Source organism: Pholcus phalangioides, unplaced genomic scaffold (genome assembly GCF_987345545.1).
Source record: "Pholcus phalangioides strain wild (caught in Gottingen) unplaced genomic scaffold, Ppha-v1.0 ptg000012l_1, whole genome shotgun sequence".
NCBI lineage: Eukaryota > Metazoa > Arthropoda > Arachnida > Araneae > Pholcidae > Pholcus > Pholcus phalangioides.
Genome location: NW_028301605.1, coordinates 19,497,689 through 20,074,404, shown reverse-complemented (window position 1 = coordinate 20,074,404; position 576,716 = coordinate 19,497,689). Strand labels below are relative to the sequence as shown.

The 576,716-nt window shown below is 36.4% G+C and overlaps 1 protein-coding gene and 1 long non-coding RNA gene across 4 annotated transcripts; one reads left to right on the top strand and one right to left on the bottom strand.

The window, feature by feature from the left end:
• Window positions 1-20,806: 20,806 nt before the first annotated feature.
• On the bottom strand, window positions 20,807-53,396 carry LOC149079840 (uncharacterized). Of its 2 annotated transcripts, none has more exons than XR_016193647.1 (2): window positions 53,344-53,396; window positions 20,807-21,197 (listed from the first exon to the last, which is right to left on the bottom strand). It is a non-coding gene; the product is annotated as an uncharacterized LOC149079840 (long non-coding RNA). The 2 variants fall into 2 exon arrangements; XR_016193648.1 differs by lacking the exon at window positions 53,344-53,396 and adding an exon at window positions 47,464-47,782.
• Window positions 53,397-107,245: 53,849 nt separating this feature from the next.
• LOC149079839 (uncharacterized) lies at window positions 107,246-460,624 on the top strand. Of its 2 annotated transcripts, none has more exons than XM_089240339.1 (4): window positions 107,246-107,734; window positions 287,029-287,082; window positions 390,746-390,930; window positions 445,039-460,624. In XM_089240339.1, the coding sequence occupies exon 4, from the start codon at window positions 445,042-445,044 to the stop codon at window positions 445,984-445,986; it is 945 nt and encodes a 314-aa protein (XP_089096465.1). In that variant the 5' UTR covers window positions 107,246-107,734; window positions 287,029-287,082; window positions 390,746-390,930; window positions 445,039-445,041; the 3' UTR covers window positions 445,987-460,624. The 2 variants fall into 2 exon arrangements, with proteins under 2 accessions (XP_089096465.1, XP_089096464.1); XM_089240338.1 differs by lacking the exon at window positions 107,246-107,734 and adding an exon at window positions 217,069-217,386.
• The last annotated feature ends 116,092 nt before the right edge of the window (window positions 460,625-576,716 follow it).

Sequence of the window (576,716 nt, the reverse complement as noted above, 5' to 3'; positions counted from 1 at the left end):
GGTGGCATTGCAGAGTCTCGGTGTGTCCAAATTTCTTAAAAGCATTATAGGTGCTCCGACTTTGAGGGCCAAATTGTGTGGTAGCACACCCGGAATATCCAAAGGAGTTCAGAAATTCTGCAGGATACAGAACTAAATGTCTGTGCCGTGTCTGTGACAGTGCCAACCGATTTGTAAGATGTGGAGTCTCCTGGAATAATTTTTAGGATTTTTTCGTTGATTTTGTTCACACTGTCATTTTTCGGTGCCAGAATCGCTCTCAGAAAGCCACTCATGGTTTTATTCATTTTGTTGAATGTTTGGGAAGACTTTGTCTGCAAGTTCTTGAACTGAGTTTAACAACTGGCAAAATCCATTTGGGAACGTAATCGGTCCAGTGCTTGGGTCTACTGGTTGGTCAACTGATGTGAAAATGATAGCAGTGCTGAGTCATTTTGCAGTTGAACTCGCATGTTGGTGGATAATGATACTTTTTTAACTTCGTGCCAGAGTGTTGATGATTTGAGGCAAGCATTGAGTTCATCAGTTGGCATTGAACATTTTTATTCCCATTTTTGTCAGCGTAGTTGTTGTTCTCTGTTGTTATCGACGTCATACGTCCAGCTAATATTATTCCAATATTATATTCCACCGAATATTATTCAAACGCCTTTTACGCATTTTTTAAATTGAAACTATACCTATCCGATGGGCGGTTGATGAGATAAAGGCCACATTAGCACTTACAGGACACCCTGTATACAGGCAAGCAAAAATACCCGGTGCTTCCCGGGTTTTCTTCAATTACTGGGAGCATTGGAAATGTGGCAAACCGTTATAAATGAATAAACTGTTATAATAACAGAATTAAAGGTGTGACAAACCATTGTAAAGGCATATATACACGTCTGAAACGCATTGTTGGAAACCACGGTAACCGAAGTAAACGTTCCGAAAGTGATTGTTGAGGCCCCAAAACCATTGTTGCCCGACAGTTTTTCACCCATTTCGGGCATTTGCCCAGCTCTGACGAACTTTTAAAGTAGCCTACGGTTCAATCCCGGTTCTGTTTGGTATATATGCAAAATCTGGCGACGATCGGTCTAAAACTGTAGATTTGTATAAAGAGCATACATACATACATACATACATACATACTTTCACATTTATATATAAGATGGTAATTGGTTACTGGAATAACATATTTAAGAAGTTTAAAAAAATTGACCATTTTAATTCAGTATGTTTTCCTTCGTAAATGCATGCAAATTTCCAATTAATTAACTTTTTATTAACATAAATTAATTATAATTATATAATTAAAATCGTTAGCATTAATATTAATAATAATATAACTATTATTTATATACTTATTATTAATTAATCATTACTAATCTAATAATTAGTAATGACTTTAAGAAATCTCATATTCCATGTTAATTCCAAGTTAATTGAAGAAAGAAAAATTAAACAAAGCGTCGCGCAAATGCAACGCCAGCCAAAAATGGCTTAGGTTTACCGCACAGCACTTTCATGTACTGCACAAAAAGTAGCTTCGTGGCAACTTCACTATCGGAAGGTAGATAGTGCAAAATATTGCTGTTATTGAAAACCCCTGAAAGAACAAACACTGGTGAGAAATTTTAGAAGCCATATTGAAGGTGATTTTGAGCAAGATGTCAGAAAGAGAATACCGTTATAGAGGGATTTATCCTATAAAATATATCGCTGTATCGAGAGGGGTTTAACATAAAGCTACAGAGCGATTTCAAAAAATATCTCTGTAGAGGGATTTATCCTTATATCGAGTGTCGTTTTAGTGAGGTTTCACCGTACTTGACATTAAAGGGCATACGCGGGAACGGGTTGTTGCCTCGCACTATACTACAGTCGAATTCCGTTTTAACAAATACCGTTATAGCGAAATTCTCGTTTTATATATATATATATATATATATAACAAACACTTTTCTAATCCTCCAAATAAGTTTACATAAGAAAAATGCAGACCTGGAATTCCTTTATAACGAAGTGATTTCTCTGGTTTCTTGGAGTTCGTTATAATGGGATTCGACTGTATAATCATGAATTATTGGGAGGGCAAAGTACAAATTTTCTATAGCCCGGATTCGAACTCATGGTAACCTTCACAGTGGTAGACGAGCATCTTACCACTGCGCCACTCAGACGGTAGTGCAGATGACCGGATACCAAGCGAAGATAATTGGAAGGAAAAGTCACTGATCTGTGGGGAATCGAACCACCGACCTCGCACTTTCCGGACGCGTGCTCTACCATTAAACTACACAGGACAGAGCCATTTTCTTTCCTAAGAACACTTATAGCAGATACATCATATGTGTGCAAAAGAAATCACTAACAGGAATATAAAAAGAAAGCAGGGAAAAGAAAAGCAACTTAAGAGTTGATAGGATTAGTATAAAGCAGTGGTTCCCAAAGTGGGCGATATCGACCCCTAGGGGGCGATGGAATAGTGCAAGGGGGACAGTAGAAGCTATGGGTTTAGTATAGGACCCTATGGGCTGACTTGAGTTGGGGGCGATGGGAATAAAAATTTTGACAGACTATAGTATAAAGCTTTGCGATGGAGAAGAGAGAGGAAAGAAAACACAGAGAACCTGTTTGAATTTATTCCACTGGCGGGACGCAATATTACGTTCTTGATCGCAAAAGGGTTGAAAAATAAAGAACCTGTGACCCTTTTTCTCTTAGACCTGTGTCAAGTGACCTTCTGAGAAACATTTCAAGTGATTTTTACAGATCTGTTTCAAGTGACATTTCCAGACCCATTTCAAGGTACGGCGCGGTAGCCCAGGTCGATAAGATACTCGCCTGAAGTACCAAACGATGTCTAGAAGTGTCGCGAGTTCGATAACCGATTCGTCCTTGTCGGAAAACTTTCCCGACACAGGGGTACAACAGAAACGGCGACATGACCACAGAAAAAGATTGCTACCGCAGGGAGCCCAACATCGAGGGGTTAGCGCACCAACCTCTCGGTGAGCATAAAAACAGGCTGCAGTTCGAAATCGGCAATAAATTGTACGGCCCAGTCAAATTAGCCCTCGTATGCAGAAAATGACCGTGGTGCGACAAAAATGATCAAATGATCATTTCCAAGACTAATTCAAGTGACCATATCAGTCCAATTTTGATAACCATGTTCGTTTTAAAGGGACGCAAAAAAAAAAAATTGAATTTGAAATTTTTCTCTCTTCACTCATGAATTTCGTTTTGTGATCAATTCAGAATAATATTCTAATTTATCAATTATCAATTTTTTTTTGGTGAATCGAAAACAATCAAGTCAGGGGGTTGTGAAAGTGTGAGGATTAAGGTTTTTGATAATTTTTGTCGCACCGCGGTCATTTTCCGCTCACGAGGGCTAATTAGACAGGGGGAAACTGCAATTTTTTTGCCGATTCCGAACGGCAGGCTTGTTTTATACTCACCGAGAGGTTTGAGCACTAACCCCTCGAGGGGGGGGGGGACTCCCTGCGGTGGCAAATTTTTTTCTGCGGTCATATCGCCGTCTCTGTTGCACCCCTGTGTCAGGAACCTTTTCTGACAAGGACGAACCGGGTATCGAACTCCCGACACTTCTAAACATGCTTTGGTGCTTTAGGCGAGTATCTTATCGACCTGGGCTACCGTGCCCATTGAGGTATTTTTTTCCTGGGTGGGGGGGACGTAGTTCAGAATTTTAAAGCTCTTCACCTATAAACCCCTTTCCTTAAGTCTTAATCTTGATTAGATGCAGGGCGCGATGGATTTTAGAAGCTCGGGGAAGTTTCTACACCGAACTATTTGAAAAAAAAAAAGAAGTTATTATTTCAATATATTCGTGAAATACATCATTGTACTGTCAAATCACGGCTCGAAATATCCGCTAATTACAGATGCGTGTATTCAGTTCGCAATCTTGCTAGGTACATTTACATCCGACAGTAGCAACATACATGATTGCCTTTCGTAATAACAAAGCGGCGTGATTATGTCGTTCAGAAAAATAGATCCTGATCGCAAAAGAAAAAAAAAGACGGACGGCCAAACACCATGATCTTATCCCATACCACCTCTTGATATATACTTTCCATACATATATCGGCTTTTGTCATCTGCATACTAATTCTATTATATTCCTGCAACGAACGAAAAAAAGAAAACCAGTCAATGAACGTCAGGCGTCATTTGATGACAAAAGAAGCGAAAATATCGAATGACGGACGCCAATGCGGACGGAAGCTATTATTTTACGCTCTAATCGCTTTACTTAATCCCGTAAGAGTCGATTAGCTTCACTGATAGCCGCCGCTCGTCACCGAATCCATTTTCGTTTTTTAACAGAATAAGCCATTCTTTTTAAGAGCACGAGAAAAAGCTATGCAAGCGATAGGCGTATTTGGGAATTCTCTCTCGAGGCATTTCGTAAATCCTATATTGCCGAAAAAAAGATGGCGATTCTTCTTGTTTTTTTTGCTGTTGATAATCTCCCGTTGGGATCAGTGGAAATATCTTTTCTCCTAGATTATGAAGCGGCTCTCTGTTTGATGCTTTTCCAGTTCCCTTTTCTTCAATGCCTGAACATGTAAGTTCATTATAGACCGGTGTTTTTATTTTGTTTCTATTTTCTCGAACAATCAATGAGCAATCGAAACGATCAATCATTCTGTATCCTACTGGTGATGACATTAGTTTGTATGGCTGCGAGATCCGTTCACCAAAAAGGAGATAGTTTTGATGTAGTGGTGGTGACGACATTCAATTGACTGGGATAGTCAATGTAATTAATATTAGCCGATATAATTGTTTTTTTTTTTTGTTTCTTCAGAAGTTCACGTATCGTCGAATCCTGACAGTTTTCCAGCAAGGTCAACTATAATAGACATAATTGACCTGGTATGTGCCACTGGACTTAATTGCAACTTCTGAAATGATATTAAAATGATATTAAATGGCTTTATGACGTTTGACCAGGACGTAAACACTCGATGTAATTGTAAGCTGAGTATTTATAAGGGAGGGGAAGGGAGTATATAGAATTGGAATTCTTGGTTCTATAGTGGTTTCCCAAAAGGTTGTCCGTGGGCTAGTGAGTGTGGGGGAAAGGAAAAAAAAAAGAAATAAGAATTTATACCGGCCAGGTTCTTTTTTTTGCTGTGGTCATCCAATAATTTCTGACGTTATATTCGTAGTTGTGATGGGTATCTTCAGAGGTGATAATTACTGCCGAGTGTCGACGAGGTGCTTCGAAATTATTTCTTTCTCGAATTCTGAATTTTCCTTAGTTGTAGAATTATTTTTATGTATGTTCATGAATTCTAGAATTATTTTCTGAATTTTCATAAATACTAGAATTATTCCTATCATTATTTCCGAATGTTTAAATCCTTGAATTATTTCCGAATGTTTAAATGCTTGAATTATTTCCGAATGTTTAAATCCTTGAATTATTTCCGCATGTGAATTCTAGAGTTATTTCTCACATTATTTCCGGATGTTCATAAACTCTAGAATTACCTCTTTCATTAGATTATTTCTATCATTAATTCCAGAAATATTTCTTCCATTAATTCCAAAATTATTTCTTTCATTAATTTAAAAAAATTATTTCTTTCATTAATTTCAAAAAATTATTTCTTTCATTAATTCCAGAATTATTTCTGAATATTCATGAATTCTAGAGTTATTTTTTTCATTATTTGTGGAATCATTTCTTTCATAATTTCTGAATGTTAACGATTTTAATGTTCTGAATGTAATGAATGTTTGCTTATGAAGCCATTTACTTTAATTAATTCTGAATTTTAATTGAAATTAAATTTTTGTTAATTCTGAATTTTTATTACTTTTGTATTTTTTTCTTCCATAAAATCCGAATTTTGACTAGTCCTGCAATTTCGTTAATTTCTAATTTTCATTAATATTTTCTTTATGTGTTCGGATTTTTGTTTCTACTTTTCATCCCTCCGAAAAAGAAAATTAATTAGGGCTCTCAAGGGTGCTCCTGCCCGAAAAAGAAAAAAAAAAAATTGAGACCGGAGCTCCCAAATCCCTTGAAGCCCTGGCTGTGTGCCTTTTTAATCCTTTATCATTATGAAAAATTTAACAAGGAAATCATAATGAAATAAAAAAAATTAACTTCCAACTAAAAAACGAAGAAAAAAAAAGCCACAAAAAACTATTGTTTTTAAACAATCAGTTAGTACAGGGTGTCCCATAAATTCCGGAGTAGTTTAAAAATTCATAAATATTGAAGGAATTGGTATAATTGAATCCTGCTTGTGAAAAATTTATTCTCAAAAAAGGGGGATTTTTTTGTGAAAATTTTATCGATTGAGGGCGCTGAATACAAGTCTGGCAGGAGTGGTTGGATCTAAACCGGTCTTCAACCTCTTCTGTGCTGGAAGTACGAAACTCTTTTGGGATTTTCATTGTGATCCTGACATTAGTGGATAAAGTACTGTTGGTGAAATTGTTCTACCTCAGCCAAGAATCGTCGGCTGGAGCTTTACAAACGTGTCGGGCACAGAAGAGAATGAAGAACATTAGGGTCCAATCACTACTGTTTGACTTCTGTGCAATGCTCTCTAGCGACAGATATTTAAACTAATTTTTTTTCGTGCAAAATAAAAAAAACCCTTTTTGAGAATAATTTTTCACAATCAGCATTTACAAATAACAATTCTTTTAATTTTCATAAATTTTTAAACTATTTACGAATTTATGAGATACTCTAAGCTAACGTCAGTAGATAAGTGGTATCGATAATATTATTTTAAAGTAAAAATACTGACAATTTTTGCTTTTTAACAATATATATTACAATTTAAACTGCATTAATTACATAATATGGTACAATATGCTTTATATATTGTAGTATTGAGAACGTATGTTTCAATTTCTGAAAATTGTTGAGAATGTAAATCAATATACTAATATTGTATTGTAGTAGTGAGAATATTTTACGTTTAATTTATATAATATAAAAAAAAATCACCGATGGTTGTTTTTAAGCAATCATTTTGCCATTGACTGATCAATATCTTTATCTAAGTAGAGAAACCAAGACGGGAAGAAGACGAGAGCTCAGTGCTCGGTACTTCTCATCAAGTGGCAACGGCAAAAAACGGCATACCTTATACTGAATCTGAATATCACGGTTTGTCGGTGGCGCCGAAGAAGACTCCATTACCACGCTTAGGAAGTGCCAGTAAATGGCTGTGAAGGGTAAAAATTGTGGTTAGAGAAGTGTGTGTGTGCGGGTAAGAAGAAAAAGACAGAATATTATAAAGTCCGGGAAAAACAGACGATTATATTTTCAGTAAGCTCTTTGTACATAGTCAACATGGCCATTACAACAAAAGCAATCCTCCAAACACACGAGCCCAAGTGATATTCAGATTTAGATGCCTTATACTGTTTTAAAAATAATATTAATTCAGACGGAAGTGAGAAATTCTCATTCTAATTTATGGATACATTAAGAAAAAAATTGATTCTAGTTACCGTTGCAGATAGCTAATTTAAATTTCAGACAACCTGTAGATAAGTCCCTTTTGACACTGCAAATGTGAGGGCAGAGCGGATTAAATCTCGGTGCTTCAGATCTCATTAGTATTCCCCATAAATAAATAAAAAAATACTTCCTTATAACTGAATCCAATTATAACAACCACTTGCGCACATCTCCTCGGGATTTTGGATGAAATAACACACACTCTAAATTTCTCTCTAATGAGTCTTTTTTTTTGTTTTTTGAATATTCCGATAACGTACAGAGAACGAAATCGAAGTCTCTACTCACAGAATAGACAGAGATTAGAGAGAGAAAGCCACGAAATTATTCTTTTCGGTGTAGTTTGTATTTCAGTGAGCACTTCAATAACACATTGTAAAAACAAAAAAAGGAATAGAAATATTTCTCGGCGTATTAACATGCATGGTTTATAGCGTGACTAATCCGTCTAGATGCGTTTGCTACTATCGTAAGAAAATATCTCATTCCACATTTTCATTCCAATTTCAGGTTTCCTTTCGCGTATATTGTGTCTTTTTCTTTTAAAAGAAGACCTGCCGTATCTAAGCGAGAAAAAAAAAAATTTTCGAATCGAAGTCATCGTCATCGTCCTCCGATTGAACCGTTTTCGTAGACTCGATAAAATGGGTTCACGGAGTACGTACGTACGCATGTGACACTTCCTGTCTATCAGGCCTTCGGCTATCGTCTATTTTTTTTTACTATTTACATACATAAATAGTTGAATTATTGCTGGAATGACGGTATGTTATTCATGATTCCTCAAATAATAAAAAGGTATTTTCTCTGATGATTTCGGAGCGTATGCGCCCATGGAATCGAATCACTGCGTATGCAAATGAATTCCTTTCCATTCTGCCTCATGTTACGGTTGGATTGGGAAATTTACTGATTTGTTTGTGGTACTGGAAATAAGGTAATATGGCGAGAGATGATTATGCTAATGAGAGATTATGCAAGAGATAGGGGATTTTTTATCCCCTGTGTATATTCATAGAGAATACGCAAGCGCATCTCCTCGTTAGGCAAACATTAATCCCCCTACACCCGGTTCGTGTGAAAAATTGACTTAGCCGTGACGAGATGCCAGTCATTCGTCATGTAAATTCCACTGAGAAACTTCGGATAAAGAAGATTATGGATAGCAAGAGGTAAATTTTTGTAGAAGCCTTCGGGAACTCTTGAAGCCTTGAAATTCCTCTATTTATTATTCAAAGTATATTTGTCCTACCAACCACATATGAGAAGCAAATACTTTCTGAGAAGATAATTTGAATATTCAGAATAAATCTCATGCTTAGAAATGAGTTATAGTATTCTTGTGTGTATGTAATAAAAAAAAAATTGATTCGATTTGATTGTTTGAATGAAGTACAAACACATCACATTCATGAATTATATAATTTGATAAATTTATATGTAGTAAACGGATTATAACGACCTTATGAACGAGCTTTTTTTGACCTTCAGCGTAACAGGTCCCATACCTTTTATAACATTCTCGAAAAAGCCTAAAAAAAAAAGTCTGGTAGATAGATAGATAGAACAGCTCACAACCCCGGACTGATGCAAAGCACCTTACTTCCGTTACCTCAAAAGAGGTAGAGTTGCGTCGGAAAAGTTGTATACGGAAAGATTTATAGTGATGGTTCTCCTTGCCCCGTGCTCGCAAATATCGAATCACTCGCGTCGTTCTCCCCAATGAAGACAGTCATCAACTCGATGCAACGTACAAGCCATTTGATTAAAATGTATAGCTGAACCCAATGATAGGGAGAAAAATTGCACGTGTGCCCAGTGGCACACCGAATGGACCGTGTTCTGTGAGGAACATTACTTTTTCTCTCGGCATGACTTCTTTCATTTTACTCACTTTTGGTATTACACGGGGACCGTATAAATATTTGCATTTTTTATTTTGTGTCACACTGTATTTCCACTCTCAAAACTGCTACATGGGAATTTTTGAACGCCTGTTGTGCATTCTATAAATTGGAATCATACCTCTACGACGGACGGTTGATGAGATAGAGGCCGCTCTAGCACTTATAGGACACCCTGTATAATATGTTGACATTGCATGGCTTATACCAGTTATAGGCATTTTTTTTTGGAGCTGGCCGAAAAACGAAAAGAAAAAAAAATTGGGTGCCGGACATATTTGGGGGCGGAATTCGTAAGTTTAGGAATGAAATGGCGCAATGTATGCTTTTTGAAGACTGCTAGGGTTTTATTGTAAATCGTTTCAAGACAATGATTTATCCTTTGCAACTACGAATAAGTAAATACAGTAGAGTCTCGCTTATCCGACATAAACAGGCCGGCAGAACGTTGGATAAGCAAAAATGACGGATAATAAGGTGTTAAGAAAAAAATGCGAGCTTATTAAACGCAGAACTATGTCATAATTTTGCACACATTACAAACCTAATTATCATGTTTTGCAACACACTTTGTTTTTGTCACCATACTTGCGTAAATTTCAACTTTTAAGCAATACGTTTGTCAAATTAATACACACACAGACATATCCTCTCCACTTGTTAATACAAGATTCATTGAAAGAGTGGTTATTTGTGAAGATGAAGATTACAAGGAAGAAAATCCATCGCTGTCCTCATGGGGACTCGAACTCCGGACTCTCGTTGCCGGACGAGGGCGCTATCATCTAAGCTGTGGAAGCAGATAGGACACTGTAATTTGGAGCGTATACATATGTTGAAAGGCTCCGTACATGGACGGAGAGGCAGCAGTCAACTAATAGCTCGTGAACGACAGGCCACCAGATGGTCACATGCATATAGAAATGCCCTCTCCACTTGTTAATACAAGATTCACTAAAGACTGGTTATATGTGAGTAGTAGTGAAATGTGCGTTTCTAGGCCGTAGAAGCTCCTACTACTTATGTGGACAACATATATATAGTCGAATCCCGTTATAACGAACTCTAAGAGACCGGAGAAATCACTTCGTTATAACGAAATTTCGTTATAAACGAATTCCAGTTTTTTTCTATTGTTCCTACGTAAACCTATTTGGGGGATTAGAAACGTGTTCGTTAAAACGAAATTTCCGCTACATCGTATTAAAAACCGGGACAAAACACGTAATCAATTAATCAAAACCGGTACATTTTAGAAACTCTGTTTCGGGGAACATTACAGTATAAAACTGCAAACTTACAATGTATTACAAAAATATTATCACACGTACAACTGGAAGGGGAGGATTTCATTGAATCCGATACTTTTTTTAGTTGCACAAACGAAAATCCTTTATTTTCGCGATTATTTTTCTTGATTTCAAAGTATTTCATGAAGGTGTGGCATTTGTGCAGATATTTTGATTTTTACTTTTATTGGAAATGTTTGCGCCCTCTATTGAGTCTAGAGGGAACAAAAATAAGATAAAGTACGTATATGTAACGTACTGAAGACAGTTTAGACCAGTGATTCCCACCGTGGGCGTTACCGTCCCCTTGGGGGCGATGGAAAGTTCCGGGGGGGGGCGGTAGAAGCTACGGGTATAACATAGGATACCATGGGTTAGATTGCGTTGGGGGGGGGACGATGGGACAAAAAAGGTTGGGAAACTATGGTTTAGACCAGTGATTCTCAACCTGAGGCCATATGCCCCCCTTGCGGTCCTGGGATATTCTGGGGGGGGGGGAACACGGGAGAAAATCAGAAAGGTGATCTACGACAGGTGGTGAAGGGAGTCATAGAGAGCTGTGAAGCGAAAAGCTTTAAAAGTGAAACATGGTTAAAAAGTATTACTACTTTCAGGATCCATCAGATCCGTCCATAGACCCAGGGACATCTTAACCCTTGGGTCTATGTGGACATGACCTGGGTCTTCACGTCTATAATGGAGGGAGGGGACTGCACTATATGGGATCTGGTACTATTATTTTCATACCTAAGCTGTTATTTCCAGCTAAGTATGGAGGGCAGCCAGAGCAACGGTTGATGTGTTGGGAGGGTCGATTTATCATGCAGGTTCATTGGATCGTTCCATATTTTACACAGACCGTTTTTTACCATATAGTTTGACTCCTAGGAGAGATGATTTGAATCCGTGCCTAGCCAGGATTCCAGAGATTGATCTGATTTATTAAAATTTCATTCATAATAAAAAAATAGAAAGTATCTCTCCATTGGATGAGGGGTAGGGGGGGGGGGCGGGCACGAGAAAAAAATGTGATCCATAGGGTGGGGGGGCCATGAGCTGAAAAAGTTTAAGAAACACTGGTTTAGACTCTAGAATCCTATATTATACCCGTAACTTCTACAGCCTCCCTGGACCATTCCATCGCCCCCCAGGGGGCCGTTAATGCTCACGTTGGAAATCACCGGTTTAGACTCCTCGAGCCATTTAGTCTAGGTTTTCCTTTAAATCTCAACTGGCAATGTATTTTCTCATAATCTGAAAAAAAAACATGGTATGCACATAGTAGTTCATATACATTTACAACTGCCGTGAGAGTCGTGATATTCGATTAAGAAGAGGAAAAGTTCATATTCCACCTTAACATTGTCTCTGGGGAAGAAATTTTGGGGTTCCAGAGGATCCATTTATATAGGGGGGGGGGAGGAGGTTATCCCCGTTTTTTCATTACCCAATCACGCGGGACGGACTGTATTTGAAAAATTATTCTGTTTCATGTAATCTTTGATTGCGCAAAGAAATACCGGGACAACTATGCGTCCCGAAAGACTTCATCGGGACAGTAAATTTTATAGCGGAAAACCGGGACTTCTGGCCACCCTACCCCGAACTCCTCATCAAGAATGTCCTCATTAGGATCACTGATTTTTGGCTACAGAGAACCGAAAAAATCGGGGATCTATCACCATAGTTTTCTTTAACGTACACGTTACCCAAGATTAATAAATAATATTAGGTTTAGCTTCGTGACTGAATCAGTCCCGCGGCCACGGGTTGAGCACGTATGGGATAGGTTAGTATGAAAAAACATAATCAGCACTAAAACTATTTACATTTTTTAATCGTACACATAAAAAAAAATTGATAACATCGACCAAATATTTTTTCATAGGACGTACGTCAATCATATTCTGAAATCTTTATTAAAAAATACCTTTTCCAATACTGTATATATACACACACACACATACTTTACCGAACTGACAGATAAGACTCACGCCTACTCGCACAACATACAAGTGAGCGAGAGAGAGAGAGAGAGAGAGAGACCATAATTAACTCGCAGCCCATATAAAAATGGGCAGCACTGGGCCGCACCCTCCATCACATCAGATTCTGATGTAAAATGTTCTACATACTAATTCAAATAGATGCACACACAGAGATGCTAAATATGAAAAAAAAACAAAAAAATTCTTATTACCGAAATTCAAATATTGGCGACGGACATGTATATATTCCAAGCCAAAATTCCATCGATACCATCATTTTGTGGGAGGATTGGCATCACTCATATATTCTCTATATAGAAAACTAGAATTTTTTATATATTTTTTTACATCTTAAAAATGCCTATGGGATGTTGGAAGACACCCTCTTTTAATCTCGTAACCATTATCAAAAATATATATAACCCTTTACATTTTTTTTAACATTAAGGCCATTCAACCTGATAGAGATGAATTGGGGATATAACGGGTGCGGCAATCAAAACGAGGTCGTGTATTCAAAGTGTTAGGTGATCAGTCAATCCCCTCTTTTAAAACGTAATTTTCTTGTTGGTGAATTCCCTAACGCCAAAAGTTTATTACCTGAGGTCCAGATAAAGATTATATAAGAACCCCTTCGCCACAATCTTTTCCCTACCATTTCTTTTGTTACCCAATGATATATTCAAATCTATTCCGCGGTGTATTTGCCTCTTAAGTGTTATTTCCTGAGTTTGTTGTTTATTTATTTATTTTCTATGTCTGTCAGGACATTGAGAAGATATCCATTTCCATCCTTGCATGCAGCTTTTTTTATTCTAACGCCAAATTGCCACTTACGGGAGGGGAGGGGAAATGATAATACTATGGCAATTATTAATGTTGCCGCATTTCTCTGAGTCCTTTTTTTTTCTTTTTTGATATGACCTTTGTGGTTATTTTGAGTCGTTGGAATTTGTGTTTTGTTTCTTTTTCGGGCATGGGAAGTGGAAATAGCCAGAATGGTGTGCATCTGGTACTATTATTATTTTTTTTTTGCGAAATAGATACGGATGTAGATTAGAGCAATAGATAAGATTGATTCCGACTTGTCGAATTTTTGGAGGGAAAAGTAATTTTTTGAATCATAGGAATTATTCGTACGGATCATTTATGCTCAACCCGTGGTCCACGACCGACCTCAAACATAATTTTGTGAAAATGAACTAAGCGGTACATTTCCAGATTAATTAAGCGACGCTCCAGAACACTTAAGTGTCCCGCGACACATTCTCGGATCATTTAAGTGTCCCGCGGCACGTTCCCAGGTCATTTAAGTGGCCCGCGGCATATTTGCAGATCGCCGCCGACACATTCTCGGAGATCATTTAAGTGTCCCGCGGCACGTTCCCAGGCCATTTAAGTGGCCCGTGGCATATTTGCAGATCGCCGCGACACAATTACAGAACACTTGAGTGACGCGCGGTGCAGTTCCAGAACCCTTAAGTGTCCCAGGACATATTCCCGAAATCATTGAAGTGACCCAGGACATATTCCCGAAATCATTGAAGTGACCCAGGACACATTTCCGGATCATTTAAGTGTCCCGCGACACATTCCCGGATCATTTAAGTGTCCCGCGGCACGTTCCCAGATCATATAAGTGACCCGCTGCATATTTGCAGATCACCGCGGCACAATTACAGAACACTTGAGTGACGCGCGATGCAGTTCCAGAACACTTGAGTGACGCGCGGTGCAATTCCAGAACATTTGAGTGACGCGCGGTGCAATTCCAGAACACTTAAGTGTCCCAGGACATATTCCCGAAATCATTGAAGTGTCCCGCGACATATTCCCTGATCATTTAAGTCACCCGCGGCATATTTACATATCACCGCGACGCAATTACGGAACACTTAAGTGAACCAGGCGCAGTTCCAGACCACTTAATTGTCATAGAGTACATTCCCAGATTATGCCATATTCACATTTTCAATGAGTAGGTCCAGAAAACCATTGCGAAAATTGCGATCCCTCTCTTTTTCCGACCATTTCTTTTGTTGCTCAGGGATATATCCTAATCTATTCCGCGGGCTTATTTGCCTCTTAAGTGCTATTTCCTGAGTTTGTTGTTTATTTATTTATTTTCTATGTCTGACAGGACATTGAAAAGATTTCCATCCTTGAATGAAGCTTTTTATTCTGACACCAAATTGCCACTTACGGGAGGGGAGGGAAATGATAATGCTATGGCAATTATTAATGTTGCCGCATTTCTCTGAGTCCTTTTGTTTTTTGATATCACCTTTGTTGTTATTTTGAGTTGTTGGAATTCGTTTTGTTTCTTTTCGGACATGGGAGCGAAAATAACCAGAAAATGATGTGCGTCTGTTATTGTTATTATTTCTTTTTCGCGAAATAGATGCGGATGTAGATTAGTGCAATAGATAAGATTGATTCCGACTTGTCGAATTTTGAAGGGAACAGTAATAGGTGCTACATGCTCAATCCATGGCCAGCGCGCCTAATGCCGCCCTCGGAGTCATCTGATGTAGCCCATGATTTCAAACCTAATTCTTTTTAACATGAAATAAGCGTCACATTTCTCCAGATTAATTAAGGTGAGTTCTCTCGGTGCAGTTCCATATCACTTAAGTGTCTCGTGACACATTCCCAGACCACTTTAGTGACCCGCGACACATTCCCAGACCCCTTTAGTGACCCGCGACACATTCACAGATCACTCAAGTCACACGCGACACATTCTCAGATCAATTAAGTTATCGGCGACGCATTCCCAGATCACTTAAGTGACCCGCGACACATTCCTAGATCACTCAAGTGACCCGCGACACATTCACAGATCACTTAAGTCACATGCGACACATTCCCAGATCACTTAACGCGATTTACGTGACACGCGACACATTCCCAGATCACGTAAGTCATCGGCTAAGCATTCCCAGATCAATTAAGTGACTTAAGTGTCACTTAAGGCACACGCGACACATTCCAGATCACTTCTTGTCACCCGCGGTGCAGATCTATATCACTTAAGTGACTCGCCGCATATTTATTTTTCACCGCCGAACGGTGCCAGAGCATTTAAGTGACCCGCGGCACAGTTTCAGATCATTTGTCGTTTTATGAACTGATCAATTTCCATTATTTTGAATTGACTTTTATTCCATTACATTGGTTTGAACATAACTTATCACGCACGCAAGCTGTTAATAATTTATTTTGGTTTTTAATTTGTAAAAAACTAAGCGTTATATATACACGTACCGGCATAGCTAGCATATACAATCGAAAATATGTGTACTAAATTTCAAACAAATTAATGTTGAATTAATATTTCCAATGGTATTTCTACTAGAATATAGATTTCTATTATGCTAAAAAATAGGAGACTCACTCCTTCAATTCTAAGCAATTCGAAATGAATTGCCTCTTATTTACATTTATTTCAGTACCAATTTGCAATCAATTTCACTGTTTTTCCCCGTTAAATTCATTTCTTCCGGAATAAATTTCGAAAGTATCAGGATTTCATTTCGCGCAGATTAAGATGGATAGCAGTGGGGAAATAGTAATGGATGACTCTGGAAGTCATGTTCACATGGTTCGTGCGACCATCTTTTTTAGGCATCAACAACATGTCCGAGGAATATCGAGGATTGATTATGATCGGAATATAATTCCAGGACGAATACACGGATGTGACATATGAATGACTGCATTTTTGACGCTACTGTGATCAAGCATGAGAATTTATAAATCTTATGTAAAGGTAGATATTACAATCGGGTTGGGGTTCACTATCCACTATAAAATTCAACACTATGTCATATGAATAACCTCCATGCATGAAAACAAAAAGAAAAGCAGAAATATTCCTTTTTACTACTTCCTGGAATGTATCTAACGCCATTCAATTTTATTCTCACTTTTTATCTCTCCTATATCATCTCCATATGATTTTATGTCTTTCCACGAGAGGATATCTTAACGTCAATGTGTCATGTCGATATTGATGAGCCAAGTTATTCCAGGAACTGAAACGATCCAAAAAGAATAAAAATCGATTCTATCGTTTATGGTCGATGAATCAATTGTAATGGTCAATTCAATTTTCATTTTGGTTGTAGTGATAGTTATGTGTCAACGACAGTTATGAATGTGATGGATATTGATGTGTGTTCCAGTGATTTTTTTGACTCGTAGACATCTTTACTCCGTTTGCGATTTGATGATTCTGTAGCTTTCAAGGGATTTAAATCCTGAAACTGGTTTATGGAGGAATTTTAATGCTGACAAAGGAGGAATTTGAATGTTGGGAAAAGTAACCATGGACTTGATCTGGAATACAGGTCAAAGTCTGTCTACTTTTTCTAAACCTTGAAATAATATATCTATACAGGCTGTGTCCAATTGTTTGCACAGCGGATGTCGCTGCAACCGCTGACTTTAGAAACATGCACTATATAACAAAAAGTTTGTATTCACTATGTTTCATGTATAGAGTCGTTTTTTTGTAAATTTCGTGAAAATTGGTTGAATACTCCGTATGTTATAAGCAAAAACAAACGAAAGAATTGGCATTTTTATGGGGGGAAACATTTATATTTTCGTGAATATACGTGCTATTCTCAGAAACGTTTTCTTTATGAAAATGCACAGAAACATTGCTCAAAGTTAGTACAATGATTTGTTGAAGTTACAAGTCATTTGCAGCTTTTTCTGATACAGGGTGGATCAAAAACATTTTTTTAAATTCAGTTTTTTGTCGGTCCCCTTGTCACACAAAGTGACTAAGTTTTCACTGGAAATGGCGAGTACCAACATATGGTATATATAAACTGAAGAGCCAAAAAAACTGGTGAGGCATGCGTATGCAAATAAAGAGATATGGAACCGATCCGAGTACGGCGCTGCCGTCGGCAACGCCTATATAACACAACAAGTGTCTGGCATAGTAGTTATACAAATACAAATACAAATACAACGCCACAACAGGCAAATTGCCCAACGAGGTGGCTGACTTAAGAACATCATGGATCCCCGAGCCATTTTTTGGAGGCCCTACCTACTACTGCTACCCCACACATGCACCCCACCCACACCCCCCCTACCCTGTGGAATCCCGAACGAATCGGTACATGCGGCGAATGCGGGAATGTGCGTGTACGTGTAATGAAACCTGACGTGAAGTTTTTTTTGTTTCTCTGTAATACTTGTTATGTGTTATGTGTCCGCTGTATGCCTCTAGGGGCGGGACAGCAATATATATGATTGATGTGTTATGTGTAATGCCGCTGTGGTGGTCGAGTGGTTATAGTGCCGGACTCGTGATGCGAGGATCCGGGTTCGAACCCCACAGTGGTGGTCGGCTGAAGTTGGTTTTCTGTGGTTCCCAACTTCAAGGCGCAAATGCGAGCCGATCTCCCCGTTAAAAAGTCTCGCCACAGAGAGCAACAGTCCTACAACGGTAAATCATTCAACCATAACACTTCACTCATAGTTAGTAAAACTGGGGGCAGATGACAGCACTACACATAACAAGCATTACACAGAAAACAAAAAAACTTTACGTCAGGTTGCACTACACGTACACGCACATTCCCGCATGTACCGATTCATTGGGGGGTTCCGCGGGGGGGGGGTGCATGTGTGGTGTAGCAGTAGTAGGTAGGGGCTCGGGGATCCATGATGCAGCCACCTCGTTGGGCAATTTGCCTGTTGTGGCGTTGTATTTGTATTTGTATTTGTAATGCTTGTTAGATCGGTTACTGCTGCTACAATGGCAGGTTATCGAGATTTAAGTGAGTTTGAACGTGGTGTTATAGTCGGCGCACGAGAGATGGGACATAGCATCTCCGAGGTAGCGATGAAATTCCGATTTTCACGTACGACCATTTCACGAGTGTACCGTGAATATCGGGAATCCGGTAAAAAATTAAATCTACGACATCGCTGCGGCCGGAAAAAGATCATGCAAGAACGGGACTGACGAGAATCATTAAACGTGACAGACGTGCAACCCTTCCGCAAATTGCTGCAGATTTCAATGCTGGGCCATCAACGAGTGTCAGCGTGTGAACCATTCAACGAAACATCATCGATATGGGCTTTCGGAGCCGAAGGCTCACTCATGTACCCTTGATGACTGCACGACACAAAGCTTTACGCCTCGCCTGGGCCCGACAACACCGACATTGGACTGTTGAGGACTGGAAACACGTTGCCTGGTCTGACGAGTCTCGGTTCCAATTGCTTCGAGCTGATGGACGTGTACGGTTATGGAGACAATCTCATGAATCCATGGACCCTACATGTCAACAGGGGACTGTTCAAGCTGGTGGAGGCTCTGTGATGGTATGGGGCGTGTGCAGTTGTCGTGATATGGGACCCCTGATACGTCTAGATATGACTCTGACAGGTGACAGGTATCCTGTCTGATCACCTGCACCCATTCATGTCCATTGTGCATTCCGACGGAGTTGGACAATTTCAGCAGGACAATGCGACACCCCACACGTCCAGAATTGCTACAAAGTGGCTCCAGGAACACTCTTCTGACTTTAGACACTTCCGCTGGCAACCTAAATCCCCAGACATGAACATTATTGAACATATCTGGGATGCCTTGCAACGTACTGTTCAGAAGAGATCTTCACCCCCTCTTACTCCTACGGATTTATGGACAGCCCTGCAGGATTCATGGTGTCAATTACCTCCAGCACTACTTCAGACATTAGTCGTGTCCATGCCACGTCGTGTTGCGGCACTTCTGCGTGCTCGCGGGGGCCCTACACGATATTAGGCAGGTGAATCAGTTTTTTTGGCTCTTCAGTGTACTTTCAACTACCAAAAAATTTTCAAATGACGCGCGTTTACTCAAATAATCTTAAATTTTCTAAGGGGTGGTGGGTTTGTAAGGGAAACTTTTTTACCTTGACGACATAACAGCCTCCCCTATCAGTTAGAAATGTCTCGGAATATGGACTGGGTCACTGTTTGGTTAGTGAGTAAGTATTATAGTCGTGGAATGTCTAAGGTCGCACGCAAACATTATGCGCATTTCTGAGATTATACGCACACCTTTAACGCGTTTTTGTATATATTACGCAAATCTTTCAAGTATCTAAAGATACGCACGCGCTCGAGCACACACCCACACACGCACACATACACACACACACCTTCAACGCATTTCTAGGATTACGCACACTCCATCACATTTCTAAGAATGCTCAAGCACCTTACACACACACATATTATACATATATATGTGTGTGTATGTAAGGTGCTTTATATATATATATATATATTTCCAGGATTATACGAATACATTCAACATATTTCAAAGGGTGCGCAAGCGTCCTACGCATTTCTAGGATTACGTACATCCTAACACATTTCTGAAAGTGCACACATCTCCAACGCATTTCTGGGATTAGCACACATTTTCAACTCATTTCTAGGATTACGCACATATTTTCAACTCATTTATACGATTACGCACACAGTTTCAGCGCATTTCTAGGATTACGTACACATTCAACGCATTTCAAAAAGTGCGCAAACGTCCTAAGCATGTCTAGGGTTATGTACACTCAACACATTTCTAAAGGTGGACTCACCTCTAACGTATTTCTAGGATTACGCATAACCTTTAAAGTATTTCGAAGCATACGCACGGACGTCTCCTGTGCATATTGCAAGTCTGTTGCGTATTTCCAATCATTTTACCAGGCCTCCTCTATGCATGAATAAGGGTTATTTGAAGCATGAAAAATTGGAAAACATCATTCTACACTATATAGAGCAGTTTTGCAGAACATTTTGACCGCTAGTATTACTGGTTTACTATATCGCGAAAGCCCTATATCGAGGTCTCACGAAGCTACAAGTTTTTCGCAAAGCCCAAGTTCAGAAAATCTAACCCTTCGATATGGCTCAAATTTCACTGGCTTCAAAATAACAGTTCAGCTAAAGGTGCATTTCTGTCGTTATTCACCTTCCAGGTTGCGCATCAATTTTTCGAACACCCTGTATATGACCACTGAAAATGTGCCTGGACAAGTTGTACCGCGTTGATTTCCAGAGATAATAACAGACCAATATTATTGAATGTATATTTTATTATGAATTTGATAAATTATTTTTAACTTTATGGTTTGATATGTAACTGATTTAGATACATGTTTTTTAATGATGATGGTGATGACCATGGTGGTCATGATGATGATGATCGTGGTGCTCGTGATGATCATGATGCTCATGATGATGATGATCATGATGATGGTGGTGATCGTGGTGCTCATGGTGGTGGTGATCGTGGTGGTGGTCGTGATGATGGTGATCATGATGGTCGTGGTGGTGATGGTCATCGTGATGGTGATGATGTTTCATGTCGTTCAAAACTCCTGCGTAGGTTCCTCCGAGGAGAGCGACGATGGATAGAACAGCGAAGAGAATAATGCTTGCTTTCATGTTGAAATTGGTGTAAATTCTATATATAAATGGTATAAAAAAACGCAATAAATTTTCTACATTTACTTAATGCTTAGTATGTGAATACGGTAGCATTATTTAGTAACAAGAAAATTAACAACAAGAAATAGAAAAAAATTGTCTGAAATCAGCAATTTTTGGCAAGGAAGAATCATTAATGATATTACGATGATCGAAAATTTTACTTGCAAGCGTCTTTCAATTTTACTCGACTTAGATTACAGAAACTTTCACGAATGTTAGAGATTACCAAGATTTACCAAGTTGAACGCAGACCTAAGGCGATAAACCAAGATAAAGACCAATATATTTTACCGAGCTAAAAACGAAGATAATTTATCTGGTTAGAGATTGAAGATAGTTAACAAATGATAAACCAGGTTTTACCAAGAAAATTACCAAAGATAGTTAACGAAAGATAAGCCAAGATTTATGGAGAAAAATGCAAAAAATAATTTAAAAAAAGGTAAACCAAGATTAAAAAGAATAATTATAATAATTATTTACAAAAGATAAACCAAGATCTACCCAAAAAAAAAGATTTTTTATAAAAGTTGATCAAAGATTTGCAATGAAAATACTGATGATAGTTTACGAAAGATAAACCAAGATTTACGAAAGAAAATGCAAAAAAAAAAGAAAAAAGTAAACCAGAATTTACTAAGAACAATTCTAAAGATGGTGTACAAAAGATAAACCAGGGTTTATATACACTCAGGTGTACCTGTTTTATCAGGTGAACCAGGGTTTATCAAGAGTAATTCTAAAGATGGTTTAAAAAGATAAACCAAGATTTACAACGAAAAGTATTAATAATGGTTTACAAAACGTCAGAGGCCACCAAAAACCAGATAAAAAAAAGATTTAACTGGTTACAGACTAATCATAATTTGCTACAGGTTAAAGACTCCAAAAATGCACCTAGTTGAAGACTAAAAGAAAAAATCTACATCAAAGTTTTGACTAACAATGTTTAATGTTGAGTTAATACTAAAGATAACTCAACAAAGGAGAAAGATAATCAAAATTTACCAAGTTAGAGACTAAAAATGACGTACAGAAAGTCAAAAACTCCAAAAATACGCTGAGTTAAAAATTAGAGAAGATTTAGTGAGAGAGAGAGAGAGAGAGAGAGAGAAGACTTCCAATACTTACCCATTTAAAAACTTCAAAGGATTTACTAAGTGGAAGACCAAAAAGAAATTACCAAGTTAAAGATCAAAGAGGATTTACTAGGTTAAAAAAATAAGATAATTCTACAAAGTAAACAGTCTGACGATAATAAAGACTGAAGTTAAGAAGGTAATTAAAAAAATATTAAAGATTAACAAAATCTCCTAAGTAAGAAAGTGGAAATGATTTACCAAAAGGGGAAAACACCACAAAAAATACACCAATTAAAGATTACAGCAGATAAAGAAACTAAAATGATGACCTAAGAAAAAAATGAAATGTTACCAATTCTTATCGAGTTAAATACAAAATTAAATTTAAGAAATATTTTTAAGTTAATATCAAGATTTACCATTTTAGAGACTAAAAATGATTCATCAAAGGCTGTGCAGACAAAAAAAGGCTTCTAAACTACCAAAAAAATTTAATTAATAAGCTCCACAACAGTTGCCAAGTTCAAAACCAAAGATGATACACCAAACAAGCCTACTTTGATTTAAAACGTTAAAAACCACACCTCGCAACAGAACAATAGATAACATTCTATTAAATTCAAATAAATTCAAGTTAAATACTAAAGAGAATTTACCAAAAGTTGCAATTCTATTTCAACCTTACGAACCTTTCAAGGTACCAAAATTGGTGATGTAAGAAAATCTGTTGTTCCTTGAGACGGGCCGGAAAGCCTTTTATAGTCGAAATACATTTTTCTCGTAAAATAAATTGCTCTAATTGATGCACGTTTTTTTGATATTAGAGAAATCGAAGCGTGAAGGTATAATTGAGGTTCGATATTTTTTTTTCAAATATTTAAGTTCAAGGCACGTTTTTTTTGGCACTTCATGACCAGCATTGAAATTGCTGGAAAGCATTTTTTGTTTGTTTCCGCATCATTTCTGCCACGCGCCGTCTAACCTTTTCAAAAAACGTTAAGATTATTCTATGCAAATAAAATAAAAAAAAACTATTGTAATAAAATATTTTTTATACATTTGGATTTTTTTTGATAGATTAAATAAATATAGTTAATTTAATTCCAATATTGAATCATTTTTTCTTTGAATAACTTTTTTTTTCGATTATCTCCTTTTTATATACGATATCAAAAGAAAAATTTAAGCAAAACATTTCTTTGGCTTTTAATTTTCATTTTTTTATCATTTATAAAGCAAATTCTTAGTATTATATTTTTCATTTATACAACGATAACGCGTAAGAAATATATTTTTTTGTAGTATATTTTTCGTCTATGATAATGGCGAACGGACATGTGAGATACATTTGCAAAATTAAATTTTGTTAAAATAAAAATGTTTCTTATAATATGGATTTTATTTATTTATTTATTTTTTCAAATTAGGAAATGCTAAAAAATCAGAAGTTTCAAATTTTTGAAGTTACTCAGTCGCAGGGCCGGTCCTGAATATTCGGCCGCCTTAGGTAAATAATATTTTGCTGCCCTTAAGATACGACTGTCTGAAGAGTTTTCTTTCTTCACCTCTATGTTACCTTGATACAGTGGTTCCCAAAGTGTTTGTCATGGCCCCTTGGGGGGAAGGGGGTAACGTTCATGATTTAAGATGTCGCGAGAGAATTAACAAAATAAATAAAAACCTAAATAAAAACTTCTTGATGGAGTACATATATATCAAATCAATATAAAATGATTCCTCTTTGAAGGGGTTGGAGGAGATGGTCCCATAGTAGTCGCACTTTTTTAAATTTTTTTGCTATGGGTTTAGGAAAAATGTCTGCACTACAAAGGCTTATTTGAGGCATACGCTGAGCTATTTAGCACATATATATCATATAACGCATTAAAATTCTACGTAAAATTTTTACTAAAAATAATTTGAAGAAACTTTTTCTTCAATCAAGTATCACAAATGTGTTTTTTGAGCATTTTTAACAGAAAACATGAAAATTAATAAATTAATATATTTATTCTGATTCCAAAGACAAAATGCATTTATTGAAATTCCAAGAAATGCTCTCCTCATTCCTTACTTTTTAAAATCGTGATTCTCCGCGTTATGTTGCTTACATGTTGTTAGGTTGCGTAGCATAAAAATTTTCCTACCTTTTTATTATACGTTGCAGCGAAATATTGCAGCATATAAGTAACAGCCCTGAGTTCATATGTTTGGGATCAGAGGAGAAAACATAGCAGGAGAGAACACAGGGGGCCCATGCCCAAGACGATTAAAAATATTTCCAAATATTTCAGTAAAAAATTAAAATATCGAAAGAAAATACCTTTATACCGTATGTTATCTTTATCAATTTCTGTAAATTGATTTGATTGTAAATTGATAAATGGGTTTAAGGAAGCTTTTTGCAGGTTAGTAGCTCAAAATTTGTCTGGGAGAGATTCCTTGAGCTCCCTGAACTAATGCCCCTCCTCTAAAAGTGGATCTTGCGTGCGCCAATGCTTGTGACCAGGGCGCAGGGTATTGTGATGTGGTAGGTCTTCTCATGGTGCAACCTGGTATTATACCGATTGATCCATTGTTTGGCGCAGCATAGCCTTGATGATACTTGCAGCTGTAAAAAAACAAACTCCAATCCAATCCGAAGGTGCATATGTAGGCTACCCTAGAATGAATGATAGCACGTATCGCAGCAAATGCGTCGGAAAGAATCAGCAAATCGTTCTCCATAAACACCCTCTACCGCCTTTGCTATTGTGATTGGACAGCGCATTCTATGATCAAAATTGCTTGTTTAGGTGTCTTATATCACCTCCCAATTTTGTCCCATGAATTTTGAATCGCAGAGAGCTACACTTTGCAAGTTTTACTAAACTTGTAAAGTGTAGTTCCGTAGGTTTTCTGTAATTAAAATAAAAAAAACAATATGAAAGCCAAGGACAGTTAGAATTTGCAAGTTTAATTAACAATGTTTTACCGCTGACGAAGAAAAGCTGTTATAATTTCGAAGCAAACTTGATAATTTAACTAAAATTATTACTTACAAAATATTACCTAATATCATGTCGTAATGTTTTTTTCACGCGATACATTAATCAAAATCCGGTTACCAATTTCAAACGAAGAATTGTAATAGTTTTGTTTGATAGTATAGTATAGTATAGAACCGAGCACGCCCAGGCTCTGTCGCTTTTGCGATATAAGCTCATTGATCGTGAGATCGTGGGCGTGCCGGAAAAAAAAACTCAAACCGGCAAGCCGGCCGGGAAAGCACACCCGGCAGTGACCAACATCCCACCAACCCCCAAGCAGCACAAACACACTCCCCACACATAAACCCCCAATCCCAGGGCACATCACCGCTCGACAAGCCAGGACAGCACCGCGGGCGCAATCCCCCCTCAGCCCCGCCGACGCGGCTCACAACGCCCCAACACGCCCCCCCCCCACCCGAGGAGCCACATGCGGGCGCGACAGTCAAAGCCGCAGTTTGCCAAAAGACATGTGCCACATCATCAAAAAAAAAAAAAAAAAAGATTTGTTTGATAGGTGGCGGATGGGGTTCTAGTTCATTGATACGTTTCTCAGCTGTAAAAAAATAATGTGTAACTCACATGTAAATATAATCCTGTACTGTGTAATTATTTTCAATATTTACTGGAAGCCCTATTTTTGCTGATGGAATTTAATTTTTACCCAATTATTGGCTATGGAAAAAAGTGCCTAAGAAAGGCGCCATTCTCTCATGGTGAATAAGTTTACAAAATATGGTCCTTTAGTGTCTGAAAATGCTTCCATGTGCTCAGAGTAATTTTTGGCTGCGCATTGTATAAGACAGCATGTTATTTTACCATTTCGAACAGATATCGAAATTCTATGAGCAAAGAAACAGGTCTGTGCAGGTTTAATAAAAGGCAATGTGTGTCCCCTATCTGGAAAAAAAAAAATTTAAAGGGAACGTTTCATGTAATAACATTTTTCTTTTTTTATTGCGAGCATCTCGGTACCCATCATTCCCCCTACCATCATCCTGGAGCTGAGCGTCCCCCCCCCCTTCCGAAGACTGAAATCTGTATAGTGAATTTATAGTGTACAAAAATAGAAAGCGCCTGTGATTTTTTTCACAAACCAGCTTCTCTAGTGACACTTTTTGGAAGTGCAAGAAAGGAGGTGTGTTGACATGAATTAAGCATTGAATAGCAAAGGGTTGAATAGAGCATTTAAATACTGAAAAGTATTATATTTACCTGCGCTTATTTATCCACTCGCGCTTTCCCTTCAAAATTATTTCGATGTGTAAACATCTCTGAGAGTGAAAACATCGTCATAATAAATCTTTCATAGAGAATGCCGCCCCTGTAATCATGCCGCCTCGTCCCCTCATGCCTGGCGCCGGCTTTGTACTCAGTAATGAACTTCAGGCACACGGTAATAAAATTGTATATCGCATAATATTTCATCAGCTGAGATTGTAACTGCCTGGTTGTGCCCAAAATGTTAAAAAAACGACATAATTGAAATATTTGCCACACCTTTTTCACACTAAATCTTCGATTTCCAGTCAATTTTCATAATTTTTTTTAAAGATTATTTTCTGTTATGACTGCAAATAATATGAATCTGAAAGATAATATCGAGATAAGTATATCATTTGTGCAATGTACAATGAATTTTTACGATATCAGAGCGTGTTTTCCCATAGTGTCAAAGCAAATTACAATGTCATTTTGCGTTCATTGAAATGTTCTCTTTTTGCGTTCGTATATAATGTTAAGATTAAACTATTTTAGATTAAGGTAAGACCAGTTGGGTTAAAACCAGGTAAGACATAGAACACTTTATCGATCAAGTTCATGTTCAAATGCATGAAAATATTCACGTGTAATATTTTTTTGAAGGAGATAAAGTATTTTAAATTTTTTGTGAGACATTCAACCAACTTCAGAACTTTCTAGCACCGATTTATTCAAAAAGAACCTCTTATAGAACAGTGGTTCTCAACCTTTTTATCCCATGGTCCCCTTTCAACCATTTCTCATTTCTATGACCCCCTTGCGACCATGATTAATTTCCTACTCCGACCCCCCCCCCCCCCCGTTTTCCCGTTAAAAGACAATTATTCAAATATTGTTTAAAGCATATAGTTTTTAAAGTATTAAAGTATGGGTTTGAATTTAATTAATTTTTAATTTATGAAAATAACGGAAAAGCAAAAATAAACATATAATACAACACAGTAATGAAAAATACCTAATAAATTGTTTTCAATCAATGTAAACTTTGTGCTTGAAGACGGCATAATGTCATCAGGTTACTGTACAAGATGAAGTTTGATTTATTCACAAATTAGTTTTTCTTTGGTAAATTTGAATTTGGGTAAATCGGAATTTCGAACTAGTCAGAAATGATAACTAATCATATTTCGAGTAAGAAAATTATTGGTTTATTGATTATAATTTCGATACGGTGAGATTTACATTCATCCTGAAAATCTGATGTCTCGTTGGATGACAAGCTATCTCCAAGTGGCTTTTTGGTTCATAATGTGGCCTCCACCTCGCTGGCGAACTAAGCAACGTGTGAGTTTTGGCGTACACAATATTTCACATAACACACTACTACATGTAATGTACAGGGTGCATAGGTAACAAGACGTATGGTATTTTACTGGCAAACCGCGTTCACCCTACAGGAATATCTTCCTTTAAACGTATATAGGAAACGTTTTATAGGAAGAAACGTAGTTGCTATAGTTCGTTTCAGGTTAACTTTGCAGTGAAAGGGAAGCTACGAGGGAACCGCATCACACGTTGCTATGACAACGAAAGCCTTTCAACCAATGTATCGATGCGCAGTCGCAGTAAGGTATAGCTGATTCTCGCCAATCTCACTGAGAAAAATCTTTCCTTTATGCATAATGGTGATCATTTTTTTTTCTATTTTAAAATTCTTAAACGAATAAAGATCGATTCAGAACACTATTTTTTCAGTATTCATTTTCAATCATTCAAAAAATTGAAATATTCTGCATAAATTATCATCGTAAGCCTCCGATATATGGGAACTATATTTTGCGGCGAAGGAATACACTCTCTACCTTTCTCTGCACTGCAAAGTTAACCTGAAACGGACTATAGTAACTTATTAGCAACGATGTTTCATCTTTAGGTCATAAAAATCAGAGCCCTACTTATGAGAGATTGGATGAACACAAACCCAAAAAAAAGTCATTTTGCTTGTTTTCGTGAAACTCTTAAAATTTTTGATACTTCAAGTGCTAAATTTCATCTTTCAACTACTCAGATCCATATGCTCGGTGTTGAAATACCCTGCTGATCAATCAAAAATCAATCAAATCTTTATATTAATGTTACTTAAATAGGGGAAAAATGGTGAAAAAAATATTCTATGCATTTTGCTTGAAATTAAATTTTTTTGGTCACTCTTTTAATAAATTTCTTCATGGCGTGCTTATTAACAGCCGTGGCTCCCCTTTTGCGTTTTTTTCCTCCATCGCCCCCTGGAATATCCTTGGGCCCCCGGTTGTGAACCACTGTTATAGAGGATCTCAATGGAAATTTCAGTTACTATATGCATTTCGCAATCTGCGCATAAGTATAAAATCCAGATGCCGTCGCACGTCCGTAAGTGGGTATTAAGTAAGAGTATAAATCGGTCAAAAATATAGATAATTTTGTTTTGGTCCCGCGCCTATTACCATTAATGTAAGGAAATTCAGATAAGTTGATAGCTCTTCGTGGCAATGGCTGAAATTGCCAATGAAGCCTGTTCCTTGTTCGGTTTGAAAGGATAAGTTGATACCGTTACAGTGGTTAAAACAGCTTAAATGAATTCTCTGTTTTTTTAGTTCCCTTTTATCACATAAAAAACTTTTATGTTTGCACAGAACTTGAAAAAAGGCGTTTTCGAAAGAATGTAAAAGAACAAAAAACAACTGTTTGCGTAATTTTTGTTGCAGATGGTTTAGAAACAAATTTAATGATTTGTTTTTTACAGTGTGTTTTACATGACTGGATCAGTGAAAATCGTATCTTTGGTCCGAAAGGTATCCATTCAGAGAAAGCCGAAATTTAAATTCGATAAAAAATAAATACATGAGTATCTTCATCGGAACCAGTTATAATAATGGTGTATCGAATCACCTGAAATAGGTCTATACTTTGGAAAAAGTTATAAAAATTCCAGAAGGTTAGGGAAAAATGATAATAATTCTAGAAAGTTGAGAAAAAATTTAAAAGATTCTGATAATTAGGAAAAAGAATGTGACAAAAATTCTGAAGAGTCAAGAAAAAGTTATAAAAATTTCAGAAAAATGAGGGAAGAATTATAAAAATTCCGGAAAAAAGGTTTATCATCAAAAAATTCTAGAAAGTTAAGAAATAAATTATAAAAAAAATTCCAGAATATTAGAAAAAAAATATTTTTTTCAGAAAATTAAGGAAACATGTTACAATAACATGAGATGCATAAAACAAAATAGCATTATAAAAAATTCAAAAAAATTTAAGAAAAATATAAAAAAATTCAGGAAAATTGGGAAATAAGTATGTGGGGGGGGGGGGGGGGGAATGCCGAAAAATTAGGGAAAAACAACAAATTTTCAAATAATCAATTTCTTTTCGAAAACTGAAAAAAATTAGGAAAAAAAAATTACTTATCAGAAATTTAGGAAAATAAGATTATTTTCCACTTGAGCTGCGTAACGAGTGACCATAACAAGTAAAAAAAAAAACACCCAATACTGAATAAGTTCGAACTGGATTACGTGAACACTCATACGTAACCATTATCCAACTACAATTGTATATACGTATAGTATCCATTTTTTACAATTGTTATGTATGTAATATTCATTTCTTCCTCTTTCTTAAATAAACGAGCTGTCTAAAAATGTTTGCTTTTGTAAGAAGATCGGAGAGTAGTAACTGTAGGCCTATATAATCTCCAAAAAAGAAAAATTGTGAAGGATATCTTCGGGTAAGTAGCTCACGGCACTCACACATAGACGTGACTCTAAACCTTTGTGTGTGTGTGTTTTTCCTGTATAAACTATAATTTCTGCCATGCTATATTATCCACGCCATGGAGCGATGAGAGAAATTCCCAATTACCATACTTCACGCTTTACGCATTTGCCAACTGACACTAGGCCGTAAATGTTATATATACACACACACAATATAAACCCTACTACTACTAGTAGACATTCGTACTACCACCGATCACTATTGTCAGATTCGGCAACGAAGGTCATGATTTTTTAGCCCACTTTGGAACACGTCGTGATTCTTCAACCATTATCTGGTGAAAAATCACGTTCGCAAAAAACAAATACGGATGGAAAACACGCGCCTACATTCCCATCCGCTACTGGAAGCCATTTTGTAGATCTTGTTATTATTGTTATTTTTTTATATAGGGTTATAAAATAACTATTATATTATTCCGAATATATGGGATGAAAAATTTGGCAATAGAAATCGAATCGTTTCAAGATGGGGGGAAAAAAGAAATATATTGTTTTACCTCATTTCGAAAATTCTGGAAGCAATGAAAAAGCCATTATTCGTATGTAATTATGGATACCGACTGGGTACGACATCTTAAAGATTAGTAATGTTTGTGTGTGTGTTTTTAATAGTGTTTCTAGTTGCATTCATTCAAAAATATGAACGTGATATCCTTGATCATCCAGTCGGCAACCTTTGTTGATTCATTTCCAAATGAATAAATAACCATTTGGATTTTTTTCTTTCTTTCTGCGGAATCAACTAAGTGTGGAAGATCTTATATGATCATTTATAATTCACAAGGCAAGGTCACTTTCTACGGATAATGTCTTAACTATTTGTCTGCGGGTATATGGTATATGACATACTAACCACGTATACATTGCTTGGGGGGGGGGGTCATTCTAGTATTACGGCAGCAGATTTTTCTTACCCATTTTTGACGCCCTCTCGTCAGCAAAACTCTGAACACCCCCCCCCCCCTTCCCGTGAGAAAAATTTCGTCAGCTCTGTGCCCCACCTTCTAACTCACATTGGGATTCAGAGACGTACGCGGGGAGAGGGGCAAAATTTTTTTTGATGCAATAAAGAAAAATTAAAATATCGGAAGAAAATAACCTTTGTATGTTATCATAATACATTTCTGTTGATTTAAATGCTATTTGAAGGCTAAGAACTCGAAATTTATCTTCAAGAAATTCATTACGACCCATCCTTTAAGCTATATATGCTAATGACCCGCGGGCCGAATGTGTCCAGCCATCTCAAATCTAATTCTGTAAAAAGGAAGATTTAAGTGGTACATGCTTATGTGACCCGTGGCACAATTCTAGAGCAAAATAAGCGGCCCGTGGTGCATTTTCCGATTACTCAAGTAGACCCGTGTCACATTCACAAATCACTTAATTGGCCAGCCTCAAAGTTCCAGAATACTTAAGCGGTCCGTGGAACATTTTCAGTTCCTTTAAGTGATATGAGGCATAGTTTTAGAGCACTTATGCGGCTCGCAGTGCAGTTCTATATCACTAAAGTTACCCGTGGCACATTCCTAAAGGACTTAAGTGGCCGGGACACGTTTCCAGATCATTTAAAGGATCCGAGGAACATTTATAGATCACTAAAGTGGCTCTATAGAGGATGACTTATCAATGGGGGAATATATTTCAGGTGCCCACAAACTAAGGAAAGGGTTTTCTCGTTTTTGGCACAGTCAGTAAAGATGCAATTAAGATTATTTCATATTTTTATAAAGGGTGGTTGATGACGTAAGCCTCATTTAATCCCCCACTCCCGCCCTCGCCATCAAAAGTCAGCAAATCCAACCCCCCCCCCCCCCCACTGATGATGACGTACTACTTGAATGATCCCCTATACAGGATGTTTGAAGTTTAGTCCGCATCCCTTATCTTTCAAACCATTGGTTATAGAAATGTACGTTTTATTCGAAAAAAGTACCCAAATAACGCACCTGTATTTTACATACGTCATTATTTCGGGAATAAATATCTACCGGGATACAAATCTAATTTTTCTTATGGTTCTCTTACTTCCAATGAAAAGAATAATTGTCCTGTCTTTACTGAAACTAATAACTAAAAGTCACGTTTCCAAGTGCAATATTAGCCGAGTGTATATTGCTCACTGAAAGTTAAAGAGGATTCTGTATGCAAATTCCAATACCATTCCAAAGGAGGGGTAAAAAAGGTTTTTTTCGGAAAAAACACCATCTCTCTCCTGTTATCAAAATAAGAACGAAAGCTGGCTCCACCTACTATCTGTTGATTGGTATGTTGGGAGGGAGGGGCGTTGGAAAACATATCACAACGTGGTGTCTGGGCTCGTTATTGCCGAAATAACAGAACTTTGGGGAGGCGCGAGATGTCTCGGAATTTCCGAATATTTTACAAAGCTTTTAAAAACCCATGGTAAGTGTAACGCTGCAGAAGGAAGACGAGGGTGAGTGATTGGCCATTCACTAAGCTACGAGAAATAATTAGCGGTTTCGAAGGAAGGGAGGAAAGTGACAGAAAAAGTGTAAAAAAGTTACATATACAAAGGGGACACGTATCACTGAGTGTACAAATACAAATACAACGCCACAACAGGCAAATTGCCCAACGAGGTGGCTGACTTAAGAACATCATGGATCCCCGAGCCATTTTTTTAGAGGCCCTACCTACTACTACTGCTACACCACACCACACATGAAGAAACGAAAAAAGGATGCTGTGTTTCAAAATGTGGCGAACTTTCTAGGTAGTCTGAGTGACGTTTAATGGAAAACACTACAGAGGCCCTCTATCTCTAGGAGGTGCTGTACTGATTCAGCAGTTGGTTAGAGCTTCAGTACACTCTGAATAAGACAACTCATTTCATATCCGCCTTGTACATATACGAGATAAATATTACTAAAAAATACCGTATATACTCGTGTAAAAGCCGAGTTTTTTTGTGGAAAAATTCGTTCATCAAGTTGGGGGGGTCGACCGGCTTATACTTGGGTCAGTTTCTGATGAGAAAAAAAAGACCCCCACAATCAGTAGTCATTTTTGCAGCAGCGTTCGAGAAACCGGCATTATTGGTATGTGGGATATGTTCAAACCCCACATGGAACGGATTATGTCAAAGCCGAGGCAAAGAAATCGAAAACATCATTGGTTTCGATATTAGGTGGGATAACGTCGATTGTACAGCCCTTAGATGTGAGCATCAACAAGCCTTTCAAAGACTATTTGAAGAATTTGTAGATCGAATAGATGAGTTCCGATGATAAAGAAACTACAAAAAAGTGGTGCCTTGAAGAAACCTGACATTGGCCTAGTGTGCCAATGGGTACATGAGGCGTGGAATTCTGTTTCCGCCGAACCTTCAAAAAGTGTTGCATCAGCAATGCGATGTACGGAACTGAAGACGATATCCTCTTTGAAAGTGACAATGGCGATGACAGCCCCGATGAGGATAAAAACGAAGATGCCCCGCCCCCTATGATAATCTCATGGATTACGACGAGCTTGGAGATTTATAAGAAACGGATTAAAAAGTTTGAATCATTTTCTATTGTAAATTTACGTAAGCTGTTGATTTTGCATAAAAATATAAGAATTTTTTTTCTCTGAAATGCACGGATTTTTGGGGGTCGGGTGGTACACGGATTTTCAATTTATTACGATTTTGGTGGCCCTGAAGTGGGGGGGGGGGAGGGGTCGGCTTATATACGAGTATATATGGTAATTCCCAAGAACGTTAAGAGCGAAAAGCAGCCAAAAATTGTCCATTTGTCCATTCCAAGCAACGAACAGACGGCAGCAGTTCCTGCTATAAAAAGGAAAGCGAGCGAGAGAAGCAACAACTTAGAGAAAAAAACTATAATCACACAATAACGGTCTTGACTATCATTATTTTGTGGCAATAACAATAATTTCCTCCGCGCCACTAGATCATTCCGAAATTAGCATATTGCCGGGGTAGGTACCGAAAAATATAATGGAAAAGAAAAAGGATGGCAAAAATTATTATTTTTCCTCTCTCCTTATTCTTCAAATATTTATATAGTACATAACTGTGGGCGGCCCTGGTTCGATGCATTTGCGTAATGTGTGGTTTCGGTAATTTTTTTCTGTTATTATTATTATTATTATTGTTATTACATTCAACATCGGTGTGTAGAGTTTCGGATTTTTATTTCCTGGTTCGTTTTCATATTAAATGATATATATTTTATTTCTTCTGTGAATATGATCACGATTTAATGCCAATTTATATTCCAATGCTTATGGAAAGTCTTCGGGCGATGGGAATAGACAATGCATATTTGAGATCGATTTGATACGCCTTTTGTTTTGTTTGTTTAGTTTGAGGGCAAGATAATTTCGCGTTGTGTGTGATATATAAGGCCACCACTAAGATGGATTTCGCTTCTTAGGTGTTATTCATTATTAATCGGTGTAGGTTTTTTTTTTTGCTATTTATGGAGATGGTCATTTCGAGATGAGTCATCGTTGTTTAAATCAGTGGTTCTCAACCGGGGGCCATATGGGCCCATAGTAGTACTGGGATACTTCAAGAATGCCACGAAAGCAAATGTAGAAAGGGGCCGTGGCAGGTGGTTTGGAGGGCTGCAGAGAGCTGAGAAGAAAAATTAAGGTGTGAAGAAATAAAGCTTTTATATTAGTGACTATACACTTAACAGAACCAAACAAAACCAGAGCCGTCTTAGGGCATGGATCCACCCGGGCCTCACCGCCTACATTTTTCAGCAGGTTCCCTAGGATGGAGGTTTTTCGCAGGCCCTCCGGCTAAATTTTTCACAGACCTCTCCTCTATATTAAATTTATAGTGTGAAAAATAAAAAAAAATGATGAAAACCACATCAGGTCCCGGGCTGCAGCTCTGTCAATCCCACTCTTGTGAGGACCCATGCCCGGGAGGTCTCATGTCCATAAATGACCCAACATTGTGATATTTTCTATAGTATAATCAATTTTGAAAATAAGTAGGAAATATGTAGGCTGTTTATTTCCGGCTAAATATGGGACTACCGTAGCCTAGGGGGCCCATGATGTTGAGACGGTCCTCAATAGAACTCGGATTAGCGGGGAGCTCAATAAATTCTAGGCCAGTGGTCTGGAGACCAATCTTATTTGCAAAATTTTCATTCAGTATGAATTCACTGAAAAAAATCAATTCAATACGTATAAAGAATCTTGCTTCTAGATGAGGGTCGAAGACACTGGGTAGGACAGGGGAGCCACGAGCTTTAAAGCTAAAAATATGCTTTAAAGTGGGCCACTGGCAAAAAAAAGGTTAAGAAACGCTGGTTTAAATGGAGAAAAGTCTATATGAGTTACAATAAAACCTCGAGAGATTAACCGTCACTCGTTTAACCCTCAGTTTCTGTTATACTCCATCAGCTAAGAAAACAATGCGTGAGTATCAACAAACAAACAGACATCTTCAAAATTGTCCACGGATTACTTTTACACCCTACGTTACAAAGCTGGAAGTGACAGTACTGTATGATGGCGGAAGAGATTAATCGTCGATGCGGAGGAGTTGAGATTGATCTGTCGTGCCACAAACCCATCACTAACTATTCGTTATTGTGTTATACATACTGGTCTCAGTCGTGACAAAGTAACCTATTTGTTGGAATGAATGTTTCGTTTTATAGTGAATAACTTTTTCAGCATAAAAACGATAATGCTACTGTTCTGTATTTTTAAGCTGTGTTTCGATTTCGTCTCTTATATGTAGGCCTAAAAATGTAATTTTCGGCCCAAGTCCGCAGTCACGTTATTGTACATATGTATTAGGAGATTTCTCTTAACCCTATTCGGTTATCCGTCACAGCCCTGGTCTGGACGGTGATTCGATTAATCGAAGTTTTACTGTAGTGTGATAGTTTTGTTTTGGACGAAACAGCGTCCATATCACTTGGCCAAGAAGCGTTCCCGACGAAAAGTCAATCTCCGCTGAACCAAGCAATGTCTTTCAAAAAAAAAGAAAATTCTATACAGTCCGTGCGGTAATTTCCTTTCTGTTCCACACAACACCATTTGAAAAAAGGTCAATAAAATTACTATGATTTTTTTTCCGTTAAGAAAACAGTGAAAGCAGCTCGTGCCCGGTTCGTTTAGTTTAGTTTAGTTTAGTGTTCTTAAACAGGAAGAGTCTATGAAGTTGGCTTCATTGTTTTCTTGTGCCAAGAAGTCTTAAATATTATTCGTCTTATTTTTTTTCCCGGACCAAGCAGGTCCCTTAAAAAAGTACTAAAAAATAAGATTTTTTCCCTGAACAAAGCAAAACGTCCTTGATGATAGATCCATGAAGTTAGCCTAAATGTGCCAAGAAGCATCCTTAAGGAAAAAAAAAATCGATGAAACTCTTAGAATTATCTATTTTTTCTCCTGAAACGACTAGCGTAATTGAAAAATGGTATATAATGAAGGTGGGGGGGGGGGGTTTTCCCGGGCCAAGAAGCATCCGTATAACTTGGTTAAGAAGCGTCTATTTTCCGAAGCTCAACTTTATTCGAATTTGAGAGTTTTTTTTTTTATATTACGTCAATGCAATATGCAATTTTCCGGACGAGCTAAATTGTATGAAATATATAAACGCTCGTTATAACGACCTCCCAATTTAACGTCCACTTCCCGTGGAACGAAGGTGATCGTTATAGCGAGCGTCGACGACTGTATTTATCACTTGAAGACGTTGATTCCATGTGGTATTATTGAATACAAAATCGCTATCTCTCCGTAGAAATCAATTCACAAAGGTCAAAAACATCTTTAAAAAATAATTCTACTTTTTTTCACCCCTCACAACTCCACAAATCACACGATAAAGAACAGTAAAAAAAGTGAAAGCAATGTTAAGGAGATTACAGGAGTTCAACGCGAAAGTGAAGGTCAAATTGTTTTTTTTTTCTTCCCGTATCCTTACCTAAGCAAATGTATTTCAACGTATAAGAACTTTTCCACCATTTCGTAGAGAAAGCTTCAAGCTATTGCTTAATGAATAGGATTACTATTATTGTTGTTATTACTGCTTTCCAATAGCAGCTGTTTCCGTGACAAGAAATTGCAGATTATAATTGATCATCATTCGAGAAAATTGATTTTTAATAATTTCACTAAAAAAAAATGAAATATAATCACTTTTTCCTTTTCGATATATTGGTTTATTTTTCTTCTCACCTTAAAAGAGCGTGTTGATCATAAATAATATTGTCACGATACTGTAAGTGGTCATAAATTATTCGTTGCTTCTCGATGAATTTTAAACTGCTTGAATTTATTGTGTGTACATGAAAAATGTGAGGAGTAATGCTCTCGAATATTTATTGGCTAGATGTTACTATCGATGATTGTCCGACCTTCTGGGTAATATTTTGAAGAATATTTGATGGGACATAGCCACGAAAGGTAGAGGGGCGCGGTAGCCCAGGTCGATAAGATACTCGCATATAATAAACTGTTCAATAGATAGACAGATAGACAGAACCACTCACAACCCCGGACTGACGGAAAGCAACTTACTTCCGTTACCTCAAAAGAGTTAGCGAAGATTTATAGCAGTGGCCCCTGCCCCGTGCTCGCAAGTATTGAATCGCTCGCGTTGCTCTCTCTCTCCATGAAGACAGCTATCAGCTCTATAACGTTCAAGCCATTTGACTAAATTGTTCAATAGAGTTTTTTTTATCAAAACTAAAGCACAAGAAAAAGCAATAAAGAGCTTAATAGGTCGGTATTCTATAACACAGACAGGAAGTCCTCGACCTTTTGAGGAGCGCGGGTCACTTGATGGGTTTATAGCCATTCACTGGCCACGAGTCATTTTTTTCAAACGTCCGCCATCCACAATGGAATTAATAATGAGCACAACGATGAAAATTTCCGGGGCGCGGTAGCCCAGGTCGATAAGGTGCTCGCCTAAAATACCAAAGGATGTTTAGAGGTGTCGCGAGTTCGATACCCGGCTCGCCCTTGTCAGAAAACTTCCCTGACACAGGGGTACAACGGAAACGACGACATGACCGCAGAAAAAATTGCTACAGCAGGGAGGGAATCTACCATCGCGGGGTTAGCGAACCAACCTTTCGATGAGTGTGAAAAAACAAGTCTGCCGTTCGGCAATAAATTGTAGGTCCTGGTCTAAAATTAGCCCTCGTGTGCAGAAAATGACCGTGGTGCGACAAAAATGATCAAACAAAAGGTGGACCGATCATGGATTTAGTTTGAATATCTGTAGTAAGACTGCTTTTGAAATCGCGTGCTTCAAAGATTCTTAAAGTTGAATTCAGTGAACCTTACTGGCGTCACAGTGGTGGTCGGCTGAAGCTGGTTTTCTGTGGTTCCCAACTTCGAGGCGCAGGAACGAGCCATTCTCCCCGTTGAAAATTTTCGCCGCCGACAGCAACAGGCATACAAACGGTGCAAATGTGTTCACTCATTACACTTCACTTCTGTAATATACATGTCAGCATAGAAGAGAGAATTGATTTTTTTTTGAAAATGTTTACATTGGAAAAGCGCAGATGTCGGGGTGATATGATTGAAGTTTTTAAAATTTTCAACGGGATGAATAAAATGGACCATGAGTTAATACATCGTCAATGAAATGCTTCGACAAGGGGACACCAGTATCGATTGTTAAGAGACAATTTTAAGTTGTGGTGTCGCAGGGAGTTTCCCCCCCCCCCCAATATTGTAGTGAATAAATGGAATAGCTTATCTCCGGGAGTCGTGAATTCTAACACAGTTGACACGTTTAAAAAGAAGTGCGTTAAACATATTGGGACAAATCTAGAAACTAACAATACTTAGATGAGACAACCATAACCTTTTTATGAGCAGTATGTATATTTATCCTAGGAGGATGTCACTCTCCGCTATCCAAAGATTTTTAACAACTGGCTGATGCGAAGATATATTTTGGAACGATAGCTTCGTTGCCGCTGTAGTCAAGTGGTCAAGGGTGTTCACCAGGAAAGGGAAAGGACGTGGGTTCGATACACCACAAGGGCAGTTGAATTTTCTCTCTTTCCAAAATATAGATATCTTCGCATCTGTTGGCTGTTAAAAACCTTTGTATGGATAGCGGAGAGTGACAATATATTAGTCGCCATCTGGTGGCATTGCCAGCAATTGTGAGCTTTGGCAGGGCGGCTTAAGCGAGGGTGCAAGGGGTGCGGTGCACCCGGGCGGCAGGTTATCAAATTCGGCAGCGTAGACTTGTGTTTAGACTAAAATTTCACATCCTTAAAGTTCACATGACAGTTTTGAGCCATATCTCGATAACAGAGATGTTGAGAAAACTTGAGGGAATAAACAGGGAATGTGACCGTGATACCAGATACAAGAAAGTAATCTATCAGGGGTGGTTCGGGACAAAATCTCTACCCGTGCGGGACTTATTTTTCGCACTTCTTGCTTATCCCCCTCCCCATATCCCACACATCTTGCGTCAGGGACCCCTAGGCTGGAATTTTTTGCGGGCCTCAAAACCAGATTTTTTATGGGGAATCCATCTACAGTTGATTCGTAGTTCGAAAAAATGATAGAAAATAGTCCCGGGCTGGATCCCTGTCAGCTCCACCCTCACAACCTAACAATTACTAACAAAAATTTTTTAGTTATGAAAACGCTGCCCCGCGTGGCGTAACAGCCACACATTGTACTCTATCACAAGGATCCAGGTGTGCATTTTGACTCCCTTCCCTAGTATTTTTTCCAGAATGGTCAAAGGAAGGCAAAGGCAAAATTTGACTTCTCATTGTCTGGTCCAAGGAGCACTAGATATCCTTTAAAAATAAATTTCTTAAACAAATCAACCTCGTTATTTATCATTTTTAAAGGATAAGTGCTCGTTTGAGGATTACGTTATCTGTCATCATTAAGATCGATAAAATAATACTGGAACAGTAAACAGAAAAATCTGCTTTAATATATGGTCACGAACATTTGCACGATAAACAATGGTGTGCGGCTTTCTTCTGGAAAAAAATGGTTTATCTCGAGGTTCCCAATACTGGAGTCCTGTCAGCCTCCCACCAGGATCACCTCTAGGGGCGGCACACGAGGCTTCGCACCCGGGTGGCAGGTAAGCTCGAGCCGCCCCTGAGTTTTGGCTTCAGTTAGGTCTGACCGTTCATGTACGGTCCCGTTCAGTGCACACGATTTCCTAGAAAACTTTTTTTTTGATAAGAACGGTTTTAAAGCTATTTTTTTCATAACTATGAAAAGGGATATTTCTTTTGATAACAATTGGTTGAAACAATTTCTTTTGATAACAATTGGTTTGAAACAATGGGTTTGAAACAATGGGTTTGAAACAATTCCTTTTGATAACAATTGGTTTGAAACAATAGGTTTGAAACAATTTCTTTTGATAACAATTGGTTTGAAACAATTTATTTTGATAACAATTGGTTTGAAACAATTTATTTTGATAACAATTGCTTTTAACAACAATTTGTTTGAAACAATTCCTTTTGGTAACAATTGGTTTGAAACAATTCCTTTTGATAACAATTGGTTTGAAAGAACTTCTTCTGTGTTGAAATTATTATTAACAACATTAATAACAAGGAGTTGAAATTATTTTTTCATAACATTGCGTTGAAAACTTTTTTTGGTAAGAACGAGTTTAAAACTATTTTTTTCATAACAATGAAAAGGGATATTTCTTTTGATAACAATTAGTTTGAAACTATTTCTTTTGATAAAATAGGTTTGAAAAATGTTTTTTTTTATAACAGCGGATTTGAAAACATTTCTTTGATAACAGCGGGTTTGAAACAATTTCTCTTATAATAGCAGGTTTGAAATTCTTCTATGGCACAATGGCATTTTAACAATTTGCTCAGACAACAATGATGATCAAACGATTCATAAAAAATAATAGTTTTCAGTAGTAATTAAATTCTGCTCATCAAAATTTCAGCCCCTTTCTTCATCCTAAATTTTAGAAAAATAGAAATTCCAACAAAAAAAATATTTTGAAGATTTTTCTTATTTATGGTAATCGTAATATTTCAAATTTATTACGACGGAGAAAATTAGCATAAATTACGGGGAAGAAATTATTACATGCAATAAGATTATTAATTACACTCAAATATTCGGGATACAAGTTCCAGTATAATTACTCTACAGAGACCTATCTTCCAAGTTTTCCGTGAGAAATAATGACCTTTAGAGTGAGAAGAAGAGAAAATGACCATCTCTAAATCATGGCCAGAGTAATTTTCGGTGTTGAAATTCCATTTCTTGCGCCATAAAGAAAAAAAACCTCTCCCCATACATTTTTTTTATTGTTACTATTATTATTATGATTATGCAAGTCTCACGAACTTGTTCGTCGTGTGCCGCTTTCGGCGCTTGTTACAAGCCTCACGGCACAAACATATATATATCCGCTACTTTATGCCACTGTGGGTTAAGTGGCAATACCAACACATCTATTACAGACATACTATTTTACTCGGATCATATATGATTATAATTTGTACTACAAAAAATTTCATAAGGTCAAAAACATTCATACCCGTGTGTGTAGGAGATACATCATAACATTAGATGTTCGGAATATAAATTTATAATATTATTTTCTTGCAAAATTCCGATAAAAAGACTTCGTGCGGTATCGGTACAGCCCGAAGCTGCTGTAACTGGCATTTATTTTCATATATATGTGAAATATGGTTTTTTATTCGGTCACGATTACGATACGAAATAAAATCTTACACATTTGAATAAAAATTCCATAAAATAAATATATATTCGGTATTTATTTATTTTTGTTTTATACCTCATGTAAAACATTTATCATAGGAATTCGCGTTTAAGTGAATGAAATCATCATGCACTGCTTTGATTTATAATGATTTTATTCGTTAGAATTTGTATTTTGTCTAGGAATAATTACACGTATATATTTCATGGGGGAATGACGGCTGTAATTTCTGGGATGTTTGGAATTAGCATTATAAAAACGTTAATGAATGGGGAGGTTTCAACATAAATCTTGCGATTATTTATAGCATTTTTTTGAAAGGCAAATCAGGAAATGTTTTACATTGAAGTTGAAGAATAATACAGTTTTTTTTAAATGTTATATGTGTGTTTATCATAGATTTTTAGTAAAAGAATTAAGGATTTATAAGAATTTTGATCCGTGAAAACGTCCTGATCTTCCTCTTAAATCTATGAGAGTGTCTAGTTTTATTATTTTAGTCTCAAAAATCGGGTTTTTCATTGCTTTGGTAGTTAAAAATTGTTTTAAGTACAGTATATTATTGTGGCAATGCGATCAATAGAATCAATAGTTAGGAATACTCATTTCATATTCATAATAATTAGCGTATTTTAAGCAAATTCGCTCTCAATATCGTATTTAAAAAAAAAAAGATTAGTCAACAATGAACTTGTTAATCAATATAATTAATAAAAAAAGGATTTTTGAAAATGGTTTCTTCATATTTTATTTAAAATTTTTTTCCTCTTAAACATCGTTTTTTTTCTACAAAAGTTGATACAGATTTATCCTAAAAAACCAATTTTTGCCATAAATTTTTCCCCAAAATTAATTTCTTGAAATTTTGTCTTCAAGAAAAACTTTTTTTACATCAATTTCCTCTCAAAAAATTTTCTTTCAAAAATCGTGTTTTAAACAATAGTTCGGAACAGTGAAATTACATATATGTGTATATATATATATATATATATATATATATATATATATATATATATATATATATAAAGTTTCAATAATGAAGTTTTTGGATTTATGGTCTCAACAATCAATTTGAAAAACGATAACCCTGAACAATGAATTTTTGAAAATGATGGTTTCAACTATGAATTTGAATCAAAATGATGGTTTCAACTATGAATTTGAATCAAAATGATGGTTTCAACTATGAATTTGAATCAAAATGATCGTCCTGACAATAAATTTTGAAAATTTCTTAACAAAAATTACCAAAAACTCTCAATACTAAGATTTCCAGAAATTCCCAACAATAAATTTCCAAAAATTCTCAACAATAAATTTCCAAAAATTCTCAACAATGAATTTTAAAAAGTGATGGTCTCAACAATGAATTTTAAAAAGTGAGGGTCTCAAAAATGAATTTTTAAAAGTGATGGTCTCAACAATGAATTTTAAAAAGTGATGGTCTCAACAATGAATTTTAAAAAGGTATAGTCTCAACAATAAATTAAAAAAAGTAATAGTTTCAACTATGAATTTTAGATAACGGTGATCCCAATAATTGTTATGAACTGGATGAATTGGTTTCATACACAACTTCATTTATATCCTAACAAAAGTTTAGATACCAAATAATCAGCAAGAAAAATTGACAACCAATTTACAATGTGGAGATCAATTACTGCATTTTTAGTTGGAGCTCATCCACTACATGAAAGGGTTAACAACAAACATTTTTGAGAGGAGAAATCTTTCAAACTCATGAAGACGGGAAGGAAAAACACAACCCCTATTAAAAAAATTAATTAAAATCTACGAAAACCGATCAGATATAGTTTAATTATGATGATTTATAACAAGTTTAAGTAAACTTAAGATAAAATCCTCAGATTACAAGGATTTTGAATTCCATAATTAAAAAAATACCGAGCATTAATGGGGAAAAGAAATCGTATCTCTCCATATGCTTTATAATATAACTTTCTTAACCAATCTTATAAAATCTGACTTGAACGTGTGTATTATCAGATCAACAATGAATCCCCAACTAGGCTTAATGACTGGAATTAAGGGAGAAAAATCATTTGTTAAATTTCGGAAAATACGTCAATTTTTTTCTCTCTATATGTTATAGGTATAGACTGATAGATCAGGTTGATCCTAAGGCTATTTCTATAGCTTCAGGGCCTATTAGGTGTCCTGGCCTCTTATTGGTTAATAGTATTAATAAATCATTATTCTTTGCGTTGCCTTTTTTTTCCCTATTGATGAACCGACAGCGTCACTTTAATTAGCAGCTAATAATTAACACTATTTTTTTGGTCTTGGTGCTGAGATAGTATGTGTTGCTTCTCTCTGGTTTTTAAGACCTTGACGAAGTGTCTTGAGGTCATTTTTCTCTTCAAGTCACTGAAAGCTTATTCTTTTTGTTTTTCCCGCTTAACTGATAAAAATTCAGTTATTAGCATCTAAAATATTTAGGTTAGATGCATATAATTTTTTATCTACGTTCTTGAGAGATTCATGATTGGATGCATCATGAAAATGTGAAAAATTGACATGGGGAGGGGGGGAAAAGAAATCCAACTCATCTAAATTCCTTGTAATTTTTTCTGAGATAACCGAGATGAGCAGAAAAATTTCTGATCGTATCGTTGTATATCAAACTCTTTCATGTATGCGAATCGGTTCTGAAAACCCTATGAAAATATTGTTGGGGGCATTAGAATGGATGACCGGAGACGTCACCCAATTTTGCTCTGAGGTGCTGTTCGCTGGACCTCCAGGCGGGCTATTGAAACTGTTTATGATGTGTGTTCAATAGACGCTTAATAGGAGGCTAGACGGAAAATTCAACGCGCAAGGAGCGGGGAATTGAATAATTAAGCGAATTTTTCAATAGCAGTTTTTCTCTCAATCGTAAAAAAAAGTATTCAATCATATAATGATGCCATTTTTTAAAATAATAAATTGATTATTAATTATTAATTAAAAAATTAATTCTGTCACAACGCTTGAAGAAATGAGATTAATCAAATGTCAACGATTCCAGCAAAAAATAACCGATTAAGCGGGTTGTCTGATTATGCGGGGAACAATTCAATTGCCATTTTTTTAAAGGCAATTGAAGACGTTAGCAGTGCAAATTGCTTACGTTAGCAGTATAGCTTGTATGTTGAAAACCGATGAATGATCAATATTAATAAAGCTTCTTGAATAAATCAGACATCAAAAATGAAATGAAATTTACATAATATTGAATCACAAAATGATCACAATATCCAAGATTTTTACTTTTAATTCGGAAAGTTACTGCCCTCTATTGGCTTAACGGAGAACAAAAGTAAAATAATTAAACGTACATATTTAAGACAACTTGAATGCTTGGAGGCCAGTACATACTCTCAAATGTATTTATATTTACTTATAATAACATATTTCTCATTAATTTCAAATGTTTCGTTCAATAAAAACATTTTGTGTGTAGTAGTTGATGTCTAATAACAGTTGACGTGTGAAGTGCAACATTCGACTAAGCGGGGAAGAGTCGTTGAAATTATCATATTAAGAGCGGAACTTCAAGTTTAGGGGAAATTTTGGTGCCGGAGGATTTCAACCGTTTAAGCGGGGTATCCGTTAAGCGGGGCCGACTATAAATCTTATTAGAGTTATTCTCTCTTAAAGAAATACACAGTAAGAAATCGAATTCTTCTCCGCTAAGAACATTTTCAGAGAAACTAGCAGAATTCCGATTGTATGTATCCGCCCCGCTTTTTACATATTTTCTTTACATGTTTCTTTCTCCCACCGTAACCTTTCATTTCTTCCATGAGTCTGTGGCTTGGCCTTAACATGTACAGCGTAAGAAAAAAAAAGAAAACTAAAATAATAATAATAAATAAAATAAGAAGGGATGGATACAAAGGTGTGGCAAAAAAGCAACTCTATTATTCTTTCCTTTTGTTCTTTTCGCGTCCGTAGTCCGGTCATTGACGCTGTTTGCTGCTGTTGCAACCCCGAGCAAATGCTGGGGTAGCTTCTCCTGATAGACAGCATTCGCCATCCCCACCATCCACATCATGCACCACACCCACAACAACTGCATCTGACCAAAAGGACGTGCATATAACATACTTGTTATGTGTGTGTGTGCGTGTGCTACTTCCTCTTCTCTTCGGAGATTGTACTTTTATTCTTTCTTATTACTCGCCCAGAGAGTGTTTTATTTATGCATTTGTGGAATTCCTCGGGCGGTATGTAAATATTATACAATGGGAATGAAGGTCTAACTCGTTTTGGTTACCTAAACAATTTTTTGTTGATCATTGTTATTCCTTTGCGTCCCAATTATTTGAATCAGTACCTAGGGACTAATTTTTCTTTTTTTGTACTGTTTTTATCTTTTGGAGAATGAATTTTTAATTAGGAATGAGAGAGAGAGAGAGAGAGAGAGAGAGAGAGAGAGAGAGAGAGAGAGAGAGAGAGAGAGAGAGAGGCGAGCGAGACAGCTTATATATAATAATGAATTGGAGATTCTTGTACATGAAAAGTTTAAGAGCTGAGAATTCAGTCTTCAGAGCTAAGAATTTAATCTTTAGAGCTAAGAATTTAATCTTTAGAGCTAAGAATTTAATCTTTAGAGCTAAGAATTTAATCTTTAGAGCTAAGAATTTAATCTTTAGAGCTAAGAATTTAATCTTTAGAGCTAAGAATTTAATCTTTAGAGCTAAGAATTTAATCTTTAGATCTGAGAATTAGGCTATCAGAGCTGAAAATTTAATCCTTAGATCTGAGAGTTAGGCTATCAGAGCTGAAAATTTAAACCACCCGACCTGGGAATTTAATCTTCTCTCTCATGGTTGAGAATAAGCTGAGAATTTAAACCTCGTGACGTGGGAATTTAATCTCCATGGCCGAGAATAAGCTGAGAATTTTATCTTGAAAGGTGAGAGTTCAATCATAAGAGGTAAGAATTTTATCTCGAAAGCTGAGAGTTCAATCATAAGAGCTAAGAATTTTATCTTGAAAGCTGAGAGTTCAATCATAAGAGCAGAGAATAAGATGAGAATTTTATCTTGAAAGCTGAGAGTTCAATCATCAGAGCTGAGAATAAGATGAGAATTTTATCTTGAAAGCTGAGAGTTCAATCATCAGAGCTGAGAATAAGCTGAGAATTTTTTCCTGAAAGCTGGGAGTTCAATCATCTGGGCTGAGAATTAAACCTTCTGAGCTGAGGATTAAATATCCCGAGCTGAGAATTTAGTCTTTACAGCAAAGAAATTAATCTTTAGAGCTGAGAATGAGCATAGAATTTAATCTTCAGAGCCGAGAATGTGCTGAGAATTTAATCTTCAGAGCCGAGAATGTGCTGAGAATTTAACATTCAAAGCCAAGAATAAACTGAGAATTTTACCTTCAGGGCTGAGAATTAGGTCTGCAGAACTGAGAATCCAATCTTCTGAGCTGAGAATCCAATCTTCTGAGCTGAGAATCCAATCTTCTGAGCTGAGAATCCAATCTTCTGAGCTGAGAATCCAATCTTCTGAGCTGAGAATTCAATCTTCTGAGCTGAGAATTCAATCTTCGGAACTGTGATTTTAATCTTCGGAGGTAAGAGTTCAAACCTCCGAATTGAGAATTTAATCTTCTTGGATAAGAATGAGCTGGGATTTTAATCTTCACAGTTGACACACAATTTGATCTCCAGAGCTGTATTTATGATGTGTATCCTACAAATTAACCGGAGGCACCTCAGCAAGCATGACTGGAAACGCCAGCCTATGGAGGTATGACATTTTAAAGAATTGGCACAATACACAGGGTGCAAAGCTAAGATCTCGCACCGCATTCTATTGGCTAACGTTGATCTTGGGGACACGCTTCCAATTAGAAAACAGTATCCAAATAACGTGTAAAATTTAGATAAAGTCATTCATTTTACAAAGGATTGTAAAGTTATTAAAAAAAAAAACATTTTACACAGACACCCAGTGCTCAAAAACCCAGTTAGAAAGTTGCTACCCTGTCTCTCTTGATGGCAACAAAATAAACTCCACGTTTTCAAGTGCAATATTCACTGGGATAATTGAATTTCAAAATGGTAGGAACGTTGGGAAAGAACAGAATATCTCAGAGAAAAAGAAGCTTTGTCCGTTAGTTTTTATGCTGCTTTTTCCCAACTTTCCTCTGATTTTTGAATTCAGGTCAAAAGGTTTTTGAGGACGGTGTCCGTATAAAAAAGAAATTTCTTTATTTTAATAACTATACAACCCCTTGCAACATGAATGGCGTATCTGAGTTCCGCACGTTATTTGGGTAATTTTTATAATTTAAACTACACCTGTGGGATCAACGGTTCGCCAGTAAAATGCGGCAAGGGGGAATTATGGAACCACCCTGTGTAAAGCCAGTGGAAACACTGCACACAACATAAATACACATTTATATAAAAAACAAAAAAAAAAAGCCAGATGGCAGCACCTACTTCACATGCATGATACCAGAGATCGGAAGCACAACACATCCTGAGGTTTCTTAATCTAATAAAGTAACTTATATAATACGGTAGGGCGTGCTGCACCCGCAATTGAATCTACCACAGTTTTCGATTTCCTTCTAATGACTTTAGTGCCAGAAGCATGGAATTGAGGTAGGAAAAAATTACTGAAATTAACATTTATTCAACATCTTTTTTCTTTCGGTTAATCATGTTTTCACACTGACATGTTGTTATCAATAGAAAAAAAACACCATTCATTGAATTTTTTTTCCGTTATTGAAAATAATGTTTTCACGCAAAGATGGCATGTACAGACGTCAAACGTGGAATAGGGATTGGAACTCTCATACGTCAATCAGGTTTTCTTTTATATGTAATATGATATTGAATCTATTCAATTTTTTTGACATGGGCGTGGATCGCATTGAAATTTAATTTACTTGGCCATGTTATCCGTTTCCGTAAACTGAAAAATAAAAACTGTATTTTTCTCTCTATTTACCGTATGACATGTTTATCGATAGCCATTTCGATTTTACAATACTGCAGGTTACAAATTGGAAAAATAGTGATTTATACAGTATATTCGTGTATGGTATAGTTGGTGTATAATTAGAAATTTAAATGAGTAAATTTTTGAAAGACTCAAATTATTTCGAAAATATTCTGATAGGATCTATCTGATCGGAAATTTAGATTTGCAAATAGTACAGACAACGCACACAAAGGTACTTTAACACGTTCACGAACCCCTTGAAGGCTACAGACCTTCTTCATAATACAATAAACAGGAATTTCGCAACCCATGGGTCTATGTTTCGAATTTTTACATATAAAAATGCTAATTTAATATTACTGAATTACAAAGTGCTTGATTTTAATAGTTTGTGAAACCAGTCAGGGTGGCATCTTTGTGTGTAGGCGAATGGGACCCGAGCCTAGGCCGCCGAATCGAACGAAATCGCCAAATTAAGGAAAGCTTTCACTATTTCCGAAATCATTTCATTCACGAATTTTGAAATTATTTCATTCATGAATTTTGAAATTATTTCATTCACAAATTCTGAAAATTATTTCATTCACAAATTCTGAAAATTATTTCATTCACAAATTCTGAAAATTTATATTCATTCACAAATTCTGAAAACTATATCATTCATAGATTTAAAGCAATTATTTAATTCCACAAATTCTGAGAATTTTCAATGATTTCTTTCATAAACCCAGTGTTATATAACTGTATGTTTCCATCAATATTTCAGTGGGTCCATTTTTTTTGCCTGGATTTTTTTAGAAGCGGGACATCGCGTAGCCCTGGCTTAGGGATGTTTGCGGATTATCCCTAAAATTTAGAACAATGTTTGTAATTTCCATCTGTGACACGAAAAATTAACCGCTAAACTTCTACGGCGGAACTAAAAAATATAGCTGTGGCTCTTTTATGACATTTTTTAAATACAGTATTATTTCATTCAGTATAAACTTAATTTTATGTGGTGCACGGATGGGGAAATCCGGTCAACAAATAACCTTAGAGAGAATCTTAACATGTAGTTCTGTTTCTACTCTATACAGCACTGGTATTTCTTATTAATAACTACTGGTATAATATGAATCATAATACGATACGATACAGTATGCAGAGATCAATATCATGTCACTACAATGCGTCAGAAGGAAAGGAAGATATCCGTGACCGTTATACGGAGCACCGAGCTCAGAACACAAAACAAAATTAAATTGAATATTTGTATTTATAGATTAATATAAAGTATTCGTATATAGTTGCTTATAACTTTTATATCTCATTAAATTTCGCAGCATAACTAAGAATGTAGTCTATATTTCACTGTTTCATGCCGACATATACATCATTAATTTCATGCTGCACACCTGTTGAAAAAATCGATTATCAAATAATCTCAACATATAGTTTTGACGTTATCTGATTGATGGCAGCAGGGATCCTAGTTTTGGGCTGCTTCTTTTAGATACGGTAAAAGTCCGTTATAAGAAGATTATGGCTTTTAACAGGAATGACCAACTCCTGACTATTGAAGGGCCACCATGGTGGTCAGCTGCAGCGTCGCGGGCTACACTCCGGTGTATAAGCCGCACCAGTAGAATGACCTAGAAAACTCGCAGTTTTATGTTCGCCACAAGTAATATGGTGAAAACGGGCAATTTTGCCATCTAAACTTCACCTTGCGCTCCATTTCTTCATAAAGTGATACATACAGGTTTTCTTCGATTTGAAAATTGGGCATATATTCACGAAGATACAAATGTGTTTTTTATAAAAATTCCAATTTTTATCCCATTTTTTTGGCTGTTAACATGCGAAATTTTCAACCAATTGATACGGAACTAACAGGAAATTTTACATCATGCATGAGACATACTGAAAAGAAATTTGAAATGCAACAATCTAGTATATGATATATGAGCTATTGGAGTAAATGATTTTTAATTACGCATGCGCAGGAAGTATCAATTTTATTTTTTAAAAGAAATTGGTTGTCGTAATTCGGTTGTCAGATATATTGCAAACTCTACATAAAAATTCCAGTTAAATGTGAAAAAAATTTCAAAAAATTGAGAAAGATGTCGGCGCTACAGTGAGCTGTAATTTCAGTTACGTGCTGAAAGTAGCTGGATGATAAGGGATTTCCCCCAAACTGGTATTTCGATTACACTGTCATTTGATTATTTGAATAAGGGGTTATTCAAGGATTACGCAGCATCGATTTGGGGGGGGGGTTGGATGATGCTCAAGTCATTAACCACCCTTTATACAAATATGAAATATTCTTAATGGCATCTTACTCGGTGCTCCAAAAACGAGAAAAACGTTTTGCTAGCTTGTGGGCACCTGAACTGACATTCTCACTATTGATAAGTTCCCCACAGAGCCACTTTAGTGATCTCTAAATATTTCGCTGATCCAAGTGCTCTGGAACTGTGCCATGCATCACTCAAGTGATCCGTAATTATGCCGAGGATTATTTAAGTGATCCGGGAATGTGCCGCGGGTGACTTGATTGATGCAGAACTGCACTGGGGCCATTTGAGTGCTTTAAAACTGTGCCACGGATCGCTTAAGTGTCCTGGAATTGTGCCACGGGTCACTTGAGCGATCTGTAAATGTGCCACTTAGTTAATTTTTAGGAAATGAGGTTTGAGGAGGCAGGCCACATCAGATAACCCCCAGGGCCATATTTGGTCCGCGGTCCAAGGCTTTACCATGTATGGCTTAGGCGTTGGGTCGCAAGAAATTTCTTGAAAAGAAATTGAGTTCTTAGCCTTTACATAGCATTGGAATTAACAATTAAGTTGTATTAACATATACAGGAATTTTCTTTCGAAATTTTATTTTTTAAAATATTTTTTGCATATTAAAAAAAAAAGTTTTTTGATCGTTTGAGGGGAGCATGAGACCCCCTGCGCCCCGGGTACGTCTCTAATCACACCAATATGTGTTAGGAGGTACGGGGCTCATCTGACGAAATTTTGCTGACGGGAGGGGGGGGGGGCAAAAATGGCTAAAAATTTGCTGACGTAATACTTGAACTGCCCGTAATAAGCTCCAGTAATATGCAAATGAGGTAAGACACGTGTCTGATACTTTATGAGAGAACGCGTGTATGATGTCAAAGTGGAAAAACCTCAAAGCGATAGTTATCATTATCGTGCGTTGTGATTTTTAAGAGACTTTACTCTAATTCTACAGTTAAAATAATCCAATTACGCTGGTGCCATTCCAAAGAATCTATCAATTGTTATCAGGGCCGGTTTAGACCCTTAAGCAAAATAAACACGTGCTTAGGGTATCAAGAGAAAAGGGACACCGCAAAAAATGATCAAAGGGTACCTTTTTTTTTAATTCAATAAATTTTTTTTCGCAGCATCAACCATCCGGTAGAAAATCCTAAAATTTCAAGAGCACTTGATTATACACAGTTGAAGATATTTATGGAAAGGTTGGCCAGAGCTTCAACTATGGGAGGGCGGGGAGGGGTCTGGTGCCCAGGCTGCGGACCAGAAAGGGTGCTGAGTTTACTCTGTTTTCGTTAAAAATTTTGGGCAGAGGGCGCTATAATAGACACAGATCCCCAAGTAATCCCCAAGTAACAGAGTAAATTTTAGTTTCTAAGTTTCGGCCCTGGGCGTGACACAAAAGTAGAGAAACTAAGTCAATTGCGAACAAGAACTTGTTTGTGTCAATGCTCAGTTTTTAGATTGAAATTTCACTCTATTTCCATAAAGTAAGCTCAGAGCTGTCTCAACAGTATCATAGGCTCCCACTTAAAAAAAAAATTCTGACCCTCCCCTAGTTATAAATATCCACCTACCAATTTGCATACTTACTCTCTTTCAAATATTAACCAGATCAAATTGACATGAAGCCTCCTACGCAAGCCAGGCTCCCGAACTGTGGGATCATAGGCCTCGAATGAAATGATTTTTTTGAATTTTCCTCTCCCCCCACCACTAAAGAATACCTGTTTACCAATTTACACTCTTATTCTTGAAAATTGTAAATAGATCTGATTGTCATGCTTAAAGGTTAAAGTAAACGGGATTGGGGGGGGGGGCATCAAAGTCATTTATGCGCTTAGGTCATTCATAAGGGTTATTCCGGCCCTGATTGTTATGTATAATATTGTCTCATTCCGGATGATAATATCTTTCCGAAACTTTCAAAAACCATCCGTCTTTAAAACTTCCGAAAATGGAGGCCCTGGAAGCAGGATTATAGATAAGATTGAAATTAGTGGAAAAATTTGTACTCACAGATTTTTCACTCAACTCTCAAGTCAGGTTTCTAACAAAGATAAAAAAGAAAAGAAACATAGTTAGCGGTATATAACACATAAACTATGCGAGTTCAACGAAGCTAAACTAATTACAGGACAATATTTTCAGCGGATTCCTATTGGCCTGAATCTTCCATGAAGTTATTGTTCTTCTCGTCATATGCGAATCATCGGTCGTTGACGAACAGTTTATCGAGAACCACAAACGATAAAACTTTCCCCACGAGTGGATTTAACTTGCTCGGCTCCAAATTCGGGTAGATTACGATTGATTAGTCTCATTCTATGACATTTATCAGCTCCGACGTAAAAAATCCTGTACCTTCAACCCTTTATAAGCCAGAGGTTCTTAAGCTTTCTTTTCAGCCGCGACCCAAAATGCACAATAAAATTAGCTTCGCGACCCATGGGGGACGTTTCTTTTCCGAAATTAGTGAAACCAGTGCACAATAAGCGCATTTACAACAGGACTAAGTAAATTTGTACGCGACACACACATGGGAAGCTCCTGCGAATCAAGTTTGGGTCGTGACCCATAGCTCAGGAATCCCTGGCTGTAATTGTTTTTGCGCGACCCATCTCGGAAGCCTCTGAAAATCAATTTCGAACCGTGACCAATAGCTCAAGAATCCCTGGCTGTAATTGTTTTTGTGCGACCCATCTCGAAAGCCTCTGCAAATCAATTTTGAACAGTGACCAATAGCTCAAGAATCCCTATCTGCATATGGATTTTGTACAACCTATCTCGGATGCCCGGATTTGGGTCGTGACCCATGGCTCAAGAATCCAACCTGGGTCGGTCAAAAGCTCCGAAATATGGCGGCAAAATCTCAACCAAGCGCTGAGGGACCAACTGGGAGCCCACAACAGAAAGTCCCTTTGACCGGCACCTGGGGTGGGCGGAATCTCCAAAATAAGGCGGTTAAAGCTCATCCGAGGGCTAGGGGCTCAACTGGGAGCCCGCAATGCAAAGTACCTTTGACCGGTCGGCAACCTCGACAAATGGCCGAAAGGCTCAACCTATCGCTGGGGGGGGGGGGGGGCGCAATACAACAAATCCTTTCAGCCGGGGCAATGGCCGGCACCGTCGAGGCATGGCTGAAAAGCGTGAAACTGCCGAATGAAGAATCTGTTCACGTGGCGGCGATATTTGAGAGCTGTTCTGGTAAATGTTTTGCAAATTTCTTGCTATTGTAATTTTTTTTTTTTTGCTATTTGTATTTTTTCTGTTTTTTATGAAAGAAATTTGTTTTATTGTCGTGCTTGTGCACATATGTAATTTATACATGCATAATAGAGCACTCGAGACGGTCCAGCCTTTCACCCGGGGCAATGGCTAAAACTGATAATTGTCGATAGAGCCTGGGCGGCGTACGGTATGAAATGACCTCAAGAACCCCCCCCCCCCCCCCCGGCTACAAGAGGATTTGTGCGACCCATCTTGGAAGCCCTTGGGAGCAAATTTGAGTCGCGACCCGTAGGTTAAGAACAGCAGACTCCGCCCACTGGCGGTTGATCTGACAGGTTGAGTGGAGAATGGGAAACGTGTTTGCGAACAAAGCCCTCTTTACAGAGATAGCATTACCGAAATGAGGGGGGGGGGGTTTAAGGAGGCGAGATATATCTCGTAAAAATACCGAAATCAAAGGCATCAAGTTAGACGAGATATCTCATCTAATGAGAATTTGTGAAAATCCTTCAACAATCATTTCCCGGGGCTCCCAAAAGCTGAAAATGATGTGCCGCTTTGCCTACTGGCCAATCTGTGTATATCCTTTCGGTTTTCCGCATTCCAAATATCAAATTTCTCCATACAAAATGTAATAATAGTCTTCTCCAGCTGATCCAGAGATTCATTGTTCCGGAAAGCCGGAAAAAAAAATTATTGTTTCTCCAGAGGTGGTTTTTGAGATCGCCTATAGGGCGCGGTAGCCCGGTCGATAAGGTGCTCGCCTAAAGTACCAAAGGATGTTCAGAGGTGTCGCGAGTTCGATACCCAGTTCGTCCTTGTCAGAAAACTTTCCTGACACAGGGGTACAACAAAAAACGGCGACTTGACCGCAGCAAAAATTGCTACCGCAGGGAGTCCCCCATCGAGGGGTTAGCGCACCAACCTCTCGATGAGTATGAAAAACAAGTCTGCCGTTCGGAATCGGCAATAAATTGTAGGTCCCGGTCTAATTAGCCCTCGTGTGCAGAAAATGACCGTGGTGCGACAAAAATGATCAATGATCAGATCGCCTATACTTTTTTCTCATGATCGCTTCAAACTGTTCTATACAATTCCCAGCTTCACATCTTATATCTGAATACCGACGACAGCTGAGCATTTCAGTTACGGATTTCAGCCTATCCAGCCGATTCTCTAGTCCAAGGGTCTTCAGCGAGAGGCCCCGAAGTTTTTTTTTTTTGCTGTGGTCCACCGACAATTTTTAAATTAATGGCTGAAAAGTACAGGATCATTACACAGTGAAACCTGTACGAGCCGGAACGTCAAGGGACTGAAATAATATTCCGTTTTAGAGAGATGTCCGTTTTTATAAAGGTGCAAATCAAGGTACTAATCATTGAACACGTTCGAACGCGAACAACGATGCCCCTACATATATATGTATATGTTCATGCCAAAGCCCGAAGTTGGCCACTTCGCGAGGTGGCCAACTTCAAGCTTTCGCAGTAACATATATAGATACATTGAATATGGTGTTCTTCGCCTCCTCCTCCCCCGGAAAAAGTTGAAATGAAGGGCCTGTGGTCATTGAAACTAAATATGATTTTCATTTCATTTTTGATGCCTAATTTATTCGAGAAGCTTTATTAATATTGATACTTCATCAGTGTTCGATACACAAACTATACTACTAACGCTTTAAAATGTCAATTAAATTGTTCCCCGCATAATCGGACATTATGTGCTGGAATCGTTGATATCCGATCTAGCGGAGAAGACTGTACTAGCAGAATGAATTAATAATTTGCGAATTCATGTGAATTTACTTCTAATAAGACATCATCACCGATTCATGAAAAGGATGACGACAAATGTACTGTTTACGTGGAGCAGCAAAAATATTTTATAAGAAATATCCAGAGACGGAACTCAATTCATCACGGATACATTTATTCAATTTATTCGATGTAAGAAATGCATAAAGAGAGGAAAAATGAAAGAGAATGAAAAAAGAAATGAAAAAGAGAATGAAGAAGTAATTTTTTGTGTGTTATTTTTTTCATTCTTCATGCACCGGTGACCTGCCAAATTGATGGACTAATATGAAGGAAAAATTGAAGGTTATGAATGATGTTCATACAATTACGATGTTTAAATAATGTTTTATTTTTTAGGACATTGTTGCAGTTTTATGCTATCAAATAAACCAGAAAATTAGTTCCATTTTTTTTTTGGTTACTTAATTATTTCACTTAAAGTTTCTGTTTATTATTATTATATATATTTTCTTTCTTCCTGGCCATGCATTTTGCGTTTCGATTCGGCATGTAGTAAAGTATTACGAGTGAATAAATATTGAATGTTTCTTAAGAATCAAATATCGGATTATGGAAAATGTTAAGGTCTGTATTGCAGGGTGTTTGGAAATCATGTATATACAGTTGCATAAAAATTATTTTTCGTATTTTTTTCCATGTTTGCTGTGAAGTTGAATTTTTCTTTGATAGGGTGAAATATACAGGGTGGGTAAAAATTCCGTAGAAACTTTAAAAATTCATGTAAAAACCGGAAAAATAACCGAAATGAAAAATGGTTCACGGGGTAGCAGCTAGGTAACGGGAATTTTTTTAAGACATGGGGGAAAAATACTCAAAACAGCCGATAGGTGGCACTGACGTACACAAGTCAACGAAAAGATAAGACCAGAATGTCTCCAAATCGTTTATTACAGACGTATGCGTTCCACATGACCACCACCACATGGTGTAACACATTGCAGTCGAGTCACAAATCCAGGTGCAGCAGGTCCACATACACAGTTTAAAACGGTGAACTGATTGTGGATTAGGAGCGCAAGTTCTTATTTGCATATTTCCACCGAAGTCGCTCGTACCAGCGCCATCTATCGGCTCTTTTTTAGTTTTTTTTATCCCTGTCTTGAAAAATTCCCGTGACCCCAGCGATGCTAACCCTGCAAACCGTTTTTTATATCGGTTATTTTCCCGGTTTTTATTCATTTTCATTCATTTTTAAAGTTTCTACGGACTTTTTGCCGACTCAGGAGTTAAAATACACCGAATTATCAGGCCGACGAGGAGAAAGACTATAGTGATGAGCATCTTTAAGTTGCCGACGGATTAAATTAAGACAAGTGTGATAGGAACTAGTGTTGACGACGGATTAACAATAGAACAACCTGAGCGGCTTTTGACCAGTATTGCAAAAATATATGGTACAGCCGTAAATGTTGATCTATTTTTGGATTAAAACAAGTGGATAGGAACTAGTGTTGCCTTTGTTGTTCTTTCTCAGGGGTTTCGATAACGCAATACAAAGGAGGGTTACTAGAGGTGTCAGACATCTGGCATATAAAGGGATTGAATAAAGCACGCGGGGAGGGTACGTGCATTGCTTTGTGCGTTAATGAATTATTGAGGGCACGCTTCACAACAATTCTTGTCGGGTGGGGGCGGGGGGAAGCTCAAGTGACCTGAATCGTAGGGTACCGCCACTTATGCCCCGACACCCATCTCAGCTGGAACAAGCAAGAAATTTTACGTTTGCAGCTAATAGGCCTATATTATACTCGATATTCAGGGTGTTCTGTTAATGGACCGACAAACTCAGAGGGTTGTTAGTAGGCATCAAGAGGAACAAAAATTGCAATGAGACATGGTGTCGCAAACCACGTTGAGAAAGTGAGAATCGCGAAAAACGAATGCAGGTTTCGACGTCACGCTGGAACGACAAAATGTACAATAATAACTACAAAAAGATTTATTTGATTAATTATTACAAGAGTTGTTGGAAGTGGCGTCATTGCAAACAGTCTACAACGACGTAAAAATGATTCCCGGACGCGCTCGAAGATACCAGGTAGGCTTTCGATGTCCGCCGCAGCGCGTTATCCTACCCCAGCACATGCATTTCGCGACGCTGCTTACGTCAGATATGTTGAGCGAATCCACGAACGCATTCAGCGATCAACTGACATCCACCTTTCGTCTCCTAAGGACTCAGAGCCTGCATGCGTTTTTCGCGATTTTCACCCTCTCAACGTGGTTTGCGACACCATGTACCATTGCAATTTCTGCTCCTCTTGATGCCTACTAACAATCCTCTGAGTTTGTTAGTCCACTAACAGAATACTCGAATGATACTGATATACTAGCTATATATAATACTAAATTTATTAACGAAAAGACCGTGAGGTGTTGTCGTAACAAGTTTGTCGCTTTTGTTTTCAAGTTGTTGCAACAGGCAAAACATTTTATCATTTGCATAATGATGTAAAAATAGTTGCGTTGTATACATGTAAACGATGAACATACGCGTTCAGAGTATGTCTTCAGTATGTTCTCTTTTACGCTGATTTTTATAAAGGGGATCTATAAATGTACAGAATACTCAATTGAGGGTGTTTTACAGAAATTTTGTATTCAGCATTCTTGGCTGTGCGTGGTCACGCACGTGCAAAACTCAGAGGAAACGCTGTTTCCAACTATGTTCACGTGTGAATACCTTTGCGTTCGATTTTCCCACCACGTATTTGTAAGACATTCAAATACATTCTACCGTCTTTTAGAAATCCACTCATTTGTGAGTTTGTTACTTATGAATCAACACGTAGATGGCGGCACTTCTGTTTGACGATAGGCCGAAGTTAAGATCTCACGTAAATGTCCGTCACCGAACACAGCACTTTCAGGCATGTTCCGTTATTCACTTGGGGTTTCTCAGATGGATTTTTACGGGTACATATGCGGGTTAAGCAACAGCAGCAGCATTAGCCCCGATCTATTCCTGAAAACAAATTTTTTGTCATTTAATAGAAGGGTATTATACTGTGGTACCGAGGGATATCGGACACCCCTATAAGACGGACAATTTTGTCCGCTAACTGGGGGTGGCCATTAATAGGCGAAAAGCGAAAAACCGAATCCCCATGATCTAAAAAAAAAATTCGTCCATCAACGGAGAGTTTTGTTAGGGTGGATTCACATCTACAGACACTCACGGTGTCGTGTCAGACACCCTTCACAGGCAAACCTTCTTTAACATAAAACCAATGAACGTACTCATATCTATCGTACCGTGGCTTCGCAGGCGCGAACAGACATTTTTATGCTATAAAATGCTTACCGTGTCTGTAGATGTAAATCCACCCTAAAAGGCGGAAAATTTTGTGCGGTAACTGGGAGTGGACATTGATAGGTAAAAAACTGAAGCCATATGTACAGGTCTCAAAAAAAAAAAAAATTCGTCCATCAACGGAGAGATTTGCTACACTGTGTCAATTAGTGCTGCCATCTGTTTTTCGAATCAATTGGGAATAAGTGTAATAATGAATGTGTATAAGTATTGTGGGAATAAGGAAAGACTTGTGTAAGGACTTTCGAATCTGAAAAGCGGACATGGTTGCAATTAGTTCTATTGCATACTGAACATGCGCAAGACCGCATTTGAATTACGTTCCACAACATTTCGTCAATAGGAATACAACGGGAGCAAATATTTTCATGACGTCATCGCTCGTTCATTTCGAAACCACGGGACTGCAATGTGACGAGTCATTCGAAAAATATTTACCTACAAAACATGCCAGGTTATTACAACAGCTGAAAAATTCTGTCGTATTCGAATACAGTTTCATTCTCCAGTGTAATCAAAAATCTCTTCATCGATGCAATCGATAATAAATTGATCTCTGATTGAGGGCCGAATTCTTCCGGATCGTACCGATTATACCTAACAATCTACGGTAAAGCATCATTCCAGACCTAAAGTTCAGTATTTTGAGAATAGATTTTTTTTTCCTTTTTAATAGCACTTCATTTAAAAGCAATCATATCGAACTATTAGCGGTTGGAACTCGAGGTCAAGAAGATTTTTAGCTCGTGCTGTTGTTGAAAAAAACCCCGTTTTTTGTTGTTTTTTTTTATTATAAGAATCAACTCCAGAAGCTGACGAGTTATATACATATATGCTATATATATATACACATATATAAATTGCACAGGATCATTAAACTCAATCATGATTTATTGCGAAGAAAATCTTAATAAGATTCTCGTGAGTTGAAAACACGGTAGTCCAACAGGAAGAATAAGAAAGGGTGGAACACACTGCTTTTGTTGTTGCTCTTTCTTCTGATAATATGGCTCTTCCATGTATTCTTATATATATTTTTTTATTTTTTTCGTGATGAGTCGAGGTGGTCAGTCTCTTAGAGAGAAGCTCCATGATTTATACCTCCTTTAACATTCCACTTTTTTTCTTTCTTTTTCCCGTCCGGCAATTTCCCAGTCCACCATCACGAAGCTCAATACGCAGCAAGACAGGTGTTTTCGGTGTACAGTGTATATAAAACATAAATGAATTTTTTAAGGCAACTGACTACTTTCAGTTCACTACGAATTTTTTGAAAATTGTCAAAAATGATTGATTTTCCTTCATTCCGACACACATTTCCCTTCTTATATTCACATGCACACAAGAGTACAACAAAAGATGGCGACAAGACCGCAAAAAACATTGCTACCCCATAGAGGGGTTAGCACAGCAACCTGTCGATGAGTATAAAAAAAAGCAAGCCTGCCGTTCGGAACCGGCAATAAATTGTAGGTCCCGGTCTAATTAGCCCTCGTGTGCAGAAAATGACCGTGATGCGACGAAAATGATCAAATGATCATGCACAACTTATTATTCTGTAAATAGTTGATAAGGTTTTCGCGGCCACCACTTGTTCGAAATTGTTTGTTCGGATTCGAAGGCCGTCGTCCGTTTGAGTTAGTTCTCAACGTTTCCCCCAACACTAGTGGTTAGAATCATCAGGGGAATTGATAAAACTGGATCAAACTTTTGATCCAGTTTTATAAAAAAGTTAATTTTTTATTTAAATAACTATAAAAACCCCTTGAAATTTGAATGACATGTGAGTACTACACGTTATTTAGAAACTTCTTTCTGACTGAAAGTGTACCTCTATAACAGTGTTTCCCAAACTGGGCAATATCGCTACCCTGGTGAGCGATGGAATGGTCCAAGGGGGCAGTAGAACCTACTGATGTAACATAGGATCCTATGGGTTTACGTGAGTTGGGAAGCGATCGTGATGCGACTATGCTCTATAACATCAACGGTTCGCCAATAAAATGCCATATCCACTGTTTGCTATGCACCCTGTATAATACTAAAACAACGTTTAAAAAGTAAAATTTATTTGTCTAGGAATTTTTTTCTAGGAATCTGTATTTGTATTTGTATTTGAAAAAGAAAATCAAGTTCCTCTAGTCAATTTTTTTGTTTAAAGCTAATGCTGTGGAGTTCATCAAACTTTCATGCATACACTCTCAAAATTATTTCTTGGACAACCAACCAATAATCGATCACAGTGCTGCTGGACAATCAAGTGATGATCATAATGGAAGTCGCCTATTACAGAGGTGAACAACGAGGATAATAGCTGCATTTACGAATTGGAAGGGAGATAAAACTAAGAGATAGAGCGTTGAAAAAAAAAATAAATTTAGAATATTAGAGTTAAGCAGAAGAGACAAAACTTATCGGGGAAAATATGTGTAGTTTGAAGAAAAGTTCAGTTGACAGAAATTGGTTCAGGAAGAAGCTTGTGGCATCCATATCTACTCACAGCTTAAGCAGTTTATTTTCTTCCGTTTAATAGCGCAACATACTCGTATCGATATCATCTTCAGATGTTGAGTTTCCTCTTTGAAACGACCATCATTGCTGTTCCAACAGAATTAGTTACAACTGTTAATAAATAAACTGAAATTCTGGACACATTAATTGCTGTCGATTCTTGGGGGAGGGGAGAGTGGCCCACTTTTTGCCTGTGATTAGGGGTCATTCAAGTATTACGTCAGCATTGATGGGGGATTTCCCGATTTGCCGACTTTTGATGACGGGTGGGGGGGGGGGGTTGGATGATGCTTATACTTCATCAACCACCCTTTATGAAGATATGAAATATTCCTGATGGCATCTTATTCGGTGCTCCAAAAACGGGGAAAAAAAAACCCCTTTCGATAGTTATTGGGCACCAGAACTAACATTCTCCCTGTTGATGAGTCCCTTACAGAGCCACTTTAGTGATATCTAAATGTTTCACGGATCCTTCAAGTGCTCAGGAAATGTGTCCGAGCTGCTAAAGTGCTATGGAAATGTTTCCGGGCCACTTTTAAGTGCTCTGGCGCCACGCATTACTCAAGTGATCCGTAATCATGCCACGGATCATCAAAGTAATCTGGGAATGTTCCGTGGTGTAACTTGAGCGATGTAGAACCGCACTGGGGCCTCTTAAGTGCTCTAAAACTGTGCCACGTGTAACTCAAGGGATCTCTAAATGTGCCACGGATCGTTTAAGTGTTCTGGAACTGAGTCGCGGGTTACTTAAGAGATCTTTGAATATAAAAGTGATCTTTGGTGCCTACTTCAGTATGCATTTAAGGGTATGCACGCCACATACGCATTTCTAGGAATGCGAGTCTTGTACCTATTTCTAGAATTTCCCACGTCTTCTACGAATTACAAGGGAAATATATGCCTACGCATTACCAGTAGGAGGGATACGCATGCCTTATAATCATTTCTGAGAATTCTCATGCCTTGAACATCACTTGGAAGTACGCTCGGCATATACGCATTTCTAGGAATACGAGTTCCATACAATTTCTGAACACTCTTTCCACATATAAGACTAGAAAATCCATGCCTTTTGCGCATGATTACGCGTGTTCGTTCAATTTACTATGTTAAGTAGACCTGTTTATTCAAAATGTGTTTGATTGGGGGAATCGGGGTTAGGTTTAGACCACAAGTGCAATATTCGCTGATATACCCGAATTTGAAAAGCAGAGGAAAGTTGGGAATCAACGAATATTGCGCTTACAAACGCGGATGTTTTTTTGTTGGCCTCAGGAGAGACAGGGCAACAACTTTCTAACTGGGTTTTTAGACACAGAGTGCCAGTATAAAAAAATAATTTTTTCATTTTAATAACTTGCAACATTCAACCCTTTGCAACATGAATTCCATATCTGAGCTCTTCACGTTATTTGGATACTTTTTTCCTAACTGGAAGTACATTCTAGGATCAACGGTTCATCATTAAAATGCTGTACGTGCTGTTACTTATGCACTCTGTATATATGTCACTGCCAAAGCCCGAAATTGGCCATTTCTCGACATAACACATAATCACTTTAAATATTACACGAAATCAACGTATTTTCAGTGGGAATTTTTATATTGAAAACAATACATAATGTTTTCGACAGAGTCTTTGACGTGGCAGTTTAAACCACGGTATAAGCCGTCAAAAACTGCCATTTGGCAAAAACATGCGAACCGTGCGAATAGCTACTTGATTGGTTTGGAAACTCTTACACATTTTCACTTTTTCTCCTCAATATTCACACTTATGAAATATGTGATGAAATAGTACTTAAAATATACTTTATATACTCAAGACAGAAAAAACTCAATAAATAATTATAGTGAAATAATAAACTTATGAAGAGTAAACACTGATATTTCGAACGTTTTAAACCCATACTAACACTCAAAAAGCCCCAACTGTAAATAAATGTAAAAAAAAAATAGGAATGTATAACACTTCCTATATATAAATTAGAACGTGCTCAAGGTATAGAAACTGTTCAAAATAGCAGATGATGGGAGAATAATAAAAAAAGGAGTAAAAATGAATGATGGGAAATAAATCGATCTCTCTCACATTTTCTCCCTTGAACGAGAAATGTTTCGGGCAATTTTGTGATATTATTTTGTTTCCATGACCCTCCGCCATCTTCATTTGCAATAAGTGTTGACAAGAACAACAGGTTAAAAAAAAAAACAACAAAGAGATGATTGGCGCAAGTTTCAAGAAAACAAAATGAAAATGCCCTTGTTTCGTGACTATTTAGGGAGAAAATATGAAGAAACGCATCATCAACAACAACAACGATGGAGAAAACAACAACAAAAAGCAATTGTTTTGTTAGGACTTTTTTTCGTAGTTGTTGCGCAGCCTTTTCTCGTAGTTATTATTAGGACTTCCCCCCAAAAAAAAGCCACATTTCCTTCCGTTTAACAACTCTTCTGTACTACCGTTTACGATTGTTATCATCCCATCAAAAAAAATGAGGAAAGAGAAGAAGAAAGCAATTGGAAACCACGATAACTTTAAAAATTGAGTTTTCTGTTCTCTTCTGTGTAAGACAAGATGATGATTTTTCATTGAGATAGCAATTTTAAGAAAGCAAAAAACTATTCTCTTCTCGTAGAAAACAATCGCGAGATTTTCCAAAACTAACCATGATAATTTTCTCATTGTTGAAAATGCGATTATTATTGATTCTTTTTACTGAATTCATGTAATACGGTTACGTATTCATTTTTTTCCCCTCTTGTGAGTGAATAACATCTCTGAGAGATTTTTCCCATGGCTTATTAAATAGTGGATTTCGGTCAGCAGGTTCTGCAACTGACTTTCTTCAGTCAGTTACGTTTCGTATTCAAATTGAGCATTTTTTGAATTTTTTTGAACAAATCGTAAAAAAATTTAGAGGCACCAGAAAAAAATTTTTAGTCTCCAAAAATTTTTTAACATGCCAAAAAGTTGTTTTTAGGCGCCAAAAAAATTTTTATCCGAAGAAAAAAGTTAAAATAATGATTCTCTTTTTGACTTTTTCAGTGCGCATTGATCTTCTTACTTGTTTCGCACATAAGCTGCGATGAATTCCAAACATTCAGCCTGTCATTCGGTAATCACACTATGAAAATTTTAAACGCCAATGCCAATTTTTTAGTCGCCATGGCGACCTAGCGCCTGGGATATGTCTATCCATAAATAATATTTTGGACCGGAATCTCTTCAGTTTGTTATTCTTATAATTTTGAGTGGACTATTTGATTTTTTCTAAACTTTAAATCACACTGTTTGGTTATTCTTAGAATTTAAAGTACATTCTCTCCGGTTTTTGTTATTCCTAGAATTTAGAGTGATTTCTTTTACGTTTGTTATTTTTAGTGTTAAGAGCGGACTCTCTTTAGATTATTACTCTTAGGAGTGGACCATTTAGTTCTTTCTAAAATTCAAAAAGGATTATTCTTGGTGAGTTCAAGAATTTAGAGATTGAATTCTCTCCCGATTCTTATTTTTAGAGTTGAGAGTGGACTCTATCTCTGTCTGTCGTTTTAGTACGGACTCTTTATAGTTTGATATGCTTTGGATTTAGAGCGAGCTCTATCTTCGATTTGCTATTTTCAGAATTCAGAGCAGACTCCCTCTCTCGTTGGTTTTTAGAATTCAGAGTTAACTGTTCCAGGTTTTGTTAAACGGAGAATTCAATAGCGGGCGTTCTAAAGTCAGTTCTTGAGATTCAGAGTGAACTCTCACCGGATTATCATTGAGATTTCAGAGCGGACTCACTCCAATTAGTTGTTCTTTAGAACTCTTTCTCCCCAGTTAGTTAGTTTTAGGATTCAGAGTGAACTCTCTCCGATTTGTTATTTTTAGAATTAAGAGCGGACTCTCTCTCCAGTTTGTTGTTCTTAAGATTTAGAGCGAGAATAGAAATAGAGATTTAAAATAGTTCCAGTTTGTTATTTTCAGAAGTCTGAGCGGACTCTTGGCTACCGGGCCTAAATAGCCTACTTGGCTATTTTTAGAATTCAGGGTGGACTGACTCTCTCTCTAGGTGGCTACTTTAGAATTCAAATCTCTCTCAATCAATTTTGATTCTTAGAAAGTGGGGTGAGTGATACCAAGCTTATAAGAATTCCATTTTTGATCCTAAAATAGGATCCAGAGCGGACATTCTGGAGTTCATTTTTCGAATTCAGTGGACTCTGGACAGTCAGTTACTCTTTAGATTTAGAGGGAATTCTTTCCCGCTCGCTATTTTTAGAGTTAAGAGTGGACTCTCTCTCTCTAACCGGCCTGTTAATCTGATATTTCAGCGCGGACTCTCTCCAGCTTGTTATACTTAAGATTTAGCATGAACTCTATTTCCGGTTTATTATTTTAAGAATTCAGAGAGAATTCTCTCTCTAGTTGGTTATTTTTAGAAATAAGATTTTTTGGACTTTTTTCGGTTTGTTACTTAGGGGCCGTTCAAGTATTACGTCATCATCGATGGGGGGGGGTTTCAGATTTGCTGACTTCTGATGACAAGTGTGGGGGGGGGGGTGTTTGGATAATGCTTACATAAGCAACCACCCTTTATGAAAATATGAGTTAGGATTCAGAGGGACAGAGCTGATGACGAAATTTTGCTGACAAGGGGGGGGGGAGGGAAGGGGGTCAAAAATGGCTAAAAATTTGCTTACGTAATACTTGAACGGCCCCTTATAGAATTCATAGCGGACTCCCTTTAGTTAGTTATTTTTAGGATGAGGGTGAACTCTCTTCGGTTTTTTTATTTCCAGAATTTAAAGCGGACTCTTTTGCAGTTGGTTATTCTTAGAATTAAGAAAAGAAAAGCACTCAACAACATTCAATCGATATTGATTCTTGGAAAGTGGTTCGAAGCACAAAAATTCTTCTTTTCGATACTGAAGTAGCAGTCACAGAGAGTGGACATTTTGGAGTTTATTCTGTAGAGTTGACTCTGTTCAATTTGTTATTCTTAAGATTCTGAGTGATATTTCTCCTCGGTTTGTTTATTTCAGAGTGGACTCTTAAGTTTATAACTTATATAACTCTGAGTGAATCACTTGGTTATTCCTAGAAATCGAAATAGACTCTCTCCAGTTTGTTGTTTTTTGTATTCAGAGCGGACTCTCTTCGGTTATCTATTTTTTGATTAAGAGCGAACTCTCTCTGATTTGTTATTCTATGGAGATGAAATGCTCAGCAGGGAAATGCTCAAGTTCATTACAGAAAAGGGCATTTTTAAAGAGGGAATACGATAAATGATAATACAGATTCAGTGCCGGATGGAAATAATGTCAAAAAAAGCAGACAAATTGCTTATGGCGTGTCCGTTGAATGACCGCGTAATTCCAAATGACAAGAGAGAGATATCGTTCAACCATCTAGAAGGCAATGCTAAGAACTGGTGACATCCTGTTAATCCTTAGGTTGAAACATAGTTGCCTATTCACATGTTGGTATACTGCGATAGCTGAGCCTCACACCATGAGACTTGCCAGTTTTTTTAAGAGTATGAAGTCTATGGGCAAGAGATGTCAGACTGTCAGATCTGAATCAGAGATTCCGTTCTTCGGAAAAAAATGGGGTTTCACGAATAATTATTATTATTTGGTTTTGTTTTGGATAAAATGAATATTGCTATACGCAATATTGATCATTCTGTTATTCCGATTTTTATGCTGGCATTACAAAAAATTATGTAAAAAGGGGTAAGTTTAAAACACCCTCTGATAAATTAATATACCCAGAATAATGCCAATGAAGCGAGTTGAATATGCAGCTAGATAAATCTATCTGACCCTGAGGGTCCTCCGTTCCCCTTGGTGTTTGACCAAGCGGTTCTCTGGTGATGCTAATTGAGAAAAAACACCACTCAAAGGCAGATAGTATTTGTCAATGCAGGTTTTGCTAAGTCCTATGGATATCGAAACCTGATTCAAAGCGAGAAATGATAACGAATAGTAAGAGCTTCCAGTGATGTTCTAGGGCAGAGATCTTCAACCTTTTTCGAGTCGCGAGCACTGCCTGTACCCGCTATCAAAAGAAGAGCACCCTTATGGCAAGTTTAACATACGAATGAATGAAATCACGATGATTTTAATCCTTGACTGCAATTTTCATAAGGTGTTTTAACTGGAACATTGATCAAGTGCTCGCGAGCACGAAATCGGACACAAGCATCGAGCACTCTGGGTACTTCAGGAAGCACCGTGGTGCTCGTGAGTAACGGATTGAAGATGCCTGTTCTAGGGCAGTGGTTCTCAAACTTTTGCACCAGCGGTTTCCTTGCCCAATTCATTTGCGTCTCCCCAAAAAACTTTGGTAGGTATTTTGTCCTATAAATGAACCATTTTAAAGCATGAATAAGCACACGAATCAACATCTCCAGCTCGTCGCGACACCCTCGACAAAGGTTGGCGATGCCCCTGGAAAACATGACGCACACTTTGAGAAACAGTGTTCTAGGATAAAGTTTCTCAACCGGTGTTTCACAGAACCATGGGGATCTGCAAGAGCATTCTAGGGGGGTTTACGGAAAATTCACCGCCAACAATTCACCGCCGGAAAATTCACCGACAACAATTCACCGCCATGCAATTCACCGCTAGGAAAATTCACCGACCAACAATTCACCGCCATGCTATTCACCGCTAGGAAAATTCACCGACCAACAATTCACCGCCATGCAATTCACCACTAGGAAAATTCACCGACCAACAATTCACCGCCATTCAATTCACCGCTAGGAAAATTCACCGACCAACAATTCACCGATATGCAATTCACCGACGACAGTTCGATGCGAGTCAGTTAGCGAGGGAATGAGCGATTGAGTTACTGAGTGAGTGAGTGACCCAGTGAGTGACTGAGTGACCGAGTGAGTAAGTGATTCAGTGAGCGAGTGGGTTACTGATTCAATGAGCGAGTAAGTCAGTCCGTGAGTGAGTGAGCGAGCTGCTAAGTGAGTGAGTGATCTATTGAGTGAGTAAGTGCCATGTCCTAAAGATATGGCGGAAAGTTTAAATAATGACTTTATGAGAAGAAATTCAGATGATACGGATTCGGGTTGCTGTATTTTTGAATTATATGACATCCATATTTATTGTGGGCATCTTTTTCTCAGCCACCTCGCTGGGCATTTTGCATGTTGTGGCCTTGTATTTGTATAAATTACAAATTCCTGTTGCCCAATACAAGATAGTATATTCAGCAAAATTCCATTAACTCTGTTTTACTCAGAAACTTCGAATGAAATGTTGAAAGGGATAATAACAGAATTAAAAGATAATAAAGTAAGTGGATACGCGATGAATTAACTTCCTAAAAATGCTTAAAATCATCTCCTGTTATCACTTTGATGTTATAAAAAACATCGCTGATCATCAGTAACGAATGGATGATGAACTAGCTGTTACCCGCGATTTCACGTGATGAACTTTCAGAAATCCCGCCTTAGTGCGTATCTATTATATGTACTCTATATTTACTATATACGTATATATATACTTCCTATGCAACGGAAATTAGTGACGATTTTTTTTATTACGGGAGTCGGTGACTTTTTTTGAGTGATGGAAATCTGTTACGTTTTTGTGTTACGGAAGTCGGTTACGATTTTGGGGTCAAGTTTTCATTTAACTCTTGCATATATCGGGACCCATTTGACACATCGGGACCAAGTAATGTGCATGTACCCAGAGTTTCCCACATCCTACAGCAGGTCCCCAAACCAGCTTTTTCACGGGCTCCTCTGTGCTTAATTTATAGTGTGAAAATATCAAAAAGCGATAAGAAACGTTCCGGCCCCTGTCAGCCCTGCCCTCGTGGGGGTCATGCCGAGAGGTATGTATACGTAAAATATACATATGTCACCAGTGCTCCCAACATACAGGGTCGGGGTACCCGGGGATCGCACATATACCTTCATGGGGAAGTTAAAAGGTTTCATTTCCAGGGGTCCTTGCGATAGTGGAAGCCCAAGGTATATCCAGTCTGCCCATAAAATTTGCGAATTCGGTCAAGGGTAATTGCGTGGGGGGGGGGGGGGGCTGGATTTTATTCGTTGGTAAAATGAATATTTGCAGTGGCCCTCACAGGGGGATGCCCGATTGGCTTCCGAGTCAGTGGTCTCGTTTCATTTTGGGGGCACTGGATGAATCTCATTCTTTTCTGTCGTTTAACATTGTAGAATTTTCAACAGCGGAAGCCCGAGATAAATCCAGTGTCTGGGTGCCCCACTAAATATCTGCGTATTGGGTCCCCGTTACTGGATGTGGGCCCTGGATTTATTTGTTTTAAAATTGATAAAAATTAAAAATTTTCGTGGCCACTCACAGGGGGTATGTCCGACAAGCCTTCAGGTCGGGGCCCCATGGGAAAAGTTGACAGGTTTCATTTCGGGTGTCCCTGGATGAATCTCATTGATTTTTGTTGTTTAACATTGTAAAATTTGCAACACATCGGTAGCCCGAGATAAACCCAGTCAGGGCCCCCACTACAATTCAACGAATTGGAGTTTGGGGACCCCCATGGGGAAGTTTTCTGGGGTTACTTGATGAATCACATTTGTTTTTTGTTGCTTTATTATTATAAAATTCGCTTCTTCTGTAAGCTGGTGCTTTCACGTGTCCCTTTCCATAGCACTCTTATGAAGTGAAACGAAATAAACAAGATATGTTATGAAGAGAAAAGGGGGGGGGGGTTGGCCGCCAAAGGTGGTAGGGGGGGCAGAGCCCCCTAGTACTGTATATAAAATAACATGTCCTGACTGATTCATCATCGCCGAGCCAAAACCGCTGAAGCTGTAAATATCAAATTTTGTGAATAATTTTTTTCACGACGTAAAGACTCACTACTCACTTAGAAATGGTTTTTCCATATTCGACAACCTAAGGGCGTCATAAGAGGGGAGGGAGGGTCAACGTTGAAATCATGCCGAGCCGAAACAGCTGAAGCTATAAATATGATATTAGATCAATATTGTAATATAGACTCATTGAGAAGGGATTTTTCCAAATTCAACCCCCTAAGGGGGGTTTCAAAAGTTATATGGAGCAATCAGCACTGAGCCGAAGTCGCTTAAGCCATAAATATGAAATTTAGTTAGTATTATATTTTATAACGTACATACACACTAAGACAGGATTTCTGAAAGTTCATCACCCATGGGGGTTATGAGGTGAGAGTAATTTTGAGATCACAAAAACACACGAGAGCGAAGCCGCGGATAACAACTGGTAATAAAATATAATGCTTACTAAATTTTATATTTATGGCTTCAGGGATTTCGGCTCAGTGATGATTACTCCATATAACCTTTGAACCCCCCCCCTCTTTATTAGGGGGGATTGAATTTTGACATTTGACTTACAGTCTTAGACTTAAAACGAACATTCGATTATGTTGATTTAAATATTCTAACAAATAAAAACACTTCTCAGCAGGCAAATGAGGTAATGTACTATATTGGTTTAAAACATATTACTACAATAGGAAACAAGCTGCCATAATAAATGGTAAAATCAGCACATTTGAAATATAATGAAAAGAGTCCCACAAGGATCGGCCCTTGGGTCATAATTATTTCTAGTTTATATTAATGATTTATGTAAAATTAAGTAGAACGGTAAAATAATTTCATTCGCAGATGACACAAGCCTATATGTTGAAGACGGGGGTAGATTTAGAGCTCGCTATTGGTAGGGGTGATTTTACAAATCTTTAAAAATCTAGTCTAAGCATCGGTGACCACATGTCCTGCATTTTGTCTCGTATTTTCCGTGACAGTCCGGTTTTTCTGTTTTTTCTTCTCCATCCAGACTTTTTGAAAAATGTCACGGTTTTACTCGTTTATAGTCGAAGTTTTCTTGAATTTGTTGTTTAATTTTTTGTTGCAATATTACCATATAGAAGTTCCGAAAATTTCATAAAATATCGCATTTCGTTTGAGGGGAAATCTAAGGAGAACACCTACATCCAGCAGTGGATTGAAATTGGTTGTTGATGATGCCACACCTATTAAAACCAGTATTTTAAATACAGTTAAACTCGGTTATAACGACATCGAAGATTTCGCGGGATTTCGGCGTTATAACCGAGTCTGGCTGTATGGCTTTCACTTTTAGAATATTGTTCTAGAGTTCTTTTAGTTATTTTCTAACATTTACCGGTGATTATGTATGATCCCCACCTCATATTAGTTCGCTACGACGCAGTTCGTTTTGTAGAGGCCATATAATTATGTCCTACCACTGATGCTGGAAAACAAATTAATGAAATAAAGTGAATATAAAGATAAGTTTAATTTTCTCAATCAGCAAAACTGGTAAAAGAAAGCCATAGCCTCATATTGTTTAAAATTATATGCGTGAGTTCAAAAATCGTATGAAATTATCTCGTTTTAAACATCCAATTCTTGGACATAAAACCTCTTGGGTGACAAATAACATTTTCGAAAACTGAAACTCACGGAACTACAGCTTCAAAAAACGATATAAAACATGGCATTCTTTTTGGGCAATGTTAGAGGAGTATTTTAGAAGGGTAATTTTCACACAGTTTTCATTACATACATATTTAATTGGTAATTTTCAATCAAAACCTACAACATTTAATTAGTAATATCTGACATAATTTTCATACAAAACATACAGTATTTATTTAACAATTTTCGACATGATTTCCTTCCTTACATATTTATAATTAAAGGGTTCCAATCTACTAATCTAGAAAAACAGATAACACACAAATGTAAGGAAAAACGGGAGAAAAATATTCATTTCTCACAAATATTGATATCATAATTAAAATGATACATTATGAGCTCTCAAATAGTCTTTAATGTCACATCCTTGATGATACTTATCAACTAAATTCTTTAATCTCTGCGCAGAGTCCCGGTATTTCTTTCTCCTAATCAATGTGATGGTTTTGTCCACTTACAATTTGCTCCATCCGAACTTCATTCAAACTCTGTTCTCTTTTTATGGCACCGATGAACTTCCATATATCTGGGTGGTGAGCAGATAATTGCTGTTGGAACGCTCGATGCCATCCTTCTATAGAATTGTTGGTAAATCGTTACGCGTTCCTTGAAAGCAGTTCCAAATGTCGATGTCAAAGCGCGACGACCACCACGGCGAAGAGGACGCCCGATCCAAGTGTCTTCAAATCTACACTTCATCATAAATACGTTTTCGGAACAATCGGATTTTTTAATCATTTGTGACACTACTAGGTTAAGAACTAACTAACTAACCAATTCACTCACTCCCTCACTCACTTACTGACCATTCACTCACTCCCTCACTTACCAATTCACTCACTCCCTCACTCACTAACCAATTTACTCGCTCGCTCAATCACTGACTCGGTCACTCAGTCACTCACTGGGTCACTCACTCAGTCGGTCACTCAATCACTTACTTACTCGGTCACTCAGTCACTCACTGGGTCACTCAATCACTTACTCGGTCACTCTATCACTTACTTACTCGGTCACTCAATCACTTACTTACTCGGTCACTCAATCACTTACTTACTCGGTCACTCAGTCACTCACTGGGTCACTCAATCACTTACTTACTCGGTCACTCAGTCACTCACTGGGTCACTCAATCACTTACTTACTCGGTCACTCAGTCACTTACTTACGCGGTCAATCACTCGGTCACTCAATCACTCGGTCACTCAATCACTTACTTACTCGGTCACTCAGTCACTCACTGGGTCACTCAATCACTTACTTACTCGGTCACTCAGTCACTCACTGGGTCACTCAATCACTTACTTACTCGGTCACTCAGTCACTTACTTACGCGGTCAATCACTCGGTCACTCAATCACTCGGTCACTCAATCACTTACTTACTCGGTCACTCAGTCACTCACTGGGTCACTCGGTCACTCAATCACTCACTGGGTCACTCACTCACTCGGTCACTCAGTCACTCACTGGTCACTCAGTCACTCACTGGTCACTCACTCACTCGGTCACTCAATCACTGACTCGGCCACTCAGTCACTCACTGGGTCACTCACTCACTCAGTAACTCAATCGCTCACTCCCTCGCATTGAACTGTTGTCGGTGAATTGCTAGTCGGTGAATTTTCCTAGTGGTGAATTGCATGGCGGTGAATTGTCGGTCGGTGAATTTTCCTAGCGGTGAATTTTCCTAGTGGTGAATTGCATGGCGATGAATTGTTGGTCGGTGAATTTTCCTAGCGGTGAATTGCGTGGCGGTGAATTGTTGGTCGGTGAATTTTCCTAGCGGTGAATTGTTGGTCGGTGAATTTTCCTAGCGGTGAATTGTTGGTCGGTGAATTTTCCGGCGGTGAATTGTTGTCGGTGAATTGCTGGCGGTGAATTTTCCGGACACGTTCTAGGGGTACTCTGGTATCGAAAGGATTACTCTCTTCAACGACAATTTACAATAGAAATATTTGATAAATATACAGGCTTTTCTTCATCAAGGGTTCCACGGGAATTGAACCGTTGGAAACAAGGGTTGCTTTAAGCGGGTGGTCCAAGGAGAGTCTAGGCCCGATTCAAACAGGAGCTCGTAAATTATTAGACATATTGATTCTGAAAATTTTCATTTATTCTGAAAATTTTCATTTATTCTGAAATTATTTCTTAGAATAGTTCTTAAATCATTTCCCAAACCAGCTCTGAAATTATTTCTTGGATCTTAAACCAGGGCTGGACAAATATATTTGTCCGACATACCCAGGGCGTGTAAAAATTTCGACCGCGCATGTTATTTCCCCCCTACAGTATACCCGAAGGCCGAATACCCTGTTATAACGAACAGCCCTACGGAACGTACAAATATTGAAACATTACACTTCATTCAGATTTTGTAATATAGATGGCACCACTGAAAGTTCACACACTACACTGTATACGCGCTCAGACTGTTAGGTACACAAATTCACACTTCCGGCATACCTGAATCGGTAGTAAATTGTCCATAGATGGCGATAGACCAGAGTCGTGCTTGGTTTGAAAGAAAAAATCAAAGAAAGTTGTTTCCTCCGGTTTTTTCTCCGCTAATCGAAGATTCAATTAAATCAAATTATTTTCAAGGAATAAAAAATTAAGATTGATTTTTGTACGAAAGAGAACTGTATATTAATGTTATTTGGACGCAGGGACCCCCTTTCTGTCATCTAATCGGAAAATACGAAACTCTCTGTTACAATTTTTTTAAATGAAACAGTTGTTGGTTTTGAAAATGAACAAAATTTATCATGAAATATAAGGTTTTTATTTTTATGCTGAATATTGATGTAAATTTTATGCGCTAAAATATCAGTTACTATGCATCTATGTTAGCTATGTAGAGCAACAGGCCTACACACACAATGATACAATTTTTCAATCATTACACTTCTCTCATAGTTAGGAAACTGGTGGCAGATGGCGCAACTACACATGACAAGCATTACACATAAACAAACTTCACATTTAGGTTCATAACAGGTCACTTCTGAAATCGCTTATTGCAGTAGCTTCGAAATCTTTTCTTGCAATAATTCTGAAATTATTTCTCACGTTAATTCTGAAATTATTTCTTGCGTTTATTCTGAAATTACTTCTTGCATTAATTCTGAAATAAGTTTTGGCAGTATTCTGAAATTATTTCTTATACTAATTTTCTGAATGCAACTTCTCGTAAAAATTCCCTGAATGTAACTTTTACATTAAATCACTTGTTCCACTAATTCTAAATTTCTATTAACTACTACATTATTTCTTTCGCTTCTCCTGATTTTACATCTATATGTATAAAATTGATTTTCTGCGTGTGTGTGTGTGTGTGTTCTCTACACAAATCTACAATTTTAGATCGATCATCACCAAATTTCGCATATATACCAAATGGGACCGGACTTGAACGATAGGCTACTTTAAAATTTCGTCAGAGCAAGGCAAGTGCCCCAAATGGGCAAAAAACTGTCGGGCAACAATGGTTTTTGGGCCTCAACAATCACTTTCGGAACGTTTACTTTGGTTACCATGGTTCCCTAGCAATGCGTTTCAGACGTGTATATGACTTTACAATGGTTTGTCACTTCTCTAATCCTGTTTGTATATATGTATAATAGTTTATGCCTTTGTAATGGTTTGTAAATTTTTCAGTTCTCTCAGTAATTAGGCTTTTTGAATAGATGCCATAATCATCATCATCATCACTGAGGGTCAGGCTAAGGATGATCCCCATAGAAATCAGTGTGAAAATTGCCGATTTTACTGTAGAAATGCGGAAATTTAGTGGATTTTCCCACCATATCAATAATTTTAAAAATTGATTTGAATTCCCGATTTTTAAAATGTTGAGTTCGCTTAGAGATATACGAAGCCCAGGAGATTAAATATGAAGTGATTAGCCAGACCTACTTTTGAGTTGGATATTCATGCAATAACATTGATTTCAACTTTTTATTCATATCTTCTCAAGTATGAAAATTAATGTCTCCTTATTGTCTAACTGCATAAATTCATATAGTTTAGATTGTTTTAAAATTAATTATGGGCTCATAAAGTACATCGAAGAAATTCCACAGTTTTAATATTTTTGAAGCAGAAACCGGCAGATGAATAACTAGAATTTCAGGAGGGGGGGGGATCGAAATACTTGGCACCCCTTGAAAAAGAAAAAAAAAATAATCATTTCTCCGTTTCTTTAAATCTAGATTTGTTTATTTCATGAGTCGCGCAGTAAGTCGCCATATTGGTTCAACTTGGACACGGTTTGTATGTCCCTCAAAGAAAGAGGAAGATATCACGTGATCCAAAAAACCTCATTGAAGAAAACCCGGGCAACGCCGGGTACCATAGCTAGTTAGTTATATAATTAATGCAAGGATTGGATGTAAAGATTAGATCAATGATTGGATGTAAGGATTAGATTAATGATTGAAGGTAAGGATTCGTTGGATGTGAGGACGATTCTATGATTGGATGTAAGGACTGTATTAATGATTGAACATAAGGATTGAATTATGATGTGATCTAAGGATTGGGTTAATTATTGAATGCAAGGATTAAACGTATAAGGACTGGTGGTTTTAGAAAAAAATCTCTTATGATGATATCCGACACAACTCTGCCTCTTTTGAGGTAACGGAAGTAAGGTGCTTTGCATCAGTCCGGGCTTTGAGCGGTTCTATCTATCTATCTTATGATGATATGCGTATTAGCTACGAATTGGTTGGATGAATAGAGATTATTTTTAGCCGCGATTTTAGAATCAATGAAAAAGTAATTAATCAAGTAAAAGTTGATTCTTAAATCGAAGCTTCAAAAAAAAAAAAAAAATCTTTATTTATCGTACCAATTTGTAGATAATGCAAATTATTAGAATGAGTTTTTTATTTAAACTTAAAAAATCATTAATCCAAAATCCTTTCATTATAATACTTTAATCTTCTCCGACAACATTTCTTTATTGTATTTTAACAACACAAACAATTTTTTTTTGAAAAACAAAACAAAAAAAAACAACTTTCTTTTGACTCTTTGGCTTTTTTTCTTGTTCTTCTTCTTGCTCAATCTAATCTCATTGTCCTTAATTGATAGCTTTCAAGCAAGTTGAAGTTAATTAAATTAATAGTTTTGCCGCATCCGTTTTGTGAAGGTCCGGTGAGCAGCAGTGATTATTACTACAAGCAGTCATTATAAAAAAAAAAGAAAATAAATTGTGATGGAAATAATCTTCACAAAAATCCCTTGTAATACACTAAAAAAAAAACAACAACTTCTAATACTTGGTAGGAATAATTACCTCAAGTTATTTCTTTTATTATATAATCTCACGGTTTAGGTTCCAAACTACCAACTAGTCCATACTAGACTGATGATAATAGGGTGGTAAAGAAGAGTATGTATGCATTATAGAGAGGTGAATAGTTACCGCTATGCCAGCGATAATTGGCGAGTTGTCAAGATAGGATCAAGCCGGTGATCCTGCCAGATATATCCAAGTGGGTGTGTGAAAATATTCGCTTCAATTAACTCCATAGCGTTTAGCTACCTTAAACTATTAATCTTTTTCTCCCTAAGAAATGAATAATAATGAAAAAATAAATGGTAAAAAACCATTGAAAAAAAAAATTATGAAGTAATGAGAAGCATATAAAGGTTTTTTTTTTAAAGATGAGATTTGATAGTGCTAGAACAATGGCTCGAACAATCGGTTAAAGCTGCGAAAAAATTTCAGTTTTTATTCATTATATACATTCTATTCAAGTTTTTAGAGTTTTTGTTTTTAAATTGTGTGGTTATTATTATTATTTTTGAGTTATTATTCATGTTTTTGGAGTTTGATGACCCTTCCGAATTTTTTAAAAATAATTTTTTTTTTTTTAGATCGTGTGAGAATGAAGATTTATATCCGATTGGTTCGATAAGTGATTGAGCGATTCAAATTTCATTTTCTGATTGTTATCTCGTTATGGCTGTGAATTTTTTTCGAATGTGGTCGTGGAATTGTGATTCCATGTGTGGAAGATAAGAATCGTGCACTTATTACATATTTATTGAAGTGATGAAAAAGATTTGCTGAATATTTCTTATATATATTTATTTTAAAAATATTGAAATTATGAATTTAAAGATTTTTCATGTTTATTTGGCTTTATTTTACTGTGGAATTTAAAATTTTCAATTCTATAATTTACGTGTTTTGCATATTTTTTTAAATCTTTCTTTTAGCTTCAATATTTTAATCCGAGGACGATGTCACTCTCCGCTTATCCATACAAAGGTTTCTAACAGCCGGCTGATGTGAAGATATATTTTGGAAAGGGAGGAAATTCAACTGTGCCCCTGTAGGGATTTCAACCCAGTACTTTCACTTTCCGGGTGAACGCAGTAGACTACAGAGGCAACGAACATCTCAATCTTTCCATGGAGCTCGTGTGCACTGAACGGGACCGTACATGGACGGTCGGACCAAACTCAGGGCAAAGTTCACAATTGCTGACAATGCCACCAGATGGCGACTTATTCGAGGATGATGTCACTCTCCGCTACCCATACAGTTTTTTAACAGCTGGCTGATACGAAGATATCTTTTAGGAAAGAGAGAAAAAATTCAACTGGCCCCGTGGGGAATCCAACCCACGTCCTTTGGCTTTCCGGGTGAATGTCCTAGACCACTGGCCTACACGTGGGTTCGATTCCACGCAGGGGCAGTCGAATTTTCTCTCTTTCTGAAATATATCTTCGTATCAGGGAGCTGTTAAAATACACATTGCATTCAATATTTTAGTTTCTTCGTTTTGCGATTTTATTTTTATTTCCATACAAAAAATATTCAATTTTAGTTTCAAATATCATGTGCTTCGTATTTTTAAATTATTATTTCTTAACGATCTGTTTTTAAATTTAATTCCGAGAAATTTGTTTAATTTTTTAAAAATGTATTTCATGATTTTTTACATTACTTTTTTAAACTTTTTTCAAAAAATTATGAATTTAGTTATTTTTAAAATTTCTTTAAAATATTCAAATTGGCAAATTGAAAAATGTTATTAAATTCCAAATTTTCATGGTTTTTTTATTAATACAGTTTTCAAAATATTTAACAATTCTGATTTATACTTTAAAATCTTTTAGACATACTAATTTAGATTTTTAATAAAAACATGATTATAATATTATAATTATAATATTATAACATGATTAATAATTACATAAAATTTTGAAAATTTTAACAATTTTCTTATAAAGTTTTTATTTCTCGGTATATGTCATTTATTTCATTCAGTTAATTCTTTTCAATTTATTTATTTTTTATGTAACATTCCTTTCATTTTGTTTGTTATTTCTCATTTACTTTTTTGTTTTTTCCATTGTTTTCTATTTTATTAAAAAAAATTCATTCTAATTATTAATTCTTCTTCACTACATTGAATAATATTTAAAATTTTATCTACGTATTAATTTTTTTAAAATTAAAACTCTTCCTTTTTTAATAACAATTTTACTTTTATCAATGCATCACTAAAAATTAGAATGTATTTTTTCGACTGAGAAACTTATCCGAATATGTATATGATTACAGATTTCCCAATACACATCACGGAAAACAAATATTAACACAAATAAAGCGAAATAAAACATTGCAAAAAATATATATATTTCGTGCTTCATACCTGTTATTGTGTGATTAATTTATTTAATAAAAATAATTAAATGAATTGCAAAAAACTATTAAATGAACTGCAAAAAACTATTAAATGAACTGCAAAAAAATTATTAAATGAATTGCAAAAAATTACTAAAAGAATTGAAAAAAATATTAAAAAATATATTGAAAAATTTATTAAATGAATTGCAAAAAATTATGAAATGAATTGAAAAATTTATTAAATGAATTGAAAAATTTTAAATAAATTGCAAAAAAACTATTAAATAAATTGCAAAAAAACTATTAAATGAAATGTCAAAAATTTGCAAATAAAATGTAAAGAACATTAAAGTTCTATACCAAATACTCTCAGGAAAATTATGGTTTTTCTTAGGTTTCTGACATTTCCATTGAAATATAAAACTATTCATGCACCGTATATCATAGTTATAAAATAAACTCATTTAATTTTGATGAGAAATTTCATTTTGCTAAATTTATGTCCAAATAGAATCGAGAGTCTACCGTAATATATTCATAAAAATAGTCTTAACTTCCACTTGAAGCCAACGATAGATTACGATTTCAAATAGTTTCGGAATCGAATTTCCGAATATATGAGAGCACATTCGGATTCACTGACCGCATGTCCGGATGAGATTTGATGCTATCCGCAGGTGCGTCAATAATTCAGTTATTTCTCTCCGAGTGGTTCGAGGCCGGAAATTATATCAAACCACTTGACACCAGTCTCATTATTTTGCGCAAGTTTCACGAGATTTCTATCAATATCCACCTGGGCATGCGATTCAGGGCATCATCATCACGGGGCCATTGTCAGTACAATTTCTTTTTTGTGAATACCCCGATACCACCAATGAAGAAGAAGGGAATGTATATATTTCAAGAAAATATTAATATATTTTCAAAAAAAACTATCAATACCAAGCAAATTTTGCGTTGGTTCTTATTGCAGAAATTTCTCGCATATAATTCACGATGCTCTTACGTATTGATCGATACTTTTTGACTCAAGCATTCAAAGACTTTGTTTGGTAGGTCTGGTCTGGTAAATTAATTCTCATATTTATATTTATGTTTTCCTATAAGCAAGCTATTCCTCCAATTTTTTTCCCGGTCCATTGACTGACATATTTGCGCACAACTTTGTTGACAATTTCTTTTCCAATCAATTTCATATAAATTTTTTTTATGAAACGACCATTTTTTTGGAAATTTAAAGGTCTCATCAGTGTTATCCGAAAATATAATTTTGAAGAGCAATTTCAATCCTCCCCAAACTTTTAAGGGGTATTTTTTTATCAGTGAGAAATATAACTCTATTTAAAGAAAATATCTAAAATGAAATTTGGAGGAGTAAAATGAAATTTTGATGCGTGAATCACGCGTATAGATGTATTGGCGAACACTGCTGAGTGCTACAGACAGACAGACAGACATGACCGCTGACCGCCCAAAGAAACCATGTTCATACGGTTGTCTGTCAAAAAGCTTCAAAAGCTATTTTCTCGTATAAATATCATCTAAAATATCATAAAACCATTTGTTTATTTCAATTTTTTTACACATATTTTCGATTGTTTATTTATTTTGCAAATTTTTGGACATTAAAAAAAAACATTATTAACACTGCAAGAATGTTAAAATATGACATGAATTTTGAAATTTTTCCATAAACTTTGAAATTATTTTGTCCATTAAATATGAAAATTTCCATTAATTTCAAAAATATTACTTTCATTAATTTCAAAAATATTACTTTCATTAATTTCAAAAATATTACTTTCATTAATTTCAAAAATATTACTTTCATTAATTTCAAAAATATTACTTTCATTAATTTCAAAAATATTTCTTTCATTAATTTCAAAAATATTTCTTTCATTAATTTCAAAAATATTTCTTTCATTAATTTCAAAAATATTTCTTTCAGAAATTCTGATCATTATCTAGCTAAATTATTATTTTTACTACTACTAATCATTGCGAATTAATTCTAGAATTATTTCTCATTAATTGTAAAATTAATTCTCATTAATTCTAAACTTATTTCTGTCATTAGTTCTGAAATGTTTTCTAAAAAGTACTTTTGAAATTACTTCTTTCACTAATTCTGGAACATATTTCTTCATTAGAGATATTTTTTCAACATTTCCAGGAATTCTGTGATCAGTAAACTTTTTCGTCAGCTGGTCAATACAAAAACTTCGAGGGTCACATGCGGCCCACAGGCCTTGCATCGAAGTCCCCTGCTGCACTGAACCTATCAACACCTAGCGCGATGTTAAATCGTGACATGTATGGCATTCATCTTCGATGAATTCTATTCTCAAATGAATACCGGCAACTATTGCAGAGCTCCAGGTGCTGGACGGCGAGTGCAACATTTGAAATTCATGAGGAATATTCCATTTCTCATCCCTTCAATCACAATCAAAGATAATCCCGTGTAATTACGACGTCATCCATCATTTTAAGTACAGGCCGTTCTATGGGCTGATGATGGTGGGAATCATCATTTGAATTACAATATTTATACCTACAAATGTTATTATTAGGGGGGGGTCTATGGGTTTTGCAATCAACGCACTATGGTGGTGCAACTATGTACATAATATCAACTAGTCTCGTCCCTCTCATTGACTATTTATTATACTCTCTGACGGATATAATCGTTAACATTGATGGATAACCGGATAACCATCAAGTCGAGGTTAACCAGCCGAAAACGCAATTTGGAAAAGAGCGACTCTCTCGAAAATGAATAAAAAGAATAGATCGATTAATAGTGTTTTTTCGGATTCTCACTGGAACTCGTTTCGGTACTCTGTTGGGTTTTTGATGGCTACTAGATGGCAGCATGTGCTCATACCACTCAAATTTGACTTTTTAAATACACGTGAATTCAGATTCTTAGAAAAGTCATGCCCATGGCCCCCCACAAGGGTAGGGCTGACTGGACGGGAGCACTGGGGAGTTCGGAACAAATACCACCATTTCTTTGTAATTTCAAGCTTAAAACTCATTGTTGAAGGGCCTGTGAAAAGTCTGGCTTTGGGGCTCGCCAAAGATCCCAGACTACGGACCTTGCCCCACGATGTGGGGACCATGCATAGGAGGAGATAGACTTGGAAGTCTGGGGGGCATACCGTTATAACGAACTCCAAGAAACTGGAGAAATCACTTCGTTATAACGAAATTTCGTTACAAAGGAATTTTAGTTTTTTGCATTGTTCCTATGTAAACTTGTCTAGGGGATTAGAAACGTGTTCATTAAAACGAGATTTTCGCTATAGGGACCATTCAAGTATTACTTAAGCAGATTTTCGGCCATTTTTGACCCCCCCCCCCCCCCCCCGTCAGCCAAATTTCGTCAGCAGCTTAGAATATTTCATATCTTCGAAAATGGGTGGTTGTTGACGTAAGCAATCTTCAAACCCCCTCTCCCCCCCCCCCCCGTCATCAAAAGTCAGCAAATCCAAAACCGGATCTCCCCCTCGATGCTGACGTAATACTTGAATGACCCCATATCGGTATTCGTTGAAACGGGGTTCGACTGTATTTTTATGTATCTTAGTGTACTAAATGTATACCACTATGCAATGTCTTTATACATATCATACTTTTGGATACAATATATATATATCTAGACCGCAGATTTTTAATTTCATTCATCAATAATGAAATCTTAACATTTCTATTCGTTACATTGTTAATACAAGAATTCATCACTTTTATGTGCATCACAATGCGTACATAATATTTTTACACATCCAAATTTATCACATTTCAAGCATCAGAATGCATATTATTTTTACATCAGAATTCATTACATTTTTATTGGTTAGTATTCATCATATATCAATCACATTACTACTTGCGATGATATACTATATACATATATATATATATTGTAATATATACCCCCCAGAATTCATTACTTTTTTGTGCATCAAGATAGGCACGTAAAACATTTTTGTACATCGGAATTTATCATATTTTCATGCATTATAGGATAGATATTTTTTTAACATTGGAATTTATCACATTTCTATGCATTAGGATAGATATTATTTTTACATCGGAATTTATCACATTTCTATGTATTTTAGGATAGATATTATTTTTACATCGGAATTTATCACATTTCTCTGCATTAGGATAGATATTTTTACATCGGAATTTATCAAATTTTTATGCATTAGGATAGATACTTTTTTAACATCGGAATTTATCACATTTCTATGCATTAGGATAGATATTATTTTTACATCGGAATTCATCACATTTCTATGCATTAGGATAAATATTATTCTTACATCGGAATTTATCACGTTTTTATGTATTAGGATAGATATTATTTTTACTTCGAAATTTATTACAATTTTATTCCTTACGACAGTATTCATAATATTAGATACATTACTATTTGTGACATTGTTACACAAAGGAATTCACCACTTTTCTGACATAAGTATACATGATATTTTTATATCCGAATTTATCACATTTCTGCGCACGTATGTCATGATAAAATGTTATACATAATATTTTTAGATCATGCATATTAATTCAGAGACCAGTATTATTAATCGTATTCTCGACACGAACTGCCTTCACGTAGCAATTAATATGAAAATAAAGTTAATGACTGAAACTTCGGAGAAGTTAATTGGTCTCTAACGGCGGACATCCTTGAGAAAAAAAGACGAGTTCTGCCTAAACAGCAAAGTCATATTCATGAGCTATCATGTCCTGACTGTTCATTTGGAAAATATTTCGTCAGGGAAATGAGTCATGGTGACAATGGGATATTTACCATAGCACTTTCAACATCGAATCGCATACTCTCTTCATGTTATTCTCATATCGGTATTTTGAAAATCATTGTAATTTTGGAATTGAGTAACGATTTCCATAGTTTAAAAAGCCCTTACATCGCGGTACTTACGATGAATTTCGTAAGATTAGCATTTTTCAAAGTTCTAGCACCGATTAAATCTTTAAAACACTGCGTAGAGTTGGTAATTCATTTAGGTATAACTTTCTGTTTTAATCTATACAGGATGTCCCAGCAGATAGCTGGGAGCAACACTATTTGCTCAGCTGATAGTTTTGCAACTGTTGGCATATATTTAATTGGAAAACGTTTTCCAAATGACGTCCAGTTGCTTGAAATGTCAAATTTTGTTTAATGGGACGTAGACATAAGAAATAATAATAATAAAGGAATTAAATTTTTCATGCTGTCCCCATGCGCTAAAAAACTTCCATATTATTGAAATGTAGATGCGCTTTAAAAAGTCATTTGCAAAAAGTTGCGTATTTTTGAATGCAATATTTAACGAGTAATTAAATGTATAAGATCACCAAGCTTTGGCAACATATCACTGCGCTGGCAAGTTTTAACTTAAAAATTATTATTTTTAGGGACTGTACAAAAATTGAATGAAGATAATAATTTCATCCTTTTTATTCGCAATGAATAGCAATATTACATTTTTCGAGAATACTTTTGAAAAATACAGAATTTTCCTAACTTTGAATTGAATTTATGTTTATCAATTTGTGAGCATGTTTTAAAAACATGCAATTTGTTTATGCAAATTATTTCTCAAAGCCGCGTTTACATTTCATCTCTATTGGAAGTTTTAGCACACAGCACTTACATAAAAAGTTAATTCTTCTATTTTTTTTATTTATAAAATCCTTTGGAAAATTCAAGACATTTTGAGTAACCGCGCCTTATTTGAAAACTTTTTGTAATTCAATGTGTGTTTCTAAGGTCAACAGTTGCAGAGAGAGATAACCGCTTGCAAACAATTAGGAACAGCCAGTTATATGTATATGAATGACATTTTTGACATACGTGTGACATGGCATGGTACTAAGAGTACCGCGCAAAAGCCACAAAATTCTCGAACACTGTGAAAAATGTTGAATCCTGTGAAAATGAATTGAAATCAATGTGTGAAAATGAATTGAAATCAATGTGTGAAAATGAATTGAAATCAATGTGTGAAAATGAATTGAAATCAATGTGTGAAAATGAATTGAAATCAATGTGTGAAAATGAATTGAAATCAATGTGTGAAAATGAATTGAAATCAATGTGTGAAAATGAATTGAAATCAATGTGTGAAAATGAATTGAAATCAATGTGTGAAAATGAATTGAAATCAATGTGTGAAAATGAATTGAAATCAATGTGTGAAAATGAATTGAAATCAATGTGTGAAAATGAATTGAAATCAATGTGTGAAAAAGACTAAAATATTATGCCCGTCATTACCGAATTATCATCCGCTTTGGAACTTCCTTGGTACTCAACGCATTTCCGAATCACTGGAAAGAAAGCAATATTTTTTGTTCACAACATACTTCGTTGCATTAATTATTTTTGGTTCATGATTAGGAGATAACGTACATTTTTTATGCACCGGCATCCATCGAAATTATTAGCTTTTGTTTTCATCACATTTTTACATCAATTTGTCATATTTTCACATCAGTTTACATAATATTTTTACATCAGCTTATATCATATTTTTACATTAATTTACATGACATTTTCGTGACATTTTTACATCGGTTTACGGCATATTTTCAATTCGGTTTACATAAACTTTGTGTTCGTGTACAGCAGTATAAAGTCACATTTGTGTGCACCAATATACGATGTATTGTGATCGCATCAGCATTTACTGCATTTGCATGCATCAGTTTTAGTATTTTCGCATTTCTCAGTGTTTTAACTAAAGCATCCCTTTTAACGAAATCCTCGCAATACACATCAAATTTGTATACGTGCGTCATCTTTAACCTTTTGCTGCTGAGCATCATTATGCTTCCCCTAAAGCTCCAAGAGTGCTCAATGCTCGTGTCCGATTTTGTACCCGCGAGCACATATCAACGCTTCAATTAAACACCCTGGAAAAATTGCATTTAAGAATTAGTTATGCAGATTTCAGGTACACGTAAATCAACTTGTCCGTAAGGGTGCTCTTCGTTTGATGATAAGCCTAGGCACACACACACACACACAATACTCGCAACTCAAGAAAGGCTGAAGACTCCTGGTATACACCATAATACACAATAATTCATCATGTTTGGATACATCAGTGTGCGTCAATTCTTTTTCTATCGAAAAAACCTAGAAGGGGTTCCCTTAAAGCACGAGCTCTATCTCAAGGGTTCCTTAGGACATAAATATCGATTCAATGGTTCCCTTCAACGTGTATATCATTTCTAGATATTTTGCTGACTATTTTCTTGGTACCACTGAATCACTCGTCACTGACCCGCACAGGCACGTGTACAACAGGTTGAGAACTACTGTTCATCGCAGCCAATGTTCTTATATGTACATACTGCCGATAAAAAGTCCCTACAACATGGATGCGAGTTAATTCAAGAGTTTCCTACGCCATGTCCGCAACATTTAGGGGTTTTCTACGACATGGACGTTGAATTCAAGAAAGATGACATTCAAGGGCTTCCTATGAGCCGAAGTCCATGGGCAGAGTCCTGACGTTGATTTCGGGCTTTCTATGGCATTGACGCGACATTCAGAGGTTTTTACGATATGGACGCTACATTGCAGGGATCTCTTCGACATGGAAGCTACATTCAAAAGTCTTCTAAGGCATTAATGTTACATTCAAAAGTTTTCCTATGAAGTAAATACTACATATCCAAGGGTTTTTAAGACCTATGGACGCTTCGTTCAGGAGTTTTTTAAAACGCTTGTGCTATTTATTATGCTATTTCAAGTGCTTTACAAGGACAGAAAAGGTTGAGAAGCGCAGTTGCTACTTTATAGAGGCAAAACCAGTGATGCCAAGATTCGCATAAAAGCCCTCGTTCATAAAACGACTGTTAAATAACAATAATGATGCCATCCCCAAATTTGATCCAAATGGCAGCTGTGGTGGTCCGGTGGTCATGGTGTCAGACTCTCATCGTGAAGATCCAGGTTCGAACCTCACCACAGTGGTGGTAGGCTGAAGTTCCTTTTTTCTGTGATTCCTAATTCCTTCCTTGATTTAATTGTGATTTCCCGTTAAAAAACTCTCGCCACAGAGAGCAACAGGCCCTACAACACAACAAATGTTCAATCATTACTCTTCGCTCACAGTTTAAAATATAGATGGCAGCGCTAATTCACTCACAACACCATACATATGCACTCAGACTGTTAGGTACTGACACTTCCGGCACAACTCAATCGGCAGTAACTATCCCACGGCGATACACCAGAACTGTGCTCGGTTTGAAAGGTGGGGGGGGGGGGAGATCAAGTGGCCGGGCCGTTGTGGTGGTCATAGTGACGGACCCAGTTTCGAACCCCACCGTCACCACAGTGGTGGTCGGCTGAAGTTGGTTTTCTGTGGCTCCCAACTTCGAGGCGCAAATGTGTCCCGATCTCCTCGTTAAAAGGTCTCGCCACAGAGAGAGCAACAGGCCTACAACCAGGGCCGCAACTAAATGTTTGGTCAGCCGGGGCATTTTGGCGCACCCATGTAATGTTGAAGGAGGGGGTTGATTGGTGAAATCTACGCCCCCCCCCCTCCGATTCGGATTGCAACTTTTCTTAAGGGACAAATTATATGGGAATAATAGGTACGTGCGAAATGCTGGACCATCCAATGAACCTACACAATAAATCGCCCCTACCAACACATCATTATGGGTATGCATCTTACCGTGGGCTTGGAAGTGAACTTCCTTCTTTTGGGAGGTTCTATGCATGGCCGTCTCATTATCATGGTTCCTCGGGCAAAATTCTGGGTGCCCCTTTACGTAATCGAAACAGGTTATACATATTTACACTCAAAAATTATAGTACCATATGTGACCATGAAGGGCCTCCACGAGCACCCCAAGCCATGCCCACATAAGGTTAGATGGCTCCTGCTTCATGGACAGCTCCGCTGGATTCTGAAAATTTAGTCACACTTTTCGCCCCAACGTATTTCACTTGAAAACTTGATTTCTTCATATCTCTGTGCGGGACCCCCTTCACCACTTGTCATGACTCCCCTTTCATCTGATTTTCACTCGTGGGCCCCCCTTAGAATATCCCAGGGGCCGCAAGGGAGCCATATGAACCCCAGGTTGAAAACACTGGTTTAGTAGACCCAAATTTAACTCCAGGAATAACGCGGAAATGCCCCTATATATCGTAGTCTTTTTCCCAAGAAGTTACTCCCACTCTTAGAAGACAATAAATCGAGTTATATGATCTACGAGGGAGTAAAAAATGAAAATTTATCAGGGAAAATGTAAAAATTTCTTGGTCAGAGAAGCTTCTCTCAACACAGATTCTTACAATTCTCATTTCCAGTTTCCCTAAAGGTAATAAAAAAAAACTAAAAAGAAAAAAAATTATCGAAGTATGAGATAAATGGTAAAAAAAAAAAAAAAATGAATAAAACGAAATAGAGTGAGATTCAATGCGTTGCACATCACGTTACGGTGCATTGAAATTTAGGAAACGTACGTATTTCTTAACCTCAGGCCTTGAGGCGAGGTCGTCGGTCGTCGTCGTCGTGGAAAGTAACTCAAAGGGCGGAGCCCACACGTTGATATTGGGATGCCATGGCTTATATATAAGTTACGGAGCGAATGAGGAGAAACCCACCTTCGCTGCCGGCAAATTTAACGATGTTCCGCCCGTGCCATCATCAAAATAATGAATAACAAAACGTATATCAAGGAGGGAAGGGGGGGGGGGAAATAATGATTTTTTTGTGCATAATGATGTGGCGGCTTAAGCGGCCCCCCCCCTTTTCCCTCTTTATCAATTTCAACGTACGCATGAGTCATTCATTTTTTTAAATGGCCCATTTTTTTTAATGTATCACGTATGTTCTGATTTTTATAAAGGAATATTGTGGCTTCTGACGCTCATTTCTGATGGAAATTTTTCGCACAGTTGAGACAAACAATTGAGTCTTGGTACTTGGGTCAGTGTTTAGGATCCCTTACAACTTCTGCGCAGTCAAATATTTCATGTCAAGCAGTAGAAGGGAGGGAGGGAGGGGGGGGGGTGTGAAATCACACATTATATACGTTTATTTATTATGATGATATATCTTCCAGTAAATATGAATTTATATTGATTCTGAAACCATTTCTTTCATTAAGTATGAGTTTGTATCGATTCCCTGAAGACATTTCTTTCATTAAGTATGAATTTGTCGATTTTCTGAAGCCATTTATTTCATTAAGTATGAATTTGTCGATTCTCTGAAGCCATTTCTATCATTAAATATGGAATGAAATTCATTCTGACACTATTTCTTTCATTGAGTATGAAGTGATATTGATTCTGTGACAATATTTTTTTCATTAAATATTAATTTGTATTGAATCTGAATCTATTTCTGTCATTAAATATGAGTTTATATTGATTCTAAAACCATTTATTTCATTAAATATTAATTTTGACTGTCTCTGAAACCATTTATTCCTTCAACATGAATTTCGAATTATATATTTCAAATATTTTGAAGTTATATATTTCGCCGATTCTGAAAGAATTCTGATCGATTATTATTATTTTTCAATTATTCTGAAATTATTTCACTGGAAAAATTAAAAAAAATTTTTTTTCATTAATTGTGAATTTTCATTAATTGTGAATTTTCATCAACTTCAAAATTTTGTAATTCACTTCGCTCATTATGTGAAATTGTTTTTTCATTTAATTGTGAAACTATTTCCTCATCAATTTTAGAGTGACTTATCTAATTAATTTCTAAATTGTTTTTAAATTATTTATGAAATTACTTTTTCACTGAGTATATAATTAATTTCAATTTTATTTAATTTGATTCATTGACTTGTTTATTTTTAGTTATTAAGTTATTTTTTTAATAAAATTATTATGAACACGAATTTTTTCATTAATTGTGAGTTTTTTTCCTTGATTAAAAAAATTTTCCCTTCACAAACGTGAAAATTTTCTCTCCTCAATTTTAAAATTTTTCCTTTCATATTGAGGCATTTTTCAGCATTTCTATAAAAAATTTGTAGTTACATAATCCTCTTCTATAGAGGTGCCGACTTTTTTCTCTCAAATCCAGGAGCTCCAAAAAACAGTTTTTTCCCCTTTGAACTAGTTAAGACTGCCCTGGTAATGTATCAAATGCATAGCGTAACTGTTGAATCCAGAAAGCACCTGACAACTTTAAATATTCCACAATATAGATCACATTGGTATGAGAGTTTTTATCTAATTTTATTCACATTTTTTAATCGTTCTCCAAAGTCAATTAGTCATTTTGACAAATTTACTGCGAAAAAACTCCCCAGGCCATTTGTTGAAGAGACACTCATACTCTAGTCCAGTGGTTCTCAACCTTTGGAAGCCTGCGGCCCGGTTGTTTTCTTCTATGTGAGTGGAAGGCCCCGGTCAGACGCACGCCTAATGGGGTATAAATGGGTAAAAATGAATCAGTCAGCTATTCACGGCCTTGCTTGACTGGTGTCAGGGCCCGGCGTTTGAGAAACGCTGCTCTAGTCCATTTAGCTGCTCACCAAAAGTCAATATTCCGGATATTAGCTGGTCACATAAATGCAACTTTACTCTGTATACAGTATGTACTATTCTATATGAATGATAGCTGATTGAAGACAAGAGCACTGGAAATATATGATGATTAATATTGTTGTTATTAATCAGCTCTTTTGTGGATGATTTCGTGACCGAATAAAACGGATTTATCCGAATAAACGCTTCATACGAAATTGATGGTTTTGATCGATGATTTCGATAAAATAAAAATATTAAAAATTGATCATTTTCAAAAAGTCATAGAAACAATCACAAAAAATGATAATAACCTGTTCCGTCATGGCAACATGTCTTGCTCATTACATGAATCATACGAACACTCATAAGTTTTTTCAGGTCACAGGAAAATATTATTATGAATATAGAGATGAAAAGTAATATGTATCATGATCAAATTAAGAGATATTTTAGCATTTCTCATACATAAATGTAATTTTCGCAATAGTTTTATTTTTTGTGACCTTGCAAAGATGATGCTGATGCTGTGCATAGTCATGTTCCGCAACTTCGGCATCTACCTGAAAAAAAAAGAAGTTTTAAAACCAGACACCACACATAATCACATTTTGGTAATCATTCGACAATTGCGATTTGCTGCTGAGTCAGCCAAACCCTTAGCGGAGATGATTGAGAGAAGCCATAGAGAAAGGGACGCGACACTTTGTTTTCTACTGACGTGACACTTTTTTTGTTGTGTTTGTATTTGTTTTCCTCTCTCTGTAAGAATCGGCGCGTGAAGCTATCTTTAATTATTTGCATTTAAAAAATTCAGCATTCTTTTTTTCGATGTTTGCAGTGGAGTGTCTTCGCGAAACGATTTTTCCATTACTAAGGGCTTTTATGAAGTATTACAGTGTTTTAAGGACGGGAATCGTATGAAATTGACTCTCGGATGGTTATTCAGGCTGCATTCGCATATTTATTGAATATTAAGCATTTTTGCTTTTGATCTATGAGTTTTTTTTTTGTATAACCTAACGCTTTAGATAAGCCGTGAATTAGCACCGAAAATTGTTGTATTGTTCGAACACCTATTCTGGTGTTTATACAGTAATTCCAATCCCACAGGGCTCTGGAAATTGGTTGTAACTGTGAAATGACACGAAATTTGGACAACAGAAACTTCAGATATTGCGCTCAAGATTTGAATTTAGTAAAAGTACGCAAGATAGTCATTTAGTAAGTCACAAAAGGTAATTAAAAAAAATAACTTAAAGCGACAATCACTTCAAAACTATTTCTATTTCTCAACACATAATCTCCACCAATATTTATGCACTTATTCCCATGGTTTTTTCAGTGCTCCAATAAAAGCTTCATAACATTCTTTGGGGTACTGTGCCTTCGCCTTAGCACTTCTTATTGAACCTCTTCATCATCTGCAAACTGTCGGCCTCCGAGATGTTTTTTTTAGTGGACTAAACACATGAAAATCGCTTGGGGCTAAATTGGATGGGCTGTAAGGTGGATGTTGAAGAAGTTTCCAACCAAATCTTTGAATTGTCTCCTGTGTTAGGTGAGTTGTATGTCGAATCAGTTCTACACCCGCTGCACAGTTGGTTCTGTCTCAATCAGAATGGGACACCCACTTCGATCGTTGTCACGAATTTTTGAGCGGCCTTGAGGAAATTCCTCGATCCAATTGTTCACTGCTTTATGCGATAAACACTTCTCTCAATAAACAGGAAACATTTCTCTTTTGAATATTTTTTGCATGGAGTTCTTTTTTCTTCATGGAGCCAATTTGAAACTGAATCACGCATGTATATGAATGCTACAAGTTCATATAAAATGAATATCATAAAGCTGGATAATGCTGTCATCTACTAACATTCTTTGAAAGTATTTGCTACTACTCTAAGACATCATACTAGCCACAATACCCGGCAATGCACGGATTTTCTTCAATTCCTGGAAAGATTGAAAAAGTGGCAAACCATTATAAAGGAATAATTTGTTAAACATAATACTGGCAGTATTAAACAAGAGACAAATCGTTGTAAAGGAATATGCATGCCTGAAACGCATTGTTTGGAAACCACATTAACCGAAGTAAACATTCCGAAAGTGATTGTTGAGGCCCAGGAACCATTGTTGCCCGACAGTTTTTTTTTTTGCCCGTTTCAGCCCAGCTCTGACGAACTTTTAAAGTAGCCTATCGTTCATTCCCGGTCCTGTTCGGCATATATGCAAAATTTGGCGACGATCGGTCTAAAATTGTAGATTTTTATAAAGGACAAGCATACAAACATACATACTTTCACATTTATATATAAGATCAATTTGTGACTTACATAATAGCTCATCCTTGTATAAGAAACATCCGATAGTTGGCGTCACTGTTGCCCAGATCAGCTAAAGATCGGTTATTAAGAGAAACAATGACACACTCTCTGTTAAAAGAAAAAGAATCATATCCCCAAATAAATGCTTATGGCTTCAGGATATACTAGGGCTGCTGATTTTAAAACTAGTGTTGTGTGTGGTTTTGCGGAATTGTCTCTAGTTTTTTTGAGATATTTCATCTCCAAACATTTCAATATAGTCTGCGGCCATTAATACCTTTCCCTTCAATAATACATTTATATCATAATCAGACATCAATGGTTATATATCTGTTGATATTAAGTTTGTTAGTTATGCGCATTTCAAATACTTCGAATGTGTTTTGTATTGCTGCTTATGTATTACTATTGAAATTTAATTTTACACGTTATTTTACCTGTAGCCAATCTGACGAAACCAATGAGATTCCGAATCAGCACCCCAAAACCACTGAGAAAAATCTTCAGGAACATCTTAGTGGTTATAGTGCCGGACTCGTGATGCGAGGATCCGGGTTCGAACCCCACAGTGGTGGTCGGCTGAAGTTGGTTTTCTGTGGTTCCCAACTTCAAGGCGCAAATGCGAGCCGATCTCCCCGTTAAAAAGTCTCGCCACAGAGAGCAACAGTCCTACAACGGTAAATCATTCAACCATAACACTTCACTCATAGTTAGAAAAACTGGGGGCAGATGACAGTACTACACATAACAAGTATTACACAGAAACAAACTTTACGTCAGGTTGCACTACACGTACACGCACATTCCCGCATGTACCGATTCGTTGGGGGGTTCCGCGGGGGGGGGGGGTGGTGCATGTGTGATGTAGCAGTAGTAGGTAGGGCCTCCAAAAAATGGCTCGGGGATCCATGATGTTCTTAAGTCAGCCACCTCGTTGGGCAATTTGCCTGTTGTGGCGTTGTATTTGTATTTGTATAAAATCATCGTTCAGCAGCGTAGTTTTCCAACCAAAAACCACTCATAGCTTAATCTCATCGGGGCCAAATTTATTTTCTCTCGCCATCCCGAGCAAAGGGTCGTATTAACGCTCGGAACCAGCTGGGAAACGCCAAAGGGAAACGTCAAAAACTCTCCACAGGTGCTTTGGGGATCCATAATAATGAGGTCTGGTTCCTATAACTTTCTAGTGAATGCTATTTGACACGCTGGTAATTCCAACAAAAAGAGGGGGGTGGGGCAACCCAAGATGCTATTAAGACGGCCCCGGTGCCCTGGAAAAGCCTTCCGAGATTGGAAAGTTTAATTTCTATAAACCTGTACGTTATATTTTAGTAATTGGATACTATTCCCGCAAAAAAGCAGGATTATACCACTCAGCATCGAGCATATTTTCTCATCTACCACCTCCTATTTAAAAAAAAAAAAAAAATGCTCTGCTTACTGAATATATACAGGGTTCCCATAATTGAATTCTCTTTGTTTGAGCTGTCGACAGCAAGGCTTTATGTACAGGCTTTAAGGGAATACGCCGGGGGGGGGGGGGCGTAGCTATAAATTTATTTTGGAGGGGTCGACCGGTATCTTGGGCGGGGGAACAAAGTGATAGAATAATACATTTAACCATGTTATTCTACATTTATCAGTCATTTTTTCACATTTTGGGAGAAGGGGAACCTCAACTCTCCCCACTCTCGCTACAGGCTACCGCCTTAAAAAAAAACCCCATCGCTTGCCAGTTAATTAACAAATACAAATACAACGCCACAACAGGCAAATTGCCCAACGAGGTGGCTGACTTAAGAACATCATGGATCCCTGAGCCATTTTTTGGAGGCCCTACCTACTACTGCTACACCACACATGCACCCCCCCCCCCCCCGCGGAACCCCGAACGAATCAGTACATGCGGGAATGTGCATGTACGTGTAGTGTAACCTCACGTAAAGTTTGTTTCTGTGTAATGCTTGTTATGTGTAGTGCTGCCAATTAAGCGATCTGTAAACGTGTCGCGGGCAATCAAGTGCTTTGGAACTTCACCGCAGCTCACTCAAGTGATTTGGAAATATGTCTCCTTAATAAGTGATCTTTAACTTAGCCGCAGCAGGTCGATCGAGGCTGTAAATGACCTACACGTCCCTAAAGTGATATGGAACCCGGGCCGTCTAAGTGATGTGGAAACGTGTCACTTAGTTCATTTCCACAAAATTAGGTTTGATCTCGCGAGCCACATCAGACGACTTCAAGGGCCACGTTTGACCCGCGGTTGAGCATGTATATAGTGTACAACCATCAAAAAAGTTATGAGACTTCAGGAAAATCTCAGTGAAGGCTGGGGGAGAATTTACAAGGATAACTTTTCGTGGTCACTACGTTACAAATAAAACATATTGGACACCAGCAATTAAACAATTTTCTAACGGGTTAAATTCCCTTCACGCGCAAGAAATAGGTCTCGTATTATTGCCGATGCAGCTGAACATTTGAACGCTGCCACTGCCGGAAACAATTAGCAAATGCCATGCGAAACTAGTATCAAAGCGAACAAAGATACCGCACTTACGACAGAAACCTTGAAAACACGCAACGCGTACGCGAATGGGTATGGGCTGATATTGGTAGTTGTTGTTTTGGCTCGTACCAGGAACTTGGGCCACTTGTTGAGCTTCTGGAGCAGGAAGTTTGGGCCGTGAATAAATTTCCTGCTCAGTGTGTGTCCGCAAATAGATCTTTTTTTCTTTTCTACTTTATTTCCACACGCTGTTCTTCCTTTCTCTCTACTCTTCCTACATTTTTCTCTCTCTTTTTATTTAAATGTCAAAACGATTCTTATTCTGAATTTAATTTCCTCGTTCCAGTCATCTGCTAACGTTTCTGTGTTTTCCTTTCTATTGTATGTTTTGTACATTAAATGCATGTAAAAAGAGTATCTGGCTGGTTTTTATTATTGTCGGTTCTTATATTTTATTGTTAACGTGACAATATCAATGTCAAATGATCATGCATATGCTTTTTTTTGTATTGGATTCGGACTGAATCACAAACGACAAATGAAAGTGCTGGGGTTTTGTTTATAACTATTTCTTGCTAGTTTTTCTAATAAAAGTTGCTCAGTTCAGAGAAGATTCTCTGCAAAATGCTATTTATTACCTAAATTCTGTATTCCATTCTATAGATTCGGGTATTTAGGGATTTAAGGTGCGTTTGGACAACATCTGCAGAACTGTCATTGTGGAACATGAATGCTTTTCGAGACCAAAATTATGTCCATTCTGAATGTCTGAGTTGAAAGGTGGGTTGTTAGATTTGTTTGGTGTAAAAAAAACTACAGTGCAGCTAAATTACGGGGGGACTTCAATGATTGCCTTAAGAAGTGTCACGATTCCTGAAGTTGATTTTTCAAAAATTCTTTGCACAACATTTTTCATTCAATTGCAAATCAAGTCCATGAAAATTTCGTGTGATTCGGTTAATTTGTCCTTTCAAAATAGGAAAGAGAAGTAATGAATTATAATGTAAAAATCACAGGGATCTTCAACGCATGGTCAGCACTTGATTTTTCTCGTAACCCTGTTGTAATTTTCATAAAATGGTTGGAAACATTGAAAAAGAATTAATTCTAGAACAAATGAAAGAAATAATTTCGGAATCAATGAAAGAAGTAATTTCAGAATAAATGAAAGAAATAATTTCAAACCAATTAAAATCGGGTCTAATGAAAGAAACTGTCTGAGAACTGTGATAAAAATTCAGAATCGATGAATGAAAAATTAAAAAAGAATTATCAGAGATAATTCCAGCACCCATGAAAATTCAGAATAAATGAAAGAAATGATTCCAGACCTGATGAACATTCAGAATAAACAGAAAAAAATGAAAGAAAACTTCATTTTTAATGAAGAAAATGTTTAATAGACTGGTGTTAGTGAAATGCACATCGAACTTGAATGCCTGATTATTCGTTAGAGGTTCATGTATTTTAAAAAGTTTTAAAAATATATAAATTTGCGTAAAAGTGGTAAACACTGTTAATAGGGGAAATGTTGGGAAATCGCAAAAAAACTTGTTTTTGCAGCCCGTAAGGACGTTCACATTTGCAACCTCTTTCAACGCTATTTCGAACGACTTAGAGGGCTACCAGGCACTTTTCATGTTGACAATATCACAAAGCATTGCTCATTTGACACTTTGACGTGATAAACGGTGCTTGTATTTTTTTCCCTTTTGTGGTATTTATACAGTGCGTTTACTATTTTTACCCTTCAATTATTCAAAGAAATATTTTCTGAAATATTTAAAGAAAAACCGGATGATAATAATTAAAGTTCCCGTATTCTTAGTAGTTTTTCCCTCAAATACTACTCATCCGAATACATCCAAAATGTCAGAATATCTTAATGAGACCATTGGAGAGAGATGTATGCAATATAGTTCAATTTTTTACTACCACGTGAATAAGTGGCGCTCTTTTATTGATCTATGTAGCGTGTATACCAAGTTTCAATGGAAAACGTCCTCCAGAACAGGTGCTATATAGGTCTGAGCAGTGAGATACCATCAATGAATAAAAAAATAAAAACCTGCTTTTGTGGCATAAATTTGCGAATTTTTCATAATTTTCAACTTTTATTTTGCTAAAATTGTCATAAAAATAAAATGGATGCTACAGATCATCAATGTGTATACCTACAGAACAAAATAATAATAATAAAAAAATTGATGCTTTTCAATGGAATTTTTTTTTAGGCAAAAGATGACAGTTTCAGTTTGGAGCCCCTTGGTGTCTAAATAAGGCAACAAGCTTGTTGAAACTTATTTCTCAAACTAAGAGAACTGAAATTGTGATTAAGGTGATACTGAAATGTCATTAAAACATTTTTTAGCAAGAAATGGACAATAATAGGAAATTTTTATTTCAACGTCGTGTGTCCTCTTAATATTAAGAATTTATTAAACGGTTGTTTAACACGTGCAAACATACAGGGTGGGCAAAAAGTCCGTAAAAACTGGGAAAAATAACCAAAATAAAGAACGGTTTGCAGGGTCCGCATCTCTAACTCACGGGAATTTTTTTAAGACAGGAAAAAAAAAAAAAAACTACTATAACAGCCGATAGTTGGTGCTGGTACGATTGACTTCGGTGTAAATATGCAAATGAGACGGTTATAAGAACTTGCGCGCGCTCCTAATCCACAATTAGTTCACCGTTGTAAACCGCGTATGTGGACCTGCCGTTGCTGGATTTGTGACTCGCCTGTAATGTGTTATTCCCTGTGGTAGTGGTCACGTGGAACACATACTGCTGTAATAAACGATTTGGAGGCATTCTGTTCGTTAAGGGTCGTTCAAGTATTACGTCATCATCGATGGGGGGGGGGGTTCCGATTTGCTGACTTTTGATGACAAGGGGGGGGGGTGTTTGGATAATGCTTAGGTCATCAACCACCCTTTATGAAAATATCAGTTTGGATTCAGAGGGGCAGAGCTGATGACGAAATTCTGCTGACAAGGGTGGGGGGTCAGCGTTTTGCTTACTTTCGCTGACAGGAAGGGGGAGGGGGGGGGTCGAAATTGGCAAAAAATTTGCTTACGTAATACTTGAACGACCCCTTATTTGCGTTTCTTTTCTTTGACTTGTGTACATCAGCGCCACCTACCCACTGTTTTTTGAGTTCTCCCCCCCCCCCCCCAGTCTTAAAAAAATTCCCGTGACCTAGCAATGCTAACCCTGCAAACCGTTTTTTTATTTCGGTTATTTTTCCTATTTTTATGAATTTTTAAAATTTCTACGGACTTTTTGCCCACCCTGTATATTTTGTTCGGATACGAGAATTAATACCTCAATAGTGTTTTCTACAAAAAAAAAACTAGGAAAGAGAACGCGAATATGCAATCCGCGAATACCGAGCACCGACTGGACTTGCGCGTTCGTGACACTTCACACGATGAAAGTTTTTTCCATCGATTCTCAGTTGACCATTTAAATGAAAAAAATGAAAAAAATCAGTAAAAAAAAAAGCCCCATTTATTCAACCTTAAAGCCTTTTGTTATTATTTTCCCCTTCGAATATATAAACTTGCTAAACCGGCCAAAAAACCGTGTTAATTTCAATCGCCTCACGATCCGCGCGCACAAACGAGCGTTTCCATTTCAATGGACAGATTTCTGATACTGGCCATAGATATGGCCCAATTTCGGCAAACATTTTTTTTTCCCCCTCTTAATATTTTCATTTTTATATTCTCTATCGAGTCCAGTTCTTGATTCCCCTGGCGTATTTTTTTTTTCTTTTATTATTATTCAGCATCTAATGCGTTATTATTATCATTATTATTATTATTTGTTTTGTCCGATTGCTCAGCTTGTAGAATAATAATAATAAAAGTATTTAAAATGCGGCTTTTGTGTGAAATGATAACGCATCAGTGATGAAAGAAAAGTAACGAGAGGCCTAATCGGCCTGGTTTTTAGCAGTTGTAAATCTGATTGAGACTCTCTCTCTTGAGTCACTGAATGGCTCACTAAATCACTTTTTTTTGGCTGATGTTTTTTGTAACTGATGGTAATGGTATTGTTTGAAGAATTGTGTCCGACTTTAAATAGCGAATCTATGTGTGTGTGTGTGTGTTTTTTTTCTTGGAGCTATTTATAGACTGGTTTGATTTCTAGCCTCTCGAGAAGAAACTGGCAATCTAATGCTGGGAATGTTGTGAAACAATTGATTTTTATCTATGGATGTATAGAGGAAGTAATGCTTTTCGAAGATAGATAAGTGTTTCCTTGACAGTCGTCTTCGCGGGGCATTGAAACATTGAAATGTGTGCGTTTTTGAGATGGAAGATTTGCTGGAAAGTTTTGGAAGAGAATAGTTGTACGTGTGATTATGAGTAGCAACAATAGATTTTGATTATGGTTTGATGGTTTTCTGGAGAAACTAAGACAAACATAAACACCGGCAGCGCTTATTTCTCTTGTGTTGCGCGTGATTCGCCGACAACAGTTAGCCACCGAAAAATTAAGTGACTCACCGAGTTGAAATGGGCAATTATGGGAGCGGGTGACCGAGAAAGTGGGAGGCTGCGTGAGCGAGCAGGTGAGCCAGCAAATGACCGAGTAAAGGAAGCAAGTCAATCAGCTATTGAGATAGTAGGTACCTATAACTATTACTTAACCGTACATGCACCTCGTACATATTCCTCTGCGGTATTTCTGACGAATTGACACGTGCCGGAATGCGTGTTCTGAGTGTATGTGTACGTTCCTGACGTATTTATGTTGTTGAGTTGCGCTTGTTTAGTGTTCACGCTGACGTCTTCCATTTTCTTAGATAAAGATGGAAATGTTTGTATTTTCATGTTATGTCAGTATCGTGTTGTAGGTCTGTCTGCTCTCTGCGGAGAGACTTTTTCAAATGGAAGACAGGATTGCATTCGTACCTCGAAGCTGGAAAACCACAGAAAACCAACTTCAGCCGACCACCATCGTGCTGTCAACGGGATTCGAACCTGAATCTTTAGGATGAGAGTTCAGAACGATTTCCACACGACCGCACAGCAGCTGAGACAGTAGGTAAGCGAGCTGGTGACTAAAAAAAGAAAGTGAGTGAACAGATGACTGGGTTAGTAAGTGAGTGGGAAAGAGATTGAGTGAGCGAGTGAGTGGGAAAGTGATTGAGTGAGCGACCAAGCCTGTGGGCAAGTGAAAGAGTAGGTAATTGAAAGGATGACCAAAGAAGTGAGTAACGGAATGAACGAATAAGCATGTCAGTGAGCAAGTACTGGAGAGTGAATAAGCTAGACATTCAGCGAGCGAACGAGTGAGTGATCGAGAGACTAACAATTGATTGAGCGAAGGATTGAGTGGCAGGGCCAACACCAGCTATATAGTAGATAATATAGTCTACTACAGCTGGTGCTGTTAAAATGTCTCGCCACAGAAAGCAACACGCCTAAAACGGTACAAATATTCGATCATTACATTTCACCTATAGTTCAAAAAATAGATGACAGATGACAGCACTGTAACATGCATTACACAGAAACACATTTCACGCAAAGATCACAACACGTACACGCACATTCCAACATTTACCAATTCGTTAGAAGTTCTGCAGAGGAATATGGACGCGTGTATGTTTGGTTTAGTAGTAACTGGTGTTGGCAGGGCAGTGGACAAGTGACCTCTGTGAATAATTGAGTGAGCAAGACACTCATCCACTCACTAATTCCTTTACTCATTCATTTGCTTTCTCGATCATTTAATTTTAATTGCTCATTCACTTGCCCTCTATCTACGTTGCTCAATTACTCACAATACCCTTACTCGCGAATTCAGTTACTTTCTCGGTCACCAGCTCACTTGACCATTCTCTCACTGACTCACTAATCTTCGATGGCGAACTATTGTCGGTGAAATATCATGCCGACGTATTTTTCTTCACTTTTTGCGAAATTGTGCCGTTGAAAATTGTCAAATTTGGATGGATGACCCATCACCGACAATCAAAGTTGACCACTCGAAATTTATATGCAGTTCCTACGGGAACAATTGATGAATTTAATTGTATAAATTAGGTAACACATAAGTCTTGATTACACAGTAATCAGTATTATTAACAAGCATTCAACAACACTGAAAACAGTAATATAAAAAAATTTCCAAGGGTCAAAACGAAAACAAAAAAAAGGCTACTAATAATTTCCAAATTCATGCAAATCCCAAACGATACCCAATTGTTGAACATTACTCGTGAATTTTGAAATTTGAGAACTATTCCATCACTCATGACGCACGATTTTTTCAACTATTACGGGACAAAAAACTCATTACAGAATTTCAAAATACAAATAAATACAGGAAAAAAGATCCAAATTCCTTTTTCCCATACGAATATAAGGAAAATTATCTACAAAACAGCTGTGTGTGACGCTTTTTACCCAACATCTACACATCTCCCTGCTGCAGCAATTATTTCACACCAAATAAATACGAAAAAAGTACATAATTTTCCCATGGGGATTTTCCTAATGAAACCATTGTATTTCCACCTGCAAGAAGTGATATTTATATAGCGATATATATATATTTTTCTTATAGCGTAATTTCAGCGTATTTTGGAAATTTTCCCAGAAAAACCCGACTTTAATTTATTTCTTAAAAAATGCAAATTCAAATACATTTTTGAATATTCATTTATTTAATCCAGATCATGGAACATATAAACTTTTTTTTTTGGTTTACTCGTACCAGAGAGTAACGAGTGAGTGGCCTTTTTTTTTGTCGTTGAAGTTGATTGTATGTATGCCTTGTGTGTGCCTGGAGGCAGTGAGGCTAGGCAAGGCAGGCAGACACCCCAGTTAACGGCACAAGAAACATTCGAGTTATTTCCTTCTTCTTCTTGAGAAGGTCAAATTTCTATCAGATTATATTCGCCGACAGCAAAAAGAAACCCGTTAAAACCAACGGTGAGAGTTTCATTTTAACAACTGGAAAAAAAATATGAAAAAATACATTAAAATCCACGATAATAATGAAAAAAAAAATGGAATTGGAATTAATGATAACTGATGATGCGTCTTTACTTATTTTTTTTAAGGAAAAACAAAATTGGTTTGTAAATTAGTTTCTGCATTTTCTGCATCCGTAAGCATAAATTTTTTGGGGAAAAAAAGTTATTTTGTTTAATTAAAAATTTTCTGGAATGAAAAAAGAAAAAAAATGCAGATTCCGGTTTTCTTTTAAAAATTTATTTTCTCGTGTTTTTGAGATTAGCTGGAAAATTTTTTTTGTTTTAAATTTCGGTAATATTCATAGATGCATTAGTAAGAATCCGTGTATTAAAGTACTTTATGCGGAAGAAAAATATTTTTAAATTTTTTTTTTAAATTATGCTTAAAATAATATTTTCAGAAATATTGAAAAAAAAATTAATGATCATACAGTAGTTCAATGGGTATTTATAGACTATTTTTTGGGTTATTTATTAATTCGTTTAAACCAACGTGGGCGTCAACGCCCCCTGAGGGTGACGGAATGTACCAGGGGAGCGGTAAAATCTACGGGTATAACATAGAATCCTATGGCTTAGATTGCGTTGGGGGCGATGGGACAAAAAAAAAGGTTTTGAAACTATGGTTTAAACTTTCAAGGATAATTCAGTACGTTTTTGATTTGTAAATTCTATATTTTGAGTACCTGCATAAATTGAGTTTGTGAATTCATTTATTCATTGTTATTGTTTATTGTACGTGTGTATATGTGTACATATGTTTCATTGTTTGTTTATTCATTAAGTCTCAGGATATGAAGTGTAATTTCGTTATTTTCGCAGTGATAATTCGTTATCTGGGATATACTATTCTATTGAGTTTTATTTTTCAATTTCTTTTGTAATTATTGATTCGTGAAATTGAAGCAGTTAACGCCACAAGAAACATTCGAGCTATTTTTAAAAAAAATTAAGAAAATTGATTTTCCATAATTTACTGATTGTTTCCTTATGTAATTATTTATATATTTTTTTTTCTTCAAAAATCTAATAATGGCATAACTTAAAAGCGAATCAAATGAGAATGTTCAAAAAATACGTTAGCTATAGATGAAGTGAGAGACTCACTTTGTGGGTGTAAAATAACTATTTAAATTTGCTAAAAATAATCTAAATGTTTAGAAACGGAGTATTTCTAATGATTGAGAACGAAATTATACTGGAAATTAAACGTTAGAAACAAATTAATCAAACTGTAGCACTTTTTAAAAAATTCAAATGAAAATTTTGTTTCAGTAACGAAGTTTAATTACTAAAACAATTTCGATATATACAACGAACTGTGATGCATAAAATAAGTAATTGAAGTGAAAGATAAAAAATTGGAATTTATATAATAAACTAAAAATATTTCTAAAAATTAAAAACAAAATTAGAAGGAAAATTGAACATTCGAAATTGTTTTTTGAAATGCAACTCTATTTAAAATGAAAGTAATAAATTTTAAATAATAAAAAATTTTAAAACACCTAAATGGGATACAGTAAAATGTATCAAGAGTCATAAAATAGATTTTGACCAAAGGGGAAATTAATTCCAATTTATAAAAAAAAAAAACCTGAAATGTTTCTAAATATTGAAAACAAAAATATAAAAAAATTGAACACTAAAAATTAATTGATTCATTCTAAAACTCTTTTAAAAAATCAATTCAATTGCATGACTTTTTAGAAAAACTGTTTCATAATTTAATTGAAGTAAAGTTTAATCACAATGAGATTAATTTTGAAATTAAGTTGCACCATGATATAAAAAATAAATAATTAAAAAAGTGCTAAAATTGATATTTAGAAGAACCGAAGATATTTCTTAAAATTGAAAACATAACTAGAATGGAAGAAAAACCTGAATAGTATATATTTATTAACTGCATCACTCTTAAAAAACTGTATTTAGAAATTAAATTGAAGTAACCAAGTTTCGTAAGTAAAATAAATTTTTAAATGCGGGATTATAAAATAAATATTTAAAACGAAAAAAAATTGTAATTAATAGGAAAAAATGCTTGTATTCATTAATTGTCAAAAAAATTAGAATAACGATCGCACAAAAGAAAAACTTAGCACTCATTGAAAAACTTAGTTCAAAATTCAATCGAAGTAACGATTTTTGACTAAAAAGTTTAATTTTAAAAAATAACATGAGCCATAGGGGTATATGAAATAAATATTTAAAATAAAGGCGAAAGATATATAGAAGAACCTAAAGTATTTCCATGAATTGAAAACAAAATTTTAATTAGAACTGAACGTTGGAGATTAATTAATTAAAATTTAATACTCCAAAAAGAATGAGTTCAAAACTTAATTGTAGTAACGAGTTTTAATTGATAAGGTTAATTTTTAAATATAAGATGAACCATGTACTGTAAAATAAATATTTAAAATAAAGAACTAAAGTGTGCAGTAGAACAACTTAAAATATTTCTAATAATTAAAAATATAATTAGAATGGAAATTGGAAATTTGAAATTCACTTATTTAAATATTTATTGATTATTTCTGAGAATAACGGTTATTTTTTTTTGAATTACCTAGAGAGAGATTTGGAAATATGAATTTGGAATTACTCATTAAGAATTCTTTGGAAACATTGACTTTTGTTCAAAGTTTTGATTTCTGAATTTTTAATTAATAAAATTAATTTAAAAATGTAAGATGAATGAATGGTGGCATATAATGTAAATATTTAAAACATAAAATAAAAAAAATAAATTGAAAATACGTTCTTTAGGAAAAACTTTTATAATAAGAAATTACGACAAGATGGTTCTAGTATCTTAGTGTCTTTTACATACAGTAATAATAACAAGTAAAATGAAGTAAGCAAAGAAGAAAGACTCATAATTATGCAAAAATAAATATTTGACCAGAAAATAGAAAAAAATGAAAATACATTTTCCAGAAAAATGTTTAGACTAAGAAATTACGATCAAATGGTTCTACTGTCTTTTCCATGCAGTAATTAACATTAATTAATTTAGAGGCAGTGTTTAATAATAAGTGAAATAAAGAAAGCGAAGAAAAAAGAACTGTACAAAAACAAGTATTTAAACAGAGAAAAATTGAAAATTCGTTTTTCAGAAAAACTTCTACAATAAGAAATTACTATCAAATCGTTTTAGTTTCTCAAACATGCAGTAATAACAACAAGTAAAGTGAAATCAACAAACAAGAAAGAGACATACAAAAACAAATATTTGAACAGAAAAATTAATATATGTTTTTTTCAGAAAGAAACATTTTATAATAAGGAATTACGATAAAATGGTTCTTGTGTCTTTTACATGCAGTAATAATAACAAGTGAAATGAAGTTAAGTGAAGAAGAAACTGACATACAAATAATAGAAATGAGCCAAAAGAAGTCGCCAAGAAAGACAATCATCCTATTTTTGCAACAAGTTGATAGCGGCGTTATTACGCAAAACCGTTATTCGCCAGCTAACCATCGAGTTTGAAACAGGTGCGGGCGCTTGCGCATTCTATCTTCATCATAATCATCATCATCATCATCACCACCAACCACACTGTGGGAATATTGCGTCACAGATGCACCGTTAACGTCCCGTTACCTGAACACGTGGATGATTTATATTTGCGTTTAAATGAACGCGTTATTTGCGAAGCCGCGTCTACAAAGAAAGAATCCATTCCTCTCGTGGAAAGAAGAAAAACAAAACAAAATCAGCGAAACAGTGAATCCAAATCATTAAGAGTGATTTTTTTTTTTTCGCCAAGGATTATAGTGGTTTTTTCTTTTTTTTTAACGGCCGACATTTTGTGAGTTTTCGGTGTTTTTATTGATTATTTTCTTCGGAAATACCTGGTTATTTTACTGGATTACTTTTGTGTGTGTGGTTATTATTATTATTTTTTTATTGAATCATCAGTGAATGTTATGGAAGCCTAAAGATCGAGAATTATTTTCAGTGATGCCAACCGAGGTATGTTAAAAATAATTATTTGATATATTTCTTCTGGGTATTGATGATACATTTGAATGAAATATTCTGACATTATTTAATCCTAACTTATTTTATACTTGAGCACAAATTATATATTTTTTAAATTCGATAAAATTGCTATGGATGATGAACTAACGAAAATTTTTTGGTGCAAACAAAAAATGTGAATGATTATAATGATGAAGTGTTATTATATATAATTATATAAAAATTAATATTAATTTTATTCCGTTATGAGAAACATCTCGGAAAAATATTATTTCATGATATTTTCCAAGTGCTTCTGTCATAAAAATTACAGATGAGTGAATTTGTAAAATTTTATTTTTACAGCTAGAAAGTTTTAAATCAAATCACGGGATTACAATTAAGGCCGGGATTACATTGTAAAAGTTTGATAAAACCCCTTTTATAAAACTTGAAAAATCCAACATATAAAGCTCATAAGTTACATTAGAGCAAATGCAACCGATAATCTTATTGGGTGAATTTTTCAAATTTTATAAAAAAGAACTTTTAGAGAACTTTTATAATGCAATCCCGGCCTAAGAGCCAGATTCGAAGAGAATGAATTAAGAAAATATAGGAAAGAATGAATAAATATTGAAATAGATATGGATAACATTTGAAAAAAAAAAAGAAAAGCAAAAAAATATGATAAATTGGTTACGTGATTAATACGTGATCAATCAATTTTTATACATAATAACCGGTTATTATGTATACTAACCAAACGTCTTGGTAAGTATGATGAATTTATCGTTTTTGCCGGTGAATAGGCATTATACCCAAGCGGCGTCGGTAAATTTGATAAATACTTGAAGTTTATTGCTTTTATTTATGATTATGATAATACCCTGGTGTAATTGGCGAATTTGACAAATATGAAAAAAAAAAATCCAAATGAGTCTAGTTCGTATGATGAATATAGTCAAACTCCTATATAATGATAACAAAATTTACGATCGTACCCCGATATAATGATAACAAATTTTACGATCGTACCCCGATATAATGATAACAAATTTACGATCGTACCCCGATATAATGATACAATACATGTGCATGAATTGTCATGCATGATATAGTACGATTTATTATGTTTACCAACGACGCGACGTTTGGATGTTATGCATAAGCGCCGGTAAAAGTGATGAATTTAGAGACATTTATCAAACTTTCCAAAATGCACGGCGATTACGCATAATAATCGGATTTATCATATTTACCGTAATATCATTCATAAAATAAAGATATATCTTACACGTGGAAAAATTCAAGAATGATTTGCATTCAAAATTAAAAAATCACTTACGTGCGTTGTATTAAAATCACTTATGGAATCGAAAATTTTGTTTGGGATTTGAATAAAACCATTTACGGAGCCAAAATAATTTTTTCGGGGATTTCGAATAGAATCGTTGAATTAAATGATTTTTTTGGATCTGGAATAAAATCATTTGTGGAATCAAAAAGCTCTTCAAGGATTTTGAATAAAATATCTTATGGAGTGAAAACAGTTTTTTCTCGTGGAATTTAAAATATTTTTTTTGGGATATGGAATAAAATAGTTTTTTGAATTTTCACATTTGAACTTGGAATAAAATCACTTTCATAGAAAAATCATCAAGATCAAGAACATGGATTTGAACCAAAATTTTACTACTTTTACCAAAATTGAAAGTAAATTCACTCCTTTCAAAATTTTAAATCAAATTCATTTCTTTCAAAATTTTGAATGAAATTGATTTCTATCAAAACTTGGAATGAAATCTCTTTTCGAGACTCAGAATACACTCGCTCCTTTATGAATTTTAAGGCTTGGGATGAACTAAGTTCTGTGAGTAGAAGAGTAGAAGTGGAATCTCTTTTGCAGCTTAAATTAAAGTCATGCAATAGACCAACCATACTTTTCACTTGTAATTTCGAGCTTAGAATCAATTTGGTTTTAAGCGAGGAATAAAATTTTGGACGGAAAGGATTTGACAATATTTATTTAGTTGTAATTAGTAAACTTTCTTGCCCTTGGCAAATTTTTTTAGCTGTAGTTGTCGACGTTACTTACCTTAGACTTTTTTTCTTGGCTGAAATCAGCATTTTTACATGCCTTCGACAACATTTTCGGTTGTATAATCGGCAACCAACTTTAAATTGCCTTTGACAATTTTTTTGGTGATAATCGGCAACTTTAGACAATTTTTTTTCCCCGGTAAATGGTGATATCGCCTTATGGATTCCTATTTCCCGTATTTTAATGAAAGAAATATGGTCAGCTTGGGCTTTTATCGTTTTTTTTTGTGTATTAATACACTGCTACTTTTCTACCGGAACACGTTCCGCGGTCCTTATGAAACCCGTTGGCGGGACAGAGATTGGCACCCCTGGTTTACAAAATTTACTGTAGTTCTTTAAAAATGTATTAAAATTCTAAAAAAACCCCTATTTTTACTCATTTATTTAAAAAAGGACTCAACTTCATTTACACGAAAGAATGATAACAAATTTCTCTGTATTCACTTTGGAACGAACATGTTTCGCAAGAAATTCCGATCTTTCCCAATCACGGGCATTAAATAAGTATAAATACTTGAATAATTAAAACAATGAATATTTCATGAAAAAGCAGGTAATAATTTTAGAAAGCACTGACGTAAACAAATAGCCTTATTTTAAGTAATTCCGTTTCTATTTTTTTTTTACGAGGAAAAATAAAAGTCGAGAAGTTTGTGAATCAAAAAGTCAAAGATGAGATTGATTGCGTAATTATGCAAAAGACAAAAAAACAAGCGGAAAAAAAAAATAAAACTAGAACTAAAAGCAAAAAAAAAAAAAAAATCTATAGTATAATACTGTACACAGCATCGTGAGCGTAGTGTCAAGCAACGTGATTTACGGTCCAACGCATGTGTAAGTATGGAAATAAGACCCCTCTGTGAGATTCAGGAAAGTGTGAAAGTTATAAATTTCAACGATAGAAGGCATTTGTTCCACAGATTCTGGGCACGTTGCTTAGTAATTTTTTACGACGAAAAATTATGGCCTCCAGAGCCATTTTTCTTTTTCTGTTTTGTTTTGGCAGCCGTTTTTGCCATTTTTTTATTTGGCATGGAAGAAGAAAAAACGGATTTAAATTCAACGCTTTATTTTATTTTTTTTTGAAGATAACGGATAGCAAGCATTTCACCACACCAACTAGATGTCCGAATCCGTCTGAAAACGTTGATAACAATGATAACAATTTTAAAATTTTAAATAATTTTTCTATAGTTTATATGAGCTAGTTATCCTCGATTTGTATTTTAATGCGTTAATTATGCATGAAATGGACTATATTAGAGAAAGGGGGTGCACCATAATTACCGAGTTTTAAATTGACCTAACTTGAACGAGATGTAGCCCGCTGTATAATCAAGGATGTTTTTTTCCGAGACGGTGATAATTATTGTTATCGACTTATTATGCAGCAATTATTGCACGACTCTTTATCATTATGATGACTTTTTATTCTTTAAATATTTTAAAAGAAATTGGGGTTGGCTGTGTCATACACGCTGCCACAACTTCTGATGCCAATACGTTCTTTGTGCCTTGAATCGCGTGGTAGTTAATGGCGTAATTGAACTGGTATAATCAAATTTGTCTTTGCTAACAGACGATGTCGTTTGTATGGGTTGCGAACGTATCGGGATATAGCGAAGAACGATTTCGTTACGAAAGCGGGCCGAGAGTCCGGTGTCCGGACCGGAAGAGTTATCAAAACCGAAGTGGTATTATTGAATTTCTCTTAAAAATACCTATCAGATGCCACCATAGGTTTTTCATTGGTGTTGCGATCCCGTCGAGATATAACATAAAACAATTTCGTTACAAAAGCGGGCCTCAAGGCTAATGCTCAGTGACTGTGGCCATAGTGGCGGTTGGCTGGAGTTGGTTTTCGTGGTTCCCGCTTTCGACGCGCGAATGCGAACCGATATCACCGGTAAAAATCCTCGCCACCGAGAGAAACAGCCCTACACTGGTACAAACCTTCAATCTTTACACTTTAGTCATAGTTCGAAATGTAGATGGCGGATGTCAGCAATATAACAAGCATTGCAATGAAACAAACTTCACGTTAGGTCAGCAACACGTACACGCACATTCCAACATGCACCAATCCGTTATATGGCCAAGGTGCGTGTGTGGTTCAGTAGTAATCGTAGACCAGAAGAGGTATTAAAACCGATGTGGTAACATTGTATATGCTCAAAAATGCTTATCAGACGATACCATTGGATATTAATTTACGTTACGAGCCTGTTGAGACATAGCGTATAAAAGTTTCGTTACGAAAGCGGGGAGAAGAGGCAGTCTCGTCATTTGGGGGGAAGGGGGTGAGGGACCGTCGGCCCCTGGCTTTAGAAAATACGCTAGAAATGTTATATACATATACATACATTGAGTACATGTCCTTTGCTCCCTCCCCTGCAAAAGTTGAAATTACGGCTCGGAGGAGAGGTGTTAAAACCAGAAGGGTATCATTGGATTAGCTTTAAAATTGCCTATCAGATGGCATCATTGGATTTTATCTGCGTTGCGAACCTCTTGAGATACGTATAGCGTAAAACAATGTCGTTACGGAAGCGGGCCGCAAGCCTCGCGCCCAGACCAGAAGAGGTATTAAAACCAATGGGGGAATCATTGGCTTTGTCTTAAAAATGCCTACCAGATGACGTCATTGATGTTTATTTGCGTTGCGAAACTCTCGAGATATAGCGTAGAGCAGGGGTTCTCAAACTGTGCGCCTCCAACCTTCGTCAGAGGCGCCGCGGTGCAGTCACCCTGACAAAGGTTTTTAGTAAATATTCTTGTTAAGGTTTCCGACTACTTTTCTTGTCACTTTTCTTTAAAATGGTACTGGAATGACCTTTAATAAAATGTTTTGATACAAAGTGTCTCGAAATGGTGAAAACAGTGAGAAATTTTGGTCTACCTTCTATGACATTTTCTATGAAAAAGTCATTTTCAGGTCACATTTTAGGCAAAAATTCACATGATATTCGAAACACGACTGTAAAACATTTTGTGAATATTTTGTTTTATGATGTTCACGATACAATTAAATAGTAATGTTGCAGCAGGTTATGAACCAAAAAGGATTTCACGACATGCTCATAAGTTATACCCAAATATCTTAATGTACACGCGAATTTTTTGAAATTTCATCCTACATTTCGTCTATAAAACACTATAATTCAAAAAAATATACGTGATACACCTTAGATTTCGGTTCATAACCTCAATAATGTATAGCAAAATATCATATTAAAATGTCGTAATGATGTAATGAATAGATTTTTACAAATCATGTCACAAACTCAAGTAAAATGTCAAAAAAATAGCATTCTTCGTAAAACACGTTTAAAGTATTTATTCTCGTATAATTTCTATGTAAAAACGCAACACTAAAGTGGACGTAACTTTGATTCTATGCGTCATAAAAACAAAACAAGGCCTGTTTTGGAATCACCAACAAATAGGGTTTTTATATTAAAAAAAAAAATCTACATTTTCTCACACAATTACGTTTTCAACGTAGTCGGACACCTTAAACAGCTCTGGGGGGCTGGTGGAGCTCGCGGGCGAAGCGGGTAGAGAAAGTTTTAGATAACCCCTGGCGTAGAACAATTTCGTTACGAAAGCGGGCCGCAAGCCTAGTGACCAGACCAGAGGAGTATCGTTGGATTTGACTAAACGAAATCTACCCTCAGACATCAAGAAGCATGGATATATTACTGAATACTTCATGAGATATGTATCGAAATATCTTTTAAACGCTCATAACTTTTCGCGAATGAGCCCAGTATCGTCAAATGATTATTAAGACGTATTTATACGTAAAAAAAAAATTGTATTTTAGTCAAAAACACCAACTACGACAGATTATGACGGAATATGCATTTGCTTCCCCTGAAGTTCAACGACATCCGCAAATCATTTTGGAACGTAAGAAGATTAAAAATCGTCATAAATAAATCCGCACTATCGAGATAACGAGGAGTCGAGAGTTTAAGTTCAAGGGGAAATTGTTGAAATAAGAACAGATATTAGTTTCTGTTTTCATTTCCGCATCGCGTGAGAAAGACATTTTGAAATGAAACGGATTTCTTTTGTAGAGAGACGTTAAATCTCTCTTTTTTTTTTTGAATGGACTGAAATTATGCAAATGAAAATAACGCGATTATGTAAGTGTGTCAGTAGTTATACGATCGATAACATTATCGACTATTATCATGTCTAGGAAGGAAAGTCAAGACAAGACATTCACGTGGTGGAGACTGGGAGGAAAATGAAATGACTTCTTTTTTTTTTCCAAAGAAAAAAAGAAATTAGTTTAATGCCAGGTAATGAAAGTAATGACTTTTTTTTTGTTGTTTTTTGCATTTCCTTGGAAGAGTCTGATTACATTATTGGCAGCTAGGCTTAACTTGGAATGAACGGGACGGGGGTTTAAGGACCTGGATGAAAGTAATTCAATCACGTCGTGGAGGAAATGGAGTTAGTATTGAGAGATGGGATTTTTTTTTTTTTCTTCTGGATGTTATGTCGAAACGAATCTTTGGAAAGAAAATTGATTTGTCTCCGCAGGGAATCGAACCAAGGCTCCTTTGCATACCGGGCGATTGTGCTGCGGTATTGATTCCTTGATGGAAGGCAGATGAGAAATCACCAGGTGTGTCTCCATTATCAAACTCGGAATTAGGTGCCAAAATAATACCGAGGTTAGGTTAGTCTTAAAAATTCCGGGGCACCAAAAATATTTACGTCCCTCTCACCCGAGTTTTATATATTTTGTGGGGAAAGTGGAGGGGGGGGGGAAATCGGCGTCTGTTGCTATTTCAGAATACACATTGAACATTGAAGGACCGGACACACCTCGCTTCCCATCTCAGAGAGATATCGAAGCTTTCCCGGGGGATGGGTGTATCCGGAAACTTATTAATTTATGTGAAAATAACAAACAACTATATACATATATACAATAAAGAATCTGGAGTAAAAATTGTGATCATGGCATCATCCACAGATAATCAGTCCGTAATCGTAATAGTCCTTATATAAATAATCAAAGAATAATTTTTGTCTTGTATGTGATAGAATCTGGAAGTGAGTTTATCCAATCTAGAATATACCAATCTCATCCATCTCATCTATTTCAGAATATACAGGAATGTTTTGGAATATCAATACAAAAAAAATTTAAAAACGCATTTAAATGTAAATTAACACACAAAAACTGATGAAGACTTTAGAATTGATGAATTCGAATTAATTCGACGAAATAATTCCAGCACCAATGAAACTGCGGAATTAATTAAAGGAATAATCCCCCCCCCCCCCAGAGTTGATTAAAATTCAGAATTAACGGAGGAAAAGTTTTAGAATTGGTGAAAATTCACAATTAACAGAAGAAATAATTCTTGGATTGGTAAAAATTTAAGATAACGGAAGAAAAAAATTTTAGAATGGATGCGTGGAAACTCAGAATTGACAGAAAAATAATTATAGAATTAATGAATATTCAGAATAAATGAAAAAATAATTGCAGAATTAATGAATATACTCAGAATCAATGAAAGAAATAACTACAGAATTAATGGATACTCAGAATCAATGAAAAAAATAATTACAGATTTAATGAATACTCAGAATAAATGGAAAAAATAATTACAAATTAATTTATACTCAGAATCAATGAAAGAAATAATTACAGAATTAATGAATATACTCAGAATCAGTGAAAGAAATAATTACAGAATTATTGAATATTCAGAATCAATGAAAGGAATAATTCCAAGAATTATAGAGCTACAGGTACGCTATTCAGGTTTTTTTTATACTGATCATTTTTCGATCTATAAAAGTGCGTGTTGCCATTCGAATTTTTCCAAATTTTTTCGTTGCGGCCATGACCGCAAGAGCCAGTGTTTAATTTTTTTGTCTCACATTCTCGAACGCACCCTTTGAAACATCAATATTTCGAATTTCATCCACATTCGTTAATTTTTGCGGCAGCTAGGGGCTCGTTACATATCGGCAAAGTTACTCGTATTTTATGACCACCCTGTATGATAGACATCAAAGAAAATTTACAACAGAAATATAGATCAACTAAAATCCAAAGAGAGATACTTCTTAATTAAGAATCCTTCGCTAAAACGAGTTTCTTATGAATCAAGACTTATAAAATATCAATAATTACATATCTATAACACTCTGTCGGATAATATTTTACTGAAACAGTGAATAAACCTTTTCTTGAATTTTCTTTCTCACTATAAGTAATTTGTTTTTTCCCGGAAAAACTTTAGTAATCACTGTTTTATATATTTTTAGGGGTTTCTGATTTATATTTTTTCCTAATACTGTAGCATTTACCTTTTTTTTTGTGGTAGACTTATGCACAATCCATTTCAAGTAGACATGTTGGTAGACGACGACTCGGTGAAATCATAGGGTTTAGAAATTTTTCATCCAGAAGCAAATTTCCAGACTACGACCGCTCGCACTCTCCTCACGTGCTCTCCCTGTTAAGTTCTCTTACTGCTCGTTTTTCCTTAGACCAGAGATAGACTTATATGTAGTTTGGATGTACGATCAATCATACCACTTGTATGCTCATCAATCACGGTACATCGTGGGAGAACGAAAACAAAACAAAAATGGTATCACGGAATACTCTCATGCTTTTTATTTTTATTTTTCGTATTCATGTTATGATAGTTCGGTCGGACATTAAGAAAATCAACTCCTTCAGAGAGAGAGAGAGAGAGAAGAGCTGGACGCTCATTTTCTTAAGAAGAGCATCGCTCAAAAAGTTTTCTGATAGTTTCAGGAATGTAGAGCGTCTTGTCGCTCGTTAATGGCCGTGTTTTGACACTTTCTTCGAGTTATGGGCGATTCTTCGACCGAGCCGACAATGGATGCGTCGGGAGAAAACTCGTCCTTGTGAAATAAAGTTTATACGAAACTCCATTTATTCATTATTTGAAAGTGTATTATTTTGAATAGAACTGGTATTCATCAAAAGGCCATGCATTCACACAGACATAATGAATATGGACTGTATTTTGAACTTTCCTGTGATGACAAAGGTATTCAGACACTCCCAAATACAGTCGGAGCTCGTTTCTTACGAACTCGAACGGACATGAATAATTAGTTCCTAAAATCGTTTTAATTATATTCGTTAAAATTCGTATCAATAAAATTTTAGTGTATGAGTGTGAATACTTCAGCCAATATCTCTTAAAGTTACTCATGAAAATTCATTAATTACAAGGGGAAAAATATTAAAATACAGTGAAACCTCGCTACAGCGATAAATCCTTCTACAACGATTTTTCTCACATTCCGTTGGGAAAAATTTGGATATCTCTCTGCATATGCAACTAATCTACAATCCTCTCGAAACAACGATATCCTTTTCTACGAAAAATCCTCAATAACGGTAACTTTTCAGGAGATTTTGCAACTTCTACACAAAGCTATCTTATATACACTCATGTCCATAAATTGAGGATAAACCCAGCTCCGGCAAATAAAGGTTCAGAAACAAAACAAACGTTACTTATTCATAAAGCCCATTTATTAAACAATAGATAAAGAACAAAAACGATGGTGTATGTATGATGCCATTCATAAAAACTACGATTTTTGCTTCCTGGAGCAATTGTAAAAAATATCTCCTTTACAAAAACTTACTATTACATGGTTGGTATGATGGTTAATACATTGTATGTCTCCCATGCGATGAAATACAGTCCGTACAACGCCTAGGCATGCCGAGTATCAAATTATCGATCTGATCTTGGGGGAAGATCACTCCACTCAGCAAGCAATGCTCTCCGAAGTTCCGGTACGCATGTAGGAGGTGGTTGACGGGCTGCAACTCGTCGGCCAAGCATGTCCCACACATACTCTATCGGATTCAAGTCAGGCGAGAATGCTGGCCATTCCATACGGGTTATATCCTCAGATTCGAGGCATTCGTTTACGATGTTTGCTCGGTGAGGAAGGGCGTTGTCATCCATAAACACAAATTCTGCGCACATGGCACCTCTATACAAACTTACATGTTGTTCCAGAATGATGTCCCGATAAATTTGGGCTTTCGTGGTTCCGGTTTGAACATGCAGATCTGTTCTGGAACCCAGTATAATTCCACCCCAAACGAGCAATGCTGCACCACCGTAACGGTATCGTTCAATGATGTTCTCCATATAAAAGTCCGACGTGAATCAGACTGCAAGCTAAACCTGGACTCGTCGGAAAACATCACACAAGCCCACTGTGACGATGTCCACATTGCATGTTCTCTACTCCAGGCTTATCACTGCCGACAGTGAGTTGGCGTGAGCGGGACACATCTGACAGGCCTGCGAGGATATAGACCAAACGTCTGTACACGGTTTGCCTTGAAACTGTGGTACCCGTGGCTGCAGATAGCTGACGAGACAGGTCGGATGCTGTGATCCGCCTGCTTCTTTTGGCAGTTACTGCCAAATACCGGTCTTCATTCGGCGTTGTAACTCGGGGCGACCTGTACTGTAACGTCTACTGACATTTCCGTTATCTTGGAATCGTTGCCAAAGCCTAGAGATGACACTTTGGGCAATTCCAAGTTCCTCGGATACTTCCATCTGAGTACGCCCACATTCCAGACGGCCGATAATTCTACCACGTGAAAAATCATCCACATGCGTCCTCTGTGTCATAACTATTCGCTTATGGCACTGAGCGCCTTACAGAACTCTTGTGAACAATTTCACTTCTTTGCCACCATTCCTTATATACCCCCCCCCCCTTACACTCTCATCATTGTGACGTACTATCGGCATCATCTGGTGGCTTCCTGAAATTTGCATATCATTCTTGCAGATGTGTGTACTAATTCTACAGGTGAAATTTTTACTTTAGATTTCGATTTCCGTGTGATTCTGAATTATCCTTAATTTATGGACATGAGTGTATTTCACTCAAAATCACCTTCAATTTTTTTTTTCAAATTACTCATTAGTTTTTGTTCTTTTAAGGCTGGTTAATAACATTGATATTTTGCACCTTTTGCGGTCCGAAAGTGTCAACCCATTTTTGTCCGCTCCTCCATTTAATGACTAAATTACACAATTTTCATATATATAAGTAGTTATTTAAATGACATATTTTGGAAGTTTCAAAAAAATTGCGCAATAATTTAGCGTATTTTCCTTTGTTAATTAATGTAAATTTCCAGCTAATTAAATTTTTAATTAAAATAAATAAATTAATTTAATTAAGATAATTGGTTAGAATGATTTTGGGAAATCTCATGTATCACGTGACAAAAGGAATTAAGAAAAACATATATTTTTAAACTATTTATTGAAAAACAATTGCTTCTGTTCACGGCATCTGTTCTTCACATGGACATTTTTTTTTCATTATTATAACCCCAGAATTAGCAGCCACTTGCCTCATGGGTAGTGTAATTTTTTTGAGAATGTAACTGTTATTTAATAAAATAAAATGAAATTTAAAAAAAAATACTATGAACACTCATTCAATCTTTTATTTCCCAAAAATGTTTGTTTCATACAAAAATTTGTATGGAAAATGAATTGAAAAAAAAAATGTTTTAACAAAGCATTGCGCTACGTCAGTAAAAAATAGAAATGAAGTTCCCGTGATGCTGCTCTTTCAGGGTAGCACATAAAAGCAACATAAGCCTACAAGTATTCTATAAAGAACACACCAACGAATAAGGCAAATACCCGAAAATACAAAAGTCCTAATGCATTTCAACACGAATGGGTACCGTCTTCAGAGGAAAATTTAACCACTAGTCACGCTGACTGAGTTTCCCACTTGGGTTTAATACCAAATCTTAACGCTCGGTTGCTCAGCGGAAAAATACGTCTATTCACTTCAAACGTCGTGGTCAGAATGAAGCTGTGAGCCTGCGTGAGATACTAATGCAGTGTCCTGATTGGACGCTTACGGAATAGTGCTATCCGATTGGTCTATTCGTATTTTCTTATAATTCCCGCTCGAAATGAATTTAAGCATGGTTTTTGTCATTTCGAGCGGGTTTGATCATTTTTGTCGCACCACGGTCATTTTCTGCACACGAGGGCTAATTAGACCGGGACCTACAATTTTTTGCCGATTCCGAACGGCAGGCTTGTTTTTTATACTCATCAAGAGGTTGGTGCGCTAACCCCTCGATGGGGGGGGACTCCCTGCGGTAGCAATTTTTGCTGCGGTCAAGTCGCCGTTTTTTGTTGCACCCCTGTGTCAGGAAAGTTTTCTGACAAGGACGAACTGGGTATCGAACTCGCGACACCTCTAAACATCCTTTGGTACTTTAGGCGAGCATCTTATCGACCGGGCTACTGCACCCCTATTTCGAGCGGGAATTATAAGAAAATACGACTTTCTTTAGCACTATTCCGCAAGTGTCCAATCAGGATGCTGCATTGGTATCTCACGCAGGCTTACAGCTCCATTCTGACCATGACGTTTGAAGTGAACAAACGTATTCTTCCGCTGAGCAACCGAGCGTTAAGATTTGGTATTCAACCCAAATGGGAAACTCGGTCAGCGTGACTAGTGGTTAAATTTTCCTCTAAAGACGGGGGCACCCATTGGTGTTGAAAAGCATTAGGATTTTTGTATTTTCGGGTATTTGCCTTATTCGTTGGTGTCTTCTTTATATTCTTGGGCAAAGTTGATCCACACAAGTATTCTAGATTAGTACCCCGTGGTGTTAGGCGTCCGAGAAGGCGTCCCCACGCAAGATGGATCGACGAGATCAGGAAAGTGGCTGGAGTCAACTGGACGGCTAATGCATCAGGCAGAGCACAAAATGGAAAAATTTAGAGGATACCTCCTCACATCCAGCAGTGGATTGGAAATGGTTGTTGATGATGACGACATAAAAGAGTATTGTGCTCTGAGCTGTTTTACAGTGTGAAACAACTAAATGAAATTTATCAATCGATTGATCAATTAGAATTTTTTATTGCGAATAAATACTTTTTTTTTTCATAATAAAAGACATTTTATGGTATACTAGCTGTGTTGCACGCGGCTTCGTTCGCGTGGATTCGGTATTCTCAAAATTACTCGGCGAGGATTCTCCCATCTAGCATTTGAACCTATCATGATCTTCTTCTTGGGGGGGGGGGGGTAGAATTTGTAGAAATCTCGTCTTAGTGGGTGCCTACACTATAAAGAATATAATACTGGCCAAATTTCACATTTATAGTTTCAGCGGTATCGGCTCTGCGTGCTGGCTATGTATAACATTTAAACCCCTTTAGGAGGGGGGGGGGGTGAAAATTCGAAAAACCCTTCTTTAGGGAGTCTTTTCATCATGAAATGAAACTACCCACCAGATTTAATATTTGTAGCTTCGGAGGTTTCGACTCATCCTGAGTTCTCTACGTAACCTTGGAACAACCTCATGACCACCTTAGAGGTCCAATTTCAGAATGAAAAAAAACCCTTATTAGCGTGAGTCTTTACGTAATGAAATAAAACTACTGACCACATTTCATATTTGCAGCTTTAGCGATTTCGGCACAGCGTGATTTTTCCATGAAACATTTGAACCCCCTTATAACCCCTGTTAGATGTCGGATTTCGGAAAACCTTTTCTTAGCGAGTCTTTACGTCATGAAGTAAAATCACTGACCGAATTTCATGTTTATAGCTTCAGCGGTTAAGGCTTGGCGATGACGAATCAGTCAGCCAGGACATATTATTTCGTTTGTATAGATAACAACGCTGATTCAGATGATATGACAACTGACTATACTATTGGGCTGTGAATGATGATACTGCTACCTCTCGATACAACGATTAATTTTTCTGGTCTGCAGAGTACTGTTATACCGATGTTTCACTGTATTATTTAATTTTATGGTTATAGATTGGGATTCAGAATGAAAAATTATTACATCATTCACAATTATTTCTTAACATGATATATATATATATATCCGTAAATTACGATCATATATATCGCAAAAAAGGCGAGATTTTCTTTTCTTTTGTACGTCTTACGTCATTGACGAGCAGAAAATTCTGAAGGAATGAAATCGGTGGGAATAAAAGAAAAGATAACGAAGTGTCTGAATGGACAGCGCCAGAACTGTGTCCGATGTTCTTGATAACAAGCGCCCGTAACTACTATGTCACGCTTCTCAGAGGATACTAAACGTTGGTTATCGTAGAAGTAGTAGCTGTGCAACAACACTCGTATACATCACGAACCAAGTTTCTGAGCTTTTTCCTCTATTTTTCTTATTGTCACTATCATTTTGCCATCGCATTCTCGTATTGGCTGTTGAAACTTCAGCTTGGATATCACACATCAAATGTAGGACTTATTTTAATACCGAAAAGAGCACGCTAGTTAAGAAACGTGGATAATTTCAATCTACTTTTATTACAAAATCAAACATTTTTTTTTTTGAGGTGATAATATTTCCATTGTTAATGACACGTATTGGAAGCCATTATTTCCAATTGTGCTGCTTATAAAGGGCTTTATTGAAGACGCGAGCAGAACCTCGAAAATCGCAATTAAAATGAATACATTGAAGTACCACTTTCCAAATGAAGAGCTTATTTCCAAAAAAAGAACATTTCCAGTTTTGCTAAATTTATAGTTGAAAAGAACAAAGAAAACTTTACAAAAAATAGTAAATAGCTCAAAAAATTAGCATGTAGGAATGCTAAAGAATATTTAAAGGGTTGGGGGTGCGCGATCTTAGCTCCCCATGCTTTCCTACGTGAAAATTCTCTTTCCTTTAGGGAACATTTAAGAAATTTTCTATTCACTTTGGGAACTCAATTTTTTCTCTCAAATACTATGGATATTTTTGCACAACTTAACATAAGCATTTGGGATATTAATAGCTTGTTATTTTTTTCTCGAATACTAACTTCAACAACGTACAACCTTTTCAAAATTTACCCCTATTTCTTCTCCAGGACCCCTAAATCTTCTGGTTTATGTAGTACGTAACACCACAGTGTTGAGACACACACAAAGTTTCAAGACATTTGAACGAGTGCTGTTTGGAAAAATGTTCGTTTATCTCACAAAAAAAAACTCAGTTTTGAGCAAAGAGCATTTTAATGGAAAACATTAGCAAACATTACGCCTTCTAGCAGTGTATATTAAAATATGTTAAAAATGCTTTTAGTGCAGGTAGAACAAAAACTATAACATATGGCGTGTGTGTGACGCGTAAGAAATGCTATAGTATTTGTAAATTGAAAAATTCGAAAATGTGTTGTTTTTTTTAAAATTTTCATGCACCAACCCCGCCTTAAATACTATGTTTCTTGATCAGTATTCAAGGGAGTTATAAGAATTTGAATTTCGGGAATGTTCCGTTTTGAAAGAGAATTAATGGAAATGTTGTTACCTTTAGATCAAAATTTCAGCTGGCCGTGCCTGAAAAATTGGAAATTTCTTCTTTCACCTTCTGATTCCGGAATGTTTTACCTTAGCACAGGAAGGCACCCCTTACACTCGCCTCTCGTGATTAACATGAGAAACACGATAACTCTACAGTAGAGCCTCACATAACGGACACTCCCGTTAGCGGACACCTCCACTGACGGACACAATAATTTCGAATTACATCGATGGGACTCAATATGCATCTCATTATACATTAACGGACACTCCTCGTTAGTTGACAAAATTTTCGATCGTACAGGTGTCCGTTATCGAGAAATGAAAAATATCGAAGAGAGTGCATGAAAAAGGTGGATATGTTCCCTTTTGATAGAAAATCAACTAACTTTATATAAATTGCAGTTTCTACCAAAAATATTCCTGTTTAAATAACCTGACAGAGCTTATCCCAAAGATTCATAAACCGTTAAAAAGTTTTTCCGGGAAAAAAAAGTGGAAATGTTTCCTTTTTTGAAAATAACCTTCTCAAATATACAGCGGCGATTCCTTAACTCTCCTTTCCTGATTTTACTGGCGAACCGTTGATCTCAGAAGCATGTATACTTTCCAATTTTATCCAGTTTTATTCCAGTTCAAGATATGTCTTAAATTACAATATTATATTCGAATTAGGGAAAATGTACAGAAATAACGTGTAGAACTCAGATACGCCATTCATGTTGCAAAGGGTTGTATAGTTAGAAAAATATAAAAATTAACGTTTCATACGCACACTCACTCCTCAAAAACCTGATTATAAACTTGTTGCCCTTTCTTTCGTGAGACCAACGAAAAAAAATCTATCTAGTGCAATATTTGCTGAGATATTTGAATTCGAAATTCGGAGAATTTTGGGAAAGAACAGCATAAACTATCCGTTAGTTTATGCTGTTCTTTCCCAATTTTTCTCCTGATTCCGAATGATGATGTCGGTTTCGTTTGCCGATGTTGATAAGCGTGAAGAAAGCTAGCATAAATAACTGATAACGTTGTTATGAACGTTTATTTATTCTTCACACTTATTACTTAATTTAATTTAATGCAAATTGCAATTTGTTGCGAAATATATGTAATACCGCAGCGAATATTGCACTAGCATTTTTTTTGTTGGTCCTAGAAAAGACAGGGCAACAACTTTATAATCAAGGCGTTTGAGGACAGAGACAACCCTTCCTTCAAACCATAAGATGCTATATTATACAGTAGAACCTCCCTTAACAGACACTCTCCGTTAGCGGGCACGCCCCGTTAATGGACATTTTTCGGATTCCCAGTCCCGTGGAATAGGGCTTTAATGTATTTCATTCCCCGTTAGCGGACACCCTCGATAGCGGACAGTAAAATTAGACAAACTAATTTTTTTTTAAACTCCAATTTGTGAATTTTTGTTCATAAATCGAGTGATTATGTATAATCCCAAGCTTGTATAAGTAAATATGATAATCCATAGATTACTTGATTAACTGAACATAACTATGGTCCAGGATGCTGATTCCAAATGGTAATGTCGATTTTATTTGCTCATGTTGCTATGTGTGAAGAAAGCCAACATAACTGATAATATGTTGTTATGACCGTTTATTTATTATTCACACTTATTACTTAATTTAGTTTTTGTTGCAAAATATGTGTAGTACACGTACCATGTACGGGTAAAAATAACTAATGGATTTAATGAAAAGAAGAAAGGTCACGAATTTTTCCATATTTATCAGACTTTATTTGAGAATCATACATAATCACCGGCAAAAGTGCTAAATGTAGTGAAATTTAATCAAATTTTTTCCTTATCGAGACGATTGATAGTTATGCATAACCACCGGTGTATTGCTTTTACACACACACAGTAACATATAGGAACCAATGGCGACCGAATCTAAACGTCGTATAAATGTGGAAGTCGTATAAACGAGGTTGTATTGTATATCGTACTTCTCCAATAGCGGACAATAGTTTTGGTCCCATGAGTGTCCGTTGGCGAGAGGTTCTACTGTGCCAATAGCTCCAATCACCTCCTTGGATTATTCCATCGGCCCCAGGGGGCAATATTGTCTACTTCGGGGAAACACTGGTATACACAGAGAAACCAGACAGAAAATAGTGATTCCAAACAAAAATTTTCGATCATTTAATAAAATTGAAATTAAAAAAAAAAGAACCATAAAAGAAATTCCAAAATGTCCTCCTCTCCTCATTATTAAAACAAAACATGTTCCGTTGATTAAAATCCTTGTTGATCGAGATGATTAAAAACGCAATTATCAACAATTATCATAATCCTTACGGCAAGAGCAAAAAAAAAATAATCAATATTATATGTGAATCAAATTTTGTAACATAATAAATGACAAAAAAAATAAATTTCTTGCAGTAAAAATTCATTCTGTTCTTCAATTAGAGTTGTAGTTGAAAAAAAAATATTATATGGATTATAGAGTGAAAAGTTATTTTTTTAATCATTTGACTTGAAAGAAATTATTAATAATTAGTTTTATAAATGTAGGCAAAAAAAGTTAATGAAATTAATCTTGGATAATTAAGAAAAATGAGAGAAATTAGTTTTTTTTTAAGCGAAATGAGATTATTCTAATTGAAAAATATATTAATTTTTAATGAACTTTTTTTTTACTTATAGTGCAATAATATTCTAATAATAATTCTCGAGGCTGCAAGTGGAAAATTGGGAGTGTCTTAATATATTCATGGGCCCCGGGACAAGTGATTTTCCTGGGGTCCCTAAGGGTATCTACAACGTAAACGGTAAACCGGCTGCATGAAGAGATATTGACGTTGCAGGAAAGAAAAATTCATGAATGTATATAGAATTGATTTTCTGTGTGTGTGTGTGTATTCTCTATACCAGTGTTTCTCACTGGTACCGGGCCCTGACTTCAGTCAAATCGGGCATTGAATGATTCACTGTTTAATTTTTCCCCATTTATTCCCTATTAGTCGTGTGTATGGCAGGGCCTTCCCCCCACAAAAAAAGAAATCAACCGAGCTGCTGGCTTCCAAAGGTTGAGGACCACTCTCTATACAAATCTACAACTTTAGTTTCATCGTAGGCAAATTTTGCATATGTACCGAATGGGACCCGACTTAAACGATAGGCTACTTTTGTCAGAGAGAAGAGCTGGACAAGTTTATTTATTTTATTCATCCATTTTATTTATTTTATTCATCCATTTATTTATTTTATTCATCCATTTATTTATTTTATTCATTTATTTAATTAATTTATTTATTTTAACAAAAATTACGTGAAATAAAAAAATTCTATACAAAGATATATACAATGCAATCACAACAATGCTCGAAATGGGCAAAAAGCTGTAGGGCAACAATGCTTTCTGGCCCTCAACAATCACTTTCGGAATGTTTACTTTGGTTGTAGACATGTAAATGTGTATGCCTTTAAAATGGTTTTGTCATTTCTTTAATCCCGTTAGTATAGTTTATATATGCCTTTATTAATGATTTTGTCCCTTTTTCAACCCTACCAGTAACTGACGGAAACCCGGGCAGGCCGAGTATTATATAGCTAGTCATTTATAATATTCTATATGTTTTTTATAATGATTATATGATTATTCTTCCTAAGATGCTTGAATATACTGATAACGGGTGCAATTAATTAGCATGCGCGTAATTAGCTTTCGCTAGACAAACCACCGTCTGGTGATGAAGGGTGTTGTGAATAATTTTTTATTTGCTCTCAAAACTTTTTCGACGCTCTCAAAACTCTGTGTTAAGGTTATAAACAGTTCACAGAGAAGAGAAAACTTTATTATAGACACCTTGTACACATAAAATAAACATCAGTTGAGAGAGAGACAATCGGAGGAAACAAATGGCTGATACAGTATTGCTCGCGTTCAAAACTATCAAGTCTCTGAGTACGGCTGACCACATAAATAAAACGGGACATCTAGTGAATAACCGCTAATCGGCGTCTATTTAATACAAAGTTGCACCAAGTGAAATATCACAAAAACCGGACAAAGTCATTTTTTTCCCTAAATTCAAAGCTCACATTTGCTTTCTGTCATAAAATATTATAATTTATAATTCATAATAAAATAAAAGTTTCACATCGTTTTCAAAAAATACAGTCTGCTTATTTTGTAGAATTGATATACGTACAGTACATCTCATTTAAAATACGGAGGCCAGGTAACCCTAATTAAAACGGCAGTACCGACTTCGAAATTTCGAGATGAAAGAGAAAGAGTTGCGTAATATTCTTTCCTATTCATTTCTGCTGATACATGTACATTATGTAAAACCAAAAATCGCGAATGTTCAAACGAGAAATAACATATGCATAACATGTAATAACAAATAGCGTTAGCAGATGTGTAATGTCATTTCTTTGATAATATTGCGATTGATAACAATGCGTTTGTTCTGGAACAACCCGAAATAAATGCATTCTTTGCGTAATATGTATATTTTTTCCTGGTTCCTATTTTTTTGGCGGCGTATCCGCTAGCACAGCTGTCACTTGTTAAAATAAAAATCAGAATTTCTTTCAAATTGGCAAAAAAACGTGTTTATTTTACGAAATAAGCCACATTTATGAGCAATTGCGAAGTTTTAAACATCTTCCTACAGGGTATTGCTTTTCAAGGTACGTATACTGGGTGCCCCAGAAATCTATGAAATAAGACGGGGTGTACGTGAAGACAAACAATTGCTATGGGACACATGGTTCGCAACCCACGTATTCGGGTGATTTGTGCATTACTCCATTTTAGAAGTCGCCAAAATATGACAACCTTGCTCACATCATAAGGAGCGGCAAAGAAGTTATTTCCTTCGAGTCATAGGCAATTGCCGAGGAAAATAATATCGTCCAGTTTTTCTCTCTAACGGTATTAAATTTGTGTGGAGAAAATATTATCTTTTATCACTCGCAGGCTTTCTTAGGAACTTTTTATTTTATCGTTGGTCATCATTGACCGATGATAGTATCGATGACCACGAGAGCAAGACATTGATAGCTGAGCACTAGAGTAAGAAGGCCATTGATGAATGACCACTAGAGCCAGAAAGCTATTGATAAATAACCACTAGAACATGAAAAATTTTGCTGAATAGGGAAATGAATAAAATAGGCAAAAGAAACATGGATAATTCACCACAAAAGGAAGAAATCTATTGACAAATGACCACTAGGGTGAGGAAGACATTGATACATGACCATTTGAGCAAGAAAGCTATTGATAAATGACCACTAAAGCGAAAAGGCATTACAAATGACCACTAAAGCGAAAAGTCATTGACAAATGACCAATAAATCGAAAAGCCATTAACAAATGACCACGCCATTACAAAATGACTACTAAAGCGAAAAGTCATTAACAAATGACCACTAAAGCGAAAAACCATTAACAAATGACCACTAAAGCAAAAAACCATTAACAAATGACCACTAAAGTGAAAAGCTACTGATGAATGATCACTAGGCTCAGAATGTCATTTATAAAGGACAAGTAGAGCAAGGGAGTCATTGATAAGTGACCACAAGGGAAAGGGAATCATTTATAAATGACCACGAGAACAAGTAAAGCCCCTGTTAAATGACCACTAGCGCAAGAAAGTCATTGTTAAATAACCACTGAGGGAGCTATTGGTAAATGACTACTAGAGCAAGAAAACCACTGATAAAGTAATAAAGAAGTAAGAAAGTCAAGAATAAATGGCCAATAGGACAAGAGATCCATTGATAAATGGCCAATAGGGCAAGAGACCCATTGATGTTTGATCCATTGATCACAAGAGCAAGAAATTCATTCATGAATGACCACTAGAGCAAGCAAGCAGCAGGTAACGGGAGGAACATTTGAGTATAGTTTGATTCGAACCCACCACGTGCGACATCAATATTCTCGGTTCGTTACGACGCCTAAGACAAAGTTTGGCTACGCCCCTTAGAGTCACCATACACACTTTGCAAAAGAAAAAGATCACTGGGTGAGTTGGTTGGATGGAAATGAGCGCAACCCTTGAGCGAACTGCATGTTTAGCACTTCACTGACATCATTCTCATGATAACCACCTTTTAGGCTGGTATTACACTATAAAACTTTGATAAAAAGTATTTTACAAAACTTGAAAAATGTAACCAATAAACACATCTGTTACATTCGAGCGAACTTAACAGGCCCTTATACCTTCAAATAAGGTAGCAACGGATCCATAGTACTAACAAAATGAAGGCCACGGACTTCTTGTTCCGACAAAATAAAGGCCGCGGACCCCTTTTCAGAGAGAATAACATTCAGTATATCTATACATATAAAATTGATTTTCTGTCGGTATGTGTGTGTCGCCAAATTTTGCATATAAACACCAAACAGGACCCGGATTAAATGATAGGCTGCTTTAAAAGTTTGTTAGAGCCGGGAAATGCCGAAAAGCAAAAAACTGTCGGGCAACAATGGTTCCTGGACCTCAACAATCACTTTCGGAATGTTTACTTTGGTTACCGTGGTTCCCTAGCAAATGCGTTTGAGGCACGGATATGCCTTTACAATGGTTTGCCACTGCTTTGATGCTGCGAGTATTATGTTTATTAATTTAGAATGGTTCGACAGTTTTTCAATCCTCCCAGTAATTGAAGAAAACCCGGGCAGCGCCTTGTATTATAGCCAGTATTAAATGAAATTACGAGTTCATCATTTTCTCATCACAGTTCACGGACTTCCTGACGGGTACCCAGGGAGTACCGAGAACTACGTGGACCTTTGATTAAGAACCCTCCACTCCCCGATATAGGTGATCGCAGTCTGTGAATAAGGGCAATTCCAACCACGACACACATTTATCATAAAAAATATTTATATTTCAATTTCTTTGCTGAAAAAGAAACTATTTTCCTTTCTTATCCATTCATAGTTTTTCTTTCCACCATTTTTCCTTTTGTTCCCGTTCTAAGTTATGCGGTCATTATACCGTATTGGATTCCTGCAGCAGTGGGTGTGAATGTGATGCTGTGCCTAGATGTACCAATTTATCAACCGACGCAAGGAAAAAAAAAAGCAGCAGCAGCAGCAACAAAAAACACATTTTGGGCGAGCAATTATAATTCCACACATGCTGATGGAATGATTTATGATTGGTGTTGCTGTTATAAATGGTTGACACCTACTTTCCGAAACACTTATTCTCTAGAGACGTTCACCCCCTTGAATTATGTTACACGTGCACACAATTCCTCTTGCAAGAAACGGAAAGAAACACCTCAACAGTGAAACATTTTTTATAATTTAGATTTTTTTAAAATTTTTTTATGAGTAATACGTTCAAAAAGTACTAATCACGACGTTCTATTTTTCTTAGTTTCGATACTTCTCGCTGGACACTGTGGCGGATTCGAGCACAACCGTCGCCACGATAGTGGTCGGCTGAATTTGGTTTCTGCTGTTCCCAACATTGGAGTGCAAATACTAACTGATTTCCCCTTTAATCAGTCTCGCCACAGAGAGCAACCGGCCTAGAAAAATTAATGGCAGATGACAGCACATTACACATGACAAGCATTGCACAGAAACAACCTTCGTGTCAGATTCACAACGCGTAGACGCACATTCCGTAAAGGAATGTGTACGAGGTGCATGTACGGTTAAGTTGTACTAGTATTACTCTTCTCTCTCCCCCTCTCTCTAGCATATCAACAAATAAAAATATTGCAACATAATTTGAAAAAAAGTGCAAAATTTCGAAACCGATTTTCACATATTTTTAAAAAATATCTCTAAATTTCGATTTTGACAATATCAAAAAGAAAAAAAATACAAAAATGCAAACAAAACGATTGACATGATGATGCCAACGAAAAAAAAATTCACGTTTCCAAGTACAATATTCACAGAAATATTTGAATTTGTGTTGGAAAAATAACAGCAAAAACTAACGAATAACGTATCTTTGCCAACTTTTAGCCGATTTTTGAATTCAGATACCTGTGCGGATATTGCGCTCAGAAACATGAAAATTTTTTGTTGGCATCAGGAAACGCAGAGCAACAGCTTTCAAATTTCCCCGTATAAAAAGCTAATTTTTTGTTTTAATAACTGTACAACCCCCTTGCAACCTGAATGATGTATCTGAAATCCCTGACTACACATTTATGCGTAACCGTTTTCCTGCTTTTAACATTTTCAAAACCGTCAGTCGATTGTTGGACAATCTGTATCATTCATGTACAGGGTGCGTAGTAAACAAGACAGTATGACATTTTACTGGTGAACTGTTGATCCTAGAGGTATACTTGCAATTAGGAAAAGTTTCCAAATAACGTGTAGTATACAGATATGCCATTCATGTTTCAAGTTATTAAAATATAAAAAATATTTTTCCTACAGTCCCCCTGTGCACAAAACCCAGTTATAACGTTATTACGCTGTCTCTACTGATGCCAGCAAAAATTTTTTTCGTGTTCCTAAATGCAATATTAACTGAGGCATTCGAATTCAAAAAAACCGGAGGAAATTTTTGGGAAAAAAACAGCGTTAAGTGCGTGTAAAACGGGTTTTCCGTTTTACATTTGATTAGATCACATCACTTCCGTATAAGGAGGAACAAAATTCTAGGTTGCTTTAATTTCGTTATCTCCGGATTTAACTACAACCAACTATAATAACATGAGTAGCATATTTATAAGCAAAAATAAAATAACAATACTCGTTCAGTCAAACCCCGTTGTTACGAACTTGAAGCGAGCAAAGATTTGGTTCGCTATATTTGATCTTATAAAGGCCGACAATTTCTTACATTAAATTCAGTGGTTCGTTATAGTGGGTTTTGACTATAATACAAATTTAAGAATAAACTGTAATGATTTTTTTTCTCCATATTATACCGGACTTTATCAACAATCCTTTTACGCGACAGTATTGTAGGGAAGGTGCGTCAGATAATTGGGGTTGAATAATTGGGAATGTCTAACACAGGGGTTTAACTATGGGTCGGGACCCAAACTTAGGTCACAAGAGCTTTCAAGACGGCCGTATATCAAACCAAACAGTTTTGTTAATAGGTAATGTTTATTAAGCATTTTTATGTCCGAAATAGAGCCATGGGCCGCGAAATTGGTCGTGTTGGTGATTTTGGGTCGCGGCTGAAAAAAGGTTAAGACCATTGGTCTAACAGTCTTGGTGATTAGTAGTGTTGTGAATCGGCGATATTTTGGCGAGATATTGACTAGATGTCATATTGGAACCATAATCTCGTCATTTTCCAATGTATTTTTATTCTTTTTGAATTTGGATTTCTTCAGTAAAGCGTGCTGATGTTCCATTAAGCAAATGTGGATGGAATGGGATTACTTGTTAAATCTTGGCACGATCCTCTATTGCGTAACAGCATGCAAACGGTCCGCAATGATGCCTATCGGCGGAAACTGGGTCGCTGCGTACTTTCATATGTCACACACCCGATCACGTCATATTCCTGATTTCGGCGAAGTCCATCCAACCATTTAGATGCCACTTGATGCATCGGCCCTAAGGATCGACGAGCAGACAAATGTATTTTCTCAGCAATTTTTGCCTTTTTTTTTTGTTTCTATATTCCTGTCACACCAACTTCCCATAGAGTGTGGCCTATATTTGAGAATGGAAGAGATTATGGATTAGTCTAAACGACCATTTTACAGTTAATGCAAAACTCCAAATTGTAATTATTTCGTCTAATTTTTACATTTCGGGAAGTTTTAATAAAAAAATTTCGGGGGCAACTCTCTAATTTGTGAGATCCAGTGGCGGGAGGAGGGCAAAATCACTTTTCATTCTGATTTGTTACAAATACTTCATATTACTTTCCATATATTCTGATTTATCACACACTAATATACAAATTACTTTCTCATTCTGATTTACCACTAGTTACTTGAAATTATTTTTTCTTAATGCTGAAATCTTTTCCATGATATCTGACATCTTATATATAAATGTGGAAGTATGTTTTTTCCCTTTATATAAATCTAGAATTTTAGACCGATCGTCGCCAAATGTTACATATATACCAAACAGGAACGGGATTGAATGATTGGCTATTTTAAAAGTTCGTAAGAGTTGGGCAAACAAACCGTCGGGCAACAATCGCTCCTGGGCCCCAACAGTCACTTTCGGAACGTTTTCTTTCGTTACCGTGGTTCTCAAACAATGCGTTTCAGACATGCCTATGCCTTTACAATGGTTTGTCACTTTTTCAATCCTCCCAAAATTGAAGAAAACCCGGGCAACGCCGGGTATTATAGCTAGTTTTTTCCGTAAAATCAGATATTTTTTCCATTATATTTGAAATTATTTTCATTATATTTGAAATTATTTTCATTATATTTGAAATTATTTTCATTATATCTGAAATTATTTTTCTTTGATATTTGGAATTATTTTTCTTTGATATTTGGAATTATTTTTCTTTGATATTTGGAATTATTTTTCTTTGATATTTGGAATTATTTTTCTTTGATATTTGGAATTATTTTTCTTTGATATTTGGAATTATTTTTCTTTGATATTTGGAATTATTTTTGGAACTATTTTTCTTTGATATTTGGATTCAAAATAATAATCATGTTAGGTACATTGAGAAGCTATCCGCACTTAGAATAAGACAGCCATAAACATTTTTTATGGCCATTGCATAATATTTTATCATGTTATACATGGTTTTTAGTTTCCATAATTGCATTTTTAATTGGGTCACTGTATTTAGAAATATGTGACATCCATACTTGTTATGGGCATCTTTTTCTCAGACACCTAGATGGGTTGATTGGTCGATTATTTTCGATGGGGTCGATGATTTTGGCGGTTGTGGCCTAGTATTCGTATTTATCACTAATGCTTCTAATTATTTTTTCTTTATTTCTCATTACATCTGAAACGACTTTTCCTGAATCCTCAATTATTTTCCCTTAATTTTGAGGTATTTTTAGTCTTATCTGAAATATTTTTTATTATGAAATTATTTTCCACTTACTCTTTTCCATCTGCAATGCTTATGATTACTGAAATATTTTTTGTTACATCTAAAAATACTTTTAATTTATTCTGATTCATCACTAATATTTCAAAGAGCTTTTCCTTAATTCTGAATTATTTTTTCTAATTTTTAGTACTTTTCATTATACAGGGCGTGCAAAAAGTCCGTAGAAACGTAAAAAATGAATAAAAACTGGAAAAAGGACCGAAATCAAAAATTGTTTGCAGGGTTAGCATCGCTAGGTCACGGGGGATTTTTTTGACAGGAAAAAAAAAACTCAAACAGCCGATAGGTGGCACTGGTACGAGCGAATTTGATAGAAATATGCAAATGAGATGTTTGTAAGAACTTGCGCGCTCCTAATCCACAATCAGTTCACCGTTGTAAACCGTGTATGTGGACCTGCTGAACTCTGCCGTTGCGGGATTTTTGACTCGCCTGCGATGTGTTATCCCCTGTGGATGGTGGTGGTCATGTGGAACACATACTGCTGTAATAAACGATTTGGAGGCATTCTGTTCGTAATTTCCGCTTCTTTTCTCTGACTTGTGTACGTCAGTGTCACCTATCGGCTGTTTTTTGAGTTATTTTTTTCTCAAAAAAAAAAAAAAAAAAAATCCCGTGACCTAGCAATGCTAACCCTGCAAACCGTTTTTCATTTCGATTATTTTTAAGGTTTTTACGAATAATTAAAATTCCTACGGACTTTTTGCCCACCTTGTACGTGAAAATATTATTTTTTTCCATTTCATTGTATACAAAGAACAGATATGCCTGTTCTCCCTTCTGAAATTATTTCTTGTTATTTCTGAAGTTATTTTGACATATTTGAAATTACGTGGTGCTTCACTTATTCCGAATCTTTATTTATTCCGAAATTATTCTCCACGAATCTTCAGAGCGTCACATAAATATTGAGAATTTCACTTCTTCAAGGTAAATAATTCTCAAAATATATGCAATGAATGCACCGTTATAGATTTTAAAAGGACTTGGGTGAGGAATAAAAAATACTTTTTAATATTATTATAATATCCCCAATTTCTATTCCTTGTGAATCGCTATTCAGTAAGAAAAACCACGGAAAACCTTTTTTACCTCTAAGAAATCATTTAAAATGGAGATGATACACAGCTTCTCTACATGGAAATTTCTGGACCGACCTTGCACACAGACTTGCATAGTTTCGCAAATAATCATCTTACATTGAAATGAATGCATCTAGAGCTGTTTATGTTAAGGACTCTTTAAATCGAGAATAATAATGATAATAAATTACCGTGTCATCCAAATCGATATTAACCGGAAAAATAGTTGTTAATTTTTCAAATTATTTTTTCATTAGTTTGATTTATCGCTAATGTTTCAAATTATTTTTTTTTCCAGTTTATTATTGTATAAAATATTGTATAAAATATTTTGCTTGAATTTTGAAATTTTTTTCAATATATCTCAACTCATTTTTATTTCATTATGATTAATCGTCAAATTACTTTTCATTGGTGTTTGATAAATTATTAATGCTTCAAATAATTTTTTCCCCTTAATTCTCTGATTCAACGCTAATTGATTTGAATTATTATTTTTTCATTCATTCTGATTTATTCGTAATGCTTCAAATTATTATTCTGAATTCTGATTTATCAATAATGCTTCAAATTATTTTTTTCTAAATAAACGATACTTCAAATTAATTTTTGTGAATTTTGTGATTTATCAATAATGCCCCAATTTTTTTTTCTGAATTGTGCAATATTCATTGATTCTGCAATCATTTTCCTCCAATCTTTTGAGCTAGACGCAATTACGCAGGATTCGACTTCTTCAAGGATAGCTCTCAAAATATATTCTATGAACATGTCGTTACAGATTTTAAAAGTAATCTTGGGGGTGGGAGTAAGTTTCCAATATTAAAAATATAACAATACGTTAAATTATTTTTCTGAATTCAGATTTATCAATTAATTGCTTCATTTTTTTTCTGGATTTGGATTTATCCGATTAATGCTTAAAATTATTTTCTGGATTCTGATTTATCAATAATGCTTCACAATATTTTTCTGAATTCTGATTTATCAATAGTGCTTCACAATATTTTTCTGAATTCTGATTTATCAATAGTGCTTCACAATATTTTTCTGAATTCTGATTTATCAATAGTGCTTCACAATATTTTTCTGAATTCTGATTTATCAATAGTGCTTCACAATATTTTTCTGAATTCTGATTTATCAATAGTGCTTCACATTATTTTTCTGAATTCTGATTTATCAATAGTGCTTCACAATATTTTTCTGAATTCTGATTTATCAATAGTGCTTCACAATATTTTTCTGAATTCTGATTTATCAATAGTGCTTCACAATATTTTTCTGAATTCTGATTTATCAATAGTGCTTCACATTATTTTTCTGAATTCTGATTTATCAATAGTGCTTCACAATATTTTTCTGAATTCTGATTTATCAATAGTGCTTCACAATATTTTTCTGAATTCTGATTTATCAATAGTGCTTCACATTATTTTTCTGAATTCTGATTTATCAATAGTGCTTCACAATATTTTTCTGAATTCTGATTTATCAATAGTGCTTCACAATATTTTTCTGAATTCTGATTTATCAATAGTGCTCCACAATATTTTTCTGAATTCTGATTTATCAATAGTGCTTCACAATATTTTTCTGAATTCTGATTTATCAATAGTGCTTCACAATATTTTTCTGAATTCTGATTTATCAATAGTGCTTCACATTATTTTTCTGAATTCTGATTTATCAATAGTGCTTCACAATATTTTTCTGAATTCTGATTTATCAATAGTGCTTCACAATATTTTTCTGAATTCTGATTTATCAATAATGCTCCACATTATTTTTCTGAATTCTGATTTATCAATAATGCTCCACATTATTTTTCTGAATTCTGATTTATCAATAGTGCTTCACAATATTTTTCTGAATTCTGATTTATCAATAGTGCTTCACAATATTTTTCTGAATTCTGATTTATCAATAGTGCTTCACAATATTTTTCTGAATTCTGATTTATCAATAATGCTTCACATTATTTTTCTGAATTCTGATTTATCAATAATGCTTCACATTATTTTTCTGCATTTTGATTTATCAATAATGCTTCACATTATTTTTCTGAATTCTGATTTATCACTAATGCTTCACAATATTTTCTGGATTCTGATTTATTAATAATGCTTCACATTATTTTTCTGAATTCTGATTTATCAATAATGCTTCACAATTTTTTCTGAATTCTGATTTATCAATAATGCTTCACATTATTTTCTGAATTCTGATTTATCAATAATGCTTCACATTATTTTTCTGAATTCTGATTTATCAATAATGCTTCACATTATTTTTCTGAATTCTGATTTATCAATAATGCTTCACATTATTTTTCTGAATTCTGATTTATCAATAATGCTTCACATTACTTTATGGATTCTGATTTATCAATAATGCTTCCCATTATTTTTCTGAATTCTGATTTATCAATAATGCTTCACATTACTTTATGGATTCTGATTTATCAATAATGCTTCACATTATTTTCTGAATTCTGATTTATCAATAATGCTTCACATTACTTTCTGGATTCTGATTTATCAATAATGCTTCACATTACTTTCTGGATTCTGATTTATCAATAATGCTTCAAACTTATTTTCTGGATTCTGATTTATAAATAATGCTTCACATCATTTTTCTTGATTCTGATTTATCAATATAATGCTTCACATTATTTTCTGGATCCTGATTCATCAATAATGCTTCAAACTTGTTTTCTGGATTCTGATTCATCAATAATGCTTCAAATTCATTTTCTGGATTCTGATTTATAAATAATGCTTCAAATTATTTTTTCTTAACTCAGAAACATTTTCCATTTATTCAGAAATATTTTTTATTCATTCTGAAATATTTTTCATTCATTCTGAAATATTTTTCATTCATTCTGAAATATTTTTCATTCATTCTGAAATATTTTTCATTCATTCTGAAATGTTTTTCATTCATTCTGATATATTTTTCATTCATTCCGCAATATTTTTCATTTATTCTAAAACATATTTCGTTACATCTGAAAAATCAAGCCTTTTACATATTCTTCATTGATTCTGAAATTATTCTCCTCTAATCTTTCGAGCTCGAGACAATCACGCAGGATTCCACTTCTTCAAGGATAACTCTCAAAATATATTCTATGAATATGCCGTTACAGATTTTAAAAGCAATCAGGTGGGAAAGAAAGCTTTCAAAATTATATAATACACTCAATTTTTACTCTTTGTAAATCGATATCAACAAAAAAAAAAATCGCCATTTCTACCTCTTACTAACAAATCATCAAAAACGGAGATGACACAGCTTCTACATGGAAATTTCCAGACCGACCTTGCACACCTGCGTAGTTCCGCAAAATCATCATTACGTTGAAATGAATGCATCTAGAGCTCTCTATGTTAAGGACTCTTTAAATCGAAAATAATAATAACAATAATAATAAATAATCGTCGATTTCCTTGCCGGTATAGTCTCGAAGACAACCATCGTGACTTTCCAATGAACTAATTTCAACAAAGATCCGGCATCTCAAATGAGAGGAAAGGAAAAGAAATTCACACACAAAAAAAAAAAAACTCGTCTCTCCTTCTCTCTCTCTACGACACATGTTGAACATGCGTTGAATAATAATAATATAGTGATGGTAGTGTAAGAAGAAGAAGAAAAAAAAAAATAGTGACGTTAATGACATTCTCTCTTTTGCAAATCCTGCTTTAAATACGTCGCGCTTTATTACGTAGAGCGAAATGGTTGGTGTGTTCTCTCTCTCTCTCTCTCTCTCTGTAGGTAATTCGCTTTGGGAATAAAAGAGGTGGAAAGAAAAGGATATGCAGGATTCTTTTTTGGTTATTTTATTCTAGGATATATATTTTTTTTCAAGGTCATGGAATATAGGTCATGTTACGGAGATGGCAGCGACAGGTATTTTTCGCGAATTTATTATTATTATTATTATTATATTGTAAGGTGCGCCGCTGGTTTCGTCTGGAATTTTATGCTTTTCTGGTTTTTTTTTTTTTGCTCGAATTTTCGTTGAGATCTTTTCTTTGTTTTTTTGGCTAATGTGTTAATTTCACTAGTTTTTTTTTTGCGGTTTTTTTTACGGTCAAGTGAACGTTCAATAACCGTATATTGTCTTATTTTTTGTATTTTTGTGGAAAAGGTGGATTTTTCCTTCTAAATACGATGTTTTGTTTTTTCTCGAGTCTAGAATTTTCTGAATTGTTTCCTGTTCTTTGTTACATATTTTCCTGAAATCGATGATGTTGTTGTCTTTTTTTTTTTTCTCCAATTTCTCCATATTTTTTGTTTTTAATCGTGTGGGAACGTAAAGAAAATGAGATGTCGCTGTGAAAAAATGTTTTCTATAATTTTTTCATTTGATTTGTTTATTTATTTATTAAAAAAAAACACAAACTAAACCCAACTAGAATTTGCAGTAATAATGTACGTCGTATGTGTTACGGTAAATGTGATAATAACGATTATTATGCATAATAACCTGATTTATGTTAATATATATAACTTAGGATATTAATTGCATACTTCCAAGCATTTTGGTAAGTTTGAGGTTCCCCTAAATTTACGACTTTTACCGGTGATTTATTATGCATGGTACGCAAGCGTCGTTGGTAAATTTGATAACTACTAAAAAATTATCACTTTTACAATATACAATATGCGACTATTGAGTATATTGCATAACCCAAGATTCGCAGAAGTTTTTGAGATGGGTCGTAAGAACCCGCTTACAGTCCTGTTATGAATGCATTTATTGCGTCATTGGTTTCGCTGATTTCGAAAACAAACAATCCCATGGGTCGCGAAGCTGCTTCTTTTGTTGATTTTAGGTCATTACTGACAAAGGTTAAGAACCCCTGACATAGGCCTGAAAAACTGTTTTGGGTCCTTTCCTCACATTCATGCTGTCCTTCCCCAACTTTTCTCAGAGATTTTTAAATTCAAATATCTCTGCGAATATTGTAGTTAAAAACAACGGGATCTGTTTTGTTGACCTCAAGAGAGACAGGGCAACAACTTCTTAATTGGAAATTAGAGGACGAGGGTAGTATAAAAATTTAGATTTTTTTCTTTTGTTACACACTGTATTTTCACTCTCAAAACTAGTATAGGGTAATTTTTGAACAGCTTTCGATCATTTCCTTTTAATTTAATCTATACCGCTTAGTCGGACGGCTAACGAGATAAAGGTCGCATTAGCACTTGCAGGACACCCTGTACATTCGGATTAATTCGTTGAAGATCGAGTACATTCATATCGACTCGTACGAGAGCAAATACCTACTAAAAAATTAAGTGCAAAATTGAAGCATTTGTATCCATAAATAAGAGATATTTCATGCATTCCTCTCTGATTATAGCAGGTATCTTATAGGTAGGATATGGAATACATTCACACTCATTCACAGTACTGATGAAGCTTTTGAGGGTATTATAATCATGCTAAGCTTGTGATTCTTCCTGAACCCGGTTTGAGAATTTTTTTTCCATAAAGGGTAATGTGAAAACATATTTTAAACTGTTCTAAAGTTAATTAAAATATCATCTAGGGTCTATCTCAACGGGTAATATTAATAACAATTTTTTTTGCTGAACCAGTACATTTTGTGCTCGGTTTGAAAGAAAAGAAGAAAGCCAAAACGTACTCGTTTTGAAAAGAAACAAAATAATTAATATTATCCGTTGAGACAGACCCTAGATAAAATTTTAATCAGCTTCAGAGCAACTTAAAATGTTTTTAAATTTTTTTTGAAGAAAATTCTGAAGCCGACTTCGTGAAGAATCACAAGTTAGCATGATCATAATACCCTCAAAACTTCATCAGCGCTGTGAATGTATCCCGTATCCTATAAGAGATCTCTTACACGATCTCTGATTATAATCAGAGGGGAATTTAGTGAATATATATATTATAGGATATCTGATTATATATAATATCAGAGGATCTTATAGGATATCTGATTATATATAATATCAGAGGATCTTATAGGATATCTGATTATATATAATATCAGAGGATCTTATAGGATATCTGATTATATATAATATCAGAGGATCTTATAGGATCTCTGATTATAATCTGAGAGGATTTTGTGAATATATATATTATAGGATATCTGATTATATATAATATCAGAGGATCTTATAGGATCTCTGATTATAATCTGAGAGGATTTTGTGAATATATATATTATAGGATATCTGATTACATATACTATCAGAGGATCTTATAGGATCTCTGATTATAATCTGAGAGGAATTTTGTGAATGTATTCCATGTCCAATAAGTTATCTCTTATAGGATATCTGATTATAATCAGATGATCTTATAAGATCTCTGAGAGGAATTTTGTGTGAATGTATTTATAATATTAGTATAGTAATATTAATTAATTAAATAGTGATATACTCTATATGTAATGTATATATCTCTTATAAGATATCTTATATCTCTTATAGGATATGGATATATCTGATTATAATCAGAGGATCTCATAGGATCCCTGATTACAATCCGAGAGGAATTTCGTGAATTTATTCCATATCCTATAATAGGATATCTGATATATATCAGTCTTGTGATTTGAGATTACCGATATTGTATGTATGAGACTGCTTATATCAGGGGACTTCGACCTATGGCACACGGGCCAAATGTGGTCTTCCGAACTTTTTGCTGGACCCGTAGACCATTTCTAGATAATGACTACTTCACATAGAAAGACGATTGAATTTCAAAACAAAAAAAATCGAAAAGAGGTCTGAACCACTGAAATATGTAATGACGTATTTAGACGTGTTTGTTAGTTTTTATCTGCTGTTCCTTCATAATTTTTCTCTCCGGTTTTTTGAATTCAAATGTCTTAGCGAATATTGCACTTGGAAAAACGTGGAAGTTTTTTTGTTGGCCTCAGGAGAGATAGGGTAACAACTTTCTGATTGAAAGTTAGAAGTCAAGGGTACCATGTAAAAATTTAGGTTTTTTTATAATTTTCTTGCACACTATATTTTCACTCTTGAAACTGGCACATAGTGATTTCTGAAGACATTTTGAGCATTTTTTAAATTAAAACCCATAATTCTACGACGAACGGTTTATGACATAAAGGCCGCATCGGCACTTTGAGGACAGCTTGTATATTCGACATAAACGATTGTGTAAGTTTTGTGTTAGAAATATGGCGAACATGAACTTTGCAAGCTTTCATCAGAGGGCGGCACTTAAAGTAGGACTTTCATGGGTATTTTGAGATGGCTTCTAAGAGAAGTGCGTTTGGAAAAAGCGTGATTTATTATACAAATACAAGGCCACGGCAGGCAAAATGCTCTACGAGGTGGCTGAGGAAAAAGGATGACCATAACAAATTTGGATGTTTGTATTACATAAAACTTTGCAATAAAATTCTAAAAAAAATTTGCACGTGAAGATGAATATACCATGCATGATCTTGCAAAAAAAATTAACGAAATGAATTATTTCTTCAAAAAAAAAATTGAACATGAAAAAACAATTGATGACATTTATGTTTTTAAGGCATTTTTGCCAGTATCAGAAATGCAAAAATATCTCGAAAATTCCAAAAAATGAATGGTTTGATTCCGAAAGGGTTAATTGTCCGAATTTGATGAAATATTCGATAACGTTGTAACGGAGTTTCACTGTATATTTATTGTAGACATCAATGGAATCATTGTAGGGATAATAATTCGCAGACTATTATGTAATGTAAAAACGACGATATAAAACGAGGGTATAGAAATATCCTCTCCACTTGTTAATACAAGATTCATTGAGACTGGTTATTTGTGATTACAAGAAAACTCATCACTGCCCCCACGGGGACTCGAACCCCGGTCACTTATTCTATCTGCTTCCATAGCTTAGATCGTAGTTTTACAAACTTTTTGTTCCATCGCCCCCTTCTTCAGAATTTTTTTTCTATCTCATCGCCCCCCTACTCAAGCGAACTCATAGGATCCTATGTTAAACCTGAAGCTTTTATCGCCCCCCTGGACCATTCAATCGCCCACCAGGGGGGCGATATTGCCCACTTTGGGAAACACTGGCTTAGATGGTAGAGCACTCGTCCGGCAAGCGAGAGACCGGGGTTCGAGTCCCCGTGGGGGCAGTGATGAGTTTTCTTGTAATCTCCACAAATAACCAGTCTTTCAATGAATCTTGTAAAACGAGGGTGCCCAAACTTTCAGAGAATGCGGGGCCATTTTTTTTTTTTACTTAATTAGTTTGAAACGTGTCGCGTGCTACTTGAGTTACTGCAGATGGGGCCCCATGCCTCTAAGGTGATCTGGAGATGTGCCACTGGTGATTTAAGCGATCTGGAAATATACCAATAGCCACTTAAGTGATCTATAAAAATGTCGTGGTCCGCTTAAGTGAGTGTAAGTAGTCGGCGTACCGCCTGCTACTGGAGTTATCAGGAAATCTGCCGCCAGCCACTCAAGTAATCTGTAAATGTACCACGAGCCACTTAAGTGAGCTGGAGGTGTGTGTCATAGGGTCACTCGTTATTCTGCAAAATTGAGAAAGTTCTCTGGATATATAACGTTGGCAGCTTAAATTATCTGGAAAAATGCAGCGAACCAATCTATAAAAGTGGAATGGCCACTTGAGTGGTTTGGTTATTTGTCGCGGGCCACATCAGACAACTCCGAGGACCACAATTGGCCCGCGATTCATGATATGAACGGTGGGAGTTTTTTTCAGTTGATGAATGTCGAGAGAGAGAGTTCTACTCAGATAAGAGGGGTCATTCAAGTATTACGTCAGCATCGATGGTGGGAGTTTCCGATTTTCTGACTTTAACTTTTGATGACGGGGGGGGGGGGAGGGGGGGGGGTTTGCATGATGCTTACTTCATCAACCACCCTTTATGAAGATATGAAATATTCTCAATGGCATCCTGAACTAACAATTTCCCTATTGATAAGTCTCCTAGAAAGCGAGTTTAGTGATCTCTTAATGTTTCGTGGATCCTTCAAGTTATCTAGAAATGCGTTCGGGCCACTTAAGTGCTCTGGGACTGTACCACGCATCACTCAAGCGATCCGTAATTATGCTACGGGGGGGGGGGGTCAAAAATTGCTGACAAGGGAGCGGGTCAGAGTTTTGCTGACGGAGGGGAGGGGGTCAAAAATGGCTGAAAAATTGCTGACAAGGTAGCGGGTCAGACTTTTACTGACGAGTGAGAGGGGGTCAAAAATGGCTGAAAAATTGCTGAGAAGGGAGCGGGTCAGACTTTTGCTGACGGGGGAGGGGGTCAAAAATGGCTGAAAAATTGCTGACAAGGTAGCGGGTCAGACTTTTGCTGACGGGGGGAGGGGTTGTAAAAAATGACTGAAAAATTGCTGACGTAATACTTGAACGGCCCCAGAAGGAATATATATTTTTTTGCGAAACATTTTTGCATGAGACATGTCAAGTATTCATGTATCAAAAACCATTCACTATATACACCAAAAAAAGGAAGAACAAAAGACATACATCAAGTAGTACTTCCGTATCACATTATTTCTACCACATGAAGACATAAAACTCTTTTGTTCTTCACTATGTCATCTCCGGAGCTGTCCCATTGTTAAAAGCGGCGACAACATGGGAAAAAACAACAACAAGAACAACCAAATCTTGACAGTCAAGTGTTTTATTATATGCATAAGAAGATAATACATTAAATTATAAATATACATGTCCAAAGAGAAACATTACGAGGTGTTGCCCAGAATATCTGATGTTCAAAGAGATCTTAAAAACAGATTATTACAGGGTGGGCTGTAGTTCCTCAAAGCATTAATTGCTCTAGTCGCGTCACATTTATTTGTTCCTGAGCTTTTAGTTTTTGTGTTCCCGTCTCGCGTAATCTCGCGATATTTTTTCAATAAAAGGTGATTCTTTTTTTGTTTTCTTCCTTGTCATTGGAGACATTTACAATTGTAGGAATTGTTGTAACCTTGAACGGAAAAAAATTACGTGTTTCTTAATATTCAGAATATGTTTTATCTATAGTATTTTATTATTCACCAGTGAGGAGAACAGAACCAGCTCCGTCATGCATAAATTTTTGCGTGACTTTTAGCTTTTATTTTAAGTTAATTTGAATTTTTGCTTTTATTTTATGGCGTAAGGCTTACTTGACTATGCTCTGTCTCTTCCTCTGCATGAAGGTTAAAGGGGGATAATTTGAATGCGGATGGGAGTGTGTTCAAATTTAATTTTAAAAAATTACTTAAATGTGACATTATTAGATTATAATCATTATATGACGTCAATTGAATGCATAGATTCATAATAGTTTTGATTCAATTAAAAAGACCAGACGCCTCGGTTTGAAAGACTTCTTTGACAAACGAAGTCTTTCAAGACAGACTATCTTTTGTTGTCGTATTTGGACTTGATGGTCACCATAATAAAGCTCAGTGCTCTTGCCTTAATTGGCAATATTTGAATTCGATATTTGGAAATTATCTTTATTTGAAAAACATCTACAATATTTGGCGAAAATTGCCTAGAAGTACTTGTTTAGTTGAGAGGCATGGGAAGCACAGGAATTAAAAATAAATAAAAGAGTAAAAATTAATGAGCTTTCCAAATAATGGATTCCAAGTAATTCCATGGGAATGGGCTTGCAGATTTTAGCAGCTCAAGGAAGGCGACTTTGGAAAGTTCAAAGGGAGGCGTACAGAATTTGAGAGCCCGGGAAAACGCTGCAGCAAAAAGTCAGAAATATTCTAGAAAGTTAACCATTTATCAAGTTTCCAACTGACTAATTGACACGCTTCGGTGTATATTCCGTGTGCAACAGAAATACCAGAGAAACTGGTTCGGGGATTCCTTGACTTACGGGTGTTTCTTGCAAGTTACCCACGTTACGAGCAAATAATATTCGCTATTAATATTCCATCTCGCAAAAAATAGTTGGAATCAGTTTGGATTCAGAAAGGTGAAAATTACAGAGAAGACGCTAAAGCTTTTGATACCGTGAATCATAGTATTATCTTAACTAAATTTGAATGAGCAGGAGTTCGTAGTTTAACATTTGAATTGTTCAAATAATGTCCTTCTAACAGAGTTAAAAGTTCGAGAGTAAATTTCGTTTTTAGTTCCAAAAGAAAAACTACATTTGGTGTACTTCAAGGATCGGTACTTTGACCGGTTTTATTCCTAACATACAAATAAATGACCAATATAAATTTAATTTGTAAGGAAAATCAGTTTTTTGCTGATGATTTAGCTCTTTGTAACTCTGAAAGGTCTTGCAGAACGATCCTAACTTTATAATTATCTGGTTATAAAATAATAAATTTAACTTAAATGTAGATAAACAAAATTTATTTTATTTAGTTCCAGTACTATTAGCGATTTCGGTGTCTTAAAATACCTTAGTATGACAGATGGTTGTATGTGCTAAGTTGGTCATTAGAGTAGGCACCTTAGAATATTTGGGTATTTTTCAGAGTGAATTTTTAGAGTCCATTTTGAAAAACTCGTATTGAGTTTCCAAAAATTCCCCTCTACAACATTTGAATGTTTATAAGTGTTTAAAAATGCTTTATAAAAGAAGTGGCCTGGCCATCTGAATCCGAAGTTACTTAAATCTGAAATACAATTTAGACGTCATATTATATAGGTACCAAAGCGAAATAAAAATTGTTTCCAAAACTTCTTGCTGCCCAGTGGAAGCGATTTCCCATTATAACGAACTCCAAGAGACCGGAGAAAAACATTTTGTTATAAAGGAATTCAGGGTTATTGCATTGCTCCTATGTAAACTTATCTAGAGGCTTAGAAAAGTGTTCGTTAAAATGAGATTTTCACTATAACGCTATTCGTTAAAACGGGATTCGACTGTATCTAGCTTCCAAAATATTCGATTTACTTCTGCAGTTAACAATCGAACATACATATTTTTTTTTTATAAATTTAAAATCATGGTTGCCAACTCAAGAAGATTTAAATTTTGAATTTGACATTGTAATGCAATCTTCTTTGATCTTGCATACTCCGCTAAATGCTGATTTTTTTTAACGTCTATCAACTCCATTCCTGTTGCCACTTATTTCCTTATACAGGATGTTTCAAAAAGAATCACCCGATTTATAATGCGTATATTACGAAAAATATTGAACATGGACGTTTTTAAGATTAATTTTATATTACATGGATAATCATAAAGGTTTTTTACAAACTAAATTAAAGGTGCTCAATATGGATGCACCTTAGGATGCACGGCATATGTCTATACGGTAGTCATGATGTAGCTGGAAGGGGAGGCACATAAACGTAGTCTTTTATAAACCTCCACAACAAGAAATCGCACACTGTGAGGTCTGGCGATCTTGGAGGCCAGTGACGTTTAACTGAATCGTCAGGTCCCGTACGGCCGATCCATCGTTTAAGAATGCGATTGTTGGAAAATTCTTGAATGCCCAAGCTCCAGTGTTGTGGCGCCCTGTCCTGCTGGAACATGAAGTCATCCGAATCGGTTTCCAACTGTGGGAAAAGGCTATCCTGACAAACACTGAAGTGGTGGCCGAAGGAAGAGAGCGAGAGCGCTATCTGCCAGCAACTGCGTGAAACTCGAGATTTTCCCTCTTTCTACCTAGACATTATTCGATCAAAACTGATCAAAAGCTGAATAGTTATGATTTTTTTAAAACATTAGTGATTCTTTTTGAAACACCCTGTATATTATATAATTTATATATGACTACTTCTTTTTTCCTTCTTTTTCTCTCTCGTTATTATTTATACCGATAAACATTATTAATTATTATTAAAGTCCGAATTATATGAAAATGCATATGTGCATATGAATTTGCATATAATGACCTTCTTTAGCATTAATGCATATAAATTCATAAAATCAAAGGATTTCCAGCATATGTGCATATTTTTGAAGGTTTATTTAAGCCAACTCATTTTTTTTTATAATTTTTCAAATAAATACTGTTCATAATATTTTCATAACATCGGTTTTTCCCTGCAGGTGAAATTTAGTGAATTAATACATATTTATAAAGTATTTTACGAATATTAACCGTTTTATTGTAAGGCTATCTCTAGAGATATGTCAAAATATTAAATTTTTTTTAGAAATAGTGCCAAAATTCATTCTGCTATTTCGCTATTTCCGTTATTGAGCAACTACAACAAACTGAAAATTAAAAAATGCCTGAATAGAAAATATGTAGAAGTTATTTGCATATGTGGTATATATATATGAGGGGATATTTATTTTTTGTAAATGAAATACATATGCACTAAGAAATAGAAAATATGCATTTTAAAAACACATTTGCTTTTTTTTTGTGGTGATTTTTTTAATGCATATTTTCTCATTTTTTATACATATTTCGGAATTTTTGACTTTTCACGATTTCTACTGCATATTCTGAAGTGTTTAATGCACATTTTCTAATTTCAAGTGCATTTTCAAGTGCATATTTTTATAGCATATTTTACTACTTTTTTAGTGCATATAATCCGGGCTCTAATTATTATAATATTGGTTATTAAACATAACAATTATTTTTTCAGGCTCACGAGCTAGCTTAGCCCCGAAATGCTTGGTGTCGGTGTTTTAATTGATTAAATGAAATTATCTTATCCTAATATTCGTCAAATTTCGACTACGATCATATCTCGCAAAGAGAAAGATCCCAAAAAAATTAATTCTCTGCAATTCCCGTAAACGATTTCATCAGAAACATCTGAGCTTTTGATATGAGTTTTCCCTGAAAAGAGGAAAGTGAATGAGATAGAGATAGATTCTTTCGGCCATGCCCTTGACCTCTTTGGTTTCGCGAAAATTACAAGAAACATTAATTACTCGGGGAAAAAAAAAACCATGCTTTCTATAATGCGCTTTACACACAGAGAAGTTTTAACAACATTCATTTTCGGACTTGAAAACAGATGCGAATAGAAAGTACTATCAGGGCTAGAATCACTGCGTAATTGATATTTAAGGAAATAATCAATAATCGAAAAGTTCGCTTTGCTGAAGTAGAGGTTTCGCAAATCTTGCCAATGAAAGTTGTGCACATGGGGTCTTGCGAACAACTTTTCGCTGTAACGTTTGAACTTTCAAAAACCTGCTCGAGCTTTTTCTCAGCTTCCAAAATGCTTCCCTATGCCATATCTATACTGAATCAGTACTCAAGGAAAAGTTAGTTACTTAGTAGCTGAACAATTTCGGGAGTTCTCACGCGCCTTTTTTTTTTTGGAAAATTTTGGTACCCCTCAGGGAGGTGGGCCTCCCAGTATGGGAACATCCGGCCAATGGTTGCTGTTATCAGACTATTAGAAAGGTCTTAATGGAGGAATTGTATGCTTCTATCCATATTTTATATATAAATGAACAATTCAAAACCCTCAGGAAAGTGTTTATGAGATATCTTTTTTGAATATATATTGGAATTGTTATTTTTTTCAAACTGTGATGTTTGTTGCCTCAGGGAAATGAGAGAACTTCCGAATTTCTGAAACTATTCCATAATAGGCTTTTTCCTGAAGCACGAAATTAATGGAAATAAGGCTCAGAGAGATCAGAAACGAATTTCCGAAGCTCAAGAAGATTTCGGAGCTCACGAAGAGCGACTGCGGCAAAAGATTTTAATACCAGTAACCTCTTGGACGAAATATGCCAGAACTTGACTACAATATCCCAGAACTAGGACTACAATATCCTCGCATAATTAATCAAATCTCAAACAATTAATAATGTCACTTATTTAATTAAATTTTTACAGATGTGTTTTGATTTCAAAAATTGGAGTTAGAGGATCTGTGATTTATTGCGATTCGAATAATTCCAATTTTCCACTCCTCCACATCAGTGGTTCCCAAAGCGTGGGTCACGAATCCCTGGAGAATAATGTTCATAAGATGGGGGAGGAGGGTTTAACGAACAATTTTCAAAAGGAAAACGCCTTTTCATTTCCGCAAAGTAGATAGGAACATATGAAATCACAAATGGCTATATATCAAACCAACGTAAACAGAAATATATATCAAAATGTATTCACTTTTCAACTGAGTTGTTTAATCTCTTCAAAAGGGCAAAAACTGGATATTAAATTTTTTTTGTGATTGATTTGTGCTTATTGCATGTCAAAATGCTCTTGAAAAACATTTTTTAATTGATTAACTAATCAATTAATTTTTTGTCGATATATTTACTAAAGCCATTTGAGTGTGGGTACCTCTGAAGCAAAGAGGTTATCATAGATTTAATATTTTAATGTTTGAAACTATACTGCATTAAAAGAAACCATTTGGTAGCAGATGCCAGTGCAGTCCCCGTTTTATTTTGAATGAAGTTTATTATGGCATGGAGGAGGGAGGTCATTCATAAAATTTTCTCCAAAAAAGGATCTGGATTGTTTCTGTATAAATTCTGGTCGGAAAAAATAGGAAGAATTACCAATAGAATTCTTGTTTGAAAAAAGGGGGATAACGATGGAATTCTTATGGAAAAATAAAAGGGGGATAACGATAAAATTCTTATGGAAAAATGAAGGGGGGGGGGCAACGATAAAATTCTTATGGAAAAATGAAGGAGGGGGGATAACGATAAAGTTCTTGTCGGAAAAACGGGGGCACCGATAAAATTCTTACGAAAAATTGAGAGGGGGAGAATAACAGTAGAATTCTTACAAAAAGAGTTTTTTTTTCTGATAGAATTCTTAGAAAAAAAAGTTGCTGATAGAATTCTCATCAGAAAAGGTTTGGGAGGCGATTAAATTCCTACAAAAAAAGTAGAAAGGGTTACTGATAAAATTCTGTTCCAGAGAAAAGGAGAGGGGTACCAATAACATTTTTACTAAAATGGGGGGGGGATTGCCAATATAATTCTTAAAAATAGTGTGGGAGGATTGTCGATAGAGTTCTCATCAAAAAGAGTAAAATAACCTCATAAAAAGGAGGAGAGATTGCCGATAACATTCCCACCAATAAACCTTGGGGATGCTATATAAATTGTTGTCGGAGAAAAGGGGGGTTGCTACAGTAAAGGGGGATTGCTGATGCAGCTCTCGTCAAAAAAAAAGGGCGGTTGCGGGTAAAATTTCTACAAAAAATGGAGGGAGATCACCGATAAATTCTCACCAAAGATACTCTGGGGGTCTGCTTTATAAATTCTCGCTACAGAAAAAAAGGGGTGCCGATAGAATTCTCGTCAGAAAAAAAAAGAGCGCCGATAAAATTTTTATATAAATGGAAGGGATTGTCGATAGAATTCTTGCAGAAAAGGGTTTCTCTTATACAAAAAAGAGTATAGACCTCTAAAAAAGAGGGCGGTTGCGGGTAAAATTCTTATCGAAAAGAGGTCGAGCCTCAAAAATGTTTTGGAAACGTTTTGGTCTTTATCATATCTGCCATATCTCATAGCGAGTATAGAAAACAAAGACTAGGATATTGTCATCATTACGTTAGTGCCGTTCCTGATGTGATTATGCTGATCAATGATTGAAAATGTCAGAACTTATAGTAATGGTTTTGAAATATCGATTACAAAATTTTATTGGAACTACCATTTCAATACATTTAAAACTGACTTCATAGTACATCTTCCAAGAATAGCACATGCATTATAATGGTCGAAAGTGCTTGACTTCTTCGTCAAGCTCATTTACTGGGAAACGGGGCACGTTCATTGCCTCAACAAAAAAGAGCTACCGAGTGATTTGTAAGATATGAGGGAGGGTGGAAGAAAAGAAAACATTTTTGACGTAAATTGAGCAATCAAGTTCTCTCAGAAGCCATCAAACAAAGTGGAAAGCTGCTGATAGCCATGCAAGATGGAAGATGATTATGTGGGCTATGAGAACCGGATATAGTAGCCAGATTTTTACGTGCAAAAAATAGCTTCTTTTTTCTGGTTTTTGCTCCATAATAGCCAGTCGATTTAAATTGGTGGCATTGATAAATCAAAACCTTGGCTATTATTATGGTATTGGGAATGTATAGAATAATGCGCAATGGAAATATAGGGTTTTTATGTTTATCTTCTTTTTTTTACAGAACGGATGATTTTTACGGAAATAAATTCGATGTAGAGGAAAAATTGTGGTTAGAAAAAAATAATAAAATAAATAATAAAAGAGAAAAACAATGAAAAAATCAAAAACGATAGAGAAAATGAAAAATAGAGCTGATGAAAGAGAAAAAATTACAAAAATTAAAATTGAGAGAAAAATTTAAGAAATCGATAAAAATTGAAAAAAATGAAAAAAAATTTATACAAATTTTAGAAAAAAAAAGTTGATACAGAAATATAAAAACAATAAAGAAAAGTAAAATGAAAAAATAAAGGAAGAAAAAAAAATGAAAAAAAAGTAAAACTAATAGACAAAAAAAATTAGCACAATGAAACTGAAAGGTGTAGATTGGATAGGAAAAAAAATTAAAATAAAATTGAATTTTAGAAAAAAATTTGATTGAGCAAAAAAATTTTAACAGATTAAAAAAAAATTCAAAATAGATTTTATCTAAATTCTAAAAGTTTTCTACATTGGAATTATTATCAAAAATGTAGAAAAAAAAAATGCTAATTTTAAAGATAAAAATTTCCACATAAACTCCCATAAAGACACATTCAAATATTTTCAAAAAGATTTAAAAACTAAAAAACTCGGTAACCAATTCTAATTTCTTATATTAATGAAAACACTGATATCGTATTTGTTACTTAATATATTATGTATTATCATTGCATATTCAATTTTATTTCCTATCCAGTGGAATATGGGAATGAAAATAATCTGCAACCAATTTTTGAAATAAAATCACCTTTAGAATAATTTTAATACGACCTCCGCATAGATTTCAATAAAATTTTCATTACTTATAACGAAAATTAAATTTTCTTTATTTTATTTCCTCTGAGAGATTCCTCCGCGTATATAGCATGTCTATTAATATTCAGAGAGGAATAAAAAATAACGATAATGAGCATTTCAACGTTACAGAGGTGTTTAACCACCATCACCATCTTAAGTGTCGATTCGAATTGCGTGACAACGGCCATTTGATATCGGTAATTATGGCCAATAATCCTCTTTGAAGATTCTGGTCATTCCGAAAAATTTGGAATCAACGTGTTTTAAATGCGAAAATGAATATAGCATAGGGGAAAAAGGACTTCCTAATTTGCATGAGAGACACATTAATTTTGATTTTTAACCCTAACTCGCAGGAAAACGAAGGACGAACTTCAGGTTTAGTTCTTTTTTAGACTGGAACTTTTTTACGTCTACTTTTTACTTCTGCACATGATCCATTATCTTATCAGAGTAAGAAATCATTCTTCAGGTTACGTATTGCCTGACCCTAGAATGACGTGTAAAACTCATCAAAATGTGCTAAAGTGTAATCATTATTATCTCCCGAAGGTTTAAAAAGGCTATGTTTTAACTCAGGCTATGTTTTGGTTAATCAACTCAAATTGTTTAGTACTTATTACAAATTTTCTTCACCGAAAATTAAAAAAAAAAAAAAAATTACAGCACTGAGACAATTTTTCTGTCCCTAAGTTTACAACCTGAGCAGTAGTTGGATAGAAAAATGTTTGCTTTCAAGGATTCCATCACTTTTTTTTGGTGGAAAAGCGCACAAAAATGAACCGTAGGGTGGATTTGTGTGCGGAAAATTCATAGACAATATAATAATTCACTGATGATTAACATAAAATAATTCACTGATGTAAAAATTCGGCCGACAATAATTCACCGTCACAAAATTCACTGCCAAATGACGAAGTGACATAGTGAGTGAGTCGATGAACAAGGGAGCAAGTCACCAAATGAGTGAGTAAGTTACCAAATGAATGAGTAAGTGAGTGACCAAGTGAATGAGTAAGTAGGTGAGTGAGTGGTTGATCAATTAAGTCATGAGTTAGTGAGCAGTTTGGGAAAATGAGAGAAATGATCGAGTGATTGAGCAGGTGGGCAAATGTGGGAAATGATCGAGTGAGGGAGCAGGTAAGGAAATGAGAGAAATGATGGAGTGAGGGAGCAGGCGAGCAAATGATAGTGAGAGTGAGCGAGGTACTCAAGTGTTCACTGAGTCAAGTGATTGTATACAAGTGAATACAAATTACATTCACTTTGGAATGCAATTTGTACAAGGTGTTTAATTAGAACGTTGATCAAGAGTGCTCGCGAGCACCAAATCGGACACAAGCATCGAGCACTCTGGGCGTTTCAGGGAGCATCATGGTGCTCGCGAGCAACGGGATGGAGATGCCTGCCCTAGGAGGCATGCATACCTCTTGGGAAACGTGGGAGTCTTGTTTGTCCTTTAGAAATTCGTAGAAAAGGTTTGCTTTCCCTTTAAAATTTCATAGAATGATTCCTTTTCTTTTTCACAGAAGTACGTAGAATGCGTGCTTTCCCTTTCATAGACGATTTACTCCCTAGGTCACTCTTTCGGTCACTCCTATGCTCAAAAAATCTCACTCAAAAACCTACTCTTTTGATAACTCGCTGACTTGGTTTCTCGCTCTTTAGGTCACGGTCGCTTCGATGCTTTCACACTCTATAGATCAGTGATTCCCAACGTGGGCATTAACGCCCCTTGGGAGGCGGTGGAATGTTCCGGGGGCGGTAGAAGCTACGGGTATAACATATGATCTTATGCGTTAGATTGCGTTGGGGGGCGATGGGAGAAAAAAAATGTCTGAAGAAGGGGGGCGATGGCACAAAAAAGGTCGGAAAACTATTCTCTAGATCAGCGGTTCTCAACCTTTTTTGACTCGCGGAGCCCTTTTTATTAAAAGAATTCTCTGGCGGAGCCCCGTAGGCCAATTTTTTTAATTATTCAAAGTTACTGATGTATTTTTACTATTTAAAAATATTTAGTTATTTTTTTTTTAAATTTTCCTCGAGCGGCCGTGGAGCCCCTGGAGAGTGCACAAGGAGCACCGGTTGAGAACTGCTGCTCCAGATCATTCCCAAGCTCACACACTTTCTAGGTCACTCTCTTGGTCCCTCGCTTTGTTGAGGTTATACTTTCTGTCATTAACATGCTAGTACCTACTGTGGGTTAATCTTTGTAATTTACACGATTGCGCACAGTGTTTTGGTCACTCACATGTTTGCACCCATTGTAGGTCACTCTTTTGGTCACTCATTGACCTAGTACCTCATCTGACGTAGGCAGAGAGGGATTTATGGTTTTTAGCGCTTGCGGGTTGCGAGCTTTATACAAATTTTGCCACCCTTCTGCTATTCTACTAATTTTCATGAGTACTTAATTCCTCAAATGTGCTTCCCACTCCGAACTCGCCATCCTGGAATATAACCAGCTAAATGACCACCACCCCTACCCCTATAAGTACGCCTCTGCTCGTATACTGGAGGGCACAGGAGTGGCTTCTCCGATTGGACATAATCATAACAATTTTCCGTTAGCACTCTTGGTTCTGATGGAATTCAGCTCGATCGGATATGATACATTCAGAATGCCTGAACAATTTTCGACTAACAGGATGTCATTACTGCCCTATCTTTACCCGTGAGATTCGTTCAAAAAACAACGATAACCCAATCTTTCTTTAGGGTCCGATCATGATATTGCTATGTGTAAAAAAGAAAGTGAAACGAATGTCATGATTCCAAGTCATTGTCGGTTATCAACAAAATGGTGGGAGGTAGAACCATCGCTCGTAATTTCAGACGTGCACTCACGAATCATGATCCAGCGCATCCCGACTGTTAAACTGACAATACAAACGTAATCCTTTCTAGAACACGGAATCGCAATGCAACCCACGTATTATCGTGCATTCATGTTTGTGGCGTTTGAACACTCGTCGTGTGTTCAAGAACTTTTTTTTTTCCCATTTCTTTCCGACATTTACTGAATTATGTTCTGCCTTAATCAGGGAGATAAGACGTTATTCAGTGAAATATACTGCTAGGAGAGCATACTTTATATAAATAAGGGGAAAGTGCCCGAAATTCACCCCCCCCCCCTAATTTGCATGCACAGAGTTGCTATCTTGCGAAAGTTCCAGGAAACTCTTCAGAGCCACTCAGTTGGCCACTCTCTCTTCATTTGCGCTTTAATTTTTCGAAAATAGTTTTAGTTATAACTTGTTAGGCTGGGATTACACTATAAAAGTCGTTGCATAGTCGTCATATAGTCAGGTAGTCGTTTAGTCAGGAGCTGCCACAATTTTTGATCCAGTTGAATTAATTCCTAAATCCGTCCCCGCTGAGTGGCGGAGGGGAAACGCATCATATATATATTATTGTAATACATGTATATACAGGGTGATTCAAAACTCAACGGGCAAACTTTTAGGGGAGGTACAAAACACAAAAAACAGGATCACGCAGGAATGTATGACATTGACTGGAAACCCCAACCTGATCAGCTGAAGGATAAGCGGAGATGCGGAAATGACAAGCCGATAATGAACGGAAAAACTATTTAGAGATACTTTACACGAGGACAGTGCGCGTACACGCTAAGTTTCACAATAAGTGCTAAAAGTTCTTACCATCCACAGTTATGCACGCTCTATCGCTAAATAAAGAGTTTTTCCCCCACCCATTATATTGGTTTGTCACTTCTGCATCTTCGTTTATTCTCCAGCTGATCAGACCGGGGTTCCCGGTCACACATTCTTACGTGATTCTGTTTTGTGTTTTCTATCTCTCCTATAAGTTTGTACATCGAGTTTTGAATCACCCTGTATATATTTTTTCCGGACTACTTAGATTCATTTTCATTGATGTATGATCACTTGCCGACCTTTTCATAATGTGTTTAACACTTCTGTGTCTTATTCAGAAAAAGCTAATTTTATGAATATATAATAAATGAATAAATATAAGAAATATAAATATAACACTAATTATATAAAGGATGTCCCCTGGAAGTGCTAATGCAGCCTTCATCTCATCAACCGTCCGTCGTAGTGGTATGATTCAAATTCAAAGCCATTCAAAAATTACCCTGAACCAGTTTTGAGAGTCCTCCCCCCCACCCCGGTCCTTTAACTTTCAATTAGGAAATTGTTGTCTTGTCTCTCCTAAGGCCAACAAAAACAAATTACAGGTTTCTAAGTGCAATATTCGCTGAGATATTCTCGGATTCGAAAAACGGAGGGAAGTTGGTAAAGGACGGCATAAAAAAGCACGAGGGAAAGGAGTCCGTTAGATTTTTCTGACCTTTCATATCTTTTCTCCGATTACTGAATTCAAATTATATTAGCGAATATTCGAGATAAAAATATGGATTTTTTTCTGTTGACCTTGACAGATACAGGGCAACGAGGGCGCGGTAGCCCAGGTCGATAAGATACTCACCTAAAGTACCAAAGGATGCTTAGAGGTGTCGCGAGTTCGATACCCGGTTCGTCCTTGTCAGAAAACTTTCCTGACACCGGGGTGTAACGGAAACGGCGATATGACCACAGAAAGATTATTGCTACCACAACGAGTCCCCCATTAAGAGGGTTAGTGCACCAACCTGTCGATGAGTATAAAAAACAAGCCTGCCGTTAGGAATCGGCAATAAATTGTAGGTCACGGTCTAATTAGCCCTCGTGTGCGACAGAAATGATCAAACAGGGCAACAACTTTCTATTTGGAAATTAGAGGAGAAGGAAACTATAAAAATTTTGATTTATTATTCCGTGAGAAGTTGTGATTTCACTCTCAGAACTGGTACAGGGTAATTTTTAAACGTCTTTTGAGCATTTTTGAAATTGAAAATTGAAACTACTATATATATATACAGGGTGAGCAAAAAGTACGTAGAAACTTTAAAAATTCATAAAAACCGGAAAATAACCGAAACTAAAACGGTTTGCATGGTTAGCATCGTTAGGTCACGGGAATTTTTCTAAGCCAGGAAAAAAAAAAAAAACTAAAAATACAGCCGATAGGAAGCGCTGACACACACAACTTAATGAAAAGATACGTGAATGACTAACAGAGTGCCTCCAAATCGTTTTTACAGCAGTATGAGTTCCACCACCACCACAGGGGATAACACTTTGCATGCGAGTCACAAATCCAGCAACGACAGAGTGCAGCAGGTCCACATACACGGTTTACAACGGTGAACTGATTGTGGATTTGCAGCGCAAGTTCTTATTACCGTTTCATTATTATATGGAGGAACGGGGACGACGACGATTTAAGTGTTTTGAGTGACAATGCTGAGCAACGCAATAATTTTCGATGAACATGGACGGACAAAATGCGGAAAACTGTCAGCGTGCGTGCACCGATTATCAGAGTTTTTAAATACTCCGTATATCACAACGGTCAGATTGAAGAAACAATTTTGTACAATTATATTCAGATTATAAAATTATTTCATGCACCCATGTTCAGAATTTGTGGCTATAATTTGCTAAATCGTACATTTCTAAAATAATCCGATACGCTGCACATAATAAATCACATTCTTCGAGCTGAGTAATAATAAACCCAGTCGGACAAACCATAAAAAAAAAATGTCATTCACATAGAAATAAACATCATAGATATCATCAATAATAATGTATTTTCCCTTTGTCGTCCGAAAAATTATATTCTAATATATATTTTCTAATTCTTTCTCAATAACAATGGATTTTTTTAAAAGTAATTTTCATCACGGTTACAGGAATTTTCTCATTCATTTATCATAACCGTGACGTTAATCATAATAATTTATTTATTTTATCTCATTTAATACCTATTTTTGGGGTTTTTTTTTTGAGGAGTTTCCAGTCGAGAAAATAAATTAGGCGTGTTGACGGAGGAGAAGAGAAGAAAGAAAAATGTAAGAAAATTCAATTTCTCGATCAGAAGACGTACCAAAATTACGCCTCATCGCCCCCTTAATCTTTCTTGAGAGCGTATATATATATATATATTTTTTTACTTCACTTTTATACGCTCTAGTTCCCATCATGTTGAGCTTCTCTGTATTTGAGCGTATCCGCCCTATTTCTCTCGAGTATTCTCTAGCCCAGGGAAAAAATATAATAATAATAATAATAATAACAATCAAGGAAAAAAAATTGGAATTTTTTTTTTGCTGAAAATATCAATTTCTTTTTGGCAAATGTTTTATTTTTTTGTATATTCATATTTATTTTGTACGGATTTTTCTCAGAGTGCGGTGTTTCCCGTGCATTGCGGCTTTTTTAAAGCATGGTGTTGTTTGATCCGCATGGTCAAATGAGATTCGGATTTTAAAATTTTTAAAAAGATAGATTTATTTGTCTTTTTTGATCCTGTCCGGTTGGTTTGATACGGATCAGTTTTTTTTTTTTTCTGTGGAGTCTTTTTTTGGATATTTTAGGTAAAACTTATTTTTTAATGTTCGGTAGAGAGAGTGTTTAATGATTTGGGGTTTTTCGTTTTACATTGCGGTAGTTTGGATGGATATGGTTTTGTTTGATTCTTTAGAATGTTCAGTGGAAGGTGTTTTTTTTATAATTGTATAGGTGTGAATGCTGGGAGGATTTACCTAAAAATAATTATCCGTGTTATAGTTTTTTTTTTAATTTTTTTATTAGATTTTTCCTGGTGAGAACGTTTTTTTTGCAATCATCAAAGAACTTTTCTGTAATAACTTTGGCAATCTTATGGGATGATTTTACGGATTGTTTCGGCATGATTTTAAGAATATTTTGTGATCGTTTCAGAGATTTTCATGGACTTAAAAATTATTTAAGGATGATTTTAAGAATAATTTTTTGGAGTTGGAAACTATTTTAGAATGATATTAAGGTTTTTTTTTGGATGGATTTAAAAATTATTTTACAGAATTGTTTCAGTGAGTTTTTTTGGTATGGTTTTCAGAATATATTTGAGGATGATTTAGAAAAAAGTTTTTGGGATGATTAGCAAAGTTATTCGGATGATTTTAAGAACTTCTTGTGATTATTATTATTATTATATTTTTTGGACAAGATTTTTTTTTTCATGATTTTAAGAATTTTTGGGTGAGCTTTAATAAATTTTTTCATTTCTCAAATTTGCCACGCCCTGGGCTACAGCTCACCAAGTTACCCTGTAAATACGCCACTGTATATGTGGGAAAAACAAACAAATACACACACACTCACTCACTCACTCACTCTCATACCAATGAATAGAAAATGTTTCAGGGAAAAAAAATAATATTCCGAAAACCTGAAAAGAGGAGGACAAAAGGACGAATTTTCTAAAAGTTAAGAGGACGCTTGAAATGACATAAGAAAAAGGAGGCCGTCTGGTACCCTTAACCAAGGCTGGACTTGGACAGTTGCGAAGTATGTAACCGCACCGGGCCGCAAAATGTTAAGGGCCGTAAAAAAACAACTTTGTAAACTATAACTGCTTCAGAAAGAACTTGAAGGTCTGTCGATCTATTTGTTGATTTACTAGACACACGTAAACCTCTCTCAGTCAATACGTGCCGCCCCCTTCGCCCACATCATGTTTGAATGGGGGCCTTGATTTTTTTTACAGGACCCCAGACATTTAGCTGACTCCTTATTGAGTTTTAAATATTGAAAAAATATGAGGCCAATAGCTAAAGCCCTTTTTAACGCAAGGCCCCACCCGGGCACGTATGGGGGGCCTCACAAAAATTCAGTCTGGTTAAAATTTTCGAGATTTAGTGTGAATTATAGTAGGCCGGGTATTTTTAACTAAGTAGGGCCCAAAAAAAAAATCAATTTTCATGTGCTCCATAACGCCCTTGAGACGGCCCTGGCCCGAGCCTTGTCGGTCCAGGCTGTTAGGGCTCTAGTGCACGACCGTCAATCCGCCAAATTGCCCACCGTCTGTCTCCCAAATCTTGTTAACGGAATGCTCTCTATGCCTTTATCCACCTGAATCAGTCGACCATTCGTTAACAGGGCCCGGCATTATGGTTCTTTGATGGACCCGAATTCCGAGTATTTTAAAGGTCCCCCCCCCCCCCCACCCATAAATTCATTTTCGGTGGATGTTTGTAGAGCAAAAATGAGTAAATCTCTAAGCTTACTGCCTATCATCAGGGCCATCTTAAGAGCATCATGGGTTCCTGGGACAAATGATTTTTCTGAGGCCCTACCAGGCAAATTCTCGAAAATCTCAACCAGATCTCATTTTTGTGGGGCCCTCTTCTCTTGAGGTCCCCAAGCCGTGCCCGGGTAGGCATAAGCCTTAAGACGGCACTGCCTATCATATATCTTGTTCGCAAAGGAAAAAGGCACGCATATAAATACTGAACAGGGCCGCAAAACTGTTCTCGCACCGGGCCGCAAAATGACCAAGCCCGGCCCTGCCCTTAACTTAATGTAACAAATATACGATATGCATAATCTTTTATAATTTCAGATATATATCAAAGTTATATAATCGCCCGATATCGATAGGAAACAGCGTCGCCATCTGTACTTGTTTAAAATAACTTCTGTCATTAAAGCGATGCGCCGAAATTAAAATTGTCGATAAATGTTTTGTATATTGAGTTACATTCAATAGATGGCACTGCTATATATCAAATAATAAATATCAGTAATTTTAATATTTTTCTTTAATTTGAAGATTTTTTTGCCCCTATCAATCAATTTTTTTGGAATAAAATTTGTTCACATGATCTCACACTCAAGTAATTGAATGATAAATTGAATTTTATTTAAATTTATTTCGTGAACTTTAAAAATATATAAATTCCATTCACGCATGATGTAGAATTATTATGAATATCAAGGCCCGGATTTTGTTGCCCTAAAAAAATGTCCTGAAAAATGTTGACTTGGGGGCCCTCCATTTTTCCCTGAGACGATTCGTATATATTTTTTTTTTGTTTTTCCACAAGAGGTTCCGTATTATGAGACTCCCGTGATAAATCTGACAGGAGAGGGGCCCCGTTGCTGGTTGTGGGGAGGGGGCATGACTGGCGTGTTAGGGAGAGGGTTCTTTGCTGAACCCCCCCCCCCCCCCCCAGAAAATCCTATGGTCCTGAAAAAAATTCGATCATATTTTTTTCATAAGCTATCAAAATGCAATTAGTGTATTCATATATTTTTTCAATCAAATTTGACCATGGAAATGTGACATTTTTTGGCATTAATAAATTTTCAGTTCACTTTTTTCATTATTTTTTCAGTTATTCCCTTCATGAATTTTCAGCTCCCCCTTCATGATTTTCAGTTACTCCTTTCATGAGTTTTCAGTTACTCCTTTCATTAATTTTCAGTTACTCCTTTCATTAATTTTCAGTTACTCCTTTCATGAGTTTTCAGTTACTCCTTTCAATAATTTTCAGTTACTCCTTTCATTATATTTTCATTAATTTTCAGTTACTCCTTTCATTATATTTTCATTAATTTTCAGTTACTCCTTTCATTATATTTTCATTAATTTTCAGTTACTCCTTTCATTATATTTTCATTAATTTTCAGTTACTCCTTTCATTATATTTTCATTAATTTTCAGTTACTCCTTTCATTAATTTTCAGTTATTCCTTTCATTAATTTTCAGTTATTTATCATCAGCCATGGAAGTGCTTGCATTTGTCCTGGAGTTATGTTTATTTTTTCATTCATTTCAAATTTCCATGAATTAATGAACTTAAAATTTTAATATTTCTTTAGACTGCATATGTATGTGTAGATATTTTTCAGCATTCTTGTTCATTCTGTAATGCGGTGTTATGCGTTTTGGTATACCGACCGGGCTCCCCCCCCCCCACCCCACACATCAAAAATATATAATATTATGACTGAAAAGGGTCGCGGACATTTTTTGTCGTCAGTCCGGGTCACAATAATCGTTACGACGCCCCTGACACCAGCAGCGCACCAAATGAACACCAAGGATAGATAGGGAGACAGATCCCGGACATTGGCTAGTTTCTTCCCCCCCCCCCCCGCCCGTTTAATTTACAACCGGATGATAAATGTATTTGTGTGACCGATCCTAGGAGCCGTGTGGCACAAGTTCGGGTCGTGACCCATACGTTGATTACAACTGATTTAGACCTACCCCTAAAGTTTCTCCTCCCTCGTAATAACGGCCCCGGTGAGAGTTTCGCAGATATTGCCCGGTGCCGACTCCAGCATTACTCTACTAGAGCAATACGGTCCGAGAATTCTCATTTAGAATCCATTAACAAAGCTTTATTTCGTTCCTGACATGAGTCAACATGATGGGTATTCATCAATATATATATGTACACATCAATTTTCCACGAGTATTCAGAACCAATATACACGTAGACACATTCCGTAGGGGAATTCTCATAGAGACTTTGCCGCCCACCAGTTGCTTCTTGCTTGTGCGTGTGTACTCGATGCACTTCCTTACAAGAGAGAGAGAGAGAAAGCATTTATCACCATTTACCACAACTGACGTCAGTGCCACACAGCCGTCCGACGACGACACGATGGAATGTTGTAACGTCAAGTAAAAAACTAAATAAATAAGTAAAACAATAATAGACGACTGTGGAAAATAGTTCTCTTCTCCCCTTCCCCCGTTAATGCTCCAGACACTGTTTCCACCATTTTCCATCACAATCAATCAGGCGCCTGATTGCTTCCAGGACGCCCGCCGATGGAAAAGAGCCATAGCGGGAGGCGGAGGAGCGCGAGAAACTAGCCAATGTCCGGGATCTATCTATCTATCCTTGGTGTTCATTGTAAATCGGGAAAAAGAGATGGAGGAGAGGGCGAAAAAAAAAGTACCCCGCGGAAAACAGGAGTAAAAGGGCGGGCGGTCAGTCGTCGGAGCTGGTAAAAATAACATCACAGGAAATAAGCCGTGTTCAGACGGACGGACGAAAAAAAAAAACAGTATAAAAATACGGGAAAAATATCCTCTTGTTGTTGTTTTTTGTTATTATACGTCATTGGAATTGGTCAGATGGCTTTTTCTGGACGGCGCCGGGCAAGTTGCCCGGTTCCAGCGACATAAGGGACGAAAACAAATACGGTAGACGATAATTACAACGTGGTCGACGACGCTAAACACTAACTAGATTAACTGTATCTTTTATCTCTTCTCGCATGTCCAGTGTTTGTACCGAGGGCACCCCGACTATATATTTTATATGTGTAACCTACACGGAAGTGTCCAGGATTATTTGACCGTTTCATATTATGACAAAATTAAATAATTATCGTGTAAATTTTTTTGATTGGTTATTTTAGTTCTAATTAAGGCGTAAAAGCAAGAAAAATTATATTTATAATTGTTTCCATAAACTTATTTAGCACGCAACGAATTTATTAACGTGGTACATATGGAAGTTTCGTCAGCCCTGTACCCCTTATAATAGAAAAAAACGAAAAAAAAAGCATTGAAATACACTGCTGGCCACCCAAATTGCAACACCAAGAAAGACAAGAGATATCGCAACAATATTTATTTTGTAGATAACATGTTGACCAAGCATCAAATGATTAAATTTATAGACTTCTGTGAAGTGTGGTTCCTGCCAAAATCAGTAGCCAGAGTAGCCGCCATTGTTGGAGATCACCGCTGCCACACGCCTCGGCATTGATTCAAAGAGACTTTGGATGTGTTCTTGGGGTACAGCAGACCAAGCAGCTTCCACGCGTTGCCAAAGTTGATCTGGTGTGGCAGCTGGGGATGTAATCTGGGTCAATCGTTGAGCAACCATGGACCACATGTTTTCTATCGGCGAAAGATCCGGAGAGCGAGCTGGCCAGGGAAGCAATTCAATCTGGCGATTGACGAAGAACCTTTGGACAATGCGTGCCACGTGTGGTCGCGCATTATCCTGTTGAAATATGGCTGTGGGCAAGCCCTGAAGGTAAGGAAGGACAACTGGCTCCAACACCTCGGAGATGTAGCGCTGGCTTTTTAAAGTACCGGCAATGCGTACTAGAGGAGTGCGAGAGTGATATCCAATACCGCCCCATACCATAATACCCGGTGCAGGACCAGTGTGGCGGTGCATAACGCAGCTGTTCAGCATCCTCTCTCCACGGTGTCTCCAGACTCGAATCCGACCATCGTGGTGTTGCAGACAGAAGCGTGACTCGTCAGTAAAGACAATTTCATTCCATTGTGCCGTCCACATCCTTCTTTCATCGCACCATTGGCGGCGGAGACGTCTGTGGTTCTGCGTCAAGGGTAGACGAAGCAATGGACGTCTTGCGGACAGACCACTCTGCTGTAAACCGCGTCGAATGGTACGCGCAGACATTGGATGATGCGGTACAGACTGAATGTGCTGTGCTATGGTTCGTGATGTGGCTGAGCGATCCATCACTGCCATACGCACAATACGCCTGTCATCACGTGAAGTGGTGCAATGAGGTGGAAGCGATCGAACACGTCGGTCCGTCGTACCCTCCTGCATCCAACGATCACATATCCGCATTACAGTTGTTTGGTTTCGTCCAACACGACTACCGATTTCCCTGACAGATAATCCACAATCTCGGTAGGCCACTATCCTTCCTCTGTCGAACTCGGATACTTGATCAAAAGATGATCGCTGTTTTCTACGAGGCATAATTGATCGTTTTCTTGAAAAAACCACAAGAAAAACACAATTGCCGTACTTCAAATCGTCGAAATCTCCAAGCCTTAAATAGTGCTTTGAAGTGGCGCCACAGGCGCGCGTGATGTGCGCCTGCGCTGAAATTCTAATCATTTGCATATCTCACCTCCGCTAATGCATGTTGTAAATTTCATATTATTTGCATGCTTCCTTCAGGGTGTTGCATTTACGGTGGCCAGCAGTGTATGTTCAATAATACAGGGTGGTCTTAAAATAACTACGCCGATATACGAGCCCCCAGCAGCCGCGAATATCAACGAATGCGAATGAAATTCTGAATATAAGTGTGGTGTGCACCAGGGTTTTTTCCAAAGTAGGCAATATTACCCCCCCCCCCGGGTGACGATTAAGGGGCCCACAGGGGGCGATAGAAGCTTAGGGTTTAGTATGGGATTATATGGGTTGGCTTGAGTTGGGGGCGATGAGAAAGAAAAAAAAAATTGAAAAGGGGTCGACGGAACGAATAGTTTGGGAAACTATGGTGTATATGCTCGAGAATGAGTAGGAAAACAAAAAACTAGTTCTCGCGGTTACGGTCAGGGCAACAAAATTTCGAAAAATTCATACAGAAACATTCACGTTTATGCATCGCGAAGTGATCGGCGCAGTAAAAGACACCTGTAGCCGGCAATAGGCAGAAACACGTAGAAACAATCTATGCAGATCCCATTTTTGCCGCCAGAAGTTCTCATTGAGGGGTAAGTTCACTAAACCAACACCATCTATATCAGAAGGTCTCCGCGCGAAGCTCGTGACGTCACTGAAGAGGTTATTACATCTGTTGTCATTGGATATAGCAGGCGGACGCACGTGATACCTTTACCTTTTTTCCAGTATATCCAATAGTTATAGGTGAAATAACTTCTTCAGTGACGTCACGAGCTTCGCGCGATGGCATTCTGCGATAGATGGTGTTGAATAAACGCCTTGGCGAGATCTTTTTTTGTCTACTCTCTGCGGCAGCGTTTGTGGTGCTACAGGTACCGTTCCAACGCCGTTTATGGTTTTTCGCGCCTATCACCAAGCAATGCAAAAAAGAGAGTATTGTCATTTAAATTTTAATAAATTTTATTGGCGAGACCGTAATCGCGAGAGCTGGGGGAGGGGGTGGGGTTTGTTTTCTCCTGTTAATACTTTTGCATACTTTTGAAACACTTATTTCTCGAAGTTTAGTCGCATTCGTTGATTACAGTGGCCGTTAGGGGCACATGTATCGGCAAAGTTACTTTATTGCCACCCTGTACATAATAATGAATATTTATTTATTTTACCGTAAAGAAAGCCGCAATTTGTATCATACATTTGATGGGGAACGTTTCGCTGTGAATATCTTATATATAAATGTGAAAGTATGTATGTATGTATGTATGTATGCTCTTTATACAAATCTACAGTTTTAGACCGATCGTCGCCAGATTTTGCATATATACCAAACAGGACCGGGATTGAGCCGTAGGCTACTTTAAAAGTTCGTCAGAGCTGGGCAAATGCCCGAAATGGGCGAAAAACTGTCGGGCAACAATGGTTTTGGGGGCCTCAACAATCACTTTCGGGACGTTTACTTTGGTTACCGTGGTTTCCAACAATGCGTTTCAGACGTGAATATATGTCTTTACAATGGTTTGTCACATCTTTAACACTGCCATCATTACAGTTTACTCCTTTATAACGGTTTGTCACTTTTCCAATCCTCCCAGTAATTAAAAAAAAACCCTGGAAGCGCCAGATATTTTTGCTTGCATGTATACAGGGTGTCCTGTAAGTGCTAATGTGGCCTTTATCTCATCAACCACCCATCGTTGAGGTATAGTTTCAATTTAAAAAGTGCTTAAAAGGAGTTTGAATAATATTCGCTGCAGAAGCTGGACATATCGCGTCACTAACAACAGAGAACAACAACTACGGCGATAAAACTGGGAATAAAAATGTTCAACGCCAGCTGATGAACTCAATGCTTGCCTCAAATCATCAGCACTCTACTTCACCAAACACCAACTCTGGCCATATCGCTACATTGCAATTTACTGCCATTAGTGAGATGGGTTGGAAGTGAAGGTGGTGTGCTGTCTATCGGTGGTCGCCTCGAGTTTGTTAGGACATCAACACTCTGGCATGAAGCTAAAAAATTATCATTATCCACCAACATGCGAGCTCAACTGCAAAATGACTCAGCACTGCTATCATTTTCACATCAGTTGATCAAACTTGGCAATGGAAGAATTCCCGTAGACCCAAGCACTAGACTGATAACGTTCCCAACTGGATTTTGCCAGTTATTATATATATAAACTCAGTTCAAGAACTTGCAGACCAACCTTGCAGAGGACCGGGATTGAGCCGTAGGCTACTTTAAAAGTTCGTCACAGCTGGGCAAATGCCCGAAATGGGCAAAAAACTGTCGGGCAACAATGGTTTTGGGGCCTCAACAATCACTTTCGGAACGTTTACTTTGGTTACCGTGGTTCCCAACAATGCGTTTCAGACGTGTATATATGCCTTTACAATGGTTTGTCAAATCTTTAATTCTGCCATTATAATGGTTTGTCACTTTTCCAATCCACCCAGTAATTGAAGAAAACCCGGGAAGCGCCGGTTATTATGGCTAGTTCTATATAAACGGGATAAATTCAATTCATATTTTCATATTCAATTTATCATATACAAGGAAAGATTATTGTTCGACTATTTGCATAAGGACATTGTAGGACATTGTACGATTACGAACTGATTAACTTTCTTTCATTCTTTCAAACCGAGCACAACTCAGGTCTATCACCATCTATATGGGCGATTTACTACATAGTGAGTTGTGCCGGAAGTGTAAGTGTGTGTGTGTACCTAACAGTCTTTGAGTGCGTATGTAGTGTTGTGTTTGACTTTTCAGTGATGCCAGAACTGATTAACTGTGGGCGCTGTTATGATTAAAATTTTTTATTCCAGATTCTTTATTTTTTTTGATCATTTTGGTCGCACTAAGGTTATTTTCTGCACACGAGGGTTAATTGGACTGGGACCTACAATTTGTTGCTGATTCCGAGAACAGCAGCCTTTTTTTTATACTCATCAAGTGGTTGATGCGCTAACCCATCGATATGGAACTCTCTGCGGTAACAATATTTCTCTGTGGTCATGTCGCCGGTATCGAACTCGCGACACCTATATAAACATTCTATGGTACTTTAGGCGAGTACCTCATCGACCTGGGCTACTGAGCCCATTTTTTACTGTAGACATGTATGGAAATATCGTATTTGTTATTTCCACATAAATTAATAAATCTTCAGATGCACTCAACCTTCGGGAACGCTTCGATATGGTTCTGAGATAGCAATCGGGGTGTGTCCAGTCCTTCAATCGTTAATGCGTTACAGTAAACTCTTTCACAGGAGTAAAACATCCAACTGAATTTTATTAATTAACATATTAAAAAACACTAGTCCCAAACTTGTGCTGTCATCTGGTGATCTAACGTATACAGCCTTTATATTTCAAAATAACAACACCCAACAACGTCATGTAACGGATGTTAAAAAATAAGTGGTACTTTCAAAGGGCCGTCAGTAGTGAAAATATTGCCAAAAGTTAACTCCATTCACTCAATGTTGATTTTTCTCATCTTCAACTATTTTTTGATAATTTTATTTTACATTTATTTATTTTTTGAAAGAAAATGCAACTCACACCATATAATTGAAGCGTAATTCATGAAATGATTGAAATGAACCAGTGGAATTTTTATAATGAGCTTGAAATTCACGTTATACGCTTATCTGGATTTTTCTCTAACAAATATGTATTAAATAATTTGCCTAAAATTGATAAAATGACCTTAAAATAATCTTTTAAAAAAAATTAGAGTTCCTTGAATTTTGTTTAAAAGAATATTGAAATAATTTTGTTTTAGATTTTATTATCTATTTTCGTTCTAATTTTGGGGGCAAAAAATGAGTGTCTTCCAGTGGCGCACGATATGCCCGGGTCATGTGAAAATTTCGAGTGGACTTGTATTTTTTCATCAATATGCTAAAATATTAAAAATGATGATTCGTATTAATTTAATTGATATTGAAAATATATATATATTAGTTTGTCATTTAATTTATATTGTTTCTTCTCTCTAATTAATATTAAAACATTCCCGTCTAACTTTGCTGAATCCAGAAGATTTCAATCTACTCTTAATGATTCCTTTCTAACTTCGATGAGACCTAAAATTTAATATTTTCATTTATGAATGCAAAAATTATTAACCAACTATAATCAAATAACCTAACTATATCAAGTTTTCAAGACTTGCTCTAAACAGAGTGATTGATATGGTCAAACGTACGTCATGCCAATTTTATAAATTGGTTATCCAAATTACTGATTTTTTTGTTCTTAACATCCCTACCAAAAAAAAAGAAATCAATTGATTAATTTTTTTCTACACCACTGTGTAAGTCTAATTCTGCAAATTTCGAATGCTAAAAAATAATTATACCCAGACTGTGGAAAGTTGGAAATTATATTATTTAGATCTGATGTCATTATCCCAATAAAAAATAATTTTTCCCTGTTATATAATGGGATTAGAAAGTCTTCAGAAGTGAAGAAATATAAATAAAAATTTCGATTCCTGATAAATTCCACGATTAAAACAAAAAGAATATATATAATTATCTCAATTTCAATTAATCAATAAAAAATATATCCTATAATCTATTAAAATAATTAATCCACCAAACAAAAATGCCAAAATATCTCCACACAAAAGAGAAATAAAATCAATTTCAACAATAACAATACGAAATAATAATAAAAGTACACCTTTTCTCATTTCGCCATTTTCCTTTTTTTTTTCACGCATTATCTCATTTTTCACGAGAAAAAAACTTGATTCTTATCAGATTAAATAAAACTAAAAACTAAATCCTCAAGAACAATAAAGAAATTTAATTAAATCCACATTTCACGATATTATCAATAAAATAATAATAATATTATTTAATAAATTTTTGAAAAGAATTATTTTTCGATGTCAATAATTTTTTTTTTCTCTCGTAAGAAAAGTCATCCCAAGAAATTATTTTTTGAAACATGTATTATTATAAATTTTAATAAAAGATTTTGGTGGTGATGTTCAAGGGAAAAGTGTTTAAACATCTTGATGAATGCTCGGGAAAAGGAAAAAATTGTGGAGAATCTTATTGTTTATTTCTGTTTCTTCAAGAAATAATCAATATCTAAAAATATTAGAAATCTTATTTTCTTTGAATTTGAAAAACGAAAAGCGATTTCGTAATTTCTTAATTTTATTCTTTTTAGGGAAAAAAATGGGAGAGAGATTTTTTTTCTTAAAAGTGTTGTTAATCCTGTGTTTTACATATTTTTATTCAACTTCTTAAAATGTTTAGAAAACAGCGCAACTAATGTCTTTTCTTTTGTTTTTAGTCTGGATAGAAACCATTAAAATAATTAACCGATTGAATTTATACAAATTTTTTAAATGTGTTGAGTGTCTTGCAAATCTAATCTTTTTTAGTTGTGTAGTTACTTTTTTGTTGATTATTCGACACGTTAATTAGAATAATTGAAATGAATTCTGCAATTTGGTTATCAGTAGTTTGTTTGGGTTTGTCATTAGTTTCGGTTTTTCAAAATGAATTATTCTCCAGCTTCAAAAATTATAAAATTTACGAATTTTTTCCAGTAAATTCAAAAATGTTTGATCATTTACACGCATCACTAATTTTAACGAATTTTTCTCTAATTTTAAGATGCTTGAAAATTGGATAATATGATAAATTTCAATAAAAGATTTTGGCGATGATGTTGAAGGGAAAGTGTTTAAACATTTTAATGAATACTCATGGAAAGGAAAAGGTAATAATTGTGAAGAATTATATTGCTTATTTTTTTCCCTCTTCAAGAAATAATCAATATCTAAAAATATTAGAAATCTTATTTTCTTTGAATTTGAAGAACGAAAAGTGATTTCGTAATTTTTTAATTTTATTCTTTTTGGGGGCAAAATGGAAGAGAGGTTTTTTCCTAAAAGTGTTTATAATCCTGTGTTTTACATATTCTTATTCAACTTCTTAAAATATTTAGAAAACAGCGCAGCTAATAATAAGTCTTTCCTTTTGTTTTTAGTCTGGGTAGAAACCATTAAAATAATTAACCGATTCAATTTATACAAATTTTTTAAATGTCTTGAGTGCATATCTAATTTTTTTTTCAGCTGTGTAGTTACTGTTTTTGTTGAGTATCCGACATGTTAATTAAAATAATTGAAATAGATTCTGAAATTTGATTATCAGTAGTTTAGTTTGTCATTAGTTTCGGTTTTCCAAATTGAATAATTCTCCAGTTTCGAAAATGATAAAATTTACGTATTTTTTTAATCAATTCACAGATGCTTGATCACTTACATGCATCACTAATTTCAACGATTTTTTCTTTAATTTTAAGATGCTTGAAAATTGGATATTATGATAAATTTCAATAAAAGATTTTGGCGGTCGGTGATCTTGTGTATGATACATTCTTATTCCTCTTTTTAAGATGTTTAGGAAAGACCGCAGTTAATGAATCTATTCTTTTGTTGTTATATATAGTCTGGATAGAAATTTAAAATAATTAATTTATTGAAAAATGTATACAAATTTTTGTATTGTATACTATTGTACTTTTATGTATTTTTGTATACATTCAAATGTAATTGAATTGTATACAATTAAATGTTTCAAGGGTTTTAAAAACCGAGTTTATCAGCTGTAGTTACTTTTACGTTGAATATTCGATAATTGAAAATAATTGAAATGTGAATTATTAAATTTTTTTATAAGTTGTTTGGTTTGTGATTATTTTGTTTTCCAAAGTGAATGATTTTCCAATATCAAAAATGATAAAATTTACGTATTTTTTTAGTGAAGTTTACAGATTTTCGATCATTTGGTAGCAACACTAATTTCAATTTTTTTTCCCATTTCTTATCCAATTTTTAAGTTTGAACCTTCCAGAGGGTTCTGAAATTCTCCTCAAATTTTGTGAAGACTAAACATTTTTCGCGGATGTTGATAAATTTTCAATATTTTAACCACATCTATGAATTCAATAATTACTTATTTGTCAATAGCGATCTATGTTAAAAACATCCATTACCAACTTGATGAATTTTTAAATTCATCAAAATTTCTGAAATTGAAATGTTCGATGAATTTCAAAATTTATCTCCCATTAATTCCAGAAATTCAAAAATCGATAACAAACTTTGGTAAAATATGAAAATTGCCAGGTTTGATGAATTTTAGAATGCATCACCATACTTACACTACAACTGAAATTAGTTCATAACTTTCATGAATCTTGAAAATCTTTATTAAATTTTGATAAATCTTAAAAATACCTACCCAACAATTATTTGAGTTCCTAAAAAGTTCTTAAAAGATCTATATTTGACGAATTTATTTATCTATATTTCGCAAAACTCCTATCTAATTTGGATGAATTCTAAAATTTCTCATATAAATTTCTAGGAACCTAAAATACTGTATTCATTTTTGATATATCCCAAAAATTTCTATATAAACTTTGATGAATCCCGAAAAAAACTCCTATGAAAGAATGAAGAATATTAAAAATTCCTCTCGAACTTCGATAAATCCTACAAGTTCTTATCCAACTTTGATAAATACTAGATTCTGGTCTAACTTTTATGAAACAAAAATTCCTATGACAATTTGATGAATTCCAAAAACTTCTCTTTTTAACTTTGTTGAATCCGGAAATTCCTCTTGAAGTAACACGAATCCTAAAAATTCCTCTCGAAGTTTAACGAATCCTAACAAATCGAAGTTTGACGAATCCTGAAATTCCTGTGAAAAGTCTCTCTATAAATTTGATGAATTTCAAAAGTCTCTCTGTAAAATTGTTGAATTTCAAAGTCTCTCTGTAAAAGTGTTGAATTTCAAAGTCTCTCTGTAAATTTGGTGAATCCCAAAATCAGTCATTTTCACCTTGGTAAGTCCAATCGATGGCAAACTTTGTGGAATTAAACATTTGATATAGATCCTGAAATTCATCTCTATCATCTCCCATGAATCCAGAAATTTATAACGCCGCTGTAGCATCTTGTTCTATAAGACCGGACGTTCAACTCACCAAATTATTAATGGCATTTAAGATATAACTATATTCAGAATCGTTTATCACAAAAATCAAGTTGATAAAATTGCATTTCAATTTATTATGTAAATTGTGCGCATTTGGTGACTCTGAAGCCCAAAAGATCGAATCCAACACTCTTCAGTATAGAATAAACAGTTTCTGTGAATAGCAAAATCCCTATTCCATCGCTATATTTTGCTTTCTTTCTTTGTTGTATTTATCTATATAGGAAAATAAATTTCACTCTCTTTTCTACGCTATTGTCAACCAAAGAATACGATTGGAATTTATTTTGTATACATATTCTCTAAAATACATATGAGAAGGTTTAGTAAAATCTTAGACTAAATTTTTTCTATGTTAGAGTGAAGGGAAAATAAATATGAGTCATCTTTACATATATTTCACGTATGTATAAAAATGTATTATTTTATATACATATATATATATTTTACTTACTGTTTCGCTGTCTTTCGTAGTTTTATATCTATGTGAAGCATTATATGAAATTTCCGTGTTGGAGAAATGTCCAAAAATTCAATTTTCTACCGTGTGAAGCTGCACTTTTTGTCGGGAAATTTCAGACATTTTTTTTCCAAATTCTTTTTTTTATTATAACATTAGGTTTTCGCCAACAAGAATCGACTCCGAATTTTTTTGGTTCATCCGCTATTTTTCCGAACGTGCTCGGGGTGCTTCATAAGGATTTCTTTTTCTGTATTATTTCCATAAAGAAGTGAATTTTTGTGTGTAACTTACTTAGTGAAAATTTCATTGACTGAGGACATTGGTGATGGATTTTTTCCACGTACATGATATATTTCTTGTGGGAAGATTCTATATAAAACATATTTTCATCTAACATTGATTATAAAGATTGTAAATACAGGCATTCACAGGTGTCCCATAAATTCGCAAATAGTTTAAAAAATTCATAAATTGAAAGAATTGTTAAGTATATTTAATTGCGGTTTGCGGAACGCAGCTATTTTCACAAAGGTTTTTTTTCCTTTGGTGCAGAAGAAGAAAAGTTCAAATTTCTGTGAATAGAAGGCGGTATAGACCTGATTGGACCTTTCTTGAATCTCTTCTGTGACCAAACCGTTCGTAAAGCTCTTCAGCTGGCTGAGATAACTTCACCAATCGCTCTTTATGCAACATGCCACACTGAGAACTATGTAACACCAGTAACAGGAAAATTCAGAAATGAGATAATAATCGTCTACCCCTGAACTTTTAGGGCTCTGATTTGCATATTTGCAGTGATTTGCTTTCATGCAGTGTCTGCCCTCTATCAACAAAATTTCAACTAAATTTGTTCTGTACAAAAAAAAAAATATTTCATGTGAAAATAACTTCTTCGCAAATCAACATTCAAATATAAAAGTTCTTTCAATTTTTTTTAATGAATTTTTAAATTATTTAGTATTTACGAATTTATGAGACACCCTGTATGTAAAAATTAATTGGATTAGACGATGAGCTGATTTTTTTCTTTGAAGTACGCATATGGTGGTAATAAATTTTACTCTGGAAATATATAGAAACTCCTGATCCAAACTACTTGTGACGGAAACTTTGGGATCCGGATCACCACCGCTCGTTTTCTAGATATTACATTTTTTCAGCATTTTGTATCCCTATCCTGTGCTTAAAAACCTAATTAAAAAGATGTTGCCCCTTCTCTCCTGAACCCCACTTTCTTAAGTGCAATATCCTTATAGATATTTGAATTCGATAATTGCTGAACATGAAGTAAAGAAGCGCATAAACTAACGGAAAAAGCTCAATCTACGTTCCATATGCTGTTCTTTCTCACATTTTTAGCGATTTTCAAATTCGTATATCTCGGCGAATTTCACACTAAAAGTTTTTTTTTCTTCCGCTTAGGAGACACAGGGCCAAATATTTTTCTAATTGACAGGGTGATTGAACGAATAGTAATTTTTTTTTATTAAATTAATTACACAACTCTTTCAGATATCATTGACGTATTTGAGGTCAATACGTTGTTTGGATACTTTTTTTATTTTATTGGAAGTGTGCTTCTGTGATGACCGGTTTGCCAGATATTTCAGGGTAAAGGGACTTTTTTATGCACCCTGTATGCAAAGTGATATCCCATAATTCCCCTTGAGGCATTTTATTGGCGAACCGTTGATGCAAGAGGCATATTTCCTATTAGGAACAAAATATCCAAATAACGACAGAACTCAGACACGTTATTCATGGTTGTAGGAATTGTATACAGTCGAATCCCGTTTTAATGGATACCGTTATCGGGAAAATCTCGTTTTAACGAACATTTTCCTAATTTCCCCGATAACTTTACATAGGAGCAATCCAAAAACCTGTAATACCTTTATAACAAAATTTCGTTATAACGAATTGATTTCTCCGGTCTCTGGAGTTCGTTATAATGGGATTTGCGACTGTATTATTAAAAATATATAAAAAAAGTAACTTTTTATACGGACACCCTGTCCTTAAAAAACCCGACTAGAAAGTTATTACGGAAGAGTAGATGATTTTGCCTAATAACACTCAAAAGATCGTCAAAGAATAAGGCAAATATCAGGAAATTTTTTTAATATTTCCTGGTACTTGCCTTATTCGTTGACGATCTTTCGAGAAGAAAGTTATTGCCCTGTCTCTCACTGGGAAAAGAAAAAAACTACCCACGTTTCCAAGCGCAATATTTTTTGAGATATTTGAATTCAAAAATCTCGGGAAAAAATTGGAAAAGAACAGCATAAAAATCGAGGGAAGAGAAAGCATTGTCCGTTAGTTTATGCTGTTCTTCCACAAGTTTTTCTCCGATTCTTGAATTCAAATATCTCAACGAACATTGCACCTGGAAACGTGAAATTTTCTTTCTTGCCCTCGGGAAAGACAGCGCAACAACTTCCCAATTGGGTTTTCGAGCACAGGGTGTGCGTGTGTGCGTACAAGGAGTATGCCTCTAGGATTAATGGTTCTCCATTAAAATGCCGCAAGGATAATTACGGAATCCCCTTTACGTATGCTCTATATTCGCATCAAAACATATGGCACAAAAGAGTTTCGGTTAACGAGCGAGTCGATTTACGAGTAATTCACATAACGAACAAAAGTTTTGGAAAAAAAAAATTGATTCGCTTAACGAGCGACGATTCGCATTACGAGCAAACATTTTGCGCTTTGTTTATTGTCACGTTTACACAACTGAGCGGATGGTTTTTGGCTTTCATCCCCACACGTACTGTGGAATTGTGGGTAATATTCTCCCCTACAGTCTCCAGTCAGCGGGCGCCTCACTCGAAAAAACGAACACCCGTGTACAGGCCTGACTGCTTACGATACCAAACTAGATGTCGCATCGTAACCACGCATATAAGCGCTTGAAGTTATCTTTTTATATAAATTATGCTTGGCTAGAAGGTGATTGTAGACAAACTTATGGACCTCAATTGCCTGCAACAGCCAGCAAGATCTTATGGAGGGTATCTTTTCTGAGGAAGAGAGAAGTGTTTCACTTCGAATAAGGTTAGAGAGATGTCTAAAATGCGGGAATTTGTGCAAAGTTCTGTAGAAAAGAACCTGTGAAATAAAGCTGTAGCAGTGTGCGAGAGATGAATCTGTCCGAGAAAACTGCAAATTCCCCATTTTTGAGAAATCCTAAAGAAGGAGGTGAAAACGAGTATCATTAGATACGTTCTTTTCAAAGTCGGACAAAATAATTTTATTATTATGTTGTATTATTGAATGAAGCCATTTTTATTAGTCTCTTTTATGTGAATTAATAACTGCGAAACGAGATATGCGAATTTACATTATTTCCTATGAGGAAGTATGATTCGAATAATGAGCGATTCGCATAACGAACACGTTGGCGGAACGAATTACCGCTCGTTAACCGAAGTTCCACTGTATATCCAAACTAATCCACCTTGAGAAAGTTATAAATACACCCCATAGAATCATTATTTTTCATTATAAATTAAGAATAAGATAGCGATGCCATTACAGAATGGTTGATAATTTTTGTTCCCCGTAACTTTTAAGATGAAAGTAATTAAGAGACTGGAAATATTTTCCCCCCATTTTTCTAATTTCTTGTTCAAAATCAATAGAATTAGCCTAATTTAAATTATTAACCCCTTGAAAAATAAGCTGAAAAAATGGAAAAAAATTAAGCTCATGGAAAAAATTAATACAGTATATATATATTTTTTCCCCGAAGAAGTAACGTGTTTTCATGGCACCAACTTATTATAAGCAAACGATTGGCTTCATTCTTTTTTGTTATCCCTCCCATCTCTAGATAGTTATTGTATGAGCATAATGCTCTGAATTAATGAATGTCCTTCTTTATAATGAAGAAACCTCTTTATATGAAATGATACCAAAAAGGATGAGAAGAAAAAAAACTCTGGCATCAAAATTTATTAGAATTTAAAAGAAATTCAAATTCAAAATATATTTGGGAGAAGAAATGGAAATCCCTTAAGGGAATGAGACGAGGGAAAAAAATGAAAATATATATTATTCTTATTTTTTAAAGGGAAAAAAGAGAGATTGGTTAAATATATTTTCGTAATTATTTGAAATATTGATCCGTCACGTGTTATTTAAAGTAACGTGATTAAGTTTTTCGGAATGTTCGTAAACGATGGTGTATCTCGAAACCATTGTTCGGAGGTCCGATAACAATAATGTTAATAATGATGGTGGAAAAAATTTATAGACATCGGCTATATGAAATAATGTGTCGAATTCAGTGTTGTTTGTTAGGTTATATTGTAGGGGAGAAATGAATTAAATTATTGGAATTTTCAAATAATGACGAATTCGTGATAAAAAATGGCATCTATCATTTCTTTTGGAAATGGGAAACGAGGAAATATTATATAATTTTTCATTATTTATCAAATTAAAATGCTTCGTTATGATGATTATAGTTGAAATATAAACATATTGACACTATTTTGAAAATATAATACATATAGCATTGATTATGTTAGATTTTGTATATGTTTAGTTAGTATGGACTGAAGAAATTAATTGATAATATCTCATTTTGTACTTCCACTTATAATAAATCAGAGAAATTGATTGATTCTATTTTGTTTTAAATCTCTTTACTTCGTGGCTCCCACATCCTGAAGCAGGGCCTCCTAGGATGGAATCTTTTGTGCCGTCGGTCAGAATTTTCACGGGCCCATTCTATAGATGATTTATAGCATGAAAAATCGAAAAATTATGAGAATTGTCCCGGGCCATAGTTCTGCTAGCCATGCCCTTAGGAAGAGGAGCATGCTTTACTTACTTATTATCAACTAGAAATAATTGATTGATTACATTTTATTTTGTATTTTTCTCGACTTATTATCGACTGAAGAAATCGATTTTTTTAAATTTCATTTTGTATTTTTTCACTTATGATTAACTAATTGATTAGTTATATTTTTTATTGACTGAAATTGATTATTTAAATTCTATTTTTAATCGTTTTACTTAGTTATTATCTACTGGAGATATTTTATTGATTATATTTCATTTTGCATCTCCTTAATTCCTTATTATCGAGTGGAGAAATTGAGTGATTGCATTTTATTTTGCATGTCTATGCTTACTGATCATTAACTAAAGAAAAAAAAATCGATTTTAAACAATTCATTTTCGAAAATGTTTTCAATCTCAGGAAAAAAATCCATGATTGTCTTTCGAGAAAGAGACACTTGATTTATATTTAAAATAAACGTCATTTTCAGAGACATGAATAACGTATTTGATCTAAATTCAAAAACGGAGTTAGAAGATGTATTTAGTAAATGCAAAATTCGAATTATATAACTAATGAACTAGTTTATAATTACTGTGTTTTTAATTATAAGTGATGATGAATAATGAATTTAAATGAGAATAAAACATTCTTTATGAAATAAGGGGTGTAATATAAATTCGTAAATATTTTAAAAATTCATAAAAATTGAAGGGATTGGTATATTTGAATACGATTTGCGCAAAAGTTTTTGATATGATGATTGAATAATTTTTTCCGGTACCGAAAAAAAATTAGTTGAATGTTTTTGTCGATCGAGGGCGCTGCACGCATGAAAAGCACAGAACCTTTCTTCAATCTCTTCTGTGACTGAAACCTTCCTAAAAATATTTTGCCGGTGGTTCGTTTCTGAGGCAACACAATTTCACCATAAGTTGAACTTTATCCACTGATGCCAAACTTCACAATGAAAACCTGATGTAAATGTCATTAATGGGTAAATTCAGAAATGAGCTTCGAATCATACACTCTGCATTTTATAGGCCTCTAATTTACATGTTTCCAGTGATTTGCTTTCATGTACTGCCCCCTCTATCGATGAAAATTGGACTAAATATTGTTTCTAAACGTACGAAAAGAAAGAAAAACATTTTGAGAATAATCTTTTCGTATAAAAACCACATTCAAATATATCAATTCCTTCAATTTTTACGAATTTTTAAACTATTCACGAACTTATAGGACACCCTGTATTCACTACTCAAAAAAAAAAAAAAAAAACTTTTCTGATGCGGATATTTCTATGACTTTTCGATCAGATAAAATACAGAATAGCCATTAATAAATTACATTAAACTACAACATGTCGTTTTTGAAAATTTTTACGCTGAACCACCCCTTGTGTAAAGTCCTTCTAACATTAATTGTTATATCGATGAAAATCATCTTTAAAATATTTTAGGTAAATATGCCTTTTCTATTGAGAAATAACTAGATGAAAACTTTGAATGCCTTAATGAAATCCATGTAACGTAACTATATTATCGGTGTTTAATTACCGACATTTATTTAATCGAAATATCACTTAATACGTAAAATATAAAATTTAACATTTCCATTGTCGAATGAAAACTTCGTCAAATTTTTCTAATTAATTATAATAAATAACGCAATCATTAACATAATAATTGAAGATAATTTAACTGTTTAAAAAATTATTCACACACTTCATAGAACTCATTTTTCGTGAGTTAAACTCACGAGGAATCGGGTAGAATAATAGAATAAAAGAATCAGTATTTAATTTGTTATCAGTTGTTAACGCTAAATATAATTGTTTTTTTTTTCACACGAGTGCAATTTTTAGAGACTTATAAGACAAGAAGATTTACAAAATTTGTTTTCAGCGACTAAATATTTACGTAGTCTCCTATCTACTTATAAACTTTTGATAGCTGATTATAAATTCACATTTTTTTCGGAAGAATTATTTAGTTCTAAAAATATGGATCCGTATACACAAGAAGCGTATTCTATGCAAAGAATTTCATTCTGGTCGTTGTGCATTGTCTTTATCCCTTTCCTCAGGTGATTATTTGCATAATTAACGTACTTATATGCACGTTTATTTATTAATTATTTTTATATTTCCCTCCCTTTTTAATCCATTGTTTTTGTTTTAACAAAATTTTTGAATTACGCTGATAAGGGCTTTTCCCCCCTCCTTTGTATTTTAATTTTATCAATTTTTATTCATAAAGAATTGTGTGTGGGTGATTTTTCTTTAATCTTCTTCGAGAGTATTATGTCCAAATCACACACGGGGGGGGGGGGGGAAATAATTACATGACAATGAAATTTTAAAGCGGTGGTTAAATGAATTATTGAAGGGGGTATAAACAATTATATAGTCCTATTCTCTTACATTGAGCAGAGAGGAGAGGAAAAAAAAATGTTGCTTTGGAATTATTATTATTAATTAATATATTTTGGAAGAAACTTGAGATAAAGTTTCTGTCTAAAGTAAACACTCGTAAAATAACTTTTATATTCATTAGTTTTCTTCTTGGAATGCTTTGGGTTTGTTGGTTTAATAAAGATTTCAATTGAAAGAAATTTATTTATATATATATATTATGAAAAAAATTGTCTCGATATATACACTAAATATATTGAGATAATTTATTATTTTTGTTATTCCTCGAACCTTAATTATTCTGTCTGTATAGAGAAAATGATTATACATTTTACAAATGATTCTTAGGATAGATACGTACATGATTTATACAGAGATTTATACATGAGCGTTAATGATGAAGCTTAGGATTTATAAGAGTTAGTGTGACGAATTTCAAAATTCATAAAAAAACATTGCGTATATAGAAGTGTGTGTTCAGGATTGTAATGAATTCGGGTGATTCTTTAAGTTCATTAAAAAACATTTCATTAAATGAAACATTTCAAAATCTATCAAATGCTAGTGATGAAACTATTTTTCGGAGGAACTACTAAAATTGATGAGAAATTTCAGGATTCTTTTAAACTTTGTGATGAATTATAGGACTGTTAGTGATAAATTGTGAGATTGTTAGTGGAGAATTGTGGGATTGTTAGTGGAGAATTGTGGGATTGTTAGTGGAGAATTGTGGGATTGTTAGTGGAGAATTGTGGGATTGTTAGTGGAGAATTGTGGGATTGTTAGTGGAGAATTGTGGGATTGTTAGTGGAGAATTGTGGGATTGTTAGTGGAGAATTGTGGGATTGTTAGTGGAGAATTGTGGGATTGTTGTTAATGTATTATAAGATTCATCAATTGTAGGATTTTTCAAGAAAAAAAAGTTTGTTGATGAATTAAAGCGTAAAAATGGTAAGTGCCAAAAAAAAAAAAAAAAAAAAAAAAAAAACTAACACTATTTTTCACGTTAAAGTGTCAAATGAGGAATTCTGTATAATGTAGCGTGAAAAATTTCCGGTGGTTCAAAAGAGTGTGCCAAGAGGTCACGAATGTGACCGTCCCTACGTGCAAAAACAATTTTTAAGTGATTTCCCAATATTTTCCGTTTTGGCACTTAATGTGCTCACCATTTTTACCCTTCACTTGAAGGATTGTTGATGAATTGAAGGATTATAGATGGTTTGAAGGATTATAAGGATTTGGATGATTGATGATGAATCGAATGATTCTTGGGGATGAATTGTAGGATTCATTACTTGTAGGGATATTGGTGATGAACCGTAGGATTCATTATACTTTTTTTTTTCTTCACGTATTCCCAAGGGATCAGCATGATCCGTCCAGGGAATTTGTTAGTGTTAGTAGACATCCATGCCCGAACCAGGATTCGAACCTAGACCTGCACAGTGAGAAGCTAGTTCGCTAACCACTCGACTGCCGCCCGGCAGTCGAGTGGTAGTCGACTAGTAGTAGTAGTGGTAGTCGAGTGGTAATATTAGTGATGAATTACAGGATTCATCAATTCTTGGTGGGAAATTCGGGCCATTCTGGGAATTCATCAATTCTTGGTGGTGAATTCAGGTGATTCTTCAATTCTTGGTGGTGAATTCGGGTCATTCTGAGAAGTGGTCAATTCTTGGTGGTGAATTCGGGTGATTATGGGTATTCATCATAGTTGGCGATGAAGTTTTGAATCGATCGAAGTCGGTGATGAACTTTAACATTTATCGTTGTCGGGGTAATGGATTTTGAAATTCTACAACGTTGATAATTATTCTTCAGAATTCCTCAAAAGTAGTGACGAGGTTTCGGATTCGTTAAACCCAGTAATTCTTAGGATTGGTTAAACTTAAATCCAAAGCTCTTAGCATTCGTTAAAGTTGATCTCAGTAATAATTAGAATTGATCAAAGTTGATGACGTCACTTTTTTTTGGATTCATCAAAGAAACGGAAAATTCACAAAAGACATTGATTAATTTAAAGATTCGGCGATTCCATTTTTCCAATGTCTAATCAAAGCCCTATATCTGAATTATATCTCCGAACCGATCCATATATTCGACAAAATGCATAATATTCTGATGACAAGCGTTCATCTTGACAAATTTTTAACTGCCACCTAATTGTCACCGATACTGCTTCTCGACTTCGTGTGGGTTAGGAACTTGACTTTTGTAAACGTCACGCATCTAATTCAATCCGCATATAAAAAGGTGTTGGATAGTGTTCTCCAGTTCCTGTATAAATTAACGAGATCATTTATCATTTATTCCAAGAAGTTCTCTTCAATTGTCTGGACAAGAGAAACTTTTTGGTTCTAAAGTTCACTTGGGCGAGCGTATCTATAATACGTGCACGCAATAATGGGGCGGCCCTTTCATTCAGGGGCTGAGGGGAAGGCAAGGTTTGTTAAACTCCGTACGCAATGTGATGTTTTCCTCGAAAAGATTCTGACACTTAATTTCATATGTCCGAATAAATTTCTCTTAACTTAGAAGGAGTGGGTGAAAGGAGAACAATTTGAGAAGTTCTCCAGATCGGGGGCCCAGAATAAAACTCCACGGTATCATCAATCACGTCACGTGACAAGAATGAACGATGTGTTTCTCTTTCGGGAAAGGTTATCAGCACGAGCTGCTCGCATATGTATCATCATGACATTGGCAAACATTTGGTAACAGCAGCAGCACGTTATTGTCTTCCTACTAGACATACGAGAAGGGCAGAGAGCGACACAAATAAAACATCTAAAGATAATCTACTCCATTGATGACCATTATCTTCAGAAGCAAAAATAATGAAATATTCGATATTGAAACCGAAACCAATTCCACATTTTGAACCTCAACATTAAGATGATGATTTCGCAACAGACTGGTAATGTAATATTCCTCAAATACGTACTGAATACTGGCCATATAATCAAGATATTATACAGTTAATTTTATTAAGGATTCCTAAATATGAATTTTATATACAGATCTTAATACTCTCCACTCATTCTCATTTCATTTAAAATTAAATTTGGGTACATAATTAGCTGGAAAATCTCACACTTATCTAGGAATTACATAATCATTATTAGTATGTTATTCTCCATTTTTTTGAATATGTTTACGTTGGATGAACGCAGGTGTCGGGGAGATATGATCGAAGTGTTCAAAATTTTCAATGAGATGGATAGGATGAATTATTAGTACACCGTCAATCGACTGCTTTTACAAAGGAACACCAGTATCGATTGGAATTGGGAAAGTAGAACTGTACCTTCCAAAAATGGCCAAACATGAAATCAAGGCACAAGAAAAATTTTAAATTTTCACATTTTTCAATACAATAAGTGGCTTAAATTCCATCACAACATGTGTTAAACGAAAAATTTGTTTGAGATTCCAGATTCCATGAGGTATGATGTCTCACAATTACAAGAAAGAATCATTTATTACCAGGTCTGATACGTTTCAACATGGTGAAAAACTATGCTCTAGTAGAAATATCATTAAAAATACTATTTAACGATTGATTTATTTCAATTTTTTTGCACATATTTCTGATGTACATGCCATCATACGTTAATACGAATTTTTACATATCGTTAATACTTAATCTTTTACAAATTTTCAAAATAATGCATTAAAAACATCTTTACGCGCATGATGAAAAATAAAATGTAATTGAACAAAAATTGATTCAAAATATATAGGAAACTATCCGGTTGATAGAATGAAGCAAATAATTGAGATTCGATTGACTCATTCTATTTAAAATTAAATTTTACGTGTCATTTTAAATGAGATTGAGTCAATGGAATCTCTCACTCTTTTGCTTCATTTCATGAACTGAACAGTTTCCTTTATTTTGAATTAATTTCTATTCGATTCCATTAATGCCGTGATATTTTTTCATGCACGCAAGTTGTTTTTAATGCACTTATTTGAAAATTTGCAAAAAATTAAGTATTAAAGAGTTTAATTTAAAATTTTGTGCTGATATAAGATAGTACACTGAAACCCCTCTTTACGGCCAAATTATGATTCCCACCAGTATAATAAAAGTACGCATTTCAAACTCGTGATCAACGGCCACCCTTTTTTACGGATTAATTATTTTGTCCCACCGGTGTCCACAAAAGAGAGGTTTCACTGTAATATCAATGAGTAAGTAGTATTTTTAATGATATTTCTATTAAAGCGTAGTTTTTCACTATGCTAAAAGGTATGAGATTCCCCTTAAGTCATCTACACATACTGATTTCTCACTTTAATTTCTAAAGATAGATGGCAACATGCACTGAAATTCATGCCAACAAAGTTTCTTACAGTCCTGCAGTCTGGTATTTTCTCCGGAAACTCAGGTATAGGGATTATTTGCTTACTATTAGTACTCTAATTTTCAATTCACTTATCTAAAGGCAACAAATTAGTGCCGAAGAAAAGCAATAACAATATTTTAATGGAAAGTAAATATAATTTAAAATATCATACACTACTCCAAGGAGAATATTAGGAGCACGTACTGTGTAAGAATTGCACGGCGTATCGGAACAAATGAGTTTTTGTTAATCCATAGTTACTTATTCTAATTCACCCTGTTTGAATATTCTTACCCAAAACAAAACCAAAAAAAAAAAAAAAAAAATCTTGAAAATAAAGCACGTAGCTTTATTATCAAAACTGACGTTGCGTTAAATCACGACTGATCCGATGATGTTAAGCAGTTACCGAGAGCGGTTATCTGAGTTGAAGGCCTCAGTGGCAAGAAAACAACCAATTATTATTATTATTATTTAACTTTTGTCTTTTTTTTTACTGTAAATAACTCTACGGAAACTGCTGAAAATTGAGATAAATATTACGTTGTTTTTTTGTTAATTATTTATTCTGAGTAAAAAGAGACTGAGCATCATTCAGTTTTGGTTTGGAGAGATAACGATGACTAATAACTTTGGGTAATTGCGAAGCTATAAATCTAAAAATAAGGTAAAAAGGCTATTTCCATCTTCCTTCGGTTGCATCATAACCGATTTTTTTTTTTGGTAGACAATCGTGTAATTCTAGGACTATGTAATTTTTTCTTTCACGTATGAACTTTTTCAACTAAAAAAAATTACAAATCCCGATAAAATAGTATTACTCTTTTTTAACCTTAAAACTTCCATTTGAACTTATTTATCAACTTGTAAAGTTTTAAAAATGATTTTGAAAAACAAATCATATTTGGAAATTCAATGTTTTAGGTAAATATAACAAATGTTTCCCAAATTAAAAATGTTACAAATACAGTATAAGTCTGTTATGACGTGAACGGATCATAACGGGGATCTCATTATTACGAGTAGTTCGCAAGCGATTGTCAAAGAACTAATGTTAAAGTTACAAAAAATACTCTCTTTATAGCGAGTTATTTATGAATGAAAAGGAGCACACATTCGCTTTAACGACAATGGGAATTTTTAAAGCACGCGCGCACGGCATGGAAGTTTGAAAAAAAATCTCATCACCCTATTCGTAGGTGTTATAAACAGGGTATGCCCACAACCTCCCCATAAATAAGACCACATTCTGTATATTATCTTTTTGTTATCTATATAGAAGGTGGAGAAACACAGCATTTTATTGTTGGTTTGGCATGTGGGGCACGACTCTGGTTTTGACATCATTGTTATTTCCCTTGAAAAATTCTTTCCCTCCTCTCTTGCTTTCTTTTCTTGGAATCTTCCATGACTGGACACAGGGTAAATGGGTCTTAAATGTTATTGTACACGTTTCTGAATTACCACAGTTGCAGAAACTGCTGATATCAACAAGTGCAAAGTTTTGTTATACAATAAACAATTGTGTGTGCATAAGCAGCTAACCCTAGATTCCAGCAAAAGTAGTTAAAAATGAAAGGGGAAAAAATTGATCTAGCTCCCCCCCCCCCATTTATATGGGTTTCTACAGTGCGAAAAACTAAAATTCTTTTAAAACGAGAAGTTCGTTATAACGGCAATTTTTTCTCTGATTGTGAGCTGTCGTTATAACCGACTTTTGTCGCGTATATGCATATTCACATATTTTTCTTACATTTTTTCGTGTAATACATGCGACATCGTGTGGTAGCAATAACATACACTATACACTTTAAAACATTTCCATGAATGAGAGAGATAGACGGATTCTTCCTTAGCCCAAGATATCTTGGAAAGAGATATTTTCTGAATTCTGAGGGCATGGGTTCGAGTCCCGGCAGAGACAAGATTACTTTCCTTTCCGAGTTCTCAGCATAATATCCAGAAAATATGTTTCCTTGATTTCCTTTTGAATCATTGCCATATTTTCTTATAAAATTCATTGTAGCTGATGATTTTCTTTTTTGGATTCATCAAAGCTTGTGATAAATTCTGTTGATGATGAGGGGATTTTCCCATTTTTGGGGTAAATATCAGGGTTCATTAGAATGTTTGAGACTGGAAATTCGAGATCACGTGAGTCATCAAACGTGGGTCATCAAACATTTCCGGGTGAATGTTGAGGACTTGTCAAAATAGACGATAAAGAGGTTTTGGAACCATCAAATGTACTGACGAATTCTGATGATTTTATGAAATTATTTTAGTAATGACAAACGTTTGGGCTGAATTTTTTTTCGATGAAGTAGGGATGACGGTAGGACTGGATATTAGATTCAGTTGCTATCAATTAACAACGTTATGGGAAAACTAATTTATTAAATTAAAAAATTATTGAAAACTAATTTTAAGATGTATCTAACTGAGAAAAAATTTGTATTCATCAACGTTTGTGATGAGTTTTTCGATACATCATGATTCTTGATGAATTTTGATGGTTTCAGTATTCGTCACACTTTATTCTGATACTTCCGGGATTCTCCTAAATTTATTTCATGAAAGTCTTATAACGCGAGTAATTTACATAAATCGAAAAAAAACCGCAATTTATTGTCGAATAACAATAGATAAAAACGAAAAATAACTTCGAAGGTAGAGACAGTTTGGGAAAACTTTTATGATCCCAAAAACCAAATTATTCAAAGCAGAAACTTAATTTGTTTTATGATCCAACAATCGGTAGCGAAAAATCTCATTGTACTCCAAATAATATTTACAAATAAAGACAAAAAGCTGATATTGAATAAATATTAAATAACTTTCATCAAAAATATCCTGAAATTTTATATCTCAGATATTTGTGATACAGTTTTATAAGGAAATAATAAATTCTCTCCAATTTGATAGTAAAACGTCAAATGAGTATTTTTCGAAGTCATGAATTCTGTTTTGAGATTTATAATAAAATATTATAATCACGGAAACAGCAAGAGATATGACGAGACGTGGAAGGATAAGGAGAAAAAAAAAATCCTCCATTCTTCTCTTGAAATAAATTTTTATTTGAATTACGAAAAAATAAAATAAAATTTTCAAAAAGATTTCATTTTTTTCCCCTCTCTGACGCGAATAAAATCCTAAAACGCATTCTCAGTCGGATTATTTTCGAAGACTCTGTGTGAATGTGAGGATTTTATGGAGAAAAGGACACCATAAATTTTAATATATAATATATATATATACCCCGCGTGATATTTAATTACGTCAGTTTTGCGGTTTGGTTTGTGTTTACAGAGAGAGAGAGAGATTTTTATTTAATTTTTCTTTCGTGTTTACGCTTCTCTCGACTCGCATTTCCATCAGTCGTAAATATATATATCACATGTGACTTGTGGATATATATATATTTTAAATTTAATTATTAAAACTGGAATCAAGGAATGATAATAATACATGGAATTATTACTATCATTTTTCAGGAAAAAAACTTTCATGTCGTTTCATAAAGTTTTGTCGGTTTAAATTTATATTTTGGATTTGTTTAAATAGCCCGATCATATCAAAACGTGTGTATGTAGTGTTAAATATAGTGTCTTTTATATTCTATGTTTAGAACCGAAACAAAAACCCAAATAGTTTTTGTCTCAAAATGAAATAAAACTCGCTAATTAAAACGCTAAAAACTACTAAAAAAACTAATTAAGTACATACTTTTCGTCACGAAATAAAAACTTGAAGAAACAAGTGAAACCGTATAGTAAAAAAAAACTGACATCGGCTGGTTAAACAGTTTAGTCAAAAACAAAACTAGAAGAAACTAGTGAATCAGTTTTGTTAAACCGAAACTGAATACCGCCAGTGAGCTAGTATAGTAAAAAGACGAAACTAAAATCACAATGAAACAGTTTAGTCACAAAACAAAAGTAATAATCAACTAATGAACTCGTATAGTCAAAAGCCGAAATAAAACTAACAGTGAACCAGTTCAGTGAATATACGAAAGCAAAATCATTAGTAAAACATTTGAGGGGGTTGGTAAACGACCTTGGCTTCCCATGCTTTTTCCTATGGGAAAATTCTCCTTCGTTTAAGGAGCATTTAAAAATTTCCTATACACTTTAGACACTGAATTTTTTTCTCAAATACTATAAAAATATTTTTATGCAATTTAACACGAGCTTTTGGGATTTTAGTTTTACCAAATTTTACCCATATTTTGGGGCATAAAAGTTTTTTATATGATTTTAATAAAAAATCCTCGTGTCAAAATATGTAACACCATAGTTTTGAGGGACACACAAAGTTTCAAGACATACGAATCAGTGGTGTTTGAAGAAATGTTCCTTATCTAACAAAAAACTTAGTTTTGAGAAAAGAGCATTTTGGTGGAAAACAGTAGCATATATAATGCCTACCAGCAGTTTATATTAAAATATTTTTAGTACACGTAGAGAAAAATCTTCAGCATAGTTGGACGCAGAAAATTTTATAGTATTTAAAAATTAAAAAATTTGAAAATGTGTTTTTTTGGAAAATTTGCGTGCAGCAACCTAAAGTCACAAAATGAAACCAAAACTAACTAGTGAAGCCGTTCAGTCAAAAACAGAACCAAAATCAACAGTGAAACAACTTAGTCTTATAGCAAATAGTGAAGTAGCTCTGTAAAAAGACGAAGTTAAAATCAGCGTGAAACAGTTTTTTTTTCTAAAAGAGAACCAAAATCAACAAATGAACCAGCTCAGTTTTAGTTGAAAACTAAATTAACGACAACATTGAACTAGATTTAAAAAAACGAAACTAAAATCAACAATGTGAAAAACTTTAGTCATAAGACCTACTAGTGAACAGTGAACCCGTTTAGTGAAAAACGGAACTGAAACTTGTTAGTGAATAAATTTGGTTTAAAACGAAACTAAAACCAACAATGAAATAGTTTAGTCTCAAAACGAAACTAAAACCTACTAGTGAACCAGTTCAGTCAAAAAAAAAAATTGAAATCGACAGTTAAACAGTTTATTTCGTTAAAAAAACATACAAACTCTAGTGGGCATATATATGTTCGTTCAAAAAACGGAACAAACCCTATCTGGACAAATAAGTTTGGTCACGAAATGAAACACAACATAACCAGTGAATAGTGTAGTCTTAAAACGACCACAAAAAAGACGAATTTGTCAGATAGTTTTGACACAAACAGAAAAAAATAATGATCAAAGCAAATAGTTTTTGTCAGAAGACGAAAACAAAATCAATAAGGCAAATGTTTTTGCTCAAGAAAAAAGAAAAGAAAAGCTGAAGGGCCAAATATTTTTGTACAGAATGAAATCAAAAACAATTTTTTAAATAACTAGTTATATAATTTGGTCCCCTAAACGAAACCTAAACCAACTGATTCAATAGTTTTAACGCTAAATGGTAAAAAATTAACCAAGCAAATATTTTGGTTAAAAAATGAATCTAGCATCAATTAGGTGAATGGTTTAGTCACAAATGGAAATTCTAACTAACTAACCAGTTAGTTATAAAGTTACACAATGCAACCAAAAACACCTAGTTGAATGTTTTATTACAAAACGGAACCTAAATTAAGATATCCGACTACATTTCTTTTCACTTTTTTCTACAACCGTACCGGAGTGAGCTTTGATAAAATTGTTCAATATAAAGTGTCTATATATAGAAACGGTGGAAATAATAATACTCTTTGGACTACCTATTTCATTTTCTAGGAAAAAGACATTTTTATGTCAAACTTTGAGACAAAACTTTTGTAATATTCCTAACACAATTGAAAAAAAAATTATGAATGAAATATTTTGTCATTTTTACTGTACATTATTCAGTGGTGACGCAGGTCATGAATGAAATTTTAAAAGATTGTATGGTATGCTCATAAAATACACCCAAATTTGTTGATGTACGTGTGAATGTTTTGAAATTTTTCATTCTACATATCGTGTATGAAACACTGCAAATCAGGCAGATAAATGTGATGTTAGATGTTGTTCTTAATCTTCAGAATTATATATGGCAGAATATCATATAAATTTTTTCTAATGAATAGATTTTTATTAGAAATCATGTTTCAAACTGAAGTAAAATTTAAAAAATTGTATTCTTCGCTCGCGAAAAGCGTTTGAAGTTTTTATTCATAGATTACTTGTATGTAAAAACGCAACATTGAATTAGACGTACTTTTGATTCTAATCATGATATAAACAAAATATAGTCTGTTTTGGAATTACAAGAACAAGGGCTTTCATTACAAAAATTAAAATCGATATTTTCTTCCAAAAGACGACGTTTTCAACGCAATACCTTAATCGGGTGAAAAGTTCCACCAGGAAAAATCAAAAATAACGTATTGTGTGTTTTTTTAGGCGCGATTATTGGTGAAAACTGATAATAAAATAATGATACTATTATACAGCGGTTCAAAGCTCCACGTAACACTTATTTTTATTATTCTTGACTTCTTTCGCTGACAGACGTATTAATCGAACCTTGTTCAACCAACTCTAGAAATTACTTGAATGTTGACTTGGACTTCATTACGGAACTGACTCACAAATTACACCGAATGAAAACCAGGTGAGAAAAAACGAAACTACTCTACCATAGATTAAACTAAAATTCAAGCCGTGAATCCATTTCAGAAAGCTATTAATTTTAGTTACGTGATTATATGTGCGCATGTAATACTGGTCTTAAAATTAGGTTGCTCTTGTTTATTTTAAATACAGATAAAGTCATTAATAAGACCTTCCTTTTGAAGTAAAGATAAAACTAGGAATTATTCTAATTCCTTAAGAATTTTTTTTTTCATGTATTTCTTTGATCGTCACTTTCAGTTACTAATTAGACGCGTGATGAATATTAAAGGACTCTACGCCAGAAAGTATAAGCTGAAACGTTCCACGACATGATTTATGTGAAAATTTGTGTTCCTATCCCCGACGTTGATGATGATAGAGAAAAATTATTATTTTAACACATTGCATGCCGGAGACGTTTTTTTCTCCCCTTGAACCTGGTCCATTGCAATTCAAGGAAAATTTACTGTTTCAGTAATTTCAGTTTCCGTTCCACGTGAAAATTCACTACAAATAAAATTCATCGAAGGAAAAATGCACCGTATGTAAAATTCATCGGAAATAACGAGGTCCATCGCTATCGAAACAAATTCATTGTTTCTCCTCTGTTTCTCACAAAAATTGAACAGAAAGTAAAATTCATCAAAGATAACCTGGTCCGTCGCCATTGAAGCAAATTCACCGTTACGCATTACGGGAAAATTCACCGAAAATAAAATTCATCGAAGGAATATTTCACCGTAATTAAAATTCATAGAAGAGAACCATTGCTATTGAAGCAAATTCATCGTTTGACCTTGAGAAAATTACCCTAAAGCAAAGTTCATGGGAGGAAAAATTCACCGTAATTAAAATTCATCGAAAGGAAAAACGAATGTAACCATTACGCTTATTGGTTGCATTTTTCAAGTTTTATAAAAGAGTTTTCTGAAACTTTTATAATGTAATACCGGCCTAGTGCATTTTCCGAGTGAAGAAACTTTTTTTTTGCCTTTCTAGGGAATAAGGAATTATCTTATGCATTTCTAGACGTACGCAAGCTTCCTATGCTTTTCGAGGGTGAATATAGCTTCTACGCATTTCTAGACGTACGCAAGCTTCCTATGCTTTTCGAGGGTGAATATAGCTTCTACGCATTTCTAGACGTACGCAAGCTTCCTATGCTTTTCGAGGGTGAATATAGCTTCTACGCATTTCTAGGAGTACGCATACTTCTCAAGCATTTCTAGGAATACGCACACCGCACCCTTCTCGGGAATTTCTGAGTGTATTAAACATCTCCTGTGCATATTTGTAGGGTTAAGCATAATTTATACCTTTTAAGCTTGAACGCACACATGCATTTTTAGGGATAAGCAAGCCTCTTACGCTTATTTGACTGTACGTATCCACCTACAAACACCGATGCCATACCGTGTACAACACATATTCTTGGGATATGAAACCGTAATGCGCATTTAGGGGGAGCACACGCCTTTTGGTGCAATTCACCACTTGCGCATATTGCGTGTTGCAAGATAGCATATTTTAGATTAGCGTATGAAATGTGCTAATCTAAAATATGCTAAGACATTTTTCCGCAGTTGCGTTACATTGCGTGCCTCATTGCGTGGTGCGAGATATCATGTTTCCAAAACATGCTTCCTAGTTCTTTTGCAATTATGTTTCATTGAATACTTGCGTAACATTAGGGTTTGTAAGATAATACATATTTTCACAATGTGCTGTGGAATAATTCTGCAGTTGAATGATTCTGTTCCGTGATTTTGTGTTACATTGTATGATGCAAAAGAAGTATAATTCTACACTAGCGTTACATTGCGTGGTGCGAAACACCACATTTCCTGAATATGCTGCGTGGTTTTTCTGGATTTGCATTGCATCCGATGTGTCACCACTTGCGTTACACTACTATTACTTAACCGAACATGCACCTCGTACACATTCCTTTACGGAATTTCTAACGAATCGAAACATGCCGAAATGTGTGTTCTGAGCGTATACTAGGGCTTAACGTACTTCTGTCATCGAGTTGCGCTTGTTTCGTGTTCATGCTGCTATCTGTCTTCCATTTTGTGAAGTAAAGATGGAAATGTTTTCATTTTTACATGCGTTACAATGCGCGTCGTCACTTGCGTTACGTTGCGTGTTACCATTTGCGATACATTGCGTGTTATCACGGGCGTTACAGTGCATGCCACCTCCCATTGCTTCGAGTTCCACATTTCCTGGCACAAGGAGAAGTAAAATTCAACACTTGCGTTACATTTGTTGTTGTCAGGAACCATCGAGTCGATTCCGACTCCTGGTGATTCTATAAATCATGGCTCTCCAAGTTGGTCTGCCATCCACGGCATGTCTCAATTGTGCTACCTTCATTCTGGTGCTTTGCAACAGCTCCTCTATCCATCTGGTGCTTTGCAACAGCTCCTCTATCCATCTGGTGCTTTGCAACAGCTCCTCTATCCACCTGGTGCTTTGCAACAGCTCCTCTATCCATCTGGTGCTTTGCAACAGCTCCTCTATCCATCTGGTGCTTTGCAACAGCTCCTCTATCCATCTGGTGCTTTGCAACAGCTCCTCTATCCATCTGGTGCTTTGCAACAGCTCCTCTATCCATCTGGTGCTTTGCAACAGCTCCTCTATCCATCTGGTGCTTGGTCTGCCTCTTCCTCTCTTTCCCTCCGTTCTCCCAAGCATTACCATTTTTTCTAGTGAGCCTTTTATACGCATTATATGACCAAAGTAAGCCTTGATTTCTTTGATAACCGATTTGCTTGTCCTTTTATCTGTCCTTGGAATTCTAGGCATCCTTATCCACATCCACACGATTAATGTGACAGAACACAACCAATTTTCGGCGCGATTAAACTTTGGCGATTCACAAGAACGAGCGAACGCATCGGAAAACTAATGCCGCAAAGCAACGGCGATGAAGACGTGCACCAACCTATCAGAATTAAAATTTTTCCTGGGTCCCATCAGAAGGTTGCGTGTTCGAATCACGCCCGGGTCACCACCACTAGCGGTACGGTGAATGACTCCAATTTTGAATATACGAACTTGAAAGGGTTAATAACTAACTATTTATTAAACTATTAATAATTAAACATTCAAGGATTAAACAATTAAGTATTAGGAAATAATTAACATAAAAATTTAGGAATTTAGATCATCAGCACGACCCGTGTGGATGTGACGGCTAGTGACGGAGTGGTAAAGAGCAGCTATTTCCAGGTTGATTCCGGTTTATATGTGTATAGACTGCAGCGCCAGATGTACACGTCACAGCACGGTAATTTGCATACGCCACAGGATACCCCCACCGTTGGACGAGGAACTGTAGTCCTAGACTTTGAATGTCACCTTTTTGCCAGAACGTAAAGTCATTCCGGACGGTTCGTGCTGAACATTTGATTTAGATAGTTCTGGATCTTCGGACGAGTGCTCCAAATATGCAGGCTTCGGCTGGTCCAGCGATACTGTAGACCAGTGGTTCTCAACCGGGGGCCATATGGTCTCTGGGGGACCCCTAGGATATTCCAGGGGGGGGGGGCACGGATGAAAATTTGGCAAAAGGAGAGCCACGGCTACTGATACCTGGTGCCACGAAGAAGTTTGTGGAATTAAATTTTTTTAGTCACTCTGACTAAAAAAAAATTAATTTCAAACAAACAATTCATAGAATATATTTTTCACAATTTTTCCGCTATTCAAGTAACATTAACATGAGGAAGGAAACGCTTTTTTTAGTGGATTTACGACTTGGAGGTGGCAGTAAGCCCTGACACAAACTATAGAAGAGGTTTAAAGCAAAATGGACTAACTGTAAAGACAGAAAGTTGTGTGTGTTCATTCAAAGAGGGCTGCCATGGAGAAAGCAGACAAAGATTTGTTGACCATTCATTGACATTCTTTTGAGTGCTGGTAGTAAATGCAATCCAAGAAGTAGATGGGTGAAGAATGAAAGCTTTTAAAAAAACCCATCGTTTTCATGCAATTACAGACGGATAGCCATCTAGCTAAACACAAAGCTATCTTCAACCGGCACTGAGTGGTCTGATCATTGATCATTTTTTTCGCACCACGGTCATTTTCTGCACACGAGGGCTAATTAGACCAGGACCTACAATTAATTGCCGATTCCGAACGGCAGGCTTGTTTCTTATACTCATCGAGAGGTTGGTGCGCTAACCCCCTCGATGGGAGACTCCCTGCGGTAGCAATTTTTCGCTGAGGTCAAGTCGCCATTTTTAGTTGTACCCTCCTATGTCATTGCATAAATTTGCTGTTGTGTCTCAATCGCAAGTGTTCATATGTCATTCCTTTCAATTTAACAGGAAAAACGTGATTTTAAACATATTTAAGACGATCTTAACGTCATTTGGTTTGTGCTGATTGGTTTCTATATGCAATCCAAGCAGATAATGAATGGGGACTTGGTAGGACTAAGATTGACACCACATCTTTCAAGTTTTTTTAATCTATACTGTAATGCTTCCTATTAACTGCCCTACTACGTAAGCCTGCTGCTGGCCTGCAACATCCCAAATAATTTCACTGCAATTTTCCTATCCTGCAAGAACAATGTTGTGGACATTAGAAAAAAAAAATTCTAAAATGGCGTATGACCACATTTAAAGCAATTTAAATCCGTTTATTTGAGACTCACTGCATCTGCTGATTTCTCAGAAACGTGTACTAAATTCTCATGTAAGTCTTCACTTTGAAGTGTCCATAATTGGCTCAATGCGTATCTTTGTACAATATTTTTTTTCCGTTATAACGGTATTCGTTAAAACAAGAGTCGACTGTACTTCGTCTCAAACTATTTTTTTACGTGCATATGCAGACTGAATGGGTAACAGGGCGTATGGCACTTTACTGGCGAGCCGTTAGTCTTGGAGACATACCCAACTAGGAAAAGTATCCAAATCACGTGTCCAACTCAGATATGTCATTCATGTTGTAAGGGGTCGTCTAGTTATAAAATTAAAAAACAACTTTTATTACCTTCCCCGTGTGCCAAAGAACCCAATTAAGAAGTTGTTGCTCTGTCTTTTCCGATGACAACTAAAATAATTTCACGTTTCTAAGAGCAATATTCACCGAGATATGCGAATTCGCAAAATTGAGGAAATTTTGGGAAAAAAAACAGCAACTTAAATGCGGGTAGAATGGTTTCCTCTCATTTAATGATGTTTTTTTTCCAACCTTCCTCGAATATCTCAGTGAATATTGCACTTGGAAACGATGAATTTCTTTGTTGGAGACCGGGAAACAACTTTCCAATCGGGTTTTGGGGCACAGGGTGTCCACATAAAAAAGTTCACATTTTTATTTGAATAACTATGTAACCCCTGGCAACATGAATCAAATATCTGAGTACTACACATTATTCGAGTACTTTTTCCAACTGGAAGTATGCCTCTAGGACCAATGGTTCGCCAGTAAAATACCATATGCCCCGTTACCTATGCGCCCTGTATATGAACAGAATATTATGTGAAATATTGTGTTGTGTTTAAAAGCCAACTCGCACGTTGCTTCGTTCTCCTGCGAGAGAGCGGCCATATTACGAACCAAAAAGCCGCTTGAATGCAGCTTGTCATCCAACGAAATAACAGATTTTCACCGTATCGAAATTGAAGTCAACAAACTGCTAAGAGGGGGTTTCGGATTTGCTGACTTTTGATGATGGGGGGGGGGGGATTAAAAGGTTGCTTACGTCATCAACCACCCCTTTTTGAAGATATGAAATATTTTAAGCTGCTGACGAAATTTTGCTGACAGGGGAGGGAGGGGGGGGATCAGTGTTTTGCTGACAGAAGGAGGGGGTCAAAAATGTCTGAAAATCTGCTTACGTAATACTTGAATGGCCCCTTATTTATATTTTCCGATGGGCTTGAAATCCTGATAATGAATCATTATTATGTTCACATCACATGAACAGTTTTGTCACTGCGTTATGCAATTACAAAACCCGTATATACTGGGTGACTCGAAATGCTGCCTTGTAGCATTTGCCGTGAATTCACAATGGCACTAACAATTTTAAAAGGGAATTGAAATTAATTTAATACTCAAGAATACTTTAAGAAATTCATTTTTAAAAATATTGTTGGTGCTGCTACCTACTTTCAAAATCAGAAGTGCCTTAAGTGGTGACGACGAAGCTCAGGTATAAAAAACTCAGGTATAAAAATTCTTCATTCAGCTACGCTCCTTATAAACAAAGCTTATAAACTGACCTTAAAGATCAAAATTCCAGTTTAGTAATTTTTTGAAGACCCAAGGACACATCCAAAACAAAGTACATACCTCCACACAAGCAGACCACAGGTAAGATCGTGAAAAGTAAATTTTTCGACGCTCCACTTTATAGTAATGTGCTGCCATCTAATGTGAAATTTAAAAGCGACTCATGTGGTGATGATGAAGTATGAAGTAAAAAAACTATATTCTTTATTCCGCTCAGTTCCTTATAAACAAAGCTCGTGAACTGAACTGGAAATTTAAACTATAAGTTCGGATATTTTATTCGAGCATAAGGAGGCGTCCAAAACGAAAAGCCTCTTAATGAGCAGACGACAGACGATTTGTTCGGTTCCCTCCAAGCTAAGCTCACAAACAGAACTGGAAGTTTGAACTGCCAGTTCAGTTAATTTTTTAGGGCACAAGGAGACGTCCAAAACAAGTAACCAGAAGAGAAGCAGACGACAGAGATTATATATTCCAGGAGGGAGCATCCAGCCGGCGCGACGGCAGCGACATCAAATGTGAGGCGTGACTCGGCGTAAACAAACTTTCCGCCTGGCAATTTTTCCAAAGAAATATACAGTTCGGTCTCTAAATATTAGGTTTTAAAGATTAAAAAAAAGAATTATTAAATTAAATTATTTTCATTTAATACCGGAATAATTTATTTCATAATTTCTTGAATTTTCCTTCATTATTTCTTGAATATTCTTTCATTAATTCTGGAACAATTTCCTTCATTAATTATTTTCTTTCTTTCATTACTTCTGAAATAATTGCTTTCATCAATTCTGGATTTGTTTCATTCATTAATGCTGAAATTATTTCTTTATTAATGCTGAAATTATATCTCATAAATTCTGGAATTTTCCTTCATTAATTATTTTCTTTCTTTCATTACTTCTGAAATAATTGCTTTCATCAATTCTGGATTTGTTTCTTTCATTAATGCTGAAATTATTTATTTTATTAATGCTGGAATTATTTCTGTCATTGATTTTGAAATTATATCTCATTAATTCTGGAATTGTCTCTTTCATTAATTCTGGAATTTTCCTTCATTAATTCTGGAATTTTCCTTCATTATTTCTTGAATATTCTTTCATTAATTCTGGAATTATTTCCTTTATTAATTATTTTCTTTCTTTCATTACTTCTGAAATAATTGCTTTCATCAATTCTGGATTTGTTTCTTTCATTAATGCTGAAATTATTTATTTTATTAATGCTGGAATTATTTATTTTATTAATGCTGGAATTATTTCTGTCATTGATTTTGAAATTATATCTCATTAATTCTGGAATTGTCTCTTTCATTAATTCTGGAATTTTCCTTCATTAATTCTGGAATTTTCCTTCATTAATTCTGGAATTTTCCTTCATTATTTCTTGAATATTCTTTCATTAATTCTGGAATTATTTCCTTTATTAATTATTTTCTTTCTTTCATTACTTCTGAAATAATTGCTTTCATCAATTCTGGATTTGTTTCTTTCATTAATGCTGAAATTATTCATTTTATTAATGCTGGAATTATTTCTGTCATTGATTCTGAAATTATATCTCATTAATTCTGGAATTGCCTCTTTCATAAATTTTGGAATTATCTCTTTTTCATTAATTTGGAATTCTCTTTTCATTAATTTTGGAATTCTCTTTCCCTTATTCTGAAATCATCTTTGATTAATTTCATTATTATCTCTTTCATTAATTATTTCATTAATTTTGGAATTATCACTTTTATCAATGCTGTAATTATCTCTTACATTATTTCTAGAATATTTTCTTCCATTAATGCTGAAATTATCTTTAATGCTGGAATTATAACTTTCATTAATTTTGGAATTATCTCGTCCAAGCTGAAGTTATTTTTTCATTTATTGTTTTAAACTCCTATTTATGCCATAAGAAAATAACAGTGGGGGGGGGGGAAGGGTCGTGTTTGTTTTCGCCGAGTCACGTGATGTTCCGACGAAAGATGTATGGTGGACACAGTTCTCAGGACTGCCAAGGTACAGAACTCCTTAATACGTATATGAAGTCGTCTTATGCCAAGGCGGAGACCGCTGACGTCATACTCTCTCCGGAGGCTTGATTTATATAAGGCTACTGTTGGTGCTGCCATTTAATCTCGAAATTTCAGGCAACTCACGCGATGATGAAAGAGAGATAGAGAGTTCTTTGTCATTTTTTGGCATGAAATTTTTTTATGAGACGAAAATTTCGGTAACAAAATTCGTACATTTGCAACAATCGATTTTTTTTATGTACAAAAAATAATTATTTCTTTCCACAAAAACATTCGGACAATATGGATGATCGAACAAATAAGTGAAAATACGGATTATGTGGTCTTCAGATAGGGTTACCAGATTCAATTTACGAATTTTTCGAGAATTTTTCAGGTAGGGCCTCCAAAAAATCCTTTGGCTCGGGGGTCCATGATGCTATTAAGATGATCCTGCCTGTCAGCCCCACTCTTGTGGGGGTCATGGAATCCCAGTGCTTGATTCCTTTACTTCTATTAATTTACATTAATTAAACAAAAACATCAATAAAAAGTTCGAAAAATGATCAGTTATCGAATTGCAACGTATATTTGATAAAGAGATGACGATGAAACGATTTAAAAGTATGACAAAACTTTTTGTCTGTTCAATATGGATCGAGCCACGATGAAGTGTCAGCAGGTGGACCACGTGCTAATAATTATTAATAATTTACGAATTTTATAAATTTAATTTAGGGGTATTACGTCATCATCGATGGGGGGGGGTTTCCGATTTGCTGACAAGGGCGGATTGGGGGGTTTGGATAATGCTTACGTTAATTTATATTCAAAAAATCTCAGGGTATAAAGCAGTTAAAAACATGTAATTTGTTTGTTAAAGCTCAGAAGAGAAAGAGCAACAACTGTCTAATTGGAAGTTAGAGGACGGGGAGGAGGGTGTGGATATCGTATAAAAATCTTCATTTTTCATTTTGTGTACACTGTATTTTCATCCTCAAAACTCGTACAGGGAAACTTCTGGTCACATTTTGAGAATTTTCAAAATTAGAACCATACCACTACGACGAACGGTTGATGAGATAAAGGCTGTAACAACGCTCCAAGAAGAAACCATTGAATCTTAGAATGGCCATAATATTACTAATAGGCAGGGCCGCAAGTAGTTGCGGGGGGGGGGAGGGAAGAAGCGAGTCTGGTGCCCCGGGCGCATTAAAAAGGGGACGCAGATTTAACCATTCAACCTATCCTTCAGCATTACGTGGGGGGGGGGTGCCTAAATGAGTGGTTTCCCCGGCTAACCAAGTATCCAGTTGCGGCCCTGCCGGTAGGCATCTTATTTCTGACGAATCACCGTTATATATATATATTGGGTATTTTTTATTTTTAGATACATTCTCAAGTTCGTAATTTACTCCCACCTGGTAGCATTTGTTTTACTTCTATAGATCAAACTACACAGTTGATCTACTAATGACCCACAAAAATCATGTCCTTATTCTGTAGAACTTGGTTTACTGCGTGGGCCCACCTGAGCAACTTCTGGCAACCAAGTGGCAATTAGATCTGGTTCCGATTTTCAAGAGTAAATATGCAAATAGGTAGGTAGGAATTTTTAGCTAGGCAGTAGTGCCTCTCTCAGAAAAATCGCTTTGTATGTGGGCGTGTGATAATGTTAAGAGACAGCCCTGGGCGTACTTTATGAAAATTGTGAAAAGCTAATTGAGAAAAACTCAGCAAAATAATGTGGTCTAGTTTTATTAGTTTCTCATCTTTCGTGCCATCCTTGTGATAATGATCTTCAACCATTACAATCAAGTGTTCTTACAATTTTAGGATCTTCATCGGATGATCGATGTTTTTGAAAAAAAAATCGCGCATTAAAAAAAATACCATATGATATCTTTTTGTACTGATGCCCTAAGCACTTGCTCATTTTGCTTAATGTTTAATCCGGCCCTGTGACTGCGCACATGATTTCTCTGGAATGAATGTTTCAAACAAATATTTAAAAAATTTTCACACGTATTTTAGTTCATGTTTTTAAATTTATAGTAGGGCTACAACATGAACCTATATCCTTGATACATTATTGAAAACGATGTGAAAGGTTGAACTTTTCAATTGTGATTCATTTCTGTGTGGCTACTCCCTCATTATATACTAATTTTATCCGCATGAAGAGAATAAAATTAATAAAACTGCTTGCTATCACTTTTTGCGATTTTTATCACTACAAGAATGCGTATTTTGGAAGCTACAACTAACATTTTCTCAACGAAACCATAATCATTTACACAAAAATAAACTAATTTGAAATAATACAAATTTCATCCATGATGAGTTTTCATGTATGTGTAAGCGTAAGAGGGTTCTCATACTAGGGGATTTCAATTAACCAGGTACAGATTGGATGCCCGTTTCATCTGTAGATCAGTATGAAAGAGACTTTCTTAAGTTGGTGCTCGAAAATTTTTTGTATCAGCATGTATCAGAAGCCACTAGGGGTACCGCTATTTTGGATTTAGTTCTTACTAGTTCTGAGGATCTTGTTGAACATGTTTCGGTGGGGGAAGAGTTTTCTTCCAGTGATCATCGTATAGTCAGATTTCACTAACTTTTCCTTGGGTAAGGTTGATAACAAAAGACTGGTTGCTTGTTTTCGAAGAACTAACTTTGATGTTTTGAGAGGAAGTTTTCAAAGACCGGTTGGAATCAGTAGGGGTGGTAAGTCAATGGGAAGAATTTAGTACGAAGCTGTCCTCTGTTTTGCACGACGTCATACCCTTTGTTCGAAAAACGCGTATTTGTACATCGCACCCTCTATGGTTCACGGATAGCGTGCGTAACCTTTATCTTGAAAAGAAAAGAGCATTCAGAGAGTATGAAAGTGCATATAGGGCAAAACTGATATTACAGCACCAGTATCACCCAGAAAACTAGTCCCTGTAATGCAATCACGAACAAAACGGCGATTTTGTTCGGGGCTAACATCGGTGCGTCGCCGCTAACGATGAGCCACTCAGTTTTCCTAGTTTTGTTTATCCGAATTTTGGAGATCGTTAAACTGGCACAAGCCAGTACATTTTTTAGCTTTTGCGCCAAAATTCAAATGATACCAACACAATCGTTTTCCTGAAAATGACCGATTTCTATAACGCTCTCCTGAACAAGATCGTGATCGAGAGCGTGATCATCTATTCTATCACCCATAATAGCTAATTTAGATAAATCTTGATCACTTATAGACAAAACCTGTTGCGTATGGTGGGGTAATCTTTGCAACCACAAATTTTTTAAAACTTCGTCGGTTAAGTTTTTTCCAGCAAGATTTTGCATTTCGATTAATAATATAGAAGGTTTTTTATCACCAAAGATCTAATTCTTGAAGCAATTTACGTAATCGACGAGTTTCAGAATCGGTAAACTGGGCGATGATTCTATTCTTTAGACTGTCGTACATGTGTTCGACAGGTGGGTTTTGCAACAAATCGCTAACCACGTCAAGAAGTTCTGGCTCAAGAGTGGAGACAAGACAATGAAATTTAGTCGAGTCTTTGGTTATACCAGAAACTTCGAACGGAGATTCCAACCGGTAAAAATACAGGCTTGGATTCGCACGCCAAAAGGGCGGTGGTCTAAAAGCCAGTTTTGCCAATTCGGAAGTCTCGTCATTTCCTTTTGCCATCACAATGCATGAAACAAATATTTATGCTATGCATAAATTAAAACGCTAATATATTCAAATATGTTATATGTACACAGTCTAAAAATTCAAATAAAGTCGTGTATAATTATAATGCATTAACGAAAAATATTTTAGAGGGTATAACTATGCAGTAATGGTAACAAAATGAAAATGCACACGTGCACTTACAATCGTCTCAATCGACTATAGCACGGCGGGGCGGAAGCACACGGTTATTGACGACACGATTAATGTGACAGAACACAACCAATTTTTGGCGCGAATAAACTTTGGCGATTCACAAGAACGAGCGAACGCATCGGAAAACTAATGCAGCAAAGCAACGGCGATGAAGACGTGCACCAACCTATCAGAATTAAAATTTTTCCCGGGTCACCATCAGAAGGTTGCGTGTTCGAATCACGCCCGGGTCACCACCTCTAGTGGTGCGGTGAATGACCCCAATTTTGAATATACGAACTTGAAAGGGTTAATAACTAACTATTTATTAAACTATTAATAATTAAACATTCAACAATTAAACAATTAAGTATTAGGAAATAATTGACATAAAAATTTAGGAATTTAGATCATCAGCACGACCCGCGTGGATGTGACGGCTAGTGACGGAGTGGTAAAGAGCAGCTATTCCGGTTTATATGTGTATGGACTGCAGCGCCAGATGTACACGTCACAGCATGGCAATTTGCATACGCCACAAGCTCTGGGCGTGAGCGCTCATCAATCAATCAATCAATCTCACATCCATACATTAAGACAGAAAAGACCAACGCATTTATAATCCTAATTTTTGCTTTCATTGATACATCTTTGTCTTTCATTATTATATTAAGCTTTCTCATAGCTGTTTTACCCAGAACTACTCGTCTTTTTATTTCTTCTGTGCATGTTCCCTCTTTTACAATTCTGGATCCTAGGAAATCAAATCTGTCCACAATCTCAAAACTTACGCCATCTAGTTGAAAACTGTAAATATGTGCTGTAGTCATGATCTTTTTTTTTTGGTATTTAGATAGAGTCCAAGCTTCTCACTTTCTGTTTTTACTCTTGTTATACTGTATAATGTTCGTCAGGTTTTCTTCAGATTCTGCCATCATTGTTGTGTCATCAGCATATCTAAGGTTGTTGATCACTCTTCCTCCAATTGCGTTACATTACGTGGTGCGATAATGATATGTTTTACTTCCGTTGTGCATTGTATGCCATTATTTGAGTTACACTGCTGGCCACATATCATATGCAGAACACATTACCAAAATGCACTGCGCATTTTCCCCCCGAAATCTCCGCCACCTTTATATTTTTATCACGCCAGAAACATCAGCATCCGAAAAATATTCCTCCTTTCCAGATTTCTGCAGATTCCAAAGGGTAAAGGAAAATATTGGGAACGAATCGGATTTCTCTACTAGTTATCGGCACCTGGTTACAAGTATGTCACCCCGTTTCCAATTGGTGAATTCGGAAGAGGAATTTCTTTTTCTTTTTTTTTCTCCTATGGACAAACAACCAATATCTTTCTAAATATAGTTTAGAATTCCGTGCACAGATAAAGCTTCTCTTCTACTTCTTACTTTTCTTATGCCTGCCATTTTTATTCATCTCGCGATAAATTTAAATCAATGTTTTTTTGCACTAAGTCGATAAGGAAATCAGCTTTCATCTGAAGAAAAGGGAAAGGGAACGGTGCGAAAAGGAACAGAGCAGACATAATCTCATTTTACGCTCCATTTTTCTAGATCCTTCCTTTCGCCCAAAAGTTTGCACCTTGTTTGAGTCTCTTTCTTCGTGTTTTTTTATTTCATTTTAATAGTTGGAGAAGTCTTCTTGATTCTTCAAACAAATTCCTTGAACTCTTTAAATTTATCGCCTGCAATTTGGAGGAAAGTTTTTAACGTGAGTTTAGCGCCCATCTTATTATTATTATTTTGAACTTGACTTTAAGCTCTCATGTCTCTAAGTGCTAAGGACTTTTTTTATCGTCGAAATCTCTATATTACGATCGAATGAATTGGTTTTTTTTTATATATATATTATATTTGCATGAACCTTGACCTTTGTAGCTTAAGAATGTGTTTTAAATCTCACTTATCTCTAGTCTATCTCCATGAGGGGGTTTTGAATGTTTACTGCTGTATCTACTTGGGTTCTCAAATCTTTACGTTAAATCCTTCTGCGTTTTTCGGAATATTACTTGAGGCAGTGGTTATTAAACTTTTTTGTTTTCAGTTGCGATCCAAAATCAACAACAAAATCAGCTTCGCGACCCATGGGATAGTGCCGTCTTAATGCATGAGCCCACCCGGGCACGGCCCGGGGGCCTCAAGAGGAGAGGGGCCCCCACAAAAATTAGATCCGGTTGAAATTTTCTAGAATTTACCGAGTAGGGCCTCAGAAAAACCACTTGGTCCAGGGACCCATGATGCTCTTAAGACGGCCCTGCCATGGGACTGTTTTTCCTCCCTGAATTATTGGAACGAGTGACAAAATAAATGCATTGGTAACCGGAATATAAGTGGATTTGTACGACTCACATCTATAGGATGCAACGGTGGATCAAGTTTGGGTCGTGACCCACAGCTCAAGAATCCCTGTTTGTAACTAGCCATTTCGGAAATCCTTGAGAATCAAGTTTGGATCGTGTCCGATCACTCGAGAATTCGTCTCTAAGTGGATATATACGACCCATTTTGGAATCCCCCTGCGAAAACTTTTAGGTCGTGACCAACAGCTCGAGAACTTTTTCATGGGAAATATCATTTGTAGTCCAATTTTTTTAAAATCGTTTTCACTATTCTGAGAGCTTTTCTATCGAAAAATACTTTCAAAGTTCACTCCAGTGCTATTTTATAGATCAGGGGCGAGAAAGGTATTCGGTTATCTTAAAAAATGTTAATATTAAGATATTCGGGAACATTTTTTCACGCTTTTTCCAGGCGATTTCAATGCCTATCAAGTTAGATGTGACTCACAGATTGATAATCATTGCCATAGTAACCATCTTACTACCATTTCATCTTGGAAATGATGGATCGCGTTAGAAATTTTTTAATAAGTTTAGTGAAAATAAAACTCTTTATATGTCACAATAAAATATTGTTTCGGACGAGATTCGGTAACCTTTGGATGTCATTGTGAAAAGTGGGAAACAGTAGGCAAATACCGCCCCCTCCCCACCGAAACCGTCCTGAAATGCATGAATATAGCGTGTATTGCCCTTGAATGTTGTTTTCAACACTTGCAACCAGAAAAAAACCTAAAACCTAGTTCTTAAACTGGGATTCACGGACTCTTGCGGCCCCTGAAAAGATCTCATGAAGTTCACGGTCTCGAATGAGAAAACGATGATTCATCGGTTTTACAATTCCATGCACTGAATTTTGTTTTTTAATCCGCGCCCTTCATTTCATTAGCACAAAGATTACGTGGAACACTAGAAGTCAAGAGTCCTTGACCTTTGACTGCGTGAGTAACATTCAATGTTACAGCAGAACCTTGCTAATCCAAACTAATCAGATGACGGGGGAAGGGGACCTGTTGAAATTTCCGATATTACGTTTTTAAGCAATATTTTTTTTTTTAATGTGAAAGTGAGTAATACATAGTCAGTCCAAAATGAGTGAAACAGGCCTAATGATTATGCTCAACGTGGAATGTTATGATGAAGATGAGGGTGCGAATCGAAAATTGTTTCGGATATCCTTGGAATGGCGCGCAATCACTGCAGATCCGAAGATGTGCTTCAAAATAGTCCTCCAAATGGTATATCTACCACCCGGAGAATCTTTCTTTCAAGACCATGGACAGACGAGCCAATCTACGTAGACATCACTTCCAAATAAGAATACCAACGACCAGAATAGATTGCTTCTTCCACTAGTACAGATGCCGTACAGTGAGACATATGAAATTCTGCCACCAGTACTTGTGTGTGTGCCTCCAACGCAAGATTTGCTTTGAAGATTTCGACCTGGTTTCGTACGCGAAGCGCTTTCCCTACTGACTATTTTTTATTATTATCAATACCATCATTATTTTCATTTATTATTCTTTTCGATTGTAAGTGCATTGGATGCCTTCTGAGGTTGTAAATAAATAATTCATTCAAATTTATTATAATTCACCATTACTTTCTTTTTATAATTCATATTTATTCTTGATAACAGCTGAATTAGTTATTCAATAGTTACAGACCATCAACGGTTTAACCAAGACGAAACCAAAAGTTACCACAAATTTAAGACTCAATTGAAGGCGAAGGGGGAAGGAACCTTCATTAAACCTCTGATCACATCACGAAAGTCATAGACATCAGTGTCCATCTAAATTGGCCCCAAAAAAAAGGAAAAAAAAAAAGGAACAATTTCACGCGCGAAGAGAACGTGTCTCGCCGAAAAGCTTTCTATTTATGACGAGTGACCTCCTTCCTCTTAGTTCTTCGACATTTTCGGGAATCATCATCAAGTTGCGAGAAATTCAGCGCCGATTCCTCCTTCTTATTTCCACTTTTTCTTCTTCTCTTTTTGGCTCGTTGGGAATCTGCTCTGATGGTGATAGATATAAGGACAAATAAAAAGAACCTGGTCATGTGGCAAAAGCAATCAGTCGCAGAGAGTGGCCGGAATTCCCCCGAGTGCAACACCACAACAAGCTCCCAGCCGGCCACTCTCGCACTACTCACTCCCTATACATTTAGTTTCCTCTTTCTTTCCCAGTGTCCAGACTACACCACTGCCCACTGACCGCCACCACTATACCTTTTAATCCTTCTTTCTGTCCATCGGCTTTCCCCAAGAGTGCTCCAAAGATACTGCTACCGCTCCGAGGAGCACCTCGTACACACACATACACACACAGCCAACGTCCATGGAATTTCTGATGTACTCAATGAAGAGGAGATTCAGTTATCAATCGCAATTGTATTGCAACTAGTGGTGGATGGTTTTAATGATATACACTCGTACGGAATTACTTACGATTATTATGGCCTTGTTAATTTCCCATCCATGGTTTTTCACACGCGTGGGGCGTTTTGATAATGGAAAGACCTTCTTAATGTGCCTAGGACGTTCATTGATGAATCATTTATGATCAACCTGTTTATCAGAAACTATTCGTTCAAGAGTTCGTCACTCAGTCATCAGGAGACCAATGGTTAAGCTCACGTTGGAAGAGCAGCAATGCATAATCACACAAATCTCGGTCCATTGTTATTCAACTCTCGCGTGGATGTGATGGTCATGGTGATATAAGAATCGGTTTGCAGGGGACGACGATATGTTTCCACGATGAGAAGTCAATCTCAGTTGCAACCACCCCCCGTCCGGATACTTTCCTCTGAACATTTTGTTTTTCCACAGAAAACAACAGAAAAAACAATTTTCATGCTGCACAGCATGACTCCTAAGATATTTCGATACAAACACGTCGGTCAGTCACTTGCTGTTCAAAACTCCATTTTTACTTTCCATTATGATGAAAAGAAAATCGATTGAAATTTAGGGAGCTTTTCCATGTCAAAAATTCTTAGAAATTTCGTTATTTAACCATTACATACTTGGTGCATCATGAGGTTTATTATTATTATTATTTTCCTGCCTTAATTTTTAATTATTGAAAAAAGTACAGGGTGGGTAAAAAGACACTTATGAAAATTAATAGGAAAACGGGTATTAAAAATATAAATTACTTAAAAGAGCAATTTTGCGCAATGGATGTTTGTTTCCATTGCATAACAAAGTTTGTATAATGATCAAGATTTTTTTTCAGTAAAGTAACGCATGTAATAAAATCCTTCATGTACCGCCAGATATCGATGCGATAATTCAGATGTTATCGAATACTAAATATGAATCTTCAACGTATAGCCCCGTGGATCTTTTTGCCTTAATCCGCCGACCTTTTTCAAGAAATGACAAAAAATCTTTAAAGACGGTTAAATAAATACATAAATTTTGACACATTTCCAAGAGATAATTAATAAGTTGAAGGGGAGGGGGACGGGCAAGCACGCTTTTTTGGGGTCCTAATGTCATTATCTCTAAAGGGAAAAGTCAGCATCCAAAAAACCATAGATAACTGCAGAATTTACAGAAATGGTCGAAATCCCAGTGATGAAAAGAATTACTGAGAGAAATATTTTCAGAATTGATGGAAATTCGTAATTGATAAAAAAAAATAACTTCAGAACAATTGACAAAATTATTTCTGGAGAAATATGGAAGAAATGATCTCAAAAATCAAAATATCATCGATTGTGGAAGACTAATAATCAAAATGACATAGATTGTCATCATTGAATGATTAAAATGATATCCATTATCGTAAGTTAATGATCAAAATACCATCGATTGTAATTGTCGTTAGCTGATGATCAAAATGGCATGGATTGCCATGATTAAATTATTGAAATGGAATGAATTGTCATCATGAAATTAATAAAATATATCGAATTGTCCTAACTTAATGATCGAAATACCATTCATAGTTGCAAGCGAATCATAAAAATATTATTCATAGTTGCAAGCGAATCATCAAAATATCATTGATTGTTGAAAGCCAGTGATGAAGATACCATAGATTTTATGAGAAATGTCAAAACATAATTAATTGCCGATAGTAAATTATTCGACTTGCTGTAAGTAAATTACGAAAATACCATTGACTTTCGTGAATAAATTACGAAACATCTTTGACTGTCTTAAGCGGAATATCATTGACTGTTTAAAATCAATCATCAAACACAATCGATTTTCATTAGTCATTTATCAGAATATCATCGATTTCCGTACGTTAATTATCAATATACCACCAACGATTGTCGTATGCCAATCATCAAGATATCATAGAGTGCTATAAGTGTGTTATCAAGAAATCATCGATTGTCACTTGCAAATGATCAAAATATCACTGACATTCGTTAGTAAACGATCGAAACATCTTTGATTACCGAAAGCAAATTATCTGATTATTGTTAGTGAATTTTCAAAAGGTATCATTCATTTTCGTAAGTAAATGATCAAAATATGATCGATTGTAGTAAATAAACTATCAAAATAATATTGATCGGAAAAATTATCAAAACATCATCGATTATAGAAAGTAAATTACCAGATATCATTTATTTGTCGTAAGTAAATTACCAGATATCATTTATTTGTCGTAAGTAAATTATCAAAATATCATTCATTAACGTGGTACGTATTAATGGTATATATAATAACGTATCCAAATAGCATCGACAGTCATAAGTAAATTATTGAAGCGCTATCCATTGTTGTCAGGGAATTATGAAAATATTGATTATCTATTTGTCTATTGCCAAAACATCACTGATTTTCGTCAAAAAATTCACAAAATATCCTGAACGTCGTACGTAAAAGCTCGAAATACTATTGATTGCCATAAATAAATCATTAAAATACCGGTTTTTGATTGTTTTAGGCGTTATAAGAGAAAAACTTTAAGATTACTACCATTTAAACACACAGATTCCCACGCGAAAATATTCCATAAGGACAGTATAATTTCGTATTTATTCACAAGAAATTCTTGTTCATATATTTTCAATAGCCGTGATTCAAAAATGTATGTTTTTCATCACGTATAATATCTCTCGATACGAAAGGATATGAACAGAAAAATGTAAAGGAACCGGTAAGCAATACGTCCATCTATTCATGGATTTCATTTCGCTACCAATATACCAGCAAATATAGACACGAGGATTTCATCCCGTTCTCTCTCAAAGCATGATTCCCAATAACGCAATTCAAAGATCTCCCGCTAACATATACATATAACATTTTCGCTTTTATATATATATTATACATATATTTCTTATTTTTGGATAGAGAAAAACATGATAACATGGCAGCCGTCCCGATTCGTATCCCACAAAATAGCTCTCAGTGCGTAGGAAAACGACTTGTTGGAGCCAGAATATGTGATAAAATACAAAAAATATATATATTTTTTCTTTGTAAGATACCAGGGGTAAAAAGAAAATTCATTTTCTATTTTTCTATAAAATAATTTCATATATAACTTTCAAATCGAATGATATTGTACATATAGAATTTCTATCTCTATAAAATGTTACGATATACATTTAAGATATGCATGTCTTGCGCTTTTCATAAAGGGAATTGGTTGGAATTGACAGTTTTACGGTGAAAATAAAACTTTATTTACTCAAATTTCAGGTTGATTAGTATTTTCAAAACATAAAGAAGTCTGGAAAAAAGAATAAAACTGATATTTTTAGCTTTTGATTCAATATAAATGGTTCTAGAAGTTTTAATCTTGAGATTGCGTGCCTTTACGTATGTGTGTGTGCTGTTTGAATTCATAAACATTTAAAATCATGTTGGTTTTTTTTTTCAGTTTGAAAATCAATGTTTTACTTTCTGTAAATGTAGCTATCATTATGATCGTACAGGATACGAGATTTATACTTACGAACTGTTCATAAGATTTTATAAATGTTCTTTTTACCAAAAGTTTTTATTTTAGGTATGGAAGTTGAGGTCATTGTGGTTGTTAAACCTCAATTATAATCTCTGATTGTTTACGTCAAATTCTTTCTAGGCTACAAAAGTTACGATTGTTCCAGTCGCAGAAGTCAATTTATATATATTGTTTATGATTAATCTGCCTGCAGAAGTTTCGATATTTACATTTTCTGATTAATCTGCCTGCAGAAGTTTCGATATTTACAGTTTTTCTACATATTTCTTTCTAGCAAGTATATTGGCGAAAATTATTAGGTTTTTTTTTCAATTTTTTGCGATTTCTTGTTACATAGCGTCATTTTAGTATACAAAACAATTCTATGAACAATAATGAATTTATTTCAGATAAATATACTAAAAATATCAAAAATTAATGAGAAACGTCACTTTTCACAAAATAGTTTTGTTATCATCAAGATACTCTAGAACAGTGGTTCTCAATTTGTGCTCCGCGGAGCCCCTGCTCAAAGAAAATGAAATAAATTAGTGAATTTGAAAAAAAAAGACCTGCGGAGCTCTACCATAGAAATTATATACCAAAAAGAGCGCACAGTTACTTTTTTGGTCACTTTTCTGGTCGCTCACCCATGGAGTCTTCGCTCTTTAGGTCACTCCCATGTGATTAAACTATTGACACTATCTAAGTTAATATTTCAATCAATTCACTGCTCACACACTCTTTTGGTCAGTCACATGCTTGCACACTTTCTTGGTCACTCACCGAACTAGTCCCTCTCTCTCTCTAGCTCTGGAACACTCCTTTAGTCATGCTTGCACATTGTTTTCGTCACTCACATGTTTACAAACTCTCTAGGTCAGAAGTTCTCAATTCGGTGTCCCACTTGCTTTTCCAAGGAGATCCGTGGCGACTCCTTATTGAGTAAAAAAGGGCTCCACGAGTCAATAAAGGTTAAAAACCACTGCTGTTTCGGTTACTCACATGCTTGCGCATTTTCTTGATCACTCCTTTGGCTGACCAACTGACCCAGTCCTTCGCTCTTTGGGTGACTCCCATGCTCCCACATTTTATAGATCACCATGGTTGAACTTATCTCGGTCACTTTTTCGGTCGCTTACCCACCGAGTCTTCGCTCATTAGGTCACTCCCATGCTAGTATACTCCCACGGGATTAAAATATTAACACTATCTAAGTCAATATTTCAATCACTCCGCTCCCCACACACTCTTTTGGTCAGTCACGTGCTTGCACACTTTCTTGCTTCACTCACCAAACTAGTCCCTCTCTCTCTCTCTGGAACAGTCCTTTAGTCATCTTTGCACATTGTTTCCGTCACTCACATGCTTACAACCTCTTTAGTTCAGAAGTTCTCAATTCGGGGTCCGCATGCTTTTTCTAGGAGATTCGCGGCAACTCCAGGACTATGAAATAAATCATAGTCCTTCTCATAAATAAATAATAAAAAAAAAAGCTACGGGGCTCTGCCATAGAAATTATTGAGTAGAAAGGTATTCCGTGAGTCAATAAAGGTTGAAAGCCACTGCTGTTTCGGTTATTCACATGTTTGAGCAGTTTCTTCGGCACTCCTTTGGATGACCAATTCACCCAGTCAATCGCCCTTTAGGTGACTCTCGTGTTCACACATTTTATAGATCACTCTTTTGGTCAGTCACATGCTCACTCACTTTCTTAGTCACTCTTTTGGTCGGTCACTGATTTGTTCCCCTGGTCTCTACGTCACACTTTTTTGGCCAGTCACATGCTTGCACACTTTCTTGGTCGCTCGCCCACCGAGTCTTTACTCATTAGGTAGTATATTCCCATGTGATTAAAATATTGACAGTATTTAAATCAATATCTTGACCACTGCTCTGCTCACACACACGCTTTTGGTCAGTCACATGCTTGTACACTTTCTTGATCACTCACCAAACTAGTCCCTTGCTCTATGGAGCACTCGTTCAGTGATCCACATGCTTATGGATTGTATCCGTCACTCACATGCTTGAAAACCCACTAGGTCAGGAGTTCTCAATTCGTGGTCCGCGTGCTTTTCCAAGGTAACTCTAGGACAATAAAACAAATCAGGCTCCGAGAGTAAAAAAAAAAATGGAACCACTGCGCTAAAAGAAAACGAAAACTAAACTATCGTTGTTTATTTGATTTTTTTAGCGTATAAGGAACGTCAAAATCCACAAAAACGGCCACATTTATTTTATTGCCGCTACTGTATTCTTTTCTTTAAGAAAAATAAAAAATGGCTGTATTTCGAAAAGTGTCCTCATTTCTTCATTTTCTTTAAAAAGTGAAATATTTCTCTTTTTTTTGGAATTTTTGCTGTTTGTGTCCCGATTCTTTTCTAGCTCGTAAATCCAAATATGTAAGGCCATATATTTATGGTCCTAAATTTTATAATTCAATGTCCTAAAGTGTCCATATAACCCATGGGAGAGGATTTTCTCCTTCTCGGCAAGGGTACTTGATGTCTTCGGATGAGTTATTCCGATTGCGTCACAACACGTGCTATTTTCCTGCGTTTTCTTTCGAATATACGAATGTACGCAAGCAGAGCCTGTTTTTATTTTTATTTTTACCATGCATGTGTTTGACATGCCGTTCATGGTTAGCCTGTGCGTAGAAGGCGTACGAGCCAGCTGGTCTAACATTTGCTTCGGTCTTGTCGATACAGATGTCGATACATATAGGCAGATCCCATTAGATATAGAGATATCAGTTATAAGAAGAGAATCGTTATCTCGGTTTCTGATCATTGCTGAATTTTATCGTTTTAAGTTGCATATAAATTATGTTATTGGATTTATAAATGATGATTCCGCTTTTACGTTCAGAATACATTTTTCGTTAGATATGTGTTACGGTAAGGGCCGTATTCACCGACGTGGTTTAAACTGTGGTCACACAATTTTTGGATAAGAGATCGACACGGATTGGTTAAATTCAGATTTTTAAATTAAAAATCGGTAGTTTAAAGGAGCCGTAATTAGATAATCGTAGCCTAAAAGAGCCAAAAGCAAACAATCAGCATGGTGAAGGATTCGTAATTAAGCAATCGGCAACATAAGCCGGAATTAAACAATCGGGAAAAGTTCGCAACTACTTCCGTAGCCACTCTCCCTACATTTCAGTTTCTACCTCAGTCAGGAAAAAAAAAACGTCGTGGTCTCATCGGCAACCCCATACACATATCCCAAACAGATCCTCGGACCACCATCCGAAAAAACAACCAATCATTACCTCTCGTGGTTGTTTTTTCCTTGATATCCATAGCTATGCAAAGAAACAACATTAACGCCATGTACACCAATTCAATCGATTTCACGCCACCGAGGAACCGCAACTCCATATGTACCAACATCGGACATTACCCAACTGTGTTTATTGCCTGAAAAAAAAACCACATTCTGATATCTAAAGATAGGAAAAACCTAAAGGAGAAAAGAGCATTTTTTTTCCATTCTCCCCTATGCATTTTTATTATCCAATTGATGTCTATTTCTGGATTTAGCTTTTCCGCAATATCGAAGCCCTATATATAAACATATAAAAAAAATTCGTAAGCCCCCTCCCCCTTTAACCTAAAGTCTCATAGGAGATTCCCCCCCCCCCCATTTCAAACTTGATGGACAAATTCGCCATCCCGTGTCCTGTCCGCGTTCGCTCCTCTCTCTCTCTCTCTCCCTCTACCCGCACACCAATCTTCCCACGCGCTGCGCCCATCAACAAGTGCGCCACAGGTGTGTGACGTCACGGCTCCTTTCTCACCTCCCGATTGGACGAGACGGCGATGAGAGACCTTCCCCCCACCTCCACCCCACCCCGCACCGTGGCGCGCCGTGTTGCGCGCGAGCGAGCGAGCAACAAGCTATTTCAGAGGAGAGAGAGAGATGGATACATAGAGGAGGGATAGAGCATCTTGCGAGCGTGCGTGTGTGTATGTGCGTGTGCATGCGTGCAATGTGTATGTGTATGGTATGGGATTCTCGGGATCGGGAGGTAAATGCACGTGGGTGAAACAGACATTCATCCGCTTTCTCTCGCTGAGAAAGGATCAGTCGAACGCAAGTGAGAGTGATTTCGAGACACTTTTTTTTTTTCTCGTCCGTATCTCGGCGTTGGAAAAACAAAACTGACCATAATTACATCTGAGATGTCCATTCAGTGCGTTGATATCTGAGACCCCCCCTGATATTACATCTTATGTATACGTATAACAAGAATAACGTGGCAAAGGTAAGATTTTCTATAAATTTGTGTAAATTAGACTTATATGTGTGTGTTTATAATCTCGCTCGGGTGATATCTGCATGCGTTTGTTTACAAACTTTCGCGGATGGGAAACAAAATAGAAATTTATAATTTATTTGAAAAAAAAAAATATATTTCTGAATCATATTGTATATATAAGAAATAAAAATTACAAATTTATCGAAATTATAAATAATTTATTTTTTCTTATGTTACCGTGAAATTATAAAAACGGTGCTTCTCTAAATAATTTCTCTGATATGTCTGCGTGAAATTTTACGTTATAAAATTTTTATTTTCATTGCCGTTTTCTTGTATTGAAAAAAATTGTATTTATTGGAGAATGCTTTCCCCGAATGTTCAGAAGAAATTCTGAAGTTTTATGTGTTGTTGAATTTGTTGATATTTGAAATTATATACGATAAAATATTCTTTGTCAATTTCTTCGAGAGATTTTGTTCTTCAGGACCTTAATTAATGCAAGCACAGAAAATATCTCAAATTGTGATTTCAGGACCCCTAAGCACGTAGCCAATAGCCTGAGATGGACCCCCAGAAATATTAGAAAATCCAAAATGACCGTTCTTCAAGAGAAATCACACATTCATTCGCTTTGTCTCGCTGTAAAAGGATCAGTCGAATGCAAGTGTCACTTTTCCAAGACACTTTTTCTGCCCGTCCGTCGTTATCTTGGCCTGGAAGAAACAAAACTGACCGTAATTACATCTGAGATGTCAATTCAGTGCAGAGATTGATATCTAAGACTCTAACATTATACGTCGCATGTATACGTATAACAAAAATAACGTGGTAGAGGTAAGATTTTCTATAAATTTGAGTAAGACTCATATGTGTGTTTATAATGTTGCTCGGGTGATAGTTGCACGTGTTTATTTACAAACTTTCGCGGCTGGGGGAAAAAAATCGAAATTTATATAATTTAATTAGAAAATGCATTTTTCCGGATATTATTGTATAATATAGTAAACTCCTGATGTCTATGCACATTATAAATAATATATTTTTCCTCATGTTGTCAGAAAAACATGAATGATGCTTATCTAAAGTGAAATATATTGCCTTTACCGCGTGCTTTCCAGTAATAAAATTAATTTTAATTGCCGTTTTCTTGTATTGAAAAAATAATTTTCATTATAGAATGAAATGCTCAGCTGAATGTTCAGAATTAATCCTGAATTTTTGAAATATAATTGAATTAGCAGGGCCGCAGCGTGTCTTCTCGGAGGCCCCAGGGTAGAATTTCTCTTGGGCATCTTATAAAGGTTATTATATGTAAAACAAAAGTACGTCTTTTTATGAGGCTCTCATCAACGTGCGGCATTGCCCCCGTTGCCCCAGCCTAGTTACGGACTTGTGAATTTGTCGATATTTGAATAATATACGATATAGTATGCATTGTCAATTTCTCCAAAATTTTGCATCTGTGGAACAATAATTAATATAAGTACCTTAAGAGAGTCTAAAATTGTGTTTATAGAGACCTGAGCAATGGAGCTAATATAGACCTTTATATCAGAAAATTTCAAAATGAGGATTTCAAGAGAACTCGGAAATTGCTTCTTTTTGAATTAATCATGATTTAATTTGATTTGATCACTTTTCGACTAAATTTCAATGAGAGATGTGCTAAAATTCAGCTGAGAGAAGAATTTCAATGAAAGTTTTGAAACTTTTACCCATAAAAATCACTATTATATTCTCAGCATCTTAGCTATAGTGAGGTTTTCATGGTGCGGGGAAATCAATCATATAGTAATGTTCTTTATGATAAATTTTCTATTCAAATTATGGGTGTCCAAGCTTTTGGGTTATTTTTTAGGAAATATTGCATGAAAATTACGTTTCCATTCAATGCGTTTCGTAAATCTAATACCTTATAAATTTTATCTTATCTACGAGTTAAAAAGAAAACCCATGAAATATGCTTCTTTAAAGTTAATTACAGTAAAACCTGATAGATTCGGAACACTTCCCTACATTGGACGGTTTTAGATGGAACCAACCATAATCTTATAACACAGAATGTTCATAATACTGTTCCTCTATAGCTTGGGCACCTCTATAACTTGGCCAAATTTTGATGGAACCTAGCTGTGCAACTTGGACACAGGTTTCATTTTATAATAAAAAAATCAAAACGTAACGAAGACTTTTCCATGGTGAAATTTAATTTTCTTTGTCGGTTTCCTGTATTAAAAAATAAATATTTATTAAAATTAAAATGTCTTTTAAATGTTAATTTTCATTCGGACTGGTTAATTTGGCTTCAAATTGCTCTAAGTCATTCGTTCCCAAACTTTTTGGTCCATCTCGCCCCCATCAAAAATGTTTTCTTCTCTTCACCCCCAACCTACACCCCCCCATAGGATCCTATACTAAACCCAACGCTTCTACCGCCCCCCTGGATCTTCCCATTGCCCACTTTGGGAAACTATTCTGTAAGTTATCGTTCACATTTCGATTGTGTGGACCGAAACTGTTTCCCATTCTTCCGATTCCCAAAATGTTTGGAAGCAATGCTTTGAAGTCAAACTCACTATTTTACATAAGCCGAAAAAGACATTTAAAATCCAGCTGAATCAGTATTTAATCGTAGTAAAATATTTATTTATGTTAATTTAAAAAATTCTTTGTTCGGTTGCATTATAATATCTATTCAAGACTACATGCGGCCTGTCCTGATTTAAACCAAGACGGTATTCTTTTATGGATGGAAAAAGCTAACCTGAGCCGTCTGAGGGTGTTATGGGAATTGAATGTTAATATTATAATGGATGTGTGAGATTTTTAGTGAAAGATTTTAAAATTTGAATTCTACTACATTCTTCTTTTGAAAATTCCCACTACATTCTTCTTTTGAAAATTCCCACTACATTCCGCCTTTTGAATTCTTCGTTGTAGTACTAAGCAATAAATAAAAAGATTAACGTTTTCCGGATGATAAATCGAGGTGCATACGATTATTTGAAGGTAATTTGAAGTTATGTATAAGACAAAACTACCCAAAAATATGAAATAACAGTAAATAAATAAAAATAAAATTGAAGTGCCGAAGTAGTAACAAAGCAAAATTTAAAGGATAAGCACGTCTTCGCATTGTTTTGAAATGCATTGTTAACTAAAGTAAACATCCAGATAGTCATTATTGAGGTCGAAAAAACATTGTTGCCATAGATTTTTTATTGGGGTTAAGGAGTTAGGAGTTTTGTCGAACTCTGGTGAAGTAAACCGGCCACATATAATATCTAAGCACTGACATGAAAAATTCGAATGAAAAACTTTTACGATCGAAATTTCTCTCATCTAACTTTTGTTTTTCTCCGGGCATGATACACATGATTTATTCCAGAGACAATTACTTTTGACAAATTTTATTTACTCATCAAGGGACATCCCCAAAATTCCTCGTATATTATGGAAGCGAAATCTAAAAAAACTACAGTTTTTACGATCGTCTCCGTAGATCTTGGCTGAAATTATACGTTTCCAAATGAGGAATATACCCCAAAATTCAGGAACGCCAATGTTTGACGATTCAGCCAACTATTGTTATTCGTGAACAGAATTCTGTTTTCTTTAGAATTCCACGATTTATTGAACTCATAGACCATATAAACAAAATAAAATTTCGTTATTTTTTAAAAATTATGTTCAGCTTACGTAATTGTTTGTATCTACATTAGATTAAATTTTGGAATTCCATAAAAATAGAATAGTAAGGATTAATTATATCACTTACATAGTAAATGTGATATAAATACGGTTATTATACATAATAACCGGTTATATTTTTCGGCAAAATCGCCGAGTGTTTCGGTGAGTTTGATGATAATTTGATGTGATTGATAATTTTCCTTAACTTTTCTTACTTACACCAGCGATTATGCATAGTAGCCAACCAGTCGTTGGCAAATTTGACCAATTTCTCTAAATTAATCACTTTTATGTATAATATCCAATCCTACAGTTCACAAAAGTGAACACCTTGACTTGTAAATTTCTTAGGCCAAGTTATGGAATAATTTAATACATACGAATGGAAGAAAACACAAAGAAAAATGTATTAGTTTTTGTATTTTCTCGTTATACAAGTCTCATTTGACAGTCATTTTATGAAATGCTTATCAAAAATGGAAATCCGATGATAAATTACAGCCTATGCTAAATATCCTGCCGATCGACGATAGAGCCTGGGCCTTATTCGGTTCAAAAGGTAAAAGGGAAAGCCTATGTTTAATTCTCTACATTTTTCGTCCTTCTTAAAACGTATTGCATCTTTTTCTTCTACGAATACAAATGTATGTGAAGGATATTTTTTGTGTTTCGAGTAAAACACAGCAATTTTATTAATTAGGGAGGATTTTTAATTACTTACAATGACCAATTAAGGGTAAAAATTTTCCTTTATGTTACTGTTTGTTTTGAATAGTCTTTATTTTGAATTTTATTTTAAACTAGAGCGAAAATACCCGGCACAGTGGCAGGGTTTTCTCCGTATAACTGAAAGCATTGAAGAAGTTACAAACCATTGTTAGAGGATAAACATGTCTTTAACGCATTGTTTGAGAGTCATGGCAACTAACGTAAACATTCCAAAAAGCATTGTTGAGGTCGAGAAACCATTGTTGCCGACAGTTTTTCCGCCCATTTTGGGCATTTTCCCAGCTCCGACGAACTTTTAAAAAAGCCTATCATTCAAGCAGGGTCCTGTTTGGTATATATACATACAAAATTTGGCGACGATCGCTCTAAAATTGTAGATTTGTATGGAGAACATACACTCCGGCAGACAGAAAATCAATTTTATATATTATAGATTTCCTGAATTTGGTGCGTTTTTATAAATATCCGAACACGTAAAGTTTTAGCAGCTCTCAAAAAAGAGACACACACACAAAAAAAACCGTGTTGTACTCATATAGCAATAATATATTTTGTACCTTAAAAAGATGTACTTTCTAAAATACCAAAAGAATTGAAAATAGAAATTGGTATACTCGGTTTTTTGACCATGCATTTGTCACGTATATTCGAGCATACACCGGACTATAAAGGATTACTTGTATCTGTTGCAGCAAGTGTGATAAATCCATTTACTCTAACCGGTTACATTTTTCGGCATAATCGCCGAGTGTCTTGGTAAGTATGATAAATTTCCCACTTCCACCAGCGATTATGCATAGTACCCAACCGTCGTTGGCGAATTTGATCAATTCACCTAAATTAAACATTTTTATTCATAATGTCCAAGCGTCTTTGGTAAACGTAATGAATCGTACTATATGATATGCTATGCATAATCATTCGTATATGTATTTCATCATTACATCGTATAATTTGTTACCACTATATCGGGGTTCCACTACATTAATCTCGCACGCTTGACTCATTTGGATTTTTTTTCACATTTATGAAATTCACCAATTACACTAGAGTATCATTCCTTATCACAGATAACCACGATAAATTTCATGTATTTATTAAATTTACCAATAGCACTTTAGTTATTATGCATAATCTCCGGTAAAACGAAATTTTTTTTAATATTTATCAAATTTGTCGTTGACAAATTTGTCTTCGGTAGCATGCATATTCGCCGGTAAAACTGATAAATATATCAAACCTAAAAAGACGATTGGTAAGTATGCATGGAAACCCCTTATTATGCATGATAACCGATTTATCACGTTTACGGTAACATATCCAGCCTAGGCCAGTAAAACCGATGACTAGTGCGCTAACTACTCGACTGCGCCAGGTGGCTAAATAACCCCTCACATCGTTCATTTGCAGCACGTTCGACAGAAAGTGAACAAAAGATCATAAACACTCCAAATTGGGCATCGAGCCTCTTATCACACGTCAGATAAGATAAACAGACCAAGCAAAAATCGATCGTTTAACGATGCGTGCATCGATTTCCGACAAATCGAAACTCGTTCCTTCAAAACGCATATCACACGATTTGCAAACTCCCACACACAATACACGCAAAGGGTTCTTCTTTCCGTACACCAATCTATCTAACATGCCATGTGCATGTTATTTTTGGGTTAAATCTGTACCTTTTTATGCGATTATCATTGCTTGACACGGAGGAGGGGAATACATTAGGCTTTTTTTTGAATTGGTTCCAAAGTTGTGGGGAGACAGTTCATAGGGTGAGGAAGACGTCCACTTTCTCCCTCTCTCGCCTACATAAAAAGTTATTTTTAGATACCGTACAGTTATTATTCAAATTGCAATAATATTCAATTTATTTATTTATTCAATATTGTTTGGCCGAGGCCTATACAAGAGGATGCGGAAGGAAGTTACGTATGACGCGAAAATGACGATTGATGATACAGGAAAATTCGGAAATCGTAGTACAATCTAGGATATTAGGCTGTTCAAGTCGATAACAGTTCTTGGGAAGAAGCTAAATTTGTGACAATCAGAAGAAGTGATGATGGGCTGTAATTTCTGGGAATGGTTGACTCTAGCAGAGAAATTTAAGGGTTCAATTAGAATGTTGGAAGTGTCGATATTAAGAAAAACCCGTAGAGGATTTTGAAAGTTAAACGAGAAATAAGAGAAGAGAGGATATTGAGTTGGTGTTTGAGCTCCGATATGGAGGACAGACGAAGACCAAAAGTTAAAAATGAAGCGAGTGGACTTATTTTGGGTAGATTCTAATTTGTCTATGTTGGTTTGGGTATGGGGGGGGGGGGGGAGGTCCTAGGCCTCACAGGAATAGGAGAGAGCAGGGAGGATATATGTCAGGTAGCACAGGTGACGGACATGGCGGGTGGAGTTTTTCAGGTTACGACGAACGAAAACGAGTTTTTGGAGACATTCATGGATTGAATTTTAATTTGAGTTTCTAGCTTCTGTTGTGATTTAAGTATTATGCGCATAATTTGGTTTTAAATAGATGGGAAATTAATGATGGTGCCGAAATATTTTATAGAGAAATTTTTGAAGGGTGCATGGAATATCATGGTAGTTATTCGACAAATAGAATGAAGGTCATGTACATAGTGCGATTAAGAGGTACGGCAGTGCATAATTAATTCTTGTAACTCGTAGCTCTTCGCTCCACTATGAGCGTAGGCCTAGATGCACGAATTTTCGGCTCACTCAAAAATACAGGATGTCTTACGAGTTCGTAAATAGTATAAAAATTTATAAAAAAATTGAAGGAATCTATGTATTTTTTATTGCGATTAGCAAAAAAAGTTATTCTCTCAAAGAGGGATTTTTTCAGGTACAGAAAAAAAAGAGTACATATTTTGGTCGATAGACGGCGCTCGCGAAAAAAAATTACATAATTCTTTTACGAACCTTTTTTTAGTCTATTATGTATCCGAAACGTTCATAATGCTTTATCCGGCGATTTACATATGACTGAAGTAAAACGACTTCATCAATAGTGAACCTTTATCCTTCAATAATAGCATCACAATGAAAACCTTACTTAAGCAAGCGCCAGTAAAAGGAAAAATTCATAAATTAGCTGTTGATCGTATGCCCTGAACTTAAGTTTTCCTCTAGGACTTAGATTTGCATATTTCCAGTGATTTACGTTGCCGCTGTGGTGGTCGAGTGGTCATAATGACGGACTCGCATCGCGGGGATCCGGTTTCGAACCAAACCGTCACCGCAGTGGTGGTCGGCTGAAGTTGGTTTCCTGTGGTTCCCAACTTCGAGGCGCAAATGCGAGCCGATCTCCCCATTAAAAAGTCTCGCCAAAGAGAGCAACGCGCCTACAACGATAAATTATTCAATCATTACACTTCACTAACAGTTAATAAAACTGGTGGCAGATGGCAGCACGACACATAACAAGCATTACACAGAAACAAATTTCACGTCAGGTTTCACTACACGTACACACACATTCCCGCATGTACCAATTCGTTAGAGGTTCCGCAGAGGAATATGCATGTGTGGTTTAGTAGTAGTAGTGATATACGTTCGTGCAGCACCCACTGCCGACGAAAACTTTAACAAATGATTTTCTGTACCAAAAGAAAATGCCCCGTTTTGTGAGAATAACTTCCACTCCAACCCATTCAAATACGCCAATTTTTACGAATTTGTCAACTATTTACAATTTTTGGAACACCCTGCACTCGAATGTATGGGCATACGATGTGTCTAATGAGATGCTTTGGCAAGACATTCGGAGTATATCACCGAAAGTGTGTGAGAGGAATGAAAATTCTAGGGTTTTATTTTAAATTTCAAGTTAAACTTTGAATTAAAATTCAGCAAAAAGTGAATAACTCTTCTTTTCTTTCATGGCTGAACCTGCAAAAAATAATTATCAGAGAAATTTCGGAAAATAAATAATTTTCCTACAGCCTATTACGATTAATAGAAATTTAGGCCTCTGCCTATAATTAACCGAAAATGTTTTATTCCAAAACGATCAAATGGAAATTTGCCGAGTTATCGGTAATTAAAATTTTAAGATTGCCACCACTTTTGGAAGATTCAAGAAATTATGTAAGAGACTGGGTTATATTACAATTTTTCAATCTTATTTGTCCCATCACAACCTCATCAGGAAGACATATTCCTTAGCATTTAAATCCATAGAATCTCATGTAGTGCCTGTAGCTGCAATCAGTCTCAACCAACATCCTCCTCCCCCACAAAACGCTAGGGGCGATACCGCCCATTTCCAGAAAAGCTGACGTGAATGAATGAGAAAATGCGTGAAGATTAATACTGAATGTAAAAAAAAAAATAATAGATTCAAATGATGGTTCATCAAAATTTGCAGGAATGAATGCATTTTTGTGGTCATTGAAAAGATAAAGAATTTAGAATAGAGAAAGGGAAATATTCTTTCCACTTTCTTTTCTCCGTAATGTGCAGATTTCTATTAATCATTAAAATCCTATTATTCTGTGGCAAAAAAATACTCATTGCGATCAAAATTTCTTAAAAACAACACTTAAAAAACTTTATTCAGTACATTTGTATTAGTCCTAGATATTTGTTTCTCCAAAGTCAGAATTAAAGATTTTAAGGCCTTTCATGAATATTTTGGCAAAAAAAAATTATTGCCAATTTTATATGTAAAATTAGCATATTTTTAGGGTTTACGGAAAATTCACCGCCATGCAATTCACCGCTAGGAAAATTCACCGACAACAGTTGGATGCGAGTCAGAAAGCGAGGGAGTGAGCGATTGAGTGATTGAGTGAGCTACTGAGTCACAAATGAATCAATCATTTGTGACACTACTAGGTTAAAACTAACTAATTCACTCACTCCCTCACTCACATACTCAGTAGGTCACTCCCTCACTCCTCTCTCGCTGACTCAGTAACTCAATCGCTTACTCCCATGCTAACTGATTCGCATCGAACTGTTGTCGGTGAATTTTCCTAGCGATGAATTTTCCGGCGATGAATTTTCCGGCGGTGAATAGTTGTCGGTGAATTGCTGGAGGTTAATTTTCCGGACACGTATTTATAGTGCTTCTACTGGACATTGTGCACTGGAAACCACTGCTTGTATCAACATGTTCTTCACAGATTACACTGCCCAACACTGATTTTATTCTCAAAGATATTTAAGTGATTTTCAGAGGATATTGGGTCACTGATTCCAAAATCTGGCATTGGTTTTTGTCAGATTGACTACAGGTTCTGAGATGAAGTGAAAATTTAATTTCAATGGTGATCCATAAGCAGCATACAAATTACATTGTTGAGTGTATGCATTATCTCAAAAACTAGATCCAATTCGGCTGAACCAGTTTTTAAAGCAGCAGCTCGAATATACCCTAAATCATTAAGCAGTGTCATTGCTATGACATTTTTCTGTGCAAAGTTTTAGAATACGTATGAAAAAATTTTCATATATGATTGTTTACGTGGAAAAAAATGCACAGTTTTCGTTAAAAAGTACTCGATATTCCAAGTTCAAAAATCATGTAAATCAAGAAGTTTCAATCATATCGCTCAGATTTTAGTCCATTGCGCAACCAGGTCTGTTTAAAATATAGTGGGGGAAGGTCTCTTAGAGATATTTTCAAAAATGATTGAGGTATCAAATTTTTCGTGAGGTGAAAAAGCAAAAAACAGATCTTCAGAAAACGCATTCAAAGATTTCATTTTCAGAATAAAAACAATAAATACGCTTCAATTAATTGGCAATAATGTGCTTCTAGTTATGGTGCGTGGATGGAAATGAAACAGCTTTGGATTCCAGAATAACTGCACTTTCAAATGAACACAAAAAAAACGCTTTCAAAAATTTAGTCATTTTTGTCATTTGAAGGTAGGCAGTAGGCTTTAAAACGAATTCACAGTATTTTAAATGTAATTTTTTATCATGTATATATATCCTGCCTTGAAGACATTAATTATACAGTATTTAGCCGCATTCGGATTAATTACAAAAATCCCCTTATAGAGATCTATCTCATGTGTTATTCGCCGTCATTAATTCCTCGAACTTCAAAAAAGTCACGTTATTTTACGAATGGATTATTATTTCCGTCTGTGTTAATCAGATATGAGCTCTTCTGTATGGGCTCAACAACCATTGCTTAATCGCACTTATTCAGCAGTTAAACGAACGATTTGAGAGAGCGTTGCGTTTACTGTAACCACACCGGTTGTTTCCCGTGTCGCGCTTCAAGTAAGCCAAAGAAAAAGCGTAAAAGGATTGCTTACTCCCTAGAAATGCATAGCATGCGTGCGTACACTTCATAAAGCAAAGGAAGTTTGTTTGTCTCTGTAAATTTCGGCTATGCTTGCTCCACTTTGAAATTTTAAGGAGACTTGCTTGTCAATGGAAATGCAGTGAAAGCTTGCTTTCCCCTGGTTATGCTTATGCCCAGAAATGCGTAGTGGGCGTGTTTATTCTTTTTTGGAATATAAAAGAAGTTTGCGTGTCTGTAAAAATGAGTATTGAGCGTACTCATGTATGTATAAGAAGTTAAATGTCATAATATGTAAGAAGTTAAATGCGTGTCTTGTCCATAGATAGCTTGCTACCCCCCCCCCCCCAAATCAAAATGTGAAGTATTCATGAGTACCCTTTTACAAATCAAAGGTAGCTTGCCAATGTCTACAAATGCGTAGAAAGCTCTTTTGCTTCTAGAAATGCAAAATAGATTTGCTTGTTCTTGGAAATGAGGAAAAAGATTTGCTTGTTCTTAGAAATGCGTAGAAGGATTGCTTGTCTCTAGAAACGCGTTTAGGAGGTTTGCTTCCCCTAGACATGCGCTGTGGACGTCGTACCCCCTGGAAATGTGTAAGCAGCTTTTTTTACCCATAGACGTATAGAAATTCGTGTTTATCATTTCCAAAGTAAACGAAGCATGCTAAGCTTGCTAGGGGTCCGTAGATGTGTATTGGACTTGTTCCATTGAAACGCGTAAGGAACTTTACTATTAGAAAGCTTACCTACCCCTAGAGATATGTGACAAGAGGCGCGCGCGCACGTCCACATACAGTTCCTAGAAAAAGTTAGCGCACCCTCTAGTATAAATGTAGTGAAACTTACTAAGTAAACGAAGCTAGGGGTTATTATTGCCTCTTTAGTGCGTTATTATAGTGCCTCTTTTATAAAAGAGCAGAATAACTTTTCTTTCTATTTTCCTTGTACCCCCGAATAGCCTGTCATGTACCTCCTTCTCCAAGGGTTTGAAGTGTCTATAATATAGAAATTTAAAAAAAACAAAAACAAAAAAAAAAACCACAGAGCTAAACACTTGCAGATGATGACTATAACTGTAGTGTGTAGCTTGCCTATCTCTACAAATGCGTAGAAGGCTCTTTTGCCTCTAGAAATTCAAAATAGATTTGCTTGTTCTTGGAAATCTTGGAAATGAGGAAAAAGATTTGCTTGTTCTTAGATATTCGTAGAAGGTTTTTTCATCTCTAGAAACGGGTAGAAGGATTGCTTGTTCTTAGAAATGCGTAGAAGGCTTATTTTCCAGCATGCAATTCCAGTGAATGCATATCAACTTGCTCTTCCTAGCCTTTATTGTTGTATCCATATCAATGTGGAACAAACATGCATAATATTTGACAAAATATTAGCTCGATAGTGTCCCCCACAGGAGAAAATGAAGAACCATTATACTTTAATATTCACAGAAATGTTACAGTAAGTTTGGCTGCACTCGAACCAGGAAAAAAAAATGAATGTTCCTTCATCTTATATTCATGATACGTCATGAATTCGCAAACAGACATCCGTATCAGACTCTGTTGCTACTTCATCTTGATTTTGATGCTTATGTCTTTATTATAACCCGCTTTTACCGTCTTAGAATCTAGTTCCGTATTTCACGCATATTTGCCAGAAAAACTTCAGAAAAGCTCAGGTATTCACATGAAAAGCATAAAATGCAAACCATGTGGCCTGTGTGGTTTACGCGCATTCCGGCATACCTCAGCTCCTACTGTGAACTTGGACATGGTGGAGATTACTAAAGCAATTGAGAGCAGTCGGGCCTAAATCACACCATCAGTAATATTACAGTGCAGTGGTTCCGAAATGCTTTAAGTAGTGGGACTCCCAAAAATCTTGGTGTCTTTCATGGTCTCCCATTTTTATTGTGAACCTCCGAAAATCTTTGTGGCTGCCATCGATCCCCATTTATAACAGCAGAAACCACAGCCATCTAAAGCGAGAATGTTCTCGAACAATGGAGGGTAACGATGGCATATTGGGGGGTAAGAAACAAGTATGGTTGAACTTTAGCTTCGAATTCGCAAAAAGAAAAACTAATAATATAAACAACAGTCCTGATGCCTATAAACGAAATTATTAAGGTGCTTAATAATATAGGCCCATTCCGTGATTCCACTAAGCGACGTCTGTTGTGTTAACGTACATTCCCCGTTAGTGGACAAAACTTCGATCCCATCGTATCCGTCATCGAGAGGTTCCACTGTAGTGTTTTCAATTGTATAAGACCAGGACTGCTTTGGACAAAGTTTATTGAAAAGAAAATGGCCGCGTCGCCATCGTAGGGGCCATCTGTACTGGTGTAACACGATTTTCCTCTTATGTCAGAGTTTCTCAAACTTTTTTCTCCATCGCCCCGCCCCCTTCTTCTGAAATTATTCTTCCCATCGCCCACCCAACCAAAGCCAACCTGTATTGGTTTCCCATGTTATACCCATAACTTCTACCGCACTCTAGACCATTCCATTATTGCATACTCTGGGAAACTATGCCTTATGTAATCAACGATAATTCAAGTTGCCCCCACCCCCCATGTTGTTGTCTAATAGTAGACCTGTCAGGCTCCTTCAAACATGACAGGACACCGTATCTACTTGGTACCATTGACTGAGCACCCGAAATCGATATAATTAATTGGTTTCTAAGCTTCATACATAGCAGTTGACAAGTGTAACCCGGCGTTCTGAAAAGAGGTTCCCTGAGACATCGCTGGGGATTCTCTTGCAATAGTAATGGATAACAATGCAAATAGTTGTAGGATATCACAGTCATAAGATATATGGATATCGCATCGAGATAATTATTGCAATGCGATAGAAAATGCAGAAATTATTTTAAGAGTTCTCTAGACCAGTGTTCCTTCACCCCTTATTTTCACCAATGGCCTTTGAAGCAGGGCCGTAGCTAGCAATTCCTGTGCCCTGTGCAAGAATTTGAAGTTAGGCCACCCTTCTGGCAGCATTTAGGCACATTCTGCCCCCCCCCCTCTAAGTGGGCCCTGTGCGGGTGCACCTGTTGCTTCCGCTTAGTTACGGCCTTGCTTTGAACCATATTTTCTTCTCGTGACCCCTCTTGTTCTTTCCATCTAGGCAGGTGGGGATACAGAGGGAAGATTCGCATAATATATATCAAGCTGGATCCACAACCACAGTGCTACGCAGCTTCAACCCGGATAAACCGGTTTTTACGTGAGGCAAGCAAAGCGCGGGCTATTTTAATGGTCGATTTGCGGGACCAACCCCTCCAAAACCGGTTTTTCGCAACTCAGAATCACGTAGCGCGGCCGATGTGGACCCCCGAGAAATACGGGACGATTCTATAACCTAGGCAGTCAGTCTGAATCCAGGAGCGAGAGTCATTATACTCATTTTGTGAATTGCATTTTTTTCAGTAACAAGTTTTATAAATACCGTCGGTCTCTGGATCTTTCGGCTACAGTTCGGCTAGGCTTCTTTGTTAACCTGGTTTTATGCAAAGCCGTCTCAAAATCATGGGCCCTCGGGCAAAATGATGTTCTGGGACAGCAGTTGTTATCTAGAAGTAATATTTATTGAATATTCATTGCGTTTTCGCTAGAAAATTGAACCAGATCTTGTCGCGTAAGCCACACCCCATGGACGTATCGTCCACACCATGCCAATCCTGAGTCCTGATTCGTGGCCCGTTTTACTCGGTTTTGAAAGTCACGTAAGGTTCTCTAATCTCTCTCTTCAAAAACGGACTCAATTCTTCTTCAATTTTATTTCTTCACATTTGTTTCCACTGCGTTCTGTTGCTCCCTCAACCACCTATTATGGCTCTACCTTCTACTTCATTTCGTTCATATCCGGGTCGATTTAAAATATTCCAGGATCAGATGTGGTCCCCGGGTCGAAAACCTGCTCCAGACTAGGCCGTCTCAAAATTATGGGCCCCCCACGGCAAAGTAATGTTCGGCGAGTCCCGTACAGCTTGAAGTAACAACTGGCATAACATTTATACAATTACTGTCGAAAATCGTAGAACTAGATCTCATCATGTAACTCCCCCATGGATACGAAGTTCCCCCACCAGATCATACTATGATGATCCCTGGTTCTATGGCCTGTTCTGCTGGATTCTGAAAGTCACATAAAGTCCCTAACACACGTTTCTGCTTTAGCTTTATTTCTTCACACTTGTTTTCACAATGCCCCGTGGCCCGACATGTGTGTGTCATGCTACAGTTTATTTTTCGTGACCTCCCCTCAAAATATCCTACAACCAAATGGGAACTATATAGCCCTGGTTGAGAACTACTGCTCTACACTGGCTATTTCCAGGCGATTCCCCATGAAAATGTGTGTATCTTCAAGAGTTTCTTAGGACTTAGACATTAATTCAATAGTTTCTTAGAACTTAGACATTATTTCAATAGTTTCTTAGAACTTAGACATTATTTCAATAGTTTCTTAGAACTTAGACATTATTTCAATAGGTTCTTAGAACTTAGACATTATTTCAATAGTTTCTTAGAACTTAGACATTATTTCAATAGTTTCTTAGAACTTAGACTTTACATCAAGTGTTTCTAAGAATTTAGACATTACATCAAAGGTTTCTAAGAATTTAGACATTACATCAAAGGTTTCTATGAATTTAGACATCACTGCAAGGATTTCTTAGAATTCGACACTATCCTAGAATTTCTAAGAATTTCGACATTATCATAGGATTTCTTAGAATTTCGACATTATCATAGGATTTCTTAGAATTTCGACATTATCATAGGATTTCTTAGAATTTCGACATTATCATAGGATTTCTTAGAATTTCGACATTATCATAGGATTTCTTAGAATTTCGACATTATCATAGGATTTCTTAGAATTTCGACATTATCATAGGATTTCTTAGAATTTCGACATTATCATAGGATTTCTTAGAACTTAGACATCGCTTCAAGGGTTTCTTAGAACTTAGGCATCACTTCAAGAATTGCACTGAGTTTTAAATTTTTCTCAAGACATCCATATCGATATTTTTTCAATCATTTTTAAAATTGGCGATTAAGTTCAATAAACAAAAAAATTGATAATTTTGCAAAATAATAATGCAAAATCATTCAGTCTCTAAATATCGTAATGGGATTTTCCAGCCAAACATAATTCAACATCATCCTAATGCAAACGTATAAGAGTAAGAAAGAATGTAACACTCGAAAAATATTTCTAATATTGAAAAGCAGCGATATAGCAAAATCTATAAAAATATATACGTGAAAAGAAAATTTGTGATGTGAATAAGACGTTTAAATTGTTTCTTACGATCTTACGAGGGCAATAGGAATATATCACGAAGAGAAAATTCGAACTGAAAATCGGTCATTTCTGCTCCCAAGAACATCCGAAAAGCTTTTCAAAGAACATTTTTTTTTCTTATTTTCTTATTCGATTCAAAGTTCTAAAGAAAAGGAAACGTAAAAAACCACTGAAAGATTCACATGATAGGAGTATATATGGGGGGGGGGGGGAAAGGATAACCGGGAGAGTAAAGAGGAATGAATATATACAGGATAACAAAAAAATAACGTTTTCTTTTGTGCGTTGTGTTATCGCGAGAGCTGAATTTACTGCTGCGTCAAGGTAACGATACTGTTGGGACTGATACTACTGCTGCTATGCTGGTACAGCATTTATTCTTGTTTCCCCTTCCGTTTTTGCGATGCTTCCCTCTTTGAGCTAAAGACATCAAGCTTGTGTATCCGGAGAATTTCAAGAATTTATTATTCTTTCTTTTCCCTCTCGAATAGTATCGCGCCAGTGAACTTTGAATTTTCCAGGGTCTAAAGATGGCGATAAAGGAAAAAAAAAGAAAAAGAAATACATTTAAAATCTGATGTGTAAATTGTCTGGTGCTTGTCTGTTTCAGGTTCCGATGCCTCTGATATATGCCTCTTTTTATGTGTATTGATCTGGTGCTTTCACATTTTTTTTCTCTAGTGGGTAGTTGAATTTGGGAAAGCTGAAATTTTGAGGGAGATATACAGCTAAAAATGTTTCTGGAGGTGTGTTTTTTTCCTGCTGGAAAATACATTTCGATTTTTTTATTCAAATAACTTGGAATTTTCGGTATGTTTTCGCTATTTTAATCCTAAATTCCATGTTTCGTAAGAAAGTTTTCTTGTACAGCAGAGGTCTCCAACGTATGGCCACATAGGCCACATTTGGCCCTCGGAGCGATTTGTTCAGGCCAACCAATCATTTTCAGAAAATTAGTTGAAAACAATGGTTGAAAAATGATTAATTGTAGTATTTGCTAAAGAAATAGTTTCGGATTTAATTCAAGAAATAATTCTAGATAAATAAAATAAATAATTCTAGATTAAATAAAAGAAATAATTCTAGAAAAAATAAAAGAAATGATTCCGGAATTGGTGAAAGAAAGTTCTTCTCTCTAGAAATGCAAAAATATTTGCTTGTTCTTAGAAATGCGTAGAAGGATTGCTTGTCTCTAGAAATGAGAGAAAAATTTGATTTTTTTTGGAAATGCGAAAAAGAGATTCATTGTTCTCGAAAATTCGTAGAATGTTTGCTCACTTCTTAGAAATGCGTAGGAGGGTGCTTGTATCTAGAATTTTCATACTTGCCGCAGGGCATCTCCATCATTAATTTTTCAATCATTTTTAAAATTGACGATCGAAATTCCATGGGAAAAAAATTGATGATTTAATTCAAAATCATTCAGATTGTAAATTTCGGAACGTGACTTTCCAACCAAACATAATTAGTAACTTCATCCTACTACAAAAGTATACGAATAAAAAAAAAAAGATAACACTGGAAAGATATTTCTACTGCTGAAAATAAGCAATAGCACCATAAATATATATATATATATATATAAGTAAAAAATTTTGTGATGTGAATAAGACGTTTAAATTGTTTCTTACGAGGGCAATAGGAACATTTCCCGAAGAAAATTCGAACTGAAAATCGGTCATTTCTGCTCCCCGAGAACATCTGAAAAGCCTTTCCCTAAGAATATATATATTTTTCCTATTTTATTATTCGATTCAAAGCTTTAAGGAAAAGAAAACGTAAAAAACCACTGAAAGATTCACATGATAGGAGTATACATAAAGGGGAAAAAAAGGATAACCGGGAGAGCAAAGAGGAATATATACACGATAACAAAAAAAAAATAACGTTTTCTTTTGTGTGTTGTATTATCGCGAGAGCTGAATTTACTGCTGCGTCAAGGTAACGATACTGCTGGGACTGATACTACTGCTGCTATGCTGGTACAGCATTTATTCCTGTTTCCCCTTCCGTTTTTGCTATGCTTCCCTCTTTGAACTAAAGACATCAAGCTTGTATCCGGAGAATTTCAAGAATTTATTATTCTTTCTTTTACCTCTCGAATGGTATCGTGCCAGTGAACTTTGAATTTTCCAGGGTCTAAAGATGGCGATAAAGGAAAAAAAAAGGAATACATTTAAAATCTGATGTGTAAATTGTCTGGTGCTTGTCTGTTTCAGGTTCCGATGTCTCTGATATATGCCTCTTTTTATATGTATTGATCTGGTACATTGATGGTTTCTTTTTTCTGTGTGATATTTTCGTATATTTGAATTCCGGAATAGGTGAATTCTTCAGGGAGACATACAGCTAAAAATGTTTTTGAGGTGCTTTTTTCCTGCTGGAAATGTATTCGGATTTTTTTTATTCAAATAATTTAGAGTTCTGGGGAATTTTTTTGCAAGGTTATATGTATAATCGTGAATTCCAGGCTCCGTGAAAAAGCTTTCTATGTCCAGGGAACGTTCAGGTACAGCTGAACTTGGTTAATTCGATGTCCGAAGGTGCTCGGGAAAAATTCGAATAATCAAATTCATCTACCCTGGATATGCCAAATGGCTGGAAATTGCAATTTAATTAACTTTCATATAAAATAATAATCACACTACTGAACACTAATTTTTTACCTCAAAGATATTTCGGCGATTTTAGGAGGATTATGGGCCGCTGATTCCGAATCTGGGATTGATTTTTTTTTTTGATTGACTCTGCTTTTAAGATAAAGTGAAAAGTAACTTCAATGGTAATACATAAGCAGCATACTAATCACATTATTGGGGTTATGCATTATCTCAAAATCTAGAGCTGATTCGGAAAAACGAGTTTTATAGTCAGCAGCCCCGTTATACCCTAAAACCATTAAAATTCCCTTAAGAACATAATTTGTGTGTGTGTTATATCAATTATTAAAATTTTATCATCAGTTACGAAACTGTTTCCCAAATTTTGATAAGTACTAATTAAATATAACTGATGTATGTCAGCTGCTATATTATTCCACTGTTTTGGAATTAGAATCACTGTAGGATTTCTCGACCGTGTTCAAAGCATGATTTACGGAAACCGTTCATTATCATGCGTTGCGAAACTGTTTCCCAAATTTTACTTTCATTCGTATGCTATCACGGAAATGTACATTCATTACCGTATTACAATCTGAACTTCCCTATAGTTTCCATATTCTTTATGACGACAAAAAGATCCAGATTTTGAGTGTTACACCTTGATCTATAGGTTAAAAAGGGTAATCGGTATAAGGAGGTATAAATTTTTTCATACACAATCTCGGTACACTCCGGAAGAACAATGTTAAAAAAATGGGCATTAAATTATGAAAAAGAAGAGCAGAATTTTCAAACACTTATTTGACTTTAAAAACTTAGTGTTTAGCAACTTCATCGGTGGAAGTGAAATCTGGCTTCTTGTAGAATTTTTCCAAAATAAAATTTTTTCCAAAACTTCGAATTATCAAAAAACAAATTCGAAAAAATTTCGAATTACACAATAAATTTTAACATCAACTTGGATGGAAAAATTAAGGAGAGTTTGTAAAAGTTCGAATTAACCAAGTTCTATTGTATTACTTAAGCAGAATTTCGACCGATTTTGGCCCCTCCCCTTGTCAGCAAAAGTAAGCAAAACTCTGAGCTCCTTTTCAGTAAAAGTGAACAAAAGCTATAACCCCCTTCTCCCAGTAATAATCGTTGAGATATTAGAATTCAAAATTGGAGAAATGTTGGGAATAAACAGCATAAATGCGGGAAACAAGTCGTTGCCCGTTGGTATTCGCTTTCATTTCTCAAACTAATCGAGATTTTTAGGACTAAATTGCATTCTTTTTTGGAGTCCTCCACAGTCCAGTCTGTCCACTCTCTTCGACAGTGCACAGCAAATTATGAAGACATGCAAGTTTCTTTTTAAGAACGACGCTCTTTCAAGACCACTTCCAAAAGCACAGTGCAAAATGTGTAAATTACTAGGTCCAATGTAAGTAAGTTAACGGATGGTTTTACTGCGTTGTCAATCCGTTTTTTAAAGTTATTTGTTTACATTTTACTGTTCAATGCGCGTGTGACCATCTTTGACAAATGAAGCACTTCCATTTCTAGCTGTTTGCCAAGCATTGTAAATATTATTTATGGCTCTGCATGCTTTAAAAATACAGAAGACAAAAGAATCGCAAAACCTATAATAGGCCCATATATCTAACTGCTTTGTTATGCAAACTGCTGTTTCACCTATACACAAAATGCGCACCATAATTTTGAAAGATGAACGTTAGCTATTGATCCTGAAGTAGTAAATGCAAAATTATTTTTTCCATACAGACAGACGTTTTCAATGACTACTTGTTGAACTAAGCAAATGAAAAATTAAAAAACAAAATGGGTCTACACACACCCTCTCTAGATAATCTTAGAAACGATATAATTTCTGCTTTTACAGAATCATTAATTGTAATCTGCAACATTTGTAGTATTTGGCAATATATCAATGATTCCCTCCTGACTTAAAATCAAAACGAATCAAAACATCACACAGAGTTTGTAGATAAGACTTGATGAAAAAGTAGGAAAAATTAGGATAAAAACTAGAAAGAGTAAGACAAAACGGAGAAAGTAGGACATTTTACCAAAATGTAGGAATAGTAGGAGCCGTGCATATCACAAGAAATTCTTTGGGAAAAATAACTCAGATGCGATGTTCTCGTTCTTTTGTCAAAAGACATCGTTCAATGCAATACGCCTTTGGAAATTATTTCACTGCTTATATTGAATATCCGAAAGATATTCACCGAAATCCTGACTCTTCAACTCCCCGTCAGTAGAAAGAATAAAGGAACGCAGATCATGTCAAGCCAGTGTCAAAGTTCAATAATATTCTCTTGTTACTTAACTTAATCTCGAATGTCAGACGCTCTTGAACGCAGTCTAGACGTTGTCATTGCAATTAGCTCGAAACTCTCCATCTCTATCTTAATAGAATGGTCTTGAAGTGGTTCAACATCAAATAAGCCCCCCCCCCGTCCTTCTATATCTGTCGATACATACACATATTTTTAAATTTCAGCTGTTATATCTGAAATATTTTCTGAACTTAAGGATGGGGGGGGGGGGGGCTTAAATAAAATTTCTTAAAACTACAATGGGAGGATTTCCCAAGATATTTGAATAATATATTTGTTTAAAAATATTTATTTATTTTCTAAAATAGGGCGCGCGGTAGCCCAGGTCGATAAAGGTACTCGCCTAAATTAGCAAAGGATGTGTTTAGAGGTGTCGCGAATTCGATAACCAGTTCGTTCTTGTCAGAAACTTTCCCTGATACAGGGGGTTACAACAGAAACGGCGACGTGGCCACAGGAAAAAAAGATTACTACCGAAGGGAGTCGCACGCCGAGGGTTTAGAGCACCGACCTCTCGGTCAGTATAAAAAAAAAGGCTGCCGTTCGGAATCGGCAATATATTATAGGCCCCGGGCTAATTAGCTCTCGTGTGCAGAAAATGACCGTGTTGTGTGACAGAAATGATCAAATGATGATTTTTCTAGAATTATGCAGACATTAAATGCGGGATTGAATGAGAACGGGAAAACCAAGACAGTGATAATTTTTCTGCATATTTTTTGCTTAGGGTTTGGAAATTCACTTGAAAATTTAAGGTGCTCTGATGCCATTGCTCCCCTGTCTTGAATCTCATTTTCTTTGTGAGTATATTTTAACAGCAAAACAGTGAGATCTTACAAAATTTGAACTCCACTCACAGAAATCAATTCATTGCCAGTTTCATGTTTCAAAGATAAGTGGCTAAACCAACATATATATACACACAGTTACATTCCATAATCAATGCCGTCACTTATTACCAGGCCAAATAGCATCTGCGGCGATAGACGAGGATTATGCGTGGTTTCAATAGCCTCCTACGCATTTCGAAGGGGTACGCATGACTTACATGAATTTCTTATAGGAAATAGACTGCCTGCGACAAAGATTCTCAATATTTTGTGTTCCAAGAATCCTTTATGCCAATAAAACGAAGGTAACGGAATCCCGTTGTCAATAAAATCTAGTCCAAGGACTTCTTTACTGAATAATATTTAGCATGTAAATAATGATAAAAACCAATGAGAGTTGAATTCGCGCGCGCGCACACACACACACACACACACACACACACACATATTCATATCTCTTCAACGCCCTGATATCCCTGTGCAAAGACTCCTGCTTAACCATTGCTATATGCATCTCAAGAATGTACCCATATACTTCAATGCATTTCTAGAGCTAAAAAGCTCCCTACACATTGGTTTCACAACTTCTACGATTTCTTTAAGGAACAGAAGGCTCCTACGTACTGCATTTCAAAAGGTAATCAAGTTGGGAACAATAGGTACAGAGTTAGGTATATGTGGTTACGAGGTCCATGTCACCATGTCGGCATTGAAACGTAGCGACATGATTTCCGACACTTCATGTAGCCGAGGAATGTACACTGAACTGCCAGAAGTCATGGGATACGTCTTCATATTGCTGCACTTCTCCTTGTGAAAATAGGTCCCACACGATATCAAGAGGTATCCCATGACTTCAGTGCTGAGGTGCCAGAAATCATGGGATACCTCTTAATATTGCTGCACTTCTCCTTGTAAAAATAGGTCCCACACGTTATTAAGAGGTATCCCATGACTTCAGTGCTGAAGTGCCAAAAGTCATGGGATACCTCTTAATATCGTGTGGGCGCTCTTTTTACTCGGTGAAGTGCATCAATATTAAGAGGTATCCCATGACTTTTGCGGCTTTAGTGTATTTTCCTACCTTGATATAATCGCTCTCACGATGCTTTTCCTACAATTTTAAACCGAGCGTTCTCCGTTAACGGGATATTTCCCGCAACAAAATGCACGGATGTGTTGTGCACCTCACGCACATCGATTACCCCCAGTCTTAAATTCTCGGGGACAGAAATGTTGACTGTTGTGTGGCCAAAATTTTCATGTATCGAATACCCCCAGAATTCCAAATGGTTGGTCACGTTTTCCCTTTAGGGCGGAAGTCAGACAATAATTGAAGATCGAACACGGAAACTGTTTGAACTGGATATACATAATGTCTCAAATACGCATCACGGGTGTACAGGAAATTCAATCTTCAAATTATGAGCCCCCTTAAAACAACTTGATTGTGGAGTCGAGTCATCACCTTGCTCCAATCAAAGCGAATTGATGAATTTTTCCTCGAACAGGAAAATTCGTATCCGAAATATCTAAAGTGAATAGAAACGCTTACAATTGACGGAACGAAATGCTATAAATTGGTTATTATGGGTTTCTGTGAAAATTCTGCGCACTTTTTCGGTGATGCTCAGCTCTTGGTGACTTACTCGGATATAAGAGGTAAATCCGGTTTTGCTGTTTCATCCCTTTCAAACCCTGGTGCAACAGATGTGCGTGTTGCTTTTTCTCACTGTAAACCGTTTTACTAGCATTTAATGCTGTTTTTTTTTTGTAATTCTAATATCTCAGTGAATACAGTCGAATCTCGTTATGACGAACTGCAAGAGACCGGAGAAATCACTTCGTTGTAACGAAATTTCGTTATAAAGGAATTCCAGGTTACTTTGCATTGTTCCAGTGTAAACGTATTTGAGGGAATTAGAAAAGTGTTCGTTGAAACGAGATTTTCGCTGTAACGGTATTCGTTAAAACGGGATTCGACTGTATTACACATGGGATTTTTTTTTGGTTGGCATCAGAAGAGACAGTGCAACAACATTCTAACTGGGTGTTTGGGCACACAGGTGAGAAAAGTTAATGTTCTTATTTAATAACTAAACAACCTCTTGCAACATGAACGACATATCTGAGTACTGCACGTTATTTGGATACTTTATTGAATTGGGAGTATGCCTGTAAGATAAACGGTCCACCAGTAAAATACAGTCGAATCCCGTTATAACGAACGCCAAATGACCGGAGTAACCACTTCGTTATAATGAAATCTCGTTATAAAGGAATTCCAGGTTACCTAGCATTGTTCCTATGTAAATTTATTTGGGGAATTAGAAAAGTGTTCGTCGAAACGAGATATTCACTATAATGGTATTCGTTAAAACGGGATTCGACTGTACCATACGCGCTGTTATCTATGCACCCTGTGCGTATATTTTTATAAAGAACATTTTTCGACAATATTATTTACAAAACACGCTCATTTGTAATTTTGCCCGTGTCTTCCGAATGCCCTACGCACAAAATAGATGCCATTTTGAATCGCGTTAGCGGTGCGTGTGCTCGATGGGAGGTAGGGGCCCATGATGGAGATGAGCAAGAAAATCAAGTGCCCCGTCGTTCTCTGGAATCAGGTCCGTTAATCGATTCCTGACAGTGAAGAATGAAGTGCCACAATTAGCTTTCAGATTGATCACTAGATCTATGCAGTGCGTCGTAGAAACTCCATCAGTTAGCCATAGTGTGCAAATCGATTAGGCCTGGATGAGTAAGAAACTGACCAGACCTTAGCAAACTACCTGCGCTTGAAGAAACTTGAAGATTAACTAGACTAGTAAGTTAGTGATGGCCAAACTACAGCCCGCTTACAGGTTCTATCCGGCCCACCGTGCAGATATCAAAATAATAATGTACAAATTTCCAATTTCAGTGTTTTAAAAAGTTTTTCTCAGTGGGTGTCTAACCATTTTGCACATGCATAATAGTAACGTATGTTATATATGAAACATATATCTATACATAAAATTATTAGAATAGGTTTTTTTTATTTTCACAGTTGTAAATGGTGGAGATGGACCATATTATGTGCATTTGCGATTATACAGGGTGGGCAAAAAGCCCGTGGAAACTTTAAAAATTCATGAAAACCGGAAAAATAACCGAAATAAAAAGCGGTTTGCTGGGTTAGCATCGCAAGGTCACGAGAATTTTTTTTAAGACAGGAAAAAAACAACTCAAAAAACAGACGATTGGTGGCACTGACGTTCACATGTCAAAGAAAAGATACGCAAATAACGAACAAAACGCCTCCAAATTGTTTATTGTAGCAATATGTTTGTCCACGTGACCACCACCATAGGGGATAACACATTGCAGGTGAGTCAAAAATCCAGCAATGGCAGAGTGCAGCAGGTCCACATACACGGATTACAACGGTGAACTGCTTGTGGATTAGGGGAGCAAGTTCTTATAACCGTCTCGTTTGCATATTTCCACCAGCACCACCTATCGACTGTTTGTTTAGTTATTTTTTTCCCTGTCTTAAAAAAATTTCCCGTGACCAAGCGATGCTAACCGTGCAAACCGTTTTAAATTTCAGTTATTTTTTCAGTTTTTATTCATTTTCAAATTTTCTACGGAATTTTTGCCCACCATATATAGGGGTCATTCAAGTACTACGTCAGCATCGATAGGGGAGGGGATTTCCGATTTGCTGCGCCAAAAACGGGGGAAAAAAACCCCTTTCGATAGTTATTGGGCTCCTGAACTAACATTCCACGTATTGATAAGTCCCCCACAGAGCCACTTTAGTGATGTCTGAATGTTTCACGGATCCTTTAAAAGTGCTCTGGAAACGTTTCCGGGCCGCTGAAGTGCTATGGAACTGTGCAACGCATCACTCAAGTGACCCGCAATTATGCCACGGATAACTTAAGTAATCGGGGAATGTTCCGCGGGAAACTTGAGTGATGTAGAACCGCAGCGGGGGGCCACTTAAGAGTGCTCTAGAACTGTGCCACATGTCACTCAAGGGATCTCTAAATGTACCATTGATCGTTTAAGTGTTCTGGAACTGTGTCGCGGGTTACTTAAGTGATCTTTGAATATGAATGTGATCTTTGAATATGAATGTGATCTTTGAATATGAATGTGATCTTTGAATATGAATGTGATCTTTGAATATGAATGTGATCTTTGAATATGAATGTGATCTTTGAATATGAATGTGATCTTTGAGGCTTAGTTCAGTGATCTTAAAATGTGCCACGGGCCACTTAAATGCTCTAGAATTGTACAACGAGTCATTTAAGGGATATTTAAATGTGCCGCTTTGTTCATTTTACAAAATTAGGTTTGAGGGGGCAGGTCACATCAGATAACCTTCAGGGCTACATCTGGTCCGTGGGTCAAGGGTTTACCATGTATGGCTTAAAGGGTGTGGGTCGCAATGAATTTCTTGGAGAAATTTTGAGTTCTTACCCTTCCAATAGCATTGAAATTAACAGAAATTGAAATAACACATAAAGGTATTTTCTTTCGAAATTTTAATTTTTTTTTAACTTTTTGCATTAAAAAAATATTTTTTCTCGTCTTGGGGGGGGGGGATGTACGAGCCTCCTATGCCCCCCTCCCGCGTACGTTTTTGATCCCACCAATATGTGTTAGGAGGTAGTGGGCAGTGCTGACGAAATTTTGCTAACAAGGAGGGAGGGGGGGGGGGTTAAAAATAGCTAAAATTTTGCTGACGTAATACTTGAACGGCCCCTAAACAAACACAAAATGCAAACTAACTAGACACGGGGAAAAACTAACTACACTCGAACAAACTAAAAACTAACTGGCTTTTGAAATACAAAATGTGAGAGACACACCACGGTGCAAAAATCAATGTATGACCTTGAATGTGAGCATCCGGGGCCGTTCAAGTATTACGTCATCATCGATAGGGGGGGGAAGGGGGTTTCCGATTTGCTGACTTTTGATGACAAGATGAAAATATGAGTTAGGATTCAGAGGGGCAGAGGTGATGACGAAATTTTTCTGACAAGGGGGGGGGGGGTGGGGTCAGTGTTTTACTGACTTTTGCTGACAAAGGGGAGGTCAAAAATGGCTAAACATTTGCTTACGTAATACTTTAACGGCCCCTAACTCTGAGACGTCTACTTTTGGTAATTATAATCACAGTCCAATGATTTCAATCATGCATAACTAAACACATATTAGGTAATTAATCCATTAGCGACCTTCGCACTTGATAATATCCCAACGTCTAGAATGTCTGACGCTTAATCCGAGTGTGTACCTACATCGAAAACATTCACTCCCTCGGGAATTTCCCGCTCAGGAATTCCAATAAACTTTTAAGAACACGGTCGGATGTGAATATAGATTACAGAATAAGTATCCGAAAGATCGAATTATTCGTGAAAGATCTTTTTCCTCCCCCCCCCCCCCTTTTAACCCCCGAATGGGTTAAATCATGGACCGGATATTTGATGGCTGAATACAGAATAAAGACAAATACTGACTCTCTTCTCCTTCGTGCTTGTGTATGTGTACAGTATTTCGGAAACTATTCCGTTTCTTCTGTGCAGGGAAAAGCGATTGCCTCAGTAGGTGGCGAAATATGATGCCGTCCTCCATCTAAGTTCCAATGCTTTAAAAGGAATCCATGGGGCGGGTGGGGGTGCAAAAAGGGAGGACGGGAACTAGTATAGAGCCTAGAGAAATTTCGAAATTTAATGCATCTCCCATCTTCGATCGCTTTTTCCCCCCTGTCTCTGTTGCAGGTCTTGTTCCAAGTTTACGTTCCGGAATGAAAATTAGGAGAACGATCGCTCGGGTATAATATGCAATTTCCTATCCGTCTTTTACTCTCGTGATACAACTTCTAATTTCTTGTTTCCGTTTCTGGGATTATCGTCCTGGCCCATTTCCCGGAGATGGCATTGAAGTTGAATACCGCGTGTATGTTGTTTGTGGGAAATGAAATGGGTTAAAAAAAAGAAAGTGTTATTGCGTAACAGCCTGCAGAATGGATTTTTTCTTTTATTCGGAGTTTATATAATGGAAGTTTCAAAAGTTCAAAGTTAGGAGCTTGCGTCCAGTTATAGTTCGGGCCTAGTTAATTTGCAGTTTGCTTAGGTTTGGTAAGTTCATCCAGGTCTAATGTGCTTTCATTTTGTCCAGGTCTAGTTATTTTTCCTGTTTGTTAACCTTCAGCGTGATCCATCATCTCAGAATGATCTGGATTTTTTTCAAAGAAATTTTTTAGCATGAAGTTCTTAAAATGACGTATAGAAGGCGTATATATGCATATATATGTTCTGTTTATTTTAATCATTTCTCCATTTCCTAATAGATTTGCTTATACTATGTGGGGTACTTGTGTATTGTTGAGTGATGGTAAATTTCCTGCCCCCGATCACTGTTTTGTTGGTGATTGTGGGTTCTCGAACCCAGACCCAACAGTCTTTGTATCACACCTTTTCTTTCCGATTATATGATGCAATGAAACCTGCACGAAACGGAAAGTCAAGGGACTGAAATAATATTCCATTTTACACGATTCCGTCGAAGACAGGTTTCCGCCTTAGATAGGGTTCTTTGGCTCAGTGATACCTCAGTTCACGAAGTTTTCGGCTAACGAACGTGTTTCGGGGACGAATCGTCTTCGTTAGCAAAGGTGTCACTGTATTTGCAACGTATGAGTTTGAGTACCATCTATCTTTCACAGAAAGACAACTGAAAAAAGGGATTTTTTTTTTTTTACTCAGCCATTTTGAGAGTGGCATTTTTGTGACTATTCCCGCAGTCTAAGAATCAAAATCTAGTTAATTTTCAGTTTTCTCTAGTGCAGTTGGTTTTCGTCCAGTTAATTCAATGTCTCCGGTTACTTTTGTCCAAGTTAGTTTCTAGTTTGCTCTCGTCTAGTTCATTTTCCCTTTTGTCCAAGTTAGTTTTCAGTTTGTTATCGTCTAGAGACTTTTCCCTTTTCTCCAAGTTTCCAGTCTATCTTTGTCTAGTTCAGGGTTTCTCAACCGCTGCGCCGTGACAATTTTTGAAAATAAATTGACTAAATTATCAGTACAAGCATCATTTAATAATATTTATGATTCTGTTTCAGGAATGTTTTCTTTTTGTTACAATTTAGCAATAAATTGTATTTTCTGGGTTATTAATTAAATCATTAAAGCCCCGTTGACATGGGAAATAGGAGAATCTTCAAGAATCTTCACCAATGACTGCTCTCCATTACTTTCCTTACGAAGGAAAAAAGTCGTCAATCGGGTGCTAGAACTCTCAATGCTACCGCAATATTTGAGCATGTGAACGGGGCTTAAAACTATACTTTTTGAAAATCTCAATTCAAGATGTAGTGCCTCAAATGTTCAACCGCAGCTTCCAGTGTACCGCGAGATAAGAAAGGTGAAAAACATTGGTCTAGTTAGTTTTCAATATTTTTCCTGTCTAGTTAGTTTTCTGTTTGCCAAAATCGAATTTCTAGTTTGCTAAAATGTAGTTACTTTTTCCAAGCCTCAATCGTTTTCGTTTTTTCAGGACTAGTTATTTTCCAGTTTTCCAAATCTGGTTAGTTTTCAGTACGTCCGAGTCTAGTTAGTTTTCCTTTTGTCTAGGTGAAGTTAGTTTTCTGCTTGACAAAATCTAGTAAATCTCCAGTTTGTTCAAGTGGAGTTAGTTTGAGGTCTTTGCTGATCTTTTTCAGAATATCTCTCTTCGTGTATCACGATGCTCTGCATCTCATAACGAAAGAGATGTCTGTGCCTCTGTGTATATTGGTTAGACAGGGGTTCTCAAAATGTTTCCACCCTCGGTGCCCCCTTACCCTAATCAATGCTTATCCATGCCCCCAGAGCAATTTAACAAAGGATCTATTCGAAAAAACCTTTGTCGGGCATTCTCTCCTCGGCGCCCCTGACAAAGAGTGGCGGCGCACAGTTTGAGAACCCCTGGGTTAGAAAATTTACCCGGATTGCAAGTGGTGGACCGGGGTTTTGATTCCTGACAGAGTCAAGCATGCTTTCCTTTCCGAATTTGTGTCTTCGCATTAATATCCAGAAAGACTCTTTCCCTTGACTTTTAACAACTGCGTTTGAGAGCCCTAAATAGTGTGGAAGTAAGACGTGTCATTTTACGTGGATTATTTTCATTAGGTGTCGATGTGTATTTCCCCCAGTACCATACACATGAAGTTCGTATTCTCGGGCGTTTTTCTTTTTGTCTGGTTGAATGTGTGCCTGATTTCGCCGCGAGACCCCACGAGAAGTTGTTTAAGTACTCGCGAGCTACAAAAGCACGTAATTAAATGGGAGAACCGAAAGTGCTCATCTAGGGCTTCGTCGAGTCATTTCCCTTGTGGGTGTACTTCGATATCTATAGTCGTCGTTGGCTTCTTCTTTCTCTCCTTATACTTCTCTTTTTATGTTCATTTCCTTATGGGGGCGACTGACAAAAAAAAAGTTGTTCCAACAGAATTCCCGGTGGAGAATGAAAAAAAAAATCAAACGAGTACGCCATGGCTAATTCGTGGGTGTATATAGGCTACTGAAATGATTTCTTGATTATTTTCGATACCTGTTTATTTTCTATTAATTCAATGATTTTTTTTTCTTGACCACCCGTAATATTATTAAGATAATTTTACTCTAAATTGCAAAATTTCTAATTGAATCTACAGCTAAAAACCGATTCTGAAAAGAGTATGGAGAGACAACCATATGTTCGCGAGGTGGGATTGGAATCTAGGCCTGTTGAATCGAAGATTGATTTGCTAATCACGCGAATGCCACTAGAACATGGCGGACATACACATCGCTCGAATATTATATCATCGTGATTAGATGCTGGTGTCAGGGTCTTAATGTTTGGGAAGACATATTGTCTTTATAGATAGATTATTATAGTGGTTTTCTTCTCAGTCATGTGATTTTCCTCTGTCAGGGAATGTGGTTGAAATCCTTATTGCTGATTGAATTAAAAAAAAGAAAAAGATGGGAAAACACACAATGTTTTTGTTAGTTCTATTATAAACAATGGCTTTTAATGCTGCTAAATTCTGGCGAAGACGTTAAAAATATCTGAATGCTCTCCAATGCTGGTGTAATCAAACTACGGTTCGACGTATTCATAGGTTAGTATAGCCAAATTACGTCTTTCTAGCTGGTAATGAGACTATGTTTCAATGCTCTTAACGGGTGTTACCGTGGCTTTAATGATCATAAAGGTTGCCATAGCCAAACGAGGTTTCAATGACCGCAAAGATTGGCATAGCCAAAGAAGTTTAAATGCACGCAAAGGCTAAACTAATTTAACTAACCAAGCATAGGCGAACAAAGAGCTGCAATGACAAAGGTTGGCAAAACGAAGCTTTATTGCTTTTGAATGTTCGAATGGACAAACAATGCTGCTCTAAGGCAGGGAGTGTTCTACACATGGCCAAGTGGGAGACGTTTAGCATACAGGACTTTTTGCAATGGAGCGTCGATAATTTTCAGAAAATGGTCGAAAACATAAAAACGATCAATTCTAGAATGAATGAAAAAACAATTCTATAATTAATGAAAGAAATAGTTCTGGAATAAATGAAAAAGTAATTCTAGAATAAATGAAAAAGTAATTCTAGAATAAACGAAATTCTAGAGTAAATGAAAGAAATTCTAGAGTAAATGAAAGAAATTCTAGAGTAAATGAAAGAAATTCTAGAGTAAATGAAAGAAATTCTAGAGTAAATGAAAGAAATTCTAGAGTAAATGAAAGAAATTCTAGAGTAAATGAAAGAAATTCTAGAGTAAATGAAAGAAATAATTCTAAAATAAATGAAAGAAATAATTGTAGGCCTTCAAGCTAATCGTAATCCATCAGATCATCATAGGGGGTGCGGCACCTTCGTTTTTATCTTCATCTGGACTGTCTCATCGTCATTGTCACTTTCAAAGAGGATATCACTTTTTGAAAGATCGGATGATAATTTCGGTTGAAATAGAATTCCACGCCTCATGTTCCCATTGGCACACTATGTCAATGTCAGGTTTCTTCAAGGCACCACTTTTTATGGTTTCTTTATCATCTTAAACTAATCCATTCGATCCACAAATTCCTCAAATAGTCTTTGAAAGGCTTGTTAAGGCTCACATCTAAAGGCTATACAATCGACGTTAGTCCACCTGGTATCAAAGCCAATGATGTTTCGATTTCTTTGCGTCGGTTTTGACATTATCGGTTTTGTGCGGTTTGAACACATCCCATACCAATAATGAAATTTTCTCGAACACTGCTACAAAAATTACTACTGATTGTGGGGTCGATATTTTCCCATCGAAAACTGACCCGAGTATCAGCCGATCACCCCACTTGAGGAACGAATTTTTCCACAAAAAAACTCGGCTTATACACGAGTATATACGGTATATACGAAGCCCAGAAACTTAAATATGAACTAATTAGTCGGACGTACTTTTTTATTTATATCTTCTCAAGCATGAAAACTAATGTCTCCGTATTGTCTTTTAATATTCAACTGCATAAATTCATATAGTTGAGATTGTTTTAAAATTAATTTTGGGCCGTAAAGTACATCAAAGAAATTCCACAGCTTTAATTAAGCATTTTTTGAAGCAGAAACAGGCAGACGTATAACTTGAAGTCCAGGGGGGAGGGGATCGAAATACCTAGCACCACTTAAAAAAGGGGAAAAAATATTCATTTCCACGTTTCTTTAAATCTAGATTTGTTTATTTCATGAGTCGCAAAGGAAGTCGCCATATTGGTTAACTTGAACACGGTTTGTATGTCCCTCAAAGGAAGAGGGAGATATCAAGTGATCCAAAAAGCCTCATTAAAGAAAACCTGGGCAGCGCCAGCTCAAATTGGAAAAAATTGAAACATTGCAGGAAGTTTGAAAAAAAAAACAACAACTCAACAGCAGAAAATTGCTATTAAAGTCTTCATTAACCATAATAATCAACGACGAAGACATAATACTAAAGAAAGTACTTACAAAGAATGAATCCGAGGATTTAATTTTTGGAAAATACAAATATAATTTTACATAAGGAGAATAACAAAATTTATATTAAAAAAAATCTCCAAAAAACAGCAACAGCGTGCAAAAATACACCAAAAAAATGCTCACTTAAAAAAAAAAATGGCAAGACGAGAATAATTTCCAAGGAACTCTAATTTAGGAAGCACGGGTTATGAAAAATGGCGAGAATTTTCCATGGACATCGCGAACCGCCGCTTGATTAGCTCGAGCTCCAAAGGTCCGTACAGTAATGAAATACTAGGCAATTATACTAAAAAAGCCGACAGTATTTTTAAAGGGAAGTCATTATATGGCGGTGAAAGCAGTGAAAAAAACTGAAAGAAATATAAAGATGATGAATCTTCCCTTTTACACACAGAAGAGAAGTTCATCGATAAAAAAGAGAAAAGAATAGCAAAACCCCTCCACCATACATACTGTTTTTTTTTACCCTTAAAAACCAATTTGTCCAACGAAATGGCAGTACACACAGACTTTCTGTATCATAAATTTCTACGCGGTGTCAAATACTAGAGTACGAAACACATATTTTGTGACGCTGCTTCTCGAGGAGAAACGATGTCGAGTAAGAACATCAGAAAAAAGTCATGTAAATATTTTTTTGTTGCATGTACCCTGTACTTTTAGATGATGTCACAGAGCTTAAAATTTTTCAAATATTATGTCTGTAAAATCTTATAAAACTATAACTGTAAAATCCAGGACCATGTCTGTAAAATATATTAAAACCTGCATAAGTTGGACATATACGGTTCCATTATAATCTGTTTAAGTTAGATAGAGAGGTGTCCGAGATATAGAGTCACAAAGAAATGTTTTACTTTAGTAATTTTGTAGATGTTTACACTATAAGTCTTCAGTTAGTAGAATTGCTAAAATTTTGACTCTCTCTCTCTCTCTCTTAAAACTCCAAATTCTAAACAAACACCAATATATGGCAGGTATTTTACCAAGTTTGTTTTGTCTCTCTTAGGCCGGGATTACATAATAAAAGTGTTGTAAAAGAGCTTTTATAAAACTTTGCTACCAATAAGCTGATCGGTTGCATTTGCTCGAATATAACCGATCAGTTCATTGGTTGTAGTTTTCAAGTTCTATGAAAGCACTTTTACCAAACTTTTACAGTGTAATGCCGGCCTTATGCTTCACTTCTATGTAAAAAAAAAAAAGAGAAAGAAACACCAATTGGATAAAAATAATAACCATACCTTGCTTGATATATACCTATTGTTTGATCAACTTGTATCATGCTAAGTATTGTATTTTAATAGCATGTGTTTGCCAACGTTGGAATTATTTGTAGTTCGACCCTGGACAGATCACATGTAGATCTCTTGGGTCTATTGTGGATATTTACATTGATTTTATCCCCTCTCCCCACCCCATTGTATTTGTTTTTCCCTAGTCATGTTTTACCCCCTCCCTCCCCTGTTTTGTATGCGTATCAATAAATTAACCTTTTGAATTAGGTGTTAGAAAGTAAAATTGTGTACAAAATATATCTTTAATTAATAACGATATCTTACAATTAAGAAATTTAAATGCAGTAATTAAATATGTCTATGAAATTAATCAATAACTTCTTTTTTCTTTTCAATGATCAACTCCAATGACTTTCGTTTACCCATAATGCAAAGTTAAAATTTCCTTTCACACCTGCAGTAAAATAATAAAACAACACTATTAAGGACTGAATAAAAGTTTGAAATGCAGAGAGAGATAAAAATAGATAAATAAAGAGAGGGAATGGGTATTTCCCCTCAATAATAAAGGGTGAGAACCAAGAGGGTGTCCAATGTCCAAGATATAGAGTATTGTGGACATTCTGCAATGTAGGCTTATAGTTGGTTCCATGAAAAATTGTCCAATATAGGGAGGTGTGCAGGATATAGAGGTGTCCAAAGTGACAGGTTATACTGCAGTTCGAATATATTATACAGGGTGCATAGCAAACGAGGGTATGGCATTATTATTACTTACTCAAGTCTGAAAGTATTTTTTTAATTCTTTTTTCAGTAGTTCTCGACGTATTTTCCCCATTAATTAGAAAGTTCCATCGATTGCGAAATAATTTCAATAATGCTGAAATTGGATTCGAAATTTTCGTTAATTCGTGGAGGTATTTTTCGACTGCTTACATCTCTTCGTTGAGACAGAGCGGCGGGCCATGTTCTAGTTAGTCGGAGGTATTTTTCAGCATTTCTATGAATTCTGTAAACAGGTAGGTACCCTTTTAGACGCAGAAATCAGAGAGCCTCATGCTCCGTCTCTCACTGGCCAGCGGGTATATATAATCAATTTACTTTTAGCTAAACCGTCTTCCAATATTTTTAGCCACTTCCCGAAATCGGCCCGAGTGCCATGCGTTGAAGACCACTGTTCTGATGCAGTCACCCACAGAGTATAACCTTCAGGAACGGATTTTTTTTTTCCCAGAAGCTCGATAAAATTACTAGTTATATTACTATCAGCTATATAACTGTTAATACATATCAACCACTATGTACGTATACAATATTCTTTATTAGATAAAACATTTGAAATTAATGAGAATTATGTTGCTAAATTAACTTGAGGATAGCTTAAAGTACACACATTTAATTATTTTATTTTTACCTTGTGTTGAGCTCATAGATGACATAGATGGCGCTCACTTCCTCATTGAAGAGAGAAAAAATTAGGTATTGCGTGTGGATATCGTTGTATATAAAATTCCATGTATTTTTTTTATTTTATTTAGATTTATGATTTATTCCAGAACTTTTACTAATGTTGATATTTCATTAGTTTTCAATATATAAAATATACAAACGGTGTTTAACAGCAATTGAATTGTTGTCCGTATAATCGAATACTACCAGCTTGATCGGATATTACCGTTTGTATTTCTCCATTTAAGCGGGCTCGTTGAACTTGATATTCCATTATCATGTTTCAGCCCAACTTCATTGTGGTTCAACTAGAAGACTTGAATTTTTTTCCGGCAGAAAATTTGTCGCCCATTTAAAATTACCCAGCGCTGTGGAGCAGCTCAACACTGATTTAAATATGAACATGGTTTTGCAAGTGAATTTTTTTTTTGATAACGCTTCACACTGACATGGAAAATGCCTTAATAATATTCTCTCCGACAATAATATCGCTATTGTTCCTGGAGATTTTCATCCGGATGCGACAGTAGCCGTATATTCGAGATGCAGCTTAGAATGTGATCCATCGTATATAGGAGGCGACTCTCAGTAAGATGTCCCGATTTCGATATTGTTTTCTACATTTTAGTTTCTTGTGACAAAGCAATCACATTGCCATGCTTGTTGCAGCACCTATCTATCTGCTTTCGAGCATCGTACACGAAAATTTTGGTGCGTTAGTATTTTCGACAATACTCTCTTAGCTCCCTAGTTCTTTTCAACAGTGAAAAATGCTCAATTTTAGAACGTCGATCGGCTTTCGCGCAACATCCACCACTCGCATCAGCAACAATTGGTGTTCTTCTGTGTTCATTTCAGTGAAGTTCTCACTGGTGACATTAAGCTAGTTTAAGTGTACCGTAACTAGCCTGATTGCACCAGTGAGAAGTTTACTGAAATGAACACACAGAAGAGCACGCGAATGTTACAGAAAAAAAATGTTCAGTGATGCTTGGCTGGAGAAAACCGACAATCATCCCTTTTCAACCCCCTTCGCTTATAAGGTATTAGCAAAGAAATTCGGTTGACCTGTATTTGACGAATGGGCGATAAATATGGCAATCGTGTCCGAACCTAACCACAAGTTAGAAAAAGGAAAAGAAGGCGCGAAGGAAAAAAAAGTAGAAGAAAAGGAAGAAAAAAAAGACAAATGTGAAAGAAAAACAGTATAATAGATAAGTACAGATAAGATAGAAGATAAAAATAAAACAGTAGGAATGCGAAGTAGATTTCTCTTGTCATCCTCCTCCTACCCTTTCTGTTTCGCTCTTCTATGTGTATACAGTCGAATTCCGTTATAACGAACGCCAAGAGACCGGAAGAATCACTTCGTTAAAATGAAATTTCGTTATACAGGAATTCCAGGTTACCTGCCATTGTTCCTATGTAAACTTATTTGGGGAAATTAGAAAAAGTTTCGTTAAAGCAAGATTTTCGCTATAACGGTATTCGTTAAAACGGGATTCAACTGTAATAGAAAGATACATCATATGTGTAAGAAAAATCCCTAATTATTTTATAGAAATAAAAGGAAGATAAAAACTAACAACTTCGAAAAAGGGTGACAACAAAGCCTCCCGATGATAAGGAGAGAGAGGAAAGAAAACAGAGAGAGCTTGTTTGAATTCATTCCACGGGTGTTAATATGATCCCAAAGTGGTTAAAAGCTGATTTTTAACCTCCAACCGGCAGAGCCGACTTCGATAAACCATGTCATTATCTGTACAATGTCATTATCTTTCTGGAGAAGGCTTTTTTGGATTTTCAGCAGGCGCAAAGTGAGAATTACAGGATGGGGAGTTCCATCGAGAAATCAGCTCTACAAAATATCTGGGATTGTCATTGCTAAAATTAAATGCTTTTAGGAAGCCGAGATATCTCGTCAATGCCGCTTAGAGGGTTAATCTGTGACATCAACGACTGACATATCTTCAAAATGCGTATATTTCCTCTAATATTCGCACTAAATCGGCTCGAGATTCCTTTGCTATTTCATTAGTCACACGCAGTTGATGTAGAAAATAAGAAGTGGTGACAATAATGTGACTCGACTGTGTGAAATGTTGGAAGCGCCTGTTGCAAGTTCTCCTGCAAGGAAAAAACTTTGGAAAACTTTACTCTCGACGCTTGATTCCTAACCTGAATACATTGTAAAATTTTTGGATTAGGAGATGAACTTCTATTTCTATACATTGATGTTTATTAACATGAGAAAATCATTCTCAAATGCTTGATACCACAAGGAAAACCTTCAAATGCCCAGGGGGGTTTTCGGGTATTTCCGGTTGCAGAAAACCACTGAAAAAAAAAATTACACGGAAACCTGGATCTGAAATTGGGAGCATTTTCCCGTCAAGTTTCTCTTTCTCTGTGCGATATTCTCTTATACACCATACAGAGAAGCTCTTTCTTTTCTTCTTCTCTCTTTATCTTCCTTACCTGCTAACATCATCTAACATCGTAGCTGTCACGAGGAGGACCATTATTCCTTTTCATGGCATCCAGATGAGATTGCTTTTCTTTTCTGCTCAACTACTATTCAACAGGCCAAAGGAGTAGGGAGAAACGGAAGTATAAGAGAGGGCGGGGCGAGAAGAGGGCGCCACTTGTACCAGGCTCACACTGAGAAGAGTGAAGAAGAAATCTCTACTTTCACTCTCCATCTATACCTGTCACAAGCTACACAAGTAATGATAAAAAAGAATAAATATGAACCACAAAAAATATATATATAAGAAAGCTTTCACTCTGTCCTTTTAAGTACGAGGAGCTTCTGGAAACGCGTGTATATATATATATATATATATGTGTGTGTGTATTCGTCGTATATGCCACCACTTGTTCGTTGTCATTGGGGTTCTCTTATATTTTGATGAAACTGACAGAGTAATAGTACGTTTGTGGAGGATGGTACAGGTACTAACAGAGGACACCTCTACGATAAACGATCATTCAAACAAAACCGTTCATCATGTCCGAACTTATTCATAAAACGTTTCACCGTATTCATGTGGACGCGTTGTGTGTGGCTCGCTCTCTGAACATTGCCAGTTTCAATGCCTATCTATCTAAATGATGGTACAGGAGATTCTAATCCTTTAAAAATTGAATGTCCCCACGTGTATGTACTTTCTGTATGATTCGTGAACGATAGTATTTTTTCCATTCTTAGAGTGATTTCATATTTACGGGGAGATAGTTCATATTTGTTTTTAAACAATATACATTTTTTTGTGTTTGACGGATAGTGTCGGAATTTTTACGGCTGATTCTGAAATTAAAGTGGAATATGAAGGAACATTTGTGTGCTCAGATGACAAAATGTTATAAATCACTTTTTTTTTTTAATTTCGCGATGGTGAATTTGCAAATAATATTTTGCCAACATGCGATACTGTGGAGTTTTTAACTTATTACAATTCGCCTCCGTTGTTTCCTCATAAACTAAAAGAGAAAGATTAAATTAAATTTTGCCACTTTATATAAAATTTTAAAGAACGGGGGACTGGTTTTCTGGTAATTGAACTGCCTGGACGAACTTCGGGAAAAAAATCGTTTGTCTCTATCGGATCATGCACTAAGTGAAGACACTACCTTCGAAAGTCTCTTTTCTAGATGTGTTGTATTATCTTAGACTTTCAGGGAGACTGCAATGTCTAGATACATCAAAGATAATCATACTCATTAAATACATCAAAGATAATCATACTCATTAAATACATCAAAGATACTCATACTCATTAGATACATCAAATATAATCATACTCATTAGATACATCAAAGATAATCATACTCATTAGATACATCAAAGATAATCATACTCATTAAATACATCAAAGATACATCAAATATAATCATACTCATTAGATACATCAAAGATACATCAAATATAATCATACTCATTAGATACATCAAATATAATCATACTCATTAGATACATCAAATATAATCATACTCATTAGATACATCAAATATAATCATACTCATTAGATACATCAAAGATAATCATACTCATTAAATACATCAAAGATACTCATACTCATTAGATACATCAAATATAATCATACTCATTAGATACATCAAAGATAATCATACTCATTAGATACATCAAAGAGACGTTTCTCTATTCTTTTAAGAGGGTCCTCTATTCTTTTAAGAAGCTCCTCTATTCTTTTAACACGCATGGTAGCGTGATGCACATAGCGAAGACGTTGCAGCCTCCCTGGAAAATCTCTTTCCTTGATACTTTGTAGGCGCAAATAACAAGAATAACAATAACAGAAGAAATAACGTGTCGCCATCTGATGCGTATTTACCGGAATTAAGGGAAGTTGCAATGTCTCTACACAGTGAATCACACTATTATGCGTATTCCAAGGGAAGAAAAATTGTCTCAGTCCGATGTGTTGGTTATATCGCACGTGCCCTATCCAACACATTCTTGATTGTGAACGAACCCGGGTTCGATTTTCCTGGAGGAAGCAAACAAATTTTTCTTTCCGAAGTTCCACAAGGTGCCAGTTCTCTGAAAGTCTGTCTTTCCGTAAAAACTTTAAAAATTCATAAAAACCGGAAAAATAACCAAAATACAGAACGGTTTGCGGGGTTAGCAACGCTAGATCACGGGATTTTTTTAAGACAAGAAAAAATAACAAAAACAGCCGATAGATGGCGCTGACGTACACGTCAAAGAAAATATACGCAAATAACGAACAGAATGCCTCTGAATCGTTTATTACAGCAGTATGTGTTCCACATGACCATCACTTCAGGGATAACACATAGCAGGCGAGTCACAAATCTAGCAACGGCAGAGTGCAGCGGGTCCACATACACGGTTTGCAACGGTGAACTGGTTGTGGGTTAGGAGTGCAAGTTCTTATAACCGTCTCATTTGCATATTTCCACATAAGTCGCTCGTATCAGTGTCACCTATAGGATGTTTTTTGAGTTATTCTTTTTCCTGTCTTAAAAAGAAATTCCCGTGACCCAGCGATGCTAACCCTGCAAACCGTTTGGTTATTTTTCTGGTTTTTATTCATTTTAAATTTTCTACGGACTCTTTGTCCACCCTGTATAATGCTACTGATTAGTACCTTTCTGTGATTGGGTTCAGCACAAAAATTTTAATTTTTAGGTATGAAAATATTATCTTTTCCCTTTCTTTTGATATTCTCATATAAATATTATTCTTATGTTTTAGTTCAAATTTTAAATTAACCATCGGATTTTTATTTCTTTCCGGCTTTCTTGGTGAAATTCTCTGTATATCTCTGCTCAAAAACTTTTCTGGCCTGGGTAGCTGTATCAACATATAACAATGTTCCCCTACTCTCAACTCATAAACCAATACGTGTAAGTTCCTTACAGTTCAAACACTTCTGCGCAAACAGACGTGAGCTCTGGAGCACAATTCCAGTCCTATTCTCATCAACTTACCGTCAGCTCGCCATCTGCCGTTTTCATTGTCCGAGAAGACAATCGCGAGCACGTGTTACTGTCACCTCCAACAGAGTGGCAGGCTTGAGAACCTTGTTATTGTACACATGGGATGTCTTTCATTTGTTAGTTCTTCTGGTATATACTACTACACGTATTTATAACTTTAGTTAGCTCAACGTAAGAAACTTAAGAATTCGAATAAGTAAGATTTGAAACATTTTTTTAAACAGAATTTAGTTCTGAATGATTAAGCATTGATAAAATTTGCATTCGATATGAGCATCAGACTCGAATAATGCGCTGGGGGGGGGGGGGGGGGGAGGGGAGTTCCAAGAAATCCATCACTGCATCGTCCGTAGAAAAAATGTATTAAAGACCATTACAGCGGCAATCCCGAGATATCTCGTCAAACTTGAACAGCTTTATTTTGGTCATCCTGAAATAACTCGCGTTCTTAAGTCGTTTTTATTTCCAATGGGGCAGTTGTAATGCGGATCAGGAAAAATTTAAAAATCGCTTAAAGGGTTCAGCACAATTGAGCAAGTATCTGATGGGAACGGCTCGATGCTACGTGTTCAATCAAATTGTTTCAACCCATGTGCAAATTATACATCACATTTACAAAAAAATTAAAAACTGTTATTTTACATACTGTGAGTGCAGCGTCTACCTACTTCATAACAATCAACGTTGACCGAATTTAACTCAGCCTGCATGAATACTCGGAGATACGTTTTTGCTTCTGAATTAGCGAAAAAACAAATCGGTTTTATTTTGCCAAAAATAGATGCCAATCAAACTTCAGACGTTGCACAGATCGGGAAAAAGGGAGAGAATACAGTACAAACAATTTTTTTAGAGAATAGGGAAAGATGAAATAAATGAATAAAAACTGGAAAATATATTCGTACGCCATCTGTACGTCATTTTAGGAATTTCATCTGGAAATGAAACGCATTCCGAATCATCAAAGGATAATTGAGCAGGTTACTTCGTTCGCGATCAATCCATGACGATTGCAGCAGTTTAAGGGTTAATCAGAAATTATGAGTAATGATCGCAAATACGAAAGAAATACATAACATAACCAATTGTCACCACATATCGACAAAATTGCGAATCACTGCTTAAATTGCTTAAAAATTTCGCCAGTGGGCGGGAAATGAATACTAATGCATCTCTTCAGTAAATCGAAATGCATTTCACCAACTAAAGGCTTTGAAAGCCTCACAAATACGTGCGATGAATATTGATAGTCATAATAATAATAATACGAATTCCAAGTAATGCAAATTATCTTCATCCACGACCCTAGTAAAATATACGAATTTAAGAAAAAAAATAGGAAATTTTTAAGAATAAAAGTTTGGACGGATCGAATACAGAAATGCCACATAAAACACAGGGTGCAGCCTACAGTTACTCTACTTATACTTCGAACATGCTTTGCTTTTTAAGAGTTCAGTTGACCAATGATAAGCCAAGCCTTTCTTCTAACACCATTTCTATCGAGTTCCATGAGTTAAATCCCACCTAGAACAGTCACAATCAAACTATTACTAAGTTTTTGTGACATTAAACTATAAATTTGTTTAAAGTAAACATGGTTAGGAACTGGCTATAAACTGTAAACCTCAACTTATAAATTAGCTCTTTAAATAAAATGATGGCTTAAAAAGAATAAAATGTTTTCTGTCTCGAACCAACTAAGAGTAATCAATATCAATAGCCAGGATTTTTTGTTAGAAACTGATTATAAAACATTTATGCATTGGTTTTCCGATTATTAAACTCGGAAGAAATACCCGTTGACCTTCCAAAATCTATTTAATTCCCTATTGAAGAATCTGAATAATAAAAACTTGCATTAGAAACGATTTCTATTCAGATATAAAAGGGGAGAACTTGGATCATTTCAACACGGAACGGAATGCATTATACGTCTCCTTCAAAAGCATTTAATTCGAAGCGTATGTATTATTTTGGATTCATTTTTACTCCTTCATGATTCTTAGGAGAAATGCTTTTCACTCCCTTTCCTCTCACTCTAATGCCTCCTTCCTCCATCGGTTTAAAACCAATTTTGACGGTAGAGAGAAATGATTTTCCGCGTTTCTTTTTCCCCAAGAATGGAAAAAGCATTGTTTTGTTTTAACCTCTCGCTCACCAACAATGCAACAAATTGTTACGCGTTTGTTTAATTTACGTAATGCAGGAGGTGATTATGAAGTTCTAAAATGGTAGGATTTTCGTGTGAAAAATAACCTGGTATTTTATTTGTTTTTTTTTTTATGTTTTTGATACGCGCTTTGCTTTCCGCAATAAGGGGGATTACGCTATGCCAGTTGAAAAGAGAGGTCTTAATATTTGAATACTTTTATGAGGTACTTTTGTGTTGTATATATATATGTGTGGTTGCTTTTCCCTTGATTCTTGTGTGTACTTTTATTCTTATGCAAATTTTTGTTTTGTTTGAAATGGAATGTGAAAGTTCAGGGGATGATTTCTAATTGGATATTTCAAAGAGCTCTTCGAAGTCAGCCCTAAAACAAAATGTTCGCATATTTTAGTTATCTGAGAGGGGCATTCACCTAACTAAGTGGTCTGAGGATTGAATCCGTGTTTTCCTTTGATCCTTCTGCTACTGGAAATTTTCCACTGGAGAATACTGAAATTATACAGCGTGTCCCAGAAAATAAGAGTGGTGATTTTTCAAATCAACACAAACATTTTTTTCAATAGAACCCAAAATATGCCAACCAATTTATTTAGGGTGGGGGGGATACGAGCACTACCCCAATTTCCCCAAGTCACCACCAAAACATGACAACCTCGTTTACATTATGAGAAGTGATAGAGAAATTTCTTTCCTGTAGTCACAGGAAGTTATGGAATAAAAAATATATGCATACATCTCCTCGTTTTTTTCCGTACATATAGATGGTGTTTTCTCGGTCTACAATATATCAGATAACAGATTATTCTGGATGTTATGTTGATACGAACCTTCCCATACAAAAGTTAGTTGCCTCATCGCAGAGTGCAGGCAGACCTTCAACACGATCCTTACATAAAAATGAAAATTCTAGTGTTTACCATCTTTACTCCGAAATATAGGAGAAAGATGGCAGCATCATCAAGAACATAAAACAGGCACAACAATGAAAACATAAATACGTTAGACGCCACACATCCAACTCAGAAAACACATTCCGGCATGTATTAGCACCGTTTAAGCACGTGAGATTAGTATACAGTATAAGTAGGGTGATCACACGTCCCGTATTTCCCGGGACAGTCCTGGTTTTTTATTTTTCTGGCCGTCCTGACTTTCGGCAAAAGTGTCCCGGTTTTCCCCGTTTTTTACAAGACGCCTACTTGGATTTTTATTGTTTATTTGAAGTCAAAGATTGAAATTATTTTTCAACTCAAAAATTATATTTTATGATAATTTCAACTATAAATAAGAACATTAATCATTTGTCTTTGCCTTTGTGAACGTTTTATTTCGTGGAATTCATTTTAATCCACTGCAATTTGCTGTAATGCTTCCTTTCTCGCCATTGCGCTATTTCCGTAATTTCACCAATATTTGGCGACTTTCTGCCCTTTTGGCGTCATTCTTGGCGATAATTGGCGATGTCCCGTATTTTACCGTATTTGGAATTCTATTTTCTCGTATTTCTCTCGAGGAAATATGGTCAGCTTAAGTATAAGGAAAGTAAAATTTTTTTATGTTGTATCGTTTGGTGAATTTGCCAGAGGACCGGTTTTCAATTGAGGGAAGAACAACTAACTTTTCTTTTTAAAGATTCGTATGGGCATAAAATCCAGAAAAATATCTTTCCCAACTGTTATGTGTATACAGGTATAGGGGTATTTTTTCCTCATTTCTAGGGTTACTTTAGAACCTTGTTTTTTCTTCTTCTCTTTTCGGCGTCAGTGACTGGAATTCCATGTTAATATTTGTTGGCAAAAAAAGTCATTTTGCGACCTTCGAGATTTTACGTTAATTTGGTATGAGCTGCTCCTTGAGACACCAATTAGAGGTTCCGCAAGAAATCGTAATGGGTAGCAGTGGTGAATACTTTAGTAATCTGAGAGGGCAATGTACACATTGTAAGGGTTCCTCATAATATAGAGATGCTTTTTTAAGGTTGAAAACGTTAAGAAACGCTGATGTTGTTGCGATAGTTCAGACACAATCGTATACAGTCTCGGATAGGGAAGAAGGAGTTTCCTCCTCCAACCCTTCCCTTATGTCAATAATACAATGTTTTTAATGAACGGGGGTGGGAGGGCATCGCACTCTGTATGTACTTGTGTACGGTTTGAATGGAGGAATAAACGGCCAACAATTGTGAAGAGCAAATTGCTTCGGTAAAGCAATAAGCTATCTGTTAATGTCCTGACTATAAGCAGTTAAAGCATTTGTTAGTGCCGAAAAATGTACATGGAAGTCCAGGAATAGATATAAAAATAGCGAAAACGTTTAGACTGAGAGCGTGTATTGTGACCAAAACGAGCATTCGATTAAAGGGCCTAAGTTAAAATAACGGTCATTGGTTGAGGGAATGTCCACTTGGATATGGGGGGGGGGGGGAGAAAATTCCAGAAAAAAAAGATACTGTGGGTTGATGTTACATTTTCGTAAAGTGCAACCTACACATACCGAAGCATAATATGCACGAAGCACTATTCATACGTCGTATCGAAAGCTTTTGAAGACGAGCGCCGAGAGCGAAACACCAGCAACGAGGCATGGATGACTGGCTCGTCGTTTCCACTCGTTTATACTGTATGTACAGCAGTTAAACTGTAAACAACGAATCGAGGGTAAAGCGGTTTGTCCAGTCAGCTGCTGACATGGCGTTTTGGTCTTTCTCAGAGACACATGTACAACGCTAATGATGCTCTAGACACAAGTGACCGCTGAATCATAAGCACTCCATTATCCGCCATGTAAACGGTTTCATATCCGCTGAGGAATAATGGTCAAAACATCTCATCACTATGATGTTTTAATACGAATCGTACACGAATATGCATTTGAATAATGTTTCCTATCAACCATCGTTCATGCGCATGTTTTTATTTTCTTCTTCTTCCTAACAGTTTATATCTCTATTTTAGTCTTTTCTGCCCTGTGTATTATACGCTACTCAATGATATCCATGAATGTTTTGTTCCGTTTGCTGTTGCTGCAGCTGAAATAGCTGAGTGTTAGCAGTCTTATATCGGTGTAGCGGTGGAAGAAAAAACGTCCTTGTTTTTTGAAATGATTTCTCATGTGCAGTTGTTGAGAAACGCATCATTGCGAAATAACAAGTTGCTTCGGATTCAAATTGCTCGTTATACCAATCTCAAGATGAATTTTCTACACTATTTAGCACCAAATATCAGAAAATTTTGCATCTGTGTTACGCATTGTTAACTAGAAATTTGTTACTTCAGCTTTATAGTTGTTGGAATCCACCATTGGCGCAGCATCATCATTGTGTTAGTTGAATTACAAACATAGTTGATTTTTTCGTTTCTGTACTGAACTCTGATAATATGGTTTCGATAAAATCTGGTTACGATGGAAAATGCTTCAGAGAAAAGAAGTTCTGGTAGGAAATGGATCTGACAAAAGCAGGGTCTGGTGGAAACTGGTTCTGACGAGAGCATCTTTGAGGGATACAAATTCTGATGATGAAAGGGTAAGGAGTAAGTAAAGGTGGTTCTGTGGTGGGAAATGGTTCGGAATTATAAAGTCAATGCTGATGGAAACTCGTTCTGACAAAAAAGCAGGTTTTGATAGAAAATGGTCCTGATTAAACCAGATTCTGAAGGAAACGAGTTCTGTAGAAAATTGGTTCTAACAAAAGCGAAAAGATCAGGAAAACGAGTTCTGATGGAACTTGTTCTCACAAAAGCATGTTCTGAAAGAAACGCGTTCCGCGTGGACCAGGTAGTACCTCATAAAACAACAACTCCGGCCATATCGATATATTGCAATGTACTGCCATCAACGAGTCAGGTTGGAAATGAAGGTGCTATCTATCGTTGGTGGCATCAAGCTCGTTAAGGGAAAATATCTTGTTTTCCATATTCATTCCCCGGTTCGAACCTGGGACTTGAAGACAACCTTCACGGTGGTAGACGGGCATCATATCACCACGACACTCGGGCGCTTAAACCATGTACTGATTGAAACTGGGTGTGACAAAAGCAGGTTGTGGTGGAAACTAAGACCGTAGTCTGACTTGGTTTGGAAACTGGTCCATTTATTACAATAAAGTATTAAAATTATATGAATTGAAAAATAAATTATATACATCAAATTTTCTGAGAAGTGATTTCAAACCACTAATTATTCCCTGCTATTAATTATGAAAAAATATTTCTAATTATTCAATTAATAATCAACCAAGTATTACCCATTATTTATTTTAACAATTGACTAATTACTGCACTAATTATTTCCCGCTCCCCACCCTAGGGATGCGGGAGAGCATTTTCGGAGGGTGCGAGATGCAAAAAAAATTATATGTTGACTGATTATATTAAGGAAAAGTAAAATAATAAATTGAATTTCCTAAAAGAATATGAATCATACCAATAATTTGACGCCTTATTTTCTGATTTCTCTTTATACAGAAATGTGTTGTACGAATTTTACGTTGTAAAAGTTTATTTTTCGATTAGCGATCCATTTCGGTAGAGAAAAAAAATACCATTATTCACCTAAACTATTTCGTGGTTTGTTTACATTGGTACCTTGGGTTATGTTGTGCTTAGATTTGATACTGTCGTGGACACATATGACTCAGAAAAAACGTCAAAACACTCAGTCAAGTGTGAAAGAAACATTAATTTTATATCAAGGAAACAATTATTTTCCGGATATTATGCTGAGGTAAGCTCGGAAAGAAAAGTCATCACGTCTCCGCCGGGACTCGAACCCAGGCCCTCCTGCATACCGGGCAAGCATGCTACCATCTACACTACTGGAGACACATGACTCTGCCTTCCTAATTTCACGCACTGTGTCGTGAGGCGCTGAAGTAGAGGCATTAGTAGCCTCTCTTAACTTCAGGAAATGGCCCCCGGGTGGGACGGTATAGAGAGATATAGATGGCTTCTTTCTCAGCCTTAATATTATAGTTGTTGCGGCTGGAATTAATGAGTGAAGAACTCTTCAATGAATATTTTCTTACAAATCTCACAAAAAATAAAAATAAATAAATGTTGAAAAATAGTTTTTTTTAGTTTCGTTTTTGAAATAATCTTCAAAAAAATAAACCAAAATTAAATATTAGCCATAACCGAAAATACATTAAACAACAAGGGAAATATTTAATAGAAATTAATTATTGAATACTTAATATAATACATTACAGAAAAAAAAACCCCAAAATTTCTAACTGATAAAAAACGTATTATGCAAGGGAGTGCGGGAAGGTAAAAAGGTTGGGAACCACACACACACTGCTTTTTTAAGACAATTCGTCTCAGTAAGTAATTTGATCATTTTTGTCGCGCCACGGTCATTTTCTGCATACGAGGGCTAATTAGACCGGGACCTACAATTTATTGCCGATTCCGAACGGCAGGCTAGTTTTTATACTCATCGAGAGACTGGTGCGCTGACCCTTCGATGGGGGACTCTCTGCGGTAGCAATTTTTATTGCGGTCATGTCGCCGCCGCTGTGGTGGTCGAGTGGTCATAGTGACGGACTCGCATCGCGGGGATCCGGGTTCGAACCCCACCGCCACCACAGTGGTGGTCGGTTGAAGTTGGTTTTCTGAGGTTCCACAACTTCAAGGCGCGAATGCGAGCCGATCTCCCCCGTTAAAAAGTCTCGCCACAGAGAGCAACAGGCCTAAAACGTTACAAATATTCAATCATTACACTTCACTCATAATTTGAAGTATAGATGGCTGCACTGAAATATCAGACACAACACTAGCTACACACTTAGACTGTTAGGTGCACTCACTTTCTTCCAAACTCCGCCACGAAGCTGGGCTGGAAGAGATCTCGGCAACGAGATAAGTCCGGTGGCAGAGACCCTGGCGTTCATTCATTCATTGCGGTCATGTCGCCGTTTCTGTTGCACGCCTGTGTCAGGAAGTTTTTCTGACAAAGATGAACCGGAACTCGCGACACCTCTAAACATCCTCTGGCACTTTAGGCGAGCATCTTATCGACCTGGGCTACCGCGCCCCCTCAGTAAGTCGAGGTGACTTTTAACATTACCATGTAGTCATTAATTTATTTAAAATATAAAGATATAATTGCTAACAACAGTATAATATTCTTATACAATTTAATATTATTTTTGTTCGGTCTATTCGATCATATATAATCCCCGAGATGTAACTCACAGAGAAATACCATCACGAATTCAAGCGCGAGAAGGAGGTCGCCAGAGTATTCAATACAAAAGTACGAATTTCTAGAATAATTGATGAATAAAAGACAGGATTTTCTTTCTGTCTTAATGTTATTCTTCGAATTAACATTTATTTTGTTCCTTGAGGGAAACACACACACAAAAAAAACTGATCAAAATGTCACTTGACGGAAACTTTTCCGCTTTTTCCCATTCTCTCACGAACAAAACACAATTGTGACAAACCAGACAAAAATTGCAAAATAAAAGGGAACCTCGAAAGTGTTGAACAGAGAGAATTTTTCCCTCTTTTTTTCCCTCCCTTTATCGTCCTTTTCTATCCCAATTATGCATGAACTAATTGGGAGATATTCCGGGGAACGTCCCAATTAGGAAGGATATTTAATTTTGTTTTTTTTGCTTTCTTTTATGCATTATATTCCCTTTTCATCTACCAGAACAGATCACCTAATACATGTATACACATGAAACACGTACCTGAACTCGTGTTTGTTCTTTGTGTGAAGGGATTTTGAATTAATCAATACTATTTAATGAAGCGTTGACGTCTTCGAAATTTAGTAAGTAAAAGATATACGATATTTAAGGACTGTAAAAGCTTTAGTAATAAGTTTTATTTATTTCTTGTAATTTTTTATTTGTTTTTGTTGTTGAAGTAAAGGATTAGAAAAATTGCAGCAAAAAGTCTATTTCCGTTTCTAATCGTTCGATTTCGGAAGTCCACGTGCGTTGCTATTTTCTTCCATTTGCCTGTTTTTTTTTGGTGCATTTTTATTGTGTTTGTTCTTTGGATTGGAATTTTTAGAATTGTAAATGTATTCTCAATTAAGATCAGATGTACAAAATTTTGCTTATTTACTGTACATCATCATCATACAAACCAAGGGAATGCCGCAAGTCTCTTACGGCAGTGGTTCTGATCCTTTGGAAGCCCGAGGTCCGGCTGATTTCTTTTACGTGAGCAAGAGGCCTGGTCATACGCACTCCTAATAGGAAATAGATGGGTAAAAAAATGAACCGGTGACGATTCACGGCCCGGTTTGACTCATGTCGGGAACCGGTACCGGGTCGCGGCCCGGCGGTTGAGAAACACTGCCTTACAGTACTCTCTTGGTTTTGAATTACTGGTGACCCGTTGATCGTGGAGGCATACTTCCAGTCAGAAAAAGTATCCAAAAATGGGTTTTTTAGGACAGGGTGTTCGTTTAAGAATTTTTTTACTTTTATTTTGATAACTGTATAATTCCTTGCAACATGAACGACGTATCTGAGGTCTATGCGTTATTTGGATACTTTTTCTACTTAGCAGTATGTCTCTAGAATCAACGGCTCGCCAGTAATTTGCGGCCAAATGACTTAGAGCGTCGCCCTGTATATCGTAGGTTTTTTTCAGCTAACATAGTTCAATGTATATTTGTATTTCAATTTGATATTTATATTTCAATTTGATATTCATATTTCAATTTGATATTTATATTTCAAAATTAATAATGAAATGCAACAATTATATTTCAAATGAAAACCAAATTCAATGGTTCCTAGGAGAGCGTGTGCGTACCCTTCAATAGCCCGTCGCGTACTCCAGGGCCGAATTGTGAGGAAGGGATCCATTACTTTGGATGGTAATCTTGTAGGAGGGCGTCAGAAAATTTTAATAAAGTTATTGACTTTACAACGGTGTAGGTAATATCACATTTGCTCATTTCTTCTTAGTTCTTTGTTGTGACGGGGGGGGGGGTATGCGAAAAATAATCAGCAAAAATCAGATTAATCCCTCAACCGGCATAGCAGAAATCACCAAACCGCCATGTGAAATGGAGTACCGTTTTATGGTTTTCAGCACCGACAGGAAAATGTCTGCCATTGAGAAATCGGCTTTCAAAATACCCGGGTAAGCAAGCCTCACACGCATCTCTGTAGGGGAGACAAGATTCGTGTGCATTTCAGGGCTTAAACAAGTATCCCACGCATTGCAAGCCGGATACGCTAATGCACTATAGATTTTGAGAGGCGCTTCCACCTTCTACGGATTTCTAGGGGGGTTTCTGCGAATTTCTACGGGTTCGTAACTCTCTCATCTAACGCATTTATCAGGATGTACAAGCTCTCTATGCATTTAAGAGGTAGGCAGGCCTCTGTACATTCAGCTGCTGGTTAATTAAAGGGAATTCATCAATATTTCATACTGAATGAAAATAACTGGCTCCAAGTGTACTGAGTATTCTAGGATCTAGAACATTCAGCACAATCTAGAGTCTGGAACAATATTTTCATATGAAATTTCGGAAAATTTCGATGTATGGCCACTCAAAAAAAAAACAAAATTCACATTTTTCTCCTATTTCCTGAATAGTAGCCTATTCAGTTCATTTACATGATATATCGTCAGCTTTTCTACAGGAACATCATTAATATAATTTCAATGTATATCCTAAATATGCCTCGAACTATGGAAATTGTATGTGAGGGATTTAGAACGGAGATAAATCGTTTTTGTATAGAGCTCAGGTGTGGTTGTTTTTTTCCTCTTTATAGAAGCTGGGAATAGAAAGACTATCATTTGTTACAGCTGGTAAGTCCGTGTTTTTGGAGTAGACCCATCGCCATCGTGGAATTTCGGATTCAAATACGAAACATTATTAATTCTTAACACCATTTGTAATAACGTTGGCGCGCACACGCAGTTATTCATTGGTCTATTTTCAATAATTCTTGTTTGAGTTACCCTTGTGTCAATATAGAATTATATTGTGTTTGGAATTTTTATAAATAATCAGACTTCAAAGGGTGTCAGAAATCTCAATGATCCTAGTTTTAGTGAATTGAATGGGGGTTTTTTTTTCTAAATAATCAGGAACTTCATAATTATCATCTTAATAAGCAGTTAACATCGTAATTCTAGTTTCTACCGCCTATTTTTTGAGCAATTACTTCGAACTATCCGTGTTTATTTTTTAGTCTGGGATGGTTCAGACAGTTACTACAGTAAAACCCCGCATAACAGACACCCCCCCCCCCAGATGCGGCCGTCCCTCTTTTACGGGGAAATGACAATTTCCCCTTGTATAATAAATGTATGTATTTCAAACTCATGATTAACGGTAACTCCCCCTCGCCCCCCACTTCTCGGAAGAATTTTTTTGTGCCGTCGGTGTCCGCAAAAGACAGGTTTTACTGTATTTAGTGGGGAGATGATTGAGATAAGGATTATTAAGTTGAGGGTAATTGAGATAAGGATTATTCAAGATTTTGGATAAAAAGTTATTGAAACAATCGCTATTTTTATTTTGTGATCATTGTATCATAAAATCATAAAATAAACAGTGATTACTGAGGCAACGAGTATATAAGTCACTGTTACTAGGATAAAGTCATAATTTAGTCCGGGATAATTGAGATACGTATCATATCGTAATCCGTGTCTCAATTATCCCATTTACACTACAATAACTATTACTTGCCTCAGTTCTCATAAAATAAATAATCGTCGCCTTAATAATCCTCGTCTAAACAATCCTTATCTCAGTCATCCCATACTACGAAATATTTGCCTGAGTAAAGTACGAAATATTTGCCTGAGTTAAGTACGAAATATTTGCCTGAATTAAGTACGAAATATTTGCCTGAGTTACTCAACACTACTTCACCACGCATCGACCCCGACCGTATCGCTATACCGCAATTTACCGCCATTAACGCGTTGGGTTGGAACTGAAGGCGCCATCTATCGGTGGTCACGTCAAGCTCGTTAGGGGAAAATATCTTGTTCTATATTCTTTCCCCCCCCCCCGGTTCGAAACTGATGACCTGACGGCAACCTTCGCGGTGGTAGACCAGACATCTTACCAATTATTCAACACTGGAAGAACTTTGCCCAGACTAAATAATCCTTTCTTAATAACACTAGAATAAGTACTGGTTGCTTCAATAATCATAGAATAGATACTCGTTGGCTCAGTAACCCTTGTCTTAATAATCTTTATTCCTAATTTTCACGGACTTCATAATCGTTCTATGAATTATTATTACCACACTGAGTATCTTTTGCCTCAGTTATCCCAGACTAAATAATCCTTATCTTGAATAAATGGTGCCTTGGTAAAATAAAATAAATAACCATTGTGTCAAGAACCGACGACTAAATAATTGTTATCTGAATTATCCCAGGTTGGATAATCTTTGCCTGAGTTATCCAATACTAAAAGTCCCTTGTCTCAATTATCCCGGACTAAATTATGACTTTATCCTAGTAACAGTGACTTATATACTCGTTGCCTCAGTAATCACTGTTTATTTTATGATTTTATGATACAATGATCGCAAAATAAATAGCGATTGCTTCAGTAACTTTTTATCCAAAATCTTGAATAATCCTTATCTCAATTACCCTCGACTAAATAATCCTTATCTCAATTACCCTCGACTAAATAATCCTTATCTCAATTACCCTCGACTAAATAATCCTTATCTCAATCATCTCCCCACTAAATACAGTAAAACCTCTCTTTTGCGGACACCGACGGCACAAAAAAATTCTTCCGAGAAGTGGGGGGCGGGGAGGGGGGGGAGTTACCGTTAATCATGAGTTTGAAATACATACATTTATTATACAAGGGGAAATTGTCATTTGCCCGTAAAAGAGGGACGACCGCATCTGAGGAGGTGGGGGGGGGGGTCTGTTATGCGGGGTTTTACTGTAGTAACTGTCTGAACCATCCCAGACTAAAAAATAATTATCTTGATAATACTCATTGCCTCAGTAATCATAAAAAAATAGTGTTCCAATTAATCTCGACTATATAATACTAATCTAAATTACGGGCGCGGAAGCCCAGGTTGATAAGATACTCGCCTAAAGTACCAAAGGATGTGTTCAGAGGTGTCGCAAGTTCGATACCCGGTTCAACCTTGTCAGAAACTTTCCGGACACAGGGGTACAACAGAAACGGAGATAGCTACCGCAGGGTGTCCCGCACCGAAGGGTTAGCACACCAACATCTCGATGAGTATAAAAAAAGGCTGCCCCTTCGGAATCGGTGAAAAATTGTACGTCCTGGTCTGATTAGTCCTCGTGTGAAGAAAATGACCGTGGTGCGACAAAAATAATCGCACCTGAATTTTGTTTGACTAAATAATCCTTATCTCATTCATCTCTCGCTCAAGGCTGCTGCTACACCCTACTCTGACATGACGTGGGCCCACGCCACGTCAACGAGATGCTTCGTGGGAATGTCATTACAACGTAACAGAATTACCACTAATCAGAATTCACCATGCAACTGACACGACGCGGTCTGACACGTCACGTCAGAGTAGTGTGTAGTGGCCTCTTACTCACTTGCACACTCTCTCACTCTTACTCACTTGCACACTCTCTCACTCTTACTCACTTGCACACTCTCTCACGCTTACTCACTTGCACACTCTCTCACTCTTTCTTACTCACTTGCACACTCCCTCACTCTTACTCACCGCGTCACTAAATGCTGCAGGTGAATTTTCTTATCGGGGAGTTATTAACGGTGAATGTTTCCGACACAACGCCCATTACCGTACTTTCTCCGAGAAAATCCGCAAGCGTACCAATAATTGACGTTATAGCCGAGTTAGTATTACAACCGAGGATTTTATAAACGAGATTGACCGAGTTCAAAGTCTGAGCAAACAAGTAATAATGGATTCATAAGCAATAATAATAATATTAACAACAGAAACATCAACAACATCAATAATAATTATCATAATCATAATAATAATTATTATTTAACATTATTTTCCGCAAAAAACCCCCCATAAAATCCCAAATAAAATAAAGTATAAATGGATAGATTGATGGCAACAGCAAAATAAGTTTTTCGGACCAATACTTTCCACGAAAGATAAATTCACTTTCTCTGGGTAAACACCCACCTCTTTCATAAACTAAACATCAGAGATCCCAAGTTATAATTGGAAAACAAACTTTTCCTTTCCTGCCCCTCCCCCCTTTGTTTATTATTAACAGAGGAAATAGGAGCGACAGAGAGAGAGAGAGAGAGAAAACACAGAATAAAATAATAATAATAAATAATAAAAGAAATAAAAGATTATATATATACTCCTCCCGACATTATGAGGAAAGTTTGTCGATTTTAGCGCCTCGTGTTTCATGTTAATTAGATATCTGTGACGTTTTCACGGGAAAACTTAATATCTCGCTAACGTTAAAAAAACAAAAAAAGTACAGAGGAATAACGCGATGCGATAATTGCTCTAATTGACCTGCATCTCGTCTTACTACTTGAAGTTTATTTGAACTGAAAACTTTGCGTTGGGGTGTTCTTGGAAAGTGGACTTGAATACAGTGCGCATAGCAAACAGAAGGGGGGGGGGGTTGCCATTTTACTGGCGAACCGTTGATTCTACAGGCATCCGTGCAATTAGCAATAAGACTTCAAATAACGTGTAGTATAACTCAGATATGACATTCATGATCCAAGGGGGTTGTATCATCTCATCACCCTTAAGCCCACCTGTTTCCATTCGAGGATTTTGTTAGGATGATGGCCCTACAAGTGAAGAAGTTGGATACCCGTGTAGTCAGGCCAATGGGGCCCTGCACGTGAAGGAGAAATAGTCCCGTGTGGACTGGCCACAAGGGCCCTGTGCGTGAAGAAGACGGATAACTGTGTAGCCGTGTAGCCAGGCCATGAGGGCCCTACACGCGATGCAATGAATATCTGAGGAACTGTTGAGAATTGGCATTACAACGAAAACGGATGCGCCGTGAAGCATCCAGATGTCTGCAGATATGTTTTGTGTGCAACTACATATTTATTGTTTTGACTTTCAATGAAGCTCCGGAAGGGGCGGGATGGTTCTGGGGGCGGGGGAATTCGGTCGTGGGGAGTGATGTGGGTTTTTGGGTGGTCGAGTGGCGGTTGTTGTGGGACTTGGCTGAGGATATTTAGTTTCGGTTGGGGGGCGCGAACGCCTGGTGGGGCCAGGCGGTGATGCTGGGCGATGGAGGCAGGGTGACGAGAGAGTTGGAGGGGGGACGTTGGGTTGGCTTGGCTGATACACCAGTAGGTTTTCCCGGTACTTATGACCACTGTGCTTAAATTGCAATAGTGATAGATAGAGCCTGGACGTGCTCAGTTCATTCTGTATTCTGTATCATCATCATCATCATCACCATCAACAACCATTTTTAATCCACTGCTGGATGAAGGTCTCTTCTAAATCGTTTCATTTTACTTTGTCTGATGCTTTTGCCCTCCAGTTGACTCCAAGCCATTTTTCTGACGTCGTCGATCCATCTTGTGTGAGGGACGCCTTCTCGGACGTTTAACACCGCGGTGGTACCAATCCAGAATACTTGTGGTCCATGTGTTGCCCTGTCTTCTTGCAATGTATGCCCAGCCCATTTCTATTTTAAACGTTTAATTCTTTCCATGATATCATATACCTTTTTGTGTGGCTTCTTATCCAAGTGATTCGTTTTCTGTCTCTCCTTGTGATGCCTAGCATATTTCTTTTGTATCAGCCTTTGTATCGTCTTGCTTGTGAGCGTCCATGTTTCAGCTCTATAAGTCAGTGCTGGTAGGACACACTGGTTAAACACTTTTCTTTTCAGGCATAATGGCATGTGGCTCTTTAAAATTACACAGTTTTTGCCAAAAGTGCTCCATCCAATTCTTTCCCTTCTGTTTATTTCATTAATGACTCCGTTGTCCATGGTTAATACTTGTCCCAGGTATACACAGCTTTCTACTACATCTACCTCTGTGTTGTTGAGCAAGATCTCGTCTTCTTCAATGCAAAAGAGCTGAACATAACTTTTGTTTTTGCAGATTCATTTTCAAGCCCACCTGAAAACTTGCCTTCGCCAGTTCTTGTATCATTTCTTCTAGTTCGTCTGGATTACTGTTGATAGCAACAATGTCGTTGGCAAAACACAAACGGTTGAGAAATACTGCATTTATTTCAATTCCATTCTCATTCCAATCCAGTTTTCTTAATACTTCTTCTGAAACAGCGGCAAAGAGTTTTGGTGAGATAATATCACCCTGTCGGACACCTTTCCCGAGTTTACGCTTTGCTTTTACTTTATCCAAACGAATGGTTGTATTTGTTTTTCATATATTTTCTTGACGATGTTGAGTTATGGCATAGTTTCCCAACCTTTTTTGTCCCATCGCCCCCTTCTTCAGAAATATACACGTAGCTTCTGCCGCCCCCCTGGAACATTCCAACGCCTCTCAGGGGGCGTTAACGCCCACGTTGGGAATCACTGATGTATGTCTTCTCTATCTCAATTACTTCTAGAGCCTTAACAACAGCAAATGTGACGACAGAGTCAAACGCTTTCTTAAAATCAATGAAGGTCATGCACAATGGTAATTCGCATTCCTTGTGTCTCTGTATGAGTTCTCTGATTATTTGGATGTGATCCATTGTACTAAAAATCCACTTCGATAGCCTGCTTGTTTTTTTTTATCGTTGATCATTTTTTCGCACCACGGTCATTTTCTGCACACGAGGGCTAATTAGACCGGGACCTATAATTCATTGCCGATTCTGAACGGCAGGCTTGTTTTTTTATACTCATCGAGAGGTTGGTTCGCTAACCCCTCGCTGGGGGACGACTCTCCGTAGTAGCAATTTTTTCTGTGGTCACGTCGCCGTTTCTGTCATACCCCTGTGTCAGGAAAGTTTTCTGACAAGGGAGAACCGGGTATCGAACTTGCGACACCTCTAAACATCCTTTGGTACTTTAATTATCGAGTATTTTATCGACCTGGGCTACCGCGCCCTGCTTGTTCTTTTGATTGGCCTTCTTCCAATGTGGATTCAAGCCTATATGTCAACATTTTGAGGAAGATTTAAGGGCTGTATAAAATATAGAAAATAACTTTCAATACAGTTCCGTGTGCCCCAAAACCCAATCAGAATTCTGTTGTCCTGATGTCAACAAAAAAAAAATCATGTCTCAAACTGCAATCAATATTCCCTGAGATATTATAATTCTAAAAACCGAGGAAGGGTTTGAAAAAAAAAAAACCAGCGTTAAATCAGGGTAAAACGGTTTTTCCGCATTTAGAGCTCCCCCCCCCCCAACTTTCCTCCGAATTTTGAATTCAAATATCTCGGTGAATACAGCACTCAGAAGCATGGAATTGTTTTTGTTGGCATCAGAAGAAACAGGGCAACAATTTTTCTAATTGGGGTTTAGGGTACACGGGGGGACTGTTTAAAATGTTAATTGTTTTATTTTGACAACTATACAACCCCTTGAAATATGAATGATATATCTGAGTTTTGTACGTTATTTGAAAACTTTTTTCTAACTGAAACTATACCTCTAGGATCAACGGTTCGCCAGTAAAATGTCCATGGCCCCTGTTTGCTATGCACCCTGTATTTGATGTAATGATAATTTCTCTTTGTTATGCTATGACTAAATTTCTTTCGATATAATGAATAAACGATGAAAATTTCACTTCTTGACGGGTTCAATCGGTCGCTTCTTAAAAAAATTATGCGTTCTGTTCTTTCTTCAATCATTTTTCTATGGGGGTGAAGCTAAAACATTGATTTCTCCTTATTTTACTGATTATTCATAATATTTTCCCCTCTAGACACTCAAATGTCAAACACATGACATAATCCAGCAGGCATCGTCGAACAGTTACCCTCGAGCACTGTGGTGTTCACTGAAGCACCCCCAAGCATGGTCGATGCTTGTGTTAGATTCCGTGCTCTTGATCGATACCACAATTAAACTATCAAAATTAAGCTTCTTTCTAGAACTGAGTTTGAGCTGGTCTGAGCTTAGGGATACATAGCAGAATTATATAATTATCATATAAGTTATTTTGTTGAAAGATTCATAAACTTATTTGGCGAATTGATTTTTGTAAACTGTGTTACTGGTCTATGTATTTAGTAGCGTCGAAGTATGTACGCGTTTTGTGCAAATTCTTGTATATTACTGTAATTTATTTGTATCTGTATACAGGGTGTCCTGTAAGTGTTCCTGGGGTATTTATCTCATCAACCGTCCGTCGTAGGGTGAGAGAGAGAGAGAATACTCAGAAGGCGTTAAAAAATTACCCTGTACCAGTTTTGAGAGTGAAGATGTGAAGATGCAATATGTAACAAAATTTAAAAAAAATCTAAATTTTTATGCGTTCCCTTTGTTCTCTTAACTTCCAATTATAAAGTTGTTGCCCTGCATCTCTTGAGGCCAATAAAAAAAATTCCAAGTTTCTAAGTGCAATATTCGCTGAAAAATTCGAATTCCAATAGCGGAGTCCATAAAATTCGGGAAAGGACAGCATAAAGGAGGAGAAGGAAGCGTTGTCCTTTAGTTTTTTTGCTGTTCTTCCATAACTTTTCTCTTGCTCTAACTTTAAACTTGCAATTTTCTTGTTGGCCTCAGGAGATACAGGGCAACAACTTTCTAATTGGAAGTTAGAAGACGAGGAAGGGAGGGACCGTATAGAAATTTAGATTTTTTTGTTGTGACACACTGTATTTTCAATCTGAAAACTGATTACTTTTGAATACATTTTGAGCATTTTTTTAAATTGGAACCATACCTCTACGAAGAACGTTTGATGAGATAAAGGTCGCATTAACATTTACAGGACACCCTGTATAATGTGTGTAATACGCGAGATTTATGAATGGGCGGTCGTAAGGGTTTTGACTCATCGTTGTTTCGTCAATAATCTCGGACCAAGAAATGGAGAAGATTCTTAGATATCGGTTCTTTTCCACTGATACTTAGCATAAACTTGGTAAAAGCTTGCAAATCATAAAAGATTTTAGCATTTCCTTTCTAAATGTCTATTTTTGTCTTATTTTCAATTCAATACCACATTATATTTTCTTATTGGCCCTTCGGTGTTTTACAGCTAAAATGTATTACTTACGATAAGTTGAAAAATACGCATAAATAAATTTTGACTTTCTACTCCCAACATAAGCATTGAAAAATATTCTATAGAATACACACATCTTTCCATTCATATGAATAATATTTTATTTCTTACAGTCGTTGATTTCATGAATAATAACATAAACGGCATGTTTATGTTATTATTATGTTATAGCGTGTTTGCCATAAACGTCATTCTGACTACCTAGCCAGTTTGCCACATATTGAAACACAGCATCCTATTCCGTTTTTTCTTATTTTGGCGTAGAATCTTCCTGATTGGCTCACAAATACCACACGGTGATTGGATGTGGGGCATAGAAATCGAAAATTCTGAGCCCGATCATATTTTTCCTCACAACGACGATACTTGTACGAGCAGGGAATTTTTCCACCTTAATATTTTGAGAGAAAATGGACTACTCACTGATGTCACAAGCAGACTGCGGTGTCCTTGTATCTCTGGAGGCTATTTGTCAAGCTTAAGTGTCGATTTCCGGTGACCACTACAAAGAGTCACTGACAATTTCATTCTGCGTTCGCGACATATGTGTTGTGGTATGTGAAAGGTGCACATTTTCAATCGCTTTTGATGTGAATGCAACGAGGGCTACTTGCATCACCCACTGCACAGCCTACTTATGGTATTGTCACCGGCAGCGCCATCTATCAGCGCAATGTGCAACTAAAACTTTGAGGTTTTTGCATCGGATTCTTACGGTTTTTTTTAATAAACATTATATCACTGGATTCATGCTTCTAATCTATCACGTTCACGAGTTATTTATTTTCAAAGTTTGGAGTCCGTGAAACACCCGGTACTTTAACACGATGATTTTGTATCAAAACTTATGGCAGGAAATATGAGTAAATTTTAGTGATTTTCGAAAAAAGTTGCACGTTGTTAAAGTTAAAATTCAAGTGAAAAATATAACCAGCTATTAAAATCCTAAAAGCTCGCGTTAAAGTATGTAACATCATAGTGTTGAAAGACACGGTTTCAAGACATTTGAACGAGTGGTGTTAAAAAAAAATGTTCCTAATCTAACGAAAAACTTAATTTTGAGGAAAAAAAAAAGCATTATATTGGAAAACATTAGCATGCGTATAAACATTATAATGCCTGCCAGCAGTGTATATTAAAATATTTAAAAAAAATTTTTAGTACAGGTAGAAGAAAAACTTGATCGCAGTTATATAGACGCAAAAAATTTCATAGTATTTAAAAATTGAAAAATGTGTTTTTTTTGGACAATTTGCGTGCATCAACCCCCCTTAGTATTTTATATCCAGTAAAATACCGACTGAATAATAAAATACTTAAAAAAATCAATATTTCTCTCTCTTGAAAAATTGATCATGCACGTAAAACGAATGAAAAAATTTTAAATTATGTAGTTAAATCATTCTAAAAATATGTCACCAACACTGGAGCTTGTTTTTTTGTTGTTGTTGTTGTATATGTTAGGGGAAGAATCAATCAATTTCAATTGGACAATCTCTTTGTTATGAAAGGACAAGAGCAATTAAGATAGGCGAGACGAGGAAAAAGATGTGGGGAAAAAAAATGAATATAAAATCCTTCAAATAATAACCAAAGCTAATTATCTCTCCGCATTTGGGGCAGCTTTACCCTTGATAATAAGCTTCAAAAACGGTTTTATTTTATTTTTGTCGTGTTAAGATTCACCTAATCCTTCTCCTGATTCCATGGCTATCTTTTCACTTCCATAATTCAAAAGTTTTTAAATTAAATAAATTTCACACTAACAAAGCTCATGATTTTTTAGCATACGCACAGAAAATTAATTGCTAAAACAATGCTTCGGTTATCTATATATTCCAGAGGTATTTGCTAAGCAGTTTTGGAGCGAAAAACTATGATCTTCAAGCTTTGGAATGATTTTTGTTGTTGTCGTTGTTTTGGAATGAATGTGCTTTCAATTTGTGCGTTTTTTTTAATCATTTAATTTATAATTTTAATAATAAAGAGACCACTATTGTGAATTTTTTTGGATAGGAATTAAATTTTAATCTAGATTTTTAGTGTGTGAAGCGTTTTATAATTATTGAAGTTTTATTAATTCTTTTTTTGATGAGAAAACTTATTTTTAAATTTTTTGTGGCTATTAATTAATTTCCACAAACTTAAAAAATTTCTAAAATATATTTAAATCGGATTTATATTATTATATAGGCCTATATATATTATATTTTAAGTATTTTAATGCAATTTTATACTGGGCGAATGATACTTAAAAATTTTCTGGGACGTATTTTTTTGCGATTCAGAGTAGAGTTCAGGTCCATGAAAAAATTCGCCAACTGTTTTGACTTTATGGTCTACAACTACTACTACTACTAGTACTTAACCGAATATGCATCTCGTACACATCCCTCTACGTAATTTCTACCGAATCGGCACATTCCGGAGAATGTGTGTTCTGAGTGTATGCTTGGTGTTGACGTATATATGTTGTCGAGTTGAGCTTGTTTCGTGTCCATGTTGCCATCTGGCTTCCACACATTATAGTCTGCAGAGTTAACCCTGTAGCAGTTAGGCACGAGATATCTCGTCCAAACACGAATCGAAGAAATTCATTCCAGCATTCGACCTGGTTCTTTTACATCTTTTCTCATCATCGCTAAGCTTCATTGTAATTCTATGAAATAAAGGGGTTTTTTTTTTTCATGTCCCAGTTTTTTTCTAAGCTCAACTGCACTCACATTCGGTGCACCAAAAAGTAATTGCCAAAATTCAGAAGAAAACACAAAAACATATTAATCGCTAATATAGGGGTATGAAATTTACACCGGAGTGCATCATTAAAATGATATATGAATGTTATCCTAACCTTTGTTTCTTTTCCTGATGCACATCAGATTCAAACCAACAAGCAATTTTACTTGAAGAATAAAATAAAATAGTTTTGATTTATGCGATAGGTGGCAGCAGCTTTCTCAGCGCTTTTACTCCTGTGTATAACGTAACGTGACAAGACGGAACATATCAGAGTATTATCTCGTGCTTGGGGAACTACACCCATACTTGCACGTTTTACGCATGACATTCACTCCCTATGAAATGCGCGTTTCTCCTGCTGACATCCTTCTAAAAGACAAAATGATAATTTCCAAGCGGTAGATGAAGATCAATTGAATTTTGCCTTTGTATAACCATGTCTAGTTATTTCAAATGAATAGTAAAATCACATCCATGAAGTTACTTACCTGGCTCAAACTAACGCACCCAACTGCACCGGTAATATACGGCGACGGTATGTTTGTGAATATATTCAATCTGTATGACGTGATTAAAAAAAATCAATACTTTCCCTAATTACATAATCAGCAGTAATTATGTGAAAAAATGTACTACACTAAATCCAGTGTCATCTAATAATAATTCCATTATCTTCCCCGGTAAATATCATGGGAATTTAGACGTTACATACGAGCAAATATTATATCGGGGGCGATATATATCTTTAGACATAATTACATACATACATACTGTTCGATGAAGGCATTCATTAGTGATTGAATGTTCAAGGGAGGGGGGAGGGGGCGGGAGCGGAGAAATAATGCATAAAACAAGAATTGTAAGGCAAATAGGTCCGAAACGGAATCCATGTCGTACAAGGTAAAGAGATTATCATGACGCAGCGAAAGGTCTAAGTCTCTTTTGATGTAAGTTAGTCAGCTTTGCCTTTAGATTAGTATATACAGGCATCTATATCTATCTCATCCTTTTTCTCTTTCTACCAGATGATAGATTGTACTTATACATCTGTATCTACTATTATTTTTGTTTCGCTTAACCTTTTATTGCATTTTCTTTTCCTTTTTTTTTGCTGTGGTGAATGTATGGAAGATATGGGATTGGAGTAATAAAAAAGAAAAGAAAAGAGAATGTAGTAGGAATGGAAAAGCTTTTATTCACTGCGCGATTCTTTTTCACGCTTCTCTTGGCCAGAATTCCATTTACTGAAAATGTTTCAACTTCTCCTCCTCCTCCTCCTCGTCCTCCTACTTCTTATTTAAACCCACGCTAAAAACCGCACAAAAATGAAGTTGTCTTCCAGATCCTAAAATAAATAGTTTGTTGGATTATGTGCTTGGTTTGCATTTGTTTTATTGTTTGGATTTGAAACCGTGTTCAATTCATGCGTGTGTGTGTGTGTGTCTTGAAAGACTGCAGTAAAATTTATTCACTTCTACGGAAAGTGTTTCTATTTGAAAAATTTGATTGAAACCCTTTCTTCGCAATAACGTTGATATAAAGGCTATTTTTTTTTCTTTCTTTTTACTTTATGTTTTACGCTTTTCCTTGCTCGGAAAACTCTGTCTTATTGTACATAAGAAAGTAATTCGAAACGCATGTTGCTTATGAGAAAACGAAACTAAACAAGCGTTATGAAGAAATACTTATTTCGTATGTGATGTAACATTTCTATTCCATTATATATCGATATTTCGTTTGATGATTTTTTTTTTTGTAAAGCTGATTTTCTGAACCAATGTTCTTCAACTTTTTTTAAAACTGTAGACATGTGGAAATGGGAAAAATATATTGCAGACCGGTAAATTAAATTAATAGAAGAAATAAGTTGAGGGCCCAAAGAAATGACACAAACGAGAGAAACGATTTGCGGACCGGTAAAAGAACATAGTACAGATTTGAGTATAATATGCATACACACTGGCAGTGCTTGTAACTAGCCATTCCTGCACGACAGAATTTGCATTTATGCCCATTTTTTGGCCTAGAATGGCCCATTTTCTCCCCCCCCCATTTCCAAGTGGGCCCTTTGCGGGTGCACCTGCTTAGTTACGGCACTGCATATTGGTATGATGCTGACTCTTAGGATTGTTTACCTGAAAATCACGAATAGGATTGTTATCATGTCTTGTGATGAGAAGTCTCTAGTCAAGTCACGTCTTTTTAACACTATGCAAATTCATTTCAATTGTTCTAAAGAATGAAGTACTTACTCCTACACGAGTGTGGGAATAATTTAATGTTCTGGCATTTTTACGCATTTGTGAAACTATTAGTTCAATTGAATTTTAGTATTCTTATTCAACGCTATTTCGAGAGGGGAACCAGCGGGTGATGAACAGAAAAGCAAATTTTTTGATCTATTTAATGATGGAAATCACCTTTTTCGCAAAAAATAATGATATTTTGAATGAAAATGAAAAAAGGAAAATTCAGCGCACACCCCCCTCCCCTCTCCTTGAATGGATATCAACAGTTCCGATTAAGCATAACATCCGATTAAGCGGGGATATTCGATTGCCCGGTCCTATTTTGCAATGGCTTAAAATATCAAATTGTTCCTTTGCTGCCATTTGTGTAACCATTCTTTCGAAGAGTAAAAATCTTCATAGTTTTGAAAACATTTGTAAATTTTCTCTTCTTTCCGCCTAACCATGACCTCGTTGGTTTTTGTCGTTAGTGCTATCGTTAGTGTGTCATTAGTGCTTTCACAGCATGAAACCATAGCAATACAGTTTAATCAACAACGTAGAAATCAGATTTTCCCTTGCATTTTCCCATCAAACTTCCGTTCTTCCGCCCGCCGATCTTCTTCAATTTCATCAGAATTTTTGTTGACGTTTGGCATCTGAGATTAAGAGATCGATCTTTGACAATTCCAGTTTTCTTTTTGTTTTTCATTACATCCAAAACTGTTAACCCTTTTACGGTCCAGAGTATTTTTCTAAGTCTCCCGGATTTTGTGGGAGGCTCCCGAATTTATGCTTCATCTCTCGGACTCCCGAAAAATTCTTATATCTCCCGAATTTCACCCGTAATTGTAAAAAAATCCCTACTTTCGGGGAAAAGGTTATTCCCAAAGAATTTACCAGGAAAAAAAAGACCGTTGCGGTTTCCTTTTTAATCCCCAAAATGGCGTCACAAACGTAACTTAAACTGTCGCCATTGAGTCAAATTACAAAAAAAAATATTGTTTCGGGGGCGAGAATAAAAAAATTTACCAAACAGAGAGCATCTATTCGGCCCTTTGTAGGTAGTCAGACTGACGTTTATGGAAACCGGTGCGGAGGCCTTCTACCTGTAGGAGGTGCTGACCAGACTCGCCTGCTCCTCCTTAGTTGCGGCCCTGACCAAATGTTCCATTCAGTCTGTATGTCTTCTTTCAGGCCCGATGGCGGCATTTGATTCGAGAGTAGTTACGAAAAGTAATTTAACATACTGCTTGGCGACTTTGTGCTCATTGGTGATGGTTTGCACTATGTCATTACTATGAAAGGGGAAAAATCCCTACAATTTTACTTTGACCAATGAGAAGTCCCTAGAGAGAAAGAGAAAGAGAACGTTTTTTTCAAAAACTCTTTTGATATTTATTTTCGCACAAAATTTGGATCAACGCAAAAACCTCCGTCATTCTCAATCTCCAAAGATGGCAGCTATGTGTTTGGCAAAATGTTTGAGAAACACTGTGATATATATATATAAATATATTTATATATATATTTCATATAATTTATGATTTCCGACTTTATGAGAAATTCAACATCAAAAAGATTTCGAAGAATTCGCTTCATCAAAGATTTACCGTTAAAATTTCGTTTTCGCTTTCACTATACCGTATATTAGAATGGATAAATGCATCGGGACTCCTATTATTATCGTTATTACGCTTACATACATTTAGTTAATGGAAGTAACGAATAACTTATCCTTTGGAGAAGCACTAAAAAAAGGTAATAAAGTAAATGCTGGAGATCTCCCAGGAAGAAAATTAAAGGAAATAACTTGAATTTATGTTGCTTGTAGGGGTGGAATATATCGTTAGGTATAAACGGATTGAATTCCCAGATGAGAATATTAGCACGGTAAAGTGTATTTAACTTTTTTGATGGGGGGGGGGGGGGAAAGAAAAACGCAAAAGAAGTGTGCGTTTTTTGTGTTTTTTTGATGTCGTTAGGACACGATGGGTTCCATTTGTTCTGCTATCGTGACTTTCCATAGTAAAACATTTTGTAGTTTCGGTTTATTTCGCCGCAGAAAAGTTTTTTTTTTTATTCGTTGGATAATTTGTTTGCATTCAAAGCAGTTAATTAATTTATTGTAAAATTAAATTCCTTTAAACATAAAAAAAATATATATTAAAACACACGGGGTTTCCCGCATTTTATCACCATAATGATAGTGGGGTTGATAGTACAAGTGAAGATAAAAAAAAAAATTTCCAATGTAACACAGGGTTGCAATATCCATCTTATGCAGGGAATACGAGCAAATGTCGCCAAATTATGGCAACCTTGCTTACATCATGAGACGTGACAGGGAAAATTCCTACTTACAGTCACAGTTGATTAAGGTGGAAATGAGAAATATCGTCCCTTTTTCCTCTTATACAAATACAAATACAACGCCACAACAGAACAGGCAAAATGCCCATCGAGGTGGCTGAGAAAAAGATGCCCATAAAAATATGGATGTCATATATTTCAAAAATATAGCAACCCAATTAAAAATGCAATTAATAAAAATTATAAACACTCTTACTGTATTATGTTTGTGGGACGAAAATATTATTTCTCCCCGCCCCATTACTCCCAGGGCAATACTTCAGTACTATATATTGATGTCAGTGTGTGACCCGAATTCTATGTTAAATGTGCGCGGAACATGAAACTCATGTAGACCCTAGGCTCTACTGCATTTTTTTTTGGCCTGACGTGTACTATCAACCCTCTCATTTAGGCGGCAGCGTTCTGAGACTCCTGCATAGTGATAGGTTCACTCTCAAACAAGCTTCTTTCGTTACGGGATGTATGATCGGATGTGTGTGAAGTGTTGAGGGGGGTGGGACATTGTAATTAGGCCGGCATTACACAATAAAAAGTTTTATAAAAGTGCTTCTACAAAACTTGAAAAATACAACGAATAAGCTGATCGGTTACATTCGAGCAAATGCAACGATCAGTTTATTGGTTGTATTTTTCAAGTTCTATAAAAACACTTTTACAAAACTTTTATAGTGTAATCCCAGCCTAAGACAAATATCGACAACATTCATTTTGTTGACGATGTAATATGGGTCTCAATAGTGGGTTGCAAGAGATTGTCCGATGAAAGAGGCCTACAAAGACCTTTTTAAAGGAGTGGAGCCCTGAAAAATAGGCTTACGAATGTGACGTTAATCAATCAGCCCAATGAGTCATCGTCTTTATTAACTGGACTGACTCCAGGCCACTCTGGTAAATCGGGGCTCTATCTGTGCTGCTGTATAATAAATGTAATTTTAATTTTAATCACTGTATTTTAATGCGTATAAAGGGACCCCCCCCCCCATAATTTTTTAGGCTTAAAATTTATAAAAAAAATTTCATAAAAAAGATATTTCTTTTAAGATATTTATTATAATCTCATTACAAAATCCCTATTAAATTCCTCCTCACTCTCATCTAATTCATCACAATCAGCTACACCAGAGATCTCTTCAACCTTTTTCTCCCTGAGTCGCGAACACTCCATGTATCCATCATCAAATGAAGTGCACCCTCACTAATGCATGAAATCAGGGTTATTTCAATCCTAGAATGCAATTTGTATAAGGTATTTTTCCAATTGGAACTTTGAGCAAGTGCTCGCGAGCACGAAAACGGACACAAGCATCAATCACTCTGGTGTTTCTAGGAGCACCACGGTACTCGTGAGCAACGGGTTGAAGATGCCTGAGCTACACCAACTAGTTCATCATCATCATAAGAGCTATTCTCTTCGCAAAATTGCATCATTCTTTCATTCTCAGTGCCACGCATGTTATTGCTTACTATCCATACATAAGAACCCTCCCCCCCCCCTATTGTTTGGGACCCGTTTTTTGACAAAAAGGGATTGCTTAAGCTGGGATAACAACATAAGAGTTTTATAAATGGTCTTTTACAAAACTTGAAAAGTGTAACCAATAAGCCTGTCGGTTAGAATCAAGCAAATAATATATCCAATAGGCTATTTTTTTTAAAGTTTTGCAAAAGGTCTTTATTCAAACTTTTATAGTGTAATCCCGGCCTTATACACGTTAAAATACGGTAGCTTCGATGAATAGAGCGGGATTACACTTTAAAATTTTGATTAAAGATCTTTTACAAAATGTGAAAGAAAAACCAAGCTATTGCTTACATTAATGTAACTGATACGCTTATCGTTGTCGTTTTTCAAGTTTTATAAAATAACTTTAACAAAACTTTTATAGTGTAATCCCATCCTTGTAGACAAGTTCTCTGTCTGTGTTAAATCAATTCTTATATATGTAAACCCATTTTTATTTGTTTTTTTCCAATTTAGGTTTGTGATTCGGAATTGATTCAAACACAAGTGGAAATAAATTTATTTGTGAAGGTAAGTGGATATATATCCGTATTTCTCTTAAAATTGTAGAGGATGACGAAATTGAAATAACCTTAACATTTGCATCAAAAAACCCTCTTAGTGCTAGGCATTTCTTTCAGCCAATGATGAAAAAAAACAACGACAACAATGATTGTTATTATTATTTTTGTGTGCAAATCTTGACGCGTCTTTTCCTACAATGATGACTGAGAGAGAGAGAGAGAGAGAGAGAATACCAGGCAATAAAATCAATAAAACGCGACAAAATCAGCGACAGATTTATGCCTCGCGGGAGAGAAAGAGAGACATACGTTGTCTCTCTCCATGTCTCCTCGAAAAGGAGAAATGAAATTTGGGATTGGAGAAAACGGAGGAAAAGAGAGGAAAGAGAGGTGTTTGGATCCGGATCCTAACATGGGCGCAGCTTGTGTGTTGCCTTCACTAACGTTATTGATAGGAAATTACGTTTAAGAGAACGAGAGCACCGTGACGGCGCCCCACTCTAAGATCTGACAAGCCGCAAACACTCATTAAAGCGGAATGTCCATCAAAATATTGATAGGTGGTTATTTATCGGCAAAGTGTAATAAGTATGTTCCGCGGTGATATTTGTGTGCGCGCGCGGTGTACGTACATGCATTTCGATATTTTCGCCCAAATGAACTTTTGCGCAATTTCTGTGACGGGGAAACAAAAGAAGGGGAATGAGCCAAACTGCCAAGAGAGAGAGGGTGAAACATATTGTTTTTTGGGGAGTGAAATCGATAAAATTAGCTTTTCGTGTGTTCGGATTGTCGATGGAAATGTTTGGTTTATTTTTACATGCGCTTTTTCGATATCTCTTATTTCCATGGATTAGATACGACATGGATTTGGTCCAATAAATGACAACTTGGATGATGATAATAATTTTTCATTGAGTCTCTCTCGGCTTTCAAATAAGATTCGAAATATGTATTAGGTTTTGTTTTTTTATAATTTTTTGGCGATTATTTAAAAAAAATTTATTTCACAATATTCTGAACACCGATAGCTTTTAACTATGATTTTAATGGATTTATAGTATATGGTAGAGATGTCCGGATTTTTGTTTGAAAGTCTTACCCGCACCGTACTTTTCCAAAATATTCGAAATGCGTCCACATATGTCCAAAATATTGACACATCGAGTTCAAACTAAAATAGAGCTTGTAATTTTAATTCGAATTGCTGTGCAATATTTGTATGGCAGAGAAGAAACATGGAGAGGAATGAGACATAGACGTCTTAACAGCATCATAGGCCTCTAAGTAGATGATACTACTTCTCCAAACACCAACTATGGCCGTATCGCTATATTAAAAATTTACTGCCATTAATGAGATGGGATGGAAATGAATTCGCTGTTTATCGGTGGTCGCCTCAAGTTCGTTAGGGAGATATTGAATTATATTCGTTATATCTTATCTATACCCTCCGTTGGGTTTTTACCTGCGAGAGTAACCTTCACGGTGCTATACGAGCATCTTACCAGCACCTCCCAGAGATAGAAGGCCTCTGCACTGTTAGCCATAAACGTCATTCAGACTACCTGGTGACTTTGCCACATTTTGAAACACAGCATCCTATTTCGTTTCTTCTTATTTTGGCGTAGAAACTGGCACGAGAAGGGAATTTTTCCCCCCTGAATATTCTGAGGCAAAATAGACTATTAACTGACGTCACAAGCAGACTGCGGAGGACTTCTATCTGTAGTAAGTGCTGATCTTACCCGCACGCCACTCAGGCACCAATTAGATGACAGCAGCTGATTAAAAATTTTTATTCTTTCTTTCAAAAATCGTGCACCAAATCTAGTTTTTACGAGGCCTCTCTTACGCACTTGAGGCCCGACCAGGATATGTCGGTCGGGCCCATGAGTTAAGACGGCACTGAGTTATATATACAACCACCTGATTTTGTCATGCGTTGAGTTTTTGGCCCGAAATCAGCGACTCTGGAGCGATTTCTTTCTGGTTGATGCGCTTTCGTTGATGCGTTCAAGATTACAGACATTGTAGCGATTTCGTTTCGGTTGGTACGTCAAGTTTTGGACTGAAATTATCGACCTGCTGCTTGTAGCGTGTATACGTTCAATATTTGGCCCAAATTTAGCAACGTTTAGATTAGAGCGGTTTCATTCTGATAGTGTCGCTGGTTTTCGGTCCAGAATGTTAGCTACCTTTAGCGTGGGAAATTCTTGTTAGAAAGGATACGTTTAGCTTTTGGGCCGAAGTAAGCAAGCTTTAGGGTGAACTCCAATCGTTGATAGATACAATTAGTTTTTTTTGGCCCAAAATCAGTGACCTTAGCCTGAACGATTTCGTTCTGATTGAAGCATCCAGTTTTTGACCCAAAATGAGTTATTGGAACGATTCCATCTTGACGGATAAATGCAGTTTTTAGCCCGAAATTATTGACCCTTAGGTTGAACAAATTTCATTCTAACAATAGATACGTTCAGCTTTTTCACCAGAATTAATAAACATCAGCTTGGAGCGATTTCATCTTGACTTGATATGTTCAGATTTGGCCAAAATGTAGTGACTTTTAACAAGTTCACCAAACACCATCAGTTTCACAAATACAAATACAAATACAACGCTACAACAGGCAAATTGCCCAACGAGGTGGCTGACTTAAGAACATCATGGATCCCCGAGCCATTTTTTGGAGGCCCTACCTACTACTGCTACACCCCGCCCACACACCCCCCACCCCCCGCGGAACCCCCAACGAACCGGTACATGCGGGAATGTGCGTGTAGTGAAACCTGACGTGAAGTTTTTTTGTTTCTCTGTAATGCTTGTTATGTGTAGTGCTGCCATCTGCCACCAGTTTTTCTAACTATGAGTGACGTGTTATGATTGAATGATTTATCGTTGTAGGACTGTTGCTCTCTGTGGCGAGACTTTTTAACGGGGAGATCGGCTCGCATTTTCGCCTTGAAGTTGGGAACCACAGAAAACCAACTTCAGCCGACCACACCAACTTCAGCCGATCCAAGGCCATGTCGCTGTATTGCAATATACTGCCATTGATGTATGGTTGGCGATGAAGGCGCTATCTGTCGTTGGTCTCCTCAAGCTCGTCAGGGTAAAATATCTTGAATATATCCTCTCCTCGGGTCTGAACCTGGGACTGTGACGGCAGTCTTCACAGTGGTAGACTAGCTCGCCAGCCAGCCGACTAGCATGTAGCACCGAGCCACCACGCCACTCGCACGTTACCTTTAGCTGTAACGATTTTGTTCTTATCGATGCGGCCAGTATTTTGGCTGAAAAATTAGCATCCTATAGCAGAGGCCGATATAGATCTGATTGATACGTCAAGTTTTCGGCATTGGCCTATTGTTGGTAGGTGAAGATTGACCGAATTGTCCCGTTTTATTCATGAATAAATATGGTGTGGAGTTTATAAGATGAAACGCTCATCATATTCTTAGTAACAGACACGCCATTGATTTTTACCCCCATTTACATTTTTCATACTAAAATGTAACCTTATCTCGCTTTCTCAAATTACAACAAAAAAAAATCATATAATCATTTCCATAAACAGACATGATATGGAGAAACGGAGTTAAAAATTTTCAATTAATTTAGTTAAATACGAATCAAACTAAACGACAAAACGGAAAATTCAATTCAAAATCTACCAAAATAACTAGTAAACAACATTTCTAAGAACTCCATTCGGAATATTTTCCCCGTCTAAAAAAAAATTCCTTTTGAATTCACACGCTCAATTAATTCAATAATTAAGGAACATTACCTTTATAATTCCGAGTAATTATCACAGATATGAATTGAGTTAAACTGAAATATTATGATACATTAAAAAATTATATTACATCTCACATCTCCGTATTTCTTTCGAAAAATACGAGAAAATGCCAATGTAAGATATTTTCCACCGTGAAATAGACTCGAGGGGGTTTTCTGATAACTGGCTTTTTGAATTTACATAACACGTCCCCGTGGAATGTAAGGATATACACATATTTATGCATATATATATGTGTTTAAATTTATTTTCTTTCTCTTTTATTTTCGTATACACATATCACCGCAATCTGTGAGAATCTCGACTTTCAACCCTATTATGAGATCGAGAGAAAGAAAGAGAGAGAGAGAGAGAGAGAGCAATTTTTGTGAGCCCATTAAAATTGGATAAATCACTGTCTTTCTTGTAAGAGAAATTTATTTTCTTTATTTCTGTTAAAGTCACGGAAAAGAACTAAATTTCCCCAATTTTTTTTCCCCTAAAATGGGGAAAAAGAAAAGTAGAGGGCAAAGAGAAATTCCCAAGACATGAAAATTTTTATTTCTCTTCTACATCTTAAAAATCTTGGAATTTTTTCCTTCTTTCTTCAGAAAGAGAAGATTTCCCAGAAAATATAAAGAATCTTCTCTTAATTTTTCCCGTTAATGTAGTTATCCATAGGGCGGGGGAAAAAAAAGGGAATTCCATCCGACCCCCCCACCACCAAAAAAATACATAAATGAACTAAAATAACGAGGTTAGCTTTGAAAAATCGATCTTCTCGTAACTTGTTCCCTTTTTGGTATTTTATTTTATCGATGAGCGTCTGTGGAACGATTTCGTTGCCCCTTTATTTATTTTTTTTTCATTTTTTTCGTTTTTTTCGTTTTTTTTGAAAAAAAATAAAATAAAATATATTTTTTTTTCACCTGAGGGGGTGCGAAAAATGGAAACGTCAGTTTTCTGGAGGATTATCATATTTTATCGCTATATATCTCTGTCGTGTTATGACAGGATGAATGGCTGAGTAAAAAAAAAAATGCGCTAGAGAGAAATGGCCGCGATGTTGTGAAATGCTTTTTATTCATTTTGACATTTTGAAACTAGAATAATAATAATAATTATTATTGGTGAATTTACGGCGAATAAAACCTATGGATCTTGGAAGGGTGTGAATATCGTTAGGCTTGAATTAGGTAATGTTTAGGTTTGTCTTTTAATAATCATTCTTATTAGAGGGTAATATACAGTGTGCTCTAATTATATTTGTAAAAAAAATTGACAAAACAAAACATTTGACATGAAAAGGTGAGATTTTGCACTAGAATACTTATCATGGCTTAGAGTTTTTATTTTGACAAATTTATAAATGCATGTATATTTCAAAATTTCACCCGAATTTGACGCTTTATCACAAATAAAACGAATGAACAGGTATCGTGGTCCTTTAGGTCACACGCTAGATTCTCGATTTATTTATTTATTTTTGTGTAGTTTGTATTTACAATTATATGAATCTGATATTTTATACAAATACAAATACAACGCCACAACATTAAAAATGCCCAACGAGGTGGCTGAGAAAAAAATGCCCATAAAAATATGGATGTCATATATTTCAAGAATACAGCAACCCAATTAAAAATGCAATTAATAAAAATTATAAGCAATATATACACGTGATAAAATACTATACAATGCCCATAAAGAATACTTACGGTTGTCTTATTCTAAGAATGGATAGCTTCTCGATTTACCCCAACATGTTTATCGTATTTCTTTTTAAACGTCTCAATTGTGTTGCAATTTACTGCCTCCGAGGGTAAGCTATTCCATTTATTAACAACACTATTAGTGAAAAATTCCCTGCGACACCATAACCTTGCATTGTCCCTCACCAATCGATACTGGTGTCCCCTTGTAAAAGCAGTCGATTGGCGGTGTACTAAAAGTTCATGGTCCATCCTATCCATCCCATTGAAAATTTTGAACACTTCGATCATATCTCCTCGACATCTGCGTTCATCCAATGTAAACATATTCAAAAAATGAAGTCTCTCTTCATAATGCATATTTCGCTCTTTTAATGCTTATTGTAAAAGGGGAGGGGGTCCCCGAGCTCCTTGTATAACATGATTATTTCCGTTATGCCTGACGTGGTTTTTGACATTGTATATGAATGAATATGTGTCTCTGGGTCGTTTAGGTCCCACACCAGGGCTCCCCCCAGATTTTATTGTACAGCACATTTGTTCATATATGTATATTCTTGTACGCCATGGTCGGAGATACGGGGGAGTCAAAGGTCGAGTCGACTGATCTAATGTATATATGAATTGACATCATCATCATCGTGCCCTCCCAGCAATAATGACCTTGCGTTCCCAGACTTCCAAGTCAATCTCCGCCTATGTTGTACTGTACACTTCCTTGAATCTAGCATTTGAATACACATTATCGAAGGGTTTTCTAGGCACCCTGAAATGAACCCGTGCTGCTCGACCCGAAGAATGTTGTGCGAGGACAGAAAGATTTCAAGACGAGAGAAGTAGAAGCGTTCGAAAATTTGAGATGTTACTAAGCAAGCTGATAGGTCTAGAATTTTGAGAGAAAATAGGATCAGTAACAGGGCTTGTGGATAGGTTTAACGATTGACAGTTTCTAGACATTAGGGAAGTAGCCCATTAGAAGTATGCAATTAAAGGTATTAGTTTTTCTCATGAAGTAAACTTTTTCTTGTTTGGTGCAGAAAAAATTGAGTACAAATTTTCGTCGACAGATCGCGCTGCACAGACGCAAATAACGAAATACGCAGGTCCTATAAAATGCAGGGTGTATACGATTAACAGTTCATTTCTGAATTTCCCTGTTACTGGCGCTTACATGAGGTTCCCATCGTGATATCGACGTTGGGGGATAAAGCGTTATTGGTGAAGTTGTTTTACTTCAGTAGTGAATCTTTACGAACGTTTCGGACGCGGAAGTGATTGAAGAAAGGGTTTCTCCATAAAACTATGTGATTTAGTTTGCGTGCATCGCCCTGTATCGACAAAAAATTCAAAACTTAGTCTTATTTATGTACCAAAAAAAAAAATTCCCCCTTCGTGAGACTATGGTACGCCCTGCATTTTGTTTTGATTGATCAAAATGTGATTTATGCAACAATACAATATAATACAATGTAATTGTATTGTTGCACACATACAATCTAAACTTACGTAATTATTATGTCATGACAACGGGTAAAAAATACCATGCTCGTGCCTGTAATACAAATTGGCATCATTGCAAAAAGATCGAGGTACAAAAAAAAACCACCAATTTTTATACGTGATCCAACAATTATTTCCTCGATGAATTAAACATGGGGGAAAAAAACCGTGCACATGAGTTTATTGGCGAATTATGTGTGAGCCATTTTTTTTTCTCTCTGATCCTCTTCTACTTAACGATAGAAATTTAAAATTATGTTTCCGATAATTAGCTTTAACTTGCATTTGTCACGTTTAAATACCTCAAAGGAAAACAAAAATTATTAAAAACTATTAAAAAAATATTTTTTTCTTATTTCTCAGATAATTGATTGAGTAAAATTATGACGACGAGGAAACTACGAAGTTTCGTTCGAGACGAAAACATTGGTTATCTAATAAGTAATAATTGGAAATATATCGTAAACATTTGACATTTCAATTCATTTCGTTTATCCTGTTTCAATTAATTAATCGTATAGTCATTAAATTAATGTTATTTCTCTCTTAAGTTCCATGTCATGATGTCTATACTTTTACCAGTTGGTAAATATATTTAATAGATTTTTATCATCGGCTTCGTTAAGCTTTCTTTGTGAAAATCCTGCCATCTATTGACATCCCCGGAAAATTCTTTTGGCATCACTTGATGCTATGCTATGTTCATGAAATATACAGGGTGTCCTTTTTCCGAGTTCTTTAATGGATAAATCCCCGAACGAACGGAAAGTTTAATAAGAAACTGAAGTCGTGTCAAAATAATGTCGCATCAAGCCAGAAGCCATACAAGTCACAAAAATAACTTCTTAAAAAATTACAAAATTCAATTTTGTATACATCTGGGGTCCTATAAACCATGTGCAATGAAACTTTTTCCAAGCGCTGGAATATTAAAAAAAAAAACAACTAAAATTTAATGTTTCCATCAGGAGCACCCTGATAACAACCACTGCTACGTTATTGAGGATGACCTTAAGAAAATCATAGTTTTTAAACAACCGTGGAGAATCTTGGCTGAAATGATGAATTTCCAGAGGAGGAATATGCCTTGAAATTAGCAAAATTCAACGTTTCATATCTCGGTGAATTTCGGTCACAAAAAGATGAAATTTTTTGCTCAGCATGCCAGTGTGTGAAAAATATTTCAGTGATTATGATCAGGGTAGTGCACAAGACAATTAAATGGCCTAACGTTTTTATTAGAAATAGGTTTTCTGCCTTGAACGGCTTCTTGAATGATGTCTGACAACACTTGCAAATGTTTTTGTGAATAAGTTGCTATTGGACAATGGTAATAGAAGGCACCCAGCAATTGAAAGATTGGTTGACTCTCACAGCAGCCATGACGAGATGTCACGCCTAACTTTGTGTCTTTTATTTCGACAATTAAGAGATATTTCGTTTCCTTAAAACCCTCTTATTTCAGCAATGCTGAGCCGAGATATAGATACCGTTGTAAAAAAGTTATCTTTCCCCATATTATATTTTCCAACCTGTCGGATCAACTACCAATAAGTGGAGTCAGCTTTTGTCCACAGTTTTTTGATGAATTGTACTCGAAAATTTGCAGTGCCCGTCATTTTCCACGATCGGCGATTTTTCAGAAATTTTAGCAATAAGTGTCAATTTTTCTTGCGTTTAACAATTTTTTGGCTGTAATTGACAACATCCCTTTCCTTCGGTATACATATATATTGGACATAATTGGCAACTTTATTTGTCCTCGACTGCAACTAGTAACTTTACATGCCTCGACAAGTTTTTTGGCGATATCCCGCAATTTTTATGAATCATATATGGTCAGCTCAAGTATTTATCGTGTTGTGTGTATTGATACTATTTCACAGGGAAAAAGTTTCGAGGGCCGGATGAAATCCCTTTGTGGGCCCAGATGTGGCCCGCGGGCAGGACGTTGCGCAACCCTCGGTCAAATAGTAAATAAATTCCGATCACACAGTGGTTGCTTTCGAATGTAATTTTGTCTCAGGGATCAATTTCACTCACGTTTAATTTCTAGTTATACTTTATTCGTGAAGATTTCGCTTTCACTGAGAGATGTCGCGTCGTTGAATTGGAAAAGTCTGGTTAAGCTTCTGAATGTGTTTCTTTTTTATTTGCTCGTTTGAGCAACAGCGCATCGGCCTCGGTTGGCGGCGAACCGGGTCGATAAAACTGCGAACGAAACACCTCTCCGCGTTCACCTTTAGAGCAATCTGGTTGCTTGGATACAGTGTGTGCCAATTGAGGTTAAGTGCCGCAGACGAATTAACTTTGCTTCAGTTGCTCTTGTGAAACTTTAAAACACCCCACGAGATAGTAATTCCCTCTCCCGCGATTGTGAAAGACATTGTTTTTGTTATTATTATTTCATTTATTTATCATTCTCTCTCCTACTATCTTTTCCTACCAAATTTTACTTGTGGTCTTAAAATAAATAAATAACTAATTTTGTGGAAACAGTTTTCACTTTCAGTATTTTCTGTAATTTTGAACCAAGCCCTGAATATAAATAAAGGATCACAAATGTTATCATCTGTGTGTTGAAATTTCTAAAATTTCATCATGATCAACCATTTTCAATCCACTGTGGGATGTGAAGGTCCCCCCCCCCCTCTACTAATTTTTCTCGTCGATCCGTCTTGTTTGGGGGATGACTATTCAGACGTTTAGCACCACGGGGTAGGTACCAATCCAAATACTTGTGGTCCATCTGTTGTCCTGTATTCTTGCAATATATGTCCAGCCCATTTCCATTTTAAACGTTTAATTCTGTCCATGATATCATATACTTTTGTGTGGATTCTTATCCAAGTGATTCGTTTTCGGTCTTTCCTTGTGACGCCTATGTTCCTTTGTGTTGTCTGTAGCCTTTGTATCGTCTTGCTCATGGTGTCCATGTTTCAGCTTCATAAGGGCCGTATTCACCGACATGGTTCAAACTGTAGTCACAATTTTTCGATAGGAGATCAATATAGATTGGTTAAAAACCTGAATTTAACCAATCCTTGTTGATCTTTTATCAAAAAATTGTGACTAGTTTAAACTATAGTTTCCCAACCTTTTGTGTCCCATCATCCACTTCTTCAAAAAATTTTATCGCCCATCACCCCCAACACAATCTAACCCATAGGATCCTATGTTATGCTCGTAGTTTCTACCGCCACCCGGAACATTCCATCGCCCCCAAGGGGGCGTTAACGCCCACTTTGGGAATCACCGGTTTTAACCATGTCGGCGAATACCACCCTAAGTCAGTGCAGGTAGCACACACTGGTTTAACAATTTTTTTGTAAAGACTATTGAACTGCCCCTTCTAAAATTTAATCGAGGAAAAATGTTCATGTATATTATAATATTCATGGTTGTACAATAGCTGTTTTTTCAGAGTCTACTGATTAGTGAAAACAATAATAAAGTCTTCATCAACTAATAAAAGCTAATCGTTGGAGGAAAGTTTGAGAAGTTTGTTGTGTGAAGAAAATACGATGAACCACAGTGGAGGATTCCAGGATTGAAACAATTCCGAAATTACTCATAAAAGGATATTGTTTTAGAGTCTAATAAAATTCCTTATCCCACAATCTATTATTGAATAGAAAAATTTCACGAAATCATTGCTTTGTTGGATAAATTTTGAAAATCTCGTGTTGAGAGTAAAAAAAGCAACTACATTGTTCATCACAAAATGATAACCAGTTATGTGAATAAATTAGAGAATCTATTGTTGTGTGTGAAAAAAATTATACAAATAATTGATGGTGTTTAGTGAATAATATATTGTCAACGTGAAAACCTTCTAATAGACCATTGTGGGGGTTGCTAATACGTTTCAATGGAGTGTTAAGTGATCGATTTCGAGAAAACTATTTTTATTGGGTAGATAAGCTCGAAAATACGATAATCTTGAATGAAAAACTTTTGACGAATATCGTTTCTTTATCGCAATTTCGGAAACTATTGTTGAGAGAAGAATTTTTTCAAGAATCTATTGTTAGGTGAAGGGTGAAGAACATCCCAGAAGCTATTGCTAAGGAAGAGTTTGACGGTGAAGAACCGTTATAACCAAAAAGCTATTGTTAAGTGAAGAACTTTCAGAAAATCACTAGATAACACAAAAAGCTCAAGAGAAGAACTACTGTTAGGTGCAGAACTTTCAAAAAGCTATTGTTAGGGGGAAGAATTTTGAAATAGTCACTGAATAACATGAAAAGATTCTGAGAGGACACTTTCAGATGAAGAACTTTTGAGAATTAGTGTTGGGTGGAAAAAGTTCGAGGAATCATTGTTAAGTGCAAAACTTTTGGATAAGTTATTGTTAGGTGAATTTCTTTCACAGAACCACTGAAAAAACATGAAAACCTCCGCGAAGCCTGTGTTAGATTAAAAAATTTAGAAAACTGTTAGGTGGAAAAATTAAAATAAACTATTGTTAAGGGAAAATTTTCCAAGCTGTTATTGTTAGGCGAAAATCTTTCAAGGAACAGTCAGGTGAAAAACTTTCAAAAACCATTGAAAAAATAAAGAGATGTCGAAAGGCCATTGTTCAATAAAGAACTTCCTAAAAACCAATAAGATAAGGTGGAACTTTCCTTTCTAATCGTTTTTTAATTGTCGAGAATAAATTGTTGAGTATTCAAAACTTTTGAAAAAATAACATTGATAAATTTTGAACTTTTCATCCTAGTTGAGTAAATTCTATAAACTGCTGTTTGGTGAAGGACTTTCAAGAAGTTATTGTTAGAACTTTGAAAAAAACCATATTGAAAAACAGGAAAAGGTTTCTAGACACCACTGTTAGATGAAGAATTTTTGAGAACTACGGTTAGGCGGAAAAAGCTCGAAAAATTATTGCTAATCGCAGAATTTTCAAGAAGTTATCGCGCGTTAGGTAGTCCGTGATTACACTATGAAAGTTTTTTTAAAATCTGTTTGATAAATCTTGAAAAAAAGATAACCAATAAGCCTATTGCTTACATTCGTTCGATTGTAACAGATGAGCTTATTGGTTGAATTTTCAAGTTTTATAAAATAACTTTTCTAAAGCTTTTATAGTGTAATGCCAGCCGTAGAATAGAACTTTCAAAAACCACTGAAAAAACAGCATGAAAAGATTCCGAGATGCCATTGCTAGATGAAGAACTTTCAAGAACTATAATTAGGTAAGGAACTTTCGAGAACTAAGGTGAAGAACGTTCGAGAACTATAGTTGGGAGAAGAACTTTTAAGAACTAGGTGAAGAACTTTTGAGAACTAGGTGAAGAACTTTTGAGAACTAGGTGAAGAACTTTTGAGAACTAGGTGAAGAACTTTTGAGAACTAGGTGAAAAACTTTTGAGAACTAGGTGAAAAACTTTGAGAACCATAGTTAGGTGAGAAAGATTCAACAAACTATTCTTAGTCACTTTCAAGAAACTGTTGTTAAAAGAAAAACTTACAACCAGTTTTTCATTATCAATTTCCAAAAACTATTGTTAGAAGTTAAAAATTTCCTTTATAATCGTTTTTCGACTTGTACGAATAAATTGTTGTGCCAAAAACTTTCGAAAATTGAAAAAAAAAACCTTTCAACTTTCGAGAAAAACATTGCTAGGTTTTAAATTTTTTGTACCAATAAAGTTATTTCGAGGAAACCATTGTCGGCATCAATAGATTCAAGAAAAGAATGCTTCTCACTTTTACTTCCAAAGTCAACCACCGATAGCGAACGGTTTACATCACTTAAATTCTAAAGCCTATGATATTCTTTCATCAATAACTCCAGTTCCTAAAAGTAATAAGGATCCCAGAATAACATAAAAATGCAATTTCTCTTCGAGCTAAATACAATATCGATATAGTTCTTTATAACGCCTTCGATTTCGTAGTAACCGAATATTGCAGATAAGTATAACAGACACGTCTTTCTATTTTTTTTCGTAGAAAATACTGTCGTTTTTGTGCGTGTGATAGGTGAGGAAAAAAAAAGTATTTTCGTAAATAGTGTTGATTTACTGTTGGATCAAACGAACTAAAAATATATATATATGTGTGTGTGACATTTTCCACGAAAAATCTATTTTTAGAGATTTTTTTCTGAGAAATTTCAGTTGGATGATGACGACGGCGAGCATTTCTGGGGATTCTTTCTCGGAGACGCTATTACTTTCTTGTAGAAGACAGCTCTTTTCATTTTCTTGCCTTTCTATTTGTTGATACGTATTTACACTGTGTTATTTATTTCTTGATGAAGAAGCGATTAAGCCATTTTTAGGAACCATCGGCAGCCATCCGTGTTATTTTTTAATTCTTTCGTGATTTCCTAACATATATATTTTAACCTTGAAGAAGACACAAAATAAAAGAGATGATATTCTGTTATTTTTAGTAATTTCGATCATTTACTACACGTGTTTTATTATTTCAGTAAATTTAGCCGCGTGTGGTTTTCCAGTGTGTGTTTTGCCATGAAAAAGTGTGAAAGAATAAAACTTGAATGAAGTGTGTGTGTGTGAGAGAGAGAGGGAGAAAGAGAGAAAGGGGAGAGAGAGAGAGAGAGAGAAAGAGAGAAAGGGGGAGAGAGAGGAAGAGAGAAAGGTGGAGAGAGAGAAAGAGAGAAAGGGGGAGAGAGAGGAAGAGAGAAAGGTGGAGAGAGAGAAAGAGAAAGAGGGAGGGAGAAAGAGAAAGAGGGAGGGAGAAAGAGAAAGAGAAAGAGGGAGGGAGAGAGAGGGAGAGAGAGAAAGAGGGAGAAAGAGAAAGAGAGAGGGAGGGAGAGAGAGAAAGAGGGAGAAAGAGAAAGATAGAGGGAGGGAGAGAGAGAAAGAGAAAGAGGGAGGGAGAGAGAGAAAGAGGGAGAAAGAGAAAGAGAGAGGGAGGGAGAGAGATAGAGACATTCACATTTTTAAAATTCAAATAAAATATTAAAATTATTAGTGAGAAGAGAAACAGTTTGTTCTGTGATGATTAAACCTTGAGGAAAACGATAACTTCGAGAGTAAAAAGATGAAATTTTTATTCGGTTCCACAAAAGTAGTCAGAATAAAATTTTTTATATGTACTGGGTGATTCAAAACTCAAAGTACAAACTTTTAGGGAAGGTAGAAAACACAAAAACAAAACGGAATCACATAGGGATGTATGACCGGAAACCCCAACCTGATCAGCTTGCGGGTAAATGAAGATGCAGAAATGACAAGGCAATAAAGGGTGGAAAAACTCGCTATCTATTATTCGATATTGTTCCTGTGTCTGTTCGGCGTGCAATGTGATTCCAGCTCTTTTTTTTTCTCTCGGGTCGCACGTAATTACTTGCGCAGTACGTTTACGCTTCGATGGATTGGGTGTGGTGGACCCGTACCCATGGCCACCACGATCGCCTAATTTATCTAGTTTGGATTTTTTCGTGTGCGAGGGCCCTGAAAGCCATGGTCTACGAGACTTTGACACCGACCTCGTCGCAAACGTCCGCGAAATGCCGGGTATTTTTGAAAGGGTTCGACAACCAATCCGTTGTAAAACGTGCATAACTTTGGATGTTCAGGACTTTGAGCACTTAAACATGTAAACGTAGTCTTCGTTTAAAGTATAGCTAAATAAAGAGTTTTTTCCACCCCATTATTGGAGAGTCATTTCTGCATCTTCGTTTATCCTCCAGCTGATCAGGTTGAGATTTCCCGATCATTCTGTCTTGTTTCTGTGTGTTTTCTACCTCCTCTAAGAGTTTGTACGTTGAGTTCTGAATCACCCTGCCTATAACAAATTTCCCTCTCGAAAATTAAATGAAAATTTGTCAAGATATCGGTGGATAAAATTTAATTTTGCCACTTTTCGTGCCTTTTGAAGTCCAGAATTCACAAATTTGTCATTTTTTTTTACTGAACGCCGCATGATTTTCAATTATTGTTTTTATTTATTTTTGTGTGTAGTTCAACTTTCAAAGTACAATTTTTGCGGATAATTTTTCACATTTAATTGAAGTCTAAAATCCACCATATAATTTTCACTTTTCCGACATAATTGGGGGAACACCTAGTATGCCGTTCCAAAGCATGCTATCGATATTTTATCCATAAATCTCATCAAGGAAAATATCCTACTGGAAATTGTCGCAAAAACTGCTGGCAAATATCAGCAAAGTTGTTAATCATCGCCAAACTTTGTAATATAGTGGCGGGAAATAAAAGGCTATTAATGAGTACAGTATGAGTTGAATGTGAGTGCTGTGGTGGTCGAGTGGTTATAGTGACGGACTCTTCGAACCCCACAGTGGTGGTCGGCTGAAGTTGGTTTTCTGTGGTTCCCAACTTCAAGGCGCAAATGTGAGCCGATCTCCCCGTTAAAAAGTCTCGCCACAGAGAGCAACAGTCCTACAACGATAAATCATTCAATCATAACACTTCACTCATAGTTAGAAAAACTGGTGGAAGATGGCAGCACTACACATATCAAGCATTACAGAGAAACAAAAAAAAACTTCACGTCAGGTTTCACTACACACACATTCCCGCATGTACCGATTCGTTGGAAAGTTATCTTCATCAATGATTTCAGTTGAGATTACAAATTCAAGTCACATTTCTTAAAAGGAAAGAAGAAAATGAATAACCGGACATCTTTACTACGTAAAAACGTAAGGATATTTAATCATAAGCGGGTCATATGGTCAACTAATTCACAATTATATATTTTTATCCATCCGTTCGAAATTGGAAAGAAACCCAATCCAAATTTTGGAAGTAAATTGAAATATTTAGGAATGATATATTCAACTTCAAATTGAATGAGTGCTAGAAATTTAATCAAATTCAAAGGTATCACAGTATTAATATTACACAGTCATATAGATCGGTATCGGAATGCTCTCTAGCGATAAATTGGCTCGTTATGGAGCTGAGCGATTGAGTCAACAAGAATGTCTTTGCCTTAGGAGAATTCGCAAGACATCGAAAGCACTAAACATCTCGGAGATTGCCGAAGCCCAGTTCGTAGTATATATATATGCGAGGCAACGGCGGGCATATACGCGTGTATATGCTCGTATATATGCGAATCCGTTCGTAATATGTACGCTCCGCAGTCCAAATAACCACCGAAACGTGTATGCGCAGAGACATAACTGATTTAAACTAATGGAAATGCTCACATACACAAAGTGAAATCTCGCTCTTGAACGTATATAACCTATATTAGAGCGTTCTCTGTCTGTACCCGAGAGGGGACGTTATTTGTTCGTGCCGGTGCACCGGTGCCGCGACAATCCGATCGCTCGGTACAGCGCTAAAAGGTGTTTGAGAGTTTATGCCCGGACTGCTTTGGGACATGAGAGGGCGGAATGATGGCACGCGTTTCAGCGCCCCCCCCCCTCCGCCCATCTCCATTTCTCAAGCAGATGATTTTCCTGGACAGTGGGCTTTGTGTGAACGCGTTCGAAATTAACTCGGCGCTGGAAATGGCGAGCCGGTTTGGCTTTGATCGTGAGTGAGAGAATTCTGAGATTTCCCAAAAACCCCCTTTATTTTGTGATTTTCTGTTATGCTTTTTTCATTAACGCTTAATGGCAGGACAATTAAAAATGGTTCATATACCTAAGGTATAGTAATCTGTATATATAAAATTGATTTTCTGTCAGTGTGTGTGTGTATGTTCTCTATACAAATCTACAATTTTAAACCGATCGTCGCCAAATTATGCATATAAACGCCAAACAGGACCCGCATTAAACGATAGGCTGCTCTAAAAGTTTGTTAGAGCCGGGCGAATTCCCGAAATTGGTGGAAGAACCATCGGGCAACAATGGTCCCTAGGCTTCAACAATCAGTTTTGGGATGTTTCGTTACCGTAGGCTCCCTAGCAATGTGTTTCAGACATGCAACGGTTTGTCACTTCTTTAACCACTTTACGATCAAAGCACGCAATATTGCGTCCAAACGCCAGTGGAATGAATTCAAACAAGAGAGTTCACTCTGTTTTCTTTCCTCTCTCATGATCATCCCGAAGTTTTGTTGCAACCTCACAATTTTTCACCCTTTTGGTTTTATATACCCTAAGAGTGATTGTTTTTACTCACATATGATGTATCTTTCTTATAAGCGTAAGAAAGAACAGGTAAGGTGAGGGTGAAAAGAAATCTTTGTACCTACATTCTTATCACCCTTATCTTTTCTACTTATTTTTTTTATTGGTGTTTTTATTCCACCCTTTGTTTCTAATGTCCGTTTTGGTTAGGACACAAGGTTCCTATATTTATTGCCGATTCGTCAAATAGACAGCATCCGAATTTCTTGCCAATTCGCTTATAAGCGAAGGAGTTAATGCTGACAGTAAATAACAATTTATTCCTTTATAATGGTTTGTCGCTTTTTTCAATCGTCCCAGTAATTGAAGAAGACGGGCTGCGCCGGGTATTATGGCTACTTATCTGCAAAGTAAACCAAGTGAGATTGTTTTGCCATTCATGGTTGTGAATTCCAAATTTAGTTCAGGCATCTTCAACCCGTTGCTCGCGAGCACCACGGTGCTCCCTGAAGCTCCCAGAATGCTCGATGGTCGTGTTCGATTTCGTGCTCGCGGGCACTTGATAAACTTTATACTTAAACACCTTGTACAAATTGCATTCAAAGACTGATTTCATGCATTCGTATTCCAAACCTGCCGTCATGGTGGTCTTCTTTTCATGATGGGTACAAACAGTGCTCGCGAGTCGAAAAAGGGTGAAGATCTCTGATTTAGTTGATCTATAATAACCCTTTCACACCTTGCATGCACAAATGTAATGGTTGCTTTTTCTCAAAGTAATTTTTTTTTTATCCTCAGGGAGCTAAGCCCTGGCTTATGCAATTAAGGATTATGCAATTTTTGAGATAGAAATATGGTAAATATGAAATTTGTGACTTTTCATCAGAGGGCAGCACTTAAAAAGTTGAACTTTCAGTTGAAGATAGGGGGGAAAATCTCCGGGAAAACGCGATTTATTACATAAAATTTAGGAATAAAATTTATATGAAGCTGAATCATCTTGGCAGAAAATAATTTGAGCAAAAACAATAATTAATTCAAAAAAAAGTAAAAATTTGAAAAATAAATTTGTTCAAATTTGTTTTTTATGTACATTTTGAGTGTCAAAAATCCAGAAAACATATTGAAAATTCCAAAGAATGAACGTTCGGGTCTGAAAGAGATAGGAAGATATCATTTTAAGGAAACGAAATATCTCAGAATAATATGAGGGGACATTTTCATTTAAGAAATCATTGTTAAATGAAGAATCATTATACAGTGAATTTTTTAAGGAAGAAACGTATTCTAGGAATTATTGTTAATCCTTTCTGGTTCATCCCCATGATAACGTACTGAATTTTTTCTTTTACAAATACGGATGTAAATTGGTGCTGTTAGCATATTTTTAATTGAAACAATATATCAACACAACAATTTAATTAGTTAGAGTGGATTTTTAATTAGCTGAAATCAGATTTTCAATCATCTAAACTAATTCATAGCAAAATATGCAGTTCGCTTTGATTTTACTGTCATATATAAACCGGTAAAATTTTGCTTAGCAAAGTTGAATAGTTTTTTACCTTGAATTTCATTTCCTCAATTTGGTGCGATTTTATAAATACAGTAGAATCGGGACTGTCCGGCCTAATGTGACGAAAGAGCGGGCCGGATAACAGAAAAGCCGGACAAGCCGGAGCTCTATAAAATGCTCACTTTCTACCCCATCCCATATCATGAAAAAAATATCATTTTAATACCAAAAACCATTCCTGTTCATATTTTGTGACTTCTTGATACATTCATTCATTCAAACCGAGAACAATTCTGGTCTATCGCCATAAAGAACAATTATAGATTAGATTTTTTAAGGGCGAGCGCTTCCTAGAAATTATTATTAAGTAGAGAGATTTTTTGAACATCGGTGAGTGAAACCGATAGTCATAGTCTTCACCACCTAACAAAAGCAATATTGCATGGTTTGAGAATCTATTGCCGCGTGAAGAAACTTGGATTAATCAGTGGCGGTTCTAAAGCCGGGTTTTCCTAGGAGCAGATTTCTACATCGCGAGCAGCGTGAAATCGCTGATTGGTAAAATAAAACCTGAATTTCCGGTTTTTAACCAATCAGCATTTTCACGCTGCACACGGCGCAAAAGTTCTACTCCTAGGAAAACCCGGCTTTAGGAACTCATGAATTCTAGAATTATTCATAAATTGATTATTTTTTTTAAAAATCTAATAAATCCTTAAAGCTCCAAATCTACTTTTGAGTAGAAAAGAAGCAAATACATTGTTGGTCATCCATCTAATGATCATATAAGTTAACCGAAAACAACTGTTAAGTTGAAGTTGAATAGTCTATTCAAGTTTAGTTAAATTAGGCAATTTTTTGCTGTGATAAGGACTTTTTTCGAATCACTGTGGAATAATATTTAAAAATGCATTGTGGGTGAAGAATCAGCAGAAACTACTGCTGATAATACCGTGCATTATAGTAACAATAGTTAGGTGGATAGCTTATGTGAATACATTTTGTATGAAGAAGTTTTGAAAAGTCTATACCAGTGATTCCCAACGAGGGCGTTAACGCTCTCCCACTGGAATGTTCCAGGGGGCAAGAGAAGCTACGGGTATAACATAGGATCGTATGGGTTAGATTGCGTTGGGAGCGGTGGGAAAAAAAAATTCCTGAAGAAGGGGGAGATGGTCCCATCGCCCCCTTCTTCAGGAAAAAAGATTGGGAAACTGTGGTCTACCCGTAGCTTCTACCGTCTCCTGGAACATTCCATCGCCCCCCCCCCCGGGGCGTTAACATCCACGTTGGGAATCACTGGTCTAGACCATAGTTTCCCAACCATTTTTGTCCCATCACCTCCTTCTTCAGAAATTTTTTTCTCCTATTCCCCCCCCCCCCCCAACGCAATCTAACCCATAGGATCTTATGTTGTACCCGTAGCTTGTACCGCCCCCTGGAACATTCCATATCTTCCCAGGAAGCGTTAGTGCCCACGTTGGGAATCACTGGTCTAGACGTTCAACATTTTGTTCTGGTGTTACGTGAGGTTATTTTGAGAAACTATTGTTAGTTGAAGTACCTTTAGGAAACTATTGTTAGTTGAAGCACTCTTTATGAAACTATTGTTAGTTGAAGCACTTTCAGGAAACTATTGTTAGGTGAAGCACTTTCAGGAAACTATTGTTAGGTCAAAAACTTCCTGAAACAATCTTGGATGAAGAAATTTCCGGGAACTCTAATTTTAGGTGAAGAACTCTCAAGAAAATATATTGTTCTTAGGTGAAGAGCTCTCAAAAAAAACTATTGTTAGGTGAAGAACTTTCCGAAATATTATCGTAAATGAAAAAATGTCCGGGAACAAATCTTAGGTGAAGAACTTTCAAGAAACTATTGTCAAGTGAAGAATAATTTAATAAACTATTGTTACCAATTGTTATTTCCCGTCTAATCATTTCGCGATAGGGAGGTGGTGGATTTTCTTTTGTCAAAATAACAATTTTTTAATAGAAATATTATTATTTTTTTCTCCAAAAATACAAGTGAAGTATAAAATATAACAATCCATTGTTGAGGGAAGAATGACTGAAATATTAACTTATTATCAGATACATCCACTATTTTGACAGACTTATACACAGCGCTTACTATTAAAAACCCATTATAGTTTGAATTGTGGGAAGTTTATTACATAGCCAAGACCATTTTTTTTTGGCATATCATTATTCATATTTATTTTAAACTTCAAATACGCAATAACTCAACGTGCCGATTTGTAAATCAATAAATTTTTATAAAAAAAAACATTTTTTTATAACTTTCCATTTTTTCCCATTCACTTTGAAAAATACGATTTTTCCCCCCGCCAACGCATTTGATAGTCTTATTTATTCACTGAATTAGATTTAATTTATTTCGAATTCAAAACAATTGATTCATCTCAAGGTCCAATTTAAATTTCCATTTACAAATATTTCTTCTCGCTTCAAATTTTAAGAGAATGACGGAAAAAGGAAATCAATCTGTGAATGTACCTCTGGCTTTTATTCATTTTTTTCCCCCGATTGAAAGCACAATCCAAGAGAAAAGACTTTAAAATATTATTCAATTTATTTTGGGGTAAATGTGGAATTTCGTAAATAAGGAAATAGAAAGGAAATAATTCTTGAATATATTTTCGCTTGAATCCATTTTCATTCATCCCATTGTCTTTCGGTGGTAGAAATCAATAAATCAATCGTGGGAATAAAATAATTGTTATCTTTGAACTTAATATAGATTTATGAATGAAAATTCGCAGGCAGAAATAGTACAACTTCTATGCTTTAAATTGATAAGCACATCAATTGATAATAATATAATTAAATAGATAGAAGAATGTTTATTTACTGTTTGGATGGCAGTTCTATAATTAACTTGTACTCGTATTCAACTCAATTCAAAACATTTTAAAATACTCGACTATATTTTTGTTTCAGATATCGAATAACAAAAATGTCACGATATCAATAACTAATAGAAATTCGTATATTACAAAATTAATGAATATTTTCTGATGTTTCGAGAACTCAAAATTGATTTTGGAGAATTTTCACGGAAAATTTATAACGTGAAGGAAAATTGAAATTTCCTTTGCTAGATGTGATGCAATGAAAGTGTTGAAAATGTTATTGGATTGAAATTTCATTATTAATCACTGAAGATTAAATTAAAAACCTTCAAGTTTAATTTAATTTTGTTCTTCAAGACATAGCAAGCGACATTTGCATAACTGAATACGAGTTATTAATATAAAAATAAGAAAAGTTGTCAACACAAGGTGAAAACTAATTACTAAAAATGGAACAGCATTGTGTGATTACAATTTAAGTAATTTTAGTTGCAGTGCCAAATTAGTCTATCATTTAATTATTGAAAAAAATAGTAACTGGAATCTATTTCTAGTTATTTACTACGATGTCAAAATCTAAATAAAAATAAAAATCATTATTCAGCAGTATTAATTATTTGATATAAAAATTTGATAACTTCTTCGATTAAATTTGACAGAGTTTATAATCAGAGACCAATCATGAGAAATTGTTATTTAAAGCTTTTTAAAACAATAAATCTGATATATTTCAATTTTGTCAAAAAATATCGGTATATATGACTAAAATAATCTAAAGAATAAATTTCAAACATTTACGGACGTTAAAAGGCCGATTCAAATTTTCATAAAATGGGGAAATACATAATCTTATTAAAAATGCATGCGTAATGAAGCAAAATGTTATCAGCATGCAAATTTGTTTATAAATAAACATAATTATTATTCAACAATCATGGCTTTAACGTTTCCTCATAAAATAGAAGCTTATTAATCGAATGTGTAAATTACTCAAACATTTGTATTATTTTACTCAAAAATCATTACTTTCATTAAAAGAATCGATTTTCATGACTAATATAGGCCTGTAATATGCGTGCATGAATTTTATCTTCTAATATAACTAACATAATTAGTACATGCAAATTTATTGACGGAATAAAAAAGTTAATTAAAGAAAGTTATTTTGTGAATAGTATCAAAATATCTGTAATTTATTCAAGTTTTTCGGAAAATTATATAAAAATTAAATAATATACTGTGTATATCCTTTTTTTATCGTGTGTACAAGCATTGATTTGACTTTAGATGCATTTTTTCCCGTATGAAACTAAGTTGATTTAGATTAATTATAATGAAACGATATATTATGAATTAAATATATTATCATACTATAAAAGTAATATTGTAATTATAACATTTACGGTACATAAAAACATATATTATGAAATTTATAAATATTTTGAATCATATTTATACGTTTCATAATGAATAAATATTATTCAAACTTTATTTTATAACAAAAATATATTGAAAATATATTTTTAAATCTAAATGATTCGATAAATATATAATTTATCTCAATCAGAATTATACATTTGATGCATGATGGTGCTAATTTCAGAAATGTAAACCAAAAAAAAAAGAAAAAAAAAATCAAAACATCGTTATAACGACTACAGTCGAAAAGAAAGTAATTTATTAATATCAGTTTTATAATATATATATTGATTTTATAATATTAATAATAATTCATATCCTTTAAAACGTAACTCAAATTACTTAAATATAAATGTGTTACATGATACTTAATTACTTGAGAATTATTTTACCCGGGAAGGAAGTTTTCATAATGAATTTAGGCCTATACATGCGTTTATAAATTTCATCTTAGTAATACAATACGCAAATTTATTAAAGGAAAACGTTGATTAAAGAAAGTTATTCTGTGAATGATATTATGTAATTTATTGAAGCTTCTCAAAAATTATGTATTATTGAAGTATGAAAATGATTTTTGTGTGTGTTATTTTGTAATAATTGTATAATTAATATTTTTTATTAAAAAAAATTCTTATATAACAATTACATATGCAGTCAAATATGGTTGTAACGACTACTCGGCTATAATGTCAATAACCGGTGGTTGTCCGAATCGATTCCCACAGAGGAATATTATTAACGTACCTTGCGTATAACATCGATAAGAAAGAACGTGGGAAATGTCTTTTGAATGGTTACTCCATGTTACTCTATGGAAGGTATTTTCCTAAAATATTTTGCAACGTCTTTCAATAGGGATACGCATTCGCGTTTCAGGCAAAATGTATATAGCAAAAACGTATCCAACCAGCTGATAAAAAAGAAAGTGAAAAATTTGCACATATTCGTGCTTCTGAAGTGCTGGCGATGTTATGAGAAATATTTGGCAATTTTACCGAAAGTTGGCAGCATTTTTGGCGAGAATCGGTGATGCTCCGTATTTATGATCCCAGTTTCACCGTATTTTTATCAATCGAATTTGATCAGCCTAATCATGATGAAACAACTTCCTATAGAGAATATTTCGCCATCATCTGATTATACTTCTGATTTAGAATGATCTTGAAAACCTTAACCTCAAATGTAACGACACTTCGGTTATACCGACAGAATTTCGCGGATTCTTCGACATCGTTATAACTGAGTTTGAGTATATTTAAAATTACATTTTATCTTATATACATTTAAAAATATTACCAAAAATCTAAAAATATATATATTTTTTAAAATCAGTTATATTGGATGAAGTTTTAATTTATCTCAATGAGAATAGCGTAAAACTATTTAACACACGATGATTTAATGTCGGGAAATGTTGACAAAAAAAATACTCTTATAATGTCGTCGTTATAACGACGACAGTCGAAGGAAAGTAATTACATGAAAGGAGGAGGAGGAGGAGGTTTACTCTCTAAAGTAAACTTAAGCTGGTAAAACATGTTCTTTGCACGTAATTCAGTTGAAGCTCCGACTGAATATTTGATGCCAATTATACATCAAGTTTTTACTTATCTCCAACTGTTAATTGTACAGACATTTTTGTAAACAGCAAGTGCCCGAAATGCGCTTTGTAGGCGCACATGAAAGTCCCATTTATAATTAAATTCTACAGCATCTGAGGGGAAATGCAAAAATATGCATTCACAGAACTTCAATTTGAGTTGCATTTTATTAATGGAAATGTGAACCGTCTCATTATGTATGTGTAAGACGTACAGCTGTTGACTGATGTTGTATGGTCTTAAGATGAGTTGTATACAAGGTGATTACTTAATTCTTCTTGCCGCATTTGACTAGCAAACCGTTGGTCTTAGGATCGTACTCCCAATTAGAAAAATTAATCATAATAAATAACGTGTAGAACTCAGATACGTCATTCATGTTGCAAGGGGTTTTATAGTTTTTAAGGTATCCGGGTACCTTTTTTTTATAACTTTTTCTATAAAACGGTACTGGAGTGATCTCTAAACTAGTTTTTGATAGAAAGTGTCTCAAAATGATAAAATCAATAATAAATTTTGGACTACCTATGTAAGTGTATATGAAAAAAATAATGTATACGTCAATTTTATAAGCAAAGTTCATGTAATATATTCAAAACCCGATCGCGAAGAATGCTATGAATGAAATTTCTTTGTTATTTTAACAGTACGTTTAGCTGGTGATGAAGCAGTTTGTGAACCAAAATTTTAAAGCTTGTATGGTATACTTATAAGTTACACCCAAATCATAATAAATAACGTACATAGGCGTACGCATAATTTTCTCAAGGGGGGTTCAATTTTTTTTCTTCTCAAGCGGGGGGGGGGGGCTTACGTTTTTTCCTGGAAAATAACACTATAATCTCGGCTTGTAACACTATAATCTCGGCTTGTAACACTATAATCTCCCTTGCGTACGCCAATGTACCCAAATATGTTTATGAATATGTGCTTTTTTAAAAATTTCCTTCAAGATATCATGTATAAAACACTGCAATTAGATAAATACGGTGCATATGATAGACCTTAAATTTTGGTTCTTATAACTTTAACAATACATGGCGGGATATCATATCGAAATTTCGTTATAATTCAATTAATCAGTTTTTAGAAATCATATTCCAAACTCAAGTAGAATGTCAAGAATAGTATTCTTCGTAAAACACGTCTGCATTAAGTATTCACTAATTATTTAATGTAAAAACGCAACTTCAAATTGGCGTAACTACAGTTCTAATTGTCACATAAACGAAGCAAGGATTGTTTTAGAATGACAAGAAATGGGAATTTCTTAAAAATGTAAATAAAAAAACTTGAAATGACATTTTGAACATAATCGGTTACCTAAAAAGAAAAAAAAACCTTCCTATACGACCGCCCTGTCTTCTAAAACCAAACTACAAAACCCTGTCTGTCCTGAGGCCAACAACGAAAAAAAATCTTCCACGTTTCCAAGTGCAGTATTCCCTTAGATATTGTGGAATTTAACGAAAGTTACGAAAGAACAGCATAAATATATCATCACACAATCACCACAAGATCCCTGTCCATCTTTCTGCACCAGATTCAGGTCTAACCAAGAATGTTTGATAGGATCGAAATGCATGAAAAGTATTAATAAAATCCGAGAAAAAAATGTAAATACAGTCAAATCTCGTTATAACGAACTCCAAGAGACCGGAGAAATCACTTCGTTTAAACGAAATTTCGTTATAAAGGAATTCCAGGTTTTTGCATTGTTCCTATGTAAACTTATCTGAGAGGATTAGAAAAGTGTTCGTTAAAACGAGATTTTCGCTATAATAGTATTCGTTAAAACGAGATTTTCGCTATAATAGCATTCGTTAAAACGAGATTTTCGCTATAATAGCATTCGTTAAAACGAGATTCGACTGTACTTTGAGGAAGATAACACTTTTAAGACGTCGTTAAAAAAAAAACCTTGTGAAATCGGTGAATTCACTCCAAGTTGGCACGATTTCCACTTCCGAACTATGTTCAGAACGAAAGAAAACTTTCCGTATAACAGGGGGGGGGGGGGGGGGGGATTGCCAGTAATTTGTTAATTCCGTTAATGAAATCGAAAGATTTGAACCCAAAAAATTTTCTTTCATTTCTCTAGTATTGAATTTCACTCCGCTATTCTAGAAATGTGAACTTAAGCCTCTAAGATTCTTGCTTATGAAGCCAAATAACATACTAACACCAATAGAACTTGAACAAATAACAAAGCTTTATTTATTTATTTGTTCATTCAAAGAAGAGGAAAGATAAAAGAAAAAAAAAGAGGGGGGAAAAAAGGAAGAAAGAAGCTGTCTTTATCACAAATAGTTTAGCAATTAGTTTTTAGTTTGTATAAAACTCCACAAAAGAAACTCCGCATGGAATTCAACTTCTACATACAAGGTAAATATGATCTAAATTTGTTCTCAATAAACATGGGAAAAAAGTAAAAGAGAAAATTGTTTCAAGAACTTTTTATGTGTTTGTACAGAAAAAGGAAACTTTGGGAAAAGAAAAAATAAATTAAAGGAACAAAAAAAAAACCGGAAACTAAAGAAAAACTCTTGTTTTCACAAAAGCGTTGTTGAGGAATAAATAAGATAAAAGGAAAAGGACAGAAAATTTCCGAAATCACTAGGGGTAATTATAGTGAGAAAGAAACATCTTATTTCTATACTAAGGTCCTTCACAATAGCATTGTCTAAATCTCTCAAACGAATTCCCAATATCTTTTTTTGTTCCCGAAATAATAATAATAATAATAAACATGTAAAAAATAGGAAATTGTTGAGAGCCTTAACCTTAGTTTTTAATGAAATTTTTTCTTGACGTTGAAGTGACAAAAAAGAAACACCGAATGGTAAAATGAAGTATTGGAGTGAAAATTTCCTTCGAAATTCCTTTGTAATTTTTTATTGGAGGTATAACCTTCAAATGCATTGAAACGATTTCACAGTCTTGTAATTATATAGGATCGCTGCTTATTGGAATAAATTGATTACAAATTAATTCGATTTTGAGATTCAGTCTTGCTTTACTTTTAGGACACACTGTTTACAAAAATTGCACACTATTTGAGGCACATTTATGAAGGTATCACACAACACCTAGTTTAAAAAATGGTTACCTATTTTACTTTAAGCGTATTTTAGAATTTTTCTTATTTTCCAATGTTTTGACCAGTGATGTTCTGATATGCGATGTTTTGACGAGTGATGTTACGTGGTAGAACCAATTATTAATATATATTTTCATATGGAATATTTATGAAGATATCACGTCAAAACAGATGCTTTGTCATATATTTTAGTTATTTGTAATCATCTCACAGTTTTAAAATTTTTCATTTGGCCATATCTTGACAAGCGATGTTTTGATAAACAATGTCTTGAGCTCGATGTTTTGAGTGTGGTTTTTGGCAAACGATGCTTTGACGGAAGATGTTGTAACGTGGAGGAATCATTTATGCATATGCATATTATATGTATATTTTCATATGGAATATTTATGAACGTTTCGCGTCATAACAGAAGTTTTGTCATCTATTTTAATTATTTGTAATCTACGTTATTATTAATAAATTGTTCATTTGGTGTTAATATGACAAGCGATGTTTCGATAAGTGATATTTTGACAGGCGATGTTTTGAGTAAAATGTTTCGACAAGTAACATTTTACCTTACGAATCGAAACATTACATTAATGTTTCGACATTTTCAACGTAAGCAATGCTTTTAGTAAAATAATTCGGCAAAAAAAAGCGATGTTTTCAGATAAAATAATTTATGGAACCATATTTCTAGTGGTTGCAAACGTGCTCGTAGGTCGCGAATCTGAATACAATTGACTGTGAATAATATTGAATATTATATTTACTACACAACATTTTTATGTATAAATTTATTTTAAAAAAATGTTGGCATTGCTCTAAAACTCTCTTAGCCATGTGGTAACATTTTGGTGTGCTTTGAAAAAAAATTATGATAACCTTATTTAGGTCTTAAATTATAAGTTTATTAAAATGTATTCGTTAGTTTTACACAGAAAAAAGCCGATATTATTTATTATATATCCGAATTGTTACATATACGAATATGTTAGGGTAAAACTCATGGTTGCTTTAATTGAATTATCAATCATAATAAATTATATAAACTTTTTTAAAAGAGATCAAATTATATTAAAATAATAATTTACCGTGCAATAAAATAATATATAAATTACAATTTATATAAGATGCAGAACAAATTGGAAAAATATAACTAGTTGGATAGAGTAAACATTATAGAAAAAATATTTAAACATGAAAATAATTCAAGAAATATTTTTATTATTCATAACTATTGATCAGTATTTTTTCCAACATGTCTAACATTGTTCTATCTCCAGGCTTTTTCACTTTTTCTTTTTATACTAATCGCAAAAACACGGAGAATATATTTTTTTTCTCAATTACGTTTTGCAAATAAACAAACAATTAATAAATTATTATGCTTCATTATTTTATTCCGCTCTACCAATTATATAAATTGCTTCAATATTTATTTTTCCCCTTTAGAATAATTTCAATTCATTCGTTTTTTGAGAGATTCGTTGTCATTCATCTAATCCCAATGTAAATATTTTTCCCCCTTATAATTACATTTTATTATTTCATAATTTTTGGAAATTTGTTTTTCTTTGATGAATAATGTTATTTGAAAGTAATTAAAAACGGAGTAATTCCAAACTTCACGTAGGAAAAACTCCTGGCCGCACGATCAGCTTAGAATGACTCTTTTGTATGAGGAGGGGAAACCACACATTTGTAATGAGTTTATATTAGCATCACTGTATTTGAATTAAGATCTGAAGTACCAGACAGTTGAAAAATTCGTGTAATCAGGCATTTTAGTTGACAATATAATTTACCGACGTATATAATTACATAATAAACACCGAATATATCCCAGGATTACCAACATTTTTTGGTGCTGCACTCTTCAGCAGTTATACAGCGACATTCTTGTTATATCATCTAGTGAGTTATATTTTCCCTGCTCAAAGACATTCATGTTTCCTCATCCGACGAGTTGTATTCATAGATGACTGCCAATCTTTTTTCCTCATCCAGCACGTTGTATATCCATAAATCACTGTCAATCTCGTTTCCTCATTCAGCGAGCTGTATCCACAGATGACCGCCACAATCATGTTTCCTCATCCAATGAGTTTTATTCATAGATGACTGCCAATTATGTTTCCTCATTCAGCGTGCTGTATCCATAGATGACTGCCACAATCATGTTTCCTCATCCTATTGAGTTTTATTCATAGATGACTGCCAATTATGTTTCCTCATTCAGCGAGCTGTATCCATAAATGACTGCCACAATCATGTTTCCTCATCCAACAAGTTGTATTCATAGATGACTGTCATCACGTTTCCTTATCTAGCGAGGAATATTCAGAGATCTCGACATTTTCATAAAGTAACACCCAGTGAAATAATTTCGCCGCCAATTTGTACGTTTTTTCTCATCTAGCGAGTTTTATTTGTAGAATATAGACATTTCAGTTATATCATTTAGCGAGGAATACTCGCAGATAACTTTTTCCCGCATCCAGCGAGTTATATTCATAAACCAGTGACATTTATGTTTCCTCACATTAGGGATTTATCTTCATAGATGACTGCCAATTCTGTTTCCTCATTTGTTGTGGAATGTTCATTGATCTTCCGACGTCTGTACTATGTAATCTAGCGAGTTATAGCCACAGACGGCAGACATTCAAATTTTTCATTTATCTAGTTATATTCTTGAATCTTGTATATTTATTATTTGTTATCATATAGCGAGTTTCATGCATGTAGATTACCGACATTTATTTCTTACCATCTAGCGAGTTACATTCGCGTAGATCACCAACATTTTATGGATTTTTTTTCTCTTCCAGCGAGTTACTTTCATTGATATCCACACTTGGCAAATGTTTCTTCATTTAGCAAGGATTACTCATGTATCACCGACATTGCTCATTCGACATGTTTTCTCAACCATCGAAATATAAACATAGATCACCGACATGCATGCTTTCTGATTTAGCGAGTCTCACTGTTATTTGTCTTCTCATCCACCAGTTGTATTCATAGATCACTGACATTTATGCTATATAATATAGCGAGGAATAGATATTATATCGAATTTTCTCGAGGGGGTTTGAGATTTTTTTCCTTCTGAGGGGGGGTTTTTCCTTTTTTTCCTGCGAAATAACACTATAATCTTGGCTCAAGACCCTCTGTTGCGTACGCCATTAATTACCCTTCACTCACTTCACTTCTGAAATACAGATGGCACCACTGAAAAATCAGACACAACGCTAGATACGCATTCAGACTGTTAGGTATTTACACTTCCGCGCAACTCACTAGGTAGTAAAGTGCTCATGAGAAGATAGAGACCTGAGTTGTGCTCGGTTTGAAAGAAGGGATGGGTTTGAGATCAAAGGAAAATTGAATGGAAAATTGTGAAAAATTCACATATCTCTATACAGGGCATTTTGCCTGTTGCGGCCTTGTATTTGTGTTTATACACGTTTGTAAAGCGACTAATCGATATTTTACAGGGTATATTTTATACCCTCTTTAGCTCCGTTTACTTCAAGAATTTTAACAAATGACTGCTCTCCATTTCTTTCCTTACGGAGGAAAAAAAGTCGTCAAGCGGGTGTTAGAACTCCCAATGCTACCGCAATATTGCACATCTAAACGGCTTTTTCGATAGAAAAGGAGGGGCTCAAGTAAGTACTTATCCAAAAACACCGCGAGATGAAGTTTTCGCAACTCACTCACTAGATCAGTTTTCGAAACTTACGAAATCCTCCGCAGAGCGTATGGAAATAAATAAACAGTTATACACAGACCCGGATGACAAACAAAACGAACAAGAATTCCACTGCCACACGAATTCAATTTGCTCTTGATTTTTGTTTCCATTTGTATTGTTTATTATTTTTATTCCGTCGAATTTTTCTTATCTGGGAAATAAGTGTAAACCGATTATTCTTCCGTCTCAAATAAATCTTATTTCTGCCGAAGCATCTTTTATTTATTCCAAATTATTCTATTCCTGTTTTTTCCTTTTTTTTCTTCAAAAAAGAAACAAAACTGACGATTCAATTCGATTCTTGGGAATTTATTTTCTATTTTGTTTTGCATCTCACTGAAGTCTGTGTAAATGCCGTCAGATTCTTATTTTTTTTTTGTAGAAAAGTCAAGCAAATAAATATTACGAAATCAATTTCTTTTTTACATAAAATGTGAAAAAAATATTTCTCTTTTTTTTCATTTTCAAAATGCTGTATAAATCGCTCCTAATTTTTGTAATTTTTTTTTTTTCCTAAATCTTTCAGCAAGCAGAAATATCTAAATTCTGAAGCTTTTCTCTTTGGGAAGGTATTTCGAAAAGATTTGAATTTTCAAACTGTATGTGCTCAAGAGGAAGTGTTCCCCTCCCCCCCCCCCCACAGGAAAATAATAATAAATTTCTATCTTCATTACATTTCTGAACGAAGGATTGAATGGTATTAGCTGTAATAAGTCAGCAAGTGCACTGTCTAACCAATAACATATTTTACTGCACCTACTGTGTAAGCATCAAAAATAGGGCAGTGTGATTTCAGATTGCTTTTGATTGGGGGGGGGGGGGGTCAGTAGTTTGTTGAGTATTTTAGCATGTAAATAGTTACTGTGTTCACCCATTAATGGAGATATTCTGAAGGCAATGGAATTGTTCAGAATGATGATGGCAAAATGAATTGTGAAAAATTGATTGAAAGAGGGAAAAGAAAGGTCGTCATTCTCAGATTTCTGGATTGATATCAACAAAACGGCTTCTATATCGTTCCCTTCATGCCAAATGCACGAATGTGCAGATTTTTAATTTTTTATCTTTTTATCAGCCGATTGAATACCTTACTTTGCTATTTAAGTTGTGCCTGAAACGCAAATGTGTACCGCTGTTGAAACACATGTTACAAGATATTTTAGGTAAGTAACTTCCGTAACTACCTTTCTAGCATGAGGGAGGTGGGGACGATATGTAATCGATAGCCCCAAAAAACCACAATGACTTTTGCAAAAATCCCCCAGCTAACTGCGTTTTCCTCAAAAATACGTATGTGTCTACTCATGTTTACTCAAAAATACAAACTTTACTAGTGTAGTCAAAAAATTTCGCCGAAAAACAAAAGCGTAGACTATGCCATTTTTATAGTAAGAATTGTGAATCAAAACATATTCTTTATTAAGAATAGCGAAATGAGAATAATGCCAATTTTGTGCGACAGACAATTTCTCTATCAACAATGACTAACAGAAGTGACTGTACTAACAACAACGGTCGTTTTAAAACAATTTCACTGATAACAAAGGCATTTTCAATATTCCTGATAGCAATACTGTATCAAAACAATTTCCCTGATAGCAATACTGTATCAAAACAATTTCCCTGATAATAATTGTGTGTTGAAACAATTTCTCTAATATATCAACAAGCAGACACAATTGTACTGATGACGACGGAATGTATGGAAACAATTCACTGACAACAGAAGCTAACTCTGATAACAATTGTGTGCATTCAAACAATTTCTCTGATAACAATTGTGTGCATTCAAACAATTTCTCTGATAACAATTGTGTGCATTCAAACAATTTCTCTGATAACAATTGTGTGCATTCAAACAATTTCTCTGATAACAATGAGAAACAGAAACAATTTTGCACTAATAACAACGTATTTAAACAATTTCACTCATAACAATAGGGTATAATTAGTGTAAGGGCCTGCTCAATCATCCTGTGATGATATGAATTTTTCCATTTTAACATGAAGTTCTTAAAACGAATTATAGATGGCGTTTGCATAATGTATTCCACTTTTTAAATTATTTCTCTAATTTTTAACAGCTTTGTTTGTATTTTGTGAGAAATGTGTACATGGTCGTGTAGTGGTAGCGTTTCTGCCTTCCTATCCTCCACTATTTTGTTGGTGATTGTGGGCTCGAACCCAGATTCGAGCACCTGTTTGTATCACTTTTTTTTTTATTGCGTTATGCAGTGAAACCTGTACGAAACGGAACGTCAAGAGACTGGAATGATATCCCATTATAGACAAGTTTCTGTTTTACAAAGGTGCACTTAAAAGCATTAATCAATGAAGGGACTATTTTTTGATTCGTCGCTGACAGTGCTTTCAGTGTCCTTCTTAGGTAGGCTTCACTGTATTTACAACGTATGAGTTGAGAGCCATCTATTTTTCACGGAAGGAAACTGAAAAAAAAGGGAATTTTTATTACTCTGCCCTTTGAGAGAATCATTTCTCCCAGCAGCCCATGGTTGAATAAGACAGGCAGCAGTTCTCCGGAACCAATACTCTACTTCAGAATTATTCGATTTTATTTTTCCCGTTACTTTTCGACGCTATAATATGTCTTCAGAGCTTTCACCTTCATTTTTATAATTTCATGGTTGTGCAGTAAAAAACATTCCTAAAACTCTTGGTCCGTAAATTCAACTTCGTGAGCGAAGGTAACCCGATCAGTTCTTCAGTCACACTGCAGTTTCAATGCTGTACTTTCCAGCAGTCCTCAAAAAGATCGGGGGCCTCTGATGCTGCACAATAAACTAATCATACTAATTAATAATTACTGAAAAGGCGATCGCTACTTTCGAGCTGATATCAGCACTGCCACTACAATCTTCCATTAGCACCGACGAGCAGCACCAAGTCTGAAAATATCTTTGCCGTTGCGCACATATACACACACACGCTTCAAGAGATCATCCACTTGTCTGCTTCCGTCAAATTTTACCCACCCAACGTGAGACGCAACAGTAATTAAGGTCCGAAATAATAATTTTTGCGAGTAATTAGTTCCTAGCCATCTCGAGCTGCCAGGGATGGGTGCCGGGGAAGATGCCATTTCGAATTTTAACCAAGCCCCCCCCCCCCCACTTACCTCTCCCTTTTCTCCCGGTTTTAAGGGAATAAAAATATTGAGAACTTGCTTTCACGCGTCATTATTTTAAATGAGCCGTTTCAATGTTTAATTTCATCTGCTCCCATCATTTTTCCTCAAGAAATTGTCAACATGTTTGGAGTTTCGAGCATGAATCGAGAACGGGATGGGCCGAGGTGTTGAGGCCGCGGCCTCGAGTGTGTGTCTTGTTTTCTCCTCATCGGTTCACCAAACTCTCGAAATGAACGTCACAATGGAGACGTGTTGCGAAAATTATCATTCTCATAATTATGTCTTGGATCCTAACATTTTTCGGTCGAGCGTAAATGTCAGGGTTGTTTTCGAGAGGAAGCCGATCGAATGCGCTGATAATATTTTCCAGCTCGTCATGATTAATTAGCCCCATGGTGTTGAAAATAAGAGGTGGAAATTATCTTAGTGGAATTATTCTTACAGAGAGAGAGAGACAATCGATTGATTGAATCAAAGTTGTTTGTGTGATCAGAATGGGTATTCGTTGATGGTTTAGGCCGATGACCTCATTGGAAATTTTAACTCATATACGGGCAGCCTGATTGACCCTCACGTAACAGATGAGCATCATTCCACCTGTCTTTTGATTATTATTTCATGAATTTCAGAAAATTATATCAGAGCGAAAACAACCCTGAAACACCCTCTCACAAAACATTCATGCTTCCTGTGGATAATAGTTTTCATAACGTGTGGTAATTTGCATAAAAAGTCACAAAATGTTTCAGGTATCTATGAAATACAGGCAGTCAATATACTGTATATGTCTGTAACTGATATTAGCTTGTCCTCATCTGCCTGAAGTCTTAAATAGCTGGGAGCTGTAAAACACTGTAATACCTTTTTAGTAATTGTAATTGGATGGAAAACAGATTGAGGACAAAAGCACTGGTATTCACCACTAGAGGAGGGGGGGGGGGTTTCTACTTCAAATGGTAGCGTTCCTGAGGATTTTCCGTGAATGTGACCAAACTGGTGAAGCTCCATGGTTCTAAGCATCTTCAAAGCAGAATCATTTTCATTTTCATTTGGTTGCTGAATATGATAATGTTTGACTTAATAAGAACTTGCCTTTCTTTCCGCACCAAAAGCTATGCAGTAATTACTTGTTTTAAAAGGACTTCCAAGACATTTGTAATATATATCATAATTCTTAATGGGGCTATGATTCATCCAACTCATGACGTTTTCATTCACACCTAAACTCTTCATTCACCCCCTCAACTCGTCATTCACCCCTCAACTCATACCATAATCATTACCCCATCATCTCATGTCGTTTTCATTCACCCCTTAATTTATAGCGTTTTCATTTACCCCCCCCCCCACAACCCATGGCGTTTTCATTCACTCCTCAACTTCTCAACTCCTTGGTGGCATTAAAATTCATCTCCTGAGCATTTACATAGGGTTATCATTCACCCCCTCCCAATTCTTAGATGGGTTACAATTCATCCGAAAATTCCTAGATGGATTAAAGTTCACCCCTCAACTCCTAGATAGGTTTCAGTTCACCCCTCAACTCCCAGATGGATTTAAGTTCATCCCCTCAACTCTTAGATGGTTGCAGGTCACACCTCAACTCCTAGATGGGGCTTCAAGTCACCCCTGAAATTTTAGATGGGTTACATATCACCCCCACCCCTCAACTTTTCAAACAACCGAATTCACCAGCTGAATCGCATCAGCTTTACGAGAGTAATGCAGAAAGAATTTAACAACTCTGAAGGGTTGTCGTTTTCCTTCAAGTACCTCAATTCTTGTTTTCTTTCGTCCTACATCTCAATTCTGTTGAGGGCATTACTCAGAACTGGTCACAGCAATATCCGGGGTTCCGCAAAATTGCCGCAACGTGGAAATGACATGATAGTCTGAAATGTCATTGTTATGGGCTGCACGAACATCACCACTGCATCAGCAGAGGTCACGCGCTAGATCAAACCGCTGCTGGTATACCAAGGTGTTCGGTCACAAGAACAAAAATAAATTAACAAAATATACTTTTGACAGTAGGAACAATACAAAGCTTTCGGTCTCGATTTACGAAATCTGTCGTTGTAAAGGATTGGTCGCTATGAAGGGGAGCAGTTATAACGAGCATCGACGTATTATTACATATAATTAGTATCTTTACCCTGGTAACTCCCAGGGTAAATATGTATTTCCACCTACATTTCTTAATTTTTCGCTGCTTGGTGTGAGGTGACTCTTGAATGCTCATCCCATCCCTATTCTTTTATACCAAGCATAGCTTCAATGCAGTGTTTCTGAAACTGTGCACCTCCAACCTTCATCAGGGGTGCCAAGTCCCTGACAAAGGTTTTTCGAAGCGGTTCTCTTTGTTGAACTGCTCTGCTGAGCCGCTGATAAGCGTTTATTAGGGGAAGTTTCACCGCGCGGTTGGAAAAAGTTTCAGAACCATCGCACTACTGCATTTAATTAGTAGATCAATGATGGAGAGGGTATGAGCTGTTGAAAGTCTCATCTACGGCACCCCGATATATGAGTATGATTCAAGATTTGCAAAGCTATTGCACGTAATTTGCGATACATAAAAGTAAAGAAAAACATTAATAGTTATTTTATTTATCCAACATCGCTCATTAGATGGCAGCACTTCCGGAGTACGAAGTGTCTGAAATTAATACTGATGAAAATGAGAGTAAAAAGTTTTTGTGTCTTAGAAATATGCAAGGGTTGTTTCCGCTACTTCTGTGCAGAGTGCAGCATTTAAGAAATTTGTAAGTGAAGGGGGGAAAAAAAACGAACAAAATGGTTCAATAAATTAAAGTCACTGCGTTTAACGGAAGTGCTGCCATCTATTGAGCGATGTTGAAAAAAAAAACGTTGAATGTTTCTTTTCATTTTTATGTATCACAGATTACATGATTCCATTTTTGGAAATATAAAGTTTTAAAATCGTGTCATATATATTTGTGCAAGCCCTGTATATTTATAGTTGCCGTGTGGCTTGGGATATGGTATTAAACGGAAAATATTGTTTATATACGGGAAAATTTTGGCACCAGACGAATTTTATCCGTTCCAGCGGGGTATCTATCCGTTACCCGATTAAGCGTGGCCGACTGCATTTATTTTCGGGATGCCACGCTTATAATGCTAACAAGGTATTGACTTCCGATGAAGAAACAGTTAAAATTTTCCATACGGGATTTAACAACGGGGAGAATCTCCTACTTATGACTATTCACGCAATGCGTAACACTTGATACACTCTATACTTTGTTCCAGAATATATATATATAGTACTTCTTTTTGTGTGATCCGGAAATAGCTCCTTAATCCCACACCGACCAACTACTAGAAGATTAACTTTATCTACCTTCTTCTAGTTGCTGGTAATCCGCATTAATCCCATAAGCCTTGTTGCACCCTGTTTTACACAGTTTTTCTTTCTCCGTTGGATGCAAGAACGTCCAGGGGCAGGGTTTCTTTCTTTTTATGCCTTCAGGAGAAGGACGAGGGAAAATAGAGAAAGTGGTGAAGAAGGAATAGTTATTCTGGATATCTCAGAATATCCTCCTTTTTTCTTTTTGCTCCTTTAAGAAGTCCCGGAGAGGCAACTATCTGATCCCAGATATCTCGTTCGGATGCTCTCAAGGGGGGTAAAGAAAGGTTGAGGAATAAGGAAGATATATACCCTCGTGTGTGTGTGTGGCATGTCTGTCACCGGGAGGAATTCCAGAACATTCGACAACGCCTACAGAATCCTTGATGATAGGCGGTAATTTATTGATGATCTAATCCTTCCTTCTGGTCATGCCCGTCGGTCATTATTAATTCAGATATTAACGATCGCTTATGTTGCCTAGAATGGGATGACCTATCTCCCGCTGGCATAATTTGTTGCATTATGAATTGTGGAAAACAGTGGCAATTTTTTCTCTCCCTAGTTTCCGTTGTTCTTCACTACTTTATTTCACCTTACTAATTGTACACAGCCCTGGTCTATCGTCACGAAGGCAATTTACTACTATTTCATGCTTTCGAAGATGTTGGAGCAGTGTTTCCCCCAACCTTTTTCATGTCTCGGGCCCATTGTAGCGAAGGTCACTGCTCAATGGACCCTCTGTAGCGAAGGTAATTTTCGAGCCATCTTCTCTCCCATGGCTCCACATCCTACAGAAGGGCCCATAGGCTGTCATATCTGATGGGACTGGAGATCTGGAGAGCAGGTTTTTCACGGGCCCTTCTGTAGTGAATTTATTGTGTGAAAAAAAGATAATTAAAAATAATTAAAAGAATCATATCCCTTTTCCCCCATGCTGGAACCCTTGTCAGCCCTACTCCTCGTGGGGACATGCCCATCTCGCATAAAATCCACAGTGTATTGTCTTATATAACTTAGCCATAACGTGAAAACTGAAGTAATAATTACAATTTCATAGCACTTAATGAGTCATTCACATAATGGTAGTAAATGAAAATGAACCCCCCGGAACACCAGTTGAAAATAATTGGCGATTTTTCTTATATTTGGTAATTTTTTAGCGATGGTTGGCGAAACTCCATGTATAGGATTCTACTTCCTCGTTTTTTTTCCTCGAGCATTTATAGTTGGACAACTCAGCGGTGATATTGATTGATATTATTCAATCATTTTCATATAATTACCTTCGTAAGGTATTAGATTTTTGCCAGCCGATATAATAAACCACTATTATTAGTAGCTAAATAAGTTTATACTTTAATACCTGAATACTCTGCAAAATTTATAAACATTTTTTATTAATTTACAATTTTTAATACATTTTCATAAAAGTGAATTTTTAACTATTTTTGGGGTGCTTGGGCCACCAGAAGATGTGAATGGATTTCAATTAAAAAAGTTATGCAAACTAATACATCCAAGACAACTTTCCCACCCCACGCCAAAAAAAAAATTTCAAAAAATATATTTTTTTCCCTATATTTTTCTATCCATTCTAGTATTCAATGCCCGTGAAAACCAAATTCACCCAAAATCATAAAGGTGGAGGCATGAAAATGAAAATTTTTGCCCTTAGTGAATAAATACATTTTGGTTTCTAGTTGTCGCCAAATGGACAATTTGCCCCGACAAAGGACCCCGAAATTATTGAAGGATTTCCGCCAATTCTGAAATGATTTCTTTCATGAATTCTGAAAGATTTTTTTTCTCTCATGAATTCTGAAATGATTTCTTTCATAAACTCAGAAATTATTTCTTTCACAAAAATTCTGAAATTATTTCCCTCATAAATTCTGAAAAACTATTTTTTTTCATAAATTCTGAAAAACTATTTTTTTTCATAAATTCTGAAAAACTATTTTTTTTCATAAATTCTGAAAAACTATTTTTTTTCATAAATTCTGAAATTATTTCTTTCATAAATTCTGAAATTATTTCTTTCATAAATTCTGAAATTATTTCTTTCATAAATTCTGAAACTATTTGTTTTTTTAATTCTGAATTATTTATTTTCTCTCATAAATTTTGAAATTATTTCTTTTCTCTCATGAATTCTGATATTATTTTTTTCATGAATTCTGAAATTACTTCTCTTCTATAAATTCTGAAATTACTTCTCTTCTATAAATTCTGAAATTATTTCTTTCACCAATTCTGAAATTATGACTTTCATTTTTTGCGATTTTTCCATTAATTTAAAATTTTCCTTAGTTCCGTATTTTTCATTAAACTAAATTTTCATACATTCTGGAACCACTGGAATATCACAGTGTATTTCTTTCGTTCTTTTCTCAATTTTCATTAATTCTGAAACCATTTCCTATATATGTATTTTTTGAATTTTCATATGTGCTGGAAGTATATCTTCCATTGTTCTTCTTTTGCTTTTAATCCATCAATTATACATTTTCATTAGTTCTCAAATTATTTCTTTCATTTGGTCTTAATTTCATAAGGAATTTTTTTTTATAATTTCAAAATTTTCTTCAATTTTTGAATTTTCGTTAATTTTTATGTCAATTCTGTTCACGATTTCTTTTTGTACGAATATATATTTCAGCATTCCCGTACATTTTATATTTTTGTATGGATAATCCGTTGTCGATTCTTATCCCCTAACAATATAAAATCAGGCTGAAGGAACCCCAAAAATGTCCAGACTTAGTCTCCGCAATAATTTTCGTACCTAACTCCGATTTCGAGTAAGGACGGCCTTGCATTCACCAGTCCATGGAATCGTATCGAGATTAAGAATCTTTCCTAGCTGTAGGTACCCAGGGTTAGACATACACGTGTTATAACTTTAATGAAATCGGGGTCATGTACCCGTATCGGTCTAGCCTCTTATGTCTGACGGGAACTGTTGGCATCGGGCGTATTTTATAATAAATGCGTCTTAGCAGCCACCAGCATAAAGACATCAAACAAGCAACAGGTGTTTTTACCTGGGATATAAAATACCAGATCATATTAATGAAGAGCGACGGATGTCTCATTTCATATACAGCAACCTAAATGACTTACGAACGGGGTCGAAATATCTGATCGTAAGTCGGAAGTGATAATGATCTCTCAGTAGGTCCAGGGTGATTTTGAATGTTTCTCAGGAAAGCGTCATTTGATTTAGAGGGACATACAGGGTGATCATAATTAATGTTCCCGTACTCTGAATAGTTTCCCCGAAAGCTACGCATCCGAACACCACAAAATTTTCAAGATATCTTAATGAGACCGTGAGAGAGAGATTTATGCAATTAAAAATAGTTCAATTTTCAACTACCAGGTGAAAAAGTGGCGCTTTTTTATTCCACTTTTCTTTTTTTTTTTCCTCAGGTCCATAAAGCATATATACCAAGTTTCAATGGAATGCGTCGCACTAGAACGGACGCAACAGAGGTCTGAAAAGTTTCAGTATACTGACATTACTTAGACCTATGTAGCACCCGTTTTGGTGGACGTATTCCATTGAAACTTGGTATATACGCTATATGGACCATGGAAAAAAAGAAAATGCAATAAAAAGCACCACCTGGTGGTGGAAAATTGAACCACTTTTCTAATGGAATATATCACTCTTCCATGGTCTCATTAAGATATCCTGAAAATCTAGCTGTGCTCACATGAGTAGTTATTGAGAAAAACTATTCTTTCTCTCTCTCTCTCACTCTCACATCTCACACACACACACACACACACACACACACACACACACACACACAATTTTACGGAGCAAAAAATAATTCTACACTTGGTAAGCAGAGAAAATTTCGGTCTTGTGAGTACCGTGCGCACACAAAAAAATTGAAATCACTGACAAAGGTAATGTCTGGGAGAAATTATGAAATTTTATGGCTCTACTAACGAGTCTCGTTGATATTTTCGACAAAATCAACTCATTCAGTACACAATGCGATCGGCATCGGTCTTACGAATGCGTTTTACGTTTCTCAGGATTTGGCGGCTTTTTTTCACGGTCGTTTCATTCCGCAAATGAAATCTCTTCGCAAAATTTCTCAAGCGTATTACATTTCAAACCTTGTCAGTGGACTACCAAGTGAAAATGAAGCCACGAATTATACAATAGCTCAAAAAAACAAGAGCCAAACCTTTTTTCAAAATAACAAAACAGCGCGATTAGTCTCCGTCATAACGAGCCAAAATTCCAAATAAATAAACGAAACGGTAGGCGAAAATTTGTTTATTGCAAAAACGAGTCAAAGAGACTCAGACTAAACACAGATACTGTTTCAAGAAAACTTAGTGAAGAAAAATAATTTGTGTTGATTTTTTTTCCTCTTGTTGCTCTCAAAATGACAGATTCCGTCGTTCTGGTATCAACATGCACTAAACCAGGCGTTGTCAACCTGTGCTTCGCGTAGCCCTTGGGACAGCTCGTGCACTTCCCAGGAGCTCTGTGTACGCTCTAAGGACCTATCAGTGAATTTGATCGATAAGTTTAAAAATGAGGCTATCAAGGGCTTCGCCATTCAAATTATAGAGTAAAAAGGGTTCCGCGAAACACAAAAGAACTGCATTAAACGAAAAAAAACAAAATCATTTGTGACCCCAAGTTCCATTGCAAAAATGTGACGTGTATTATCACTCGTTTCATTTTGATGGCAGACTTCTGGGACACCTTGCATACGCACTGAAACTTTTAAAGTTTATTTCACGTAATTTAGCTGCATGCTGCTGAACAACAGACGCAAATGAAAATCACACGACAGACAAAGAAGAAAAATGTATAGACTTTTATAACGTCATCACTTTTCGTCCGGCCAATAGCACCACTTTATATAGATCTCTTCCCTTCGGGGAACCCCGTATGGCGAACTATGTTTGCTGCGCCGGGGTTAGTATCTCTTATATGAATCTCTCGCAGCATAGTTACTGAATCGGGATTACTCGTTATTAAGTCAACCGGCTAATGGAGTCATTTTTATTCGGTCCAAAGGGATGGTGTTATTACGGACGCCTGACTATATAAAATGCAAAGCTGCACAAAAATGAAATATCTTTTCATTTTATTCTGCAATCACTGTGAGCATGGCCTCCTGAAGGAGAGGGCTGACAACGCTCCAGCCCCGGGGCCCGGGACGATTTCACTATTTATTTTTTATTTTTCAAGCTATAAATTCACCATATAAAAGCCCGTGAAAGTGTGGTCGGGGGTGCGCAAAAGGTCCCAGCCTAGGGGCCCTGCTCCAGGATGTGGGGGGCATGACTGTAGGTCACGACATAAACTGCACTACACACAGTCAGAACCTCGTAATAAATTCACCGCTTTGGCCCAAATAAGAACGAATAAATTGGCTAACTTAATAACGAGTTTTCTTTTGCTATTATACAGGGAGTAAAAAAAAAACTGACGTTATAGGCGGAATGGCATTAAAGTGACCTTAGACTACATATAGAGAAAGACACCATCGCCGATTTTAGCTCTTGCCCCCTCTGTAACGATATAAGCAACACACAGTACGTCTCCCGTACCTGAAATAAGAGCTATACTCATCGTGGAAATCTGATCAATAAATGTTGTTTACCGTGTAAATAGAATAGCACACAATACGTTCTTTGATGATTTGTGTGAACGGTACTCTCGTCATCGTATCGAATGACCTTCGTGATTGACCATTGTGGACATAAAATAAAATCTCATTGGGTCATTTTGTTAAGGTATTTGGTATCATCATTGATATTATATCCAATAAAAAGCGTCAGTATTGCTCGGACGTCTTTTTTTTCACCAAAGATATATCCGTTATAAATAAACAAAATTTTGAATCAAGAGTTTTTAGGGAATCCATTCTCCGATATAATATATATTTTTTCCCCTGATACGCAACCCGTAGTTTTAAATACGAAATAATGTTTTGAGAATATATCGAAATAGTACACTAGATCCTCTCGATAGCGGACACCCATGGGAACCAAAACTTTTGTCCGCTAACGGGAAATGTCCGCTATTGGGGAGGTACGATATAGAGTGGAACCTCGTTTATACGATTTTCCCATTTGTACGACGTTTGCCTTCGGTCGCAATATGTCACTGTGTGTAAAAGCGCTACACCGGCGGTGGTTATGCATAGTCATCAATCGTCTCGATAAACAGAGTTTGGTTAAATTTCACTATATTTATAAGTTTTATCGGCGATTATGCATAATTCTCAAATAAAGTTGGAAAGTGATAAATATGTGGGAAAATTTATAACCTTCTCCTCTCCATTAAACCAATTAATTATTTTTACCCGTACATGATATGTGCACTATGTACTTCGAATTCTGAAGATTAGGATTATTTAAACGCGTCCTAAATTTCGCATTTTGAAAGAAACCGAAAAGTGTCAGTCTCCGTTCGCGACATCCATTGCACGCATCAATTATCAATCGGTGGTTTACTCTATAGCTCCTTGAAATACCAGGCTGACTGACCCACCATCTTTGAGCAAAACTTTGATTGTTAGTATTAGCGCTAGGGCCATTCCCTGTTCCCTGTCATGTGCCTTGTTTTCATTCATATAAACGAAGGGTTCTTCTTAACACTTTTCAGCCGCGAGCAACAACATCGGTTTTGCGACACATTTGTTTTACTTTGTTTCTCGAAATTAATGAAACCAGTGACGCAGTGGGTGTATTTATAACAGGACTGTAACTGGATTTTTTCGTGACTCATCTCGGAAGCTCCTGCGAATCACGTTTGAGCCGTGATCTATAATCTCAAGAGCCTCTGACTGTAATTGAATTTGTATGACCCATCTCGGATGCTCCTGCCAAGCAAGTCCGGTTAGTGATTCGTAGCTCAAGATACCCGGATTTCTATCACTCCGTCTCGGAAGCCCCTGCCAATCAAGTCTGACCCATAGCTCGAGTCCTTGGCTTAATGGATTTTTACGACACAACTCGGAATCCCCCAACGAATGAAGGTTGGGGTCATGATCCATAGCTCAAGAAACCCTGGCTGCAAGTGGATTTGCACGGCCCTTCTCGGAAGCCAATGCGAATCACTTTTGAGTCGGGGTCCCATAGCTCAGAGTCCCTGGCTGCAAGTGGATTTGTACGGCCCTTCTCGGAAGCCAATGCGAATCACTTTTGAGTCGGGGTCCCATAGCTCAGAGTCCCTGGCTGCAAGTGGATTTGTACGGCCCTTCTCGGAAGCCAATGCGAATCACGTTTGAGTAGGGGTCCCATAGCTCAAAGTCCCTGGCTGCAAGTGGATTTGTACGGCCCTTCTCGGAAGCCAATGCGAATCACTTTTGAGTCGGGGTCCCATAGCTCAGAGTCCCTGGCTGCAAGTGGATTTGTACGGCCCTTCTCGGAAGCCAATGCGAATCACTTTTGAGTCGGGACCCCATAGCTCAGAGTCCCTGGTTGTTAGTAGACTTAAATAACGACCCATCTCGGGAGTTCCGGTGATCCAAGTTTGGGTCGCGACTAAGAATCCCTGATATAAACTTTCACTAAAGTCAATGGAAAAAGAAATTTCCCCTTTCAATCTGTTCGTAGGGCTACCTCGAGTTGACGGCCGAAAGAGTGTTGATAAGAGTTTGCTTTTTTTTCCCGTCTAACAGAGAAGGGGGTTAAAAAGCTATATAATATCGAGGGTTTTACTTTCAAGATAATTCCAAATGTGGAAAAAAAAATTCAACATGGTGCTAGGCACTTAGAAAACTAAGAACTATTAGCTTTCAAGAAGATTATTATGATTACATTTATATGAAAACAAAAAAATACTTATATACAGTTTTTTTTTGAGGAAAGAAGACATTTTCTACGGATATCCGAATATCAAAAAATATTTTATTTCATAAAAAAAAAGTGTAAAATTGTCGATAAAGTGTAAAGAAGAGCTCTTTTCATCCTCCTGAAGAAAATTCCTTAATTCTCCTTCACCTGAATGTAATTATTATCGGGGGAATAATTTGGTGAAGCCTATTAATTTCAACATGAGTTAATGACCGACCGCATTTACGTCCGGATTTTTTTTTTCGACATTTAATTACCTGCAAACAATAAAGTCGCAGTTACCTCACGTGGGTTTTTATGGGGAGGTGGAAAAAACCAAAAATTTAGGAGAGGAAACACCCAAAAAAAAAATAATAATAATAATAAACATTATCCGAGGCAAGTGGATAGAAAACTCAATTTCGAACTCAATTAAGAAGTATATATTGCAGATTCTCAATGAATCGCACACGCTGTAAGCCCTTGAGGTGTATCTTGGACAGAGTTTGGAGAACTTTTCTTTTTTCCTGGTATCAGATCTTCTTATATATAGAGAGATAACAACATAAATACTTCGTAGCAGTTAATGGAATGATGTATTGCGTCTTTTAGAAGCACCCACTTACTGATTTTTTGTTACTGACATATTTTAAAATGAACTGGACCTCACGGAATCTGTAAAAGGGGAACAAAACCTGATAATAGAAAACTAACAGATAGAAAAAAAATGATTTTATATATACAGAGTGTGTTCTGTTAATGGACCGACAAACTCGGATGGTTGTTAGTAGGTATCAAGAGGAACAAAAATTGCGATGGAACATGGATGGGGTCGCAAACCACGTTGAGAGTGTGAAGATCGCGAAAAACGCGTGCAGGTTTCGACGTCACGCTGGTACGACAAAAATTACAATAATAACCACAAAATGATTTATTTGATAAATTATTACAAGAGTTGTCGGAAGGGGCGATCGCTGACGTGATTGCGCGGTCTACAGCGACGTAGAAACGATTCCCGGACGAGCTCGAAGATACCAGGTATGCTTTTGATGTCCGTTTCGTCGTCTGCAGCGCGTGATCCTACCCCAGCGCATGCGTTTTGCGACGCTGCTTACGTCGGATATGGTGAGCGAACCGACGAACGCATTCAGCGATTAACTGACATCCACCTTTCGTCTCCTCTGGACTCACAGCCTGCATGCGTTTTTCGCGATTCTCACCCTCTCAACGTGGTTTGCGACACTATCCACGTTCCGTTGCAATGTTTGTTCCTCTTGATGCCTACTAATAACCCTCTGAGTTTTTCAGTCCATTAACAGAACACCATTTATAAGTATGTGGATCTTCAAATGGGTCTTATAATCCTGTAACTACGAAAATAGGTTTAGGTAAGTCACTTCGCGTCGAATGTTGTCCGATGTCACGTTGTTTAGTTTTCTTTCAATAGTCCTGCGCAAAGTTTGGATATTCATTTATGTACACCCTGTAGTTTCATCATTGTCGCAAATACTTCTTGCTAACTAGGAGGCAGGGACGCCGGAAGTCAAAAATGTTTGGTAGTGCTCGAGTAATAAACAATGTTCACTTGGATATGTATGAAGACCATACGACACGCATTCAACAGAAATGTCCCGTTTTTGGTAAATCTCCCATCGCCCGAACTGGGGGGAGGGAGGATGAGCTATATTTGAATGATAATTGGCGTTGCTTTAGCAACGTAAGCATATACGTTCCGGTGTCCCTGCTAGGAGGATAATTGAGCAATCTAGAAATTTCGATAATTAATTCGTTCACATCGGCATTGATCTTGAAAGTATGGAATTTCACTGAAAATGGTCTTCCCGATTATTTTTCGCTGTCGATTTGTTCGAACTGGAGGCAATGAATTCTTTAACACACAGAGAAAATGATTAATTTCCCCCCCCCCCCTACCTTTCTCAGAATCGAGAAACATTGAGAATTCTTCATTTTGTTGAATAACAATAAAAAAAAAAAACAACAATATATATAACAACACAACAGCAGAAATACTTCCAATCTCTGCTTGAAACTGAAGCTGTCAGATACGTTCTTGAGACGAGAGAGACAGCAGCTCGCTCTGAGGCTACGAGAAACTTCTGACAAAATAAAAATGGTTCCTACTGAGAGATAAAAGAGTTTAGTTTTTTTTTTTCCTTCTTCTTTCAGAGAATCCCGTCAATTCTCAGAAAAAAAAAATTGATTTTTTTAAAAGTTTTTTTTTTATTATTATTACTTGTTATCTTTACAAATTGGAACTAAAAAGTCTGATGTATAAGAAGAAGAAAAAAATTATCAAGTAAAATATCTTCAGACAACTCTAACGTATATGCCCTATGAGGATAAAAAAGTATCAGGGTTAAGAGATAACAACTTCACAAATTGTTTGATGGTTGTTTCTTCATCGCGTTGCGTGTGTGTGTTCGGTGTTGTTACGAGAGTATATATATATAGTCCGTGGATATTTTGAAGATCTTTCTAAAAAGAGTATTTTTCATGTTAACATTTTATAATTGGTTTTAAATTTATCATTTTTTTTCAATTTGTTGAAATCGAGATTTTTTTTTTCCCAGTGTGATTTTAGTGATGGGTAGTGTTTTACGGAATAAAGAGTGGCAGCATCACCTATCAGTGAATTTTTATATATTTTTTTATTCGATAAACGGTGAGCATATGTAATGTCTGAAATTGGTGGTATTTGAACGGGTATAACCAGCACCTCCTGGAGATAGAAGGCCTCTGCACTGTTTGCCATGAACGTCATACTTAGCAAGTTTGCCACATTTTGGAACACAACATCCTATTTCGTTTCTTCTCATTTTGGCGGTGAACCTTCCTCATTGGCTCACAAATACCGAATAGTGATTGGATGTGGGGGCATAGAAATCGCCAATTCTGAGCCCGATCATTTCTTTTCTTCACAACGATGATACTGGCATGAGCAGGGAATCTTTTTCCCCTGAATATTCTGAGGGAAAATGGACTACTTACTGACGGCACAAGCAGACTGCGGAGGCCTTCTATCTATAGAAGGTGTTGGTATAACGCCCTTCACAATCCCCTGAGTTTACTGTTTCTGCATCACCTGCTGCAGCATAAGATTTCCAACCGAGAGTTATTTATTAGCAATAATTGGCAACATTTTTCTGAGAGAGTTGTTGATGTACCGTGTTAGTTTATGATGCCAATCTACAGTAGTTTTCTCAATGAAATATGGTCAAACTAATAATAGTGGTGGGAACCGAGAGACACCCATGCTTTGCCATATTAGGTCAGTGTTTCTCAACCTCTCTGAAAATAAGGAGTAGTATAATGTCTGAAGCAATTTGACGGACCAATTGTGTCCCGTATTACGGGACATGACTGTAATTTCCGTTAGCTTAGTTAAGCATTTGTCCCGTTTATTCAACGATACTTATTTGTATTTGTAATTCTTATTAAAGTCGTAATACATACACGCACACATGCAGCGTTTTCATAATAAAATTATATTATGATAAATATGGCAAAAATTACAAATATATTATTCATCTCTAATATTTCTCAGATTTAGCGTTTTGTCTCGCAATTTTTCAGCAATTTTAATTATGATCGGCGATTGTGCCTACTTTTGGCAATGTTTTTTGATTATAATTTGTGATGTCCCGTATTTTACGGATAATTATTTAAGGTCTCAGTTTACCTTATTTTTCTCGATGAAATATGGTCATCAGATCATTTGAATTTTTTTTTTTCCCGTGAGGTATAAATTTTTGTTGATGATAAGATTTGTAGATAACTGCGATATTTAGCAGCCCTGTCTTTCCACACCCTTCTGCAATTTCAGCAGTAATTAACAAATCGCATCTAAAGCAATAAGTTGCAGTTATTTGGCAAAATCCAATGATATACCCTCGTATTTCAGATCGCAATTTTCTGCATTCCCCTCGATGATGTATGGTGAACATGAGTATAAAGGCATAATTTTATTTGAATCATATGGATAATACTAATATCAATTGCAACGGGTGAATAGATTTTTCAAGTCTGTTTGCGGACCCACCTATGCTATCGTCGCGGACTATAGGTTGAGAAACGCTGAGAAACGTACATTGTCTTAGGGGACACGCGTTCCTCCAGGAGACCTACCCATTTATTGCAGCTTGAACAAAATATATAAAGGGTTATTCCATAATTCCCCTAGTAGACGCATTTTACTGCCGAACCGTTGATTCTAGAGGCATACTTCCAATTCTTGGCCAAAGGAGAGACCGGAAAACAACTTTTTTAACTGGGTTTTTGAGCACAGGGTGTCTGTATACAAAATTATTTTATTTTAATAACTATACAACCCCTTGTAAAATGAATGACGTATCTCAGGTCTACATGGTACTTGAAATTTTTTTTATACTTGTAAGAATGCCTATGGGACAAGGATGCTTAACCTTGTGGAGAGTGCGGGCTACTTCATTGGTTTGAAAACGTGTCGTGGGCCATTTACGTGATCTATAAATGGGCCACGGGTTGTGTAAGAGATGTGGAACTATGCTACATGTTAAGTGATCTGTAAACGTGTCGACAACTGCTTAAGCGATCAGGAAATGTGCCACGGGCACTTTATGGATCTGGAACAGCTTCCCATGCCACTTTAAAGATTCTTAGATGTGCCCAGGTTACTTTAGGGGTTTGTAAATGTGGCCAAGTCGCTTGAGTGGTCTGTAAATGCGCTGCGGGTCAGTGAAGGGATATCGGAATATATGCCGGACTCCTCTCAATTGATGTGGAACAACGACGCGGGTATATTAAGGGATCTCGTAATGTGCCCACATAAATTCATTTTCATAAAATCTGATTCGAGGTCGCCTATCACATCAGACCACTCCGAGGACCACATTTGCGCCCCCCGCGCTGGCCCATGGGTTGAGCTCTAGGATCAACGGTTTACTAGTAATTCGCGGTAAGGGGGGAGTTAGCTACGCACCATGTATATTTGACAGCTACAATTTTTATATTGTTTCATTCACACTCTCCATAGTCTTTCTTCCTGGTCTTGACGCTTTGATTCTTCTACCCGAGAGCTTGATACGGGATCCATTAAAGCGAATCGAAACAAAAAAAACCGAACAACTGTCCAAGAAGCGAAAATTTTCCGCTGGTGCTACTACTACTACTGCATACGCTCTCGAAAAAGAAACAGTAAAAATGGGTTTCGGATAAGAGACGAAATAAAATAAATATCAGGAAAAGGAAAGAAAAAACGGACGATATCAAAGATAGATATCAACGTTAAGGGGGACTCACAACTTAAATCCTTAAAGCGATAGGAACAGGATTTCGTCGAGAAGAGTTTCAAATATTAAAAGGGCCGAGGGAGAAAAAACCAAGAAAGAAATAGGGAATGGCACACCATTTATATCTATAGGCCTATATATGTGTTGCGGGTTTTCAGTGTATACTGTTTGCACAAAAGCGTGGAGGCGGCGGAAACTGTAGAGCTTTAGATACCAAAAAAAAGAGTAAAGATAGCCAAGAGATGGACATTGGACAGAAGGCGGAATCTGAATCTGCAATCGATTTGGCTCTTTCTTTGGCCTTTTAATCCTTGCTTAGTCTGGCTGTTTTCTGTTGTTTTTCCTCTTTTTGTTTTTGGCTCGATAAATTCAGTCTTTTTGGTTTTATTCCCACTTAAATTTTATCGCCGGTTATAAAAGTAATGGTTTATTTCTATGGGAACAGATTTTTGTTCGGACAAAATCTGTTCTGGTTCCGAGATTTTTCTTATTTAAAAAAAAAACTGTTAGTAAATGATTGGAATTTTTTGAATTATTAATTGAGAAAAATTTATTTTTTGATGATTCGAATTTAGAATTAGTGTATTTGTTGGTTATAAGGCGCTGCAAGTTGAAATTTTCTTGTAATTTAAATTAGGTGTCGTACGTTTCTAGGATGGAATTTTAACTTCCGTGTTATAGCGGATTTCTTGTGTCTATTATTGTGAGTGACAGGGTTGACAATAATTCCTTGCACCTCTATAAATGCCTGTTGTGGTAGTAATGTTTTGTTCGTGAACCACATGAACTTAGTCTTATCTGCATTCAGTTCAACTGGTTTCGCACACACCAGCGCTCGACCAGTTTCTTGTAAATTTGAAAGGGCCTTTCTAGGGTCCTTATCTGTGCAACAAAGAGCTGTCAAGCTGGACACTGCTATCATTTATTGTTTCACTAAAAATGCTTTCATTTTTTGTCAATGAACTTCGAAATTCAGTTTCGCCAAAATGTCCGCCCTCGTGACGTTTTGTTATCGTTCTTGCTCGTAATAACCAATCCCCGGAGTGTTAATGCCTGTTGTGTTACTAAGAATATAGGGACTGTAATTACCCTACCCGGGCACCCTTGGTCAAACGGCGTGGAAAACACACCCCCCCCCCAGACTATGACATAGGAACTCACCCTAATTTCTGATATAATAATCCCTAATCCCTAACAAATGCATATTAGGGAATCGCAACCTAACATAACATGTTGCCACACATTTCAATTGCAACCAGAACATTTAATGCATTAATGTTATATGCCGTTGCCCGTTCGAGTCCCACAAACTCGGCTGGAGCTTTTTTATTATCCACAATTGATTGGTACAGTGGAATGTTATGTGTTTAACAATAGCGTCATGTCTACAAAAAATGATTTAAGGACACTTTGATTGACGTACATCTGTTCTAGCAATGCAAAAGTAGGTTCTGAGAAATAGTTATTCTCAGGAAGAAGAGATTTTTTTTTTGGTATAGAAAAAAAGTTCAAATATTTGTCGGAGAAGGCACTGCACATATGTCCGCCAGTTGTGACTGGACCTGAGCCTTTCTTCAATCTCTTCTGTTTTCGAAACGCTCGTAAAACTTCCACTGGGGATCCGTGGTTGAGGTAAAATATAACTTCACATATAGTGCTTCATCCACCAATGTCAACATCACCGATGAAAACTTTACAGAAGCAACCATTAACGGGCGAATTCAAAAATTATATGTTAATCGTACAACTTGCATTTTATAGGACTCGGATTTTTTCATATTTCCAGTGGTTTGCTTTCTTGCAGCATCATCTGTCGGCGTTTATTTGAACTAATATTTTCTGTATTGGAAAATAATCGCTCTTCATGAGAATAACTTTTTCGCAAACCGCGTTCAAATTTGATGATATATATTCATTTTAAAACTATTTAAGAATTCATCAGACGAACTGTATTGCTGGTGCTTTTAGCTTTTAATGTTCACCAAACACCGCCAAATCACAAGTCGTCTATTATGCAGTGAAACCTCCCATAACGGTCACCTCTGGAAAAAAAGGTAACCTCTACACAACGGTCACATTTTCTTGGAACAGAACGTACCCCATTGGATTAACATTAAGGTTTACCTCCTAACAACGATTTCCAAATAACGGCCACTTCTGAAAATTAAAATGAAAGAAAAACGAAGCATTTTTTTTTTAGTTTCCCATGAAGGAGTTATTCCTTCCTTGAGGCCTTCGAACATAAAAATATCTATGGGTCTATCTATCTATCTATATCTATCTATCTATCTATCTATCTATCTATATCTATCTATCTATCTATCTATCTATTCCTACGCCAATGGTTTCCAAAATGTGGTCTGCATCAGGGCCGTCTAAAGAGCACCATAGGCTCCCCCCCCCCGGGCTAAGCGATTTTATCTGCGGCCCCACCAGGCAAATTTACATGTATACTCGAAAATTTCAACTCATTTTTGTGAAGGCCCCTGTTCTCTTGAGGCCCCCTCCGGGCACATGCATTAGGACGGCACTGGTCCGCAGAGCTGAGACTCCCTCCCCCTCTAGTAGATGCTAACGGGTGCACTATATACATATATACGCGTTTTAGAAAGAACAAATCAGAAATTAGGGTGAGTGCTATGTCATAGTGGGGGGGGGGGGCTGTTTTCCACGCCGTTTGACCAAGAGCGCCCGGTAGCGTAATTACAGTCCTTATATTCTTAGTAACACAAGAGGCATTAGAACGCCGGGGATTGGTTATTACGAGCAAAGAAAGATAACAAAACGTCACGAGGGCGGACATTTTGGTGAAACTGAATTTCGAAGTTCATTGACGAAAAATGAAAGCATTTTTTTAGTGAAACAATAAATGATAGCAGTGCCCAGCTTGACAATAATGACGTCTCGTGATCATCTTCATTCCCCTGAACAGCATTTGATTAAATTAGAAAAAAAAAATGAAAGAATTTTTTAGTGAATCAATTCAATGATCGCAATGATGAGGGGAAAAAACCGCTTATAGGTTGAGAGGGAATCCAACGCATAACTTTCGGTACGTGTGCCCTGTGCTCGAAGCATTACTGCAACTGGGGATGTCGGGTTCAAGCACAATAAAGTGTAGCTATTTTTAAACGTCACCAGAAAAGATTTCACTGAGTGACGAAATGGTTCATCACTCATTTCGGCCAATCACGATGCGCTAAATTTCTATAATGTAGCTTGGAATGTAGCGTTTGTTTATAAGCACCCGGAGAAAGCACTGATTGAAAATACTGCCTTTTTAGTGAAAAACAAAAATCGCTGATTTCATCGGAGGATGAATCTGATTTGATGAATGCATGTCCCAGGACATACACAAGGATTACTGAGTATCTGTACGCACTTTCCTTTTGAAAATTTTGAATCATATTTAACAATAAATAATCAAGAGTAAAGTCCTTCATGAAAAAAATTACGCATCGCCAGTGCAAAATAGATGGCACGTGCTACAAAACAGCATATTCTGATTCATTACAGTACGGTTTTGTTACAAATCTCCCTACAAGCAATCAGTAAAATTTAATATATGTCTCAGAAATACCGAACCTCTTAACAACGGCAACATTTGCTCGGTCCCGCCGTTAGTGGCCGTTGTTCCGAGGTTGCACCGCGTCTAATAAAAGCTACGGCTTATTCCGATTCCGAAACTAACTATCGGCAACGGTTATATGAACTCCGGATGGGCGTGGGAAATAATAACTACAACACGCGACATATATGAAAGCTTATATCTATATATATATATATATAAACATGAGTAACGCTGACTTCTCTGGATCAGCGGCAAAGGGCTCGTGGGGAATATTTCAAGCCCCCGCCTTACACGCGAATCGTGTAACAAGTCACTAACTCTGAGGATTTTCCAGCAACATAGCGAAATGGACTCCTTCACAGCAGGGACACTAGGAAATGTCGTTATTTTATCCCTAGCTACCAAAATACCTACCGAGATAGTCTCTGTATATATAAAGCAAAAAAAAAAAAAGTAGGAAAAGGCCTTTACTGTACTACTACAACGACAACAACACCACAAAGTGAAGTCAGATGGTGGAAGAGAATAAAGAGTATAAGTAAGAGCCCAAGCTCCACATATCCCCCGCAAAAACATGTGGGTAGTTGATGCATTTCCCGCAGAGAACGACGTTGTCAGCCTTTCTACTAAGTGACAAACTCCCGGGCCTGACTGTTTTTTTTATATATATATATATTCCAGGCAGCACTGCGAAGAACCATAATATCAAGCACGGTGTTAGAGACCATTACATATATGTGGTTATTTTTTTTCTCCCTCCAACCATGGAAACCAACAATCCGGTTCGAGGTTAGAAAAAAGGAAACAAAAAAAGACACGAATTCATACCGTAACTTTGTCATCGTTTTCACGTGAATATACGGAAAATTCGACAGTAGACACCACCTTTAACCTTATAGATACGTGTATTCAAAAGTGTCTGAACACGAATGAAGCTTGAAATCGATTTCTTATAGATAAAATCTTTGTTGGATCACACAGGTCTGGGATGGAAAAGCTTTCTTAAAAGATGAGATGAGAGCGAAAAATATTTTACACACGCACATGATAACATTAAAAAAAGAAAGAAAACAAACGATGTGTATTTTTCCTCTATAATTTGCTGTGTTGACAAATTTGTATTCGCTTGAAAATTTCCATTTTGGGGGGGGGGGCTGCGCCTGGAAGTCAATCAAATGAAATGATTTACCACATTGGTTATTTGACTTCGATTCCTTTACTGTGTATTTTGAAGGTATTGTATGCCTATACTGAGTTGGCCTTTGACCTGGAAGCGCGAAGGGAGGATTCATTTTCCAAGGAGAGGAAACGGGGGGAAAAAACTCACTAAAATAGCGCCAAAGACGCCGACGGAAAATGCCAACCTGATCCTTTTCACCGAAAGAAGATAAACGGGATCGCTCGCCGCGCGTGACGTTTCATGATGTAGCCAGAGGCCAACTCAGCGTGGGTACACAATAAATGTTTTTCGTAACTGCGTCACATTCCTTTCATCCCTCTTAGAATAAATTATAAAAAGTAACTACAATAAAACCTCGTTAAGTCGCCACCCTAATAAATCGTCACTCCGGTCAAGTCACGGGTTTTCTTCAGGTCTCTCCAGCTTTCATAGACATTTCATTTTCATTTCATACCGTGCACCGCCCAAGCTCTATCGACCATTGTCAATTTTATCCATTGCCCCGGATGAGGGGGCTGGGCGATGTCGGGTGTTTTATTATGCACATATAATACATGAATATTAAAACACATTATTTAAAAAAAAGTATATACAGGTTTAAATATTTGTTATACAATTTATTTCGATGAGCTCTTCTGGTGTCTTTGTAGCTCTATTAAGCTTGAGCCCTTTGTTGCTCTCTGTGGCCAAGCGCCAGGTCCTGAACCACGTTTTCCCTCATTGGCGTGTTGGCTCGAGTGAGCCTCCGCCGTGACCAGGCCAGGTTCTGGACCACGCGTCTTCCCTCGTTGGCTTGTTGGCTCAGGTGAGCCCTCCTCCGTGGTCATTAAATCCCCGTTTACTCATCACTAATTTCTTTTAACTCGCCACGATGAAAAAGTTTGAGAGAGAGAGGAACAGTGGCTTCCTTTAAAAAATATAGCTTGTTAACAGCCATTATGTTTAGAAATCACCATAAAAGTATGTACCAAAAAGGAACAGTTCAAGTAACGAGAGTTATGGGGAAGTTCATTTACCGACCAAAGTTTTTGAAACGTTAGGGACTATTCGAGCTAGACCTGATTTCTGAAAGTTTCCCAATAGTTAAGGACTTCTAATTTAAACACATTATCTTTGTTGAAAAATCAGATATTTTTTCTAAAGTTTAGATGTTCTAATGTGTGATTTTCCCTACCCCAGGCTCTGAAAGTGGACCCTGTGTTCGAGGTTACCTTGTACAGTTGAGTCCCGTTTCAACGAATACCGTTATAGCTATATACACTGCTGGCCACCCAAATTGCAACACCAAGAAAGACAAGAGATATCGCAACAATATTTATTTTGTAGATAACATGTTGACCAAGCATCAAATGATTAAATTTATAGACTTCTGTGAAGTGTGGTTCCTGCCAAAATCAGTAGCCAGAGTAGCCGCCATTGTTGGAGATCACCGCTGCCACACGCCTCGGCATTGATTCAAAGAAACTTTGGATGTGTTCTTGGGGTACAGCAGACCAAGCAGCTTCCACGCGTTGCCAAAGTTGATCTGGTGTGGCAGCTGGGGATGTAATCTGGGTCAATCGTTGAGCAACCATGGACCACATGTTTTCTATCGGCGAAAGATCCGGAGAGCGAGCTGGCCAGGGAAGCAATTCAATCTGGCGATTGACGAAGAAACTTTGGACAATGCGTGCCACGTGTGGTCGCGCATTATCCTGTTGAAATATGGCTGTGGGCAAGCCCTGAAGGTAAGGAAGGACCACTGGCTCCAACACCTCGGAGATGTAGCGCTGGCTTTTTAAAGTACCGGCAATGCGTACTAGAGGAGTGCGAGAGTGATATCCAATACCGCCCCATACCATAATACCCGGTGCAGGACCAGTGTGGCGGTGCATAACGCAGCTGTTCAGCATCCTCTCTCCACGGTGTCTACAGACTCGAATCCGACCATCGTGGTGTTGCAGACAGAAGCGTGACTCGTCAGTAAAGACAATTTCATTCCATTGTGCCGTCCACATCCTTCTTTCATCGCACCATTGGCGGCGGAGACGTCTGTGGTTCTGCGTCAAGGGTAGACGAAGCAATGGACGTCTTGCGGACAGACCACTCTGCTGTAAACGGCGTCGAATGGTACGCGCAGACACTGGATGATGCGGTACAGACTGAATGTGCTGTGCTATGGTTCGTGATGTGGCTGAGCGATCCGTCACTGCCATACGCACAATACGCCTGTCATCACGTGAAGTGGTGCACTGAGGTGGATGCGATCGAACACGTCGGTCCGTCGTACCCTCCTGCATCCAACGATCACATATCCGCATTACAGTTGTTTGGTTTCGTCCAACACGACTACCGATTTCCCTGAAAGATAATCCACAATCTCGGTAGGCCACTATCCTTCCTCTGTCGAACTCGGATACTTGATCAAAAGATGATCGCTGTTTTCTACGAGGCATAATTGATCGTTTTTTTGAAAAAACCACAAGAAAAACACAATTGCCGTACTTCAAATCGTCGAAATCTCCAAGCCTTAAATAGCGCTTTGAAGTGGCGCCACAGGCGCGCGTGATGTGCGTCTGCGCTGAAATTCTAATCATTTGCATATCTCACCTCCGCTAATGCATGTTGTAAATTTCATATTATTTGCATGCTTCCTTCAGGGTGTTGCATTTACGGTGGCCAGCAGTGTAGTATATATATATAAATATATAGATATATATATATAACGAACACTTTCCTAATCCTCCAGATAAGTTTACATAGAAAAAAATGCAGAAACCTGGAATTCCGTTATAACGAAATTTCGTTATTACAAACTGATTCCTCCTGTCTCTTGCAGTTCGCTATAACGGGATTCGACTGTAGTTGTATTTTGAACTACTGATAAAGAATTGAAACACAAAAATTAAATTCCATGTATATGTAAAATTAATGTGCAGTAGTTTTGTTGTGCCGCCGTGGTGGTCGAGTGGTCATAGTGACGGACTCGCGTCGCGAGGTCCAGGGTTCGAACACCCACCGTCGCCACAGTGGTGGTCGGCTGAAGTTGGTTGTCTGTGGTTCCCAACTTCAAGAAGCAAATGCGAGCCGATCTTCCCTTTAAAAAGTCTCGCGACAGCGAGCAACAGACCTACAAACAGTTCAAATGTGATTCAATCATAACACATCACTCACTTCACTTCTGAAATATAGATGACATCATTCAAAAATCAAACACAACACTGCATACACACTCAGACTGTTAGGTACACACACAGTTACACTTCCGGCACAAGTCACTAGGTAGTACATCGCCCCTAGATGGTGATAGACCTGAGTTGTGCTCGGTTTGAAAGAAGGAAAAAGAAAGTCGTTTTGTGTTGTAAAGAAAAGTTAACTTTTCTATAACAGTTGCTCTGTGATTAGTCTAAAAATTAAAAACTACTATTATAAATCAAAATGTACCAGAGTATAAGTTTTGCACAATACGTTAAGTAATATGAGCTCTAAAAACATAAAAATTTCAATATTTTTTCTTTTGCAATCTATAAATTTTATTAATATTGTAGTTTTAATTCATATTTCAATAAATGTTATATTACTTTGAATTTATGCGATTTTCACAATAGTGCGCATTGAAACTGATTACACTTCGTATAAGTCGTCGCTCCGCTTAAGCCGTCATAATTTTTCAATAACATGAAGTGGCGACTTATCGAGGTTTTACTGTATTCATATTTTTTGAGGAACAAGAAGTAAAATTAAAAAAAACTAACGTTTTCTTAATGTCTCCTCTGAAGATCACAAATGCATGAAAGTTTGGTGATTAGATGTTTCTCGTTAGTGATTCACTCAACCAAATCCCATCACACAAAACACTTGTCATACGATCGCTTTCTCTCTCTCTCTCTCTCTTCCCCCATAGCAAAACCGTACCGTTACACACAGATTCATTAAAGCAACACTTTTCAGTTTTTCCCCCCGCCAATAATTCTACAACGCATTTTTCTTGTACTGAGATACGTACAAGATTGCGCAACATGAGCATATTTCTCTCAGAATAGAAGTCACGTTTTCATGCATGTGCCTCTGAGCCTTGATAGATATCAGGCGATTGCTTTTAACCGATAGAAGGAGTTTCCATCGACTTGGTGTGAAAACACACGAGGGTTTTTCGGCAGAGAGAGAGAGTGATCATCAGGGTTCGTCGGGTAGTCGCGTTTTCGAACTCTCTCTCGGCATGGGGATGGGGCCGTTACACACTCACTCCAAATATGAAAAATATATGGCTGCATGTTGATATTAAGTGACCCATTCAACGCTGCTTTTTTGCGAAGACAAACTTCCTTACACAAAACTATAACACTCACCAAAATCCCTACGACTAAGGATATACGTCATATCAATGACGGTTAATATTTTCAAAAATATTAACCATGATTAATAAGGATTTTGAAGATCACCCTTCTAAAAATACAGAAGATAAATATTAAATTATATAATAGTTGGAGCATAATTTTTTTTTAGGGATCGGCATGTAATCAAGGATATGAATAGATCAAAAATATTAGAAAAAAAATTTAAATGATTAAATATTTCTTTTTTTCACATAAGTACGTAAAACAGATTTAATATTAAAAATAAAATGCAAGAAAAAAGGGCCATAATCTTATGCTTTTTGGAAAAGACAAAGTGAGGAATTTTAATTAAAAGTCAGAGAGAAAGAGAGAATGCTTTCCATTTAATGAGCTGCTTATGGGAGAAACAAACGCTTCTTATATTTTTTTCTCGTTTCACGTTATAATTCGAATGAAAGCTTAATGAGGAAAAATTGATTAACACGCGTTAGTACGAGGACGTATTCTCGAACAAAAGAAATATTTCATTTTCTTCTTTTTTTTTACCGTCATTAATATCATCGGTATTGTGAGTCAGCGTATTAATACATCCATATAACTCGTAGTATTATCTTTAAAGCGTTTGCGTATTCCGATTCTCACAATGGATCCCTATACCGAGCAGGGAAAAATTCCATGAATGAGTATGGTAATTAGTGTAGTGTACCGTAGGAAAATATTTTTTTTTTCACGCTCTTCTGTGTTTGTACTCATTCACTAAAATTAGGCTATAATTATTTATCGGATATTACTTCAAATGAATGATTGATCATTTTGGGGATGAATGTCAAGCGAAAAAAATCCATCAACAAAAGTTTAAATGTATTTATGAATGTGAGTGCACATACTTTATCTACCAATATATGGATTGGCAATCCTATTGGAAGGAATGTGCGCATGTGTGAAAAACCTATATTTTATACCATGGAAGCTAAGCAATTCTGTGGAGTTTTGGTTGGTGTAGATAAGAAAATCATGTTTATATCCGCGACTATATCAGGGAAAGCCGTGTGCGATTTCTTTCATATGATTGGTACTTCCCACCTTATTTTAGGATGAGGCACTAGGGTGTCCTAAACATCTGTCGCCAGAAGGAAAAGGGTGAAAAAGACGTAACACACGCGTCATAAAACTACTCTCGAAATTTTACTTTAGGTAGCAAATGATTTTCATGTTCATTGCCAGCTGGTATTTCAGGCAATGGCGCTAAAAAAAAGTGAAGGGGAAGAGGAGGTCTTAAAACATAGCTGCCAAGTCCCCCGGATTTTCCGGGAGGTTCCGGAATTTCTACTCTATCTCACTGCCTCCCGAAAAATTATTTTATCTCCCGAATTTTCCCTGTGATTGTAAAAAACTGTTATTTCATAAGCGTTGTGTAAATTGTCGCCATTTCGTCAAATCACAAAGAATATTTCATTTTCGGGGAGAGAACATAAAATTCGCCAATCAACAAGCGTCAATTTGGCCTTTCGAAATCTTAAATTGGCACGATCGCGTTGTATCTGCTTTATCCATATGTCCTGTTTCGGGCCGGAAGGAGATTTTTTGGTTTGCGAGATTTGATTTATGAGAGGAAAATTTAACCTAAGGACTTTAACCTACTTGTGTTGGCCATGGTTGGTGATGGCTTGGACGGTGCCACGGTTTTTGCAACAGAAAAATATCCCTAAAATTTCCCTTTCACTAATGAAAAATCCCTAAAATGTTTTAAAAGATATCTTTTACATTTATTTTTGTACGGAATTTGGATCCGCGCGGATTCTCATTCCCCAAATTTGGTAGTTACGCAAAAGTAGCCCTAGGAATGACAGCGTAAAATACAGTCGAATCGCGTTTTAACGAATGTCGATATAGCGAAAATCTCGTTTTAGCGAAAACTTTTCAAATCCAACAGGTAATTTAACATACGAACAATGTATAAACCTGGGATTCCTTTGTAACGAAATTTCGTTACAGCGAAGTCATTCCTCTGGTCTCTTTGAGCTCGTTATAACGAGATTCGACTGTACTTACGAGTTGTTGGTAACAAATTTTGATATATAGTTGGAATATAAGCGATAAATCTCAAACTTACATCTTTGTACATTTGGGGGGAAAAATGAGTCGATTTTCGCTTCATTATCTGCATACGTCTTACATATAGTTTACTCATTAAACTATAACCTTTTCGTTCTGATACGAGTATCATTTCACAATAATGATTTACACAAGGCTAAAGCTAGATGAGAGAACGAGAGGAAAAAGGGTACTAGACACATAAAAAAAACAAACTTCAAACTTCCATTCATAGGGTTGCCAATGAATCGTCCTTATAACCGTTTCAAACCTTGCATGCACAAATGTGTGTTGTTTATTGCCACTGTCATTTTTCTTTTTCTTTTGTCCTCCAGGGAGTTACGCCCTGGTTTAAAGGATCGAAAAGTATTGAGTTGAGAATATGATGAATATTAACTTCGGTAGGCTTTCCGCCAGAGGGCAGCTCTTAACGTTGAACTTTCAGGGGTTTTTTCAAGATGTCGTTTCCAGGAGAAACTGTCTCCGGGAAAAGTGTGATTTATTGCGTAAAATTTAGCAATAATATTCTGGAAGAAATTGTATGTAAAGATGAAGAATATACTCTGCCATATCTTGGCTGAAAAAAATTTGAAGGAAGTGAATTATTTTTATTCACAAACAAAAATTGAAAAAAATAAAGATTTCATGACATTTATGTTTTTAATGCATTTTCCGAATATCAAAAATGCAAAAAAAAAAACTTGAAAATTACAAAAAAAAAAAAAAGATGCTCGGGTCTGAAAGGGATGAGAGGAAAAGAAACGAGAGGGCGCTGAGATATATTTTTCCCATCTACTCTAAGACGAAATATCTCGCTCTCACAAGGGAAATGAAGTCAATAAAGCATTGATTGTTTTTAGAAGAAAGTTTTTAAGTGTGGTTTAAACTTTTGCCATGTCTCCTTGTCCTATATTTGCTTTAGAATTTTGTTTCTACATTTCTGTCCTGAAATCTCGAGTTTACACACACACACACACAATGCCACAATCAAGACATGTTCTGTGTTTGAGATATCGGCGATAAAACTGGTTACCTTATTCGTATGTTCGAATTAGATGGGGGGGGGAGGAAGAAAGATTAATGTGTATCTTAAAGTACTTCACTTCCGTTCTCACCTTCTTTTTCTCACCATCCCTATTCTTTCTCTTTCTCTCTCTTATATATAGAAAACTAGGAAGATACATTATATTATATATTGGGGGAGGGGGAAATCACTAAACAGGAGTATAGAAAGAACGTAGGGAAGGCAAAAAACAACTTCCGTTCCTAGAGTAACAATGGAGCTTCGCGATGATTGGGGAAAGAGGTAAAAAGAAACAGAAAAAGCTGGAAGGAATTTCTTTTATTTGCGTTTGGACGAGATATCTCGTCTCTGATCGGGAGAACGGTCGTCCCTGATCGTTAAGGGGTTGAAATATGAGGGACGTGTTTTTGAATGCGCAACTCAAGGGTTTCCTAAGCCTGTTTTCCAATTGATGTAGGATGATCAAAAGTCTTTCCATAGGAGAAGTTCGAAGTTATGTGTGCTCCCCCCCCCCCCATCCGATGCCAGAAGCATGAATGTACAAATTTTAACTTTTTTTGGTTTTTCAGCTGGCTGTATCACCTCATTCTCCTATCCAAGTTCTGCTAGAAACTCGAATGTTTAACTCCTATTGAAACGCATGTAATAAATCATTTTAGGGAAATGACACTGATAGAGTAACATTGAAACGTCATTTCCCACGTTTTGGAAATCTGCATAATCATGATTCTCGCATAAAGGGGAACGATGTAAAACTATGAATACTTGATGATAATTGCACTTTTTGGACTTTAGTAATTGTTTTTGTAGAACTGTCCACAATGAACACCAAAATTAAGGAATGCCATGCTCAATTTAATTCGGCATAAACTGATGCAATGAATGAATAAGTGTCTTCTCTCATCGATCGTAATATAATTCTACTGGAATCCATGTTTCTCTGGAAATAGCATGACCACGATCATTTATTGTAGTAGATCATTTAGGGTTAGCAGATAAGGACAAGGAGATGGATCTTTTAATCCTTTGTCCGATCTCCTGTTGATGGAAGAAGAATTCGAGATAAATGCGTCTCTTGTTATCCAGGACCTTCTCGTACGAGTCCACCAAACTCTCCGGGATCTCTAAATCATCCCAATCACCAGGTAGCCTACCCTTGGCTATTAAAAGCTACTAACGATCGCATTACTAATGGTATCCATCAGTTCTTTATCTCCACGGTTCGTTAGCACGTACATGCATTGTTTTTCCCTGCTCGTTTGAACGCCATGATTTCTTCCCCCCTAATGATCATTTTTAGATTCCCTGTCTATGATTAAGATTGAAGGCTCTCTTCTTCGATCCTGCCAGTCATTTTTCAAGTTATGAACAAGGTATGGCCACTTTTTTCTCCTCCATGTATTTCCGTGCTTATATTTTCTGCATAAATGCAAAGTCTGGTTTCCAGTTGCCTCGGGTACGATGATACTAAGTCATAAACTAGCTCGAAGTTGGCAATTTATTCTACAGACGCCGTGACTTCTCTGAAAACTTCAAAACTGCTGCCTGAGAGCACCTTTTTCAAATGGGAGGTGGCTCTAGAAGTTTTAATGGAAGCGATCAAAATGTCCGATGATGTCCAATTTAAATCTCGGTGGTTTTTTTTGACGGTTGACTAGTATTGTTAATTAGTTTAATTAGTTAAGTTAATTATTATTTTCAGTTTGAGCACTTCCCAGAGCGACTATATCGGTGCTGTTCTCTTCTGTTGATGATCGAAGATGGTGCATGCGACTCAGTTGAAGAATTCTCTGCTCTGGTTTACCAGTGTCTAGAAGCAGCAGCCGCTGTGGTGGTCGAATGGTCATAGTGACGGACTCGCATCGAGACCCAACGTCGCCACAGTCGGGGTGGTCGGTTGAAATTGGTTTTTTTTTTGGTTCCCAACTTCGAGGGGCGAACGCACACACAAGCCGATCTCCCGTTTAAAAAAGTCTCGCCAAAGAGGCAGGCCTACCACGTTCAATCACTTTTTTGATCTAACATCAATTTTTCTAACCATGAGTGAAGATCAGTGATTGAATAATTGTACGTGGTAGGCCTGCCTCTTTGGCGATACCTTTTTAAACGGGAGATCGGCTTGTGTGTGTGTGTGCATTCGCACCTCGAAGTTGGGAACCAAAAAAGAAACCAGTGTTAGAAAAATGGTTGAAATAACCAATGGTTAGAAAAATTGATTTCAGATGGCACACTACGCATAAAATGCATTACACAGAAACAAACTTCATGCCAGGTTCACAACACGCACACGTAAATTCCAGCATGTACCAATTCGTTACGAATTCCGCAGTGGAATGTGAACCAGGTGCATGTATGGTTTAGTAGTAGTAGTAGTAGCAGCGCACAGTGTCTAGAAGTATCACTCTGAAGATGTGTCTATTTTCTGTGATACTGTATACTGGGGTGACTTGGGTGCAAAGTTTTGGCATTTTTTGTACTATGCGTTAACATTTTTTACAAAAAAAATGCAACACTAGAGAGAGAGAATCCGAAGATGATGTCACTCTCCGCTATTCATACAAAGGTTTTGTATGAATATATCTTCGCATCATGCGAAGATATATTTAGGGAAGAGGTAAAATTCAACTGCCATGTGCGGGGAATCGAACCCACGTCCTTTAACTGTCTTGGTGAACGCACTAGACTACAAAGGCAACGAATAACCCAATCTTTCGTCGGAGCTCGTGTGCACTGAACGGTGCTCCGCTATACATAGCAGGTTATGGATAGCGGAGTGACATCATCTTCGGATAAGTCGCCATCTGCTGGCATTGTCAGCAATAATGAGCTTTGGCCTGAGTTAGGTCTACACTTATAGAAAACCTGGTTATCTATTGCCTTGATATTTCGCTTTACGAAGCGTATGTTTCCATCTCACCCAAAAAACTGTTTCTATTACAAAAATAAACGCAAGCAGTTATTTTTTTTTAATGTCTGAAACGTGTACATCTCTCTAATCGAAAATGCCTGTTTTGGTGTTAATCTTTAAATTGATTATAAAGTTAATCTGATTATCTCCTGCGTAATCTCTATAAGGCCTGGGGGGCCTAACATTTTGTTATATGTTCGTGGCATTTGTGCATGTGTGTGTGCCTATAGGGAATATAAAATATTGTAGTCACACACAAGAGTCACCACGCAACATTTCACTAAAAACGTAACTTGTATTTTACAAACTAATATAATTATATTAATTACCTTCCAAAATTATAACAATAAGTATACTTATCAAAGATTGTAAGACGTAACCACGCTAAGCACTGTAAAGAAAGTCTTGTAATGTCTTCTCGTGAAACCTTATAATACAGGTTTTGTGTGTATATATATATAGAAAAATGTACATTATATGAAAATTAAATTTTTTGTCAAAACTCACCAATATCAGCGCCATAGGCGGCTGTAATATAATGTATAATGTATATATAGGCCTATGCAGTGTAGTGAAAAAAAATTGTAAAAATTCAATTTTTAAATGAAATACTGCACAAACAAATTAATTATGTAAATTGGAAAGATATAGCAAATATATGAAAAAATTTCACAAAAATCCAATTGAATTCATATTTGTGACATGCAACACAAATGACTACAATCTTAAAATTAGCTTTACATTCTTCGAATTTATTCATAATATTCTCAAAGAAATTGACAACAGCAAATCCGCCATTGTCATAAACAATAATGCCAAAGTTTTGGAACTTCTCAAAACAGATAAAATTTGAATCCATTGAGACATTTGATTTTGAAAATCTTTTCACTAGCATTCCACATAATCAGATTCTTAACATCTGTGAATTTCTCTACAACATCTATGAACAATGTATAAAAATGGAAAAACACGACTGGTTGAATACTGCAAAATTTTGTATAAATGTTCCCTCTGGGGACTTGTTTTTCAAGTGCTTTTGCAAATATTTTCTTGCATTACTTTGAAAAGAAAAATTTGATTTCTCTTAATATATTACTGGTTTCAGATACACATCGATGATTTAATAATCTTCAATTACAACAACTTTCACGAAATCAGCCAGCAAGTTTACCCTAGCACATTTAATCTTTAAAAAAACTAATCACAACAATAATCAAGCTGATTTCCTTGAATTAAAAACAAACATTGCTAACAATATGGTCTTAACTGGTATCCACGACGAAAGAAGAAACTTTAATTCCAAAGTCAATTTTCTTACTAATCACAATTCAAATATCAGTAAAAAGGTTTTCAAAAATATTGTAATTTCTCAAATTTCTCGCATCAAACATATCTGTAATAATGCCAACGATTTTCTCAAAATGCATTAAAATTTCTCAAAAAAATTCTCAAAAAAATCTTAATATGCAACAGGTTTCCTCCTTACAATTTGGACTTACTTCCTCCTCAAACTGTAACTGTTCACTTTGAACACAACCCGTTATACCTAGGACTAGCACATGTTACGTACTTGCACCTTCTGCAGCTATTTTATATAATTTTATATTTTTTATTGATTGCTTTTTTCTTCAACTTGACAAAAGAATTCGTTTTGGTTTCTATTTTGATTTTTGAATTCAGTGGTACTACAGCAGAACGTCGGGGAAGCGATCGAGCATCTATTTAGGCTATGGAGTCCAAGAAATGCTATCAGAAACGCTCGGTGTTAAGCCAATGTAGGGGATGTTCCCCTCTAATAGCCAAAAAGTTATAGTCGATGTCTAGAGTCATAGACATTGGCTATAACTTTTTTCATTTTTGAATTCCTATTTGAATTTTTCATATTTTTGCTATCTCTTTCCAGTTCACAAAATTAATTTGTTTGCAGTATTTCATTTAAAATTGAACTTTTTGAATATATATAAAGCAGGATAAATATGAGTGGTTTGAGCACCATTTTTAATGGTGGAAGCTCACTCTGGCGGCTGGATTTGGATTAGGTATGTATCAATCCGTTGGTTAGCAGTACCAGTCAAATATTGACAGCATTAGCCAGTATCAGCGAAATGTAGCATTATTAGACAGTATTTGCCAATGAGAGCCGATCTCAATTTAAAAAATGTCTCTCCACTGGAGCAATCAGGCTTAAAGCATTTAAATTTCACCCATAATTGAAAAATTCAAATAACCTGCAGTGTAGTTCGCTTCCATATTCAATAAGACAGATGGCTACACTTCTCAGACAATTAACAGCCATCCTCAGACAGAAACTTCGCGTAAGGTACACAATTCAGATGTCGCAGAATTCATTATAAGTTTCTCACACAGGAATATTTACGCGGTGCATGCGCGGTTTAGTAGTATAGCATTTGCATTAGCCGAGTGATGTAAGAGTAGGATGTGTGTGAATTCTTACTGGCTAATGTTGCCAAAATACATGATACGGCAAGTAAAAGAAAGAAGGATTCTCATTCGTTTCCATGCTATTTGATAAGTTATCTTTTTTTTCTGCTGTTTTGATACATCATCTCGTTAAATAATGAAACAAATTATGGCAAAGTACGTCATGATTCACAGCACTTGACGTTATAAGACATTCACCTTCAATGTGGACGAAATTTACTCGCAAAAATTTCGAAAAAATAGATAAGCCGATGAAATGCAGCAAAAATATCAGAATCAAAAAGCAGCAGAAAGCCAGAAAATAAAGACTAATGTGAGTTCTGTGTTTGTGAATTCAATAGTTCGAAAAATATAATTCGATTTCGGAATCTTATGAAACATTAGAATCTCTCAAGATTACTCCATTGTTTTATCCAATTATGTCCAGGAATTCTTCCAAGAACTTCTTTCGGATTCGAGTCCTCCCTTTTGCCCATAATAAGAACAATAAGATCATCCGAAGGCTATAAAGAAATTAAAAGACTTTTCCCCGATAAATACGGCGATGTTATCAATCCAAGTTGACATGCCGCTTTCTACCGTCTTTAATGAGAGGGCATGTTTTTTTTTTTTGTTTTATTGTGAGGGGAAAATAATGATTTAAAATGAAGTTTTCTCGAGAATTTCCTCATGATATATTGAATTAACGAAACAAAGGGAATCGCGGCGCATTTGGTATGTCTGATGAAGACTAATTCTAATGTGCATGTGTTGCGGTCAATGTAAAAGACGTTCTTGGAGAGTAGTTGCGTGTTGTTCATTGTGTTGTAAAATTCCCACACGTGGTGGAACAATATTGAAAAATGATAGTGGTACTTTTTGCCATATATATATATATAGAAACTGAAGAGAGAATTCTTACAATTACAAAGAGGTGCGTTCACATAATTAAATGCAATGGACTCATAACAAGCATGAATTTTATCTATAAGTAGAATAATTGAATTATCAGTTGTTCTTTGGAAAGCATGAGTATCGGAAGACTGTACGTGACTGTTGTCAGTGGAGGAGGAAGCCAAAAATGGGTATGAATATATATACATATATATATATTTTTAAAACAGATATGCTGAAAACTGATTTTCTGGCATGGTTAGAAAATATTATTGTGTGTAGACATTGTTCGAACGTATCGTTCTCGAGATACTGCTTATATTGGACATAATTGAAATATATTATTGAACGGAATAATTATTCAAATTCATCATTGTCGATTCATATTGTTGTGATTGCTTAAGCTTGCTTGGCAACATCATCGTACGGATATTGTTGTGTGTAGATATCGATTGATATGCTTGAATCATCATCCAGATAGTGTTGTGTAGATGCTATTTGACTACGTCGTTTTTAAGGCATTGTTGTGCATATAGCGCTTAAGCCGGGTTTTCCTAGGAATAGAACTTTTGCGCCGTGTGCAGCGTGAAAACGCTGATTGGTTACAAACTTGAAAATCAGGTTTATTTGACCAATCAGCGTTTTTACTCGGCGCGCTGTAGAAACCTGCTCCTAGGAAAACCCGGCTTTAGATACGTCATCGACCAGATACTGTTGTGTAGATGTCGCTTGAAAACACCATCGTCGAGATATTGTTGTGTAGATATGGCTTGAATGCTTTTTTGAAATATTGTTGTGTGGATATGGCTTGAATACTTTTTTGAAATATTGTTGTGTAGATATGGCTTGAATACTTTTTTGAAATATTGTTGTGTAGATATGGCTTGAATACTTTTTTGAAATATTGTTGTGTAGATATGGCTTGAATACTTTTTTGAAATATTGTTGTGTAGATATGGCTTGAATACTTTTTTGAAATATTGTTGTGTAGATATGGCTTGAATACTTTTTTGAAATATTGTTGTGTAGATATGGCTTGAATACTTTTTTGAAATATTGTTGTGTAGATATTGCTTGAATACTTTTTTGAAATATTGTTGTGTAGATATTGCTTGGATATAATGACTGTTGAGATGTTGTTGTGTGGTTTGAATACATCGCTGTTAAGATATTGTTATACACATATCACTTGGTTACGGTTTTGAGATATTTTTGTCGAGATATCGCTTCGATACACCGCGTTGTTAGGATATTGTTGCGTAGATAAGTCTCTTCTAAAGTCATTTTATTCGATTACCCGGGTTGAAGTCATACCGAATTCTAGTTCTCTGGACAAAAAGCAAAAACGAATCCAAATCAAATGATTCAAAGGCTTCTGGCACATTACGTACGGAGAACTGGCTAAATCAGTGATTCCCAACGTGGCCGCTAACGCCCCCTGGGGGGCGGTAGATGTTACGGGTATAACATAGGATCCTATGGGTCAGATTGCGTTGGGGGGCGATGGGAGAAAAAAAATTTCTGAAGAAGGGGGCGTTGGGACCAAAAAAGTTGGAAAACTATGGGCTAAATGAAGAGATATTGATGTTTAAGAAAGTAAAATTCATGTCTGCCTTCACAAAGTCTAATGGTTAATAAATGTTATAAATCTTTTAAAACATAAATTTTACTTTTTTTTCTTTGTACAGTTAGCAGTTTTTGACAGTATGAATACTGCATTCATCCGAATTAAGTCAAAGTTAAAGTGTTGAGAAAGCATCAGCCAATTAAGCGATGCAATATATCCGATATCTGATGGGTGCATTGTAAACAGGGTCGTAAATGGAACACGGAGTGACGAGTGTAACCGCATATCTCTCGGTATTTACGGAAGTCTATTCAACAAGCGGAATATCAAAACTTTGAAGCCAATTCTATTTTTTCACCCCCAATGGTCCGCAATTTACTCAAAAATCCAATTCCATTCAATCTACCGCCCGTACTCCCAAACAGCACCGGATAACCTAGATGGCGCTTTCTTGCTTAATGTTAGAAGACTAGCATCATAAAATTAAGATAGAAGGAAATGATCTCGGCAGACAATAAATTCACCAAAGAGGAAATTACTAACAATATCGCATCCAAGCGCTGCCAGGAGATCAAGCCCATGGTTCAGTCTGAACGCTGGGGGCATTACGTGCCCTCCGAGACTAGCAATATTTTTTGAGCGCGGGGTGGATTTTGAGCCTTCTTATGGCCTTCAGCCGCCTTTAGATTTCTAGATGAGCATTCGCTTATATGAGGATCCATGTATGTATATCCGTATAACGTTCGCAAATACCCCCGGCTTAGGATCGGATCATCAACGGCAGCGCCGCTTTCAACATCATCGAGGTCTTTTGGCGCTTGTGTAAGCGCCGACTATTTTACGACAAGAATTTTAGAACAAATACACAATTTACGGAAGACGTTGGAGAAAGGAATGAATAATGAATTAGGCTCTCATAAATTCCATAGGTATGTGCGTCTCTCTTTGATCCTTTGTGACGAAAATATCAAAGATAATCCAAGCTGCACTTTGATGTGTTACTTATTTACAGGCGGAAAATAAATTTGGATAAATTTACGCGCATTTTTAGTACGATCTATACTGCTTTGTGCGTACCATGGACATCGAGTTTAAGATCCCGATGGAGTGGTAAATTAATTGGAAATTGTTTTTATGAGAATCTCTCTCCATCATGTGTTAGAAATCTGTGCGGGATAGATATTGGATGTGGGAAAAAATTTAGATTGGGGGGAAAAATAGCTGACGTCATTCCATCGTACCTTCGGTTGGAGAGTTGTAGGAATCACGTTTGGTAGGAAATCGGTCGATTCTTATAGCCCGTTGTTCTTATAAGCGGTAGCTACATTAATTCCATTGAAAATCACTTTTCACCAAAAGCGGTATAACCTGCAAAATTTGTGATCATTCCTTAAGGTACGAACATAGTCACGCTGGTTTCCGATTCTGAAAATCGGCGCCGAAACCGATTGGTTAAAAAACTTGAAATTCAGGTTTTCAACCAATCGGCAACAGAGCCAACTTGTTGAATCGGAAACAATTATGCGCTATGTTCGTACCCTTATCACTGAAAGTGGAATAAACTGCTCTCGCCAATCACCATTTTGCCTCAAATGTGAAATATCTGCGATTGTTTATGGAGGTAAATGAGGAAGAAATTTCACGAGGTTCCACTGATGGAGTTCGGCCTTTCCCTTTGCTAAATTCCACTAAAATCAATTCTGTATTGGTACGTAAAAACTAGTTTCGTTACCGTGAGCGTTGAAACGGTCATGAGTTAGTTGAACGCATCCGATTAATTGATTGTGAGCCGTGATGCAAATGACTATAATATAAATGATGATCTATCAACCCATTTTTGACTGACGTTGCATTTGCGCAACGGTTTGTTCAATTTTTTTTTCAATTGATTTTCATATAGGTTTTTTTTTTCACATGTCAAGTCTTGAGAATAATTGACAAGACCATTAATTTTCAATAATTGACAGCTTTCAATAATTCTAGAATAGTGGACGAGACCATTAATTTTCAGTAATAAACATTTTTCAATAATTCTATAATAACTGATAAGACCATTAGTTTTCTATAATTGACAATTTTCAATAATTGACAAGAATTGACCATTTTCAATATTTCTATAATAATTGACATGAATTGACCATTTTCAATAATTCTATAATAATTGACAATTTTCAATAATTGACAAGAATTGACCATTTTCAATAATTGACAAGAATTGACCATTTTCAATATTTCTATAATAATTGACAAGAATTGACCATTTTCAATAATTGACAAGAATTTACTATTTTCAATAATTGACAAGAATTTACTATTTTCAATAATTGACAAGAATTTACTATTTTCAATAATTGACAAGAATTTACTATTTTCAATAATTGACAAGAATTTACCATTTTCAATAATTGACAAGAATTTACTATTTTCAGTAATTGACAAGAATTTACTATTTTCAATAATTGACAAGAATTTACCATTTTCAATAATTCTATAATAATTGGCAATTTTCAATAATTCTATAATAATTGACAATTTTTAATAAGTGACAAGAATTTACTATTTTCAATAATTGACAAGAATTGACCATTTTTAATAACTGACAAGAATTGACCATTTTCAATAATTGACAAGAATTGACAATTTTCAATAATTGACAAGAATTGACAATTTTCAATAATTGACAAGAATTGACAAATTACAATAATTGACAAGAATTGACAAATTACAATAATTGACAAGAATTGACAAATTACAATAATTGACAAGAATTGACAAATTACAATAATTGACAGAAATTAACAGCTTCCAATAATTGACAACTTTCAATAATTTACAATGATTCAACAATTCTACAATAGTAGAATTCTACAATAACTGTAGAACTGTCTAGAATTGTGTAGAAATGCAAGTCTTTCAAATCACAAGTACAAGTTTTCTTAAGAACCCGTCAAGTCTGTACAATGCTCTGCCCAAGCCGACTTATTCAATGCTAAAACAGTAGAAATAATTATCATTACAATTAATTTCCATATTTTCGTATTAAGACGCGTTAATTTAATTTCTCTCATTCCGAATCCACACTTGATTAATTCACCTAAATTTTACGATTTTTTTTTAAATATTCCGTTGATAAATTGAATTCTTTTGGCATAATTTCATGCGCCATCTGGAAAGAAAGATACCCACACACAAAACAAAATAAAGATTTCTTTATTGAAAATATAGTTAATTTCCGGGCAAAAAAATAATTAAAAACATGCCTTAAATATAAATAATATAAAAACAATAATAATTTGATATATTATTCTCAGTTGAAAAAAAAAAAAAAGATTATGGATTTTAGTTTGCTTAGGGGAAAATCAATTAATTAAACTAATTATCTTCCTTCATCGTCTAGAAACTGCCCACTCCTCTGAGATTTTCCTCCTGAAAGAAAATTTTCCTCAATTATGTAATTTTTTTTTTTTTCAATTTTCTTGACCAAAGGAAATTGTTATATAATTCCAGATAGAGTAAAAAAAAATTCCATCATAATTTCATTTTCTTTCCAAGAATTTTCAGGCAAGAAATTACTGAATTAGAAATGAATTATGATGTGGTCGGTCATCACAATACCTTCGGAGTAATGTGATGATTTTCGTCGTTTGTAATTGAAGTTTGATTTTGAATTTATGTTTGAAAAAAAAAAATAGTTGATGATCGACTATATGTAGTATATTCCAGTTAATCAATATCATTTTATGGGAAATGAAATTTATCTAGAAAAAAAATGAATTTATCAAATTACAACACTGAGAATTTGAATTTGAGAATTTTAGAGAATTATTTCTGGTGAGAAAGAATTATTAAATAATAGTCATTTCTCAATTATTTTCGTTGGTATAATAATTTTTTTTCCATGTTGTTTGCATACATGGAGAATTTTAGTGAATTATTGGTATAATACTCCATTTTTTTCCATGTTGTTTGTATACATTTGAGAATTTTAGGGAATTATTTCTGGTGAGAAATAATTATTAAATAATAGTCATTTCTCAATTATTTGCGTTGGTATAATACTCCATGTTTTTTCCATGTTTGTATATTGATTGAAATTTTTTACTTCGATTGGTTAGAAAGTTTTTAGATTATAGGAAAATTGCGTTCATTATGTTTCATGGGATGTTAGTCCCATTTTGGACAACATGGAGACGCTATATGTTTAGTGTAATAGTAATGGGTGCTTGTTCAATATAATGCCATATCCTTCGGCAACTACTACTACTGTAGAAATAGTCTTCGAGTATATGTCGGCGTGTTATTATGACTTTGAATTTATATTAAATGTAGTAAATTCCAAATAATTAAAAGTATTTAATGACGAGTGACTCTATTGGAGGGAAAGTAAAGTTATAACGCCGAGAATGTGAGTTTTCCTAAATTTTAGTAAATTATTTCTCGTGAGATAGGACTATTATCTAATAGTTATTTCTCAGTTATTTGCATCAGTATAATACTTTATTTTTTGTATATGTTATTTGTATATTGATTAAATTTTTGTTTTAGAAGGCTAATTAAAACTTTTAATTAGCCCCTTCTATTAAGATGTCACTGAATTACTTGATTGGTGGCCCACGGGCTTCGTGGGACGTTTCAATTTGGCCCACCGTTTCTGAAAGCTTGAAAACCACTGTTTTATGTTTACTGAGAGATATCCATTTCGATTTGATTTTGATAGTAATTTGATCCATTTTGATAGTAATGGGTGCATCACACTTGATGTTCAACGATTCCAACTTCTAGAAATATTCTAGGAATGTATGGAGTTGATTCTGAATATAAGAGCATGCAAAGTTTTATATAAATCCGAAATTTCGGTCTACATCAGCGGTTCGCAAATCTCAATGCTTCAAGGACCATCTAAAAACGAGTAGGAGGCTTGCGTGCCCCTAGAAATGGCCCCCAAAAAAAGTGGAATGCCCCTTCGAAATGAATAAGAGACTTGAAAAATCTAAATAAATTCCCAACAGGCTTTAGGTCAAAATTTCTAAGAGACTTGCCCAACCCTAAAAAATCGTAGAAGGTGGCAAAAATCCAGATTTTTTTACTATTGATTAGCTGGACGAATTTCTTTTTTTTTAAATATTACGAAGGGTGAATTTCTATCACATTCCTCTGCGGGGAATCGAACCTACAACCTCGCATTTTCCAGGCGCGAGCTCTACTATTAGCCACTTGCCTGCCTTGCGCATGTCAGACACTGGCACTCCCTTCTTCCCGAAATTGACTTGACGGTGCCTAGCGCGGGCATCATAATCTTTGTCCCCTATAGAGGGCACTAACGAAAATTAAACATTTAACTGAATCCGCGCAAACGATATGGCTTCATGCAACAGCAATGAGCACAATCTTTTTTGTAATCTAGTATTTACATAGATACATATAATCTAGTTCTCGCAGTGACATATATAATCCATCTCAAAAATATATTATTTATATTCCATGACAAAAAAAAATTCAAATAAGAGCTTTTCAATTTTTTCTAAATTTCAATAAAAGATAATTGAATCAAAATTTTAGGATCTCTTAAATTAGAGACGACGCGGGTTCCAGAATCAGAAATACGGACGCCCTATGTTTTCACCCTAATGCACTTAAGTCTCCGATACACAACATCTCAGCCAGACTGAGCAGCAAGCGCAAGTCAGAGTTGCATGGGGTTCTTTAGTATTTAATGAGCTTCTGAAAATGTTCTCGCTGCTCAATATTTACATCTCAACCTCCTGCGTCAATAACTATCTCTCCTAACATGTTCCTGAAGTGAAATATTTGCTAAAATCTGAGATGGAATTGGTGTTTTATTAGAGCGAGTGTGTGAGTATCATTGTTTTCACGAGAATGCTAATGGATTGCAACACTCAGGTTTTTTTGTTTTGGATAGACCATCTGAAGTACAGGGCATCGTGTATACATAAATTCCTAGTCAAAAAAATTCATAAAAATTGAAGGAATAATTATGTAATACACAAAAGAATATCGTAATTTATAAAAAAAAAATATGGAAAGTGAGAACGACCAAGAATACAGGAAACTACGGAGAGACCGGACAACAACTTTGTAATTGAGAGTTAGAGCACGGGGGGACCGTATAAAAATTTATATTTTTTTCATTGTTACACACTGTATTTGCCGGAAGTTTTGCTCAAACTTCAGTCTAGGATGATGGATTCTATTAGTGATGTCGATTACTTTCAAGAAATGTTTCTAAACGCACAGAAAGTTAACATTACAAGGATGATAATAATCTATAACATGCTTGTAACAAATACTTTCATTTAATTTAACTTCTATGTTAAGATATGTGTAGTGCACCCATGCGTACGGGAGATACTGATAAGTGATTGAATTTAAGCTATATTTATTTCACGCAGGATTTTTTTTTCTATATTTATCATACAACTTTATCTATGCATAATCACCGGTAAAACTGATAAATGTTGGAAAATTTATCAATCATACTGAGATGATTTGTGACTACGCATAATAACTGGCGATTATGAATAATCATTGATTCAACATTTTTACCGTAACATATGTATGAATAAGAAACAATATTTCCACAGAAACATGACACATAACAGTGTCTAACCCTCAAGATTTTATTGCTGATGAATTAAATTCGCATGTGGGAATCATACGCCACTGCGGGCACGACATGTTTTTCTTTAAAATTAGCACACAATACAGTCGGATCCCGTTAGAACGTACACCAAGAGACCGGAGGAATCATTTCGTTATAAAGGAATTCCAGGTTTTTGCATTGTTCCTATATAAATCAATATCTGGGAGACTAGAAAAGTGTTCGTTAAAACGAGATTTTCACTATTCGTAAAAACGGGATTCGACTGTATTTGCATCTGCGAATAATGAGAAAGGGAAGCCAGGCAATTAGTGAAATACCATAGATGCTTTTTACTCCAATGAATGTTTCTTGCAATGCCATTGCTAATTTATCGACCGCTATATAACTATACGATGCCACAGCCTTGGATCTTGTTGGTCATCACCGAAATAAAAGTCGATGAAAACGACAAGGAAGGAGAGGAATGAAAGTAATGATGTTTAAGGGTTAGGGGGCAATGAACAAATGCTCCATGATCGTTGAAGGGGAAATAGCCCCTATGCAGAGATAAATTACCCACATGCGGGCAGATACTAATATTAATGGATATATTCTCCGCGCAATCCCAAGCATTATATAGTGTGTACGCGAACTATATATTTTTTTATTTATCTCTCTCGTCTCGTCGTCCTCTTATTTCTTTATTGCGATGGCACCATCAACCACACATACGCAAATTCAGGCAGTCATCGTATGTTGCGGCCATTCCGCGCATGAGTAAGATTGACCGACAGTCGGCGACGACGATGACCCTTCGCCCGTTTAAGTGAGACACGGGCAGTAAGCGGAGGACAGAAATAAATTGACCGCGTCTCCTCAAATTACCCCCAGTAGAGGGATTAGGCCAATTCGTCTTTTCAGTTATGTGAGACAGAGAGAGTGAGAGAGCGAACCTGCCTTCTCTAGATTTACGAGGGATAAATGAAGCAAATCGGCTATAAAAGTGATCGGTTGGTGAAAGACGCCGCGATCCCCGGGACACAACCTAAACCAATTTTATATATAAATACAGCCCGGAAGTTCATGCCACAAAATGCCTTTTTTTGCCCATTTTCGAACTTTTTTCTCCGTACAAACGCCTTGTTTAAATTTTTCCTGTCCTAACGGCCTATTTTAACATTGTTTCAAGTTCGTTCGTGGATTTCAGAGGCCTTGGAGTAGAACTTGGATATTTTGAGCAAGGAGAACTTCAAAAGATCTGATTTGTTGTTGTTGTTGTTTTTTTGAATCTCCAACTCTTGCTCTTAATTATTATCCGAGGATGATGTCCACTATCCATACAAAGATTTTAATAGCTAGTGGCTGATGCGAAGATATATATATATATATAAAGTTCACATTTAAAATGTGAAAAAAAATAATTATGCGAACTGTCAAAAAAAATATGAACATTATTCAAAAAGAAATTAATCGTAGAATTCAAAAATGAAAAATTCAAATAGGAATTCAAAATTGAGAAAAATCATAGCCAATGTCTAGGGCTCTCATCGGCGGGGGAACACTTTGACATTGGCTTAACATAGAACGTTTCTGAGAGCATTTCTTAGCCTCCATAGCATAAGTAGATGGTCGATCCCCCGACGTTCTGCTGTAGTATATCATTTAATTCAAAAATCAAAAAATATATATATATATATTTTTTTTTTTTAAATATATATATATATATTTTATATTGACTGAAACTTTGCTATTTTCTTCAACTTGACAAAAAAACATTTGTTTTGACTTTTCATTTGGATTTTTGAATGGTACTACAGCAGAACGTCGGGGATCGAGCATCTATTTAAGCTGTGGAGGCCAAGAAATGCTCTCATCAGAAACGTTCTGTGTGAAGCCAATGTCATGGTGTCCCCCCCCCCCCCCCACTGACGAGAGCCCTATTGAATTTTGAATTTTCGAATTCTTCGATTAATTACTTTTTGAAATTTTCAATGCTCACATTTTTTTTGCTTTCTCCTTCCAGTTCACACAATTGATTTTTTTCACATTTGATAACATGGAACTTCCACAATGTTTTTTCACTACGCTGCATATTGCAGCTGCCTATGGCGCTGGTATTGGTGAGTTTCGAAAAAAATTAAATTTTCATAATGTACTTCACTTTGCGGGTGAACGCACTAGACTACATAGAAAACCGAATATCACAATTTGTTCTTCGAGCTCGTGGGCACTGAAGGGGACCGTACATGGACGGTCGGACCTAAGGCCAGAGCTCACAGTTGCTGACAATGCCACCAGATGGCGACTTATCCTAGTATCCGAAGATGATGTCACTCTCCGTAACCTTTGTATGGAAAAAAATATATATAATATCTTCTCATATCACCAGCCAGTTGTTATGTACCTTTGCATTAATTATTACAACCTTGCAGCCCCATTTAAAGAGAATATGTGCAAATGCCTGAGAAGATAGAAAACTTGATGCTACGCTGGTATATTAACTTTGCTTTAGCCACGTGGTGTTAGACATGAATGCTTTTATTTCAGACAAACTCAGTTCTATGTGTGAGAGAAGCTGACAAATTTGATTTTTCCCCCTTCCTTGTAACATATCTTGCTTATGCATTGAAATAAATTGAAAATGTATAGTAGCTGACCTATTACTGTCCCGAGAGGTCATCAGTTGACGTCTTGGCTCACCCAAGCCGTGCAGGAGTTCAGAGGGCTCTGGCCCTGGAGCCCATGCTGTATTGGAACCCATTTCATTATGTTTTTACATCACAAATGTGACAAGTTATTTTAAGATTTAGTATTCGGTTGAATTGGACATAATCATTTTCTCTTCGTACTCTACGTCTGGTAATGCTGGCTCTGGAATCGATGTAATGAATGGCTGAATGGCAATGATGTAATGAATCGAATGAATCGCATGAATAGCATTTAATGTTGGAAATAATGCAGTTAAAATGAAAACGGAGTAAATGCAACCAATTTTTAGAGCCAGTTTTCGGACTTTTCCTGTCTTCCGTAAATTATGTCTTTTTCTTAGTGCCTATTTTGACCATTTGTAGTGCCTAAACTTCTAGGCTCTATTAATAAATTTGATTCACCCATTGCATTTTCGTGTCCAGTTGGAGTTTATACATGTTACAGCCAAAGACCGGAATTGCCCAGTTCGCGAAGTGGCCGGAGATCCATCGCTTAAGTCCAACGACAAAAGGCGCGATTCTGGGTCTTCGCCAAGTTGGCGTTTTATTTCGTGATATTTCTATCAACGTTAACTATGGTAACCCTTCAAACAGCAGTGACGATATGGTAATGATTCTTTCTTTTTTTTCGAAATTTAACAGAAAAAACTGTGTATGACTATATATATTCATAACTCAGTGAAATTACATTTGATTTACGAAGGTTTTCAACAGCTGTCTGATGCGAAGATGAGTTCAGGAAAGAGAGAAAATTCGACTGCCCTTGCGGGGAACCGAACCCACATCCTCTCACTTTCCGGGTGAGCGCGCATTAGATCACTAGACTACAAATATCCCACTTTTTCCTTAGAGGGCGTGTGCGCTGAACGAGAGACGGTCCGTCTGACCTACTCAGTTAAAAGCTCACAATTGCCAACAAATGGCGACTTATCCGAGGATGACGTCACTCTTCGCTATCCATTTGATTGACACCTAATTATCTAGATTCCATGAAATTTTTGCTAATATAACCGATATGTTGAGGTTTTCAAGATATGCAAAATTTGATTGGACGCAATCAAATACTATACATACCGTTTGATTAATGTGACCATATTTCAGCGAGAAAACACGAGAAATCAGGATCATCTATTTGTGCAGAATATCGTAAACAGTTTAAAAATTCATGAAAATTGCAGGAATTTGTATATTTGAATGCGGTTTTTTGTGAAAATTTTGCTTCCAATCAGCGCCCTCTAGCATCGACAAAATTTTGTACCATCTTATTCTGCACCGAAAAAAAAAATCACCCTTCGTGAGAACAACTTTTTCGCCAACCGCATTCAAATATACCTATTTATTTCATTATTATAAATTTTTATTTTCCCGGGTGTAAATACTAGATGGTTACTTTGTAGAGAGTGGAGAGGGGGAAAAAAGGCCACTCTCTTCTCTCTCTTATGTGATCTATAGTTGTGTTGCGGGCCACTTAAGTTATCTTTAAATGTGCGTGCCACAGGTCATTTAAGTGATATGAAAATGTGTTGCGGACCACTTAATTGGAGTGGGAATGTGTCGCGGGTCTCTTGAGTGATCTGAATGTGCTGCGGGACACTGAATTGATCTAAGAATGCACCGCTTAGTTCATTCTCACAAAATACCGGGTCGAAACTACGGGGCCATATTTGGCTCGCGCGTCATGGGTTGAGTACGTATGGTCTAGTTAATCGTGGGTGGGAACAAAGAACGTATTTGAGGTTGCTGTTACACCATCTCTTGGTCCATCAGTCTTTCTCGCCAAGTCGTTTCTGTTGTGTGAGACTAAATTTTAGGATGCCAAAATAGGGCTGCAGATTGGCGAATTAATCTCTATAATATTGTAAAATGATAATCCGTTCTGAAATTGGTTCCGATAATTACATAATTTGATTATGATAGATGAAAAAGAGAGAGATCGCACAAATTTTTATTTTATTTTCTTTCAGAAATGAAACAGGCATTCCCAATAGCGGCCACATTTCCAGTCCCGTCAGTGGCCGTCGTTTGGAGGTTTTACTGTATTTACAGTCATAATCCATCGTGACAAAATTTGGAAATTATGCTAATTAACTTCCCCCATCCCCCCATTTAGTGAAGGTTGATTGATAATTTAAAAACTTTCCTTGAAGAAACGAGTCATTTTTCACAAAAAAACGTCAGGCAAAATTACTAGAATCCTGTTAAAAATTTCCTTAAAAAAGTTTTCATTATTTTTCCTTTTTTTTCAGTAACAAATTAGGCAAATTGAGAGAAAAAAAATCCCTCAAAGAAAACAAGATATCTTGAGTATGTTAATTGGATACAAATATTGAAATGAATCTTCAAGAGAAATTTCTTAAAATAACTAAATTAAATTAATCACGTGAGAATTTCATCGAAAATTTAAAACACAATTCAATCAAGTTCAAAACTTATATAATATTATGTTTCCTTTCCTCGTACAGTTAAACTCATTGTTTGGAATTTTTAATCATATTTAGAACGTTAAATACGTTACATTCAAAATTCGTGTACAGTATTTTAGATGTAAATGCATGTTTTCTCCCTTTCAGAGAAAACATCATTTTCAAGCATTTATTTTCTTTAACATTTGTATGTCTGAATAACCAATTTGTGTAATTTTATATCCATCCGGATATGCCCTTTGACCTTTGAAAACCAAACACACCCCGCTTCCCATCTCATTGAGATATCGAAGCGTTCCTGGAGGATGGGTGTGTCTGGAAATTTTATTAAATATCTTCAGAATAATAAACAAAATATTACATATAGATTGCACATATAAATTCACTTATAATCAATGTTCATGTTCGTCAATGGACGTATCATAATATACGGAGGACGAACCGGATATGCCCTGCAAATTGTGTAATTTTATATCCATCCCGATATGCCCTGCAAATTGTATAATTTTATATCCATCCCGATATGCCCTGCAAATTGTGTAATTTTATATCCATCCCGATATGCCCTGCAAATTGTGTAGTTTTATATCCATCCCGATATGCCCTGCAAATTGTGTAGTTTTATATCCATCCCGATATGCCCTGCAAATTGTATAATTTTATATCCATCCCGATATGCCCTGCAAATTGTGTAGTTTTATATCCATCCCGATATGCCCTGCAAATTGTGTAATTTTATATCCATCCCGATATGCCCTGCAAATTGTGTAATTTTATATCCATCCCGATATGCCCTGCAAATTGTGTAATTTTATATCCATCCCGATATGCCCTACAAATTGTGTAGTTTTATATCCATCCCGATATGCCCTGCAAATTGTGTAATTTTATATCCATCCCGATATGCCCTGCAAATTGTGTAGTTTTATATCCATCCCGATATGCCCTGCAAATTGTGTAATTTTATATCCATCCCGATATGCCCTGCAAATTGTGTAGTTTTATATCCATCCCGATATGCCCTGCAAATTGTGTAATTTTATATCCATCCCGATATGCCCTGCAAATTGTGTAATTTTATATCCATCCCGATATGCCCTGCAAATTGTGTAGTTTTATATCCATCCCGATATGCCCTGCAAATTGTGTAATTTTATATCCATCCCGATATGCCCTGCAAATTGTGTAATTTTATATCCATCCCGATATGCCCTGCAAATTGTGTAATTTTAAATAAGTCATATAAATGAGTTGACTGAATATCCGTCAAAATATGATGACAAAATATTTGATCATTTTTAGAAATAATTCGACCGCTTTGACATATTATTTGATCCTTTTGACAAAATACCTAAATGACGACTAAATATTTGTTCTTTTTGACAAAATATCTAAATGACTTGACCGAATATTTTATTTACTTAGCCAAACATCTGATTCACTTTATTACTCAACCGAACATGCATCGCGTATGCATGCCTTTGCGAAATTCCTCACGAATAAATTACCTGTAGGAACGGATTTATGTTGCCATAGTTGTGCTTGTTTCGTGTTCTTGATGGTGCTGCTATAATTTTCTTGACCAAGTATCCAAATGAGTAGACCAGTAGCGTATTTACAGGGGAACTTAGCAGGCTATAGCCAGGGCAGCGAATTGAGAAGGGTGGCACATTTGAAGTCTGAGTCAGTGGAATGGGAAGAGGACAGCGAAACTTGTATAAAACTTAATAAATGCGCCTCTGCCCAGACAACAATAGACTTGTTCAGTGATTGATCAGGAGAGTTTGCAAGCACGTGAATGACCTATAGCAGTTCTAAATCTGTACGCCCTGTAACCAACCTTCGTCAGGGGTGCCGAGAAATGGTGATCCTGGCAGACATGTTTTGAAGAGATTCTTTGTTAAACTGCTATGGGGGAGATACGGATAAGCGTTGATTAAGGGAAAGGGGACCGTGGGTGGGAGATATTTGAGAGCCTCTTTCCTAGAGCGTGTGTAAACGTGTAAATGATCAAAAGGGTGCCCCCATAAAATAAGGAACCGAGTCAGTGAGCGACAAAAAGAGGGACCTAGAGCGTGTGCATGAATGTGAGTGACCAAAATAGGTACTTGGAGCGTATGCATGAATGTGAGTGACAAAAACAATGTGCAAGTATGTGAAGGACTAAAAGAGTGACTCAAAAACTGTGTGAGCATAGGGCGACCAAAAGAGGAACTTAGTTCAGGAGGGGCGGGTTTTCTTGAAGGAGCGGTTAATGACCAAATGAGTGCTGAAGCGCAATTGGGAGGAGGCCAAGCGGGTTTTAGCGCAGGGTGGCGAATTCAAGGAAAGAGTTGTCAAGAAAATTTGACTAGAATGGAAGAAAAGTGGCAAAAAACAATAAATGCGCATCTGGAGTCGGCCAAACATATGGTTTCATTTGACAAAATATCCAATCTTTTTGATGAAATCTCTTATCTTTGTGATAAAATAAGTGATTTTCGCGGACCGAATGCCTATCCTGGAGTTACAACATGTATTGAATATACTTACCCTGGATAAAGTATCTATTGTTTTTCCGACATTCCTTAAATAGATCAAAAATTGTATCATTCAGTCAGTTACCACGCGACTCTATCCCATCATTCGATAACTCACAATACCGACTATAAAACGGCTTTACAGTCGGGGAGAAACGCTTTATCTCGGCGCTTGTAACGACACTACAGCGAAAATTTCTTCAAATAACACTAAATAAAATTCTAATTCTTAAGTTGAAACCGCGCAGAATTCGTTTGTAGTGACAAATGTTACTCGAAGGGAAAAACATCAGGCACCGAAGGGTACTAATCGTGAATGAATTGGTACTCCTCGCAAGGAATACCAAGGGCAATTTTTCACAAGAGCTGTTTCTCCCTCAAGTTCTTTACGGAAATTATAAATTGGAAGTGGTATCACACATGAGAGACATTTCCCAGAACACGAATATTACGCACATATTTCGTTCGTGAAATCTCGCATTTATAAATGCTACGAATAACGATTCGAGATATTGCCGGAGCCTAATTTCCATTCTCTAAATGTGGCCAGAGATGTGGGAAATATATATTCAAATGACAATTAAGTAATAAATTTTTTGTTTGACTATCTTTTATTACCAATTATCGTGGGAAAAAATATTTGAAATAAATTTTCAAGTTGGATAAATTTTTACAGCCAGTGAATACCAAGGAAAATACTGAGGAAAAAAGACATATTCTTAGATACTCTTTCTTGACATTTACACATAACGCATTGGTGTGGTGTGTAATAAATTCGTAAATAGTTCAAAAATTCATAAAAATTATAGGAATTAGTATATTCGAATGCTATTGTGGAAAGTTATTTTTAACATGGGGGATTTTTTTCGGTGCAGTAAAAAAAGCAACAAATAGTTCAAATTTTTGTCGATTGAGGGTGCTGCATGAAAGAAAATCCCTGGAAATATGCAAATTAGAGCCCTATAAAGTATAGGGGTGTCAGATCAACAACTCATTTCTGTATTTCTTTGTTGCTAATGTTCACATAAGGTTTTCATTATGATGTCGGCATTGGTTGGTGAAATTGTTAGACGAATTGCAAACGAATAGCCAGCTGAAGCATCGCGAACGTTTCGGAGACACAGAAAATATTGAAGAAAGGCTCAAGATATACAGAATTATGTAATTTGCTTTCGTTTAGTGCCATCTAACATCGACAAAATATTGTATCATTTTTCTCTGTTTCGAAAAAAATCGCATCCAGACAGATGGGAAAATATATTTAGATGAGGAGGAGACGGAGAGCTCCTCTCTCCACACAATGCAGTGTGTGTTAAGAATGTTCTCGAAACACATTTTTCATAAGAACGTTTCATCAGCCGGCAATTCCCCTAATCTATGACCTCCCCGATCCCCGGGCCTTAATCCATGCGATTTTTGGAGTTGGGGGCATTTGAAACGTATGGTAAGTCGTGGCGATCCAAGAACTTTACCTGACCTTAAAGGCAACATTTCACGCCACGTGCTGAACATTTCCCCGCACACACTTCGGTCAGTTCTGGAACATGCCATCTTGCGATTTCACATGGTATCTGAAAATGATGGCCATCATGTGGAACACGTGTTGTTGCAGCAACAACAGTGTAAAAGTGTTTAACAATTATTAAAAAGTTGCAAACGTTTGCCTAAATGTGTCATTTCTTAATAAAATGTCCTCTGGTGGAGACATGTGCAACTAAATTTGCCCCCTGAAGCAAATGGCCATCACTTCACGAAGTCGTCCACAAAATTTCACAATTTTCTGATGACTGGTTTCGCCTGTAGGCTACTTTAAAATAGGGTCTTTTAATTATGGACGCCCTGTATTTTCAGGGAATTGTGTTGGCAGCAGATTTTCAAAGGAATTGCATTAGAAAAAAACAGCTTTTAACGGAAAAATTAAATAAAAATAACTTTCTAGCGACTTTTTTTATCAACATGGATTCATCATCATCATCATAGGGGCAAAAAAAGGATAATGATTTGATTGATATTGATAATCAGGTAAATGATTAAAATATTGATTTAATAAAACTTGTATACAGAGAGATAGAACTCCCTGGAAGAAGCCATTGTTGATTAAAAACTTGCTAAAAAAATCATTGTTAATAAAATTTCCTTAGAAACCTTAGTTGGAAAGCAATTTCTGAAAAAAAAACCATTGTTTGCCAAAAGTTCCTTAAAGCTGTTGATGATTAAAATTTGCTAAAAATCATTGTTAATAAAATTTCTTTAAAACATTGTTGAAAATAATTCTAAAAATTTCATTGTTGAAAAAAATTCTTCAATAAGCTATTGTTGACAAAAAATGTCTTTCAAAAGTATTGTTGAAAATATTTCTTGAAAAAAAACATTTTTGAAAAAAATTCTAAAAATGTCATTGTTGAAAAAATTTCTTTAAAAAACTATTGTTGACAAAAATGTCTTTCAAAAGCATTGTTGGCAAAAATGTCTTTCAAAAGCATTGTTGGCAAAAATGTCTTTCAAAAGCATTGTTGAAAATATTTCTTGAAAAAAAACATTTTTGAAAAAAATTCTAAAAATGTCATTGTTGAAAAAATTTCTTTAAAAAACTATTGTTGAAAATATTTCTTTAAAAAAAACATTTTTGAAAAAAAAAATCCTTAAAAAAACCGTTCTTGAAATTTTCCAGCAATTTTAGTGATAGTTGGCAATTATACTTATCTTTGACAATTTCCTTTCTTTTCTTTTTTTTGGCTTTAATTGGCTACATTAGCTTTGACAATTTTTTAGCGATAATTGGCGATCGCTCGTATGGATCTCGATTTTTCTGTATATTTTATTATACATCATTAACACAACTAATACTTTTCTCGCGGGCCGGGCACTGGCCACCTCTAACTTAAATAATGGTAGTACAGTCGAATCCCGTTTTGACGAATACCGTTATAGCGAAAATTCCGTTTTAACGAACACTTTCCGAATCCCTTCCCCAGATGAGTTTACATAGGAACAATGCTGAACAAAAAACTGGAATTCCTTTATAACGAAATTTCGTTTTAACGAAGTTATTTCTCCGGTCTCTGCAGTTGTTATAACGGGATTCGACTGCATCAGGCACGAGAAAAACATTTCATTCTCGATCCAAACGTTTGTAATATGTGTTTCGATAATTACAAAAAATTCTCTTAATAAATACATCATCAGATTTACTGCCAAATAAATCCAAGACACGCTTTCAATAACATTATCCAACTATTGTCTGCGGTAGAACCAAGTTCCCTTTCTAACTGCCACCAGGACGAAAACCCCCGATAATGGATACAAAGGATCTAGGATTTTTGAATATCGCTATAGCGTGGAAAGGAGTTGCTCCGGTACGCAGTTGCGTCGGCGCGTCTAGACCATTCATATCATAAGCTGCGTGTCTCCTCGTCCCTTAATCCACTTATGGCTCGGCCGCTAAACGCATTAGATAGACGATTTATATACATATTCGCTGCGTAATACTTACGTATGTGTGTAACAAGTGCTCTCCGTCTTCCCGGTGATGTAAAGAGCCTTGCCATCCTGGAACGGTTAATCGCATAAAACTCGGGGCGTAGCTAATTGTATGCTCAAGTGATGAACTGAACTTCGGAGGACTTGTTGGGAAGCTTTCGTACTCTTTCAGACAATAAATATGGGGTATAGGAAAAAATACTCGCTTATAAATACAGGAGCACTCGGCTGATTCGAACTTTGTTAATTCGAATTTCAGGAATCCATCTTGAGTTTTCTACAAGGTCATTCTAAACTCAAGGGACAAACTTTAAGAGATGATATAAGACACACAAACAAGCATTTTTGTTAATAGAATGCGCAGTCGAATCGCAGTAGCAAAGGCGGTAGAGGGTGTTTTTAGAGAGTGCTCAACAGCAGTTCACCAAAAACGAGTGTATGATATTTTCCTGACGGACTTGCTGCGATATGTGCTTTTAACCATTCGAGGGTGCATATGTATCTTCAGATTGGATTGGGATTTGTTTTGTTTTTTTATTGGTGCAACGCCCATCAAGGTTATGACCAAACAAAAAAAACCAAGCGGTTCAATGACTTGTGCTTCCAAGTTGCGCCATGCGAAGGCCCACATTATAATACCCTGCACCCTCGAATGGTTGACTGCACTTATTGCAGTAAATCAGTCAGAAAAATCACCCTCCACTGCCTTTGCTATTGCGATTCGACCACGCATTCTATGCCCAAAAATGCTTGTTTGGGAGTCATATCACCTCTTAAAGTTTGTCCCATGAATTTATAATCACCCTGTACAGTAGATAGATAGATAGATAGAACCGCTCACGACCCCGGACTGATGCAAAGTGGAACGAGAAATTCGCATAATGAGCAAAAAATTTTAAACGAATTTGGACTTGGTTAACGAGCGATTATTCGCATTACGAGCAAAAGTTTTGGCGCTTTGTTCATTAATTTTCACGTTATCACAACTGAGCTGACGATTTTTTGCTTCCGTCCACACATGTGTTATGGAATTCGGATAATATTCTCCCCTAAAGTCTCCGGTAAGCGTGCCTCACTCAGAAAATTAACACACGTGGGAGTGTGAATATTTACGATACGAAACTAGACGTAGCATTGTAGCCATATACGTACGTGCGCTTGAAGGGTTTTTTTTTTTCAAATTCTGCTTGGAGAAAACTGTGGGCTGATTTGAATTATTAAACGTGACTTTGAAGGACTAGCTCATGAACAGGAACTTGTCGAAGAGATTGTGTGATTGGGGAGCACACGAGGCTTGAGCTATGAAGAAAGACTTGTTTTCTTGAATATATGTAAATTGGAAAAACAACAAACACACACACGGGTGTAGGGGGACGGCGGTATATGATCGAAGTGTTCACAATTTCAAATCAATTGCTTCAGCAAGGGGATACTAGTATGGATTGGTAAGGAAACAATTCTTTAAGTTCCTTATTATACTCTTATTATACTATTTTGGTTGTATTTGACATCCATATTTTTTATGGACATCTTTTTTCAGAAACCTCGCTGGACAATGTGCCTGTTGTGAAATTCGCATGCTTTATTCTTTACCTTCAAGATTTTGTACAATGTTTAAGAGCATCTAAAAGAAAACAAATGAAATTTACAAACTTACGAATAGAAAACGAATTTTTCACGTGATCGCTTTAAATATTATACGAACAGTCGTTGCTACAACGAGAAAATTGGCACAGAGAGTGATAGTGATAGCATTTAATTTATTTATAATTATATAAAGATACTGGTATCATTTAGTAAATATATATAAAAATTCCGAGCTGCTTGCAATGACCGTGATTGTATGGGGGTCATGAACTAAAAACTGTTCCATTCTTAGTCAGCTTTGTGGGTTCTGAAATTTTTCTCAGTTGCGCCGTGAAGTTCATAGTGTGTGAGAGAGACAACAAGGCAACTCGAGTCGTCCATTCTTCTGGTATCCAGGCTACAGGGGATCGATTTGAGTATCCCGTGTAAGAAGAGCATATCGCAACTCGAAGACAAAGAGAAATAAGGCTATCTCCTGTAAAAAGTTGGACTGGATATAAATTCCTTCTGAGTATGGAGGGGGGGGGGGTGGCACAAATTTTTTGCGTTACTGGCTGTAACTCATGCCGAATTACTATTCTGGGCCGTACAAAAGTTTAGTAACTTCTTCTAGGCTCGTATTAAATACCAATAGTTTCTTCTGCATCGAAATAGAAATGAAAACAATAAAAATCACTAATAAAATCAATGTAATTGTAAAAAAGTGTTGTTAAAAACGTATATTCAATTTATATATAAAAATTGTATTTCAAAGTTCTTCACGGATTGGATATTTATCTCGAATGGGCCAGATTCGTTTAAGGAGACAAGACTTGATGTAATATTTCAGGTAATGAATTCCACAGTATTAGGTTCGAATATCAACCATTTCTTGACGTCACAGCAAACTCTAGCCGCGTTTTCGCTAACTAAAATGCATCATAACCGTCATCATCATCATCGCACATAAAACAAGCTGCGTTTAATTAACGAAATAAATTAATTATGAAAAAAAAATCCCATTCAAGTCAAGTATTTTTAATGTAAAACCAGGGGGGAATGAAAAAAAAAAGGATAGAAATAACATTTCTTTCCTTATATTCTGGACTGTAGTAGCCGGTACTGGAGGTATTTCTGGCCTCTCCATGATTTCCTATTTTGTGACGGCAATATTTTGCTCGTTCCTATGACGATAAAGGTACGAGGTAAAAAAAAAGAACATAGAAGAAAAAAAAAAAATGGACAGTATATTTTCATTATCCGCAACGAGAAGTGTATACGAGTATACAGAAACTGCGATCCATGTAGAGATGGTGGGCGCAAAACTGTATGTTCCCGGAATTGCCCGGAATTTCTTTTTTCTTGCTGATTTATTGGACTCTTTTCTTCAAGAATAAATCCTCCTCTACCTTTCTACCTGTTCCTCTACTCTTTTTTCCATTTTTCTACTATCTTTGAATGTTTATCGCGGTTTTTAAGGAGCATTTTTAGCCATGCTGAGTATCTTTTTGTTTTTTGCATATCGCTTGAGATATGGAAATTAGTGGAATACCTTGAAAATAAATTCAGTATTTCTTTTTTATAAACTCGGAGAACACTTTTTTTTCTTTAAATTTTATTTTATTTTCGAAATGAAATGCAAACAATGAAATGCAAACAATAATTTACTGGTAGTGACTTATCAAATGAGAAATTATAAAATAGAAATACTTTTTGATAAACACCAAAAAAATATTGGAAAAACCCATTTATACGAATATTTTCTACATCTTTCGTTAAAAGCACTCAATGAATAATACAATTATCGTATCCATGCATCTGAATTCAAATAATCAAAATTCATGCGATACGGTTATTGTATTATTTATTGAGTGCTTTTTACGAAGGATGTAGAAAATATTCGTATAAATGGGTTTTTCCAATATTTTTTGGTGTTTCTCTTATTTGATAAGTCACTGCCAGTAAATTATTGTTTGCATTTCATGGACTGTAATTTACTCTGATAATTTCTTCAGATGTTAATTTACTAACCTGGACTTTCCAAATGGGTATTCATTTCTGTAATGGGTTGTCTTACTTAGAGAATTCCTCCTAACGATGTCTTTTTCAGGATGATTCTAATTAATAATTGGTTTCTTCGGGAATTTTTTATTAACAGTGACTTTTCGAAAAAAATTTCATCGATAAAGAATAAAAGATGTGTTTATTATTAATGGATATTTACATGAACAGTTTCTTTCCGGGGAATTTCATCGTCAAGACATAGCTTTCTAGGAAACTTTTTCTTAGCATATAAAATAGTTTTTCTGGGTATTTCTTTCAAACAACAAATTCTTCCAACTATTTAGCAGAAACAGTTTTTTTTGGGTATTTTTCGTCACCAATAACTACAACGAATAGCTTTCCAATGTATTTTTTTTAGGAATAACCTGTATTTCAGGAATATCTAGTACGTTAGTTTTTAAAAACAAAAAAAACATTTTCAGGGTGTTTTTCTTAAGCAATAAACATTTTTAGGAAAAAACAAACAATATTTTAGGGAAATTTCATTCACTACGAACAGTTTTTCGGATATTTTTCGTAATCAATAAACAGCTTTTTTAGGGTATTTTTTAGATAAGTACTGTAAATAAATAAATATATATATATATATATATAAATTTTTTCAATAAACAGTTTTTTTTTTGAGTAATTTTTTGTTATCAATAAACAGTTTTTCGGATGACTTTCGTTATCAGCAAATGGCTTTGGAAGGTATTTTCTAGAACATTTGAGAAATTTTATTTTAGCGATTAACAATTTTTTGGTAATATTTGTTAACAATAAACAGTTCCTCAGAACATTTTTCTAAAGCAATAAAGAATATTTTATGGAAATGTTATTAACCTATGAACAGTTTTATTGGTAACTTTTTAATAAAAAAAAAACGTTTTTCAAATATTTTCTAAAGCTAGTACAATATTTTAATGATATTTTGTTACCAATGAACAGTATTTTTGTTATTTCGTGTTATCGGTGCACAATTTTCACTATTTTTTGATATCCATAAACAGTTTTCCAGGTTATTATATCAAGCAATAAAATACACTTTAGGATATTTATTGGCAGTGGAAATTGAATGGAATTTTTTTTCTTGGTGAGGGGAATTTCGTTTTCTGGGAATTTTACTTTTCAAGTGAACAATTTTCAATTTCAAATTTATTTTACAATTTGTGTGAATACAGGTTATATGAAATTATTTTCAACCTAGGAGACGGATGTCTCCATACTGGTTGTTACAATGAATAGGTTTATAAAACACAGTACATTGTTATTATTTTCAGATATATGGTGAAAAAAAAAATGCAAAAAAGATAGTTGTTACAAATAAAAATATTTTAATTTACAAAAAATAAATAAAATATGTAAAAAGTCGCAATATAAATAATAAAGGATATTCTCATGCAACCGTTGAGGTGCTATAAAAATTACATATGGATAATATCAACAAGAATTCTTAATATAGACTTAATATTTATCCCAAATATACAAAAGAAAAAAATGATAACAGTAAAAACGTGTTAATGATACACATGATAAATATGGAACCACATGAGTTTGTACAGCATTATGGAAGATAATTTAAAGATACGATTTAATTAAGCATAATGTTAGAGGATGAAATCAGAAATGGGACTCAATGTTACTGAGTTCGAGCAGATATAGTTTGAGGCGTTTTTTTGTGAAGGGAGTAAATGCAGTAATGTCGGTGATTTCTCTGGGTAGATTATGATATAATTTCGGAATCAGAAAGCTGAAGCGCTTTTTAAGAATATTTTTATGAACTAATGGCAGTGAGTAGATGATATTCAGACGAGCAGTAAAAAAAAAAAAAAAAAAAAAAAAAAAAAAAAAAAAAAAAAAAAAAAAAAAAAAAAAAAAAAAAAAACCAACAATGGCTGCAGAACTGTTCAGACGCTTTTTTACGGAGCTCCTCTTCAACTTCCAAAAGGAGGCATTTTCCTGTTTGTTTTAGCAGCGCTCACTAGTTCCCGTTTTCGCCTACATCGTGAGGTCTCCGATGAGACTAGTCTCAAGATTCTAGCAGGAGCAGTTCCTAAAATATTGCCATCATCCCGCCGATGGAAGCTGGACTCCGACAGCGGCCATAGTGTGAATCGGCGAAACGACTTCGAGTGAACTTTGCGCGATCGCAAGTGATTTATATATTAATTTAAATATAATCATGTGTGTGTCGATTTCTGATTTCATATTCCGAATCATCTATGCGCTAAATTGTGCTGATTCATGTGAAACTCTCAAGGGTTTTGCAATTTTTCTGACCGAATTAGGCTTAGTATAGAATCTGTCCCACTTTCTATGGCCGCTTCAACATTGCTACCAAGGCAATGCTTATTCTTTGTTTTCTAAAGGCCATCAGTGTGTTCCTTTGCGTCTCACTGTCGGACTCGAGACATTGCTGCCTTTTATAAGACGTGTGACTTTTTCATTACTAACGCTCTTGGCAATCGGAAAGAACGACGACGTACCTCTATAATGACTGGTATGCGGGATAAGACCATTTAAAATAGGTATCTGAGCACTGTTTTATACATAGGAATGAAGACTTTTAGAGCACTGAAGAGAAGTGTAGTAGCAGACGGTGCTAATCAGCTGCGCACCTTACAATCTTCCATGATGTCGTTAGTAGAGGACTATAGCGGTACTGCAGATCAAACGGAGCAGATGGATATAGGAGCTTTGACACTGTCCAAGACAGATTACGAAGGCGTCTTCTCTAATGAGCATGTGCGAAGAATATGGGAATGGCTAACTGCTCCCCGCAGAAACTCGGTAGGAAAGCACAAGCGATTTGTGCCTTTACACGCCCAGGAAGAATTGCGTATACAATTTCACCAATTGGAACAATCACTCAACTGCCAGGAACAGCATATGAACATCGTCTTACCGAGGGAAGAGCATACTGTGGTATCACCTGTGGCTTCTAAGAAGACCCCGGAAGGACTTGCAACGATGGATCTTGGAATAGTTGCTGAGGAGATAAACCAGGTTGATCACAAATTAAAAATGGAAGAGGCATCTGCAACATCGATTCAGGAAAATGGTGTGGCAATCACTGGTGCTGATTCTCTGAAGAATACACATGTGTTCCTTTCGTTGGAGAACCCAAAGCCGCCCTTAGGATCACAAAGTGGTACTTCTGGGATACAAATGTTAGAGGTGGTCGAAACAGCAGAGTTTTCTTCTGAGGATTCAGCGCTGGCTCAGAAAAACACCGATCAACCCTCCGCCACAACTGACGAAGTAAAGGCAGTGCATGACAGGAACAAGAAAAGATCATCGACGAAAATAACACCAAGAAATTGTCATTCGATTGAACATTATGGGCCTCCAGCTGATATCTTTTCTACAGGGAACTCTGGAAAGAATGCCCCACCATCCTGTGACGCATTTAACTGTGCCTCAAAAAGCGTCAAAAGTCAAGACAACAGTCCAAAATGTAATGATATTAGGAAAATTGCACGAAAAAAGCTAAGGTTCTCAGAAAAGATAAATCCGGTTGTCCTGATGGGAGCAAAGGTGTCTTTACAGCTTCCAGACACTGGAGGGAAATTTGAGGAGGAGCTGAATGAGGAAATCCAGCCAGTTCAGCAACGCCAAAGGAAGCTCGCATCTCCACGCCCATCCTTTCTAATAATTGACACTTGTACAAAGAAGAGCAACACGAACTCTATCAAAGACCAACATAGTGATCAGCTCTTGAATAGTCCATATGGTAAGTTCGACCATGTAACAGAAGTATCGAAGCACAGTACACCCATATCCGACTGGTATGAAAGATCTACCAAAGAGGAGGAGCTAGAGGTACGTACCTTGGACTCGTGGCCACCCCAGATAACACAACAGCAGATTAGAGCCCAGAAAAGTGGAAATAAAATTCCACGGCAATGTAATTCTGAATGGCCGGTTCATCTTCAGGACATTGGAAGGGACAACAACGGTGAGCCAATTGCAAACACCACATATAAGAGCTGCCTCCGAAATACTAAAAAAGTGCAGTGGAGAACGCCTTTGGAAGAACGCCAGTGGCAAGCTAATCCTGAACCGCTGAAGGGTATCGAAGAGATACCTAATGAAAACACTATCTCGAGATACACAGTCCTTGACACTTGGTCACCTTCGAATGATACGTGTGAGTCGAGGGGAAACTCGCACCAAAAGTTCATTGACTCTCCGAGGCCTCAACGATTGCGAAAGATAAAAAGTGAATCCCGATGCTCGAAATTTATGTCGGCCAACCCGCTTCACCCAACATTTCTATTGACAAATCACAAATCCGGTAGCACCGGCGGCTTATTTATGAAGCAGCAAGATTGTGGTAGATGGCGACATCACTTTGACTCAGATCGTCAGCGACGCACGGGAAATATGAAGCATCTTAATGGAAATAGCTATAGTAGTGGCAAAAACTATAGACGGCAGGCAAATTATGATAATGGCAGATCTTGCCAAGAAGCTGATCGTTTCCGATTCGGTGCTCAACTCTATCAATATAACTTCCCGTCGATCCTCGATTTCAGGAGAGAAGGAAAGGACCGATGTGTGGAGTGCTGTTTCCAAAACCTAGCACATGGCACAAATCTCGATGTCTATCACCGTGCCAATGATCGTATGTGCACCAGTTTTCTTCTTATCAAGGGTAGACGAAATATCATGAAATAGATTGTGTAATGGCCAATAATAGTTTACTGAGTAAAGAGCAGGGAATTAGATTACTTCAGATTAACTTAGATCACTCTAAAGCGGCTACTTATCAATTGGAAAAAACTGCCAACGAAATGAACGTGGACATAGTACTGGCCCAAGAGCCCTGGGTCTGGTCCACAGCGCAAGGTCCGGAACTCAAGGGTCTCCCCTTGACTTGGTCACGCTGGACATCAAATAATGGGAAGGCTGCGATCATGATCCGCAACAGAGCACTTCATGGAGCTGTGCTGTCGGTTATGAATAACTCGGTGGCGGTGCAACTGCATGTAGACGGAAGGGAGCTGATCGTGGCTAGCTCATATTCCTCTCCATACAAGGACATAAAAGAAGCCATCCAGGAGATTGAGGAGATCGTGGTAAAGAATGGAAGGCACGGGATCATTATTGCCGTAGACTGGAATGGACACAACTCTCTATGGGGTTATTCCGATAATAATGAAAGAGGTGAAGACATCCTAGACTTCCTTATGTCCAAAGACCTCTTCCTTTTGAATGGCGACAACAGCACACCGACCTATGGACACACTGGATCCTTCGGCTGGCCGGATCTATCTATATGCAATCACGTGTCTCTAGCAAATGCCATACAATGGTCTGTGGGAGAGGAATATTCGGCAAGTAGTCACTCCTATATTCACATGGTGATATGTGACTCATCTCCATCAACTAGAACCCCTTGTTTCAAAACAACGCAGCGTAAGCTCTTCAATTTTATTCGTATCCTCAGAAGTACAACACCAGTCCTGATAAGGCAGATTCGTGAGTGCCGAACGTATGATCAACTTCAGCATATTACAAACACTGTGCATCAAGTAATAGAAGAGGCAGGTAATAGGTCGTTGCTTCCTGGGAGCAACGGATCGCAGATGCCAGTTAAATCCAAAAGCACATGGTGGACAACTGAACTGGAAGTGTCACGCAAGAAGCTCAGAGCTCTGAAAAGACGATATATACGAGCAAAAGATCAGGAGGACAAAATTCGCCTGCGCATGACATTTAATAAATATCAGGCTCAGTACCGTAAAGAGATTCGTAAAACAAAATTATCTGCCTGGCGTGCACTATGTGAAAAAACAGCCTCTGAATTTGGTACCGTATATCGTGCTTCTATGTCCCGCAAAACGAAGCCGCAGCTGACTATGAGCCAATTTGGTGACGAAACAATTTTGCAGGCGGGGGAAAGACACCTTAATGACATTTACCCCGATGTTGACTCCGATGACTATGGTCCTCCTTATATGAGCTCTAGTATGTACTTCGAGCCGGATTTGAATATGACAGCAATATCTAAGCAAGAGATAAAAAGAATCGTTGACCAGCTTAATATGCGGAAAGCCCCGGGTCTAGACCGGGTGAACAACAGGATGGTCAAGGCGATAAATAACGCATTTCCAGATCTTTTACATTCCCTATACAATAAGTGCCTGCAACTGGGATGTTTTCCAAATCATTTCAAAGAAGGTAAGCTACTCCTTTTATTGAAGAAAGGAAGACGTCCAGGAGACCCAAAAGCTTACCGCCCTATCTCTTTACTCTCTGGCTTCGGGAAGGTACTGGAGAAAATTTTGGTACAACGAGTCATGTTTTACACGGAGAGGCAAGGATTCTGGCATGCCAACCAGTACGGATTCCGACAAGGTCGTTCAGCAGAAATGGCGCTTGCAGACATGATGGAAGAGGTTAAGACGCAAAGAAATCGAGGTAATGACGTAGCCATCATATCCCTGGATATAGAAGGGGCGTTCGATAACCTCAGATACTCGTCTATACGCCGCCGTCTAGCAATAGCGCCCATACCACAACAGCTCAGGGTAATTTTATCGGATCTTTTGTACCACCGTCGAGCGGTGTTGGTCACGGATGCGGGAAAAGCTGTGAAAGAGCTTCAAAAGGGTGCACCTCAGGGCTCATGTTCCGGCCCCTTGTTATGGAATCTTGTTCTGGATGAGTTGTTGAAAATTAATTGGCCCTCAAACGTCAAAGTTCAGGCTTATGCTGATGACCTTTTGGTAATTGCATCTGCCCCTACTGTCAAGGGATCAGGTGATCTAGCAGAAGAAGCCCTTAGAACAGTGTCAAATTGGCTGCACATGCATAAGCTCACTCTCTCTATCGCTAAGACAAAATTCTTGTGGATATCAAAGAAAAGACCTCCCACCATCTGGTTCCAAGGGAAAACCATCAAGAAAACGGACGTGCTATGTTATTTAGGCGTTTTTATCGATAAGCAACTTAGCTGGGACGATCACATCAAAGAACAGAAGAGAAAGGCGTCACGTGTTCTTCAGAAGATGCGCCTGATGGCTGGACCACAGTGGGGACTGACACGGGCTCTGAGGAGATCCCTCTACTTGACAGTGGTTGAGCCTATGATAGCTTATGGAGCTTCAATATGGCATTCTCCCAAGGTCCAGATGTTCAGACGGCTCGATTCTATACAAAGACCCTTCCTTCTATATATCTCTGGTGCGTATAGAACTACACCTACGAATGCTCTTCAGGTGATCTTGGGGCTCCCGCCATTATCTCTCAAGATAGAATTCCTGGCACGAGTCACACGTCTTCTAAAGCTTCACAAGCCATGTCCATTGTTAGAGGAAACATTAGTCCCGGAGGCCTTCGAGCAAAAAACTATAGGCTGGACCTCGCATCCTGCAGAATCTCTGCAGGCCAATCAAGTATTCCTAGAATCTTCGGAGGATGATACACCTGAGGAGAAATCCGTCGTATATTACACGGATGGCTCTAAACTGGAATCAGGTACAGGAGCTGCCTGTATAAAAACCGTGGGAACGGAGATCGTGCGTAAATGGGCTGCTAAACTAAAAGAAAATAATTCAGTATATCAAGCTGAGATGCTCGCTATATTTACAGCAGCTCTGGATGCAGCTACAAACAGGAGGCAGACTGTAATAAGATCGGATAGCCGTTCAAGTCTCCAGGCCATTCTAAACCCGCTCTCTGAAAACGCAATGGCGAGAAAGATAAGGAGTATACTTGTATCTCACCCATCAATACGCATCTCCTGGGTAAAAGCCCACAACGGCCAGTGGGGAAACGAGCTTGCGGATGCAGCGGCCAAAGAAGCGACCAATACCGGAGTCTTTTACGACGAACTCTTATACCCAGCTTCTCACGCAAAATCACTCCTCTGGAGGGACATGATAGCAAATTGGCAATTGCATTGGGATATGCCGGAGGCGTCAGGAAGATCAACTCACGAAGTTATAAAGAAAGTAGATACTAGGAGCAGGGGCTGGTCACGAGAGCTCATCTTATTTGTCACCGGTCATGGGCCTTTCCCAGCAACCTTACATCGCTTTAAAGTGATTGCCAGCGATAAATGCTCTTGTCTTGAGCCTGGCACGCCCCTGCACTACGCCACATGCTGTCCAGAAACGATGCCCTTTCACCTCTGTTCACCGGCTGCCCATTTACACAGACCATGGATGCTTGGCATACTACGTCGAGAAGAATCAAAGGAAAAGATAAGAAAAATGGTGAAATTCCTTGAGGAACATCCCGAGAAGATAAGGGATCCGTCTCCTCCAGCTCCTGCAACTCCGGTACCAGCGCCGGTAAGGAGATCGCCGCGTCTTCACCCTGACAGTGCGCTGGTGGCACTGTTTGCGAGCGAGGAGCAGGATGAATCCCAAACCTAATTAATGACGTCTCGGAGAAATTAGACTGACTGTATTGAACTGCCGGAGTGCAATGAGATGCTCTGCCCTTCTTGTCATTTGATTCAATCCTTGATCACTCAAATTTATGATTGCGCCTTTTGCGATACGATTTTTATACAACTTTCCATGACTATTTATTATCCGTGCCCGTTGCACTTTACTTTAACTTGATTAATTTGATTCTTCGATTTACATAATTTTTGATTTCCTTGCACTATATGTAATCTTTGACGAATCAATAAATTTTGGTTTTACCGGAGATGCCCTGTTCCCCCCCTCGGGGGGGGGGGGCAAAGTGCTTGCGTTGCTTCTTGCGACAGAGCCTGGGTGTCTCGCGGTTTCTCCAGTTTCTCCAGACGAGCAGTAGTACGTGATACGTTAAGAGGGAAAGAGTATTGGTGTTTTTCAATTATTAATAAGGATTTATAAAAATAGATGTAACGCACTGGGAGAATTTTTAATCGACGAAATTGATCTAATAGAGGGGTAACATAATCACTAGTGATGCATATGATAGTTTTATTTCGGAGAGAAACAATAGGCTTAGTATTAGTTACATAATCTCCTCCCCAAACTGAGAGACCATACATTAAATATGAATGAAACATTGAATAACAGAATGTTATGAGAAAGTGGTTATTAATGCACGGTTTCAGATGATAGAGCTTATATAAAATGAAACGGAGCAGAATTTGAAGGTATTTAATATTCATTAATCATATTATGGATATTTGTCACCAATCAACAGTTTTCGGATTATTTTTTTTGTTATTATTATAGAGCTTTTTTGGGTAAATTTTCAAGCTACAAATAACATTTTATCGAAGTCTAATTTGCTATGTGAACAGTTTTTAAAAGCTACTTTTATAAGAAATATCACCATAATGCATCCGATTGCTTCGAAGTCATTAATTTCTATTTTGAATCTGAAAAAAAATAATTATAAAAGAAAGACTCCTATTAATTTATATAAAAATTCAACAACTCACAATGCAATAATGATGATAATACCGAAATATTTCTCGTTTCGATGATTCATTCACTAGAGAAAAAAAAACCAATTTTATAGAGAATAAATTATTGTAAAGCTTCATTTCCATGTAAATACGACGGGAGTTCGATTTAAAAGTGAGCAACACAAAAATCTTTCATAATAGTGAAACTAGAGACCTAAATTCTAAAAAGGCTGCATAACAATGACCATGATAACAATAATGATGATGATGATCACCATCGCACGCACAGGTTTGGATTAGCTCCCTCGAGTGCTACATATTGATTTGTTTCCTCTCTTCAGAAAGAGACCATTCTCTCTCTCACTGAAGATACAACTCGATTGAATTCCAAGATCTATTGAAAATATATAGTGCACAGCACGCGTGTCTCTCTCTCTTCAAAAACGGAAACTGATTAAAAACAGCTTCGGAATCCAACTTTCTATTTTCCGCTTATCTTATCTGAAAGAAGAAGGGGGCGAGGAATTCATTTTTGAAATTAGAAATCCTTTTCTCAATATATACACATCTCCGAAACACTCTTTATGTCTCGGTCGAATACTCGAGAACACTTCCAGGCAAGGAATGGACGGTTGTTGGTTGTTGTGTTGATGGTGGAAGAAGTGCTTTTCGAGCGAGGTTGACATGGGAGGCAATCAAAAGAACCTTTTTAGAATGGGAGAGAGTTTATATTTTTCACTTCTCATTCAAATTGTTTTCTCAAGCTTTTATGCTATTGTTTCTTTCCATAAGGAGAGAGATATTTTCGAAATGTTTTGCTATCACAGTTCTGCTTTTATTGTACTTGATTGTGCAGTCTTTTTATTTGATGTCTCTTTTAATCTAGTAAGAGAAATTTATAGCAGTACGTCTGGAAATGGGTATACTTATTGATTTCCTTCATTCTGGTGTTTATTTATTAATCTAGGAAACTGATCCCCTTTGCAATCGACTTTTAGTAATTCTTCTGTCGTCTTCCTGTCGGTTTCTCGTGTTTGTGTGCTGGGATATTCATCATGGCTCAGGGTCTCGAGTGTACTGGTTTGGTGAGAAAGAATTACGGCCAACATTTGGTTTACGGACTTCTCGGTTTGCGAATAATTCGATTTACGAATCAATCTTTGTTTATGAGCACGCGAAACATCTATATCCCGAAGGAAGCATATTTAAGAAGTCTAAAATTACTAGGAAAAAAACTTTCAGACAGAAATTGATTGTAATAATATTACATCAAAGTAAAAAGAATTCCCCCTACCAAATACTACTCCTCTCATTCAGCCCAGAGATCAGCAGGTCATTTCAGAGTTTGAAGATGATGTTTTAAATATGTTTTGCAATAATATCTGCCATAGAAGTAAACATTATTTCCCCATCCTACATTGCGTATATATAGTTCTTACTTCTCACTTACAAAGCATGGTAGCATGGTAGCAAATTTATAGGTTTCACATCGAACCTCCCGATTAACGGAAACTCCCGTTAGAAGACAAAACTTTTTGGTCCCCCATGAGTGTCCGTTATCGAGAGGTTCTACTACACTGACAATAATAAATTCCAAGAAGTTGGTTTCCATTCCACTTGTGGAAGTTCCATATAAATATTAATATTCCATACCGCCATGTTTGCATGTATATAACGTAACTTCTCTATGATTTTTTTCCTATCAAATAATCACACGAGGACAAACTTGATTGACGTACACAGCAGCTCCTTTTCTTGAACGCGTATTATCAAATTCTTTTTTTGGGGGAATCGCCAGCTGCTCAAAAGATAAACGGTATCATGCACAGAAATCCCCGCACATGTTTACATTGAGCGTCTCAGAAGGAAATATACAACCGTCTCCTTTCGGATTTTATTTCACCAAAAAAAGATTTTTACGTTTATTATTTTTACCGGTAAATGTTATTCTTCATGTTCATCTCAGGACATTATCTTGGTCTTTTACAAGACCGAATGACAATTTTTTTTAATGCTATGTGGTTACAGAATTTTTCAAGTATTTTTGACTTAATTCATTATATTTTTTTTTCCCCTGAAGATGTCAGTTTGGCGGATGCCGTCCCCGACGACATCTTAGCCACCAAGATTTCAAGAGATACTTGGATATAAGTGTTTCCGACGGATTCTAAGCACAGGCATTGACGAAGGGTTCATCTTTCGTTTGAAAGCCGGACCACGGAAGAAGGCAAAGTCGACGACGAGGATCGAATCCGATTTGGAGAGGTAGGAAATTATAATCTCTCCTTTTTTTTGATGTTTTTTGGCAATAATTTTAAGCCCCCCCCCCCCTCTTTTTTTCACATAAAAGACTGTTCACATCATCCGTATTTCGAGATTTTGTATTTCTGATGCACCGAATATCATGACAACGGTCGAATGAATGGCGCCCTTTTTCGTAGGGTACAATGTCAAATCGTTAATCGTTGTGACAATATACATATAATCGTTGTGACAATACACATACAATCGTTTTCGCAATAAACATACAACCGTTGTGGCAATATATATGGAATCGTTGTTGCAGCACACACACACACATACATGCAATCGTTGTTGCAGCACACACACACACATACATGCAATCGTTGTTGCAGCACACACACACACACACACACACACATACATACAATCGTTGTTGCAGCACACACACATACATACAATCGTTGTGACAACACACATACATATACATGCAAGCGTTGTGACAACACACATGCATATATACAATCGTTGTGACAACACACATGCATATATACAATCGTTGTGACAACACACATGCATATATACAATCGTTGTGACAACACACATGCATATATACAATCGTTGTGACAACACACATGCATATATACAATCGTTGTGACAATACACATACAATCGTTGTGACAATACACATACAATCGTTGTGACAATATACATACAATCGTTGTGACAGTATACATACAATCGTTATGGCAGTATACATACAATCGTTGTGACACGATCCATCTCGGACAAGGCCGTCATTTCAACTTTTTCCGGGGAGAGAGGGTGCGAAGCACATGTACTCAATGTATGTATATATATACACGGGGTAATTATAAAAAAACTATCCCGACATATGGGCCCCTAACTATCATACCATTCACAGAAACTGAATGAAATTTCGGCATAAGGTATTTTGAGGTATGCGCTCAAGAATGATATGGAAAACAACAGTGTCACTCTAACAGTTACGGTTACAGTGAGAAAATTTCGTAAGTATCAAATGGCAACACCAAGTTTTTTGTATTGGAATGCGATCTCCATACTGAAAAACACTATATAGCGTTGGAATGGCACCTGTAGCACGAAAATCCCCGGAGCTAGGCAAGGAAAAAGTAAAAAGGACTTTGCCGTGCACCAGAGCATTAATGTTCGTTTCATTCGTCACACCGTTTCTTCGGCTGAGATCCCAGCCTGATTAGTCCTCACTCCACAAGGTCATGTGGAAAATTTGTGAAACACAATAAAACGCTTTATTTTATGCTGCTTCTCTGTCCTCACTTTTAGCCTATGTAGTACCGCCGGTGATTTTCATGCTACAGTTGCCGTTCGAACGCTATTTAGGGTTTTTCACAATGGAGATCACATTCCAATACAAAAAACTTGATGTTGCCATTTGATATTTTCGAAATTTTCTCACTGTAACTGTTAGAGTGACACTGTTGTTTTCCATATCATTCTTGAGCGCATACCTCAAAATACCTTATGCCAAAATTTCATTCAGTTTCTGTGAATGGTATGATAGTTAGGGGCCCATATGTCGGGATAGTTTTTTTTTATAATCACCTCGTATATAAGTATATATTTGTATATATACATATACCATATTTTGTGTATTTTCAAAAGCCAGGGAGGCAACGCCTCCCCCCCCCCTAAATGACAGGCCTGATCTCGGAAGCCCCGGTGACCCAAGTTTGGGTCGTGACCAAAGTCTCAAGAGTCCCTGGATGTAAGTCGATTTGTATGACCTCTCTCGGAAGCCCCTTTGAATCAAGAGTTTGTTCGTGACCCATAGCTCAAAAGTCGCTTACTGAAAATGTTTTTGTACGGTACATTTCGGAAGCCATGAGGATCAAGTTTGAATCCGGACCCATAACTTAAGAACCCTCTTGGCTGTTATTCATTTATTTATATTAATAAATAAATGATTATTCATTTATTTATATTAATAAATAAATGATTATTCATTTATTTATATTAATAAATAAATGATTATTCATTTATTTATATTAATAATAATTTATATTATATTCATTATAACCCGAGCAGGCATGGAATGCACATACACTGTGGAAAAAGTAATAATAAAGTTAATTGATGTAAATGACCCATCTCGTAAGCTCCGGTGACCAAAGTTTTTGCTTCGTGACCCATAGGTTAAGGAATCCCGGTTCTAAATCGATTAATTTGCTGTGGAATGAAATAAATGAGATTCATAAACAAACGCATGAAATCAGTTGGCGTAAATTATTCACCAATGGAGCAAATGCAACATCAATATATCCTCTAAGATATACCTCAAAATCATCAATAATGCAACTATTAAAATTACTGCGGCGATATTTCTGCATAATAGATGGCTCTGTGCGTGTGATTGGATTGGCTGTATATTATTCAGTATTTGTCTTGCTGTTTGTCTATAAGGTCGGGATTACATTATATAAACGTTTTCTAAAAGTTCTTTTATAAAATTTGAAAAATTCAACCAGTAAGATTATGGGTTGCATTTGCTCGAATGTAACCTATGAGCTGGATTTTTCAAGTTTTATAAAAGTATTTTTATCAAAGTTTTATAGTGTAATCCCGGACCATACTCGACAGCGATATCTTACTTGACACGAGTATCATATACACTTTTTTATGGATGATTCAAATTACGCCTCTCTGAATTGTTTGCCGGCAGGAGAGTGTGGACATACATTGACCATGGCTTACCCTGGATAGTCGGACCAACCTGATTGCATTCCGCATGAAAACCGAGCATGAATGCTTCGCATTTCATTTCCACCGCTTTCTGTGTAATGGATGCAGATTTTCTATAAAGTCTGCGAAGTCGGGATTATTCTCAAGAGATGTGATCCCTCTAATAAAATTATCAATCAAAAGTTCGTCAATGCTGGTCAATGCAACACAAATTAGCCCCACAAATATGGGTGGACGTTGGTGAATGAATGCATGCAGCTGTGTATTGATTCGGAAGGAATTCCAGTCGGTGATGTGACCCCTCAGTCCAACCACATCCTTCACATATAATTTGATCACGTAATCACTCGATCGCTAACTCACGTGGCTGTTATGGGACATTGCTGTTATATGAGGCGCTCTTTTAATGGCCCAGAGAACACGATGATTTAATAGATAACACAGCCTGGTGTTTCCCATGAGCACGGTAACCAATCGTAATTAACAGTACAAGCTGGTGTTGAGCGGCCAGGAAATTTCAATTTAAAAAAAACAGCTACAAAACGTTTTTTTTTGAAAGGATTGATAAATAAAACTTGATGTAGTACGGACCCTACTATACTCCTTTCAGATCCGAGCATCAATTTTTTTGGAATTTTCAAAATGTTTCAGCATTTTTGATTCTCAAAAAATGCATTAAAAACATTGTCAGCATATTTTCAATTTTTTTCAAATATTCATTTTTTATGAGGAAATAATTTACTTCGTTCGTTGAAATTTTTTTTCAGCCAAGATGATGCTGGAAGTATTCATCTTCACGTGCAAGTTTTTCCAGAATTTTAGTGCTAAATTTTACGTAATAAACGTAAGAACTTTTTCCTGGAAGCCATCTTTAAAAAAACCCTGATAACTCAACTTTAAGTGCTGCCCTCTGACGAAAGCCCCCAACGTCCGTACTCATCATATTTCTAATTCAAAATGTCGGGGCTTAACTCCCTTATATGGAAAGAAGAAAAAAAAACTACGGTGAGAAAAAGGCAACCCACACATTTGTGGTACCAGGGACTGAAAGGGATCCAAAAGATATAGATACAGTAGGGCCCCGATTATGTATCGGAGCTAATATGGACCGGACCTACCTCAAGTAACCATGAAACGGTATAATCCGATCCTAATTACAGTAGAAGTCCGCCATAACGACAACTCACAATCACGAGTGAAATTGCCGTTACAACGGACTTTATCCCCGTTATAAGCGAATGTTTTATGTAACATTAGCTCCTTGACAATGATCCGCAAATCATTCCTTACATCGAGATTAACGTTATAAGCCGTACACGTTATAACGGAATTTTACTGTACATATCAAGATTAAATAAAAGAAATAAAGACGCTATTAATTAAGTTCAAATTACGTTTTCCCAAAGCGTTATTTTAAATCTCTGCACAACGCAGTGTAAAAATTACATGAAGTAACGTGATGTGCTATTTTTTGCAATATTAAACATTTCAAAGATTTACAGTACATATTTTTGAAGATAATCCTCTGTGTACCAAATTTAACCTTAGGATAAGTCAATATGAAGAAGACGTAATCCATTTTTGACCAAATTGCATTCTTCCAATTTATGACCAAATATCAGGGTATATAAAAATATGTAGCAGATATTTCAAATAACAATAATATTTGAGAAGTTTAAAAAAAATTGGTCATTAATTTAAGCACGTTTTTCTTTATAATTAATGCGAATTTCCAATTAATTAATTTTTTAATTAATATAAATTAAATACTTTAATGTAGATGAAATAAGTTGCTGTGCGTGATGTGATTTTCAAAAGCCTCATACAGCAAGTGATAGAGAAATTTAAGAAAAATACTTTCTTAAATTTCTCTATCACTTGCTGTATGAGGCTTTCCTATTTTTGAGAAATTTATTTCTGTTAATGGGAAAATAAATCCAGACTGAAAATTAAGGTAGAATTTCCGAGATTTTCACTTTTGAAAAACCGTAAAAAATCAAATTCATTTTCAAACAAATTTTAAAAATACTATGACACTCATTAAAACGAAACTGAATTTTTTTTAAATATGTACATGAATTTGTAGAATTGAACAAATATAGTGTAATTAAAACTTCTAATTTTCGAATACATTCGTTTAATACAAAAATTTGTACGAAAATTAATTGAAAGAAAATTAGCAAAGCATTGCGCAAATACAACGTCAGTGCAAAATGGGTTGAAAGCTCGAGCCACTGACTTAATAAAAAATGATAGTTATGTAGAAAATTAGCAGCAAATTGCATCTAAATTTTATATACAATAAACTGTAGATTCATTTGTTTCTCTTATACTCAATAAAAAAATATATATTGCAGATTATAGAAATATAAAATTGGTCTCATTACTGAACACTAATGGACTCCAATTTGAAAAAAACAAAAACAAAATCCATCTTTAACATCACCAGTGAATTCAAATTGAATTTCCTACAAAATGAAAACCCCTCTCTATTAAACAGCTAAAAATACATAAAAAAAAACAACAATTTTAATTTTTTTTTACACAATTTTAAAATTTAAAAGAAAAAATTCAATATCTATTCCGCGAAACCTTTTATCTTGTTATTTCTCTAGAGAATCTTAACAAATAAAAATAAAATTTTCCACACATAGATCTATTCCATCCAAAAACAAATAGAACACGCAGAAAAAACTAGAAAATAAAATTGTATCCCGACTCAATTTGTTCAATTCTACAAATTCATATACATATAGAAAAAAAAATTGAGTTTCGTTTTCACTCTGGAAATTACATCTGCAACGTGAAACAATTCAATTGTTCTTTTTTTTTTCTATATAATAATAATAATAATAATAATAAAAAACGAGAAAATCGATTAATTCAATTCTCGTTTACAACCCATAGATTGTTATAAGATGGAGAACACAAGTACGGGGGGAGGGGCGGCGTCTTAGGAGGGCGGTAAAAGTTGATGAGAAAAACATGAAGAGAGAAAAGGCCATTGTTCCCGACAAGAAAAGATATCATAGGGCGATTTCATTTAATGCCGTTTCTCATTCCATCTTTTATCTATTTCGTGTTTTAGTTATTATTATTTTATTATTTTTGTTTTGCTATATCTATCATATTTTTATTATTTCGCTAAAGCTGTAACGAAAGTTATTCCAACCGAGCTTATGGATGGCTCGGCTGTATAGGAAAGAAATAAAATATCTACGAGGTCGGGAGGGATTTAGTATTAAATCCCACTAGAAATTTTCCGGACCGATTTCGATATTGAGCTTTGAGATAAACACCACGTGTTTGTGTCAGGTGAGGTTTTATTTATTTTTCGTTTTTGTTTTTTAAAGGGACGGGAAGTATTTATAGGATTTCTCTAAATCGGGAATTTTTTTTTTTGTATGAGTGTCCGATATAGATTCTCTTAATCATTATTGGATTTAAAAGAGTGGGGGGGGGGGGTGATTGTGTAAGAAATGTGTATTCTGTCTTTCATGCATTCTGAATTTGTGTCGATTTTGGAATTCTGAAATAGCATCAATCCTGTAATTTATTTTCATTCATTAATTTCGAACTTTTACAATTCTGTAATTCTGAATTTTCATTAATTCTGGAATTTTACTCTTTCATCAATTCTAGAATTTTACTCTTTCATCAATTCTAGAATTTTACACTTTCATTGTTTCTAGAATTTTACACTTTCATTGTTTCTAGAATTTTACACTTTCATTGTTTCTAGAATTTTACACTTTCATTGTTTCTAGAATTTTACACTTTTTGATCAATTCAACAATTTTAAAATTCGATCAATTCTACAATTTTACAATTCGATCAATTCAACAATTTTAAAATTCAATCAATTCTACAATTTTACAATTCGATCAATTCTACAATTCGATCAATTCTACAATTCGATCAATTCTACAATTCGATCAATTCCACAATTCGATCAATTCTACAATTTTACAATTCAATGAATTCTACAATTTTACAATTCGATCAATTCTACAATTTTACAATTCGATCAATTCTACAATTTCACAAGTTGATCAATTCTACAATTTTACAATTTTCCACTTTGATCAATTCTACAATTTTCCACTTTGATCAATTCTACAATTTTCCACTTTGATCAATTCTACAATTTTCCACTTTGATCAATTCTACAATTTTACTCTTTGATCAATTCTACAATTTTACTCTTTGATCAATTCTACAATTTTACTCTTTGATCAATTCTAAAATTCTCTCTCCTCTTTCTCTCTGAAATTTCATCAGTTTTGGAATTTCTTTTTCTCTCTATGAGAGGAGAGAGAGAGAGAATTCTAGAATTGATGGAAGTTCAGCATTCAGAACTGATGAAATTTTGAACTAAGCAATTGATGAAGTCTCAGAATTCCACAACTGATGATTTTAGAGAGATAGAAAGGGATAGAGATAAGTATATATATTTCATCAGTTCTGGAATTCTATAAATCATCAGTTCTATAATTCTATAAATCATCAGTTCTGGAATTCTATAAATCATCAGTTCTGGAATTCTATAAATCATCAGTTCTGGAATTCTATAAATCATCAGTTCTGGAATTTTGAGACTTCATCAATTGCTTAGTTCAAAATTTCGTCAGTTCTGAATGCTGAACTTCCATCAATTCTGGAACTTTCATCAAAATATTCGGTACATATAACTACCATCTTTTTATTATTTCGCTAAAGCTGTAACGAAAGTTATTCCAACCGAGCTAATGGGTGGCTCGGCTGTATAGGAAAGAAATAAAATATCTACGAGATGTCGGGGGTATTTAGTATTAAATCAAACTAGAAATTCCCCGGACCGATTTCGATATTGAGCTTTGAGATAAACACCACGTGTTTGTGTCAGGTGAGGTTTTATTTATTTTCGTTTTATTTTAGGAGAGAGTATTTATAGGATTTTCATATCGGTTTTTTTTTTGTATGGGTGACCGATATAGATTCTGTCAGTCATTATTTGATTTCAGAGAGTGGTAATTGAGAAATGTCTTATGCTATGTTATCCAAAAATAAAATTTTAAAGAGCATGTTACGATACTTACGACTGTGCGGCAGGTGGGGGCACACCATCCCCCCTTGCCCGTTATGCGGGCCCCCCCCCCCCGCACATACTAAAAAAATATGTATTAAACCCTTTTTTTCGGCAAACAAGATCACTGAGCTTCAAATATGCTATTCTGGATTTATTTCTTTCACAAATTCTGAATTTCCATCAATTCTGGAATTCTGAAGTTGTATCAATTATGGAATTCTAAACTTTTATCAAGTCGGGAAATTCGGAATTTCGGCAATTCTGGAATGCAAAATTTCATCACTTGTGTAATTTTCTTCTTTAAATAATTACGAACTTCCACAAGTCTGGAATTTTGTTTTTCAGTATGTCTGAATTTTCATCAATTCTGAAATGCTAAAATTTCATCTATTCTTGAATGCCAAAAATAAACCAGTTGTGGAATTCTGAAATTCCATTAATTGCTTGATTTTAAATTTCGTCAATATTTTGATATTCTAAACTATAGAAGCTTTCTATATCGGTCTTTTTTGTATGGGTGTCGATATTCTATCACATGCAACACAAAAATTATTCTCTGATTATTTATATAAAGACTATTACGATTATGGACTGATTATCTGTGGATGATGCCATAATCACAATTTTTACTCCAGATTCTTTATTGTATATATGTATATCGTTGTTTGTTACTTTCACATAAATTAATAAATTTCCGGATACACCCATCCCACGGGAAAGCTTCGATATCTCTCTGAGATGGGAAGCGCGGTGTATCCGGTCCTTCAATGTTCAATGTATAGGTGTCGGATATCGTTTCTGTCAGTCATTACTCGAGGTGGTAATTGAGAAATGTCTTACACGCAGTGTCATTCGCAAATACATTTTTAAAGATTGTGTGTGTGTTACGACTGTGATACAGGTGCATGCACCCCCCCCCCCCACGCCCGTTGTGCGCTTCTACTTCCATATCGGTTTCATTTGTATGGGTGCCCTCTGTCATTCATTACTGCAATTGAAAGAGTTGTGATTGCGGGAATTTCACATGATGTGTCGGGAAGGAAATGGAAGGATTACTGTGTGATGAAATGGTTGTTTTATTATTTTGGTGTCGGGTTTATCTGAATTTGCTTAATTTATTTTTATTATTGCCGAGTAGGATTTTGTCATGTTTATGGTGGCAAATACTTGTAGATTATCGTGGATTATGCGGGAAGTATCATATGTATAGCAATTTCCGAAACAGTGTAGGTCGTCTTGGAAGTCGGCATCTAACAAAGTATTGTTACGTATATGATTTTATGGAAATTCCGGATTAATGAAAATTTTTAGCTAATGAGAGAAGTATTCTATACCTATGGAAAATCCATGATTAATGAGAGAAATCAAACATTTTTGATAAATAATTTTAGCATTGATGCGAGAAATAGTTTCGGAGTTCATAAAAATTCAGAAAATTCAGAATAAAAAGATTTATTTCGGAATTAATGAAAATTAATTAATTTTTAAAAAAATAATTATTTCAGAAATTATAAAATAAATATTTTCAGAAATTATAAAAGAAATATTTTCAGAAATTTTAAAAGAAATATTTCCAGAAATTTTAAAAGAAATATTTTCAGAAATTTTAAGAAACATTTTCAAAATTAATGAGAGAAATAATTTCAGAACTGATGACAGAAACAACGTCAAAATCAAAGAAAAAAGTAATTTGAAAATTAAATAGGGAAATAGTTTGAAAATTAATGAGGCAAATAATTTATGATAGAAATAAATGACAGAATTAAAATTAATGACAGAAATATTTTATAAATTAATGAGAAATAATTTACAAAATTAATGACACAAATAATATCAGAGTTGATGAAAATTCAGAACTTCCGAATTAATGGAAAATCAGAATTTCAGAGCAGATGGCATAAATAATTTCAGAATAAATCAGTCTTCAATAATTTGAGGAGGGCATGTTTCACTTACGGCCCTCAGCGTGGATCTAGTTTTCCTCACCCGTTAAGACACCACGTCTTCAGCGCTATCCTGGCATCTTTTAAGAACGGTTTCTAGTGTCAAGATATGGATGCAAGGAGGGGAAAGCCTATCTCTCCTTTAAAAAAGTCTCGCCATGGACAGCAACATAGCTATACAACGGTGCAATTTTTCAATCATTGCACTTCACTCATAGTTAGAAACGTTTATTCCAGATGGCAGCACTACACAGTAACAAGTTTCACAACACATACACGCACATTCCAACCTGTACCAATCCGTTAGAAAGAATGTGGACGAGGTTCATGTGCGGTTTAGTAGTGGTGTCGAGATATGTTATCCCCCTATCGGAATCTCAAACAAGATGAGTACCGCCCCTTATGCGGCTGGAGCAAAAAAATCTTTGCTGACCGTCAAATACAAAGGAACATGTAACGCGATTCGCCTGACTGTTCACTTTTTGTTAGTCATCTAGGGTCGTTTCACGGCTTATTAACGAACAAATTGCAGAGGGAGGCTGAACTGTTTTTCATACTTGATCGTAAAATGTTTGGAGCCCTTCCCTGATCTCAAGTTTCCAATTAGTTTCTTTGAAGGTTTTTAAATGGCTAGGGTGTGTGTACCATAGTTATGATAGCGTGCTTCGTAAATACGGTCCGTTCAGATTCATTCAGCAATCAATAATAACCGGGCTCGCAATAATAATAGTGCACTGGGTGTGGGCTACCAGAACATAATTTTTTCTTTTCAGCGATGCTATTAAAGTACATAATAATGAATTTGTTTCGCGTTTACTACCGAAAAAATACTTACTTGAGAGAGTATCTTTTTTAAGTTTACTTCGTTTTAATAATTGTATTTTGCACTCTCTTCAGCTTCTCCGTCACTTTCTAAATTGCTTTCCAGTGTTATGGTTGCTGATAAATACGTCATCACTTACTTTGTAGTAGTGACTTCCAAAATCCAGGGTTTCTGTCGACCTGGAAAGTCGGGGAAAGTAAGAAAAATGGACTGCGAAAGTCAGTAAAAATATAAAACATGGCAAAGGTCAGGAAAATCTTCAAATATTTGATAAAAGTCAGGGAATAATTCTGTGAAGGAGGGGGAGAAAATAACACGAAAAACTAAAATTCGAAATTTGAAAGGTAAGAGTTTGGATTATATTCCTTTATTTCAATGTTTTGGTCAGGGAAAGTCACGCAAATCATCAAGCAGATTTTGCTAGGAACCCTGTTATGTTGATAGTAAAAACCAAACATCTGCTACTACTAGGTATTCCTTTTCCCCCTACCCCCCATAAAAAAGGGTTGAGAAACACTGCTCTGCATCATAATTCAGAGTTCCCAGCGACCTGGGAAGTTTTCTGTCAGGGAAAGTCACGGAAATGATCAAGCAGATTTAGCTGGTGAACCCTGTGATGTTGATAGTAAAAACCAAATATCTGCTACCTCTGGACATTCTTTTACCACTATGGCTATAAATAAATATACCGATCCGGTGTTCAAATAATTCATCATCTCTGTCAACCGCTCAATTCGAATTGTGACGTATGTAGGTGCGTACTATGTTTAGAGTCTGTAAGATAGAAAATGGAAAGAGGAAAAGAGGTTGAGGAGGAGGTTTTGATGTATTCCATGGCACATCATCCTCGTGTATCATCGACCGTTATAGCCTTCAGGGACGAGGCGCAAAGGTTTGCCAAGAGAGAGAGAGAGAGAGAACGCGTTACGGATATCCTTTTCCAGAATATCAGATACCTAATTACAGGAGAAGGATATGTGCTCCTTCAACCCCCCCCCCACCCCGATGCTCTGTCTTCGACCAGCTTGTATAACCTCAAATGAAATACACTCTAAGTTGTATGTTTCGTATATATCCAGGAAGAGCGAAATTGAGTAATTAAATATAAAAGTTACCCGGAGGTTATCCCACAGAACCGGCAAAAATTACTGCAATAGCTGGAGAAAACTCACTTGGGAAGGACATTGGGGAATACCAAATACTGTGTTTTCTTAGTTAAAGGCAGTGTAAATAGTTCTGGTTTTCTACGGGCCTCGTGGAAAATTTTAGTCTAACTGTAAAGAACTGTCGTTTTTGAGAGTACGGGGGGGGGGGGGGTCTACAAATGATTGCGTGGTTTCTTTTTATTTTGATATTTTGCTCATGTCGCTGGGAGGCGGTGGTTGGTCTAAAGTCGGTGAGATGGCGTCAAACAACAAGGGAGCATCTGCCCCCCCCCTCCTGTTTTTTCTTCCGCGGAGACCAGCATTTAGACAGACTATGAGGTTGATCGACGGGCATTACTCTTATTACACACGCTTTGCGAAGACCGTTGCAGGACACGTATGAGCATGATGAAAACTTACAGTTTGCACTACTGTTTCCGTTACCATTATTTCGAATCTTGAACTTTAGATTGTTGAACCACTGAATCGCTCAGGTAGGGAATTGAGCTCAGTGATTATTACCAACTGAGGCTTTAAGGCGCCTCTAATTTACCTCACGCAGGCACGGGAAATTTTTAGAAATAATTAAAAACAAATTCTTGTGGGAAAAAGGAAGCGGTTCTTGATCTGCATTCTATGCGGGATACAAGATTCTTTATATACTTGAGGTTTTTTTTTAATTCCAGACTCATTTTACTCATCATTTTAATGGATTGTGTAATAATTTCTCTATCAGTCCGACAACTGGATGTAGATGTGGAACGTTCTATATAAGTCACATTATTGCACAGATTGCCCCAGAACCCTACACCGAACAGTGCCGTCTTAACGCATGGGCCCAAACCCGGGCACGGCCCGGGGGCCTCAAGAGAAGAGGAGCCTCACAAAAATGAGAACTCATTGAAATTTTCGAGAATTTCCACGTAGCGCTTCAGAAAAATCACTTGGACCGGGGGGGGGGGGCCATGATGCTCTTAAGACGGCCCTGTACTATCTCCCCTCTTGTTTTCGGTGTAACAAGAGGGGGGATAGACAAAAGATAAACAGAGACATGAAGACAAAAAAATTTTGCCAATGGAACTAAGTATAGCAAATGACTTTTATTTTTGGCGTTCACAAATCACCGGATAAGAGACATGTGACAGTGGAATATCCACTGGAAAAAATATCTTTCTTGACGTATACAATCACTTTTCACCCATAGTAGCCCGTCGCGTACCCAGGACACTAAGGTACATGGTGTCCCAGAATTCTACTACGAAATTTATAGAGTGATATAGCGCATAGGTTAAGAGGAACAATTCTTTTAATGCAACCTGGGGTCGATGTAATTCTTTCGTCTGCGCATATCAACTTGCACTTGAACCACTAATACCCAACAAAAGGAGTAATTAAAGGATCCTAAAGAAACCCCTCGGAGTCAAAGGAAATCCCCCATACCGATAATATTCTTAGAGAGAAGAGAAATGGACGATATTTTTATTTCTGTATTCGTAATTGCCTGTGACAGGAAATTCCCTTGTTGCTTACCATAATGTGCGCGAGGTTGCCATATTTTTGGCGTTTTCTCAAATAGGGATACATGCATCTTCTGGATAAGTGGGTTGCAACCCTAGTATGCGCAGGGAAAAAAAAAATATTTATCTTGACGTGACAAGTCATTTCGGTGGTTGAGTTCTGGGACATTCTGTGTATTAGGCACCCGTCCTGTATTTAGGAAAATAGCTTCATGATATGCAAAGAGAACGTGTAAAGATTATCCTTTGGGGTGGGAACGGGACGACGACAAAATATAAAATTGCCTCAATATAAGGAATTATACGTGTTTTGCGGAAGTGCCGTGGCTTTGATGTTCACAATTGCGATGCCAGTTTTAGCTTGTTTGCACATGAACAGGCTATTCAGTCCATGAATGGGGTTCCCCCCCCCCCCCAATATTTATCCGCCATACTCACTAACTACAGGATGAAAGAGATTAGTAGAGAGGGAGGAAAATAGATCTTTTCATCATCGCCGGCACATCAGCCCCCGTGCACAACAAACTAAGCAACCAACGCCTCTCTTCGAGTTGAAAACTCTTTATCCGTACCTTTCGCCACTATTTCGGCTCGTTTGAGTTTACGGAGGCGTCGATCTTTCGTGTAATTACGCCACTGAAAAGTGAATGGCGGGAGAAAAAAATAAATAAATGAAAGATAAGAACAAGTAATTGTCGGATCTCACCGTACACATACTCTAATTAAGATCCCTGTGTGTGTTCTGGATGAGTACACGCTGCAGAAGAAAACTTTTGTATCAACTCGTGTGAATTTCCTCCAACCTAACACTAATTATAGGAAATCAATTTTATTCAAATCGAGTTTTCTGAGGCCAGGGATTGTTCGCCCCTCTAAACACCCCCAAAACTTTAAGCAGATTAATGTCTTTCCTCAAAAACTCTCACAGTCTTCTTTGTACTGATTCAGATCCGTTTCGCCAGAATCGTGGTTTAAACAACGGGATGTTGTTACTTGTGCTCTTTCACTAGGTCTATGCTTGCGTAGGTGACGCTCTTCTAAAAGCCTAAAAGGGAATTATACTTATAAGCAAGAAGTCGAGGTTGCCTAATCATTCTTGGATAAGATGTGTTGATTTCTCTCGGGTTTTGGGCTGAGTGGAAGGCAAATTATTGATTGGAAGGCGTCACATTTTCGTCTGTGTTTGCGTGTGTTATGAATGAGAAAGAGTTCTACGGTTAGTTATCTATAACCTTAGAATATCTACAATCGGTCATTTTTCCGTAGCTAGGCTTCATGAAATCGAACCAAAATGATTGTTGTTCCTGAATGTTAAAAGAGATCCAGTTCTTTTGTTGAATTTCCCAAGTATTCCATAATATATTTGCTCTGTTTAAACTCAGTCATCTTCCGCTTTCTAATATGAAAGGCAGAGAAAGCATCCAGTGCCGTCTTAACGCATGGGGCACAGCCCCCGGCCTCAAGCGAATATGGGCCTCACAAAAATGTGGTATAGTTGAAATTTTTGAGGAGTATGTATGTCAATTTGCCTGGTAGGGCCTCGAAAAAAAAAATACTTTTATCCGGGGGAACCTATGGTGCTCTTAATACGGCCCTGATGGCGGCGCTTCTCGAACACGAAGCGTGCACAACTAAGACATAATATCATGTGGTTTCCCAACATCGAGACGCGAATTCAAACCAATCTCCTCCTGAAAAAGTCTCACCACAGACAGCAACAGACCTACAGCGGTTTCAATCATTACACTTCGATCAGAGTTATTATGACAGATGGCAGCTGCTCACGTTACAAACATTCTATATAAATACATAATTGCATAAATTACCTGTTAACATGTGCAAAATGAAAAATGCATTTGCTACCCAGATTCCATCCTAAATATAGTTTGTCTTAACGTGTACCATCACTTTCCTTGTAATGGCGGTAGATTTCTGAAGAATTCTTACGGGTAGAGTAAAGATGTTTAATCGAAAATATGTTTATCCCCTTTCTCAGGGCCCTTTGTGGCTGTATTCTTTGCACATGCAGAAGTCTGGCCCTGAAAATATTCGGGAAATATGAATCAAATGAGAAATAAAGGAGAAAAAAAAAACGAACCCGTGCGCAAATTAGAAATTTCTCATGATTTACTCGAACTTATCACCAACTTCAGGGCTTGGGATTGGGCTTCGGCCTGTCGGTCGAGAAACACTCCCAGAGTACATAACATTTCCGAAACACAACGCATACGTAATTAATTGATTTCTCACTTTTTCCCCCCGTTGATCCGGTTTTCTCTAAAACGGCTGGCCGTCGGGCCCAAAATCGTTATAGCTCCAGAAAGTAGCGAAGCGGGCAGTGGCGTTGATTCCGGGCTCCACTGCGTATCACAACAGCTTTCCCCAGTCAGGGCCATTGAAAAATATCATGGTAATAAATGTGAACATGATACCTTTCTGAAGATGAGAAGAGGAATGTTTGTTATACATTATGTAACGTGTATACAACGGAAAGATAAATGAAATGCCGATTGATACATTCTAGTAGATACATTTTAACGGGGCTTCTCACAACACCGGCGCGTGTTCAGAAGGGTTTCAGTGAAATGCGAGCTTTTCGAGCATCATGTTGTGTTACATGAACTCACCCGTTACAAATAAACCACTTCAGCACCTAATGAAACTCTCAGCTCCACAAGGCTTCAATGCTCCTGATTCCACAGAATTACGAAATGAACGATCCGGGCAGCAAAAAAGTTTACTCTAGCAATATGTTCAGGTTCAAGGGATTCCAAATATAAGCGATTGATTGCTTTATTACACTAAAATATTGCATTTCAAATATGGTATAACGATTACAGCCGTCAAATGATGGTGATTTTTCGTGAGAATTTTTCAAAATTTGATGGTTTGCGGAACAACTGTTTGCCACTAAACTGTATATGGTGTTCATCTAATAACGGGTATCAACAGGTGTATAAGAATACAATGGCTGGGGTTATCTGCTGTGGCAATGATTTATTAGGTTAGCGCAATGGTCTGCAAACTCATTAGTCAACAGAGCCAAATATCAACGGTACAACGATTGAAATTTCTTTCGAGAGCCAAATTTTTTTTTTAACTTAAACTATATAGGTAGGTACATTGTTATTAACTTAATTAGGGTACTCCTAAGCTGGCCTTTGCTAAAAACGTCCTCGATCTGATTGAGGTACGTTCGCTGAGGTAGACCCCTTCAGACTCTCCCATCCACACTCGTCTTGTTGGATGCGGATGGAGAGAGGTGACCAAGGGAGAGTAGTCATGAGAAGTGGTGGCCCAGGAGCGTCGTCCTCTATGATGTGGTCGGGTAGAGGTTGACGTTCCTTTGCTATGGAAAACATTGCATGTCCCCCTCATGTTCCGAGAAGAGTCGTCTTTTGCGTCTATCTGCCCCCCCCCCCCCCGTAACTTGAGAAAAAACCTCGTTTTCGACAACTTTTTCCCAACTTCCTAGTTTCGACCCACCTGATTGGTCGCAGAAGTGTCACATGACAGCAGCGTCAGGCTTTCGGCAAAAGCCCATGAAAAAGATGACTCACTAGGGAAGAGAAAGGAGCGAGAACAAAATGACCAAAATGTGTCTAAACCAGTGCCGTCTAAACGCATGGGGCCCACCCGGGCACGGCCCGGGGGCCCTCAAGGAAAGAGGGGCCTCAAAAAAATTAGAACCGGTTGAAATTTTCGAAAATTTGTCAGGTAGGGCCTCAGAAAAATCACTTGGGCCGGGGCCCCATCATGCTCTTAAGACGGCCCTGGTCTAAACATGATTTTTCAAAAATCTGGAGTTTTTGTTCGCCCGCACGTGGTATTTTGTCGAAGAGACACACTTTAGGGGCTAAAGAGCCGCGGTTTGCCGACCACTGGGTTAGCGGATGGTGTTCTGATAGGTATTTCACACAATGGTTTTCAATTAGTTGAAATAATTCACCGTCTTTCTGACGATAGTCCAAGGTGATGTTTTGCTACATCCTACATGTGTAGGATCTAACAACAGAAACTTTGAGAGGAAGTTATTAACACCGCCTGTGTGCCGATGGTTCTTCATTATTGATACCAAGGTTTTCAACAACTTTCAAGGCTGGCTGATGCGGATATTAATTTAGGAAAGAGAGAAAATTAAACTGTGTGTGCCCTTTGCGGAGAATCAAACCCACGTCTTCTCATGCCGGATTAGCTCCCTAGACCACAAAGGCAACGATTTTAAATCTTTCCTTAGAGCTCGTGGGCCCTTTATTATTGGTTTTACACTGATACCTTGGGTGTACTCGGTTTTAGGGACGGGAGGCGCGGGGTCTGTGAGCTTGAATGAGAAACCAATTAACTTTTATTGCTTTTACATTGTTATTTGCTGAATATTATTCTGTAAAGAGGTCCGTGGTCATCATGTTATTGGGGGGGGGGGGATGTGAGTCAAGTGGAGGGTGTCCTGCCCATCAACACAAAAAGTTAAGGAACCTGGGCTAAGCACTACCTATACAATTCGAAATTGTGCCACAGAGGGAATAGCAACACAACAGGGTCGTAGGGTTTTCGAAAGTTTCATCTACGTCCCGCACTGTTGCAAGCTGGTATCAGAGTCGAATCAAAGACGAGGTTCCAACGATAACATTGAATTCCTAGAAATGCGATTCCGTAAGGGTCAGGCAATCTCTTCTAATGGCGACTTATCGCCAAATCTTCCTCATTAGCGCTTGCTTATGACTCCATTGAATTCCCGACGCCTCTTCACTTTTGATCCAGTAAGTTTTGGTGGTGAGAGTTTTGAGACTGTGGTGAGAGTTTTTGCAGAAACATAGTCCCCGTTAGGCTCACAACATATACACGCACATTCCAGCATTGCCCTCCTAGCATCAAAGGTGGATCCTACTGATCTAATGTATATGCATATATATCAATTGACATCACCATCATCATGCTCCCCCCCCCCCAGACTTTCATGTCTATCTCCACCTGTGAGCACAAGCGCCAGAACCAGGGAGCTGAGGTTATTTCAGCCATCCCCCTCCACATGATTCATGAATATACAATGGAAAGCACCATTCCCCCTCCTTCTTAGGGGCAGTTCAAGTATTACGCAATTAAATTTTTAGCCGTTTTTGACCCCCTCCCCCCCCCCGTCAGCAAAAGTCTGCAAAACTCTAACCCCCCTTCCCCTTTTGTCAGAAAAATTTCGTCATCACTGCCCCCTACCTCCTAACGCATATTGGTGGGATCAGAAACGTACGCGGGAGGGGGCACAGGGGGCTCGTGCGCCTCCCTCCCCCCCCCCAGACGAAAAAAAAATTACAATTTCTCTCTCTCCCTCTCTCGAAAGAAAATACCTTTATATCTTATTATAACCGATTTCTGTTAATTGCTTCTGTTAATCGTCAATGCTATTTGGAGGGTAAGAACTAAAAATGTCTCTTTAAAAAATTCATTGCGACCCACCCTTCAAGCCATATATGGTAAACCCCTGACCCGCGGACCAAATGTGGCCCTGGAGATTATCTAATACAAATACAAATACAAATGCAACGCCCAACGAGGTGGCTGAGAAAAAGATGCCATTAAAAATATGGTTGCTGTATTTCCAAAATACAGCAACCCAATTAAAAATACAATTAACAAAAATCTGATGTGGCTTCTTCCCCTCAAACCTAATTTTGCAAAAATGAACTAAGCGGCACATTTGCAAATCGGTTAAATGACCCGTGGCACAATTCCAGAGCATTTAAGTGGCCCGTGGCACATTTTCAGATCGCTGAGGTAGGCCTCACAGATCACTTTCACATAAAAAGATCACCTATGTAACCCTCGACACAGTTACAGAACACTTAAACGATCCGTGGCTCATTTAGAGATTCCTTGAGTGACATGTGGCACAGTCTTAGAACACTTAAGCGTCCCCCTGTGTGGGGGATGCTTAAGTGTGGGGATCTACATATCGCTCAACTTACCCGCGAAACAATCCCAGATTACTTAACTGATTCGGCATATGTACGGCGGATTACTTGAGCGATGCGTAGCGCAGTTCCACAGCAGTTCAACGGCCCGGAGACATTTCCTGAGCACTTGAAGGATCCGTGCAACATTTAGAGACCGCTGAAGTGGCTCTGTAAGGGATTTATCATTAGGGAAAATGTTAATTCAAGGTGCCCACAAAATAGCGAAAGATTTTTCTGGTCTTTGGCCCACCGATTAAGATGCCATTAAGAATATTTCACGTCTTCACAAAGGGTGGTTGATGACGTAAGCATCATCCAAACCCCCCTCCACCCCTTTGTCATCAAAAGTCAGCAAATCGGAAACCCCCTCTTCCCGTCGATGATGACGTAATGCTTGAATGACCCCCGATCGGTGATGATGAAGATCTCTAGCGAATGATAGCCTTGCATAATGACGTTCGTAAGATCCACACCACTCTTCTAGCCACCTGGCAACGTTCCGATGGGGTGAGGAACTTCCCGACAACTACCACAGTAGACACCCGATAGTGTCATGACAATGCTAACTGTTTGCAAAGTTGTAAGGTCGTCGCGACAGAGCACCCGTAAACGATTCTGTTTGGAGAAATTCGTTTAGATATCTACCTACCTGAAGTCAGGTCTACATTGAGACATTTTTTATGAATATATATAATACAGTCCATACGTTCATTATATATTCAACTGCGAATCAATAGTGGGCATGAAACGGCTAATTTAAGGCAGAAACGTCACTTAAATGGCTTCCGCGATGCGATCGGAACCGAATCGGAAAAGCGCAGATGGTCGCAATCACCGCATAAAACTGTAGGCGGATGAAAGAGGCTTTTTGTTGTATGCTTAAAACTACCTCTATAGCTACCACTACTACTACTACTTCTTGTGGATGTGTTCCGCACATCGAGTGTGTTTACCTGTAAGCGAGTTGATCAACTAAGCAAATAAAGTGTTAAGACTGCGAGAGAGAGAGACGGCGCAACCCTTTATCTGCCTTACACAGCCACCTGGTCAAGCACATTGTGGAAAACGAATACACTGTATATATATACGCACACACATATAAATACTCCGTCTCTCTACATGTGATGAATGACGTCACAACTCTGTGTGAAACAGGCGCAAATATTTAGTTTCCTCGATATAGGCTCTTCGCTATTCCTCCAGAAACGGACGAAATTCGAAAGAGAAGACGCAGGAGGAGGAGGAGGATAATCTCCTATAAAATCAAGTCAGAATTCCCTCTGGATTAAACTCCGACTAGACCTAGAGATCTTCTTAGAAATTCCCATTCCGTTTTCTCATCGGGATTTAGGCTAGGCTGGTTCTCTAATCACGAGCCTGCGTACCGGGACGGATTACCTCTTAGAATAACTTATTATGGTCCAAACGACGCATATCAAAAAAACAGTTTGAGGTGATCGTTATAAACAGGAAAACACAACCGGTTATTAAACTTTCTATACGCGGATAATGGAGCATAAACATTTGTTTAAGTATGAATCACAAATGTGTATTTGAAACTTCCAACGTACGGGGTTTTTCTAAGAATGATTTTGACGGTTTCACACAAGATTTTATTTTGCGCGATTTTGAAATTACGTAGAAAAGTGCGTACATTTTGGAAAGTGCAGAGACGTTCGTACCCCAATATATGTATGGGAGATGTGCATCCAAACAAATGCGCAAGTGTCTGGCATACCCTTAAGGCGGCTACACACCACGCTGACGTGACGTACATCAATCACAGAATTAACATGAATCTGAATTCACTACGTTGAATGTTAAAGTAGCATGTAGGAATCTTTAGAAATGCATCGAAGGTGTGCTTAACTTTGAATACGTCTCGGAGAGACTTACGTACTCTTAATGATGTGCGTACAGTTCAAAATGTACAAGAAATATCCTCCATGTAGTGTCAAGATATGAATGCAAGGGGGAGCCAATCTCCCCTGTAAGAAGTCTCACCACAGTCAGCAATAGACCTGCAACGGTACAATTATTCAATCATTACACTTCACTCATATTTAGAAAAATTGAGGGCAGATGGCAACACTGCACATAACAAGCATTATACAGAAACATAGTCCCCGCGTTAGGTTCACTACATATACACGCACATTCCATCATATACCTCTGGTGGGTTGATGCATTGGCCTCCCAGTATCAAAGGTGGATCCTACTGATCTAATGTATATGCGTATATATCAATTGACATCATCATCATCATGACACCCCCCCCCCCCGCCAGACTTTCACGTCCATCTCCACCTGCGAGCACAAGCGCCAGAACCTGGGAGCTGAGGTTATTTCTCAGCCGTCCCCCTCCACAAAATTCATGAATATACAATGGAAAGCACCATTCACCCTCCTGCTTACGGGCTTGAATGCCGTATATACGGGACTTATGGCTATTTTACGCCCCCTCGATATTTTTTTTTTTTTCATTTCGGTGCTTCTAATGTACAGGTGAGTATGGACTATACACAAAGGACTTTTCTCGTCACCCTGTATATTTAGAAAGACTTGTGTACCCCTTAGGTCGTGTTGGAAGTTCCACATAAAAAGGACTTTTTCCTAGAAAATGGCATAGGTAGACCAAAATATCTTACTGTTTTCACCATTTTGAGACACTTTCTATCAAAAAATTCTACTATAAAGTTCACTCCAGTACCATTTCATACCGTTTTACCAATACCACCAGCTCTCGAACGTAGTCGGGTACCTTAAAATGTATATTATATGACTGTTACGGTAAATGTGATACATGTGGTTATTAAGCATATAATCAACAACATATAATCGACTATCATTTTGGTATGTTTGATAAATTCCACCTACTGTTGATCCGGCTTTTTCGTAGGAGCATGTTTTTTTTGATGAGGCAGCATGAACGGAATAGAACAATTTCCGCGTGGGCGGAAACGTGTAACTTTATCACGCTACGCGTTTGTGTTTTCCTAGCGTGGCGCATCATCCATTCTGGCGTCTGTGTGCATATTGTGCATCCACGTGATTTTGCACAATAAAAGACGGAGACAGAGAGGATAAGGAAAAAAAGAAATCACTCTCAACAAAAGTGAAGAGAAGATCCGCGAAATGTGCGCGGCGCCTGTGTGACACATTTGACTCATTCGGCCAATCACGCCCGACGTAAAGCGCTGTCTTGAGGCGTGTTGCGCTCTGCAGGAAAACAGTCGTGCCACTTTTCCTATTGGCGAGTGGATGGCGTGCCGCGCCTGGGCGATTCACGTTGTGCGCGGCGCAGGAAACGCAGACAATATACGCTCAAGGATATTCCAGAAAGTTAATTAAAACTGTAAAAACTGCAATTGGCATGAATTGGATCAGTGAGAGAAATCACAGAATTTTATTAATCTTTTATTTGTTTTAGTAATAACAAGAAAAAAAATGTATCATTTATAGGATGCACCGATAGGTGGCACTGTGATGCAATACTCGAAACAGATCTGCGCAAATCAGGCCGTCAATAAAATGGGTGGACGCTCGTGGATTTTTCAAGAGATACTCATACCCCCCCTTAATATGCACGAGAGATGTGCGTTCTCCTATAAAAGCATAGGAAGTCTGAAGCGCGTAGGTCTTTAGGAATGCACAGAGGGCCGCAACTGGGGGGGGGGGGGAAGCAGGCTGGTCTCGTGCCCCGGGCGCTGGACCGGAGAGGGCGCAAATTTTATTCTCAAACCTCTCCTTCAACATTACAAGGGGGCGCCAAAATGCACACTTGCCCCGGGTGACCAAGCATCTAGTTTGCGGCCCTGGTACCTCCTGTAAATGCGTCAGAGGCTTGCGTATTCTTGGTAAAATCACTCCACTGGTGCTAAGACTGGATTGAATTGACCACCCTATAAAGGGATAAAAAAAAATGTCGAAAAGTTGTCCTGGGAGATAGAGAGAAAAAATACCCCCCCCCCCACCTTATACGCATTGTTATAGTGAACTGGGGGGGGGGGGAGGGCAATGATTTTTTTTCCTTCGTATTTGCTTAGAAGGAAGAAATTTCACTATCGCTCCTTGTGATTTGAGCAGGGTTACCATATTTCTGTGACTTGTGAAGTCGGGTAATGCACATATCTGCCGAATAAGTGAGTTGTGACCCTGGATTCCATTTAAAAAATTGTTTGTCACATGATGTGTTCCATCATCCCACTCATTTCGGTGGCAAAGTTCGGGGACACACTCTACACATCATCAATGGGTTGAATATGAACTAAAAGCCGACAACGGCCATCCATCCCATTTCCCTTCGGTGTCGTAAATCTCACCCCAGTCGAGTTATTCGGACAGAACACAGTTCACGGATCGAAATTAAGATTCTGCCCAGGGATTTTGAATGTGCAACCATATGAATTATCATCATTATTTATCCGCCAACAAGCGGAGGAATTTTCGCATGGTTTCTGTAAAGTTTTATAGTACTGTACTCTTTTTCCGCGGAACAGTTGTTAAATGGAAAACAGGTTCATCTATAATTTATCTGTCGTGAAATATTTGAATGCGCTAGGAAGTATCAGAATATATTCCGTCGTAAATTGCACACTCAGTCGGGGAAATACTGAATTTGTCCCGGTTCGAGAGGGCTTGACCATATCATAATAATACTGCAAAAAAAACAACAACAAATTTATGTGTTGACCACTGCAGAGCCAAAACAGCATTATCATAATTTTGTTTGAGCTTTCCCATGTCTCACGTAACTTTCGGTGGGAATAGTTTGTTGTTCCCTTTTTCGAAAATAGAAACAACATCACAGGACAGATACACGTAAGTTGTATGTTTCAGTTACTTTTGTTGATGGTCCCAATCTTTTCCAGCGAGTAACAAGATACGCCATGACTTCTGAAACTCCAAAAACAAAAAAAAGATACCATACCATATAGAGTATCTTTCTCTATCTGATGTAGGGATGAACGGAATAGTAAAAAAGACAAAAAAAAAAAAAAGAGGGGGTTCTCCGATTAGATTTGGGAAACGGATTACTTAGTTCCCGTTTCGCTTGTAATTTCCGGAGCAAAAGCAATTCTATTATGAGGAAAGTCTCTTTCTGATAGTTTAAGGTTTCCTTCGGCTCCTCCTTGGCACTGTCCGTCACAACTCTTTATCATGGTCTAATTCCACGCTTCTTTCTTTCGGTTCTGATCTTTTGATGGAATATAACCCCAGGGTCAACCAGAAGGGAAAGTGAGAAATAAAATTAGTTTCCTTCTTTTCTTACTTTTTACTCATTGTTTTGTCCCAATGTTGTTATGCAATTTCGGCAATACGTCATCGGAAGAGGAAAATAAGAGAAGAGCCTCAGTTTTTTTTCTACGGTAATGGTGTGAAGTCTTTAATTTCATTGGGTTGGAACCACGTGATGAAGATGAAACCCATTTATGTGTTTAACGCAATAGTGGGGATGATGGTACTGACTGGATGGGAATGAACTCGAATTCGTTGCGATGTCTTGAGCAGGACAGTGTTTAGAATCACTTGCTCCCTTTATAATCCTCTGAGAGCAGTAAAATTTTTCAAGCTCTTATCCATGTCGAACCAAACTAGAAAAAGGTTCAAGTATAGCGGGCTTAGTAATAATATCCTTCATCCTGTTGTAAGATATTCGAAAATATTATAGCAAAGGAAAGCCGCACCAATTTAGACTACATTAACTTTTTCTTTCCCAACCAACACGACTTCAGACGATCCCTTTCTACTACATCCCAACAGTTCCTTTTCATCTATGACCTTTCTAAAGCCATTTATAAGAAGTCGCGAACCGATATCATCTTCTTGGATTTTACTAAAGCCTTTGATAAAAAGTTCTTCACGATAAACTTCTCCTTAAACTTTCAAATCTTGGTCTGAATGTACAATTGCTCAAATGGTTTGAAGCTTTCCTAAAAACTCGTAAAGAGTTTGTACAATTTAGAGATCGTGACTCACCATTTGCCACTGTAAATTCAGGTACTCCTTAGGGAGCGGTCCTCCCGACTTTACTGTTTTTACTATAACTATAAACGATCGCTCTTTGAAACCCTCAGCTTCATCATTAAGTTTTTTGCTGATGACTGTGTTATTTACCGCATAATTAATCCGATCAAGAAATTCTGCTTCGTAATCTTGTTTCCATCTCAGACTGGTGCTCATTTTGGCATATGCCTATCAACTTATCTGAAACAGTTTACATGGGAGCTTCTCGCAAAACTCTCTCCCTCAAATTCTCATTCTCGATCAATAACGTAACCATATCCCAAGTTTCTCAATTTAAATATCTGGGTGTCATAATCTCGGCTGACATCTATACGTTGGAATAATCATATCGATTATGTCTACCAGAAATATCTCAATAAACTTTTTTTCTTCGCCGCAAACTCAAAAATTCTACTCGTGAGAGACATCCGACTTCTCTGCTACCAAACTTATATTTCCCCCGTTCTTTCTTACGCAGCTGAGGTCTGGGACCCCCACACTTCTAGTAATATCGACAAACTCGAATCTATCCAAAATTAATCCACCCGCTTTATTCACGACTGCTGGTTCTCTATTAGTTTCGTGTCCGATCTTAAACTCGAACGTAATCTCCACCCACTTACTACTCATCGACTTATCTCTCGCTTAGCTACGCTTTATAAGATTGGTCATCTAAATTCCGATACGCCCGGTATTCTGACTAAGCTTTCCCATGCTTCCAATAGACGACCACCCCAAAAAATTAAAACCTATTTTTGCCTCTACGGACTGTTTTATATATAAATACAGTTTCTTTTCCTAATACTATAGTTAAATGGAATAATGGAATAAACTCCCCTCCACTACTGTGAACTCCCCCCCCCCCCCACGATCTCTGATTTCTTGCCAAATTTTACTAAATACTCTTTATGTGTGTAAATCTACCGCGTCCTCTTGTATAGGCCCCTTTGAAGAAGCCAACAATATTGCATAAATATGTTAGGTATGGTTTTATTTTATTTATTTATTTTTTTTTTAAATTTGGAAATTTTCCATCCATTTCAGACTTTGCTTCCCTGTGCAGCTTTACTTGTTACAAATGCATAAATTGGCCTAGTCGTTAATGTTATTCCAAAAACACTGGCAATGAGAATAACCGGTTTAACAAAGCTCTCAATGTGGGCAACCTTTCAATCAATTCTTTCAATGAATATAAACCTCCCAAAAATGCTCTGAATGACCATCCTTGTGAATGCTCCCGATGAAGATAACTTACCTATATAATACTATCAATCAAGATAACTTTCTTAACAATGTCTTCAATGAAAAAAGATATCCATTCCAAAACTGCTTCTATTGATCATCCTTAGAAATGCTTCCCCACCCCCCCCCCCCCACACCCCGCGTCACATGAGTACGCGTACCACTGGTTAAGAAACCACTGCTGTACATTCACGCAAAAAATAATGTCTTTGAAAGCGCAAAAAATTCGAGCATGCAATCAATCCGATTCATGTTCACATTCACGCATGCTTGATCATTTCCGCTCGGCGATTCTAATGAAAGCTCAACCAAACAACGGTGAATAAATAGTTTCGGAAACGATTGCATGAAGGTCATTTGTCTGCCGAATGATGGAAGCGGTGGACATAATAGCACTATCTCCCATGAATTGCACGTTATTATGGCCCTAAGGATTATCCGACGATTGGGGGGTTGGAAAATGCAACGCCATATTGTTTGCCGATGGATCACGGTCGAACGGATTGCATAACATACGTATATATGTGTGTACACCCCTTGTTGTTCCTACTTCATGCATTCCCCCTATGCTCAACATGTCAATCACACTCAAGATTTCGACTGCTCATGCGGATGGAAATGGATCCGGGATGAAAAGGGATGAACGGGGGGTCGGTCACAAATTGTGGTAAGGACATCCTGATGATAAGATTGTCATTAGTGAATATGTGTTTGATTCTACACTTGCGAAGTGTTGAAAATACATGAGGTTGGGATCCATATTACTAGGAATTTATGCTCATCAAGTAGCTTGTCTATCTTTTGATTGGCGCTCTACATCCACATTGCACCAGTTGACCTGTTCTTACGTGACTTGAAGCTTTGGTGTGATTTACGTTTACCCTAAGACTTGGTGGAGCCCCCCTGGATGTTTATGCATGGCTTACATACCGTCTGTAACTTCTTGAATGGCTTATGTAGCCACTAGAATGACTTTGGTTTCTTAAGTATTCACTGAAATTCCTTGTATGATCAACGTACCGGCATTACACTATAGAAATGCAACCAATAAGCTAATTGGCTGTTGTTCTTTTCTTTCCAAGTTTTGTAAAAGATCATTTTGTCAAGCTTTTATAGTGTAATCTCGTCCTTAGATTTGCCTATCCTAGGATTTTCTTGTGGGGCACACGTAGCATCTGGAATTTCTTTCCTGTCTTGAGAATTTCCTGGAAGTTCCTGTGAGGTTTGTATCCCAAGAATTTATTCTAGTTTCTTAAGTATCCGCTGGGAGTCTTGCGTATCTTAGAGTTGAGTGACTTGCGTATCTTAGAGTTGAGTGACTTGCGTATCTTAGAGTTGAGTGACTTGCGTATCCACCTGGGAGTTCTTACGAGTCTTTTGGTGCATAGACTCACTTTTGTAAATTTTTATCTCACTTGCACATCTCCTGGAAGTTCTTGTGTGACTCCTGGACTCCCGTACTCTCTTTTGTATTGCGTATCATATCTGAGTATTTCTATTCTTTACTGGTTCTTCTCCATTCTCTATTGCTTTTTGGCCTAGTTGTGAGTGGCTCATCACTCTTAACCACTAACAAATTACCACTCTTAACCACGCTAAACCACTGAGTACGAGTGCCATATGTTGCGATCCATTAATACTATGTCTCTGCCGCTGTGAAGTCTGCTAAATATCAAAATGCTTTCTCATCGTGGAAATTAATAATAATAATAATAGTTGGGGGAGGGTAGACTGTGTCATAGATACGGCCGCAAGTTTTGACGTAAACGGTACTAACACACTGAAGTTGGTATCATCGGACTTGTATTGACTATAGCTAACAGACGATATCGATGTCACCTATTTGCGTTGCAATCTTCTCGAAATATAGCGTGAAACAATTTCGTTTCGGAAGCGGACCGCATGCCTAGTTTACGAAATACTAACCCCCTCGGTCTGGCAAAATATAATTTGCCATAAAGGGTTTCCTACTTTGCCGCACACAAACTCCGGTCATGAATCGCTATATGCAATTTACAGCCAGTGGTGTTGAGTGGGAAATGAAGGCGCCATCTATCGATGTTCGCCCCAGGCTCGGTAGATATATAAAGAACTTATTTTTTATGTCCTTGCCCCGGATTGGAACCCACCTCCTAGAGATAGAAGCCCTCTGCACCGTTTGCCATAAACGTCATTCACACTACCTAGCAAGTTTGCCACATTTTGAAACACAGCATCCTATTTCGTTTCTTCTTATTTTGGCGTAGAATCTTCCTGATTGGCTCACAAATACTGCGTAGTGATTGGATGTGGGGCATAGGAATCGCCAATTCTGAACCCGATCATTTCTTTTCCTCACAACGATGATACTGGCACGAGCAGGGAATTTTTTTCCCCTAAATATTCTGAGGGAAAATGGACTGCTTACTGACGTCACAAGCTGAGTGCGAAGGCCTTCTATCTCTAAGAGGTGATGGCTTGATTCCCAGACTGGAAGAGGTCTTAAAACCGGTGTGATGCCATTAGATTTGTTTTAACGAGATCCATACACAGACATAACATCTTCGATAGATTCTGAATACTTCCCGAGATATAAGCGTTTAAATTATTTCGTTATGCAACTTTTTGCAAATGCACGCTGTCAGGTGGTTTGCCCGAGTGGCGCAGTGGTAAGATGCTCGTCTTGCACTATGAAGGTTACCGTTAAGGTCCAAGGGTTCGAATCCAGCCGAAGCACGTCCGAAACAAATTCTTTACCTACCGAGTCAGAGGTGACCACCGATAGGCGGCACCTTCATTTCCCACCCAATTCCACTGGTTGGCAATTGCAGTATGGCGATATATGACCAGAGTCGGTGTGTGGTAAAGTAGTCAGATGATTAAAGACACGTATCCACGTCAAAGAAACTGGGCCAATCCAGCACCTCCTAGAGATAGAAAGCCTCCGCACGGACTGCCATAAGCGTCATTCAGACTACCTAGCAAGTTTGCCACATTTTGAAACACAGCATTCTATTTAGTTTCTTCTTATTTTGACGTTAACTCTTCCTGATTTACTCACAAATATCGCATAGTCATTGGATGTGGGGCGTAGAAATCACCAATTCTTTGTCCGATCATTTCTTTTCCGCACAACGATGTTACTGACATGAGCAGCGAATTTTTCTCCCTGAATATTCTGAGGGGAAATGGACTACTTACTGACGTCACAAGCAGCGTGAGGAGGGACTCTATCTCTAGGAGGTGCTGGCCAATCCCTAAATAGTGTGGCAATTTTGGACTACCCCCATTGTGAGTCAGAATTTCAATCATCTATAAGTAGACGAACCCAACGCAGACCGAAGTCTACTCGAATGAAACATGATAACATTATTCGGGAAAAAATATATATTTGCTAGAAACAATTTCCTGGATTAAAGAAACAAAATATACGATTGGTGTATTTGTGGTGAATCAATATGTCTTACTGAGACGAAACAAGAGACATCCCAGAATGTCTCGTAACAGGGGAAAAAAAAGGGAGATGGAAATCAGTTTCGAAATTTTATGATTTTTTGAGCCCACCACATATAGATAGACTCTCTCATAGAGACTGAACGTATAAAACGGAATCCATTTAAAGCAACAAACGTCTCTTTCTCAAAATAAATAAAATAAATGAAAGAAAGAGAGACACACATGCTGGTCGGAGACATATTATCCACTCTATGCACGTGTCGACCGAATATTTACAATAGGCGACGGGTATTTTTTTTTTTTGCTTAGCGGCAGAAAAGTAGTGACGTGTCTGGCATGTCGAAGAGCGTTGGGTGCAGCTTTCTCCGGATACAACATGAGCTTGCTTCCATTTTATTCTGTTCTTATAGCTGCTGTGGATGGTGTGTGAGACTCATATTGATTACTTACATGCTGAGTATATATACGTAAATGGAATCTATTGCAGCATTGCACAGTGTCAGGAATCGATAAACGATGGATCATATTTGTTTTTCAGTTCTGACGTGCGCGAAATGCATCAAAAAATAGCACATGGTACACTTTACATATTGTTAACTATCCTATAATGTGTAGGATGCAATTGTATTCTGGACTTGAGTTCATACGTAGGTGAAAGTCAGAACGATATGCCCTTATGACTAAAGACTGAACATGAATGGAGGGGGGGGGGGCAGAATTTCAGAAAGTACGTGACATAAGCGGATTCAGGCTCTTTAAGCAGGAAGGCTAAAGTTATCTATTAACTATCGAAGTTCGCCGAGGTTGTTTATTGAAAGGAGATTGATCATCTCTATCTTCTCACCTAAACTAATATTACAATTTCTTTTGGTGAACAAAGGACGCAATCGCTACCCCACACCCACTTCCGTATCCGACTTTGGTAGGCCTACATGACAGGTAGGAAGATACAGAAAAGGGCAATGAAGGGGGAAGGGAGCTTCGAAAAAAGCAAGGAGGGAATTCTAAATTCAGAAAAAGAAGGGAAGGTGTAAAAATTCGTAAAAATTCGTAAAAACACCCCTCCCCCCTTTCCATGGGGGAGGGGTGGGGGCTTCCTTCGCTAACCAGCAAAGGACTTGAAGGCAGAAATTCCGAAATGACAGAGAGAACAGAAATTCCGAAATGACAGAGAGAACAGAAATTCCGAAATGACAGAGAGAACAGAAATTCCGAAATGACAGAGAGAACAGAAATTCCGAAATGACAGAGAGAACAGAAATTCCGAAATGACAGAGAGAACAGAAATTCCGAAATGACAGAGAGAACAGAAATTCCGAAATGACAGAGAGAACAGAAATTCCGAAATGACAGAGAGAACAGAAATTCCGAAATGACAGAGAGAACAGAAATTCCGAAATGACAGAGAGAACAGAAATCCATAAAGGACGAGAGACGGAAGTCAAGAAGTGGAGTGTGGAGCAGAAATCAGGGAAAAAAGCATAAGAGAGGAAGAATTTCATCAGCAATGCAATATATCAGGGAAGCGTATTTTCAGAAGAGAAAAGATGGTATCAATTCCGAAAGAGAGCATGAAGCAGGTAGCCAGTGAAGGACTTGTGGGGGGATGGGAAAGACAAACTTCCAGAAAAGAGGAATTAGGGTTGCAGTTCAATAAAGAACATGGGTAAAGAAATCCAGAAAGAAGAGAGAGGACAGAAATCCAGAAAGAAGAGGGAAGACAAAAATCCAGAAAGAAGAGGGAGGACAGAAATCCAAAAAAAGAGGGGAGGGAAAGTACTTCAGGATGGACAGGACGGCCAATTAGGGAAGCATAAATTCAAAATGGGGGTAAGACAATTTTCAAAATGGCTTGGGATAGACTAACCAGCAAATAATTTGGGGACAGACTTCCAGGAAAGGGGCATTTAGGGTTGAAATTCATGGAAGAATTCCTCTTCTTTCCAGCAAGGCACCACCACAACAACAACTCCACGGTGGAGGAGGAATGAGTTTTGGTTTTTTTTCCCCCTTCCAAAATCCAATCTTTGATAATCTGAGAAAAGAGCCATCTTCACACCAAAATAATAGTCCACAGAATGCTCAGCGCAAGGTTTCTTCTATTTTTCGCCCTTAGTTTTCAAGTTGCGGTATTTATTACCAATCCTGGTAAGTCCATCATTACCGAGATTTAAAATGAAGTAATAGATTTTGTGGCTAATTTTTTTACGGCCCCTCTGGAGAAAGGACGCTCATTCGGTGGATCAGCTGAAGGGAAGAAAAGGGGGAAAAAAAGGTGTGCGTGGCGCCGGGCCACGTCACTATTAACGGAAACCGTTATTTTATGCGCCACCTTACATTAAATTATGATCGGTTTCCTCAATGTGCATTGATTCAATGTTGATGAAATTGGACATGGCCCGAGAGGGGAAATTTAAATGCTATTTTACTTGTTTCGTTCAGGGAGGGAATAATAATTCTGGGGTTGGGGAAATTATACTGATTATCGTTAATATAATTGGACCATAGCTGTCGTAATTTAGTGCATCTAGGGGTTCCTTGAATCGACTCTAGGCACCAGAGCCGCTGTGGTGGTCGAGTGGTTATAGTGACGGACTCGCGATGCGAAGATCCGGGTTCGAACCCCACAGCGGTGGTCGGCTGAAATTGGTTTTCTGTGGTTCCCAACTTCAAGGCGCAAATGCGAGCCGATCTCCCCGTTAAAAAGTCTCGCAACAGTCCTACAACGATAAATCATTCAATCATAACACTTCACTCATAGTTAGAAAAACTGGTGGCAGGTGGCAGCACTACACACAACAAGCATTACAGAGAAACAAAAAAACTTCACGTCAGGTTTCACTACACGTACACGCACATTCCCGCATGTACCGATTCGTTGGGGGTTCCGCGGGCTGCATGTGTGGTGTAGCAGTAGTAGGTAGGGCCTCCAAAGAATGGCTCGGGGTTCCATGATGTTCTTAAGTCAGCCACCTCGTTGGGCAATTTTCCTGTTGTGGCGTTGTATTTGTATTAAAGGAATTCAGAAAGGACAAGGAGGACAGAAATCTAGGGAGAGGAAAACAAAAGGGGAGGCAGAACTCCCGAAGACAAAGGAGGGGGATCGTAAATTCTGAAAACGGGGGAGCGTAGCAATTCAGAAGGAAGCATTCAGAAAAGGGACGTAAAAGCGGAAATCCAAGAAAAGACATGAGTGCAGAAATCCTGAAGGAACAGGGAGGACAGGAGAGCAACGACAGGGAGACATTTCTTAGCATTTGTGGGAAATTGTCAGCGTTCATCAAACAAAAGAATTTTTTTTTGAAGAATCAAAGTGAAAAATCAATCTTAATGCAGTTCAATACTTTTCTATTGTAAAATACTTGATTGCGTATTTTGGACCCGTGCGTTAAGACGGCACTTATCTATTATGAAATTACGTGAAAATACGGGATGCATGGTCATCCAAATGATGACGTAAATTAATCGTGGCTGTTTCAAGCCCGGTTTCCAGTTGCGTTTGGGAAAACCTTTTTGGATATTGGCAACACTGCTTCCACCTCCACTTCGCATCTCTGGATTTCTGCTCACCCTTTCGGCTGATGCCGTCTCTGGGGCTTCTTTGCAAGATGGCCCTGGCCACAACAGTTGCTGGGGGGGGGGGGGGGAAATTACTCTATTCTTCTTTATTTTTTTTTAAACTCGGGAGTCACCTTCCATTTTAATCTCAATAAATTTCTCGTATGGATGAAGCAGAAGTAGTGGCTTCGAAAATGGGCCTAACATGGCCAAAAATAGTCAAACCAGAGGAAAAGAATAGACAGGAGTATTTGTTCAGCTTGCAGAGCCACCAAAGTTTGTACAGTATAACATAAATCGATCGGAAGGAAGAGCTTGGGTATAACGATGTCAATAACCTTGAGATGCGATTAGGATGTCAGTGTCAGATAATGTTAACGCTTCGAGAGTTAAGACGTTGTTGCTCCGGAATTTCTGACAAAAATTCGACTGAATAGACTTCGGAAATAAGTTGAAAATTTCCCGTTGTTAAAGGCTTCAGGTACGAGGAAAGTATTTATAATCTTAGATATTGGCTACATATATTGGCGAAATATTCCGAGAAATGCGATCGACGCATCAGATAATGGAATAAACATTCCAGCCGAGAGTTGGGACGGTTGAGATTTCATCGGCTTCTTTTCTACTTTCGGATAAAGTTTAGAAAAAAAATTGTGCTGAGTTTCCAGGAAATGACTATTCAAATTCAAAAAGTGGAAAAGTAATTTTCCTTTTTTTTTTGCATTTTAACACCAATCAATTTCAATAGCATTTTAATGCCAATTCTTTAAATTTTTGTCAATTTATGGGACACCTTGCAGATTGATTACAGATGTATTATGTTGTCATTCAAGTATTACGTCAGCATCGATCAGGGGGAGGGGAATTCGGGTGTGCTGACTTTTGATGACAAGGTGGGGGAGGGGCGGTTGAATGTTGGTTCATTGGATGTTGGTTACTTCATCAGTAACACTTTTTTGCATCTTACTAGGTGGGCCAAAAACGAAGAAAAAGCATTTCCCTAGTTTGTGGGCACCAGAACTAGCATTCTCCCTATTGATATATAAGTCCTCTGTAGACTGACTGAGATAGATGCATTTTACTCAGGGCGAACCGAGTCTATTGACTCTCATAAGCTTCCCTTTTCGATGCGGCTCCGTACGAGCTGGATGAAGAAGTTTAGACATTGTATGTGATAGTTGGGTGTGTGGATGTCCCTGTATAAAATGAGCACTAAAATATATTAATAAAATAAACAGCCCGAGTTATACTCAGAGAGTCAGTATAAATTAAATAAATTGAAATCAATTAAGAAAATATGAATCCGATAAGTTGTGGCTTGTAGAAAAAAATTGGAAGTTGGAGGCTAAGTCCGAAGGAGGTCAAGAAATCTCTACTAGATATTATAATCTGCAGTGGGTTGCATAATGTCATAGACTAAAGATATAATATTAAAGATAATATTATTCTTACTCTGTGGACAATGTTATTGCCCGCGTAGGAACTTGGAAACCCGATGCTTTTGGATTCTTCAGGATAAAATCCCTTAGACTGATGGTGTTATCTAAGAAAAAACCCGGTATGTGATTATCATATTCACTACTGGAGTATCAACTTCGAGACACTGAGTAAACTCACTGCATGTTATTGGCTAGGCCAATGATTTTCGTATGTAATTACAGAATCTGTCAATTATCTGAGCTATTAATTGACAAATATGTGCGAAATTCTCCACCTGATGCTTACAACAGACTATATGTATATTCATTTCAATGAAATGCGGGCATTTTAATAGCTACGTGAGATTAAATGCGATAAATACGAAAAATACGGGTAGTAGTGTTCAGTGTATATACAACACGATAATTTAAAATCAATGAAGTGAAAATTAAAACTATCTACACACTTTTTACACAACCAAACAAATTCTCTGAACCACATCAGGCCAGTATGTTCATAGGTAGAGGAAACCTCAACATCTCTCCCGCAGGATAAAGGCGAGATGTCTCCTATGAGCTGATATTCTGATGATTCAGCCCTGTTGAAATAGCCTCGACAAAGTCATGTGTGAACGCACCAAGGACCTACTTGATCTGAAAAAGTGTCGCGGGTTGGAAACGGAGGCACCCATCTTTCGGTGGTCGCCGCAAGCTCGTAAGGAAGTATTTTATCTGTATTCGCCCCTGGGTTCGAACCTGGGACCGTGACAGCAACCTTCACGGTGGCAGACGAACTTCTTACCCCCCCCCCCCCTCGCACTTATAGACGAAACTGGCAACAATTGATGAGAATTCTTATGAGTGCAATTTAAAATATCTGTAGGAGGTGCTGGTTGGCTACTTTTCTCGCTACTCGCCGGTGTTTTGGTTATCTCTCGGGTGCAATATCGGTGTGGTTACTATTTTTCCCCCTTTCGCTTCGGCTCACAACAAAGGGGTCATTCAAGTATTACGTCAGCATCGAGGGGTTGGGGTGGGGTATCGGATTTGCTGACTTTTGATGACAAGGTGGGGGGGAGGGTTTGAAGGTTGCTTACACCATCAACCACCCTTTTTGAAGATATGAATTATTCTAAGCTGCTGACGAAATTTTTGCTGATAAGGGGGGGAGGGGGGGTCAGTTTTTTGCTGACCGGGGGGGGGGTAAAAAATGGCTAAAAATCTGCTTCCGTAATACTTAAATTTCCCCAAAACAGAAATACGACAATACGCAAAAAAAGAAGGGGGGGGGGGAACGAGTTGCTCACTCATCTAGTGAGCGATTTTACTATATAGTCCGATGTAATTGAAATTCGCTGCGCTAGTTGTAACCGGTTCGCTCGCCAGCTACTTTTACTCGCCGGAAAATAGCTATGAGTAAACTCGCTATAGTAAATATCTATAGTCAAAATAGCTATAAGTAAATAAATAGCTATAGTAAAACTCGCCTAATGTAATCGAGGCTTAAGGGTTTGTTATTCACTGCGGCAAGTGTTTTTGCAAAGATCGAACCGCGATTCCATCACGACAAAGAACGGGTGATTCAGTTAATTTGCAGTCATGTTTCGGGCATACATCCTGTACGAAAAAAAATAATAACTTCCAGTAAATAATTACCCAATTTATTTCGTATCAAGTTCATTAAAAATCATTTTCCTAAAATAAATAAATCATAATAATAATCAGAACAATGATAAAAGCATTTTATGTATGAAACGAATATCTCTGAAGCTAATTATCTTAAATTAATTTTAACCCTAATTATTGTATGTATCTGATTATTATACTCTAATTATTTGAAAAGAATCATTAGAGAGAGTATTTTTAAATATTCGCTCAATAGTAAGTTATATGTGTATGTATATTTATAAAAATTTCAAGAATAATAGTTATAATTGCCAAAAAAAAAAACAAATTTACAATTTTTGTATCTACGCTATTAGTATTTCCAAAAAAATATGGTTTTTATGTGTATGAGTAAATTAGTGATGACAGTTTGCAAAACAATCTAATGACATGATATGACGTTTAGTTAATTAGTTTATAAATCATGGACAAAAAAGTCATTAGTTCCATTTTCGCTGGAATTTAGTGCCATTTTTGAATAAGGTACGGGTTGTTATGGACAACCAATTATAGAATGGTTTTTATATGGACAAGAATTTGTTTGCTTGAGAGCATTGTTAAGAAATTCGTTTTCATCGAGAGCCTTTTTATGAAATTCATTGTTATTAAAAGCAGTGTTAGGAATCGTTAAGAGGGAATCCTTAGATGATCGTTAACAAATATATTCTTGTCGAGATCTTTGAATTCCAATGGACAGTATTGTTAGGAAGGTAATTTCCATGAAGAGTATTGTTAGAAAATTAATTCCTAGGAAATCCATTCTCACCTTGAAAATTTTCAGGAAATAAAATATATATGCCTCCTGAATAAAAACATTGTTTGAAAATTAATTCTTATCGAGAACATTGTAATTAGGACCACTGTTATGCCGGTTATCTCCATCAAGATTATTGTCAGGTCGGTAAACTTAGAGATCATTGTTAGTCCGGTTATTATGAGATCATTGTTAGGCCGGTTATGTAGAACATACTTAGGAAATTCATTCTAATTAAAAGCACTGTTCGAAAATCCATTCACAGCGAAAACAATGTTGGAAAATTTATCTTCGTAGAGATCATCGTTAGGTCGGTTAGCTTGGAAGTCATTGTTAGACCGCCTATGTTCGAGATAATTGTTAGACCAGTTATTTTCGAGCTCATTGTTAGGCCGATTATCTAGAATATTTTTAGAAAATTCATTCAAGTTATAAGCATTGTTGGAAATCCATTTTTATCGTAAAAATTGTTAGAAAATTCATTGTTATCGTAAAAATTGTTAGAAAATTCATTCGTATCGATAACATATTAAGAAACTTCATTATTATCAAGAACATAGCATAAAATATCATTCTTCTTTGAAAGTCGTTTGTAAATTCATTCTTATCGAGAACGTTATTATAGTAAATTCATTCTTTTCGAGAACACTGTCCATTAAGATTACTGTTATGCCGGTTATTTCCATCGAGATCATTGTTTGGCCGGTTATCTTCATCGAGATCATTGTTAGGCCGGTTATCTTCATCGAGATCATTGTTAGGCCGGTTATCTTCATCGAGATCATTGTCGGAGGAAAAAAAATCTGATATTCCGAAAAACTCGCGATTCAGAACAACCATATATTTATGGAGGGGAAAAAAAACCAATAGGTCGATTATCCAGAAAAATCGATATCAACTAAAACCATTGTTGCCGAGTCTGTAATATTGGATGCACCAAAAAACAAAATCCCCGGGACTATTTTCCAGTTCCCAATCGAAACAAAATTCATCAAACCATAAACAAAAAAAACCAAAAAAAAATTCGCAAATAAATTTCACATTTTTCTGATCCTTCCATAGTGTTTTATAGAAAAAAATATGTCTAGCGGAGGAAACAAACACACGGGGGAAGCGTCAAACATTCCCAATGATTTTTCGATTTATAAGCCAGTTGTATGCGGTATTTCGAAATTACACCAAAAAACAGGGCATCCTAGTAATTTTATTTAATAGTAAATTCTTACTTTTTTTTTTTTTGTACCTGTAACGTAATTGCATTCTTATTTTTTCCTTCTTCCTCCCTTACAGAAGCAACACGTACTTTGCTTTTATTCCCGTAAAAAACGAAAGCCCCCCTTCGATAATGCACTTGCTACATTCTTTCCTAAATCATGTCTTCTTATTTTATTTCTAATTTCCACGAAAAGGAGTAAAAATATATATAAAAAAAAAAAAATGGGGACACGGTAAATAGTTTTCGACGAGAGAACACACCATCTTTTTTCCCCCCCAAGATAACCCTTTATAGTCTTCCACATTATAAATCAAATAACACAAAAAGGCTTCGGGAAAAGACCGAAATACAAGAAAGAAGAAGGAACGTTAAGTGAAAGGACACTCGCCAATTCAATCTAAAATGGAATTCTTTCTCCGGATCTTGAGAAAAGAAGGGAGGGGCGAAATGAAATCTTATTGCTAAAATTATTATTTCTCCCCCTCTCTCTCTCTCTCACTCATTTTGTAGGTTTCCTTTCTTTAAAAAAAAAAAAACTACAATAGGAAGATACTTATGGCTTTTTTGGTTTGTTGAAAAGTCCTTGACTATACGTCTTTTTAGTGACCAGAGGTGAGGAGAATCCAAATCAAAAGAGTGATTCCGGAATTTTTTTCCCGAGGAAAATAGTGTTTGAAGTGAATGTTTTTTATATATATTGAAGTTATAGGGGGCCGTTCAAGTATTACGTGAGCAAAGTTTTAGCCATTTTCGACCCCCTTTGTCAGCGAAAATCAGCAAACCTCTGACCCCGATCCCCCTTGTCAGCAAAATTCCGTCATCAGCTCTTCATTATGTATTATTCATATTATTTCATATTATTCTGACTCTGTGGCCCCTCTGAATCCTAACGCATATGGTTGGGATCAGAGACGCACACGGGAGGAGGGGGCACATGGGGCTCGTGCTCCCCCCCCCCACATCCGATGATCAGAAATTTGGTTTTTTTTAAAGCAAAAAAATATTTTTTTTAATTGAAATTTCGAAGAAAACACCTTTTTATATGTTATTATAATCAATTTCTGTTAATTTCAATGCTATTCGAAGGCTGTGAACTCAAAATTTACCTTTAATAAATTCATTGCGACCCACCCTCTAAGCAATATAATAATAAATCGCATAAAGGCCCTTGGCCCGTGGACAAAATATGGAGGTGAGGGTTATCTGACCTTAAACCGAATTTTGTAAAAATGACAGATCTTAAGTAACCCGTGGTACAATTCAGAGAATTTTAGCGGCCCGTGGCACATTTTCAGATCACTGAAATGACCCGTGACACCGTTCCAGAACAATTAAGCGATCCGTGACACATTTAGAGATCCCTTGAGTGACAGGTGGCATAGTTTTAGAGCACTTAAGCGGCTCCCAGTGTGGTTCTACATCATTCTCAGATTATTTAAGTGTTCCGCTGCATAATTACGAATCACTTGAGAGATGGCACAGTTCCAGTGCACTTAAGCGGCCCGGACACATTTCTTCAGCACTTGAAGGATCCGTGAAACATTTAGAGATCGCAGAAGTGGATCTATAAGGGATTTATCATTAAGGAGAATGCTAGTTCAGGTGTCCACAAACTAGCGAAAGATTTTTCTCGTTTTGGGCGCACCAAGTAAGATGCCATTAAAAATATTTCATATTTTCATAAAGGGTGGTTGATGACGTAAGCATCATCAAACCCCCCCCCCCCTCCTTTGTCATCAAAAGTCAGCAAATCGTAAACCCCTCTCCCCCTCCATCGATGCTGACGTAATACTTGATTGACCCTTTATCAGAGATTATCTTAGCCGGAATGTGAAAGTTTTCAGACGCGAACTGAAAATCCTGATCATTTTTTTTTGTATTAAATCTTGGATGAAAACAATACGGAAATGATGATTTTTTTCATGCCGTATTTTCCAAATATTTTTTAAATGTAAATGAATTCACATTTTCATGCCATATAATATTCAAAATATCATTAATTTAATTCTTTTCATTTCCTAAAATATTTTATGAATATGATATTTTAAGAAAATGTCGTAAAAATGGATTTGGCGGAAGATATTCCTTGAAAGAATCTTAACAGAGTAGATAACACGCCTGAATAACAATTACGTGAATTTAAGGGGCCTGAAACCTTTTAAGACAGTGCTTATACCTTTTAAAACTATGCTCTAGTGGAAATATTGAAAATACTAATTAACCGATGATTTATTCAAATTTCTTTACGCATATTTTTGATTACACATGTTACTGCCATAGCCCGAAGTGCGGCCGATTCGCGAAGATAATTAAAAACAATAATGAATTATAGTGTAAACATGCATAAAATAAAAACACTTTGAACGCAATTTTCTGAAATTGACCAGTTTTTGAACGCATCAGTTAAGGTTAGGAAAAAAACTTTGTAGGAATATTTATACTAGATGTGTTACTAAAATAAACTTCGATATATGATCATTCATTTGAATTTCATGAATTTTTATATTTTAAAAAATGTGAATAAATTTCAAAAATCTGAGAGAGAGAGAGAATATTCAACATCTTTCAAAAAATACTTCCCATGGTTAATTGCTATTTTCTAATCTGGGGTTCAATTTAGTAACACATGTGACGAGTAAACATTTCTGCAAAATTTCAGATATTTAAATTTCTTTTTTTTTCTTTTAATCTCACGGATAAATTCGAAAACTGCAATCTGAGAAAATCGTAATAGCAAAATGGCATAAAAATTTGAAAACTGCAACTCACACGAGAACAAAAACTGGTTTCGCTTTCCCGGTTTTTCTTTAGGGTTATTATACCATTGCTTATCAGTTCCAAAAAAGCACCAAGTTATACGTTTGGTGCACGTTCGGTGAATTTATCAGGATTATGAAGTCGCGTCATCAATTTTTAAAGCGTAATAACTCATTAATTATGGGTCAAATCAAAACACTTTTCCTGAGTAGTTTTTCCCAAGGAATAGAGGTGTAATTATTGGGCGGTCGATGGTTACCACCCTGTATATATATATATATATATATAACATAATGTATAAATATAATATATATACAGACGAATCCCGTTATAACGAACGCCAAGAGAGCTAAGGAATCACTCCGTTAAAACGAAATTTCGTTATAAAGGAATTCAATATCACCTAGCATTGTTCCTATGTAAACTTATTTGGGGGATTAGAAAAGTGTTCGTTAAAACGAGATTTTCGCTACAACGGTATTCGTTAAAACAGGATTCGACTGTATATATCTATATGTAATATATAGTATAATAAAGGCACCGTTCATTTCTTGAAATTAAGCGAAAGATCATTGACTTAATCTTATTTTAAATTTAATTTAATTTTTTTTTAATTTCAAAATTTAAAATTTGAAATTTAATTTTAAATAAGATTGAGTCAATGAAATCTCAATATTTTGCTTCATTTCGCGAGCCGAACTTTTCCTTTATATATACAGTCGAATCCCGCTATAACGTACTCCAAGAGACCGAAGAAATTGCTTCGTTATTACGAAATTTCGTTATAAAGGAATTCAAGGTATATGCATTGTTCCTATGTAAACGTATCTTGGGGTTTAGAAAAGTGTTCCTTAAAACAAGATTTTCGCTATAACGGTATTCGTTATAATGGGATTCGACTGTATTTCGAATCAAAAATTCCATCAATGCTATTTTATCATGCACCCAAGCTGTTTTTAACGAATTATTTTGAAAATTTGTAAAGAATTAAGTATTAGAGATATACGTTAAACTTTACACTGGCAAAATGGGATAGCGTAAACAATAAAATACATATGTAAAAAACATTGAATTAAGTCAATGCTTAAAAGCAGTATTTTTAATGATAATTCTACTAGAGAGCCTAGTTTTTCATCATGTTAAAAGGTATGTAACCCCTTAATACAAAAAATTCACAAAACAGTAATTAACATAATATATTAAATAAAATATTTTGCTGACTTAACATAGCACATACACTCAATTATATGTGTAACAAATTTGAAATAAACCAACGGCTACTTAAAATTTTATATATTTTCTACTACAGCGTAGCTTTTGAAGCTTTCTGACCATTTAAAAAAAAATAAAATACCCCTTAAGACAATGAAAGCCCAGTTTATGGAAGTCCAAATTTCCTGGACATCTGATAACTAAATCATAATTTATACTTTTTAAAAAATTACCATCATATGATAACTTAATTTTTTTTAAGAATGTAAAATAACTCTTTTATTACATACACAAATTTAACTAATTATCAATTTTCCACCTAAAACGACTGGATTCATGTTGACATGAGGAATCTATTCCGCGGGAATCCTAAAATTATTTTTTCCCCGCAGAGTTTAAGGATTCCTCTAATTGCATACGCATATATTTGGGACTACAGCGACGTTTTCGAGTTGTTGTTGTTGTTTTTTTTCGGTACCGAGCGATGTTCATAAAAGTTCTTAATAAGTTTCGAGTAACGAACACTAATGTTAAGGTCTCCCGAACCCCACATCTCCATAGAGTCCTGGTGGTCTTTCACTGTCGAAGTTTTTATTTCCTGCTTTTGTAATAAGTCTTGAAGTATCTATCTCTTGTGGGTATTTTTTTTTTCTTTTTTTGCTTTTATCTTGCTTTTCAAAGCATTACTTTCTAAAACTTATATACAGACACACATATACCTTAATTAAGGCAGAGAGACACAAAGGCCCTGGAAAAGCATGACTTCCTCAGCTTCATTATGATAGAAGTCGCGTTTCTAGGAATAAGTCCATTACTATGACTAGATCCAAGTGAGGGGAGTAAATAAAGAATATATTCCGGCGCAACATAACAAAACAACATATAAATGTTATACATTTAAAATAACGTTGTGGATTTTTAGTCCCGCAATTTCACATTTTCTAATATCAAATTCCTCGCAGAAAATTCTACGCTTGTGACAGCACCGAGCTCACGTTTCTTTATTCTCCGTGTTTCATTATTTAATGGAATAATTGCAGTCAATTACGGAAATATTTACCAATATGTCGTAATTATATCGGATCGGATTAAATTACGCTTTCCTCGTTAATGTTTGAAGTTTGAGCTTCATTCCATATTTTATCATGCAAACATCGCAGTGATGATTTTATTTACTGATGTGCAGACGAAGTTTATGACTGTTTAAGTTTTAATAACTTGGTCATTGAAAAATAACTCAAGTTATTCATGGGGGTGTAATATTGAATTTAATGAATAGAAGTTATATAATTTAAGATATGACATTAGCATATTGAATTCATAAGAAACAGATTCAATTGAAAGGAAGCCCTAATCTCAGTGAATAGAGGGTTTGAAAATAAAATGATCTTAATCTCCGTGAACAGAGGCTATAGAAAATATTAAAATTTTCTTAATCTCAGTGAATTATAGAGGCTTTTTTATAGTGACGGACTCGCGATGCGAGGATCCGAGTTCGAACCCCACAGTGGTGGTCGGCTGAAGTTGGTTTTCTGTGGTTCCCAACTTCAAGGTGCGAATGCGAGCCGATCTCCCCGTTAAAAAGTCTCGCCACAGAGAGCAACAGACCTCCAACGTTACAAATATTCAATCATTACACTTCACTCACAATTTGAAGTATAGATGGCAGCACTGAAATATCATACACAACACTAGCTACACACTCAGACTGTTAGGTGTACACACTCACTTTGTTCCAGACTCTGCCACGAAGCTGGGCTGGAAGAGATCTAGGCAACGGGATAAGTCCGGTGGCAGAGACCCTGGCGTTCATTCATTCAGGCCCCGAGTTCAACCCCACCATCGCCATAATGGTTATCGGCTGAAGCCAGTTTCCTGTGGTTCTCAACTTCGACGCGCGAATGCGGGCCTGCCAAAAAGCCTCTCCACAGAGAGCAATAGGCCTACAACGATCTGTTATTTAATCATTACACTTCACTCATCGCTGGAAAAATTGACGGCAAATGGCGGCAATATACACATAACACACAACCACAGAAACAAACTTCACCTTCACAACACTTAAGCGTACATGCCGGCATGTGCCAATTCATTTGAAATTCCGTAGAGGAATGTGTACGAGGTGCATGTGCGGTTAAATAGTAGTGACTCAGTCAAATCTTTTTGGAGTAATCTTGACAAACGTCTTTCATTCACACATCATTGCTCTGAAGTTACCAGAAAGCCAAGCAAATCCAAGATAGTCCTGGGTCCCTTTATCTAGCAGACTATGTCGATGATAATCTCGACTATGACGATCAATAACAAACTAATTATTTACAGAGTGATCCTCCCACCTACCCTCATGTATTACTGTCATACATGGTATGTGTGAGATGTTACAGTATCATATAGAGCATCCCGATGTATAAACTGAGTTTCACAGTTTCATTTCCATTTTTTTGTAGTTAGATATCTGCTAATTCTTTGTAACAGTTTTTTTTTAAATACGTGGCTTCTGCGACGTTTCTGTGATATATAAAGCACTAAATTACCTTTTCTATTCAATTCGCCCTCTTGGGTTTTCATTATTGTCATGGCTGTACAATATTTTTTTTTCTCATAAATATAAATTTCAAGAGTATTCTTTTCACCCCGGGATAATGCTGCTCTCCAATCATGAAGTGACAAATTTAAGAATTTCGCTATAACGGTATTCGTTAAAACAGGATTCGACTGTATATATCTATATGTAATATATAGTATAATAAAGGCACCGTTCATTTCTTGAAATTAAGCGAAAAATGCTAAATTCTTAATTTTTTTAAAACCCGGTCTAATGGTTAAGGAACACTAACTTAAATCTAAGTCAGTGGATTCTAACCTATGAGTCGCAGAGGATTCCCTAATGAGTCATTCAAATCCACTAACAGCCACGGCATCTTTAGCTATGGGTCATAACTAGGCTGACCATATTTCCTCGAGAGAAATACGAGAAATTGGAATTGGACATCGCCAATTATCACCAAGAACAACGCCAAAAGTGCACAAAGTTGCCAAATATAGTTGAAATTACAGCAAATCGAAATGGGAAACGAAGCGTTACTGCAAATTGCAGTGTATTAAAATGAATTCCACGAAATAAAACGTTCAATAGACAAATGCGGGAGATTAATGTCTTATTTATAGCTGTAACTATCATAATATAATTTATGAGATGAAAAATAATTTCAATCGTTGACTTTAATAAAGAATAAAAATCCAAGTAGGCGTCATTTAAAAAAACGGGAAAAATCGGGACACTTTTGCAAAAAAGTCGAAACGGCCAGAAAAAGAGAGAAAACCGGGACTGTCCCGGGAAATACGGGACGTATGGGCACCCTAGTCGTGACTAAAACTTGATTCTCGGGAGCTTTCTTGATGAGCCGTACAAATCCGCCTACTATAATAAATCCTATTATAAATGTGTCACTAGTTTCACTAATTTCAAAAGAGAAACAGACCCATGGGTCACGAAGTTGATTTTGGGTCGCGGCTGAAAAGACTAAGAACTCCTGATCTAAGTGACCAGAGGCTATTGAAAATGGAAATCACCTTTGTCTCAGTGAGCAGAATGTATTGAACAGAAAATTATCTCAATCTCAAAGAACAGAGAGGCTATTAAAAAACAATTATCTTAATCTCAATGAACAATTCTCAATTCTATTGAAAAAGAAATTATCTAAAACTCTGTGAAACGGAGGGGAGCCCTCTCTTTCTCTAATCACGGGCAACGTGCCCTCTACCCCTATCGAAAAGGAAACTATCATAAATCTCAATAAACAGAAGCTATTAATAATGCAATTATCTTAATCTTGGGAGAGATCTTTAATTTCAGTGAGCACAGGATATTTAAAAAGAAATTATCTCAATCTCAATGACAAAATAATTCCCGAGGATAGCCTTATAGACGATTTCAAAGGAGGGGTTGTAAGCACAAGCGAAAGTCGCATAATCACGGGCAACTTGCCCTCTACCCCTGTCATGTACAATACATGCAGTGAATTTATTTTGCTTGATGTGTGTGCGGGGGAAGCATATTCAGCTGTAGCTGAAAGTTTAGATGGAAAATTGGTTACAGATGCGGACTGTAGAGCGGTTTTTCCGGTACTTCGCAGCGAAATTCGGATTCGGAGGGTAGATTTCTCGCGAAAACAAAACACTTGCAAGCATACCAAATATGTCGTCCAATCTATGCGGCTGCTCCCTCTATATATGTAGTTTGAGCAAAAAAACAAACAAATGCTTTTCACTGATGATTTTCCGGCAAATCATTTTCTTTCATAAGGTGAAAACATCCCGAATCCACCTTTCCGTAATGACAGACAGGAAATTCTCCAATACCCTCTTACTTGATTCCCACGATCCCTGAGCAGAGAGAGAAAAAGAAAATCATCTCCAGATACTTCTCCCAGGATATTACATCACGGGGCCTTTTCGAAGACATTTTTTGGTAGTTTCTTTGTAGATTTTACTAAAGTACATTTTACTAAAGTGCATTTTTTGTTCAGGACCGATCCCCGCGAAATACTCCACACTCGGCACTACACATTATAAACTTTTCGTTTGGAGAAATAAAGTAATTTAAGGACACATTTTCCTCTCTTTCTCTTTGGATAACATTTGTGTGCAAGTGCGTGCTTCTTCAACCAACCTACACCAATTTTTTGGTCCATCTGGGGAGGATTCGTATAGAATAAGGTAGTGAAAAAAAATATATATATTTTTTTTCGATACTTCCGAGAGAAACGGTTCCTTTTACTGCCTCATCGCACGGAATTTCAAACAAGTATAAATTTGTTGTACCCCCTCTTCCCTCCTCCTGCTCGATATATATTGATATTTTTTCTTATCCCTGGTTATATTGTACATTTCTTGAAATTCTGGAAATGTACACATCAATTTCTCCTATGCGGTATTGATATTCAATATCTCACTTCACTTTCTTAGCATCATATTTATTTTTACTTCCAGTACGTAAAATTGAAGTCCCTTAAATTCTAGATATATATATATATGTAGGAGTACACACTCGCTCTCAAATAATAATAATAATAATAGTACCCAAACGTAGCATTCATGATCATTTTTATGTAGTGTTTGCATTGGAAATTGGTGATAGTATTTTTTTTTAGTTATTGCTAGTATTGTTTCACCAGGAATGCTGATTGTTACCCGATTTATCCTTTAACTGTTAGCTTTTTTTCTTTAATAATAGCGGTGAAAATGAAGTTCAGTCTAATTCCTTGGCGCCAATAGTACACTAACAAGGTCCCGAGCTGTCGTCCTAAAAAAAAATTATGTACAAAACTACTACATTCATCTCACCTAGAAACATATAAAAACAAAAAAAATTAGCTGAGGAATGCTATTGTTAAAGACGCAAAAGAATTATTAAAAATGATAACAGTTGGCTACACATCGCCTCTTGCGCTTCTTGGCGATATCAATAAAAAAAAAAAGTTTTTTTCACTTTCCTTTTCCTTTTTTTCCTCCAGCTGATCTGTGTGGTTCCAGACATACTATTTCTCTTTTTTTTTCCTTTATTTTTTTTTTTTTGTCTACGCTGTACTTGATCGTGTGTTGTTTAAATGACTAACACTCTAGGGTAGCAGGATTTTTAAATTCATTCATGGCCTCTATTGGCCTTCAAAAATATTAATATCAATTTATTACTTTTTTAATGAGACCCATAATGATTCCGCCGGATTGTAATATATTTTGTGATGAGTATAGTAAGTGGTAATTTCCCTTTAAACTCTTTGAAGACGTCACTTTGGGACTTTTTCCCTGTAAGCTGACACTCCCCAACCCCAGTGCTATAAATGAATTGTATCGTGAAAAAGGAAAGAAATCATTTTGGTACTTCGCCTATTGTAATTGTGAGACAAATCGCCCCAATAATTATCATTTGGAAAATAATTAATAATTTACAGAGTGATATTAGGAGTAATACTGTAGTTCACTGCACGTCGGTGCCGATAAAGTGTTCAATGTTTCAGTGTCATCAGTGTCTCGTGCCACTGGAAATTGATTAACCTTTTTTTTTAAGATATATCCCCTCACTTTTCTTTTCTTTCTTTCAAAACGAGCACAACCCAGGTCTATCACCATCTATGGGTGATTTACAACCTAGTGAGTTGTACCGGAAGTGTAACTGTGTGTCTGTCTAACAGTCTGAGTGCGTGTGTAGTGTTGTGTTTTGATTTTTCAGTGTCGCCATCTATATTTCAGAAGTGAAGTGTTATGATTGAATTAAATTTGTATTGTTTGTAGGTTTGTTGCTCTCGGTGGCGAGACTTTTTAAAGGGGAGATCGAAGGTGGGAACCACAGAAAACCAACTTCATCCGACCACCACTGTGGAGACGGTGGGGTTCAAACCCGGGACCTCGCGACGCGAGTCCGTCACTATGACCACTCGACCACCACAGCCAGCGGTAGATCTCCACACTACTGCTTCAGCATTTTCACTAATGAAAAATTGGCTAATTACTCGTTCAACTTTGTTATTAAAGTTCAACTTTGACTCTTACTTGCAATAAAAATGGAGATTAACGCATTTTTTTTGTGTCCCCCATAGAGGGGGCAATGTGGTCGTATGAGCTCGTATTTCAAGGATCCAGCTTCGAACCCCGATGACGGGATAGGTGTTTGGCTGACGGTGGTTTTCCAATATTTCCCCTGGTGGTCGAATTTTGAACTATTTTTTTTATTTCATAAATCTCTCCCCCACGGTCTCATTAAAATACTCTAAAAGTTTCGCTGTATTCGGATGAGCAGTTTTTCGGGAAAAAACTACTCAGATTACGGGAACTTAAATCGTAATCACCCTATACATGATCAGAAGTGGAAAATAGCAATTTGAAGCGATCCTCAGAGAAAAGGTGACAGACATCACCAAATTGTACAGATTCGTTCGATGAAAGGAACCAAAGGATTAGTCGGTTAACTTCAGTGCATGTCTCTGAAGAATTCCGTGAGAGCGAACAGCTGAGGAATATTCTGCTATTTTATGGGACGTTGGTGTACGTTGTATTTTCTTCGCGACTCTCTCAAACTATCTCTTCTTTTTTTCATTTTTTTCCCTTTTTTTTTCATTTTTCTTGTAGGGGGAAAATATCGATGTTTGTCTCCTTCAGGTTTCCACGTCATATTTTTCTCGCTTTCTCTTCCTATACGCAGAGCCAAAAATATTGACTGATGTTTCAATAGACAGAAATTTTTCAGTACATGAAGTTTTCTAAAAATCATATACAGGGTCTCCTGTAAGTCCTAATGCCGCTTTCTCCTCATGAACCGTTCGAAGGACAAATTTTTCAGTACATTCAGTTTTCTAAAAATCATATACGGGGTGGGGTGTCCTGTAAGTCCTAATGCCGCTTTCTCCTCATGAACCGTTCGAAGGACAAATTTTTCAGTACATGCAGTTTTCTAAAAATCATATACGGGGTGTCCTGTAAGTCCTAATGCCGCTTTCTCATCATGAACCGTTCGAAGGACAAATTTTTCAGTACATGCAGTTTTCTAAAAATCATATACAGGGTGTCCTGTAAGCCCTAATGCCGCTTTCTCCTCATGAACCGTTCGAAGGACAAATTTTTCAGTACATGCAGTTTTCTAAAAATCATATACGGGGTGTCCTGTAAGTCCTAATGTCGCTTTCTCATCATGAACCGTTCGAAGGACAAATTTTTCAGTACATTCAGTTTTCTAAAAATCATATACAGGGTGTCCTGTAAGTCCTAATGTCGCTTTCTCATCATGAACCGTTCGAAGGACAAATTTTTCAGTACATGCAGTTTTCTAAAAATCATATACAGGGTGTCCTGTAATTCCTAATGCCGCTTTTTCATCACGCACCTATCGCTGTAGAGGTATGGTTCCGATTCAAGAAATTCTCCAAATGTATTCAGAAATCTCTCTGTCCCCGGGGGCGTCGGAAGTGTTTCGAAACTGTGGGTGCTCGCCTTCAGTTCTGTATCGGAAATTTTAATTTCTGAATCAATTCCGGGGTTGCTCGGATCCATGCCACAATTACCGTGGGTGCTTGAGCACCCACAGCACTCCCGACAGACCAGTCACGACCCAGGCTCTGTCCCTCCCGGGATATAAGCCTTTTAGTAAAGAACTCCGGCTCCGACGAAAACTCCGGCCTTTTAGTAAAGAACAGCACTCCCGGCTCCGACGCCACTGTCTGTATCAGTTTCAAGAGTGAAATTGCAGTGTTTTTATAAAATATAAACATCTAAATTTATAGACGGTTCTCCAGGGGGTCTATTACGCTCACGTCGTTATACAACGAGGTCGTTAGTGACGTCACGCCCTTAACGCAAATTCTCAACGAGCCCAATAACGCAAATCCTAACGATCATTGTTAAAAACTTGATTTTTCTCAGCAGCTGGCGGTACATCGTTATCGATTTTATGAAAAACTCCCTGGTCCGAGAGTTGCGTTAGTTCCGAAAGGGATGGACCAATCGGATAATTTTCTCCGCTGCTGATAATCATCATCACTATCAACGAGTGTGGAAACACACGTGCGTTATTATTATTGTATTTTTATTTATTTGTGCGTGTGTGTTTATTGTTCTCTAATTTTCGTAATCTACATTTTTTCTAATTCCCACATCCGAATTCTTTTTATTTTCGTCAAATATTTGAGAAAGAGGTAGGCTGTGCACGCACATGAAACTGGCGCGGGGAAAATTTTCTAAATTATTACTTTTAAAAAATGTTCTATTGAAGTTCAATGATGTTATAAATTTTGAAAACGACTAGCAAAAATATCACCATCATATATTCCCATGATTTTACATATTTGTCAATCGTGTTCATATTAAGACAAAATCAAGAACAAGTAACCTTTTATTTACATCATTAATTAGACAATTGGTTTCCTTGTTTCACACATGAAAATAAAGTGCCACCAAATTTACACTGTTGTTACCATCTCTTATACTCCGATCAGAAAATGCACTCAAGGATTAGAAAAAATTTATTTGATGATTAATAAAATTTACTTCGATTTTTTTTTTATAGTGTACTTAGTGCGCAGAGTAGAGAGTGTGTGTGTGTGTGTAAAAGGGTGTTTACTGCATTACACTTCTATGTAGTGCACAGAAAGTAGAAATACAATTATTTTTACACTATCAGTGATATTGCAAAATATCGATGTTATTAAACGAATTAAGAAGGGGGAAATCTGGAGACGTTTAAAAACATAGACGTCGATTTTGAACGAGACAAAAGAAATATTGTAGTGAATTTCAAAATGTCTTGAAAACATCGCGATAGAGATTTACCAGTTAAATAATATTCTGATATTGAGATGAGTTTAAGATTAGAATAAAGGCATTTCCATGCAAGATTAAAAAAAATAATTACGTTGTGTAGAGTGATTTATCTTTGTACCGAGTATAATAATTTATAATGATTTATTACTATGAATAATTTTTTCCAATCAGTATGTGTACAGATAACATTTTAAACGATAATGCTGTCTCTGAATCATGTTACTAAATTAAGTAATAATTCAAAGAATTATTATTCATTATAATGAACAACTTGATAAACTAACATTGAATGAATAATTTCCAATTCTAACTAATTTGTCTCCGTTGCTCTCACCTTCATCGAAAAATGTACCCGCGAGCGGCCATGTTTATTTCCGTAACGCGAGCTTAACGAGTGGTCTCCGGTTCTCGGTGGCTAACGTTTCACGTAGCGATGATGATAACGAAAATCGCTAGTAACGATGTGAGAAAAATCAACCTTTAGCGATGATGACGTAAATCTATCCCACAACGCACCGCAAACCCTAAACGCGTTTCAAACGCGGGCATAACGACATCAGCGTAATAGACCCCCCGACCTGTAACTTCAAAAGAAGTTTCCCCTGTTTTTTGTGAAACGAACAAGAAAAAAGAACCCTGCGTTTATAAGTGCAATATTCACTGAGACATTCAAATTCAAAAATCGAAGAAAAGTTGGGAAAGAACGGCATAAATGGGGGAACAGAAAAAACTAACGCTTGCCCGTTAGTTTTTCCCCCCAACTTTGAATCTCGTATTTCATATTTTGGGGAACACAGATATCCACGTAGGATATGATTAATCATATCCTACGTGGTTGAGACGCAAATCTGTGAAAATCATTCTCAGGTTGTTGGAACGCAGTACTTTGAGACTGTTATTTTATGTTTTTGGAATACAGATCTTTGAATCCCATGTGATAGGAACGCTGATATTCGAAACTCATACCTTATGTTTTTAGGCTACATAGTTTGGAAACTGTTTTCTGTGGTTGTTGGAACGCAGATCTTTGAAACTCATAAATCACAGATTGTACACAGAACTTTTTGAGACGCTTATCTCATGATAAGATGTTTCGAAGATTTGCATTTCATAAAACACGCAAATCTTCGAAACCAATGTTTTACGGTTTTAGAGAGCAGGTTTTGAAACTTTTTCGATGTCGTTAAAAAGGTATATCTATAAGACTTCCATTTCATGTGATACTTGATACTCGTATCTATTGTATCTTGTATGGAACACGAATATCTAAGACCGTCAACTCCAACTTATCTCCATGATATGCAATAAACTCTAAAAAAAAAAAAAAAAAAATTAATAATAATTAAAAGACTTTCAGGTAAGACTTTCTCCCATGACACGATTAGATCAAAATCAATTTTAATTAACCTATAACAAGCATTGTGTATCCGAAACGCATCCTCCCTTTAATATCAATAAAGGGTTTATTGATAAACGTCTTTATTATCGTATGTCTGGCACGTATTACCGTTTTTTTTTTGCCCCTCTCTCCCTAATTAACAAAAATACTGTCCCCCCATCTATGACATTACACAGCAGAGTGCAATGCACGTGAGACCTACGAGCACACATACACAAGCAGAGAGCCATTATTTCATTATCTTCGTGAGATATCTAATAACACCGGGTGAACCCAGGGGAATGAAACAGTTAACTTCGTTAGAAGAGCTTTATTTAACAGGATTAACCTAATTATGACCAATTTATCGTCTTTCATTAGGTTGTTTTAATTATGAATGTCGGATATTACTGGCATATTAAATGAAGAAATTTTCCGACGGACGTGAAACTTCAACGTGCGAATGCAACTTTTTTTTTTCCTGTCGTGGAATTAATTCTATAACGTATTGGGAAATATTTTTGGCAAGTGGAATTCGGGGAACGAATACCAATTGGATTTCTGTATGCGCAGTATTATGCGGGGAGATTTCAGAAAAGCTTAGTTTCTGAAACTAATACAGAGGCCGAAAGGACTCTACAGGTTCTAAGTGTATGCAATTCACTCATCAATGATTGCTAATAGAAATTGAAGACCAGTAATGGGTAAACATAGTAAGTGTCAAATCGCAAATTTTACAGAAGAGCGAAAAACCAGTTTCAGACATCATAGACCAACGTGTTAAATGGAACCTACTGACGCGTTTTTCGCGTATTTAGAGTGAGTTGGACACTCACATCAGTTCCGAGGTTGACAACTTTGGTATTTACTATGTTTTGATGCGGGGCTTACTGCGTTCACCATTTCTGGTCTTGAATTATTTAAAAGTCAGGGGAAAAAAACTATATTCTTAATTGCTTTTCTTTATAATGAAATTATTGATCACTCTTTCAGGGGATGGTAAAGTCACGTAACCGCGAGGATTATACAGTGATGGACACCCCAGCACCACCTATATCCAGCGAAGACTATTCCTGGTTGTCTCCAGAAGAAACCGCCACCATCGACCAGCAGCTTTACTCTCCCGAAAGCCCAAAGGAAGAAGCCGCCCTGACAAGGAGACGAAACACAATGACCAGCACCACCAGCGACGAACAGCAGCAGCAGCACCACAGACCGCGCCACAAACGACCCGCGCTCGAAAGGTCGGCACCAACGACGACGACAGCGGCGACAACGACGACGACGACGACGACGACGATGCTCGACCACTCGCCGGCAACTGAATCCTCGGACTCTAGTTCCGTCAGTGACGAGGCCGGAAGCTCTTCGCACTCGCACAAGAGGAAACAGCACCACCACCCGAAGAAAGCTTCGTCCACCTCGAGCAGCAGCACCAACGCCGGAAGCGGCGGTGGCAGCGGCGGCGGCTGCTCCATAGCGAACAGCAGCAACGCCAACAACGCCATGGCGAACGGGCGGCGGAAAAGAACCACCCTCAGCGCCCGGGAAAGGAACCTCAGGAGGCTAGAAAGCAACGAGAGGGAGAGGATGCGGATGCACAGCCTGAACGACGCTTTCCAAGCCCTCAGAGAAGTCATACCTCACGTGTCCATGGAACGTAAGCTTTCCAAGATCGAGACTCTGACGCTCGCCAAGAACTACATCATGGCGCTCACGAACGTTATCTGCGAGATGAGAGGGGAACAAGTCCCGTACAAGTTACTCACAAACGACGGCAGTAACAGCAGCGGCAGCAACACCAACAACGATGCACAAACCCACGAGGACAACTCCATAGGATCTGCCCAATCGCCTTTCGATTTGCCTAACGCGAGTGAAATCGAAGACTTTGACAAGTTCCCCATAAAATCGACATCAGAAAGTCCTTTCAAGTTCTGATAGTCCCACGACCGATATCGACCATCCGGAACTTCCCAAGGTAAATCAAACGGTGGGGATATATCATTCCAAGTTACCCATCATGTTAAGAAAGATTCGGCAAGAGAGAACATGGACAAACATGATGGAGGGGGGAAAAGACTTCCATTACGCAAAAAATAACAGATATGTTGGCGATATCATCCGTAGATAATAAATAGCAGTCCACTATCGTCGTGCGTGCCGCTTTATGTGTGTCTCTACTTGTGTGTGTAAGTGTGTGTGTCATCGTTCGAGAATTCCCCCCTTAACGCCAATAAATGCCGGGAAGAATTCTGCTGAGAATATGTGTGTGTGTGGCTTGTTTCAATTTCGACATATTGGAACAGAAACAAATATGTGCATCGTCGGATCTGCATGTGTGGCTTGTGAATTTCTCTCGCAAAATTCTTATCGCTTTTTTTGAACGCTTGAATGTGATGGGTGGCGCCCCCTATGCCGTAAGTCGATGTCATATAAATAAATGTCTTTCATGATTCCAAGTAGTCATTAGATGATGAAAAATAAGTACGTATATATATATATATATAGAAGAGAAGAAAATATGTATAAAAATTATATGTGCAGAAAATATACATATTATAAAATATATTATATATATATATATATATGGGAAAAAAATATGTGCATTCCATTTCGATCTAACCTGTAAGCCATTTAGCAGGTTTCAGGTCATTTTTTGATGAAGAACCAAAAGGATTTGGGGGCATATCCTTCCTGAAGAAAAAAAAAAAACAAAAATTTAAGAGAGAAATAAATTTATTTTTTTAATATTATTTTGATATGAATGCGATATACGATTTTTTCATTTTTCTTTTCCAATTTTTTCCGTTCGAATTTCCATACTCGTTGCGGCGTATAGTGTGCGTATATGAAATTTTAATTAAGAATGAGAGAATATCATCATCGTCGCATTTCCCCCCCCCCTCAATACATTTATATACAAATGCACGGGAATTATATATATACCACGCACATAATGATGATTATTTTTTTCCCCTTCTACGTATAAATAATGCTATAATTATGAAATTTCCTGAATAATGTAGAAGGATTTGGTAGAAATTTGGAAGGGAGGTAAATTTTCTGTGTTATAGTTCTTAATTTATACAATTATGTCAGTACATTTATCGTTCAGAATTTTGTTTTGTAGGGATGCTTCAGCTGAGATATACCCGATCCGTAAATGCAGTTTAGTACCTGATAAGTCCTTTTTTAGTATTAGTCAGTGAATATGACCGAGGGGAGAGTCGGAAGTAACAATTTGTTAAGTAAAAGTGAATAGAGGGGGTGTTAATTCAGTTTCTTTCTCACTTTGTGAGTGTATGTGACTATCCTCAGCATCAAGTTTCAGAAGCAAAATTTTTGAAGAAACCGTCCGTAAAGTCAGTGAGAATCATTTTTGATGAGCGTCGTCGTTTTTTCTCGTTGCAGACTTGAAATTACGGGTTTACATCAGTTGCCGTTACCTCTTGAAACAATAGAAAAATCCTGCGGATAGGTGTCAGGAATCGTTGATTGGAGCTTCGAATAACACGAGTCGACGTATTTAGTTATCTGATCAACCGATACCGATCAAAAATTATCAGATCAGGACTTTTTGTGTGAATAGTTTGATTCCTTCTTATTTTTGAATATTTTTCAGATCGTGATTAGACTTCGAGTGTCTTTCGTTGATCCAACACGTCATGTTTGGATCAACGAGATCATTCCTAAAACTTCTCCCTAACCCAAAGCTTCTTCTGCTAAAGCATTATTACAGTTTCTGCTGCTTTTTTCCCCAGAAAAACTTTGATACAAAATCGTTCTTTTAACCTTTTTAGAGGTCCTTGTCGAGGTAGGTACGCATCAGGAAACAATGGTATATCATTGTTACAGGGATTTTCCTCATTGTGGGGGGAGCTGCTATATAAAGTACGAACTGCGCCAAAAAGTGCCGAAATACCTCCGAACAGCAAAAGTTAATTCTACAATGGGAAAAAACGACGATGCTGAGAGCTCATCATGAAATTGGTGTTCTAGCGTTAAACACCTTTCCAACAGACACTGCTGAACCAAATGATACAGAGAATAGTCAAGTCCACGCACTGAGTTTGAACAAATGGAAATAACGTACCCCCCTTCCACTAGCGAAAACAAAAAGCCCTATATTTGGATTATACTACGTACCACTTCGGCTTAAGGAAGGCCAACGTATCGTTAATTGCAGATAAACCGGTGAAGTGTGTCATATAACCGAACTGCAGCAGAGTAAAGAGTCGGCGCATTCTTTGGGAAATCATGCACATTGTCGAAGATGTGCGTATGACGGCTAGATAGCTGGCAGGACTCCAACGGTTGCAATAATTCTATCAAGATTTTGCATGATTTAACACCACCACTTATCGATGGGAAATCGGAAAATCATTGTTCATGAATTAGCTGTTACGTGGTACTTTGAATACATGTAATTCTTCGAAATATATGGCCTATATTTATGTAACAGTTACATTCAATTTTTTAAAATCATGCCTGCATTTTCTAACAACGTAATTTCCATCGGTAATCACACTGAATGGAGAATCAGTTTCGATTCCAGTTTATTTTCATTCACTCCTTTTCCAATTATTGTCTTAGGCCACTTCTTACAAACTAGCTCGTCAGGGGCCCATGAAAACTATAAAATGAGCTGCATAAAACAAAACAAAATTGTGTAAATCTATTTTGTATAAATGGCAGAAACCGTGGAAAATAATCTTTATTTGCAGAAAAATTATCAACAACTCCTTCAGGCATAACGTGTTTACAAAGACACGAGGAGATATCCTAAGATTATGACACAAGAGCGGTGAACTATCAAGGAAACTAAAAACGTACACTCAAGTACATGAAGAAGTGTGAAAGGGCGCACTAAAAATACATAGAAATAGTTCGGAAACGTAATACTGAAGTATCGAGAAGACTATCACGCCACGTCACCAGTCAACCTGTCGCGTAGATATTCCAGTCGTCAATGCTCCAATATCCTCGTCTAAGTATTGCAATAGCTGTTGTTGCGCTAAGCGTGATATTTCAATATCAGTATGCCTGAGAGTGAGTAGGGAGTTGCCCTTTCTAGCGAATAATCATTTATCCATACGACCACACGGGTCTAGTAAAAAATAAGATAATAACCCCATCTGTCTCATCAGATAGTGGAATTAAAACCTTACTAAACAACCCCCGCAATAGTGCATTGAAGATGATATATAGAAGCCTAAGATATCAAAGAAAGATTAACACTGATACTATTTTTGAAAGAGAAAATCCTTAACCAGATTTGAAATTTAGATAAATCTTTACATATTTAACTTCATGTTTATAACAATTCAAGATCAAATATGTTTTTATTGAAAAGAACATTTCATTTACTTAACATGGAAATCCTTATTCTGTCATATTTCTTAAAAAATTCCCCTATTCCAAATTCTTACCTTCCAAAAAAATCGATAACGTTACATCACAAACACGGCTGCCAATGGCTATAATCCAGCAGTTTTATGGTTTAAAAAAATAATTCTTATAAAACTTCGATCTTTTCAAAAAGGTCTTGTTCACAATATTTCGGAACTTGTAATATTTTGTTCTCTGAAGCTAGAAAAGCCCTTCATATTTGCTACTAACTACTTGGCTATTTTCGAGGCGAAATCGTCCTAAATAACATCAATGGAAGAAAATAATAATATAACATTTATTTTTCCTCCTTCTTGATCTCCTAAGAACTTTCTCGAATGGAAATCTTTTGAGTATTTATCGGAAAGGGAAAGCGGAATCTCTCCAGTGAGTTATATTAAAAGACTCTCTTTCATCCTGAAAATTCCCGGGAAAAAATAAATCTTGTTGCTAGGATTTATCAGAGAAATTCCCGTTATATTTAACCTACGCTTGCTTGTTTAATTACTATGTCGTTCTTTGCGGGGATTTTTTGGTTTTTCCCGTTAATTCTTTTTCTATATTATTTAAAGAAAAAAATAGATTTTTTTGGAATTTTTTGCCTTTTAATTGGAAATATTTTTTCATTGGAGAAATTGTAATTTTTTACAACATGTCATGACACACGTTTTTACTTACCCCTGTGTGTTGTTTTATTTATGTTTAATCAGTTTAAATGCTGTACAGTGTGTCATGTAAGTGCTAATGCAATCTTTATCTCTTTAATCGTTCGTCATAGAGGTACGACTTCAATTTTAGGAATTTTCGAAATTCGTTCAAAAAAATTACCTTGTACCAGTTTTGAGAGTGAAAATACAGCGTGTAAAACAGAATAAGAAATCTAAAATTTTATGCGGCCCTCCTTTTCTCTAATTTCTGATTGGGACGTTGTTGCCCTGTCTTTTCTGAGCCCAACTAAAAAATCCCATGATTTTAACTGCGATATTCAATGAGATAATTTTAATTCAAAAATCGGAGAAAAGGTGTGGGAAAAAGCGTGTAAACTAAAGGACAAAATTTCCTTCACTCATTTTTACGCTGCTGATGAGACTTCAACAGCTCATACCCCGTCCGCCATCGCTCTTCCAATAAAATGCAGTAGTACATTGAAGCCATGATTGGTATAAGAGAATAGGGATGATGATAATTTAAGAGCCATCTCACACCATCAATTTAGAAAGATTTAGAAATGTGGCTGGAAGTGCATCTTTATCCCGGGAATTAACAGCCACCTACAAAGGAACCAATGGATATCATATATTGATGATAATCGATGCTAACTAATTGTGATGATAAAATATAAATAAATGATGTAATAAGGTCACCATACGGTGAGCAACAAGGGGGTGCGGTAGCCCATGTCGATAAGATACTCGCCTAAAGTACCAAAGGATGTTTGGAGGTGTCGCATGTTCGATACCCGGTTCGTCCTTGTCAGAAAACTTTCCTGGCATAGGGGTCCAACAGAAACGGTGACATGAATCGGCAATAAATTGTAGGTCCCGGTCTAATTAGCCCTCGTGTGCAGAAAATGACCGTGATGCGACAAAAATGATCAAATGAGCAATATGTTAATGAGATTAATGGATTAATGCTATACGAATATGATAAAATTTAAATAAAAATAATAATGGTTAATAATACTCAACTTCTCAGGTTAATTAGAGAATATAATATGAGTAAGTCATGAAAAAATTTACAATGACATATTCAGTGTGTGTCAATTCTGAAAGTACCAGAAGGGAGAAATTGGCCATATAATACATGTCAGAGACCCGGAACACATTGGGGTCTGGACATCCTGAGAAAATTACTTGGCTTTTTTGAGGCTAAAAGTATCAGTGCTATTATAATAGCAGATTTCACGAAGATGTTCATAGAATTGAGAAGAGATTCATAGCAGTTTCTGGAAAACATTTTGGGCATAACCCAAAATTGTTTAAGTCTTGGTATCTCTGCGTTTATACCTATTTCTGATGAACTAGCGGGACCGGGTAAAACTTCGGAGTAAGTTTTGGAAACGTTCAAGATGTTTACTTCTTTCATAAAAATTTACTTTAATTAAGACTTAAAAGCTCTTTCAATCTCATTCATTTCTTTTACTCATTCACACACACACACACACACACACACACACTACTACTACTACTACTCTATCATTTTTATCCAAATTATTTTCATTATTTGTACTTTAACTGGCTTACTTTCTATACCCCAGATTCAAAATATGGAAATTTATTCTCAAATTTACTTGAATCAAGATTTGTGGTTCACTTATATCAATATCAAATCGTAGAAAATTGATGTATTGCTTTGAGAGAAAAAAAATTATTTATATTTTCTGAAAAATAAGAGATTAGGTCTCGTATTAGTTTATGCTCTGAAATTACCGCATTTTCACATATAGAAAAAGCTCCATTTATTTGAATACAGTCTCGCCATATTCTTATGGAACATCATGATAACGAGCTGGAGCATCTCAAATGCGAAATCTTCCACTAAAACAATTATTTTGTCTCGAAAGGGTACAGAAGACTCCTCGGATTTCAAAGAATACGTATGCCCCTCTAAAGAATGGCTAGAGATATACAAGTTTCGTACGCATGGTCTCAGGATAAGCAAACCTCGTATTCATTTTTCGGGATATGCAGTGCTCACTTCTAACGAATTTCTAGAGGTACCTCTCTGCTTTAAAAACTCTGGATTTACAAACATAGTGGTAAAATACGTTGGATTAACGCAGCTTCAGTTTTAAGATTATGAAAACTGCGATGCTGTTGTATAAATAAAATTTATTATTTATTATATAAAATTTTACTTAAAATTAAAACTAAAAATGTTTCACTCATTCATCAGTTTTTGTTTCGCAAATCTTTTCTAATAAATATGTATTTTAACTGATCTATAACTTCAAAATATGTGAACTTACATTCTCAAACTTACTCAAATCAAGAACTGATTCACATAGTTACAGCGGTAAAGTACAACAGATGGCGCAACATTAATTTCAAGATAGGAAATTGGTATCGCAGCGGAGGGCAATTTATGGAATTTCTATGAAAATAAGAGAGCTGTTAGGGTCTCATTAATTTATGCTCCGAAAATAACGCAAAAGGGTCTCTCAAATTAAATTTAATTTGAATCGAAAATAATCCACATTTATAGCGGTAAAATGAAAAAGAAGGGACAGCATCAATTTGAAAGATGTTGAAAACTGCGTATGTCTGTAAAAAACAATAATGCTTTATGATATTTCTACGAAAATAACAGACCGGGTCTCATTAGTTTACCCTCGAACATAACTGTTTATTTTTGGGAGGGTGAAGGATAATATATATTCAAATTGAGTCTCGCCATGTTCTTCTGCAACATCATGATAACAAGTTCGAACGTCTCAGAATCCTGCTATAAAAAATTATAGTGTTTCTAAGGGTACGTTCACCCCTTCTACACATGTCTGAGGATAAGCAATCTGAACATCTGTGTTCATAATGTTTCACCAAATATCCTATACAGGATGATTCTAAATTCATGGGAAAAACTTAGATATGATATGAGTCACCTCTATACAAGCGTTTTTGAAAATAGAATGCGCAGTCGAATCGCTATAGCAAAGGTGATAGAGAGTGGTTTTGAAGATAGCACAGGCAACATTACTTCGTCAAAAACAAATGTATTTCTCCAACGGATTCGCTGCGATACGTGCTTTTAACAATTCAAGGGTGTATATATACCTTCGGACTGGATTAGAGTTATAATTAGTTCTAAATTTAAATGATGCGTGTTGTGTGATTAATTCTGTGAAAGTGAAACTCTGCCCATAGGGACCTGTAGAGCAATTGATTTTCTTGCCGGGAGGGGTAATTTATACGGATTGCACTGGTGGATATGATTAAATGTGCATGGCACATAAAAATCATGTTTCACACGTGGAATATAATCACAATCGCCATGTACTGAAGCACATTTCGGTCTCATCCACATATACTCAGCCCAATACACATAGCCAATAATTTGACTCGATACAAATTTTATTTCTGTCCCACTTCTTTTTTTCATATCTTTCAATACAATATTTATAGGGACCAATAAATTGATCGTAAACGTAATTCATCTATTACGTCATTTATATATAATGAAACGTTTAATATCATCGATCAATATCTTTGTAAATTTATCGGAATTGGAAGTGTATAATGAAATAGAAGAATTCGGGATTTTCTATTGTGGGTATTGAAACTGATTCTAAATTCAGATTGTCGACGCTAATATATTAATGGTTTTCTTTAATAGAAACACACACCCATCACAAACAGATCACGATGAAATTTTTAAATAAAATCTCAAATGGAAGTTTAGTGTAAAATGTTAGTCATATTCCGTGTGTATCTCTGAACTAAACATCCAAAAGTTTAATATAAATAGTAAATTCATATCAATGGAGCCACATCGTTTTCTAAAGCGTACGTTTCTCCATATCGAACTTATCTGAATATTTAGTATGAAAACTTTATTTTTTTCCCATAAAAATTTAAATTATTATATTTTCCAAGTTCTATAGCTGATTTCTGTATCATTTCATTACGAGTATGTAATGTGCCCACTGCTACCGTTGGACAATAGCTACTACTTCACCAAACACCAATTCTCTGGTCGCAATTTACTGCCATTTATGAGATGGGTTGGAAATGAGAGAGAGAGGAGTTCTAGTGGGGAAATATATTCGTACTGTTTATGAAATCTCTGAACTAAACACCCAAACATAATAAAAATACTCAATTCATATCAACGGAATCACACAGCACCTTCTAGAGATAGAAGGCCTCCGCAGTCTGCTTGTGACGTCAGTAAGTAGTCAATTTTCCCTATAAGAATATTCAGGGAAAAAAATTCCCTGCTCGTGCCGGTATCTTCGACGTAGGGAAAAGAAATGATCAGGCTCAGAATTAACGATTTCTATGCCCCATATCCAATCAACATGCGGTATTTGTGAGCCAATCAGGAAGATTCTACGCCAAAATAAGAAGAAACGAAATAGGATGCTGTGCTTCAAAATGTGGAAAACTTGGTAGGTAATCTGAATGACGTTTATGACAAACCCATGCAGAGGTCTTTTATCTCTTGGAGGCGCTGAATCACATCGTTTGCTATAGCGTACGTTTTTCCATATCGAAGTTATATTCGAATTATTCATTTAGCATTAAAAACTTTATTTTTATTTCCATGAAAATGCATTTATAATATTTTTTTTTCAAGTTCTATAGGTAACTAATTTCTTTATCATTTCATTATGATTATGCAATGTGTCAACTCTTATCGTTGTCCAATAGCTAGCTAATTCCTGGATGTTATATTTAGAGGAAAATTCCGATCAGAAATATTTTTCAAAAATGTTTCATTTATATATCATTAGTTCATATATCATTCAAAAAGCCGTTTGAGTCGCAAAAATTACTTTTGAAAACTTGTTTTTTAGGATTTCTTGGTTTCACGATCAAATGTAATAATGTTTCCTTCTTCACGTTGAAGAAGTAAAAAAAAACAATCTATTGCGAGCGAAATTGACAAAGTTATGTGAAAAGATTTTTTTTTTTCACTTTTTCTCATCTTCCAATTTTTTTCAATCTTTCTCAGAAAACGCATAATTCATGTCAAGATTTAAGAAGTCGTTCAAAACTCTCACATCCAAATGAAAAACAACCAGCATGATACACTTAACCATTTGTTTCATAAAATTTGTAGTTTTCTTTGGATTTTACTGATTAAATTACTCAAGTTGATTATTTACGTTGGTTGGGAATAATTTTGCGCACGGCATCCATTTCACAAAGAAAAAGTAGTTTAATAACCTACTATTCGGTAAATTTTGGCCGCAGAAAAATTACTTATATTTTGGAGAGAGATTCACCAAGTCATTTCAGACAACATTAATTTTTTTCCTACTCTTACGACACACAGAATAACCCAGGAAACGTTTAAAAAATTAAATTTTTTTTCACACGTTTTTTTACAGAAATAACTTTTATTAGACTTGAACAGTTTCTACGACTGTTGATTGATGACAACACTTAAAGTTTCCTCTAAGACTAAAATTTAGGAGTTAGATGCTGGACAACGATCATTGATGAACATCCTTTGTATATATGGTTCATAGAAATTATAGTAGTTCGCAAAAAATAATCAGATTTTATTATTTCGTTACATTTTAGAGAAATTCTCTAATTATATAAATTGGATCTATAGTTTATGTGATGTGTCTATTTCTTCATTGAAATTTGCTTTATCCTAGTCAAAATGTCAAATTTTTAGCGGAATTCAGGTTTTCACTGCTTTACGATGATTCCAGACTCCCATAGTGAAGCCCAAACGTTTAATCCATATCTAGACTTTGATAACCGTACACAACCTCGATTTAAGCCGGGATTACAGCGCAAAAGTTTTGTAAAAGTGTTTTTATAAAACTTGAAAAATACAACCAATAAACTGATCGGTTGCATTGGCTCGAATGTAACCGATCAGCTTATATTCGTTGTATTATTCAAGTTTCATACCAGCACTTTTACAAAATTCTTAGTGTAATCCAGGCTTTATCGCCATAGATGCAGTTTGAGTTTATTCCATAGATATGAACAAAACGTTTATATAGAATCGAAATTATATGTACAAAATAATTTCTTTCCACCTTTACCCTATCAATCCTCATCAATACTCACCAAACATAGCGTAAACAGTCATGAAAGAGCTAAAATGTATTTTTTCCGTCGTTATGTTGTTCAATTGGTATTAAATTCAGTTGATTATAGGTATTCCCTATGCACTTGTTTTTAGATTGGATTACGGAAATGCGTATGTAACTAACATGGAAATTTGTCATTGAGATATATTGATAAAAATTCAGGGTATTCACAAAAAATTTCGCTGTCTATATATAACTGATGCTATTACTATTGGATGTGTTTGTAACTTGGCAAATATGATATGTATTTATTTGAGTTTTTTTTTTCTTTCCTATGAAAAATATCTGAGCTTATATATGAATGTCTACGTGAACTTTATTGTCCATTATTGTCCATTTTCGAACGGTGTCAGGTCAGCATGACGTGGTCATCATCCATTAGATTTTTTTTCGGTTAAGGGCTATATGTTATGGATTCTATTTTATGGAGATCAAATAGATTACGTTATGAGAGAAAAAATTCATTTTAATTCAGTATTAATAATTAAGATTTGTAGAAATAGCTTTTTGATAGGATGTCACAACTATTAGAAATATAATTTGATTATAAATAGCTCTTGAAATCTGGACGTTCACGTGAGAAATATCGAAGCATTTAAAAATATTGGAAATTTATGTGCTTATTACCTCACATCAAGTAGCAAGGACCCTGGGCTGGAGAAATAATTGTTCGGGTCTCAAAGTCATTTTTTCCGGGTCTTCTATAGGGAATTCAAACCGGAGAAAAAAAAGCAATGATTAGAATCATCCCGGATTCCTATGTGTGGGCTGAAGCGCAGTGTCGACATGAATAATGACTACTTGTTTACTCCCATATCCCATATCTTCTTGGGTAGTATAAGAGGAAAGAAACTCATATCTGTACTTACGAAAACTATAATAATTGATTGCGGTTGTGGCAACACTGTATGGTTTGGTATCTGTAGTAACGACACAAACTTCGTTCGTCGTCGTTTAGAAATACAGCCATATTCACCGACTTAGGAACAACTTCCGTTCCGAGCATCGATCTCGAAATCGAAGCGTTCGTGAGTTGCAATCGTACCAATACGGCGAGAATTCATCGATCTCACGAACAACAAATCGGCTGCTACTACTATACTTTGCACACCAACTCCGGTCATATCGCCAAATGACAATTTACTACCGATTGAGTCAGGTCGGATACTTTTATCCCTAGAACATTTCTTTTTTTCCATCAACTTTCCCAAATTACCATTATTCATAGAATTAGGATGAAAAACTAATGAATTAAGTATCTTGAGCAGAAAATAAACATTGTAAAAGCATCTGAAAATTCCATACGTTAGTGTGCCTTGAAAATTCCTTCAAGCTGGAAGCATTAAAATTTCACGCAACACATGCCTGCGAGTGAAAGTTAAAAAACGAGATGTCAAAATAATGTAGGCTGGATTCAAACATTTTTGAATTGAAAAAATTAAATTTTTCGCATTGTTTGAATTTCCCTGAATAATCAATCAACATGCAACATTTCCCCCCTATTTCGCACCCTTAGTTAAAACTACTGCTCTAGACAGTCATGAGTCATGACTTGAGCATGGGAAAAGACAGCTAAGCACATTGAGAAAAGACCCTAGACACATTAAGAAAACGCCATCTATCAGTAAACGCCTCAAGTTTGGTACTCCGGAATCAACTTTGAATGTCTGACGATAATTTAATAGAGTAGGACGAGCATTTGACACTGCGCTATCTACGCTGGAATAGTAACGTGATCCTCACGTATTCCCAAATGATCAGCATGATCCATCCAGGGAATTTGTTAGTGTTAGTAGACATCCATGCCCGAACCGGGATTCGAACCCACACCTGCACAGTCAGAATCTAGCTTCCTAATTAGTCGACTTGAGTGCGGAATTTAATAGTTATCTTTCGCACGGTTTTTTAAATCGTTAATATGTTTTTTGAGTATTTTACTATATGAATACAATCCATGTGATTTTAATGTTCGGGTTACATTAACAGCGTGTATCAATAAATAGCATGCTCAAACTCAAGGGCAGCTAAAATTAGTGTATATGTAATTTTTATTTACTACCCATGGACTCTCATCCAAGTAGCAAATACCTCTTAAGAATTTTTCACAGAAATGTACGTTTTGCCATGCCCCCCCCACCTTTGAATACGTCGGGGGGGGGGGGCAGATGTTGAGATCCATGGTGCATAAGTGAAATTGTATATCGTATAATATGTATCGATATAATTGTATATCGTATATATCTCTAATTCCGGAAATGAACATCGATTGTTAAAACACTTTCGTCGAATGTCGCCAAGATTGATCTGGGATTCAGCAAGAGCGCCAAATATTTATGTTCGTTACTTGGTAAGTTCATAAGTTGAGGAGTTGGCTGTATTGGTACAGATTGTATCATCGGAATGAATATCCTCGTACGCTACTTGATTGCAAGGAATATTTAATTTCTTGAAGCTCTTCTTTGTGTAGAAACTGAATGTACTCACATCCATGCATCCAGAATACACCACTGTCGCTTGAACGTTCTCTTCTACTCAGACTAACCACGTTCTTTCTTCATGCTGTTGCTCCAAATACAAAACCGATGCAGTTCTGACGCATCTTGGCAACCCACATCAAACATTTGAGTTAGTCAGATTTGTTCATATTTCATTAGAACTTGTGATATTCGGGTAATAAATCTACAACACGGAAATTCGCCAAGGAGTTTTTTAAAAGGACAAGTGTTTTTCAAGGACTAATCGGTAAAGTTTTAAAAAATATATTATTTAATTATTCAGAATAAAATTCCTATATTGTCTTGAATCTCACACCCTATTTAAACTTTAGCTTTTAAATAGGGAACTACAGTAGACTCTCATTCTGTCATTCTTTAATCTGCCTCATTCAGTAATCCGACGTTCTTTAGGCGGGTTTTCTTCGATCGTAGAAGAGAAAAACGTGTCACTGTATGTCTGTACGCAGAATTTTACATTATTTAAATGGGGTTTTTTTCAACTGACTTTTCCAGTAATCCGACGATTTCGATAATCCGGCACGCTCTAGTCTGATACGTGCCGGCTTAGCGAGAGTCTACTGTATTCGAATTTTATTACCATATGCCCCCCCCCCCTCTGCTACATACTAAATACAACTCCTGTGAAAATCCTCTTGCATCCTAAACAGATAAATTTCCTCTATGTAATAATAATAATCATTTCTTGAAGTATTCCAATCCTCCATTCCCTAAAACATTGAAGTAATTCACATCATGAGCGTTAAAACCCAGTCCAAATCAGAGGCTTTTGTCGAGACTTGAGGGAAAAATTTCTAAAATTTTGAATTGCAGTGCAAACAAAATGGTATTTCGGGGAAAAGTACACATACGCGAGATGTACCATTGATTGCGACTAACTCGATCAGGACTTTTGGATAAGGACGACGCACCAATGTAATTACATCTGACTTGTTCGGAAAAGCGATGTTGTTTTTCGATTTTCCTCCTCTTGTCCCAATCCTTTAAAGAGGACTCAGAACGAAATTCCCCCCTAAAATTCGAGTAACAAATAGGAAATCGGTAATAACCTTTCAAAGAGATCAACCTGGAGGCAAAAACAGGCATTTCCTAACCCTCAAAATCTTCTCATAAATTGCTTTTTTCCTCTCCTCTTCTCTTCCCACGACGTTAGGAAAAAGTATCGATTTGGATACGCTTTGGATTTACAGGGCATTGGAATTATATCGTTTTCTATTCCAAACTGTACCTCAAAGACCTTTTTTATACTCAAAAATCTTCAACTCAGGATTAACTCAATACCAAGAGAAAATTATTTCACGCTGGAATGCCTTATAATGGGATTTTTTTTTTTTAAAGTTTTCATCACGAAACCGCGAAGACGTAGAATAAAATCCTTGATGCAGTTCTAACTTATCGTTCAATGTGATTGTATTTCTCTTGAAGAGTAATTTTGAAATTTAGATTGAATATCAAAAATGTGGGGAAAATTTATATCCATGCTGAGTTCCTGGGAAACTTCCCGAAAATATATATTTTTTAATTACATTAAAATATATTAGACTATTTTTAGAACTCAGTTAGTTTCGATAATGGATAGATTCTATTTTCCACAGTGAGTTTGGAGAAAATTGAAAGTTTTTCATTGAATAACTCGGTTGGAGATTGATTAGAAGTAAAAAAAATTCAAATTTTTAATTCAATAAGATGAAATATTTATGAATGTTTATTAGAAGAAAAATATTAAAGATCTAAAAAGTTTATTAAAACAGAATAAAAGTAATACAGTTATGAGTTTGGTAAAATATGTTGATTTGAAAAATTTAAATAATATATTTAATAAAATAAAATGAAATATGTTCAAAAAATTGGATAGAATAAAAGAGAACCGAATGAATTAATTACAAAACCAAAAATTAAGAAATTAAAAAGATCAAGATACTTAAAATATTAAAAATGAAACTATTAAATAAAAATTAAAATATTTCAAATTTTTCTCCTTTTTTTTATTTAGTCCTAATGTAATTTGTTTCAATTGTTTAGTTTTTTTTTTGTTTTTTGTATTCTATTTTATGTAAATTTTTTAGTTAATTTATTTCTCTTTTATTATGCTTCACTTCAATTTTTCAAATATTTTATTGATATTTCTTTTCATGTTATTTAAATTTCTTGAAATCAACTTATTTTTCTAAATTCCAAATTTCTTTCTTTTTTTTTCAATAACCAATATGTAAACCGCAACAAATCATGTGTATAAAATATATTTATTTAAACACTCCATTTGAATTCTGCTAATGTTTTGGGATGTAATTGTTTTTGTGAGACAAAGTAGTAAACATTTCAGAAAATTGACTCCAGCTTGTGTGTAGTCCCGCTTATATTTATTTAAATTATACTTTCGTTTACGCTGAAACTTAATTCAGAATGGGGAGGCCCATTTAAATAAAGGCATGAATGTGTCTATGAGAACGACAGCTGTTCTTCACGATACCCAAGACTAAATGAAACTTAGTCCGTTTTAAACGTGTATTGTCACGGTGGAAACTACATACTATACTTGCATTGCCTACCAAAGGGGGAAATAAACATGTAAATTATAATTGCCATCATGAACAATTTTCTGATGAATCGATTCAATCGAACACCTTGAAAAGTTTAAAACATACAATTTAAAGTTCGGATAACCTTAGTTCAAAGCCATTTCGTGTTTCTAATTAGCAACATGAGAGACCACGCATGCTGAACTGGCGACGCATGGAAAGAGAGAGAAAAAAAATGACTTTCAATGTATACAAAATTTAGATAGAAATCACAGAAGAGGCAGAATGAGCATATGCCAATCGGCCCGGAAAGAGCGAAAGTATGATTCTCCACCAACCAGATTGGACTTCGGAACGCCCGTTGGGAGGAGGGTTTACAGGGTGTCCCAGAACTCCTACTGCCAAAACGGTAGCACACGTCAAGACAAACAATTTTTTGTCATGAAACCTAGGGTCGCTAATGATTTTCATTTTCAGCGCATATTAAAGTGGAACTCACGCCAACGTGGCCAAAACAGGTCTTAAAGTAATACTGGGAATTACAGGGGGGAAACTATTTCCGGCTATCCGTACATAATACCATTAAAGAAGGGGAAAGGGAGTTTTCCCATCGTTATAGAGATCAAGGTTGTTATAAATTTCGTTGACTTCTGAAGTACGTAGATGCACAATCGGAATAGTGTGTTTCTGACCTGGGTTCAATTACGAATATTATTTGTCTTTGACGTTTGCTATTACCCCTCTCATTTTGGCGAGAGTCCCTCGTCAACCTTGAGAGAAAAGTTGATTAATAGTGCGTGATCTTGGCGAAATTTTGTCGCCAAATCTCTTTCGCTAATTCCTATATTTCATTCTCCTGGCCACTATTTAAACACATCTCTTCTCCTAAAAAACAGAGATAGAATAGTTTGATATCCAAGTGGCGTATCCAAGTCCGTTCTCGTTGTTGGAGGGCTATATACGCGGAATTCATTTTTATCCAAGGAAAAGTGTTGTTATTATATGTGTTCCCATTCAATGTCATATCATTCTCATTCCTCCATATCGACCATATATGGAGTACTTTTTATTACACATTTGGACGAGAGAGAAATACAACATTGCATATATAAAAAGTGGCATTTCGAAAGAAAAAAAAAATATATACAAACATATATGTATACAAAATTTTCGCTTGTACAGTTGCATACCTATACATACATTTATTATGCGTGTGTGAGTGTTTGTATGAAAACATTGTGTGCAAACATTTATGGCTTTTTTTTTCGAATCGTAGGAACCAGGTTCAAATGCCGGTTCTATAGTGTATGTCAGTGGTATGATATTCATGGTGATATATCATAAATATATACATAAAAACGATATCCGTTATATAAATGAAATTATATATATATATATATTAAAAAAAAGATACGTGGAATATGTATACAAATATGAATGTTATGAATAAAAATCGGTTTATTGCATTGTGTTGAAAATTTTGGAGTGAATTTCTTCCTTTTTTTTGTTTTTGATTCATTAAAAATTCATTAAAATTGAAGGAATTGTGGGATTTTTGAATGCGGTTTGCAAAAAATTTCTTCTCGCCCCGAGCGGGATTTCCCCCGCTACACTTTTTTTTGTACAGAAAATACTTGGTTCAAATTTTTTTTTTGATACAGGGCGCTGAAAGAAAGCAAATCAATGGGAATATTCAAATCAATGTCCAAGGTATAAAATGCAGGGTAGGCGATTAAGGGCCGTATTCACCGACATGGTTAAAACCAGTGATTACCAACGTGAGCGCTAACGCCTCATTGGGGACGATGCAAAGTTCCAGGGGGTGGTAGAAGCTACGGATATAAATCACAATCGGATATAATACAATCTCACCCATAGGATCTAACATAGGATCCTATGGGTGAGATTGCGTTGGGGGGCGATGGGAGAAAAAAATTTCTGAAGAAGGGGGCGATGGGACAAAAAAGGTTGGGAAACTATGGTTTTAACTGTAGTCACAATTTTTGGATAAGAGATCATCATAGATTTTATTCATCATAGATCACCTGAATTTAACCAATCCGTGTCGATCTCTCATCAAAAAATTGTGACTACAGTTTAAACCATGTCGGTGAATACCGCCCTGAAACAGCTCATTTCGGAATTTCCCTGTTACTGACTCAAACGTAAGGTTTTTATTGTGATAAATGGCATTGGAGCAGAGGCGCCGACATGAAGAAAACTTTGGAGAGCTGAAAGTTGCTGTCCGTCCCGTATATACGGGACTCAAGCGTGTACGCAGGAGGAGGAAGGTTCATTGCATTGTTTCCTTCGGAAATTATTGGGAGGACTCAGCCCCGCTACAAAATTTACTGGAAGGGGTGAGTTCAAAAGCCTCAGCCCTTAGGTCCCAGTGCCTATTCATTGGAGTATAAAGAACCACTGGTGATGTGGTTTTTCCTCGGCAACTAATACCTGGCAAAAGTTTTACGATTGTTTCGCACCCAGAAGAAATTGAAGAAAGATTCTGGTACAAAAATTCCGTGATTTTCTTTCGTGCAGCTCCCTCTATCGATTAAATTTAATTTCACTTCTAATGAAATGAATGATTATATCATTTCTAATTCCATTTAATTTCATTTTTTTTTTTTTTCTGTACCAAAAATAGTCTCCCATCGTGAGAAAATAACTTCTCCGCCAACCGCATTCAAACACACCAATATCTTACGTTTTTATGAGCTTCTAAACAATTCACGAATTTATGCAAAACACTGTATATTATTTGAAACATTAGACTTGTATGGGAGCTATTTTTCTTAGGACGTACAGGGTGAAGCAAAAAAATATATATATGTAACCATATAACTACTTTGATGTTCGTTCTCGTATGGATGATCTCTTACAAGCTTTCTCGTCGGGGCCCATGGAAACTATGAAATGACCCATAGAAAACTATAAATTCTAAATGACCTATTTTCTTTATATGGCAGAAACCACCCAAAATAATTTGCATTGGCGGAAAATTGATCAACATCTCTTAGGCATAACGTGTTTGCAAAGAGACGGGAGAGATCCTGAGATTCTGACATAAGAGTAGTAAACGTTTAGAAACAGAGATCTCATCTCGAAACGTAAAAACAGTGGATTGTTTACTGTTTGCTGCTGCTCCCGAGTGTTTTTAGTGGAATTAAAACCGGACCTGAACCCCCCCACCCCCGCAATGGTACACTGAATCTTATAGAAGCCTACTAAAATAAGAAACGTCAGACAGCAAAACACAGAAAGAATGTCTTCATTCGTCAATAAGGGGCCGTTCAAGTATTACGTAAGCAAATTTTTAGCCATTTTTGACCCCCTTCCCCCCCCCCCCTTGTCAGCAAAATTTCGTCATCAGCTCTGCCCCTCTGAATCCTAACTTATATTTTCATAAAGGGTGGTTGATGACGTAAGCATTATCCAAACCCCCCCCCTTGTCATCAAAAGTCAGCAAATCGGAAACCCCCCTCCCCTATCGATGATGACGTAATACTTGAACGGCCCCTAACCTTTAGCCATATTTCTTTAATGCCAATTTGAAGGAGAAAATCTCATACAAGACTTCAAATTTAGATACATTTTACATATGAAAATATTTAAATTCAAGTTTATAACAACACAAGTTCAAATACATAGTGATCTGTTAATGGAATGACACACTCAGAGGGTCGTTAGTAGGAATCAAGAGGAACAAAAATTGCAATGGAACATGATGTCGCAAACCACGTTGACAGGGCGAGAATCGCGAAAAACGCAAATCGATGTCACATACCCAAGGAGGTGGATTGGACGCGCGGGGCGCGTTGCTTGTCCTCCACGTTCGCCGGTAATCAATCCTTTTGACTTTTGCCTTTGGGGGTCACCTTGAATCACTCCTTTATGCGACGCCTGCGGACACACCGGAGGATCTCATAAAACGGATTGCCGTCGCTGCAACAGACATCAAAAGCATACCTGGTTTCTTCGAGCGCGTCCGGGAATAGTTTTTACGTCGTTGTAGACTGTGCAATGACGTCAGCGGCTGCCATTTCTAACAACTCTTGTGATAATTAATCAAATAAACCTTTTTGTGGTTATTATATATTGTACATTTTGTCGTTCCAGCGTGACGTCGAAATGGATACGTGCGTTTTTCGCGATTTCCACCCTCTCAACGTGGTTTGTGGCACCATGTTCCTTTGCAATTTTTGTTCCTCTTGATGCCCACTAACAACCCTCTGAGTTTGTCGGTCCATTAACAGAACACCCCTGTATGTTTTTATTAAAAAGGGCATTTCCTTTATCCCCCATGCGAAATCCTTATTCCAATATATTTCTTAGAAAATTCCGAATTTTTAAAGCAAAACCTTCGAAAGAAAATTCAACACAGTTGATTCCGGTTTTAACGAATACCATTGTAAAGAAAACCTCGTTCTAATGAAAACTTTTCTTATCCCCCAGCTAATTTTACTTAGGAAATACCTAAATACCTTCTGAAATACCTTCGTAACGAAATTTCGTTATTACGAAGGGATTTCTCCGGTCTCTTGGAGTTCGTTATAACGGGATTCGACTGTAATATTACATTACAAACATGGTGCGCCAATGGGTATAAACACACAAGAGGTTTTATGTTTAAAAAAAAAAAAATTCTATAAAGCTTCGATCTTTTCAAAAATTTCCGAAGCTTGTAATATTTTGTTCTCGAAGCTAGAAAAGCCCTTCATATTTGCTACTAACTACTTGGCTATTTTCGAGGCGAAATCGTTCTAAATAACACACATGGAAGAAAATAATAATATAACACTTATTTTTCCTCCTTCTTGATCTCCTAAGAACTTTCTCGAATGGAAATCTTTGAGTATTTATCGGAAAGGGAAGGCGGAATCTCTCCAGTGAGTTATATTAAAAGACTTTCTCTTTCATCCTGAAAATTCCCGGGAAAAAATAAATCTTCTTGCTAGGATTTATTAGAGAAATTCCCGTTATATTTAACCTACGCTTGCTTGTTTAATTACTATGTCGTTCTTTGCGGGTTGGTTCTTTGGTTTTCCCCTTTAATTCCTTTTTCTATATTATTTAAAGAAAAATGTGTGTCGTATAGATAGATATATAGAACCGCTCACAACCCCGGACTGATGCAAAGCACCTTACATGCGTTACCTCAAAAGAGGCAGAGTTGTGTCGGAAAAGTTAGCGAAGATTTATAGTGGTGGCTCCCCCTTGCCCCGTGCTCGCCAGTTTCGAATCACTCGCGTCGTTCTCCCCATGAAGACAGCCATCAACTCAATGCAACGTACAAGCCATTTGACAAAAATGGGTGACTGAATCCAATGACTATGGTGAAAAATTACACGTGCGCCCAGTGGCACATAAAGGGCCGGAGACCGCAGCCTGGGATTTCGAAAAGAAGTGTGGAAAATACTTGTGGGCAAGAAAGAAAAAGAAGAAGCTGGCATGTTGAAGTGGGAGAGATTTGAAAATGGTGTAAATACACAATGTATACAAAAAATATGTATACAGTGCTTCGACCGTGACGAGAAACGAGGAAACAAAGCCTCTGTCCAGAGTGCTGGGCAGTTTTGTTGCCCTTCCCTTTTACGGAATATGTAATATACACACACAGAAAACACACAGATCCTGCACTGTGACGGGAATAATCAAACAGAGCCTACGTTGACAGTGTTGGACATTGACATTTGAATTACACGCATACATTATTTACATTAAAAAAAATTCCCTTTTTTATGCTATTGGGAATGCACATAAACATTACTATGAAGGTAGTATTGGGTACAAATATCACTAAGGGTGTCATATACATGCTAATACGGTCATTATCTCATCAAATCGTTAGTCATACAGGTATGATTTCAATTTTAAAAATTCGTTCAAAAATCACCCTGCAGCAGTTTTGACAGTGGAAATATAGTGTCACAAAATATAAAAAAATCTAAAATTTTTACGGTCCTCCGTTTATGCAATTTCCAGTTGGAAAGTTGTTGCCCTGCTTTTTCTGGGCCCAACTGAAAAAAAAAAAAAACTCCCGTATTTCTAACCGCAATATCCACGGAGATATTCGAATTCAAAAATGGAGAAAAGGTGGGAAAACCCCACATTAGAAGGACAATGCTATATATTTCATTTCACGCTTCTTTATATAAAAAAATTTACTTTAATTGTAAGTTAAAAGTTCAGTGTTTCACTGATTGAAGTCTCTCAGACTTGTATAATGAAAGGGTACAGAAGACTCCTTGCATTTCAAAGAATCCGGAGGCCCGTGTACGCATGACTGAAGATACGCAAGCCAAACCTACACCCTTCTATGTGCACACAATCGTATGTTATTCTCACGATACGCAGTTCTCGCATCTAGAAATTTTCAATTATGTCACTCTGATGTGGTCACCCCCTCTTTTACTGTCAAAAATGGCACACTTTTTCTTTCAAATCACTTCAATGACACCCCTCAGGCGTGGTCTTTCCCTCATTTTACAGTCGATCTTTTTCTTGTATCCACAAAAGAGGGATTTTACGGGTTTCTGTCATCCCTAATGGCGATAAAACACATTACACCTTCATACACGGCAGTGTCTTACAAATCCTGTAACATGCCAAGATTCGACATCGGCACTAAGAGAAACTTTTTTAATACTATATGAAAAAACGATATTACTGATAATTATTTTTCTTATTAAAATTTACTTTAAACATAAATTAAACAAAATTGTCTAACTCATAAATTACTTTTTTAATTTTTTTTTATCATTTTTTATTTTATTTAATTCATTATTCTTCAGATACGTAGAATTATGTGTATTTATTCTCAAATTTATTTCCAATCAGGAAATGATTCACAGCTATAGCAATAAAATGCAATAGATGACGCAACATCAATTTCAAGGCGACGGTGCCAAATATTTATGCTCGTAACCCGAAAGTTCATAAGTTGGATTCTGGCTGGATCGGCGCAGCTTTCATCATGAAAACGAATATCCTTCAAAGCTTACTTTCATGCAAAAAAGTATTTAATTTCTTGAAGCTCTTCTTTGCGTGTAAACTGATTGTACTCGCATGTCACTTCGATGCATCCATCACACACCAATATCGTTCAAACGTTCTCTTCTACTCAGACCAGGGTCGGAACCAGAGGAGAGCATATACAGCAAGCGCCCAGGGAGGAAAACTTGATGGCGGGGGTGGAGGGGGGGTTGGTAAACTCTAGGAAAGGACAAAAATACGGTGATAAAATAATCGAATTTTGCAGTGGTGGAGACGACAAAATCATGTTTGCATGAGTATACACGACTCCCTTCCCTCCCCCCTCAAAAGTTCCATTTGTGGCCCCTTCTCAGACTGACCACGTTATTGTTCTAAGCTGTTGCTCGAAATACACAACCATGCAGTTCTACCACATCGTGGCCACCCCAAAAAACATTCAAGTTAATGTCAGCTTCGTTCATGTCTTATTACAAGATGTAATATTCAGGTGAGAAATCTACAACATGAAAATTAGCAAACGAGGACTTTGTAAGGACTAGAGTTACAAGGACTAACCGGTGAACTTTTAAAAATTTGTAATTTAGTTATTCAGGATCAATTTTCCACATGGTCTACTTAAACCTCTTCACTCTATTGCAATTTTAGTGACTAAATAGGGAATTATTAGAATTTTAATACCATATGCCTCCTGTTACCCACCAAATATAACTCATGAAAATCCTCCTGCATCTTAAAAGTCCTGTCTGTTACAATAATAATATGTATTTCTATAATGCCTCTATTCCTTAAAAGTTTGAACTAATTTCCATCATAACCCAGTCCAAATAAGAGGCTTTTTTTCGAGACTTGATATAAAAAATTTCGAAAATTTTGAATTGCTGTGTAAATAAAATGGCATTTCGAAAAAAGTACATGTTCACGAAATGTGCCATTGAGATTGCGATTAACACTCGATCAGCCCTTTGGATAAGGACGATGCACCAAATTAAATTACATCTGTCTTGTTCGGAAAAGCAATGTTATTTTTCGATTTTCATCCTCCTCTTCTCCCAATCATTCAATCCGATCCTCTTCTACAATCCTTTAAAGAGGACTCAGAGCAAAATTTCCCCTAAAATTCAAGTAACAAATAGGAAATCGGTAATAACCTTTCAAAGAGATCAACCCGAAGGCAAAAACAGGCATTTCCTAACCCTCAAAATCTTCTCATAAAAATTTTTGTTGTTTTTTTCTCCTCTTTTCTTCTCTCGCCGTTACACGCTTTGGATTTGTAAAGCATTGGAATTGCGTATCGTTTTCTATTTCAGACCGAACCTAAAAAGACCTTTTTTATGCTCAAAAATTTTCAACCCAGGATTACCAAAGGAAAATTATTTCACGCTGGAATGCCTTATAATGGGATTTCTTAAGTTAAGTTTTCATCTTGAAACAGCGAAGACGTAGAATAAAAGCCTTGATGCAGTTTGAACTTATCGCCCATGTCATTGATTTTGAAATTTGTACTGAGTATTAAAAAAAGGGAAAAATTCATGCCTATGTGGAGTTCCTGGAAACTTTCTGAAAATATTTTTAGAACCCAGTTAGTTTCGATAATGAATTGATACTATTTTCTACTGTTAATTTGTTTGAGGAAATGGAAAGATTTTCATCAAATACTCGGTTAGGGATGGATGAGAAGTAAAAAATTCGGAAGAAGTAAAAATGTCAAACTCTTGGATGGTGGGGACGTAAGTTGCGACAGAAAGGCACAAGAAACTGTTATGGACCAAAGAGGCGGCCATCAGCGAAAATGAAAGGTTAAGAAGATTGGTGATCTTTATTTTCCATGTTTTCCTATGGGGGAAAAATCCCTGCCTTTAAGTAACACATTTTCTATATTCTCTCACTTTAGGCCCACAATGTTTTTGTCGAATTCTGAGGAAATCTTTACACTATTTCTTATTTTAGTTGCTGGTTGATTTTCTCTTTCGAATTTTAACTTCAATACACAACATACATTTTTCTCAAGAATCGCTAAAATTTACGTATATTTTGCACCATAACTTCAAAAACAAAAAAATCATTTTAGGAGGGGGGGGGGCTGGTGTACGCAAATTTTCCACACACAAACAAAAAAAAAACCAATTTTTCAATTTTCTAGTACTGTGAAGTTTTCTGCGTTTACGTTCAATTTTTTGTTCTACCTGTACCAGAAACATTTCTAAAAAATTTGAATATTAAACTTGCATTATATATACTGTTTCCCACTAAAATGCTATTTTCTCAAAACTACGTTTTTAGTTAGATAAGGAACATTATTTCGAGCACCACTCATTGAAATGTCTTGAAACTTTGTGTGTGTCTCAACACTATGGTTTTATATGCAGGGTGGGGGAAAAAGTCCATAGAAGCTTGTAAAATTCATGAAAACCGGAAAAATAACCGAAATAAAAAACGGTTTGCAGGGTTAACATCAATAGGTGACTGGAATTTTTTTGACAGGCAAAATAAATAAATAAATAAAATAACTAAAAAAACAGCCGATAGGTGACGCTGGTACGAGCGACTTCGGTGGAAATATGCTTATGAGACGGTTATAAGAACTTGAGCACGCTCCTAATCCACAACTACTTCACCGTTGTAAACCGTGTATGTGCACCTGCTGCACTCTGCCGTTGCTGGATTGGTGACTCACCTGCAATGTGTTATCTTCTGTGGTGGAGAACTCATACTGCTGCAATAAACGATTTGGAGGAATTCTGTTCGTTTTTTGCGTATCTCTTCTTCGACTCGTGCACGTCAGCGCCCCCTATCGGCTGTTTTGAGGGGGTTTTTCCCCTGTCTTAAAAATATTCGCGTGACCTAGCGATGCTAACCTTGCAAACCGTTTTTTATTTTGGTTATTTTTCCGGTTTTTACTCATTTTTAAAAGTTTCTACGGCTTTTTGCCCAACCTGTACTTTAGCCGAGGATTTTTTATTAAAGTTATTGTTAAAAAATTTATAGTATAAAATATGTGTAAATTTTGCTGGTTTCTGAAAAAAGTTTCGTGTTGTTGAAGTTATAATTCGAAAAAAAAAATACCAACAATTAAAATCCTCTAAATGCTCTTGTTAAATTGTATAAAAATGTCCGTAGTATTTGAGGGAAAAAATTAAGTGCTTAAAATTAATTTTAAAAAATTTAAATGTGTTCCTTAAAGGAAGGAGATTTTTCTCATAGGAAAGCATGGGAAGCCAAGATCGTGCGCAATCCCCTTAATGAGAAATTCTCTCGTCAAAGTGAGTAATACCTGAGTGCTGAGAGACACACAAAATTTAAATACCTTTGAAAAAGTGGTTTCTAAAAAAAATGTCTCTTATCTGAAAATAAGAAAATAGTTTTGAGAAAACAGAATTTTTTATAGAAAACATTTGCATTCATATAATGCCTGCCAGCGGTTTATATTTAAACACTTTAAAAATACTTCTAGTGCAGGTAAAACAAAAATTCGAGCGCAGTTAGACTCAGAAAAGTGTTTCTCTATATATATTTTTTTTTTTCTGTCCTTCTGTCTGTTTATTCTCTATGCAAATCAGCAATTTTAGATCGATTGTCGTCAAATTTTACATATATACCAAATGGGACCCGATCTGAACGATAGGATACTTTAAAAGTTCGTCAGAGCTGGGAAAATTTCCGAAATGGGTGAAAAACAGTTGGATGATAATGGTTCCTGGGACTCAACAATCACTTTCGGAAGGTTTACTTTGTTTACCGTGGTTCCCTAGTAATAAGTTTTGATGATGTATGTCTTTACAATGGTTTGTCACTTTCCAGTCCTCTCAGTAATTGAAGGAAACACGGGCAACCTCGGGTATTATAGCTAGAAGTATATAAAAATCAAAAAATGTATTTTTTTTTTAGCAAATTTGAGTGCACCAGACCCCCTTAACAAACGCTGCCATATAGAATGGCGAAATAAATATCCTTAATTCTGAAAAAATAATGTAATAGACTTGCTATACATCATAGAAGAAACTATACAAATATTTTAAAAAAAACTTCCAATATGGAATTTTGAAACTTTAAAAAATATTTCATAAAAATGTACGTAAAACTCAAAAATTTTGAAAACACTTTAGGATTAAAAAAAATGATTTCAACTTTTTGTAAAAAAAAAAAGTCAAAATACGGTATTCAATAAAATGCAAAAAAAATAATCGATTCGCTCCTAAAAAATAAATAGGATTATTTGAAATTCATTGCGATGGGTGTGAAAGAAAAAAACGTTTAAATTAAGTAATCGAGAAATACCTTAATACACAAAATTTAGGAAGTATCAAAAAAAAAAATTGAAGTATATATAAAAACAAGAAAAAAATTGCAAAATCGTATTAAATAAGTGATAACTATTTCCCGCATTTATAACAACTTCTTATATTAAATACAAGAAAAGATTTTTTTTGTGAGCTTCCTATCGTCACCATCAAAAATAAATTTGAAATTCTTCAAAATAAAAAATACAAAAATTCCATAAACTATTTGATAGCTAAAACGTGTTGAATAAGAAGCATTTTAAAATAGTGCATGTAATCCAGTAAAATTTTTCTTTTACTGGAAAAAAAAAATTGAGAATTTTATAGGGAGAGTGTTCTTAGTAGATATTTGTAACGTTGTCAGAGTAAAATTTAAAAGCTTAGTTCCCACATAACAGAATTATTCGGAAAAAAAGACCGATATTAAATTTAATTTGTTAAAACCATGTGATAATTTAATTTAGTCCGTTTTATTCTTTTTTTGGAAAAACTTTCATTCTTAAACTCTTTTAAACTCTTGTAACTCTTCTTAAACTCTTTTTGTATAAATATATGAACAAAAAACAAAATGCCTCATAAATTTAGATTAGTGGTTCTCAAATCGGGGCCATATGGCTATGAAGTTCTGGGATATTCTAGGGTGGGGCATGGGTGGAAATCACATGAAAGGGGAGCCGCGGTAAGTGGTGAAGGGGGGCACAGAGAGATGTAAAGAAATAAAGTTTTCAAGCGAAATATGTTGGGAGAAAAGTGTGTCTGTACTTATGTGTCAGTATCCAGCAGAGGGCCCGAGTGGCATGGTGGTAAGATGCTAGTCTACCATCGTGAAGGTTGTTGTCAGGGTCCCGGGTTCAAACCCAAGGGAGGATATAGATACGATTTTTCCCACCCTTAAGTAAGGTAAGACACCCTTAGGTTTCGGACACCTTTAGGTTGAGGGGAGACAAGGCCCTTAGTTAAGAAGAGGTGGGCCACGAAGAGAAAATACGGTTCACAAAGGAAGGCCATGGGGTAAAAAAGATTGAGAGAAACACTATGATTTAGATCACTATAACTTGCTATATAAATGAATAGCATATCCTAAACATACAGTTCAGAGAGAGAAAGGAGAAATGTGGAAAATTCTTTTTCTCCAATATAAAAACATACATCAAGATATTTTGTGAATCGAATAAAAAGTGATCAAAAAGGTTGATAAGTGGCAAAAATGCAAGGTTATTATGTAATTGCTCCTCGCCGCATTTTCTGGTGGTTCGTTGATCCTAGAAAGGCATACCTCCAATTAGGAAAAGTATCCAAATAACGTGTAGAACTTAGATGTGCTATTCATGTTGTGAGTGAGGTTGTATAGTTATTAAAAAACAAAAACTAAGTCTTTATTCGGACGCAATGTCCTCAAAAATACATTTAGGAAACTGTTGTCCTGTCACTTCTGAGGCAAACAAAACAAAAACTCCGCGTATTCAAGTGCATAATCGGTGGAGATATTTGAATTCAAAATCGGAGGAGAGTTGGTTGAAGAACAGCATAAACCAAGGATGTCAACAGCCGTAACATGCTGAAAACACCGGTTACCGTCCAATCACCGAAATTAAGCAGCATCGGGCGCGGTTAGTACTTGCGATGGTGACCATCTATGGGAGGGGTGAAGGTGAGCACCGCGTGCTGTTGGCATCACTTTTGTCGTTGAGATGGTCGAGTGGGCATAGTGACGGACTCGCATAGTGAGAACCTGGGTTCGAAAACTCCCCCCGTCGCCATAGTGGTAGTCGGCTGAAGTTGGATTTTCTGCGGTTCCCACCTTCGAGGTGCGAATGTGAGCCAATCTCTCAGTTAAAAAGTCACGTCACAGAAAGCAACAGACCTGCAACGCTACAAAGGTTGGATCATTACACTTCACTCACAAACTGAAATGCAGGTGACAGTACTAATTCAAGTCTTTCCGCAGAGAGCCTGCAACACGATACTGACACATTCATACCGAAAATTCAAGCATTTCCATAACAAATTGAAAGCCAGATGGCAGCATGAACACGAAGCAAGCACAATTCAACAACATAAATACGTTAGGGACCAAGCATGCACTCAGAACACACATTCGGCATGAGCCGAGCGGATTCGTTAGAAATTCCGTGGAGGAATGTGTACGAGGTGCATGTTCGGTTATAAGTAGTAGTACTAATTCACGCACATCATAAACGCACCAAAGGTTGATCCTGCGTTCGCCATTGGTCAAGATAGCAATGGAAATAGAGCCCTGCGGTCCAACCACACACACGCATTTCTCCGATTAATTCCTATAAATAACGTCCACTTAAAGCCGGGTTTTCCTAGGAGCAGATTTCTACAGCGCGTGCAGCGTGAAAAACGCTGATTGGTCAAAAAAAAAAAAAACCCTGAATTTCAGGTTGTGTAACCAATCAGCATTTTCACGCTGCACACGGAGCAAAAGTTCTATTCCTAGGAAAACCCGGTTTCACCAGAGAAAATTTTACCATCCTACCACTGAATACGAATTTTCAGCGGCTGGAATAACCACTGAATAGTTAATTTTGAAGCATTGTTTCCAAAATCTTATATATTTCACTCAAACGATTCAAGATATTAGTCTGAAAATCAAAATATTTAAAAAATCTCCTAGATCTCTCAGTTGTTCACGTGATTCTTATAAAAATCTAACAAGGAAGGGCTCCCAAGGTGACATCTTCGAAAAAGTTTTGAAAAAATTACAACTGATTCCTATTCATTTAAATGAGCGCGCAAATATAAAAAAAATAGGAAGCGGAAATATTATGGGACACTGAAAAATGTTTTCTAAATATTAATACAGTTGAATCCCGTTTTAACGAATAACATTATAGCGGAAACTCCCGTTTTAACGAAAACTTTTCTAACCCCTCAGATAAGTTTACATATGAGCAATGCTTTGGATGGTAAGTGATGGAAGGCGGAGATGACTTTGTAATGGAATTCCTTTGCGACGAAAGTGATTTCTCCGGTTTCTTGGAGTTCGTTAAAATGGGATTCGACTGTATTTTGTACGCGAATAGAGCCGGAATGAATTCGAAAATCTCGCAACTTTAAAGTGACGTCATTCAAATAACACAAGGTCAGGCACAACAAAGAAAAAGAATGAGAAAAAAAAAAAGGACAGATACAAAATTATGTGTAAAAATAGTGAAAAAATATATTTTTTATAGATAATCGCCAAAATGTGCGAGAGGCGGAGAGTAGCCAAGTGTTGTCATTTTTAATATTTTTTCGCGTCTTTAATAACTGCATTCTGCCGAGAGTGGGATGCATGTACTTGAACTCTTTTCATAATTTTTTTGAGGACGACACCTTGGGACCCTTTCTTGTAAATCAACTTAACTCTCAATCTTCTTGGAGATTAGAAGTGCAGGATAGTTACAAATAAACTGACACTACTCCGACCTGTGTAGCGCCCGTTGTTAGTAAGGGGCCATTCAAGTATCACGTTAGCATCGAGGGGGGAGGGGGGTCCGATTTGCTGACTTTTGATGACAAGGAAGGAGGTGGGTTTGGATTATGCTTACGTGAAAAATATTTAATATTCTTTATGGCATCCTGAACTGTGGTTTCTGAGCACCTGAGCTAACAATATCCCTATTGATAAACCTCTTAAAGAGCCACTTTAGTGATCTCTAAATATTTCGTGGACCCTTCAAGTGATCTAGAAATGTGTTTGGGACTCTTAAGTACTCTGGAACTGTGGTGCTTAGGTGCTCTAAAACTGTCCCTCAATGGGATCTCTAAATGTGCCACGAATCGCTTAAGTGTTCTGGAACTGCGTCGCGGGTCACTTAAGTTATCTGTGAATATGCCACAGGCCTACTTATGTGATCTGAAAAATGTGCCACGGGCAGCCTAAATACTCTAGAATTGTGCCATGGGTCACCTAAGCGAAATGTGTAAAAATGTGCCGCTTAGTTCATTTTTACGAAATTAGATTTAAGGGGGCAGGACACATTTGTTCCACGGGCCAAGGATTTACCATTATATGGCTTAGAGGGTGGGTCACAATGAATATCTTGAAAAGACATTTTGATTTCTTAGCCTTCGAATAGCATTGAACTTAACAGAAATTTATTAAAATAACATATAAAGATATTTTCTTTTTATCGAAATTTTGATTTTTTTTTAAATATTTTTTGCTCGTTTGGGGAGGATAGGAGCCCTTCCCCTATGACCCCCTCCCCGCTCACAGTCTCTGATCCCACCAATGTGCGTTAGGATTCAGGGGGGGGGGGCAGTGTTGATGACGAAATTTTGCTGACGGGGGGGGGGTTAAAAATGGATGAAAAATTGCTGACGTAATTGCTGACTTGAAAGGCCCCTAAACGTATTTCATTGAACTTGGTATATACGCTATTTGGACCCTAAGTGAGACAATAAAAGTGCCCCTTTCTCACCTGGTGGTAAAAAATTGAACTATTTTCTTCATTATATTGAATCTTTCTTCCCCCCCCCCCTGGTCCATATATCGTATAGACCCAATTTCATCAAAATGGGCGCTTCATATCTCTGAGTAGTGTCAGTTTATTTGTAATCACCCAGTACAAATCTCGAACGAACAATAAATACCTAAAGATGGTTTCAAATAAAAACTTATTTCATATCTAAATATGAGAGGTTAGTGATATCTAATTATAGGTCCGTATTTTTCAGTTTGTAGAATTTTATAGATAGCATGATTTTATTGGAATCATATTCTTCCTGAGAGAATTATACGCCAAAAAAATTGTTTTATCCGAATTATTGTAGACCTTCAAAAGTGTTACGAAAGATTCTCTCATAGATTCCAGGGAAAGCATCAAGAGAATCGCAATTGTTGAGTTTGAAAAGTCGGACGACGTTTCTGTCAAAACGACTGGAAAAAGCAATTAGACGGATTAGCTCTTGCTGGTAGCTTCTTCATCAGGAGGAAAACTGCGGCTTATTTCCTCTTGACTTACTTACATAAGATTTAAGACCCTCTAAGGGTCTTGTTGTTATATCTTCGGGGCCAGGGTCTTGATTAAAATGGAGTTTGTTGCTTAATTTCGTCCCTTTCCCATCGCAAATACTCGAGTCTGTCTCGCCCGCGCGTTTTCCGCCCGTTGTGTCCAAGAACTACTTCAATTCACGCTTTTCCGACGGCTGCTGTCACCGTGGGAATTGTTATAAGGGTCGGTCTTACTTAAAGGAGGTAGACGGGAGGTGTGTGTGTGGGAAGAACCTGTGTTAAATAGGGTGGACCTCCCCATTGTTACAAATCAAATCACAGAGATTTTGCGAAACAAAACACAAGACTTTTGTACAGATCGGGCGATAAATTGAAGTGGCGGAGAGGACTAGATGCAGAGGATTGGGTGTATGTTCGTCTGTATTCAGAAACTGATTCGAAAGTGCGCGATATGGAAAGAGTTCCGCCTGGAATCTCACAAGATCACCATCTTCATCCTCTCGCTCTTTTAATACCGAGCTTAGAGCGAGTGAAATATTTACTACGAGCTGAACGAACAGCCAATGCTCTAATCATTTCTGGGAATTGTTCAAAACCCACTTCTCTCTCTCTATTATAATGGAAAAGGCCTGATCTTTTAGTGGATTCCGCCTCTTCTAGCCGTGAGAGTAGCACCCTCTACATAATACGCGTACGCAATAATAACAATAATCGTAATTTAAATAGCAGTTCATAATGATCATCACCGTCACTTTGGTAGTAAATATCATTAGAGCGACTGCGTTTCTGTGCAGGTGTTATCAATTCTTACGTAATATTTTAATGTAAACAGATGTGCATTTAGCTTAGCTAACTAACAATGTTGCAAGAAATTAGTTCCGCCTTGTTATTTCCCCCTCGGGGTGTAGCTTGTCTCTGGAATATATTATGCATGTACAGTATGTAATAATACGTACGAGGATGTAACATAAACCGCAGCTTGTTACCATCAAGAAATAATTTCAAAGTTTCTTTAACACGTTCACTGCGGGGCCTAAATTACTTGTGGGGTCCGTGGGACGCATTTTTTTTTAAGATTAAAACTAGTTTTGTACATGGCGTCATGACCCTCCTAGTACAAGTCCTTCACTAATTTTTCATTAATTTTCACTAATTTTTTCATTAATTTTCTTTTATTAGTTTTCAGTTATTTGTCATCACTTCTGTAAATGTTTTCATTAAAATTCTAGAATTCCTTTCAATAATTTCAAATCTTCATCAATTAACATTCTGTTTTTTTTCAGTGTCCTAATTTTTGCATAAATATTTTTCAGCATTCTTGTGCATCCTCCTTCACAAAACTCCAACTCTGACGCCATATCGCTATATATTGCAATTTACTGCCATTAATGAGATGGGTTGGAAATGAAAGTGCTGTCTATCGGTGGTCGCCTCAAGCCGTTAGGGGGAAAGCATCTTATCTATACCCTACCTCGGGTTTGAACCTGGGACCGTGAAGGCCACCTTCACGGTGGTAGACGAGCATCGTAGCATTACGCCACTTGGGCTCTCTTGTGCATCCTGTAATAGTGACTATGCAGGGTGTTCTGTTAATGGACTGACAAACTCAGAGGGTCGTTCGTATGCATCAAGGGGGACAAAAATTGCAATGAAACATGGTGTCGCAAACCATGTTGAGAAGGTGAAAATCGCGAAGAACGCATGCAGGCTCTGAGTCCAGAGGAGACGAAAGGTGGGTGTCAGTTGATCGCTGAATGCGTTCGTGGATTCGCTCACCATATCTGACATGAGCAGCATCGCGAAATGCATGCGCTCGGGTAGGATCACGCGCTTCGGACGACGTAAATTAGCGCTATTGAGATAGTGAGAGCACGTGTAGCAGTTAGTTGTCTGTTTCAATGAATAACGTGATGGCTGACTACACGAACGAAGAATCGGCTAATATGCATCTGATTTACGGTCGAGCAGATTGCAATGGCCGCTTCGCACAGCGGATGATGTACCAACAGCAATATCCTATGAGGCGTTGTCCGCACCATACTATCTTCGCCGCGATAGATCGACTAGTACGGGAGACGGAGACCTTCCACCACTGCGTGAGAGAGAAAGAGAGAGATGCACAGGGAGACCGCGGAATGTACTCACTCCTGAAATGGAAGAAACCGTGCTGCAACGGTTTGCCGATTCCCCGCACGTCGACAAGTACACGAGCGGTGTACTTGTGACGTCGAAACCTGCATGCGTTTCTCTCGATTTTCACCCCCTCAACGACACCAATTTTTGTTCCTCTTGATGCTTACGAACAACCTTCTGAGTTTGTCGGTCCATTAACAGAACATCCTGTATATATAGCTGTATTGAACTAGCTCCGGGTGACGAGGGAAAGAAAAAGAGAAATTTCGAGAAAAAAAACTATAAAATTAATGATATAGACGCACTATTTTTTTCCTATCAGTTTTGGTAGAGAAAAAATGATTACCGCATCATCACTGCAGTTTGATGAGTTGTCATAGCTAACGTGAACATAATAATTATCACGAAAAAATGCGCCAACTTGGCAATGTTCCCGGAATTGGGCCAGGGATCTCCGGCCACTTCACGAACATGGGCCAGGTCAATTTACAACGAAATGGGCCACTTCCGAGCTTTGACAGTAGCAGATATACTGTATAACCGAATCGTGAATGGATATGGGATCCGTTATACTCGTAGGTTAACAACACCTGCCTAAATTTGTCTACACCAGATTTCACGAGAACCTACAGCTCAAACAATATGATCAGCCTTTCTCAACCTTACTGAATCCAAAGGCTAGAAAAATGTGTTAAAAAATTTGACGGACAAATTATATCCCGTATTTCGGTACATTCCTGTATTTTTGGTTCCGATTTTTTTTTATTCATTTGTCCCGTTTTCTCCACGATGCTTATTTGAATTCGTAATATTTAATAAAATTGTGAACAAAAGGATGATTGCCATAACTTATTCATTATATTGTGAAAAATATACTTGAAAAATTTGTCGAAAATTACTTTTTTTTGTACAATCATTGATATACCGTATTTAGGATGGTAATTTCGTCGATGCGGTATGATGAATCTAAGTACGAGTATGAACGTGCAATTTTTATTTGAACACTTATGCATATTACTTACCAATATCCATAACAACAATTTAATAATGTTTCATTTAGAATCCAGTTATCAAGTCTGCCTGCCGACCACTTATGCCATCGTAGTAATTCTTTCCTCAAAAACTGCTCATCCGAATACAGCCAAATTTATAGGAAGAGAGATTTATGAAAATAAGTTCAATTTTCGATCACCAGGTGGAAAGTGGAACTTTTTTTTATTGCACGTTACATTTTTCCAAGGCCCATATAGCGTGTATACCAAGTTTCAATGGAATGGCGCTATATAGGTCTGAGTAGTTTCAGTATATTGACACTGCTCAAACCAATGCAGCATCCGTCAGAATACTGGCGCTACTCCGACCGTTCTGGAGGACGTATTCCATTGAAACTTAATACATAATACGTATTACATATATACGCTATATGGCCCATGCGAAAAATGAAAATTCAACAAAATGACGCCGCTTTTTCACCTGGTGGTCGGAAACTGAACTATTTTTATTTCGTTTCATAAATCTCTCTCCCATGATACCCTAAAAATTCGGCCGTATTCAGATGAGCAGTTTTTGAAACAAACGATCAGAGTACGGGAATTTTAATTACAATCGCCTGGTATATTCCATTAAAAATGATTTCTTAAGAGAGATCTCATACGATTTATCCTTATTATTTTAAAAAGACACTTAATTTTTTTTGTTGTTCCGGTTCATAAGAGAACATCATTTCCTTCCCGTAAATGGCACGAAAAAAATATATACGTGTCAGCAGCCGCTTCATATATTCATGACATCTTTTTTTTTATGATTCAAAAAGAACATTTTCCCCTCTCCTCCACGCAAAAAGTACGCGTACATTAGAGATCAAATAACTAGTGAGTTTCCTTGAGGAGAGAACATATAGATCTTGAGGGAAAAAAATAGTGGTTGTGGGAGGTGGAATAAGGATAAGGTAAACACACAGTTCCAAGACGCAAATATGAAATGAAAACAAGGCCCAAGTAAAACTGCAGTTGCTCCTCTACCCCAGTATCTCTCTCTCTCTCTCTCTCTCACATTATTATTTTTCATCTCTTTACATTTTTCCTCTGTAAATTTCACGAATAACCAGTCTGTTTCCAGCATAGGGAGGCAGGGGGGAATGCTGATCTCAACATGAGAGCAAAAGAAAAAAATTGCATTCCGCATTTTCGTGAGAAATTACGAGAACAGTAAAAAAAAACCAAAAAAAAAAAATTCAGGAAATGATTCTCCAAATACCGGAAAAAAAAATGTTCTCGAATTTTTCTTACGTTATCATAACATTGTTACAGTTATATATATATTTTTTCCCCCTTTTACTTCTGGAATGTTCCGGAGAGAGAAAAAAAAATATTACCATGTGTTTTTTTTTTCTGGCATGTAATTTGTTTCTCATGGATCGCCATTACGGTTTTTTCTCCGTTCGTGAATTTGCAATATCGAGTAGTGAGTGTGTGCCGCGCGTTTTCTATTTCTATCCGTTACCATGGTTTGGTTCCACCATCTTTTTTTTTTTTTAATATTTCGAATTCTTCAGCTAAAGTTCATTTATTTATTCATTTGCTGGGGAGAGATAATTTTTGAACTTATTAAACTTTGATTACGCGTTAATGCATATTTTACGAGTTACCTGCAGGATTCCGTTCGATGTTTAGACTTTCGCGTGAGTTATTCCGTTTTATTTCTGGTTATATATTTGAATTAATTTCAAATTTCTATGCTTTTGAAGAAGTGGAGAGGATATTGAAATGGAAGTTAAAGAGGGGGGAATTATGATACATTGAGATATTTTATGAAAACCTGGAAAACACTTTTATGAAAAATTTATCTGAGAGTACAGGTACTATGTAATTAATTCGCGAGCATAACAGAAGTTAAATATGAAAATTTTATGAAATGCTATGGGCACAAAATGGAGTAGAGAAAGAGTAGAATGACGGAATTTGCTATTATTAATATTATTATTATATAGCAGTGCCACAGAAATTATTCAGAATGAATTTATTCGAAACGCTTATCTATTGATGAGCTTTTGATAACTGTAATTATCAGTTACAGTAGTTCCAAATCAATACGCTTTCTGGATATTGTGCTGAGGTGAACTTGAGAAAAAAAGCTTCGATGTTTCCACTGGGAATCGAACCCCGGACGTCGAGACACATGGGAACTTTTTTTATTGGCCTCAGAAGAGACGGAGCAACAACTTTATGATTGAAAGCTAGAAGACAGGGGAACTGTGAAGAAAACATATTTTCTGTGACAGAATTCGGTTTCCGGGCTATTTGGCTAGGCTATGGTCTAAAACATTTTCTACCTGACGTTTTCTCCACATCTGCGGTAGGCATCTTCTGAGGTTAAACGGACGTAGGTTCCTGCGACGAGTGAGAATGGCTTCACTTGTCGCAGAAACCGACTTACTTCTAATTATATTTTCTGTTTCGATACATATACGGCCCCTAGTGCAATAAGTGGCTTATATGATACGATCATATTATTTCAAAACTTTTCTAGTCGTAAGTATTCCTCTATAACCAACGGTTCACGAGTTATTTGAGCTGGAACGAACTAAATTTTTCATCCTGCATATTAATAAGTATTAAATTCACATCAGTAACTGCGAATAAATCCATCCAATTTGAAAACATTTTTTTAAAAATTTCTTAAATATAATATTTATTTAAATTAAAATAAAATATTCGAAATTACTTGGGGATGAAGAAAAGAAGAATCAATACCTTTTTTGAAAAGATTTCTATATATATATTTTTTGAATTATCACAGACCATTGAAGGAGTATCACAAAACGTGTACACAATAACCTAAAATTCCATGCATAAATTTTCAAGTGAGCAAATAAAAGAAAAATAATAGTCCGTTTCAGCAAATGATACACCGATTTTGATTCACTTCTTTTAAAGGAGCTTATCATTGTTCCATAGTACGGCTCTTCTGAAAATTTTGGTACGTAATTTTGATAAATTATTTCGAAAATAATGAATTAGAACACTGATTATCAACGAGTTCTACTAAAACAGATTGCCAGTAAAAATTTCAAAAAGTGACTGTATACTCGTAGAATTTAAATGCGTAGAGCAGTGGTTCTCTCAAACTTTAATCAACCGCGGCTCATGGTTCAGCTGCGTCTCCCAAGAATATGATAGATATTTTTCCATATAAAAAGACTATATTCAAATATTGGTCATTTTCCAACAAATTTTTCCGGAACAGCTGCTGTTATACGCAAAAATATATCCTGACATATTACCTATAAGTTCATAAATGCCATCGAAAATCATCAACCTAACTGTGAATCACAATTCTTCTCTTTACTCTTTTCAATATTATTAATTAATCTATTTATTTTATATACATATTTGTGAATAGTAAGTGAAGCGCTTACATCACCATGAAAATGCAGTCTGAAAAACAAAAATAAATGAAAATAAACAAGCAAAAACAAAATAAGTGAATGCGTATGTATGTTTAATAAAAATGCACAAGTAAAATCAGATAGTAATAAAAACATGTCTTTTAAAACTGTTGAAAAGAAGTGTATAAAACTAAAAAAACACGTAAAACAATGCAATGATAAGTTAAAATCATATCGGCTGGTTCGGAAGTAACTCTTCGTAAAAAATAGTTAAAAAGCATAGCATCGAAACATGAATCATCTTACGCATAGTATCATATATCATAGCGTAATCATCTTACGCATAGTATCATATATCATAGCGTAATCATCTTACGCATAGTATCATATATCATAGCGTAATCATCTTACGCATAGCATCATAGCGTAATCATCTTACGCATAGCATCATAGCGTAATCATCTCAAACATAGCATCACAGCGAAATCATCTTACGCATAACATCCTAGCGTAATCATCTTACGCATAGCATCATAGCGTGATCATCTTAAACGTAGCATCATAGCGTAATCATCTTACGCATAGCATCTCATAGCGTAATCATCTTGCGCATAGCATCTCATAACGTAATCATCTTACGCATAGCATCATAGCGTAATCATCTCAAACATAGCATCACAGCGAAATCATCTTACGCATAACATCACAGCGAAATCATCTTACGCATAGCATCATACCGTGATCATCTGAAACATAGCATCATAGCGTAATCATCTTGCGCATAGCATCTCATAGCGTAATCATCTTGCGCATAGCATCTCATAGCGTAATCATCTTGCGCATAGCATCATAGCGTAATCATCTTAAGCATACATAGTAGCATCACATATCATCTTAACTTCTTCAAAAGCACAAAATTATTAAATTCATATGAACCAAAAATAAAATAGAATAACTAATCGAAATAGTTTCGAGAAAAATTTCAATCACCTTGTGCTCAAAAAATAATTCATTCAATTTTAAATTTAACAAAAAAACCATATGTGGTATGATTATATAGATGTATTGAGTAAAAGTAATGAGTTTCACGAAAGTATACTCAAAAGTCAGTTCCCGCCCTTAAAATTGCATTTTATAACTCACAGGCGTAACCTAATGCATTTCTTTCGAATTAGTAAAAAAAACTCAATTCCATACCTGCATAATTAAATTTCCAAAAATGAAATTGATGCCGTTAACGATATTAAGATCCCCCCCCCACCCCGACTGAGAAATGATGGGTATAAAATTCACCTGTACCCTGTAGATAATGTCCATCAATCACGATCCTCAATTATTTATTTCCCCCCCCCTCATTCTGAAGGATTTTATACGCAGAAGAAAAGCTAACAAATATTTTTAGAATTCGAAAACAAAAACAAAAAAAATTCCTAAAACAAGGCTTAAGAGTTTAAAACGCTCGATGATGGGTAAACATCGAAATATTTTACGGGCTTTTCCGTTCGAAAAGAAGAAGATATGAACTTCCAAATTGCGGTCTCGTGAAGCGTTTCATTAGGATCAAAATTACGTGGGTGAGAGAAATAAATTTTTTAATCGTGAAATATATAAAAAATTAAAATAAAATTCCTCGCCACTTTAAGTGCATGTTTCGGATTCTACAAAAAAAAAAAATTAATAATAATAATAATGATGATAAAATTTAAAAAAAAAAGTCCATTAAGTAATGTTGCAAAGTGGAAAAGAGAGGGAGAGAAAACCTTTAAAAATCGAAGTAATCAAGCGTGATTTAATTAGAAAAGCTAATGGCTTATAAAGTGCTCGCTAGTTAGGGGTAAGAAATACCTCAATAATTGGGACGGAATAGAAAAATTAAAACAAAAACACTGAATTTATTTCCGTAATCTTCTCGTGTGCAACAGTTTTTTTTCCCCCTCTCTGATTGAAATTAAATTTTTTTTCCCCCCCTCTACATTATAAAATAAGGAAAAGCTTTTTAAAACCTTAAAAAAACAACGTTATTTCTCAATTTTTTTTCCTCTCTCTTCTTTTCTTAACAATTATTAATATAATAGATTTACTTACGTTAATTTATTGATTCAATTTTATGAAGGAAATTGTATTATTCAATCCGTATTTCCGAACTTTTTTTTTTTTTAAATTTAATATAGTTTGCTTGTTTTTCTGTTTCTTTAATTAACTTTTACTAATGTTTGATTGTTTTGAAGAAGTATCTGGAATTTAGAGTATATTTTTTTTCTATAATTAGTTTATTTAGGATTGAAATTTATTTTTGGAAGTCAATGTTGGGATTTTTTCTTTCACAGTCACAAACTTTATTCAATCGAATTCATTAAAAAAAACACAATACAATATAATGTATAATGCGATATATCTAAACATATGTAAGTGTATCGATATATATGAGTTGTCAAGGGGTAATTATGCCCGTACTGACAGCCAATCAACGAAATTAATTATCATAGTCAAAACAATTTTCACAGTCATATCTAATTGTACATGTTAATAACTAAATAATTCCTTTTTAAATTTAGAATATGAAGCTATATTTGTTAATTCGAATGGCAAGGTATTGTAAATTTTGGGAGCTGAATAGATGAATTGTTTTTTAAATATCTCTTTTCTATGTAATTTTATATCCTTTGTTCTAATTCGTTAAAAAATTTATGACTTTAGTGTGAATCAATTTTTTTTAAAAAATACGGTAAAGGCGAATTTTTTTTTAAATTTATCATTTAGTTTTGAGAACTACATATTTATTTATTTAATATGATTTTCCCTTTTAAAGTGAAATAAAGAGTGTAATCTGAACTTTCTTTTTGATGTGTCATTGAATTTGTTAGTCATCATATTTTACGCATCAATGTGTTTTCAATCTAACTTGTTGAATTCGATTATTGAATTTTCCTTAATTCCTTAAAGAATTTCCAATTTTATTCGATCTATTCTTTTTATGTTATGGTGGGCAAGTTTTTAGACGAATTAACGATAAAAAATATCATTTGTTTTTATACAATAACTGATATAAATACTATTTGAAATTTCAAACGTCTCCTCTTGAAATTAAATGCTTTTTTAGCGAGCTCCAATCTCATCACTTTACATATGATCGACCATCAGGTTTGTCAGAGCAGCCATTTTTCTCGAACACACGGTATGCGAACATCCTAATCTTCTATTGTGGGCATTTCTACGGGTCCAAGAGAGTTTTTGAAGAGAGAACAAAATTTTTCTTGTTCACATCTTAAATTATTGCTATTCTGCCCTGCCAATCCGTTGAAGAAGACGGCCTGGCCTTACCTATATACTCAGAATAAAATTCCCTATTCTTCAAGAAGTTTTTTACCAGTGTCTTAGGCTTATTAATATTCTACCAAATTTCTCGAGGAATTAAAATACACATATAAAGAAAAAAACGAGGATCTTTTACTTTTTTTTCTATTAGAGATAACCTTTTGCCTCATCCGGTCTTTATGAATCGATCTTCGCGGAAAACAACCACGTCGAATTATTAAAGTAGCTCCAAGAAATGATGCCTAGCCATAAGGATATGCAAATGAAGCGAGTGGGGAGTAGCCTTAAAAAAATTTACATTTGCATTGTGGTGATAATCGGAAAAAAAAAATACCGAAACAGAATTGAAAACTTTTTCAATGCGTTTTCATGATATTATTTCACATCTTAGTCATCAGTTACTGTCTCAGCCACAGTTAGGACTTAATCTTGAACCTCTTCATCATCTGCAAAGCGTTTCCTCCGAGATGGTTTTTCAGTAGACCAAACAGATGGAAATTGCTTCGGGCTAAGTCGGGGCTGTAAGGTTTAAGTTGAAGTTTCCAACCAAATTTTTGAAGTGTCTCCTGCGTTAGGCGAACTGTGTGACGATAAGATCAAATGAATACCTCCACCTGCTGCATTGTCGATCACCGGGTGGGCAAAAAGTCCGTAGAAAGTTTTTAAAAATGAATAAAAACCGGGAAAATAACCGAATTAAAAACTGTTTCCAGGGTTAGCATCGCTAGGTAACTGAATTTCTTTAAGACAGAAAAAAACTCAAAAACCAGCCAATAGGTGGAGCTGGTACGAACGACTACTGTGGAAATATGCAAATGAGACGGTTATAAGAACTTGCGCTCCTAATCCACAACCAGTTCACCGTTGTAAACCGTGTATGTGGACCTGCTGGATTTGTGACCCGCCTGCAATGTGTTATCCCCTGTGGTGATGGTCATGTGGAGCACATACTGCTGTAATGAACGATTTGGTGGCATTCTGTTCGTTATTTGCGTATCTTTTCTTTGACTTGTGTACGTCAGCACCACCTATCGGCTGATTTTTAGTTTTTTTTTCCAGTCTTAAAAAAATTCCCGTGACCTAGCGATGCTAACCCTGCAAACCATTTTTTATTTCGGTTATTTTTCCGGTTTCTATGAATTTTTAAAGTTTCTACGGATTTTTTGCCCACCCTTTGTTTATTACCGTTATGCGCTAATGGGAGTACCGAGCACATTGTGCTCTAATCTACTCCGCCATAATCACTCCATTTAATGGAGTGTTTTTATTTATTTATTAAGTATTTCTATGTGGTGACAATGAGAGAAAAAACTTTTTTGTCTATTAGAGAGAATATGCAAGGGTTGCTTATGTTACTTCTGTGCAGCGCGCATTTTGAACTTCGGAACTGAGAAAAAAAAATGGTTCTGTCAATTAATTCAAATCACTGAGTTTTACGAAAGCGCTGCCATCCATTGGGCGATATTTTAAAGAATTTTATTTTCACATATCACAGATTATGGAAATATAAATATTTAATATCGTGCACAAAAACCCTGTACATCCTCTTCAATATTCTAACTTTTAGAATATTAACGTGACCTTTTGTCTTTGGTTAACCGCACATACAGAAAGTGTTTTTTCCCCCCATCATCTCTCTCATGGAAATTTAAGTCGGTTTTCTTCCATATTATTGTCGCAAATGTATCCGAATCTATCCACTACTCTATCAAGACTTAAAATTGAATTTGTCTATCTAGTTTCTCAAGAAAACTATTTTTTTTCCTTTCGAATGCTGTATACATCAGTGAATATAAAATTTTAAAAAGAAACGAATATAGAGGATATTTATTTTCAATACTAATACACGGTAACTTGAATCGAAGTGGAATTGGAAGTACTCGTGTCTGCATTTCTCAATGTCGAAATTTACTAGGTTAAAAGAACCTCTGTATGTACAGTACCAGTACAAAACCAGTTCTATTAATGTGATTCCTCTACCTTCGATCAGCTTAGACTAAGTTCAGTGATGAGCTTTTTTGTATGAATGGTATGTAGACATGAATCTATACAAGCTATATTTCAGGTATGACTTCAACACAAAAGCAGATAGATACTAATAAATTCAAAAAATTCAAGTATTACTGACAAGAAAAATAAAGGTATGATAGGGTTCTGCCTCTAAGCTGCATGTGGAAAAGAATCGTGTTTTAAATGATACATTAAAACAGCGTACAGATAATCGATTATTTGTGATTCCAGTTTTCAGCACTAATAATGATTCTTGTCAAATCAAAGCATTAGCAACGTAAGGGTTAGACTCCATGAAGCATCTGAGGTAAAAACCGCGATGATCACCTTGCCTCCATTGCCCATTGAAATGAAAGAGTTGATGAGTAATGCTGTATCAAAGTCAGAAAATGTATCTCCTTATGTGATTCAGAACTCTCTCACGGTCTTACAGGAGGCTCTAGAGCAGGGTTCTTTAAACTTTTTGTACCACAGACCCATTGTATCAATACAACGAAGGAGAGGAACCCTTCTGCCAATAAGATTAACGCCACGGAAAAAATCAACAAAATAATTTTCAGAATATAATAATGTTAAAACAACAAGTTACTTGTTTTCACGTCGAAGCTCACGGACGCCCTAAAACCTCATCAAGGATCTCCAAGGTGTCCGTGGACCAAAACCGCTGCGATTCTGAAATCACTGTTACTCATTCTACTCTGTCATTTTTTTTAGTTTCCTCCTCTCTTCAATCGAAAAAAAGGTGGCAGAATAGACTTAAGTAGCCAAATAAAAGACAGCCAAACAACAATCGGCTGAACACTGAGTTATACTGAAAGGATAACCGCTAATGATAATGATTTAGTTAATCATGCACAAAAGAAATTCTAGTGAAATGGGTCTGTGAGATGGGGCAAATTCAGTACAATCGAAAAAATGGGTGAAAGAAATAGAAAATCATTATTCGAACCCATTAGGGGTCATTCAGTTATTACGTCAGCACCGATGGGGGAAGAGGGGGGTTCCCGATTTGCTGACTTTTGATGACAAAGGGGGGAGGGGGACGGTTGGATGATGCTTACGTCATCAACCACCCTTTATGAAAATATTAAATATTCTTAATGACATCTAACTCGGTGCACCAAAAACCAGAAAAACCTTCCGATAGTTTGTGGGCACCTGAACTAACATCCCCCTATGTGTCTGGGCCGCTCAAGTGCTCTGGAACTGTGTCACGCATCTTACTCAATTGATCCGTAATTATGCCGCGGATCACTTTAGTAACCTGGGAATGTGCCGCGGGTAACTTGAGCGATGTAGAACCGCACTGGGGGAGGGGGGCTGCTGCTCCGAAACTGTGCCACGTGTCACTCAATGGATCTCTAAATGCGCCACGGATCGCTTAAGTGTTCTGGAACTGTGCCGCGGGTCACTTAAGTGATTTGTCAATGTGTCACTGGCCTAATTGTGTGATCTGAAAATGTGCCACTGGGTGCTTGAATTCTCTGCAATTGCGCCACGGGTCACTTAAGCGTTCTGTAAATGTGCCGCTCAGTTCATTTTTACAAAATTAGGTTTTGGGTTAATCACCAAATATGACATTCCATCGTGATTTTGCAGAATAGATGGCGATCGGCAATGGTAATGCTTGCACACCACCTATAGAACAAGGCCTCCACACGAAGCTTGTGACGCACTGAAGAATGTCATTTCACCTATTGCCATTGGATATAGCAGACCGACGCATGGGATATCTTTACCTTTTTTTGCAGTATATCCAATGGCAATAGGAGAAATGGCCTTCTTCGTTGACGTCACAAGCTTCGCGCGGAGGCCTTGTCCTATAGGTGGTGTTGGGCTAATTCATTGTTTCTCAACCGCGGCCCAATACCGGGCTCTAATACTAGTCACACCGGGCCATGAGTGATTCTCAGTTTCATTTTCCCATTAATTTCTCGTTAGTTGCGTGTATGACCGGGCCTTTCACTTACACAAAAGAGATTTACTGGGCCGCGGTCTTCGGAAGTTTGAGAGTCACTGGGCTAAGTGACTTCTCGTGAGTGAAAGAAACTCCGAATAAAAAGTCTGCGATCTCTAACGTAAATTTAGTTATTTAACATCAATTATTAAATCTAAACCTTTGTATTATTCAGGGGGATATATACACTAACCCATTAATTTAATTTACCCTCGTAAACAAAGAATTCGTTTTTAATCGTCTTGTACCATCCAAGGTACGCTATTGTTTATTATCATTGGCCTTTTCTTCTTCCCCCTTCATTTTGAAATTTGTTCTTTTGGGATCAATTAGATGCAAAAAAAAGTATAAAAAACATTAAGAAAAATAGGAAAGAATAGCATCGCTAGCAATTTCGCGATACCGCTGCTGCTGCTACTCCTGCGAAATAAACTTGTAATTAACACACTAACTACAATTAGCGACCTAATTAACATAGTAATTAATTACGACCGACAAGCGGCAGAATTTCTTTGCGCAATGAGGTTTTCTTTAGTTTTTTTTTTTTTGTTGTTGTTTCTGCTTTCGAGAAGGAAAAGACTTAGTTTATAGAACCGATGTGTGTGTTCCTAGATGGATAAATCATGATTCAATGAGCGAAAAAGGCATGAGACCATCCAAAAAGCGTGGAAATTCTTTGGGGATCTCCGGTATTAATATTTAGCATTTCCACGTGAGGGGAAGTAATTTTCTATACGAAAATCATTTCTCGTGAAAATCATTAATTTCAGCTTTACATCTGCTCGGCATCGGATTGAAAGAAGTGATCGGTTAACATTTCCCAATCTTAAGTTTACGTCAATATTTATAAGATACTAGCTATAATACCCGGCGCTGCCAGGGTTTTCTTTAATGAGGCTTTTTGGATCACGTGATATCTCCCTCTTTCTTTGAGGGACATGCAAACCGTGTTCAAGTCAACCAATATGGCGACTTCCTGCGCGACTTCATGAAATAAACAAATTTAGATTTGAAGAAACATAGAAATGAATATATTTTTTTTTCCTTTTTTAATGGGCGCTAGGTATTTCGATCTTCCTCCCGAACTTCAAGTTACTTATTTCTGCCTGTTTCTGCTTCAAAAAATGCTTAATTAAAGCTGTGGAATTTCTCCGATGTACTTTACGGATCCATAATTAATTTTAAAACAACCTAAACTATATCAATTTATGCAGTTGAATAACAAAAGACAATACGGAGAACTTCATTTTCATGCTTGAGAAGATATAAATAAAAAGTTGGAATCAATGTTATTGTGCACGAATATCCAACTCTAAAGTAGGTCCGGCTAATTACTTCATATTTAATCTCCTGGGCTTCGTATATCTCTAAGCGAACTCAATGTTTCAAAAATCGAGAATTCAATACAATTTTTAAAATCATTGATGTGACAGAAAACCCAACCAAATTTTCGCATTTCTACAGTAAAATCGGAAATTTTAACACTGATTTCTATGGGGATCACCCTTTTCCTGACCCTCAAAGCGATGCTGATGATTATTATGGCGTCTATTCAAAACGCCTCATTACTGGGAGTATTGAAAATGTGGCAAACCATTATAAAGGCATAAAACACGTCGGAAAAGCATTGCTAGGGAACCACGGTAACCAAAGTAAACGTTCGGAAAGTGATTGTTGAGGTCCAAAAACCATTGTTGCCCTACGGTTTCTTGCCCATTTGGGGCATTTTCCCTGCTTTGACGAAATTTTAAAGTAGCCTATCGTTTAAGTCGGGTCCCATTTGGTATATATGCAAAATTTGGTGACGATCGATCTAAAATTGTAGATTTTTATAGAGAACATACATACACACAGACACACAGACAGAAAATGAATTTTATATGTATAGACTTACTGATTATACAGATTTTTCTAGCCCAAGGAGGGCGCAAGAAAATTTAAAAAATTAAGGTATGTTTTCTATTATATAATCGTTAAAGTCACTTGCTCAGCACATTAATATTTTCGGATCGGCATGAATATAATGAGGAGGCTATCAACTGGCCCTACACTCAGCGAGGGCTCCTCCGTCCACCATTCAAGGTGATTGATTCTACAGGGTGATTACTCAAGTCTCTCTTCGCCGCGAATCACTGGCGAACTGTCGATCCTAGAGACATACTTTCGATTAGAAAAAGTATGCTAGTAACGTGTAGTACTTGGATATATTATCCGTGTTACGAGGGGTTGTCGGTTGTCGAATCCCGTTTTAACGAATACCGTTATAGCGAAAATCTCGTTTTAACGAACATTTTTCTAATCCCGCAGATACGATTACATAGGGAAAAAAATAAAAATATGGAATTCCTTGGTGACGAAGTGATTTCTCTGGTCTCTTGGAGTTCGTTATAACGGGATTGGACTGTATAGTTATAAAAAATAAATAAAAATTATCTTTTTGTACAGACATCCTCAAAAACCCAATTAGAAAGTTGTTGCTCTGTCTCTCTTGAGACCCCCCAAAAATATTCAACGTTTCTAAGTGCAATATTCGCAGAGATATTTTAATTCAAAATCGCAGAAAAGGTGAGAAATAACGGCGTAACCTGACGGAGAGCGTTTCTTTTTTCTCATTTATTCTGCTCGTTCGAAACTTTTCCCCGATTTTTGAATTCAAATATCTCATCGAATATTGTACTTTGAATACGTGTATCTTTATTGGTGGCCTCCCCTCGGAAGCAATAAGGTTACAACTTCTTAATTGAGTTTTTGAGTACAGGGTGTCCATATAAAAAGTTTTATCTACCAAGATCCCTTTCGTCCCCGACATCTCGCCCCTGTCACGTTTCGTCCCCAGTACATTTGGCCCCCGGAAATTTCGCCCCGGATATTTCACACCGGAAATTTCGCCCTGACCTTTCGCCTGCCCTGACCATATCAGTGACCCAGTGAGTGACCATATGAGTGACTCAATGAGTGACCATATGAGTGACTCAGTAAGTAATCAAGTAAATCGGAAATTTATCTCTGATATTTCGCCAGCCCTTATCGTACGCGTGACTGTATGAGTGAACATATGAATGATGGTACAAGTGACCAAGTGAGTGACCACATGAGTGATCAAGTGAGTTGGACATTTACTCGTGACATTTTGCTTCCCCTGATCGCATGAGTGACCAAGTGAATGAATACATGAGTGATCGAGTGAATTGAAAATTTATCCCCGGACATTTCACCTGCCCTGACCATATGAGTGACCCAGTGAGTGATCATATGAGTTACTCAGTGAGTAATCAAGTGAATCGGAAATTGACCCCCTGTCATTTTGCCTACCTTGACCGTACGCGTGACCGTATGAGTGAATATATGAATGATAGTGTGAGTGACCCCACCGGTGTGAGTCGTAAATTTGGGAAAAATATATATTTTATGCTTAAACTGAAAATTCCAAATTCTTAGAATCCATTAAAGTGTGAGTCAATTGGTCACTCAGTGCTACGTAACCACCTATAAAAAGGGAGGGGATGAGGAGGTTCATCTTTGCAGACACTCCACCCTCGCACTTTGCCAATCACTCAATCGCTCACTCTGTCAATCACTCAATCGCTCACTTTATCAATCACTCAGTCGCTCACTGGGTCAATCATACGGTCATTCACTTTATCAATCTTTCGGTCACTCATGCAGTCATTCACTTTGTCAATCTTTCGGTCACTCATGCAGTCACTCACTTGGTCACACATTCACTTATGCGTTCCATCACTCAGTAACTCCCTTGGTCACTCACACGATCAGTCCCTTGATCACTCACTTGAACACTCGTACCGTCACTCACCTGGTCACATATACAGTCACTCACTTGGTCACTCATGCAGTTAACCACTCGGTCACTCATGTGGTCAGTCACTCGGTCATTCATACGGTTAATCACTCGGTCTCTCCCTTGATCACTCATATGCTCAATCACTCAGTCACTCGCAAATTTATTCAAGCATTCACTCTGTCTTTCATTCCGTCAGCCACTCGGTCACTCATACGCTCAATCATTCACTAGGAAACTTACACCAGTATTTAATTAGCCACTCACTTGGTCACTCATTCGGTCAGTCACTTATTCACTCAAACGTTCCATCGCTCAATTCCTCCCTTTGTCACTGGCACGGTCAATCCCACTATCACTCACTTGATCACTCATACAGTTAATCACTTGGTCGCTCATGCGGTCATTCATTTGCTCACTCATACGGTCATTCGGTCAGTCACGTGGTCACTCATAAAGTCAATTGCACACTAGTTGATACGGTCACTCAAGTTGTAAGTCATTCTGCCACTCGCTCAGTCATTTGTACGGTCACTAACGCACTCCTACAGTTCATTTCACACTCACTTGGTCACTCATACGGTCACTCGATCATTCACACGGTCACTCATACAGTCGGTCACTCATACAGTCGGTCACTCATACAGTCAATCACTCATACGGTCACTCATACAGTCAATCACTCATACGGTCACTCATACAGTCAATCACTCATACGGTCACTCATACAGTCAATCACTCATACGGTCACTCATACAGTCAATCACTCATACGTTCAGGGCAGGTGAAATGTCAGGTGTGAATTTTTCGGGGGCCAAACGCACCAGGGGCAAAATGTACCGGGGCGAAATTTCCGTCGGCCAAATGTAACGGGGACGAAACGTTCCAGGGCGAGATGTCGGGGACGAAATTTTCGGGGGCCAAATGTAACGGGGACGAAACGTTCCAGGGGCGAGATGTCGGGGACGAAATGTCGGGGGCGAAAGTTCCGGATCCCATATTTTATATACTCAAGAAAATCGCATGGAGTATGAATATAATTTCATGAAGTTGAGTATATTTCATTTCTTTTATATATTTCAAATTTCTGTTTAAATGATCAAAAACATTTACTAAATAAGCGAAAAAACCCATAAAAACCACGCACATTAAAACATAAATAATCAGTGTATCAATATGGCAATCAGTGTATCAGTCAGGTGTCAATATAAATAATCTGTATAAATAATCAGTACAATAACATCTAAACAACCAAAATATGGTTCGAAGAGAACCAAGTCCATCTGTCTTCCAGGACAGATCCATGCACATTTTAAGCTGCAATCGTTCCTCTGATTTCGTACTTTTCACCTAAAAATAATTTTCATGCAATTTCCTACGGAGAAATAACTTTCCAAAATCCTAAGTGACAGTGAATAATCGGAACATTAATCGAACACAATCGGTAATAATCGAAAGTAGCTCCCTCTGAAGACGAATGTAACGCCATTTTTGGTTTTAATAATATAATGCTAATACAACCAACTAATAATTTTTTTTAATATTCTGATCGGACCCTACGGTTATTGTGATCGGACTTTCTTTGACGACGTACACTTAGGGAAGTAATTACTTTTCATTAATCACTAAGCTGCGGAATTCCCTTTGTTTCGATGGTAACTCATCCGAATTTGGTGGATGGCCGTTTCGCCTATCGCGACAGGAAAACATCGCACAGGCAACAGCAGCAACAGCCACAAAACTCCGCTTTTACTTCATTACGACCTCAGCATGATATACTAATCAACCAATGGATGTTTACTTTTGTCCATTTGATATGTGTGTGTCTGTGTGTGTGTGTGCGCGCGCTTTTACGTTGCCTCACATCAAATCAAGATGAATGGAATCCTTGGCTACAAACACCACCGCCACCAACTACACCCCACGCGCTATACTTACTCCGTAGCTTCTCTATTTCTCTCAGCTTGGTCCCCTAGCGGTGCGCATTTTGTTAGCATTATATCGTTATGGGATACATCGCGACTAAAGCAATGAAATACGTAACCTCAGTTATTCATTCGAGAGAAAATAATGAGAATTTACCACAAAATATTAATTCATTAACCATCATCGTTTTTGTGGTCCCAGAAAGGATTTTATTTTATTTATTTATTTCTGTGTGTTTTTACTCTGTCTCCGAATGAGTCTTTTATTGCTCATAACAACTCATCGCGTGACGCTTAATATCCTTAAATGGACATTTATGAGCATGCGAGTTCCTTGATGCTAAAATTAATATGGTTTACGTTGTTGGAAATGCAATAGATACAAGTTTTACGGGAAGAATATAAGGATACGTGTTTGTTAGAGCCGTTCTTGAGGGATGTTCCCTTACACGATTCCCATTGTGCCAATTTTACTTTTGTAAAATTTTTATTTCATTTTTATTTCAAATTTTTTCCCACAGAAAAAAAGCATCACGAGAGTAGTTGTCAATGAGCATATATGTAGAAAAAATACACCGCATACCCAAAGAAAAAATCATCATACTCACACATATTTTGCTACTACTGTATAATCTCCCCCCCCCCACCCCCTTATATTCAATCGGAAGTCTGTAAAAGTTTTTGTGTCTCAGGATTTATTCAACTCTCTTCGACCCGTCAAGTTTCTTGATGAAACATTGATGATAATCTAGCAAAAAATAAGTTTTCAGCTATCGTATGATCTCACGACGAATATGTATTCAATTTCGGCAAAGGTGATCAAACACAGTGTTGGATGTTATGTTCGACTTCAATTTGGCAATTCACAATTCCAATAACGATAACGGTTGTGTTAAAATTTTGAATGCAAACGACTTCTATAAGTATTTATTCGCGTAATTTATTGGGCTCATACTCGTTCATCATATGATTTCAGAGAAACCCCATTAAAAAAATCATTATATTTCAAAACTTAAATTCATATTAATGGTACTGGCATGGCTGTGTGAACACTTGGCTACAATAAGGCAATAAAAAAAAAAGAGTATAATTTTTCTTTTTTACGGAAAAAAATCTTTAAAATGGGTGAAAATAGTAAAAGAATAACTTTATCTTAAGAATTATCTCCGAACGATTCTTTTCTCCTTTTACTTGACCTGTGAATATTATTTCCAGCTTCCTCTTTTCACCTTATTTCTCATTGGTGAAAGTAAACTGGGAATTATTGTGACTATTTTTTATTCTTAGTAGAGGAAGTGAGAATCTCGCACTTTTTCTTATGTGTGCCTGCTCTCGTCTTGCAGTTTTGTTTGCTTTTCCTCTGATCGGCCAAGTTTGAGGACGGAGAGAAGCTCTGGCATTTTTTTCGTCCGTGAGGTTGACTCAGTAGCGAAAAGAAAACCGTAAGGAGGAAAAGCTGTTGCGCATAAGCTGGAGGAAATAAATATCGATTTCCCGTCGCATGGAAAAAACTTTATACACATCCTTAGAACCACGTCTGAATCGTTTTCTTGCTCAAATGAAAAATACGTTCTCGATGAAATCTGACCATCCCTGGTGAAGTCTTCAAGTACCTTTCTCGGATATGCATTGATATTTAAGCAACAGGCGGGAATGAGGCCCGGTGCTTGATTATTGTCGTTTTTATCGCGATCAAGTATCGAAGAAATGCGATACATTTACTGTATATGGGAATACGAATCGTGCTTATACCGTATATGGTGTAGTATATTGATACTGGGTAATTTTAAAATAATACAAAAACTTTAACCAATCCAAAATAATACAATTTGCATTTTGAAAGACGCAGTTGTAAACAGAAGAATTATTGAAAATCCTCGTTGAAATCTGAATTCTTGAAAATAATTATTTAAATATGCATTCCCGAAAAACACCGAACCAGTGGGTATTTGCATTCTTAAAACTCCTTATTAAACTTTATGTTCTTAAAACTCCTTATTAAACTTTATGTTCTTAAAACTCCTTATTAAACTTTATGTTCTTAAAACTCCTTATTAAACTTTATATTCTTTAAAATCATTATATTAAATTTTGCATCCTTTTCCATCATCATTATTAAATTTTGCTTTCTTAAAAACATCAAATCACTTGAAATTTGCATTCATGAAAGTCATTATTAAACACTGAATAACTTCTGAGATTAGCAGTATTAAAAATTACTAGTAATAGAATCATTGTTGAGATTTTTGTAATTAAAAACCATTATTTAAGATCAAAATTATTATTAAACATTAATAGTCTTACCATAGTCAAACACTGTAAAGCGATAAAAAAAAATAGTGAATTTGTTTAAAAAAAAATTAGGGTGAAAAAAGTCGTGAAAAAATAACTTTATCTTAAGAATTATCTCCGAGCGATTCCCTTCTCCTTTTATTTCACCTGTGAATATTTTTATTTCCAGCCTCCTTTTTCCGTCTTATTTTCCACCAGTCAAAGTAAACTGGGAATTTTTGTGACTATTTTTTATTCTGTCTAGGAGGAAATATTTTTTTCCTAGTAGAGGAAGAAAGAATCTCGCACTTTTTCTTATGTGTGTCTGCTCTCGTCTTGCAGTTTTGTTTGCTTTTCCTCTGATCGGCCAAGTTTGAAGACGGAGAGAAGCTCTGGTTTTTTTCGTCCGTAAGGTTGACTCAGTAGCGAAAAGAAAAATGTAAAGAGGAAAAGCTGTTGCGCATAAACTGAAGGAAATAAATATCGATTTCCCGTCGCATAAAAAAAATATTATACAAATCCTCAGAACCACGTCTGAATCGTTTTCTTTCTGAAATGAAAAATACGTTCTCGATGAAATCTGACCATCCCCGTTGAAGTCTTCAAGTACTTTCTCGGATGTGTATTGATATTTAAGCATCAGGCGGGAATGAGGCCCGGTGCTTGATTATTGTCGTTTTAATCGCGATCATGTATCGAAGAAATGCGATATATTTATAGTATATTGGAGTACGAATCGTGCTTGTACCGTATATGGTGTAGTATATTGATACTGGGTAATTTTAAAATAATACAAAAACTTTAACCAATCCAAAATAATAGAATTTGCATTTTGAAAGACGCAGTTCTAAACAGCAGCATTATTGAGAATTCTCGTTGAAATCTGAATTCTTGAAAATAATTATTAAAATATGCATTCTTGAAAAACACCGAACCAGTGTGTATTTGCATTCTTAAAACTCCTTATTAAACTTTATATTCTTTAAAATCATTATTAAATTTTGCACATTCTTAGAAGTCATTATTTAAATTTTGCATCCTCAGAGATCATTATCAAATTTTGCTTTCTTAAAAACATCAAATCACTGTTGAAATTTGCATTCATAAAAGTCATTATTGAACACCGAATAACTGTTGAGATTTGAATTATTAAAAATCACTAGTAATTGAATCATTGTTGAGATTTGCATTATTAAAAATCACTAGTAATTGAATCATTGTTGAGATTGGCATTATTAAAAATCACTAGCAATTGAATCATTGTTGAGATTTGCATTATTAAAAATCACTAGCAATGGAATCATTATTGAGATTTTTGTAATTAAAAACCATTATTAAAGATCAAAATTATTATTAAACATTAATAGTCTTGCCATAGTAAAACACTGTAAAGCGATAAAAAAAAAACAGTGAATTTGTTTTAAAAAAAATTTGGTTTTTAGGGTGAAAAAAAACGTGAAAAAATAACTTTATCTTAAGAATTATCTCCGAGAGAGAGCGATTCCCTTCTCCTTTTATTTGACCTGTGAATATTTGTATTTCCAGTCTCCTTTTTCCGTCTTATTTTCCACCAGTGAAAATAAACTGGGAATTTTTGTGACTATTTTTTATTCTATCTAATAGGAAATATTTTTTTTCCTAGTAGAGGAAGAAAGAATCTCGCACTTTTCCTTATGTGTGTCTGCTCTCATCTTGCAGTTTTGTTTGCTTTTCCTCTGATCGGCCAAGTTTGACGACGGAGAGAAGCTCTGACTTTTCTTTTCGTCCGTAAGGTTGACTCAGTAGCGGGAAGAAAAATGTAAGGAGGAAAAGCTGTTGTGCGCATAAGCTGAAGCGAAGAAAAATCGATTTCACGTAGCATGAAAAAAAAACTTTATACACATCCTTAGAACCAAGTCTGAATCGTTTTCTTGCTCAAATGAAAAATACGTTCTGGATGAAATTTGACCATCCCCGGTAAAGTCTTCAAGTACCTTTCTCGGATGTACAAGTATATTGATATTTAAGCAACAGGCGGGAATGAGGCCCGGCGCATGATGATTGTCGTTTTTATCGCGATCATGTATCGAAGAACTGCGGTATATTTACTGTATATGGGAGTACGAATCGTTATTATACCGTATATGGTGTAGTATACTGATACTGCGAAATTATAAAATAATACCAAAACTTTAACCAATGAAAAATAATACTTGCAATTTGCATTTTGAAAGACGCAGTTCTAAAGAATAGCATTATTGAAAATCCTCGTTGAAATCTGAATTCTTGTAAATAATTATTAAAATATGCATTCTCGAAAAACACCGAACCACTGAGTATTTGCATTCTTAAAACTCCTTATTTTATACGGTGATTACAAAACGGTGGAGAGAAAACGGTGATTCCATAAGAAACGAGAGATAAGTATCATTCCATAATGAAGGAGAGATAAGTGTGATTCCATAATCGAGGCGAGATAAGTTTGATTCCATAATAGAGAAGAGAAAACGGTGATTCCATAATGCAGGACAGAAAACGGTGATATTATCTCTCCTTCCATAATGAAGGAGAGATAAGTGTGATTCAGAAGTCGAGGGGAGAAAACGGTGTTTCCATAATGAAGGAGAGATAAGTGTGATTCAGAAGTCGAGGGGAGAAAACGGTGTTTCCATAATGAAGGAGAGAAAACGGTGTTTCCATAATGAAGGAGAGAAAAGTGTGATTCCATAATGAAGGAGAGAAAAGTGTGATTCCATAATGCAGATGAAAAATTGGTGATTCCATAATGCAGATGAAAAATTGGTGATTCCATAATGGAGAAGACAAAACAGTGATTCCATAATACAGAAGAGAAAACCAGGATTCCATAATGAAGAAGAGAAAACGGTGATTCCATAATGGAGAAGAGGAAAAGGCGAATACATAATGGAGAAGAGAGAAAGGTGATTCCATAATGCAGAAGTGAAAACGGTGATTGCATGAAGAAGAAGAGAAAACAGCGCTTCCATAATAGAGAAGAGAAAACGGTGATTCCGGAATGGAGAAGAGAAAACGGTGATTCCATAATGAAACAGAGATAACTGTGATTCCATAATGAAGGAAAGATAAGTGTGATTCCATACTAGAGAACAGAAAACGGTGATTCCATAATGGAGGACAGAAAACGGTGATTCCATAATGGAGGACAGAAAACGGTGATTCCATAATGGAGGACAGAAAACGGTGATTCCATAATGGAGGACAGAAAACGGTGATTCCATAATGGAGGACAGAAAACGGTGATTCCATAATGGAGGACAGAAAACGGTGATTCCATACTGAAGGAGAGATATGTGTGATTCAGAAATCGAGGGGAGAAAACAGTGATTCCATAATGAAGGAGAGATAAATGTTATTCCATGATGAAGGAGAGATTAGTATGATTCCATAATGGAGAAGAGAAATCGATGACTCCATAATGTAGGAGAGATAAGTGTGATTCCATAATGGAGAAGAGAAAACGGTGATTCCATAATGGAGGACAGAAAACGGTGATTAAATAATGGAGGACAGAAAACGGTGATTCCAGTATGAAGGAGAGATAAGTGTGATTCCATAATGAAGGAGAGATAAGTGTGATTCCATAATCGAGGAGAGATAAGTGTGATTCCATAATAGAGAAAAGAAAACGGTGATATTATCTCTCCTTCCATAATGAAGGAGAGAAAACTGTGATTCCATAATGCAGATGAGAAATCGGTGATTCCATAATGTAAGAGAGATAAGTGTGATTCCATAATGTAGGAGAGATAACTGTGATTCCAAAATGTAGGAGAGATAAGTGTGATTCCATAATGCAGAAGACAAAACAGTGATTCCATAATAGAGAAGAGAAAACGAGGATTCCATAATGAAGAAGAGAAAACGGTGATTCCATAATGGAGAAGAGAAAAAGGCGAATACATAATGGAGAAGAGAGAAAGGTGATTCCATAATGCAGAAGTGAAAACGGTGATTCCATGAAGAAGAAGAGAAAACAGCGATTCCATAATACAGAAGAGAAAACGGTGATTCCGTAATGGAGAAGAGAAAACGGTGATTCCGTAATGGAGAAGAGAAAACGGTGGTTCCATAATGAAACAGAGATAACTGTCATTCCATAATGAAACAGAGATAACTGTGATTCCATAATGAAGGAAAGATAAGTGTGATTCCATAATAGAGAACAGAAAACGGTGATTCCATAATGGAGGACAGAAAACGGTGATTCCATAATAGAGAACAGAAAACGTTGATTCCATAATGGAGGACAGAAAACGGTGATTTCATAATGCAGGACAGAAAACGGAGATTCCACAATGAAGAAGAGATAAATGTTATTCCATGATGAAGGACAGATTAGTATGATTCCATAATGGAGAAGAGAAATCGATGACTCCATAATGTAGGAGAGATATGTGTGATTCAGAAGTCGAGGGGAGAAAACGGTGTTTCCATAATGAAGGAGAGAAAACGGTGTTTCCATAATGAAGGAGAGAAAAGTGTGATTCCATAATAAAGGAGAGAAAAGTGTGATTCCATAATGCAGATGAAAAATCGGTGATTCCATAATGAAACAGAGATAACTGTGATTCCATAATGAAACAGAGATAACTGTGATTCCATAATGAAGGAAAGATAAGTGTGATTCCATAATAGAGAACAGAAAACGGTGATTCCATAATGGAGGACAGAAAACGGTGATTCCATAATGGAGGACAGAAAACGGTGATTCCATAATGGAGGACAGAAAACGGTGATTCCATACTGAAGGAGAGATATGTGTGATTCAGAAATCGAGGGGAGAAAACAGTGATTCCATAATGAAGGAGAGATAAATGTTATTCCATGATGAAGGAGAGATTAGTATGATTCCATAATGGAGAAGAGAAATCGATGACTCCATAATGTAGGAGAGATAAGTGTGATTCCATAATGGAGAAGAGAAAACGGTGATTCCATAATGGAGGACAGAAAACGGTGATTTCATAATGGAGGACAGAAAACGGTGATTAAATAATGGAGGACAGAAAACGGTGATTCCAGTATGAAGGAGAGATAAGTGTGATTCCATAATGAAGGAGAGATAAGTGTGATTCCATAATAGAGAAAAGAAAACGGTGATATTATCTCTCCTTCCATAATGAAGGAGAGAAAACTGTGATTCCATAATGCAGATGAGAAATCGGTGATTCCATAATGTAAGAGAGATAAGTGTGATTCCATAATGTAGGAGAGATAAGTGTGATTCCAAAATGTAGGAGAGATAAGTGTGATTCCATAATGCAGAAGACAAAACAGTGATTCCATAATGCAGAAGACAAAACAGTGATTCCATAATAGAGAAGAGAAAACGAGGATTCCATAATGAAGAAGAGAAAACGGTGATTCCATAATGGAGAAGAGAAAAAAGCGAATACATAATGGAGAAGAGAGAAAAGTGATTCCATAATGCAGAAGTGAAAACGGTGATTCCATGAAGAAGAAGAGAAAACAGCGATTCCATAATACAGAAGAGAAAACGGTGATTCCGTAATGGAGAAGAGAAAACGGTGGTTCCATAGTGAAACAGAGATAACTGTCATTCCATAATGAAACAGAGATAACTGTGATTCCATAATGAAGGAAAGATAAGTGTGATTCCATAATAGAGAACAGAAAACGGTGATTCCATAATGGAGGACAGAAAACGGTGATTCCATAATAGAGAACAGAAAACGGTGATTCCATAATGGAGGACAGAAAACGGTGATTCCATAATGCAGGACAGAAAACGGTGATTCCATAATGAAGACGAGATAAATGTTATTCCATGATGAAGGAGAGATTAGTATGATTCCATAATGGAGAACAGAAATCGATGACTCCATAATGTAGGAGAGATAAGTGTGATTCAGAAGTCGAGGGGAGAAAACGGTGTTTCCATAATGAAGGAGAGAAAACGGTGTTTCCATAATCAAGGAGAGAAAAGTGTGATTCCATAATGAAGGAGAGAAAAGTGTGATTCCATAATGCAGATGAAAAATCGGTGATTCCATAATGTAAGAGAGATAAGTGTGATTCCATAATGGAGAAGACAAAACAGTGATTCCATAATACAGAAGAGAAAACGAGGATTCCATAATGAAGAAAAGAAAACGGTGATTCCATAATGGAGAAGAGGAAAAGGCGAATACATAATTGAGAAGAGAGAAAGGTGATTCCAAAATGCAGAAGTGAAAACGGTGATTCCATGAAGAAGAAGAGAAAACAGCGATTCCATAATACAGAAGAGAAAACGGTGATTCCGTAATGGAGAAGAGAAAACGGTGGTTCCATAATGAAACAGAGATAACTGTCATTCCATAATGAAACAGAGATAACTGTGATTCCATAATGAAGGAAAGATAAGTGTGATTCCATAATAGAGAACAGAAAACGGTGATTCCATAATGGAGGACAGAAAACGGTGATTCCATAATAGAGAACAGAAAACGGTGATTCCATAATGGAGGAAAGAAAACGGTGATTCCATAATGGAGGACAGAAAACGGTGATTCCATACTGAAGGAGAGATATGTGTGATTCAGAAATCGAGGGGAGAAAACAGTGATTCCATAATGAAGGAGAGATAAATGTTATTCCATGATGAAGGAGAGATTAGTATGATTCCATAATGGAGAAGAGAAATCGATGACTCCATAATGTAGGAGAGATAAGTGTGATTCCATAATGGAGAAGAGAAAACGGTGATTCCATAATGCAGATGAGAAATCGGTGATTCCATAATGTAAGAGAGATAACTGTCATTCCATAATGAAACAGAGATAACTGTGATTCCATAATGAAGGAAAGATAAGTGTGATTCCATAATAGAGAACAGAAAACGGTGATTCCATAATGGAGGACAGAAAACGGTGATTCCATAATGCAGGACAGAAAACGGTGATTCCATAATGAAGAAGAGATAAATGTTATTCCATGATGAAGGAGAGATTAGTATGATTCCATAATGGAGAAGAGAAATCGATGACTGCATAATGTAGGAGAGATAAGTGTGATTCAGAAGTCGAGGGGAGAAAACAGTGATTCCATAACGAAGGAGAGATAAATGTTATTCCATGATGAAGGAGAGATTAGTATGATTCCATAATGGAGAAGAGAAATCGATGACTCCATAATGTAGGAGAGATAAGTGTGATTTCATAATGGAGAAGAGAAAACGGTGATTCCATAATGGAGGACAGAAAACAGTGATTCCATAATGGAGGACAGAAAACGGTGATTCCATAATGGAGGACAGAAAACGCTGATTAAATAAAGGAGGACAGAAAACGGTGATTCCAGTATGAAGGAGAGATAAGTGTGATTCCATAATCGAGGAGAGATAAGTGTGATTCCATAATAGAGAAAAGAAAACGGTGATATTATCTCTCCTTCCATAATGAAGGAGAGAAAACTGTGATTCCACAATGCAGATGAGAAATCGGTGATTCCATAATGTAAGAGAGAAAAATGTGATTCCATAATGTAGGAGAGATAAGCGTGATTCCATAATGTAGGTGAGATAATTGTGATTCCATAATGGAGAAGACAAAACAGTGATTCCATAATAGAGAAGAGAAAACGAGGATTCCATAATGAAGAAGAGAAAACGGTGATTCCATAATAGAGAAGAGAAAAAGGCGAATACATAATGGAGAAGAGAGAAAGGTGATTCCATAATGCAGAAGTGAAAACGGTGATTCCGTAATGGAGAAGAGAAAACGGTGGTTCCATAATGAAACAGAGATAACTGTCATTCCATAATGAAACAGAGATAACTGTGATTCCATAATGAAGGAAAGATAAGTGTGATTCCATAATAGAGAACAGAAAACGGTGATTCCATATTGGAGGACAGAAAACGGTGATTCCATATTGGAGGACAGAAAACGGTGATTCCATAATGGAGGACAGAAAACGGTGATTCCATAATGGAGGACAGAAAACGGTGATTCCATACTGAAGGAGAGATATGTGTGATTCAGAAATCGAGGGGAGAAAACAGTGATTCCATAATGAAGGAGAGATAAATGTTATTCCATGATGAAGGAGAGATTAGTATGATTCCATAATGGAGAAGAGAAATCGATGACTCCATAATGTAGGAGAGATAAGTGTGATTCCATAATGGAGAAGAGAAAACGGTTATTCCATAATGGAGGACAGAAAACGGTGATTTCATAATGGAGGACAGAAAACGGTGATTAAATAATGGAGGACAGAAAACGGTGATTCCAGTATGAAGGAGAGATAAGTGTGATTCCATAATGAAGGAGAGATAAGTGTGATTCCATAATCGAGGAGACATAAGTGTGATTCCATAATAGAGAAAAGAAAACGGTGATATTATCTCTCCTTCCATAATGAAGGAGAGAAAACTGTGATTCCATAATGCAGATGAGAAATCGGTGATTCCATAATGTAAGAGAGATAAGTGTGATTCCATAATGTAGGAGAGATAAGTGTGATTCCATAATGTAGGAGAGATAAGTGTTTTTCCATAATGGAGAAGACAAAACAGTGATTCCATAATAGAGAAGAGAAAACGAGGATTCCATAATGAAGACGAGAAAACGGTGATTCCATAATGGAGAAGAGAAAAAGGCGAATACATAATGGAGAAGAGAGAAAGGTGATTCCATAATGCCGAAGTGAAAACGGTGATTCCATGAAGAAGAAGAGAAAACAGCGATTCCATAATACAGAAGAGAAAACGGTGATTCCGTAATGGAGAAGAGAAAACGGTGGTTCCATAATGAAACAGAGATAACTGTCATTCCATAATGAAACAGAGATAACTGTGATTCCATAATGAAGGAAAGATAAGTGTGATTCCATAATAGAGAACAGAAAACGGTGATTCCATAATGGAGGACAGAAAACGGTGATTCCATAATAGAGAACAGAAAACGGTGATTCCATAATGAAGAAGAGATAAATGTTATTCCATGATGAAGGAGAGATTAGTATGATTCCATAATGGAGAAGAGAAATCGATGACTGCATAATGTAGGAGAGATAAGTGTGATTCAGAAGTCGAGGGGAGAAAACAGTGATTCCATAACGAAGGAGAGATAAATGTTATTCCATGATGAAGGAGAGATTAGTATGATTCCATAATGGAGAAGAGAAATCGATGACTCCATAATGTAGGAGAGATAAGTGTGATTCCATAATGGAGAAGAGAAAACGGTGATTCCATAATGGAGGACAGAAAACAGTGATTCCATAATGGAGGACAGAAAACGGTGATTCCATAATGGAGGACAGAAAACGCTGATTAAATAAAGGAGGACAGAAAACGGTGATTCCAGTATGAAGGAGAGATAAGTGTGATTCCATAATCGAGGAGAGATAAGTGTGATTCCATAATAGAGAAAAGAAAACGGTGATATTATCTCTCCTTCCATAATGAAGGAGAGAAAACTGTGATTCCACAATGCAGATGAGAAATCGGTGATTCCATAATGTAAGAGAGAAAAATGTGATTCCATAATGTAGGAGAGATAAGCGTGATTCCATAATGTAGGTGAGATAATTGTGATTCCATAATGGAGAAGACAAAACAGTGATTCCATAATAGAGAAGAGAAAACGAGGATTCCATAATGAAGAAGAGAAAACGGTGATTCCATAATAGAGAAGAGAAAAAGGCGAATACATAATGGAGAAGAGAGAAAGGTGATTCCATAATGCAGAAGTGAAAACGGTGATTCCGTAATGGAGAAGAGAAAACGGTGGTTCCATAATGAAACAGAGATAACTGTCATTCCATAATGAAACAGAGATAACTGTGATTCCATAATGAAGGAAAGATAAGTGTGATTCCATAATAGAGAACAGAAAACGGTGATTCCATATTGGAGGACAGAAAACGGTGATTCCATAATGGAGGACAGAAAACGGTGATTCCATAATGGAGGACAGAAAACGGTGATTCCATACGGAAGGAGAGATATGTGTGATTCAGAAATCGAGGGGAGAAAACAGTGATTCCATAATGAAGGAGAGATAAATGTTATTCCATGATGAAGGAGAGATTAGTATGATTCCATAATGGAGAAGAGAAATCGATGACTCCATAATGTAGGAGAGATAAGTGTGATTCCATAATGGAGAAGAGAAAACGGTTATTCCATAATGGAGGACAGAAAACGGTGATTTCATAATGGAGGACAGAAAACGGTGATTAAATAATGGAGGACAGAAAACGGTGATTCCATAATGAAGGAGAGATAAGTGTGATTCCATAATGAAGGAGAGATAAGTGTGATTCCATAATGAAGGAGAGATAAGTGTGATTCCATAATCGAGGAGACATAAGTGTGATTCCATAATAGAGAAAAGAAAACGGTGATATTATCTCTCCTTCCATAATGAAGGAGAGAAAACTGTGATTCCATAATGCAGATGAGAAATCGGTGATTCCATAATGTAAGAGAGATAAGTGTGATTCCATAATGTAGGAGAGATAAGTGTGATTCCATAATGTAGGAGAGATAAGTGTTTTTCCATAATGGAGAAGACAAAACAGTGATTCCATAATAGAGAAGAGAAAACGAGGATTCCATAATGAAGACGAGAAAACGGTGATTCCATAATGGAGAAGAGAAAAAGGCGAATACATAATGGAGAAGAGAGAAAGGTGGTTCCATAATGCCGAAGTGAAAACGGTGATTCCATGAAGAAGAAGAGAAAACAGCGATTCCATAATACAGAAGAGAAAACGGTGATTCCGTAATGGAGAAGAGAAAACGGTGGTTTCATAATGAAACAGAGATAACTGTCATTCCATAATGAAACAGAGATAACTGTGATTCCATAATGAAGGAAAGATAAGTGTGATTCCATAATAGAGAACAGAAAACGGTGATTCCATAATGGAGGACAGAAAACGGTGATTCCATAATAGAGAACAGAAAACGGTGATTCCATAATGGAGGACAGAAAACGGTGATTCCATAATGCAGGACAGAAAACGGTGATTCCATAATGAAGACGAGATAAATGTTATTCCATGATGAAGGAGAGATTAGTATGACTCCATAATGTAGGAGAGATAAGTGTGATTCAGAAGTCGAGGGGAGAAAACGGTGTTTCCATAATGAAGGAGAGAAAACGGTGTTTCCATAATCAAGGAGAGAAAAGTGTGATTCCATAATGCAGATGGAAAAATCGGTGATTCCATAATGTAAGAGAGATAAGTGTGATTCCATAATGGAGAAGACAAAACAGTGATTCCATAATACAGAAGAGAAAACGAGGATTCCATAATGAAGAAAAGAAAACGGTGATTCCATAATGGAGAAGAGGAAAAGGCGAATACATAATGGAGAAGAGAGAAAGGTGATTCCATAATGCAGAAGTGAAAACGGTGATTCCATGAAGAAGAAGAGAAAACAGCGATTCCATAATAGAGAAGAGAAAACGGTGATTCCGGAATGGAGAAGAGAAAACGGTGGTTCCATAATGAAACAGAGATAACTGTGATTCCATAATGAAACAGAGATAACTGTGATTCCATAATGTAGGAAAGATAAGTGTGATTCCATAATAGAGAACAGAAAACGGTGATTCCATAATGCAGAAGTGAAAACGGTGATTCCATGAAGAAGAAGAGAAAACAGCGATTCCATAATACAGAAGAGAAAACGGTGATTCCGTAATGGAGAAGAGAAAACGGTGGTTCCATAATGAAACAGAGATAACTGTGATTCCATAATGAAGGAAAGATAAGTGTGATTCCATAATAGAGAACAGAAAACGGTGATTCCATAATAAAGAAAAGCAAACGGTGATTCTATAATGGAGAAGACCAAACGGTGATTTAATAATGGGGAAGAGAAAAAGGTGATTACATAATGGGGGAGAAAATACGGTGATTCCGTAATGAAGGAAAGAAAACGGTGATTCCATATTGAAGCAGAGATAACTGTGATTCCATAATGAAGAAGACATAAGTATGATTCCATAATGGAGAAAAGAAAACGGTGATTCCATAATTGGGAAGAGAATACGGTGATTCCATGATGAAGCAGAGATAACTGTGATTCCATACCTAAGGAGAGATAAGTAAGATTCCATAATGGAGAAGAGAAAACAGAGTCTCCAAAATGAAGAAGAGTAAAACGGTGATTCCATAATGGAGAAGAGAAATCGGTGATTCCATAATGGAGAAGAGAAATCGGTGATTCCATAATGGAGAAGAGAAATCGGTGATTCCATAATGAAGAAGAGAAATCGGTGATTCCATAATGTAGGAGAGATAAGTGTGATTTAGAAATCGAAGGGAGAAGACAGTGTTTGTATCCATAATGAAGGAAAGATTAGTATGATTCCATAATGGAGAAGAGAAAACAGTGATTCCATAATGGAGAAGAGAAAACGGTGATTCCATAATGAAGAAAAGAAATCGGTGATTCTATAACGGAGAAGACAAAACGGCGATTTCATAATGGAGAAGAGAAAAAGGTGATTACGTAATGGAGAAGAGAGTACTGTGATTCCATAACGAAGGAGAGATAAGTGTTATTCCATAATGAAGGAGTTATAAGTGTGATTCTATAATCAAGGAGGGATAAGTGTTATTTCATAATGAAGGAGTTATAAGTGTGATTCTATAATCAAGGAGAGATAAGTGTGATTCCATGAAGGAGAAGAGAATACGGTGATTCCATACTGAAGCAGAGATAACTAAGGTTCCATAATAAAGGACACATAATTGTGATTCCATAATGGCGAAGAGAAAACAGTGATTCCATAATGGACAAGAGAAAACAGTGATTCCATAATAAAGAAGAGAAAACGGTGATTCTATAATGGAGAAGAGAAAACGGAGATTCCATAATGGAGGAGAGAAAACGGTGATTCCATAATAAAGAAAAGCAAACGGTGATTCTATAATGGAGAAGACCAAACAGTGATTCCATAATAGAGAAGAGAAAACGAGGATTCCATAATGAAGAAGAGAAAACGGTGATTCCATAATGGAGAAGAGAAAAAGGCGAATACATAATGGAGAAGAGAGAAAGGTGATTCCATAATGCAGAAGTGAAAACGGTGATTCCATGAAGAAGAAGGGAAAACAGCGATTCCATAATACAGAAGAGAAAACGGTGATTCCGTAATGGAGAAGAGAAAACGGTGATTCCGTAATGGAGAAGAGAAAACGGTGGTTCCATATTGAAACAGAGATAACTGTCATTCCATAATGAAACAGAGATAACTGTGATTCCATAATGAAGGAAAGATAAGTGTGATTCCATAATAGAGAACAGAAAACGGTGATTCCATAATGGAGGACAGAAAACGGTGATTCCATAATAGAGAACAGAAAACGGTGATTCCATAATGGAGGACAGAAAACGGTGATTCCATAATGAAGAAGAGATAAATGTTATTCCATGATGAAGGAGAGATTAGTATGATTCCATAATGGAGAAGAGAAATCGATGACTCCATAATGTAGGAGAGATAAGTGTGATTCAGAAGTCGAGGGGAGAAAACGGTGTTTCCATAATGAAGGAGAGAAAACGGTGTTTCCATAATCAAGGAGAGAAAAGTGTGATTCCATAATGAAGGAGAGAAAAGTGTGATTCCATAATGCAGATGAAAAATCGGTGATTCCATAATGTAAGAGAGATAAGTGTGATTCCATAATGGAGAAGACAAAACAGTGATTCCATAATACAGAAGAGAAAACGAGGATTCCATAATGAAGAAAAGAAAACGGTGATTCCATAATGGAGAAGAGGAAAAGGCGAATACATAATGGAGAAGAGAGAAAGGTGATTCCATAATGCAGAAGTGAAAACGGTGATTCCATGAAGAAGAAGAGAAAACAGCGATTCCATAATAGAGAAGAGAAAACGGTGATTCCGGAATGGAGAAGAGAAAACGGTGGTTGCATAATGAAACAGAGATAACTGTGATTCCATAATGAAACAGAGATAACTGTGATTCCATAATGAGGGAAAGATAAGTGTGATTCCATAATAGAGAACAGAAAACGGTGATTCCATAATGGAGGACAGAAAACGGTGATTCCATAATGGAGGACAGAAAACGGTGATTCCATAATGAAGGAGAGATAAGTGTGATTCAGAAATCGAGAGGAGAAAACAGTGATTCCATAATGAAGGAGAGATAAATGTTATTCCATGATGAAGGAGAGATTAGTATGATTCCATGATGAAGGAGAGATTAGTATGATTCCATAATGGAGAAGAGAAATCGATGACTCCATAATGTAGGAGAGATAAGTGTGATTCCATAATGGAGAAGAGAAAACGGTGATTCCATAATGGAGGACAGAAAACGGTGATTCCATAATGGAGGACAGAAAACGCTGATTAAATAAAGGAGGACAGAAAACGGTGATTCCAGTATGAAGGAGAGATAAGTGTGATTCCATAATCGAGGAGAGATAAGTGTGATTCCATAATAGAGAAAAGAAAACGGTGATATTATCTCTCCTTCCATAATGAAGGAGAGAAAACTGTGATTCCACAATGCAGATGAGAAATCGGCGATTCCATAATGTAAGAGAGAAAACTGTGATTCCATAATGTAGGAGAGATAAGCGTGATTCCATAATGTAGGAGAGATAAGTGTGATTCCATAATGGAGAAGACAAAACAGTGATTCCATAATAGAGAAGAGAAAACGAGGATTCCATAATGAAGAAGAGAAAACGGTGATTCCATAATAGAGAAGAGAAAAAGGCGAATACATAATGGAGAAGAGAGAAAGGTGATTCCATAATGCAGAAGAGAAAAAGGCGAATACATAATGGAGAAGAGAGAAAGGTGATTCCATAATGCAGAAGTGAAAACGGTGATTCCATGAAGAAGAAGAGAAAACAGCGATTCCATAATACAGAAGAGAAAACGGTGATTCCGTAATGGAGAAGAGAAAACGGTGGTTCCATAATGAAACAGAGATATCTGTCATTCCATAATGAAACAGAGATAACTGTGATTCCATAATGAAGGAAAGATAAGTGTGATTCCATAATAGAGAACAGAAAACGGTGATTCCATAATAGAGAACAGAAAACGGTGATTCCATAATGGAGGACAGAAAACGGTGATTCCATAATGGAGGACAGAAAACGGTGATTCCATACTGAAGGAGAGATATGTGTGATTCAGAAATCGAGGGGAGAAAACAGTGATTCCATAATGAAGGAGAGATAAATGTTATTCCATGATGAAGGAGAGATTAGTATGATTCCATAATGGAGAAGAGAAATCGATGACTCCATAATGTAGGAGAGATAAGTGTGATTCCATAATGGAGAAGAGAAAACGGTGATTCCATAATGGAGGACAGAAAACGGTGATTTCATAATGGAGGACAGAAAACGGTGATTAAATAATGGAGGACAGAAAACGGTGATTCCAGTATGAATGAGAGATAAGTGTGATTCCATAATGAAGGAGAGATAAGTGTGATTCCATAATCGAGGAGAGATAAGTGTGATTCCATAATAGAGAAAAGAAAACGGTGATATTATCTCTCCTTCCATAATGAAGGAGAGAAAACTGTGATTCCATAATGCAGATGAGAAATCGGTGATTCCATAATGTAAGAGAGATAACTGTCATTCCATAATGAAACAGAGATAACTGTGATTCCATAATGAAGGAAAGATAAGTGTGATTCCATAATAGAGAACAGAAAACGGTGATTCCATAATGGAGGACAGAAAACGGTGATTCCATAATGCAGGACAGAAAACGGTGATTCCATAATGAAGAAGAGATAAATGTTATTCCATGATGAAGGAGAGATTAGTATGATTCCATAATGGAGAAGAGAAATCGATGACTCCATAATGTAGGAGAGATAAGTGTGATTCCATAATGGAGAAGAGAAAACGGTGATTCCATAATGGAGAAGAGAAAAAGGCGAATACATAATGGAGAAGAGAGAAAGGTGATTCCATAATGCAGAAGTGAAAACGGTGATTCCATGAAGAAGAAGAGAAAACAGCGATTCCATAATACAGAAGAGAAAACGGTGATTCCGTAATGGAGAAGAGAAAACGGTGGTTCCATAATGAAACAGAGATAACTGTCATTCCATAATGAAACAGAGATAACTGTGATTCCATAATGAAGGAAAGATAAGTGTGATTCCATAATAGAGAACAGAAAACGGTGATTCCATAATGGAGGACAGAAAACGGTGATTCCATAATAGAGAACAGAAAACGGTGATTCCATAATGGAGGACAGAAAACGGTGATTCCATAATGCAGGACAGAAAACGGTGATTCCATAATGAAGAAGAGATAAATGTTATTCCATGATGAAGGAGAGATTAGTATGATTCCATAATGGAGAAGAGAAATCGATGACTCCATAATGTAGGAGAGATAAGTGTGATTCAGAAGTCGAGGGGAGAAAACGGTGTTTCCATAATGAAGGAGAGAAAACGGTGTTTCCATAATGAAGGAGAGAAAAGTGTGATTCCATAATGAAGGAGAGAAAAGTGTGATTCCATAATGCAGATGAAAAATCGGTGATTCCATAATGTAAGAGAGATAAGTGTGATTCCATAATGTAAGAGAGATAAGTGTGATTCCATAATGGAGAAGACAAAACAGTGATTCCATAATACAGAAGAGAAAACGAGGATTCCATAATGAAGAAAAGAAAACGGTGATTCCATAATGGAGAAGAGGAAAAGGCGAATACATAATGGAGAAGAGAGAAAGGTGATTCCATAATGCAGAAGTGAAAACGGTGATTCCATGAAGAAGAAGAGAAAACAGCGATTCCATAATAGAGAAGAGAAAACGGTGATTCCGGAATGGAGAAGAGAAAATGGTGGGTTCCATAATGAAACAGAGATAACTGTGATTCCATAATGAAACAGAGATAACTGTGATTCCATAATGAAGGAAAGATAAGTGTGATTCCATAATATAGAACAGAAAACGGTGATTCCATAATGGAGGACAGAAAACGGTGATTCCATAATGAAGGAGAGATAAGTGTGATTCAGAAATCAAGGGGAGAAAACAGTGATTCCATAATGAAGGAGAGACAAATGTTATTCCATGATGAAGGAGAGATTAGTATGATTCCATGATGAAGGAGAGATTAGTATGATTCCATAATGGAGAAGAGAAATCGATGACTTCATAATGTAGGAGAGATAAGTGTGATTCTATAATGGAGAAGAGAAAACGGTGATTCCATAATGGAGGACAGAAAACGATGATTCCATAATGGAGGACAGAAAACGCTGATTAAATAATGGAGGACAGAAATCGGTGATTCCAGTATGAAGGAGAGATAAGTGTGATTCCATAATCGAGGAGAGATAAGTGTGATTCCATAATAGAGAAAAGAAAACTTTGATATTATCTCTCCTTCTATAATGAAGGAGAGAAAACTGTGATTCCACAATGCAGATGAGAAATCGGTGATTCCATAATGTAAGAGAGATAAGTGTGATTCCATAATGTAGGAGAGATAAGCGTGATTCCATAATGTAGGAGAGATAAGTGTGATTCCATAATGGAGAAGACAAAACAGTGATTCCATAATAGAGAAGAGAAAACGAGGATTCCTTAATGAAGAAGAGAAAACGGTGATTCCATAATGGAGAAGAGAAAACGGTGATTCCATGAAGAAGATGAGAAAACAGCGATTCCATAATACAGAAGAGAAAACGGTGATTCCGTAATGGAGAAGAGAAAACGGTGGTTCCATAATGAAACAGAGATAACTGTGATTCCATAATGAAGGAAAGATAAGTGTGATTCCATAATAGAGAACAGAAAACGGTGATTCCATAATGAAGGAGAGATAAATTATATTCCATGATGAAGGAGAGATTAGTATGATTCCATAATGGAGAAGAGAAATCGATGACTCCATAATGTAGGAAAGATAAGTGTGATTCCATAATGGAGGAAAGAAAAAGGTGATTCCATAATAAAGAAAAGCAAACGGTGATTCTATAATGGAGAAGACCAAACGGTGATTTAATAATGGGGAAGAGAAAAAGGTGATTACATAATGGGGGAGAAAATACGGTGATTCCGTAATGAAGGAAAGAAAACAGTGATTCCATAATGGAGAAAAGAAAACGGTGATTCCATAATTGGGAAGAGAATACGGTGATTCCATGATGAAGCAGAGATAACTGTGATTCCATACCTAAGGAGAGATAAGTAAGATTCCATAATGGAGAAGAGAAAACAGAGTCTCCAAAATGAAGAAGAGTAAAACGGTGATTCCATAATGGAGAAGAGAAATCGGTGATTCCATAATGGAGAAGAGAAATCGGTGATTCCATAATGGAGAAGAGAAATCGGAGATTCCATAATGGAGAAGAGAAATCGGTGATTCCATAATGGAGAAGAGAAATCGGAGATTCCATAATGGAGAAGAGAAATCGGTGATTCCATAATGTAGGAGAGATAAGTGTGATTTAGAAATCGAAGGGAGAAGACAGTGTTTGTATCCATAATGAAGGAAAGATTAGTATGATTCCATAATGGAGAAGAGAAATCAATGACTCCGTAACGTGGGAGAGATAAGTATGATTCCATAATAGAGTATAAGTATGATAAGAGAAAACGGTGGTTCCATAATGAAACAGAGATAACTGTCATTCCATAATGAAACAGAGATAACTGTGATTCCATAATGAAGTAAAGATAAGTGTGACTCCATAATAGAGAACAGAAAACGGTGATTCCATAATGGAGGACAGAAAACGGTGATTCCATAATGCAGGACAGAAAACGGTGATTCCATAATGAAGGAGAGATAAATGTTATTCCATGATGAAGGAGAGATTAGTATGATTCCATAATGGAGAAGAGAAATCGATGACTCCATAATGTAGGAGAGATACGTGTGATTCCATAATGGAGGAAAGAAAACGGTGATTCCATAATAAAGAAAAGCAAACGGTGATTCTATAATGGAGAAGACCAAACGGTGATTTAATAATGGGGAAGAGAAAAAGGTGATTACATAATGGGGGAGAAAATACGGTAATACGGTGATTCCGTAATGAAGGAAAGAAAACGGTGATTCCATATTGAAGCAGAGATAACTGTGATTCCATAATGAAGAAGACATAAGTATGATTCCATAATGGAGAAAAGAAAACAGTGATTCCATAATGGAGAAAAGGAAACGGTGATTCCATAATTGGGAAGAGAATACGGTGATTCCATGATGAAGCAGAGATAACTGTGATTCCATACCTAAGGAGAGATAAGTAAGATTCCATAATGGAGAAGAGAAAACAGAGTCTCCAAAATGAAGAACAGTAAAACGGTGATTCCATAATGGAGAAGAGAAATCGGTGATTCCATAATGGAGAAGAGAAATCGGTGATTCCATAATGGAGAAGAGAAATCGGTGATTCCATAAAGGAGAAGAGAAATCGGTGATTCCATAATGTAGGAGAGATAAGTGTGATTTAGAAATCGAAGGGAGAAGACAGTGTTTGTATCCATAATGAAGTAAAGATTAGTATGATTCCATAATGGAGAAGAGAAATCAATCACTCCGTAACGTGGGAGAGATAAGTATGATTCCATAATGGAGAAGAGAAAACAGTGATTCCATAATGGAGAAGAGAAAACGGTGATTCCATAATGAAGAAAAGAAATCGGTGATTCTATAACGGAGAAGACAAAACGGCGATTTCATAATGGAGAAGAGAAAAAGGTGATTACGTAATGGAGAAGAGAATACTGTGATTCCATAACGAAGGAGAGATAAGTGTTATTCCATAATGAAGGAGTTATAAGTGTGATTCTATAATCAAGGAGAGATAAGTGTTATTTCATAATGAAGGAGTTATAAGTGTGATTCTATAATCAAGGAGAGATAAGTGTGATTCAATGAAGGAGAAGAGAATACGGTGATTCCATACTGAAGCAGAGATAACTAAGATTCCATAATAAAGGACACATAAGTGTGATTCCATAATGGCGAAGAGAAAACAGTGATTCCATAATGGACAAGAGAAAACAGTGATTCCATAATAAAGAAAAGAAAACGGTGATTCTATAATGGAGAAGAGAAAACGGAGATTCCATAATGGAGGAGAGAAAACGGTGATTCCATAATAAAGAAAAGCAAACGGTGATTCTATAATGGAGAAGACCAAACGGCGATTTAATAATGGGGAAGAGAAATCGGTGATTCCATAATGGAGAAGAGAAATCGGTGATTCCATAATGGAGAAGAGAAATCGGTGATTCCATAATGGAGAAGAGAAATCGTTGATTCCATAATGTAGGAGAGATAAGTGTGATTTAGAAATCGAAGGGAGAAGACAGTGTTTGTATTCATAATGAAGGAAAGATAAGTGTGATTCCATAATGAAGGAAAGATTAGTATGATTCCATAATGGAGAAGAGAAATGAATGATTCCGTAACGTAGGAGAGATAAGTATGATTCCATAATGGAGAAGAGAAATCAATGATTCCGCAACGTAGGAGAGATAAGTATGATTCCATAACGGAGAAAAGAAAACGGTGATTCCATAATTAAGAAAAGAAATCGGTGATTCTATAACGGAGAAGACAATACGGCGATTTCATTATAGAGAAGAGAAAAAGGCGATTACGTAATGGAGAAGAGAATACGGTGATTCCATAATGAAGGAGAGATAAGTGTTATACCATAATGAAGGAGTTATAAGTGTGATTCTATAATCAAGGCTAGAAAAGTGTTATTCCATAATGAAGGAGTTATAAGTGTGATTCTATAATCAAGGAGAGATAAGTGTGATTCCATGAACGAGAAGAGAATACGGTGATTCCATACTGAAGCAGAGATAACTAAGATTCCATAATAAAGGACACATAAGTGTGATTCCATACTGAAGCAGAGATAACTAAGATTCCATAATAAAGGACACATAAGTGTGATTCCATAATGGCGAAGAGAAAACAGTGATTCCATAATAAAGAAGAGAAAACGGTGATTCTATAATGGAGAAAATAAAACAGTGATTCCATAATGGAGAAGAGAAAACGGAGATTCCATAATGGAGGACAGAAAACTGTGATTCCGTAATGGAGGACAGAAAACGGTAATTCCATAATGGAGAAGAGAATACGGTGATTCCATATTGAAGCAGAGATAACTGTGATTCCATAATGCAGAAGAGGAAAACGGTGATTCCATATAAAAGAAGAGGAAAACGGTGATTCCATATAAAAGAAGAGAAAACGGTGATTCTATAATGGAGAAGAGAATACGGTGATTCCATAATGAAGAAGAGAAAACATTGATTCCATAATGCAGAAGAGAAAAACGGTGATTCCATATTAAAGAAGAGAAAACGGTGATTCTATAATGGAGAAGAGAAAACGGTGATTCCATAATGGAGGGCAGAAAACAGTGATTCCATAATGGAGGACAGAATACGGTGATTCCATAATGCAGGAGAGGAAAACAGTGATTCCATAATAGAGGACAGAAAACGGTGATTCCATAATGAAGGAGAGATAAGTGTGATTCAGAAATCGAGGGGAGAAAACAGTGATTCCATAAGGAAGGAGAGATAAGTGTGATTCCATAATGAAGGAGAGATAAGTGTGATTCCATAATGGAGAAGACAAAACGGCCATTTCATAATGGAGGAGAAAAAAAGGCGATTACGTAATGGAGAAGAGAATACGGTAATTCCATGCTGAAGGAGAGATAAGTGTTATTCCATAATGAAGGAGAGATAAGTGTAATTCAATAATGAAGGAGAGATAAGTGTGATTCCATAATGGAGAAGAGAAAACATTGATTCCATAATGGAGAAGAGGAAACGGTGATTCCTTAATGGAGAAGACAAAACGGTGATTCCATAATAAAGAAGACAAAACGGTGATTCCATAATAAAGAAGAGAAAACGGTGATTCTATATTGGAGAAGAGAAAAGAGTGATTCCTTAAAGGAGAAGAGAATACGGTTATTCCATATTGGAGGAGATAAAACGCTGATTCCATAATGAAGTAGAGAAAACAATATTCCATAATGGAGAAGACAATACGGTGATTCCATAATGAGGAAGAGATAAGTGTGATTCCATAATGAGGAAGAGATAAGTGTGATTCCATTATAAAGAAGACATAATTGTGATTCCATAATAGAGAAGACAAAACAGTGATTCCATAATGAAGAAGAGAAAACGGTGATTCCATTCTTAAAGAGTGATAAGTGTGATTTCATACTTAAGGAGAGATGAGTGTGATTCCATAATGCAGAAGAGAAAACAGTGATTCCAAAATGCAGTAAAACGGTGATTCCATAACGGAGAAGAGAAATCAGTGATTTTATAATGTAGAAGAGATAAGTGTGATTCCATAATGGAGAACAGAAAACAATGATTCCATAATGAAGAAGAAAAAACTGTGATTCCATAATGAATAACCGAAAACGTTGATTCCATAATGGAGAAGAAATTATCGGTTGATTCCATAATGAAGCAGAGATAACTGTGATTCCATAATGCAGGAGAGAAAACGGTGATTCCATATTCAGGGAGAGATAAGTGTGATTCCATGAAGGAGGAGAGAACACGGAGATTCCATAAAGGAGAAGAGAACACGGAGATTCTATAACGAAGGCGACATAAGTGTGATTCCATAACGGATAAGAGAAAACTGTGATTCCATAATGGAGAAGATAATACGGTGATTCCATAATGGAAGAGACAAAACGGTGATTCCGTAATGAAAAAGTCATAAGTCTGATTCCATAATGAAGGAGAGAAAACGTTAATTCCATAATGAAGGAGAGAAAACGTTAATTCCATAATGAAGAAGAGAAAACGTTAATTTCATAATGGAGAAGAGATTACGGTCATTCCATAGTGAAGCAGAGATAACTGTGATTCGATAATTAAAGAGAGAAAACGGTGATTCCAAGGAATCAGGGAAAGATAAGTGTGATTCCATAATGAAGGAGTGATAAGTGTGATTCCATAAAGCAGTAGAGAACACGGTGATTCCATAAAAGAGAAGAGAACACGGTGATTCCATAATGAAGGAGACATAAGTGCGATTCCATAATGGAGAAAAGAAATTAGTGATTCCATAATGGAGAAAAGAAAAAAGTGATTCTTTAATGGAGAAGAGAAAACAGTGATTCCATAATGGAGAAGAAAAAACGGTGATTCCATAATGGGGGAGAGTTAGGTCTGATTCTATAATGAAGGAGATAAAAAGGTTGATTCCATAATCAAGGAGAGAAAACGTTGATTCCCTAATGGAGAAGAGAATGCGGTGATTCCATGATGAAGCAGAGATAACTGTGATTCCATAATAAAGGAGACATAAGTGTGATTCCGTAGTAAAGGAGACATAAGTGTGATTATATAATAGAGAAGAGAAAACAGTCATTCCATAATGGAGAAGAGAATACGGTGATTCCATAATGAAGGAGAGAAAACGTTCATTCCATAATGGAGAAGAGGCTACGGTGATTCCATAATGAAGTAGAGAAATATGTGATTCCAAAATGGAGAAGAGAAAACGGTGATTCCATAATAAAGGAGAGATAAGTGTGATTCCATAATGAAGGAGAGATAAGTGTGATTCCATAAAGCAGGAAAGAACACGGTGATTCCATAAAGGAGAAGAGAACACGGTGATTCCATAATGAAGGAGACATAAGTGTGATTCCATAATGGAGAAAAAAAAACAGTGATTCCATAATGGAGAAGAGAAAACGGTGATTCCATAATGGAGGAGAGATATGTCTGATTCCATAATGAAGGAGGTAAAAAGGTTGATTCCATAATGAAGGGGAGAAAACGTTGATTCCCAAATGGAGAAGAGAATACGGTGATTCCATAATGAAGCAGAGGTAACTGTGATTCCATAATAAAGGAGAGATAAGTGTGATTCCATAATGGAGAAAAGAAAAGTGTGATTCCATAATGGAGAAAAGAAAACTGCTATTCCATAATGGAGAAGAGAATACGGTGATTCCACATTAAAGCAGAGATAACTGTGATTCCGTAATAAATTAGACATAAGTGTGATTCCGTAATAAAGGAGACATAAGTTTGATTATATAATAGAGAAGAGAAAACGGTGATTTCATAATGGAGGAGATAAAACGATGATTCCATAATGAATTAGAGATAAGTCTTCATTTGATCATTTGATCATTTTTGTCGCACCACGGTCATTTTCTGCACACGAGGGCTAATTAGACCGGGACCTACAATTTATTGCCGATTCCGAACGGCAGGCTTGTTTTTATACTCATCGAGAGGTTGGCGCGCTAACCCCTCGATGGGGGACTCCCTGCGGTAGCAATTTTTTGCTGCGGTCAAGTCACCGTTTTTTATTGTACCCCTGTGTCAGGAAAGTTTTCTGACAAAGATGAACCGGGTATCGAACTCGCGACACCTCTAAACATCCTTTGGTACCTTAGGCGAGAATCTTATGGACCGGGCTACCGCGCCCCCAGAGATAAGTCTGATTCCATAATGAAGGAGAGAAAACGTTCATTCCATAACGGAGAAGAGAATATGATGATTGCATAATGAAGTAGAGAAAAGTGTGATTCCAAAATGGAGAAGAGAATACGGTGATTCCATAATGAAGGAGAGATAAGTGTGATTCCATACTTAAGGAAAAATAATTGTGATTCCCTTCTTAAAGAGAGATAAGTGTGATTCCATACATAAGGAGAGATGAGTGTGATTTCATAATGCAGAAGAGAAAACAGTGATTCCAAAATGCAGAAGAGAAAACAGTGATTCCAAAATGCAGAATGTAAAACGGTGATGCCATAATGGAGAAGAGAAATCGGTGATTTTATAATGTAGGAGAGATAAGTGTGATTCCATAATGGAGAAGAGTAAACGATGATTCCATAATGAAGAAGAGAAAATGGTGATTCCTTAATGGAGAAGAAAGAACTGTGATTCCATAATGAAGGACAGAAAACGTTGATTCCATAATGGGGAAGAGTTTACTGTGATTCCATAATCAAGCAGAGATAACTGTGATTCCATAATGAAGGAGAGAAAACGGTGATTCCATAATGAAGTAGAGAAAACGTTCATTCCATCATGGAGAAGAGAATACGGTGATTCCATAATGAAGGAGAGATAAGTGTGATTCCATAATATAGAAGAGAAAACAGTGATTCCATAATGGAGAAGAGAAAACGGTAATTCCATAATAGAGAAGAGAAAATGGTGATTCTACAATGGAGAAGAGGAAACAGTGATTACAAAATGCAGAAGAGTAAAACGTTGATTCCATAATGGAGAAGAGAAATCTGTTATATTATAATGTAGGAGAGATAAGTGTGAGTCCATAATGGAGAAGAGAAAATTGTGATTCCATAATGGAGAAGAAAAAACGGTGTTTCCATAATGGAGAAGAGAATACGGTGATTCCATAATGGAGGAGATAAAACGATGATTCCGTAATGGAGAAGAGATTACGGTGATTCTGTAATGGAGAAGAGATTACGGTGATTCCATAATGGAGAAGAGATTACGGTGATTCCATAATGAAGCAGAGATAACTGTGATTCCATAATGAAGGAGAGAACACGGTGATTCCATAAAGGAGAAGAGAACAAGGTCATTCCATAATAAAGGAGACATAAGTGTGATTCCATAATGGAGAAGAGAAAACAGTAATTCCATAATGGAGAAGCGAAAACAGTGATTCCATAATGGAGAAGAGAAAACGGTGATTCCATAATGGAGAAGAGAATACGCTGGTTCCATAATGGAGAAGGGAATACGGTAATTCCATAATGAAGGAGAGATAAGTCTGATTCCATAATGAAGGAGAGAAAACGTTCATTCCCTAACGGAGAAGAGATTACGGTGATTCCATTATGAAGCAGAGCTAACTGTGATTCCATAATGAAGGAGAGATATAACTGTGATTCCATAATGAAGGAGAGAACACGGTGATTAGATAAAGGAGAAGAGAACAAGGTCATTCCATAATAAAGGAGACATAAGTGTGATTCCATAATGGAGAAGAGAAAACAGTAATTCCATAATGGAGAAGCGAAAACAGTGATTCCATAATGGAGAAGAGAAAACGGTGATTCCATAATGGAGAAGAGAATACGCTGGTTCCATAATGGAGAAGGGAATACGGTAATTCCATAATGAAGGAGAGATAAGTCTGATTCTATAATGGAGGACAGAAAACGTTGATTCCCTAACGGAGAAGAGATTACGGTGATTCCATTATGAAGCAGAGCTAACTGTGATTCCATAATGAAGCAGAGATAACTGTGATTCCATAATGAAGGAGAGAACACGGTGATTCCATAAAGGAGAAGAGAACAAGGTCATTCCATAATAAAGGAGACATAAGTGTGATTCCATAATGGAGAAGAGAAAACAGTAATTCCATAATGCAGAAGCGAAAACAGTGATTCCATAATGGAGAAGAGAAAACGGTGATTCCATAATGGAGAAGAGAATACGCTGGTTCCATAATGGAGAAGGGAATACGGTAATTCCATAATGAAGGAGAGATAAGTCTGATTCCATAATGGAGGACAGAAAACGTTGATTCCCTAACGGAGAAGAGATTACGGTGATTCCATTATGAAGCAGAGCTAACTGTGATTCCATAATGAAGGAGAGAAAACGGTGATTCCATAATGAAGTAGAGAAAACTTTCATTCTATCATAGAGAAGAGAATACGGTGATTCCATAATGAAGGAGAGATAAGTGTGATTCCATAATAGAGAAGAGAAAACAGTTATTCCATAATGGAGAAGAGAAAACAAAAATTCCATAATAAAGAAGAGAAAACGGTGATTCCAAAATGCAGAAGAGTAAAACGGTGATTCCATAATGGAGAAGAGAAATCGGTTATCTTATAATGTAGGAGAGATAAGTGTGAGTCCATAATGGAGAAGAGAAAACGATGATTCCATAATGAAGAAGAGAAAATTGTGATTCCATAATGGAGAAGAAAAAACGGTGTTTCCATAATGGAGAAGAGAATACGGTGATTCCATAATGGAGGAGAGGAAAACAGTGATTCCATAATAGAGGACAGAAAACGGTGATTCCATAATGAAGGAGAGATAAGTGTGATTCAGAAATCGAGGGGAGAAAACAGTGATTCCATAAGGAAGGAGAGATAAGTGTGATTCCATAATGAAGGAGAGATAAGTGTGATTCCATAATGGAGAAGACAAAACGGCCATTTCATAATGGAGAAGAAAAAAAGGCGATTACGTAATGGAGAAGAGAATACGGTAATTCCATGCTGAAGGAGAGATAAGTGTTATTCCATAATGAAGGAGAGATAAGTGTAATTCAATAATGAAGGAGAGATAAGTGTGATTCCATAATGGAGAAGAGAAAACATTGATTCCATAATGGAGAAGAGGAAACGGTGATTCCTTAATGGAGAAGACAAAACGGTGATTCCATAATAAAGAAGACAAAACGGTGATTCCATAATAAAGAAGAGAAAACGGTGATTCTATATTGGAGAAGAGAAAAGAGTGATTCCTTAAAGGAGAAGAGAATACGGTTATTCCATATTGGAGGAGATAAAACGCTGATTCCATAATGAAGTAGAGAAAACAATATTCCATAATGGAGAAGACAATACGGTGATTCCATAATGAGGAAGAGATAAGTGTGATTCCATAATGAGGAAGAGATAAGTGTGATTCCATTATAAAGAAGACATAATTGTGATTCCATAATAGAGAAGACAAAACAGTGATTCCATAATGAAGAAGAGAAAACGGTGATTCCATTCTTAAAGAGTGATAAGTGTGATTTCATACTTAAGGAGAGATGAGTGTGATTCCATAATGCAGAAGAGAAAACAGTGATTCCAAAATGCAGTAAAACGGTGATTCCATAACGGAGAAGAGAAATCAGTGATTTTATAATGTAGAAGAGATAAGTGTGATTCCATAATGGAGAACAGAAAACAATGATTCCATAATGAAGAAGAAAAAACTGTGATTCCATAATGAATAACCGAAAACGTTGATTCCATAATGGAGAAGAAATTATCGGTTGATTCCATAATGAAGCAGAGATAACTGTGATTCCATAATGCAGGAGAGAAAACGGTGATTCCATATTCAGGGAGAGATAAGTGTGATTCCATGAAGGAGGAGAGAACACGGAGATTCCATAAAGGAGAAGAGAACACGGAGATTCTATAACGAAGGCGACATAAGTGTGATTCCATAACGGATAAGAGAAAACTGTGATTCCATAATGGAGAAGATAATACGGTGATTCCATAATGGAAGAGACAAAACGGTGATTCCGTAATGAAAAAGTCATAAGTCTGATTCCATAATGAAGGAGAGAAAACGTTAATTCCATAATGAAGGAGAGAAAACGTTAATTCCATAATGAAGAAGAGAAAACGTTAATTTCATAATGGAGAAGAGATTACGGTCATTCCATAGTGAAGCAGAGATAACTGTGATTCGATAATTAAAGAGAGAAAACGGTGATTCCAAGGAATCAGGGAAAGATAAGTGTGATTCCATAATGAAGGAGTGATAAGTGTGATTCCATAAAGCAGTAGAGAACACGGTGATTCCATAAAAGAGAAGAGAACACGGTGATTCCATAATGAAGGAGACATAAGTGCGATTCCATAATGGAGAAAAGAAATTAGTGATTCCATAATGGAGAAAAGAAAAAAGTGATTCTTTAATGGAGAAGAGAAAACAGTGATTCCATAATGGAGAAGAAAAAACGGTGATTCCATAATGGAGGAGAGTTAGGTCTGATTCTATAATGAAGGAGATAAAAAGGTTGATTCCATAATCAAGGAGAGAAAACGTTGATTCCCTAATGGAGAAGAGAATGCGGTGATTCCATGATGAAGCAGAGATAACTGTGATTCCATAATAAAGGAGACATAAGTGTGATTCCGTAGTAAAGGAGACATAAGTGTGATTATATAATAGAGAAGAGAAAACAGTCATTCCATAATGGAGAAGAGAATACGGTGATTCCATAATGAAGGAGAGAAAACGTTCATTCAATAATGAAGGAGAGAAAACGTTCATTCCATAATGGAGAAGAGGCTACGGTGATTCCATAATGAAGTAGAGAAATATGTGATTCCAAAATGGAGAAGAGAAAACGGTGATTCCATAATAAAGGAGAGATAAGTGTGATTCCATAATGAAGGAGAGATAAGTGTGATTCCATAAAGCAGGAAAGAACACGGTGATTCCATAAAGGAGAAGAGAACACGGTGATTCCATAATGAAGGAGACATAAGTGTGATTCCATAATGGAGAAAAAAAAACAGTGATTCCATAATGGAGAAGAGAAAACGGTGATTCCATAATGGAGGAGAGATATGTCTGATTCCATAATGAAGGAGGTAAAAAGGTTGATTCCATAATGAAGGGGAGAAAACGTTGATTCCCAAATGGAGAAGAGAATACGGTGATTCCATAATGAAGCAGAGGTAACTGTGATTCCATAATAAAGGAGAGATAAGTGTGATTCCATAATGGAGAAAAGAAAAGTGTGATTCCATAATGGAGAAAAGAAAACTGCTATTCCATAATGGAGAAGAGAATACGGTGATTCCACATTAAAGCAGAGATAACTGTGATTCCGTAATAAATTAGACATAAGTGTGATTCCGTAATAAAGGAGACATAAGTTTGATTATATAATAGAGAAGAGAAAACGGTGATTTCATAATGGAGGAGATAAAACGATGATTCCATAATGAATTAGAGATAAGTCTTCATTTGATCATTTGATCATTTTTGTCGCACCACGGTCATTTTCTGCACACGAGGGCTAATTAGAACGGGACCTACAATTTATTGCCGATTCCGAACGGCAGGCTTGTTTTTATACTCATCGAGAGGTTGGCGCGCTAACCCCTCGATGGGGGACTCCCTGCGGTAGCAATTTTTTGCTGCGGTCAAGTCACCGTTTTTTATTGTACCCCTGTGTCAGGAAAGTTTTCTGACAAAGATGAACCGGGTATCGAACTCGCGACACCTCTAAACATCCTTTGGTACCTTAGGCGAGCATCTTATGGACCGGGCTACCGCGCCCCCAGAGATAAGTCTGATTCCATAATGAAGGAGAGAAAACGTTCATTCCATAACGGAGAAGAGAATATGATGATTGCATAATGAAGTAGAGAAAAGTGTGATTCCAAAATGGAGAAGAGAATACGGTGATTCCATAATGAAGGAGAGATAAGTGTGATTCCATACTTAAGGAAAAATAATTGTGATTCCCTTCTTAAAGAGAGATAAGTGTGATTCCATACATAAGGAGAGATGAGTGTGATTCCATAATGCAGAAGAGAAAACAGTGATTCCAAAATGCAGAAGAGAAAACAGTGATTCCAAAATGCAGAATGTAAAACGGTGATGCCATAATGGAGAAGAGAAATCGGTGATTTTATAATGTAGGAGAGATAAATGTGATTCCATAATGGAGAAGAGTAAACGATGATTCCATAATGAAGAAGAGAAAATGGTGATTCCTTAATGGAGAAGAAAAAACTGTGATTCCATAATGAAGGACAGAAAACGTTGATTCCATAATGGGGAAGAGTTTACTGTGATTCCATAATCAAGCAGAGATAACTGTGATTCCATAATGAAGGAGAGAAAACGGTGATTCCATAATGAAGTAGAGAAAACGTTCATTCCATCATGGAGAAGAGAATACGGTGATTCCATAATGAAGGAGAGATAAGTGTGATTCCATAATATAGAAGAGAAAACAGTGATTCCATAATGGAGAAGAGAAAACGGTAATTCCATAATAGAGAAGATAAAATGGTGATTCTACAATGGAGAAGAGGAAACAGTGATTACAAAATGCAGAAGAGTAAAACGGTGATTCCATAATGGAGAAGAGAAATCTGTTATATTATAATGTAGGAGAGATAAGTGTGAGTCCATAATGGAGAAGAGAAAATTGTGATTCCATAATGGAGAAGAAAAAACGGTGTTTCCATAATGGAGAAGAGAATACGGTGATTCCATAATGGAGGAGATAAAACGATGATTCCGTAATGGAGAAGAGATTACGGTGATTCTGTAATGGAGAAGAGATTACGGTGATTCCATAATGGAGAAGAGATTACGGTGATTCCATAATGAAGCAGAGATAACTGTGATTCCATAATGAAGGAGAGAACACGGTGATTCCATAAAGGAGAAGAGAACAAGGTCATTCCATAATAAAGGAGACATAAGTGTGATTCCATAATGGAGAAGAGAAAACAGTAATTCCATAATGGAGAAGCGAAAACAGTGATTCCATAATGGAGAAGAGAAAACGGTGATTCCATAATGGAGAAGAGAATACGCTGGTTCCATAATGGAGAAGGGAATACGGTAATTCCATAATGAAGGAGAGATAAGTCTGATTCCATAATGAAGGAGAGAAAACGTTCATTCCCTAACGGAGAAGAGATTACGGTGATTCCATTATGAAGCAGAGCTAACTGTGATTCCATAATGAAGGAGAGATATAACTGTGATTCCATAATGAAGGAGAGAACACGGTGATTCCATAAAGGAGAAGAGAACAAGGTCATTCCATAATAAAGGAGACATAAGTGTGATTCCATAATGGAGAAGAGAAAACAGTAATTCCATAATGGAGAAGCGAAAACAGTGATTCCATAATGGAGAAGAGAAAACGGTGATTCCATAATCGAGAAGAGAATACGCTGGTTCCATAATGGAGAAGGGAATACGGTAATTCCATAATGAAGGAGAGATAAGTCTGATTCTATAATGGAGGACAGAAAACGTTGATTCCCTAACGGAGAAGAGATTACGGTGATTCCATTATGAAGCAGAGCTAACTGTGATTCCATAATGAAGCAGAGATAACTGTGATTCCATAATGAAGGAGAGAACACGGTGATTCCATAAAGGAGAAGAGAACAAGGTCATTCCATAATAAAGGAGACATAAGTGTGATTCCATAATGGAGAAGAGAAAACAGTAATTCCATAATGCAGAAGCGAAAACAGTGATTCCATAATGGAGAAGAGAAAACGGTGATTCCATAATGGAGAAGAGAATACGCTGGTTCCATAATGGAGAAGGGAATACGGTAATTCCATAATGAAGGAGAGATAAGTCTGATTCCATAATGGAGGACAGAAAACGTTGATTCCCTAACGGAGAAGAGATTACGGTGATTCCATTATGAAGCAGAGCTAACTGTGATTCCATAATGAAGGAGAGAAAACGGTGATTCCATAATGAAGTAGAGAAAATTGTGATTCCATAATGGAGAAGAAAAAACGGTGTTTCCATAATGGAGAAGAGAATACGGTGATTCCATAATGGAGGAGATAAAACGATGATTCCGTAATGGAGAAGAGATTACGGTGATTCCATAATGGGGAAGAGATTACGGTGATTCCATAATGAAGCAGAGATAACTGTGATTCCATAATCAAGGAGAGAACACGGTGATTCCACAAAGGAGAAGAGAACAAGGTCATTCCATAATAAAGGAGACATAAGTGTGATTCCATAATGGAGAAGAGAAAACAGTAATTCCATAATGGAGAAGCGAAAACAGTGATTCCATAATGGAGAAGAGAAAACGGTGATTCCATAATGGAGAAGAGAATACGCTGGTTCCATAATGGAGAAGGGAATACGGTAATTCCATAATGAAGGAGAGATAAGTCTGATTCCATAATGAAGGAGAGAAAACGTTCATTCCATAATAAAGGAGAGAAAACGTTCATTCCATAATGGAGAAGAGAATAAGGTGATTCCATAATGAAGGAGAGATAAGCGTGATTCCATACTTAAAGAAAAATAATTGTGATTCCATACTTAAGGAGAGATGAGTGTGATTCCATAATGCAGAAGAGAAAACGGTGATTCCAAAATGCAGAAGAGTAAAACGGTGATTCCATAATAGAGAAGAGAAGTCGGTGATTTTATAATGTAAGAGAGATAAGTGTGATTCCATGATGGAGAAGAGAAAATGGTGATTCCATAATGGAGAAGAAGAAACTGTGATTCCATAATGAAGTACAGAAAACGTTGATTCCGTAATGGAGAAGAGATTACGATGATTCTATAATGGAGAAGAGATTACGGTGATTCCATAATGGGGAAGAGATTACGGTGATTCCATAATGAAGCAGAGAAAACTGTGATTCCATAGTGAAGGAGAGAAAACGGTGATTCCATAATCAAGGAGAGATAAGTGTGATTTCATAATGAAGCAGAGAACACGGTGATTCCATAAAGGAGAAGAGAACAAGGTGATTCCATAATGGAGAAGCGAAAACAGTGATTCCATAATGGAGAAGAGAAAACGGTGATTCCATAATGGAGAAGAGAATACGCTGGTTCCATAATAGAGAAGGGAATACGGTGATTCCATAATGGAGGAGATAAAACGATAATTCCATAATGAAGGAGAGATAAGTCTGATTCCAAAATAAAGGAGAGAAAACTTTCATTCCATAATAAATGAGAGAAAACGTTCATTCCTAAATGAAGAAGAGAATACGGTGATTCCATAATGGGGAAGAGATTACGGTGATTCCATAATGAAACAGAGATAACTGTGATTCCATAATGAAGGAGAGAACACGGTGATTCCATAAAGGAGAACAGAACAAGGCGATTCCATAATGACGGAGACATAAGTGTGATTCCATAATGGAGAAGAGAAAACAGTGATTCCATAATGGAAAAGAGAAAACGGAGATTCCATAATGGAGAAGAGAACACGGTGGTTCCATAATGCACGAGAGATAAGTGTGATTCCATAATGGAGAAAAGAAAACAGTGATTCCATAATGGAGAAGGGAAAACGGTGATTCCATAATAAAGAAGAGAAAACGGTGATTCCATAATGGAGAAGAGAATACGGTGATTCCATATTGGAGGAGATAAAACGGTGATTCCATAATGAAGTAAAGAAAACGTACATTCCATAATGAAGAAGACAATACGGTGATTCCATAATGAAGGAGAGAAAAGTGTGACTCCATAATAGAGAAGAGAAATCAGTAATTCCATAATGGAGAAGAGGAAACGGTAATTCCATAATAAAGAAGAGAAAACGGGATTATATAATGGAGGAGAGTAAACGGTGATTCCATAATGAAGAAAGCATAAGTCTGATTCCATAATGAAGCAGAGATAACTGTGATTCCATAATGAAGGAGAGAACACGGTGATTCCATAATGGAAAAGAGAAAACGGAGATTCCATAATGGAGAAGAGAACACGGTGGTTCCATAATGCAGGAGAGATAAGTGTGATTCCATAATGGAGAAAAGAAAACAGTGATTCCATAATGGAGAAGGGAAAACGGTGATTCCATAATAAAGAAGAGAAAACGGTGATTCCATAATGGAGAAGAGAATACGGTGATTCCATATTGGAGGAGTAAAACGGTGATTCCATAATGAAGTAAAGAAAACGTACATTCCATAATGAAGAAGACAATACGGTGATTCCATAATGAAGGAGAGATAAGTGTGACTCCATAATAGAGAAGAGAAATCAGTAATTCCATAATGGAGAAGAGGAAACGATAATTCCATAATAAAGAAGAGAAAACGGGATTATATAATGGAGGAGAGTAAACGGTGATTCCATAATGAAGAAAGCATAAGTCTGATTCCATAATGAAGGAGAGAAAACGTTAATTCCGTAATGGAGAAGAGATTACGGTGATTCCATAATGAAGAAGAGATAACTGTGATTCGATAATTAAAGAGAGAAAACGGTGATTCCATAATCAGGGACAGGTAAGTGTGATTCCATAATGAAGGAGCGATAAGTGTGATTCCATAAAGCAGGAGAGAACACGGTGATTCTATAAAGGAGAAGAGAACACGGTGATTCCATAATGAAGGAGACATAAGTGTGATTCCATAAGCGAGAAAAGAAAACAGTGATTCCATAAAGGAGAAGAGAACACGAGGATTCCATAATGAAGGAGACATAAGTGTGATTCCATGAGGGAGAAAAGAAAACAGTGATTCCCTAATGGAGAAGAGAATACGGTGATTCCATAATGAAGCAGAGATAACTGTGATTCCAAAATAAATTAGAGATAGGTGTAATTCCAGAATTGAGAACAGAAAGCAGTTATTCCATAACAGAGAAGAGAAAACGGTGATTGTATAATAAAGAAGAGAAAACGGTGATTCTATAATGGAGAAAAGGAAACTGTGATTCCATAATGGAGAAGAGAATACGGTGATTCCATGATGAGGCAGAGATAACTGTGATTCCATAAAGAAGGAGAGAAAAGTGTGATTCCATAATGAAGGAAAGATAAGTGTTATTCCATAAAGGAGGAGAGAACACGGTGATTTCATAATGAAGGAGACATAAGTGTGATTCCATAATGGAGAAGAGAATACGGTGATTCCATAATGGAGGAGAGAAAACGTTAATTCCATAATGGAGAAGAGATTACGGTGATTCCATAATGAAGCAGAGATAACTGTGATTCGATAAGTAAAGAGAGAAAACGGTGATTCCATAATCAGGGAGAGATAAGTGTGATTCCATAATGAAGGAGACATAAGTGTGATTCGATAAGGGAGAAAAGAAAACAAAGATTCCATAATGGAGAAGAGAAAATAGTGATTCTTTAACGGACAAGAGGAAACGGTGATTCCATAATGGAGAACAGAATACGCTGGTTCCATAATAGAGAAGGGAATACGGTGATTCCATAATGGAGGAGATAAAACGATAATTCCATAATGAAGGAGAGAAAACGTTCATTGCATAATAAAGGAGAGAAAACGTTCATTGCATAATAAAGGAGAGAAAACGTTCATTCCATAATGGAGAAGAGAATACGGTGATTCCATAATGAAGGAGAGATAAGTGTGATTCCATACTTGAGGAAAAATAATTGTGATTCCATTCTTAAAGAGAGATAAGTGTGATTCCATACTTAAGGAGTGATGAGTGTGATTCCATAATGCAGAAGAGAAAACAGTGATTCCAAAATGCAGAAGAGTAAAACGGTGATTCCATAATGGAGAAGAGAAATCGGTTATCTTATAATGTAGGAGAGATAAGTGTGAGTCCATAATGGAGAAGAGAAAACGATGATTCCATAATGAAGAAGAGAAAATTGTGATTCCATAATGGAGAAGAAAAAACGATGATTCCGTAATGGAGAAGAGATTACGGTGATTCTATAATGGAGAAGAGATTACGGTGATTCCATAATGAAGCAGAGATAACTGTGATTCCATAATGAAGTAGAGGACACGGTGATTCCATAAAGGAGAATAGAACAAGGTCATTCCATAATAAAGGAGACATAAGTGTGATTCCATAATGGAGAAGACAAAACAGTAATTCCATAATGGAGAAGCGAAAACAGTGATTCCATAATGGAGAAGAGAAAACGGTGATTCCATAATGGAGAAGAGAATACGCTGGTTCCATAATGGAGAAGGGAATACGGTAATTCCATAATGAAGGAGAGATAAGACTGATTCCATAATGAAGGAGAGAAAACGTTCATTCCATAATGGAGAAGAGAATACGGTGATTCCATAATGAAGGAGAGTAAAGTGTGTTTCCATACTTAAGGAGAGATGAGTGTGATTCCATAATGCAGAAGAGAAAACAGTGATTCCAAAATGAGGTAGAGTAAAACGGTGATTCCATAATGGAGAAGAGAAATCGGTGATTCTATAATGTAGGAGAGATAAGGGTGATTCCATAATGGAGAAGAGGAAACAGTGATTCCATAATGGAGAAGCGAAAACAGTGATTCCATAATGGAGAAGAGAAAACGGTGATTCCATAATGGAGAAGAGAATACGCTGGTTTCATAATGGAGAAGGGAATACGGTAATTCCATAATGAAGGAGAGATAAGTCTGATTCCATAATGAAGGAGAGAAAACGTTCATTCCATAATGGAGAAGAGAATACGGTGATTCCATAATGAAGGAGAGTAAAGTGTGATTCCATACTTAAGGAAAAATAATTATGATTCCATTCTTAAAGAGAGATAAGTGTGATTCCATACTTAAGGAGAGATGAGTGTGATTCCATAATGCAGAAGAGAAAACAGTGATTCCAAAATGCAGTAGATTAAAACGGTGATTCCATAATGGAGAAGAGAAATCGGTGATTCTATAATGTAGGAGAGATAAGAGTGATTCCATAATGGAGAAGAGAAAACGATGATTCGATAATGAAGAAGAGAAAATGGTGATTCCATAATGGAGAAGATAAACCTGTGATTCCATAATAAAGGGCAGAAAACGTTCATTCCATAATGGAGAAGAGATTACGGTGATTCCATAATGAAGGAGAGATAAGTGTGATTCCATACTTAAGGAAAAATAATTGTGATTCCATTCTTAAAGAGAGATAAGTGTGATTCCATACTTAAGGAAAAATAATTGTGATTCCATTCTTAAAGAGAGATAAGTGTGATTCCATACTTAAGGAGAGATGAGTGTGATTCCATAATGCAGAAGAGAAAAATGTGATTCCAAAATGCAGAAGAGTAAAATGGTGATTCCATAATGGAGAAGAGAAATCGGTGATTCTATAATGTAGGAGAGATAAGTGTAATTCCATAATGGAGAAGAGAAAACGATGATTCCATAATGAAGAAGAGAAAATGGTGATTCCATAATGGAGAAGATAAAACTGTGATCCCATAATGAAGGACAGAAAACGTTGATTCTATAATGTAGAAGAGATTACGGTGATTCCATAATGAAGCAGAGATAACTGTGATTCCATAATGAAGGAGAGAACACGGTGATTCCATAATGAAGTAGAGAAAACGTTCATTCCATCATGGAGAAGAGAATACGGTGATTCCATAATGAAGTAGAGAAAACGTTCATTCCAACATGGAGAAGAGAATACGGTGATTCCATAATGAAGGAGAGATAAGTGTGATTCTATAATAAAGGAGACATAAGTGTGATTCCATAATGGAGAAGAGAAAACAGTGATTCCATAATGGAGAAGGGAAAACGGCAATTCCATAATAAAGAAGAGAAAACGGTGATTCTATAATGGAGAAGAGAACACGGAGATTCCATAATGAAGGAGAGATAAGTGTGATTCCTTAATGCAGAAGAGAAAACAGTGATTCCAAAATGCAGAAGAGTAACACGGTGATTTCACAATGGAGAAGAGAAATCGGTGATTTTATAATGTAGAAGAGAAATCGGTGATTTTATAATGTAGAAGAGATTAGTGTGATTCCATAATGGAGAAGAGAAAACGATGATTCCATAATGAAGGACAGAAAACGTTGATTCCATAATGGAGAAGAGATTACGGTGGTTCCATAATGAAGCAGATATAACTGTGATTCCATAATGAAGGAGAGAAAACGGTGATTTCATATTCAGGGAGAGATAAGTGTAATTCCATAATGAAGGAAAGATAAGTGTGATTCCATAAAGGAGGAGAGATCACGGTGATTCCATAAAGGAGAAGAGAAAACTGTGATTCCATAATGGAGAAGAGAATACAGTGATTTCCATAATGAAGGAGAGATAAGTCTGATTCCATAATGAAGGAGATAAAAAGGTTGATTCCATAATGAAGGAGAGAAAACGTTGATTCCCTAATGGAGAAGAGAATACGGTGATTCCATAATGAAGCAGAGATAACTGTGATTCCATAATAAAGGAGAGATAAGTGTGATTTCATAATGGAGAAGAGAAAACAGTGATTCCATAATAAAGAAGAGAAAATGGTGATTCTATAATGGAGAAAAGAAAACTGTGATGCCATAATATAGGGAAAACGTTCATTCCATAATGAAGGAGAGAAAACGTTCATTCCATAATGGAGAAGAGAATAGGGTGATTCCATAATGAAGTAGAGAAAAGTGTGATTCCAAAATGGAGAAGAGAAAACGGTGATTCCATAATGAAGGAGAGATAAGTGTGATTCCATAATAAAGGAGACATAAGTGTGATTATAGAATAGAGAAGAGAAAACGGTGATTCCATAATGGAGAAGAGAATACGGTGATTCCATAATGGAGGAGATAAAACGATGATTCTATAATGAATTAGAGACAAGTCTGATTCCATAATGAAGAAGGGAAAACGTTCATTCCATAATGAAGGAGAGAAAACGTTCATTCCACAATGGAGAAGAGAATAGGGTGATTCCATAATGAAGTAGAGAAAAGTGTATATTCCAAAATGGAGAAGAGAAAACGGTGATTCCATAATGAAAGAGAGATAAGTGTGGTTCCATACTTAAGGAAAAATAATTGTGATTCCCTTCTTAAAGAGAGATAAGTGTGATTCCATACTTAAGGAGAGATGAGTGCATAATGCAGAAGAGAAAACAGTGATTCCAAAATGCAGAAGAGTAAAACGGTGATTCCATAATGGAGAAGAGAAATCGGTGATTTTATAATGTAGGAGAGATAAGTGTGATTCTATAATGGAGAAGAGAACACGATGATTCCATAATGAAAAAGAGAAAATGGTGATTCCATAATTTAGAAGAAAAAACTGTGATTCCATAATGAAGGACAGAAAACGTTGATTCCATAGTGGAGAAGTGATTACGGTGATTCCATAATGAAGCAGAGATAACTGTGATTCCATAATGAATGAGAGAAAACGTTGATTCCATAATCAGGGAGAGATAAGTGTGATTCCATAATCAGGGAGAGATAAGTGTGATTCCATAATGAAGGAGAGATAAGAGTGATTCCTTAATGAAGGAGAGAACACGGTGATTCCTTAATGAAGGAGAGAACACTGTGATTCCTTAATGAAGGAGAGAACACGGTGATTCCATAAAAAAGAAGAGAACAAGGTGATTCCACAATGAAAGAGACATAAGTGTGATTCCATAATGGAGAAGAGAAAGCAGGGATTCCATAATGGAGAAGAGAAAGCAGGGATTCCATAATGGAGAAGAGAAAACGGTGATTCCATAATGGAGAAGAGAATACGCTGGTTCCATAATAGAGAAGGGAATACGGTGATTCCATAATGGAGGAGATAAAACGATAATTCCATAATGAAGGAGAGATAAGTGTGATTCCTTAATGCAGAAGAGAAAACAGTGATTCCAAAATGCAGAAGAGTAACACGGTGATTTCACAATGGAGAAGAGAAATCGGTGATTTTATAATGTAGAAGAGAAATCGGTGATTTTATAATGTAGAAGAGATTAGTGTGATTCCATAATGGAGAAGAGAAAACGATGATTCCATAATGAAGGACAGAAAACGTTGATTCCATAATGGAGAAGAGATTACGGTGGTTCCATAATGAAGCAGATATAACTGTGATTCCATAATGAAGGAGAGAAAACGGTGATTTCATATTCAGGGAGAGATAAGTGTAATTCCATAATGAAGGAAAGATAAGTGTGATTCCATAAAGGAGGAGAGATCACGGTGATTCCATAAAGGAGAAGAGAAAACTGTGATTCCATAATGGAGAAGAGAATACAGTGATTTCCATAATGAAGGAGAGATAAGTCTGATTCCATAATGAAGGAGATAAAAAGGTTGATTCCATAATGAAGGAGAGAAAACGTTGATTCCCTAATGGAGAAGAGAATACGGTGATTCCATAATGAAGCAGAGATAACTGTGATTCCATAATAAAGGAGAGATAAGTGTGATTTCATAATGGAGAAGAGAAAACAGTGATTCCATAATAAAGAAGAGAAAATGGTGATTCTATAATGGAGAAAAGAAAACTGTGATGCCATAATATAGGGAAAACGTTCATTCCATAATGAAGGAGAGAAAACGTTCATTCCATAATGGAGAAGAGAATAGGGTGATTCCATAATGAAGTAGAGAAAAGTGTGATTCCAAAATGGAGAAGAGAAAACGGTGATTCCATAATGAAGGAGAGATAAGTGTGATTCCATAATAAAGGAGACATAAGTGTGATTATAGAATAGAGAAGAGAAAACGGTGATTCCATAATGGAGAAGAGAATACGGTGATTCCATAATGGAGGAGATAAAAAGATGATTCTATAATGAATTAGAGACAAGTCTGATTCCATAATGAAGAAGGGAAAACGTTCATTCCATAATGAAGGAGAGAAAACGTTCATTCCACAATGGAGAAGAGAATAGGGTGATTCCATAATGAAGTAGAGAAAAGTGTGATTCCAAAATGGAGAAGAGAAAACGGTGATTCCATAATGAAAGAGAGATAAGTGTGGTTCCATACTTAAGGAAAAATAATTGTGATTCCCTTCTTAAAGAGAGATAAGTGTGATTCCATACTTAAGGAGAGATGAGTGCATAATGCAGAAGAGAAAACAGTGATTCCAAAATGCAGAAGAGTAAAACGGTGATTCCATAATGGAGAAGAGAAATCGGTGATTTTATAATGTAGGAGAGATAAGTGTGATTCTATAATGGAGAAGAGAACACGATGATTCCATAATGGAGAAGAGAACACGATGATTCCATAATGAAAAAGAGAAAATGGTGATTCCATAATTTAGAAGAAAAAACTGTGATTCCATAATGAAGGACAGAAAACGTAGATTCCATAGTGGAGAAGTGATAACGGTGATTTCATAATGAAGCAGAGATAACTGTGATTCCATAATGAATGAGAGAAAACGTTGATTCCATAATCAGGGAGAGATAAGTGTGATTCCATAATCAGGGAGAGATAAGTATGATTCCATAATGAAGGAGAGATAAGTGTGATTCCTTAATGAAGGAGAGAACACGGTGATTCCTTAATGAAGGAGAGAACACGGTGATTCCATAAAGGAGAAGAGAACAAGGTGATTCCACAATGAAAGAGACATAAGTGTGATTCCATAATGGAGAAGAGAAAGCAGGGATTCCATAATGGAGAAGAGAAAGCAGGGATTCCATAATGGAGAAGAGAAAACGGTGATTCCATAATGGAGAAGGGAATACGGTGGTTCCATAATGCAGGAGAGATAAGTGTGATTCCATACTTAAGGAGAGATAAGTGTGATTCCATACTTAAGGAGAGATAAGTGTGATTCCATACTTAAGGAGAGATAAGTGTGATTCCTTGATCGAGAAGAGAGAACGGTGATTCCAAATGAAGGAGAGATAAGTGTGATTCCATAATAAAGGAGACATAAGTGTGATTATAGAATAGAGAAGAGAAAACGGTGATTCCATAATGGAGAAGAGAATACGGTGATTCCATAATGGAGGAGATAAAACGATGATTCTATAATGAATTAGAGACAAGTCTGATTCCATAATGAAGAAGGGAAAACGTTCATTCCATAATGAAGGAGAGAAAACGTTCATTCCACAATGGAGAAGAGAACGGGGTGATTACATAATGAAGTAGAGAAAAGTGTATATTCCAAAATGGAGAAGAGAAAACGGTGATTCCATAATGAAGGAGAGATAAGCGTGGTTCCATACTTAAGGAAAAATAATTGTGATTCCCTTCTTAAAGAGAGATAAGTGTGATTCCATACTTAAGGAGAGATGAGTGCATAATGCAGAAGAGAAAACAGTGATTCCAAAATGCAGAAGAGTAAAATGGTGATTCCATAATGGAGAAGAGAAATCGGTGATTTTATAATGTAGGAGAGATAAGTGTGATTCTATAATGGAGAAGAGAACACGATGATTCCATAATGAAAAAGAGAAAATGGTGATTCCATAATTTAGAAGAAAAAACTGTGATTCCATAATGAAGGACAGAAAACGTTGATTCCATAGTGGAGAAGTGATTACGGTGATTCCATAATGAAGCAGAGATAACTGTGATTCCATAATGAATGAGAGAAAACGTTGATTCCATAATCAGGGAGAGATAAGTGTGATTCCATAATCAGGGAGAGATAAGTGTGATTCCATAATGAAGGAGAGAAAAGTGTGATTCCTTAATGAAGGAGAGAACACGGTGATTCCTTAATGAAGGAGAGAACACGGTGATTCCTTAATGAAGGAGAGAACACGGTGATTCCATAAAGGAGAAGAGAACAAGGTGATTTCATAAAGGAGAAGAGAACAAGGTGATTCCACAATGAAAGAGACATAAGTGTGATTCCATAATGGAGAAGAGAAAGCAGGGATTCCATAATGGAGAATAGAAAACGGTGATTCCATAATGGAGAAGGGAATACGGTGGTTCCATAATGCAGGAGAGATAAGTGTGATTCCATACTTAAGGAGAGATAAGTGTGATTCCATACTTAAGGAGAGATAAGTGTGATTCCATACTTAAGGAGAGATCAGTGTGATTCCATACTTAAGGAGAGATAAGTGTGATTCCTTGATCGAGAAGAGAGAACGGTGATTCCATAATGAAGGAGAGATGAGTGTGATTCCATAATCAGGGAGAGATAAGTGTGATTCCATAATGAAGGAGAGATAAGTGTGATTCCTTAATGAAGGAGAGAACACGGTGATTCCTTAATGAAGGAGAGAACACGGTGATTCCATAAAGGAGAAGAGAACAAGGTGATTCCATAAAGGAGAAGAGAACAAGGTGATTCCACAATGAAAGAGACATAAGTGTGATTCCATAATGGAGAAGAGAAAGCAGGGATTCCATAATGGAGAAGAAAAAGCAGGGATTCCATAATGAAAAAGAGAAAATGGTGATTCCATAATTTAGAAGAAAAAACTGTGATTCCATAATGAAGGACAGAAAACGTTGATTCCATAGTGGAGAAGTGATTACGGTGATTCCATAATGAAGCAGAGATAACTGTGATTCCATAATGAATGAGAGAAAACGTTGATTCCATAATCAGGGAGAGATAAGTGTGATTCCATAATCAGGGAGAGATAAGTGTGATTCCATAATGAAGGAGAGATAAGTGTGATTCCTTAATGAAGGAGAGAACACGGTGATTCCTTAATGAAGGAGAGAACACGGTGATTCCTTAATGAAGGAGAGAACACGGTGATTCCATAAAGGAGAAGAGAACAAGGTGATTCCATAAAGGAGAAGAGAACAAGGTGATTCCACAATGAAAGAGACATAAGTGTGATTCCATAATGGAGAAGGGAATACGGTGATTCCATAATGGAGAAGGGAATACGGTGGTTCCGTAATGCAGGAGAGATAAGTGTGATTCCATACTTAAGGAGAGATAAGTGTGATTCCATACAAGTGTGATTCCATACTTAAGGAGAGATAAGTGTGATTCCATACTTAAGGAGAGATAAGTGTGATTCCATACTTAAGGAGAGATAAGTGTGATTCCATACTTAAGGAGAGATAAGTGTGATTCCTTGATCGAGAAGAGAGAACGGTGATTCCATAATGAAGGAGAGATAAGTGTGATTCCATAATGGAGAAGAGAAACAGTGATTCCATAATAGAGAAGAGAAAACGATGATTCCATAATGAAGAAGAGAAAATGGTGATTCCATAATGGAGAAGAAAAAACTGTGATTCCATAATGAAGGACAGAAAACGTTGATTCCATAATGGGGAAGAGTTTACTGTGATTCCATAATCAAGCAGAGATAACTGTGATTCCATAATGAAGGAGAGAAAACGGTGATTCCATAATGAAGTAGAGAAAACGTTCATTCCATCATGGAGAAGAGAATACGGTGATTCCATAATGAAGGAGAGATAAGTGTGATTCCATAATATAGAAGAGAAAACAGTGATTCTACAATGGAGAAGAGGAAACAGTGATTACAAAATGCAGAAGAGTAAAACGGTGATCCCATAATGAAGAAGAGAAATCGGTCATTTTATAATGTAGGAGAGATATGTGTGATTCGATATTGGAGAAGAGAAAACGAAGATTCCATAATGGAGAAGAAAAAACTGTGATTCCATAATGGAGGACAGAAAACGTTGATTCGCTAACGGAGAAGAGATTACGGTGATTCCATTATGAAGCAGAGCTAACTGTGATTCCATAATGAAGGAGAGAAAACGGTGATTCCATAATGAAGTAGAGAAAACTTTCATTCTATCATGGAGAAGAGAATACGGTGATTCCATAATGAAGGAGAGATAAGTGTGATTCCATAATAGAGAAGAGAAAACAGTTATTCCATAATGGAGAAGAGAAAACAAAAATTCCATAACAAAGAAGAGAAAACGGTGATTCCAAAATGCAGAAGAGTAAAACGGTGATTCCATAATGGAGAAGAGAAATCGGTTATCTTATAATGTAGGAGAGATAAGTGTGAGTCCATAATGGAGAAGAGAAAACGATGATTCCATAATGAAGAAGAGAAAATTGTGATTCCATAATGGAGAAGAAAAAACGGTGATTCCGTAATGGAGAAGAAAATACGGTGATTCCATAATGGAGGAGATAAAACGATGATTCCGCAATGGAGAAGAGATTACGGTGATTCCATAATGGGGAAGAGATTACGGTGATTCCATAATGAAGCAGAGATAACTGTGATTCCATAATGAAGGAGAGAACACGGTGATTCCATAAAGGAGAAGAGAACAAGGTCATTAAATAATAAAGGAGACATAAGTGTGATTCCATAATGGAGAAGAGAAAACAGTAATTCCATAATGGAGAAGCGAAAACAGTGATTCCATAATGGAGAAGAGAAAACGGTGATTCCATAATGGAGAAGAGAATACGCTGGTTCCATAATGGAGAAGGGAATACGGTAATTCCATAATGAAGGAGAGATAAGTCTGATTCCATAATGAAGGAGAGAAAACGTTCATTCCATAATAAAGGAGAGAAAACGTTCATTCCATAATGGAGAAGAGAATAAGGTGATTCCATAATGAAGGAGAGATAAGCGTGATTCCATACTTGAAGAAAAATAATTGTGATTCCATTCTTGAAGAGAGATAAGTGTGATTCCATACTTAAGCAGAGATGAGTGTGATTCCATAATGCAGAAGAGAAAACGGTGATTCCAAAATGCAGAAGAGTAAAACGGTGATTCCATAATAGAGAAGAGAAGTCGGTGATTTTATAATGTAGGAGAGATAAGTGTGATTCCATGATGGAGAAGAGAAAATGGTGATTCCATAATGGAGAAGAAAAAACTGTGATTCCATAATGAAGTACAGAAAACGTTGATTCCGTAATGGAGAAGAGATTACGATGATTCTATAATGGAGAAGAGATTACGGTGATTCCTTAATGGGGAAGAGATTACGGTGATTCCATAATGAAGCAGAGAAAACTGTGATTCCATAGTGAAGGAGAGAAAACGGTGATTCCATAATGAAACAGAGATAACTGTGATTCCATAATGAAGGAGAGAACACGGTGATTCCATAAAGGAGAACAGAACAAGGCGATTCCATAATGACGGAGACATAAGTGTGATTCCATAATGGAGAAGAGAAAACAGTGATTCCATAATGGAAAAGAGAAAACGGAGATTCCATAATGGAGAAGAGAACACGGTGGTTCCATAATGCAGGAGAGATAAGTGTGATTCCATAATGGAGAAAAGAAAACAGTGATTCCATAATGGAGAAGGGAAAACGGTGATTCCATAATAAAGAAGAGAAAACGGTGATTCCACAATGGAGAAGAGAATACGGTGATTCCATATTGGAGGAGATAAAACGGTGATTCCATAATGAAGTAAAGAAAACGTTCATTCCATAATGAAGAAGACAATACGGTGATTCCATAATGAAGGAGAGATAAGTGTGATTCCATAATAGAGAATAGAAAACGGGATTATATAATGGAGAAGAGGAAACTGCGATTCCATAATGAAGGAGAGATAAGTGTGATTCCATACTTAAGGAGAGATGAGTGTGATTCCATAATGCAGAAGTGAAAACAGTGATTCCAAAATGCAGAAGTGTTAAACGCTGATTCCATAATGGAGAAGAGAAATCGGTGACTTTATAATGTAGAAGAGATAAGTGTAATTCCATAATGGAGAAGAAAAAACGATGATTCCATAATGAAGGAGAGAAAACGGTGATTCCGTAATGGAGAAGAGAAAACATTGATTCCATAATGGAGAAGAGATTACGGTGATTCCATAATGAAGGAGAGATAAGTGTGATTCCATAATATAGAAGAGAAAACAGTGATTCTACAATGGAGAAGAGGAAACAGTGATTACAAAATGCAGAAGAGTAAAACGGTGATCCCATAATGAAGAAGAGAAATCGGTCATTTTATAATGTAGGAGAGATATGTGTGATTCGATATTGGAGAAGAGAAAACGAAGATTCCATAATGGAGAAGAAAAAACTGTGATTCCATAATGGAGGACAGAAAACGTTGATTCGCTAACGGAGAAGAGATTACGGTGATTCCATTATGAAGCAGAGCTAACTGTGATTCCATAATGAAGGAGAGAAAACGGTGATTCCATAATGAAGTAGAGAAAACTTTCATTCTATCATGGAGAAGAGAATACGGTGATTCCATAATGAAGGAGAGATAAGTGTGATTCCATAATAGAGAAGAGAAAACAGTTATTCCATAATGGAGAAGAGAAAACAAAAATTCCATAACAAAGAAGAAAAAACGGTGATTCCAAAATGCAGAAGAGTAAAACGGTGATTCCATAATGGAGAAGAGAAATCGGTTATCTTATAATGTAGGAGAGATAAGTGTGAGTCCATAATGGAGAAGAGAAAACGATGATTCCATAATGAAGAAGAGAAAATTGTGATTCCATAATGGAGAAGAAAAAACGGTGATTCCGTAATGGAGAAGAAAATACGGTGATTCCATAATGGAGGAGATAAAACGGTGATTCCGCAATGGAGAAGAGATTACGGTGATTCCATAATGGGGAAGAGATTACGGTGATTCCATAATGAAGCAGAGATAACTGTGATTCCATAATGAAGGAGAGAACACGGTGATTCCATAAAGGAGAAGAGAACAAGGTCATTAAATAATAAAGGAGACATAAGTGTGATTCCATAATGGAGAAGAGAAAACAGTAATTCCATAATGGAGAAGCGAAAACAGTGATTCCATAATGGAGAAGAGAAAACGGTGATTCCATAATGGAGAAGAGAATACGCTGGTTCCATAATGGAGAAGGGAATACGGTAATTCCATAATGAAGGAGAGATAAGTCTGATTCCATAATGAAGGAGAGAAAACGTTCATTCCATAATAAAGGAGAGAAAACGTTCATTCCATAATGGAGAAGAGAATAAGGTGATTCCATAATGAAGGAGAGATAAGCGTGATTCCATACTTGAAGAAAAATAATTGTGATTCCATTCTTGAAGAGAGATAAGTGTGATTCCATACTTAAGCAGAGATGAGTGTGATTCCATAATGCAGAAGAGAAAACGGTGATTCCAAAATGCAGAAGAGTAAAACGGTGATTCCATAATAGAGAAGAGAAGTCGGTGATTTTATAATGTAGGAGAGATAAGTGTGATTCCATGATGGAGAAGAGAAAATGGTGATTCCATAATGGAGAAGAAAAAACTGTGATTCCATAATGAAGTACAGAAAACGTTGATTCCGTAATGGAGAAGAGATTACGATGATTCTATAATGGAGAAGAGATTACGGTGATTCCTTAATGGGGAAGAGATTACGGTGATTCCATAATGAAGCAGAGAAAACTGTGATTCCATAGTGAAGGAGAGAAAACGGTGATTCCATAATGAAACAGAGATAACTGTGATTCCATAATGAAGGAGAGAACACGGTGATTCCATAAAGGAGAACAGAACAAGGCGATTCCATAATGACGGAGACATAAGTGTGATTCCATAATGGAGAAGAGAAAACAGTGATTCCAAAATGCAGAAGTGTTAAACGCTGATTCCATAATGGAGAAGAGAAATCGGTGACTTTATAATGTAGAAGAGATAAGTGTAATTCCATAATGGAGAAGAAAAAACGATGATTCCATAATGAAGAAGAGAAAATGGTCATTCCGTAATGGAGAAGAGAAAACATTGATTCCATAATGGAGAAGAGATTACGGTGATTCCATAATGAAGCAGAGATAACTGTGATTCCATAATGAACGAGAGAAAACGGTGATTCCATAATGAAGGAAAGATAAGTGTGATTCCATAATGAAGGAAAGATAAGTGTGATTCCATAATGAAGGAAAGATAAGTGTGATTCCATAATGAAGGAAAGATAAGTGTGATTCCATAAAGGAGGAGAGAACACGGTGATTCCATGAAGGAGAAGAGAACACGGTGATTTCATAATGAAGGAGACATAAGTGTAATTCCTTAATGAAGAAGAGAAAACTGTGATTCCATAATGGAGAAGAGAATACGGTGATTCCATAATGGAGGAGAGTAAACGGTGATTCCATAATGAAGAAAGCATAAGTCTGATTCCATAATGAAGGAGAGAAAACGTTAATTCCGTAATGGAGAAGAGATTACGGTGATTCCATAATGAAGCAGAGATAACTGTGATTCGATAATTAAAGAGAGAAAACGGTGATTCCATAATCAGGGACAGATAAGTGTGATTCCATAATGAAGGAGCGATAAGTGTGATTCCATAAAGCAGGAGAGAACACGGTGATTCCATAAAGGAGAAGAGAACACGGTGATTCCATAATGAAGGAGACATAAGTGTGATTCCATAAGGGAGAAAAGAAAACAGTGATTCCATAAAGGAGAAGAGAACACGAGGATTCCATAATGAAGGAGACATAAGTGTGATTCCATGAGGGAGAAAAGAAAACAGTGATTCCCTAATGGAGAAGAGAATACGGTGATTCCATAATGAAGCAGAGATAACTGTGATTCCAAAATATATTAGAGATAGGTGTAATTCCAGAATTGACAACAGAAAGCAGTGATTCCATAACGGAGAAGAGAAAACGGTGATTGTATAATAAAGAAGAGAAAACGGTGATTCTATAATGGAGAAAAGAAAACTGTGATTCCATAATGAAGAAGAGAATACGGTGATTCCATGATGAGGCAGAGATAACTGTGATTCCATAAAGAAGGAGAGAAAAGTGTGATTCCATAATGAAGGAAAGATAATTGTTATTCCATAAAGGAGGAGAGAACACGGTGATTTCATAATGAAGGAGACATAAGTGTGATTCCATAATGAAGGATAGAAAACGTTAATTCCATAATGGAGAAGAGATTACGGTGATTCCATAATGAAGCAGAGATAACTGTGATTCGATAATTAAAGAGAGAAAACGGTGATTCCATAATCAGGGAGAGATAAGTGTGATTGCATAATGAAGGAGACATAAGTGTGATTCGATAAGGGAGAAAAGAAAACAAAGATTCCATAATGGAGAAGAGAAAATAGTGATTCTTTAATGGAGAAGAGGAAACGGTGATTCCATAATGGAGAAGAGAATACGCTGGTTCCATAATAGAGAAGGGAATACGGTGATTCCGTAATGGAGGAGATAAAACGATAATTCCATAATGAAGGAGAGATAAGTCTGATTCCATGATGAAGGAGAGAAAACGTTCATTCCATAATGGAGAAGAGAATACGGTGATTCCATAATGAAGGAGAGATAAGTGTGATTCCATAATGAAGGAGAGATAAGTGTGATTCCATACTTGAGAAAAAATAATTGTGATTCCATTCTTAAAGAGAGATAAGTGTGATTCCATACTTAAGGAGTGATGAGTGTGATTCCATAATGCAGAAGAGAAAACAGTGATTCCAAAATGCAGAAGTGTAAAACGGTGATTCCATAATGGAGAAGAGAAATCGGTTATCTTATAATGTAGGAGAGATAAGTGTGAGTCCATAATGGAGAAGAGAAAACGATGATTCCATAATGAAGAAGAGAAAATTGTGATTCCATAATGGAGAAGAAAAAACGATGATTCCGTAATGGAGAAGAGATTACGGTGATTCTATAATGGAGAAGAGATTACGGTGGTTCCATAATGAAGCAGAGATAACTGTGATTCCATAATGAAGTAGAGAACACGGTGATTCCATAAAGGAGAAGAGAACAAGGTCATTCCATAATAAAGGAGACATAAGTGTGATTCCATAATGGAGAAGAGAAAACAGTAATTCCATAATGGAGAAGCGAAAACAGTGATTCCATAATGGAGAAGATAAAACGGTGATTCCATAATGGAGAAGAGAATACGCTGGTTCCATAATGGAGAAGGGAATACGGTAATTCCATAATGAAGGAGAGATAAGTCTGATTCCATAATGAAGGAGAGAAAACGTTCATTCCATAATGGAGAAGAGAATACGGTGATTCCATAATGAAGGAGAGTAAAGTGTGATTCCATACTTAAGGAGAGATGAGTGTGATTCCATAATGCAGAAGAGAAAACAGTGATTCCAAAATGCAGTAGAGTAAAACGGTGATTCCATAATGGAGAAGAGAAATCGGTGATTCTATAATGTAGGAGAGATAAGTGTGATTCCATAATGGAGAAGAGAAAACAGTGATTCCATAATGGAGAAGCGAAAACAGTGATTCCATAATGGAGAACAAAAACGGTGATTCCATAATGGAGAAGAGAATACGCTGGTTCCATAATGGAGAAGGGAATACGGTAATTCCATAATGAAGGAGAGATAAGTCTGATTCCATAATGAAGGAGAGAAAACGTTCATTCCATAATGGAGAAGAGTAAAGTGTGATTCCATACTTAAGGAAAAATAATTATGATTCCATTCTTAAAGAGAGATAAGTGTGATTCCATACTTAAGGAGAGATGAGTGTGATTCCATAATGCAGAAGAGAAAACAGTGATTCCAAAATGCAGTAGAGTAAAACGGTGATTCCATAATGGAGAAGAGAAATCGGTGATTCTATAATGTAGGAGAGATAAGTGTGATTCCATAATGGAGAAGAGAAAACGATGATTCCATAATGAAGAAGAGAAAATGGTGATTCCATAATGGAGAAGATAAACCTGTGATTCCATAATGAAGGGCAGAAAACGTTCATTCCATAATGGAGAAGAGATTACGGTGATTCCATAATGAAGGAGAGATAAGTGTGATTCCATACTTAAGGAAAAATAATTGTGATTCCATTCTTAAAGAGAGATAAGTGTGATTCCATACTTAAGGAGAGATGAGTGTGATTCCATAATGCAGAAGAGAAAACAGTGATTCCAAAATGAAGAAGAGAAAATGGTGATTCCATAATGGAGAAGATAAAACTGTGATCCCATAATGAAGGACAGAAAACGTTGATTCTATAATGTAGAAGAGATTACGGTGATTCCATAATGAAGCAGAGATAACTGTGATTCCATAATGAAGGAGAGAACACGGTGATTCCATAATGAAGTAGAGAAAACGTTCATTCCATCATGGAGAAGAGAATACGGTGATTCCATAATGAAGTAGAGAAAACGTTCATTCCATCATGGAGAAGAGAATACGGTGATTCCATAATGAAGTAGAGAAAACGTTCATTCCATCATGGAGAAGAGAAAACAGTGATTCCATAATGGAGAAGGGAAAACGGCAATTCCATAATAAAGAAGAGAAAACGGTGATTCTATAATGGAGAAGAGAAAACAGTGATTCCATAATGAAGGAGAGATAAGTGTGATTCCTTAATGCAGAAGAGAAAACAGTGATTCCAAAATGCAGAAGAGTAACACGGTGATTTCACAATGGAGAAGAGAAATCGGTGATTTTATAATGTAGAAGAGATTAGTGTGATTCCATAATGGAGAAGAGAAAACGATGATTCCATAATGAAGGACAGAAAACGTTGATTCCATAATGGAGAAGAGATTACGGTGATTCCATAATGAAGCAGATATAACTGTGATTCCATAATGAAGGAGAGAAAACGGTGATTTCTTATTCAGGGAGAGATAAGTGTAATTCCATAATGAAGGAAAGATATGTGTGATTCCATAAAGGAGAAGAGAACACGGAGATTCCATAATGAATTAGACATAAGTGTGATTCCATCATGGAGAAGAGAAAACTGTGATTCCATAATGGAGAAGAGAAAACTGTGATTCCATAATGGAGAAGAGAATACAGTGATTTCCATAATGAGGGAGAGATAAGTCTGATTCCATAATGAAGGAGATAAAAAGGTTGATTCCATAATGAAGGAGAGAAAACGTTGATTCCCTAATGGAGAAGAGAATACGGTGATTCCATAATGAAGCAGAGATAACTGTGATTCCACAATAAAGGAGAGATAAGTGTGATTTCATAATGGAGAAGAGAAAACAGTGATTCCATAATGGAGAAGAGAGAACGGTGATTCTATAATAAAGAGGAGAAAACGGTGATTCCTTAATGGAGAAGAGAAATCGGTGATTCTATAATGTAGGAGAGATAAGTGTGATTCCATAATGGAGAAGAGAAAACGATGATTCCATAATGAAGAAGAGAAAATGGTGATTCCATAATGGAGAAGATAAACCTGTGATTCCATAATGAAGGGCAGAAAACGTTCATTCCATAATGGAGAAGAGATTACGGTGATTCCATAATGAAGGAGAGATAAGTGTGATTCCATACTTAAGGAAAAATAATTGTGATTCCATTCTTAAAGAGAGATAAGTGTGATTCCATACTTAAGGAGAGATGAGTGTGATTCCATAATGCAGAAGAGAAAACAGTGATTCCAAAATGAAGAAGAGAAAATGGTGATTCCATAATGGAGAAGATAAAACTGTGATCCCATAATGAAGGACAGAAAACGTTGATTCTATAATGTAGAAGAGATTACGGTGATTCCATAATGAAGCAGAGATAACTGTGATTCCATAATGAAGGAGAGAACACGGTGATTCCATAATGAAGTAGAGAAAACGTTCATTCCATCATGGAGAAGAGAATACGGTGATTCCATAATGAAGTAGAGAAAACGTTCATTCCATCATGGAGAAGAGAATACGGTGATTCCATAATGAAGTAGAGAAAACGTTCATTCCATCATGGAGAAGAGAAAACAGTGATTCCATAATGGAGAAGGGAAAACGGCAATTCCATAATAAAGAAGAGAAAACGGTGATTCTATAATGGAGAAGAGAAAACAGTGATTCCATAATGAAGGAGAGATAAGTGTGATTCCTTAATGCAGAAGAGAAAACAGTGATTCCAAAATGCAGAAGAGTAACACGGTGATTTCACAATGGAGAAGAGAAATCGGTGATTTTATAATGTAGAAGAGAAATCGGTGATTTTATAATGTAGAAGAGATTAGTGTGATTCCATAATGGAGAAGAGAAAACGATGATTCCATAATGAAGGACAGAAAACGTTGATTCCATAATGGAGAAGAGATTACGGTGATTCCATAATGAAGCAGATATAACTGTGATTCCATAATGAAGGAGAGAAAACGGTGATTTCATATTCAGAGAGAGATAAGTGTAATTCCATAATGAAGGAAAGATAAGTGTGATTCCATAAAGGAGGAGAGATCACGGTGATTCCATAAAGGAGAAGAGAACACGGAGATTCCATAATGAAGGAGACATAAGTGTGATTCCATAATGGAGAAGAGAAAATTGTGATTCCATAATGGAGAAGAGAATACAGTGATTTCCATAATGAAGGAGAGATAAGTCTGATTCCATAATGAAGGAGATAAAAAGGTTGATTCCATAATGAAGGAGAGAAAACGTTGATTCCCTAATGGAGAAGAGAATACGGTGATTCCATAATGGAGAAGAGAGAACGGTGATTCTATAATAAAGAGGAGAAAATGGTGATTCTATAATGGAGAAAAGAAAACTGTGATGCCATAATATAGGGAAAACGTTCATTCCATAATGAAGGAGAGAAAACGTTCATTCCATAATGGAGAAGAGAATAGGGTGATTCCATAATGAAGTAGAGAAAAGTGTGATTCCAAAATGGAGAAGAGAAAACGGTGATTCCATAATGAAGGAGAGATAAGTGTGATTCCATAATAAAGGATACATAAGTGTGATTCCATAATAAAGGAGACATAAGTGTGATTATAGAATAGAGAAGAGAAAACGGTGATTCCATAATGGAGAAGAGAATACGGTGATTCCATAATGGAGGAGATAAAACGATGATTCTATAATGAATTAGAGACAAGTCTGATTCCATAATGAAGAAGGGAAAACGTTCATTCCATAATGAAGGAGAGAAAACGTTCATTCCACAATGGAGAAGAGATTACGGTGGTTCCATAATGAAGCAGAGATAACTGTGATTCCATAATGAAGTAGAGAACACGGTGATTCCATAAAGGAGAAGAGAACAAGGTCATTCCATAATAAAGGAGACATAAGTGTGATTCCATAATGGAGAAGAGAAAACAGTAATTCCATAATGGAGAAGCGAAAACAGTGATTCCATAATGGAGAAGATAAAACGGTGATTCCATAATGGAGAAGAGAATACGCTGGTTCCATAATGGAGAAGGGAATACGGTAATTCCATAATGAAGGAGAGATAAGTCTGATTCCATAATGAAGGAGAGAAAACGTTCATTCCATAATGGAGAAGAGAATACGGTGATTCCATAATGAAGGAGAGTAAAGTGTGATTCCATACTTAAGGAGAGATGAGTGTGATTCCATAATGCAGAAGAGAAAACAGTGATTCCAAAATGCAGTAGAGTAAAACGGTGATTCCATAATGGAGAAGAGAAATCGGTGATTCTATAATGTAGGAGAGATAAGTGTGATTCCATAATGGAGAAGAGAAAACAGTGATTCCATAATGGAGAAGCGAAAACAGTGATTCCATAATGGAGAAGAAAAACGGTGATTCCATAATGGAGAAGAGAATACGCTGGTTCCATAATGGAGAAGGGAATACGGTAATTCCATAATGAAGGAGAGATAAGTCTGATTCCATAATGAAGGAGAGAAAACGTTCATTCCATAATGGAGAAGAGTAAAGTGTGATTCCATACTTAAGGAAAAATAATTATGATTCCATTCTTAAAGAGAGATAAGTGTGATTCCATACTTAAGGAGAGATGAGTGTGATTCCATAATGCAGAAGAGAAAACAGTGATTCCAAAATGCAGTAGAGTAAAACGGTGATTCCATAATGGAGAAGAGAAATCGGTGATTCTATAATGTAGGAGAGATAAGTGTGATTCCATAATGGAGAAGAGAAAACGATGATTCCATAATGAAGAAGAGAAAATGGTGATTCCATAATGGAGAAGATAAACCTGTGATTCCATAATGAAGGGCAGAAAACGTTCATTCCATAATGGAGAAGAGATTACGGTGATTCCATAATGAAGGAGAGATAAGTGTTATTCCATACTTAAGGAAAAATAATTGTGATTCCATTCTTAAAGAGAGATAAGTGTGATTCCATACTTAAGGAGAGATGAGTGTGATTCCATAATGCAGAAGAGAAAACAGTGATTCCAAAATGAAGAAGAGAAAATGGTGATTCCATAATGGAGAAGATAAAACTGTGATCCCATAATGAAGGACAGAAAACGTTGATTCTATAATGTAGAAGAGATTACGGTGATTCCATAATGAAGCAGAGATAACTGTGATTCCATAATGAAGGAGAGAACACGGTGATTCCATAATGAAGTAGAGAAAACGTTCATTCCATCATGGAGAAGAGAATACGGTGATTCCATAATGAAGTAGAGAAAACGTTCATTCCATCATGGAGAAGAGAATACGGTGATTCCATAATGAAGTAGAGAAAACGTTCATTCCATCATGGAGAAGAGAAAACAGTGATTCCATAATGGAGAAGGGAAAACGGCAATTCCATAATAAAGAAGAGAAAACGGTGATTCTATAATGGAGAAGAGAAAACAGTGATTCCATAATGAAGGAGAGATAAGTGTGATTCCTTAATGCAGAAGAGAAAACAGTGATTCCAAAATGCAGAAGAGTAACACGGTGATTTCACAATGGAGAAGAGAAATCGGTGATTTTATAATGTAGAAGAGATTAGTGTGATTCCATAATGGAGAAGAGAAAACGATGATTCCATAATGAAGGACAGAAAACGTTGATTCCATAATGGAGAAGAGATTACGGTGATTCCATAATGAAGCAGAGATAACTGTGATTCCATAATGAAGTAGAGAACACGGTGATTCCATAAAGGAGAAGAGAACAAGGTCATTCCATAATAAAGGAGACATAAGTGTGATTCCATAATGGAGAAGAGAAAACAGTAATTCCATAATGGAGAAGCGAAAACAGTGATTCCATAATGGAGAAGATAAAACGGTGATTCCATAATGGAGAAGAGAATACGCTGGTTCCATAATGGAGAAGGGAATACGGTAATTCCATAATGAAGGAGAGATAAGTCTGATTCCATAATGAAGGAGAGAAAACGTTCATTCCATAATGGAGAAGAGAATACGGTGATTCCATAATGAAGGAGAGTAAAGTGTGATTCCATACTTAAGGAGAGATGAGTGTGATTCCATAATGCAGAAGAGAAAACAGTGATTCCAAAATGCAGTAGAGTAAAACGGTGATTCCATAATGGAGAAGAGAAATCGGTGATTCTATAATGTAGGAGAGATAAGTGTGATTCCATAATGGAGAAGAGAAAACAGTGATTCCATAATGGAGAAGCGAAAACAGTGATTCCATAATGGAGAAGAAAAACGGTGATTCCATAATGGAGAAGAGAATACGCTGGTTCCATAATGGAGAAGGGAATACGGTAATTCCATAATGAAGGAGAGATAAGTCTGATTCCATAATGAAGGAGAGAAAACGTTCATTCCATAATGGAGAAGAGTAAAGTGTGATTCCATACTTAAGGAAAAATAATTATGATTCCATTCTTAAAGAGAGATAAGTGTGATTCCATACTTAAGGAGAGATGAGTGTGATTCCATAATGCAGAAGAGAAAACAGTGATTCCAAAATGCAGTAGAGTAAAACGGTGATTCCATAATGGAGAAGAGAAATCGGTGATTCTATAATGTAGGAGAGATAAGTGTGATTCCATAATGGAGAAGAGAAAACGATGATTCCATAATGAAGAAGAGAAAATGGTGATTCCATAATGGAGAAGATAAACCTGTGATTCCATAATGAAGGGCAGAAAACGTTCATTCCATAATGGAGAAGAGATTACGGTGATTCCATAATGAAGGAGAGATAAGTGTTATTCCATACTTAAGGAAAAATAATTGTGATTCCATTCTTAAAGAGAGATAAGTGTGATTCCATACTTAAGGAGAGATGAGTGTGATTCCATAATGCAGAAGAGAAAACAGTGATTCCAAAATGAAGAAGAGAAAATGGTGATTCCATAATGGAGAAGATAAAACTGTGATCCCATAATGAAGGACAGAAAACGTTGATTCTATAATGTAGAAGAGATTACGGTGATTCCATAATGAAGCAGAGATAACTGTGATTCCATAATGAAGGAGAGAACACGGTGATTCCATAATGAAGTAGAGAAAACGTTCATTCCATCATGGAGAAGAGAATACGGTGATTCCATAATGAAGTAGAGAAAACGTTCATTCCATCATGGAGAAGAGAATACGGTGATTCCATAATGAAGTAGAGAAAACGTTCATTCCATCATGGAGAAGAGAAAACAGTGATTCCATAATGGAGAAGGGAAAACGGCAATTCCATAATAAAGAAGAGAAAACGGTGATTCTATAATGGAGAAGAGAAAACAGTGATTCCATAATGAAGGAGAGATAAGTGTGATTCCTTAATGCAGAAGAGAAAACAGTGATTCCAAAATGCAGAAGAGTAACACGGTGATTTCACAATGGAGAAGAGAAATCGGTGATTTTATAATGTAGAAGAGATTAGTGTGATTCCATAATGGAGAAGAGAAAACGATGATTCCATAATGAAGGACAGAAAACGTTGATTCCATAATGGAGAAGAGATTACGGTGATTCCATAATGAAGCAGATATAACTGTGATTCCATAATGAAGGAGAGAAAACGGTGATTTCATATTCAGAGAGAGATAAGTGTAATTCCATAATGAAGGAAAGATAAGTGTGATTCCATAAAGGAGGAGAGATCACGGTGATTCCATAAAGGAGAAGAGAACACGGAGATTCCATAATGAAGGAGACATAAGTGTGATTCCATAATGGAGAAGAGAAAATTGTGATTCCATAATGGAGAAGAGAATACAGTGATTTCCATAATGAAGGAGAGATAAGTCTGATTCCATAATGAAGGAGATAAAAAGGTTGATTCCATAATGAAGGAGAGAAAACGTTGATTCCCTAATGGAGAAGAGAATACGGTGATTCCATAATGAAGCAGAGATAACTGTGATTCCATAATAAAGGAGAGATAAGTGTGATTTCATAATGGAGAAGAGAAAACAGTGATTCCATAATGGAGAAGAGAGAACGGTGATTCTATAATAAAGAGGAGAAAATGGTGATTCTATAATGAAGTAGAGAAAAGTGTGATTCCAAAATGGAGAAGAGAAAACGGTGATTCCATAATGAAGGAGAGATAAGTGTGATTCCATAATAAAGGATACATAAGTGTGATTCCATAATAAAGGAGACATAAGTGTGATTATAGAATAGAGAAGAGAAAACGGTGATTCCATAATGGAGAAGAGAATACGGTGATTCCATAATGGAGGAGATAAAACGATGATTCTATAATGAATTAGAGACAAGTCTGATTCCATAATGAAGAAGGGAAAACGTTCATTCCATAATGAAGGAGAGAAAACGTTCATTCCACAATGGAGAAGAGAATAGGGTGATTCCATAATGAAGTAGAGAAAAGTGTATATTCCAAAATGGAGAAGAGAAAACGGTGATTCCATAATGAAGGAGAGATAAGCGTGGTTCCATACTTAAGGAAAAATAATTGTGATTCCCTTCTTAAAGAGAGATAAGTGTGATTCCATACTTAAGGAGAGATGAGTGCATAATGCAGAAGAGAAAACAGTGATTCCAAAATGCAGAAGAGTAAAACGGTGATTCCATAATGGAGAAGAGAAATCGGTGATTTTATAATGTAGGAGAGATAAGTGTGATTCTATAATGGAGAAGAGAACACGATGATTCCATAATGAAAAAGAGAAAATGGTGATTCCATAATTTAGAAGAAAAAACTGTGATTCCATAATGAAGGACAGAAAACGTTGATTCCATAGTGGAGAAGTGATTACGGTGATTCCATAATGAAGCAGAGATAACTGTGATTCCATAATGAATGAGAGAAAACGTTGATTCCATAATCAGGGAGAGATAAGTGTGATTCCATAATCAGGGAGAGATAAGTGTGATTCCATAATGAAGGAGAGATAAGTGTGATTCCTTAATGAAGGAGAAAACACGGTGATTCCTTAATGAAGGAGAGAACACGGTGATTCCATAAAGGAGAAGAGAACAAGGTGATTCCACAATGAAAGAGACATAAGTGTGATTCCATAATGGAGAAGAGAAAGCAGGGATTCCATAATGGAGAAGAGAAAGCAGGGATTCCATAATGGAAAAGAGAAAACGGTGATTCCATAATGGAGAAGGGAATACGGTGGTTCCATAATGCAGGAGAGATAAGTGTGATTCCATACTTAAGGAGAGATAAGTGTGATTCCATACTTAAGGAGAGATAAGTGTGATTCCATACTTAAGGAGAGATAAGTGTGATTCCATACTTAAGGAGAGATAAGTGTGATTTCATACTTAAGGAGAGATAAGTGTGATTCCATACTTAAGGAGAGATAAGTGTGATTCCATACTTAAGGAGAGATAAGTGTGATTCCATACTTAAGGAGAGATAAGTGTGATTCCTTGATCGAGAAGAGAGAACGGTGATTCCATAATGAAGGAGAGATAAGTGTGATTCCATAATGGAGAAGAGAAACAGTGATTCCATAATAGAGAAGAGAAAACGAGGATTCCATAATGAAGAAGAGAAAACGGTGATTCCTTATTGGAGAAGAAAAAACGGTGATTCCATAATGGAGAAGAGAAAAAGGCGATTACATAATGAAGAAGTGAAAACGGTGATTCTATAAAAGAATAATGAAAGAGGGGAGACGGTGATTCGATAATGGAGAAGAGAAAATGGCGATTCCATAATGAAGGAGAGATAAGTGTGATTCGATAATGAAGGAGAGATAAGTGTGATTCCATAATGAGGGAGAGATAAGTGTGATTCCATAATGGAGAAGACAAAAGAGTGATCCCATAATTTAGAAGAGAAAACTGTGATTCCATAATGGAAAAGAGAAAACGGTGACACCATAATGGAGAGGAGAAAGCAGTGATTTTCTTTAAATTTTGCATCCTCAGAGAGAGAGAGAGAAATTCTGATTTCTTAAAAACATCAAATCACTGTTGAAATTTGCATTCATGAAAGTCATTATTTAACACCGAATAACTGTTGAGATTTGCATTATTAAAAAATCACTAGTAATTTAATCATTTTTGAGATTTGCATTATTAAAAATCACTGGGTGCGGTAACCAGGTCGATAAGATGCTCGCCTGAAGTACCAAAGGATGTTTAGTGGTGTCGCGAGTTCGATACCCGGTTCGTCCTTGTCAGAAAACTTTCCTGACGCAGGGGTACAACAAAATCGGTGACTTGACCACAGCAAAAAATTGCTACCGAAGGGTGTTCCCCCATCGAGGCATTAGCGCACCAACCTCTCGATGAGTATAAAAAAACAAGCCTGCCGTTCGGAATCGGCAATTAATTGTAGGTCCCGGTCTAATTAGCCCTCGTGTGCAGAAAATGACCGTGGTGCGACAAAAATGATCAAATGATGATCAAAAATCACTAGCAATTGAATCATTGTTGAGATTTGCATTATTAAAAATCACTAGGAATTGAATCATTGTTGAGAGCTTTGCATTATTAAAAAAAATCACCAGTAATTAAATCATTGTTGAGATTTTTGTAATTAAAAACCATTATTAAAGATCAAAATTATTATTAAAAATTAATAGTCTTGCCATAGTCGAACACTGTAATCTGCTCTCATCTTGCAGTTTTGTTTGCTTTTCCTCTGATCGGCCAAGTTTGAGACGGAGAGAAGCTCTGGTATTTTTCGTACTTATGTTTGACTCAGTAGCGGGAAGAAAAATGTAAGGAGGAAAAGCTGTTGCGCATAAGCTGGAGGAAATAAAAATCGATATCCCGTCACACATGAAAAACAAAAAATCATACACATCCTTAGAACCACGTCTGAGCATCGTTTTCTTTCTCAAATAAGAGAAAAAGACCTTCTCGATGAAATCTGACCAACCCCGGAAAGTGTTCAAATACCTTTTTGTGATGTGTTCTGATATTTAAGCAAGAGCAACGAACGAAACCCGGTGAATCATTATTGGCGTTTCTATCGCGAGGTTTGATGTATCAATGAAATGCAATATACAGGGTGGGCGAAAAGTCCGTAGAAACTTTAAAAATGAATAAACACCGGAAAAGTAACCGGAATTAAAAAAACGGTTTGCTGCAGCGTTAGCATCGCTAGGTCACGGGAATTTTTTTAAACAGGAAAAAAAACTCAAAATACGGCCGTTGGTACGAGCGACTTCGGTGGAAATATGCAAATGAGACGGTTATAAGAACTTGCGCTAATCTACAACCAGTTCGCCGTTCTAAATCGTGTATGTGAGCAAAGATGCTGAGTGCGATGGATAAAGCTTTGTTGGATTTGTGACTCGCCTGCAATGCGTTGCGTTATCTCCTGTGGTGGTGGTCATGTGGGACACGTACTGCTGTAATAAGCGATTTTAAGGCATTCAGTTAGTTATTTGCGTATCTGTTCTTTTTTTCACTTGTGTAAGTCAGCGCCACCTATCGGCTGGTTTTTGAGACTGGAATCATCATTATAACCGTATGTATTGTTAAGATACAGGGTGATTAAAAAAAAGAACACACAATACTTTGTATTGTGCAAACTTGCATTCTTGAAAACACTTCTTACATTAAGGAGTCGCCAACGGATAAAAGGCAAGGTACACGAAAAAAATACAAAAACTCCTAATGCATTTCGACACATAATGGGTGTCATCCTCAGATTAAAAAATATATTTAACCGCTAATAACGCTGACAGAGGATCCCACTTGGGTTGGATACCAAATCTTAGCTCTCGGTTGCTCAGCGGGAAAATGTACGTCTGTTCATCTTGAAACGTCGAGGTCTTCAATTTCTTGCATTCGCTCGAATATAACCGATACGCTTATTGGTTGAATTTTTCAAGTTTTATCAAAATTTAGAGTGTAATGCCGGCCTATAAATCAGATATGAATGTATATATTTTCATATTATAAGGTTTATTTCACATACAGTAAAATAATTTTATTGTTTTTATCTTTTAGAGTATAATGAGTATTTAATACAAATTTGTTAATTGAAATCTATACATATATAAAATCGATTGTATCTCTCTCTCCTCCCTCTCTTGTGTGTGTGTGTGTGTGTGTGTGTGTGTGTGTTTCTATACAAATCTCCAATTTTAGGCCGATTTTCGCCAAATTTTGCATGTATACCAAAATGGGTTCGTCTTGAACGATATGCTACTTTAAAACTTTGTCAGAGCTATGCAAAAAAACTACCGGGGAAACAATGGTTCCTGGGCCTCAACAATCACTTCCAGAATGTCTACTGTGGTTACTGTGGATCGTTCCCTAGCAATGCGTTTCAGACATGCATATGCCTTTACTATGGTTTGTCACTTTCTTATGCTGCCAGTATTATGCATAATAGTTCATTCCTTTATAATGGTCTCTCGTTTTTTCCAATAGTTCCAGTAATTCAAGAAAACTAATTCAGCGCTGAGTATTAGAGAAAGTTTACTATAAAAACGTACAACAATGGGTACTTACACTCATTCTATGTTGATATTGTAACTAAAATGATGTAATAATAAATGTATCAAAATATTATAGATAGAAACCGTATAAAAGTTTTATGTAGCATATAGTTCAGTATGGGTGTAAGGGACCAGTATTCCGTGCACTTACGGAACATTCTCTCACCCGTACACTGGTGGGTTAGAGATCATTAGGTGTCTTCAAATTATTGCTGATATTCAACGAAAGAGTACGAAAATTCTTGAATAAATTATTCTCTTCCGTTTATCAAAATTGAGAAATTTTACGTATTTTCTAACATTTATCCTTCATGTTTATTACACAATTATGAGTATTTTTTTCTTTAAATTAACAAATTATTCCAATGTATACAGGGTGTCATGTAAGTGCTAATGTGGCCTTTACTCATAAACTGCCTGTCGTAGAGATATGATTTCGATTTAAATATGCTCAAAAGGCTTTCAAAAATTACGCTGTGCCAGTTTTGAGAGTGAGAATACAGTGTGTCACAAAATAAAATATCTAAATTATTATACTTTGCCTTCAACTTCCAATTAGAAAGTTGTTGCGCAGTCTTTTTTTGATCCCAACAAAAAAAAAAGAAATATCCCGTTTTAACTGAGATGTTTTAATTCAAAAACCGGAAAAAAGTTGAGGAATAACATCAAAAACTAACGCTCCTTTATCTCCTTTTTTTTTACGGTGTCTTTTCCCGGCTTTTCTTCGATTTTGAATTCAAATATCTCAGTGAATATTTCATACCTACTTGGAAACGACATTTTTTCTGTTGCCCTGTGTATCCTGAGGCCAACAAACAAGGACAACTGGAAGTTGGAGGACAGGGACCGTAAGAAAATTTCGTTTTTTTTTATTTTGTGACACACTGTATTTTCACTGCTAAAACTGATACAGGGTAATTTTTATACAAATTCTAATACAAAGCCACAACAGGCAAAATGCCCAACGAAGTGACTTAGAAAAAAAACGCCCATAACAAATATGGATATCATATGTTTCTAAAATACAGCAACCAACTCCTAATTAAAAATGTAATTACAAAAACTATATATGCATGAGAAAGTATTACACAATGTCCATAAAACGCCTGTTGAGCATTCCTTAAACTGGAATCATAGCTCTACGACAAACGGTTGATGAGATAAAGACCGTATTATCGCTTACAGGACACCCTGTATATATATTTTTTGCTGATATATTAACTCCGTATTGTTCATTCTTTAAAAAAAAAGTGAAATGAAAAAAAAAATTCCTTAAATATTTTTCCAAGTATCAAAATTATTTTCTTTCTTGTCCCCCAACTGTTAACACAGAGAAGAAATCCGGAGAAGAAACTTTTTCATAGAAACCGTCATAAACGCAGTTAGACAGCCATTATTTTCGTCCCTGGGTAAAAAAAAATACGAACGAATATAGGAATAAACTAAACCGTGTAGACACGCGCACACAAAATAGGAAAGACAGTTACCAAGAGGAAAACAAAATAACAGATTCCAGGAAAGATGACGAATGCGAGAAATTTGCTAAAAATAGGACTATTCACCAGCGAATCGGATGCATACCTGAAATGGTTTCCATGCTTTTGTATGAGATGGAAGAGAGAAATAACGCAAGTTTTTTTCTTCAACGTCATCAGAACCGTTTATGGGTCCCAAAAAAAAAAATATATATATATATCATCTCACTGTCCTTAACAGATAAATGGAAATCCCGTGTATGGATGCAGAAGAATAAAAGTGGTCGGGAAAACTATGAATAGAATCGAAAAAAATTCTCATTTTGTATTTTATATAAATTTAAGAAATTTATATTTTATATAAATTTAAAGAAATTTTCGATCGTCGCTTTTCTTAGTACAGTAAAATCGAGTCTTTCCGGCGTAATGTGGTGGAAGGGCGGGCCGGATAACAGAAAAACTAGATAGGCAGGAGTTCGAATAAATGCTCACTTCCTATTCGTACCATGCCATCAAAAAACCGCCATTTTATTACCAACAACCGATCCTATTCGTATTTTGTGACGTCTTGGTACACATACATTTGTGTATAAAGTACTAACCTGTGTACCAATAAATTTTTATAACGCGCAGTACAGTACATACCAGACATCTACATTATGTATAAATTTGTGTATAAAGTACTGACCTGCGTAATGTAAATGTCTGTTATATGCATTGTACGTACGTTTTAAAAATTTATTACAGAAGAAAGTAGAGTCCAAAAATATAAATATTGTTGCGAAAAATATCTAAATAGTTCTTGTTTATCGTTTATTATGTCTTTTTTGCCTGTAAATAGTCATTATCTTAAGTAAAAATGGAAATTAATGCATCCCTCTGTAAATCTCTCCGAATCGGCAACAAACTTGGCGAAGTTTGGCGACATTTCCGATTATTTGGCGACGCCATGGTGCCAAGAGACTATGCCTGATAGTCTAGATTCTAATGTATTCTTTTTGCTTAATCTTCTTGAACAGAATTAAACTAATTTACTTAATCTTCTCGTGCTATGTTATAACGCGCTGTGCTTTGTTAGTTTCTGATGAATGCTAGAGGGTGTTCTGGTTCAATTTATCTAGTCTTCCGATTCAACTCAGAATGAGTTGGATATTTGTACCGTTTGTCGGTCTGTTGCTTTCTGTGGGGAGACTTTTTAACGGGGAGATCGGCTCGCACTCGCACCTCGAAGTTGGGAACCGCAGAAAACCAAATTCAGCCGAACACCACTATGTCCCGGTGGGGTTCGAAACCGGGACTTCGTGATGCGAGTCCGTCATTATGACTACTCGACCACTACAGCGGCCTCGGGCACACTAATCTATTACTTTGGGACAATGTTTCATTCGTTTTTCTCCATTACTGATAAGCTACAAAACAATTATTCTTGCATACAAAAACATAACTAAAAACTTCTTACTAGTGGCGCAACTTTTAGTGAAAAATGTTATAAAAAATATAATATTCATAAAGAAAGTAATACGAAAAATGTCCAAAACTCTGTACCGAAGTCACCCCAGATTACAGTAATTATTGATTGTCGAGGCAAATATTAATTGTCGTAACGATAATAATGATCATAGACTTATCATGGAAGTTATTGTGAAATTATGGATTAGTATCGAAGTATTGCTGGTTATCTCCACTAGAGCGCGTTAATGCCAAGTGATGGGATAATAAATCCCACGTGGAATCCTAACTATACTTGTTTCGGAAAGGTTCCCGAGTAATAATGCGTGACAGATCTGAAAATAACGAGCTGGAATTTGCCGATAAATCGACGAAGTATTTCTCTGAACAATGAATGCTATCCATCTATAATAAGTTTTGGGATTCTCCTGGATATACAATTCGCGATCATTTGGCATCGGCGAATATTGAATGGGCGATGTGCTTCTACTGATTTTAGGAAGATTCCGCAATTCATATTTTAATCGATTGCATTTTAGGTGTGTGTGACGATATGTGAATAGCGCTTTGTTTGCGTTCGTTGACCCCTTTCATCCTTTTGAGAAGAGTTACATCTGTAAGATCATGTTGTCACTAATTAGTACATCTGCTTACTTGTTTTATTTCGATGAGGTAATCGGATTATGGAATAGTATTTCCTCAAAGCGGGTGATATTCAGGAGTGCTTCCTAGGCTGCGCGAGTCGAGAGGCACCGGGCGCCGCTCCAGAAGTAGTGCCAAATCGGAGTTGAATGGGCGGAAATAAAGCTTTGTCGACCAAAACAATGTGGTTGGGGGCGTGAAAAATAAGTCCCCCTCAAGAGTAGACATTTTTCCACGCGTGGCTCCAGAACATGATGATGTCCCAAAACATGGCCAACCACCATCTGAGAAGTTTATATGGTATATGATTTCCTACACAACCCACCCTAAAAACGATTTACGTTAAACCAGCCTAAAACCTGATAACGCGTATATTCCTCTAACAGACTCTTAAATGAAGTCATTGATGACGCAATTGACATCTACATTACATCTCATCATGTGCCTGGCAAAACCCTTATTCGCCAAATGGCACATGATCAGTTTCTGGCAGGTATAGTGAGCACCAAATGTCGAAATTAACTGTATAAAACTGTTAATTCACATTACAAAAACATAGCAAATTGTTAGTTTGGAACAAGGTGAAGTACCTCCGAGACAGTGGGTATTATGATTAGAACTTCCCATTATACAAAGATTGGTCCAACAAAGAATGGCGATGTTATGTTGAATTGGCAAAATTCATCATAACATTACATTAACTTAATCTTAAAATAGTTTTAATGGTAGAGAAAAGAAAAGATTATTATATTGAATAGATTTTTGTCTTATGTTTTATTTGTACAGTGGCATAATTAATCATTTGATTATACCGATATTTAATTGTATATATTATGGCACATATAATAATAATAATAGTTTAAAGCAAAATCTATTCTATAGAAAGTTTAGGCCTTAAGATACAGTTGTACACGGTACTGCTGCCTTGGGGCCCCAGATGAGAAACACGGGTCGAATTACAAAGGGTTGTAAGAGAGTGAAGGAGATGGTCATCGAGCCATATAAGGTAATGTTTGTTTTTCAGGGGGTGTGAGTAAGGGTCCTTGGCGAGAAGAATTTCTCCGAAAGTCTTAACGGTCCCCTTAAGTTTTCCCCTTTTTTCTGTTGTACCTCGATTCCCCCTCTCTCCCCCTTCTTCGCCAACGGTAAATTAAAACGCCGAATAGTTCCCTTCAGGACCTGTACTCAGTACAAATTCATATAGTTTTGGATCGCCAAGGGGCCTTTTTAACATACCCTCTGGGAAAATTCGCTGGCAGTCTGAGGAGATAATTTTTCAACGCTACTGTTGGAGGAGAGTTTTTGCTCTCGCTTGTAATTGAAGCTTGCTCGAGTTATATATGTTCGTTCGCTGGTGATTTGAATTTACTATGTGCCTCGTTGAAAATAATTACGCTACCCGAAATGTAGCATTCACGCTCCTGTGTTCTCGAGTAAATCGCGTGCGTCTACCACTATGTGATAAATAACGATGGCACGAAAGAGCAGAAATCATATGGATGGAGGGTCTGGATCAATGGTCATTCCAGCAATTACTATGATAGAGGAAAAAGAACGGCTTCGCCTTCCAAAAGGCCGATAGTAGCCAGCTAGCGATAGTAGCCAGTCGGTGAGTGCCCCTACCAACCTGTTCCTGAGAGGTGCTCTTAACAACAGGAGTGCTCCTACGAACCTGCTCCTGAAAGGTGTTCCTAACAACAGGAAGGATTCCTAGCCGCCAGTGACCTGCAGAATTTGCGGGAAAATAAATTCCGTCTTCATTATGGACAAACCTCCATGCTCACCTTTTCCAGCTTCTACCGTAGTTTGCATAAATGGACAGAACGATAATATGTAAGTTTTTTTTATTTAAATCATTGTAAAGCGATGTTGTTTTTTTTTTTTTTTTTGTCTCGGAAAATCTAACCTTCATTTGGTAGATGTTTGTGTTTATCTGTATAACCTTTTTAATTGTTAAAAGGTAGCTACCTACACCATTATTTTCTATTGTTAACAATTAAATATCTTCTTTTCCTTAAAATTTGACTCTGATTTACTTGCTCATGAAAGTGTTGTGTTGTTTTCCTTCATCTAATGAATTGCTTAACCCCTTGTCTTGATCCGGTAATATTTATTCGAACCTGGGTGAATGGATTCCAATTTTGAATCAAAGGAAAATATAAATTAAAGAAGAAAGGATCAAGACAGAATGGTGCCCTGACCACTGAAACAACACGGCATCTTTTGTGCTATTTCCTGATTTGCCATAATGATTTAATCGGAGTCAAAGTATTTTTGTAAAGTTGAGTATTCTCAAAAAAACTTTTATTGAAATTTATTTTTCTGTCGTAGGGGTGACCTATAAAGTATATATATGTGTTTCAATTGATGATCAGTTAAAATTTTTCTCATTGTTTTTTGGTGTTACTATGGCTCATCCGGCAAGGGGCAGGGGAAGAAGACGTGCAGAAGGCACTCCCCATCTCACGTCTTATCTAAGCGTAATCCCCTTCTTCTCGGGTGAAGACCCAAATCAGTTTTTTTTTGAACTGGAAGCAGTATCTCGTCATGGTCAGTTGACAGATCAAGACCTTGTGTTCATAATAGAGGTCAAAATGAGGGGGGAAGCTGCAACTTTCCTTCGAGAAAATTTGCAAAAACGTGGCTTCAGTACATACAACCAATACAAAAAGGCCATATTGGACCATTTTTCCAAAAAGGTGTCCCCCCATGAACATGCTCGCCAATTATTTTTGACATGGCAAAAACCCAATGAAAGCATCAGGGAGTATGCAGCCAGAGTGGAGGCACTCTCTTATAAGTCTATTCCCGAACAGGTGCAGGGCACTGATGCTGCCGATCAGGCCCGCAGGGAATTATTAAGAAACGTTTTTGTGGAAGGGCTAAGACCGCACCTGAAACGCTTGGTTCTGCCTATGAACCACAGAACGTTTGAAGGGGCAATGGAACAAGCCAAAATGGAAGAGAGGCTCTCCCAGACATTTTCTAACCCTGGAGAAGTTGAAGAAGTTCAGGCAGTAACGGCTCCTCAACTAGAGCCAACTGCGAGTCCCCTCATGGCGCTAGTACATTCACAACAACAGGCCATTACTCAGTTAACGGAGGGTATGTTAGAAATTCAAAATAAATTGTCACAGATAACAATGAATACGAATTCGAGAGGTCCCGTGGTCTGTTGGTTTTGCAAGAAACCAGGTCATACCCAGAGACGATGCTTCTCGTATAGTTCTAGGGGTCGGGGCCAATCGCATAGACCCAATTTGGGATCCCACTCTAATACAATAGGGGAGATGAGTAATTTCTCGAATACGATTCCAAAAAACTAGATCAGGCCGAAGGGGCTCTTGAGCACCCAGAGCTCACTTCTTCTGGCCCTGAGGTGGTGCCATTGTATTCGATGACAAATCCAGAGGAAAAAATGAATCTTCCCATCATAAACATTGCCATCGAAAATAAGATATTTCCATTTCTGGTTGATACGGGAGCATCCATCAATATTTTACAAGGAGACGTACTGGAAAATTTCGATGTGTTAGACAAAAAACAGTGTCGTGTCACTATCAAAGGAATTGCTACTGAGCAAGTTGTTCTACAAGAACAAGTATGGGTAAACTTGCCTTTTGGAAAACAACAGGTGATTACACCTTTTTATGTTTCCCATAATGCTCTTTCTTCCCACTATATCGGCATTCTTGGTTTTCCTTTTCTGACAGAAAATAATTTCGACGTCTCTGTTCGTAAGAATGCACTTATTTCATCTTCGCATTGCATAAATTTTTCTGAATCGAAACCATCTTCGGACCTTTCGAAAACTGATTCCATTCCTTCTGTATTTGGTGTCTTGCCTAAAAAGGTCACTCTTCCACCTTTTTCAGAAAATATGGTTAAAGTTAAAATATCGGATACTGATTTCCCTGTCAACTCCTGTGTTCTGCTGGAAAGCAATATTCGTCATCTTTCAAGTATATTTGTGTCCCGTTCAGTGAACATGGTTTTGCCAAATCATGAAATTTTTGTAAAAGTGGCGAATTTCACTGACCAACCTGTGACCCTAAATAAGTCGATGAAGCTAGTTTCTCTTCTAGATGAAACTCATTTTGAATCAAGCGAAACCGTTGCGTCCGTAGATACTGTTCACGATACTGAAGGAATTATCTCAGACTCCTTCGATGTGTGGAGAAGCGAGCAGCTAGACCTTTCCCATTTAGATGATTTTCAAAAGGAAGAACTCACGAAGTTGTTGAATCAGTATCCAAAATTGTTTGCGAAATCTGTAAAAGATCTTGAAGGCTGCGACACATTGTATCATACCATTCCGTTGAAGGACTCTATCCCTGTTCGACAGAAGCCATATAGAGTACCGTTTCATTTAAAACAAGAACTAGACCAACAAATAAAAGACCTCCTAGAAGCAGGTATCATTACCGAATCTACAAGCCCATATAGTGCACCAGTCTGTTTGGTAAGGAAAAAAGATAACTCTTTCCGGCTGGTCACTGATTTCAGGAAATTAAACGAGAAAACGTTAGACGATTCGTTTCCACTTCCAAATATTACGGAGCTTGTGGATTCTCTACATGGGGCACACTATTTTTCCACATTAGACTTGACATCAGGGTATTTTCAATGTGCGATACATCCTGATGATGTGTACAAGTGTGGTTTTAGCACACCTGATGGTCATTATATGTGGTTAAAAATGCCTTTTGGACTGAAGTCTGCTCCAGCCACATTTTCTCGTTTGATGCAAATTGTTTTAGCAAATTTGTCCCCATTCAAAATTGCTTGCTATTTAGATGATATCGTCGTCTCATCATCTGATTTTTCATCCCATCTCGAAAAGCTCAAGATCTTATTCGACAGACTTACACTACACAAGCTAAAATTGAAACCTTCCAAGTGCATCCTTGCGAAACAAAATATAACATTTTTGGGGTTCCATATTTCTAAGGGTGAGGTGTCCCCAGATAAGGCCAACCTGAAAGTTGTACAAGCTTTTAAATGCCCCGAAACTAAGAAACAAGTAAGACAATTCCTCGGTCTCACCAATTTTTATCGAAAATTTATAGTAAACTATGCCGAGAAAGCCTTGCCCTTGACCAACTTAACAAAACAAACGACTTCCTTCAATTGGAACGAAGAAGCTCAAAACGCATTCGAAACCTTGAAAGAAGCACTCTTGAAAGAACCAGTACTTATGTTACCAGACTTCACAAAAAATTTCACACTAACAACCGATGCCTCTCAACACACCTTAGGCGCGATTCTGTCACAACCAGATGCATTGGGTCATTTACACCCTATAGCGTATGCTAGTAGGAAGTTAAAAGGCGCCGAACTCAATTATTCCACCTTTGAGAAAGAGATGCTCGCTGTGGTTTGGGCTTGTTCTCACTTCAAATACTATTTGATGGCACGAAAATTCACTGTTATTTCGGATCAAGCATCCCTCAGTAAAACCTTACATTTGCGAGATCCCACAAGTAGAATTGCTCGTTGGATCATGGCTTTGGCGCAATTTGACTGCGAAATAGTTCACCGTCCCGGTAAGCTGAATGCTGCGGCTGATTACTTGTCAAGAGAAGTTAATAATATAAATATCACTCAGATTGAAGTCGAACCTATTTTGCGACAAAGAATTATTAACTTACAATCTTCCGATGCCAAATGTTCCAGAATTACGGACGATTTGAAGTCTGGTAAAACACCGAAACCAAACAAGATGTTGTTTTTCATCCAAGACAATTGTTTATATTGTACTGCTAGGAAACCTAAAAATAGGTTGGACCGATTAACAAAAATTGTCGTTCCTTCAGAACTGACCAAACATATTTTGGATATGAATCATTCTTCGCCAGATGCAACTCATTTGGGTTTAACCAAAACATTATCTAGGATAAAATCATTATACTTTTGGCCGGGAATGTATTTTCAAATTAAATCTTTTGTTTCTAAATGCCAGTCCTGTTTGAGTCGACGAGGACATGTGACCAACCCCATCGCACCACTTCAACGCCTAGAAGTTTGTGAGCGGCCTAATCAAAGGGTTGGGTTCGATGCAATCGGTCCACTCCCAGTGACACCAAATGGTAACAAGTACATTTTATGCTTCTGTGATGCTTTCACCAAATATCCAGAGGCGTATGCGGTGAAGTCTATTGATTCGGCCACTGTGGTTGAGATTTTAGAAAAATATATTTGCACTCACGGTGTACCCGAGTCTATTGTCACTGACCGTGGCGCAAATTTCATTTGTGAGGCAATGCAAAAGGTATACGAGAAATTGGGAATTCATAAATTAACCACCACCGCTTATCGACCTCAAAGTAATGCTGTTTGTGAACGTATGAATGCCAAACTCATAAATTCGTTAAGTCATTTGGTCAACCAAACTCATTCCGACTGGGATCGTCATTTACATTTTGCCCTGTTGGCCCACCGTGTTTCAATACATTCATCCACAGGTGAAACACCTGCTTTCTTAACGTACGGAAGAGACCTGAATATTCCCCATCAATTGCTAACTCAGCCTCCTTCTCGTTCATACTCAGACACACAGGAATTTGTGCAGGACTTACATCATAGGCTATCAACATCATTTAAACTGGTAAAAGAAAATTTAGTAAAATCTGCAGAACTTCAGGAAAATACCAGATTAAAGGTAGCAAAAGTCAAAAATCTCAATATTGGTGACCTGATTTTGTTGAATACTCCTCATATTGACCCTAATGCCTCTCGGAAATTCAATAAGCCAAATAAGGGTCCCTACGTCATTCTTCGTAAATTTGGTCCGGTCAACTACGAAATTGCACTTGTAGGTGATTCCACAAAGAAGCTTAGAGTTCATGTTGACCGAATAATACGAATTCCTAACACATCTATGGACACTGCTCAGTTAAATGGTCAACCTCCTGACAGTGAAGGGATTAGGAACACAAGTTCAAGTCAAAGGGATGTACCATATAATCTGAGACCACGTGATGCTGCTGGTTTTGTACAGACAGCTTGAGTTGTATATTCTTGTACCTTAATATGATGTTTATACTCATTGGCACAGAATTCTTTTATATATTATTATTAGTATTCGAAAGTTATGTCCCTAAATTTGTATATATTCAGTTGTTTGGGAAAGTTTCGTTATTTTGTAAATTTCTGAACGTGGATCCATGTGTCACACGACAAATTATATTTTGTTTTAGTAGGATCCAATGAAAACTGTCTACATTTTTATGAATATGTGCGATGATTTACATACTATGTTAGTTATGTCATGAAACAATGATAAATATTTCATGAAAACGAAGATGTGGACTGTGTAGGATAAGGGTTATAGAGAAACCCCTTATCAAGCTATGATTGATTGTTATTAGGAAGAATTAAGATGATGTGTTTATAATTTTTTTCCCTTATGCAATTGTATTTCAAGTTGAGTGTTAACTAGATTGTGAGCTAGTAACAGATAGATCGATGTACCGTAGATTACATAATATGAGTTGTGCTTACATATACACCGTTCATATCTGATATTATTGTTGGCATTATTCCTAAGTAGTGTTTCAATTGGCCATTGAACACTTCCTTGATGAGAATGCTTCTTGCGATCGGGGGCAGTCAATCAGTGATGTTGCGTTGATTGGATCTACAATAGACCAAATTCAATAAATTCTGTGTTGCATTGTGTTGTCCTCCATATCCAACCAGCACAGTATCCAGGCTTCACTTCTTCATTTTCCGTAGCTGCATCCTTATCGACGAGAATGATACTAACGTATTGAATCAAAATCAGATTGGAAAATTGTAAGCATTGAACTGTACACATGTGTTTTGAAACTCTCGCACATCGTTTTTATGTTTAATAGTGTGTAGCGATTGTGTCCCTACTGAAGAACTTCACGTATATTCTCACATTTATATTATGAATATGTATATGCACGTAGTTTTGGTTTGTGTTCACGTATTTTCTGGTGTTGTATATATATATTTTTTTTGTATTTTAGTATATATATTTCACTCCCTATCATTTTCACATTTGCCTGATGAGCCATACAGATCATTGTGTAATATGCATATTAATTAGATTCGTGTTTCTCACATTGGCTTTAACGTAATCTTTTCGCCCTCGATTGTAAGATTTAACATGTTAGGGATCTCATAATTTAAGGCTAGCTTTTGCCGTTCTTCGCGTGGAATTTTCATTCTGAAAATTCTGGGGAAACCGAAGGGAGTATGTTATGTTGAATTGGCAAAATTCATCATAACATTACATTAACTTAATCTTAAAATAGTTTTAATGGTAGAGAAAAGAAAAGATTATTATATTGAATAGATTTTTGTCTTATGTTTTATTTGTACAGTGGCATAATTAATCATTTGATTATACCGATATTTAATTGTATATATTATGGCACATATAATAATAATAATAGTTTAAAGCAAAATCTATTCTATAGAAAGTTTAGGCCTTAAGATACAGTTGTACACGGTACTGCTGCCTTGGGGCCCCAGATGAGAAACACGGGTCGAATTACAAAGGGTTGTAAGAGAGTGAAGGAGATGGTCATCGAGCCATATAAGGTAATGTTTGTTTTTCAGGGGGTGTGAGTAAGGGTCCTTGGCGAGAAGAATTTCTCCGAAAGTCTTAACGGTCCCCTTAAGTTTTCCCCTTTTTTCTGTTGTACCTCGATTCCCCCTCTCTCCCCCTTCTTCGCCAACGGTAAATTAAAACGCCGAATAGTTCCCTTCAGGACCTGTACTCAGTACAAATTCATATAGTTTTGGATCGCCAAGGGGCCTTTTTAACATACCCTCTGGGAAAATTCGCTGGCAGTCTGAGGAGATAATTTTTCAACGCTACTGTTGGAAGAGAGTTTTTGCTCTCGCTTGTAATTGAAGCTTGCGCGAGTTATATATGTTCGTTCGCTGGTGATTTGAATTTACTATGTGCCTCGTTGAAAATAATTACGCTACCCGAAATGTAGCATTCACGCTCCTGTGTTCTCGAGTAAATCGCGTGCGTCTACCACTATGTGATAAATAACGATGGCACGAAAGAGCAGAAATCATATGGATGGAGGGTCTGGATCAATGGTCATTCCAGCAATTACTATGATAGAGGAAAAAGAACGGCTTCGCCTTCCAAAAGGCCGATAGTAGCCAGCTAGCGATAGTAGCCAGTCGGTGAGTGCCCCTACCAACCTGTTCCTGAGAGGTGCTCTTAACAACAGGAGTGCTCCTACGAACCTGCTCCTGAAAGGTGTTCCTAACAACAGGAAGGATTCCTAGCCGCCAGTGACCTGCAGAATTTGCGGGAAAATAAATTCCGTCTTCATTATGGACAAACCTCCATGCTCACCTTTTCCAGCTTCTACCGTAGTTTGCATAAATGGACAGAACGATAATATGTAAGTTTTTTTTATTTAAATCATTGTAAAGCGATGTTGCTTTTTTTTTTTTTTTTTTGTCTCGGAAAATCTAACCTTCATTTGGTAGATGTTTGTATTTATCTGTATAACCTTTTTAATTGTTAAAAGGTAGCTACCTACACCATTATTTTCTATTGTTAACAATTAAATATCTTCTTTTCCTTAAAATTTGACTCTGATTTACTTGCTCATGAAAGTGTTGTGTTGTTTTCCTTCATCTAATGAATTGCTTAACCCCTTGTCTTGATCCGGTAATATTTATTCGAACCTGGGTGAATGGATTCCAATTTTGAATCAAAGAAAAATATAAATTAAAGAAGAAAGGATCAAGACAGCGATATTTTTTTATCCGCACCTCAGAGAAAATGTTAATACTTTCTGAATCCAGCACAGCATGGAACCAGAGCCATCTAAATCCGCGGGCACATATGGCCAGGACCCGGGTACTCATATCCATAGGGAGGGGGGGGGGAGGGCAAATGATGAGATCTGCTACTACAATTTCTGGCTGTAATTAATATATAAGCTAAATTACTTCTCTCCAGCCAAGAACGGGTGACCCCAGAACACTTTGTCAGTGCCGTCTTAATACGTGGGCCCACCCTGGAACGACCCCGGGGCCTCAAGTTTGAAAGGGGTGCTCATGATAACGATATTTGGTCAACATTTTCGAGAGCTTCAATATGTGAATAGCATACTGGACAGGCATTTCTATCCAAGTACGGGGGCCTTAAGAAAATTACTGTATCCAAGGGGGAAGCCGATGGGGCTCTTAAAACGACCCTGCACTTTTCCTG

Excerpts from the sequence above, each read along its gene's own strand:
- LOC149079839 (XM_089240339.1), top strand. The coding sequence starts at position 445,042 with ATGGTAAAGTCACGTAACCGCGAGGATTATACAGTGATGGACACCCCA.